Source organism: Phyllobates terribilis, unplaced genomic scaffold (assembly GCF_046119375.1).
Source record: "Phyllobates terribilis strain yellow unplaced genomic scaffold, ASM4611937v1 Scaffold_1__5_contigs__length_1240528914, whole genome shotgun sequence".
Lineage (NCBI taxonomy): Eukaryota > Metazoa > Chordata > Amphibia > Anura > Dendrobatidae > Phyllobates > Phyllobates terribilis.
This window is the reverse complement of record NW_027362761.1, coordinates 94668386-95245101: the sequence shown is the minus strand read 5'-3', so window position 1 is coordinate 95245101 and position 576716 is coordinate 94668386. Positions and strand designations below refer to the sequence as shown.

Genomic DNA, 576716 nt, shown 5'->3' with positions numbered 1-576716 from the left:
AGCCATACCTGAGGATTGCAGGCTGCACTCACTGCTACCTTCTAGTTCTCCATGTCTCTTGGCCTTTTTCTCTGTAGTCTCTGCCCTTAAATGAGTTAAATAAAAGAGTGAGGGCCCTACAATATGAATAGGTGAGGGTACTCTCAAATGTATTGTACACAAGAGGGACCTCCAAAATCTCTAGAGGAGGGCTCTCACAAAACTCAGTTTTCCTGTCTACTTCAGGACCACTGAACATTTGAATTTAGGGCCGCAGTATCACATGGTGATGGAAGAGGAGGAGGAGGAGGGTCAAGCCCAATGCTGCAATGGGCAAATTGTAAACTGCTATGGAATATGTATTCCACTATCTGAGTGTCAATGATGGAGGGACCGCCCAAATGTCTAAGTAACAGCTGTCCCTCCAAAACGCATGTTACAGAGCCACCTGAGGCCTCTCAGGTCAAAGATCAACATACCTACTATAACCCTTGGCAAAAATTATGGAATCACCGGGCTTGGAGGATGTTCATTCAGTTGTTTAATGTTGAAACAAAGCAGATCACAGACATGGCACAAAACTAAAGTCATTTCAAATGGCAACTTTAGGGTTTTAAGAAACACTAAAAGAAATCAAGATTAAAAATGTGGTACTCAGTAAGGGTAATTTTTTTCAGACCAAGCAGAGGGAAAAAATTGTGGAATCACTCAATTCTGAAGAAAAAATTATGGAATCATGAAAAACAAACACACAAAAGAACACTCCAATACATCACTAGTATTTTGTTGCACCACCTCTGGCTTTAATAACAGCTTGCAGTCTCTGAGGCATGGACTTAATGAATGACAAACAGTACTCTTCATCAATCTGGCTCCAACTTTCTCTGATTGCTGTTGCCAGATCAGCTTTGCAGGTTGGAGCCTTGTCACTGACCATTTTCTTCAACTTCCACCAAAGATTTTCAATTGGATTGAGATCCACACTATTTGCAGGCCATGACATTGACAATATGTGTCTTCTTTCAAGGAATGTTTTCACAGTTTTTGCTCTATGGCATGATGCATTATGATCTTGAAAAATGATGTCATCATCCCCAAACATCCTTTCAATTGATGGGATAAGAAAACTGTCCAAAATATCAATGTAAACTTGGGCATTTATTGAAGATGCAATGACAGCCATCTCCCCTGTGCCTTTACCTGACATGCAGCCCCATATCATCAATGACTGTGGAAATTTGCATGTTCTCTTCATGCAGTCATCTTTATAAATCTCATTGGAACGGCACCAAACAAAAGTTCCAGCATCATCACCTTGCCCAATGCAGATTCGCGATTCATCACTGAATATGACTTTCATCCAGTCATCCACACTCCACAATTGCTTTTCCTTAGCCCATTGTAACCTTGTTTTTTTCTGTTTAGGTATTAATGATGGCTTATGTTTAGCTTTTCTGTATGTAAATCCCATTTCCTTTAGGCAGTTTCTTACAGTTTGGTCACAGACATTGACTCCAGTTTCCTCCCATTCGTTCCTCATTTCTTTTGTTGTGCATTTCCTGTTTTGGAGACATGTTGCTTTAAGTTTCTGGTCTTGACGATTTGATGTCTTCATTGGTCTACCAGTATGTTTGCCTTTAACAACCTTCCCATGTTGTTTGTATTTGGTCCAGATTTTAGACACAGCTGACTGTGAACAACGAACATCTTTTACAACACCGCGTGATGATTGACCTTCTTTTAAGAGTTTGAGAATCCTCTCCTTTGTTTCAATTAACATCTCTCGTGTTGGAGCCATGATTCATGTGAGTCCACTTGGTGCAACAGCTCTTCAAGGTGTGATCACTCCTTTTTAGATGCAGACTAACGAGCAGATCTAATTTGATGCAGGTGATAGTTTTGGAAATGAAAATTTGCAGAGTGATTCCATAATTTTTTCCTCAGAATTGAGTGATTCCATAGTTTTTTCCCTCTGCTTGGTCTGAAAAAAATTACCCTTGCTGAGTACCACATTTTTAATCTTGATTTCTTTTAGTGTTTCTTGAAGCCCTAAAGTTGCCATTTGAAATGACTTTAGTTTTGTGCCATGTCTGTGATCTGCTTTTTTTCAACAACATTAAACAACTGAATGAACATCCTTTGAGCCCGGTGATTCAATAATTTTTCCCAGGGGTTGTAGTACGTTCTAGCAGTGCTTGTAAAGTGCTGGGGAATAGAAAACTAAAAATGATGTATGACAGAGTGACCTACAAAATGTATAAGTCAGGGTCCTCCCAATTGTAAAAGGCGAAAAAAAGCCACAACAGTATGTGTGAACAAACGCTAAAAGGGATATTTTTTTGGTTTCTCTGGTTTATTTAGCCTTATATACAAGTGACTGTGCAGGAAAAACTGTTTCTTAACCTTTTTGGCCTCTTAAATGCAATTTAGGTTAGGTTTGGTAGTTGTTCTTGTGTGTCTGTAAAAGTGGCGTAATACTGCGACAAACTTATTCCCAGAAACTATATGTGAGTCAGAAATGCATGCAGGCACATTTTGCAGGCTCTTCCCATTCTGTTTCAACACCTTTTTCTCAGGCCCCTAGACCCCTTTGTAGGGTCCAGCAGAAAATTACTCTAATTTCCCACTGACTTACATTGTACTCGCTATTTGGAACGAATACACGATTATTACAAAGTACTCGTTGCGAGTATAGCGATTACGAATATTACGGTACTCGCTCATCAATAGTTACACAGTCAGTGTAACCCTTGAATGTAGCGTAAAAATATGCATGCGGTGTCATTTTATTTTTCTTAATGAATTGCCACTCCCTAAAAACAAGGAAGAGTGTACCTTGAGATGAAGGGATAACCTTTCTTTTTAGATACTCATTGACTACGATGGTCAGATGCAAACCCAACCCTTGAAAATAAGGTGTTGATTCTTATAGATCCATTGTTTCGTGATTATGATTAGCACTGTTGACTGTGTACCTCTAGTTTCCTCTCATATGCTCCAATTAAAAACATTATATTAATTGGTCAATTTGAAATATAGATTGTGGGCCCCATGTGAGAGTTGACAATCAGAAATGAGCTGGAACACATGTTGGTATAAGTGCAATGTGTAGGTGCTTTTTCACACTATGGCCATTAACAAACATAACCTAGGATAAAAACAAAATGAGCATATGTGAGGGGCACAGGGTAGTAGCTGTGGCGAGTGCTGATGTTCTCTCATACCCTGGCCTCCCACAATTAAAAGATAATGTCATATCATTCGTGTGACCTGTGCATATTGCATAGCATTCACATTTTCTCCTGAGGGCTCCATCTGTTCCATGGTCCTGGTTTCAATCACAGAGTTCACACCAGACAATTAATCCATTTTCAACAGTTCATCTTTACTTAAAACTTTCAGTTCGGTTTTAGTCATGGACACCGTTCAACATGTTACAGTGGTAACAGTTTCTGAGTTATCCATTTCTCCCCTGGCATTTCTTGCCCCTGGGATATTTCACATGGCACTGCAGCCTCCCGCACCACTGACCTAACTTCTATCTGTGAATCCCCGTCCGTTATTCCTCTCTGGAACAAAAGCAAGGCTGGCTCCTCCATACCGTTTCTAGACCACAGGCCTCAGACGTTAAGGGATATTAAGGGATATTTCAAGGAAATTGGCCGCTGCCATTCTCATTATGCTGCCTTCTTTTCTTTCATTTTCCTGGTGTCCTGAGTGACTCTCAGCTTACTGGCCCTGAGCTCCCCCTGTATTGTTTCTTATCTTTTTTTAAACAGAACTATCTCCAACTTCATCTACATCTCTCTTCATCTCTGACTGACTAACTAATAGGAAAACCGTTGCTCTTCTCTGGACCAAAACCTTCCCACTATTAACAGGACCAATCACCAACTGTCTCCTTTGGTTGCTGGGAAAACTTCACCCTTCACCTCTTAACTGCAGCCACTACCCTCTAACTGCTTGCACTGAACTTCTTTTGTCTAATGTGCCCCCATCTAAAATTTCCCCTTTCCAACTTAATCCCTAGGCTTTCCATATAAACTATACATGAATAACATCATACATTAATCACAATACAATAGTGCCTATGAAACTCTATGCAGATACACATAGTGTAACAGTTAAAATTCAACACATTTTATACAAACATAGTTTAGAGTGGGAAAGGCATATGACAACACCTGTTACACCCTTATATACCTCCCTCCTAAAACATGGTTGTCCGTGACCATATGGTACCCGTAGAATACCAACATGTCCGTTAGCAAATAAGACTACATTTAAAGTATCTATTAAACATTCTTACACATAAAATTATAACACTCTTCATTAGAGTTTGTTTAGTAATGGGGGTCCATCTGACCCCGGTCCCACCACTGTGGAGTCCCCTTCCTCCTGGGACCCGGATATTTCATGTCCGCTTTAAAACCTAACAAGCTCTTTAGCTAATTAATCCTGTTCCAGGTAACCCAACACAGGAAGTCTTTTTTAAAACACACTGGCCCAGTGGCCAACTCACCACAGCTCCGACAGTCCAGATGCAATGACCTGGCACGATCCTTGGGTCATCCAAACAGTTTACCCCTCCTTTTTGCAGAAACAAGTGTGCCGTGCATAAGCTCCTGTGGGGAAAGTTCAAGGGAAGATTAAAGGCAGTTCATGAGTAGAAGAGGACAGTTCACATAGCAGTCGCACACAGTCCGCTTCCACTATAAAAAGGCATGGTTAACCCTGTAATGGTCTTGGTCCCGTAATCCAGCAGGGGAATGCGCAAACGTTTTCAAAACAAAACATGGGTGGGAGACACAAATAAAAAAAACTCTTCAGCCGTCCTTGGCCAACACCGGGGATTTGGTCAATACTGGGTCTCCTGCCCTCAGGAATGCAGAACAGTTCCATTTTCTCACAGGTGCAACGAGCACAACTGGGGCATTACAGGGCAGAACCTTCACTTCTGGTTACCATGCTTAATACTGCGGCCATTATCTCTTTGGAGGGATGTGAGGTACTCACCTGCCTTGTCGTTATCAGGGACTTCAGCCATTCTGCCCTGTTGCAGTGCCTTGGCCACACCGACACCAACGCTTCTGCCTTGGGTTCCAGCTCCTGACTCGGTACTTCTGGTGGGACCCCCAGCTTCTTCAGTTCTCCTGGCTGCACCTCCTCTGACCGCTGTGCCAACTGCAACTTCCACAGAGTGCGATGCCATACCGCTGCCCTTTTCTCTCTCAAGTCACATCCAGACTGCTCCATCACTTGCTGCTCCTTCTCCAACATTCTCACCAGCAATGGCACCTGCTCGCTCTGTTTGAGGCATACTCTTCAATTGCTCCGCCTCTTCCACAGTGGGGCTTTTTCTTGTTCACCTGCCCATATCTTGGGAGTCTCCGCCTGTTCTCCCTTAGCTCACTGCAACAAGCGGGGTTTATTTTTCTTCCGCCTCATCCATCTGGGGCCGGCAGCGATCACAATGGGCGGTCTTCTGGGCACAGGCCACTGTTCAGACCAGACAGATTATTGCACCATTTTGCTGTTACGATGCCCATGATGGGCGGAGCTTTTGCAAGCCTCCATGCCATCATCTTCCATTTTAGAATTTTCAATGGCCGCCATCTTGGGACTTCTAATGGCTGTCATCTTGACTGTTTCAGGGGTTCCTCCACTCTCTATATGCAAGGACTCTGGATCCTACCAACTATGCCAATTTTGTGTGGGCACAGGGTGGTAGTTGTGGTGAGTGGTGGATGTATTCCCACACCTTGGCGTCCCCCAATTAAAAAATAATGTCCTGTCTTTCGTGTGACTGGTGTGTATTGGATAACACTCAAGTTTTTTCCTGAGGGCTCCATCTGTTTCACGGTCCCGGTTTCAATCACACAGTTCACACCAGACACTTGATCCGTTTTCAACAGTTCAACTTTACTTAAAACGTTCAGTTTAGTTTTAGTCATGGACACCATACAACATGTTACAGTGATATTGAAACAATACAAGGATGCCCGCGAAAATATATTCCTGAAGGTTATCAAAGTATAAAGATTTTTGTATATTAATAGTATATATTAGTAAATACCAAACAGGATTTCGGACCAAGCATAAACAAGGGGACAGTCGGAAAAAAACAGAAGAAGAAACAGGAGGGAAAACCCGACCATGAAGTCCCAGACATCAAATACAGTGAAAAAAATGTTTTTATTTATTGATTACAGGTGACCAACAAATGGATAGCAAACAATGACGATGATAAAACATATATTAAAACCATTTAGAAACAGGGGCGCATATCCGGATTGTATGTAGAAAAATTCATATTGGGAACAGCCATTTAATAAATAGAATTACCAGTCCATAAATGACAAATTATATATACATATACACATAATTGTCACATGAAAACTATATAAAGGATGACCAAGATGTGAAACATATAAAGTGCAAATGCATATATATATGTGAAAGATTTACAATGTACTGTATGTCTCATTCTCTCTCCAAGAATGTGCAAAGTTGCAAAGTATTTATCACACATTCACATAGTGTGCAAAGTTTGTAAAACATTATCTTACATTCACACAGTGTGCAAGATTTGCAAAAAAATATATATAGAGAGGGAGGAGGAGAAAAGAGGGAAAAAGAGGGAAAAAAAGGGAAAAAAAGAGACTATGTGACGACCTAATATAACAAAATCAATGAGGAGTAAGGAAGTCCTTATCCTAGGGTAAATCACAGAGCAAATATGTGCATATGGAGTACTCCTTGATATATGCCACATAGTTGGCATATATCAAAATAAACACAGTGAATAACCAAGTTCCCAATCCTGGGTATGCGTCCACTCCGACACGCGTTTCGGCAAGAGCCTTCATCAGGCTAAGGCGCTTGCTGAAACGCAAGGCAAAGGCGCTTGCCGAAACGCAAGGCAAAGGCGCTTGCCGAAACGCGCGTCGGGGTGGACGCATGCCAGGGATTGTGAACTTGGCTATTCACTGGAAGTGCTTATTTTGATATATGCCAACTATGTGGCCCAATTGATGTATTCCAATTATATGGTCCAGCATTAAGGAGTACTCCATATGCACATATTTGCTCTGTGATTTACCATAGGATAAGGACTTCCTTACTACTCTTTGATTTTGTTATATTAGGTCATCACATAGTCTCTTTTTTCCCTTTTTTTCCCTCTTTTCTCCTTCTCCCTCTCTATATATATTTTTTTGCAAATCTTGCACACTATGTGAATGTGTGATAAATACTTTGCAACTTTGCATATTCTTGGAGAGAGAATGAGACATACATTGTAAATCTTGCACATATATATATGCATTTGCACTTTATATGTTTCACATTTTGGTCATCCTTTATATAGTTCTTATGTGACAATCATGTGTATATGTATATATAATTTGTCATTTATGGACTGGTAATTCTATTTATTAATTGGCTGTTCCCAATATGAATTTTTCTACATACAATCCGGATATGCGCCCCTGTTTTTAAATGGTTTTAATATATGTTTTATCATCGTCATTGTTTGCTATCCATTTGTTGGTCACCTGTAATCAATAAATAAAACATTTTTTTTCACTCTATTTGACGTCTGGGACTTCATGGTCGGGTTTTCCCTCCTGTTTCTTCTTTTAACATGTTACAGTGGTAAAAGTTTCTGAAGCCTGAGTTATCCATTTCTCCCCTGGCATTTCTTGTCCCTGGGATATTTCACACGGCTCCTCAGCCTCCCACATCACTGACCTAACTTCTGCCTGTGAATCCCCATCCATTATTCCCCCCAGGAATTAAAGCAAGGCTGACTCCTCCATAAATTTCCCAGACCATAGGCCTCAGACGTTAAGGGATATTACACTGGAATTGGTCGCTGCCGTTCTCATTATACTTCCTTCTTTTCCTTTCATTTTCCTGGTGTCCTGAGTGACTCTTAGCTTACTGGCCCTGAACTCCCCCTGTATTGTTTCTTATCTTTCTTTAAACAGAACTATCCCCACATCTACATCTCTCTTCATCTCTGACTAACAGGAAAACCATTGCTCTTCTCTGGCCAAAATCCCTGCCACTTTTAACTGGACTAATAACCAACTTTCTCCTTTGGTCGCTGGACAAACTTCACCCATCACCACTTAACTGAAGTCACTACCCTGTTACAGCATGCACTGAACTTTCTGTGTCTAATATGCAACCCAACTAAATTTTACTCCTTTCTAACTTAATCCTTAGACTTTCCCTATAAACTATACATGAATAACATTATACATTAATCACATTATAACTCTATGCAGATACACATAGTATAACAGTTACAAATCAACACACATTTTATACAAACGCAGTTTAGAGTTGGAAAGACATATGACAGCCCCTGGCACTCCCTTACACATATACCCTGCAGTAAGCTAAAAAATAATTAGTAATAGTACATATAAATAACATAGGGTACTTAATTGACACTATTTGGATAAAAAAGCGTAAAAACCATCCCACCGCAACAAGGTGTACCCAATCAGGATGCCTCTATCTCTAGTATTAAACCTCTGTATGTGCCAGCAGACCTCAATAGACGTAGACAGAGCAAGACCCAGGCCTGACTGTCTAAATACCTGCCGATGGAAAGCTATAGACTCAATGCACAGCCCAAAACGGGGGAGCCACGCTGGTTAGAGTCAATGGATAAATAAGTTCAGACTTTCTAACTGCTTCAGTGAAAAAAAAAAGTTGCAAGAAAAAAATGGGAGCAGCTAGGATGAAAGTCAGTTTCTCTGGGATGGTAAAGCTCACACAGATGTGTGAATGTAGCCTTATTAGTAGATTAGTAGAGAGCATCTTTGTTTTTTCTTCTATTGTTCATGTTCCCCCAGAGCTGCTATTGTTTCTTTTTATATTCACAGTTAATTGGAGTCCCAAAAACAAAGAAAAAATAAGCCTAAGAGCAGAAGACATTTATAGCAGAGTACAGCAGCTGTTGTGAGAGCAATTAGTCATCGTAATATTTCTAAAGCTTATCACATATTGCTTCCATAACAAAGTGCCCACCTGCATTCAGGTTGAAATATGTTATTTACTTTAAATGAACAAATCTCCTTTCACATTGCTGGTCGGAGCTCTGATAAAACACTTAAAGCCAACATTACCCAATATTTGTGCCTTTCTAAATAATACCACCCAGTAACAACTAAGCATTCACTGGTAACATTGTGTTTTAGCATAGAATGATAACAGGGCTCATTTATTCCAGGCACATTTTTTATATTCCTTATGCGCTTACCAAACTACAAAGTCAGTAATTTCTGTATTCTGTATTTAAGAGGATAGAATTTAGTTCTAGTCTTCCATAGTAAGGTCTCATTTAGATGTCTATGAGTTGCGTTCATATTCTGTCTAGGTATTTCACAGAGAGAACATGTTATAATAGCCTATTATAGGCTAAGGGGCTGTACACATGTCCATGTTTTTTGCTCTCCGAGTGGTGCAGAATAAATCATGGAGACATGTCCATTTTTGATCAGAGACATGGATCAAAATTACTCATAGAAATGTATGGGTCCACTAAAATCATGGACAGCACACGGATAGCATGAGTGTGCAATCCAATCTGTCTGCTCTCTGTGATTAATATTGCTGTAAATAGGAGAAGCTTTGTAATTTATTTATTTATGTATCCACACATGAAAATCAGTGATGGTAAAAACTGACACATTGACCCAACACCAATGAAACTCGGATCCGAAAGACTGATGAATAATGGTCCATGTTTTTACATTGGAAAAAAATGATGGATGTCTTAATGAGGCCTTACTCTGTACCAAAAGCTGAAGTGATGAATCTGATCCTTTAGCAGTGCTAATCAACACAGAACGTTTGCCAGATTGCGTTATGGGTGGTTAGTCAGAGACTTATGCTGGACCGACATGCAAAAAATATAGTATACCAAATGGTTTGAGTGAAACACTGAATGCTAGTTTTATGTTGTTTATTGAAGTATAAAAAAGGTATCTCAAAAGGTGAAGAATTCAGATAGATTTAAAAAGTATGTCAACCTTTAAGTACTTACAGAAAGGAATATAGAATCCTGTGACCCAGAAACAAACAAGGTCACAGAGATGTTATGATTGATGAGAACTTTTGTCCATTTTGTCCACCACCTCTTTACCTCTCGTCATCTCTCCTGGGCAGGGGAGGAGTCCTGAGGAGATAATTTGCATATTCCCACTGCATTTTGGGGTAAGTGAAGAGTCTCCGCGAGCTCAAAGAACACTGGATTTTGGCTGTTGGAGCTGAAAAGAGGACATCGGTAAACCAGGGGAGGAGTCCTGAGGAGATAATTTGCATATTCCCACTGCATTTTGGGGTAAGTGAAGAGTCTCCGCGAGCTCAAAGAACACTGGATTTTGGCTGTTGGAGCTGAAAAGAGGACATCGGTAAACCAGGGGAGGAGTCCTGAGGAGATAATTTGCATATTCCCACTGCATTTTGGGGTAAGTGAAAAGTCTCCGCGAGCTCAAAGAACACTGGATTTTGGCTGTTGGAGCTGAAAAGAGGACATCGGTAAACCAGGGGAGGAGTCCTGAGGAGATAATTTGCATATTCCCACTGCATTTTGGGGTAAGTGAAGAGTCTCCGCAAGCTCAAAGAACACTGGATTTTGGCTGTTGGAGCTGAAAAGAGGACATCGGTAAACCGCGCGCCGCATTTTGAAGCTTTTTTTTTAAGCTTTTTTCACTGTTTTCAGAACATTAACAATAAGAACATGGAAGAGTCCAGGAGCCATTTGGTGAGCTGCATATCCTGCTACATGTTCACAGACTTGCCAGTGGAAAAGCCAGACTTCACATGCCAGAAATGCAAGCTTGTGTCCCTGTTGGAGGAAAAGTTGCGAAATCTAGAAGAGAGGTTAACTACCTTGAAAATCATTAAGGAAGGTGAAGAGTTCTTAGACAGAGCAGAATTATCTCTTCATGATTCAGAAAGAGAAGAAATTCGAACTGCACCTGACGAAACAGAGGAATGGAAGCATGTGACCCACAGAAGCAGGAGGATCGAGAGGCAGTCAGCACCCATACTGCTCAGGAACCAGTACCAGGCTCTCACACAGGAGAACCATGAAGAAATACAGCAAGATAAGACTTTGCCAGCAATGAATAACCTTGTAAGCCCTCAGAATCCTCCTGGATGGAGAAAGAAGAATGTTGTGAAGAAAAAACGGAGAGTGGTGGTCATGGGGGATTCCCTGTTAAGAGGAACAGAGGCCGCTATCTGCAGACCAGACATAACCTCAAGAGAAATGTGCTGTCTTCCAGGAGCAAAAATTAAAGATGTGTCTGACAGGATATCAAGACTCTTCAGACCTACAGATCACTACCCATTCCTGCTAATACATGTGGGGACAAATGACACCGCAAGAAAGGACCTGGAAACCATCTGCAGTGACTTTGAAGACTTAGGCAAGAAAGTGAAAGAATTGGGAGCGTAGGTGGTCTTCTCATCCATCCTCCCAGTGGATGGCCATGGAACAATGAGGTGGAATAAGATTCTACAGGTGAACAACTGGCTACGTCGATGGTGCCGTCAACAAGGATTTGGATTTCTGGATCACGGAATGAATTACCTATACGATGGACTATTTGCTAGAGATGGGGTGCACCTTACGAAGACTGGAAAACATGTATTTGGAAGTCGCCTTGCTACACTCATCAGAAGAGCTTTAAACTAGAACAATGTGGGAAGGGAAGCAAAAGGCCAGAAAAAGCCATACAGCTGACAAATACTATTGAGATCTCTGCTACTGGAAGTGGAAAAGAAGAACAAAGACAAAAAAATCTAAATAATAAAAATATGGGAGGAAGAGAAACCAATCACAAACTAAAATGTTTTTATACAAATGCACAAAGCATGGGCAACAAACAAGGAGAATTGGAACTACTAATGCAGGAAAAGGAATATGATGTCATTGGAATCACTGAAACTTGGTGGGACGATACACATGATTGGAATAAAAGGCTAAAAGGATACAACTTATTTGCAAGAAACAGACTTGATAAACGAGGAGGAGGTGTTGCATTGTATGTTAGAAAAGCGTATATCTGCACAGAGATTGAAGCTTCAGAGACTGGGAGTTCTGTGGAAACTGTTTGGGTAAGAATACAAGGAGAGAACAACGGAAAGGACACCATTGTAGGCATTTACTACAGGCCACCTGGGCAAGCTGAAGATATGGATGAACTCTTTATGTATCAAATGACCAAGTTCTCCAAAAAATATGACGTAGTGGTCATGGGAGATTTCAACTATCCAGACATTTGTTGGGAATCTCTCTCAAGTAAAACTAACAGGTCAAGCAAATTCTTATCCTCTCTTGCTGACAACTTTATCTTCCAAAAGGTAGGGGAGAAAACAAGGGGATCTGCTACTTTGGATCTAATCCTTATAAACAGGGAGGAAATGGTTGAGGAGGTAAAGGTGGCTGGGACCCTAGGAGGCAGCGATCATGCTATTATAGAATTTTGGATAACTAGAGGAGGAAGACATGTGAAGACTCAAACTTCAAGGTTAGATTTTAGAAAGGCAGATTTTAAGAGACTCAGAAAGAGAATAGGAGGGATCCAATGGCTGGATGTCCTTAAGGACAAAAATGTCCAGGAAGGATGGGAAATTTTTAAAAATGAGATTCTCAAAGCACAGTCGTTAACAATCCCGAAAAGTAGGAAGAATGGGAAGCATTTAAGGAAACCAGGATGGATGAACACAGAACTTAAACACATGCTAAAAAGAAAGAAAGAAATGTTTATTAAATGGAAAGAGGGAGGCATATCTAAAGAAGATTATAATGCAGTCTGCAGATCCTGTAGGGCACGTATCAGGTTAGCTAAAGCTGACAATGAATTAAGGCTTGCAAGAGATGTCAAAAGCAATAAAAAAGGATTTTGGGGGTATGTCAAAAGTAAAAGAAAAGTCAAAGATGCTATAGGATTTTTACAGGATGAAAATGGAGAAATGGTAAGAGAGGATGTTGAGAAGGCCGAACTTTTTAATTCCTATTTTGCATCTGTTTTCTCTCAGAAAGAAAATGTAACATCAACTGATCTTCACTGTCCTTTTAAAGGAATAGAGGAATCCAAGTTATCAGTAAACAGAAAGATTGTGAGGGAATATTTAGCTAACTTAAATGAGTTCAAGTCTCCAGGTCCAGATGAATTACACCCCAGAGTACTGAAGGAGATTGTAGAAGAAATTTTAGAACCACTCTCCATAATCTTTGAAAATTCTTGGAGAACAGGAGAAGTCCCAGAAGACTGGAGAAGAGCAAATGTTGTTCCTATCTTCAAAAAGGGGAAGAAGGTGGACCCAGGGAACTATAGGCCGGTGAGTCTGACTTCTATACCAGGAAAGATCTTTGAACAAATTATTAAACAACATGTATGTAAGTACATGGATAAGAATGAAGTGATTAACCAGAGTCAGCATGGGTTTGTAACTAACAAGTCATGTCAGACTAACTTAATTTCCTTCTATGACAGAATCACTGACTGGGTGGATCAGGGAAATGCTGTAGATATAGTATATCTTGACTTCAGCAAAGCATTTGACAAAGTATCTCACATCATCCTTATTGAAAAAATGACCAAGTATGCAATGGACCAGGCAACTGTTAGGTGGATTCATAACTGGCTTAGTGATCGGACTCAAAGGGTGGTTGTAAATGGCTTCACATCCAGCTGGATGAATGTCTCAAGTGGGGTACCACAGGGCTCCGTCCTGGGACCTGTATTGTTCAACATCTTTATCAATGATTTAGATGAAGGAATTGAGGGTAAACTGATTAAATTTGCTGATGACACAAAGCTAGGAGGGATAGCTAATACTAGAGAAGAGAGAGAGAGGATTCAAAAAGACCTAAATAAACTGGAGCAGTGGGCAGCAACCAACAGAATGGTTTTTAACAGGGAAAAATGCAAAGTACTACATCTGGGCAATAAAAATGAAAAAAGCATATACAGAATGGGAGGAATAGAGCTGAGCAACAGTACATGTGAAAAAGACTTAGGTATACTAATAGATCATAGACTGAACATGAGTCAACAGTGTGATGCAGCAGCAAAAAAGGCAAATACAATTCTGGGATGTATTAACAGAAGCATACAGTCTAGATCACGTGAAGTCATTATCGGTCTTTACTCCTCTTTGGTCAGACCTCATCTGGAATACTGTGTACAGTTTTGGGCACCACATTTTAAAAAAGACATCGACAAACTGGAGCAAGTTCAGAGAAGAGCGACCAGAATGGTGACTGGTCTGCAAACCATGTCCTATGAGGAACGGTTGCAGGATTTGGGAATGTTTAGCTTGCAAAAAAGAAGACTGAGAGGAGACTTAATAGCTGTCTACAAATATGTCAAGGGCTGTCACATTGTAGAAGGATCATCTTTATTCTCATTTGCACAAGGAAAGACTAGAAGCAATGGGATGAAACTAAATGGGAGGAGACACAGATTAGATATTAGAAAAAACTTTTTGACAGTTAGGGTGATTAATGAGTGGAACAGGCTGCCACGAGAGGTGGTGAGTTCCCCTTCAATGGACGTCTTCAAACAGAGGCTGGACAGACATCTGTCTGAGATGATCTAGTGAATCCTGCTTTGAGCAGGGGGTTGGACCAGATGACCCAGGAGGTCCCTTCCAACTCTACCATTCTATGATTCTATGATTCTATGATTCTATGCATCACGGAGACATGGCTGACACCCTCTGACACTGCCTCCCTGCTGCTCTGTGTTACGGCGGCCTCCACCTCATCCACACTCCTCGCCCTGGTAACAGACATGGTGGAGGAGTGGGTCTTTTCCTCTCTAACAACTGCACCTTTAGCCCTACTCTTCCTCTTCCCTCTCTTATTCTCCCTTCTTTTCAAGTCCACTCTGTCCGCATTTACTCTCCCTCCAACCTCCAAATGACTGTCATATACCGACCTCCGGGCCCGATCACTGCCTTTATTGACCAATTCTCCTCCTGGCTTCTTTACTTTCTCTGTGTTGACATTCCCGCAATCATCATGGGCGATTTCAACATCCCCACTGACACTCGCCAGTCAGTAGCATCCAAACTCTTGTCGCTTACTTCATCCTTTGGACTTACTCAGTGGTCCTCCTCAGCCACTCACACAGGCGGACACACACTAGACCTTATCTTCATCCAACTCTGCTCCCTATCTAACCTCACAACCTTCCCCCTACCACTATCTGACCACCATCTACTCACATTCTCATCCCTGTCTTCCTCACCTGTCACCCATGTCCGGCAACTAGCACACCCCCGCAGAAACCTTGCACATCTAGACACTCACACACTCTCTGACTCTGTTCTACCACTGACATCCATATCCTCACTCCATGACACAGACAGCGCCACCGCTTTCTACAATGCCACTCTTGCATCAGCCGTTGACTCGGTCGCCCCTCCTGTGCATGGCAAAGTGCGACGAGTCAACAGGCAACCCTGGCACAACAACCTCACTAAACAGCTTCGACAAGCGTCCAGGGCTGCGGAGCGACGTTGGAAGAAAACACATACTTAAGATGACTTCACTGCATTCAAACAAGCAACACTCACATTCAAATCAGCACTCACCTCTGCTAAACAGGCCTACTTCACAACCCTCATATCCCCCTATCCTACAACCCCAAACAACTATTCAACACTTTTAACTCTCTCCTCCGCCCTCCACTGCCCCCTCCAACCTCCATCATCTCTGCTGAGGAGTTTGCCACACACTGCAAAAACAAGATTGACCAAACACGGCAAGTCTTTACTGTCCGACCACCACAACCCCTTTTCCTTCCACACCATTTCCACACCCCCATAACCTCTCTTCCCTACATCATGGAAAGAGACCTTACTCGTCTCCTCTACAAATCACACCTCACCACATGTGCTCTTGAACCCATCCCATCCCAACTCCTCCCCAACCTTACCCCCACACTCATCCCATCCCTAACCCATCTCTTCAACCTATCACTATCTTCTGGTACTTTCCCCGCTGCCTTCAAACATGCCACAATCACTCCCATCCTCAAAAAGCCATGCCTCGACCCAACCGCCTTGTCCAGCTATCGCCCCATATCGCTGCTCCCATTTGCCTCCAAACTCCTTGAGCAACACATTCACGCTGAACTTTCCTCCCACTTTTCATGTAACTCTCTCTTCGACAACCGACAATCCGGCTTCCGCCCCCACCATTCCACCAAAACTGCCCTTACCATAATCACCAATGACTTACTTACAGCCAAAGCTAACAGACAATTCTCTGTACTCCTTCTTCTTGACCTGTCCTCTGCTTTCGATACAGTTGACCACTGCCTCCTACTACAGATCCTCTCTTCCTTTGGCATCAAAGACATTGCCCTATCTTGGATCTCCTCATACCTTTCTAACCGCACATTTAGCGTCTCCCACTCCCACACTACCTCCTCACCCCGCCCCCTCTCTGTTGGAGTCCCTCAAGGCTCTGTCCTAGGACCCCTACTCTTCTCAATCTATACTCTTGGCCTGGGACAGCTCATAAAATCACATGGCTTCCAGTACCATCTGTACGCTGATGACACCCAGATCTACCTCTCTGGCCCAGATGTCACCTCTCTGGTGTCCAGAATCCGAGCATGTCTAGCAGCCATATCCTCCTTCTTCTCCTCCCGCTACCTCAAGCTCAATGTGGACAAAACTGAACTCATTATCTTTCCCCCATCTCGCATATCTTTCCCACCTGATCTTTCTATCACAATAAATGACATCACTCTTTCCGCTGTACTGACAATCCGCTGTTTCGGAGTAACCCTTGACTCTGCCCTGTCCTTCAAACCCCACATCCAAGCGCTCGCCACTTCTTGTGGCCTCCAGCTCAAAAATATTTCCAGAATCCGTCCTTTCCTTAACCCTCAATCTGCTAAACTGCTTGTGCATGCCCTCATCATCTACCCCCTCGACTACTGCAACATCCTCCTTTGTGGCCTACCTGTTAACACTCTTGCACGCCTCCAGTCCATCCTCAACTCTGCTGCACGACTTAATCATCTCTCGCCTCACTACTCCTCTGCTGCCCCCCTTTGCAAATCCCTTCACTGGCTTCCATTTCCCCAGCGTATCCAGTTCAAACTAAGAACACTGACCTACAAAGCCATCCATAACCTCTCTCCTCCTTAAATCTCTGAACTAATCTCTCGATACATTCCCTCACGTAACCTCCGGTCCTCCAAAGATTTCCTTCTCTCCTCCACACTTATTCGTTCCTCACGCAATCGCCTCCAAGATTTCTCCCGAATATCCCCCATCCTATGGAATTCTGTGCCTCAACACGTCTGATTATCCACCACACCTGGATCCTTCAGACGGAACCTGAAAACCCATCTCTTCAAACAAGCCTACAGCCTGCCATGACCTTGCTTTCTGCCACCCCACACCCAACACCAGAGCTACTGCAACCCCTCAACCTACTGTCTCCTCCCCCATTCCTGTAGAATGTAAGCCCGCAAGGGCAGGGCCCTCTTCCCTCTGTACCGTTCTATCATTGCTAGTTTGTTTACTGTAAGTGATATCTGTATTTGGTATGTAACCCCTTATGTACAGCGCCATGGAATCAATGGCGCTATATAAATTAATAATAATAATAATAATAACTTCGTGTTGTTCAAGTTTCATGACATCATACCAGTAGTCCAGCTGAAGCAACAACAATCTCAGTCACAATTTCAAAATAACAAGGAAAAGGATGAAGATGTTTGGTTATGTTCTTCAATCACTGAAGAAGCAACAGAAATTCAGGTGAACTTGAAGTTAGGAGATCGTCGAGATCAAACAAGGGTATACCAGTTAAGCGTCTATCCTACTTTGTCAAAACACTACCTGAATCAGAGCCGCAGTCATGGGATGAAATGCAACAACTACCTGTCCATGAAAAACTGAAGTGGATTAATGAGGAAATGAAGTCCATTCATCAACTTTAAACTTGGAAACTCACCAAACTACCACAAAGCAAGAAAGCAATCAAATGTAAATAGGTTTTTAAGACCAAGTATGACTCTGAAAGTTCACAGATTTAAGTCAAGATTAGTCGTAAAAGATATTTCCAGTAATATGGTGAAGATTATGGATGCCACATTTTCTCCAGTTGCTAAGCAGACCACATTCAGAACTGTAATGGCTACAGCTACTGTACAAAAGATGTTTGTCAGACATTTGAACATCAAAACTGCCTTTTCAAATGGTGACATTGAAGAGGACTTGTACATGACTCAACCTGAAGGTTATATCAGAGAGGGCGAAGAAAATCTAGTTTGCAAACTGCAAAAATCTCTCTATGGTCTTAACCCCTTTAAAGCCTGGGGCGTATTAGTACGCCCCAGGCCATCAACCCTGGTTCAGTAAGAGCTCCGGCGCTGAGCCCGCACTGAACTAGGCACATGTCAGCTGATTCTTACAGCTGACATGTGCCCCCAACAGCCGCGGGTGGAATCGCGATCCACCCACGGCTGTTAACCAGTTAAATCCCGCTGTCAATCTCTGACAGCGGCATTTAACAGCACCGCGCAGGAAGCACGGCCTTAGCCCCGCCCATCAGTGACCCCGTCACGTGATCGCGGGTCTCTGATGGGTGGGCATGGCAACATGGGGTCTGCAGCAGACCCCTGTGATTGTCATGTCTCGCTAGCTATGAGCACCACCTAGTGGAGCATTTCTCCTGCATACAGGCGATCTGCTTATCTAAAACTCACAGGCTATGTGGATGCAGAATGGGCTGGTAACTTAAGTGATCGTAAATCGACAAGCGGCTATTTGTTCCAGCTTGAGAAAGTTCAATATCTTGGTCTAGCAGAAAACAGGTGTCTGTAGCCTTGTCATCTACAGAAGCAGAGTTTGTATCTGTAGCCCACGAAAGTCAAGAGGTTATTTGGTTAAACCAATTATTAGGTGATCTTGGTAAGCCATCAACTCAACCAATGGTTATTTATGAAGACAACCAGGATGCATTAAACTTACATACAGTAAGAAGATCAATGCGAGAACCAAACACATTGACGTTAAACATCATCACCTACGTGATTTGAGAGAATGTGGTATAATTGAGTTTGTTTATTTCGAGACTGACCAGATGATAGCTGATGTTATAACAAAGCCATTTCCAAGAGCCAAATTTGAAGAGTTCAGAACCACTATGGGACTAATAGGATAAGTAGTTGTTGAGTGGGGGTGTTGGAATAATGCTTATAAGGCCACGGCCCCACTATCAGGATTTAGTCAGTATTCATCAGTATTCTTTCTCAGGAGTGGAAGCCAAAATCAGGAGTGGGTGATAAATGCAGAATTCGTGCATTTGTTTCTATTATACCTTTTCTCTGATTGTTCCTCACCTGGTTTTGGCTCCCACTCCTGAGAAAAAATACTGACTGAATACTGACCAAATACTGATAGTGGGGCCGTGACCTTATCGTATATATTGCAACAACTACTATTTACTACTGTTTAATAGTGCATGAGTTTCTGTCTCCAGCAATAGTATTATATTGCCAGTAAAGTACTGTTAAAAAAAAATAAAAAAACAAACAAACCAGGAAGTTCCTGTTCACTGTGTATGCTTAGCTGAAACACATTTTACTTTCACTTTCCAAGCTGACAGACAAGATGCTAAAATCATAAGCTGTAAGAAATACCAGTTGTAAGATGTGTTATCTTTGTTTCTGAATATATATAAATATATATGTATATTTATATATATATATATATATATATATATATATATATATATATATATATATATATATTGACTGTTGAAAGGCTGAACAGTACAGAGATTAATCTGCTGCCAACAACCAGTCTCTACCGGTGGGTGTAGTTTTATTTCCCCCTCTACTATGTCTACTATGTCATCTACTGTAGTCATAGGCGACAGGGAAATATGTTGAGAGATGGCCAAGCTATTAAGGGGTAGAGAAGGCTTTTTTCTCTCTTTTTAATTTTGCCTTATATACAAGACATTATACAGCAAATAATGTTTCTTGTAAAATCTTCAGTTTTGTATGTTTTATTGTCAGACCATATGGTTTATTGTCAGTTTGTAAAAGTGGCGTAATATGTTACACGCACGCCGCTGGGTTCAGATAGGGGCGAGACAGGTTACATGAATTCTTTGGAATCCTGAGGGAACCGATACTCAGAGCGACCATAGACCATGTGCTGCAGCTTCTCTCAGGCACACAGGGATATTGACCCTCCGCCACAGACTTGTAGGTTGTTTCTCTTGCTGACCAGACACACTTGACAAGAGTCCTCATAAACGGTTGAACAGTAACATTTAATAGGAAGCCACACAGCCAGTGCAAGTTAAGTCTTATCAGCAACAGGCTCCAGTGACAAACAGTACAGTTTCCTTAGCAGCACAGCAGTTCACAGTTTTCCCAGTAGTACAGGACAGCACAGTTTTAATGCAAAGGTACATTAATGAACACAGCATTCTTCACAGCACAGTGAGATGGACGAGGTGGGTGGGTTTGCTGAGGGAGATGATCCCTGTGACACCATTTCTTACAGTCCTTATCTTTCTGCTTGACAATACTCTGCACTGCTAGTTCAGGAACTCTACCTGACCTGTGCTTAGCTTCACTCCTGACTTGAATCCTTTTCACTTGCAGGGGCGCTTCTGTCAGATGCAGAACACACACACCACCTTTTTCTTCGGCTCCAGTCAGACAGTAAACAACTTCCTCACAATCCCCCTGGGGCTCTGCTAAAACCCTCCCTGTCTCCTGTGACTTTGTTAACCCCTCTTGTTGCTGGATGATTCTGGAGCACAACACTTCATGTCTCATGTGTTTGTGTTACTTCTAATAGTTGCTGAATGCTTATAAACCAACAGCACTATTTGTGACTGTCACACTCTGCACTACTTCTGCATGTCACAAATACTCTGACAACATTATTCCCAACAGCGACCTGGGAGTCAGAGATGCGTCCAGGCGTCTTCCCCAGGTCAGTTTTTTACTACAGTATATAGTGAACTTGGTAAATAAAAACCCAAAAAACAATTGTGGAATTGCACTTTTTTGCAATTTCAATTTACTTGGAATTTTTGTCTCACTTTCCGATGCATTACATGATAAAATGAATGATATCATTCAAAAGTACAACTCGTCCAACAAAAAACACGTACTCATGGGGACGGAAAAATAAAAAACTTACATTAAAAAAACGGAGAATCGCCATTGGTTGAAGGGGTTAATATCAAAGTCCTGGAAAATCCCTCTAATCATTGTAATTAGCTGTAAATATTAGGGAGAGAAGAGTAAATTGACTAAGAATACAATCAATTATTTTTAACTGAGGCATTTTTGCTGATTTCACCGTTTGCAATACAGAAGGTGAAATCGGTAGCAAATTCATAGCGAAATTCATAACAAATCTGCATGGAAATGTATTAAAATTTGCAGCGTTTTCATTGTGGATCTTTTTCTGCTCCATTTACGCCCTTTATGCATCTAACTGTAAAATACAGAAAGTAGTTTCTCATTTAATAAATTCTTATTTGTTTACAACAGTTTACTAAAAAGTTAAAGATAAATTGCTGTCCCTGTCCAACAACTTTAAGCATCTGTGGATGAATCATAAGGTTCTGCAGCAAATAAAACTCATACCAAGGGAGGTCATAAAAACCATTAAAAGTTTTCTGATCGTGAGCATATTTGGCTGTATTTATGAAAACTGAGTCTTGTTCCTTCCACCTCCCAGAGCATAAAAACCAAACCACCAGTCACTGAGTTAATGGAAAAAGCATCTTAAAGAAGTCAAATACACATAAGTGATTAAGTGTGAATGTCTCTGCTTATGTATTTTAAGGAACAGGATCATAGGGCCTCCCTGTCTTTTCTAATTATTTGACTTTAGTGATGAGTGACACCGAACCTTTATTTAATGAACATTTTCAATGTTAATTTAAATATAAAGACATTCCACAAAACGGTACATAGAGAAATGTTCATCAATGCACAGATAGCGTGTGTGCGTGTGTGTGTATATGTAGATGAATTACAAAAATATACTTTACAAAAGGATTATTTTTAACTCATCACTTTAGCACTAATGGCAAATAATTACCAGATATAGGTAACAACCCATCCAATCCACGCAGGCAAAAAAATTAAACCATAGATGTGCAGAAATTAAAGGAGTTGGCCACTACTTTTTATTATTGCCCCAATCTATGGACGCTGTGCCCCTAAGTGTTTTTCTAATTATCTCCTGCTGTCCTTCTTGCCTGTGAGCAGCGCTACCACGGGCTGCTCAAAGGCATCACGTGACCCGCCGCTGATGTCACGTCAAGTGGGGCGTGACATCAGTGATGCGGTCCCCGCAGTGGCTGATGGGCTTTAGGCGTGGTTACCCCCCACGTCACACCCAGCATCCATGCGCGGGGTGACTCACAGGCTTTCCCAGCACCGCTCTGCTCACCATGCGGTTTTTCCTCATGTCTGGCCGTCCAGCTGAGGTTGCTTCATGCAGCACTGCTTCATCAGCAATGGCTTCCATCTAGCCTTAGGGGGGTATAGCCGGTCTCTGCAGGAATTTAACCCCCTTGTAAGAATATATATAGCTTCACTCTAGGTTGCTAGAATGGTAAATTTAGACAATTGGAACTGCATTATATATGGAATTTTTGGAAAAATGGAACAGCAAAAAATTTTGCTCTAGGAAAATTTACAGTAGAAGGAAGGCACTTAGCACATAAATTGACCAATGTATATGAGCCCAACAACTAACATCAAAGCGTACCTTTATTACTGGGTCCCTATCATGAAAAAAGACTCCTCTGTTGGACTAAAAAGCCTACAATTTATGGGGCAGGAAGGAACCAGCTAATTAAAACCACCTACGACTGATGGAAATAGGAGTGCACATGTCACAGGCATTTGATACAAATAGAAAAAACTGATCAGCACCTCCTAACTAAAGTGAATAGGTGTCAGCTAAGAAAACAGTTATAAAAATATACTGTATATAGCTACACTCTAGGTTGCTAGAATAGTAAATGTAGACAATTTGAACTGCATCCTCACCACCAGAGGCACTAGTGAACATCAGGTAGTTGCTCAGTCACGCCCCTGCAGGGTAAGCCTGGCCCATGGCGCAGTTGGTTCACATCCACCAGTGTTACATTGGCCCGCCACCATTACAGTACGTTCGGCCAATAGACCCTGCTGACAAGTCAGGATCCAGGGATCCAAAGACGACAGTACAAGTGTTGTACGATGAGGTCCACTCTCAGCATGAGCATCAGAACCATCTGATGCAGAAAATTAATGTGATGGCAGCTCAACTGCAGGATTTGTCCACTTCTGTGTCCACCCTGTCCCAGGCCTCAACTGCGACAGGTCCTACTTCCTCAGCATCGTCATTGCTGCCTGGAGTTCCAGTGCCTGCTGGAACACCTATGCTTCAGCTTCCAGTTCTGTCCCACTTTGATGGAGATCCCAAGGACAGCCTATTCATTATGTCACAGTGCCTGTCACCGTGCAAATTGGAACCCAGCACTCTGAAAGAATTTCTTTTTATGTGCTGCCTAGCTTTGTGGACTCCGTTCTTCTAGGTCCCCCTTGGTTCTGGCTACATGTGTCGGTTGTTGACTGGTCCACCGTTCAGGTGCTTCAATCGGGATCGGCATGTGCAACCAACTGACTTGCCTAAGTCTTGTCCTAGTCCTCACCTCTCATGCTCTCAAACCTGTCGTCCCTACCTGAGACTTGTGACATGTCTGATTCTGAGCAGGTTGTTGAAACTGCTCCCATAAGAGATGCCTCTCTGGTTAAGACCATGGCTTTAACTCAGATAAGGAGAATCCTATCCAGGAGCAAGCCTGCCAAAACTGCTTCCACCCCTACCTTTCCTGTGACATTTCGTCTGTGGCCCAGCCTAAAAATGGAGGTGTGTAAGGGGTGTACTTTCACAGCGGTGACTCGCAGGCCTTTCCAGCACCACTCTGCTCACCATGCAGTTTTGCCTCATGTCTGGCTGCCCCATTGAGGCTGCTTCATGGAGCACTGCTGCATCTGCATGTGGTTTCCATCTAGAATGTGGTTTCCATCTAGCTAGTAATTTAACCCTGCTGTGTCCTGCAGAGATTAGCTTCCCCGGCCTATCCCATACTAGCACGGTCTATATCAGGCAACTCCACCTACCACTTCCTACCCTGGTTCCTAGATAGTTGGTCTGCTAGTGTCCTGTTTGCGTTTGCTTGTATTTTAATGACCTGGTTTGCCTACTCATCCTGTCTAACCTCTCCGCTCCTGACCCCAGCTACCCCTACTGATCCTGTGCTGCCTGCCCTAATCTCGGACTGTCTGACTTCTCCTTGTCTTTGCCCTTCTATACTGTGCCTCTAACACTCCAGTCAGCTGCTGCAGACCCGGGGACTTCCCTGGAGTGGTTTTGTTATACACATGTTTATATACAGTTGTGCTCAAAAGTTTACATACCCCGGCAGGATTTTTCCTTTCTTGGCCTTGTTTCAGAGAATATGAATGATAACAAAAATCCTTTTTCTCCACTCATGGTTATTGGTTGGGTGAAGCCATTTATTGTCAAACTACTGTGTTTTCTCTTTTTAAATCTTACTGACAGCTAAAAACATCCAAATGGCCCTGATCAAAAATTCACATACCCCAGTTCTTAATACCATGTATTGCCCCCTCTAATATCAATGACAGCTTGAAGTCTTTTGTGGTATTTGTGAATGAGGTTGTTTAATTTTTCAGATGGTAAAGCTGCCCATTCTTCTTGGCAAAAAGCCTTCAGTTCCTGTAAATTCCTGGGCTGTCTAGCATGAACTGCGCATTTGAGATCTCCCCAGAGTGGCTCAATGATATTGAGGTCAGGAGACTGAGATGGCCACTCCAGAACCTTTGCTTTGTTTTGCTGTAGCCAATGAGAGGTCAATTTGGTCTTGTGTTTTAGATCATTGTCATGCTGGAACATCCAAGTACGTCCCATGCCAGCTTCTGGGCTCATGAGTGCAAATTTGCCTCCAGTATTGGCTGATAACATGCTCCATTCATCTTTCCTTCAACTTTTACCAAGTTTCCTGTGCCTTTGTAGCTCACACATCCCCCAAACATCAGCGATCCACCTCCGTGCTTTACTATAGGAATGGTGTTCCTTTTATCATAGGCCTTGTTGACCTCTCTCCAAATGTAACGTTTATGGTTGTGGCAAAAAAGTTCAATTTTTGCCTCATCACTCCAAATTACCTTGTTCCAGAATTTTTGAGGCTTGTCTCTGTGCTGTTTGGCGTATTGAAGGCAAGATACTTTGTGGCATTTGCGCAGTTATGGCTTTCTTCTGGCGACTCGACCATGCAGCCCATTTTTCTTCAAGTGCCTCACTATTGTGCATCTTGAAACAGCCACACCGCTAGTTTTCAGAGAGTCCTGAATTTTAGCTGATGTTATTTGTGGGTTTTTCTTTGCATCCCGAACAATTTTCCTGGCAGTTGTGGCCGAAACTTTTGTTGGTCTACCTGACTGTGGTTTGGTTTTTACAAAGCCCCTGATTTTCCATTGGTTAATTACAGTTTGAATGCTGCTGACTGGCATTATAAATTCCTTGGATATTTTTTTTGCATCCCTTTCCTGTGTTATACAGTTCAACTACCTTTTCCCGTAGATACATTGACAATTCTTTTGCTTTCCCCATGACTCACAATCCTGAAACATCAGTGGCTGGATGAAAGATGCAAGAGTCTGTCTGGATCCCAGAAACTCACTCAGCTTTTATGCACACTCACTGATTACAAGCAAACAGGTCACATGTGAGGATGTTACATTTAGTAGCCATTCAAACCCATTTGTGGCAAAATCTGTGCATATTATCAAGCCAAAGTCACCAGGATATGTGAACTTTTGATCAAGGTCATTTGGATGTTTTTGGTTGTCATTAACCCCTTAACAACATTAGACGTACTAATACGCGTCTGTGCCCTGGGACTTAAGAGTCAGAGCCGTATTAGCACGTCATGGCGATCGCGCGCGCACACAGGCTGTGCGGGCGTGATCGTCGCCGGGTGTCAGCTGATTGTCACAGCTGACACCCGGTACTATGTGCAGGGAGCGGTCCTGCACCGCTCCCAGCACATTAACCCCTGCGATGCTGCGATCAAAGTCGATCGCAGCATTGCGGAGGCAAGGGGAGGTGATCGCAGATACTCACCTCCTCTTCCGGCCTCCAGCGTTGTCTGCCGTGGCTTCCAGGATGTTGCCATGATGACCCGATGTCGTCATGACAACATCTGGGTCACCAGACAGCAGGAAGATTTTTTGGACATGCGCAGTGCATCTCCAAACAATCTTCTCCCTGTCCAGCGCTGACAGCCTGCACGACCCAGGGATGGTGCTGCATTCCTGTGCCATGCAGAGAAAAAAAAGTGAAAGTCCCATAGTGGGACAAAGTAATAAAGTTTAAAAACTGTCAGAAAGTGAAAAAAAAAAAAAAAAATTGTAAAAATATAAAAAAAAAAAAAAAAAAAATAATCCACTAAAAATAAAAATATATTGTATCCATCAATAAATATTATTATAAAAAAGAAAACAATAAAAGTACACATATTTGGTATTGCCGCGTCCGGAACAACCTGACCTATAAAACTGTCCCACTAGTTAACCCCTTCAGTGAACACGGTAAAAATAATAAATAAAAAACTAAGCAAAAAACAATGCTTTATCACCATACCGCCAAGCAATAAATGGAATAAGACGCGATCAAAAAGACAAATATAAATAAAAATGGTACCGCTGAAAACGTCATCTCGTCCCGCAAAAAACAAGCCACAATACAGCTCCATCAGCCGAAAAATAAAAAAGTTATAGCTCTCAGAATAAAGGTATGCTGAAAAATATTTTTTTCTATAAAATAGCTTTTATTGTGTAAAAGCGCCAAAACATAGAAAAATGATATAAATGTGGTACCGCTGAAAACATACTGACCCGAAGAATAAAGCTGCCTTATCAATTTTACCACACGCGGAACAGAATAAAAAAAAAAAAAAAAACAATTCCTGAATTGTTGGTTTTTGTTTATTCTGCCTCCCAAAAATCGGAATAGAAAGCGATCAAAAAATGTCACGTGCCTGAAAATGGCACCAATAACAACGTCAACTCATCCCACAAAAAACAAGCTGTCACATGACTGACTGCCAAAATCTGGAAAATTTATAGCTCTCAAAATATGGCGATGCAAAAACTAGATTTTACAAAAAATGCGTCTTTTAGTGTGTGACAGCTGTCAGTCATAAAAACCCCATATGATTCTGGTATCGCTGTAGTCTCACCGACCTGAAGAATAAGGTCGTCTAATCACTTATACCGCATGAGGAACGGCGTAAAAAATAAACTCTCAGGTTAGGGTTGTGCTAGGGTTAGGGTTGTGCTACGGTTAGGGTTGTGTTAGGGTTAGGGCTGGGGTTGGGGTTAGGGTTGGGGTTAGGGTTGTGATGGGGTTGGGATTTTTTTCAAAAGTAAGAAAAAAAGATGACGATATGGCGACTAGTGTTGAGCGCAAGTGCTCGCTACTTGAGTTTGCATCAGATGTTCTGGTATGCATGTCTAATAACCGTGAAACATCCGGGCGGGGACTCGAGCATGTCACTCGAGCACACGCAGTACATGGTGCATACCTGAGTACCCGATGCAAACTCAAGTAGCGAGCACTTGCGCTCAAGACTAATGACAACTTATTCAATATGATGACCTAATGTTATCAAATTATGTGCCGTACCTCTGGGTTCAAAATGTTCACTATACCCCTTAATAAAATCCTTGAGGGGTATAGTTTCCAAAATGGGGTCACTTGTGGGGGAGCTCCACTGTTTAGGCACATCAGGGGCTCTCCAAACGCAACATGGCGTCCGCTAATTATTCAAGCAAATTTTACAATCAAAAAGTCAAATGGCGCTCCTTCCCTTCCGAGCCCTGCCGTGCGCCCAAACAGTGTTTTTTCCCCATATATGGTGTATCTTCGTGCCCAGGGGAAATTGCACAACACATTTTGGGGTCCATTTTTTCTTGTTACCCCTGTAAAAATAAAAAAATTGGGTCTAAAGTAACATTTTTGTGAAAAAAGTTAAATGTTCATTTTTTTCTTCCACATTCCAAAAATTCCTGTGAAGCACCTGAAGGGTTAATAAAGTTCTTGAATGTGGTTTTGAGCTCCTTGAGGGGTGCAGTTTTTAGAATGGTGTCACTTGTGGGTATTTTCTGTCATAAAGACCTCTCAAAGTGACTTCAAATTTGATGTGGTCCCTAAAAAATGGTTTTGTAAATTTTGTTGGAAAAATGAGAAATCGCTGGTCAAATTTTAACCCTTATAGCTCCATTACAAAAAAAAATTTTGGTTCCAAAATTGTGCTGATGTAAAGTAAACATATGGGAAATGTTATTTATTAACTATTTTGTCTGACATATCTCTCTGATTTAAGGGCATAAAAATTCAAATTTTGAAAATTGCAAAATTTTCAAAATTTTTGCCAAATTTCCGTCTTTTTCACAAATAAACACAAGAGATATCGAATAAATTTTACCAAAATCATGAAGTACAATATGTCACGAAAAAACATTCTCAGAATCAGGGGGATCCGTTGAAGCGTTCCAGAGTAATTACCTCATAAAGTGACAGTGGTCAGAATTGTAAAAATTGGCCTGGTCATTAACATGCAAACCACCCTCGGGGGTTAAGGGGTTAAGATTTAAAAGGAGAAAACACAGTAGTTTGACAATTAATGGCTTCACCCAACCAATAACCATGAGTGGAGAAAAAGATTTTTGCTATCATTCATATTCACTGAAACAAGGCCAAGAAAGGAAAAATTCTGCCGAGGTATGTAAACTTTTGAGCACAACTGTATATACAGTCATGGTCAAAAGTGTTGGCACCCTTGAAATTGTTCCAGAAAATGAAGTACCATATTTCTCCAAGAAAATTATTGCAATTACACATGTTTTATTATACACATGTTTATTTCCTTTGTGAGCATCGGAAAAACACAAAACAAAAACCGAAAAAAAGGCAAATTGGACAACTTTTCACACAAAATCCCCAAAATCGACAGGACAAAATTGTTTGCACCCCATCTTAAATTTGACTGCACACCCTTTGAAATAAATAACTGCAATCAATCACTTCCTATAACTATCAACAATCTTATTACACCTCTCAACTGGAAATTTGGACCACTCTTCTTTTGCCAACTGCTCCAGGTCATTCATGAAGGGTGCTTCTCCCAACAGCAATTTTAAGATCTCTCCACAGGTTTTCAATGAAATTTAGATCCATACTTATTGTTGGCCACTTCAGAACTCTGCAGCACTTTGTTTCCACCCATTTCTGGGTGTTTCTTGAAGTATGGTTGGAGTGATTGTCCTGCTGGAAGACCCATGACACAGGATGCAAACCCAGCTTTCTGACACTGGGAACTACATTGCAACCCAAAATCCATTATTAGTCTTCAGATTTCATGATGCCTTGCACACAGTCAAGGCACCCAATGCCAAAGCCAGCAAAAACAACCCCAAGACATCTTTGAACCTCCATCATATTTTGCTGTAGGTACTGCGTTTTTTTATTTGCAGGTCTCATTCCGTTTTGGAAAAAAATTAGAATGATGTGCCTTACCAAAAAGCTCTTTCTGTTATGATCTGCAACATGAACTAAGGAAAGATAGGGGAAGGCTGTCCCTACAGTAAGACTAAGGTGAATCCCTACGATGCAGCGGGCTGCCTGTTCCTAGCGAACAGACCCGCCTTAGTCCTCGGCTAGTCTGAACGAAGACCTATAGCATTAAGGGAGGGGTCCCTAAAAGAACTAAGGACTGGGACAAAAATGGGACACCTCCTAAACAGAGAAGTTGTTGCAGAACACAAAAAGAAAAATTGACAAAAGGTACTAGAGGTCCCAGAAGGACAAAGCGAACTGACAGAGAAAGGCACCGAAGCACCAGGCTAGAGAAATAGTCAAACACTGAAGTGCAGCACAGCCAAAATGGCGGAGCTGGAAAATAAAGGCAGATGGTCATGTGACCGCAAAACACAAGATGGAAAAAACAAACAGGAGGGTTCTAACACTTTCTTTTTCTCATCTGTCCACAAGACACTTTTCCAGAAGGTTTTTGGCTTACTCAAGTATATTTTGACAGACTGCAGTGTAGAATTTTTATGTCTCTGTGTCAGCAGTGGGGTCCTCCTGGGTCTCCTGCCATAGCGTTTTATTTCAATCAAATGTCGATGGATTGTCTGCACTGACACTGATCCACCATGAGCCTGCAGGACAGCTTGAATTTCTATGGAGCTTGATTGGTGCTGCTTATCCACCATCCGGACCATCCTGCATTGCAACCTTTCATCAAATTTTCTCTGCTGTCCACATTCAGGGAGATGAGCTACAGTGCCATTGATTTTAAACTTCTTGATTATGATGCGAATGTGGACAAAAGAACATCCCTGGAGATGGATGGGTAACCTTGAGATTGTTGATACTTTTCAACAATTTTTGTTCCCAAACCCTCAGATAGTTCTCATCTCCTCTTTCTCTGTTCTCCATGTTTAGTGTGGCACACACAGACACACAATGCAAAGATCGAGTCAACTTCTCCCCTTTTTATCTGGTTTCAGGTGTGATTTTCATATTGCCCACACCTGTTACTTGTCATAAATAAGTTTGAACGTGCATCACGTGCTTAAAATAAAGTTGTTTACCCACAATTTTGGAAAGGTGCCAACAATTTTGTCTGGCCTATTTTGGGGTTTTTGTGTGAAATTCATTTTCTAGAACAATGTCAAGGGTGCCAACACATTCGGCTAAGAGTGTATATACACATGTGGTCAAAATTGTTGGTACCCCTCGTTCAATGAAGAAAAAAACACAATGGCCACAGAAATAACTTGAATCTGACAAAAGTAATAATACATTAAAAATCTATGAGAATGGACAAATGAAAGTCAGTCATTGCTTTTCAACCCTGCTTCCGCAGAATTCCAAAAAATTAAACTCATGAAATATTCCTGGACAGAAAGGATGGTACCCCTGAAAATAATGTGACAAAAGGGACATGTTAAATCAAGTTGTGTCCACTAATTAGCATCACAGGTGACTACAATCTTGTAATCAGTCAGTGGGCCTTTATATAGGGCTACAGATACTCACTGTGCTGTTTGGTGACATGGTAGATAACCAAGAACCATTGTTGGAATTTGCCAAACTACATGTTGACAAGACACAAAGCTTCTGGGAGAATGTCCTATGGACAGATTTGACAAAAATGGAAGTTTTTGGCAAGGTATATCAGCTCTATGTTCACAGGTGGAAAAATGAAGCATATCTAGAAAAGAACACTGTTCCTACTGTGAAACATGGAGGAGGCTCTGTTATGTTCTGGGGCTGCTTTGCTGCATCTGGCACAGGGTGTCTTGAATCTGTGCAGGGTACAATGAAATCTCAAGACTATCAAGGGATTCTAGAGAGAAATGTGTTGCCCAGTGTCACAAAACTTGGTCTCAGTCGCAGGTCATGGGTCTTGCAACAGGATAATGACCCAAAACACACAGCTAAAAACACCGAAGAATGGCTAAGAGGAAAACATTGGACTATTCTGAAGTGGCCTTCTATGAGTCCTGACCTAAATCCTATTAAGCATCTTTGGAAAAAACTGAAACATGTCATCTGGAAAAGGCAACCTACCTGTCGAGAGGTGCAGAAGTCTCATTGACAGTTACAGGAATCGTTTGATTGCAGTGATTGCCTCAAAAGGTTGTTCAACAAAATATTAAGTTAAAGTTAAGAGTAATATCATTTCTGTCCAGGCCTATTTCATGAGTTTATAATTTTTTAAAAAATTCTGTGGAGGCAGGGTTGAAAAGCAATGTCTGACTCTCTTTTGTTCATTTTCATAGAATTTTAATTTATTATTACTTTTGTCAGATTTAAGTTATTTCTGTGACCATTGTGGGTTTTTCTTTCATTAAGCGAGGGGTAGCAACAATTTTGACCACGTGTGTATACAGACTGTTCCAATAACACAAAAGAATTACATATATGTATAACAAAATATGTGTAATTGCAATAATTTCACCATCAGTGAGTACCAGAGGTAGCAAAACAGAGCTGAGAGACACAGAATTCTCCTAGGCAGCTAGAAGCAGTGGGCTACAGAAAGGCATCATGGTAGCGTCGGCGTCCCTGCCTCCTGCTAGGCAGGGACGCCGTTCCACTCACCTCTCCGTTCCGTGCCCGGCGTCTTCCTCCCGCTCTGCTGGCAGCGCGCGCTGCTTCCCGGCCTCTGTGCTTAGGGCGCGTGCTCCCCCTCTCTTAAAGGGCCCGTGCGCGCCGTCCTAAGGAGTCTCCGGCCAATGGCCGGAGGACCTCACCATATATAAGGCACCTCCTCCAAAATGGAGGTGCCCGAGCAATGTTGTTGCAAAGCCTTTCAACTCTGCTTCAGCCCTCAGGGCCCGTTACCAGTTACCTGCCAGATTCCTGCTTGATACCTGCCTGATACCTGCCTGATATCTGCTTACCTGCTTGCAATCCTGTGGTCCGACAGTCTGCCTACCAGCACCTGCCAGTCTGTCTATGGATCAGTCCGCCTGCGGATCAGGAAGTACCTGCCAGATACCTGCCTGATACCTGCCTGCCTGTCCAGAGACTCTTACTCGCTCACCTGGGAGCGCTCACCTGCTACCTGCCTGCTAGCCTACCTGGAGGCTTAGCCGTCACTTGCCGTGACCACCTGCCTGTCCAGAGACTCTTACTCGCTCACCTGGGAGCGCTCACCTGCTACCTGCCTGCTAGCCTACCTGGAGGCTCTGCCGTCACTTGCCGTGACCACCTGCCTGTCCAGAGACTCTTGCCCGCTCACCTGGGAGCGCTCACCTGCTACCTGCCTGCTAGCCTATCTGGAGACTCTTTCCCTGCTGTCACTTGCCGTGACCACCTGCCCATCTAGAGACTCTTACCCTGCTGTCACTTGCCGTGACCATCCGCCTGTCAAGAGACTGTCCCCGTCACTTGCTGTGACCCCTCCTGCCCTTCTACCCAGAGACTGTCCCTGTCACTTTCCGTGACTACCTGCCCGCCTTCCCTGGGAGCCACCCGCTCCCTTGCAAGGACTGCCCCTTTGTATAGTTGCTCAGAGGTTCCACCTCCCAGACCCGTTACAATCATGTTAGCTAGGTCTGAAGGTTTAGAGAAATCCTATTCTGACCAGTAAGGGACACATTGTATCCATTACAGTGGAGGATAAAGAAAGTAAGAACTGAGCTAGAAAGCTTGTGAAGTATGCTGTCACTCACAAATAATACCATTAATATCAATTTGAGCATGCCAGGCCATTATCAAGTACATCTACACTGTCATTGGTTGGCAATTGCAAAGGAAGCTGCAAGCAATGGATCTGGATGATTTACCCAATTGCATTCAGCGTGGCAGAACATTCCTCAGACAGCAATTAATAACCTTATTGAAAGAATGCAATAGTTTGTAAGTGCATGAATTTCTGTGTTTCGAGCTCAATACTCGATATTGAATAAATCAATATGCTTAAAAGATTTTGTCTCCATTTTTATATATTTTGCATATCATCAACATGTGTATCAATCCTGAGATTTCAATAATTCCATGACTTTTGCTGTGGATACATATATAGTAATATAAACCATAAACCTTATAAAAACTAACTAAATGACTTTTCTATAGAATTTGTAGTAGCAGACGGGGCAGACTAATGTTGGAGCTTTTTCTAATTACTATAAAATTCCAGACTGCAAAATTATCCTGACAAAGAAAACAAACATTTAGAGTCTACAGCTATAAGAGTATACAACTGTGAATATTTGTTATGTGTCTATTATGTGGAAAAAGAATACATTATTAAAACACATTTTAAAGCAGCAGTTGTAGCTGAAAAGTTTATTAATTAACTTGGCTTGGAGATTAAATACATATTTGCACCTTCAAAAATAGACCAGATATTTGCTACTACTAAAAAGAAAATACTATTTAAAAAATCTGGTAAAAAACACTCCAGAGAAAATAAAAGCTGCAAATATTCATTGGGTAGTCTTTGTGAGTCACTATAGAACAAGCTTTTAGCCACAGTGTTTCCCACCATAACCTAATATATTTTGAATACTTATTAGTAACAGAAGATGTGAACAAGACTCAAGACATTTGAGGTTAATTCAATATTGTCACACACATTGTACACAGGCTAATGTACTATGTGCATATTATTATTTAAAGTGGATGTCATCAGATTCCAGAATACAAATTTCTAGAGATGAGATGTTTTGAAATTTGCTGACTTCAACGAATTTTCCAAAAAAAATTTGATTTGCGATAACTAAATTTGAGCAAATCTCAGTAATGAAAAATTTGCAATTGCTCAGAATAAATGTGGGGGAGAGGAGAGAGAGAAAACCCCACTGATCATAAGAACTTACAGTTTACAGGCATGAGAGAAAGGGCCCTGCTGATCATAAGAGCTTACACCATGGCCTGTGTCACCACCCAGTGCACCCGTGCATGTGCCGGGGCCCTTGACAAACAGGGTAAGGCCCACTCACCGTCGGGGACAGTAGCACTCCATAGGGCCCCGTGAGTCGGAGACCCAGTGCCAGTTCGGGCACAGCCCCCTCATATCGTACTTTCAACTTTTCGGCATCCTGGATGCTGATACAGTTGAAAACAATGATGGGAGTGGGAGCTGTCAGCTGATGCTTCCTCTACCATCATTCCCCCTCTCAGCCCAAAGGCCATGATGACATCACTACAGTGTGCCCTATGTGCTGAGCAGTACAGAGGGTCAGAAGACGCTGAGGAGAGCAGCGGGGAAAAGGGGAGAGGTGGGTATTTGATTATTTTTTGTATGGAGCACTATATGGGGCCTATTATACTGTATGGAGTAATATTTGGGGCCCATTATACTTTATGGAGTAAAATATGGGGCCCCTTATATTGTATGGAGCAATATATGAGACCCATTATACTGTATGAAGCAATATATGTGGCCCATTTTACTGTATGGAGCACTATATGGTGGGTGCCCATAATACTGTATGGAGGACTATGTGGTGCCCATAATACTGTATGGAGGACTATGTGGTGTCCATAATACTGTATGGAGGAATATGTGGTGCCCATAATACTGTATGGAGGACTATGTGGTGCCCATTATACTGTATGGAGGACTATGTGGTGTCCATAATACTGTATGGAGGAATATGTGGTGCCCATAATACTGTATGGAGGACTATGTGGTGTCCATAATACTGTATGGAGGAATATGTGGTGCCCATAATACTGTATGGAAGACTATATGGTGCCCATAATACTGTATGGAGGACTATACTATCCAGTCTAAAATGAAAATTCTGCAGTCACTCTGTGTGACTGCAGACTTTTGAATCCCCCCAGCACACGCACTGTGAGATATGAGAATTTGCCGGTCTCTGAGCCATTGTAGAATTCACAATAGATATCACTCATGTAATGTAAGAAGTGAAACCTTTGGCATTGTACTATACCTATATTTCTCTGCCATATCTGTGCAATTGTGGTATGTGTTAAAGGGGCCCACTGAGACTCTTTAACCCGGACCCATGAAAACCTGAAGACAACCTTGGCTTATACTCTAGAGGAGAGAGAAAGAGAGAAACCTGCTGACCATAAGAGCTTACACTCTACACTAGAAAGAGAATTACCCAATGACTCTGGAGATGGAAAATAACTCTGCCGTATACACTATGCTCCACTGGGAACCACTGATCTGTGATAGCCCAGGTACTGACCACCACTGTATGATAATACGCTATATGTCATAGCTGCAGGGCATTATGGGGAAGCCCACGTGGCAACACACAATGATGTTAGCCTTCTCCCTAATGCTTCAGCAGTGTGGGAAATGGTGATGGGGATTTTTTTTTTTGCGAACTGTGAAGAGAACCTCAAAGTGATCAAATTCACGTGAAACTGCGAATTTCAGGAAATTAGACTCAAACTCAATGTGCGTGGATCGATCTTCTCATGTCTACAAGCTGCAAACATACAGTTCTGGTCCCCAATATTGGCATCCCTTCATTTTTTTTCAGAGACTGTACAATATCTTCAGAAATAAATGGAAATGTACCAAATCCTCAGAGTTTTTTAATTAGAGGTCCAAAGTAATAAAACAATAAAACATTGTTTTTCAACTTCCATGTTGCAATTTCAAAGAAGAAACAGAATAAACAGCATGTGCATCATTGAAGGAACCCCTAATTAATACTTGGTTGCACTCCCTTTGGCATTGCTGACAGCCTCCAAATGTTTCTTGTAGCCATCTATAAGCTTCTTGCACTTCTCAGCTGGAATTTTCTCCCATTCTTCCTTTGCAGTTTGTTCAAGCTCTTGAATGTTTGCAGGGTTCTTTTTCCCAATGGCACATTTCAGCTCACCCCAAACATTTTCAATGGGATTGAGGTCAGGACTAATTTCTGGCCACTTTAAAACAGTCCATTTTTTCTTTTTCAGCCATTCCTTTGTACTTTTGGATGTCTGCTTTGGGTCATTGCCTCGCTGGAGGACCCATGATCTTCAACTCAAACCAAGTTTACTTACACTGGGTAGGACATTTCACTCTAAAATCTCTTCAGAATTCTCTGATTTCATGATTTCTGTGATACGGTCAAGGCCTCCAATACCAGACATAGCAAAGCAACCCAACAGCATTATGGATCCGCCACCATGCCTAACTGTTGATACGGTGTTCTTTTCCTTATAAGCTTCATTGCGCCGTCTGTTTACAAAACTGTTGCTTTACATTGCCAAAAAGCTCTATTTTTTGTTTCATCTGTCAACAGAACATTTTCCCAGAAGGATTGTGGTTTGTCAAGGTACTCTTTGGCAAAGATCAGTTGTTCCTTTTTATGTCTTTTCTTGAGCAATGGTTTCTTCCTTGGCCTTTGCCCATAAAGCTCTGCTTAGTTTAGGGTGCAGCATATGGTACTTGTTTAAACCATGACCCAAGACTGTTCCAGGTTGGCCTTCAGGTATTTGGTTGTTTGACGTGGTGCTTTTTACACCATTTGCACCAGCCTTCGAAAATACATCTCTTGTCAATTTTCCTTTTTCCCCCTTGTCCATGGAGGTTCTTGACTGTTCCATGCTTGGCAAAGTTCTTAATAACACTGCGCACTGTTGAAACTGGGATACCAAGGTCTTTGGAGATTACCTTATACCCTTTGGAAGTCTTGTGTTTGCTAGTGATGAGTGAACGTGCTCGTCACTGCTGGGTATTCGCCCAAGCATCACTGTGCTCGAGGAGCTCGGAGCTCGGCGAGTATTTCCGGGTTGCTCAGGCGGGAACTCGGGTCCCGTCCCTGCATGTTTGGCGCTCTTTAGAGAGCCAATGAACATGCAGGGATTGCATGACATGCTCTGTAATGCCGTAGTCATGTTGGCTGTGGGCATTACAGTGATTGGCTGGCTGCTCAGCATCGTCAGGTGTATATAAGACCTGGCGCCGCCATGCTCGTCACAGTCTACTCCAGAACCAGGCAGAGTAGGGAAAGGTGCTGCTGCGTCAGGGAGAGATTTGCTTCTTCATTTTTAGTATAGGTATTCCACAACATATATATATATATATATATATATATATATATATTAGTGTTGATCGAGCACTAAAATGCTCGGGTGCTCGAAGCTCGGGCCGAGCTCACCGTGACACTTGGGTGCTCGACCCGAGCAACGAGCCCAATGTTAGTCTATGGGAGACCCGAGCATTTTTGCGGTGGCACCCCCGGCAGTCTGTAGAAAGCCTAAAAAGTGCTGAAAACGATAGTGACAGTGCTCAAATGACATGAGAACAGCATGGGGATCGGTCCAGGAAGCATTTCTGACCCCCAGGTCACTGCTGTCAACAACGTGGTCAGAGGTATTAAGCCACTTTTACGGGCTCACAATAAAACGTTCAAAAACGAAACTGAAACTGTTTTTCTTTGACATATGTTAAGGAACATCCTTTCCAGGGTAAAGCCTTGTGTATAAGGTAAAATAAATAACCAAAATCAAAAATACTCCTCCCCACCTTGGGCTATGTTCACAAGTAGCATTTTTTATGCGTCTTTGCACTTTTGTATTGCTTTCAACCGTGACAAATGCATTCACCGGGAAATGTCATTTCAACATTTTACAACCTTATCTGGCCATGTGCTGTGTGACACATGCATACAGTGCTGAAAAGAAATGGGAACAGCATGGGGATGAACCCTAAAAGCATCTCTGACACCCAGGTCACTGCCTAAAAGTGTGCCCATCAGAAGTGATCCTTGCCGCATCAGAAGATGCAGACTTGCAACTATCCACGTGCAAGTCCTTGTCCCAGGGCAGTGTTCAATTGTACCTCCCCCATTGCTTGCAATGCAAGCGCAAGTATGCAGCCTGCCACCCACCCACCCGCAGGCTGCAACACCATGCTGCTTGCTTGCTTGCACTTGAAATTGGGCCTTTTAGGCATTGGGAGGCGGAATCTGGCCATCACGTCAAGGCTGCGTCGGCGGCCTGGTATCCACACTCGGTCCCCAGACGCCCGGTGGCCGGGTGTCCACGCTTGATCCCCAGCCACCAGGGGGCGGCCGGGTGTCCATACTTGGTCCCCAGCCTCCCCGCGGCCGGGTGTCCATAAACGGTCCTCAGCCACCCCTATTTGTCCAGGTGCGCCTTATACACAAGCGCGCATACCAAAACATTACCTGTGCCCTCCCCAGTGCATTTAGTGGGAAGGACAGCCTAACCACAAACACGTGGACAAGTGAATGTGGCCAGGGATGGTCCATCTCACTAACGCCTTCACACTGGGTTAATATTGTGGAAGCCGGGACACAGTTGGACACTGGGATGCAACACATCCTCCAGACATAGAGGATTGCGTGTCCTGGGTCAATCAGGCTTCAACACAAAGTTCAGAAGGTAGACAGCAGCAGTGGTCAGCCTCCTACACAACGAGTAAATTATTCATAATCATGAGGCCATCCATCTCCTTAGCTTTCTGTTCCTTGGAATGCAAGCGCATGTATGTAGTAGCGGCTAGGCCTGAGGTGGTCAGCGTTTTGGCGCATATCCTACCTCCTCCGAGGATTGCTGGATGTTTTCCTGCTACTATCCCAGTTCTATGACTCCTGTTAAAACAAAGCTTCAGGTGATGAATGATGGATGAGGTGGTGGCAAAGGAGAAAGAGCAGGAGGAACAGGGACCATTCACATCAATATCAGGCCAGTCAACCACACATGTCTTGTAGGATATGTTTCTGTAACAAAAGGAGTGGTTCTGCTACACAGTTATAGGGCATACAGTGAGTGCAATGCCTACCAAAAATTTTGAGGCACTCCAATGCCCCTTGGAAGTGACTTGGAGGTCAGAGGGCCTTAACTAAACCATTTTTTCCATTTATAGCAACTGGGTCTCCTGTACACTGTTGGCCTAAGTAGTGAATGGAAGGCTTTCCAAAAATTATGAGGAACTGCAATGCCCCTTGAAACAGACGTGGATTACAGCGTACTAAAAAACCTTCTGCCCATTATTGGGGAGTGGGTCTCCCTTAGTGTTCACCTATGCATTGAAAAGCAAAAGCTGACTAGATTAGGAGGAAATGCAATGCCCGTTATAAGAGTCGTGGAGATTAGAGGTAATTAAAAACAACATTTCAATGACCCTTGGAAGAGCCGTGGAGTTCAGAGTGGTTTAACAAGACGGTTTTAATGCCCCTTGGAAGAGACGTGGAGATCACAGTAGCTTAACAAAACAATTTTAATGCCCCTTGGAAGAGAGGTGGAGGTCGCAGTGGAATAAAAAGACAATATCAATGCCCCTTGGAAGAGTGGTGGAGGTCAGAGTAGCTTAACAAGAGGGTTTAAATGCCCCTTGGAAGAGTGGTGGAGGTCACAGTAGCTTAACAAGAGGGTTTAAATGCCCCTTCGAAGAGTGGTGGAGGTCGCAGTGGAATAAAAAGACAATATCAATGCCCCTTGGAAGAGTGGTGGAGGTCGCAGTGGAATAAAAAGACAATATCAATGCCCCTTGGAAGAGTGGTGGAGGTCGCAGTGGAATAAAAAGACAATATCAATGCCCCTTGGAAGAGTGCTGGAGGTCCCAGTGGAATAAAAAGACAATATCAATGACTCTTGGAAGAGATGTGGAGGTCACAGTAGCTTAACAAGATGATTTTAATGCCCCTTGGAAGAGATGTGGAGTTCAGAGTGGTTTAGCAAGACGGTTTTAATGCCCCTTGGAAGAGACATGGAGATCACAGTAGCTTAACAAGACGGTTTTAATGCCCCTTGGAAGAGACGTGGAGGTCCCAGTGGAATAAAAAGACAATATCAATGCCCCTTGGAAGAGTGATGGAGGTTTCAGTGAAATAAAAATACAATATCAATGCCCCTTGGAAGAGTGGTGGAGGTCGCAGTAGAATAAAAAAAACAATATCAACGTCCCTTGGAAGAGTGGTGGAGGTCCCAGTAGAATAAAAAGACAATATCAATGACCCTTGGAAGAGACGTGGAGGTCACGGTAGCTTAACAAGATGATTTTAATGCACCTTGAAAGAGACGTGGAGTTCAGAGTGGTTTAACAAGACGGTTTTAATGCCCCTTAGAAGAGACGTGGAGTTCAGAGTGGTTTAGCAAGACGGTTTTAATGCCCTTTGGAAGAGACGTGGAGGTCACAGTAGCTTAACAAGACGGTTTTAATGCCCCTTGGAAGAGACGTGGAGTTCAGAGTGGTTTAACAAGATGGTTTTAATGCCCCTTAGAAGAGACGTGGAGTTCAGTGTGGTTTAACAAGACGGTTTTAATGCCCCTTGGAAGAGACATGGAGGTCACAGTGGAATAAAAAGACAATATCAATGCCCCTCGGAAGAGACGTGGAGGTCCCAGTGGAATAAAAAGACAATATCAATGACCCTTGGAAGAGACGTGGAGGTCACAGTAGCTTAACAAGATGATTTTAATGCCCCTTACAAGACCCATGCAGTACAGCATATTAAAAACATTATTCCTATTATTGGGGAGTGGGTCTCCCATAGTCTTTGCCTATGCCTTCCAAGCAAAAGCTGCCAAAAATTAGGATGGAGGAACTTGCAATGCTCCTTACAAGAGCCATGCAGTACAGCATATTAAAAACATTATTCACATTATTGGGGAGTGGGTCTCCCATAGTCTTTGCCTATGCCTTCCAAGCAAAACCTGCCAAAAATTAGGACGGAGGAACTTGCAATGCCCCTTACAAGAGCCATGCAGTACAGCATATTAAAAACATTATTCCCATTATTGCGAAATGGGTCTCCCATAGTCTTTGCCTATGTCTTCCAAGCAAAAGCTGCCAAAAATTAGGACGGAGGAACTTGCAATGCTGGCAACACGGACCACGGTCAACCTGGTGGTATAGTGGTGGTGGAGGCTGAGGATAAGGAGAAGAGCAAAAAACAGCCGAAATGAGGAAGCGTATACCCATGTGTGGGTGTGAAGCGGTGCATGGGAATACACCTCCCGAAATAACACAGTGGATTTGACTTTATGTTACTCTGCTGTCATTTTGTGGTGATGAGAAGTCTGGCGAAATCCAGCCCAAATTCATTTTGATAAGGGTCAGCTTGTCAGCATTGTCAGTTGACAGGCAAGTGCGCTTATCAGTTATAATTCCCCCAGCGGCACTAAAAACACGCTCCGATAACACGCTAGCGGCAGGGCAGGCCAGAACCTCCAAGGCGTACAGAGCGAGTTCATTCCAAGTGTCCAGCTTGGATACCCATTAATTAAAAGGTACAGAGGAATCAAGGAGAATGCTGGTACGGTCGGAAAGGTACTCCCTCACCATCTTTTGAAACTTTCCACTCCTTATGAGAGTACCCCATGCCTCAGGGCCTGTAAGCTGGGTGGGTCTCAGAAAACTGTCCCAGAACGTTGACACTGTTCCCCTGCCTCTGCTGGATTGGAGTTGCGTCTCTCTCGCCTGTACGCCTTGGTTGGGCAACGAACTGTGACATCTGCCGTTAGCGTGTTCAGATGGGAATATTTTTAACAGTTCTGCAGCAAGTGCCTTCTAGTACTGCCCCATTTTTGTAGACCTCTCCACCTCAGGAATAAGAGAGTGAAAGTTCTCCTTGTAGCGGGGGTCTAAAAGTTTCACCAACCAGTAATGACTGTCACCCAACATTTTGACAATGCGAGGGTCACGGTTAAGGCAGCGTAACATAAAGTCAGCCATGCGTGCCAGACTGGTAACGAGCAAGACTTCCGTGCCCTCACCAAGATGACGACTGACCATGCTCTCCCCCTCCTCCTTCTCCCCTCTGTCCTCAGGCCACCCACGCTGAACCGATGGTATGACAGTTGTACAGGTACTACCGTCTACAGCGCATGATACCAGCTCCTGTTCTTCCTCCTCCTCCTCCTCTCCCTCATTGTCCCCCAAAGCACGTTGGGATGAGATGAGGCTGGGCTGTGTGTAATTGCCCGCTACGGCTTCTTGATCTATCTCATCATACTCTGGCTGCAATGCCTCCTTTTTAATTCTCTGCAGAGAGCGTTGCAAAAGACAGACAAGTGGGTTGCTGACGCCACTCACCATCTTGGTGGACTCCTTAAAGTTTGTCAGGATGGTACATATGTCAGACATAAAAAAAAATTCGACTGTTCGAGGTTATGTTCGATAACTGTTCGTGCACCAAAATCATAACTGGATTTTTCTCAGTAATGATGAAAATTAATGTTAATACGCATTTTGAGTGTACAGCGGGGCGGGGGGAGGGGCAGGGGATGGATCTCTGCAGGAATAATGAAGATCTCCATTTTTTTTTTCTCTTTCCTGCATTTACAGTGGGGAGGTGCAATCTGTCAGCCTATCAGCAGCGCAAACACGGAGCGAAGTGCTTTTTTTCACACAAGCAAGGGCATGTGTCATTGGCAGTGTATGTCACATGTCCTTGCCCTATAAGACCCAGCCATTTTCCCCATCGCCACCATTTTCTCACTGCTGCAGCTGCGTGTTAGACGGCACCGCTGTTGCTGTGTGCTCTATACTTTGTTAATTTCAAGCCAATTTTCGCACAAATCTACAGATAGCTTGGGAGTAGGGAATAGTTGTGATTGCAGTCCTTTTAAGGACTAGGTTACAGCATTTCCTACGACTTTTATCAGGCAGGTCTGTGCTCTTAAATAGATAGGTTGGGAGTAAAGATTAATTGTAATTGCAGTCTTTTTCAGGACTAAGTTAGATCAGTTCCTATCAGTTTTTGCCAGGTAGGTCTGTGCCAGTGCTGTGCAAGTTTTTTTCACAGCATTTGGCTAAATCTAGAAAAGCTAATCCTTTTTGGCCTATTGCAGAGTGTGTTAGTCAGTGGAGTAGCCTATCTGTGTTGCAAGCTACACCACCTGTGTATAGAATACAATTTTTTTTACTGCACCTAGTGTAGTAAAACCTTTTGGGCATAGCATCATTCTATTAGTCCATCTATACTGACCTCCATCAGGTTGCAAATTGAATATTATTTTTTTCTGCATCTACCTCTGAAAAAATATTTGGGCTTCTAGCTGTGTGTGGGACTTGTTCTATTAGTCCATCTATACTGACCTCCATCAGGTTGCAAATTGAATATAATTTTTTTCGGCATCTAGCTCTGAAAAAATATTTGGCCTTCTAGCAGTGTGTGGGACTTGTTCTATTAGTCCATCTATACTGACCTCCATCACGTTGCAAATTGAATATAATATTTTTCTGCATCTAGCTCTGAAAAAATATTTGGCCTTCTAGCAGTGTGTGGGACTTGTTCTATTAGTCCATCTATACTGACCTCCATCAGGTTGCAAATTGAATATAATATTTTTCTGCATCAAGCTCTGAAAAAATATTTGGCCTTTTAGCAGTGTGTGGGACTTGTTCTATTAGTCCATCTATACTGACCTCCATCACGTTGCAAATTGAATATAATTTTTTTCTGCATCTAGCTCTGAAAAAATATTTGGGCTTCTAGCTGTGTGTGGGACTTGTTCTATTAGTCCATCTATACTGACCTCCATCAGGTTGCAAATTGAATATAATATTTTTCTGCATCTAGCTCTGAAAAAATATTTGGGCTTCTAGCAGTGTGTGGGACTTGTTCTATTAGTCCATCTATACTGACCTTCATCAGGTTGCAAATGGAATATAATATTTTTCTGCATCTAGCTCTGAAAAAATATTTGGCCTTCTAGCAGTGTGTGGGACTTGTTCTATTAGTCCATCTATACTGACCTCCATCAGGTTGCAAATTGAATATAATATTTTTCTGCATCTAGCTCTGAAAAAATATTTGGCCTTCTAGCAGTGTGTGGGACTTGTTCTATTAGTCCATCTATACTGACCTCCATCAGGTTCCAAATTGAATATAATATTTTTCTGCATCAAGCTCTGAAAAAATATTTGGGCTTCTAGCAGTGTGTGGGACTTTTTCTATTAGTCCATCTATACTGACCTCCATCACATTGCAAATTGAATATAACTTTTTTCTGCATCTAGCTCTGAAAAAATATTTGGGCTTCTAGCTATGTGTGGGACTTGTTCTATTTGTACATCTATACTGACCTCCATCAGGTTGCAAATTGAATATAATATTTTTCTGCATCTAGCTCTGAAAAAATATTTGGGCTTCTAGCAGTGTGTGGGACTTGTTCTATTAGTCCATCTATACTGACCTCCATCACGTTGCAAATTTAATATAATTTTTTTTTGCATCTAGCTCTGTAAAAATATTTGGCCTTCTAGCAGTGTGTGGGACATGTTCTATTAGTCCATCTATACTGACCTCCATCAGGTTGCAAATTGAATATAATATTTTTCTGCATCTAGCCCTGAAAAAATATTTGGCCTTCTAGCAGTGTGTGGGACTTGTTCTATTAGTCCATCTATACTGACCTCCATCAGGTTGCAAATTGAATATAATATTTTTCTGCATCTAGCTCTGAAAAAATATTTGGGCTTCTAGCAGTGTGTGAGACTTGTTCTATTAGTCCATCTATACTGACCTCCATCAGGTTGCAAATTGAATATAATATTTTTCTGCATCTATCTCTGTAAAAATATTTAGCCTTCTAGCAGTGTGTGGGACTTGTTCTATTAGTCCATCTATAATGACCTCCATCAGGTTGCAAATTAAAAATAATGTTTATCTGCATCTAGCTCTGAAAAAATATTTGGCCTTCTAGCAGTGTGTGGGACTTGTTCTATTAGTCCATCTATACTGACCTCCATCAGGTTGCAAATTGAATATAATATTTTTCTGCATCAAGCTCTGAAAAAATATTTGGCCTTTTAGCAGTGTGTGGGACTTGTTCTATTAGTCCATCTATACTGACCTCCATCAGGTTGCAAATTGAATATAATATTTTTCTGCATCTAGCTCTGAAAAAATATTTGGCCTTCTAGCAGTGTGTGGGACTTGTTCTATTAATCCATCTATACTGACCTCCATCAGGTTGCAAATTGAATATAATATTTTTCTGCATCAAGCTCTGAAAAAATATTTGGGCTTCTAGCAGTGTGTGGGACTTTTTCTATTAGTCCATCTATACTGACCTCCATCACGTTGCAAATTGAATATAATTTTTTTCTGCATCTAGCTCTGTAAAAATATTTGGCCTTCTAGCAGTGTGTGGGACTTGTTCTATTAGTCCATCTATACTGACCTCCATCAGGTTGCAAATTGAATATAATATTTTTCTGCATCTAGCTCTGAAAAAATATTTGGCCTTCTAGCAGTGTGTGGCACTTGTTCTATTAGTCCATCTATACTGACCTCCATCAGGTTGCAAATTGAATATAATATTTTTCTGCATCTAGCTCTGAAAAAATATTTGGGCTTCTAGCAGTGTGTGTGACTTGTTCTATTAGTCCATCTATACTGACCTCCATCAGGTTGCAAATTGAATATAATATTTTTCTGCATCTAGCTCTGAAAAAATATTTGGGCTTCTAGCAGTGTGTGAGACTTGTTCTATTAGTCCATCTATAATGACCTCCATCACGTTGCAAATTGAATATAATTTTTTTCTGCATCTAGCTCTGTAGAAATATTTGGCCTTCTAGCAGTGTGTGGGACTTGTTCTATTAGTCCATCTATACTGATCTCCATCAGGTTGCAAATTAAAAATAATTTTTATCTGCATCTAGCTCTGAAAAAATATTTGGCCTTCTAGCAGTGTGTGGGACTTGTTCTATTAGTCCATCTATATTGACCTCCATCAGGTTGCAAATTAAAAATAATTTTTATCTGCGTCTAGCTGTGGAAAAATATTTGGCCTTCTAGCTGTGTGGGACTTGTTCTATTAGTCCATCTATACTGACCTCCATCAGGTTGCAAATTCAAAATAATTTTTTGTCTGCATCTAGCTCTGAAAAAATATTTGGTCTTCTAGCAGTGTGTGGGACTTGTTCTATTAGTCCATCTATACTGACCTCCTTCAGGTTGCAAATTGAATATAATATTTTTCTGCATCTAGCTCTGAAAAAATATTTGGGCTTCTAGCAGTGTGTGGGACTTGTTCTTTTAGTCCATCTATACTGACCTCCATCACGTTGCAAATTGAATATAATTTTTTTCTGCATCCAGCTCTGTAAAAATATTTGGCCTTCTAGCAATGTGTGGGACTTGTTCTATTAGTCCATCTATACTGACCTCCATCAGGTTGCAAATTAAAAATAATTTTTATCTGCATCTAGCTCTGAAAAAATATTTGGCCTTCTAGCAGTGTGTGGGACTTGTTCTATTAGTCCATCTATACTGACCTCCATCAGGTTGCAAATTGAATATAATATTTTTCTGCATCAAGCTCTGAAAAAATATTTGGCCTTTTAGCAGTGTGTGGGACTTGTTCTATTAGCCCATCTATACTGACCTCCATCAGGTTGCAAATTGAATATAATATTTTTCTGCATCTAGCTCTGAAAAAATATTTGGCCTTCTAGCAGTGTGTGGGACTTGTTCTATTAGTCCATCTATACTGACCTCCATCAGGTTGCAAATTGAATATAATATTTTTCTGCATCTAGCCCTGAAAAAATATTTGGCCTTCTAGCAGTGTGTGGGACTTGTTCTATTAGTCCATCTATACTGACCTCCATCAGGTTGCAAATTGAATATAATATTTTTCTGCATCTAGCTCTGAAAAAATATTTGGGCTTCTAGCAGTGTGTGGGACTTGTTCTATTAGTCCATCTATACTGACCTCCATCAGGTTGCAAATTGAATATAATATTTTTCTGCATCTAGCTCTGTAAAAATATTTAGCCTTCTAGCAGTGTGTGGGACTTGTTCTATTAGTCCATCTATACTGACCTCCATCAGGTTGCAAATTAAAAATAATTTTTATCTGCATCTAGCTCTGAAAAAATATTTGGCCTTCTAGCAGTGTGTGGGACTTGTTCTATTAGTCCATCTATACTGACCTCCATCAGGTTGCAAATTGAATATAATATTTTTCTGCATCAAGCTCTGAAAAAATATTTGGCCTTTTAGCAGTGTGTGGGACTTGTTCTATTAGTCCATCTATACTGACCTCCATCAGGTTGCAAATTGAATATAATATTTATCTGCATCTAGCTCTGAAAAAATATTTGGCCTTCTAGCTGTGTGTGGGACTTGTTCTATTAATCCATCTATACTGACCTCCATCAGGTTGCAAATTGAATAAAATATTTTTCTGCACCTAGCTCTGAAAAAATATTTGGCCTTCTAGCAGTGTGTGGGACTTGTTCTATTAGTCCATCTATACTGACCTCCATCAGTTTGCAAATTGAATATAATATTTTTCTGCATCAAGCTCTGAAAAAATATTTGGGCTTCTAGCAGTGTGTGGGACTTTTTCTATTAGTCCATCTATACTGACCTCCATCACGTTGCAAATTGAATATAATTTTTTTCTTCATCTAGCTCTGAAAAAATATTTGGGCTTCTAGCTATGTGTGGGACTTGTTCTATTAGTGCATCTATACTGACCTCCATCAGGTTGCAAATTGAATATAATATTTTTCTGCATCTAGCTCTGAAAAAATATTTGGCCTTCTAGCAGTGTGTGGGACTTGTTCTATTAGTCAATCTATACTGACCTCCATCAGGTTGTAAATTGAATATAATATTTTTCTGCATCTAGCTGTGAAAAAATATTTGGGCTTCTAGCAGTGTGTGGGACTTGTTCTATTAGTCCATCTATACTGACCTCCATCACGTTGCAAATTGAATATAATTTTTTTCTGCATCTAGCTCTGTAAAAATATTTGGCCTTCTAGCAGTGTGTGGGACTTGTTCTATTAGTCCATCTATACTGACCTCCATCAGGTTGCAAATTGAATATAATATTTTTCTGCATCTAGCTCTGAAAAAATATTTGGCCTTCTAGCAGTGTGTGGGACTTGTTCTATTAGTCCATCTATACTGACCTCCATCAGGTGGCAAATTGAATATAATATTTTTCTGCATCTAGCTCTGAAAAAATATTTGGCCTTCTAGCAGTGTGTAAGACTTGTTCTATTAGTCCATCTATACTGACCTCCATCACGTTGCAAATTGAATATAATTTTTTTCTGCATCTAGCTCTGAAAAAATATTTGGGCTTCTAGCAGTGTGTAAGACTTGTTCTATTAGTCCATCTATACTGACCTCCATCACGTTGCAAATTGAATATAATTTTTTTCTGAATTTAGCTCTGTAAAAATATTTGGCCTTCTAGCAGTGTGTGGAACTTGTTCTATTAGTCCATCTATACTGATCTCCATCAGGTTGCAAATTAAAAATAATTTTTATCTGCATCTAGCTCTGAAAAAATATTTGGCCTTCTAGCAGTGTGTGGGACTTGTTCTATTAGTCCATCTATACTGACCTCCATCAGGTTGCAAATTAAAAATAATTTTTATCTGCGTCTTGCTGTGGAAAAATATTTGGCCTTCTAGCTGTGTGGAACTTGTTCTATTAGTCCATCTATAATGACCTCCATCAGGTTGCAAATTCAAAATAATTTTTGGTCTGCATCTAGCTCTGAAAAAATATTTGGTCTTCTAGCAGTGTGTGGGACTTGTTCTATTAGTCCATCTATACTGACCTCCATCAGGTTGCAAATTGAATATAATATTTTTCTGCATCTAGCTCTGAAAAAATATTTGGGCTTCTAGCAGTGTGTGTCACTTGTTCTATTAGTCCATCTATACTGACCTCCATCACGTTGCAAATTAAAAATAATTTTTATCTGCGTCTAGCTGTGGAAAAATATTTGGCCTTCTAGCTGTGTGGAACTTGTTCTATTAGTCCATCTATAATGACCTCCATCAGGTTGCAAATTCAAAATAATTTTTTGTCTGCATCTAGCTCTGAAAAAATATTTGGTCTTCTAGCAGTGTGTGGGACTTGTTCTATTAGTCCATCTATACTGACCTCCGTCAGGTTGCAAATTCAAAATAATTTTTTGTCTGCATATAGCTCTGAAAAAATATTTGGTCTTCTAGCAGTGTGTGGGACTTGTTCTATTAGTCCATCTATACTGACCTCCATCAGGTTGCAAATTAAAAATAATTTTTATCTGCATCTAGCTCTGAAAAAATATTTGGCCTTCTAGCAGTGTGTGGGACTTGTTCTATTAGTCCATCTATACTGACCTCCATCAGGTTGCAAATTGAATATAATATTTTTCTGCATCAAGCTCTGAAAAAATATTTGGCCTTTTAGCAGTGTGTGGGACTTGTTCTATTAGTCCATCTATACTGACCTCCATCACGTTGCAAATTGAATATAATTTTTTTCTGCATCTAGCTCTGAAAAAATATTTGGCCTTCTAGCAGTGTGTGGGACTTGTTCTATTAGTCCATCTATACTGACCTCCATCAGGTTGCAAATTGAATATAATATTTTTCTGCACCTAGCTCTGAAAAAATATTTGGCCTTCTAGCAGTGTATGGGACTTGTTCTATTAGTCCATCTATACTGACCTCCATCAGGTGCAAATTGAATATAATATTTTTCTGCATCTAGCTCTGAAAAAATATTTGGCCTTCTATCAGTGTGTGGGACTTGTTCTATTAGTCCATCTATACTGACCTCCATCAGGTTGCAAATAGAATATAATATTTTTCTGCATCAAGCTCTGAAAAAATATTTGGGCTTCTAGCAGTGTGTGGGACTTTTTCTATTAGTCCATCTATACTGACCTCCATCAGGTTGCAAATTGAATATAATATTTTTCTGCATCTAGCTCTGTAAAAATATTTAGCCTTCTAGCAGTGTGTGGGACTTGTTCTATTAGTCCATCTATACTGACCTCCATCAGGTTGCAAATTAAAAATAATTTTTATCTGCATCTAGCTCTGAAAAAATATTTGGCCTTCTAGCAGTGTGTGGGACTTGTTCTATTAGTCCATCTATACTGACCTCCATCAGGTTGCAAATTGAATATAATATTTTTCTGCATCAAGCTCTGAAAAAATATTTGGCCTTTTAGCAGTGTGTGGGACTTGTTCTATTAGTCCATCTATACTGACCTCCATCAGGTTGCAAATTGAATATAATATTTTTCTGCATCTAGCTCTGAAAAAATATTTGGCCTTCTAGCTGTGTGTGGGACTTGTTCTATTAATCCATCTATACTGACCTCCATCAGGTTGCAAATTGAATAAAATATTTTTCTGCACCTAGCTCTGAAAAAATATTTGGCCTTCTACCAGTGTGTGGGACTTGTTCTATTAGTCCATCTATACTGACCTCCATCAGGTTGCAAATTGAATATAATATTTTTCTGCATCTAGCTCTGAAAAAATATTTGGCCTTCTAGCAGTGTGTGGGACTTGCTCTATTAGTTCATCTATACTGACCTCCATCAGTTTGCAAATTGAATATAATATTTTTCTGCATCAAGCTCTGAAAAAATATTTGGGCTTCTAGCAGTGTGTGGGACTTTTTCTATTAGTCCATCTATACTGACCTCCATCACGTTGCAAATTGAATATAATTTTTTTCTTCATCTAGCTCTGAAAAAATATTTGGGCTTCTAGCTATGTGTGGGACTTGTTCTATTAGTCCATCTATACTGACCTCCATCAGGTTGCAAATTGAATATAATATTTTTCTGCATCTAGCTCTGAAAAAATATTTGGCCTTCTAGCAGTGTGTGGGACTTGTTCTATTAGTCAATCTATACTGACCTCCATCAGGTTGTAAATTGAATATAATATTTTTCTGCATCTAGCTCTGAAAAAATATTTGGGCTTCTAGCAGTGTGTGGGACTTGTTCTATTAGTCCATCTATACTGACCTCCATCACGTTGCAAATTGAATATAATTTTTTTCTGCATCTAGCTCTGTAAAAATATTTGGCCTTCTAGCAGTGTGTGGGACTTGTTCTATTAGTCCATCTATACTGACCTCCATCAGGTTGCAAATTGAATATAATATTTTTCTGCATCTAGCTCTGAAAAAATATTTGGCCTTCTAGCTGTGTGTGGGACTTGTTCTATTAATCCATCTATACTGACCTCCATCAGGTTGCAAATTGAATAAAATATTTTTCTGCACCTAGCTCTGAAAAAATATTTGGCCTTCTACCAGTGTGTGGGACTTGTTCTATTAGTCCATCTATACTGACCTCCATCAGGTTGCAAATTGAATATAATATTTTTCTGCATCTAGCTCTGAAAAAATATTTGGCCTTCTAGCAGTGTGTGGGACTTGTTCTATTAGTTCATCTATACTGACCTCCATCAGTTTGCAAATTGAATATAATATTTTTCTGCATCAAGCTCTGAAAAAATATTTGGGCTTCTAGCAGTGTGTGGGACTTTTTCTATTAGTCCATCTATACTGACCTCCATCACGTTGCAAATTGATATAATTTTTTTCTTCATCTAGCTCTGAAAAAATATTTGGGCTTCTAGCTATGTGTGGGACTTGTTCTATTAGTCCATCTATACTGACCTCCATCAGGTTGCAAATTGAATATAATATTTTTCTGCATCTAGCTCTGAAAAAATATTTGGCCTTCTAGCAGTGTGTGGGACTTGTTCTATTAGTCAATCTATACTGACCTCCATCAGGTTGTAAATTGAATATAATATTTTTCTGCATCTAGCTCTGAAAAAATATTTGGGCTTCTAGCAGTGTGTGGGACTTGTTCTATTAGTCCATCTATACTGACCTCCATCACGTTGCAAATTGAGTATAATTTTTTTCTGCATCTAGCTCTGTAAAAATATTTGGCCTTCTAGCAGTGTGTGGGACTTGTTCTATTAGTCCATCTATACTGACCTCCATCAGGTTGCAAATTGAATATAATATTTTTCTGCATCTAGCTCTGAAAAAATATTTGGCCTTCTAGCTGTGTGTGGGACTTGTTCTATTAATCCATCTATACTGACCTCCATCAGGTTGCAAATTGAATAAAATATTTTTCTGCACCTAGCTCTGAAAAAATATTTGGCCTTCTACCAGTGTGTGGGACTTGTTCTATTAGTCCATCTATACTGACCTCCATCAGGTTGCAAATTGAATATAATATTTTTCTGCATCTAGCTCTGAAAAAATATTTGGCCTTCTAGCAGTGTGTGGGACTTGTTCTATTAGTTCATCTATACTGACCTCCATCAGTTTGCAAATTGAATATAATATTTTTCTGCATCAAGCTCTGAAAAAATATTTGGGCTTCTAGCAGTGTGTGGGACTTTTTCTATTAGTCCATCTATACTGACCTCCATCACGTTGCAAATTGCATATAATTTTTTTCTTTATCTAGCTCTGAAAAAATATTTGGGCTTCTAGCTATGTGTGGGACTTGTTCTATTAGTCCATCTATACTGACCTCCATCAGGTTGCAAATTGAATATAATATTTTTCTGCATCTAGCTCTGAAAAAATATTTGGCCTTCTAGCAGTGTGTGGGACTTGTTCTATTAGTCAATCTATACTGACCTCCATCAGGTTGTAAATTGAATATAATATTTTTCTGCATCTAGCTCTGAAAAAATATTTGGGCTTCTAGCAGTGTGTGGGACTTGTTCTATTAGTCCATCTATACTGACCTCCAGCAGGTGGCAAATTGAATATAATATTTTTCTGCAACTAGCTCTGAAAAAATATTTGGCCTTCTAGCAGTGTGTGTGACTTGTTCTATTAGTCCATCTATACTGACCTCCATCAGGTTGCAAATTGAATATAATATTTTTCTGCATCTAGCTCTGAAAAAATATTTGGGCTTCTAGCAGTGTGTGAGACTTGTTCTATTAGTCCATCTATACTGACCTCCATCACGTTGCAAATTGAATATAATTTTTTTCTGCATCTAGCTCTGTAAAAATATTTGGCCTTCTAGCACTGTGTGGGACTTGTTCTATTAGTCCATCTATACTGATCTCCATCAGGTTGCAAATTAAAAATAATTTTTATCTTCATCTAGCTCTGAAAAAATATTTGGCCTTCTAGCAGTGTGTGGGACTTGTTCTATTAGTCCATCTATACTGACCTCCATCAGGTTGCAAATTAAAAATAATTTTTATCTGCGTCTAGCTGTGGAAAAATATTTGGCCTTCTAGCTGTGTGGAACTTGTTCTATTAGTCCATCTATAATGACCTCCATCAGGTTGCAAATTCAAAATAATTTTTTGTCTGCATCTAGCTCTGAAAAAATATTTGGTCTTCTAGCAGTGTGTGGGACTTGTTCTATTAGTCCATCTATACTGACCTCCGTCAGGTTGCAAATTCAAAATAATTTTTTGTATGCATATAGCTCTGAAAAAATATTTGGTCTTCTAACAGTGTGTGGGACTTGTTCTATTAGTCCATCTATACTGACCTCCATCAGGTTGCAAATTGAATATAATATTTTTCTGCATCTAGCTCTGTAAAAATATTTGGCCTTCTAGCAATGTGTGGGACTTGTTCTATTAGTCCATCTATACTGACCTCCATCAGGTTGCAAATTAAAAATAATTTTTATCTGCATCTAGCTCTGAAAAAATATTTGGCCTTCTAGCAGTGTGTGGGACTTGTTCTATTAGTCCATCTATACTGACCTCCATCAGGTTGCAAATTGAATATAATATTTTTCTGCATCAAGCTCTGAAAAAATATTTGGCCTTTTAGCAGTGTGTGGGACTTGTTCTATTAGTCCATCTATACTGACCTCCATCACGTTGCAAATTGAATATAATTTTTTTCTGCATCTAGCTCTGTAAAAATATTTGGCCTTCTAGCAGTGTGTGGGACTTGTTCCATTAGTCCATCTATACTGACCTCCATCAGGTTGGAAATTAAAAATAATTTTTATCTGCATCTAGCTCTGAAAAAATATTTGGCCTACTAGCAGTGTGTGGGACTTGTTCTATTAGTCCATCTATACTGACCTCCATCAGGTTGCAAATTAAAAATAATTTTTATCTGCATCTAGCTGTGGAAAAATATTTGGCCTTCTAGCTGTGTGTGGGACTTGTTCTATTAGTCCATCTATACTGACCTCCATCAGGTTGCAAATTCAAAATAATTTTTTGTCTGCATCTAGCTCTGAAAAAATATTTGGTCTTCTAGCAGTGTGTGGGACTTGTTCTATTAGTCCATCTATACTGACCTCCATCAGGTTGCAAATTCAAAATAATTTTTTGTCTGCATCTAGCTCTGAAAAAATATTTGGTCTTCTAGCAGTGTGTGGGACTTGTTCTATTAGTCCATCTATACTGACCTCCATCAGGTTGCAAATTGAATATAATATTTTTCTGCATCTAGCTCTGAAAAAATATTTGGCCTTCTAGCAGTGTGTGGGACTTGTTCTATTAGTCCATCTATACTGACCTCCATCAGGTTGCAAATTGAATACAATATTTTTCTGCATCTAGCTCTGAAAAAATATTTGGGCTTCTAGCAGTGTGTGGGACTTGTTGTATTAGTCCATCTATACTGACCTCCATCATGTTGCAAATTGAATATAATTTTTTTCTGCATCTTGCTCTGAAAAAATATTTGGCCTTCTAGCAGTGTGTGGGACTTGTTCTATTAGTCCATCTATACTGACCTCCATCAGGTTGCAAATTGAATATCATTTTTTTCTGCATCTAGCTCTGAAAAAATATTTGGCCTTCTAGCAGTGTGTGGGACTTGTTCTATTAGTCCATCTATACTGACCTCAATCAGGTTGCAAATTGAATATCATTTTTTTCTGCATCTAGCTCTGAAAAAATATTTGGCCTTCTAGCAGTGTGTGGGACTTGTTCTATTAGTCCATCTATACTGACCTCCATCAGGTTGCAAATTAAAAATAATTTTTATCTGCATCTAGCTCTGAAAAAATATTTGGCCTTCTAGCAGTGTGTGGGACTTGTTCTATTAGTCCATCTTTACTGACCTCCGTCAGGTTGCAAATTAAAAATAATTTTTATCTGCATCTAGCTCTGAAAAAATATTTGGGCTTCTAGCAGTGTGTGGGACTTGGTCTATTAGTCCATCTATACTGACCTTCCTCAGGTTGCAAATTAAAAATAATTTTTATCTGCATCTAGCTCTGAAAAAATATTTGACCTTCTAGCAGTGTGTGGGACTTGTTCTATTAGTCCATCTATACTGACCTCCATCAGATTGCAAATTCAAAATAATTTTTTGGCTGCATCTAGCTCTGAAAAAATATTTGGCCTTCTAGCAGTGTGTGGGCCTTGTTCTATTAGTCCATCTATACTGACCTCCATCAGGTTGCAAATTAAAAATTATTTTTATCTGCATCTAGCTCTGAAAAAATATTTGGCCTTCTAGCAGTGTGTGGGACTTGTTCTATTAGTCCATTTTTACTGACCTCCATCAGGTTGCAAATTAAAAATAATTTTTATCTGCATCTAGCTCTGAAAAAAATATTTGGCCTTCTAGCAGTGTGTGGGACTTGTTCTATTCGTCCATCTCTACTGACCTCCATCAGGTTGCAAATTAAAAATAATTTTTATCTGCATCTAGCTCTGAAAAAATATTTGACCTTCTAGCAGTGTGTGGGACTTGTTCTATTAGTCCATCTATACTGACCTCCATCAGGTTGCAAATTCAAAATAATTTTTATCTGCATCTAGCTCTGAAAAAATATTTGGCCTTCTAGCAGTGTGTGGGACTCATTGTATTAGGCCATCTATACCAAGCTCCACCAGCTTTTAAATTAATAATAATTTTTAACTGCATCTAGCCCTGAAAATAATTTTTCTTCCCAATAGTGGTAGCAATATAAATATGGGGCGCGCTCCTGGCTTACAAAAATATACGCTTCATAACAAAAAACACCAGCCTAGCGCACTGCATTAATAAGATAGCATCATCGTCTCTCCCAGTGCTAGGCCTACTACCCAGGCTAGCATTCCTGTGCCTAAAACACAATGTATGGGTCTGCGCTAGCCACTATGCTGAGGGGTCTAAAGCTGTTGCTAACGCTTTATAACAATTCAATTGGCAGATTTTCACAGAGCTCTTCCACAATGCCCACCCATCGGGCAACAGTTTCCCACCTTCCCTATGGGATCTAGTGGCGAATAGTTGATGCCATTAATCAGAGCGTCAGTTGCCCCGTCGACGTGGCAAGCATACGGTAAGGCATGGGAAGAGTGGACACGACTAGTAGCAGGCAGACGGGTTGACCAATGTGAACAAGCCAGATCACAAGTCACCATAGAATTTCTCCACCAGCTAATAATGAGGGGCATATCAGGGGCGTCAGCGCAGCGGTGTCTGACCGGAGTAGCATTTCACTTCCAACTACTGAATTGGGGAGATGGGACAAAGATTCATCATCAGACAATCCATAAAAGGGTGGAAAAGGGGTCAGCCAAGTCAGGAGTGTAGACGTCCCGTCCCGTGTCACTAAAACTGATTTCTCACATCATATCCCTAACACCATTAACATGACACTCACAATTTGAAGCAACACTACTGTCTACTGCATTTGTGATCGCCTTCTTCGGGGCTCTATGCATAAGCGAATTAGTCCCTCAATCCAAAATTACCACCAGTGGAGGCTTATTACACCAGGATGTAGTCATAGCCAATAATGCAATACGTCTACGCATACACAAATTGAAAACGGTTCCAGTGGGCAGGGGCACTTGGGTACTTCCACAACCCACAAACGGTACACTGAGTCGGGTAACAATAGTAAAAACATATCTAACCATCAGATCACAAAGTAATTTCTTCCTATCACACATTGATGGAACGCCATTATCAAGATACCAGTTCCAAGCTATCTTTAATAAATGCAGAACATCGGCAGGGAACCACCCCAAAGATTACGCGACACACTCATTCCGCATAGGCGCGGCTACGGAAGCAGCAAGAGCAGGACTGTCAGAAACGGAAGTTCAGAGGATAGGGAGATGGCGATCCACGTGTTTGGCAAGATACATAAGACCGGACTTGTTATCCTAACGTGGTTTGTTTCTTTTACAGGTGACGCTAAGCCAACAGTGTGGGTGATAGGCCACTCGTATATATATTGGGCAGAAAAAAGGGCAAAAGTCCACCCAGGCGGGAGGAAATTAGAGTTTCATAACACATATTTCAACTGGAGAGGTATTAGAGGCCTGCTATGGCCACAGGTACTAATGGAGGTAATCAAGGTAGGGAGAGAGGCAAGATGTCCTGTCATCTTAGTTATAAAGGCCGGGGGAAACAACCTAGGTCATCACAAGAGCGCATAACTAATGGCAATAATGAAACTAGACACTGAGCGCTTCAGAGAATTTTTCACAAAACTAGCTATAGTATGGTCAGAGATTGTGCCGATAGCGGTATGGCAAGGTGCACGAGACATCACGGCCATCGAACGGACAAGGCGGGTAATAAATATTCGGATGGCAAAATTTAGAAGAGACAGAGGCGGTTTAGTGGTACGACACCGACAACTGGAAGGAGATAAAGCAGGCCTCATACGGCCCGACGGTGTTCACTTAATGGATATTGGACTGGACATATTCCTGTCAGGACTCCAGGACCGAGTGGAACAAGCGTTAAGAGTGATATGTGGGGGTTAGAGTCCTGCATACGAGTACGCAGGATCCTCCATGGCCTGGAAATAGAAAGGACATGTTGGAGAGTTACACTTGTTGGCCAAGTTGCCGGAGTTGAGACCCAGGGCATGCTGCAACAAGCTGAATTATTTTAGAAATAAAATGCCTTTCTAATGGAATGAGTATAAAGAGTTAATAAAGCTGTGACCGATCCTCACCCATCCCGTTGTAAGAGTTACATTATTGTATTGTCAAGGAAAGGGGGGCGGTAGGGGGGCTGAGCGTCTGGGTTTGGTTGGGGGTCCCCACAGTCTGCCTAGGCTAGATGCATTTAAAAATTCTTATTAGATACACAGGCGGTGCAGCTTGCTTCGCAGCTGGGCTACTATGCCCAAAGTATTGCCTAGGCTAGATGCAGTTAAAAATTCTACGCTGACTAGCAGACACTGAAGATTTGGAGCAGACCTCTGAGTAAGCAGCTCTTCAGACTCAACCATCTGTGTTACCCCAAGCCATAGGGTATGTAGTTTCTTACAGTTAAAAGGGGGGGGGAGCGACCGAACCCACCTGGAATTGACGATGCCAACGTCACGTAAGACACAGCAAGGTGACTCCAAAAAGAGTCTCCATTTTTTTCCCAAATTTGTGGCACAGACACCACTTAACCCTAGAACGCATACCTGGGGCCTCGCAGTCCCGCCCTGTTAATTGTTTTCTATTTTCTGCAAGATTACTTTAGTTAGAATTTTGAAACTCTAGGTATTCTTCATGTATATAGTTGTTTGTCATTTGAGTTTGAATTATTCCATGTAATTTGCACACGGGCCTAAAAGGCCCCAGTTATATGAAAGTGTAGATTTTTATGGTCATGCGTTCTAGGGTTAAGTGGCATCAATTGCCCCACAGTTGCTTAAAACGGTTGGTGAGGTGATATTACCAAATCCTCAAGCTTTTAGTCTCCCAAGGATAACACAGGGGTAGAAAAGTCCTTGCGAATCCATGATTTGTTCATCTTTATGAACGTGAGTCTATCTACATTCTCAGTGGACAGCCGCGTGTGCTTATCTGTCAGCACACCATCAGCAGCGCTGAACACACGTTCAGAGAGAACACTGGCTGCAGGGCATGACAAGATCTCCAAGGCGTGAGTGGCGAGCTCCGGCCATTTTTCCTGATTGGAATACCAAAATGAGCAAGGGTCCAGTGACACAGTCATGGCTTCGATGTTCACTTGGAGATACTCATCCTCTCTAGGCATTGACTATGTGTCAGACTTCCTGTCTCCTGTGGCCTTGCAAAGGATGGTCTAAAAAAGTGGTGAAACGACTCCACAAAATTGCTGTTACCAGCAGATACTGTGTTACTGTTACGGTTTGAGTGATGAAGACTCGACAGTCCCACGGTTGGCAAGTTAGAACTGTGAGATTCACTTCGTGCACCACTGTTTTTTTGTGGAAAAGCACATGTAAGATTCTGCAACAGCATCTGCAGATACTCCTGCATGCGTCAATCCCTTTTTATGGCAGGAATTATTTCGGCAAATTTATTTTGTACCGGGGATCTAACAGTGTGGCAACCCAGTAGTCGGGATTACTTCGAATTCTGCAATCTGAGGGTCATGTTGCAGGTAGTGCAGCAAGAAGGCACTCATGTGTCTTGCGCATCCAGGAGGACCAAGTCCTTGTTGTGCTGGTAGCGAGGTAAGAATCATGCTTGCTTCCTCTGCCCTCTCCCCCCAACCTCGCACAACAGAAATGTGATCAAGGTCTCCCTCATCTGATGAGTCTTCCATGCCCATCGCCAGTTCATCCTCCACTTCTTCCTCGGCTCCTGCACCTTGCTCAACAGTTTGGCTGCTACCATGCGCCCTTTTTAATCCCTCTCCCCCACCCTCCCATGCCTGCCACCTTGGTGCTGCCAACCGTCTGGACCTTGGAGATGTTATCCCTTCCGCATACGACTCCTCCTCTACTTCCTCCACCTCCTCTTGTCCCACCACCTGACTCTGAATTCTGTTTAATGTGTGCTCCAGCATGTAAATCACCAGAATAGTCATGCTGATAATGGCATCGTCGTCAGCACTAAACGTCTTCGTCGCCATTTCAAAACTGTGCAGAAGGGTGTGTGGCGCCCCTGAGGGTTCAGTCGCCACAAAGTTACTGCATCTCACCCAGAAGTGTGGTATCTCACCCTCAGGTAAGGAAGGCGTATGGCTCGGGACCCTAACACCTGCATCCAACACATACCCGCAGTGGGGGTAGAGCGAGATTGCTCCTAAGGGAGAGCACAGTCCAAGGACCCTAGCTGGTGGGAGGGTCCTATGTAGTGGGTGCTTAGGGGAGCAGCTTAGGGGAGCACATGACAGGGAGAGTATAAATAGGAAGCCATCTTAGAAAGAGCAAGCCAGTCAGAGGAGGAAAAGTGACAGGAGCAGAGGCTCGGCATGAGCTCTGCTCCAGAGGCGGGCCTAGCCTTGGAGGCCCAGGACTGAAGGAAAGAAGAGAGGAGTGGGAGCAGGAAGGCTCCAGGAACCGAAGGGACCCTAGGGCTACGGGCCGTGCAGAAGGCCACCCGTACTCCTGCTGCTACCAGGAGGTAGAGGGGTCAGGCCAGATAAGGGGAACCGGTCCCTCAACTAGAGGAGAAACAGCAAGGCTCAACTAGAAAACGGAGGCTGCAGCATTTCATGTACTGCAGGCAAAAGTCCACACCAGTCTCACTAAAAAGGTAGCCACATAGGACCCTGGGGACGGATCACAAGTCGCCCGCCAAGGCCCGAGGATACCGGATAGAAGTGTCCCTGGGTGTGAGGTGCAGGGAGAAGGCCAGAGAAAGGACACACAGAAGGGGGTCCTGCTAAGTACTCCGGAGCTATCTGGGGGTGGACTGAGCCCCTCACTGAGTACGCACAGCATGACGGGTGAGATTGCTCTGGTACCTGTAATCTGGACTGCAACAACTGTGAGTAAAGATCTTGGGACTGCATCACACGGACTCTGTGTTCATTACTGACTCCCTGCACTACAACCACCATCATCCACCCACACTGCCCTGAAGCTACACTCTTCCTGTGGTGAGTAATAATACCATTGCTGCAAAACCACCAGCTTCAGAGGACTGTTCTGCAGCGGCGGCCCCTTTGGCCGCACTCCACAGGTGGCGTAGTCGGACATTATAAAATCCATATATACAAATTACCGTTGGATTTACCGCCCTGGGTCACGACCGGGTCACCACCACAGTGACTACAACCCCCAGCGTCTACCGGCCCGGCTCAGGGTACCCCACGGCCCAGGGGGCGCATCAACTTCATAGGTCCGTGATCTGAGACCACTCCTGCAGAGTGATTTGCCCCACCTCTGGATCTCGCTGGCCCAGGCAATATGTCAGAACGTATTGCACCAGGGCTTTTCGGTGCTGCCACAGTCGCTGCAACATGTGCAGAGTTGAATTCCACCGTGTCGGCACATCGCATTTCAGCCGGTGAACTGGCAGGCCCAACGACTTCTGTAGAGATGTAAGTTGTTGAGCTGCGGGATGCGAACGGCGGAAGTGAGCACACAGCGACCGTGCCCTCTGCAGAAGGCCATATAATCCGGGATAGTGGGCTAAAGATTTATGGACAACCAGGTTCAACACGTGAGCCATACAAGGCACGTGTGTGACATTGCCCCGGCGAAGGGCCGCACCCAGGTTTGCAGCATTGTCGCACACGGCCTTCCCTGGTTGCAGGTCCAGTAGAGACAACCATTCATGAAACTGGGTCTCCTGAGCTGACCACAAGTCCTCAGCTGTGTGACTCACATTTCCCAGACATTTCAAAGTAAACACTGATGCCGTTGAGCCCTGCTGCCAGCATAGTAAGGAGGTGTGCAGGATTCCTTCTGCGCAGTTAGAAAGCAGGAGGCATTACCAGACAGGCTTTGGGTGCAGGTGGAGGACCGAGAGGAGGTTGAGGAGGCAGAAGCAGTGGAGGAACTTCGAGATAAAGAGGATTGACGCAAAACTCGTGGGGACGGTAAGACTTGGACAGCAGCCCCTTGTCCTGCTGTCACCATAGTTGCCCAGTGCCCAGTCAGCGACATGTAACGCCCCTGTCCATGCCTACTCGTCCAAGTGTCTGTGGTGAAATGCACCCTGTCACACACAGAGTTTCTCAAAGAAGCGGTGATGTTGTGTGCGACATGCTGGTGGAGCGCAGGCACACCTTTCTTTGAGAAGTAGTGCCGACTGGGCATCTGGTACTGGGGCACTGCAACGGACATAAGGTCTCGAAAATCCACTGTGTCCTCCAGGCGGAAAGGCAGCATTTCTGTAGCCAACAGCTTGCAGATGGTGAAATTCAACCTCTTAGCTTTCTCATGGCTAGGAGGAAATGGTCTTTTACTTTTCCACATCTGAGGGACCGACGGCTGGCTGTTGTGCTTTGACGGGGTTGAGTAGGGTGTCCCCGGCAAACTGCCGGTCTGTGAGGAAGATGCAGGCGGACATGTTAGGTTGCCTTGATCCAAAGGTGGAGCTCTCGATAACAGACAGCGCTCAACACCAGCAGGTGTTTCCACTTCCCAATGAACTGACGACCTGCCATTCACACTGGCTGTTGCAGGTAAAGAGGTGGCAGGTCTGCGTTCAAAAACATGTGTGACTGCTGTCCACCCAGTCACAGAGGATGAAGAGGCCGCGGATGCACAAGATGGGGCAGACGGTGGTTGGCCCAGCCTGCTAGGCCGCATTGTAGCACAGTGAGCTTCCCACTGCAACTTATGCTTCATATCCATGTGACGGTACATGCATGAAGTACTCAAACTATGGATTTTTTGGCCTCTACTTAGCTTTTGGTGACAAATATTACACATAACACGAGTTGTGTCATCCTTATCGATCTGAATAAATGCCCAGGCTATGCAAGGCTTAGAGTCCATGCGACCTGAAGAGCCACTATGAGTTGTCGTCAGAGGCAGAGTTGTGGTTGAGGATGCAGTTGTTGACGTGCTTCCAGTACTCCGTCTCTATCCAGGAAGGCGCAACCTAACCTCGTCGTCAATAGCATCTGTGACGCCCCGCTGCGCTTGGTATCACAGATCCTAGAAGAGTATATTGATGGAATCCTCCACAAGAGGCCCCCATAAACATTCACACATCTCCAACTTCCACCTCAGACCAGCAGAGGGAGCCCGTTAGGGATATAAATAGGGAAGGTGGAGCTAGGCAGTTCAGTTCCTCTGAAGAGTTCCTGCAGTAGAGAAGCCTAAGAGAGGTCAGTCTGCAGTGGAGCTCAGTCTAGTCTAGAGAACTCAGTTAATAGTTCAGCAGTGGAGCACGAGGCTCCTGCTAGCTAGATTCAGGGAGCCCAGATAGAGCTTAAGGTGTGCCGGCGCCATAAGATCGGTGAAGCGCGGCAAGCTGCCGTTAGTGTGTATAGCCTAGTGAGGGCCCGAGTAGGCCGAAGGCGAGTGGCGAGTTAGTACATAAGGGGCAGAGGAGCTTAACCAGCTCACCCCGAAGCATTTACCGGACACCGGATCCGAGCTTACCGGGATCTCTATGACCCAGTAATGCATAACCGGAATCCCTGGAGAACTACAAGTCCCAGGATCGCTAAGGTGCTGATACGTAACAGAGCCAGGAGACGCTTAGGCCCCGCATAGTGGGAGCGTGAACTCCAAGAGAAGGCCCTACCACAAGGTCAGCCAGGGCAGGACAGAAACAAAGTTAGGCCTAGCTCCAGGCAGGTCAGAAACTTACTACGCAGAGGCAAGAAACAGGAGGCCCTACACCCGCTCATTGGGGAGGATCCTGATATGCACCCTTCACCCTACAGTGCTCCGGGATGTGCCTGAATTTCCACCAGTAAAAGGTACTGAAGTGACTACCGTGTCCGTTCCCGTTCTTGCTCTGACCCAGCTGGGTCTCGCCTGTCCTGCATTCCCCCTGCATGCGCTGCCCTGAGACCTAGCTCCACCTGTGGGGAGCTATACCATCGAGCTGCCTTATCACGGGCCTCAGTGGACTGCTGCAGCGCTGGTGCTTCTCACCAGATACCACAGGTGGCGTCACGAACTCTTATAAAATTAACAATTATCCACCCTTTTAAAGAGTGACCCCAGGGTACGGGCCAGGGAGCCGACCACCGCGACATCCCCAAGGCCAGGCAAAGGCCCCGGTGACCTCATCGACTGGCTGACTGTGGGTTGACAGTAAGTGGGATCTCCAACCTTGTCATCATCACCCTGTGTGTTATCACACCCGTCGTCCTCAAAGCCAACCTCTTCCTGCCCTGACCGAAAAGTCAAGTTGTCGCTCCAATCAGGTATTTGAGTCTCATCATCGTCTTCATCATTGTCTCCACCAACAGGAGTTACAGTTTGGGAACGAGGGTCTACATTATGCTCTGAACCTTCTTCATCTGGTCCTGGATCCGACTTATAAAGATTCTGGGCATCAGTGCAGATCATTTCCTCATCTGGATTAACAGAAGCTCTGGAGCAGACCTCCGTTTCCCAGGCTATAGTATGAGTAAACAGCTCTGCAGACTCAACCATCTGTGTTACCCCATACTCAGACGGGCAGCTGGAGACTTGGTAGCTGTGAGGAAGCAAGTGCGATTGGGGTGACACCTCTGAGGACTGGAGTATTTGTGATGTTCAAGTTGAGGTGGAGGAGAGCCCACTTGAAGGAGCACTTGATATCTGCTGAAGCACCTGCTGTTTTTGTGCCTCATCTGGAATTTGTAGCGATGGGCGTGTCCGTAACAAAGGGATTGTCCACGAAAAGAAGTCCACATGTTAGTTTGGCTGGAAGATGATCTTTCTTCTGCAGATGTTACTCCCCCACCACCGCGGGGGGGCTCAACCCACCAGCGGACAGGCACCAGTATTGGGAGAGGGGGGCTGGCCTTCAGGGTCCACCGCGGCTCTGGCACAAACCCGGCGACACGGAGGTGGCACGGGCAGGAACGGACTGGCCGTGTCGGCTTCTGACTTTTTGGATTTTAGAAGGGCATGACATGCCTATATCTGTGTCTCCCCCTCCTTTTACTCCTCCATCTCTTTTCTTTTCGCATGACTATATGTACTTGTCACTTTTCCATGTGTTAGTTATGTCTTCTGAGCAGTTTGTCAGCTTTTGGACACCTTTGAAGGTGTTTTCTATGTGTTTCTATGTGTTTTTGTTTGCCTGCCATTGGTTTTAACGGTGTTCGAAGGTGTTCGACGAACAGTTCGACGAACAGTTCGGCGAACACAAGGGTGTTCGACGAACCGAACCGAACTCGAACACTACGGGGGTGGCTCAACACTACTGCTGGCCTCACTCTGCCTGTCCTCCTGCCACGTTGGGTCAGTTACTTGATCATCCACCACCTCCTCTGCTTCCACCTCCACACCATGGTCCTCCTCCTCACTTTGTGGCAATTGTGTCTCGTCATCGTCCACCTCTTGTGACAAATTGCGAGCGTCGCCTTCCTGTGGCCGTGGCTGTTCAAATATTTGGCCATCGCTACATGGGATCTCCTCTTCCACCACTTCAAGCGGAGCAGGCAAGGGGCCCAAATATGGAAATGGACCAGTGAACAGCTCTTCAGAGTGTCCAACTGTGGGATCAGTTGCTGTCTGACAACACTTGGCATGGTGGGAGGAAGGAGCATCAGGGTGAGGAGGAGTATGTGGTCGAGACTCACGGCTACTAAAACTTGACCGTGTGGAAGACAGACCGGAGGTGGTGGTGCCCAGGTGACTGGAAGTATTATCTGCTATCCAATTAATAACCTGATCAGACTGATCAGTTTGCAATAGTGGTGTTGTGTGCTTCCCTAGTAATTTGGTCAAGAACTGGGAGCGAGAAGATGTGGCTGTTGGTTGTGGCACAAATTCACCTTGGCCACAGCCCTGTCCTCTGCACGCATCCTTAACCAGAACATCCAGTTCCCCATCCCTTGCCACGAGCCTTGCCCATTGTAAATGGAGTAAAATAGCTTACATTCGCACTATCAATGGCAAAAGGGTAATAAAAAGGAGATTAGAACCGTGGAATAGGAAAACCACAGTTCTATTTCTTTGGCCTACACTAGAATTTTTTAAACAGATATATTTGTGTCTGAACAATCAGCGAGACACTCAAACTGTTTTTCTTTATGTAAAAAAGGCAAAAAGATGGATTACACCCAGATTTGAACTGTGGAAGAGGAAAACCACAGTTCTATTTCTCTGGCCTACACCAGAATCTTTTAAACAAAAATAATTGTGTCTGAACAGTCAGCGAGACACTCAAACTGTTTTTTTTTTTATGTAATAAAGGCAAAAAGGTGGATTACACCCAGATTTGAACCGTGGAAGAGGAAAACCACAGTTATATTTCTCTGGCCTACACCAGAATCTTTTAAACAGATATATTTGTGTCTGAACAGTCAGCGAGACACTCAAACAGTTTTTTTTTTATGGAAAAAAGGCAAAAAAGTGGATAATACAGAGATTTGAACCATGGAATTGCAAAACCACAGTTCTCGTTATCTGGCCGAAACCAGACTCTTTTAAACAGATATATTTGTGTCAGAACACTCACAGACACACTCAATTTTTTTTTTTTGGGGGGGGAAATATCAAAAGGTTAATAAGATGGGTATTTGTACAGTGTGACTGAGGGGAAAAAAAAAGAGGATTTACATGGAAAAAAAAGGATTTTTCCTGGCCCCGAGACCTGGGGCTAAGTCTAGCAATTTGAGCAGCAGCAGCACACAAGACTGTAATGCAGTGTTTGTTGGCATAACCATTGCGTCTCCTATACAGCCTGCCTTCCTGCCTGCCTGATATCTGGGATGGATATTAGTCTTCAGAAGGACTGTTTGCTTGGTTTTGCAGGCTTTAGAGACCCTACACTACCTATTTTGCAGTATAAATCTCTCCCTAGCTCAGCAGCACTCTCCCTACACTGTTTGATCCGGAGCGACTGTGTCCAAGATGGCGGCGCCCGGTTTTAAATACTCGAGGTGAAGCTGTGCGGCCAGCCAATCGCTGTAATGCCCACAACCAAAATGGCTGCGGCATTACAGTGACTGGCTGGCAATCCCTGCATGTTCATTGGCTCTGTAAAGAGCGCCAAACATGCAGGGCGGAGACCCGAGCTCCCGCCCGAGTAACCCGAAAATGCTTGGTGCTCGAAGAGCATCCCGAGTAGTGAGATGCTCGGGCGAGTACCGAGCATTGTCGAGCATGCTCGCTCAACAATAATATATATATATATACATATATATATACATAAATATATATATATATATATCCTTCTGAACTAACAGTCCTTCTGAGGACTAATCCAGCTGCATATATTCAGTGGTGATAGCAGGAATTGGGCAGGCAGGCAGTGTATGTGGCAGACTGCAGTGCATATAGTGCAAGAGGGTCCATTGAATGTTCCTGCTGCTGCTGTTCTTACAGATATTTCTACACATAGCCCCAGATATCACGGGCCAGGGAAAAATTTTTTTTATCTTAATCTTGGTTAGTTGCTTAAAAAGCAATCCAGATTACACCATTTTTCTGCTCCATTTGCTTGTTCTCACTGCAGAATAAAGCCAGATCAGTTCCATATTTCAGCGATAAAAATCCAGAAATTTAAACTGAATGTGGAAAATATTGGCCTCCTTTTCCATTCTGTTGCAGTGTGTCGGTCAAGCTATTCACACTAGGTGTCTGTGAAGAATAGTGTTAGTAACGAGAGATGAGCGTTGTTCTACTCGAACTGTTCGCCAATCTCAAATTCGAGCTGTTTTGGGCGGTGTTCGAGCCGTTCGGCGAACACGAACGATTTGAGAAAAATTCGGCTGTTCGAGGTTATGTTCGATAACTGTTCGTGCACCAAAATCATAACTGGATTTTTTCTCAGTAATGATGAAAATTAATGTTAATACGCAGTTTGAGTGTACAGCGGGGTGGGGGGAGGGGCAGGGGATGGATCTCTGCAGGAATAATGAAGATCTCCATTTTTTTTTCTCTTTCCCGCATTTACAGTGGGGAGGTGCAATCTGTCAGCCTATCAGCAGCGCACACACGGAGCGAAGTGCTTTTTTCACACAAGCAAGGGCATGTGTCATTGGCAGTGTATGTCACTGTCACGCTGTCTCTGTATACTGGAGGTAGGGGGCTTAAGCTGACCCTAAGCTGGGGCCCTGACTAATCCCTCAACCTGGAGGTACTGTTAAAGGTACAGAGGTCCAGGCCGCCAGCGTAACCCCTACCTCCTGAGGATCCCTGCACCTAAGTAATCTAGTCCTGAGAAGGACCCCGATCACAACAAAAGGGGACAAGTAATAATATGCCCACACACAGTACTTAGACGAACGAGACAGTACAAGGGAAAAACCAAAACCACCTTGCATACAAAAACTACACAACTACAACAGAGGGAACACCAACGGGAAAGGAGATAAATGATAAAGCGAGGAAGGGAAAAAACTCTCCGAATACACTTATCTCTGAAACTCCAAATACCACGATCCGCTCTGTTAGTCTGCATGAAATGCTTTCACCGACACTTCACTAACAGACCAGCAGGCATTTGAAGGAGTCTCACTACAGCAGCATTGATTGCAGCTGGGCGAGGCTGGACCTCGTCTAGCACAGAGAGAGAGAGAATTAACTCCCTCACTGCCGAAAAACACAAAGCACCAAAAAGTCAGCTGCGAGAAGTCAGGCTGTGTAATCGTGACGATCTTCGTGGCGACACACCCGTGACAGTACCCCCCCTTCTACGAGGGGCCTCCGGACCCTCAGGGCCAGGTTTATCCGGGTGAGTCATGTGGAAGGCCCGAACTAATCGGTCTGCGTTAATATCCGACGCAGGAACCCACATCCTCTCCTCAGGACCATACCCTTTCCAATGAACCAGGTACTGAAGGGACCGGCGATTAAAGCGTGAATCGATGACCCTCGATACCTGGAACTCCAAGTTACCGTTGACCACCACTGGAGGGGGAGGTAAAGGTGACGGTACCACCGGCGCCACATACCTCTTAAGCAACGATCTGTGGAACACGTTGTGAATTTTAAACGTAGGGGGGAGGTCAAGACGGAATGCCACCGGATTAATTATAGAACTGATTCTGTACGGCCCGATGAACCTGGGACACAGTTTCCAGGAGGGAACCTTAAGTTTTATATTCCTGGTAGACAACCATACCCGATCGTTCACACTTAGGTCTGGACCAGACACTCTCCTCCTATCAGCCATACGTTTGTATCGGTTCCCTATAGTATTCAGATTCTTCAGCACCCCTCTCCATACTGAAGCGAGTGATGAGGAAAATTGTTCCTCCTCAGGAACCCCCGAAGAGCCCCCCCTACTGAAAGTACAAAACTGGGGGTGAAAACCATATGCCCCAAAAAACGGGGACTTACCAGTGGACTCGCTCCGCCTATTATTAAGAGCAAACTCTGCCAGAGGTAAGAAAGAAGCCCAGTCCTCCTGGTTCTCTGACACAAAACACCGGAGATATGTCTCCAAGCTCTGGTTCATTCGTTCCGTCTGACCATTGGTCTGAGGATGAAAAGCCGATGAGAACGACAAATGCATCCCCCGCCGTGCACAAAACGCCTTCCAGAACTTGGACACAAACTGAGACCCCCGATCAGGCACCACCTCGGAGGGTACCCCGTGAAGCCTCACAATCTCCCCAATGAACACCTGCGCAAGAGTTTTAGCATTAGGGAGAGCAGGAAGAGCGATAAAATGTGCCATCTTGCTGAACCTGTCCACTACAACGAGTATGACCGTTTTACCCGAAGACGGAGGGAGGTCCGTAATAAAGTCCATAGACAGATGAGTCCAAGGACGCTCCGGGATCTTCAAAGGTAAGAGGGCCCCAGACGGACGGGTATGTGAGGTCTTAGAGCGCGCACAAACCCCACAGGACGCGACAAAAGTTACCACCTCCTTATGTAAGTTAGGCCACCAAAACCGATGCGAGAGGAGATCCACAGTTGCTTTACTCCCCGGGTGTCCTGCAAAAACTGAGTTATGGTGTGCCTCGATCACCTTTTGTCGCAACTGATCTGGAACAAACAGTCTCCCCGGAGGTCCAACAGGGGCGTCCCCCTGAGCCTCCAATACCTCCTCCTCCAGCTCAGAGCATACTGCCGAAACCACCACCCCCTCCTGAAGGATAGGAATCGGGTCGTCCGTATTTTCGGCCCCAGGGAAACTACGAGATAAGGCATCCGCCTTTACATTTTTTGACCCAGGACGATATGTAACGACAAAATTAAACCTGGTAAAAAACAATGACCACCTAGCTTGTCTGGGATTCAGACGTTTCGCGGACTCCAGATATAGCAGGTTCTTGTGATCGGTGATAACGGTGACCGGATGGACTGCCCCCTCCAAAAAATGGCGCCACTCCTCAAAAGCTAACTTAATGGCCAAGAGTTCCCTATTGCCGACATCGTAATTCCTCTCTGCGGACGACAATTTTTTAGAGAAAAAGGCGCACGGATGCCACTTACCAGGGGACGAACCTTGTGACAATACTGCTCCCACCCCTACCTCGGAAGCGTCTACCTCTACAATGAATGGCTGTGACGCATCAGGTTGAATGAGTATGGGTGCCGAGGCAAAACATTTTTTCAAGGAGGAGAATGCTTGACAAGCCTTGTCAGACCACCTAGAAAAATCCGTCCCCTTTTTAGTCATGTCTGTGAGAGGCTTAACCATGGACGAGAAATTACGAATGAACTTCCGGTAATAATTAGCAAACCCCAGGAAACGTTGTAGTGCCTTAAGATTCTCTGGCCGATCCCACTCAAGAACTGCCCGCACTTTCCCAGGGTCCATACGAAAACCGGACGCTGAAACCAGGAAGCCTAAAAACTGGAGTTCCTGTACGGCGAACACACACTTTTCCCATTTGGCATACAGTTTATTATCCCGCAAGATCTGTAACACCTGCCTAACGTGCTCCTGATGAGACACCAGATCCGGCGAGTAAATTAAGATATCATCCAGATATATGACAACAAACTGTCCCACCAGGCGGCGAAAAATGTCATTAACAAAGTGTTGGAACACCGCCGGGGCATTAGTCAGACCGAATGGCATGACAAGGTTCTCATAATGCCCCTCCGGAGTGTTAAACGCCGTCTTCCACTCATCCCCCTCCTTCATCCTAATCAGATTGTACGCCCCCCTGAGATCCAACTTAGAGAACCATTTGGCGCCCACGATCTGATTAAAGAGATCGGGAATAAGTGGGAGCGGATACGGATCTCGGACCGTAATCCGATTAAGTTCACGGAAATCCAGGCAAGGGCGTAGGCCTCCATCTTTCTTCTTAACAAAGAAGAACCCCGCAGCCACCGGTGAAGATGAAGGTCTAATATGCCCCTTAGCCAGACTTTCTGAAATATAATCCTTCATGGCCTGCCTCTCAGGACCAGAAAGGTTATACAACCTAGCTTTAGGTAACTTGGCCTCAGGGAGCAGTTTTACAGAACAGTCATACTCGCGATGAGGAGGTAGTTCCTGACACCCTTTCTCCGAGAATACATCCTCAAAGTCCGCCAGAAATGGAGGTAAGACCCAAGGAGTAACCGCACCGATGACCGTGTTCATGCAGTTTTTATTACAGAATTTACTCCATTGGCTTATCTCTCTGGTTTGCCAATTAATAACCGGGTTATGCTTAGTTAACCAAGGAAGGCCCAACACTATAGGAGTGGGAAGACCCTCCAACACGTAGCAAGACAACAGTTCTTTATGTATCGCCCCCACTTGAAGTTTTACGTCATGCACAGCTTGCAAAAAACTTCCCTGACCGAGAGGCCTGGCATCGATCGAGAATATGGGGATGGGTTTAGCCAACTCACTCAATCGCATACCTTGAACCCGGGCAAACCGAGCATCAACCAGATTAGCCCCGGCCCCACTATCCAGAAGAACAGATATCCTCTCAGTTCTCGTACCCACCACCACCTCCGCCGGTACGAGAAACTGAGACGAACCTAGGGACGAAATACCTACTCCCAGATTGCCGTCCACCACACAACCTGGGATCAACAGTTTTCCGACGACTCTTCACTCTGCAAGGGACGGGATGGACACCCCCCAATAAAATGTCCCTTTCTCCCGCAGAAGAAACACCTTCCTGTCTTATGGCGCACCACCGGTCCCCTCCCCCGAAATGATGTCCCTCCTAATTGCATAGGCTCCTCTGGACTGACCAGGGGAACCACCATATGAGGGGACCTTGTAGGAGGTGGAGTCATCACAGGGGGTAGAGTTATCCCGCACCTCTCCCGAAGCCGTCTGTCAACGCGAATAGCAAGGGCCATAGCGGCTTCCAGTGACGCGGGAGAGTCATACTGTGCCAACACATCCTGTAATTTGTCGGATAAACCTTGACAAAACTGGCTCCTAAGAGCCGGGTCATTCCACTGGGTGTCCGTGGCCCACCTACGGAACTCCGAACAGAATTCCTCCGCCGTACGATCTCCCTGCTGAATCCTACGTAACTTAGACTCAGCAAGGGAGATCCGATCTGGGTCATCATATACGAGTCCCAGAGCAGCGAAAAACCTATCCACTGACTGGAGAGCCGGGGAGCCCGGGGGAAGAGAGAACGCCCAAGATTGTGGGTCCCCTTGTAGGAGCGAGATGACAATTCCCACCCTTTGTTCTTCACTCCCCGATGACCGAGGCCGCAGCCGAAAGTACAACTTGCATGCCTCCCGGAAAACAAAAAACTTGTCCCGCCCCCCAGTGAACATGTCAGGGAGAGCTACTTTAGGTTCAGGTCCGGCTTGCTCCTGAGGATACAAAACCTTGGACCTAACGTCCGCCAGCTCCATGGACAAACTCTGCAACTGCCGAGCTAGACCGGCTACTGGATCCATGGTAGCTGGAGAAAAACTAAGTGGTCGGTGAAAATGTCACGCTGTCTCTGTATACTGGAGGTAGGGGGCCTAAGCTGACCCTAAGCTGGGGCCCTGACTAATCCCTCAACCTGGAGGTACTGTTAAAGGTACAGAGGTCCAGGCCGCCAGCGTAACCCCTACCTCCTGAGGATCCCTGCACCTAAGTAATCTAGTCCTGAGAAGGACCCCGATCACAACAAAAGGGGACAAGTAATAATATGCCCACACACAGTACTTAGACGAACGAGACAGTACAAGGGAAAAACCAAAACCACCTTGCATACAAAAACTACACAACTACAACAGAGGGAACACCAACGGGAAAGGAGATAAATGATAAAGCGAGGAAAGGAAAAAACTCTCCGAATACACTTATCTCTGAAACTCCAAATACCACGATCCGCTCTGTTAGTCTGCATGAAATGCTTTCACCGACACTTCCCTAACAGACCAGCAGGCATTTGAAGGAGTCTCACTACAGCAGCATTGATTGCAGCTGGGCGAGGCTGGACCTCGTCTAGCACAGAGAGAGAGAGAATTAACTCCCTCACTGCCGAAAAACACAAAGCACCAAAAAGTCAGCTGCGAGAAGTCAGGCTGTGTAATCGTGACGATCTTTGTGGCGACACACCCGTGACAGTCACATGTCCTTGCCCTATAAGACCAAGCCATTTTCCCCGTCGCCACCATTTTCTCACTGCTGCAGCTGCGTGTTAGACGGCACCGCTGTTGCTGTGTGCGCTATACCTTGTTAATTTCAAGCCAATTTTCGCACAAATCTACAGATAGCTTGGGAGTAGGGAATAGTTGTGATTGCAGTCCTTTTAAGGACTAGGTTACAGCATTTCCTACGACTTTTATCAGGCAGGTCTGTGCTCTTAAATAGATAGATTGTGGGAGTAAAGACTAATTGTAATTGCAGTCCTTTTCAGGACTAGGTTACATCAGTTCCTATCAGTTTTTGCCAGGCAGGTCTGTGCCAGTGCTGTGCAAGTTTTTTTCACAGCATTTGGCTGAATCTAGCAAAGCTAATCCTTTTTGGCCTATTGCAGAATGTGTTAGTCAGTGGAGTAGCCTATCTGTGTTGCAAGATATACCACCTGTGTATAGAATACCAATTTTTTTACTGCACCTAGTGAAGTAAAATCTTTTGGGCATAGCATCATTCTATTAGTCCATCTATACTGACCTCCATCAGGTTGCAAATCGAATATAATTTTTTTCTGCATCTAGCTCTGAAAAAATATTTGGGCTTCTAGCAGTGTGCGGGACTTGTTCTATTAGTCCATCTATACTGACCTCCATCAGGTTGCAAACTGAATATAATTTTTTTCTGCATCTAGCTCTGAAAAAATATTTGGCCTTCTAGCAGTGTGTGGGACTTTCTCTATTAGTCCATCTATACTGACCTCCATCAGGTTGCAAACTGAATATATTTTTTTTCTGCATCTACCTCTGAAAAAATATTGGGCTTCTAGCTGTGTGTGGGACTTGTTCTATTAATCCATCTATACAGACCTCCATCAGGTTGCAAACTGAATATAATTTTTTTCTGCATCTACCTCTGAAAAAATATTTGGGCTTCTAGCTGTGTGTGGGACTTGTTCTATTAGTCCATCTATACTGACCTCCATCAGGTTGCAAATTAAAAATAATTTTTATCTGCATCTACCTCTGAAAAAAATATTTGGGCTTCTAGCTGTGTGTGGGACTTGTTCTATTAGTCCATCTATACTGACCTCCATCAGGTTGCAAACTGAATATAATTTTTTTCTGCATCTAGCTCTGAAAAAATATTTGGCCTTCTAGCAGTGTGTGGGACTTGTTCTATTAATCCATCTATACAGACCTCCATCAGGTTGCAAACTGAATATAATTTTTTTCTGCATCTACCTCTGAAAAAATATTTGGGCTTCTAGCTGTGTGTGGGACTTGTTCTATTAGTCCATCTATACTGACCTCCATCAGGTTGCAAACTGAATATAATTTTTTTCTGCATCTAGCTCTGAAAAAATATTTGGCCTTCTAGCAGTGTGTGGGACTTGTTCTATTAATCCATCTATACAGACCTCCATCAGTGGCAAACTGAATATATATTTTTTCTGCATCTACCTCTGAAAAAATATTGGGCTTCTAGCTGTGTGTGGGACTTGTTCTATTAATCCATCTATACAGACCTCCATCAGGTTGCAAACTGAATATAATTTTTTTCTGCATCTACCTCTGAAAAAATATTTGGGCTTCTAGCTGTGTGTGGGACTTGTTCTATTAGTCCATCTATACTGACCTCCATCAGGTTGCAAACTGAAAATAATTTTTGTCTGCATCTAGCTCTGAAAAAATATTTGGCCTTTTAGCAGTGTGTGGGACTTTCTCTATTAGTCCATCTATACTGACCTCCATCAGGTTGCAAATTAAAAATAATTTTTATCTGCATCTACCTCTGAAAAAATATTTGGGCTTCTAGCTGTGTGTGGGACTTGTTCTATTAGTCCATCTATACTGACCTCCATCAGGTTGCAAACTGAATATAATTTTTTTCTGCATCTAGCTCTGAAAAAATATTTGGCCTTCTAGCAGTGTGTGGGACTTTCTCTATTAGTCCATCTATACTGACCTCCATCAGGTTGCAAATTAAAAATAATTTTTATCTGCATCCAGCTCTGAAAAAATATTTGGCCTTCTAGCAGTGTGTGGGACTTTCTCTATTAGTCCATCTATACTGACCTCCATCAGGTTGCAAATTAAAAATAATTTTTTGTCTGCATCTAGCTCTGAAAAAATATTTGGCCTTCTAGCAGTGTGTGGGACTTTCTCTGTTAGTCCATCTATACTGACCTAAATCAGGTTGCAAATTAAAAATAATTTTTATCTGCATCTACCTCTGAAAAAATATTTGGGCTTCTAGCTGTGTGTGGGACTTGTTCTATTAGTCCATCTATACTGACCTCCATCAGGTTGCAAACTGAATATAATTTTTTTCTGCATCTAGCTCTGAAAAAATATTTGGCCTTCTAGCAGTGTGTGGGACTTTCTCTATTAGTCCATCTATACTGACCTCCATCAGGTTGCAAATTAAAAATAATTTTTATCTGCATCCAGCTCTGAAAAAATATTTGGCCTTCTAGCAGTGTGTGGGACTTTCTCTATTAGTCCATCTATACTGACCTCCATCAGGTTGCAAATTAAAAATAATTTTTATCTGCATCCAGCTCTGAAAAAATATTTGGCCTTCTAGCAGTGTGTGGGACTTTCTCTATTAGTCCATCTATACTGACCTCCATCAGGTTGCAAATTCAAAATAATTTTTTGCCTGCATCTAGCTTTGAAAAAATATTTGGCCTTCTAGCAGTGTGTGGGACTTTCTCTATTACTCCATCTATACTGACCTCCATCAGGTTGCAAATTAAAAATAATTTTTATCTGCATCTAGCTCTGAAAAAATATTTGGCCTTCTAGCTGTGTGGGACTTGGTCTATTAATCCATCTATACTGACCTCCATCAGGTTGCAAATGAAAAATAATTTTTATCTGCATCTAGCTCTGAAAAAATATTTGGCCTTTTAGCAGTGTGTGGGACTCATTGTATTAGTCCATCTATACCAAGCTCCACCAGCTTTTAAATTAATAATAATTTTTAGCTGCATCTAGCCCTGAAAATAATTTTTCTTCCCAATAGTGGTAGCAATAGAAATATGGGGCGCGCGCCTGGCTTGCAAAAGTATACGCTTCATAACAAAAAACACCAGCCTAGCGCACTGCATTAATAAGATGGCATCATCGTCTCCCCCAGTGCTAAGCCTACTACCCAGGCTAGCATTCCTGTGCCTGAAACACAATGTATGGGTCCGCGCTAGCCACTATGCTGAGGGGTCTAAAGCTGCTGCTAACGCTTTATAACAATTCAATTGGCAGATTTTCACAGAGCTCTTCCACAACGCCCACCCATCGGGCAACAGTTGCCCACCTTCCCTATGGGATCTAGTGGCAAATAGTTGATGCCATTAATCAGAGCGTCAGTTGCCCTGTCGACGTGGCAAGCATACGGTAAGGCATGGGAAGAGTGGACACGACTAGTAGCAGGCAGACGGGTTGACCAATGTGAACAAGCCAGATCACAAGTCACCATAGAATTTCTCCACCAGCTAATTATGAGGGGCATATCAGGGGCATCAGCGCAGCGGTGTCTGACCGGAGTAGCATTTCACTTCCAACTACTGAATTGGGGAGATGTGACAAAGGTTCATCATCAGACAATCCATAAAAGGGTGGAAAAGGGGTCAGCCAAGTCAGGAGTGTAGACGTCCCGTCCCGTGTCACTAAAACTGATTCCTCACATCATATCCCTAACACCATTAACATGACACTCACAATTTGAAGCAACACTACTGTCTACTGCATTTGTGATCGCCTTCTTCGGGGCGCTATGCATAAGCGAATTAGTCCCTCAATCCAAAATTACCACCAGTGGAGGCTTATTACACCAGGACGTAGTCATAGCCAATAATGCAATACGTCTACGCATACACAAATCGAAAACGTTTCCAGCGGGCAGGGGCACTTGGGTACTTCTACAACCCACAAACGGTACACTGAGTTGGGTAACAATAGTAAAAACATATCTAACCATCAGATCACAAAGTAATTTCTTCCTATCACACATTGATGGAATGCCATTATCAAGATACCAGTTCCAAGCTATATTTAATAAATGCATAACATCGGCAGGGAACCACCCCAAAGATTACGGGACACGCTCATTCCGCATAGGCGCGGCCACGGAAGCAGCAAGAGCAGGACTGTCAGAAACGGAAGTTCAGAGGATAGGGAGATGGCGATCCACGTGTTTGGCAAGATACATAAGACCGGACTTGTTATCCTAACGTGGTTTGTTTCTTTTACAGGTGACGCTAAGCCAACAGTGTGGGTGATAGGCCACTCGTATATGTATTGGGCAGAAAAAAGGGCGAAAGTCTGCCCAGGCGGGAGGAAATTAGAGTTTCATAACACATATTTCAACTAGAGAGGTATTAGAGGCCTGCTTTGGCCACAGGTACTAATGGAGGTAATCAAGGTAGGGAGAGAGGCAAGATGTCCGGTCATCTTAGTTATACAGGCCGGGGGAAACAACCTAGGTCATCATAACAGCGCATAACTAATGGCAATAATGAAACTATACACTGAGCGCTTCAGAGAATTTTTCACAAAACTAGCGATAGTATGGTCAGAGATTGTGCCGATAGCTGTATGGCAAGGTGCGCGAGACATCACGGCCATCGAACGGACAAGGCGGGTAATAAATATTCGGATGACAAAATTTAGAAGAGACAGAGGTGGTGTAGTGGTACGACACCGACAACTGGAAGGAGATAAAGCAGGCCTCATACGGCCCAACGTTGTTCACTTAATGAATATTGAACTGGACATATTCCTGTCAGGACTCCAGGACGGAGTGGAACAAGCGTTAAGAGTGATGGGTGGGGGTCAGAGTCCTGCATACGAGTACGCAGGATCCTCCGTGGCCTGGAAATAGAAAGGACATGTTGGAGAGTTACACTTGTTGGCCAACTTGCCGGAGTGGAGACCCAGGGCATGCTGCAACAAGCTGAATTATTTTAGAAATAAAATGCCTTTCTAATGGAATGAGTATAAAGAGTTAATAAAGATGTGACCGATCCTCACCCATCCAGTTGTAAGAGTTACATTATTGTATTGTCAAGGAAAGGGGGGCGGTAGGGGGGCTGAGCGTCTGAGTTTGGTTGGGGGTCCAGTCTGCCTAGGCTAGATGCATTTAAAAATTCTTATTAGATACACAGGCGGTGCAGCTTGCTTCGCAGCTGGGCTACTACGCCCAAAGTATTGCCTAGGCTAGATGCAATTAAAAATTCTACGCTGACTAGCAGACACTGAAGATTTGGAGCAGACCTCTGAGCTCTTCAGACTCAACCATCTATGTTACCCCAAGCCATAGTGTATCTAGTTTCTTACAGTTAAAAAGGGGGGGGGAGCGACCGAACCCACCTGGAATTGTAAGACACAGCAAGGGGACTCCAAAAAGAGTCTCCATTTTTTCCCAAAAATGTGGCACAGACACCACTTAACCCTAGAACGCATACCTGGGGCCTCGCAGGCCCGCCCTGTTAATTGTTTTCTATTTTCTGCAAGATTACTTTAGTTAGAATTTTGAAACTCTAGGTATTCTTCATGTACATAGTTGTTTGTCATTTGAGTTTGAGTTATTCCATGTTATTTGCACACGAGCCTAAAAGGCCCCAGGTATATGAAAGTGTAGATTTTTATGGTCATGCATTCTAGGGTTAAGTGGCATCAATTGCCCCACAGTTGCTTAAAACGGTTGGTGAGGTGATTTTACCAAATCCTCAAGGTTTTAGTCTCCCAAGGATAACACAGGGGTAGAAAAGTCCCTGCGAATCCATGATTTGTTCATCTTTATGAACGTGAGTCTGTCTACATTCTCAGTGGACAGACGCGTGCGCTTATCTGTCAGCACACCACCAGCAGCGCTGAACACACGTTCAGAGAGAACACTGGCTGCAGGGCATGACAAGATCTCCAAGGCGTTAGTGGCGAGCTCCGGCCATTTTTCCAGATTGGAATACCAAAATGAGCAAGGGTCCAGTGACACAGTCATGGCTTCAATGTTCACTTGGAGATACTCCTGCACCATCCTCTCTAGGCGTTGACTATGTGTCAGACTTCTTGTCTCCTGTGGCCTTGCAAAGGATGGTCTAAAAAAGTGGTGAAACGATTCCACAAAATTGCTGTTACCAGCAGATACTGTGTTACTGTTACGGTTTGAGTGATGAAGACTCGACAGTCCCACGGTTGGCAAGTTAGAACTGTGAGATTCACTACGTGCACCACTGGTGTTTTGTGGAAAAGCACATGTAAGATTCTGCAACAGCGTCTGCAGATACTCCTGCATGCGTCAATCCCTTTTTATGGCAGGAATTATTTCGGCAAATTTACTTTTGTACCGGGGATCTAAGAGTGTGGCAACCCAGTAGTCGGGATTACTTCGAATTCTGACAATCTGAGGGTCATGTTGCAGGTTGTGCAGCAAGAAGGCACTCATGAGTCTTGCGCATCCAGGAGGACCAAGTCCTTGTTGTGTTGGTAGCGAGGTAAGAATCATGCTTCCTTCCTCTGCCCTCTCCCCTCAACCTCGCACAACAGAAATGTGATCAAGGTCTCCCTCATCTGATGAGTCTTCCATGCCCATCGACAGTTCGTCCTCAACTTCTTCCTCGGCTCCTGCACCTTCCTCAACAGTTTGGCTGCTACCATGAGCCCTGGTTAATCCCTCTCCCCCACCCTCCCATGCCTGCCGCCTTGGTGCTGCCAACCGTCTGGACCTTGGAGATGTTATCCCTTCCGCATACGACTCCTCCTCTACTTCCTCCACCTCCTCTTGTCCCACCACCTGACTCTGAATTCTGTTTAGTGTGTGCTCCAGCATGTAAATCACCGGAATAGTCATGCTGATAATGGCATCGTCGTCAGCACTAAACATCTTCGTCGCCATTTCAAAACTGTGCAGAAGGGTGTGTGGCGCCCCTGAGGGTTCAGTCGCCACAGAGTTACTGCATCTCACCCAGAGGTGTGGTATCTCACCCTCAGGTAAGGAAGGCATATGGCTCGGGACCCTAACACCTGCATCTAACACATACCCGCAGTGGGGGTAGGGCAAGATTGCTCCTAAGGGAGAGCACAGTCCCAGGTCCCTAGCTGGTGGAAGGGTCCTATGTAGTGGGTGCTTAGGGGAGCAGCTTAGCGGAGCACATGACAGGGAGAGTATAAATAGGAAGCTATCTTAGAAAGAGCAAGCCAGTCAGAGGAGGAAAAGTGACAGGAGCAGAGGCTCGGCATGAGCTCTGCTCCAGAGGCGGGCCTAGCCTGGGAGGCCCAGGACTGAAGGAGAGAAGAGAGGAGTGGGAGCAGGAAGGCTCCAGGAACCGAAGAGACCCTAGGGCTATGGGCCGTGCAGAAGGCCACCCGTACTCCGGCTGCTACCAGGAGGTAGAGGGGTCAGACCAGATAAGGGGAACCGGTCCCTCAACTAGCGGAGAAACAGCAAGGCTCAACTAGAAACCGGAGGCTGCAGCATTTCATGTACTGCAGGTAAAAGTCCACACCAGTCTCACTAAGAAGGTAGCCATATAGGACCCAAGGGACGGAACACAAGTCGCCCGCCAAGGCCCGAGGATACCGGATAGAAGTGTCACTGGGTGTGAGGTGCAGGTAGAAGGACACACAGAAGGGGGTCCTGCTAAGTACTCCGGAGCTATCTGGGGGTGGACTGAGCCCCTCACTGAGTACGCACAGCACGGCGGGTGAGATTGCTCTGGTACCTGTAATCTGGACTGCAACAACTGTGAGTAAAGATCTTGGGACTGCATCACACGGACTCTGTGTTCATTACTGACTCCCTGCACTACAACCACCATCATCCACCCACACTGCCCTCAAGCTACACTCTTCCTGTGGTGAGTAATAATACCATTGCTGCAAAACCACCAGCTTCAGAGGACTGTTCCGGAGCGGCGGCCCCTTTTGCCCCACTCCAGAGGTGGCGTAGTCGGACATTATAAAACCCATATATACAAATTACCCTTGGATTGACCGCCCTGGATCACGGACCGGGTCACCGCCACAGTGACTACAACCCCCAGCGTCTACCGGCCCGGCTCAGGGTACCCCACGGCCCAACTTCATAGGTCCCTGATCTGAGACCACTCCTGCAGCGTGATTTGCCCCACCTCTGGATCTCGTTGGCCCAGGCTATACGTCAGAACGTATTGCACCAGGGCTTGTCGGTGCTGCCACAGTCGCTGCAACATGGTCAGAGTTGAATTCCACCGTGTCGGCACATCGCATTTCAGCCGGTGAACTGGCAGGCCCAACGACTTCTGTAGAGATGTAAGTCATTGAGCTGCGGGATGCGAACGGCGGAAGTGAGCACACAGCGACCGTGCTCCCTGCAGAAGGCCATCTAGTCCGGGATAGTGGGCTAACAATTTATGGACAACCAGGTTCAACACGTGAGCCATACAAGGCACGTGTGTGACATTGCCCCGGCGATGCAGCATTGTCGCACACAGTCTTCCCTGGTTGCAGGTCCAGTGGAGACAACCATTCATGAAACTGGGTCTCCAGAGCTGACCACAAGTCCTCAGCTGTGTGACTCACATTTCCCAGACATTTCAAAGTAAACACTGATGCCTTGAGCCCTGCTGCCAGCATAGTAAGGAGGTGTGCAGGATTCCTTCTGCGCAGTTAGAATGCAGGTGGCATTACCAGACAGGCTTTGGGTGCAGGTGGAGGACCGAGAGGAGGTTGAGGAGGCAGAAGCAGTGGAGGAACTTCAAGATAAAGAGGATTGACGCACAACTCGTGGGGACGGTAAGACTTGGACAGCAGCCCCTTGTCCTGCTGTCACCATAGTTACCCAGTGCCCAGTCAGCGACATGTAACGCCCCTGTCCATGCCTACTCGTCCAAGTGTCTGTGGTGAAATGCACCCTGTCACACACAGAGTTTCTCAAAGAAGCGGTGATGTTGTGTGCGACATGCTGGTGGAGCGCAGGCACACCTTTCTTTGAGAAGTAGTGCCGACTGAGCATCTGGTACTGGGGCACTGAGACTGACATAAGGTCTCGAAAATCCACTGTGTCCTCCAGGTGGAAAGGCAGCATTTCTGTAGCCAAGAGCTTGCAGATGGTGAAATTCAACCTCTTAGCTTTCTCATGGCTAGGAGGAAATGGTCTTTTACTTTTCCACATCTGAGGGACCGAGGGCTGGCTGTTGTGCTTAGACGGGGTTGAGTAGGATGTCCCCGGCAAACTGCCGGTCTGTGAGGAAGATGCAGGCGAACATGTTAGATTGCCTTGATCCAAAGCTGGTGCTCTCGATGTCAGAGAGCGCTCAACACCAGCAGGTGTTTCCACTTCCCAATGAACTGATGACCTGCCAATCACACTGGCTGTTGCAGGTAAAGAGGTGGCAGGTCTGCGTCCAAAAACATGTGTGACTGCTGTCCCCCCAGTCACAGAGGATGAAGAGGCCGCGGATGCACAAGATGGGGCAGACGGTGGTTGGCCCAGCCTGCTAGGCCGCATTGTAGCACAGTGAGCTTCCCACTGCAACTTATGCTTCATATCCATGTGCCGGTTCATGCATGAAGTACTCAAACTATGGATTTTTTGGCCTCTACTTATGTTTTGGTTACAAATATTACAGATAACACGAGTTGGGTCATCCTTATCATTCTGAATAAATGCCCAGGCTATGCAAGGCTTAGAGCCCATGCGACCTGAAGAGCCACTACGACTTGTGGTCAGAGGCAGAGTTGTGGTTGAGGATGCAGTTGTTGACGTGCTTCCAGTACTCCATCTGTGTCCAGGAAGGCGCAACCTAACCTCGTCGTCAATAGCATCTGTGACGCCCCGCTGTGCTTGGTATCACATATCCTAGAAGAGTGTATTGATGGAATCCTCCACAAGAGGCCCCCATAAACATTCACACATCTCCACCTTCCACCTCAGACCAGCAGAGGGAGCCCGTTAGGGATATAAATAGGGAAGGTGGAGCTAGGCAGTTCAGTTCCTCTGAAGAGTTCCTGCAGTAGAGAAGCCTAAGAGGAGTCAGTCTGCAGTGGAGCTCAGTCTAGTCTAGAGAACTCAGTTAATAGTTCAGCAGTGGAGCACGAGGCTCCTGCTAACTAGATTCAGTAAGGCATTACCGGAATACCTGGAGAACTACAAGTCCCAGGATGGCTAAGGTGCTGATACGTAACAGAGCCAGGAGAAGCTTAGGCCCCGCATAGTGGGAGCGTGAACTCCAAGAGAAGGCCCTACCACAAGGTCAGCCAGCGCAGGACAGAGACAAAGTTAGGCCTAGCTCCAGGCAGGTCAGAAACTTACTACGCAGAGGCAAGAAACAGGAGGCCCTACACCCGCTCATTGGGGAGGATCCTGATATTCACCCTTCACCCTACAGTGCTCCGGGATGTGCCTGAATTTCCTCCAGTAAAAGGTACTGAAGTGACTACCGTGTCCGTTCCCGTTCTTGCTCTGACCCAGCTGGGTCTCGCCTGTCCTGCATTCCCCCTGCATACGTTGCCCTGAGACCTAGCTCCACCTGTGGGGAGCTATACCATCGAGCAGCCTTATCACGGGTCTCAGTGGACTGCTGCAGCGCTGGTGCTTCTCACCAGATACCACAGGTGGTGTCACAAACTCTTATAAAATTAACAATTATCCACTCTTTTAAAGAGTGACCCCAGGGTACGGGCCAGGGAGCCGACCACCGCGACATCCCCAAGGCCAGGCAAAGGCCGGGTGCCGAGTCATCCCCATCCCCTGGGCTAGTCACATCCTCCTCCACCTCCTCCGTTTACCTCATCGACTGGCTGACTGTGGGTTGACAGTAAGTGGGATCTCCAACCTCGTCATCATCACCCTGTGTGTTATCACACCCGTCATCCTCAAAGCCAACCTCTTCCTGCCCTGACCGAAAAGTCAAGTTGTCGCTCCAATCAGATATTTGAGTCTCATCATCGTCTTCATCATTGTCTCCACCAACAGGAGTGACAGTTTGGGAACGAGGGTCTACATTATGCTCAGAACCTTCTTCATCTGGTCCTGGATCCGACTTATAAAGATTCTGGGCATCAGTGCAGATCATTTCCTCGTCTGGATTAACAGAAGCTCTGGAGCAGACTTACGTTTCCCAGGCTATAGTATGAGTAAACAGCTCTGCAGACTCAACCATCTGTGTAACCCCATACTCAGACGGGCAGCTGGAGACTTGGGAGCTGTGAGGAAGCAAGTGCGATTGGGGTGACACCTCTGAGGACTGGAATATTTGTGATGTTGAAATTGAGGTGGAGGAGAGCCCACTTGAAGGAGCACTTGATATCCGCTGAAGCACCTGCTGTTTTTGTGCCTCATCTGGAATTTGTAGCGATGGGCGTGTCCGTAAGAAAGGGATCGTATCACATTGTCCACGAAAAGAAGTCGACATCTTAGCTTGGCTGGAAGATGGTCTTTCTTCTGCAGATGTTACCCCCCCCACTGCGGGGGGGCTCGACCCACCAGCGGACAGGCACCAGTATTGGGAGAGGGGGGCTGGCCTTCAGGGTCCACCGCGGCTCTGGCACAAACCCGGCGACACGGAGGTGGCACGGGCAGGAACGAACTGGCCGTGTCGACTTCTCACTTTTTGGATTTTAGAAGGGCATGACATGCCTATATCTGTGTCTCCCCCTCCTTTTACTCCTCCACCTCTTTTCTTTTCGCATGACTATATGTACTTGTCACTTTTCCATGTGTTAGTTATGTCTTCTGAGCAGTTTGTCAGCTTTTGGACACCTTTGAAGGTGTTTTCTATGTGTTTCTATGTGTTTTTGTTTGCCTGCCATTGGTTTTAACGGTGTTCGAAGGTGTTCGACGAACAGTTTGACGAACAGTTCGGCGAACACACGGGTGTTCGACGAACCGAACCGAACTCAAACACTACGGGGGTGGCTCAACACTATTAGTAACTTCCAAGCCTGCTATTTAAAACTGTGGTTCTCTGTCAGACATAACACCTATAAGAGTGTTCCAATATCTGACATTTCTTCCATTTTCATTCCGTTGCAGTGTGTCTGTCAAGCTATTCACACTAGGTGACTGTTAAAGATAGTATTAGCAAATTACAGGCCTGCTATTTAAAACCGTGGTTCTCTGTCAGACATAACACATATAAGAGTGTTCCAAAATCTGACATGTCTTCCATTTTCATTCCGTTTATTCCGTTTCAGTGTGTCGGTCAAGCTATTCACACTAGGTGTCTGTGAAGGATAGTATTAGCAAATTACAGGCCTGCTATTTAAAACGTGGTTCTCTGTCAGACATAACACCTATAAGTGTGTTCCAAAATCAGACATTTCTTCCCTTTTCATTCCATTGCAGTGTGTCGGTCAAGCTATTCACACTAGGTGTCTGTAAAGGATAGTATTAACAAATTACAGGCCTGCTATTTAAAATTGTGGTTCTCTGTCAGACATATCACATATAACTGCATTCCAAAATAAGCCATTTCTCGTGAACGTGGAAAATATTGTCCTCCAATGGACAAGGTGCGTGGCAAGGGACGGGGAAGTGGATATGATGGTGATGGTACATGCAGAGGCCGTGGACGGGGCTGTGGGCAAGCTGAAATTGTGCCACAACAATCACCCACATCTTGTCGCTCGACCTTCCTGTCCCAATTAATAGGGGACCACAAAACACCACTATTGAACACAGAGCAGTGTCAAAAGATTATTGGTTGGATAGCAGATCCAGACACTTAGCCACCACTAACACCACCCTGTCTTCCACACAGTCAAGTCTCATTAGCCATGAGTCTGGACCCTCACCCTGATCCTCCTTCCTCCCACCATGCTGATTGCCCGGAGACACCTGATCCCACACTTGGACACTCAGAAGAGCTGTTCACTTTTCCATTTGTAGATTCGGGCCTCTCGCTTGGCCAGCTTCAATCAAGTCAAAAGGAGAACGCGTGTAGCGATGCCCAAATATTGGCGCAGCCACGGTCTCATGAAAGTGATGGTGGGAAAGTGCAATTACTGTCGCAAGAGGTGGATGATGATAATGATAAGACACAATTGCCAGAAAGTCAAGAGGAGGACCAGGGTGCAGAAGTGGAAGACGAGGTGGTGGATGATATAGTAACTGACCCATCCTGGCAGGGGGACATACAGAGCGAGGACAGCAGCACACAGGGGGAGGGAGGTGTAGCATGACAACAGGCAGGAAGAAGCAGTGTGGTGGCCGCAGACACAAGGCGGGAAAGCATCCTTCGTAATACCAACACGACGGAAGTTGCCAGTACAACTGTTAGGTCTTCCCGAGTCTGGTTATTTTTTAAAGACTCTGCAGATAACCCCAAAATGGCCATTCGCACCACCTGCCAGGCCAGCATCAGCAGGGGTGGCAAAACTAGCAGACTGACGTCCACCAGCATGATCTGGCACATGGCAGCAAAGCACCCGATTAAGTGGGCCGAACCCCAGTGTCCAGCAACAGTGTCTGTGGGTGACACCACTGCTTGTTCCGCTGTTATGCATGCACGCATATCCCCTGTCCATGGTGCATGCGAAGATGCCTCCCGCCCCGCACCTGTTGTTGCACACTCTCAATTAGCACCATCAGCAAGCACGTCCACGTCCTTGTACCAGCACAGTGTTCAGTTGTCCCTACCCCAGTCCTTGGAACGCAAGCGCAAATACGCCGCTAACGCCCCACAGACCACACTACTAAATTCACACATTTCGCGAATGCTTGCACTCGAAATGTTGTCTTTTAGGCTCATTGAGATGAAAGCTTTCCGCAGCCTGATGGCGGTGGCCGTCCCTCGGTACTCGGTCCACAGCCGCCACTATTTCTCCCAGTGTGCCGTCCCCACATTACACCAGCACGTGTCCCACAACATTAGCCGTGCCCTCAACAACGCAGTTACTGGGAAAGTCCACCTAACCACGGACACGTGGACAAGTGATTGTGGGAGGCGAGCTCACACACATACCATGCCTGTCCCATGTGCTTAACCTCGTGATTCAGTAGTTTCTCAAAACCTAACCAGATCTGTCAGATCTGCTTGTCAAAGTACGCCACCTGTGTGCCCATTTTAGAAAGTTAGCTACAGCTTCCGCCGCCCTTGCTGTGCTTCAGCAGTGTTTGCAGCTTCCAGCTCACTGACTTATCTGCGATGTCCCCATGCATTGGAACTCTACATTCGAGATGTTGGGAAGGATTTGTGAGCAGAAGAGGGCAGTTGTTGACTACCAGCACCAACAAGGCCATCAGTATTCAGGTCAGACTCCACACATAAAACCTCAGGAGTGGACATGGCTGTCAGACATTTGTACCATCCGCCAAAACTTTGAGGACTCCACCAAGATGGTGAGCGGCGATGATGCCATAATTAGCGTCACCATCCTGCTTCTCTGTTTTCTGAAATGCTCTCTGCTCACAATTAAAGAAGATGCATTGCAGGCGGAGCACGATGAGATGGAGCAAGGAACCATTCAGGGTGATTACACACAGCCCAGCCTCATCTCATCACAACGTGGATTGGGTGACAATGAGGAAGAGGAGGGGGAAGAAGAACAGGAGCTAGTTTCCTGCACTGTAGACGGTACTACCTGCACAACTGTCATACCGTCTGTTCAGCGTGGATGGCCAGAGGACAGGGAGGAGGAGGAGGAAGGAGGATGAGGAGGAGAGAATGGTCAGTCATCCTCTTGGTAAGGACAAGGAAGTCTTGCCTCTTTGCAATCTGGCACGCATGGCTAAGTTTGGTGGAATTATAACCGATAGGGGCATCCGCCTGTCAACTGAAAATGCTGACAGGCTGACTAAATATGAACAAGGGCTAGATTGGGCCAGACTTCTCAACACTACTGAATGATAGCAGAATAATATAAACTCAAATCCAGTGTCTTTTTATGGGAGGTCTAACTCTATTACCATGCTCCTCTGTCTTCACACCCAAACATGGGTATACGCTTCCCGATTTTGTCTATTTGCTCTTGTCCTCCTCCTTCTCTTCATCCTCATCCTCCACCACCATATCACCACCACATGTGCCATATCAACTTATGTATATCTCTTGCAAGGGACAATGGAGTTCCTCCAAATTTTTGGCAACCGATGCTTCACTGCATAGGCAAACAGTATAGGAGACATACTTCCTAATAATGGGAACATTGTTTTCAGGAGGCCCTCCAACCTCTATGTCTCTTGCAAGAGTCATTGGAATTCCTCCAAATTTTTGGCAGCCGTTGCTTCACTGCATAGGCAAACAGTATGGTAGACACACTTCCTAATAATGGGAGCATTTTTTGCTGGAGGCCCTCCGACCTCTACGTCACTTTCAAGGGGCATTGTTACATAGTTACATAGTTTATAAGGCCGAAAAAAGACAAGCGTCCATCCAGTTCAGCCTATTTCTTGTGCACTGCAGCTATTCCGCAGCGTTGATCCAGGGGAAGGCAAAAAAAAACAAAAACATGTGGTATAGGCCAATTTACATCATTGAGGAAAAATTCACTTCCCGACACCAATCTGGCAGTCAGATTAAATCCCTGGATTAATTAACTAAGCATAAAATGTAATTTTATTGTTCTCAAGAAAGGCGTCCAGGCCTCTCTTGAACTCATTAAGTGAGTTGGACATCACCACTTCCTCTCCCAGAGAGTTCCAGAGTCTCACGGCTCTGACCGTAGAGAATCCCCTTCTGTGCTGGTGCAGGAACCTCCTTTCCTCCAGACGCATAGTGTTCCCCCTCGTCTTTGTCACCATCCTTGGTATAAACAGGTCATGGGAGAGATCTCTGTACTGCCCCCTGATGTATTTATACATGTTTATGAGGTCTCCCCTAAGCCTTCTCTTTTCCAACGTATACAGGCCTAATTTTGACAACCTCTCTAGGTATTCTAGTCCCTCCATTCCCTTTATTACCTTAGTCGCCCTCCTTTGTACCCTTTCTACCTCCAATATGTCTTTCCTGAGCACCGGAGCCCAGAACTGTGCACAATATTCTAAGTGCGGCCTTACCAGCGCTTTATACAGAGGAAGAACAATGTTCTCATCATATGCCCCTATTCCTCTTCTGATGCATGTCATGACTCTATTTGCCTTCGCAGATGCTGCCTGACACTGGGCACTCCAATTTAATTTGCTATTAACCAAGACGCCCAGGTCCTTCTCCATGTCAGATTTCCCCAACGGTTTCCCATTTAATATGTATGGGTGACTGCTGTTTTTCTTTCCCATGTGCATGACCTTACATTTATCGGCATTGAACCCCATTTGCCATTTTTTGGCCCAACTCCCCAATTTATCTAAATCCTCCTGTAGCTGTGCCCTATCCTCATCTGTATTAACTACTTTACAAAGTTTAGTATCATCTGCAAATATTGCTATTTTACTATGCAACCCTTCCACTAGATCATTAATAAATATATTAAATAATTGGTTTCTCCAAATTTTTGACAGCCGTTGCTTCACTGCATAGGCAAACAGTATGAGAGACACACTTCCTAATAATGGGAGCATTTTTTGCAGGAGGCCCTCCGACCTCTGGGTTTCTTGCAAGGGGCATTGGAGTTCCTCCAAATTTTTGGCTGCCGTTGATTCACTGCATAGGCAAACAGTATGGGAACACACTTCCTAATAATGGGAACATTGTTTTCAGGAGGCCCTCCGACATCTACGTCTCTTGCAAGGGGCATTGGAGTTCTTCCAAATTTTTGGCAACCGATGCTTCACTGCATAGCCAGACAGTATGGGAGACACACTTCCTAATAATGGGAACATTGTTTTGAGGAGGCCCTCCAACCTCTACGTCTCTTGCAAGGGGCATTGGAGCTCTTCCAAATTTTTGGCAGCCGTTGCAGTCACTGCATACGCAATAACAGTATAGGAGACCCACTCGTTAATAATGGGAACAACAAAGCATAGCCAACTGCTGGCCCTTTAAAAATAGTAAGGGTCGCCTGATGGCCCTATAAAAATAGGCTTTCTGACTTTCAGAGTACCTCCATCATAAATGAAACAGGATATGTCTGATGATGTGTCACACACCACATGGCCACATAAGGTTGTAAATTGTTAAAATGACATTTCCTGGTGAATGCATTTGTCTTGTTTGAAAGCAATGCAAAAGTGCAAAACTGCATCAAAAACACTACGTGTGAACATAGCCCAAGGTGTGGAGGAGCATTTTTGTTTTTTTATATTTATTTTGCTTTATATACAATTCATTATCCTGGAAAGGATGTTCCTTAATATATTTCCCAGGAAAATCCATTTTGGTTTCGTTTTTGTATGTTTTATCGTGAGTCCGTAAAAGTGGCATAATACCTCTGACAACATTGTTGACAGCGTTGACCTGGGAGTCAGAAATGCTTCCAGGGGTCTTCCCCATGCTGTTCCCATGTTATTTGAGCACTGTTCCCATCGATTTGGGCAATTTTTATGCCCTTTGCAGACCGCCGGGGGGGGGGGGGCGCCGGAAAAATGCCCTAGTTTCCCATAGACTTACATTCGGCTTGTTACTCAGTCCGAGCACTCAAGCATTCCAATTTGCTTGACTCAAACAACGAGCACCCGAGCATGTTAGTGCTCGCTCATCACTAGTGTTTGCTAATAATAGCTGTTCTGATGTCCTCAGACAGCTCCTTTGTCTTCACCATTGTGACAAAGGAACAGGACGACCTACCATGTGGCTTTTTAAAACACTGAAGTCATCATTCATTGACTAATTCATGTCACATGGGTACCAACAATTATTCACAGGTGAATCTCTTTTGTGATTTACCACAGGTGAGTTAAAATGTGTTTCCATACTAAATTAATGTAAAGGGTGCCAATACCAGTGACACAGCAAGATTTAGGTTTTTCTAGCTTTCCCTTCCACTATTTTTGGTTTTAAATTATTGTTTATAATTTGCTCTTTTGTATCTTTCATGAGCGCTCTATGCAAAAAAACGGTTTCACTTGATTCATTTTTTTCAGGAGATATTCCACATTATGTACTCAAACTTTATGGGTGGCAATAACGATGAACAGGATTGTATTTAAAAAGATCTATTAGACCAGATGAAGCTGATGTACTTAAAAATATCCATGTCACAATGGCTGAATACGGAACATTTTAATATTAGGCAGGAAAATTTCAAACATGATTAAAAAGCCATTTTGACATAAATTGTCTTTAAACATTTTACCCTTGTGGTTTCAATATGCTTTTTATAACTTTTAATTTTGTAATTTGTTGCATGCAGCAAAAACATTGTTGCCATATCAGTTTTTCAGCTGAATTAGTAACAGAAAAAGATAATAATGGGACAATACTTTAATTAAATAACCGTGATTTATTAAAAAATAATTGTTAAAAGTGACAAAGTTTCAAATGAGCTGAAAATAAAAATTACAAAAAATAAAACAAAATGCAATAACTGATAATAATGTTGGTGTACAGTTTAAATAGAACTAAAGTACTCTATAAAACAATATTCTGAGTATGAGATGGAAACTTCTACATTAGAACATAACGTGCACTAAAAGTACTTATGTATGGTATGTTTTCTGTATTGAAGTTTTGGACCATGGGCTTTATATAGATATATTTGAAAAGAACTTAAATAGCAACGGTCATTTTAAGTTTTATTTCAGAAAGCAATAGTACACATGAACAAGAAACAAGAAGAGCAATCTGCTTATTTCTCCTGCAGGACTGATCTTTTACACTCTAAACTCTGTATTCAGTTGTAAAATCTGTATTCAGTGAAGACAGATTTTCCCATTATATTGAAATAGGAGATGACAGTCTCCCCGAAGATTTTCAGAATAAACTGTCATCTCCTATGGGGAGGGGAATGAAGAGAGAGAAGCTAGAGGCAGACACACTATCTGCTGCAAGTTCTCATTTCAGGAAAACTTGTAGCAGAATGTATATCTGCCTCTTCTTTCTCCCTCCACTTCCCTCCCGTCTCCATAAAAATTTCTAAGCAGGAACTGTCATTAATATGACAGTCTGTACTTGCCGAAGATAGATTTTACCCTTAAAATGAGAATATTGAGAGTGAAATATCATAACAGGAGGCGAATAGAAGCATATTTCTGTAATAAGATATCCCACAAAGTATCTTATTTTCATGTGTACATTGATTTATGAAATAAAAATTAAAACGATGGTTACTCTTGAATTGTCATGTTCATTAAGAACTCATATTGTATCTTACTTCTTGCAAACCATCTTCCTTTAAGATCATTACTGGTAGTTCCTATATCCTTTAAGGTGTATACCGTATACCAATAAAATGTTTTTTATCTGGATGTTTGAATCAATCACTATAAAATGATGGGATCAATAAATTTAGTTCTCTGTGATAATGATTTTCTTCTAGTAACTTGCACTGCAGCTATGCTATATATCTTTACAAAATGGCTGGTTATAAAATTAACACCCAGGGCTCAAAAACGAATGCATGATGCAGCAAACTCACTTAATAAATATGGAGGCAACACAGGTACAAAATACTGATGAGACAACAACTTATAACCTACCAATCTATAGAGGGTGTGATTGTTTAGTATTAAAATTGCACACAAAAGAGGCTTGTATAGGGTGTTGGTCACACATAGGTAGCGCACAGTGTCTGGGTTACAGCCTAATAGTGATGCCCATATTATTCGATTAGGCGGGCTACCCAGTACTATCTAAGTGCACCCCATGAGGACAGACACCCTAGTTTACAAGGCCAACATTGATGGGCTTTGCTGCACCCAAATAGGCCTGTGCGTGACCAGAACCCTATACAAAGCCATGAACTGGTTGGTTGTGAGTTGTTGTCTCATCAGTATTTTGCACCTTTGTTGCCTCCATCTTTATCAAGTGGATTTGTAGCATCCTGATACATTAGTCTCGGTGACCTGGGCAGGTAAATACTGTTGCCCTTTTTTTCCTGCGCTAATTCTTTAATTTTGGGGGGGGATTTAAATTCCTATTTTTGTGGCTTTGCTTTTACTTTTGGTTATAAAAATTAAATAGGGATTCCTCCTTTGTTCAATGCTAGAATAGATATTTTAGAACCTGGTTGGTTGATCATGTCAACTGATATACTCTTCTACATAACATTGGTCAGAGTTTTCATTGCAGCTCCAGCATTTCGACTTCAGACATGTCAATCATTCAGACTTACTCACTTTAAATGTTACTGAAAAATAGCACAAGCAGACAAATAAAGGTAGAATATATCAACTAACTGAATTCCAACAAAGGAAATAAACCAATGACACCCCAAAAATTGGTGACAGACTTTCAGATGTCAACACAAAGGAGAGGAAGAGTTGTAGAGAAGGAACAGATGGTTGAAGATGATGTTTGAACATACAATGTATTACATTTGTGGAAAGCGTCCTACATAGCTTGAAATATAATATTAGGTTGTAATCAATAATCTCAAATTCTGAAGCATAAAATAGGTTAACTGATCTCTATCCTCTTTCGTGAACCACACACTGTTTTGTTTTATGCCAGTTGACCACATCTTGGAGCCCACATTAAACAGATGGATATGGCCAAAAATGATGTCCAACAGAGCGCACAGTGACTCCGTCTGCATCATTACAGTCAATGCCCCAGACAGCACATACGCCCAAATCCCGTTTTTTCGAGCTTCACGAGTAACCCTGACAGAGCCACTGAAGTGAGGGTAAAACGTGATGTGACCAGAGCCTATCAAAGTCCTATAAATCCATGTAATTACAATACTAGGAATGAACGGTTAGGTTTAGAAGATGAATCTGTCTGACAAACAACTTATCTCTGTTCCAGTAAACCTTTAGTGGTGAAATACATGGCAAATGTGCACTATATTTTGCTATTAATACTCTGGACCTCCTTTATGTATCTCTAAAATAATGTATTTATTCATGTAATTGTCTAGAAGTTCAGAGCAGTGTAATCAGTCATTTATATTTTTAGAACACTGTGTAAAGCAGCTTTGCGCTCATTTTCATTCAGTTTCTAAATTAAATACATGTTTTAGTTATAGTTTTTTTCCTCCACTTTAGCAAAACTTTATGGAACATTTATTTTTCACTGGTGGTTCAGAGGGCCCATTATTCTGTCCTTGGGCGTGTTTTGCGCCTTTCCATGCTTTCATATAACATAATGCATGATTTGTGGAAAATCTAGGTCTATCTTCAAAGGATATATCAGGGTTTCAATGTCACACTGAATCTTATATCCCTTAAACTTGAGCGGAGATGGCTCTGTCATACATGCGCTCCAGAATGCGATGAATACAGGCAAAACTTGGACGATCAGTGGGCATTTTGCTCCAGCACAGACGCATAAGATTATATAATTCCAGTGGGCAGTTTTCAGGGCATGACAAAATGTTACCATCTCTAACGTAATATATGACTTCTTCATGAGCCATGCCATAGTAAGGTTGCATGCCGTAAGAGAATATTTCCCACAAGACAACACCATAAGCCCAAACGTCCGACTCTGTTGTATAACGATTGTAAAATATGGACTCTGGAGGCATCCAGCGAATTGGTATTGCATCATTTTCATTTGCCTTGTAGTAATCTGCTGAGTATATGTTCCTAGAAAGGCCAAAATCAGCTATTTTTACCACCATGTTCTCACCCACCAAACAATTCCTGGTAGCCAGGTCCCGATGCACAAACTTTCGCTCAGAAAGATAGGCCATCCCTGCTGACACTTGTCGGGAAATGTGGAGCTGATCAGTGCAAGACAGTGGTGATGGATTCAAGTCTGAGAGTCTAACTTTGGTAGCAAGACTACTGTGGCTTAAGCTGCTTAAAGCTCTTGGTGACCTATGTCGCAGATACTCATTTAGGTCTCCATGGGCCATATATTCAAATAGAAGACACATTGGTTTTCCAACGGCACACACACCTGAAAGCAAGGAAACAAAGTCTTGTGTTAATGATAAATTATACATTCTGCTTCCATATGCATATATGTATATATGTACAGATATCTTCTTACAATATAGTCACATTGTGAGAGTATCACACTGGAAAAATGGTCATGAATACTGGATAAAAGTTTTAGCTCAACACAAGAGATGAGCAAATCGCTTCGTACAACCTTGGTCCCCAGTCCAAGTCAATGCTCTCTGGCTGTAGACACAAGCTGCACAAATGTCCTCATCTTCTGGCTTTTGATTCACTAGCCTGGCATGATGTCTTCTGTGCACCCTGAAGCTCACAGGTGACAACTCACCATTCCGGCTATTCATAAACCGAGCTTGGAATCCTGGTTGGTAAGAAAACTTACACAGCGCCTGTCCCTGACCAGAGAACATGGACCTGGACCATGAACCAGGGTTGTGAAAGTGATCTGCTCATTTTTACTCTGCACCAGTTTTCTAATTTGCAAGCTCATCCATTTCTTCTATACAAATGTCCATCTTTTTCTCCATTAGTATAGGTAAAAGCAGTTTGTTCTAATCCCCGTTTTATGAAATTCTCAAAGCTGGTGTAATAACATGACATGTCCGTCCAGCTGCTGTTCACAGGTCTCCAGGGAAATGACAATAGTAAAAATGTGATTACTAAAAGAGATGAGCACAAACAATGGAATGTGCATGATCAAGTTGTGGAGTAGTACAAAGCGCTGATGATTTGTGATGAGTTATCAGGATAAAGGTGGCAGCTGAGTATTTGTCAAGGTCAATTCGGACTTTTGACATTTGCTCTGCAATCACCAAAAGTTGGAAACAACAAACCAGGACATTGAAATGTATTCTGTCTGTCTATTACACATATTTTGATATTGTTAAGCTCTCGTGGTTTGGCTTGCACATACTGTATATTGGCAATATTAATTAACTCTAAATGAATTGTATGAAGGAGATTAAAAAATTGTAAGCAAACTCATCCTGATATAACTATTAGGCCCCACTATCAGTATTTGGTCAGTATTTGGTCAGTATTTTTTCTCAGGAGTGGGAGCCAAAACCAGGAGTGGGTGATAAATGCAGAATTGGTGACTTGTTTTTATTATACCTTTTCTCTGATTGTTCCTCATCTGGTTTTGGCTGCCACTCCTGAGAAAAATACTGACCAAATACTGACCAAATACTGATAGTGGGACTGTGACCTTAGGAAAACTCAAACTACTAAATTGCTTTTTTGTATTCTGAAAGGAGCAAGAGAATACAGGATTAGAATGAAGAAGAATGTCATTAAAGAAAGTAAACTTTTTGGATCACAAACGGACCGTAAGTGCCACCTACAATGGAGTTTATATTTTAGCGGCCAAGGATTCCCCAATCTTAATAAAAAAAATATATATATACAAAAACAGTAGTCTTGTAATTTTCACACTTGTCACTAAGGTTTTTGTGGTCTCATACTTTAATTTCTTTAAGGAAGAGTTTTCAGCAGGCTCTCTATCATTAGCCACAGGAATACAGTGACAGGTAACATTTCTAAGAGCAGCTGATAACACCGGATCCACCAATCACAATTAGCAATGTAAAAGCTGTCCTTGTTCCCTTCCTTCACAATGACTTTTGCACCTGCTCATTAGATGCATCAATAAAAAGATAGGGTCAGATTCTGTTTATTGCAGCACGGTGGCTCAGTGGTTAGCACTGTTACGTTGCGGTGCTGGGGTCCTGGGTTCTAATTTCCCCAAGGACAACATCTGCAAGGAGTCTACATGGATTTCCTCAGGGGTTCTCCGATTTCCTACAACACTCAAAAAAGACATACTGATTTATTTTGTGAACACCGAAGAGGACAGTGCCAATAATGTCTGTAAAATACTATGGAATTAATGGCGCTATATAAGTGGGTAAAATAAACGAATAAATCATTGCTGCTAATGTACATGTGCATTTCCTGAAACAACAGGCTGCTAGAGTTTAAAAAAAAGCTCCAGTGGACAGTTTGAAAATTGCAAGATTTCTCATTTTTAATTTTAATACATAATTTGATACTGTATGTGAAAAAAACTAAAATAAATAACACTGGTAAAATGTAAAGAAATATACATTTATTTAACACAAGAACTTGATTAAATCAACAGGACATTTTGTGATGATAGCTTCTTATTAAAGGTGGTAGCTCTGGGGTTGCTGGGATGGTGCAGATACAGAATGCACTAAGGTGGAGCAGCAGTCAGTGCAGTGGAGTTCAAGCCTTCACAACACAAGAACAAATGTAAACTAAGCAAAATATGTCTTGAATGGAGAATAAAGGGATTTCTAAATACTAAACTTTGGTCCTATTGCTAAATCAAGAAAATGTGCCAAAGTCCATCCTGCCAAGTGAAGTATTGTGAACAGATTGTTCTGAGCAATACACTGAGGAATATAGTACAATGTCATCTCAAGAAGAATGTAGTCATAAGAGATGTTCATCCATTTACAAAAAAAAAAAGGATAAAGACAACATTAAAAATGCTGATATTTGTTCTGCAAGTACAATCAGCAACTACAGATAAAAACTACATTAATATCCCAGATATTACTGGCACTTAATAATGCCAAATACTCCTAGATAACTGATTTATCATTGGATAACGAGAGTTATGTGTTATTTAACTTGTGCTATTTATTCATTCAGGACTGAAATTATTCCCGAGTCAGTTTTATTTTATTATAATTTTTATTCCCCCAATCCAAAAAATATGACGTATGTCCTATGGAATTGATAGTGAAAGACAAATATCTAGTGAGCTAGAACAAACTTGCTGGTGTAAAGGAGCAATTGCACTTTTATGACTGTAAATGAGTGTAAAAAAATGACAAACCAATTCATACATCTGCAATTTTATCTTCTAAAAATGTTAATACCTCATATGGATCTCCATAGCCTATGGCCTGGTTCACACTGGACAAAGTGAAACGATCATATCATATTTGATAGTTAATATTGCATATTTATTCTTTCCCATGCAGCTGGACCCGCCCTCGAGGGAGTCTTAATGATATATTGGGCTCAAAGTTTAAGCTTTGGAGCGAATTCAGGGCAAGTTCAACAGCACTAGCTGATGTAATTCCTATAGGACAACTTGTAGAAACAAAACCTAAGTTTGTCCTAATGATTTAGTTGCTTTTCACTAAAATTTGACACCATAAAGACTTACTGATCAATTTGGGCTGACGTTGGTTCAAAGCCATATATTTAACTAGAGACACATGCATAATAATTCAGATAGGACCATTTACTAACATTGCCCATCTGGCTTGTTTCGAGAAAATCACAGAAATTACCCCATAAATGACCTCAGATAAAATAAAACAACCACTATGGCTTCTTGGTTTTTTCTTTTGGTGTTTCTTTCTAAACTACAATAAACTTACCCAGAAGCTTTACAATGTTGGGGTGATCAAATTCTGCCATAAGTGCAGCTTCCCTTTGGAAGTCAGCCTGCATATCAGCAGAGGCTTCTTCTTTCAGCATCTTCACTGCTACCATTGTGAAAGGTTCATAGGGAAGCAACCCAGGTGCCCTAAAAGCAACAAAAGAATCATTTTACTTCTCACCATGAAGATGAAGTAGTATTTGTTTGTACGTCTGTGCATTTCCAAGACTTTTATATAAAGTGTTTGGCATACATGACAATGGCTTATTTAGACTTTTTGCCAAAAAATGTGGGGGGTCTTCAATGCAAAAGATTATCCGGGAATTATACCATCACAACATCTACTTATCATGTAGCTTACCAACCACGTAAAAAGCTTCATTTACAAAACAAGATTAAACATCATATTTTATGCATCATGAAGGTAAAATCTGCAATTTGAGTTTTGACAACTCCAGCATCACATTATACCCCACATCAATTCAAGTGGTTTCATATGCTAAGAAATGGGAGGATCCTGCAAACAAAGCCTCAGATCTCAGCAATCTGGACATATTTAATATGTGCCTTAGGATTTTTCTGTGTCTTGTCTGACAAGGGGCCATGGTCTCACTGAAATTGGGAATGGTTTATCAAAAAAGGGCCCTACAGGTAACACCAAAATTTTGGCACAAGGTAGGTAATAGGTGTTTACCACAACTAGTTCGTGTTTTAATGGACTTCAAATAAAGACTGATTTTTTTATGTTACTCTCGTTTGGATGTGTCGAATAACTACCCACTTTTCTTAAGTAATAGGTGGTGTAAACTTTGATGAGACAGTCTTAAAATTAGATTTATCAGACAATATGAACCACTGTGACATATTGTCTAATAGCATTAATAGATATGCCCCAATGTTGTTGTTTAGGTAATGATGTAACAAAGGTAAAATATGAAACACTCATAAGCTTGCAGAGGTAGATTGCTCATGAGTTTATCATGTTTAAGTCATGTTGATCTGTTTTATTACATTGTATATACAGTGGGGAAAAAAAGTATTTAGTCAGCCAACAATTGTGCAAGTTCTCCCACTTAAAAAGATGAGAGAGGCCTGTAATTGACATCATAGGTAGACCTCAACTATGAGATACAAAATGAGAAAACAAATCCTGAAAATCATATTGTCTGATTTGGAAAAAAAATTTTTTTAAAATTTTGGTGGAATATAAGTATTTGGTCAATTACAAACAAGCAAGATTTCTGTCTCTCACAGACCTGTAACTTCTTCTTCTTTAAGAGGCTCCTCTGTCCTCCACTCTTTACCTGTAGTGCTGGCACCTGTTGAGCTTATCAGTATGAAAGACAAGTTCGCAACCTCAAACAGTCACACTCCAAACTCCACTATGGTGAAGACCAAAGAGCTGTCGAAGGACACCAGAAACAAAATTGTAGCCCTGCACCAGGCTGGGATGACTGAATCTGCAATAGGCAAGCAGCTTGGTGTGAAGAAATCAACTGTGGGAGCAATAATTAGAAAATGGAAGACATACACGACCACTGATAATATCCCTCGATCTGGGGCTCCACACAAGATCTCACCCCATGGGGTCAAAATGATCTCAATAACGGTGAGCAAAAATCCCAGAACCACACAGGGGGACCTTGTGAATGACCTGCAGAGAGCTGGGACCAACGTTACACAGGCTACCATCAGTAACACACTACGCCACCAGGGACTCAGATCCTGCAGTGCCAGAAGTGTCCCCCTGCTTAAGCCATTACATGTCCGGGTCAGTCTGAAGTTTGCTAGAGAGCATTTGGATGATCCAGAAGAGTATTGGAAGAATGTCATATGGTCAGATGAAACCAAAGTAGAACTGTTTGGTAGAAACACAACTCGGCGTGTCTGGAGGAGAAAGAATGCTGAGTTGCATCCAAAGAACACCATACCTACTGTGAAGCATGGGGGTGGCAACATCATGCTTTGGGGCTGTTTCTCTGCCAAGGGACCAGGACGACTGATCCGTGTACATGAAAGAATGAATGGGACCATGTATCGTGAGATTTTGAGTGCAAACCTCCTTCCATCAGCAAGGGTATTGAAGATGAAACATGGCTGGGTCTTTCAGCATAACAATGATCCCAAGCACACCGCCAGGGCAATGAAGGAGTGGCTTTGTAAGAAGCATTTCAAGGTCCTGTAGTGGCCTAGCCAGTCTCAAGATCTAAACCCTATAAAAAACCTTTGGAGGGAGTTGAAAGTCCATGTTGCCCAGCGACAGCCCCAAAACATCACTGCTCTAGAGGAGATCTGCATGGAGGAATGGGCCAACATACCAGCAACAGTGTGTGCCAACCTTGTGAAGACTTACAGAAAACATTTGACCTCTGTCATTGCCAACAAAGGATATAGAACAAAGTATTGAGATGAACTTTTGTAATTGACCAAATACTTATTTTCCACCAAAATTTGAAAAAAAATTCTTTCCAAATCAGACAATGTGATTTTCAGGATTTGTTTTCTCATTTTGTCTCTGATAGTTGAGGTCTACCTATGATGTCAATTACAGACCTCTATCATCTTTTTAAGCAGGAGAACTTGCACAATTGGTGGGTGACTAAATACTTTTTTTCTCCACTGTATGTTACATTATGCTTTGCTGTTGCCACTGGGTCAACCTATTGCAGCAAACATCTAAAGGAGTTGATGCAACAGCTATACAGGAGGTGGGACTAGGGAAAAGTGCTGTGACTGTGCAAAGTAATGGGATTATTCTGAGATAAGGAGTATTCTCTGGGTCCAAGAAGTGATTGCTGGGGTACAGAGTATGTCACACACATGCTGCATTACAATGCTGCCAGGTTGGGCAGAGGAGAATCCTTACAAGTAGGAGGTTTGGTGCCAGGAAGTGTTCAGTTTACCATATGAGGTGCTAGACAGGAGTACAGCTGGTCTAAGTAGTAACCTCAAAAGAAGTAAGCTACTCATATTGCAGTAGGATGAACAAAGACTGGAAAGTTACTGGTTTAGAGGCAATCCTCTCAAGCTAAGAGAGGCTGTAGTCTGGTTCTGTAGATAAGTTGTGCGGACCCCTGCTGGTAAAGACTGCAGTGATGTCTTGTTGTCTTGTAGGCCTGCGATGTGGCTTTAGCAATCTTGGACTATATTGGACTTTGTGTAGTGGAGAGTGGCACAGGTGAGAGGGGTAGTTTAATCACGGCTATTTGGAGGTCAGGGATTAAGTGGAAGGCCGACAAACCCTGTGTGTGTGTGTGTGTGTGTGTGTGTGTGTGTGTGTGTGTGTGTGTGTGTGTGTGTGTGTATGTGTATGTGTGTGTGTATGTGTGTGTACGTGCGGTTAATTTTGGATGGAACTGGCAAAGAGCAGCATGTGGGAGACAAAGCCCCTGAAGAGTGAATCATTCAACTACAGAGAATAGGGCCATGGAAATAAACCCTTGAGAAGTGGAAACAATGATTGAGGTAGAATTCATCGTGCCCTGTATGCCATAAAATTGGCATAAAAAAATGCAGAATTTGTCACAATTGCTATTTGCTTCAAATTTTGAGACTTTTTGCCCTGTCATACCGGCCCCTACACTTTTTTAAAATGTGGATGTGGCCTAACATAGGGTTATATGACCTACTTCTGTGCTGCAGATTTACTATAGAACTGGTGTACACTTTAACTGAAATCTACGTCAGCTTATGGCTAGCGTACAATTCATTTTCTGGTGCATGCATAGACCACAAATGCAGAAAATTTATGCTGAGGAGTGTGCCTCTTAATAAATTTGATGCACTTTGCTCCAGTGGCTTATAGGTTTAAGACTAGTGTAAAAACCACCAGTCTTAAAAATTTCCTCATTATGCCTGGTAAAGATTGTTTCTATTACTGTGATTAGATTATTACACTTAGGCTGTGTGCGCACTACACGTTTTTTAAGCGTTTCTGCATCAGCAATTCCGCCGCAGAAATGCTTAAAAAACGCTTGGTAGAAGGTCTGCCTTGTTCCCCAATGATAATCCGCATGTGCTGTGCACATACTGCGGAAATTTCCGCTGCAGATTATCATTGCGGAAAAAAACGCAGCACTACCAATTATTTTGCGTAATCGTGGCGTTTTCGCCGCCATTGACTTGCATTGAATCGCTTAATATCCGGATGACTACATGTGCACATGCAGATATTAAGCGATTCAATGTGCGGATGGTACCCAGGTTTGGAGAAGAGGAGACTCTCCTCCAGACCCGGGTACCATAGAACCTGTAAAAAAAAGAATTTAAAATAAAAAAATACATTATGCTCACCTTCTGATGGCCCCCGGTCTCCTTAGTGATGCGTCCTGGCTCCCCAGCAGCTCGCGATGGTCTAAAAAGACCTGATATGACGTCATTTAGTCATGTGACAGGTCACGCGACCGCTGACGTCGGCGGTCGCGTGACCTGTCACATGACTAAATGACATCATGGAAGGTCAACCGCGAGACACCGGGGAGACCGGACACATCGGATAAGGAGACCGGGGGCCGTCGGAAGGTGAGCATAATGTTTTTTTTTTTACCACTTTTATTCTTTTTTTTTAACTAACTTGGTCACACTATATAAATCTATGCCGGTTGCATGGATTTATATAGTGTGACCAAGTTGTCAAGCACTTTCCAACTGATGCTAAAATCGCTTGGAAAAGCGCTTGACAACCCGCATGTGAAATCGCATGATCAAAACGCTTCCCTTCCGCTTGTCCCTGGCAGGAAAAATGCATGTAAAATCCACACGCGTTTTTTCTGCCAGGGAGATGCAGAAACGCTCAGGAAAAATCAGGAGCATTTCTGCATTGTGGGCACATAGCCTTAAAGAGGTTGTCCGGCCTTAGGCTACAAGTCTGCAGTTACTCTATGTGATTACAGACTTGTCAATCCAGACATCGCACGCACTGCACGCTGTGAGGATTCTCCGGTGCCGGCACTGGGAGTGGGTGATCATGTGACCCCAGTTATGCAATTTGCATACTTACAGTCACATTGCAATTACACTGTGTCCAGCCTCACTCAATACACTAGCACTGAGCAAGGCTGCGCCATCTAGTCAGTATTGAGCACATGTTTACAAATCACATACTAGTGGTCACGCACCCACCGCTCCTGGTTCCGGCAATGGAGAATCCTCAAATTGCACAGTGCGCATGCTGTGAGGATTCAAGAGTCTGCAGTCAGAGTGACTGCAGACTTATAGCCTAAGGCCGGACAATCCCTTTAATAGTAGAGGAATATTGCTATTAAAATTAAACCAAACTATTCCCCCTGACATGTTTCGTCATATGTATGCCATCTTCAAGGGTAAGAAGGTCTAATTTTAATGGCAGTGCAATTCCTCTATTAAGTGTTAAGGAGTCTATTTGGGGTTTTAGCTCTTTATTTCCTGGAGGGTTTTCTCTCCTATTTTTTTTCATGTCTAATTAATCATTTTTGTTAATCATTTTGTAAACAGGAATATAGTAGAAAGCAAATACGTGTTTTTTTTTGTCTTTGTGGCATTTTGCACAACAAAAAATGATTAATAATAATAATACTAAGCCATATATATTTGTATTACACATCTCTTGTTTCTAGGAAAACGGTGGTCACCAAAATGTTTTATGTCATGTACCATTGTATTTACCGTTGTATTCAGTAAAGCTGAACTGTTAAAATTATTTTGTCGGTGATATTCTCCTTTATGTATGGGAAAACACTAAAATACCTAACACTACAATAATGTTTATTACAAATATCTCGACCATTTTACCATTTTACTGCTCAAGATGCTAATATGAAGAAGTAGGCGTCTTGCTATATTTTTGTGGAACTTGATACATTGCAGTTATCAAAATCAGTGAATCCACATTTAGCTAAACTTTTAGGCCATGTGCACACATTAAGTTTTTGGTCCGTTTTTCACCTCAGTATCAGTCAAAACCAGGAGTGGGTGATAAATACAGAAGTGGTGACGTGTTTCTATTATACTTTTCCTCTGATTGTTCCTCACCTGGTTTTAGCTTACAAATACTGAGGTAAAAAACTCATCAAATACTCAACGTGTGCACGTGGCCTTAGGTTAGGGTCACACTACCGTTTTTCTCTCATCTGAGAGAATCAGTCTTATTATGCTAATCACACTGACTCTGATTAGAGTATGATCAGTGAGTGATCTGATATTCTCGAAGGAGACGAAAAAAAGAAAAAAATTCTGCATCCTCTCCATTCAGTCTGTTTGTGAATATCGGACTGCACTCAGATGTCATCCGAGTGCGGTCTGATTTTTTCCAGGGACCCATAGACATGAATAGTTGAGGGCAATCCAATAATCTTATGCTGCGAGGAAAAATTTGGACATGTGCATGGCCTCATAGGACAACATGGTGATGGATGATATCTGTCAAAATAACAGATAGCACTTGACTAGCCCAGGGGGAGATGGGGATGACTCGGTACCCGGGCCTTTAGCCTGGCCTTTAGGGATGTCGCGGTGGTCGGCTCCCGGGCCCGTACCATGGGCCTCTCCTTTAAAAAGGGGTTGGTGATTTGTTAAGTTTATAAAAGTTCGTGACGCCACCTATGGTTTCTGATGATATTCACCAGCGTTGCACAGTCCACTGAGGCTGGTGATAAGGCAGCTAGATGGTATGGCTCCCCACAGGTGGAGCTAGGCCTCAGGGCAGTGTATGAATGGGGGAAGCAGGACAAAGAGACCCCGCCGGGTCAGAGCAAGAACAGGGACAGACACGATAGTCACTTCGGTACCTTTTACTGATGGAAATTCAGGCACGTCCCGGAGCACTGTAGGGTGAAGGGTGTATGTCCGGATCCTCCCCAATGAGCAGGTTTTGGGCCTCCTGGTTCTTGCTGCTGCGTAATAAGTTTCTGACCTGCCTGGAGCTAGGCCTAACTTTGTCTCTGTCCTGCGCTGGCTGACTTTGTGGTAGGGCCTTCTGCTGGATTACACGCTCCCGACTAGTGTTGAGCCACCCCCGTAGTGTTCGGGTTCGGTTCGGTTCGTCGAACACCGGGATGTTCGAGGAACTGTTCGTCGAACTGTTCGTCGAACACCTTAGAACACCGTCGAACACCGTTAAAACCAATGGCAGGCAAACAAAAACACATAGAAACACATAGAAAACACCTGCAAAGGTGTCCAAAAGCTGACAAACTGCTCAGAAGACACTCTCTTTAAAAAAGCCGGCCGGCAAATTCAGCAGCGGCATACACCGGTACCCGACAATTTAGACAAGAAGGAATAGAGCATCACACATAGATTAGATAGATAGAAACATGTCAGTCACACATATAAGAAGCACAGTGACAGTGTTGGTTACTGCACTTGTCATTTAGTGTAAAGGATTTATTAAAAAAAATATTAGTGTTTTCATGCACCGTCTCTTTAAAAAAGCCGGCCGGCAATTCAGCAGCGGTACCCGACAATTTATAACAGACAGAATAGAGCTTCACACATAGATTAGATAGATAGAAACATGTCAGTCACATATATAATAAGTACAGTGATAGTGTTGCTTACTGTACTTGTCATTTAGTGTAAAGGATTTATTTAAAAAAATAATAGTGTTTTCATGCACTGTCTCTTTAAAAAAGCCGGCCGGCAATTCAGCAGCGGTACCCGACAATTTAGAACAGAAAGATAGAGCTTCACACATAGATTAGATAGATAGAAACATGTCAGTCACATATATATGAAGTACAGTGATAGTGTTGGTTACTGTACTTGTCATTTAGTATTAAAATAAAGGATTTATTATTAAAAAAATTGGCGTGGGGTTCCCCTTAATTTTAGGCTCTAGCGGAGGTTAAGCAGACGGCTGGGGCAGATGTTTGAAGCCTGGGAAGGGGGTAATAGCCACGGAGCTTCCCAGGCTACTAATGTCAGCCCCCAGCTGAATACATAGCCTTTACTAGCTATTAAAATGGGGGACCCCCCAAAAAAAATGACGTGGGGTCCCCCCTAATTTAATAGCTAGCAAAGGCTAGGCAGACAGCTGGGGGCTGATATTAATAGCCCAGGAAGGGAGCCATGAATATTGGCCCCCTCCCAGGCTAGAAACACCAGCCGTCAGCCGCCCCAGAAATGGCGCATTCATAGGATGCGCCAATTCTGGCACTTAGCCTCGCTCTTCCACGCTGCCCTGGTGCGGTGGCAGGGGGTAATAGGGTTGGGGTTGATGTCAGCTTATAATGCCAGCTGACATCAAGCCCAGGTTAGTAATGGAGAGGCGTCTATAAGACACCCCCATTACTAACCCCATAGTCAAAGTTAAAAAAAACACAAACACCCAGAATAAAGTCCTTTAATTGAAATAAAGACACAGTCCTTTATTGTTCTAAATTAAACCATACTTACCGTCACGCCCATTCCAGCTGAAGCCAACGATCTCCTGCAATAAAAGAAAAATAATAAAGCAACCTCATCCTTACCTTTCCATGGTTCCCACGACAGCTTCAGCTCTGCTACATCGAGATGACAGGCTGGACCGCAGCAGAACGCTGCCATCCAGCCTGTCATCCCGCAGACACTGAGAAGCGCAGGCTTGCTTGCGCTGCTCAGCGTCTCTCTGTGACGACATCCAGATGAGCCGAGTTCATGTCCAATGAACTCGGCTCACCTCATGCACGTCACTGACAGCGTGGGAAAATTCTCACGCTGAAGCGCTGAGTGCAGGAGAATTTTCCCACGCTGTCAGTGACGTGCAGGAGGTGAGCTGAGTTCATTGGACATGAGCTCACCTCATGCACATCACTGACAGCGTGGGAGAATTCTCCTGCACTCAGCACTTCAGCGTGAGAATTTTCCCACGCTGTCAGTGACGTGCATGAGGTGAGCCGAGTTCATTGGACATGACCTCGGCTCATCTGGATGCCGTCACAGCAAGACAGTGAGGAGCGCAAGCATGCCTGCGCTTCTCAGTGTCTGCGGGATGACAGACTGGATGGCAGCGTTCTGCTGCGGTCCAGCCAGTCATCTCGATGTAGCAGAGCTGAAGCTGTCGTGGGAACCATGGAAAGGTAAGGATGAGGTTGCTTTATTATTTTTCTTTTATTGCAGGAGATCGTTGGCTTCAGCTGGAATGGGTGTGATGGTAAGTATGGTTTAATTTAGAACAATAAAGAATTGTGTCTTTATTTCAATTAAAGGACTTTATTCTGGGTGTTGTGTTTTTTTTAAATACTTTACTAGAAATTCATGGCGGTCATGTCTAATACTGGCGTGACCCCATGAATTTTGGGCTTGGGGCCAGCTGATAATACCAAGCTGGCCCTAACCCCTTTATTACCCAGTGAGCCACCGCACCAGGGCCCTGGATGAGTTGGGTACAGCGCCAGAAGATGGCGCTTCTATGAACGCGCCATTTTCCGGGGTGGCTGCGGACTGCAATTTGTAGCGGGGGGGGGCCCAGAAAGCTTGGGCCTCCCTGCGCTGCAGATTCCAGCCCCCAGCTGCCTAGTTGTACCTGGCTGGACACAAAAATAGGGCGAAGCCCCACGTACTTTTTTTTTAATTATTTCATGAAATTCATGAAATAATTAAGAAAAAAAGGCCTTCCCTATATTGTTGTGTCCGGCCAGGTAGAAATAGGCAGCTGGTGGTTGGGGGCAGCCCGTTCCTGCCTGCTGTACCTGGCTGGACACAAATATTGTGCGAAGCCCCACTTCAATTTTTTTTAATTATTTCATGAAATTCATGAAATAATTAAGAAAAAAAGGGCTTCCCTATATTGTTGTGTCCGGCCAGGTACAAATAGGCAGCTGGTGGATGGGGGCAGCCCCTTCCTGCCTGCTGTACCTGGCTGGACACAAATATAGTGCGAAGCCCCACTTAAATTTTTTTTAATTATTTCAGGAAATTCATGAAATAATTTTAAAAAAATTGACGTGGGGCTTCGCACTATATTTGTGTCCAGCCAGGTACAGCAGGCAGGAACGGGCTGCCCCCAACCACCAGCTGCCTATTTGTACCTGGCCGGACACAACAATATAGGGAAGCCCTTTTTTCTTAATTATTTCATGAAATAATTTAAAGAAAATTGACGTGGGGCTTCGCCCTGTTTTTGTGTCCAGCCAGGTACAACTAGGCAGCTGGGGGCTGGAATCCGCAGCGCAGGGAGGCCCAAGCTTTCTGGGCCACCCCCGCTGCAAATTGCAGTCCGCAGCCACCCCGGAAAATGGCGCGTTCATAGAAGCGCCATCTTCTGGCGCTGTACCCAACTCATCCAGGGCCCTGATGCGGTGGCTCACTGGGTAATAAAGGGGTTAGGGCCAGCTTGGCATTATCAGCTGGCCCTAAGCCCGAAATTCATGGGGTCACGCCAATATTAGACATGACCACCATGAATTTCTAGTAAAGAATTTAAAAAAAACACAACACCCAGAAAAAAGTCCTTTAATTGAAATAAACACACAATTCTTTATTGTTCTAAATTAAACCATACTTACCATCACGCCCATTCCAGCTGAAGCCAACGATCTCCTGAAATAAAAGAAAAATAATAAAGCAACATCATCCTTACCTTTCCATGGTTCCCATGACAGCTTCAGCTCTGCTACATCGAGATGACAGGCTGGACCGCAGCAGAACGCTGCCATCCAGTCTGTCATCCCGCAGACACTGAGAAGCGCAGGCTTGCTTGCGCTCCACAGTGTCTCTCTGTGAGGGCATCCAGATGAGCCGAGTTAATGTCCAATGAACTCGGCTCACCTCATGCACGTCACTGACAGCGTGGGAAAATTCTCCTGCACTCAGCGCTTCAGCGTGGGAGAATTCTCACACTGAAGCGCTGAGTGCAGGAGAATTCTCCCACGCTGTCAGTGACGTGCAGGAGGTGAGCTGAGTTCATTGGACATGAGCTCACCTTATGCACGTCACTGACAGCGTGGGAAAATTCTCCTGCACTCAGCGCTTCAGCTTGAGAATTTTCCCACGCTGTCAGTGACGTGCATGAGGTGAGCCGAGTTCATTGGACATGAACTCGGCTCATCTGGATGTCGTCACAGAGAGACGCTGAGCAGCGCAAGCAAGCCTGCGCTTCTCAGTGTCTGCGGGATGAGAGGCTGGATGGCAGCGTTCTGCTGCGGTCCAGCCTGTCATCTCGATGTAGCAGAGCTGAAGCTGTCGTGGGAACCATGGAAAGGTAAGGATGAGGTTGCTTTATTATTTTTCTTTTATTGCAGGAGATCGTTGGCTTCAGCTGGAATGGGCGTGACGGTAAGTATGGTTTAATTTAGAACAATAAAGGACTGTGTCTTTATTTCAATTAAAGGACTTTATTCTGGGTGTTTGTGTTTTTTTTAACTTTGACTATGGGGTTAGTAATGGGGGTGTCTTATAGACGCCTCTCCATTACTAACCTGGGCTTGATGTCAGCTGGCATTATAAGCTGACATCAACCCCAACCCTATTACCCCCTGCCACCGCACCAGGGCAGCGTGGAAGAGCGAGGCTAAGTGCCAGAATTGGCGCATCCTATGAATGCGCCATTTCTGGGGCGGCTGACGGCTGGTGTTTCTAGCCTGGGAGGGGGCCAATATTCATGGCTCCCTTCCTGGGCTATTAATATCAGCCCCCAGCTGTCTGCCTAGCCTTTGCTAGCTATTAAAATAGGGGGGACCCCACGTCAATTTTTTGGGGGGTCCCCCATTTTAATAGCTAGTAAAGGCTAGGCATTCAGCTGGGGGCTGATATTAGTAGCCTGGGAAGCTCCGTGGGTATTACCCCCTTCCCAGGCTTCAAACATCTGCCCCAGCCGTCTGCTTAACCTCCGCTAGAGCCTAAAATTAAGGGGAACCCCACGCCAATTTTTTTAATAATAAATCCTTTATTTTAATACTAAATGACAAGTACAGTAACCAACACTATCACTGTACTTCATATATATGTGACTGACATGTTTCTATCTATCTAATCTATGTGTGAAGCTCTATTCTGTCTGTTATAAATTGTCGGGTACCGCTGCTGAATTGCCGGCCGGCTTTTTTAAAGAGACGGTGCATGAAAACACTATTATTTTTTTAAATAAATCCTTTACGCTAAATGACAAGTACAGTAAGCAGCACTTTCACTGTACTTCGTATATATGTGGCTGACATGTTTCTATCTATCTAATCTATGTGTGAAGCTCTATTCTTTCGGTTCTAAATTGTTGGGTACAGGTGTATGCCGCTGCTGAATTGCCGGCTTTTCATGTTTCACTGTTGGCACTGTTCCCATCGATTTGGGCAATCACTGTAATGCCACAACCACCATGGCTGTGGCATTACAGTGAGTGGCAGACAATCCATGCAGGACACGCTTTTGGTGTACGAACAGTTATCGAACATAACCTCGAACAGCCGAATTTTTTGCAAATCGTTCGGGTTCGTCGAACAACTCGAACACCGCCCAAAACAGCTCGAATTTGAGATTGGCGAACAGTTCTAGTCGAACACCGCTCATCTCTACTCCCGACTTACGGGGCCTATGTGTCTCCTGGCTCTGTTACGTATCAGCACTTTAGCGATCCTGGGACTTATAGTTCTCCAGGGATTCCGGTTTATCTTACTGGGTCATGGAGATCCCGGTAAGCTTGGGACCCGGTGTCCGGTAACTGCTTCTTCGGGGTGAGCTAGTTAAGCTCCTCTGCCCCCTATGAACTAACTCTCTCTACTCTTTCGCCTTCGGCCTACTCGGACCCTCAATAGGCTACTCACACTAACGGTAGCGTGCCGCTCTTCACCGATCTTATGGCGCCGGCACACCTAAAGCTCACCTCTCTGAGCTACACAGAGTCTTGATCTGGAAGCTCCACTGCAGGATAGCAATTGCAGGAGCTGGAACAGGCTTTTGTCCTCTGAGGTAACTCTTCTCAGACTGCACTGGACTCACTGCTAAACCAGACTGAACTCTGACTCCAACTCACTAACTGCTGCCTGGCTCCACCTTCCCTTTTATATCCCCCTAACGGGCTCCCTCTGGTGGTCTGAGGTGGAAGGTGGAGATGTGTGAATGGTTATGGGGGCCTCTTGTGGAGGAATCCTTCAATACACCCTTCTAGGAGTTGTGATACCAAGCACAGCTGGGCTTCACATTCCCCCCCTAGTTAAACTCAGCACTCCCGGGATGAAGTACATTTTATAAAAACAGTAACAATAGGAACATAAGCAATACAAGAACATTCTTCCCTTTATGGGAGGCACAAATCTTAAACGTTGCATGACAATAACAAAGCAGAGTGTCCTCAGAATCCAAGTCTCTTGTGGTGAGGTTCCCAAGAAAGGATTTCCATCTCACAAGGTAGAGTACTTTGTGGTTTTGAGGGACCTGTCCTAAACCCTCTACGTAGACCCTGGGGTGGCTGCAGGGCATGAAGATCCCGAATCGGACCTCCACACGTGCCACTCCAGACAGGTTTTACTTCTGAGGTCACCTAAAGGGCACTCCAGGGAGCGCAATTATATACAACAAGAGTTTTTGGGCTGTACACAGTCCTCAGCCACGCAGTTCATTGGTAAATAAAGAAGTAAATAGGCAAAGTGTCCATATCACTTAAACTGTTCAAAAATAAGCAAAACACAAAATGATGTAAATATGCATGGAAAATACACAATTATGCAGTACATTACAATTTAACATACAATACCCCAGGGGTAACTATCTACACTCTCTGAAATTTTGCTACTTTACTCAGTGTACCTAGCAGGGGGTTTACCTCTCGTGCTGCGTACTGATCTGCGTAGTGCTGTGGTTGGTGGAGTGTCAGTATCTGTATCAGTTACTCTACCAGTTCTACGTGTAACCATGTTGTAAAACTGCCTTAACCTCTCTCTTGGACTGGCAAGTCTACCATTGGCTGGGCCCTCTTGCTCCGCTTCTGCCGGGGATACTTCTTGAGCTGGCTCTTCTGCAGCACTTACAGGTACAACTTGCTGTAGAGGGTTTTCTGGTTGTTCATAGAATTGGAGTACTGGAATGATTACTGCACCTCCTATCTGAGGCCAATCAGCTGGGAAGTCTCCAAGGTCAGTGTGTATCACCGCTTCTTCAGGTTCTTCCTGGATTGTGAGAGGCACTTTTTCTTGGGGTTTCAGTAATTCTGGACACAACTTTAAGTGGTCCCTGGACACTGTAGCAGATGTTTTTCCTCCATCACGACTGATTATGCACGTCTTTTTGTTGTCAAATCTTGACGATAACACAGTGTAGGGGTCTTTTTCCCACTGGTCATCAAGTTTGTGGTTGCGTCTTTTCCTTTTTAGTAATGTTTCACCTGGTGTGAAAGGTTCTGCTGGTGCGTTTTTGTTGTATTGAATTTCCTGTTTTTCTCTCACCCCAGTAAGACTGTCCTTGACACAAGCTTGTACCCTTCTGTACTGCTCTTGTCTGGTGGTGTCCCAGTCCTCAGTGGTCATATCAGCTTCAGGTTCAACAACACCAAGCTCCAAATCCATGGGCAGCTTTCCTTGCCTTGCCCGCATGAGATATGCCGGAGTGCAATTGGTGGAACTGACTGGTATATGATTGTACAGATCCACTAGGTCTGGTAGTAGGTCTGGCCACTGGTTCTTCTCCTCAAGTGGTATGGTCTTTAGCAGGTCGATGATGATGTTGTTCATCTTTTCGCAGAGACCGTTTGTTTGTGGGTGGTAAGGTGTCTTTTTACACCCGTAGAGATGGCAGAACGCCTTGAACAATTCAGCCTCAAAGGCTGGGCCTTGGTCCGTCAGCACCTGCTCAGGAAATCCATGGGGTCTGCAGAAGTACGTTTGGAACGTCTTTCCTGCTGTCTCTGCTGTCAGATCTTTGACAGGGGCAACCACCAGGAAACGTGAGTAATGATCCACCATAGTCAGAGCATTGGAGTACCCTGACCTGCTAGGTAACAACTTGACATGGTCCAGGGCCAAGATCTCTAGAGGGCGAGTCGTCTTGTTGGGTTGCAGGGGTGCCTTCTGGCTGTTGAAGTCTTTCCTTCTTAGGCCGCAGGGTCCACAGTCCCGGCACCACCTTTCAATGGAGCTGCGCATTCCTACCCAGTAGAATCGACACTTCAGCAGGGTCTCTAGCTTTTTCCAGCCAAAGTGCCCCGCTTGATCGTGGTAAGCTTCTAATACCATCTGGATGTCTGTCTTAGGGACTACTATCTGCCATACCATCTCATGAGTTTTTGGATTGACGTACCTCCGGCACAGCTTCTCACGGTAAATAAACAGCCGGCTTCTCTCGTTCCACAGCTGCTTTGCTTGCAGAGACGCATCTTTCTCCAAGGAGGCACCTTCTTGGGTTATCAGCTGTTTGATGCGGCTGACAACCGGGTCGCTGTCCTGGGTCTCTTTCCACCTGTGGAGAGGCAGGGGGTTTAACGTCTTTCCACGCTGCTTCCTGGAAGCTCGTTGCTCGTGGATCATCCCATTCCGGTGAAAGGCAGGTAGCTCTATCTCTTCCCGGTCATCCACTTCTTCTTCTGTGTCTGACTGGTGAGGCATCCTAGACAGAGCATCGGCGTTGGCGTTCTTGCGGCCCGCCCGGTATTTAATTGTAAATTGGTAGTTTGACAGCCGAGCCATCCATCGTTGTTCCAGTGCCCCCAACTTAGCTGTTTCAAGATAGGTCAAGGGGTTATTATCAATAAAGGCAGTGAACTTGTTGGAGGCCAGATAGTGCTTGAACCGTTCAGTGATGGCCCAGACCAAGGCCAGGAACTCCAACTTGAAGCTGCTATAGTTCTCTGGGTTCCTCTCAGTCGGACGGAGCTTCCTGCTTGCGTATGCGATGACTTTCTCTTGCCCATTCTGCTTCTGACTTAAGACAGCGCCCAGGCCTTCGTTGCTGGCATCCGTATACAGCAGGAACGGTTGGCTGTAGTCAGGGTAGGCTAGGATCTCATCACCTGTCAGGATCTCCTTCATCTCCTGAAACGACTCTGCTTGCTCCTTACCCCAGTGGAATGGAGGGTTTTTGCCTTTGGGGGACTGCCCTACCAGGAGGTCTTGCAGAGGAGCTGCTTTCTTCGTGTAGTCCTTTACGAACCTCCGGTAGTATCCTACTAGTCCCAAGAACTGACGCACCTCCTTGAGGTTCTTCGGCTCCGGCCACTTCTGGATGGCTGTGACGTTCTCCGGGTCTGGTGCTACCCCTTCCGGACTAACAATGTGCCCCAGGTACTGTACCTTTCTCTTGAGCAGGTGGCACTTTGAGGGCTTCAACTTCATCCCGTACCGGGACAGTGACTCAAATACCTCTGCCAGGTGTTTCAAGTGGTCCTCGTACGTTCTGGAGTACACAATTACATCATCCAGGTAAAGTAACACAGTGTCGAAGTTGTGGTGTCCCAGACAGCACTCCATCAATCTCTGGAACGTTCCGGGGCCATTGCAGAGTCCAAACGGCATGCTGTTGAACTCGCAGAGTCCCATCGGGGTGGTGAAGGCCGTCTTCTCCCGATCCTCCTCAGCCACAGCTACTTTCCAGTATCCACTAGTGAGGTCAAGGGTGGAAAAGTAATTTGCAGACTTCAAGGCAGCTAGGGACTCCTCTATACGTGGTAAAGGGTATGCATCTTTATGTGTAATGCAATTTACTTGACGGTAATCTACACACATTCTCATGCTCGCGTCCTTTTTCCTAACCAGCACTAGGGGAGCCGCCCAGGGACTACAACTATCCCTTATCATTCCCTCCTTCCTCATGTCATGCAGCATTTCTTTTGCCTTCTGGTAGTGAGCTTGGGGTATAGGCCTATAGCGTTCTTTGATTGGGGAATGGCTGCCTGTGGGGATATGATGTTGAACCCCCTTAACCCTCCCGAAGTCAAGTGGATGTTTACTGAACACCTGCGAGTATTCTTGAACCACCCGGTGTACTCCCTGTTTTTGATGGGCAGGAGTGGTGTCTGTCCCAACATGGAGCTGTTGACACCAATCCTCCACCTGGGTTGCAGGGTCATTATCCTCTACTTCATCTGGTGAGGTTAAGGACTCCGCCTCATGGATGCAGTTATTATTGACAGCATGTAATTTGGCAACAGTGGCATAACGTGGCAGTTTGACCTCATCTTCCCCTAGGTTAAGAAGACGGACAGGCACCCTCCCATTACGTACATCTACCACACTCCTGGCAGTTAAGAGCGTGGGCCTGTGCTCAGAGCAAAGGGGTTCTACTACCGCCTGGTAGCTCTGTCCTCTAAGACCTATGGCAGCTCTACACCAGATGAGCATTTCACTCATTGGGGGAACGACAATGGGTATGGGGTCTGTTACCCTCACGTTACCGATTTCACCGTCTGTTAGCCTTACTAGCTGTTGATACATCAGGATGCGGATCTCTCTCTGCAGTGCCCTCCTTTGTCTCGGTCTGGCAGTGTCAGCGATCTGTTGGAGCAAGAACACAACCTCTCCCAAACAGTTACCAACAACATTAGCGCCTAGTACCATATATGGGTTGCTGTCATCAGGGTTAGTCTCCACTACAATTAGTCCCTGGTCCTTCAGCTCCACTCTCCCCACCTTTACAGTCACATTCTTAATCCCGAGTAGGTTAAGGGGGAGTCCATTTGAAGCATAGACAGACAAATTTGGAGCTGGCGGACGTAGATCGTTCATGGACCAGAACCTCTTGTAGAGGACTTCAGGCATGATGGTTACCTGAGATCCTGTGTACAGCAGGGCATGCGTCGGGATCCCGTCCAATACAATGGACAGGAAAGGTCTTCCTCCGATGAACCTGTTGTACCAGTCTGATGGGCCTGGTGAGTCTACTCCTGGGTGTCGGCCCTTGGACCCAGGGTTTTCTCGTCTAAAGGACACTTCTGGGCGAGGTGTCCGGTCTTGCGGCATCGGTAGCAGGTTGGTTCCCTCGGTGGGCGGCGCTGGTCACTGGTCCTTGGCGAGGGTGGTGTTGGCCTCCTCCTCCTCCGCATCCAGGGGACATCCTCAGGGCTGTCGGCTAGCAGGATCTTCCCTCCTTCCTCGGGCTCCGTCCGCAGCTGCAGGGCACTCAGCACGGTGGTCAGGGTCTTGCTCAACTGACGCACCTCAGAGCGCAGACTGTCCAGTTCTTTAGGGGACGTTGCTGGAACCTTACCTTCAGCAGCCACTGGGGAAAAGGTGGGTGTAGTAGGCTCTGGGGCAACCCCACCCACGTTGGATGGCATTTGTTTCCAGGGGCTGCAGTCCTTTTATAGCCATGTCCTTAAGATTGTCAAAGGTGGCATCCGGATGATCCAGGGACCACCAACGCACAGTCCTGCTCTCCTCTGGAGACTTCAGTCCCCGGACAAACTGTTCCTTCATCATTTTGTTCTCATTCTCAACGCTGGTTGGACTAACCTGGTTCAGAGCCCGCAGGGCCCCTTGGAGACGCCAGGCGTAGTCCCGAACATTGTCCTCTGGTTGTTGGGAGCAGCTGTAGAACCTCATCCGGAGGTCCGCCTCAGTAAGGTCCTCAAATACAGTCTGTAGTTTTTGGAATATTGCGGACACTGACTCCTGGTCTGCGGCTGACCATGTTTCCACTTCCCGTTCCGCAGCACCGGTCAGTTGTCCTAATACAACGGCAGCTCTTTGTTTGCCGGTCATAGAGTACACGTCTAAGATACCACGTATCTTCCGTTTGAATCCAGACAGGGTATCTGGTTTGCCGTTGTACTGGGGGAGCCACTTTGCTTCTGGAATGTACGGTAAAGTCATAGGAATAACAGGTGTTACAGGCGCTGCCGGTGGAGCGGCGGCTTCGGCCTGCTCATAATCGGGCGCGGGTTGAACTTCTGGGACGTTGACCAGCAGGTCGGCGTTCTGCTGTTCGACGGACATCTTAGCGCCCCCCTAGTTAACCGTGGCCTACCTTCTGGTTTTTCTTCCAGTAGGCCGCAGCTCCGCAGGTGACAGTTATCTTCAGGACCTTGCATCGCTTGCGTCCTACGTCAGAGCGTTCAGCGACGCTCCGTACAGGACCTGGCGCTTCCTGATTTGACGTCGAGGCGTTGGGGGTGTCCGGGACTTCGTGCTCTTTTGCAGGTACGCCCCTTATTTTCCCGCGGTTACGCCCTTCTTCTCGCTCAGCGGCCCAAAAATGGCGGCAACCTTCACCACAACTTTACGTACACAGTTCTGAATAAAGGCGCACAGTACCCGGTGGCAACGGGCAAAACACTTCGTCGTTGCAGCGGGCACGCAATCCTGTTCGTGACGCCAAGTAGGAGATGACTAGCCCAGGGGGAGATGGGGATGACTCGGTACCCGGGCCTTTAGCCTGGCCTTTATGGATGTCGCGGTGGTCAGCTCCCGGGCCCGTACCCTCGGCCTCTCCTTTAAAGAGGGGTTGGTGATTTGTTAAGTTTATAAAAGTTTGTGACGCCACCTATGGTTTCTGATGATATTCACCAGCGCTGCACAGTCCACTGAGGCTGGTGATAAGGCAGCTAGATGGTATGGCTCCCCACAGGTGGAGCTAGGCCTCAGGGCAGTGTATGAACGGGGGAAGCAGGACAAAGAGACCCCACCGGGTCAGAGTAAGAACAGGGACAGACACGATAGTCACTTCAGTACCTTTTACTGATGGAAATTCAGGCACTCCCCGGAGTACTGTAGGGTGAAGGGTGTATGTCCGGATCCTCCCCAATGAGCAAGTTTTGGGCCTCCTGGTTCTTGCTGCTGCGTAATAAGTTTCTGACCTGCCAGGAGCTAGGCTTAACCTTGTCTCTGTCCTGCGCTGGCTGACTTTGTGGTAGGGCCTTCTGTTGGATTACACGCTCCCGACTTACGGGGCCTATGTGTCTCCTGGCTCTGTTACGTATCAGCACTTTAGCGATCCTGGGACTTGTAGTTCTCCAGGGATTCCGGTTTATCTTACTGGGTCATGGAGATCCCGGTAAGCTTCGGACCCGGTGTCCGGTAACTGCTTCTTCGGGGTGAGCTAGTTAAGCTCCTCTGCCCCCTATGAACTAACTCTCTCTACTCTTTCGCCTTCGGCCTACTCGGACCCTCAATAGGCTACTCACACTAACGGCAGCGTGCCGCTCTTCACCGATCTTATGGCGCCGGCACACCTAAAGCTCCCCTCTCTGAGCTACATGGAGTCTTGATCTGGACGCTCCACTGCAGGATAGCAATTGCAGGAGCTGGAACAGGCTTTTGTCCTCTGAGGTAACTCTTCTCAGACTGCACTGGACTCACTGCTAAACCAGACTGAACTCTGACTCCAACTCACTAACTGCTGCCTGGCTCCACCTTCCCTTTTATATCCCCCTAACGGGCTCCCTCTGGTGGTCTGAGGTGGAAGGTGGAGATGTGTGAATGGTTATGGGGGCCTCTTGTGGAGGAATCCTTCAATACACCCTTCTAGGAGTTATGATACCAAGCACAGCTGGGCTTCACACACTCATCCAATTCTTACGGTTGTGTGTACAAGCCCTTATAGAAATATACAGCATAAAAATACCAAAGGCTTAGTAAGTAGCATGACTTCCATTTCCTGCACTGACAAACTTTTTTACTGCATGCAGGCGTAAAACCTACACAGAATAAACAGAATGCTGTTAGTTGACATGTTATTGGCACTAAACAGAGAATTATGTCTCAAGAGCTGAAATATGGCGCTAGGGGAGAGAAGGAGGTAGCTAAGTTTAGCAACAGGCATGTGTTTAACATACGACAAGACAAATGTTTTAATAAGAGCAGAAGGCGATGTCACGTTTCAGGGAGATGAACATATGGTTGAGTAGTGATACAATATAAATCCAAGGCTCAATAACAAACAGTGTGCGTGTCAGCAGAGGATGGCGGATCTATGGCATTCTGCTGTTCCAACAGGAAATGACTGATGGGGATGTAAAGAGCATTTATCATGTGTTTAGAGTAAGAAAAATTGTAGGAAACAATCTGGAGAAAAATTGCATTTGATACCTGGCTTGAAAGACCCGTCCAAAGGCTCCTTCTCCAATGTCCCTGACATACTCAATATTATTCCTGGGATATTCAAGGCTTATGAGTTTAGGGTTGAGCAGAAGTGGCATTCTCTGATACATGGGGTTCGGATGTAACCTGTCCAGTACCAGCTCTGATGGAAGGGCTGTAAGTGGGGCAGTAGTTTCTCTGGGAAAAAAAGAATGCAAATATTCAACTATTAAATGCTTTCATAATTCATTTTCTACATGTAAAGAGCAGCATTACCTCTATGCATGTTAAGAAGTGAGAATATGTAATAAGTTACATAAATTAGGTTAGTGATAAAATTGTATTCATATCCTATAACATACTATGAGTAATGCTTTTCAAGCATTTTCAAATATGGGGACGACTGAAAAGGGTTTTTCCCCCCGCAGAACTGAATTTTCTATTTTCAGGAAAGTTGTGCCCCCAGGCACAGTTAATTGTAAATAAAAAAACTGTTCTTTACTCATCCTCCCCAGGTCCAAACACTGAGTGTCCACCACTGCTCCAGGTGTACATTGTTGTCTGCACATCAACAGCGCTGCAGCTAAACAGGCAGAGCCTCTAGACTCACAGATTGGCTGCGGAGCCCTTGACTTGACACCGGGACAGTGACTGATCCGGGGACAATGAATAAGACAAATTTTTTATTACTTACACTAAATTGTGCCTAGGGACACAACTTTCCTGAAGACAAAAAGTTCCTTTAATGTCATAAATGTAATGCAATTTCAAAGATAAATCAGGTATATGAAAAGAAAAAGTTCTAATTTCAAAACATATTACATCTGCAGATTATAATATAAGTTTTAGATATAGTTATGTCTGGCCACTGGGTACAAAAGGTACAAATGTTTCCATAAAAATGTATTTTTTTCTCTTTGGGTAAATAGTAACCCGAATATTGCTGTGCGAATTTTGCTACAATATTAGACTTAAAAATATGGAAAACTGAAAAGCATTCACAGGAGAACATTATTCCCCAGTCATCATTGTCCATTGTCCATCATTGTCCATTTATTACCTGACTGCTCCCAGCTGTAAAATGAATCATAAAACTAGGAAGAGACGGACAAACAGAGTACTATAACTGTAAAAAAAGACAGTACAAACCCAAATATTGTACATTGCTTTAATGTAGTAAGAAAAATATTCTAAGCTGAACGTGAGGTTCTTAGTGACATTTTGATCAAAAGGTATAAGCCCACTGCCATCTTATGGTAAACTTTAATTGATCCCTAACCTGTTTGGCGCAGCGAGCATGTGTCAGCAGACTGAGAGACCAAGGTGCCCCACACCACCCATGCTGCCATTCAAAGCCCCCCATGGCTCTTTATCAAAACGTTAACTAAGAACCTGGTGTTCAGTTTTGTAAATTTCGCTTAGCCGCAGTAGATCAATATATAATATTTGGATGTGCGGACCAAGTCTTTTTTCTACAGTTATGGGACAATTAGAATACTAACCTGTTCACGTTTTTCACTTTCTTCTGTCTTCGGCAGCAAATAAGGGCAGTAATTATCAGTAGCGTTAAGCCAGCAAAACCACAGATTGTAGATATGATGACCGTCATGGAGTGTGCTGGAGAAAAAGATGATGACGTTGATGGCATAACAGGCTGCCCATGAGCTGTTTTTATTGTTGTTGGTAAATTTGGTGTACCTTTAAAGAAAACAGAGCGTTATTCTTGTAAGGTACTGGTATTTATCCCCTTCCTGACAAATTTTTTTTTTCTGTTTGTCCTTTCCGCTCACTCTTCTAGGAGTCATAACTTTTATTTATCTATGACTATAGTCATATGAAGGCTTTTTTTCTTTTTTTTAGATGGGACGAGCTGTAGTTTTTAGAGGCACCATTCATTTTACCATAACATGTACTAGGAAATGGGAACAAAAAAAATTAAAGTTGGAAAAATATCATAAAAATTGCAATCCACTAGTTTTTTAGGCTTGTTTTTATGGTGTTCGTTTGTGGTAAAAATGACCCCGAAACATGATTCTTCAGATAGTATAATTATGTAATCCCAAACTTGAATAATTGGTGTTTTTTTATTTTTGTGTGAAAAATCAGAAATTTACAAAAAAAAAAAATTGGTTTGTATACATTTTTTGAGACTCATAACAGTTTTCTATCAATTGAGCTGTATGAGGGCTTGTTATTTTTTTGCATGGTGAGCTGATGTGTTTATTCATTAAATTTTGGGGTATATAAAATAATTTGATTATAATTATTAAATTATTAAATTAAAAGTACCGTATTTTGCAGATTATAAGACGCATCGTATTATAAAACGCACGCTAAATTTTGGTGTGTTTAATAGGAAAAAAAGTTTTTCAAATAAAATGGTGGGGTGTCTTATAATCCATTTTAATGGTAGCTAAACCTGGGGGGCGGCGGCGGCGGTGTAGCGGGGTCACAGGAGGCAGGGTCGCTGCTTCATGGGGCTGTTGGCGATAGGAGTGCGGCAATGCTGAGGTGCCTGGGCGCTCATTAGATGTCGCATCGGAACGCAGAGTCCCTTTTTTCATCCAGATCCTTGCGATGGACTTCGGGAAAATGGCCTCCGAAGGCGGCGAATGCGCAGATTGAGATCTCGGGAAACTAATTCTTGTCTCCCGAGATCTCGCCTCCCGAGATCTCAGTCTGCGAAGGTGCTACCTCCAGTGGCTATTTTTCCAAAGCCCGCCGCAGGGTACTGAATTGGAAAGGGGACTCCACTCACCGGTACCGACATCTAATGAGCGCCCAGACTCCGCAGCATCGCGGCACTCCTGTCACCGCCGGCCTCCTGAAGCAGCAACCCTGCCTCCTGTGACCCCACTCCACCACCGCCGCCCCACCCCCCACTCACTTCAGATTATTAGAGGTACCCCTATTTTCCTCCCGAACTTGGAGGTCTTATAATATGAAAAATGCGGTAATTTATTTTTATTTTATTTTGAGGAGAATGTGTGCCAACTGACAAAAACATACATTTATGGCAAATCCGTTTTTTCTGCCTTATGGTTGAATTAAATAATTTAAAATTTTGATTGATTGACTTATACAGATGTAGTGATGCCGAACATGTTTATTTTTTATTTTTAAAGCAGAAAAAGTGGGTTTATTAAAAAAAATATTTTTTACTTTCTCCATCAGAAAGAACTTTACCTGTAGGTCATCATCTATAACTGTACCATAGTCTCTTATATGTTCTGCAGGACTGGTACCTACCACTATATGGTCACCATATGGGCGTAATATCAGTATTAATATTTGTATAGAGGTTTCCAGTCACAGCATAGTCACTTGCTGAGGTTCCCTTATACCCATGATTAGGATTTACCATCGTAGTTGCAATCAGGAATATATACATAACAAAGGGATATTTGACCAAGAAGGAGAGTGATGGGGTGCTACGCCAGATGACTTGGCCTCCACAGTCACCAGACCTGAACCCAATCGAGATGGTTTGGGGTGAGCTGGACCACAGAGTGAAGGCAAAAGGGCCAACAAATGCTAAGTATCTCTGGGAACTCCTTCAAGATTGTTTGAAGACCATTTCCGGCTACTACCTCTTGAAGCTCATCAAGAGAATGCCAAGAGTGTACAAAGCAGTCATCAAAGCAAAAGGTGGCTACTTTGAAGAACCTAGAATATAAGACATATTTTCAGTTGTTTCACACTTTTTTGTTAAGTATATAATTTCACATGTGTTAATTCATAGTTTTGATGCCTTCAGTGTGAATGTACAATTTTCATAGTGATGAAAATACAGAAAAATCTTTAAATGAGAAGGTGTGTCCAAACTATGGTCTGTACTGTATATGTAGTAGAGTGCAATGAAGGAGGATTCCTGCAGGATGTGCCAGAGATGAGGAAAGGTTGCCATATGCTGCCCAGACGAAATAAAGCGGAACCAAGTTATACTAGAAGAGTTGAAGAGAGAACAAATTCAGATGCTGGACCTGATCAGGTAACCTACAGGAAGGATTTGCTGGATATAAAAGCCCAGCACGACAAGACACAGGCAGATTTGGCGCCAGGCTGCAGAGTGGAGCAGACGTGTTCCAGAGGGACTGCAGATCCCAGCGAGGCAGGCCCCAGCCGGAGGCCTGCACTGCATCAGAATCAGGACCTGCTCCCCACATGGAGTAAGTTGCTGGGACCCGACGCTGCCTGTCAAGAGCCGAGGTCTGGATCCCCTTACCCCAAGCGTGAGAGACTACCTTCGACGGTCAAGCCGAGAAGAGCTGAGAAAGGACTGCAACAGGAGAGGCGCGGCAGCAACAGCAGAGGAATCACGCAAGTGAGCAGGGTCGTCACTTCCAATTTCCACTCACGGTACCGGGGATAGTTGGGATTAGGATTTCAGGTTGGGAGGGCACTGTTTGTTGCGTGTGAGGATCTAATAGACTTTTGGAAGAGATTTGCACCCCAGCGGGAATAACCGGTGACCCACGCTAGGGCCACACAAAGAGAACTCACGTGGTGACTCCCATGAATGGGTGAATCACACTTTTTCAAAGAACTTTACCGTTATTCACTGAAACTGATTCTCATTGTTATTCCAATTTGCTGTTCATTATCCCTGTTACTAACCCCCTAGCATAATACTTGCTATACATACACTGCTCAAAAAAATAAAGGGAACACTCAAATAATACATCCTAGTTCTGAATGAATTAAATATTCTCATTGAAAACTTTGTTCTGTACAAAGTTGAATGTGCTGACAACAAAATCACACAAAAATCATCAATGGAAATCACATTTATTAACCAATGGAGGCCTGGATTTGGAGTCACCCCCAAAATTAAAGTGGAAAAACACACTACAGGCTGATCCAACTTTGATGTAATGTCCTTAAAACAAGACAAAATGAGGCTCAGTATTGTGTGTGGCCTCCACGTGCCTGTATGACCTTCCTACAATGCTTGGGCATGCTCCTGATGAGGTTGCGGATGGTCTCCTGTGGGATCTCCTCCCAGACCTGGACTAAAGCATCCGCTAACTCCTGGACAGTCTGTGGTGCAACGTGACGTTGATGGATGGAGTGAGATATGATGTCCCAGATGTGCTCAATCGGATTCAGGTCTGGGGAACGGGAGGGCCAGTCCAAAGCTTCAATGCCCTCATCTTGCAGGAACTGCTGACACACTCCAGCCACATGAGGTCTGGCATTGTCCTGCATTAGGAGGAACCCAGGGCCAACCGCACCAGCATATGGTCTCACAAGGGGTCTGAGGAACTCATCTCGGTACCTAATGGCAGTCAGGCTACCTCTGGCGAGCACATGGAGGGCTGTACGGCCCTCCAAAAATTTTTCCATCCCACACCATTACTGACCCACTACCAAACCGGTCATGCTGAAGAATGTTGCAGGCAGCAGATCGCTCTCCATGGCGTCTCCAGACTCTGTCACATCTGTCACATGTGCTCAGTGTGAACCTGCTTTCATCTGTGTAGAGCACAGGGCACCAGTGGCGACTTTGCCAATCCTGGTGATCTGTGGCAAATCGCGTCCTGCATGGTGTTGAGCTGTGAGGACAACCCCAATCTGTGGACGTCGAGCCCTCATACCACCCTCACGGAGTCGGTTTCTAACCGTTTGTGCAGACACATGCACATTTGTGGCCTGCTGGAGGTCATTTTGCAGGGCTCTGGCAGTGCTCCTCCTGTTCCTCCTTGCACAAAGGAGGATGTAGTGTTCCTGCTGCTGGGTTGTTGCCCTCCTACGTCCCCCTCCACGGCTCTTCGTGTACTGGCCTGTCTCCTGGTAGCGCCTCCAGCCTCTGGACACTACACTGACAGACACAGCAAACTCTCTTGCCACAGCTCGCATTGATGTGCCATCCTGGATTAGCTGCACTACCTGAGCAACTTCTGTGGGTTGTAGAGTCTGTCTCATGCTACCACGAGTGTGAAAGCACAACCAATATTCAAAAGTGACCAAAAACATCAGCCAGAAAGCATTGGTAATGAGATGTGGTCTGTGGTCCCCACCTGTAGAGCCACTCCTTTAATAAGGGTGTCTTGATAATTGCCAGTAATTTCCATCTATTGTATATTCCATTTGCACAACAGCATGTGAAATTGATTGTCAATCAGTGTTGCTTCCTAAGTGGACAGTTTGATTTCACACAAGTTTGATTTACTTGGAGATATATTCTGTTGTTTAAGTGTTCCCTTTATTTTTTGATCAGTGTATAAAATGGTTTTATATATATTTATATATATTGTGAAGAAAAAACGGAGAGTGGTGGTCATGGGGGATTCCCTGTTGAGAGGAACAAAGGCCGCTATCTGTAGACCAGACATAATCTCAAGAGAAATGTGCTTTCTTCCAGGTGCAAAAATTAAAGATGTGTCTGACAGGGTATCAAGACTCTTCAGACCTACAGATTACTACCCATTCCTGCTAATACATGTGGGGACAAATGACACTGCAAGAAAGGACCTGGAAACCATCTGCAGTGACTTTGAAAACTTAGGCAAGAATGTGAAAGAATTGGGAGCGTAGGTGTTCTTCTCATCCATCCTCCCAGTGGATGGCCATGGAACAATGAGGTGGAATAAGATTCTACAGGTGAACAACTGGCTACGTCGATGGTGCCATCAACAAGGATTTGGATTTCTGGATCACGGAATGAATTACTTATATGATGGACTACTTGCTAGAGATGGGGTGAACCTTACGAAGACTGGAAAACATGTATTTGGAAGTCGCCTTGCTACACTCATCAGGAGAGCTTTAAACTAGAACAATGTGGGAAGGGAAGCAAAAGGCCAGAAAAAGCTGTACTACTGACAAATACTATTGAGATCTCTGCTATTGGAAGTGGAAAGGAGGAACAAAGACAAAAAAATTTAAGTAATAAAAATATGGGAGGAAGAGAAACCAATCACAAACTAAAATGTTTTTATACAAATGCACAAAGCATGGGCAACAAACAAGGAGAATTGGAGCTACTAACACAGGAAAAGAAATATGATCTCATTGGAATCACTGAAACTTGGTGGGACGATACACATGATTGGAATACAAGGCTAAAAGGATACAACTTATTTGCAAGAAACAGACTTGATAAACGAGGAGGCAAGAAAGTGAAAGAATTGGGAGCGCAGGTGGTCTTCTCATCCATCCTCCCAGTGGATGGCCATGGAACAATGAGGTGGAATAAGATTCTGCAGGTGAACAACTGGCTACGTCGATGGTGCCGTCAACAAGGATTTGGATTTCTGGATCACGGAATGAATTACTTATATGATGGACTACTTGCTAGAGGCAGCGATCATGCTATTATAGAATTTTGGATAACTAGAGGAGGAAGACATGTGAAGACTCAAACTTCAAAACTTCAAGGTTACATTTCAGAAAGGCAAATTTTAAGCGACTCCGAAAGAGAAAAGGAGGGATCCAATGGCTGGATGTCCTTAAGGACAAAAATGTCCAGGAAGGATGAGAAATTTTTAAAAATGAGATTCTCAAAGCACAATCGTTAACAATCCCGAAAAGTAGGAAGAATGGGAAGCATTTAAGGAAACCAGGATGAATGAACACAGAACTTAAACACATGCTATAAAGAAAGAATGACATGTTTATCAAATGGAAAGAGGGAGGCATATCTAAAGAAGATTATAATGCAGTCTGCACATCCTGCAGGGCACGTTTCAGGTTAGCTAAAGCTGACAATGAATTAAGGCTTGCTAGAGATGTAAAAAGCAATAAAAAAGGATTTGGGGGGTATGTCAAAGTAAAAGAAAAGGATGAAAATGATGAAATGGTAAGAAAGGATGCATAGAAGGCCGAACTTTTTAATTCCTATTTTGCATCTGTTTTCTCTCAGAAAGAAAATTTAACATCAACTGATCTTCACTGTCCTATTAAAGTAATAGAAGAATCCAAGTTATCTGTAAACTGAAAGATTGGGAGGGAATATTTAGCTAACATAAATGAGTTCAAGTCACCAGGTCCAGATGAATTACACCCCAGAGTACTGAAGGAGATCATAGAAGAAATTCTAGAACCACTCTCCATAATCTTTGAAAATTCTTGGAGAACAGGAGAAGTCCCAGAAGACTATAGAAGAGCAAATGTTGTTCCTATCTTCAAAAAGGGGAAGAAGGTGGACCCAGGGAACTATAGGCCAGTGAGTCTGACTTCTATACCAGGAAATATCTTTGAACAAATTATTAAACAACATGTACTGTATGTAAGTACCTGGATAAGAATGAAGTGATTAACCAGAGTCAGCATGGGTTTGTAACTAACAAGTCATGTCAGACTAACTTAATTTCCATCTATGACAGAATCACTGACTGGGTGGATCAGGGAAATGCAGTTGATATAGTATATCTTGACTTAAGCAAAGCATTTGACAAAGTATTTCACAACATCCTTATTGAAAAAATGACGAAGTATGGAAGGGAAAAGGCAACTGTTAGGTGGGTTCATAACTGGCTTAGTGATCGGACTCAAAGAGTGGTCGTAAATGGCTTCATATCCAGTTGGATGAATGTCTCAAGTGGGGTACCACAGGGCTCGGTCCTGGATCTTGTATTGTTCAACATATTTATCAATGATTTAGATGAAGGAATTGAGGGTAAACTGATTAAATTTGCTGATGACACAAAGCTAGGAGAGATAGCTAATACTAGAGAAGAGAGAGAGAGAGGATTCAAAAAGACCTAAATAAACTGGAGCAGTGGGCAGCAACTAACAGAATGGTTTTTAACAGGGAAAAATGCAAAGTACTACATCTGGGCAATAAAAATGAAAAAAGCATATGCAGAATGGGAGGAATAGAGCTAAGGCACAGTACATGTGAAAAAGACTTAAGTATACTAATAGATCATAGACTGAACATGAGTCAACAGTGTGATACAGCAGCAAAAAAGGCAAATAAAATTCTGGGATGTATAAACAGAAGCATACATTCTAGATCACGTGAAGTCATTATCGGACTTTACTCCTCTTTGGTCAGACCTCATCTGGAATACTGTGTCCAGTTTTGGGCACATTTTAAAAAAGACATCGACAAACTGGAACAAGTTCAGAGAAGAGCGACCAGAATGGTGACCGGCTGCAAACCATGTCCTATGAGGAACGGTTACAGGATTTGGGAATGTTTAGCTTGCAAAAAAGAAGACTGAGAGGAGACTTAATAGCTGTCTACAAATATCTCAAGGGCTGTCACATTGTAGAAGGATCATCTTTATTCTCATTTGCACAAGGAAACACTAGAAGCAATGGGATGAAACTGAATGGGACACAGATTAGATATTAGAAAAAACTTTTTGACAGTTAGGGACTAGTGTTGAGCCACCCCCGTAGTGTTCGAGTTCGGTTCGGTTCGTCGAACACCCGTGTGTTCGCCGAACTGTTCGTCGAACTGTTCGTCGAACACCTTCGAACACCGTTAAAACCAATGGCAGGCAAACAAAAACACATAGAAACACATAGAAAACACCTTCAAAGGTGTCCAAAAGCTGACAAACTGCTCAGAAGACATAACTAACACATGGAAAAGTGACAAGTACATATAGTCATGCGAAAATAAAAGAGGTGGAGGAGTAAAAGGAGGGGGAGACACAGATATAGGCATGTCATGCCCTTCTAAAATCCAAAAAGTGAGAAGCCGACACGGCCAGTCCGCTCCTGCCCGTGCCACCTCCGTGTCGCCGGGTTTGTGCCAGAGCCGCGGTGAACCCTGATGGCCAGCCCCCCTCTCCCAATACTGGTGCCTGTCCGCTGGTGGGTCGAGCGAGCCCCCCTGTGGTGGAGGCAGCTCTAAGCTTTTTAATTTAAATTGTCTCTCTAATTTGAATGAATACACTTTAAATCCATTTACAAGGATCTATTGGAGGGCAAGTCTCATGCCAGCAGCCGCGTAATTCCAGCTCCAGTAGCGTCCACTAAAGCTGCTGCAGTTAAAAAGCTTTTATAAGGATCGAGCTCGGCTGTCCACCGCAAGGCATCCTACTGCCAGTCCCAGCCCCTATGCCTTGGGGTGCCTCCTGATGCTCTTCACTGAGTATCCCGTGGTCCCGAAGCATTTCCTTTGAAAAAATGAAGTGTCCAAACTACAGGTGGTGTAGCTTGCTTAACAGCCGGGATAATCCGCTGACTAGCAGACCCTGCTACTAGGCACAAAGTATTTCCTGGGCTAGATGCAGTTAAAAATTTGTAATTAGATACTCTCGTTGGATGCTGAGAAAGCATTCCATAGAGTCTCCTGGCACGCCATATATGATTCTCTTAAAAAGCTTGGGGTAGGGGTCTAGGGGACCCTTTTATAGCCAAAATCACGGCCCTGTATCGCAATACGTCACCTAGGCTGAAGATAAATGGAACTGTAGCACCCTGAGGGCTCGGTTGCTACAGAGGTATTGCACCTCACCCAGAGGTGTGATATCTCACTCTCAGGTAAGGATGTAGTGTGGATCAGGACCTGACACCTGCATGCATTACACCACATTGCCGTGGGGCAGGGCGACCAATATGCCCCTGAGATGGGCACGACAGTCCCTGTCCCTGGCTGGAGTGGGGGGAGGGAACACTGAGGAAGGGGAACCCTGTAGTGCAGGAGCAGGGAGGAAGCAGTTCCTGGGTGCATTGAGAAGGGAGTATAAAAGGTGGGCACCATCTTAGTTCAGTGCAGAGAAGTCTGAGCAGAAGTGGCAGGGAGCAGGGGCTCTGCATGAGCTCTGCTCCGGAGGCGGGCCTAGTAACAGAGGCCCAGGCCTGGAAGAGGGAGAAGGAAGGAAGAGGAGCGGAGAAGGCTCCAGGAACGAGGAACGAAGGGATCTCAGGGGTGCGGACGGGCGAGTCGCCACCGCACGCCAGAATCCACCTGCGTGGAGGGGTCAGGCCAAAGGGGGAGACCGGTCCCCGAAACTAGTGGAGGCAGGAAACGACCCTCAGCTAGAAACAGGAGGCTGTGACATTTTATGTGGCGCAGCCCCTCGCTACACCCGCTAGGAAGGCACCACATAGGGTCAGGGAAACTGGCGCCAAGTTTACCAAGAGGAGGCCCGAGGCAGCCGGACAGAAGGGTTGGTAAGAAAGGCCAGACAAAGGACACACAAAGGGGGTCCTGTGAAGCGCTCCAAAGTTATCTGGGAGTTGTCTGAGCCCCTCACCTGGTGAGCACAGTACGACGTGGGCAGCCGTTACCTGCAGACGTGGTCTGGATAATAAGAACTGTGAGTAAAGGCCCTGGACTGCATCACTGACTCCGTGTCATTACTGCTGCTGCCCTGCACCATCACCCCCATCCTCCGCATACACTGCCCTGAGGCTATACTCCTCCCGTGGGGAGTTATGCTACGCTCTGCTGCACCCACAACACCAGCCTCAGCGGTCTGCCCTGGAGCGGCGGTTCACTCTGACCGCAATCCACGGGTGGCGTAGTCGGACATTTAAACATCAAAACCACATAAATAGTTCCGCCACTGGTTTGACCGCCCTGAGCCACGGAACCGGGTTGCCGCCACGGAGACTACAACCACCAGCATCCACCAAAAAGGGTCCGGCTCCGGGTGTCCCAAGGCCCAGGGGGCGCGTCAGAACATTTTCATCACCTTTCACAATCACCAATGGGACAAGGCAGGGATGTTCTCTGTCCCCTCTCTTATACATCCTAGTGACGGAGCACCTGCTCTCATCAATTCGCCATAACCCCAATATTAGGTGGATTGAGGTGGGAGGCACCGAGTACAAGTGCTCTCTATTTGCTGATGATGTCCTAGTATATATCACTCAATCACATATATCCATCCATGCTGTTATGGCTGAAATAGATCACTTTGTTACATGGTCAAATTTTAAAATCAATGCAGCGAAGTCTGAGGCCCTCGATGTCTCCCTCCCCAAATCCATATAGGATTCCATCCAGTCCAACTTTCCCTTTGCCTGGCCCTCACAGGGTATCAAATACTTAGGAATTCCTATTCATAGAGACCTCTCCCATCTATGTTATCTTAATTTTGGGCCCTTTATTGAACAACTCCATACAGACCACGGTTGGCAAGTTAGAACTGTAAGATACACTACGTGAACCACTGGTGTTTTGTGGAAAAGCACATGTACACTGTGTTCCAAATTATTATGCAAAAAGTGTTTAGGAGTGATAAGGGAAGAATTTGTTTGTTTGTCAGTTAAACTCATTGATGGTGATGTGTGTCAGGGCTCTTTATATCACTGTAAGCAATTGCAGACACCAGTGCTAATTAGTTTGTCAGGTGTGTCCAATGAAAGGCAAGACTACTTAAGAAGGCTCTCTCACATTATTCAGCAGCCTACATTTTCTGCCAAAATGGGAAAGAAAAAGGATGTGTCGGCTGCTGAGAAGCAACAAATTGTGGAGTGTTTAGGTCAAGGCATGACTACAATCAACATTGTGCGATGATCAGGATGAAGTGTCTTGGCAATCAAGAAGTATGTAGCTGATTCACAGTACACACGTGTGCGTGCTGATAAGGGCAAATTGAGGACTCTTTCCTACAGGCAATTATGTCAGGTTGAAAGAGCAGCGGCAAAAAAGCCTTGTCATAGCAGCAGACAAGTTTTTGAAGCTGCTTGTGCCTCCAACGTCCCCCGAACAACAAGATGCAGGGTCCTTCAGAGGTTTGCAGCTGTGCATACGCCATCCTGTCGACCTCCTCTATCCACTTCACACAAGCAGAAACGGCTCCAGTGGGCCAAACATTACATGAAGACTGATTTCAAAACTGTTTTGTTCACGGATGAGTGCCGTGCAGCGCTCGATGGTCCAGATGGATGGAGTGGAGGATGGCTGGTTGATGGACACCCCACACAAACACGGCTACAGCGCCAACAAGGAGGAGGTGGAGTAATGTTTTGGGCTGGAATCATGGGGAGAGAGATTGTCGGCCCCTTTAGGATCCCTGAAGGCGCTAAAGATGAACTCCATAATGTATGTGGATTTTCTCAAACAGCACTTCCTGCCATGGTTCAAGAAGAAGAACCGTGTATTTCACAGCAAGATCATTTTTCTGCATGATAATGCACCATCTCATGCTGCACATAAAACATCTGCATCTCTGGCTGATATGGGCATAAAAGGGGACAAACTTATGGTGTGACCCCCATGCTCCCCTGACCTCTACCCCATTCAGAACCTTTGGAGCATCATTAAAAGGAGTGTCTATGATGGCGGGAGGCAGTTCACATCTAAGCAACAGCTCTGGGAGGGTATTCTGTCCTCAAGCAAAACAATTGAAGCAGAAACCATCCAAAACCTGACAAATTCAATGGACGAGAGAGTTCAGAAGCTCCTTTCGATCAAGGGGTCCTATGTGAAAATGTAACATCACCTAGAATAAAGTTTTGAGTTGAAAACTGTTTGATTTCAGTTTCTAACAACCTGCTAATGCTTATAATTTCAAAAATGACTATTTTTTTGGTCTTTATTAAAATGAAAAGGTTGATCGAAAAGTTTGGGGGATCTAAGAGTGTGGCAACCCAGTAGTCATGATTACTTCGAATTCTGACAATATGAGGGTCATGCTGCAGGTAGTGCAGCAAGAAGGCACTTATGTGTCTTGCGCATCTCGGAGCCCCAAAATTATTTTCCGGGCTAGATGCAGCTAAAAATTATTTTTAATTTTAAATCTGGTGGAGCTTATTATAGATGGCCTAATAGGATCAGTGCTGCACACTGCTACAAAGCCCAAATTATTTTCCAGTCAAGATACAGATAAACATGATTAGTAATTTGAAAGCTTAAAACGGTTGGTAGGGTGATTTTAAACAATCATCAAGCTTTTACTCTCCCCAGGATGACACAGGGGTAGAAAAGTCGTTTCGGATCCATGATTTGTTCATCTTTATGAACGTGAGTCTGTCTACATTATCAGTGGAGAGCCGCGTGCGCTTATCTGTCAGCACACCACCAGCAGTGCTGAACACACGTTCAGACAGAACGCTGGCTGCGGGGCATGACAAGATCTCCAAGGCGTAAGTGGCTAGCTCCGGCCATTTATCCAGATTGGAAGCCCAAAAAGAGCAAGGGTCCAGTGACACAGTCGTGGCTTCAATGTTTACTTGGAGATACTCCTGTACCATCGTCTCTAGGCGTTGACTATGTGTCAGACTTCTTGTCTCCTGTGGCCTTGCAAAGGATGGGCTAAAAAAGTGGTGAAATGATTCCGCAAAATTGATGTTACCACCAGATACTGTGGTTCTGTTACGGTTTGAGTGCTGAACACTTGACGGTCCCACGGTTGGCAAGTTGGAACTGTGAGATTCACTACTTGCACCACTGGTATTTTGTGGAAAAGCACATGTAAGATTCTGCAACAGTCTCTGCTGATACTCCTGCATGCGTGCATCCCTTTCTATGGCAGGAATAATTTCTGCAAATTTACTTTTGTACCGGGGATCTAACAGTGTGGCAACCCAGTAGTCAGGATTATTTCTAATTCTCACAATTCGAGGGTCATGTTGCAGGTAGTGCAGCAAGAAGGCACTCATGTGTGTTGCGCATCCAGGAGCACCAAGTCCCTGTTGTGTTGGTGGCGAGGTAACAATCATGCTTCCTTCCTCTGTCCTCTCCCCCCAACCTCGCACAACAGAAATGTGATCAAGGTCTCCCTCATCTGATGAGTCTTCCATCAGTTCGTCCTCCACTTCTTCCTGGGCTCCTGCACCTTCCTCATTAGTTTGGCTGCTACCATGCGCCCTGGTAAAACCATCTCCCCCACCCTCACATGCCTGCCGCCTTGGTGCTGCCGACCGTCTGGACCTTGCAGATGTTAGCCCTTCCGCATACAACTCCTCCTCCTCTACTTCCTCCACCTCCTCTTGTGCCACCACCTGACTCCGAATTCTGTTTAACATGTGCTCCAGCATGTAAATCACCGGAATAGTCATGCTGATAATGGCATCGTCAGCACTAAACATCTTCGTCGCCATTTCAAAACTGTGCAGAAGGGTGCATAGGTCCCTGAACTGAGACCACTCCTCCAGCGTGATTTGTCCCACCTCTGAATCTCGTTGGCCCAGGCTATACGTCAGAACGTATTGCACCAGGGCTTGTCGGTGCTGCCACAGTCGCTGCAAAATGTGCAGAGTTGAATTCCACCGGGTAGGCACATCGCATTTTAGCCGGTGAAGTGGCAGGCCCAACGACTTCTGTAGAGATGTAAGTCGCTGAGCTGCGGGATGCGAACGGCGGAAGTGAGCACACAGCGACCGTTCCCTCTGCAGAAGGCCATCTAGTCTGGGATAGTGGGCTAAAAATTGCTGGACAACCAGGTTCAACACGTGAGCCATACAAGGCACGTGTGTGACATTGCCCCGGCGAAGGGCCGCACCCAGGTTTGCAGCATTGTCGCACACGGCCTTCCCTGGTTTCAGGTCCAGTGGAGACAACCATTCATGAAATTGGTTCTCCAGAGCTGACCACAACTCCTCAGCTGTGTGACTCACATTTCCCAGACATTTCAATGTAAAAACCGCCTGATGACGTTGAGCCCTACTGCCAGCATAGTAAGGAGGTGTGCAGGATCCCTTCTGCGCAGTTAGAAAGCTTGTGGCATGACCAGACAGGCTTTGGGTGCAGGTGGAAGACCGAGAGGAGGTTGAGGAGGCAGAAGCAGTGGAGGAACTTTGACATAAAGAGGATTGACGCACAACTCGTGGGGACGGCAAGACTTGGACAGCAGCCCCTTGTCCTGCTGTCACCATAGTTACCCAGTGCCCAGTCAGCGACATGTAACGCCCCTGTCCATGCCTACTCGTCCAAGTGTCTGTGGTGAAATGCACCCTGTCACACACAGAGTTTCTCAAAGAAGCGGTGATGTTGTGTGCGACATGCTGGTGGAGCGCAGGCACACCTTTCTTTGAGAAGTAGTGCCGACTGGGCATCTGGTACTGGGGCACTGCGACGGACATAAGGTCTCGAAAATCCTCTGTGTCCACCAGGTGGAAAGGCAGCATTTCTGTAGCCAAGAGCTTGCAGATGGTGAAATTCAACCTCTTAGCTTTCTCATGGCTAGGAGGAAATGGTCTTTTACTTGTCCACATCTGAGGGACCGAGGGCTGGCTATTGTGCTTAGACGGGGTTGATAAGGGTGTCCCCGGCAAACTGCCGGTCTGTGAGGAAGATGCAGGCGGACATGTTAGGTTGCCTTGATCCAAAGGTGGTGCTATCGATGTCGGACAGCGCTCAACACCAGCTGCTGTTACCACCTCCAAAGAAAATGATGACCTGAAAATCACGCTGGCTGTTGCGGGTAAAGAGGTGGCAGGTCTGCGCCCCAAAACAGGTGTGACTGCTGTCCCCCCAGTCACAGAGGATGAAGAGGCCGCGGATGCACAAGATATGGCAGACGGTGGTTGGCCCGGCCGGCTAGGCCGCATTGTAGCACACTGAGCTTTCCACTGCAACTTATGCTTCATGTCCATGTGCCGGTTCATGCATGAAGTACTCAAACTATGTATTTTTTGGCCTCTACTTTGCTTTTGCTGACAAATGTTACAGATAACACGAGTTGGGTCATCTTTATCGATCTGAAAAAATGCCCAGGCTATGCAAGGCTTAGCACCCATGCGACCTGAAGAGCCACCACGACTTGTGGTGAGAGGCAGAGTTGTGTTTGCGGATGCAGTTGTTGACGTGCTTCCAGTACTACGTCTCTGTCCAGGAAGGCGCAACCTGACCTCGTCGTCACTAGCATCTTCCTCCACCTCCTCTGCTGACCTCATCTCTTGGCTGACTGTGGGTTGACAGTAAGTGGGATCTCCAACCTCATCATCATCACCCTGTGTGTTATCACACCCGTCGTCCTCAGAGCCAACCTGTTCCTGCCCTGACAAAAAACTAAAGTTGTCGCTCCAATCAGGTATTTGAGTCTTATCATCGTCTTCCTCATTGTCTCCACCAACAGGAGTTACAGTTTGGGAATGAGGGTCTACATTATGGTCAGAACCTTCTGCGTCTGGTCCTGGATCCGACTCATAAAGATTCTGGGCATCAGTGCAGATCATTTCCGCGTCTGGATTCACAGAAGCGCTGGAGTCGACCTCTGATTCCCAGGCTATAGTATGAGTAAACAGCTCTGCAGACTCAACCATCTGTTCTACCTCATACTCAGACGGGCAGCTGGAGATTTGGGAGCTGTGAGGAAGCAAGTGCGATTTGGGTGACACCTTTGAGGACTGGAGTATTTGTGATGTTGAAGTTGATGTGGAGGAGAGCCCACTTAAAGGAGCACTTGATATCCGTTGAAGCACCTGCTGTTTTTGTGCCTCATCTGGAATTTGTAGCGATTGGCGTGGCCGTAAGAAAGGGATCTTATCACATTGTCCGCTAAAAGAAGTAGACATTTTAGTTTGGCTGGAAGATGGTCTTTCTTCTGCAGATGTTACTGTTGCTTTAACACCTACCCCACGGACACAACCTTTTTTCCCCTTCCCAACACGCCTATTCCCCTTTCCACCAGCAGCAGGCCTTTTTCCACTCATTTTGGTGGTTAACTAATTCACAACTCTGAAGTTGTTTGCACAGAAAAACAATGGATGGTAACCGAGCAGAGCTGAGTGGCCAAACTGTGGTATTAGGCCAAAACTATTGGCTGGGTTAGATGCAGAAAAAAATATATTCAGTTTGCAACCTGATGGAGGTCAGTATAGATGGACTAATACAACAAGTCCCACACACAGCTAGAAGCCCAAATATTTTTTCAGAGGTACTGTAGATGCAGATACAAATTATTTTTAATTTGCAACCTGATGGAGGTCAGTATAGATGGACTAATACAACAAGTCCCACACACAGCTAGAAGCCCAAATATTTTTTCAGAGGTACTGTAGATGCAGATAAAAATTATTTTTAATTTGCAACCTGATGGAGGTCAGTATAGATGGACTAATAGAGAAAGTCCGACACACTGCTAGAAGGCCAAATATTTTTTCAGAGCTAGATGCAGAAAAAAATTATATTCAGTTTGCAACCTGATGGAGGTCAGTATAGATGGATTAATAGAACAAGACCCACACACAGCTAGAAGCCCAATATTTTTTCAGAGGTAGATGCAGAAAAAAATATATTCAGTTTGCAACCTGATGGAGGTCAGTATAGATGGACTAATACAACAAGTCCCACACACAGCTAGAAGCCCAAATATTTTTTCAGAGGTACTGTAGATGCAGATAAAAATTATTTTTAATTTGCAACCTGATGGAGGTCAGTATAGATGGACTAATAGAATGATGCTATGCCCAAAAGATTTTACTTCACTAGGTGCAGTAAAAAAATTGGTATTCTATACACAGGTGGTATATCTTGCAGCACAGATAGGCTACTCCACTGACTAACACACTCTGCAATAGGCCAAAAAGGATTAGCTTTGCTAGATTCAGCCAAATGCTGTGAAAAAAACTTGCACAGCACTGGCACAGACCTGCCTGGCAAAAACTGATAGGAAGTGATGTAACCTAGTCCTGAAAAGGACTCCAATTACAATTAGTCTTTACTCCCACAACCTATCTATTTAAGAGCACAGACCTCCCTGATAAAAGTCGTAGGAAATGCTGTAACCTAGTCCTTAAAAGGACTGCAATCACAACTATTCCCTACTCCCAAGCTATCTGTATATTTGTGCGAAAATTGGCTTGAAATTAACAAGGTATAGCGCACACAGCAACAGCGGTGCCGTCTAACACGCAGCTGCAGCAGTGAGAAAATGGTGGCGACGGGGAAAATGGCTTGGTCTTATAGGGCAAGGACATGTGACATACACTGCCAATGACACATGCCCTTGCTTGTGTGAAAAAAAGCACTTCGCTCCGTGTGTGCGCTGCTGATAGGCTGACAGATTGCACCTCCCCACTGCAAATGCGGGAAAGAGAAAAAAAAATGGAGATCTTCATTGTTCCTGCAGAGATCCATCCCCTGCCCCTCCCCCCACCCCGCTGTACACTCAAACTGCGTATTAACATTAATTTTCATCATTACTGAGAAAAAATCCAGTTATGATTTTGGTGCACGAACAGTTATCGAACATAACCTCGAACAGCCGAATTTTTATCAAATTGTTCGTGTTCGCCGAACGGCTCGAACACCGCCCAAAACAGCTCGAATTTGAGATTGGCGAACAGTTCGAGTAGAACAACGCTCATCTCTATTAGGGACAGAACAGGCTGCCACGAGAGGTGGTGAGTTCCCCTTCAATCGACGTCTTCAAACAGAGGCTGGACAGATATCTGTCTGGGATGATTTAGTGAATCCTGCTTTGAGCAGGGGGATGGACCAGATGACCGAGGAGGTCCCTTTCAACTCTACTATTCTATGATTCTATGATTCTATGATATCCCTGACTGTTCCCGTCTTGTGTCTCTGTGCGTTGCATTCCAGCACCTGCATTACATATATGTCAGCCCTGGCCAGGGCGTTTCCACGTGATTGTCCATTCGACTGATGCCATACTACGACACAACAGGTGAGCGGACTTTCCTTTCCCTTTTCATTGTGGCAGCCATGGTTCTTCAGTAAATCCCTAGCTGCCATTGCTACCAATCTGCACTGTGCTGTTGAAACATGGGCGGCCGATGGACACGTTGAACGGTACACATTGCAATCCTGTGGATATATATATACAGTGGTGGCCAAAAGTATTGGCACCCCTGCAATTCTGTCACATAATACTCAGTTTCTTCCTGAAAATGATTGCAATCACAAATTCTTTGGTATAATTATTTTCATTTAATTTGTCTTCAATGAAAAAACACAAAAAGAATTGTCCTAAAGCCAAATTGGATACAATTCCACACCAAACCTAAAAAAGGGGGTGGACAAAAGTATTGGCACTGTTTGAAAAATCATGTGATGCTTCTCTAATTCGTGTAATTAACAGCACCTGTAACTTACCTGTGGCACCTAACAGGTGTTGGCAATAACTAAATCACACTTGCAGCCAGTTAACATGGATTAAAGTTGACTCAACCTCTGTCCTGTGTCCTTGTGTGTACCACATTGAGCATGGAGAAAAGAAAGAAGACCAAAGAACTGTCTGAGGACTTGAGAAACCAAATTGTGAGGAAGCATGAGCAATCTCAAGGCTACAAGTCCATCTCCAAAGATCTGAATGTTCCTGTGTCTTCCGTGCGCAGTGTCATCAAGAAGTTTAAAGCTCATGGTACTGTGGCTAATCTCCCTAGATGTGGACAGAAAAGAAAAATTGACAAGAGATTTCAACGCAAGATTGTGCAGATGGTGGATAAAGAACCTCGACTAACATCCAAACAAGTTCAAGCTGCCCTGCAGTCCGAGGGTACAACAGTATCAACCCGTACTATCCGTCGGCGTCTGAATGAAAAGGGACTGTATGGTAGGATACCCAGGAAGACCCCACTTCTTACTCCGAGACATAAAAAAGCCAGGCTGGAGTTTGCCAAACTTACCTGAGAAAGCCTAAAATGTTTTGGAAGAATGTTCTCTGGTCAGATGAGACAAAAGTAGAGCTTTTTGGGAAAAAGCATCAACATAGAGTGTACAGGAAAAAAATAGAGGCATTCAAAGAAAAGAACACGGTCCCTACAGTCAAACATGGCGGAGGTTCCCTGATATTTTGGGGTTGCTTTGCTGTCTCTGGCACTGGACTGCTTGACCGTGTGCATGGCATTATGAAGTCTGAAGACTACCAACAAATTTTGCAGCATAATGTAGGGCCCAGTGTGAGAAAGCTGGGTCTCCCTCAGAGGACATGGGTCTTCCAGCAGGACAATGACCCAAAACACACTTCCAAAAGCACTATAAAATGGTTTGAGAGAAAGCACTGGAGACTTCTAAGGTGGTCAGCAATGAGTCCAGACCTGAATCCCATAGAGCACCTATGGAGAGATCTCAAAATGGCAGTTTGGAGAAGGCACCCTTCAAATATCAGGGACCTGGAGCAGTTTGCCAAAGAAGAATGGTCTACAATTCCAGCAGAGCATTGTAAGAAACTAATTGATGGTTACCGGAAGCGGTTGTTCGCAGTTATTTTGGCTAAAGGTTGTGCAACCAAGTATTAGGCTGAGGGTGCCAATACTTTTGTCTGGCCCATTTTTGGAGTTTTGTGTGAAATGATCAATGATTTGATTTTTGCTTCATTCTCTTTTGTGTTTTTTCCTTGCAAGCAAATTAAATGAAGATAATAATACCAAATAATTTGTGATTGCAATCATTTTCAGGAAGAAACTGAGTATTGTCTGACAGAATTGCAGGGGTGCCAATACTTTTGGCCACCACTGTATATATATATACAGTGCCTACAAGTAGTATTCAACCCCCTGCAGATTTAGCTGGTTTGATAAGATGCAAATAAGTTAAAGCCTTCAAACTGCAAACGAGAGTAGGTTTTATGAACAGAAGCATAAATCTTACAAACCAAAAAGTTATGTTGCTCAGTTGAATTTTATTAAATTTTAAGCATAAAAGTGTGGGTCAATTATTATTCAACCCCTATGTTTAATATTTTGTGGAATAACCCTTGTTTGCAATTACAGCTAATAATCGTCTTTTATAAGACCTCATCAGGCCGGCACAGGTCTGTGGAGTTATCTTGGCCCACTCCTCCATGCAGATCTTCTCCAAGTTATCTAGGTTCTTTGGGTGTCTCATGTGGACTTTATTCTTGAGCTCCTTCCACAAGTTTTCAATTGGGTTAAGGTCAGGAGACTGACTAGGCCACTCCAACACCTTGAATTTTTCCCTCTTGAACCAGGCCTTGGTTTTCTTGGCTGTGTGCTTTGGGTCGTTGTCTTGTTGGAAGATGAAATTATGACCCATCTTAAGATCCTTGATGGAGGAGTGGAGGTTCTTGGCCAAAATATCCAGGTAGGCCGTGCTATCCATCTTCCCATGGATGCGGACCAGATGGCCAGGCCCCTTGGCTGAGAAACAGCCCCACAGCATGATGCTGCCACCACCATGCTTGACTGTAGGGATGGTATTCTTGGGGTCGTATGCAGTGCCATCCAGTCTCCAAACGTCACGTGTGTGGTTGGCACCAAAGATCTCGATCTTGGTCTCATCAGACCATAGAACCATGAACCAGTCTGTCTCAGAGTCCTCCAAGTGATCATGAGCAAACTGTAGACGAGCCTTGACATGACGCTTTGAAAGTAAAGGTACCTTACAGGCTCGTCTGGAACGGAGACCATTGCGGTGGAGTACGTTACTTATGGTATTGACTGAAACCAATGTCCCCACTGCCATGAGATCTTCCCGGAGCTCCTTCCTTGTTGTCCTTGGGTTAGCCTTGACTCTTCGGACAAGCCTGGCCTCGGCACAGGAGGACACTTTCAAAGGCTGTCCAGGCCGTGGAAGGCTAACAGTAGTTCCATAAGCCTTCCACTTACGGATGATGCTCCCAACAGTGGAGACAGGTAGGCCCAACTCCTTGGAAAGGGTTTTGTACCCCTTGCCAGCCTTGTGACCCTCCACGATCTTGTCTCTGATGGCCTTGGAATGCTCCTTTGTCTTTCCCATGTTGACCATGTCTGAGTGCTGTTCACAAGTTTGGGGAGGGTCTTAAATAGTCAGAAAAGGCTGGCAAAAGAGATCTTTAATCCACACATGTGAAGCTCATTATTCTTGGTGCCTGAACTACTTCTTAATACTTTAGGGGGACCAAACAGAATTCTTGTGGTTTGAGGGGTTGAATAATAAATGACACTCTGAATTAACTTTTAACGTTTTAAAAAAAAAACAAAAAAAAAAACAAAAACAAAATTTGCTGCAGAGCATTTCCCACTTCCAGGCTGATCTACAGTACAAATGTCACAATGCCAAGTTAATTCCGCATGTGTCAACCAGCTAAATCTGCAGGGGGTTGAATACTACTTGGAGGCACTGTATATATATATATATATATATATATATATATATATTGATATACATATATATACATATATGGGGTTAAAAGCAGAACTGAGCCTGCTCCATACACCTGCACTTGGTGTGTGACGCACATGTACATAACATACTGTATGAAGAAAGGGGCTAAAGGCCAATAATCAGTTATATCGAGTTTGTCTATCAAGGACCCACAGTAGGTCTAGACTTCTGTGCTAATGTACATTGTCTTATGTACTATAACACAACAATCAATAATATGTAAAAGCATATTCAGATGGGCTAAGGCTCTGAAACAACTATAGGCCCCAAATAAAATGGGTCCCAAAGATTCAGCAGATCACCAACCCGTTTGGAACTTAATAGGATACCACTAAAGTCTATTTAGTTTGAACTAATAGGTGAGAGAAGAGCCATCAGAGTAATTTTCTCTCATGGGCCCAGGAAACTGAGTCTGATGCTGCCTACAGCAATAGTCACACTAGACCAACCCTCACATGTATGGAATTAGAAATTTGAAACAATCCCTTGAACCCAGTAAGGTCTATATACCAAACTAAACCACTTGCAAGTTTTATCCACTATTTAATTTTTAAATATCATTTGTACAACTTCTATAATGTAATAAATAATATTAAACATCTATAATGCCCAAGAACAAAAACAACTGTAGCCCTTTTAACATACTGTTCTCCTATCTGGTATGTTTCACCTTCACATGGGGCAAAAATACTCAAGAAGGGAACAAAAAAAAAGAAACAATATTTATTTAAAGAGCCGAAAAGTCCTTGTGGACTGATATTGTAATCTGACCTCCAATCTACAATTTGCTGTCATAAATGTGACTCTTCAATGCAATAAATATAAAAAAAAATTCTTGTCAAACAATTAAATTTAATATAGTGAACTGGAATAAAATTATCGATGTCATATCACACTTCACAATGCTATTCATATCAGACAGTGAAAGGCTTTGCGTTACCTGCCCTGCACAGTGGAATGTTGCAATATTCCCATCTAACATTAGGATCTGTTGTGTAACACCATGGACGCTCATATTCTCCTCCAGGGTTCCTACAATAATTTTCTGCATTAGACAGCTCTTGGAAAACATTAGGCATCTTTCTGTGTAGGTGAGGTAGCTGAAAAAAAATAAACATTTCCATGAACAATATAAGTGTCTGAACTCTTCAAGCTTCTGGAAAAACTCATATGTAGAGGGAGACATACCATTGGTGCAACCTGTATAGCTGCCCAATTGGTTAGGGGGCCCACTGTCAGGGCCGGCACACCCCGGCAAGTGTCTGGGCCTTGTGCAAGTGGGGGGCCCACTCGCCCTAGGGGACACTCGCACGCTATGGAGCCCGTGAGTTGGGGGAGCATTATATGTGGCCCATTTTGTATACAGCAATATATGGGGCCCATACTGTATGAAACAATAGATGGGGCCTATACTGTATGGAGCTATATATGGGGCCCATTATTTTGTATGGAGCATTATATGGGGCCCATTATTCTGTATAGAGCATTATATGGGGCTCATTATTCTGTATGAAGGAAAATAAGGGGCACATTATATTGTATGGAGGACTATGTGGTGCCCATAATACTGTATGGAGGACTATGTAGTGTCCATAATACTGTATGGATGACTATACTGTTTGGTCTAAAATGAAAACTTTTCAATCCACCCAGGTCACGCACTGTGCACTGCAAGGATTTGCCGGTTTCTGAGCTATTGTAGAATTTACAATAGATATCACTCATGTAATGAGTTCACAATTACTGGTGGATAATTGGAGAGAAATAATTAGGGGCTTTATGATGAGCAATGGGATAAGAAGGGGTCTTTGTATACGTCTTGCATACAGACCCTCTATTGTCTGTGCCCACCCTGCTCATATGATATATACATTTATTACCAAAATATTGTGTAACGCTGTAAAGGAAGAGTTTTATTAAATTTTCCCAATTTATGTCATAAGTACGTATACAAACCAGAGCTCAGGGCCTGCCAAACTACCATTCATGGACTGTGATTAGGAACAATCTTAACCCCCTCACCATTGAGCCTGTTTTCACCTTCCTCACCACGCAAAATTTTACAATTCTGACCAGTGTCAGTTTATATGGTAATAACTCTGGAACGCTTCAACAGATCTCAGTGATTCTGAGATTGTTTTTTTCATGACACATTGTACTTCATGTGAATAGAGATGAGCCAAGCTGAACTTAAAAGTTTGGGGTTCATACTGGACAGTTAGTGTCCGGTGCTAAACGCCAAACACGGATTTCTCCCTGAAGTCCGTTGCAAGGTTTGGAGTTCTGGGGGAAGGACAGAGAGAGAGAGATAAGGATAGAGATGGGAGGAGAGAAACTTTTCCAGCTCAAAAGTTTGAATCCCCTTTGTTTTCAATGGGGTTCGGGTTCTGGTTCAAGTTCAGGTATAGTTCTGGTACCCAAACTTCCACGGGTCCGCTCATCCCTACATGTGAACAATTTCTCAATTTTCCAACTAAATTAACAAAACCAAATTTTTTAGGGACCACATCACATTTGAAGTTACTTTGAGGGGCCTATATGACAGAAAATACCCAAAAGTGACACCATTCTAAAAGCCACACCCCCACAGTGCTCAAAACCACATTCAGTAAGTTTATAAAACCCTTCAGGTGCTTCACAGGAATTAAAGCAATGCGGAAGGAAAAAATAAAAATGTTACTTTTTCCCACAAAAATGTTGCTTTAGCCTCAAATTTTGCATTTTCACAAGGGTAACAGGAGAAAATGGACCATACAATTTGTGCAATTTCTACTGAGTATGCTGATACCTCATATGTGGTAGAAAACTGCTGTTTGGGAGCACGGCAGGGCAGAGAATGGAAGGAGCCCCATTTGACTTTTGGAGCACAAAATTGGCTGGAATCAATAGCGGACGCCATGTCGCATTTGCAGAGCCCCTGATGCGCCTAAACAGTGGAAACCCCCACAAGTGACCTCATTTTGGAAACTACAACCCTTAAGGAACCTTTTTAGAGGTATGGTGGGCACTTTGAACCCAAAAGTGCTTCACAGAATTTTATAAATTTGAGCTGTGAAAATGAAAAAATACATTTTCTCATGAAAATGTTGATTTTGCCACAAATTTTTCATTTTCACAAAGGTAACAGGAGAAAATGGACCGTACAATTTATTGTGCAATTTCTCCGAAGTACACCAATGCACCATATGTGGCGGAAAGCCACTGTTTGAGCAAAAGGCAGAGCTCGGAAGGGAAGGAGCGCCAACTGAATTCTGGAGCTCAATTTTTGCTGGAATAGATTGTGGATGCCATGTCACATTTCACAAGCCCCTAACATGCCAGAATAGCAGAAACCCCCACAAATGACCCCATTTTGGAAACTACACCTCTTGAGAAATTAATCTAGGGGTGTAGTGAGCATTTTTAACCTTTAGGTTACCATTTTTAACAGAATTGTATAACATTAAGCTCAGTAAATGGAAAATTACCATTTTTTCCACTAAAATATTGCTTTGGCCCAAGTTTTAAATTTTCAAAAGGAATAATAAGATCAAATGTAAGGCACAATTTTTTTACTTTTTTTCTCCTGAGTATGAAAATACCCCATATGTGGTCAAAAACTACTTTTAAGGCACAACTCAGAAGGGAAGAAGCGCCATATTGGGGTTCAGATTTTGCTGGAATGGTTTGAGGGTGCCATGCCACATTGGCAGAGCCTCTGAGGTGCAAGAACAGCAGAAGCTCTCCAAAAGTGATCCCATTTTACAAACTACACCCCCCTCAATTAGTTCATTAAAGGGTGCAGTGAGCATGTTGACACCACATGCGCCTTATAAAATTTTATACCATTGGGTGGAGAAGAAAGAATAGTTACATTTTTACCATTAAAATGTTGTTTTAGCACCAATTTTTTGAATTTTTCTAAGGTCTAATAGGAAAAAATGGACCTCATAGTTTGTGCAATTTCTCCTGAGTGCATCAATATCCTGCATGTAATCGTGAACTACTTTTCAGACCCAGTGGAAAGCTCAGAAGGGAAGGACAGATTTTGCTGGTATGGTTTGTCGGTGCTATGACCCATTGCAAGAGCCCCTGAGGTGCCAGAACAGCAGAACCCCCCCATAAGAGACCCCATTTTACTAACTACACTTCTCAATGAATTCATCTAATAGTTCAGTGAACATATTGACACTATGAGTGCGTCACAGAATGATATACCATTGGGCAGTGAAGAAAAAATTATTACATTTTTACCACCAAAAATTTTGTTGTAGTCCCAAATTTTCCATTTTCATACAAGGAAATGGGTAAAAATGGCACCAAAATGTATCACACAATTTCTGCTGAACCTGGCATTACCCCATATGTGTTGTACAGTACTGCTTAGCTACACAGCGAGGGAGGGAAGGAGCGCTATTTAACTTGTTAAAAACAAATTTTCGTAGAATAGTTTGCGGAATCCATATACAGAACGCTTAAGTGCCAGAAGAGCAGGATCCCCTCTCAAGTGTCTCCATTTTTTACAGGTGTAGTGACGATTTTGACTCCATTTCTGTTTTCCAGAAACAAGCAGCAGTGGATATTGGCGAGTGAAAACTGCAAATGTGCCAGTGTAGTGCCCAGTACATTGTAGTACCTGTACATAATTCCCAGCTCGTGCTTCGGGAGACATGCACTCAAAAATTAAAGGGGTTGTCCGGTCAAAAGTGATAAGGCTGCAGTTACTCTGTGTGACTGCAGACTTATGAATCTCCCCAGCGCAGGTACTGTGCGCTGCGGGGATTCGCTGTTATGAGACCCGGTAACGGAGGGTATGTATGTACTATACATACCCCCGGCTCATGGGCGCGGCTCGCTCCCCATACACTTGTATTGAGCGAGGCAACACTTTCTAGTCGGATGCACCCACTGGCCGTCCACGCCACTAGACGGGGTGTGGCTTCGCTCCATACAAGAGTATGGAGCGAAGCGGAGCGGAGCTGAATGGCCAGGGGTATGTATAACACATACAGTTGAAACCAGAAATTTACGTACACTATACAAAAAGACACATATGCATGCTTTTCTCAATAGCTGACATGAAATCAGAATAAACCTTTCCCGTTTTAGGTCAATTAAAATTACCATAATTTTTTATATTTGCCAAATGCCAGAATAATGAAAGAGAGAGAATGTTTTAAGGCATTTTTATTACTTACTGCAAAGTCAAAAGTACACATACATTTCATTAGTATTTGGTACCATTACACTTAATCCCTTTATGACCTCGTCAGTAATAGTACATAGCTGCACACTAGGCCTTATGGACCAGATACGTGTTAGGCATCGGTCAGTTGCTTGATTTGAAACAGGTCCAGAACCTTCTGTGGTCACCCATTTTGATCCAGGCAGGGCTGATGCTGCTCAGCATCACTGTCAACCCCAACGCCTAGCTGGTCGACGAGATGTACAGATTGTCTCCCAGGTACTTGTGCCTAGCAATGTTAAGCATAGGTTGCGGAGGGAGACAGGGCTTTTGGAGTTTAAGTCCAGGATTCGCCGCACTGAGCAAGCCCGTGACCTGGCGGATCGTGATTGGTGGTTTGGCACCCACCTGACCCAGTGACCTGGCACCGCCTGATTGGTCCACGGGTGGCGTCACCAATGGCGCGTCGGTGGGCAGGGCTTAGTCTTTAAAAGGCCCGTCCACAAACATGGCGGCGCGCTCTGATCTTTGAGCAAGTGATGCTGTTGTGTGGACGACTGTGTTCCATGTAGTTTCCTTAGGCAGGTTTAGTGAAAGTAGGCAGGCTAGTGGAAATAGGCAGGTAGCTTCGTCTAGCAGTCTGGCTCTGCCAAAGGGGTCGTCTAACACCCCGAGCAGCCAGCAGATGCCCTATCCACGGCTATCGCCTGTCTGCCACGTGGAGTAGTACCCTTCAGTCCGGTTGCACGCCAGCTGGAGGCACGTGTACCCGTCGGCGTAGTCACACACGCATCCTAGCGCCGCCAGTGTAGTCCCTGTGCTGTAACAGGACTACAGATAGCAGCACGAGAGCTAGGCGGTGAAAAACTAATGGAGATAGAGCGAATTGCTATACCCATTCCAATGTGCAGAAACGAGGAAGGGTTTATCATTTAAGTTGGTTGCTTTCCTTTTCACCCGGAAAGTGTTCGGCAGCAGTCACCAGGCTGCATTGCGGACCCCAGGGTCGGTTGCGTTCCATTATATTAAAGTTGTTTGCAACCGCCCTCCTAACAGTATCAGAGCGCCAGGGTCTTGCCGAACACGGCCGACAACCAGCAACTGCAGCATTACATACAGCAACTGCAGCATTACATACAGCAACTGGAGACCAGACTTAGGTCTCTGGAACAAGCTCCGGCCGCTGATATCACTGCAGTAGCTACCCAGGCGACTTCGCTAGCAGCCAATCTGGTTAACTTGGCTGCGATAAATGCTGCGACAGCTGCAACTGCCCCATTACCCCGTTTTGCTCTCCTGGAAAAAATTTCTGGTGACAGTAAATCCTGCAGGAGTTTTATTAATTTATGCTCCATTCAGTTGGAGATGATGGAGGCACGGTTCCCCTCCGAAAGAGCCAAAGTGGGTTATGTCATCTCATTACTCTCCCACAGGGCTCTGGAGTGGGCTACTCCTCTATGGGAGCGGAATGATCCGGTTGTAGCAAATGCGGGTCTTTTCCTTAAGACCCTAAAAAGTGTATTCCTAGGTCCTCAGGTCACGCATGATACGGCTCTTAAGCTTCTTGCGTTGATCCAGGGTTCGGCCACTGCCAGCCACTATGCCATCCAGTTTAGAACCCTAGCGGCTGAACTGGATTGGTCTGAGCGGTCGCTTATCCCGGTGTTCTGGAAGGGTCTGGCTGGGCATATAAAAAATGCTCTATCCACCAGAGAGATTCCAACCTCCTTGGAGGAGTTAATCTCTCTTGCTAACCGAATTGATTTGCATCATGCAGAACACAAATTAGAACTGGAGGTCCCCAGACCCCAGTGTCGGTTGGCACCGTCCTTCTCCAGACCCGTTTCCAAACCCGCAACTCCTGACCCGGAGCCTGAGGCTATGGATATATCCCGGACGGAGTCTAGTCCCTCTTGTTCCCGACCTGCACATCTCTTGGAGTACCCCGTTAATAAGGGTTCCAAGCAGTCGGAAAAACGAGTAGGTCTTACCACCGTAGAAGGAGGTGTGTTAGATTCGGGGGCTTCTTCCTCCAGATTATGGTATGAGGTGACATTGTCCTTTGGTACATCTGCAGTTACTGCCAAGGCATGGGTGGACTCTGGTGCTGATGGCAATTTTTTGTCATCTACGTTTGCCCAGAGGCACGCCATCCCTATGGAGTTACTGCCAAGACCCATGAACATTAGAGTAGTCAATGGTTCACTCCTGGACACGCAAATCACCCACCAGTCGATTCCCCTCTCCATGTCATTTCCTCAGGGCCACCGGGAGGTCATCTCCTTTCTTATTATTCCCAGTGGATTAGATGAGGTGTTATTGGGTCTCCCCTGGTTGCATTGTCATACTCCACACATTGACTGGAATACGGGGGCAATTTCTTCCTGGAGTGAGAATTGTGTGTCTCAATGTATGGTTACTGTCACCCGGAGGGTAGTTTCTGATCCCTCTACCATCGTGGCTTCCGGTACAGATTCTTTGTCTGTCCCCAAGACCCGGGTCTTGTCCGACTATGTCAAAAAGTACTCTCAGGTAGAGAGGGTGGCTCCAGTGCCCTCTAGCCTGGTTCCGTCGGGGAGGACGTTTGTTTCCACTAATTTACAAAATGAGGTGCTCTCCTAGGCTCATGCCTATTGGTGGCCCCGGTGGCGCCAGGACGTTAAGGAGTATGTTCTTGCGTGTGCCTTCTGTGCGAGAGATAAATCTTTCCGTCAAAGTCCGGCAGGCTTTGTCCACCCATTACCCGTTGGGGACTCCACAGATAGAGAGTCGGCTGACATTCTTCGTCGTCTTGCTCCCGTATTCTACCCGGGCGACAGAGTGTGGCTCTTGGCCCGCAGTACTAGATTATGCGGGAGATCTGCTAAGTTTTCTCCTCGCTGTATTGGTCCATTCAAAATTTTGGCCCAGGTAAACCCTGTAATGTATCGCTTACAGTTACCACGACACCTGGGGAGTCACGACACTTTCCATGTGTCACTTCTTAGACCCGTTCACCTGTCAAAACTCGCTGAACCCCAACCTGCTACTGACACCAGGGATGATAATCTCGAGCTGCAGGCTATTATGGGGTCTAAAATGATTCGTGGGAAAAAAGGGTACCCTGTACACCGGAGGGGTCATGGATCTGAGGATCTTCCCTGTGAATCGGTGGACCACATTCATGACCCCCTGCTCGTGAAGGATAATGAGGGTCAAGTGGAGGGAGATGATGTTAGGTGTTGGTCTGTTGCTGGATTCGAAATGGGTCCAGAACCTTCTGTGGTCTCCTATTTTGATCCAGCCAGGGCTGATGTTGCTCAGTATCATCATCAGCCCCAACGCCTAGCTGGTCCACGAGATGTACAGATTGTCTCCTGGGTATTTGTGCCTAGCAATGTTAAGCATAGGTTGAGGAGGGAGACAGGGCTTTTGGAGTCTAAGTCCAGGATTCGCCGCACTGAGCATGCCCGTGACCTGGTGGATCGTGATTGGTGGTTTGGCATCCACCTGACCCGGTGACCTGGCACCGCCTGATTGGTCCACGGGTGGCGTCACCAATGGCGCGTCGGTGGGCACCCCGAGCAGCCTGCAGACGCCCTATCCACGGCTATCGCCTGTCTGCCACGTGGAGCAGTACCCTTCAGTACGGTAGCACGCCGGCTGGAGGCACGTGTACCCGTCGGCGTAGTCACACACGCATCCTAGCGCCGCCAGTGTAGTCCCTGTGCTGTAACAGGACTACAGATAGTTTTTCACCGCCTATCTCTCGTGCTGCTAACGGAGATAGAGCAAATTGCTATACCCGTTCCAGTGTGCAGAAACACGGAAGGGTTTATCATTTAAGTTGGTTGCTTTCCTTTTCACCCGGAAAGTGTTCGGCAGCAGTCACCAGGCTGCATCGCGGACCCCGGGGTCGGTTGCGTTCCATCATATTAAAGTTGTTTGCAACCGCCCTCCTAACAACGTACTATTACACGAGCGGCGATGGCGCGCGCCCGCACACAAGCACTGGGTATCAGCTGTAACAATCGCTATCGGCACACTAACCCCCGCAATGCTGCGATCTAAGTCGATCGCAGCATTGCAGAGGTAAGCGTGATACTCACCTCCTCCCCCGGCGTCCCGCGGCGTCTGAGTCAGATCCCGGGTGTTGTCATGATGACCCGATGTCGTCATGACAACACCCGGGTCACCAAGAGGCAGGAAGTTACTTTGGTCATGAGCAGTGCATAACCATAGTAAATTCTCTCTGTGCAGCTGTGACAGCTTGTATAGCACAGGGATGGTTCTGCATTCCTGTGCTATACAGGCGATCTTAAAGTTAGAAGTGAAAGTCCCATAGTGGGACATAGTGTAAAAGTAAAAAAAGAATCAGAAAGTGAAAAAAAAGAAATGTATCCCCCCAAAAAATAATCCTCCAAAAATCAAAATATAATGTGCCCATCAATAAATGTTATTATGAAAAAAATAAATAAAAAATAAAAGTACACATATTTCATATCGCCGCGTCCAGAACGACCTGACCTATGAAACTGTCCCACTAGTTAACCCCTTTAGTGAACACGGTAAAAAAAACAAAAAAACAAACAAAGCAAAAAACAATGCTTTATCATCATACTGCCAAAAAAAAATGGAATAAAGCGCGATAAAAAAACGAATGTAAATAAAAATGTTACCGCTGAAGATGTCATCTTGTCCCGCAAAAAATAACCCGCCATACAGCTAAAAAAAATAAAAAAGTTACAGCTCTCTGAATAAAGCGATGCAAAAACAATTCTACTTTTTATTGTGTTAAAGCGCCAAAACATAAAAAAAGTATATAAATGTGGTACCACTGTAAAAGCACTGACCCGAAGAATAATGCTGCATTATCAATTTCACCACACGCGGAACGGCATAAAAAAAAAACAATTCCTGAATTGTTGGTTTTTGCTTATTCTGCCTCCCAAAAATCGGAATAGAAAGCAATAAAAAAATGTCACGTGCCTGAAAATGGTACCAATAAAAACGTCAACTTGTTCCACAAAGAACAAGCCGTCACATGACTCTGTCGGCCGAAATCTTGAAAAATTATAGCTCTCAAAATATGGCGATGCAAAAATTAGTCTTTTCAAAAAAATGCATCTTTTAGTCTGTGACAGCTGTCAATCATAAAAACTCGATATTAATCTGGTATCGCTGTAATCGCACAGACCCGAAGAATAAAGTCGTCTAATCACTTATGCCACACGAGGAACGGCGTAAAAAATAAACTCTAGGGATAGGGTTGTGCTAGGGTTAGAGTTGTGCTAGGGTTAGGGTTGTGCTATGGTTAGGGTTAGGTTTGTGCTAGGGTTAGGGTTGTGCTAGGGTCAGGGTTAGGATTGTGCTAGGGTTAGAGTTGTGCTAGGGTTAGGGTTAGGGTTGTGCTAGGGTTAGGGTTGTGCTAGGGTTAGGGTTGTGCTAGGATTAGGGTTAGGGTTGTGCTAGGGTTAGGGTTAGTGTTGTGCTAGGGTTAGGGTTGTGCTAGGGTTAGGGTTGTGCTAGAGATAGGGTTGTGTTAGGGTTAGGGTTGTGCTAGAGTTGGGATTTTTTCAAAAGTAAAAAAAAAAAATGATGTTGATATGGCGACTAGTGTTGAGCGCAAGTGATCTCTACTTGAGATTGCATTGGGTGCTTGGGTATGCACTGCTCGAGTGACATGCTCGAGTCTCCACCCCATATGCTTTGCGGCAAAAACGGGGATTGCCTGCCATGCACGAGCGATCCCCGCATATTTTTTTTTGGGTGTCTAATAACCGTGAAACATGCGGGGCGGGGACTCGAGCATGTCACTTGAGCAGCCGCGATACATGGTGCATACCTGGGTACCTAATGTTATCAATTTCTGTGTCGTAAATCTGGGTTCAAAATGTTTACTATACCCCTTGATAAAATCCTTGAGGGTTGTAGTTTCCAAAATGGGGTCACTTGTGGGGGGTTTCCACTATTTAGGCACATCAGGGACTATGCAAACGCGACATGGCGTCCGCTCTCAATTCCAGCCAATTTTGCATTCAAAAAGTCACACAGTGCTCTTTCCCTTCTGAACCCTGCCGTGCGCACAAACACTGTATTTTCCCCACATATGGGGTATCGGCGTACTCAGGAGAAATTGTACAAGAGTTTATGGGGTCCATTTTCTCCTCTTACCCTTGTGAAAATTAAAAATTTGGGGTTAAAATATAATTTTTGTGGAAAAAGTTTGATTTTTTTTATTTTCACGGCTCCATGTTATAAACTTCTGTGAAGCACTTGGGGGTTCAGGGTGCTCAACACACATCTACATAAGTTCCCTGAGGCGTCTAGTTTCCAAAATGGTGTCACTTGTGTGGGGTTTCCACTGTTTAGGCACATCAGGGGCTCCCCAAACGCAACATGGCGTCCGCTAATTATTCAAGCAAATTTTACAATCAAAAAGTCAAATGGCACTCCTTCCTATCCAAACCCTGCTGTGCGCCCAAACAGTTGTTTTCTCCCACATATGGAGTATCGGCTTACTTAGGAGAAATTGCCCAAGAAATGATATGCTGCAATTTCTCCTGTTACCCTTATGAAAATGCAAAATTGGGGGCTGAAAAACATTTTTGTGGGAAAAATGTGAAAATTGTATTTTTATGGCTCAATGTTGTAAACTTCTGTGACGCACTTGGGGGTTAAAGGTGCTCACCACACATCTAGATAAGTTCCCTGAGGGGTCGAGTTTCCAAAATGGTGTCATTTGTGTGGGGTTTCTTCTGTTTAGGCACATCAGGGGCTCTCCAAATGCAACATGGCATCCGCTAATTATTCAAGCAAATTTTAGATTCAAAAAGTCAAATGGCGCTCTTTCCCTTCCGAACCCTGCCGTGCGCCCAAACAGTGATTTTTCCCCACATATTGGGTATCTGCGTGCTCAGGGGAAATTGCACAACAAATTTTGTGGTCCATTTTTTCCAGTTACCCCTGCAAAAATAAAAAATTTGGGTCTAAATTAACATTTTTGCAAAAAAAGTTAAATGTTAATTTTTTTCTTCCACATTTCAAAAATTTCTGTGAAGCACTTGAAGGGTTAATAAACTTCTTGATTGTGGTTTTGAGCACCTTGAGGGGTGCAGTTTTTAGAATGGTGTCACCTTTGGGTATTTTCTGTCATAAAGGCCCCTCAAAGTCACTTCAAATGTGATGTGGTCCCTAAAAAGATTGTTTTGTAAATTTTGTTGGAAAAATGAGAAATCACTGATCAACTTTTAACCCTTATAGCTCACTAATATAAAAAAATTTTGGGTCCAAAATTGTGCTGATCTAAAGTAGACATGTGGGAAATGTTATTTATTAACTATTTTGTATTACATATCTCTCTGATTTAAGGGCATAAAAATTCAAATTTTGAAAATTGTGAAATTTTCTACATTTTCGCCAAATTTCCGATTTTTTCACAAATAAACGCAAGTGGTATCGAAGAAATGTTACCACTATCATGAAGTGCAATATGTCATGAATAAACATTCTCAGAATTAGTGGCATCCGTTGAAGCGTTACAGAGTAATTACCTCATAAAGTGACAGTGGTCAGAATTGTAAAAATTGGCCTGGTCATTAACGTGCAAACCACTCTGGGAGGTAAAGGGGTTAAACTGAATGACTTGGGTCAAACGTTTGGGATATCCTTCCACAAGCTTCTCACAATAGTTGGTCGGAATTTGGGCCCATTCCTCCTGACAAAACTGGTGTAACTGATCCAGGTTTGTTCGCCTTGCTCGCACCTGCTTTTTCAGCTTTGCCCATAAATTTTCAGTAGAATTGAGATCAGTACATTGTGATGGCCAATCCAAAACATTGACTTTGTTATCCTTAAGCCACTTTGTTACCATTTTAGCAGTATACTTACAGTCATTGTCCTTTTGGAAGACCCATTTCCCCCCAAGCTTTAACTTCCTGGCTGATGTCTTGAGATGTTGCTTCAGTATTACCACATAATCTTCTTTTCTCATGTTGCTATCTATTTTGTGAAGTTCACCAGTCCCTCCTGCAGCAAAACAACCCAACAACATGATGCTGCCACCCCTGTGTTTTACAGTTGGGATGGTGTTCTTAGGCTTCCAATCTTCTCCCTTTTTCCCCCAAACGTAATGATGGTCATTCTGCCCAAAAAGTTCAATTTTAGTTTCATCAGACCACAGGATATGTCTCCAAAAATTAAGGTCTTGGTTCCTGTGTGCAAACATTAATCTGGCTTTTTATGTTTCTTTTGGAGTAATGGCTTTTTCCTGGCAGAGTGGCCTTCCAGCCCATGTGGATATTGACACAATCTTTTCAGCTTCCACCATTATCTTCACAAGGTCTTTTGCTTTTGTCCTTGGGTTGATATGCACATTTTGGACCAAAGCACTTTCATCTCTGGGACACAGAAGCCGTCTATTTCCTGAGTGGTATGATGGCTGGACATTCCCATCTTGTTTGTACTTGCGTATAATTATTTGCACAGATGAACAAGGCACCTTCAGTTATCTTGAAATTGTACCTAAAGATGAGCCAGACTTGTGCAAGTCCACAATTCTCTTCCTGATATCTTGGTTGATTTCTTTACACTTTCCCATGATGCTACACAAAGAATCAGTGTGTTTCAGGTGTGCATTAAAATACATCCCCAGGTGTGTCTCTAATTAACTCAGATGTTGCCAAAAAACCTATGAGAAGCTTCCAAACACATGACAACATCATATGGGCAGTCCAGAATTGTTTAAAGGCATAGTAATCTTAGTCGGGCCTCTGTTCAGCGGAGTCCTTCTTTTCAGAGGTGCACAAAATTGAGGTCGACCGTGCTTGTATGCAGGTGTCCACAGTGTCTTGATCTGCCTCATTATAGGGAATCTTCTGAGGGGGATTCCGTCTGAATCGCGTATTTCAGAGATTTACATGGGAACCCTTATGTAAGCCCTCAGCGTAAAGCGGGGGATAAATGTGAGACGAGCCTTCTTAACGATGTCAAGAATTGCTTTTATTTATTTATTTATTTTTTTCCGCCATTCCTGGTATAAATGATTAGACAACTTTATTCTTCGGGTCGGTGCGATTATAGCGCTTCCAGATTTATATTGGTTTTTATGTTTGGCTGCTATCACATAGTAAACGATTTTTTTTGTAAAAAAATGTTTTTGCAAAGTCATATTTTGCAAGCTAAAACTTTTCTATATTTCTGTTGACTGATGCATGTAAGGGCTTATTTTTTGCGGGACGAGTTGTCGTTTTTATTGGTACAATTTTCAGGCACATAACATTTTTGATTGCGTTCTATTCTGATTTTTGGGAGGCAAAATGAACAAAAACCTGCAATTCAGGAATATTTTTTTTCGGTGTTTTTTTATGCCGTTCACCATATCGTTAAAGTAATAAGACAGCTTTATTCCTTAGGTCAGTATGATTACAGAGATACCACATTTATATATTTTTTTATGTTTTGGCACTATTACCCAATAAAAACTATTTTATAGAAAAAAAGAATTGTTTTGCATCACTATATTTTGAAAGCTATACCTTTTTTATTTCTCTGCTTACGGAGCTGTATGGAAGCATGTTTTTTACTGTGTTTATTTTACTTTTTTTTGCCGGTATGATGTAATATCATAAGTTTTTGGCCACATGTTTTATAAAAAAAATTTCCGGAGTTCACTGAAGGGTTATATTGTGTGACAGTTTTATAGGTTGGGTCATTTCGAATGCGGCGATACCAAATATGTGCATTTTTTTTACATAAATATCCCTTTTTATTGGTTTAACTAGATGGTGGCCCGATTCTAATGCATCGGGTAATCTAGAATATGCATGCGGCAGACCGGGCACCACTAAGCAGCGAAGCAGTGTTTAAATGGGTTGTGCACTACTTTTAATTAACTTCACAATGTATCCCCTCGGTGCCCCTAATGAATTTTGTCATTACGTCATGTTGTCAATCCTGCTTGTGACAACATCGCTGACGACGCAGAGCCAGCACGTAATTCTCCCGCCTGCAGCCGTATGTTGCTTCAGTTTACATCACAACTATTTGCGGCTGCAGCCAGGGGTCTGCTGTTCCGCGCACCACAGTGAATGACGGGCTGTGGCCGGGGTTATCCGTCATCGTGTCACATCCAACATCCACAGCGCGGTCTGTCAATGTGGTTTGTATGGCTGCCTCATTCCTCTAATCCTGGTTTGTATGGCTGACTTATTTTGGATTGTACGCCTTCCTCATCTTAGCTTGTATGGCCCCCTTATCCTGGTTTTGTATGACCTACTCATTCCCCCATCTCTACAGCACAGTTCAAAAACTAAACCCTAATCCTCCCCTTGTTTCCTTTCTCTGCTCTAGCGCTGTCTGTCCTGTTTTCAGCAGCTCCTCGCAGGATGTGAGGCACAGCACGCGCTCTCAGATACTGCTGTGATTAGCTGCTGTCTGTAGATTCGCTGCTTTCCACGCCGGGACTAAGTGCGTGGAGAGGCACAAATCTGCATTCACTTTAGTAGCACATGCTGCAGATGCCGCTATGAAGATTTAACAATAATACAATGAATACACAGAATAATACTTTATTAACTATTATTGGTTATAGAATTTAATACAACGGAACAAAATTATTAAACAGATGATCAAAATATATAAACCATTCCATGAATATGTAACAATATTTTACAATAAATCATCGGACAAAAGAAGTACGACCCTAGAATTTATTTATTAACAATATCAACCTAAAATATTTTTGTACACGACATTTTTGGTGAATACTTTTGGACTATCTGGAAGCAACTTTCCTTGTAAATGGGTATCCAAAACTTGCACCTTGACATTGGATCTCATTTTAACTCTTGAAAATGCAACATAGAGTTGTCCATGTCCAAAAACGGGCTCCGGTAAATATATGCCAACACGTTGTAGAGTTTGACCTTGTGACTTGTTTATTGTCATGGCAAATGCTTGTTTTACTGGAAACTGTCGACGTCGAAGCCTAAATGGAAGACCGGTGTCTGAAGGACATAAATCAATGCGTGGAATGAACACTTCCTCTCCTTTTGCAGATCCAGTGATCACTGTTGCTTGAATTATGTGGGAATGGAGTCCAGTAACAATAAGGCGAGTTCCATTACATAGACCATTTCTTGTATTTAGATTCCGAAGCAACATTACGATTGCTCCAACTTTAAGTTGTAGTCTGTGGAATGGCATTCCTGATGGCGTAACACTATTTAAAAATTCAACTGGATAATGCTCTCGTTCATCTTCATTGTCGACATCCACCGAATCATCACTTTTGTATAATTTATACTCTCCAGGCATTCTATCCATCACACGGGAATTTAGCAGAGCTACGTCATCGTTCTTGGGACAGAGAATTGCATAGGAAGAGGCCCTCTCAACACTGCTTTGGTCGTTTACATCTATTTCAACGCGTTGTCCAAAAACATCACTTACGATGCAGTCAGTGCACACCATGTCTTCTGGTATTTCAATAATGTCTTCTCCAAGGTTATATTCATTGCTCAGTTCACCATTACCAAGTTTAAGAAGCCAGTTGCTGTACTCTGGGTCAGAAGATCGCATGTTGTTAATTAGTTGTAGTTTATTAAACTCTTTCCAAAGGTCTGACATTTTTAAGGTTGACTCGATAATATTTGTTCTTGTTCCATTTGGTACAACTGGAAGGCATTGCCTAAAATCTCCGCCAAGGACAAAAACTTTACCTCCAAAAGGAATTTCATTTTTTTCAGCAATATTTGTAGTCATAACTTCACGCAGAAGTCTGTCAATTAAGCTCAAAGCATATTTGGGCGCCATGGTGCACTCATCAAGTATCAAAAGATTTGCACTGTTCAACTGTTTTCCAGCAAATGTGTCTTGTTTGATTCTGGAAACGGAGATTTCATCGACTGGAACTGGTATCCCAAAGAGTGAATGCATAGTGCGACCTCCTTGTAAAAGGTTTGCTGCAATACCTGTTGTAGCTGATGGCAATACGACTTTTCCTAACCCTCTAACGTGATGCATTAAAACTTCATATAGGTATGTTTTACCGCTGCCTCCAGGACCGTCAATAAAGAAACATTTTGGCGTTGGATCAGCTTGGCTTTCTACAGCGCTCACAATAGTGTCATATGCAATCCGTTGTTCTTGATTTAAGAAGTTTTTCTTCTCTGTTGCCAAAAATAATTCTTAAGCTTCGTCATACTCTTGAATTTGTGCAACTTGACTTGCAGGCTGTGGCAAATTAAAGTCTGAAAACGTTTTTCCATGCAGTAGTAGGATATTTTGGACATCTTGCATGGCATAAGATTCGCAATTGTGACAATTTCCACTTTTGTTGTGAAGACGTAAGCAGTAATCTTCAATTATATGTTCTTTGAAATTTGTCCAAAGTTGAGCCAGATTTGTAGGCGGTCCAAAGACACAAATGTAGGCAAACAATTCACGAAGTTTCTTAGGCATATGTAGAGTAACTGCGTCTTCTAAAGTAAGTGTCCACATAGTATCATCCAATAGAAGTCCTAAAGCCAAAGCTGCAGCTTTAAATGTATCGTGCAATACTCCATTAACTGTTTTCAAATCTTCGTAACTTCTAGCTCCTTTGACATGCAGTAGTAACAGCCGAAGGCAATATCTTTCTTGATCTTTGACACTAACAGTATACATGCGTACAATTATTCTGCTAAGTCCTCGTTGTCTTGGCTTCCAAGTTTTATTCCAAATGTAATGCTCTGGAATCTCTCGATACAAATACTGCCTTGCGTTTTCGTCACGTTGGTTCAGCAAAAACCATTCAATTAATGTTGACGTTGTGCTTAAATTTTTGGAGACATCTTCGACTTGAGCATTTTCAAAGAAATAAAGCTGCTGTTGGTAAATGAATAGCTAAACGTATAATGGCATGGGACTGTGAATGCATTGGAAATGCAAATATTCTCCAAGCAGCTTCTGGAGCACTGACATATCTTGAGTCAACAAACTGTGATGATTCATCGTGATTGACTGTTTTTTGTTGGATTTCGACGTTAGCTTTGTCATGCCCCTTGTAGATGTACTTGAAAAGATATTTAACACTTTTTATTGAAGCGCAGATTTCAACGTTGATGTGACAGTTGTAGCGTTTTAATAAGTACGGGTTGTATGGAACTATCCATGAGTTATTTATAATCTTTTTGTTGTGTACAATGTTATCAATCAGTTGTCTCCGGTAGGATGGGTAGCCGTCCAAATCTTTAACAGTGTGCTGTTTCAACTGCTTTGGAAACCCTTTTGTACACTTTCCGTTTTCCATGCATGGACTTTTTGGATTTGCTACACCGCATGGGCCATGAACCATATTACAGATTACAATATGATACAGTTCAGGATACTTTTCTTGGTTAGGAATTTCAGCCCACACTATGTTGTCAATTTCATCCTCCGTGCGAAACTTGGAATCCGCGTCAAAAATAATTAGTACATGCGCATGTGGGAGACCTCGTTTCTGAAACTCTATGACGTGTACCATTACTACGACTGTTCCAAAAAAGGCCTTTTTTGATGTCTTCAAAAAGGCGGCTGAGTTTTACTCGAAATACGCGTGCAACTAAGTCCGGCCTGTGTTCAACTTGCTGCCAGGGTTGTAGATTTTCTGTAATTTCCGGCCATTTAGGATTACAGGTCATTGTTAAAAAAATGTCAGGTCTTCCATACTTTGTTACTATTGCTATTGCATCTTGATAACGCTGTTGCATGTTGCGGGGGCTACCTTCAAAGGACGACAGGAGAATTACTGTTTTTCCAATTGGAATTCCTTTTTGAATGGATTGTTTTTGCAAATGTTCTTGAAGAACACAGTAGTCTTCAACTTTAAGTTGTTTTTGATTTCTTCGTATGAAATTGAGCCAATTTGCTTCAATTTTAACGTATGCGTCTACTAAGTACTGTTGTGTCAGTTTCCCACCGTTTAAAATAGGATTGAAGTATTTTCGCACAGACAGAAGAAAACTGTAGTACTGTAGTTGTGTAATTCTTCTTGAAGTTCCTTGCTGGTGTAGGTTTTCATGCCACCCTTGATCACCGCTTGGAAAGAATAGCGGATACAGAAGAGCATCAAGGTTGCTGTGCAAAATGCTAATCCGTTGTGTTTTAGGAACGAAAGGGTTGTTTTTGTCTGGCTTAAGATGGACTAATATATCTCTTTGAAAATGAGGCTCTCCATCATCGTTTTGAAAAACAACTGCGACCTCACTTACACGTAGTTTGTTGTAACATCGGGGATCTTGTTGACGTTCTTGTTTAATTGCCAAGATAATAGAAGGCATTTCCGTCCCATTTTGTATAGCTCTCTGCTCCTCCTCAGCTTCAACGTCTTTTAGCATGCGATATGCGGCAGCAAATGGGCTGATTGTTTGTAAATGTACGGCAATTAGGTTCATCAGTTCTGCATTACACTTTTCATTTTCTTTTCGGTTCATCCTTTGTTCTGTAGCCTCAAAGATGTATAATTGTGCAAATGTTGGTGGTTGTCCTAGTTCTGGGTGAAGTGTTCCAGTACGGTGGTAGATCTGGCCATGAATTTTAAAACAATACGGTCCGAATCCAGGGGGCGGTGCAATGTTGGCACCAAATGAAGCAAATGCATGAGAACTGTTGATACTTCTGATATTTTCCATAAAATTTCTACTGTGTTCATGCGTTCCTTTCATCAACTGCTCAAACAGATCTGAGTAGTGACATCTTGGTAGCATCACTTTTCCTTTTTGACAGCATTGAGTAAACTGATTTTCAGATGGTTTTTCCTCGATAAAATTCATAGATTCGCATTTTGAACAAACTACATTGATCTTCCCACAGCAGTGTTGAATAATGATAGTTTCATTGTCTGTTACGTAACGTGCAAGTTGTTGAATGTTCTGCTGGGTTTGCCTTAGTTGGTAGCGCATTCTTTTTTGATAAATTTGTCGATCGTGTTGTTCTCGGTTTGTCCTGGATTCTGGAGATTCATTCAGACGACATTGTCTATGGGATTCTGCATCGTGTTCGTGTCTAGCCGCAGTGTGTTGCGGTGTTTCCTGTTCCCGACATTGTCTGTGAGATTCCGCATCCTGTGCTTGTCTGGCGGCAGTGTCTTGTGGTGTCTTCTGTTTCCGACGTTGTCTGTGAGATTCCGCATCCTGGGCTTGTCTGGCGACAGTGTCTTGTGGTGTCTCTTGTTCCCGGCGTTTTTGTTGAGGTTCCGCATCCTGTGCTTGTCTGGCGGCAGTGTGTGGTGTTGTCTCCTGCTTCCGAAATTTTCTGTGAGCTTCCGCATCCTGGGCTTGTCTGCTGGCAGTGTGTTGTGGTGTCTCCTGTTCCCGGCGTTTTTGGTGAGATTCCGCATCCTGGGCTTGTCTGGCGGCAGTGTGTTGCGGTGTGTCCTGCGCCCGTTGTTTCTTGCGATATTCTGCATCCTTGGCTTGTCTGACGGCAGTGTGTTGCGGTGTCTCCTGTTCCCAGCGTTTTTGTTGAGATTCTGCATCGTGGGCTTGTCTGGCGGCAGTGTGTTGCGGTGTCTCCAGTTTCCGGCGTTTTTGGTGCGATTCCGCATCCTAGGCTTGTCTGGCGGCAGTGTGTTGCGGTGTCTCCTGTTCCCGGCGTTTTTGTTGAGATTCGGCATCCTGGGCTTGTCTGGCGGCAGTGTGTTGCGGTGTCTCCTGTTCCCGGCATTTTTTGTGAGATTCGGCATCCTGAGCTTGTCTGGGGGCAGTGTGTTGCGGTGTCTCCTGTTCCCGGCGTTTTTGTTGAGCTTCCGCATCCTGGGCTTGTCTTGCGGCAGTTTGTTGCGGTGTCTCCTGTTCCCGGCGTTTTTGTTGAGCTTCCACATCCTGGGCTTTTCTGGTGGCAGTGTGTTGCGGTGTCTCCTGTTCCCAGCGTTTTTGGTGAGTTTCCGCATCCTGGGCTTGTCTGGCGGCAGTGTGTTGCGGTGTCTCCTGTTCCCGGCATTTTTGGTGATATTCGGCATCCTGGGCTTGTCTGGCGGCAGTGTGTTGCGGTGTCTCCTGTTCCCGGCATTTTTTGTGAGATTCCGCATCCTGGGCTTGTCTGGCGGCAGTGTGTTGCGGTATCTCCTGTTCCTGACGTTTTTTTGAGAGCTTCCGCATCCTGGGCTTGTCTGGTGGCAGTATGTTGTGGTGTCTGTTGCTCTCGACGTTGTCGTTTTCTTGCTGCTTCTGCTGCTTTTCTGTCTTCCTCCGTGGCGTATTTTCGCTTACGACCCATTATAAAACAGGAAGCGTAAAGAAGTATCTCTTCAGCACGCTGTCACTGGCAGAACGTGTTCAGTAAACCTGACAGAAGTCCCTCGCACAGTGTGACAGAAGTCCCTCGCACAGTGTGACTGAAGTCCCTCGCACAGTGCCGATATTCAAATTTGGCGCCCAAATCGGTGATTGGTCGCAGGCAGCGCCAGCGACCAATCAGCGATTTTTAACACAAATGTCCGGATCTTTGTAACACCATGCGGATACTGTGGGGACATCAGCGGCCAGGGTGTGAAGGGAGGACCGGGGAGCGGCGCTGCGGGTCGGGATACTTCTGCTGCGAGCAGTCGCTCATCTCCCGGCTTCTCTGAGTGGAAGTATCCGCACAGGCAGCGGCGCTCCCCGGTCCTCACTAATACGATTCCGCTCCCCGCTCCTCACCAATACGACTCGCTGATTGGTCGCGCTCTCCGCACGCGACCAATCAGTGATCTTGGTGCTAAAGTTAAACACCGCTGTGCTGATTGGTTGCCGACGCTGTGCGCGACCAATCACCGATTTGGGCGGAACATTTAAATAGCGTCCGCGACCAATCAGTACAGCGGTGTTTAAATGTGGAGCCAAGATCGGTGATTGGTCACGGCCGATATTTAAATTTGGCGCCCAAATCGGTGATTGGTCGCGGGCAGCGCCCGCGACCAATCAGCGATTTTTAACACAAATGTCCGGACCTTTGTAACACCATGCAGATACTGTGGGGACATCAGCGGCTAGGGTGTGAAGGGAGGACCGGGGAGCGGCGCTGCGGGTCGGGATACTTCTGCTGCGAGCGCCCGCTCATGTCCCGGGTTCTCGCAGCGGAAGTATCCGCACAGGCAGCGCCGCTGACATCCATGCGGCGTGAAGGGAGGACCGGGGAGCGGCGCTGCGGGTCCAATTGGTCGCGGCCGCTATTTAAATGTGCCGCACAAATCGTTGATTGGTCGCGGACTTGGCCCGCGACCAATCACTGATCTTGCGGCCAAAGTTAAACACTACTGTGCTGATTGGTCGCGGACGCTGCCCGCGACCAATCACCGATTTGGGCGCCAAATTTAAATATCGGCCGCGACCAATCACCGATCTTGGCTCCACATTTAAACACCGCTGTGCTGATTGTTCGCGGCCGATATTTAAATGTGGCGCCCAAATCCGTGATTGGTCGCGGGCAGCGTCGGCGACCAATCAGCACAGCGGTGTTTAAGTTTTGCGCTAAGATCAGTGATTGGTCGGGTCCGAAGACCGCGACCAATCATCGAATCGCCTTGGTGAGGACCGGGGAGCAGCGCTGCCTGTGCGAGTACTTACGCTACGAGAACCCGGGACATAGCGGGCGCTCGCAGCAGAAGTATCCCGACCCGCAGCGCCGCTCCCCGGTCCTCCCTTCCGCATGGAGGTCAGCGGCGCCGGCAGTCCTTCCGCTGATACCGGCCGGGAGATGAGCTCCTCGCGCCGCTCATCTCCCGGCTGCATCTCCGTCCCGCAGATGGGTCCGGCGGTCGGGTTCCTTCTGCTGTTGCCGGCCGGGAGATGAGCGCCTCGCGGCGCTTATCTCCCGGCTGCATCGCCGCTCAGCTCCGTCCTGCAGATGAGCCGCTAACGGCCGCCATCTTTTTTCAGAAATCCCGCGGCGCTGATTGGCTGCTGCCGGACCAATGAGCGACGCGGGATTTCCTGGACAGACAGACAGACAGACAGACTGACAGACAGACGGGATAAGACAATTATATATATAGATATTTTTTGTTTATTTATATTAGGATTTTTAAAAATATTTTTAAAGGGGTATTCCCATCTGTAGTAGATGTAGTATAATAATATTAGCAAATACCTCCAATTAGAAAATGTAGTATAGTTCTTCTAAAATAAAAGCACATACATTTTTTTAAGGATGCTTTCACACTTCATTCAGGCACCTGTTCAGACACTACGTCTGAGTATCTGCCCCCAGTAGGTGTATACACCCAAAAATGATGCACGTCAGAGTGCACAGTCGCCTTATCAGCACCATTATAGTCTATGGCCCTGTCGGCACATACACCCTAATACAGTTTTGCGGGGTGTTCGGATGTAGGCCCCAACGGAGCCACTGAACGCAGTGTGAAAGCACCCTAACCTTGGAAAACCCCTTTAAGTAAACTAAAACAAAAGTTATCATCTTAAAGTATTATATTTATGATATTTTCTTAATGAAGTGTTTAAGGAACCAAAGCTGGACTTGCAGATTTCTCCCTCTCACAGCTCTTGAAGAGATTTTGCTTATATCTCAAGTTTCTCATTTTAAAACCAAATAAAGCACTTGGAAATCTGGCTCTGGCTTGGCAGAGGAAAATACAGGTTCCTGAACGGAATATTAAATACTTTTCAAAGGTCTCGGCTGAATAAGAATTTATTTTATTAGCTCTTTTCCCATATTAAGATAACACGTTTGAAACCTGACATTTCTCCTGAGAGCAGCAAGGGAAAAATTCAACAAATGTTCATATCACAACTTCTGACCTTTTCTTGATGAGTTCTTTAAGTTGCCTAGACTGTATAATGTAATAATTATTGCAATGTCAGATATATTACCTGTTGACTCCATTTTTGACAAGGGATTCCTGACGCTGTCATGTTGACAGTCCCCTGGTAATGTCTGCCGTTGCCTTTGTAGCATATTTCTGGAAGAGACAGGGAATTCTTTATTAAATACTGCTTTCAATATTTAAAATTACCCATGAATTATCACCTTATTTTATGAATTAAAAATAATTAATTCAATGCATAAATAATATCAGAGATCAATGCATTAGAAGGACCATGACCAACACATGCTTGCAACTTGCCAACAATCTTGTGGGTTGGCCACCCCTGAGCCAAAAATGATCAATGTCAAATCTGATATAATAACACTTGTAAATAGGAATTCTTTTAAAGGAACCTGTCACCAGGTTTTTATAATATAAAGTACTGCCTCCACGTTAACCGCCTGTTTTACAGTAGGAAGATGTATATGTGTCTCCAATCCCCTCTGCATAGTCCCAAAATATATTTTATATTGCCCTCATTTAGCCTGGTCCAGTTTGATGGGCGTTTATAGCGCCTCTTCTCTGGTCGCAAACGCAGTCCTCCTTCCCTGTTTCATGTGGATGACGCATCCTATGTCATACACGCAGCGTCCCCAAATCTCGCTCCTGGGCAACGGTAGTTCACTCTTCCCTCAGCAGGGCAGAGCAAAATACTGTAATGTACAGTACAGACCAAAAGTTTGGACACACCTTCTCATTTAAAGATTTTTCTGTATTTTCATGACTTTGAAAATTGTACATTCACACTGAAGGCATCAAAACTATGAATTATCACATGTGGAATTATATCGTTAACAAAAAAGTGTGAAACAACTGAAAATATGTCTTATATTCTAGGTTCTTCAAAGTAGCCACTTTTTGCTTTGATGATTGCTTTGCACACTCTTGGCATTATCTTGAAGAGATTCAAGAGGTAGTCACCAGAAATGGTCTACCAACAATCTTGAAGGAGTTCCCAGAGATGCTTAGCATTTGTTGGCCTTTTTGCCTTCACTCTGCGGTCCAGCTCACCCCAAACCATCTCGATTGGGTTCAGGTCTGGTGACTGTGGAGGCCAGGTCATCCAGCGTAGCACCCCATCACTCTCCTTCTTGGTCAAATAGCCCTTACACAGCCTGGAGGAGTGTTTGGGGTCATTGTCCTGTTGAAAAATAGATGATGGTCCAACTACACGCAAACCGGATGGAATAGCATGCCACTGCAAGATGCTGTGGTAGCCATGCTGATTCAGTATGCCTTCAATTTTGAGTAAATCCCCAACAGTGTCACCAGCAAGCACCATCACACCTCCTCCTGCATGCTTCACGGTGGGAACCAGGCATGTAGAGTCCATCCGTTCACCTTTTCTGCGTCGCACAAAGACACGGTGGTTGGAACCAAAGATCTCAAATTTGGACTCATCAGATCAAAGCACAGATTTCCACTGGTCTAATGTCCATTCCTTGTGTTCTTTAACCCAAACAAGTCTCTTCTGCTTGTTGCCTGTCCTTAGCAATGGTTTCCTCGCAGCTATTTTACCATGAAGGTCTGCTGCACAAAGTCTCCTCTTAACAGTTGTTGAAGAGATGTGTCTGCTGGTAGAACTCTGTGTGGCATCGATCTGTTCTCTAATCTGAGCTGCTGTTAACCTGTGATTTCTGAGGCTGGTGTTTCGGATAAACTTATCCTCAGAAGCAGAGGTGACTCTTGGTCTTCCTTTCCTGGGGCGGTCCTCATGTGAGCCAGTTTCTTTGTAGTGCTTGATGGTTTTTGCAACTGCACTTGGGGACACTTTCAAAGTTTTCCCAATTTTTCGCATTGACTGACCTTCATTTCTTAAAGTAATGATGGCCACTCGATTTTCTTTACTTAGCTGCTTTTTTCTTGCCATAATACATGTTCTAACAGTCTAATAAGTAGGACTATCAGCTGTGTTTCCACCAGACTTCTGCGCCACACAACTGATGGTCCCAATCCCATTTATGAGGCAAGAAATCCCACTTATTAAACCTGACAGGGCACACCTGTGAAGTGAAAACCATTTCCGGTGACTACCTCTTTAAGCTCCTCAAGAGAATGCCAAGAGTGTGCAAAGCAGTCATCAAAGCAAAAGGTGGCTACTTTGAAGAACCTAGAATATAAGTCATATTTCAGTTGTTTCACGCTTTTTTGTTAACTATGTAATTCCAAATGTGTTAATTCATAGTTTTAATGCCTTCAGTGTGTATGTACAATTTTCATAGTCAAGAAAATACAGAAAAATCTTTAAATGAGAAGGTGTGTCCAAACTTTTGGTCTGTACTGTACATGAGACAGGAGAGGCTGAAGACCGACGATGACCTGGAAGTAAAGCTGGGCAGGGCAGAGCAAAGTACACCTGCACAGGAGAATGATTGTGGGATACTGTGAAGATGATGTAGGAGGTGTCATCCACAAACAATGGCGTTTTCAACCAGAGAGGAGGCATCGGATCAAGACCAGAGACGTACAGACCAGACCGCGTCGTATAAAATATATTTTTGACGCTATGCAGAGAGGGTTGAAGACTCATATACATCTTTCTAGAATACTGTAAAACAGGCAGTAAAGGTGGTGGCAGTACTTTATATTGGGAAAACCTGGTGGCAGGTTCCCTTTAATGTATAAATATGAGGTTCTGAATAATGGTGTATCCCCAATATCACATTTGTGGCTCAGTGTATTCTATACCTAAAATCATTAATTCTTGCATATATATAAGGAGATGGACATATTGCCCTGTGCCCCCTTGAAGGCATCAATGTTATCGTTATAATGTAAAGATTAATGTCATGTGTTATTGTGATGGAGATATGTAATGTTTTGCACTGTACTGTTGGGAAGTTGAGTTCTGCCCAGCAACAGACTGTTAGAACCCTCCTGTTTGTTTTTTCCATCTTGTGTTTTGCGGTCACGTGACCATCTTCCTTTATATTCCAGCTCCTCCTTTTTGGCTGTGCTGGACTTCAGTGTTGTTTGACTGTTTTGCTAGCCAGGTGCTTCGGTGCCTATTTCTCTCAGTTCGCTTGGCCCTGTGGGACCTCTAGTACCTTTTTGTAAGTTTATTTTTTTTGTTTTCTGCAACAACTTTCTCAGTGCAGGAGGTGTCCCATTTTTGTCCCATTCCTTATTTGTTTTAGGGACCCCTTCCCTTTATTATAGAGGTCTTCGTTCTGACTAGCCTAGGACTAAGGCGGGTCTGTTCACTAGGAACAGGCAGCCTGCTGCATCGTAGGGATTCAGCATAGTCTTACTGTAGGGAAAGCTTTCCCCTTCTTTCCTTAGTTCTTGTTGCAGATCATAACACAGACAGTGAATACAGTAAGACATAGTTAAGTGTTGGGACTAGCCCAGAGAGGGAGGGGCTAAGCAGAAGGATCAGAAAGGACTTGGTAGTGAGTCAGACAGGGCCTAAGAGCAGATGATTGGTCTGAGCGCTCAGCAAGCCCGCATGCATTGGGTGTTTTGTGGCAAGAGAGAAAGGAGATTGAGACAGAGATAACGTGATCCTGAGAAACAGACCGAGACAGAGAGAGAGTTACAGGGATGCAGAGAGAAGGACAGTGCCAGCTCAGAGGACTGATCAGAGAGCAGAGTAACCAAGTGACAAGGGTCTGGAGAAGGTACCTAGCAACAAGTTGCCGAGTAGCTTACAGCTCTTAAATGTAACGGGCCAGGATGGAATAGAAAATGAGACAAAGTGTCCTGGGCGGGAGTTCCCTAAGCATAAGAGAGCTTGAAGCCGGCCATATTGACATTATCCCTTTAAAAGGGAAAAGACGAGAAACCGCGGGAGGAAAAAAATGACTTTTACTGACTGTACTGTGGTGTTAAGCTGGGTGGTGGTGAAGGAAATGAGACCAGTGGAGGCAGGAATGTGTGAGGCCAAGGAAGTAATGAGACTGTGTATTGAGATGCTCTGTATTAATGAGGAAATGTGTGAGAAGTTGAGTACCTGCTATCCTGCTTACATAGTTGCCACACAATGGCTGTTTAGTAAAGCTTCGTTTGTTAAGAACTAGTGGTCTCTTTTCATGAACTGGTTAACATCTAGTTACATGCGGCCTGCATGGGTTTAGCACCCTCACAGCACAAGTCCACACACCCAGCCAGGACCCCCACTGTCGTGTATTCGTACAACAAATGAGTACCTCGCCCACGGCAACCGACCTGCGCTACGTTACATATACACTGTTTTTATTTTTTTAATGCATGATCACTTACTTTTCACCTTCCCAACCACCCCAGTTCTGCTTTTTTTTACCCTTAGCTGCCACTGGACACATCACAAAACACAACACACAAAATCCATCATGCTCAGTTCCTGCTGCCTCTAATCCTATACCATCACACATGCACAGAGATGTCACTGTGTCTCCCTCCTGTGATAAGCATCTCGCTGTCAATAGACAATGTACACACAGCCTGGTTTGGGTGGGGTTAGCTCTCTTGAGTCCTGCTACATGCTACATCTAAGAACTTCGATTGTGCCACAACTGCTGCACCCAGCAATCTAAGTGATACATCATTGGAATCAGGGTCTCTTTTCCTACATTATGTTGCTCTCAGATGAAGTAGCAAAAACCTGCTGACAGATTCCCTTTAACCCCTTAATAACATCTGACGTACTAATACGCGTCTGTGCCCTGGGACTTAAGAGCCAGACCCGTATTAGTACGTCATCGCGATCGCGCCCGCACACAGGCTGTGCGGGCGCGATCGCCGCCGGGTGTCAGCTGATTGTCACAGCTGACACCCGGTACTATGTGCAGGGAGCGGTCACGCACCGCTCCCAGCACATTAACCCCCGCGATGCTGCGATCGAAGTCGATCGCGGCATTGCGGGGGCAAGGGGAGGTGATCGGCGATACTCACCTCCTCTTCCGGCTTCCAGCGCAGTCTGCAAAGGCTTCCCGGGTGTTGCCATGACGACCCGATGTCGTCATGACAACATCCGGGTCACCAGAGAGCAGGAAGATTGCTTGGACATGCGCAGTGCATCTCCAAGCAATCTTCACACTGTGCACTTCTGACAGCCTTCATGGCATAGGGATGGTGCTCCATTCCTGTGCCATGCAGGCGATCAGAAAAAAAAAAGTGAAAGTCCCAGAGTGGGAAAAAGTAATAAAGTGTATAAACTGTGTGAAAGTGGAAAAAAAAAAAAAAAAAAAATGTGCAAAAATATTATAAAAAAATAAAAAAAATAATACACCAAAAATAAAAATATAATGTACCCATCAATAAATATTATTATAAAAAAAATAAAAAAAAAACAATAAAAGTACACATATTTGGTATCGCCGCGTCCGGAACAACCTGACCTATAAAACTGTCCCACTAGTTAACCCCTTCAGTGAACCCGGTAAAAAAAAAAAAAAAAAAAACAAGCAAAAAACAATGCTTTATCACCATACTGCCAAACAAAAAGTGGAATAACACGCGATCAAAAAGACGCATATAAATAAAAATGATACCACTGAAAACGTCATCTCGTCCCGCAAAAAACAAGCTGCCATATAGCTCCATCAGCCGAAAAATAAAAAAGTTATAGCTCTCAGAATAAAGCGATACTAAAAAATATTTTTTTCTATAAAATAGCTTTTATTGTGTATAAGCGCCAAAACATAGAAAAATGATACAAATGTGGTACCGCTGTAAACGTACTGACCCGAAGAGTAAAGCTGCCTCATCAATTTTACCACACGCGGAACAGAATAAAAAAAAAAAAAAAAAAACAATTCCTGAATTGTTGGTTTTTGTTTATTCTGCCTCCCAAAAATCGGAATAGAAAGCGATCAAAAGATGTCACGTGCCTGAAAATGGCACCAATAACAACGTCAAGTCATCCCGCAAAAAACGAGCCGTCACATGACTGTCTGCCAAAATCTGGAAAAATTATAGCTCTCAAAATATGGCGATGCAAAAACTAGATTTTACAAAAAATGCGTCTTTTAGTGTGTGACAGCTGTCAGTCATAAAAACCCCATATGATTCTGGCATTGCTGTAATCACACCGACCCGAAGAATAAAGTCGTCTAATCACTTATACCGCACAAGGAACGGCGTCAAAAATAAACTCTTGAGTTAGGATTGGGCTAGGGTTAGGGCTGGGTTTGGGGCTAGGGTTGTGCTGGGGCTAGGGTTGTGCTGGGGCTAGGGTTGTGCTGGGGCTAGGGTTGTGCTGGGGCTAGGGTTGTGCTAGGGTTAGGGCTGGGGTTGGGATTTTTTTCAAAAGTAAGAAAAAAAGATGACGATATGGCGACTAGTGTTGAGAGCAAGTGCTCGCTACTTGAGTTTGCATCAGGTGCTCTGGTATGCATTTAGTATCGTGGGTATTTGAGTGACATGCTCGAGTCTCTGCCCCATATGCTTTGCGGCCAAAAAACTTTACGGGGATTGCCTGCCATGCACGAGCGATCCCCGCATGTTTTTTTTTGGGTGTCTAATAACCGTGAAACATGCGGAGCAGGGACTCGAGCATGTCACTCGAGCACACGCTGTACATGGTGCATACCTGAGTACCCGATGCAAACTCAAGTAGCGAGCACTTGCGCTCAAGAATAATGAAAACTTATTCAATATGATGACCTAATGTAAACAAATAATGTGCCGTACCTCTGGGTTCAAAATGTTCACTATACACCTTAATAAAATCTTTGAGGGGTATAGTTTCCAAAATGGGGACACTTGTGGGGGAGCTCCACTGTTTAGGCACATCACGGGCTCTCCAAACGCGACATGGTGTCCGCTAACAAATTGAATGGAAAATCGGCTCAAGTTGTTAGCGGACGCCATGTTGCGTTTGGAGAGCCCCTGTGTGTCCAAACATTGGAGCTCCCCCACAAGTGACCCCATTTTGGAAACTAGACCCCCCAAGGCACCTATCTAGATGCATAGTGAGCACTTAGAACCCCCAGGTGCTTCACAAATTGATTCGTAAAAATGAAAAAGTGAAAATAAAACACTTTTTCATTTTTATGAATCAATTTGTGAAGCACCTGGGGTTCCAAGTGCTCACTATGAATCTAGATAGGTGCCTTGGGGGGTCTAGTTTCCAAAATGGGGTCACTTGTGGGGGAGCTCCAATGTTTGGGCACACAGGGACTCTCTAAATGCAACATGGTATCCGCTAACAAATTGAATGGAAAATCGGCTCAAATTGTTAGCGGACACCACATTGCGTTTGGAGAGCCCCTCTGTGCCCAAACTTTGGAGCTCCCCCACAAGTGACCCCATTTTGGAAACTAGACCCCCCAAGGCACCTTTCTAGATGCATAGTGAGCACTTGGAACCCCCAGGTGCTTCACAAATTGATTCGTAAAAATGAAAAAGTGAAAAAAAAAACACTTTTTCATTTTTATGAATCAATTTGTGAAGCACCTGGGGTTCCAAGTGCTCACTATGAATCTAGATAGGTGCCTTGGGGGCTCTAGTTTCCAAAATGGGGTCACTTGTGGGGGAGCTCCAATGTTTGGGCACACAGGGACTCTCTAAATGCAACATGGTATCCGCTAACAAATTGAATGGAAAATCGGCTCAAATTGTTAGCGGACACCACATTGCGTTTGGAGAGCCCCTCTGTGCCCAAACTTTGGAGCTCCTCCACAAGTGACCCCATTTTGGAAACTAGACCCCCCAAGGCACCTATCTAGATGCATAGTGAGCACTTGGAACCCCTAGGTGCTTCACAAATTAATTCGTAAAAATGAAAAAGTGTTTTTTTTTTCACTTTTTCATTATTACGAATCAATTTGTGAAGCACCTGGGGGTTCCAAGTGCTCACTATGCATCTAGAAAGGTGCCTTGGGGGGTCTAGTTTCCAAAATGGGGTCACTTGTGGGGGAGCTCCAAAGTTTGGGCACAGAGGGGCTCTCCAAACGCAATGTGGTGTCCGCTAACAATTTGAGCCGATTTTCCATTCAATTTGTTAGCGGATACCATGTTGCATTTAGAGAGTCCCTGTGTGCCCAAACATTGGAGCTCTCCCACAAGTGACCCCATTTTGGAAACTAGACCCCCCAAGGCACCTATCTAGATGCATAGTGAGCAGTTGGAACCCCCAGGTGCTTCACAAATTGATTCATAAAAATGAAAAAGTGTTTTTTTTTTCACTTTTTCATTGTTACGAATCAATTTGTGAAGCACCTGGGGGTTCCAAGTGCTCACTATGCATCTAGAAAGGTGCCTTGGGGGGTCTAGTTTCCAAAATGGGGTCACTTGTGGGGGAGCTCCAAAGTTTGGGCACACATGGACTCTCCAAACACAACATGGCGTCCGCTAATTATTCAAGCAAATTTTACAATCAAAAAGTCAAATAGCGCTCCTTCCCTTCCGAGCCCTGCCGTGCGCCCAAACAGTATTTTTTCCCCAAATATTGGGTATCTAGGTGCCCAGGGGAAATTGCACAACAAATTTTGGGGTCCATTTTTTCTTGTTACCCCTGTGAAAATAAAAAAAATTGGGTCTAAATTAACATTTTTGTGAAAAAAGTTAAATGTTCATTTTTTTCTTCCACATTCAAAAAATTCCTGTGAAGCACCTGAAGGGTTAATAAAGTTCTTGAATGTGGTTTTGAGCACCTTGAGGGGTGCAGTTTTTAGAATGGTGTCACTTTTGGGTATTTTCTGTCATAAAGACCTCTCAAAGTGACTTCAAATGTGATGTGGTCCCTAAAAAAATGGTTTTGTAAATTTTGTTGGAAAAATGAGAAATCGCTGGTCAACTTTTAACCCTTATAGCTCCCTAACAAAAAAAAATTTTGGTTCCAAAATTGTGCTGATGTAAAGTAGACATGTGGGAAATGTTATTTATTAACTCTTTTGTGTGACATATCGCTCTGATTTCAGGGCTTAAAAATTCAAATTTTGAAAATTGCAAAATTTTCAAAATTTTCGCCAAATTTCCGTTTTTTTCACAAATAAACGCAAGTGATATCGAAGAAATTTTTCCACAATCATGAAGTACAATATGTCACGAAAAAACAATCTCAGAATCAGGGGGATCTGTTGAAGCGTTCCAGAGTAATTACCTCATAAAGTGACAGTGGTCAGAATTGTAAAAATTGGCCTGGTCATTAACGTGCAAACCACCCGCGGGGCTTAAGGGGTTAAATAGGGATGAGCAAATGTTCTCGGTGATACTCGGTTATCAGGGTATCTGTGCAATCCGTTGGCAAATATATACAGTAGCTATAACGAAACCACAGACCTCATCAGGTATTCTGTTTATCCCTGGCGACAACTAGAAGTGACACATGTTAATTCAAATAAAAAATTATTTTTATTAGATATCTCAAAATTATTAAAAACAGTAAAGGTGCAGGAAAAAAGGGTACAGGAGCTGTAATACCCAATAATAAAGGCGATCTTGTAAAAATTCAACACTGATTATAATTCCAAATCAAGTTCAAAAATACAAATAATTTAATTTTGCATTTAGCACCTTGCTCTTTAGTCCAATTCGTTCAAGTGCAATATTCTTATACCTAATAGTCCAATGCAAGGTGACAAAAAATGCAAAAAAAGTATATATAGCGGAATGCTAGTAGACCTGCAAATGCAAAACATTTAATAGCTCATATTGCATACTGCCCTCTAGCCTAAATACTTGAAACACATGCCCTAAGGTTTATAATGCTTCTATCAAAGCAGACCCTCATATATGGAGTCAAATCCTTACAATTCACAGGTGCGCTTAATGGTATAAAGGTCAAGCTGAATGCCACAGAAAATCATCTATGTGAACATACCCTAGATCAGGGGTCTCAAACACGCAGCCCCTCCGGCTGCTTCATGCACGCCGCAGGCACATAGACCCCATAATGATCGCGGCTCTCTCCAGCAGCCGCCGACATCAGCGCTATAGTGCAGTGTATTGCCGCGTAGAGACCGGCTCTCTGCACAGCAATACCAGTGTCAGCCGCCGGCCTATCAGAGGCCAGCAGCTGACATCTGCGTCCCAGCGCAGCGGCGTATGACGTCACTGCCATGCGCTGATGTCAGCTGCTGGCCTCTGATAGGCCGGCGGCTGACACTGGTATTGCTGTGCAGAGAGCCGGTCTCTGCGTGGCAATACACTGCATTACAGCGCTGATGTCGGTGGCTGCTGGAGAGAGCTGTGATCGTTACGGGGTCTGTGCCTGTGGGCCACAGGTGCAGAAACGACGCCAAGGGAAAGGAGGAGAGGTGAGAAGAACATTTTTTTTTTTTTTTCTGTCATGTCTATGTGAAATACAGCACAGGGGACCTGTGTGCAGTATGGGGGGGACCTGTGCACAGAATGGGGGGTAGGAAAACACCTGTGCGCAGTATGGGGGGGGACCTATGCACAGAATGGGGGGTAGGAAAACACCTGTACACAGTATGGGGGGTAGGAAAACACCTGTGCACAGTATGGGGGGGGCCTGTGCGCAGTATGGGGGGTAGGAAAACACCTGTGCGCAGTATGGGGGGGGACCTGTGCGCAGTATGGGGGGGTAGGAAAACACCTGTGCACAGTATGGGGGGGACCTGTGCGCAGTACGGGGGGGGTAGGAAAACACCTGTGCGCAGTATGGGGGGTAGGAAAACACCTGTGCACAATATGGGGGGAACCTGTGTGCAGTATATGGGGTGGTGACCTGTGCGCAGTATGTGGGGGAGGGAACCTGTGAGCAGTATGGGGGGGAATCACCTGTGCGCAGTATGGGTGGAGGGAACCTGTGCTCAGTATGGGGGGAGGGAACCTGTGCGCAGTATATGGGGGGTGACCTTTGTGCAGTATGGGGAGGAGGGAACCAGTGCGCAGTATGGGGAGGCGGGAACCTGTGTGCAGTATATGGGCGGATACCTGTGCGCAGTATTGGGGGGGGGCCTGTGCGCAGTATGGGGGGGGGACCTATGCGCAACATGGGAGGGGGAACCTGTGCGCAGTATGGGGAGGAGTAAAACACCTGTGCGCAGTATGGGGGGGTACCTGTGCGCAGTATGGGAGGGGGAACCTGTGCACAGTATGGGGAGGAGTAAAACACCTGTGTGCAGTATGGGGGGTACCTCAGCACAGTAAGTGGGGGGACCTGTGTGCAGTATGGGAGGGAACCTGTGCACAGTATGGGGGGGAGGGAACCTGTGCGTAGTATGGGGGGGAAATCACCTGTGCGCAGTATGGGGGGGAGGGAAACTGTGCGCAGTATGGGGGGGACACCTGTGTGCAGTGTCGGGGGGAGGGAACCTGTGCGCAGTATATGAGGGGTGACCTGTGCGCAGTATGGGGGGGGAGGGAACCTTTGCGCAGTATGGGGGGGAGGGAACCTGTGCGCAGTATGGGGGGAGGGGACTTGTGTGCAGTATGGGGGTGTGTGACCTGTGTGCAGTATAGGGGGATGACCTGTGCGCAGTATGGGGGGGTGACCTGTGTGCAGTATGGAGGGGGTGATCTGTGCGCAGTATGGGGGGGTGGACCTGGATGGGGACATGTGCGCAGGATGGGGACCTGGATGGGGGACATGTCTGCAATATGGGGACCTGGATGGGGGACATTACGACAAGAATGGGACCAGGATGGGGACGTTACTTCAAGATGAGGACCAGGATGGGTCCATTACTACAAGATGAGGACCTGGTTGGGGACATATCTACAATATGGGAGCCAGGATGGGGATATACCTACAATATGGGGACCTGGATGGGGATATACCTACAATATCGGGACCAGGATGGGGCACATTACTACAATATAGGGACCAGCATGGGGCATTACTACAAGATGAGGACCAGTTCAAAAGTTGTATAGAAAAAAAATGGTATCATGAAAAATGTCACTTTGTCCTGCAAATAATGCGGCCCCCCAAATTAAATGTTTTTCCGTGTGCGGCCCATATACCCACCTGAATTTGAGACCCCTGCCCTAGATGGTCATGAAGTTTCAGCCTGGTCTCACTAAAAATGAGAACTATCACACATATATATTGATGGAACTTAAAGATGTTTTTACCTGATAAAGGAACGCTGTGGTATCTAAGTAGGAGCCCCTCAGTGGGGCTGAGTACAGGAGCTGCCACTTAGATACCACAGCGTTGCTTTATCAGGTAAAAACATCTTTAAGTTCCATCAATATATATGTGTGATAGTTCACATTTTTCCTGAGACCAGGCTGAAACTTCATGACCATCTAGGGTATGTTCACATAGATGATTTTCTGTGGCATTCAGCTTGACCTTTATACCATTAAGCGCATCTGTGAATTGTAAGGATTTGACTCCATATATGAGGGTCTGCTTTGATAGAAGCATTATAAACCTTAGGGCATGTGTTTCAAGTATTTAGGCTAGAGGGCAGTATGCAATATGAGCTATTAAATGTTTTGCATTTGCAGGTCTACTAGCATTCCGCTATATATACTTTTTTAGCATTTTTTGTCACCTTGCATTGGACTATTAGGTATAAGAATATTGCACTTGAACGAATTGGACTAAAGAGCAAGGTGCTAAATGCAAAATTAAATTATTTGTATTTTTTAACTTGATTTGGAATTATAATCAGTGTTGAATTTTTACAAAATCGCCTTTATTATTGGGTATAACAGCTCCTGTACCCTTTTTTTTCCTGCACCTTTAGTGTTTTTAATAATTCTGAGATATCTAATAAAAATAATTTTTTATTTGAATTAACATGTGTCACTTCTAGTTGTCGCCAGGGATAAACAGAACACCTGGTGAGGTCTGTGGTTATATTTATGCATTTGAGAAGTGCCAATCCAGTGTTTAACAGGTATTTGGAAATTCTAAAGATTAAACAAACATATAGCTGCAGCTTTTTTGTGGTGGCTGAAAAAATGTAATATATTTTGATCCATCAAGTATTACGCGCTTTGATGATTTTTTTTGTGCTATACAACACTCCCAAAAATCGTTGAAACATTTTCCTGGGTTACATTTCTCAGCCGTACACTATTCCATAGTGTGGGGAACATTTCTGTGATCTTTAAAACTGAAAAAAAGCTTTTAAAAATTTTGTAGGGTTCCATTTCTCAGCCATAGAGTGCTACATGCTTAGTGGGCGATAAAGATGTCATAAGCATGCGAGACTCCCGAGGGAATAACCGGAGGAATATCAGAGCCAGAGGAAGCTGGTGCAACAGCAGAGATTGCAGGAGCCTCTTGTCCTGATCCAGCCAATATCCCTGACCCACCAAGGCCTGAACCCAGGCAACATCCTTTACCGCTTGGGTTCTTGCGGACTGGAGACGGGAGAGCCAGGATCCAGGAACTTGTGAGTGGACTGTGGGGCCTAGACTGGTCGAAAGAGACAAGGAGGTGAGCCAGGACCAGGTCTGGACAAATATTGTCGGGCCCACTAGCTGTATTGTACTGAGTTGGCATCCTGAAGGGGGGGAGGTAATTGCTTTCGACCATCAACAAAGACGGGGGTCCATTGAAGAGTGTGGGATATGTCATCACATCTCGTTCAACCATAGGGCAGTAGAGACGGAACACTTGCCTCAAAGGCTGCAAGAGCTAGCGGCTGGAACTAGGGTTATGTTCCTCAAAATGGAGGGACAACATCGCTGGTATGCAGTGGATTTGATCGCAGAAGGAAGGGAGCAGGATGAACCCTTCTTTAGAAATGAACGTGCCTGGGAAAGACTCCTAAAGGTGGCTTGAGAAGGGACAACCGCCCCTGAGAGATCGTACTGTCTTTGGGGTTCCCCACCTCCTATGTGGGAGCAGTCGATGGTTCAGGTGACACAAGGGGACGTTGCCCATTTCTATATGTCGGGGGCTCTGGCACTACCTCAAGCTGTGTCGATTACAGCCCAGGCTCCTGGAATCGGGCTCCAGGAAGCAGGTGGAGGCAGTCCCCCCAGCCTCGAGAAGAAGTGGACACCTGAAGAGGATTACTGTATTACCCTCCCTACAATTTTTACTCTCGGTAGGGCGTAGCTTCCTGCTGGCATACGCAATTACCTTCTCTCTTCCATTTTGCATCTGGGACAACACAGCTCCCAGTCCCTCGTTGCTGGCAATGGTGTACAGCAGGAAAGGCTGGCTGTAGTCAGGGTAAGCCAGGAATTCTTCACCAGTCAGGATTTCCTTCATTACTGCAAAGGATTCAGCCTGTTCTTTGCCCCACTGGAATGGGGGACTCTTTCCTCTTTTGTCTGTCCTACCAGAAGGTCTTGTAGAGGTGCTACCTTTTTGGTATAGTCCTTTATGAACCTCCTGTAGTTCCCGACCAGTCCCAGGAATTGCCGTACTTCTTTGATGCTTCTCAGTTCAGGCCACTTATGGATGGCAGTGACCTTCTCCCGGTCTGGTGCTACTCCCTCCGAGCTGACTACGTGCCCCAGGTACTGAACCTTCTGCTTGAGCATGTAGCATTTAGAAGGCTTTAGTTTCATGCCATACCAGGACAATGCTTCAAATACCCCCGCCAGGTGCTTCAGATGGTCCTCATATGTCCTCAAGTACACGATAACGTCATCCAGGTACAGCAGCACTGTCTCGAAGTTCTGATGTCCCAAGCAACACTCCATCAGCCTCTGGAACATTCCGGGCGCATTTCAGAGTCCAAACGGCATACTGTTGAACTTGCACAGTCCCATCAGGGTGGTGAAGGCTGTCTTCTCCCAGTCTTCCTCAGCAACAGAGACTTGCCAGTACCCGCTAGTGAGATCCAGTGTAGAGAAGTAATTGGCAGATTTTAGTGCAGCCAGGGATTCCTCTATACGGGGCAAAGGGTATGCATCTTTATGTGTTATGCGATTAATCTGTCTATAATCTACACACATCCTCATGCTACAGTCCTTTTTCCTGACCAGGACCAGTGGAGCTGCCCAAAGGCTACAGCTATCCCTTACTACCCCTGCCTTTTTCATGTCATGCAACATTTCCTTGGCTTTCTGATAATGTGCTGGTGGTAGGGGTCGGTAACGCTCCTTAATGGGTGGATGGTTACCGGTGGGTATGTGGTGTTGTACCCCTTTAACCCTTCCAAAGTCAAGTGAGTGTTTACTAAACACTTGTTCATATTCCTGAACCACTCTGTAAACACCGTGTTTCTGATGGACAGGAGTGGCGTCAGTCCTAATATGGAGCTGTTGACACCAATCCTCCAGCTGAGCTTCGGAGTCGTTGTCCTCCACTGCATCTGGTGGGGTCAAGGATTCCACTGTGTGTATGGCATCATCATTCACAGTATACAATCTAGCAGCAGTGGCATACCTTGGCAATTTGACTTCCTCCTCCCCACAATTTAGGAGTCGTACGGGCACCCTCCCATTGCGTATGTCAACTACCCCTCTAGCAGTTAAGAGTGTAGGTCTGTGCTCTGAGCCAATTGGCTCCACTACCGCCTGGTAGTTCTGAGACCTATTGCTGCCCTACACAAATCAGCATCTCACTCATTGGGGGAATCACAATGGGTATCGGGTCTGTCACCCGTACATTACCAATCTCACCACCTGTTAGCTCTACCTGTTGCTGGTACAGGAGGGCTCGAATCTCTCTCTGGAGCACCTTCCTCTGCCCTGGTTTGGCAGTGTCAGCAATCTGTTGGAGCAAAAACAACACTTCTCCCAAACAGTTACCAACAATATTTGTACCAAGTATCATATACAAGTCTGTATCACCAGGGTTAGATACTATGACAATTAGTCCTTGGTCCTTTAGTTCCACTCTCCCCACCTTCACTGTCACGTCCTTAACCCCTACTAGGTTAAGAGGAAGGCCGTTAGAGGCATACACAGAGAGGTTCGGGGCTGGCGGGTGGAGTTCATCTATGGACCAGTACCTTTTGTAGAGGACATCAGGTACGATGGTTACCTGTGAGCCGGTGTCCAGTAACGCAGGTGTTGCTATGCCGTCCAGCACGATGGACAGGAAAGGCCTTCCTCCTACGAACCGGTGGTACCAGCTTGATGGGCCTGGTTGATTTACTCCTGGGTGTCGGCCCTTGGCCCCAGGGTTTGCCGGTTTAACGGACAGTTCAGCGCGGTGTGGCCTGCCTTGTGGCAGCGGTAGCAGATGAAGTCTCCTGGAGGGCGACGTTGGTCGTTGGTCCTCCCACAGGGTGGCATTGTCCTCCTACGGGGTGATGTCGTCCTCCTACGGGGTGGTGTCGTCCTCCTTCTCCTCATCCAGGGGACATCCTCAGGACTGTCGGCAAGTAGGATCCTTCCTTCCGACTCGGGCTCTGCCTGTAGCTGCAGGGTGTTCAGGACAGTGGCCAGGGTCTTACTCAGCTGACAGACTTCAGAGAACAGGTTGTCTAGCTCGCTAGGGGGCACTATTTGCATCTTTATTTCAGCCATTAATGAAGGAGCAGTGGGTGCTGCGGGCACTGGGGTGGCCCAACCCTGGTAACGCTGGATAGCAGTCCCTGATGTTTCCAGGGACTGAAGGCCCTTAATAGCCATGTCCTTCAGGGTGTCAAAGGTGGCATTTGGATGATCTAAGGCCCACCATCTTACGTTTCTACTCTCCTCCTGGGACCTCAACCCCCGGATGAATTGTTCTGTCTGCATTTATAATAATAATAATAATAATAATAATAATTTTTATTTTTATAGCGCCAACATATTCCGCAGCACTTTACAAATTTTAGGGGGGACTTATACAACAATACAGAATAAACATAACTCATATCGAAAGGAGTGAGGGCCCTGCTCGCAAGCTTACAGTCTATGAGGAAATGGGGGAGACACAAAAGGTAGAATGTACATATATTGCATAATGCAGCCTTGATATACTATATAGGATAAATAATACATGGACTGGTCGCCTGCCAGTATGTGTGCAGTCCTGACCGAGGCAATTATGTGCATGGTTGGTATGAACCTGAAATTGAAGAAGATTTTAATATGAGTGAAAACTGGGACAGACAACTGGGATGGACAGATAGTGTGTGGGGGCGATACGCCAGTCTAAAGAAATGGGTTTTTAGGGTCCGCTTGAAACTGTGGGTATTGGGAATTAATCGAACTGTCCTGGGTAATGCATTCCAAAGAATTGGCGCAGCACGCGAGAAATCTTGGAGACGGGAGTGGGAAGTTCGGATTATGGAGGATTTAAGTTTTAAGTTGCTGGCAGAACGGAGGGCACATGTAGGGTGGTAGACTGAGAAAAGGAAGGAGATGTAGGGGGGTACTGAAGCATGGAGCGCTTTGTGGGTAAGCATAATAAGTTTAAATTGAACTCTATATTGGATGGGTAACCAATGACTGGCACAGGGAAGAGGCATCGGTGTAGCGGTTGGCGAGGAATATGATCCTGGCTGCTGCGTTAAGGACGGATTGGAAAGGGGAGAGTTTAGTAAGAGGGAGCCCGATAAGTAGAGAGTTGCAGTAGTCCAGACGAGAATGAATAAGAGCGACAGTAAGAGTTTTTGCCAAGTCAAAGGTGAGAAAAGTCCTGATTCTTGAGATGTTTTTGAGGTGTAGATGACATGAACGAGCGAGTGATTTGATGTGAGGAGTGAAGGAAAGAACTGAGTCAAAAATTACCCCAAGAAAGCGGGCTTGTTGATGGGGAGTAATGGTTGAGCCACAAACGGAAATGGCAATATCGGGCACAGGTAGGTTAGTGGAGGGAGGAAATACGAGTAGTTCAGTTTTTGACAGATTCAGTTTTAGACAGAGGGAGGACATAATGTTAGACTCAGCAGAAAGACAATCACTGGTCTTTTGTAGTAATGCAGGGGTGATGTCCGGAGCAGAGGTGTATAATTGGGTGTCATTAGCATAGAGATGGTACTGAAAACCGAATCTGCTGATTGTTTGTCCAATGGGAGCAGTGTATATGGATAAAAGAAGGGGGCCTAGGACTGATCCTTTAGGAACCCCTACAGTAAGGGGAAGGAGAGAGGAGAAGGAGCCGGCGAAAGACACAGAGAAGGAGCTGTCAGAGAGATAGGAGGAGAACCAGGAGAGAACAGTGTCCTTGAGGCCGACAGTGCGGAGCAAAGAGAGAAGGAGCTGGTGATCCACAGTGTCGAATGCTGCAGAGAGATCCAGGAGAATCAGCAGGGAATAGTGATCATTAGATTTAACTGTTAGTAGATCATTAGAGACTTTAGCGAGGGCAGTTTCAGTAGAAAGTAAAGAGCGTAAACCAAATTGTAAAGGGTCAAGAAGAGAGTTGTCTGAGAGATAGCGGATTAGACGGGAATGGACCAGGCATTCCAAGAGTTTAGAGATAAAGGGAAGATTGGAAACAGGTCTGTAGTTGGCCATGCAGTTCTGGTCAAGGGATGTTTTTTTAAGTAATGGATGTATGCTGGCGTGTTTAAAAGAAGAGGGAAAGATGCCTGATGAGAGGGAGAGGTTGAAAATTTTAGTTAGGTGAGTGGTGACAGCTGGAGCAAGGGACTGAAGGAGATGTGAGGGAATAGGGTCACTGGTGCAGGTGGTAGGGCGAGAATATGCAAGGAGTCTGATCACTTCATCTTCCGTGACTGGTTCGAAATCAGAAAGTGAGCAAAATACAATGTGGCGGGAGAGAGCATGCAAAACGTTTGGGGATTGGGAGAAAATTTCCTGACGGATATGGTCAATTTTTTCTTTGAAATAATTGGCCAGATCGTCTGCGCTGAGGTCGGTGATCGGGGCCTGTGCTGTTTGATTGAGGAGAGAATGAAACGTGTCAAAGAGTCGTTTAGGATTATTGGAAAGTGAGATTATGAGGTTGTTAAAGTAGGTTTGTTTGGAGAGGTGAAGCACAGAGTTATATGTTTTCAGCATAAATTTATAATGGAGGAAATCTTCGGGCAGATTAGATTTTCTCCACAGCCTTTCAGCGCACCTGGAACACCGCTGGAGAAGACGTGTTTGAGGCATGTGCCAGGGTTGTCGCCGTCTATACCGAATTGTTCTTTGTGTAGGAGGTGCGGCTTCATCCAGGGCGCATAGCATTATTTCGTTATAATGCTTCAATGCAGGGTTGAGACATGAGAGGGAGGAGATTGGGGCCAATGATGATTGCAACTTTTTCATAAATTTCTGGGTGTTAATGGCCCATATATTTCTATAAGTGTGGAAAGTGGGGGGGTCTTGAGTAGTGTCACAGTTCTTGACAGAGAATGAAAGAAGATTATGGTCAGACAGTGGAAGGGGAGAGTTAGTAAAATCATGTACTGAGCAAAGCCGGGAGAAGATCAGGTCCAATGTGTTCCCGTCCTCATGTGTAGGAGAATTAGCAAGCAGTGAGAGGCCGAAGGAGGAGGTTAGTGATAAAAGGTGAGCGGCAGATGGGGAAAGAGGATCGCCAATTGTGATGTTAAAATCTCCCATGATTATCATGGGGATGTCGCAGGATAGAAAATTTGGAAGCCAGGCAGCAAAGCATTTTATTCTCATCCTGTATGCTGGCTGGACTAACCTGTTTCAGGGCCTGCAGGGCTTCCTGTAAGCGCCAGGCATAGTCCCGGATACTGTCCTCAGGTTTCAGGGTACAGTGGTAGAACCTCAGAGATCTGTCTCAGTGCGGTGTTCTCTTAAAGATAATGGATACTGATTTCTGGTCTGCGGCTGGCCAGGTTTCAATTTCCCGCTCTGCGGCACCAGTCAATTGACCCAGCACAATAGCGGCTCTGTTTACCAGTCATAGAATACATGTCCAGTACACCGCATATTTTTCTCTTGAACCCAAACAGGGTGTCTGGTTTGCCATCATACTGGGGAAGCCATTTCGCTCAAGGGATATACGGCAGGGCCATGGGTATCAACGGAGTCACGACCCCTGCTGGAGGGGCGGCCGCTCAGGCCTGAGCAGCGCCGGGCGCAAGTTGAGCATCAGGAGCATTACCCGGTGCTCCGGCGGCTTGTTGGTCGTGGGCCATGGTTGCGCCCCCCAAGTGAACCGTAGCCTACCTCCTGCTTCTTTAATCGGGTAGGCCGCAGCTCTGCAGACGACGGTCTCCTTCCATGACCTGACGCTTCCTGGTGTTGCGTCAGAGCGCGAGACGGGGCTTGAGCTTCGTGCGCTTCCAGCAGTCACGCCTCTCCGATTCCCACGGTTACACCCCTCTTCTTCCCGCGCGGCGACTCAAAAATGGCGGACAATGGCGAGAAACAGCGGCAATTGGCGGGAAAACTTCACCACGGTATGCGACACAGTTCTTTAAGGCGCACAGTACCTGGTGGCAGCGGGCACGCTATCCTGTTCGTGACGCCAGAAGTTGACGCGCCCCCGAGGCAATGGGGTACTCGGCAGCCGGGCCTATGGATGCTGGGGGGGGGGGGTAAGTCACAGTGGCTGGTCCGGTCCATGGCCCAGGGCGGTCAACCAAAAAGGGCATTGGAACTTGGATAGAAAATAAAGATAAAGTAAATAGTTTGTTATGCCACCTGTGGTACCTGGTAAGGATTAGCAGCGTTGCTGCAGACCTCCGTGGGGTGATGGGATAGCAGCTGAGGTGTTTCTGCTCCCCACAGGTGGAGCGGGCCCCCGGGGCAGTGTGGAGTTTGGTGGGTGGTGATGCTGGGACTTGTAGTGCAGGCGGGATGGCGCAGCAGGAGTAATTGACAGAGACAAGGGATTCGCTTCAATACCTTTACTGGTGCTGATGTCAGGTACGGTCCTGGGTACTCAGTAGGATGGGTGCACTTCAGGACTTCTCCCCAGTGAGCGGGTATAAGGCCTCCTGGTCCATGTTTGCCTCTCTGTATGCTCCTGACCAGCCTGCAACTGGGCCTAGCTTATGTGTCGTGCTGTTCCTTCACCTGTCGCTCAGTAGTAGGACTTTCTGCTGGCAACCATTATCCCTGGTAACGCTGGGGCCTTCATGGTTCCTGGTCCTGTGATGGGTCTAGCTTCAGGTCTGCCAGGGACTTGTAATTCTCCTGGAATGCCGGTGATCCCTACTGGGTATAAAGCGACCCTGTAGGCGCGGACCCTGTGTCCGGTTTTTATATTGCGGTGAGCCTATGATGCTCCTCTGCCCCCTCAACTCCTCTCTGATTTCCTCCTTGCCGTCTGCCACACTCGGGGCCCTCAGAACTCAGCAGCAGACGCGCTGCGTCTTCGCTGCTCTCAGCGTCAACACACTCTCAGACTCTCTGACTCTGTCTGACTGATCTGAACTGCCTGGCTCCACCTTCCATATATACAGTCATTTTTATTAGTGTTTGTCTGATGTTTATATCACATACAGAAATATAATTGCAATCATATTATGAGTACCAATAGGTTATATTGACAGTTAGAATGAGTTAATGCAGCAAGTCAATATTTGCAGTGTTGCCCCTTCTTCTTCAAGACCTCTGTAATTCTCCCTGGCATGCTCTCAATCAACTTTTGGACCAAATCCTGACTGATAGCAGTCCATTCTTGCATAATCAATGCTTGCATTTTGCCAGAATTTGTTGGTTTTTGTTTGTCCACCCGTCTCTTGATGATTGACCACAAGTTCTCAATGGGATTGAGATCTGGGGAGTTTCCAGGCCATGGACCCAAAATCTCTATGTTTTGTTCCATGAGCCATTTAGTTATCACCTTTGCTTTATGGCAAGATGCTCCATCATGCTGGAAAAGGCATTGTTGGGCGCCAAACTGCTCTTGGACGGTTGGGAGAAGTTGCTCTTGGAGGACATTCTGGTACCATTCTTTTTTCATGGCTGTGTTTTTAGGCAAGACTGTGAGTGAGCCGATTCCCTTGGCTGAGAAGCAACCCCACACATGAATGGTTTCAGGATGCTTTACAGTTGGCATGAGACAAGACTGGTGGTAGCGCTCACCTCTTCTTCTCCGAATAAGCTGTTTTCCAAATGTCCCAAACAATGGAAAAGGGGATTCAACAGAGAAAATGACTTTGCCCCAGTCCTCAGCAGTCCACTCCCTGTACCTTTTGCAGAATATCAGTCGGTCCCTGATGTTTTTTCTGGAGAGAAGTGGCTTCTTTGCTGCCCTCCTTGAAACCAGCCCTTGCTCAAAGAGTCTCCGCCTCACAGTGCGTGCAGAAGCACTCACACCAGCCTGCTGCCATTCCTGAGCAAGCTCGGCACTGCTGGTAGTCCGATCCCGCAGCTGAAACAGTTTTAAGATGCGGTCCTGGCGCTTGCTGGTCTTTCTTGGGCGCCCTGGAGCCTTTTTGACAACAATGGAAGCTCTCTCCTTGAAGTTCTTGATGATGCGATAGATTGTTGACTGAGGTGCAATCTTTGTAGCTGCGATACTCTTCCCTGTTAGGCCATTTTTGTGCAGTGCAATGATGGCTGCACGTGTTTCTTTAGAGATAACCATGGTTAACTGAAGAGAAACAATGATACCAAGAACCAGCCTACTTTTAAAGTGTCCAGTGATGTCATTCTTACTTAATCATGACTGATTGATCACCAGCCCTGTCCTCATCAACACCCACACCTGTGTTAATGGATCAATCACTAAAAAGATGTTAGCTGCTCCTTTTAAGGCAGGACTGCAATGATGTTGAAATGTGTTTTGGGGGTTAAAGTTCATTTTCTGGGCAAATATTGACTTTGCAAGTACAGTAATTGCTGTTAAGCTGATCACTCTTTGCCATTCAGGAGTATATGCAAATTGCCATTACAAAAAATGAAGCAGTAAACTTTGGAAAAATTACTATTTGTCTCATTCTCAATACTTTTGGCCATGACTGTATATCCCTAACGGGCTCCCTCTGGTGGTATGAGGTGGAAGGGTGGAGGTGTTTTTATGTAGTGAGGACCTCTTGTGGTGAAGTCCATCCACCCTGGGTCCTGTGGTACCTGTGAATAGCAGGGTGCCACATAACTCTCAAAAAACTTGGTCCAAAATTTATCATTATGATATTGTTCATCCATAGACTATTCCGTGGTCTGGAGTACATTTCGGTGGTATATAACCTTAAAAAAATGGCCAAAAATGTATTGCTATTATATGCTCACCCATAGAGTATTACGTTTTCTTGGGTACATTTCGATGGTATATAACCCTCAAAAAACTTGTTTAAAACTTTATCATTATTATATTGCTCATCCATATTCCGTGGTCTTCAGTACATTTGAGTGGTATGTAACCCTCAAAAAACGTTTCCAAAAATGTATCAGTATTGTATTGCTCATTCGTAAAGTATAATGTGTTCTGGGGTATGTTTCATTGGTATATAACACTCTTCAGAAGGGTTCCAAAAATTTTAGGGACTTAATTAGTAAGCCATACAGTGTAGCATGCAACAAAGGCAGAATCCCACGAGACTCCCGAGGGAGAAACAGGAGGAATATTGGAGCCAGAGAAAGCTGGCTTGAAAGTGTAAGTAGTAGGAACCTGTGGTCAAGAACAGGCTGCTTTACCAGAGCTACCAAGGCCGAAACCCAAGCATCAGCCTTCTGCGCTGGGGTTTTTGCGGACTGCCGAAAGGAGAATCAGGAACAAGCAACTAGTGAGCAGACTGCGGGGCCTAGACTGGTCATAAGAGAGAAGGAGGTGAGCCAGGACCAGGCAAACTCGCTAGCCGCAAGGTTCCGGCAGTTGGCATCCTGTGGGAAGGTCATTATGTACGACTGGAAGCAGAGAAGGGAGTCCATCGAAGAGTTTGGGACTCGTCATAACATCTCGTTTAACCAGCGGGCAGTAGAGATGAAAAAATTGCCTCAAAGGGTGTAAGAGATGACTGCTAGAAACAGGGTCATGTTCCTCAAAATGGAGGGTCAACATCGCTGGTATGCAGTGTGAAGATGAACCCTTCTTTAGAAATGAATGTGCCTGGGAGAGACTCCTCAAGGCGGGTCGAGAAGTGACCACCCCCCTAAGAGATCGTACTGTCCATGGGGTTTCCCACCTCCTATGTGGAAGCAGGCAATGGTGCAGGTGACGCAGGAAGCTGTCGCCCATTTCTACATGTTAGAGGACTCTGGCACTCCTCCGAACCCGGGTCAGTTACAGCCCAGGCACCTGAGAATCGGGCTCCAGGAAGCAGGAGGAGGCAGTCCCCCCAGCCTCACAAGGAAGGAGAAGAAGCGTACACTTGAAGAGGATTACTGTGTTTCTGTTATGATCTGCAACATGTACTAAGGAAAGATAGGGGAAAGCTGTCCCTACAGTAAGACTAAGCTGAATCCCTACGATGTAGCGGGCTGCCTGTTCCTAGTGAACAGACCCGCCTTAGTCCTCGGCTAGTCTGAACGAAGAACTATAGAATTAAGGGGAGGGGTCCCTAAAAGAACTAAGGACTGGGACAAAAATGGGACACCTCCTAACAGAAGTTGTTGCAGAACACAAAAAGACAAACTGACAAAAAGTACTTGAAGTCCCAGAGGACCAAGCGAACTTGACAGAGAAAGGCACAGAAGCACCAGGCTAGAGAGACACTCAAACACTGAAGTCCAGCACAGCCAGAAGGGCGGAGCTGGAATATAAAGGCAGATGGTCACATGACCGCAAACCACAAGATAGAAAAAACAAGCAGGAGGGTTCTAACAATACCCCCTCTTTTATGAGGATCTTCCGGATCCTCCAGGCCCAAGCCTATCCGGAAACCTCCTGTGGAAAGCTTTAACAAGCCTAGGAACAGAGACATCATCCGACCTTACCCAGGAGTCGTCTTCGGGACCGAAACCCTTCCAGGAGACAAGATACTGTAATCTCCCTCTATGCCATCTAGAATTCAAGATACGAGAAATTTCATATTCGCCGTCTTCCACCACAGGAGGAACTGTGACAGTGGCGTCCCTATCAGATATGTCAGCCTTTTTCAACAAGAAAACATGAAACACAGGATTCATCTTCCAGGAAGTAGGGACATCCAATCTAACAGCAGACGGGTTAACAACCTGAAGCACTTTAAATGGACCCACAAACTTAGGACCTAGTTTTTTAGAGGGAATCCTCAACCGCAGGTTCTTCAAGGACAACCAAACCATGTCACCCACAGTAAACAAAACCTCTTTACGTTTCCTGTCAAAATACTTCTTGGACTTCTTGTTAGCCTTTTGAAGGTTGCAACGTACATTAGTCCAAACTCTCTCCAAATCACCGGAAAAATTCTCCTCCTCCGACACCGCCGACCCCAATTTGGAGAACGAACCAAAAGACGGATGTCTCCCAGTACAACAAAAAAAAGGAGAACACCCAGCAGAGGAGTATGATTGTAAAGAGCAAATTCTGCGAGAGGCAGAAACTCAGACCACACCTCTTGATTGTCTGCCACAAAACAGCGCAAAAACTGTTCAACATCCTGGTTCTTTTTTTCAGTCTGTCCATTCGACTCAGGATGATAACCAGACGAAAATGACAAATGGACTCCCAATCTGTCATTAAAAGCACGCCAAAAGCAAGCCAAAAACTGAGGTCCTCTATCAGAAACAATATCCGTGGCAACGCCATGGAGCTTGACAATCTCCTTAACAAACGCCTTATCGAGTGTCTTGGCACAGGGCAACTGAATGAATGGAACCAAATGACACATCTTACTATAACGGTCCACGACCACCCAGATGACAGTAAAACCCTCGGACACAGGAAGATCAGTAATAAAATCCATAGTGAGATGCGTCCAAGGCGCACTAGGAATCTCCAGAGGGCAAAGCGACCCCGCAGCAGGAGTATGTGAAGCCTTTGACCTAGCACACACAGTACACTGACGCACCCACTTGATGACTTCCTTCTGCTATCCAGGCCACCAAAAACTGCGACTGATAAGTCTCCGAAACTCCTGGATGACCTGCCAACCGAGACTCATGACACTCCACAAACAAATCTCTCCTAAAGGTTCTAGGCACGAACAACCTCCCATGGGGAGTGTTAGATGGAGCATCATCCTGAGCTTTCAGAATCCCATCCTCCAAAACGGAGTCCAACGCCGCCACCACAACTGCTTTCTGTAAAATGCTCTCCTCCTCCTCGGCACCGACCGTAGGAGAGAAGCTGCGAGATAAAGCATCGGCTTTAACATTCTTAGTACCAGGTAACAGAAAAATGAAATCGAGAAAAAAAAAGTGCCCACCTAGCTTGACGGACATTCAAGCGCTTGGCAGCATCCAGATAGATCAAATTCTTATGATCTGTGAAAACCTGAATAGGAAATCTAGCGCCTTCCAAAAAATGACGCCAATGTTCAAACGCAAGTTTAATAGCCAGCAACTCCCGATTTCCAACATCATAATTCAGTTCGGTTTCCGAAATTTTTTTCGAAAAGAAGGCACAAGGATGTACTCCACCCTTGCTCTCCTGAGACAAAACTGCTCCGACCCCCACCGATGAAGCATCAACTTCGACCAAAAAAGGCTTGGTCTTATCAGGCTGCAAAAGGATAGGGGCAGAACTGAACCTCTCTTTGAGATACTCAAATGCTTCAATGGCCTCAGTGGTCCACTGGGCGCATTCACACCTTTCCTGGTGAGATCGGTTAGAGGTTTAAAAATTACAGAAAAATTGTTAATGAATTTCCTGTAATAATTGGCAAAACCCAAAAATCTCTGTATAGATTTCAAACCAATAGGCCTAGGCCTAGGCCATTCCTGCACAGCCTAAACCTTCACCAGGTCCATCTCAAAGCCCTCGCTGGAGACAATGTAGCCCAAAAAATTAATTTTCTGCACAGCGAACTCACATTTCTCCAGCTTAGCAAAGAGTGAATTATCACTCAATAACTGCAAAACTTTACGTACACTCTGCCAATGGGACTCTAGATCTGGTGAATAAATCAAAATGTCATCCAAATACACAACCACATTCTTACCAATCAAAGGTCTCAAGATGTCATTAATAAGGTTCTGAAAAAAGCAGGTGCATTGGTAAGACCAAAAGGCATCACCAGATTCTCAAAATGACCTACCGGAGTGTCATTCATCCCCTCCTTCACACGTAACAAATTGTATGCCCCCCGGAGATCAATTTTGGAGAACCACTTGGCTCCCACTAACTGGTTAAATAAGTCAGGAATTAACAGCAATGGGTAGGAATTGCGTACGGTAATCTTATTAATTTCACGAAAATCCAGACATGGACGTAAACCGCCGTCCTTTTTTTTAATAAAGAATAGTGTTGAGCGAACATGCTCGACACTGCTCGGTACTCGCCCGAGCATCACGCTACTCGGGTCTCCGCCCTGCATGTTTGGCGCTCTTTACAGAGCAAATGAACATGCAGGGATTGCCAGCCAGTCACTGTAATGCTGCAGCCATGTTGGTTGTGGGCATTACAGTGATTGGCTGGCCGCACAGCGTCACCTCGAGTATTTAAAACGGGGCGCCGCCATCTTGGACACAGTCGCTCCGGATTAGACAGTGTAGGGACAGCGCTGCTGATTTAGGGAGAGATATGAACTGCAAAATAGTTAGTGTAGGGTCTGTAAAGGATGCCAGAACAAACAAACAGTCCTTTTCAGGACTAATATCCATCCCAGATACCAGGCAGGCAGGCTGTATAGGAGACACAGTGGTTATACCAGCAAACGCTGCATTACAGTCCTGTGTACTCCTGTTGCTGAAATTGCAGGACTTAGCACCAGGTGTCGGGGGCCAGGAAAAATCCTTTTTTTTTAATCTAAATCCTCCTTTTTTTTTCCTCCTTCACACTGTACAAATACCCGTCTTATTAACCTTTTGGTGTGTCCCGTCCCCCCAAAAAAAAGCGTGTCTCTGATTTTTCAGACACAAATATAACTGTTGAAAATAGTCTGGTGTAGGCTAGAGAAACAGAAGTGTTGTTTTGCACTTCCACGGTTCAAACCTCTGTATTATCCATTTTGGGCCATTTGTATCTAAAAAAAAAAACAGTTTGAGTGTGTTGCTCACTGTTCAGCCGCAAATATCTCTATTTAAAAAAGTGTGGTATACCCCAGTAAACAATAACTGTGGTTTTGCCATCCCACGGTAAAAAATCTCTATTATTCAGCTTTTGGTAGTTTTTTCCGTAAAGAAAAACAGTAGTGTCTCCTGACTGTTGTGACACAAAAATATATCTGTTGAAAATAGTCTTGTGTAGGCCCGACATCCCAGTGTGGTTTCGCAGTTCCACGGGTCAAATCGCTGTACTATCCAGTTTTGGGCCTTTGGTATCTAAAAAAAAAAGCAGTTTGAGTGTGTCGCTCACTGTTCAGCCGCAAATATCTCTATTTAAAAAAGTGTGGTATACCCCAGTAAACAATAACTGTGGTTTTGCCATCCCACGGTAAAAAATCTCTATTATTCAGGTTTTGGTAGTTTTTTCCGTAAAGAAAAACAGTAGTGTCTCCTGACTGTTGTGACACAAAAATATATCTGTTGAAAATAGTCTTGTGTAGGCCCGACATCCCAGTGTGGTTTCGCAGTTCCACGGGTCAAATCGCTGTACTATCTAGTTTTGGGCCTTTGGTATCTAAAAAAAAAGCAGTTTGAGTGTGTCGCTCACTGTTCAGCCGCAAATATCTCTATTTGAAAAAGTGTGGTATACCCCAGTAAACAATAACTGTGGTTTTCCTCTTCCACGGTTCTAATCTACTCTTTATTACCCCTTTTCCATTGATAGTGCAAGTGTAAGCTATTTTACGTCATTTACAATGGGCAAGGCGCGTGGCAAGGGACGTGGAAGTGGACGTTCTGGTGATGGTTCGTGCAGAGAACGGGGCCGTGGCCAAGGTGAAAATGTGCCACAACCAATAGCCACATCTTCTCGCTCCCACTTCTTGACCGAATTACTAGGGAAGCACAGAACAACACCAGTATTGAGAGCTGATCAGTGTGAACAGGTTATTAATTGGATAGCAGATAATACTTCCAGTTACCTGGGCACCACCACCTCCGGTCTGTCTTCACACGGTCAACTCTTAGTAGCCGTGAGTCTCGACCGCATACTCCTCCTCACCCTGATGCTCCTTCCTCCCACCATGCCGAGTGTTGTCAGACAGCAAGTGATCCCACACTTGGACACTCTGAAGAGCTGTTCACTGGTCCATTTCCATATTTGGGCCCCTCGCCTGATACGCTTGAAGTGGTGGAAGAGGAGATCCCATGTTGCGATGCCCAAATATTTGAACAGCCACGGCCACAGGAAGTCGACGTTGGCAATCTGTCACAAGAGGTGGACGATGACGAGACACAATTGCCAGGAAGTGAGGAGGAGGATCGTGGTGTGCAAGTGGAAGAGGAAGAGGTGGTGGATGATCTAGTAACTGACCCAACATGGAAGGAGGACATGCAGAGTGAGGCCAGCAGCACACAGGGGGAGGGAGGCAGAGTACCCCAACAGGCAGGAAGAAGCAGTGTGGTGGCCGCAGACAGAAGGCAGGCAACCTTTCCCCGTAACACCAACACGAGGGACGTTGCCAGTACAAGCGGTAGGTCTTCCAGAGTCTGGAATTTTTTTAAAGACTCTGCTGATAACCCCAAAAAGGCCATATGTTCCACGTGCCATGCCAGTGTGGCACCCCAGGGGTCTGGTTTCCCACAGTAATGTAATGTTATGTCTGAGAGCAGGTGGGAGGTCCTTTGGTCAGGGATCCTGTGCATGCCACACCTCCTGCCCAGTCTTGGGAGGGGAAGACCTTCCCCTATATAAACCCGGGGCTGAAGCAGGGTTAGTCAGTCAAGGAGAGTAGAGACAAGAAACAGCAGAAGCAATACTACTACGAGTCAGGGGCTGGCAGCTGCAGAGCTCGCCCTGACTGAGAAGCTTTCTTACCGGACCCGGCGTCCGAGGCTGTGGGGACTAACTCTTACCCAGCAGCAGAAGCCGACCGGCAGGGGATTTCAGGTCCTCAGGCCCAGAAACCCGAAGGCACGGTCACACGTGTGGGACCAGCACCGCCATCGTGGAGCGGAAGCCAATAGAAGGCCCCGAGTCACCGGCCATACGGGTGAGCACCACACGGTACACTCAGGGACGTGGGCTACTTATATCCGCTTCTAGCAAGGTAGCCAGAAGAGTACAGTCAGTTTGGGAAGCCTACAACTCCGCCTGGCCAGGGGAGATCCCATCTGCTCAAGGACTGACCAGGCCCCGTTCGCTAGCAAGTACTCCGGGAGGGTCTATCGTTGTTACCAGTAAAGACCCTGAATTACACCGCACCGTCTCTGAGTGGTTCCTGCTACCCCCATCTTCCACGTCGGCTGCCCTGAGGCCATACCCCTCCCGTTGGGGGTTATACTATCACGCTGCACAATTCTACACCGGCCTCAGCGGTCTGCCCTGCAGCGGCAGCTCCATAGCTGCAAATCAACGGGGGGCGTAGTCGACACTCAAATAACATCTATCAAGACTGCCACACACTGAGTCTGACCCCCTGGGCACGGACCGGGTCCCCGCCACTCGGAGACTACAACCCTCATCTGATCCGGTTCCGGGTAAGCCCCCGTGCGCGAGACGCTGCGCGACACAGCAGGCCCAGGGGCGCGTCACCAGCATCAGCAGGGGTGAGAAAACTACCAGCCTGACCACCACCAGCATGATCAGGCACATGGCAGCAAAGCACCCGACTTTGTGGGGCGAAACCCAGGGTCCACGACCAGTGTCAGCGGGTGTCACCACTGCTTCTTCCACTGTTGTGCGTGCAATAGAACCCCCTGTTGTGTGTGCAAGGCAATCCCCGGTCCATACTGCATGTAAAGATGCCCCCTCCTCTCAGTCTTCACTTGTTATGGCAGTTTCTCAAGAAACAGCATCAACGTCCACGTCCACGTCCCACCGCAGCGTTCAATTGTCCATATCCCAGACCTTTGAACGAAAGCGGAAATTTGCAGCTACAGCCCCACAGGCCACAGTCCTAAATTCGCACATTTCACGACTGCTTGCATTGGAAATGCTGCCTTTTAGGCTGGTGGAGACGGAATCCTTTCGCAATCTTATGGCGGTGGCTGTCCCTCGGTACTCGGTCCGCAGCCGACACTATTTTGCCCGGTGTGCCATCCCCGCACTACACAAGCACATGTCCCAAAGCATCTGCCGTACCCTCAAAAACGCAGTTACTGGGAGAGTCCACCTGACAACGGACACGTGGACAAGTGCTTGTGGCCAGGGACGGTACATCTCTCTGACGGCACACTGGGTAAACATAGTGGAAGCCGGGACCCAGTCGGACCTTGGGACGGAACACATCCTCCCCACACCAAGGATTGCGGGCCCTATGTCAGTCAGAGTTGCCCCCACAGTGTACAGCTCCTGCGCATCCTCCTCCTCCTCCTCATGTTCAGCCTCCATCTCAGATATCACCACATCAGTTACAAGCTGGAAGCACTGCAGTACTGCCTCCGCCAAGCGGCAACAGGCTGTGCTGAAACTCATAAGCTTAGGTGATAAACCTCACACTGCTTGTGAGTTGTGGACAGCTGTGAAAGAGCAGGCAGATCTGTGGCTGAGACCGCTGAACCTACATCCCGGCATGGTCGTGTGTGACAATGGCCGTAACCTGGTGGCGGGTCGGAGGCGAGGTGAGATCACACACGTACCATGCCTGGCTCATGTGCTTAACCTCGTGGTTCAGCGGTTTCTTAAATCGTACCCCGAGTTGCCAGATCTGCTCGTGAAAGTACGCCGCCTGTCAGCTCATTTTCGCAAGTCGGCTACAGCTTCCGCCGCCCTTGCTGTGTTGCAGCAGCGTTTGCAGCTTCCGGCACACCGACTGGTGTGTGATGTCCCCACACGTTGGAACTCTACCCTCCACATGTTGCAAAGGATTTGTGAGCAGAAGAGAGCAGTTGTGGAGTACCAGCTGCAACAAGGCCGTCGATATTCAGGTCAGACTCCACACATAAGACCACAGGAGTGGACCTGGATGTCTGACATATGTACCATCCTGACAAACTTTGAGGAGGCCACCAAGATGGTGAGTGGCGATGACGCCATCATTAGTGTCAGCATCCCACTTGTCTGTCTTTTGCAACGCTCTCTGCTGAGAATTAAAAAGGAGGCATTGCAGCCAGAGTATGATGAGATGGATCAAGAAGCCATAGCGGGCGATTACACACAGTCCAGCCTCATCTCATCCCAGGTAGTACCTGTACAAGTGTCATACCGTCGGTTCAGCGTGGGTGGCCTGAGGACAGGGGGGAGGAGGAAGAGGAGGAGGAGGAGAAGGAGAGCATGGTCAGTCATCATCTTGGTGAGGACACGGAAATCTTGCCCGTTACCAGTCTGGCACGCATGGCTGACTTTATGTTACGCTGCCTTAACCGTGACCCTCGCGTTGTCAAAATGTTGGGTGACAGTCATTACTGGTTGGTGACACTTGTAGACCCCCGCTACAAGGAGAACTTTCACTCTCTTATTCCTGAGGTGGAGAGGTCTACAAAAATGGGGCAATACCAGAAGGCCCTTGCTGCAGAACTCTTAAAAAAATTCCCATCTGAACACGCTAGCGGCAGAGTTCACAGTTCGTTGCCCAACCAAGGCGTACAGGCGAGAGAGATGCAACTCCAATCCAGCAGAGGCAGGGGAACACTGTCAACGATCTGGGACAGTTTTCTGACACCCGCCCAGCTTACAGGCCCTGAGGCGCGGGGTACTCTCACAAGGAGTGGAAAGTTTCAAAAGATGGTGAGGGAGTACCTTGCCGATCGTACCAGCGTCCTCCGTGATTCCTCTGTGCCTTTTAATTATTGGGTATCCAAGCTGGACACTAGGAATGAACTCGCTCTGTACGCCTTGGAGGTCCTGGCCTGCCCTGCCGCTAGCATGTTATCGGAGCGTGTTTTTAGTGCCGCTGGGGGAATTATAACTGATAAGCGCACTCGACTGTCAACTGACAATGCTGACAAGCTGACCCTTATCAAAATGAACAAGGGCTGGATTGGGCCAGACTTCTCATCACCACCAAATGACAGCAGAGTAACATAAAGTCAAATCCACTGTGTTATTTCGGGAGGTGTATTCACATGCACCGCTTCACACCCACACATGGGTATACGCTTCCTCGTTTCGGCTGTTTAATCTTCTTCTCCTTATCCTCAGCCTCCACCACACTATACCACCAGGGTGCCAGCATTGCAAGTTCCTCCGTCCTTATTTTTGGCTGCTTTTGCTTGCAAGGCATAAGCAAATACTATGGGACACCCACTCCCCAATAATGGGACTTATGTTTGTAATATGCTGTACTGCATGGCTCTTGTATGGGGCATTGCAAGTTGCTCCATCCTAATTTTTGGCAGATTTTGCTGGGAAAGCATAAGCAAATACTATGGGACACCCACTCCCCAATAATGGGACTTATGTTTGTAATATGCTGTACTGCATGGCTCTTGTAAGGGGTATTGCAAGTTGCTCCGTCCTAATTTTTGGCAGCTTTTGCTGGGAAAGCATAAGCAAATACCCTGGGACACCCACTCCCCAATAATGGGACTTATGTTTGTAATATGCTGTACTGCATGGCTCTTGCAAGGGGCATTGCAAGTTGCTCCGTCCTAATTTTTGGCAGCCTTTGCTTGGAAAGCATAAGCAAATACCATGGGATACCCACTCCCCAATAATGGGACTTATGTTTGTAATATGCTGTACTGCATGTGACGCGCCCTCTGGGCCGTGTGTACACGTGTGTGGGATACCGGTGCCGGGTCTTTGGGGTCTGTAGTCTCCGTGGCGGTGACCCGAGGCAGACCTCTGAGGCTGGTGTTGTGTGCGCAGCATAGAATGGGATAACTCCCCTCGGGAGGAGTATAGCCTCAGGGCAGTGAGTGTGGATGATGGGGGTGATGGTGCACGAGCGCAGCAGGAATGACTCAGAGTCTTTGCAGTGCAGTTCAGGGTCTTTACTGATGATTATAAGGTAGACCCTCCCGGGAGTACTGGCTAGCATAAGAGGCCTGGTCAGTCTGTGAGCAAGCAGGAGTTCCCCTGGCCAGGTGGAGTTGTAGGCCTCCCCGTCTGTCTGCACTCTTCCTGGCTACCTTGCTGTAAGCTGGTAGAAGTAGCCCACGTCCCTGAGTGTACCGTGTAGTGCTCACCCGTATGGCTGGTGACTTGGGGCCTTCTGTTAGCCTCCGCTCCACGACGGCGGTGCTGGTCCCTTGCTTGTGACTGAGCCTCCGGGCTTCTATGGCCAGAGGACCTGAAATCCCCTGCCGGCTGGTTTCTGCTGCTGGATATATAAGTCCTCACAGCTTCGGACTCCTGTGTCCGGTTCCTATTGTCTTCTGCCAGGGCGAGCTCTGCTCAGCTTCCAGGCCCTGGTCTTTAGCTCCTAGCTCCTACAGAGCTCCTTGCTGTTACTTTCCCTTGCTCTCACTCTGACTCTGACTGTTCTCTGACTCACTCAACCCCGCCCCAGATCCAGTTTATAAGGGCAGAATTCTCCCCTCCCAGGATTGGGGCAGGAGGATGTTGCATGTTTAAGGGATCCTGACCAGGAAACCTCCCACTTGCTCTCCGACGTAATATCTCTATTACTGTGGTGACCAGACCCCTGGGGTGCCACACATGGCTCTTGTAAGGGGCATTGCAGTTCCTCATAATTTTTGGAAAGCCTTCCATTCACTGCTTAGGCCAACAGTGCACGGGACACCCAGTTGCTATAAATGGAAAAAAAGGATTAGTTAACGCCCTCTGACCTCCATGTCATTTCCAAGGGGCATTGGAGTGGCTCAAAATTTTTGGTAGGCATTGCACTCACTGTATGCCCTATAACTGTGTAGCTGAACCGCTCCTTTTGTTACAGAAACATATCCTACAAGACATATCTGGTTGACTGGCCTGATATTGATGTGAATGGTCCCTGTTCCTCCTGCTCTTTCTCCTTTGCCACTACCTCATCCATCATTTATCACCTGAAGCTTTGTTTTAATGGGAGTCATAGAACTTGGATAGTAGCAGGAAAACATCCAGCAATCCTCGGAGGAGGTAGGATATGCGCCAAAACGCTGACCACCTCAGGCCTAGCCGCTACTACATACATGCGCTTGCATTACAACAAAACAAAGCAGATGCTAACTTCTATCATCCTCATCATGCTCCTCACCTTGGCACTCTCAACTCCCCTGATGGAGAAGCCAGGGCCCACCGGAGGAGTCTGATAGTCCGGTGGGCTCGGCCAATGCTGCCCTAAAGCAGGCCAGGCTAAGAAAAGTGTGGGAAAGGTTACCGGGACAAATAGGGGTGGCTGGGGACCGAGTATGGACACCCGGCCACCCCCTGGAGGCTGGGGAGCAAGCGGGGACACCCGGCCACCAGGCGGCTGGGGACTGAGTATGGATACCAGGCCGCCAACACAGCCATGGCGTGGTGGCCAGATTCTGCCTCCACATGCCTAAAAGGCCCAATTTAAAGTGCAAGCAAGCAAGCAGTCTGGTATTGCAGCCTCGGGGTGGGTGGGTGGCAGGCTGCATACTTGCGCTTGCATTGCACGGAATGGGAGAGGTACAATTGAACACAGCCCTGGAACAAGGACTTGAATGGGGATAGTTGCAAGTCTGCAATGACAGGTGCAAGGTGGGAGGCATCTTTGCATGTACCATGAACAGGGGTTTGGCATGCACACACTACAGCGGAATAGGCTCTCCTTCCCACTAAATGCACTGGGGAGGGCACAGGTAATGTTTTGGTACACGCGCTTAATCTTATATATAAGGCACACCAGGACAAATATGGGCGGCTGGGGACTGAGTAAGGACACCTCGCTGCCGAAGCAGCCATGAGGTACTGGCCAGCTTCGGCCTTCTCCAAACTAAAAGGCCCCATTTCAAGTGCAAGCTAGCAGTATGGAATTGCAGTCTGGGGGTGGGTGGGTGGCAGGCTGCACACTTACACTTGCATTGAAAGAAAACATAGCAGATGCTAACTTCTGTCATCATCATCATGCTCCTCACCTTGGCACTCTCAACTCCACCGATGGAGAAGTCAGGGCCCACTGGAGGAGTCTGGTTCTCTGGTGGGCTTGTCCAATGCTGCCTAAAGCAGGCCGGGCTAAGAAAAGTGTGTGGGGGGATGTTCCAAGGAGAAATAGTGGCGGCTGGGGACCGTTTATGGACACCCGGCTGCCCCCAGGCGGCTGGGGACCGTGTGTGGACACCCGGCCGCCCGGTGGCTGGGGACCGAGTATGGACACCCGGACGCTGGGCGACTGGGGACTGAGTATGGATTCCAGGCCGCCAACACAGCCATGATGTGGTGGCCAGATTCCGCCTCCACATGCCTAAAAGGCCCAATTTCAAGTTCAAGCAAGCAAGCAGTATTGTATTGCAGCCTGGGGGTGGGTGGGTGGCAGGCTGCATACTTGAGCTTGTATTGCAAGGAATGGGGGAGGTACAATTGAACACTGCCCTGGGACTAGAACTTGCATGGGGATAGTTGCAAGTCTGCATCTTCTGATGCGGTAAGGATCACTTATGATGGGCACACTTTTAGACAGTGACCTGGGAGTCAGAGATGCTTCCAGGGGTCTTCCCCATGCTGATCCCTTGTCTTTTCAGCACTTTATGCATGTGTCACACAGCACATGGCCAGATAAGGTTGTAAAATGTTAAAATGACATTTCACGGTGAATGCATTTGTCATAGTTGAAAGCAATACAAAAGTGCAAAAACGCATAAAAAATGCTACTTGTGAACATAGCCGAAGGTGTGGAGGAGTATTTTTGTTTTTGGTCATTTATTTTAACTTATACACAAGTCTTTACCCTGGAAAGGATGTTCCTTAACATATTTCACAGGAAAAAAGTTTCACTTTCGTTTTTGAAAGTTTTATTGTGAGCCTGTAAAAGTGGCGTAATACCTCTGACCACGTTGTTGACAGCAGTGACCTGGGGGTCAGAAATGCTTCCTGGGGCGATCCCCATGCTGTCCCCATGTCATTTGAGCACTGTCACTATCGTTTTGGGCACTTGTTAGGCTTTTAAAAGACTGCCGGGGGTGCCACCGCAAAAATGCTCGAGTCTCCCCTAGACTAACATTGGGCTCGTTGCTCGGGTCGAGCACCCGAGTATCACGGTGAGCTCGGCCCGAGCTTCGAGCACCCGAGCATTTTAGTGCTCGCTCAACACTAATAAAGAAGAATCCAACTGCCACAGGTGACTTAGAAGGTCTAATGTGACCAGCAGCCAGGCTAGTCTCTATATACTCCTCCAAGACCTTTCTTTCAGGGATAGTCAGATTAAACAAGCGACTTTTGGGAAGCGTAGCACCCGGAACAAACTCAATGGTGCAATCATAATCCCTATGAGGAGGTAAAACTTGCGACTCCTCCTCTGAAAAAAAACTCCAAAAATCTTGAATAGGTACCGGTAATTCCCCTTTTTCCACAGCCGCAATGCGACCATTACAACATTTATTATAACACTTCGGACTCCAAGACTTTATCACATTCGTAGACCAGTTCAATAAAGGATTGTGCAGTCTTAACCAAGGCAATCCTAGAACAACTGAAGAGGGCAAATTATCCAAAACAACTAAGTCCAAAATTTCTTGGTGAACTCCATTGATAGTGAGGGGAAATGCCGCAGTCTTGTGAGTAGTACATTTCAAAGGAGTGTTATCAATTGCAACCACAGAAATATGTAATGACAAAGGTTTGGATTTCAATTTAAGATTTTCCAAAAACCCTTTATCAACCAGATTAAGTGTTGAACCACAATCCACAAATACCTGAAATTCAATCAAATCTCCCTGCAGAGTAGTACTCCCAGAAAGAAACACTCCTGCAGAGCGTAAACAGTCTATATGGGCGGAACTGACCTTTTTTTTTTCTTCACTTAAACGACGCTCACAGTACTTAATCAAATGGTCAGCTTTACCATGATAAAGACACAATCCCTCGGTGAATCTCCGGTCTCTTTCCTGAGAGTGGAGTGACATCGCCCCAACCTCCATCGGTTCCCTGCCATCAGAGCAGATTTTCTGGGGACTAGGACCTGACATTACAGGAGTCTTTACCTCATTGAGCCTGCACCTCAGTCTCCTGTCTATACGAACAGCTAACTGCATAGCTTCCTGCAGAGTCTCAGGTGCAGGGAATGCAATTAGCAAATCCTTAACCCTTTCACTCAGACCAGCAAGAAATAAACATCTCAGCGCCGGATGATTCCACTTAACTTCTGAAGCCCATCTCCTGAAGTGTGTGCAATAATTTTCAACATCATCTGGCCCCTGATTCAAATGTCTAAGTTCTGATTCAGCAGATTAGATTCGATCAGGATCGTCATATAATAGACCCATAGCAGAAAAAAATCTTCAACAGACCTTAAACACGGATCATTAGGCTGGTGAGAAAAGGCCCACCCCTGTGGTTCATTGCGCAAAAGTGACATAATAAAACCAATGCGCTGTGATTCATTCCCAGAGGATCTTGGTCTCAAATGAAAATATAACAAACAAGCATTTTTAAAGGAAAAAAAATCTTTCTGTTTACCATAAAAAACATCAGGCAGTCCTACCTTGGGTTCGACAAAATGCGCTCCCGGACAGCTACTCACGTGTTGCTGAAGCTCGGCCACCTCCAGAGACAATCCCTGCAGGCGTTGAGACAAATTCTGGACGGAAACCATACTGATCCCCGAATTTCTTTCCTTTTAGTTTTTTGGGCTGGACTTACTGTTATGATCTGCAACATGTACTAAGGAAAGATAGGAGAAAGCTGTCCCTACAGTAAGACTAAGCTGAATACCTACGATGTAGCGGGCTGCCTGTTCCTAGTGAACAGACCTGCCTTCATCCACGGCTAGTCTGAACGAAGACCTATAGAATTAAGGGGAGGGGTCCCTAAAAGAACTAAGGACTGGGACAAAAATGGGACACCTCCTAAACAGAAGTTGTTGCAGAACACAAAAAGACAAACTGACAAAAAGTACTAGAGGTCCCAGAGGACCAAGCAAACTTGACAGAGAAAGGCACAGAAGCACCAAGCTAGAGAGACAGTCAAACACTGAAGTCTAGCAAAGCCAGAAGGGCGGAGCTGGAATATAAAGGCAGATGGTCACGTGACCGCAAAACACAAGATGGAAAAAACAAGCAGGAGGGTTCTAACAGTTTCCCTCCTTAGAATTTTTTACTGGCTTTGTACTTTGTGCAAAGCCTTTATGAGTGTAGGAGTACATGAAGTACACTTTCAAATTTTATGTTCAAAAATGCTTTATTGATTCAATTAGTCATCCTAACAGTACAACGTGGTTATTGTTACATTACGGTAGTATAGAAAATTTACAAAAATAATATTTTTTTTTCAGGAATTCAATTAGTCATCTATACAGTTTAAGATGCTTTGTGAAAAATTACAGTGGCTTAAAATTTTTAAAAACTGCTTGCCCTGGAACAGTTAGAAATTGACTATTGTCACATATACTGTAAAACTTGGCTAGTGTGAAATTTTTTTTTTTTTTAATTGAACTGGTACAGGTGTAGAAATTTGGTTGGTCAAAAACTGACTATTGTCATCAACGTTTTTTCTTTACAACAAAGATATTTCGTCACACAGTTTGTTTTTACAACAATCTTTTCAAGATTGTATTCTTGTGTATTCTTGAACCCATATCTGTGGGAATAATGTGCCTTTAAGTCGCTGTGTGTACTCTGCAACCCTGCCTGTTGGGGTACTGTGGGCCATTGTCTGTGGGCCATTGTTGGTTTGCAATTTGTTATTAGCTTCTGTGGGATAAATGTGGAAACTTGCTCTGTGGGTGAAATTTGTTATTGGTATACCTTCTGTGGGGGTACTGTGGCCAAAAGCCTCTGTGTATTCTGCAGCCATGTCTGTACGAGTAGTGTGCCTAAAAAATAATTTTACTCGGCCTCTGTGGCCAGGCCTAAAGCCCATTAAAGGATTTAACTACTCATTCCAATTACAGAGCCTCTAAATAGTCATGAATGGCTTTTCTGACTTGCAATATCAGCTGCTGTTGAGAAGTGGTTAATTTGCTTGACTTCTGCTTTCTTTGGATGTGGTACACATTTATCAGGTTACGTCTCCAGAATAGAAACCTGATTCTCCGTTACACGTGTGTTCTCTGTAACCCTGACTGTGGGTGGTTTGAGATTGGAAGGCTGAGAGTGCGTCCAGTTCCTTCACTTTGTGATCCACCGGGTCCCTTCTTAATCATGGCCCCAGTTGGAACAAACAAGAAAATAGAAACAGAGTACAATTCCATTATCTCTAGCTGAAGTATTCATGCGTGGTTACCTGCTTTGAACACAATTTTTTTCAATGGAAACACTTTGGGACCCTAAGGCAAGGGCATTAGGAGGCATCCCAAGGTAAAGGTGCTGGGACTGGCAGTAGCAAGCCTCGGGGCAGACTGCCAGCTGTATCCAGAATCAAACTATGAGCTTTTTAGCTGCGGCTGCTTGTACACTACTGGAGGTGAAATTTTGGAGCTGTTGGGGAAATGTGTCAATAACATGTTATCTGGGGGAAATTTTTAATTTGACTGGCGGTAGCAAGCCTCACTTTGGACCGTCAGCTCGATCCAAGATCATACTACCAGCTTTTCATTTGCGGCATTTGTAACATACTCTATTGGAGCAGACATTTTTGGGCTGTGGGGGTACTGTGTCCCATTTTCTGGGTATGAAATTTTTAATCTGATTTTTCAGGGAAATTTGAATTCATGCTTTGTGGGTGAAATTTATTATCAGCTTCTATGGGATAAATGTGGAAACATGTTTTGCGGATGAAATTTATAAGCTGCTAATGTAGGGGTACTGTGGCCCATGCTCTGTGGGTGAAATTTTTAACTGGACTGGAAGTAGCAAGCTTTAGTCTCTGTGAGAGCACTGTTAAAATTTGTATGTTATTCATTTACTTCCTTTTTTACCATCATTGCTATGGTGAAAAAAACCCTTTAAGTAATTTTCCTGTCCACATTTGTTTGCAGGAAAATTGTCTTGCTTTTACACCCATTAGCTTTCTTTTGCAGCCCTCATAGCCCTGACTATGACAATTTTACATCTATTTTAAAGCACCAAAGTTTGTGTCCCCATTAATTTGTATTGGGTTAGGGTCTAGGGTCAAGTTCGAGGTCAAGTTCAGACACAAACCAAACGTTTTACTGTATGTTCGGCGAACCAGAACATCCACGGGTTCGTTCATCACTACTTGTGATATATACTGTCGAACTTGGGTCGTGTGAAATTTCATTGTTTTGACCTAAAAAAGCAAAATTGGCTTGGAACAGGTGCTGAAATTTGGTTGTTCAAAAATTTACTCTTGTCACAAATAATTTAAAACTTGGTTTGTATGAAATTTCATTGATTTTAAAACCCCCCCCAAAATTGTGCTGAAACTCCCATCCTCGCCTTCTACCAGCACGTGTCCAAGAACACCAACGCGGTTGCTGGGATTGTCCACTTAACGACTAACACATGTACAAGCGCTTGTGGCCAGGAACGCTACATTTCCCAAACGGCACACTGGGTGAACATTGTGGAGTCTTGGGCCGAGTTCCACCTTGGTGGTTTGTGTTACATTTCAGTGGTATATAACACTCCAAAAAAAGTTCAATTTTTTTTCTGGATTCAATTAGTCATCCATACAGTTTAACGTTCTTTGCGTAAAATTACAGTGGTTTCACATTTTTTAAAACCGCTTTGCTTGGTACTGTCCACAAAATATTTTTCTTGCAAAAATTGACTATTGTCATTCATACTATGTAATCTGCTTTGCGTGAAATTTTGTTGGTTTTAAATAAAAAAGAAAAATTGCCCTTCTACAGGTGTACAAATTTGGTTGTTAAATTATTGACTATTGTCATATATACTGTAGAACCTGCTTTGTGTGAAATTCTTTCATTTGAAAAAAAAACAAAATTGGCCTGCTACAGGTGTAGAAATTTGCTTGTTCAAAAATTTACTATTGTCATAGATACTGTATAACTTGGTTTGTGTGAAATCTCGTTGCTCTGAAATAAAAACAAAAATCGGCCTGCTACAGATGTACAAATTTAGTCCCTTAGTACTTGGTCCCCAGCTCCCACTATTTCACCTGGTGTGGCATCCCTGCCTTGTACCAGCACGTGTCAGGATCAACACCAGTGCCCAGCACATGTCCAGAAACATCACCCGTACCCTAACCAATGCAGTTTCTGGGATTGTCAACTTAACGACCGACACGTGGACAAGTGCTTGTGGTCAGGGACGCTACATTTCCCTGACATGACACTGGGTGAACATTGTGGAGGCTGGGACTGAGTCCCACACTGGAATGGCACATGTGCTCATGATACCGAGGATTGCTGGCTCCACTTTTGGCACCAGATTCAGCGCATGCGTTTACCGCGCTATCCGGCTCCATTTTATTGAAGACACTGTATATGCGAATTCACAGACACAATGCTTTCAAAAAATGGCATCGGATACAGCACTATGTACATGCACTGACTTTGGCGCCATTTTATTGAAGTATTGTGCTACAAAATTATAGGGATCCTGTCGTCAGTAATAACGCCGTTAACCTACAGATATGTGGTTAATCTGCAGGTTAACAGCGTTATTATGTTGCCCGGCACCTGCACACAGTCAAATGCAGCAGGGAGAAAATGAACTTTATTCTCTCCGCTAGCATTCGGTTTCAGTCATGGGGGCGGGGGTGGTGCCGGTTTGGTCACCGCTCTGAGTATACAGAGCGTTTGCTGTAAACGCGCCCCCAGCACTGACTGACACTGGCTCTACATTGAGGCCGGCTGTCATTCAGGGCAATAACTGAACTGGCACTGGCCCAGACCCCATGACTAAAACCAAATGCTCCCCCATCCTGGTATATGGTCTCACATCCTGGTCCCCAATTCTGGGATATCCTCCCCCATCCTGGCATAATGTCACGCAAGATGTGGGAAAGACTTGGAGCAACACAAAGAGAAGAGGGAAAAGGAGCCCAGACTCTATGGAAAGGGGGGGAAGTGGAGACCTCCTAGGTTGAACTAGCATCACCCTGTCTCCCCTAACGTCCCTGTATTGGCTCTTCAGCAATCGCTGCACGCGTACCTCGCCCTGTCTTTCCCTGGTGTATGGCTAAGGCTAGGGAAGGGAGGAAATGAGCACTAGTAGATCTCCACTAATCACTATAGTCAACAGAGTTGGACAAATGGGGAAATTGCTTAGCTTTAGACAAACTCCAGACAAATGTGCACACGTCCTCAAGCTCCAGAGATGACGAAGTACTGCTCTTGCTAAAGCTTTCACAAGTAGTAATGAATAACGCTGGCACCTCCCTCTGAAACACAGCAGGTATTTATACACCCAGGCAGGGTGTTAATTAGCCAGAGGGAGGTAGCCGCTGGGTCCTAGAGACAGCCTCTAAGAAGATGTCTGTAATGCCAAAAGTAAGGATCTCCTGCAACCAACTGCAGAGAGACTGTCTGTCACCTCTGATACACCCGTGACACATATGCTCCTCCATCCTGGTATATGTTCTCCCATCCTGGGATATTCTCCCCCATCCTGGTATATGCCCCCTCTATCCTGGTTCCCCATCCTGGTATATCCTCCCCATCCTGGTATATGCTCCCCCATCCTGGTATATGCTACCCCCATACTGGTACCCCATCCTGTTATATGCTCCCCCATCCTGGCCCCCCATCCTGATATATAGTTCCCCATCCTGGTCCCCCATCCTGGTATATGGTTCCCCCTCCTGGCCCCCCATCCTGGTATATGGTTCCCCATCCTGGTCCCACATCCTGGTATATGCTCCCACATCCTGGTATATGGTTCCCCATCTTGGTCCCCCATCCTGGTATATGCTCCCCTATTCTGGTCTTCCATCCTGTGTATGGTTGTATTATTGATATTTTTGGTCTTTGTATAGTGTGTTTTGTTATATAGAGATAATGGTCATATTATAATATTATGTATTCACTAAGTAGAGGTAATAGTAGTGGACATTGTGTATTGGTATAATTTTGCCCTTGTATAGTAGTAATTTGGGTAATATTGGCCTTTGTATTGTGTGTTTTAGGGTTAGCAGCAGTGGTATACAATAATTCTGTATGTATAGATCCTCATGTGCTTTGGGGCTTGGAACCCTGATCTTTTAAAACCTTAGCAATGCCACTGAATATCCTGTATTACCAGCATACTGTAGTCATAAAACCACTATATTGATCATTACCCAAAACTACCAAGACTGATATATCCACCATACAGTGAACATATAGTGGTGGATATCAGGTTTACCCCAGTGTGGTGGTGCAGACCATATATGTACTGTATATATTGTACAGATGAATCCAGTGACTCTCTGGTGACATTCTTGATTGTAGACATTCACTTTATCTTTTCACTTCCATTCGGCCCAGATCACCATGATCACTTCTACCATCCTTGACTTATGGCTGCAGAATGTAACACCCTCCTATTCCCACATCTCTGCACAAACCACATTCTGCTTTAACTAGTGGCCTGGACTATATTAGAGCCCCTTTGGTGTTGTGCCCAGTGATAATGCCCTCCTTTTGTGCCCCACACAATAACAGTGCCCCATTCTTTGCCCCTAGACAGTAATACTGCTTCCAAATAGCAATAGTAGCCCCCTAGGTGCCTACTCATAGTAATAATAGTGACCCCATTATGCCTTAGTAGAGTAATTCTCCCCCTTTTGCCTCTTTATTATAATAATGCCAACATTGTGCCTTACAATCATGACTCACATTGTGCCTCCGTAGCGGTGTCCAAAGAGCACAGCAAGCCAGAATTCAAGTAACGCACAGCAGATGAGAAGGCTGAAACAAAACTCTGGCTTTATATGTACAAAGATTATATGCCGGGAAGTGAGAATAACAGTATTTACAATGATAATATCAATAACATGAATACAGGAAGAATTAGCTGAAGCGAGTCACAAAGCTATGCTCGAGCTATGGCAATGAAAGCTCAATACAACAGTACACATTAAGTTTCACATACTACTCTTGGCTAATCCTCTATCTGGCTTTCCGCTAATCGGGCCATGCTGCAGGTCAGCAGCCTTCAGGGAAAACGTTCTTCAAAAAGGGATGAATTTCTATACTCTTGACACAGTCCTAACAACAAGTCTTGAAAAAGTCCGCACTCTTATCTTACCAGAGATTTACAGTTTCTTTTTAGCCTGTGTGCCCACTATGCGTTTTTTAAGTGTTTCCGCAGCGGCAATTCCGCCGCAGAAATGCTTAAAAAAACGCTTGGTAGAAGGTCGGCCATGTTCCCCAATGATAATCCGCATTTGCTGTGCACATGCTGTGGAAATTTCCGCTGCGGATTATCATTGGGGAAAAATCCGCAGCACTACCAATTATTTTGAGTAATCGTGACGTTTTCGCCGCCATTGACTTGCATTGAATCACTTAATATCCGCATTACTACATGTGCACATGCGGATGTTAAGCGATTCAATGTGCGGATGTACTCGGGTCTGGAGAAGAGGAGACTCTCATCCAGACCCGGGTACCATAGTACCTGTAAAAAAAAGAATTAAAATAAAAAATATACATTTTACTTACCTTCTGATGGCCCCCTGTCTCCTGTACGATGCATCCTGGCTCCCCGGCAGCTCGCGATGGTCTAAAAGGACCTGCCATGACGTCATTTAGTCACGTGATGGGTCACGAGACCGCTGACGTCCCTGTCACATGACTAAATGACGTCATGGAAGGTCCTTTTACACAACCGCGAGACACCGGGAAGACCGGACGCATCGGATAAGGAGACCGGGGACCATCGGAAGGTGAGTATATGTTTTTTTTGTTTTTTTTTACCATTTTTAATCTTTTTTATAACTAATTTGGTCACACTATATAAAATCCATGCCGGTTGCATGGATTTATATAGTGTGACCAAGTTGACAAGCACTTTCCAAGTGAAGCTAAAATCGGTTGCAAAGCGCTTGACAACCCGCATGTGAAATCGCATGATCAAAACGCTTCCCTTCCGCTTGTCCCTGGCAGGAAAAATGCATGTAAAATCCGCATGTGTTTTTTCTGCCAGGGAGATGCAGAAACGCTCAGGAAAAATCTGGAGCATTTCTGCATCGTGGGCACTTAGCCTTATAGTCTCTCTTTATCAGGACAGGCAGGAGCCTCTCTGCTCGCACAGACACACACACACACAAGGTCCCTCTGCTTCTTGGTTCATTTCCCTCTCTCAGCACAGACCAAGAAGAAGGGGGGCAACTAGTCCACAAGCCGAAAACCCAGAGGGGAGCATGGTTTCTTAAAGCCACAGTGTATTCAATGTCCGGTAAGGGGTGATCCCCTACACCTCCTTATAATAATAGCGCACATTGTGTTTCTTTGTAGTAATATCAATAGTAATATTGCCCCCCCTGGCAAAAAATAAAAGTAAACTAATACCTCACAGACACAGATACTGTTAAAAGTGGTATGGGCTATGTGGCTCACTGCTCGACTAACTCTTCTGTTAATTGCCAGAATTGCCAATTGGCCAGTGCAGCCTTGGACAGAGCACATGTTGGTGACATGTACAGCACTTACCACATGATGCATGTGAGTGAATAGAGAGGTTTACATTTACACTCATCACTGTAGCCAACATTTTCTAATGTAACCCTTTACATGCGTCTCCAAGTACTGTTAAATACATGCATAAAAGAGGTGTCTGCAGCCAGGAGAAGACCAAAGTGCTTCTGGGAACTGTACTTTCCCAGTCAGAAACAATGGTCATGTGAGTGGAGTCCAAATATATAGAAGGGAAGCTCATAGTAAGTTCATTGAGCATGGGGCTTTCTATTTACTGATGTTAGAGAGTTATTGGACTTTTAACAAAAATGTTGAATTGTGGAAAAAGTCTTTAAAGGAGAGTTCTACAATCTGAAAAATTCTAAAAGTGTTATAAATCAATTCTTCTGTTGAACTTTTTTTTCTCTATTTTAGTTTTTTTTTGGCACTCTTTATTCCTGTACACTCAGTCCCCTGCATTACACCTAACTTTTACCCCTACAGGTAGGAGCAATTACTGCAGAAGAAGCATTCAGGAAAAACAGGAACCGAGGGAAAAAAATAGCAGACCAGACAGCACATTTTTTCTTGGTTAAATTGACAGACAACGCGATGAAAATCCGATGGACCCCATTGTAGTTAATAGAGACTGTCAGTCTATGTTGGTGTCCATCATGCACTGGAAATTTCATTGTTACTTTAGGTTAAGTTCCCACAATCATGTCAATTTCTCTTATGAAAAAGAAATCAGATTAAATTAAAACATGACATATAAAAAAAGACAAAAACCGTAGTGTCAAAAAAGAAATCAAAACAGATGTAAAAAATGTACTAAAAAATGCAATGAAAAACCTAACCTAATTTAGTTAAAAGGTGCATAAATGACGCAGCCAATTTGCAACCTCACAAACTCACAAATTTCTATGATGGAACAGAAAATTAAAGATAATCTGGAACTGTACTTATTCTTATGTCTCTATGAGGGCAAATATCTTTAACAAGATAAATAATCTACCATGCTGGGCTCAGTACACAGTACTAGTGTTGAGCGAGCATGCTCGACACTACTCGCTACTCGGGATGTTCGGCGAGCACCAAGCATTTCCGGGTTACTCGGGCGGGATCTCGGGTCTCCGCCCTGCATGTTTGGTGCTCATTACAGAGCCAATGAACATGCAGGGATTGCCAGCCAGTCACTAATGCCGCAGCCATGTTGTTTGTGGGCATTACAGTGATTGGCTGGCCGCACAGCGTCACCTGGAGTATTTACAACCGGGCGCCGCCATCTTGAACACAGACGCTCTGGATCAGTGTAGGGACAGCGCTGCTGAGCTAGGGAGAGATTTTTCCTGTGAAATAGTTAGTGTAGGGTCTGTAAAGGCTGCCAGAACAAACAAACAGTCCTTCTCAGGACTAATATCCATCCCAGATATCAGGCAGGCAGGTAGGCTGTATAGGAGACGCAGTGGTTATACCAGCAAACGCTGCATTACAGTCCTGTGTGCTCCTGTTTCTGAAATTGCTGGACTTAGCTGCAGGTCTCGGGGGCATTTAAAATCCTTTTTTTTCATCTAAATCCGCTTTTTTTTTCCTCCTACACACTGTACAAATACCCGTCTTATTAACCTATTAGTGTCCCCCCCCCCCCCAAAAAAAAGTGTGTCTCTGATTTCTCAGACACAAATATATCTGTTGAAAAGAGTCTGGTATAGGCCACAAAAACAGAAGTGTGGTTTTGCAGTTCCAAGGGTAAAATCTCTGTAGTATCCAGTTTTGGGCCTTTGGTATCTAAAAAAAAAACAGTTTGAGTGTGTCGCTCACTGTTCAGCCGCAAATCTATATTTTTAAAAAAGTCTGGTATATACAGTACAGACCAAAAGTTTGGACACACCTCATTTAAAGATTTTTCTGTATTTTCATGACTTTGATAATTATACATTCACACTGAAGGCATCAAAACTATGAATTAACACATGTGGAATTATATACTTAACAAAAAAGTGTGAAACAACTGAAAATATGTCTTATATTCTAGGTTCTTCAAAGTAGCCACCTTTTGCTTTGATGACAGCTTTGCACACTCTTGGCATTCTCTTGATGAGCTTCAAGAGGTAGTCACCGGAAATGGTTTTCACTTCACAGGTGTGTCAGGTTTAATAAGTCGGATTTCTTGCCTTATAAATGGGGTTAGGACCATCAGTTGTGTTGTGCAGAAGTTAGGTGGATACACAGCTGATAGTCCTGCTGAATAGACTGTTAGAGTTTGTATTATGGCAAGAAAAAAGCAGCCAAGTAAAGAAAAACGAGTGGCCATCATTACTTTAAGAAATGAAGGTCAGTCAGTATGAAAAATTGGGCAAACTTTGAAAGTGTCCCCAAGTGCAGTTGCAAAAACCATCAAGCGCTACAAAGAAACTGGCTCACATGAGGACCGCCCCTGGAAAGGAATACCAAGAGTCACCTCTGCTTCTGAGGATAAGTTTATCCGAGTCACCAGCCTCAGAAATTGCAGGTTAATAGCAGCTCAGATAAGAGCAAGTCAATGTCACACAGAGTTCTAGCAGCAGAGACATCTCTACAACAACTGTTAAGAGGAGACTTTGTGCAGCAGGCCTTCATGGTAAAATAGCTGCTAGGAAACCACTGCTAAGGACAGGCAACAAGCAGAAGAGACTTGTTTGGGCTAAAGAACACAAGGAATGGACATTAGACCAGTGGAAATCTGTGCTTTGTTCTGATGAGTCCAAATTTGAGATGTTTGGTTCCAACCACGGTGTCTTTGTGCGACAAAGAAAAGGTGAACGGATGGACTCTACATGCCTGGTTCCCACCGTGAAGCATGGAGGAGGAGGTGTGATGGTGTGGGGGTGCTTTGCTGGTGACACTGTTGGGGATTTATTCAAAATTGAAGGCATACTGAACCAGCATGGCTACCACAGCATCTTGCAGCGGCATGCTACTCCATCCGGTTTGCGTTTAGTTGGACCATCATTTATTTTTCAACGGGACAATGACCCCAAACACACCTCCAGGCTGTGTAACGGCTATTTGACCAAGAGGGAGAGTGATGGGGTGCTACGCCAGATGACCTGGCCTCCACAGTCACCTGACCTGAACCCAATCGAGATGGTTTGGGGTGAGCTGGACCACAGAGTGAAGGCAAAAGGGCCAACAAGTGCTAAGCATCTCTGGGAACTCCTTCAAGATTGTTGGAAGACCATTTCCAGTGACTACCTCTTGAAGCTCATCAAGAGAATGCCAAGAGTGTACAAAGCAGTCATCAAAGCAAAAGGTGGCTACTTTGAAGAGCCTAGAATATAAGACATATTTTCAGTAGTTTCACACTTTTTTGTTAAGTATATAATTCCACATGTGTTAATTCATAGTTTTGATGCCTTCAGTGTGAATGTACAATTTTCATAGTCATGAAAATACAGAAAAATCTTTAAATGAGAAGGTGTGTCCAAACTTTTGGTCTTTACTGTACATCAGTAAATTAAAACTGTGGTTTTGCTGTTCCACGGTAAAAAATCTCTATTATCCTGCTTTTCGCATTTTTTGCAGTAAAAAAAACAGTATTGTCTCCTGAGTGTTCTGACACAAAAATATATCTGTTGAAAATAGTCTGGTGCACGTCTGACAAATGCCAGTGTGGTTTTGCAGTTCTACAGGTAAAATCTCTGTAGTATTCAGTTTTGGGCCTTTGGTATCTAAAAAAAAACAGTGAGTGTGTCGCTCACTGTTCAGCCGCAAATCTATATTTTTAAAAAAGTCTGGTATATACACCAGTAAATTAAAACTGTGGTTTTGCTGTTCAACGGTAAAAAATCTCTATTATCCTGCTTTTCGCATTTTTTGCAGTAAAAAAGACAGTAGTGTCTCCTGAGTGTTCTGACACGAAAATATATCAGTTGAAAATAGTCTGGTGTACGCCTGACAAATCCCAGTGTGGTTTTGCAGTTTTATGGGTAAAATCTCTGTAGTATCCAGTTTTGGGCCTTTGGTATCTAAGAAAAAACAGTGAGTGTGTCGCTCACTGTTCAGCCGCAAATCTATATTTTTAAAAAAGTCTGGTCTATACACCAGTAAATTAAAACTGTGGTTTTGCTGTTCCTTGGTAAAAAATCTCTATTATCCTGCTTTTCGCATTTTTTGCAGTAAAAAAAAAAAACAGTAGTGTCTCCTGAGTGTTCTGACACAAAAATATATCTGTTGAAAATAGTCTGGTGTGCGCCTGACAAATCCCAGTGTGGTTTTGCAGTTCTACAGGTAAAATCTCTGCAGTATCCAGTTTTGGGCCTTTGGTATCTAAAAAAAAACAGTTTGAGTGTGTTGCTCACTGTTCAGCCGCAAATCTATATATTTTAAAAAGTGTGGTATACCCCAGTAAACAATAACTGTGGTTTTGCTGTTCCACGGTAAAAAATCTCTATTATTCAGGTTTTGGTATTTTTTCCGTAAGGAAAAACAGTAATAGTTTCTCCCTGATTGTTCTGATTGTTTAAAAGAGTCGGGTGTAGGCCAGAGAAATAGAACTGTGGTTTTCCTCTTACACGGTTCTAATCTAATTTTTATTACCCTTTTTCCATTGATAGTGCGAGTGTAAGCTATTTTACTTCCTTTACAATGGGCAAGGCGCGTGGCAAGGGACGTGGAACTGGACGTTCTAGTGATGGTGCGTGCAGAGGACGGGGCCGTGGCCAAGGTGAAAATGTGCCACAACCAACAGACACATCTTCTCGCTCCCACTTCTTGACCGAATTACTAGGGAAGCACAGAACAACACCAGTATTGAGAACTGATCAGTGTGAACAGGTTATTAATTGGATAGCAGATAATACTCCCAGATACCAGGGCACCACCACCTCCGGTCTGTCTTCCACACGGTCAACTCTTAGTAGCCGTGAGTCTCGACCACATACTCCTCCTCACCCTGATGTTCCTTCCTCCCACCATGCCGAGTGTTGTCAGACAGCAATTGATCCCACACTTGGACACTCTGAAGAGCTGTTCACTGGTCCATTTCCATATTTGTGCCCCTCGCCTGCTACGCTTGAAGTGGTGGAAGAGGAGATCCCATGTAGCGATGCCCAAATATTTGAACAGCCACGGCCACAGGAAGTAGACGCTGGCAATTTGTCACAAGAGGTGGACGATGACGAGACACAATTGCCAGGAAGTGAGGAGAAGCATCGTGGTGCGCAAGTGGAAGAGGAGTAGGTGGTGGATGATCTAGTAACTGACCCAACGTGGCAGGAGGACATGCAGAGTGAGGCCAGCAGCACACAGGGGGAGGGAGGCAGAGTACCCCAACAGGCAGGAAGAAGCAGTGTGGTGGCCGCAGACAGAAGGCGGGCAACCATTCCCCGTAACACCAACACGAGGGACGTTGCCAGTACAAGCGGTAGGTCTTCCCGAGTCTGGAATTTTTTTAAAGACTCTGCTGATGACCCCAAAAAGGCCATTTGTACCACCTGCCATGCCAGCATCAGCAGGGGTGACAAAACTACCAGCCTGACCACCACCAGCTTGATCAGGTACATGGCAGCAAAGCACCCGACTTTGTGGGGCGAACCCCAGGGTCCACGAACCGTATCAGCGGGTGTCACCACTGCTTCTTCAGCTGTTGTGCGTGCAATAGAACCCCCTGTTGTGTGTGCAAGGCAATCCCCTGTCCATACTGCATGTAAAGATGCCCAATCCTCTCAGTCTTCATTTGTTATGGCAGTTTCTCAAGAAACAGCATCAACGTCCACATCCACATTCCACCGCAGCGTTCAATTGTCCATATCCCAGACCTTTGAACGAAAGCGGAAATTCGCAGCTAACGCCCCACAGGCCACAGTCCTAAATTCCCACATTTCACGACTGCTTGCATTGGAAATGCTGCCTTTTAGGCTGGTGGAGACGGAATCCTTCCGGAACCTTATGGCGGTGGCCGTCCCTCGGTACTCGGTCCCCAGCCGACACTATTTTGCCCAGTGTGCCATCCCCACACTACACAAGCACGTGTCCCAAAACATCTGCCGTGCCCTCAACAACGCAGTTACTGGGAGAGTCCACCTGAAAACGGACACGTGGACAAGTGCTTGTGGCCAGGGATGGTACATCTCCCTGACGGCACACTGGGTAAATATAGTGGAAGCCGGGACCCAGTCGGACCTTGGGACGGAACACATCCTCCCCACACCGAGGATTGCGGGCCCTATATCAGTCAGAGTTGCCCCCACAGTGTACAGCTCCTGCGCATCATCCTCCTCTTCCTCATGTTCAGCCTCCATCTCAGATATCACCACATCAGTTACAAGCTGGAAGCACTGCAGTACTGCCTCCGCCAAGCGGCAACAGGCTGTGCTGAAACTCATAAGCTTAGGTGATAAACCTCACACTGCTTGTGAGTTGTGGACAGCTGTGAAAGAGCAGGCAGATCTGTGGCTGAGACCGCTGAACCTACATCCAGGCATGGTCATGTGTGACAATGGCCGTAACCTGGTGGCGGCTCTGAGGCGAGGCGAGATCACACAAATACCATGCCTGGCTCATGTGCTTAACCTCGTGGTTCAGCGGTTTCTTAAATTGTACCCTGAGTTGCCAGATCTGCTCGTGAAAGTACGCCGCCTGTCAGCTCATTTTCGCAAGTCGGCTACAGCTTCTGCCACCCTTGCTGTGTTGCAGCAACGTTTGCAGCTTCCGTCACACCAACTGATGTGTGATGTCCCCACACGTTGGTACTCTACCCTCCACATGTTGCAAAGGATTTGTGAGCAGAAGAGAGCAGTTGTGGAGTACCAGCTGCAACAAGGCTGTCAATATTCAGGTCAGACTCCACACAAAAGACCTCATGAGTGGACCTGGATGTCTGACATATGTACCATCCTGACAAACTTTGAGAAGGCCACGAAGATGGTGAGACGCCATCATTAGTGTCAGCATCCCACTTGTCTGTCTTTTGCAATGCTCTCTGCAGAGAATTAAAGAGGAGGCATTGCAGCCAGAATATGATGAGATGGATCAACAAGCCGTAGGGGGCGATTACACACAGCCCAGCCTCATCTCATCCCAACGTGCATTGGGGGACAATGAGGGAGAGGAGGAGGAGGAAGAACAGGAGCTGTTATCATGCGCTGTAGACGGTAGTACCTGTACAAGTGTCATACCGTCGGTTCAGCGTGGGTGGCCTGAGGACAGGGGGGAGGAGGAGGAGAGCATGGTCAGTCGTCATCTTGGTGAGGACACGGAAATCTTGCCCGTTACCAGTCTGGCACGCATGGCTGACTTTATGTTATGCTGCCTTAGCCGTGACCCTCGCGTTGTCAAAATGTTGGGTGACAGTCATTACTGGTTGGTGACACTTGTAGACCCCCGCTACAAGGAGAACTTTCACTCTCTTATTCCTGAGGTGGAGAGGTCTACAAAAATGGGCCAGTACCAGAAGGCCCTTGCTGCAGAACTGTTGAAAAAATTCCCATCTGAACACGCTAGCGGCAGAGGTCACAGTTCATTGACCAACCAAAGCGTACAAGCGAGAGAGAGGCAACTCCAATCCAGGAGAGGCTGGGGAACACTGTCAACATTCTGGGACAGTTTTCTCAGACCCTCCCTTCGGACAGACCCTGAGGCACGGGGTACTCTCACAAAGAGTGGAAAGTTTCAAAAGATGGTGAGGGAGTACCTTGCCGACCGTACCAGCGTCCTCCGTGATTCCTCTGTGCCTTTTAATTATTGGGTATCCAAGCTGGACACTTGGAATGAACTCGCTCTGTATGCCTTGGAGATCCTGGCCTGCCCTGCCACTAGCGTGTTATCGGAGCGTGTTTTTAGTGTCGCTGGGGGAATTATAACAGATAAGCGCACTCGCCTGTCAACTGACAATGCTGACAAGCTGACCCTTATCAAAATGAACAAGGGCTGGATTGGGCCAGACTTCTCATCACCACCAAATGACAGCAGAATAACATAAAGTCAAATCCACTGTGTTATTTCGGGAGGTGTATTCCCATGCACCGCTTCACACCCACACATGGGTATACGCTTCCTCATTTCGGCTGTTTTATGTTCTTCTCCTTATCCTCAGCCTCCACCACCACTATACCACCAGGGTGACCGTGGTCCATTTTGCCATTATTGAAAGTTCCTCCGTCCTTATTTTTGTGAGCTTTTGCCTGGAAGGCATAAGCAAAGACTGTGGGAGACCCACTCCCCAATAATGGGAATAATATTTTTAAGATACTGTACTGTATGGCTCTTGTAAGTGGCATTAAAAGCGTCTTGTTATACCACTCTGACCTCCACGTCTCTTGTAAGGAGCATTAAAAACGTCTTGTTATACCACTCTGACCTCCACGTCTCATGTAAGGGGCATTAAAAGCGTCATGTTAAACCACTCTGACCTCCACGTCTCTTCTGACGGGCATTAAAAGCGTCTTGTTATACCACTCTGACCTCCACATCTCTTGTAAGGGCATTAAAAGCATCTTGTTATACCACTCTGACCTCCACATCTCTTGTAAGAGGCATTAAAAGCGTCTTGTTTTACAACTCTGACCTCCACGTCTCTTGTAAGGGGCATTAAAAGCATCTTGTTATACCACTCTGACCTCCACGTCTCTGGTAAGTGGCATTAAAAGTGTCTTGTTATACCACTTTGACCTCCACGTCTCTTCTGAGGGGCATTAAAACCGTCTTGTTATACCACTCTGACCTCCACGTCTCTTTTAAGGGGCATTAAAAGCATCTTGTTATACCACTCTGACCTCCACATCTCTTGTAAGGGGCATTAAAAGCATCTTGTTATACCACGCTGACCTCCACGTCTGTTCTGAGGGGCATTAAAAGCGTCTTGTTATACCACTCTGACCTCCACGTCTCTTGTAAGGAGCATTAAAAGCGTCTTGTTATATCACTCTGATCTCCACGTCTCTTGTAAGGGGCATTAAAAGCGTCTTGTTATACCACTCTGACCTCCACGTCTCTTCTGACGGTGTCACGGGTGTGTCACCACGAAGATCGTCACGATTACACAGCCTGACTTCTCGCAGCTGACTTTTTGGTGCTTTGTGTTTTTCTGCAGTGAGGGAGTTAATTCTCTCTCTCTCTGTGCTAGACGAGGTCCAGCCTCGCCCAGCTGCAATCAATGCTGCTGTAGTGAGACTCCTTCAAATGCCTGCTGGTCTGTTAGGGAAGTGTCGGTGAAAGCATTTCATGCAGACTAACAGAGCGGATCGTGGTATTTGGAGTTTCAGAGATAAGTGTATTCGGAGAGTTTTTTCCTTTCCTCGCTTTATCATTTATCTCCTTTCCCGTTGGTGTTCCCTCTGTTGTAGTTGTGTAGTTTTTGTATGCAAGGTGGTTTTGGTTTTTCCCTTGTACTGTCTCGTTCGTCTAAGTACTGTGTGTGGGCATATTATTACTTGTCCCCTTTTGTTGTGATCGGGGTCCTTCTCAGGACTAGATTACTTAGGTGCAGGGATCCTCAGGAGGTAGGGGTTACGCTGGCGGCCTGGACCTCTGTACCTTTAACAGTACCTCCAGGTTGAGGGATTAGCCAGGGCCCCAGCTTAGGGTCAGCTTAGGCCCCCTACCTCCAGTATACAGAGACAGCGTGACAGACGGGCCTTAAAATCGTCTTGTTATACCACTCTGACCTCCACGTCTCTTGTAAGGGGGCATTAAAAGCATCTTTTTCTACCACTCTGACCTCCACGTCTCTTGTAAGGGGCATTAAAAGCGTCTTGTTATACCACTCTGAGCTCCACGTCTCTTCTGACGGGCATTAAAAGCATCTTGTTATACCACTCTGACCTCCACGTCTCTTGTAAGGGGCATTAAAAACGTCTTGTTATACCACTCTGACCTCCACGTCTCTTCTGAGGGGCATTAAAAGTGTCTTTTTATACCACTCTGACCTCCACGTCTCTTGTAAGGGGCATTAAAAGCATCTTGTTATACAACTCTGACCTCCACGTCTCTTGTAACGGGCATTAAAAGCATCTTGTTATACCACTCTGACCTCCACGTCTCTTGTAAGGGGCATTAAAAGCGTCTTGTTATACCACTCTGACCTCCACGTCTCTTGTAAGGGGCATTAAAAGCGTCTTGTTATACCACTCTGACCTCCACGTTTCTTCTGAGGGGCATTAAAAGCGTCTTGTTATGCCACTCTGACCTCCACGTCTCTTGTAAGGGGAATTAAAACCGTCTTGTTAAGCTACTGGGACCTCCACGAGTCTTCGAACGGGCATTGCATTGCCTCCTAATTTTTGGAAGCTTTTGCTTGGAAGGCATAAGCAAATAATATGGGAGACCCACTCCCCAATAATGGGATTTATGTTTGTAATATGCTGTACTGCATGGCTCTTGTAAGGGGCATTGCAAGTTGCTCCGTCCTAATTTTTTGAAGCTTCTGCTTGGAAGGCATAAGCAAATACTATGGGAGACCCATTCCCCAATAATGGGAATAATGTTTGTAATATGCCGTACTGCATGGCTCTTTGTAAGGGGCATTGCAAGTTGCTCCGTCTTAATTTTTGGAAGCTTTTGCTTGGAAGGCATAAGCAAATACTATGGGAGACCCACTCCCCAATAATGGGAATAATGTTTGTAATATGCTGTACTGCATGGTTCTTGTAAGTGGCATTGCAAGTTGCTCCGTCTTAATTTTGGGAAGCTTTTGCTTGGAAGGCATAAGCAAATACTATGGGAGACCCACTCCCCAATAATGGGACTTATGTTGGTAATATGCTGTACTGCATGGCTCTTGTAAGGGGCATTGCAAGTTTCTCGGTCCTAATTTTTGGAAGCTTTTGCTTGGAAGGCATAAGCAAATACTATGAGAGACCCACTCCCCAATAATGGGAATGATGTTTGTAATATGCTGTACTGCATGGCTCTTGTAAGGGGCATTGCAAGTTGCTCCATCTTAATTTTTGGAAGCTCTTACTTGGAAGGCATAAGCAAATACTATGGGAGACCCACTCCCCAATAATGGGAATTATGTTTGTAATATGCTGTACTGCATGGATCTTGTAAGGGGCATTGCAAGTTGCTCTGTCTTAATTTTGGGAAGCTTTTGCTTGGAAGGCATAAGCAAATACTATGGGAGACCCACTCCCCAATAATGGGATTTATGTTTGTAATATGCTGTACTGCATGGCTTTTGTAAGGGGCATTGCAAGTTGCTCTTTCTTAATTTTTGGAAGCTTTTGCTTGGAAGGCATAAGCAAATACTATGGGAGACCCACTCCCCAATAATGGGAATAATGTTTGTAATATGCTGTACTGCATGGCTCTTGTAAGGGGCATTGCAAGTTGCTCCATCTTAATATTGGGAAGCTTTTGCTTGGAAGGCAAAAGCAAATACTATGGGAGACACACTCCCCAATAATGTGACTTATGTTTGTAATATGCTGTACTGCAAGGCTCTTGTAAGGGGCATTGCAAGTTGCTCCGCCTTAATTTTGCGAAGCTTTTGCTTGGAAGGCATAAGCAAATACTATGGGAGACCCACTCCCCAATAATGACACTTATGTTTGGAATATGCTGTACTGTAAGGGGCAATAAAAGCGTCTTGTTAAGCTACTGTGACCTCCACGTCTGTTCCAAGGGGCATTCAAACCGTCTTGTTAAGCTACTGTGACCTCCACATCTTTTTCGAGGGGCATTAAAACCGTCTTGTTAAGCTACTGCGACCTCCACCACTTTTCCGAGGGGCATTAAAACCGTCTTGTTAAGCTACTGCGACCTCCACCACTTTTCCGAGGGGCATTAAAACCGTCTTGTTAAGCTACTGTGACCTCCACGTCTCTTCCAAGGGGCATTAAAACCGTCTTGTTAAGCTACTGGGACCTCCACGTCTTTTCCGAGGGGCATTAAAACCATCTTGTTAAGCTACTGTGACCTCCATGTCTCTTCAAAGGGGCATTAAAAGTGTCTTCTTAAGCCACTATGAACTCCACAGCTCTTCCAAGGGGCATTGAAATTTTGTTTTTAATTACCTCTAACCTCCACGACTCTTCCAACGGGCATTGCATTTCCTCCTAATTTTAATCAGCTTTTGGTTTTCAATGCAAAGGCGAAAACTAAGGGAGACCCACTCCCCAATAATGTGTAGAAGGTTTTAAGTACGCTGTAATCCACGTCTGTTTCAAGGGGCATTGCAGTTCCTCATAATTTTTGGAAAGCCTTCCATTCACTGCTTAGGCTAACAGTGTACAGGAGACCCAGTTGCTATAAATGGAAAAAACGGTTTAGTTAAGGCCCTGTGACCTCCATGTCATTTCCAAGGGGCATTGGAGTGCCTCAAAATTTTTGGTAGGCATTGCACTCACTGTATGCCCTATAACTGTGTAGCCGAACCGCTCCTTTTGCTACAGAAACATATCCTACAAGACATTTGTGGTTGACTGGCCTGATATTGATGTGAATGGTCCCTGTTCCTCCTGCTCTTTCTCCTTTGCCACTACCTCATCCATCATTTATCACCTGAAACTTTGTTTTAACGGGAGTCATAGAACTGGAATAGTAGCAGGGAAAAATCCAGCAATCCTCGGAGGAGGTAGGATATGCGCCAAAACGCTGACCACCTCAGGCCTAGCCGCTACTACATACATGCTCTTGCATTCCAAAAAAACAAAGCAGATGCCAACTTGTATCATCATCATCATGGTCCTCACCTTGGCACTCTCAACTCCCATGATGGAGAAGCCAGGGCCCACTGGAGGAGTCTGGTTCTCTGGTGGGCTCGTCCAATGCTGCCCTAAAGCAGGCCGGGCTAAGAAAAGTGTGTGGGGGGATGTTCCAAGGCGAAATAGGGGCGGCTGGGGACCGTTTATGGACACCCTGCTGCCCGCAGGCGGCTGGGGATCGTGTGTGGACACCCGGCCGCGGGGTGGCTGGGGACTGAGTATGGACACCCGGCCGCCCCCTGGCGGCTGGGGACCGAGTGTGGATTCCAGGCTGCCAACGCAGCCATGACGTGGTGGCCAGATTCCGCCTCCACATGCCTAAAAGGCCAAATTTCAAGCGCAAGCAAGCAAGCAGTATGGTACTGCAGCCTGGGGGTGGGTGGGTGGCAGGCTGCATACTTGCGCTTGCATTGCAAGGAATGGGAGAGGTACAATTGAACAATGCCCTGGGACAAGGACTTGAACGGGGATAGTTGCAAGTCTGCAACGACAGGTGCAGGGTGGGAGGCATCTTCGCATGTACCATGAACAGGGGTTTGGTATGCACACACTACAGCGGAATAGGCTGTCCTTCCCACTAAATGCACTGGGGAGGGCACTGGTAATGTTTTGGTATACGCCCTTAATCTTATCTATAAGGCACACCGGGACAAATAGGGGCGGCTGGGGACTGAGTATGGATACCTCGCTGCCGAAGCAGCCATGAGGTAGTGGCCAGCTTCGGCCTCCTCCAAACTAAAAGGCCCCATTTCAAGTGCAAGCTAGCAGTATGGCATTGCAGCCTGGGGGTGGGTGGGTGGCAGGCTGCACACTTATGCTTGCATTAAAAGAAAACAAAGCAGATGCTAACTAGTGTTGAGCCACCCCCGTAGTGTTCGAGTTCGGTTCGGTTCGTCGAACACCCGTGTGTTCGCCGAACTGTTCGTCGAACTGTTCGTCGAACACCTTCGAACACCGTTAAAACCAATGGCAGGCAAACAAAAACACATAGAAACACATAGAAAACACCTTCAAAGGTGTCCAAAAGCTGACAAACTGCTCAGAAGACACAACTAACACATGGAAAAGTGACAAGTACATATAGTCATGCGAAAAGAAAAGAGGTGGAGGAGTAAAAGGAGGGGGAGACACAGATATAGGCATGTCATGCCCTTCTAAAATCCAAAAAGTGAGAAGCCGAGACGGCCAGTCCGCTCCTGCCCGTGCCACCTCCGTGTCGCCGGGTTTGTGCCAGAGCCGCGGTGAACCCTGACGGCCAGCCCCCCTCTCCCAATACTGGTGCCTGTCCGCTGGTGGGTCGAGAGAGCCCCCCTGTGGTGGAGGCAGCTCTAAGCTTTTTAATTTAAATTGTCCCTCTAATTTGAATGAATACACTTTAAATCCATTTACAAGGATCTATTGGAGGGCAAGTCTCATGCCAGCAGCCGCGTAATTCCAGCTCCAGTAGCGTCCACTAAAGCTGCTGCAGTTAAAAAGCTTTTATAAGGATCGAGCTCGGCTGTCCACCGCAAGGCATCCTACTGCCAGTCCCAGCCCCTATGCCTTGGGGTGCCTCCTGATGCTCTTCACTAAGTATCCCGTGGTCCCGAAGCATTTCCTTTGAAAAAATTAAGTGTCCAAACTACAGGTGGTGTAGCTTGCTTAACAGCCGGGATAATCCGCTGACTAGCAGACACTGCTACTAGGCACAAAGTATTTCCTGGGCTAGATGCAGTTAAAAATTTGTAAGTAGATACTCTCGTTGGATGCTGAGAAAGCATTCCATAGAGTCTCCTGGCACGCCATATATGATTCTCTTAAAAAGCTTGGGGTAGGGGTCTAGGGGACCCTTTTATAGCCAAAATCACGGCCCTGTATCACAATACGTCACCTAGGCTGAAGATAAATGGAACTGTAGCACCGAGGGCTCAGTTGCTACAGACGTATTGCACCTCACCCAGAGGTGTGATATCTCACTCTCAGATAAGGATGGAGTGTGGATCAGGACCCGACACCTGCATGCATTACACCACATTGCCGTGGGGCAGGGCGACCAATATGCCCCTGAGATGGGCACGACAGTCCCTGTCCCTGGCTGGAGTGGGGGGAGGGAACACTGAGGAAGGGGAACCCTGCAGTGCAGGAGCAGGGAGGAAGCAGTTCCTGGGTGCATTGAGAAGGGAGTATAAAAGGTGGGCACCATCTTAGTTCAGTGCAGAGAAGTCTGAGCAGAAGTGGCAGGGAGCAGGGGCTCTGCATGAGCTCTGCTCCGGAGGCGGGCCTAGTAACAGAGGCCCAGGCCTGCAAGAGGGAGAAGGAAGGAAGAGGAGCGGAGAAGGCTCCAGGAACGAGGAATGAAGGGATCCCAGGGGTGCGGACGGGCGAGTCGCCACCGCACGCCCGAATCCACCTGCGTGGAGGGGTCAGGCCAAAGGGGGAGACCGGTCCCCGAACTAGTGGAGGCAGGAAACGACCCTCAGCTAGAAACCGGAGGCTCTGACATTTTATGTGGCGCAGCCCCTTGCTCCACCCGCTAGGAAGGCACCACATAGGGTCAGGGAAACTGGCGCCAAGTTTACCAAGAGGAGGCCCGAGGCAGCCGGACAGAAGTGTTGGTAAGAAAGGCCAGACAAAGGACACACAAAGGGGGTCCTGTGAAGCGCTCCAAAGTTATCTGGGAGTTGTCTGAGCCCCTCACCTGGTGAGCACAGTACGACGTGGGCAGCCGTTACCTGCAGACGTGGTCTGGATAATAAGAACTGTGAGTAAAGGCCCTGAACTGCATCACTGACTCCGTGTCGTTACTGCTGCTGCCCTGCACCATCACCCCCATCCTCCGCATACACTGCCCTGAGGCTATACTCCTCCCGTGGGGAGTTATGCTACGCTCTGCTGCACCCACAACACCAGCCTTAGCGGTCTGCCCTGTAGCGGCGGTTCACTCTGACCGCAATCCACGGGTGGCGTAGTCGGACATTTAAACATCAAAACCACATAAATAGTTCCGCCACTGGTTTGACCGCCCTGAGCCACGGAACCGGATCGCCGCCACGAAGACTACAACCACCAGCATCCACCAAAAAGGGTCCGGCTCCGGGTGTCCCAAGGCCCAGGGGGTGCGTCAGAACATTTTCATCACCTTTCACAATCACCAATGGGACAAGGCAGGGATGTCCTCTGTCCCCTCTCTTATACATCCTAGTGACGGAGCACCTGCTCTCATCAATTCGCCATAACCCCAATATTAGGTGGATTGAGGTGGGAGGCACCGAGTACAAGTGCTCTCTATTTGCTGATGATGTCCTAGTATATATCACTCAATCACATATATCCATCCCTGCTGTTATGGCTGAAATAGATCACTTTGTTACATGGTAAAATTTTAAAATCAATGCAGCGAAGTCTGAGGCCCTCGATGTCTCCCTCCCTAAATCCATATAGGATTCCATCCAGTCCAACTTTCCCTTTGCCTGGCCCTCACAGGGTATCAAATACTTAGGAATTCCTATTCATAGAGACCTCTCCCATCTATGTTATCTTAATTTTGGGCCCTTTATTGAACAATTCCATACAGACCACGGTTGGCAAGTTGGAACTGTGAGATTCACTACGTGCACCACTGGTATTTTGTGGAAAAGCACATGTAAGATTCTGCAACAGTCTCTGCTGATACTCCTGCATGCGTGCATCCCTTTCTATGGCAGGAATAATTTCTGCAAATTTACTTTTGTACCGGGGATCTAACAGTGTGGCAACCCAGTAGTCAGGATTATTTCTAATTCTCACAATTCGAGGGTCATGTTGCAGGTAGTGCAGCAAGAAGGCACTCATGTGTGTTGCGCATCCAGGAGCACCAAGTCCCTGTTGTGTTGGTGGCGAGGTAACAATCATGCTTCCTTCCTCTGTCCTCTCCCCCCAACCTCGCACAACAGAAATGTGATCAAGGTCTCCCTCATCTGATGAGTCTTCCATCAGTTCGTCCTCCACTTCTTCCTGGGCTCCTGCACCTTCCTCACTAGTTTGGCTGCTACCATGCGCCCTGGTAAAATCATCTCCCCCACCCTCACATGCCTGCCGCCCTGGTGCTGCCGACCGTCTGGACCTTGCAGATGTTAGCCCTTCCGCATACAACTCCTCCTCCTCTACTTCCTCCACCTCCTCTTGTGCCACCACCTGACTCCGAATTCTGTTTAACATGTGCTCCAGCATGTAAATCACCGGAATAGTCATGCTGATAATGGCATCGTCAGCACTAAACATCTTCGTCGCCATTTCAAAACTGTGCAGAAGGGTGCATAGGTCCCTGATCTGAGACCACTCCTCCAGCGTGATTTGCCCCACCTCTGAATCTCGTTGGCCCAGGCTATACGTCAGAACGTATTGCACCAGGGCTTGTCGGTGCTGCCACAGTCGCTGCAAAATGTGCAGAGTTGAATTCCACCGGGTAGGCACATCGCATTTTAGCCGGTGAAGTGGCAGGCCCAACGACTTCTGTAGAGATGTAAGTCGCTGAGCTGCGGGATGCGAATGGCGGAAGTGAGCACACAGCAACCGTGCCCTCTGCAGAAGGCCATCTAGTCTGGGATAGTGGGCTAAAAATTGCTGGACAACCAGGTTCAACACGTGAGCCATACAAGGCACGTGTGTGACATTGCCCCGGCGAAGGGCCGCACCCAGGTTTGCAGCATTGTCGCACACGGCCTTCCCTGGTTTCAGGTCCAGTGGAGACAACCATTCATGAAATTGGTTCTCCAGAGCTGACCACAACTCCTCAGCTGTGTGACTCACATTTCCCAGACATTTCAATGTAAAAACCGCCTGATGACGTTGAGCCCTACTGCCAGCATAGTAAGGAGGTGTGCAGGATCCCTTCTGCGCAGTTAGAAAGCTTGTGGCATGACCAGACAGGCTTTGGGTGCAGGTGGAAGACCGAGAGGAGGTTGAGGAGGCAGAAGCAGTGGAGGAAAAATGACATAAAGAGGATTGACGCACAACTCGTGGGGACGGCAAGACTTGGACAGCAGAACCTTGTCCTGCTGTCACCATAGTTACCCAGTGCCCAGTCAGCGACATGTAACGCCCCTGTCCATGCCTACTCGTCCAAGTGTCTGTGGTGAAATGCACCCTGTCACACACAGAGTTTCTCAAAGAAGCGGTGATGTTGTTTGCGACATGCTGGTGGAGCGCAGGCACACCTTTCTTTGAGAAGTAGTGCCGACTGGGCATCTGGTACTGGGGCACTGCGACGGACATAAGGTCTCGAAAATCCTCTGTGTCCACCAGGCGGAAAGGCAGCATTTCTGTAGCCAAGAGCTTGCAGATGGTGAAATTCAACCTCTTAGCTTTCTCATGGCTAGGAGGAAATGGTCTTTTACTTGTCCACATCTGAGGGACCGAGGGCTGGCTATTGTGCTTAGACGGGGTTGATAAGGGTGTCCCCGGCACACTGCCGGTCTGTGAGGAAGATGCAGGCGGACATGTTAGGTTGCCTTGATCCAAAGGTGGTGCTATCGATGTCGGACAGCGCTCAAGACCAGCTGGTGTTACCACCTCCAAAGAAAATGATGACCTGCCAATCACGCTGGCTGTTGCGGGTAAAGAGGTGGCAGGTCTGCGCCCCAAAACAGGTGTGACTGCTGTCCCCCAGTCACAGAGGATGAAGAGGCCGCGGATGCACAAGATATGGCAGATGGTGGTTGGCCCGGCCGGCTAGACCGCATTGTAGCACACTGAGCTTCCCACTGCAACTTATGCTTCATGTCCATGTGCCGGTTCATGCATGAAGTACTCAAACTATGTATTTTTTGGCCTCTACTTAGCTTTTGCTGACAAATGTTACAGATAACACGAGTTGGGTCATCTTTATCGATCTGAAAAAATGCCCAGGCTATGCAAGGCTTAGCACCCATGCGACCTGAAGAGCCACCACGACTTGTGGTGAGAGGCAGAGTTGTGTTTGAGGATGCAGTTGTTGACGTGCTTCCAGTACTACGTCTCTGTCCAGGAAGGCGCAACCTAACCTCGTCGTCACTAGCATCTTCCTCCACCTCCTCTGCTGACCTCATCTCTTGGCTGACTGTGGGTTGACAGTAAGTGGGATCTCCGACCTCATCATCATCACCCTGTGCGTTATCACACCCGTCGTCCTCAGAGCCAACCTGTTCCTGCCCTGACAAAAAACTAAAGTTGTCGCTCCAATCAGGTATTTGAGTCTTATCATCGTCTTCCTCATTGTCTCCACCAACAGGAGTTACAGTTTGGGAATGAGGGTCTACATTATGGTCAGAACCTTCTGCGTCTGGTCCTGGATCCGACTCATAAAGATTCTGGGCATCAGTGCAGATCATTTCCTCGTCTGGATTCACAGAAGCGCTGGAGTCGACCTCTGATTCCCAGGCTATAGTATGAGTAAACAGCTCTGCAGACTCAACCATCTGTTCTACCTCATACTCAGACGGGCAGCTGGAGATTTGGGAGCTGTGAGGAAGCAAGTGCGATTTGGGTGACACCTTTGAGGACTGGAGTATTTGTGATGTTGAAGTTGATGTGGAGGAGAGCCCACTTAAAGGAGCACTTGATATCCGTTGAAGCACCTGCTGTTTTTGTGCCTCATCTGGAATTTGTAGCGATTGGCGTGGCCGTAAGAAAGGGATCTTATCACATTGTCCGCTAAAAGAAGTAGACATTTTAGTTTGGCTGGAAGATGGTCTTTCTTCTGCACCTACCCCACGGACACAACCTTTTTTCCCCTTCCCAACACGCCTATTCCCCTTTCCACCAGCAGCAGGCCTTTTTCCACTCATTTTGGTGGTTAACTAATTCACAACTCTGGAGTTGTTTGCACAAAAAAACAATGGATGGTAACCGAGCAGAGCTGAGTGGCCAAACTGTGGTATTAGGCCAAAACTATTGGCTGGGTTAGATGCAGAAAAAAATTATTTTTAATTTGCAACCTGATGGAGGTCAGTATAGATGGACTAATAGACCAAGTCCCACACACCGCTAGAAGCCCAAATATTTTTTTCAGAGCTAGATGCAGAAAATTTTTTTATTCAATTTGCAACCTGATGGAGGTCAGTATAGATGGACTAATAGACCAAGTCCCACACACTGCTAGAAGCCCAAATATTTTTTCAGAGCTAGATGCAGAAAAAAATTATTTTTAATTTGCAACCTGATGGAGGTCAGTATAGATGGACTAATAGACCAAGTCCCACACACCGCTAGAAGCCCAAATATTTTTTCAGAGCTAGATACAGAAAAAATTATTTTTAATTTGCAACCTGATGGAGGTCAGTATAGATGGACTAATAGACCAAGTCCCACACACCGCTAGAAGCCCAAATATTTTTTCAGAGCTAGATGCAGAAAAAAATTATATTCAATTTGCAATCTGCTGGAGGTCAGTATAGAAGGACTAATAGAACAAGTCCCACACACTGCTAGAAGCCCAAATATTTTTTCAGAGCTAAATGAAGAAAAAAATTATTTTTAATTTGCAACCTGATGGAGGTCAGTTTAGATGGACTAATAGACCAAGTCCCACACACTGCTAGAAGCCCAAATATTTTTTCAGAGCTAGATGCAGAAAAAAATAATTTTTAATTTGCAACCTGATGGAGGTCAGTATAGATGAACTAATAGACCAAGTCCCACACACCGCTAGAAGCCCAAATATTTTTTCAGAGCTAGATGCAAAAAAAAAATATTTTTAATTTGCAACCTGATGGAGGTCAGTATAGATGGACTAATAGACCAAGTCCCACACACCGCTAGAAGCCCAAATATTTTTTCAGAGCTAGATGCAGAAAAAAATTATATTCAATTTGCAACCTGCTGGAGGTCAGTATAGAAGGACTAATAGAACAAGTCCCACACACTGCTAGAAGCCCAAATATTTTTTCAGAGCTAAATGAAGAAAAAAATTATTTTTAATTTGCAACCTGATGGAGGTCAGTATAGATGGACTAATAGACCAAGTCCCACACACTGCTAGAAGCCCAAATATTTTTTCAGAGCTAGATGCAGAAAAAAATTATTTTTAATTTGCAACCTGATGGAGGTCAGTATAGATGGACTAATAGACCAAGTCCCACACACCGCTAGAAGCCCAAATATTTTTTCAGAGCTAGATGCAGAAAATTTTTTTATTCAATTTGCAACCTGATGGAGGTCAGTATAGATGGACTAATAGACCAAGTCTCACACACTGCTAGAAGCCCAAATATTTTTTCAGAGCTAGATGCAGAAAAAAATTATTTTTAATTTGCAACCTGATGGAGTTCAGTATAGATGGACTAATAGACCAAGTCCCACACACTGCTAGAAGCCCAAATATTTTTTCAGAGCTAGATGCAGAAAAAAATTATTTTTAATTTGCAACCTGATGGAGGTCAGTATAGATGGACTAATAGAACAAGTCCCACACGCTGCTAGAAGCCCAAATATTTTTTCAGAGATAAATGAAGAAAAAAATTATTTTTAATTTGCAACCTGATGGAGGTCAGTATAGATGGACTAATAGACCAAGTCCCACACACTGCTAGAAGCCCAAATATTTTTTCAGAGCTAGATGCAGAAAAAAATTATTTTTAATTTGCAACCTGATGGAGGTCAGTATAGATGGACTAATAGACCAAGTCCCACACACCGCTAGAAGCCCAAATATTTTTTCAGAGCTAGATGCAGAAAAAAATTATATTCAATTTGCAACCTGCTGGAGGTCAGTATAGAAGGACTAATAGAACAAGTCCCACACACTGCTAGAAGCCCAAATATTTTTTCAGAGCTAAATGAAGAAAAAAATTATTTTTAATTTGCAACCTGATGGAGGTCAGTATAGATGGACTAATAGACCAAGTCCCACACACTGCTAGAAGCCCAAATATTTTTTCAGAGCTAGATGCAGAAAAAAATTATATTCAGTTTGCAACCTGATGGAGGTCAGTATAGATGGACTAATAGAATGATGCTATGCCCAAAAGATTTTACTTCACTAGGTGCAGTAAAAAAATTGGTATTCTATACACAGGTGGTATATCTTGCAACACAGATAGGCTACTCCACTGACTAACACACTCTGCAATAGGCCAAAAAGGATTAGCTTTGCTAGATTCAGCCAAATGCTGTGAAAAAAACTTGCACAGCACTGGCACAGACCTGCCTGGCAAAAACTGATAGGAACTGATGTAACCTAGTCCTGAAAAGGACTCCAATTACAATTAGTCTTTACTCCCACAATCTATCTATTTAAGAGCACAGACCTGCCTGATAAAAGTCGTAGGAAATGCTGTAACCTAGTCCTTAAAAGGACTGCAATCACAACTATTCCCTACTCCCAAGCTATCTGTATATTTGTGCGAAAATTGGCTTGAAATTAACAAGGTATAGCGCACACAGCAACAGCGGTGCCGTCTAACACGCAGCTGCAGCAGTGAGAAAATGGTGGCGACGGGGAAAATGGCTTGGTCTTATAGGGCAAGGACATGTGACATACACTGCCAATCACACATGCCCTTGCTTGTGTGAAAAAAAGCACTTCGCTCCGTGTGTGCGCTGCTGATAGGCTGACAGATTGCACCTCCCCACTGCAAATGCGGGAAAGAGAAAAAAAAATGGAGATCTTCATTGTTCCTGCAGAGATCCATCCCCTGCCCCTCCCCCCGCCCCGCTGTACACTCAAACTGCGTATTAACATTAATTTTCATCATTACTGAGAAAAAATCCAGTTATGATTTTGGTGCACGAACAGTTATCGAACATAACCTCGAACAGCCGAATTTTTCTCAAATTGTTCGTGTTCGCCGACCGGCTCGAACACCGCCCAAAACAGCTCGAATTTGAGATTGGCGAACAGTTCGAGTAGAACAACGCTCATCTCTAATGCTAACTTCTATCATCATCATCATCATGCTCCTCACCTTGGCACTCTCAAATCCCCTGATGGAGAAGCCAGGGCCCACCAGAGGAGTCTGGTTCTCTGGTGGTCTCATCCAATGCTGCCCTAAAGCAGGCCGGGCTAAGAAAAGTGTGTGTGGGGAAGTTGACAGGGGAAATAGGGGCGGCTGGGGACCGTTTATGGACACCCGGCTGCCCCAAGGCAGTTGGGGACAGTGTGTGAACACCCGGTCGCGGAGCGGCTGGGGACCGAGCATGGACACCCGGCCGCCAACGCAGCCATGACGTGGTGGCCAGATTCCGCCTCCACATGCCTAAAAGGCCCAATTTCAAGTGCAAGCAAGCAGTATCGTATTGCAGCCTGGGGGTGGGTGGGTGGTTGGCTGCATATTTGCGCTTGCATTGCAAGGAATGGGGGAGGTACAATTGAACACTGCCCTGGGACAAGAACTTGCACGGGGATAGTTGTAAGTCTGCATCTTCTGATGCGGCAAGGATGACTTCTGATGGGCACACTTTTAGGCAGTGACCTGGGTGTCAGATATGCTTCCAGGGGTCTTCCCCAGACTGTTCCCGTGTCTTTTCAGCACTGTATGCATGTGTCACACAGCACATAGCCAGATAAGGTTGTAAAATGTTAAAATGACATTTCCCGGTGAATGCATTTGTCATGGTTGAAAGCAATACAAAAGTGCAAAAATGCATAAAAAATGCTGTGAACATAGCCCAAGGTGTGGAGGAGTATTGTTTTTTTGGGGGGGTTATTTATTTTACCTTATACACAAGTCTTCTTTACCCTGGAAAGGAAGTTCCTTAACATATTTTACAGGAAAGCAGTTTCAGTTTCGTTTTTGAAGGTTTTATTGTGAGCCCTTAAAAGTGGCTTAATACCTCTGACCACGTTGTTGACAGCAGTGACCCTGGGGTCAGAAATGCTTCCTGGGGCGATCCCCATGCTGTCCCCATGTCATTTGAGCACTGTCACTATCGTTTTGGGCACTTGTTAGGCTTTTAAAAGACTGCCGGGGGTGCCGCCGCAAAAATGCTCGGGTCGCCCATAGACTAACATTGGGCTCGTTGCTCGGGTCGAGCACCCGAGTATCACGGCGAGCTCGGCCCGAGCTTCGAGCACCCGAGCATTTTAGTGCTCGATCAACACTACACAGTACCCATTAGGATGGGACAATTATCAAGGAGTGAGAGTTCAGAGGAATTCTTGTTCCCAATCAGCCCATCTAAACAGACGTCAATAATCAGATGAATGAATGATTATTTTTAAGAGCCCATTTATATGAGTTAATCATGGCATGACCACTGATGTGCTGGATATTTAGGAGCTAAATTAGACTGGCTGACCCAAATTGTATGTGCACAAAATAACTGTTAATATGATCGTCCCAGCTTAAAAATTTTCAGACCCAATGATCAAGCAATTTGCTTTTTCATCAGGTGATTGCTGGCCTATTTAGATGACTTGGGCATATCTTGGATCAACTTGTCTAAACCGGACACTAAACAACTGCCCATAGCTGAACAGCAGCAGTCTCACAAAAATGGGACCTAAAAAAAGCTATAGAATGCAGAGAAGAACAGGAGGAGACTGAGCTCTGTGCAGCCAATGGGGAGAACTGTGCAGAGCCGCTCTGGAGAAGACTGCAGAGTAGGGTCTGTAGAGAATGCAAACATAACCTATAGAGTAGAGTTTGTAGACACTGGAGAAAGATCCTGGAAAGAGATTTTAGAGCCTGCAGATCAACACTTAAGTGTACATGCACATGTTTTTTTCAGGGAGGCGAACCCGCAGAGTTTTTCAACAGGAAACACTGCTTTTCTCTGTCATTTTGTAATTCTGAAGTGTCTGTTTTTAGCATTCTTTGGTTGTATCCTGAAACTTTTCTAACCATTGGCAGGTTATTTGAGTGTTTTCTGAGGGTGTTTAGCTTATCTTATTTACTGGTGTTTTCCAGTCACTTTGTTTTAACTCCATTCAATAATGTAAAAAAAACGCTATTGGTTTTTAAAGCAAAAATGCTGGCAAAATGCTCTAAAAGAAAACCAGGTGTTTCCCATGTGTGTTTTGAACCTTCCTATAAAATTTATTTTGTAAAATATACAGTGTCTTCAGAGCAGAAAATGCTTGAAAAATGGTCTACTGCTCACTTGTTTTACCTGTAGACCAGACCCACCTGAGAAAATGTAATGAACACATACCCTTAGAAAGTCTTTGGAGTCTGCAGAGAGACATGTGAATTTAAAGTCTGGAGACACTGCAGAGTAACCTCTGAGAGGAGAGTTTGTAACACCTGCAGAAAGGTGAAAGGGACATCTAAAGAGACAGCAAAGAAACCCTTTAAAAAAGGATCATTAGTTACTTCAGGAAGACCAATGGAGAGTAGAGATGAGCGGTGTTCGACTCGAACTGTTCACCAATCTCAAATTTGAGCTGTTTTGGGCGGTGTTCGAGCCGTTCGGCGAACCCGAACAATTTGAAAAAAATTCGGCTGTTCGAGGTTATGTTCGATAACTGTTCGTGCACCAAAATCATAACTGGATTTTTTCTCAGTAATGCTGAAAATTAATGTTAATACGCAGTTTGAGTGTACAGCGGGGCGGGGGGAGGGGCAGGGGATGGATCTCTGCAGAAATAATGAAGATCTCCATTTTTTTTTCTCTTTCCCGCATTTACAGAGGGGCGGTGCAATCTGTCAGCCTATCAGCTGCGCACACACGGAGCGAACTGCTTTTTTTCACACAAGCAAGGGCATGTGTCATTGGCAGTGTATGTCACATGTCCTTGCCCTATAAGACCAAGCCATTTTCCCCGTCGCCACCATTTTCTCACTGCTGCAGCTGCGTGTTAGATGGCACCGCTGTTTCAGTGTGCGCTATACTTTGTTAATTTCAAGCCAATTATCGCACAAATCTACAGATAGCTTGGGAGTAGGGAATAGTTGTGATTGCAGTCCTTTTAAGGACTAGGTTACATAATTTCCTATGACTTTTATCAGGCAGGTCTGTGCTCTTAAATAGATAGGTTGGGAGTAAAGACTAATTGTAATTGCAGTCCTTTTCAGGGCTAGGTTACATCAGTTCCTATCACTTTTATAAGGCAGGTCTGTGCTCTTAAATAGATAGGTTGGGAGTAAAGACTAATTGTAATTGCAGTCCTTTTGAGGGCTAGGTTACATCAGTTCCTATCACTTTTTGCCAGGCAGGTCTGTTTTAGTGCTGTGCAAGTTTTTTTCACAGCATTTGGCTAAATCTAGCAAAGCAAATCCTTTTTGACCTCTTGCAGTGTGTGTTAGTCAGTGGAGTAGCCTACCTGTGTTGCAAGCTACACCACCTGTGTATAGAATACAAATTTTTTTACTGCACCTAGTGAAGTAAAACCTTTTGGGCATAGCATCATTCTATTAGTCCATCAATACTAACCTCCACCAGGTTGCAAATTGAATATAATTTTTTTCTGCATCTAGCTCTGAAAAAATATTTCGGCTTGTAGCAGTGTGTGGGACTTGTTCTATTAGTCCATCTATACTAACCTCCACCAGGTTGCAAATTCAATATAATTTTTTTCTGCATCTAGCTCTGAAAAATATTTTGGCTTGTAGCAGTGTGTGGGACTTTTTCTATTAGTCCATCAATACTAACCTCCACCAGGTTGCAAATTCAATATAATTTTTTTCTGCATCTAGCTCTGAAAAAATATTTTGGCTTGTAGCAGTGTGTGGGACTTGTTCTATTAGTCCATCTATACTAACCTCCACCAGGTCGCAAATTCAATATAATTTTTATCTGCATCTAGCTCTGAAAAAATGTTTCGGCTTGTAGCAGTGTGTGGGACTTGTTCTATTAGTCCATCTATACTAACCTCCACCAGGTTGCAAATTCAATATAATTTTTTTCTGCATCTAGCTCTGAAAAAATATTTCGGCTTGTAGCAGTGTGTGGGACTTGTTCTATTAGTCCATCTATACTAACCTCCACCAGGTTGCAAATTCAATATAATTTTTATTTGCATCTAGCTCTGAAAAAATATTTCGGCTTGTAGCAGTGTGTGGGACTTGTTCTATGAGTCCATCTATACTAACCTCCACCAGCTCGCAAATTCAATATAATTTTTTTCTGCATCTAGCTCTGAAAAAATATTTTGGCTTGTAGCAGTGTGTGGGACTTGTTCTATTAGTCCATCTATACTAACCTCCACCAGGTCGCAAATTCAATATAATTTTTATCTGCATCTAGCTCTGAAAAAATGTTTCGGCTTGTAGCAGTGTGTGGAACTTGTTCTATTAGTCCATCTATACTAACCTCCACCAGGTTGCAAATTCAATATAATTTTTATCTGCATCTAGCTCTGAAAAAATATTTCGGCTTGTAGCAGTGTGTGGGACTTGTTCTATGAGTCCATCTATACTAACCTCCACCAGGTCGCAAATTCAATATAATTTTTATCTGCATCTAGCTCTGAAAAAATATTTCGGCTTGTAGCAGTGTGTGGGACTTGTTCTATTAGTCCATCTATACTAACCTCCACCAGGTTGCAAATTCAATATAATTTTTATCTGCATCTAGCTCTGAAAAAATATTTCGGCATGTAGCAGTGTGTGGGACTTGTTCTATTAGTCCATCTATACTAACCTCCACAAGGTTGCAAATTCAATATAATTTTTATCTGCATCTTACCCAGCCAATACTTTTGAGCTAATACCACAGTTTGGCCACTCAGCTCTGCTCGGTTCCCATCCATTGTTTTTTGTGCAAACAACTCCAGAGTTGTGAATTAATTAACCACCAGAATGAGTGGAAAAAGGCCTGCTGCTGGTGGAAAGGGGAATAGGCGTGTTGGGAAGGGAAAAAAAGGTTGTGTCCGTGGGGTAGGTGTTAAAGCAACAGTAACATCTGCAGAAGAAAGACCATCTTCCAGCCAAACTAAGATGTCTACTTCTTTTAGCGGACAATGTGATAAGATCCGTTTCTTACTGCCACGCCAATCGCTACAAATTCCAGATGAGGCACAAAAACAGCAGGTGCTTCAACGGATATCAAGTGCTCCTTTAAGTGGGCTCTCCTCCACATCAACTTCAACATCACAAATACTCCAGTCCTCAGAGGTGTCACCCCAATCGCTCTTGCTTCCTCACAGCTCCCAAGTCTCCATCTGCCCCTCTGAGTATGGGGTAGAACAGATGGTTGAGTCTGCAGAGCTGTTTACTCATACTATAGCCTGGGAATCAGAGGTCGGCTCCAGAGCTTCTGTGAATCCAGACGAGGAAATGATCTGCACTGATGCCCAGAATCTTTATGAGTCGGATCCAGGACCAGACGCAGAAGGTTCTGACCATAATGTAGACCCTCTTTCTCAAACTGCAACTCCTGTTGGTGGAGACAATGAGGAAGACGATGATGAGACTCAAATACCTGATTGGAGCGACAATTTAGATTTTTGACAGGGCAGGAAGAGGTTGGATCTGAGGACAATGGGTGTGATAACACACAGGGTGATGATGACGAGGTTGGAGATCCCACTTACTGTCAACCCACAGTCAGCCAGTCGATAAGGTCAGCAGAGGAGGTGGAGGAGGATGCTAGTGACAACGAGGTCAGGTTGCGCCTTCCTGGACAGACACGTAGTACTGGAAGCACGCCAACAACTGCATCCTCAAACACAACTCTGCCTCTGACCACAAGTCGTGGTGGCTCTTCAGGTCGCATGGGTACTAAGCCTTGCATAGCCTGGGCATTTTTTCAGATCGATAAAGATGACCCAACTCATGTTATCTGTAACATTTGTCAGCAAAAGCTAAGTAGATGCCAAAAAATACATAGTTTGAGTACTTCAGGCATGAACCAGCGCATGGATATGAAGCATAAGTTGCAGTGGGAAGCTCACTGTGCAACAATGTGGCCTAGCCGGCTGGGCCAACCACTGTCTGCCACATCTTGTGCATCCGCGGCCTCTTCATCCTCTGTGACTGGGGGGACAGCAGTCACACATGTTTTGGGACGCAGACTTGCCACCTCTTTACCCGCCAGCGTGATTGGCAGGTCATCATTTTCTTTGGAGGTGGAAACACCAGCTGGTGTTGAGCGCTCTCAGACATCGAGAGCACCACCTTTGGATCAAGGCAACCTAACATGTCCACCTGCATCATCCTCACAGATCGGCAGTTTGCCGGGGACACCCTTCTCAACCCCGTCTAAGCACAACAGCCAGCCCTCGGTCCCTCAGATGTGGACAAGTAAAAGACCATTTCCTCCTAGCCATGAGAAAGCTAAGAGGTTGAATTTCACCATCTGCAAGCTCTTGGCTACAGAAATGCTGCCTTTCCGCCTGGTGGACACAGAGGATTTTCGAGACTTTATGTCCGTCGCAGTGCCCCAGTACCAGATGCCCAGTCGGCACTACTTCTCAAAGAAAGGTGTGCCTGCGCTCCACCAGCATGCCGCACACAACATCACCACTTCTTTGAGAAACTCTTTGTGTGACAGGGTGCATTTCACCACAGACACTTGGGCGAGTTGGCATGGACAGGAGCGTTACATGTCACTGACTGGGCACTGGGTAACTATGGTGACAGCAGGACAAGGGGCTGCTGTCCAAGTCTTGCCGTCCCCACGAGTTGTGTGTCAATAATCTTTATCTCAAAGTTCCTCCACTGCTTCTGCCTCCTCAACCTCCTCTCGGTCCTCCACCTGCGCCCAAAGTCTGTCTGTTCATGCCACATGCTTTCTAACTGCGCAGAAGGGATCCTGCACACCTCCTTACTATGCTGGCAGCAGGGCTCAACGTCATCAGGCGGTTTTTACTTTGAAATGTCTGGGAAATGTGAGTCACACAGCTGAGGAGTTGTGGTCAGCTCTGGAGAACCAGTTTCATGAATGGTTGTCTCCACTGGACCTGAAACCAGGGAAGGCCGTGTGCGACAATGCTGCAACCCTGGATGCGGCCCTTCGCCAGGGCAATGTCACACACGTGCCTTGTATGGCTCACGTGCTGAACCTGGTTGTACAGCAATTTTTAGCCCACTATCCCCCGGACTAGATGGCCTTCTGCAGAGGGCACGGTCGCTGTGTGCTCACTTCCGCCGTTCACATCCCGCAGCTCAGCGACTTACATCTCTACAGAAGTCGTTGGGCCTGCCACTTCACAGGCTAAAATGCGATGTGCCTACCCGGTGGAATTCAACTCTGCACATGTTGCAGCGACTGTGGCAGCACCAACAAGCCCTGGTGCAATACGTTGTGACGTATAGCCTGGGCCAACGAGATCCAGAGGTGGGGCAAATCATGCTGGAGGAGTGGTCTCAGATCAGGGACCTATGCACCCTTCTGCACAGTTTTGAAATGGTGACGAAGATGTTTAGTGCTGACGATGCCATTATCAGCATGACTATTCCGGTGATTTACATGCTGGAGCACATGTTAAACAGAATTCGGAGTCAGGTGGTGGCACAAGAGGAGGTGGAGGAAATAGAGGAGGAGGAGTTGTATGCGGAAGGGCTAACATCTGCAAGGTCCAGACAGTCGGCAGCACCAAGGCGGCAGGCATGTGAGGGTGGGGGAGATGGATTTACCCGGGCGCATGGTAGCAGCCAAACTAGTGAGGTAGGTGCAGGAGCCCAGGAAGGAGTGGAGGATGAACTGATGGAAGACTCATCAAATGAGGGAGACCTTGATCACATTTCTGTTGTGCGAGGTTGGGGGAAGAGGGCAGAGGAAGGAAGCATGATTGTTACTTCGCCACCAACACAACAGGGACTTGGTGCTCCTGGATGCGCAAGACACATGAGTGCCTTCTTGCTGCACTACCTGCAACATGACCCTCAGATTGTCAGAATTCGAAATAATCCTGACTACTGGGTTGCCACACTCTTAGATCTTAGATCCCCCACACTCTTTGATAAACCTTTTCATTTTAATAAAGAACAAAAAAATGGTCATTTTTGAAATTATAAGCATTAGCAGGTTATTACAAACTGAAATCAAACAGTTTTCAACTCAAAACTTTATTCTAGGTGATGTTACATTTGCACATAGGACCCCTTGTTCGAAAGGAGCTTCTGAACTCTCTCGTCCATTGAATTTGTCAGGTTTTGGATAGTTTCTGCTTCAATTGTTTTGCATGAGGACAGAATACCCTCCCAGAGCTGTTGCTTAGATGTGAACTGCCTCCCACCATCATAGACACTCCTTTTGATGATGCTCCAGAGGTTCTCAATGGGGTTGAGGTCAGGGGAGCATGGGGGCCACACCATAAGTTTGTCCCCTTTTATGCCCATATCAGCCAGAGATGCAGATGTGTTATGTGCAGCATGAGATGGTGCATTATCATGTATGAAAATGATCTTGCTGCGGAATACACGGTTCTTCTTCTTGAACCATGGCAGGAAGTGCTGTTAGAGAAACTCCATATACATTATGGAGTTCATCTTTACCCCTTCAGGGATCTAAAGGGGCCGACAATCTCTCTCCCCATGATTCCAGCCCAAAACATTACTCCACCTCCTCCTTGTTGGCGCCGTAGCCATGTTTGCATGGGGTGTCCATCAACCAGCCATCCTCCACTCCATCCATCTGGACCATCGAGCATTGCACGGCACTCATCGTTTAACAAAACAGTTTTGAAGTCAGTCTTCATGTATTGTTTGGCCCACTGGAGCCATTTCTGCTTGTTTGAAGTGGATAGAGGAGGTCGACAGGATGGCTTACGCACAGCTGCAAACCTCTGAAGGACCCTGCATCTTGTTGTTCGGGGGACGTTGGAGGCACCAGCAGCTTCAAAAACTTGTCTGCTGCTATGACAAGGCTTTTTTGCCACTGCTCTTTTAACCTGACATAATTGCCTGTAGGAAAGAGTCCTCAATTTTCCCTTATCAGCACGCACACGTGTGTACTGTGAATCAGCTACATACTTCTTGATTGTGAGATGATCAGGATGAAGTGTCTTGGCAATGTTGATTGTAGTCATGCCTTGACCTAAACACTCCACAATTTGTTGCTTCTCAGCAGCCGACACATCCTTTTTCTTTCCCATTTTGGCAGAAAATGTAGGCTGCTTAATAATGTGGGACAGCCTTCTTAAGTAGTCTTGCCTTTCATTGGACACACCTGCCAAACTAATTAGCACAGGTGTCTGCAATTGCTTACAGTGATAAAAAGAGCCCTGACACACATTACCTTATCACTCCTAAACACTTTTTGCATAATAATTTGGAACACAGAGTACATGTGCTTTTCCACAAAACACCAGTGGTTCACGTAGTGAATCTTACAGTTCTAACTTGCCAATCGTGGTCTGTATGGAGTTGTTCAATAAAGGGCCCAAAATTAAGATAACATAGACGGGAGAGGTCTCTATGAATATGAATCCCTAAGCATTTGATACCCTGTGAGGGCCAGGCAAAGGGAAAGTTGGACTGGATGGAATCCTGTATGGATTTGGGGAGGGAGACTTCAAGGGCCTCAGACTTCGCTGCATTGATTTTAAAATTTGACCATGTAACAAAGTGATCTATTTCAGCCATAACAGCAGGGATGGATATATGTGATTGAGTGATATATAATAGGACATCATCAGCAAATGCAGAGCACTTGTACTCGGTGCCTCCCACCTCAATCCACCTAATATTGGGGTTATGGCGAATTGATGAGAGCAGGTGCTCCGTCACTAGGATGTATAAGAGAGGTGAAAGAGGACATCCCTGCCTTGTCCCATTGGTGATTATGAAAGGTGATGAAAATGTTCCATTTATCTTCAGCCTAGGTGACGTATTGCGATACAGGGCCGTGATTTGGGCTATAAAAGGGTCCCCTAGACCCATACCCCAAGCTTTTTAAGAGAATAATATATGGCGTGCCAGGAGACTCTATGGAATGCTTTCTCAGCATCCAACGAGAGTATCTAATTACAAATTTTTAACTGCATCTAGCCCAGGAAATACTTTGTGCCTAATAGCAGTGTCTGCTAGACAGCGGATTATCCCAGCTGTTAAGCAAGGGGCTGGGACTGGCGGTAGGAAGCCTTGCGGTGGACCGCCAAGCTCGATCCTTATAAAAGCTTTTTAACTGCAGCAGCTTTAGTGGACGCTACTGGAGCTGGAATTACCACAGCTGCTGGCATGAGACTTGCCCTTCAATAGATTAACGGTGTTCGAAGGTGTTCGATGAACAGTTCGGCGAACATACGGGGGTGGCTCAACACTACTGGAGAGCAGAATTTGTAAAGACTGCAAAGCAACCCCAATTATTCTCCTACAAGAGCTTACACGGACCAACTGACCGCAATAAAGAACCCCTGATCGGTAAACATTTAGGCTACGTTCCCCCGATGATTGCATTTTTTTTAAAAATACGCAGAATCAAAAACTCACCAAAAGCTCATCATGAGAACATTGCCTTACTGATCAGCTGTTGTTTAATAGCCTGTTTATATAGGTAGACCACAGTAAATCATGTGCACTGAACAACTTATAATTTGATCACTCAGAGCACTTAGGCTGGCATAGTTCTCAGCCTTGACATTTGAACACCACGAAGAACAATGATATTTTGCTCTGCGCCAAAGAATAGTGTTGGATCTCAATTCCTTAGACAGTTCTCTTCTCCTCTTTCTGTTCTCCATGCTTAGTGTGACACACAGAGACACAAAATGCAATCATTGAGTCAATGTCTTCCCTTTTTATCTGGTTTCAGGTATGATTCTCATATTGCCCACACCTGTCACTTGCCACAGGTGAGTTTGAATGAGCATCACATGCTTGAAACAAAGTTGTTTACCCACAATTTTGGAAAGTGCCAACAATTTTGTACTGCCCGTTTTTGGGGTTGTGTGAAATTATGTCCAATTTCCCTTTTTTTCTCAGTTTTTTTGTGTTGTTCTAATACACACAAAGGAAATAAACATGTGTATAACAAAACAAGTGTAATTGTAATAATTTTCTGGGAAAAATACTTTATTTTGTGGAACAATTTCAAGGGTGCCAACACTTTCGGCCATGACTGTATAAAAATATATTGTTGTGTAATTATACTCTGTAGATATATTTATCTAATAGAAAGAGGGGCCATGAATCAGTACCCCCTATGGAGGTCCACTGAGTACTCATCCTTGTAAATTATTTAAGCTCACTGGAGCATACATCTACAACATTTTGTCATACAATATAAACAAATAACATTTTAGATTTTGAAATAATTTGTGTGCTCTACATTATTGCAACTTACTCGTAATATTTTCCTTATGTAACTCTGGAAAAAAAAAAAACAGATAAAGAGAAAACATTTAAATACATGCTCATATAACATGAAATTTTTACCATCCCAGTACACAAATAGATGCATAATAACCATTTATCCTCATATGTACCGAATAAATTCAGTTATTGCTATTTTTTGTATTTATACGATTTATAGAATAGATAATATTTGGATTACTGTAAAGTTTAACTTAGAATTTTTCATTTTAAGTGTGATCTAAGGGGTAACGTTTCTCCTTGCGGAGAGTGACATGTCAAGCATTTCATTCGTTTTTTTGCGCCATTCATTATGGGATCTTAATCTTAAAAGGAACCTGTCACCAGCTTTATCACATCTGAACCAATGCTAGCACCTTAATCAGCACCTGTGCTGCATTCCATAAAGGAGCATATAATCCCCTGACTCCCCCTGTATACCACCCAAAAACATTTTGAAATTCTTTCACGTGCTATGTAAATCCTGCCGGTACGGTCCAGTAGGGCAGAGCAAAGTGCGCAGGCAAGAGCTGATGATGTCTCTGTGCAGGCACGAAATTTTGCCCGGCTATGTGGATAATGCAGGAGGTGACATCCATGTCAATCAGAGCAAGAGGACAGTGACCAGAAGCCGGGATGAGGGATAGACGCCTCAGGACGCCTATCAAACTGGACCGTCAGGATAGAGCGCAGGAGAATTTCAAAAGGTTTTTGGGGGGTATACAGGTGGAGTCAGGGGGTTATATACCCCTTTATGGAATGCAGCACAGGCGCTGATAAAGGTGCTAGTCTTAGTTCAGACATGAAAAAAGTGGTGACAGGTTCTCTTTAAACAGTAAAGTTTCTTTCCAGTACATCCCACGATAAAAAGAATTATGCCATTCAAAAATACAACTTGTCCCACAAAAAATAAGCCCTCTCATGGCTATATTGATGAAAAAAAATCAAAAAATTATTGCTCTTGTAAGAAGGAAAAGGAAAAAATGAAAACGGAAAAATGGAAAATAACCATGTTGGGAAGGGGTTAAACATTTACATAGAGATGTGGTAAAAATATTTTTGGCAAACAGTGCAACATTTTTACTAAAACTCAAATGGAAAATTATTTTTAGCCGAAAGTACATTCAATTAGGGAAAAAAAATGTGCCCAAGTCAAAAATAATTGTTTTCTGTTTTATTGATACCATTTTGACTGATAATGTTAAGGCTCATTCACACATAAGTGTTTCATGAACATTTGGCGTCAGTGTTTTGTACTGTCACTTCATTGATCCATTATATTCTACGCAGCTGTTAACATTTTATTTTTGCTTACGGATGATCGCCATTAAAAAAATCATAGAATCATAGAATCATAGAATGGTAGAGTTGGAAGGGACCTCCTGGGTCATCTGGTCCAACCCCCTGCTCAAAGCAGGATTCACTAGATCATCTCAGACAGATGTCTGTCCAGCCTCTGTTTGAAGACGTCCATTGAAGGGGAACTCACCACCTCTCGTGGCAGCCTGTTCCACTCATTAATCACCCTAACTGTCAAAAAGTTTTTTCTAATATCTAATCTGTGTCTCCTCCCATTTAGTTTCATCCCATTGCTTCTAGTCTTTCCTTGTGCAAATGAGAATAAAGATGATCCTTCTACAATGTGACAGCCCTTGACATATTTGTAGACAGCTATTAAGTCTCCTCTCAGTCTTCTTTTTTGCAAGCTAAACATTCCCAAATCCTGCAACCGTTCCTCATAGGACATGGTTTGCAGACCAGTCACCATTCTGGTCGCTCTTCTCTGAACTTGCTCCAGTTTGTCGATGTCTTTTTTAAAATGTGGTGCCCAAAACTGTACACAGTATTCCAGATGAGGTCTGACCAAAGAGGAGTAAAGACCGATAATGACTTCACGTGATCTAGACTGTATGCTTCTGTTAATACATCCCAGAATTGTATTTGCCTTTTTTGCTGCTGCATCACACTGTTGACTCATGTTCAGTCTATGATCTATTAGTATACCTAAGTCTTTTTCACATGTACTGTTGCTTAGCTCTATTCCTCCCATTCTGTATATGCTTTTTTCATTTTTATTGCCCAGATGTAGTACTTTGCATTTTTCCCGGTTAAAAACCATTCTGTTGGTTGCTGCCCACTGCTCCAGTTTATTTAGGTCTTTTTGAATCCTCTCTCTCTCTTCTCTAGTATTAGCTATCCCTCCTAGCTTTGTGTCATCAGCAAATTTAATCAGTTTACCCTCAATTCCTTCATCTAAATCATTGATAAAGATGTTGAACAATACAGGTCCCAGGACGGAGCCCTGTGGTACCCCACTTGAGAAATTCATCCAGCTGGATGTGAAGCCATTTACAACCACCCTTTGAGTCCGATCACTAAGCCAGTTATGAATCCACCTAACAGTTGCCTGGTCCATTGCATACTTGGTCATTTTTTCAATAAGGATGATGTGAGATACTTTGTCAAATGCTTTGCTGAAGTCAAGATATACTATATCTACAGCATTTCCCTGATCCACCCAGTCAGTGATTCTGTCATAGAAGGAAATTAAGTTAGTCTGACATGACTTGTTAGTTACAAACCCATGCTGACTCTGGTTAATCACTTCATTCTTATCCATGTACTTACATACATGTTGTTTAATAATTTGTTCAAAGATCTTTCCTGGTATAGAAGTCAGACTCACCGGCCTATAGTTCCCTGGGTCCACCTTCTTCCCCTTTTTGAAGATAGGAACAACATTTGCTCTTCTCCAGTCTTCTGGGACTTCTCCTGTTCTCCAAGAATTTTCAAAGATTATGGAGAGTGGTTCTAAAATTTCTTCTACAATCTCCTTCAGTACTCTGGGGTGTAATTCATCTGGACCTGGAGACTTGAACTCATTTATGTTAGCTAAATATTCCCTCACAATCTTTCTGTTTACTGATAACTTGGATTCCTCTATTCCTTTAAAAGGACAGTGAAGATCAGTTGATGTTACATTTTCTTTCTGAGAGAAAACAGATGCAAAATAGGAATTAAAAAGTTCGGCCTTCTCAACATCCTCTCTTACCATTTCTCCATTTTCATCCTGTAAAAATCCTATAGCATCTTTGACTTTTCTTTTACTTTTGACATACCCCCAAAATCCTTTTTTATTGCTTTTGACATCTCTTGCAAGCCTTAATTCATTGTCAGCTTTAGCTAACCTGATACGTGCCCTGCAGGATCTGCAGACTGCATTATAATCTTCTTTAGGTATGCCTCCCTCTTTCCATTTAATAAACATTTCTTTCTTTCTTTTTAGCATGTGTTTAAGTTCTGTGTTCATCCATCCTGGTTTCCTTAAATGCTTCCCATTCTTCCTACTTTTCGGGATTTTTAACGATTGTGCTTTGAGAATCTCATTTTTAAAAATTTCCCATCCTTCCTGGACATTTTTGTCCTTAAGGACATCCAGCCATTGGATCCCTCCTATTCTCTTTCTGAGTCTCTTAAAATCTGCCTTTCTAAAATCTAACCTTGAAGTTTGAGTCTTCACATGTCTTCCTCCTCTAGTTATCCAAAATTCTATAATAGCATGATCGCTGCCTCCTAGGGTCCCAGCCACCTTTACCTCCTCAACCATTTCCTCCCTGTTTATAAGGATTAGATCCAAAGTAGCAGATCCCCTTGTTTTCTCCCCTACCTTTTGGAAGATAAAGTTGTCAGCAAGAGAGGATAAGAATTTGCTTGACCTGTTAGTTTTACTTGAGAGAGATTCCCAACAAATGTCTGGATAGTTGAAATCTCCCATGACCACTACGTCATATTTTTTGGAGAACTTGGTCATTTGATACATAAAGAGTTCATCCATATCTTCAGCTTGCCCAGGTGGCCTGTAGTAAATGCCTACAATGGTGTCCTTTCCGTTGTTCTCTCCTTGTATTCTTACCCAAACAGTTTCCACAGAACTCCCAGTCTCTGAAGTTTCAATCTCTGTGCAGATATACGCTTTTCTAACATACAATGCAACACCTCCTCCTCGTTTATCAAGTCTGTTTCTTGCAAATAAGTTGTATCCTCTTAGCCTTTTATTCCAATCATGTGTATCGTCCCACCAAGTTTCAGTGATTCCAATGACATCATATTCCTTTTCCTGCATTAGTAGTTCCAATTCTCCTTGTTTGTTGCCCATGCTTTGTGCATTTGTATAAAAACATTTTAGTTTGTGATTGGTTTCTCTTCCTCCCATATTTTTATTATTTAGATTTTTTTGTCTTTGTTCTTCTTTTCCACTTCCAGTAGCAGAGATCTCAACAGTATTTGTCAGCTGTATGGCTTTTTCTGGCCTTTTGCTTCCCTTCCCACATTGTTCTAGTTTAAAGCTCTTCTGATGAGTGTAGCAAGGCGACTTCCAAATACATGTTTTCCAGTCTTCGTAAGGTGCACCCCATCTCTAGCAAGTAGTCCATCGTATAGGTAATTCATTCCGTGATCCAGAAATCCAAATCCTTGTTGACGGCACCATCGACGTAGCCAGTTGTTCACCTGTAGAATCTTATTCCACCTCATTGTTCCATGGCCATCCACTGGGAGGATGGATGAGAAGACCACCTGCGCTCCCAATTCTTTCACTTTCTTGCCTAAGTCTTCAAAGTCACCGCAGATGGTTGCCAGGTCCTTTCTTGCGGTGTCATTTGTCCCCACATGTATTAGCAGGAATGGGTAGTGATCTGTAGGTCTGAAGAGTCTTGATATCCTGTCAGACACATCTTTAATTTTTGCTCCTGGAAGACAGCACATTTCTCTTGAGGTTATGTCTGGTCTGCAGATAGCGGCCTCTGTTCCTCTTAACAGGGAATCCCCCATGACCACCACTCTCCGTTTTTTCTTCACAACATTCTTCTTTCTCCATCCAGGAGGATTCTGAGGGCTTACAAGGTCATTCATTGCTGGCAAAGTCTTATCTTGCTGTATTTCTTCATGGTTCTCCTGTGTGAGAGCCTGGTACTGGTTCCTGAGCAGTATGGGTGCTGACTGCCTCTCGATCCTCCTGCTTCTGTGGGTCACATGCTTCCATTCCTCTGTTTCGTCAGGTGCAGTTCGAATTTCTTCTCTTTCTGAATCATGAAGAGATAATTCTGCTCTGTCTAAGAACTCTTCACCTTCCTTAATGATTTTCAAGGTAGTTAACCTCTCTTCTAGATTTCGCAACTTTTCCTCCAACAGGGACACAAGCTTGCATTTCTGGCATGTGAAGTCTGGCTTTTCCACTGGCAAGTCTGTGAACATGTAGCAGGATATGCAGCTCACCAAATGGCTCCTGGACTCTTCCATGTTCTTATTGTTAATGTTCTGAAAACAGTGAAAAAAGCTTAAAAAAAAAGCTTCAAAATGCGCGCGCCGGTAGGCGCGCGGTTTACCGATGTCCTCTTTTCAGCTCCAACAGCCAAAATCCAGTGTTCTTTGAGCTCGCGGAGACTCTTCACTTACCCCAAAATGCAGTGGGAATATGCAAATTATCTCCTCAGGACTCCTCCCCTGGTTTACCGATGTCCTCTTTTCAGCTCCAACAGCCAAAATCCAGTGTTCTTTGAGCTCGCGGAGACTCTTCACTTACCCCAAAATGCAGTGGGAATATGCAAATTATCTCCTCAGGACTCCTCCCCTGGTGTCATACTTTGATTCGTTTTGCAGTCCAAGCACACTTATTCACGTTAATGGATTTATTAAAAAAAGGTCTGATGACATCCATGTTGCATTCGTATGTGTCTGATTTTCACTGAGTTATTGCTAGGAGAAAGCTTGAGAAATCTCCATTAGTTTTTCTTTTTTGCATATGAGAGAAAGATGATGCATGGAAGTGAAAAATTGATACAAAGACTAAATACAGAAGAAAGTTGGATCGAGTATATTGCTGAAAATTATTGTATCCAAGAAAAAAATCGGAAATGTGTATACGACCTTACTGTAAATCCAATCTAATGATTTTAAAGAGGATCAAAAAGTCACATCAATTTCCAAATGATTGGATTATAGCTTACCAAAGTATGGAATCTTGATGCAGGTCCCAGGACTTGTTTGCAGGCTCGGGAGCTTTTCACAATCAGGGACTGTCAATAGCATTAATCCTGGTTTATAAATTCCTTTCCGTGAATTTTCCTCGATTGACAGCCACTCCTTAGAGCAGTATAGATCCTTCACTGCAAAGCAGTGCTCCCTGGAAAATAAGACATAGGATGGATGACTTTCAAAGCAGCTGTCATAAGCATAAGAAAATGTGAGGAAAATATGAAATTTTTAATATGCTTACATCAGGATATAGTAGCCTCGGATATACTAAAAGGGTTATTTCATCCACTATACCCGTTTATGCATTTTTATACAATTTCATGGACCCGGCTTCAAACAATCCCCACAGCAGGCCAAAGTCAAATGGGAATGAGCATTCAATTCAGGAATCAATCCAGAAGAGTAATCAAGAATATGTCAAATCAGAACACAAGAGTATTCTTCAAAAATTCTCACCAGGCGTAAAAGCAAATATACAATTGCTGGCATATATTACAGCCAAATGAGGAAAGCTCACCAGACTCCTAACCAATTCTGTGATGGGCACTGATTGGTTTCCTTGATTAGCCAGTCAGCAAAACACTCTGGTTGGCCAACAGAACTGTCACTCATTCTGGACAGTACGGTGGCTCAGTGTATAGCACTGTTGCTTTGCAACGTTGGGGTCATGTCCCACCAAAGACAACATCTGCAAGGAGTTTGTATGTTCTCCCCATGTTTGTGTGGGTTTCCTCCGGGGTCTCAGGTTTCCTCCCACACTTCAAAGACTTACTGATAGGGAATTTATATTGTGAACCCCAATGGGGACAGTGATGATGATAATGTATGTAAAGTGCTGTGGAACATGATGGCGTTATATAAGCAATGTATAATAAATAATTTTATCAGGTCTCCATTCACACTGCATATTCGCCCCCGTCGTCTCTTCCAGCACAGCTGAGAATATTACGATGGTGGTGATTACCAGAGAAGATCAGCACAGGAACACAGTAAGTTTGTTACAGATAGCCCCCTTCACAATCAGGTGTGGGGAATACGCAGCTCGCCAGCCAATTTCTCTGCAATGGCCACAGCAGGTAAAATGCAGTATCGCATGGCAAACTTTAAATGATCAGTCATCCATAAGTTATAAGAATGGTGTGACTCCCACTCATCATCCTGAGCTAAATGGAGCTCACAAGATAAAAAAGATTACAGATCCATGATCCACAATACCTTTCACTTAAAGGGAACCTGTCATCTAAGTTATGCCGTCCAAATCGCGCCAAGCATATGACTCGCCCCCTGGGCCGTGGGGCACTCGGAACCGGGCTTCTGCGCAATGATGGGGATAGTAGTGGCAACCCAATCCCGTGGCTCAGGGTGGTCAGACCAGTGGCAATCTTTTATATGTTTTAGGTTAATGTCCGACTACGCCACCCGTGGATTGCGGTCAGGGTGAACCGCTGCTGCGGGGCAGACCACTGAGGCTGGTGTTGTGGGTGCAGCAGGGAATAGTATAACTCACCACGGGAGGAGTGTAGCCTCAGGGCAGTGAGTGTCAGTGGTGGGGGTTGTGGTGCCGGGCGTCCCAGTACCGTTAGTGCTGGCGCGGTAAGAAACACAGAGTCAACGTGTTGCAGTCCAATGCCTTTTACTCACAGTTGTTTTCTGAGCCATCTCTGCCGGCAATAACTGCCCAAGCCGTGCTGCGTCCACCAGGTGCGGGGCTCGGTCAACCCCCGGGCAATTCAGGAGTATAGCCCAGAACTCCCTTCTTTCCTTTCTCTGGCCGTGCCCCACCAGTGACCAAACTTCTGTCCAGCTGCCGCGGATCTATGCGGGCAAACGTGGGCCCCGTTTCCCGCTATCCTATATGGTGCCTTCCTAGCAGGTTTGGCGGGGGGTCGCACCAATAAATGATCACGACCTCCGGTTCTTGGCTGAGGGATGATTTACCTCCACCAATTTGGGATCCGGTACCCTTCTCTTGCCTGACCCGTCACCCGATATCACGCTGGTCCTTAGGGTCCCTTCTGCCTTCGTGTCTCTGAGCCTTTCTATTCCTTGGTTCCTTCTCTTTCTGTTCCGTTCCTTCTCCTCTTCTCCCTTCTGGCTCCGGCCTTCACCCTAGGCCTGCCTTCTGAGCAGAGCTCCTACAGAGCCTCTGCTCCCTGTCAGCTCTCTCTCTCTCTCTCCACCACTCCACTCCTGAACTAAGATGGTGCCCGCCTTATATACCTCCTCCTCTGTGTGTGAGCTCAGGTGACCAGCACCCAATGAGCTCCTACCTATGCTCAGAAACCGTCCCCTTCTGCTCCTACACCACTGGGTTTTCCTCCCCCCTCCCCACTCCAGCCAGGGACATAGTCAGTTGTGCCTATGTAATGCACACGCCCGGGCTGAGCGGCGTGTGCGTGTGATTGTAGTGATTCCACTGTACCGTACCGGAGAGTGCCTGGAGGGGCGTAACTAAGTGTCTGCCCGATCCGACCAAGATCGCACGACGGCATACGACGCCAGTGCACCAGGGAGGAACCGAGCAGAGGTACCAGGGTCTACTCCAGGTCAGACTCCGGACACGGCTGTTGGCCCACACCGGGGAATACAGGAACTGGAAGGTTTAGGCTGGCACACTGGTATGCAGACGGTGAGGTACTGGCAGGTACAACAGGTTGGAGCACAGAGAGGATAGAACCCAGTACAGACTGGGACTTCTGGAACAGAACCGCAGAAGCGGTATACAAACACAGCAGGTTGAGAGCAAGACGAGGCCGCCAGGAGCGGAGCAAAGAGTCAGAGCAGAGCGAGGCTGCCGGAGCAGCGAGCAAAGGGTCTGAGCAGAGCGAGACTGCCGGAGCAGCGAGCAAAGGGTCTGAGCAGGGTAGGACTGCCGGAGCAGTGAGCAAGAGGAAACAGAGCGAGACTGCCGGAGCAGCGAGCAAAGGGTCAGAGCAAACTACCGGAGCAGCAATCTAGAGGGAGCAGGGCGAGACTGCCGGAGCAGCGAGCAAGAGGGAGCAGGGCGAGGCTGCCGGAGCAGCGAGCAAAGGGTCAGAGCAGAGTAGGACTGCCGGAGCAGCGAGCAAAGGGTCAGAGAAGAGTAGGACTGCCGGAGCAGTGAGCAAATGGTCAGAGCAGACTGCCGGAGCAGCGAGCAAGAGGGAGCAGAGCGAGACTGCCAGGGCAGCGAGCAAAGGGGAGAGAGCAGAACGAGACTGCCGGAGCAGTGAGAAAGAAGGAGCAGAGCGAGACTGCTGGAGCAGTGAGAAAGAAGGAGAGAGCAGAACGAGAATGCCGGAGCAGTGAGAAAGAGGGAGCTGAGCGAGACTGCCGGAGCAGTGAGGTAAAGGGAGAGAGCAGAACGAGACTGCGAGACTGCCGGAGCAGTGAGGTAAAAGGAGAGAGCAGGATGAGACTGCCGGAGCAGTGAGAAAGAGCAGAGCAGGACGAGACTGCCGGAGCAGTGAGAAAGAGCAGAGCAGGACGAGACTGCCGGAGCAGTGAGCAAGAACAGAGCAGGACGAGACCGCCTGGAGCGGTGAGCAAGAGCAGAGCAGGACGAGACCGCCTGGAGCGGTGAGCAAGAGCAGAGCAGGACGAGACCGCCTGGAGCGGTGAGCAAGAGCAGAGCAGGACGAGACCGCCTGGAGCGGTGAGCAAGAGCAGAGCAGGACGAGACCGCCTGGAGCAGTGAGCAAGAGCAGAGCAGGACGAGGCCGCCTGGAGCGGAGAGCAAGGCAGAGCAGGGGGGACAGGGCTCTGTTCACACGGAACAGACAGGAAGGGAAAGGCAGAGCCAGATACCCACAGGGTACTTGCAGAGAAGTAGCGAGTGGACCACAAACTCACAAACGGGAGTACAGAGACAACAACAAGCAGGAGTTAGGTACGAGTTCAGACTCTGCAGAAAAAGGAAAGGAACGGACAGAGAAAAAACAGGTAAAAGACAGGAGAGAGTTCAGACTGGAACTGAGTGTACGGAGGAGACCGACACTGCAGCGGAATACAGGAGCGGGTCTGGGAATACGGCCCCCAGAGAGGCAGGACGAACAGGCAAGGAGCGTGTTCAGACAGGACAGACAAGATACAGGAGCAGGTCTAGGTAATCGGCCCCTAGAAGGCGGGAGGAACAGGCTAGGAGCGTGTTCAGACAGGCCTGGAAATACAGCCTCCAGGATAGGCAGACAAGAGGCAAGGAACGTGTACAGACTGCAGGTTAGGGTACACAGATAGGACACAGTACAGACATGGGAACAGATACTGCAAGACAGGTAACATAGACAGGACCTGGCATGTCAGAGACATAAGCCAACTGACAGGGCAAGATGCTCAGGCAGGGATTGATTGGAGCAGCTGGGTTAAATACCAGGTGACAGACAGCAATAGGCTGAGGACGCACAAGGGGTGTGACCCACAGCAGGTACAAAAAGCAGGAAGTGATCGGGCGCCGCCCTTAAGCAGCAGAAACAGACACAGACAGCATGGAGGGAAGCCAGAGAGACATTCTCAAGTGCGCACTCTTGCACAGTGGGAGATGGACCACTATGCAAAGACACCGCCAGGTATGTTACAGCCTACATATATATATATATATATATATATATATATATAAATGGGAGCACCTTCGAGCTGTCCCCCGGAAATGGGGTGTGTGTGGTGTATACAGCTAACTGAGCCCTGGTCCATATTCCATCCTTACCCGGGAGTGGAATATCACACCTCTGGTTGAGGTGCAATACCCCTGTAGCGGCCGAACCCTCGGGGCACCACACATGAATCAGAGCCTGGCTGCACGATTACAGCCAAGTATATTTTTCTGTGATATGTTCTGGCATTTCTGAGAGAATATAATTAAAAGATCCTGCCAAGGATCATAGCTGGAAACCAGACTGGTCCTGTTCCACCCCCGGCTGGCTTTTCCCAATGAACAGGTCCCTCCCTGATGTGCACACAGGGAGAGACCTGTCAATAGTCTCTGACCCTCTAACAGTGCGGGAAAAGCCATCTGAGAGTGTAGCCGGACTAGTCTCAGCTCTGGCAGTGGTCCTCAACTAGATCTTCTTACTATATTTTCTCTGAAATTTGTTCAGAGAGGAACATACCTGGCTGCAATTGTGCAGTCAGTCTGTGATTAATGCTGCTTGATATTTGGGCAGCATGAATCAGATGACAGGTTCACTGTCTTTTCAGGAGAACTTGCAACACAATGCCTGTGTCTTCTTCGAGCTCCTTCCTACTCCGTCCACTCCCCGCTCCATAGAACTTTATGAGCACCAGCTGCCATTTTCTGTCTCGGCAATGGGAAAAATCTGAATTCACTGAAGACAGATTTTACCTAAGTAATAAGAATTTTGAGAAGGAATGATCAGTTCTGGAGGAGAAAAACAAGCAAACTTCTCTTATAAGTAATATTGATTCATGAATAAAATAAAAATAAAATGACAGTTACTCTTTAATACATATCTTCAGAAGTACCATAAGGATAACAATACTACATTACTATCATTTCAAGCAAAGCCGTTTTTTTTTTTGCCTTTGTAATACAGTTTAGATAGAAACTACTGTACAAGCTGTTAATCTAGCACAAAGTAAGCTACCCTCATACATTATTCACACCCAAGAGTGTCATTTATCACACTCCGAAGACCTGCTCAGAGTGACAGCAGCAAACCAGGATCATCATCCTGACCAGAATAAAGTGTTACATGGAGATTTGTTGATCTTATTAATGTGCCCGCTGTACTGTGCCAGCTTCCGGGGTAAGCAGCGTTATATTCAGACTGCGGGTGATCGCCAACAGTCACTGAATGCTCACACTATGAACAATATTACATGCTCCAGAGGTGGAGAAATAACCAGGAATTCTTCATATAAATGTGTTCTGACAAATCATTGATTCTGCCAGGGTTTTCTGCATACATTTTGTGATGGATATTATCTGTGCTGTTTTCAATTCCTCTTTTACATTTTTGGTTCCTGCAGAGGGAGACTTTGACGCCAAGCTTGCCCACTGTGGCAGGCTTTTCGGGACAAAACACTATTACATTTCCTGAGGTCTGCTTTTAATGTGACCAATCAAGCTACAGACTTGGCTCATGATATACCAGTCAACAATAACTTCATAAAATCTGGGAATTTGGAAGAAACAGATAATTTGTATGTAGTACATAACTAAAAAAATCTAATTACATGGACTATTAATAATAGTCATCTTTTTAGAGTGTACAAGAACTCAACATTGGCATTGGGTGAATTAGGGTATTTGTCCTTGTGGGGTGCACTTATATAGTGCTGTGTAGCCCGTCTGATCTAATAATATGGGTGTTATCAAGGCAGACACTGGCATCACACCTAACAGTGTGACTGGCGTCTTATGTGTGCATTTATAATGCTAGGCAACCACCCCCTCCATGAATTGGTAGGTTGTGAGTGGTTATTTCATCAGTATTTTGCACCTGTACTACCTCTGCCTTTATCATGGCGGTCTGCCGTATTCTGCTACTGCATTGGAATTGTAACCTGTGTTGGTGAGTATGGCCACTTTTTTTTCTGTGATGTTTCTTTTTAATTTATATCCTTTTTCAGTTAATTGATGTGGAAATGAAATATAAAAAAGTCCTATCATGGGCATATAAAAGGTCTTATAGGGCCCTTGAACACTGCAAGGCAGGGCTATGGTACATGTAGACACAAAGTATGTATGGATTATATCATAAACTTGCAGGTACAGGTCCTTCCTTACATTTCCTCCTGGCTTTACAAATCCCTAAATTAATGGATGACTGGTGCAAAGTGAGCAGCTTTGAAAAAAACAAAACATAATTTCCAGCTACTTCGTTGGGAGATGTTTATGCTATCTGTCTCTTTATGTGACCACCCAGTGGTTGTGATGCGAACCGCTCTCTGTTCAGGGTTTTAATTACATGGTGCAATAATGTGTCAAATTTATGTCATGAGACATTGGAGTCCCTAACGAAATTAGGAGAAAGGTAAGGATGTACACATCTGTACTATGAGAGGCCAATAATGGTGAATGTGTATGTTTCTGGGGTCTTCCAAATACATAGTGATAAGTTAATTGGCTATGAAATTGAAAGGTGTGTGATAGAAAAATTAGTGCACTATATCAGCAATGAGAATTCATGTATCATTATGTCAAATGAAGTAAAAAAAAAAAGAAACTTGGTTAAAGGAAACCTGGCATGTAATAAAAACCATATCAACATGCAGACATAGGGTTAATCTGCAGGTTAATAGTGTTCTGAAGCTGCCCAGTGTCGGCGCTTCCAGGAGGAAATAAAGTTTATAACTCATGGCAGCCTTGAGCTTTCATTCATAAGGGTGGGCTGACACAGCTTCAGTCACCGCTCAGTACATAGTGAGTAGCATTAGAGATGGCTGTCAGTTAGTGCCTGGACACGGTTACAGCCACCACTCACTATGCACTGAGTAGTGACCGAAATAGCTCCGGCCCACCCCTTCGACTGAAAGCCGGAGGCTGCCGAGAGGAATAAAATCCATTTTCTCCCCACTATTAACCTGTAGATTTACCCGATATTTGCGGGCTAATAATGTGTTTTTTACGTGACAGGTTCCCTTTAAAGGGAGTCTGTCAGGTCAGCACAAAATAACTGTTCAAACCAAGCAAATGTATTTATATATCATTGGTATGGCCAAACAGTTCAGTGAACAGTCATACCTATTTGTTTTTTGCATTTATCCCTGCCCTTCTCTTGTTCCTGTAAAGCCAGAGCTGTCAATCTAGGAAGAGGAGGAGGGGATACAGTACAGACCAAAAGTTTGGACGCACCTTCTCATTTAAAGATTTTTCTGTATTTTCATGACTATGAAAATTGTACATTCACACTGAAGGCATCAAAACTATGAATTAACACATGTGGAATTATATACTTAACAAAAAAGTGTGAAACAACTGAAAATATGTCTTATATTCTAGGTTCTTCAAAGTAGCCACCTTTTGCTTTGATGACTGCTTTGCACACTCTTGGCATTCTCTTGATGAGCTTCAAGAGGTAGTCAGCGGAAATGGTCTTCCAACAATCTTGAAGGAGTTCCCAGAGATGCTTAGCACTTGTTGGCCCTTTTGCCTTCACTCTGCGGTCCAGCTCACCCCAAACCATCTCAATTGGGTTCAGGTCTGGTGACTGTGGAGGCCAGGTCATCTGGCATAGCACCCCATCACTCTCCTTCTTGGTCAAATAGCCCTTACACAGCCTGGAGGTGTGTTTGGGGTCATTGCCTGTTGAAAAATAAATGATGATTCAACTAAACGCAAACTGGATGGAATAGCATGCCGCTGCAAGATGCTGTGGTAGCCATGCTGGTTCAGTATGCCTTCAATTTTGAATAAATCCCCAACAGTGTCACCAGCAAAGCACCCCCACACCATCACACCTCCTCCTCCATGCTTCATGGTGGGAACCAGGCATGTAGAGTCCATCCGTTCACCTTTTCTGTGTCGCACAAAGACACGGTGGTTGGAACCAAAGATCTCAAATTTGGACTCATCAGACCAAATCACAGATTTCCACTGGTCTACTGTCCATTCCTTGTGTTCTTTAGCCCAAACAAGTCTCTTCTGCTTATTGCCTGTCCTTAGCAGTGGTTTCCTAGCAGCTATTTTACCATGAAGGCCTGCTGCACAAAGTCTCCTCTTAACAGTTGTTGAAGAGATGTGTCTGCTGCTAGAACTCTGTGTGGCATTGACCTGGTCTCTAATCTGAGCTGCTGTTAACCTGCGATTTCTGAGGTTGGTGACTCGGATAAACTTATCCGCAGAAGCAGAGGTGACTCTTGGTCTTATTTCCTGGGGCGGTCCTCATGTGAGCCAGTTTCTTTGTAGTGCTTGATGGTTTCTGCAACTGCACTTGGGGACACTTTCAAAGTTTGCCCAATTTTTTGGACTGACTGACCTTAATTTCTTAAAGTAATGATGGCCACTCGTTTTTCTTTACTTAGCTGCTTTTTTCTTGCCATAATACGAATTCTAACACTCTATTCAGTAGAACTATCAGCTGTGTATCCACCTGCTTTCTGCACAACACAACTGATGGTCCCAACCCCATTTATAAGGCAAGAAATCCCACTTATTAAACCTGACAGGGCACACCTATGAAGTGAAAACCATTTCCGGTGACTACCTCTTGAAGCTCATCAAGAGAATGCCAAGAGTGTGCAAAGCAGTCATCAAAGCAAAAGTTGGCTACTTTGAAGAACCTAGAATATAAGACATATTTTCAGTTGTTTCACACTTTTTTCTTAAGTAAATAATTCCACATGTGTTAATTCATAGTTTTGATGCCTTCAGTGTGAATGTATGTAATAGTGGGGAAGGACGTAGCCTTCCTTTGGCACTGAAGTAGTTAAAGAAAGTGTTCCCATAGTTAGACTTCTCTGAACTGTTGGTAGACCAAGCTAAGGGGTTAGCTTTAGTGGTCCAGTCAGTAGAGTAGAGGGGGAACTTAGTGCCCTGATCAAGCCTTGATTGATATACAGCTTGTTCCTGGCATATTTCCTTGTGGGCTGCAGCACCTGTAAACAGCCACAAGATGCCACTGTCCTGGGTGCAGATGTCAGGTTGAGTCTGCTAGCAGTGTTAAAAACAGTGATGAGTTAATGCTGTGTGATGACAGCTCACCGAGGGTGGGCACATTAGGAAAATCTCTGTTTTAGTTTCCAGGATCAGGAAGTGATTCTTCAGTTGGAGATAGGACAGTGAACCGTGCGGGCAGCCTGAATATATGGTGGCTGCTAGGGTAGACGGGAGCTCCATACCCTCAGACAGTGGGATCACAAGTGTGAAAGTCTCCCTACGCAAGAGCAAGAGTCCTGTTAGCCGGCCGGAGAAACTCAAAAGAAGGGTTGAGGACCCGGGGCACTTCTAGCAGGAGGCAGAGGAAGGTAAATAGGACTCCAGGCTAAGACGTGGGGGAGAGATATCAGATCCAGATGACTGTTGGTATTGCAGAAGAGTCTCTTGGGCTAGAGATTAGAGTCACAGAGATGCTTCACTTAAAGAGGGAACCAGGGCTGAAGAAGTTGCCAGCGCCTGTGAGAGAGATAATAACCTGTCGGGCCTTATCCATTATATCTGCCTGTAAATACTGTACATATTCCTCTTCCCCGAGTAAAGTCCAAGTTATGGTTAAGAGCCTTGTGTCCTCTGAATTTATTGCTGCCCTTGACCCAGAAGAGAAATGCCTGGAGACAGCCTCGATCGGATGGTTTGAAGTAAGTGGAGAGCACCACATACACAGCCACACATCAGAGGGAGGACACGAATTGTCTGTAGGGTGCCAGAGCGAGAGGGGGCTACAGCTCGCCCACGACTACCTTGCTGGGGCACCTTACATGTACAATTTTCAAAGTCATGAAAATACAGAGAAATCTTTAAATGAGAAGGTGTGTCCAAACTTTTGGTCTGTACTGTATATCAAAAAGGAGTAGGATGGAAGGAGCACTGGACTGTTTGACCATGCCGAGGATGTTCCGAGAGTCTGTGCTTCGTTTGAACAGTCATTGTGTGCTGACAGACTTCCTTTAACATATGTTGACTATGCTAAAACCACTTGGGTCTGAATTACCAGCTTATGCAGTTGTGGATCTCAGCCCACTGGTCAATTGACTGACAATCAACACCTCATTTCATGAAGGTCAAACAGCAGCTGTCAACATTAAAATATAAATGCCCTCCCCATCACATTAATCTAAGGCTTCTTGTTTTGGCTACTCTTGTTATTTCAAATACTGAAGCTTGTTCAATGCCACAAGGAGAAGTTTCAGAGCTGATGAAAAGGGAAGGGTCTCAGAGGGACCTGGAGAAATGGTTCAGCATTATAGTTGGATGTTAGTCTGAAGACTTCATGCTAGTTTTATTTCTAACTGAGGAAAACAGAAACCTAACAAGCTGAAGTTTCAGTCTATAGTGGAGGAACTAACACATTCTTGGAGCCTCATCACTGTCTCTACAGAGGCATGTCTTGACCTTTAGAGAAGGAGTCCTGGCAACTCTGAAACCACAAAATAGTGCTGACATGAGGCATCAATGCTCATTCCTGAAGTGGCTGATCCAGTCATTTAGCATTTTCTTCTCATAGCAGTCACTGAGGAAGATTTTTAGTGCCAAATAGATCTAAGAGCTTTGGCTTCAATTGTGGCCAAGTACTACAGAGCCATTAGTGAAAGCACCAGGGACTCACCATTGCTGATGTCATGAGAACATTAGTAGGGTATTTAATGACCAGAATTGTTTACTGTGTCTAATCAGTGTAAATTATGATTATTCTCTCTTTACGCTAATTATCAACATAGAACATTCTTTTTTAGGAATAATATGATTCCATAATTTACTGCATTATATGATATATATTCATTTTTATTGTAACTATACATTATATACATTGACCATGTTTTTTCATTCAAGACACTTTCATTTCATATTAAAAAATATGTGATGAAAAGATACATAATATATTACATACATTCTAATATGCTTCATATTTCCTCCTATGTTATGTTAGGCTTTTCACTGAATGAAAATAAAATCTGTATCTATCAGTTCCAACTAATTCATTGACTCTGGCACATTGATTGTTACAAAAGAAGGCTCAGGTGCACTTATGCTGTAGTTTATAGTTATAAATGGTGGCAGAGATCGTGTGTATAATGGTACATACACCTGTGTCAGTGGAATATGATCAGAAGAGATTTTGGGGTTGATTCATTGACTGGTGTTGCGCAATCCTAATGAAGCGCTATCTGGAGTATGATGCGTCCAATTCATTAAGAGGTGCACGGCACTTAATGAATTAGGTGCATCACTTCAAGAAGCCCTTCCATGAAAATTTTGAATTTTATAAATCTGTGTATATGTATATATAATGTGTTTGTTAATATACTCAGCCACCACTGCCTTCTTCAGGATCCAGCGCAGTTCTGCTCCTCTTCTGAGTGACATCTCCACTTTTCAGACCCTCTCCGGTCACTGTATGCTCTACAGTATGTGGGAGCCGGAAGTCTCTTTTACAATGTAAGCATATGGGACCTTGTTCTGATGCTCCATAGACTCACAACGTAAAAGCCACTTCCAGGTCATGGAAAGTCCACTGTGACCTGGAGAGTCTGAAGAGCGGTGACGTCACAGAAAAGAGGAGGGAACAGAGCTGGATGTCAGAGAAAGTGGCAGTAGGTGAGTATATTAATACACATACACTACATTTCATACACATATACGCATATTTATTAACCAAAAAATCTTTATGGGAACGCTTTTTTAACTGGTGTAGAGTAAGTTAAACGTAGCTTTTCATGAATTTGAAAAGTGGGTTAAGCCGCATCCCGTCCCGCCCTTGTTCAGCCCATATTTGCATAGTTTGACATCCGTATCAGTGCCTGCTTGTTACGCCACCTGGTGGCACATGTGGATTAGTGGACCCACTGTGCCACAGGGCCGGGTCTGCCTAGGTAGGGGTGTAGCTAAGCGCCTACCTGGTGTTCACTGCAGCTCCAGATGGTGGAAACAGGCTGGTCTGCAGGTAGCCACCTGGTACCACTCCTAGGCAGATGCTGGCTCTGCAGCAGCTGACCCCAGGAGTCAGGTTAGCTTACATAGACTAAGGCTCCATTCAGACTAGTAGGTTCAGGATTATTGCAGAACGGTACTGACATAGAGACTCAGGCGAATACTTCAAGGTTGAAGCAGTCCGGGTATTTGGATAGGGAAACGTTCAGACAATGTCCGCACCAGGGGACAATGTTCAGGACACTGGCCACATCATGACCAGGGGACTTCGGGAACTGTACTCGCAGCACCAGGACCAGGGGGCAATGTTTGAGGCACTGGCCACTCCACGACCAGGGGACAATGTTCAGTGCACTGGTCACACCAGGACCAGGGGACTTTGGGAACAGGATTGGCTGCACTAAAACCAGGGGACAATGTTTGGGCACTGGTCACACTGGGGACAGGGATTCAGGTACAGGACACTGGCCACACCAGGACCAGAGGACCTAACAACTCACTAGTAGGGGAGGCTAAATAGTAATGAAAGCTGTTGCTTCAGCGACTCCCTAAGAGAGAGGGAGTCTTTTATACAGGATGACTCTCAGTAATAGGTTGAGAGCCATCCAGCAGGTGAACTCATTATTAGTGTTGAGCCACCCCCGTAGTGTTCGAGTTCGGTTCGGTTCGTCGAACACCCGTGTGTTCGCCGAACTGTTCGTCGAACTGTTCGTCGAACACCTTCGAACACCGTTAAAACCAATGGCAGGCAAACAAAAACACATAGAAACACATAGAAAACACCTTCAAAGGTGTCCAAAAGCTGACAAACTGCTCAGAAGACATAACTAACACATGGAAAAGTGACAAGTACATATAGTCATGCGAAAATAAAAGAGGTGGAGGAGTAAAAGGAGGGGGAGACACAGATATAGGCATGTCATGCCCTTCTAAAATCCAAAAAGTGAGAAGCCGACACGGCCAGTCCGCTCCTGCCCGTGCCACCTCCGTGTCGCCGGGTTTGTGCCAGAGCCGCGGTGAACCCTGACGGCCAGCCCCCCTCTCCCAATACTGGTGCCTGTCCGCTGGTGGGTCGAGCGAGCCCCCCTGTGGTGGAGGCAGCTCTAAGCTTTTTAATTTAAATTGTCTCTCTAATTTGAATGAATACACTTTAAATCCATTTACAAGGATCTATTGGAGGGCAAGTCTCATGCCAGCAGCCGCGGTAATTCCAGCTCCAGTAGCGTCCACTAAAGCTGCTGCAGTTAAAAAGCTTTTATAAGGATCGAGCTCGGCTGTCCACCGCAAGGCATCCTACTGCCAGTCCCAGCCCCTATGCCTTGGGGTGCCTCCTGATGCTCTTCACTAAGTATCCCATGGTCCCGAAGCATTTCCTTTGAAAAAATTAAGTGTCTAAACTACAGGTGGTGCAGCTTGCTTAACAGCCGGGATAATCCGCTTACTAGCAGACACTGCTACTAGGCACAAAGTATTTCCTGGGCTAGATGCAGTTAAAAATTTGTAATTAGATACTCTCGTTGGATGCTGAGAAAGCATTCCATAGAGTCTCCTGGCACGCCATATATGATTCTCTTAAAAAGCTTGGGGTAGGGGTCTAGGGGACCCTTTTATAGCCAAAATCACGGCCCTGTATCGCAATACGTCACCTAGGCTGAAGATAAATGGAACTGTAGCACCCTGAGGGCTCGGTTGCTAAAGACGTATTGCACCTCACCCAGAGGTGTGATATCTCACTCTCAGGTATGGATGGAGTGTGGATCAGGACCCGACACCTGCATGCATTACACCACATTGCCGTGGGGCAGGGCGACCAATATGCCCCTGAGATGGGCACGACAGTCCCTGTCCCTGGCTGGAGTGGGGGGAGGGAACACTGAGGAAGGGGAACCCTGTAGTGCAGGAGCAGGGAGGAAGCAGTTCCTGGGTGCATTGAGAAGGGAGTATAAAAGGTGGGCACCATCTTAGTTCAGTGCAGAGAAGTCTGAGCAGAAGTGGCAGGGAGCAGGGGCTCTGCATGAGCTCTGCTCCAGAGGCGGGCCTAGTAACAGAGGCCCAGGCCTGCAAGAGGGAGAAGGAAGGAAGAGGAGCGGAGAAGGCTCCAGGAACGAGGAATGAAGGGATCCCAGGGGTGCGGACGGGCGAGTCGCCACCGCACGCCCGAATCCACCTGCGTGGAGGGGTCAGGCCAAAGGGGGAGACCGGTCCCCGAACTAGTGGAGGCAGGAAACGACCCTCAGCTAGAAACCGGAGGCTCTGACATTTTATGTGGCGCAGCCCCTCGCTACACCCACTAGGAAGGCACCACATAGGGTCAGGGAAACTGGCGCCAAGTTTACCAAGAGGAGGCCCGAGGCAGCCGGACAGAAGTGTTGGTAAGAAAGGCCAGACAAAGGACACACAAAGGGGGTCCTGTGAAGTGCTCCAAAGTTATCTGGGAGTTGTCTGAGCCCCTCACCTGGTGAGCACAGTACGACGTGGGCAGCCGTTACCTGCAGACGTGGTCTGGATAATAAGAACTGTGAGTAAAGGCCCTGAACTGCATCACTGACTCCGTGTCGTTACTGCTGCTGCCCTGCACCATCACCCCCATCCTCCGCATACACTGCCCTGAGGCTATACTCCTCCCGTGGGGAGTTATGCTACGCTCTGCTGCACCCACAACACCAGCCTCAGTGGTCTGCCCTGTAGCGGCGGTTCACTCTGACCGCAATCCACGGGTGGCGTAGTCGGACATTTAAACATGAAAACCACATAAATAGTTCCGCCACTGGTTTGACCGCCCTGAGCCACGGAACTGGGTAGCCGCCACGAAGACTACAACCACCAGCATCCACCAAAAAGGGTCCGGTTCCGGGTGTCCCAAGGCCCAGGGGGTGCGTCAGAACATTTTCATCACCTTTCACAATCACCAATGGGACAAGGCAGTGATGTCCTCTGTCCCCTCTCTTATACATCCTAGTGACGGAGCACCTGCTCTCATCAATTCGCCATAACCCCAATATTAGGTGGATTGAGGTGGGAGGCACCGAGTACAAGTGCTCTCTATTTGCTGATGATGTCCTAGTATATATCACTCAATCACATATATCCATCCATGCTGTTATGGCTGAAATAGATCACTTTGTTACATGGTAAAATTTTAAAATCAATGCAGCGAAGTCTGAGGCCCTCGATGTCTCCCTCCCCAAATCCATATAGGATTCCATCCAGTCCAACTTTCCCTTTGCCTGGCCCTCACAGGGTATCAAATACTTAGGAATTCCTATTCATAGAGACCTCTCCCATCTATGTTATCTTAATTTTGGGCCCTTTATTGAACAACTCCATACAGACCACGGTTGGCAAGTTAGAACTGTAAGATTCACTACGTGAACCACTGGTGTTTTGTGGAAAAGCACATGTACACTGCGTTCCAAATTATTATACAAAAAGTGTTTAGGAGTGATAAGGGAAGAATTTGTTTGTTTGTCAGTTAAACTCATTGATGGTGATGTGTGTCAGGGCTCTTTATATCACTGTAAGCAATTGCAGACACCTGTGCTAATTAGTTTGGCAGGTGTGTCCAATGAAAGGCAAGACTACTTAAGAAGGCTCTCTCACATTATTAAGCAGCCTACATTTTCTGCCAAAATGGGAAAGAAAAAGGATGTGTCGGCTGCTGAGAAGCAACAAATTGTGGAGTGTTTAGGTCAAGGCATGACTACAATCAACATTGTGCGATGATCAGGATGAAGTGTCCTGGCAATCAAGAAGTATGTAGCTGATTCACAGTACACACGTGTGCGTGCTGATAAGGGCAAATTGAGGACTCTTTCCTACAGGCAATTACGTCAGGTTGAAAGAGCAGCGGCAAAAAAGCCTTGTCATAGCAGCAGACAAGTTTTTGAAGCTGCTTGTGCCTCCAACGTCCCCCGAACAACAAGATGCAGGGTCCTTCAGAGGTTTGCAGCTGTGCATGCGCCATCCTGTCGACCTCCTCTATCCACTTCACACAAGCAGAAACGGCTCCAGTGGGCCAAACATTACATGAAGACTGATTTCAAAACTGTTTTGTTCACGGATGAGTGCCGTGCAACGCTCGATGGTCCAGATGGATGGAGTGGAGGATGGCTGGTTGATGGACACCCCACGCAAACACGGCTACAGCGCCAACAAGGAGGAGGTGGAGTAATGTTTTGGGCTGGAATCATGGGGAGAGAGATTGTCGGCCCCTTTAGGATCCCTGAAGGCGCTAAAGATGAACTCCATAATGTATGTGGATTTTCTCAAACAGCACTTCCTGCCATGGTTCAAGAAGAAGAACCGTGTATTTCACAGCAAGATCATTTTTCTGCATGATAATGCACCATCTCATGCTGCACATAAAACATCTGCATCTCTGGCTGATATGGGCATAAAAGGGGACAAACTTATGGTGTGACCCCCATGCTCCCCTGACCTCTACCCCATTCAGAACCTTTGGAGCATCATTAAAAGGAGTGTCTATGATGGCGGGAGGCAGTTCACATCTAAGCAACAGCTCTGGGAGGGTATTCTGTCCTCATGCAAAACAATTGAAGCAGAAACCATCCAAAACCTGACAAATTCAATGGACGAGAGAGTTCAGAAGCTCCTTTCGAACAAGGGGTCCTATGTGAAAATGTAACATCACCTAGAATAAAGTTTTGAGTTGAAAACTGTTTGATTTCAGTTTCTAACAACCTGCTAATGCTTATAATTTCAAAAATGACCATTTTTTTGGTCTTTATTAAAATGAAAAGGTTGATCGAAAAGTTTGGGGGATCTAAGAGTGTGGCAACCCAGTAGTCATGATTACTTCGAATTCTGACAATATGAGGGTCATGCTGCAGGTAGTGCAGCAAGAAGGCACTTATGTGCCTTGCGCATCTCGGAGCCCCAAAATTATTTTCCGGGCTAGATGCAGCTAAAAATTATTTTTAATTTTAAATCTGGTGAAGCTTTAGTATAGATGGCCTAATAGGATCAGTGCTGCACACTGCTACAAAGCCCAAATTATTTTCCAGTCAAGATACAGATAAACATGATTAGTAATTTGAAAGCTTAAAACGGTTGGTAGGGTGATTTTAACCAATCATCAAGCTTTTACTCTCCCCAGGATGACACAGGGGTAGAAAAGTCGTTTCGGATCCATGATTTGTTCATCTTTATGAACGTGAGTCTGTCTACATTATCAGTGGAGAGCCGCGTGCGCTTATCTGTCAGCACACCACCAGCAGCGCTGAACACACGTTCAGACTGAACGCTGGCTGCGGGGCATGACAAGATCTCCAAGGCGTAAGTGGCTAGCTCCGGCCATTTATCCAGATTGGAAGCCCAAAAAGAGCAAGGGTCCAGTGACACAGTCGTGGCTTCAATGTTTACTTGGAGATACTCCTGTACCATCGTCTCTAGGCGTTGACTATGTGTCAGACTTCTTGTCTCCTGTGGCCTTGCAAAGGATGGGCTAAAAAAGTGGTGAAATGATTCCGCAAAATTGATGTTACCAGCAGATACTGTGGTTCTGTTACGGTTTGAGTGCTGAACACTTGACGGTCCCACGGTTGGCAAGTTGGAACTGTGAGATTCACTACGTGCACCACTGGTATTTTGTGGAATAGCACATGTAAGATTCTGCAACAGTCTCTGCTGATACTCCTGCATGCGTGCATCCCTTTCTATGGCAGGAATAATTTCTGCAAATTTACTTTTGTACCGGGGATCTAACAGTGTGGCAACCCAGTAGTCAGGATTATTTCTAATTCTCACAATTCGAGGGTCATGTTGCAGGTAGTGCAGCAAGAAGGCACTCATGTGTGTTGCGCATCCAGGAGCACCAAGTCCCTGTTGTGTTGGTGGCGAGGTAACAATCATGCTTCCTTCCTCTGTCCTCTCCCCCCAACCTCGCACAACAGAAATGTGATCAAGGTCTCCCTCATCTGATGAGTCTTCCATCAGTTCGTCCTCCACTTCTTCCTGGGCTCCTGCACCTTCCTCACTAGTTTGGCTGCTACCATGCGCCCTGGTAAAACCATCTCCCCCACCCTCACATGCCTGCCGCCTTGGTGCTGCCGACCGTCTGGACCTTGCAGATGTTAGCCCTTCCGCATACAACTCCTCCTCCTCTACTTCCTCCACCTCCTCTTGTGCCACCACCTGACTCCGAATTCTGTTTAACATGTGCTCCAGCATGTAAATCACCGGAATAGTCATGCTGATAATGGCATCGTCAGCACTAAACATCTTCGTCGCCATTTCAAAACTGTGCAGAAGGGTGCATAGGTCCCTGATCTGAGACCACTCCTCCAGCGTGATTTGCCCCACCTCTGAATCTCGTTGGCCCAGGCTATACGTCAGAACGTATTGCACCAGGGCTTGTCGGTGCTGCCACAGTCGCTGCAACATGTGCAGAGTTGAATTCCACTGGGTAGGCACATCGCATTTTAGCCGGTGAAGTGGCAGGCCCAACGACTTCTGTAGAGATGTAAGTCGCTGAGCTGCGGGATGCGAACGGCGGAAGTGAGCACACAGCGACCGTGCCCTCTGCAGAAGGCCATCTAGTCTGGGATAGTGGGCTAGAAATTGCTGGACAACCAGGTTCAACACGTGAGCCATACAAGGCACGTGTGTGACATTGCCCCGGCGAAGGGCCGCACCCAGGTTTGCAGCATTGTCGCACACGGCCTTCCCTGGTTTCAGGTCCAGTGGAGACAACCATTCATGAAATTGGTTCTCCAGAGCTGACCACAACTCCTCAGCTGTGTGACTCACATTTCCCAGACATTTCAATGTAAAAACCGCCTGATGACGTTGAGCCCTACTGCCAGCATAGTAAGGAGGTGTGCAGGATCCCTTCTGCGCAGTTAGAAAGCTTGTGGCATGACCAGACAGGCTTTGGGTGCAGGTGGAAGACCGAGAGGAGGTTGAGGAGGCAGAAGCAGTGGAGGAACTTTGACATAAAGAGGATTGACGCACAACTCGTGGGGACGGCAAGACTTGGACAGCAGCCCCTTGTCCTGCTGTCACCATAGTTACCCAGTGCCCAGTCAGCGACATGTAACGCCGCTGTCCATGCCTACTCGTCCAAGTGTCTGTGGTGAAATGCACCCTGTCACACACAGAGTTTCTCAAAGAAGCGGTGATGTTGTGTGCGACATGCTGGTGGAGCGCAGGCACACCTTTCTTTGAGAAGTAGTGCCGACTGGGCATCTGGTACTGGGGCACTGCGATGGACATAAGGTCTCGAAAATCCTCTGTGTCCACCAGGCGGAAAGGCAGCATTTCTGTAGCCAAGAGCTTGCAGATGGTGAAATTCAACCTCTTAGCTTTCTCATGGCTAGGAGGAAATGGTCTTTTACTTGTCCACATCTGAGGGACCGAGGGCTGGCTATTGTGCTTAGACGGGGTTGATAAGGGTGTCCCCGGCAAACTGCCGGTCTGTGAGGAAGATGCAGGCGGACATGTTAGGTTGCCTTGATCCAAAGGTGGTGCTATCGATGTCGGACAGCGCTCAACACCAGCTGGTGTTACCACCTCCAAAGAAAATGATGACCTGCCAATCACGCTGGCTGTTGCGGGTAAAGAGGTGGCAGGTCTGCGCCCCAAAACAGGTGTGACTGCTGTCCCCCCAGTCACAAAGGATGAAGAGGCCGCGGATGCACAAGATATGGCAGACGGTGATTGGCCCGGCCGGCTAGGCCGCATTGTTGCACACTGAGCTTCCCACTGCAACTTATGCTTCATGTCCATGTGCCGGTTCATGCATGAAGTACTCAAACTATGTATTTTTTGGCCTCTACTTAGCTTTTGCTGACAAATGTTACAGATAACACGAGTTGGGTCATCTTTATCGATCTGAAAAAATGCCCAGGCTATGCAAGGCTTAGCACCCATGCGACCTGAAGAGCCACCACGACTTGTGGTGAGAGGCAGAGTTGTGTTTGAGGATGCAGTTGTTGACGTGCTTCCAGTACTACGTCTCTGTCCAGGAAGGCGCAACCTGACCTCGTCGTCACTAGCATCTTCCTCCACCTCCTCTGCTGACCTCATCTCTTGGCTGACTGTGGGTTGACAGTAAGTGGGATCTCCGACCTCATCATCATCACCCTGTGCGTTATCACACCCGTCGTCCTCAGAGCCAACCTGTTCCTGCCCTGACAAAAAACTAAAGTTGTCGCTCCAATCAGGTATTTGAGTCTTATCATCGTCTTCCTCATTGTCTCCACCAACAGGAGTTACAGTTTGGGAATGAGGGTCTACATTATGGTCAGAACCTTCTGCGTCTGGTCCTGGATCCGACTCATAAAGATTCTGGGCATCAGTGCAGATCATTTCCTCGTCTGGATTCACAGAAGCGCTGGAGTCGACCTCTGATTCCCAGGCTATAGTATGAGTAAACAGCTCTGCAGACTCAACCATCTGTTCTACCTCATACTCAGACGGGCAGCTGGAGATTTGGGAGCTGTGAGGAAGCAAGTGCGATTTGGGTGACACCTTTGAGGACTGGAGTATTTGTGATGTTGAAGTTGATGTGGAGGAGAGACCACTTAAAGGAGCACTTGATATCCGTTGAAGCACCTGCTGTTTTTGTGCCTCATCTGGAATTTGTAGCGATTGGCGTGGCCGTAAGAAAGGGATCTTATCACATTGTCCGCTAAAAGAAGTAGACATTTTAGTTTGGCTGGAAGATGGTCTTTCTTCTGCAGATGTTACTGTTGCTTTAACACCTACCCCACGGACACAACCTTTTTTCCCCTTCCCAACACGCCTATTCCCCTTTCCACCAGCAGCAGGCCTTTTTCCACTCATTTTGGTGGTTAACTAATTCACAACTCTGGAGTTGTTTGCACAAAAAAAACAATGGATGGTAACCGAGCAGAGCTGAGTGGCCAAACTGTGGTATTAGGCCAAAACTATTGGCTGGGTTAGATGCAGAAAAAAATTATTTTGAATTTGCAACCTGATGGAGGTCAGTATAGATGGACTAACACAAATAGTCCCACACACTGCTAGAAGCCCAAATATTTTTTCAGAGGTACTGTAGATGCAGATAAAAATTATTTTTAATTTGCAACCTGATGGAGGTCAGTATAGATGGACTAATAGACCAAGTCCCACACACTGCTAGAAGCCCAAATATTTTTTCAGAGCTAGATGCAGAAAAAAATTATTTTTAATTTGCAACCTGATGGAGGTCAGTATAGATGGACTAATAGACCAAGTCCCACACACCGCTAGAAGCCCAACTATTTTTTCAGAGCTAGATGCAGAAAAAAATTATATTCAATTTGCAACCTGCTGGAGGTCAGTATAGAAGGACTAATAGAACAAGTCCCACACACTGCTAGAAGCCCAAATATTTTTTCAGAGCTAAATGAAGAAAAAAATTATTTTTAATTTGCAACCTGATGGAGGTCAGTATAGATGGACTAATAGACCAAGTCCCACACACTGCTAGAAGCCCAAATATTTTTCAGAGCTAGATGCAGAAAAAAATTATTTTTAATTTGCAACCTGATGGAGGTCAGTATAGATGGACTAATAGACCAAGTCCCACACACCGCTAGAAGCCCAAATATTTTTTCAGAGCTAGATGCAGAAAAAAATTATTTTTAATTTGCAACCTGATGGAGGTCAGTATAGATGGACTAATAGACCAAGTCCCACACACTGCTAGAAGCCCAAATATTTTTTCAGAGCTAGATGCAGAAAAAAATTATTTTTAATTTGCAACCTGATGGAGGTCAGTATAGATGGACTAATAGACCAAGTCCCACACACCGCTAGAAGCCCAAATATTTTTTCAGAGCTAGATGCAGAAAAAAATTATTTTTAATTTGCAACCTGATGGAGGTCAGTATAGATGGACTAATAGACCAAGTCCCACACACCGCTAGAAGCCCAAATATTTTTTCAGAGCTAGATGCAGAAAAAAATTATTTTTAATTTGCAACCTGATGTAGGTCAGTATAGATGGACTAATAGACCAAGTCCCACACACTGCTAGAAGCCCAAATATTTTTTCAGAGCTAGATGCAGAAAAAAATTATTTTTAATTTGCAACCTGATGGAGGTCAGTATAGATGGACTAATAGACCAAGTCCCACACACCGCTAGAAGCCCAAATATTTTTTCAGAGCTAGATGCAGAAAAAAATTATTTTTAATTTGCAACCTGATGGAGGTCAGTATAGATGGACTAATAGACCAAGTCCCACACACTGCTAGAAGCCCAAATATTATTTCAGAGCTAGATGCAGAAAAAAATTATTTTTAATTTGCAACCTGATGGAGGTCAGTATAGATGGACTAATAGACCAAGTCCCACACACTGCTAGAAGCCCAAATATTTTTTCAGAGCTAGATGCAGAAAAAAATTATTTTTAATTTGCAACCTGATGGAGGTCAGTATAGATGGACTAATAGACCAAGTCCCACACACCGCTAGAAGCCCAAATATTTTTTCAGAGCTAGATGCAGAAAAAAATTATTTTTAATTTGCAACCTGATGTAGGTCAGTATAGATGGACTAATAGACCAAGTCCCACACACTGCTAGAAGCCCAAATATTTTTTCAGAGCTAGATGCAGAAAAAAATTATTTTTAATTTGCAACCTGATGGAGGTCAGTATAGATGGACTAATAGATCAAGTCCCACACACCGCTAGAAGCCCAAATATTTTTTCAGAGCTAGATGCAGAAAAAAATTATTTTTAATTTGCAACCTGATGGAGGTCAGTATAGATGGACTAATAGACCAAGTCCCACACACCGCTAGAAGCCCAAATATTTTTTCAGAGCTAGATGCAGAAAAAAATTATATTCAGTTTGCAACCTGATGGAGGTCAGTATAGATGGACTAATAGAATGATGCTATGCCCAAAAGATTTTTCTTCACTAGGTGCAGTAAAAAAATTGGTATTCTATACACAGGTGTTATATCTTGCAACACAGATAGGCTACTCCACTGACTAACACACTCTGCAATAGGCCAAAAAGGATTAGCTTTGCTAGATTCAGCCAAATGCTGTGAAAAAAACTTGCACAGCACTGGCACAGACCTGCCTGGCAAAAACTGATAGGAACTCATGTAACCTAGTCCTGAAAAGGACTCCAATTACAATTAGTCTTTACTCCCACAACCTATCTATTTAAGAGCACAGACCTCCCTGATAAAAGTCATAGGAAATGCTGTAACCTAGTCCTTAAAAGGACTGCAATCACAACTATTCCCTACTCCCAAGCTATCTGTATATTTGTGCGAAAATTGGCTTGAAATTAACAAGGTATAGCACACACAGCAACAGCGGTGCCGTCTAACACGCAGCTGCAGCAGTGAGAAAATGGTGGCGACGGGGAAAATGGCTTGGTCTTATAGGGCAAGGACATGTGACATACACTGCCAATCACACATGCCCTTGCTTGTGTGAAAAAAAGCACTTCGCTCCGTGTGTGCGCTGCTGATAGGCTGACAGATTGCACCTCCCCACTGCAAATGCGGGAAAGAGAAAAAAAAATGGAGATCTTCATTGTTCCTGCAGAGATCCATCCCCTGCCCCTCCCCCCGCCCCGCTGTACACTCAAACTGCGTATTAACATTAATTTTCATCATTACTGAGAAAAAATCCAGTTATGATTTTGGTGCACGAACAGTTATCGAACATAACCTCGAACAGCCGAATTTTTCTCAAATTGTTCGTGTTCGCCGACCGGCTCGAACACCGCCCAAAACAGCTCGAATTTGAGATTGGCGAACAGTTCGAGTAGAACAACGCTCATCTCTACTCATTATACTAAATGCTTACCAGCAATTCGCTGGGGGCATTTTACTATGTGTGTACACTGCCCCTTAAAGAATGAGGAAGCGGTCCCGCGAGGCGTGCACAAGCAGGAGACATGCCAGTAGAAGGGGACCACACCGTGGGGCTGGAGCAGTGAGTATGCCAGTGTCTCTGCATGGGGGAGGGAGGAAAACCATGCAGGGGAGCTGGCAATGGTGTTACACTGCTCTTCCTACCTCTGCTTCTGTCGCCAGGTGGCGTCCCACTCTCATTGCTGGTGATGCGGGGTGATAGTTCTAGTTTTGTGTTCTCTATGATTTGCAGTCTCATCCTAGGACAAGTCTCTATGACTTGCAGTCCCATCCATACTGGGAAACAGAGTTAACTGCTGTGTTGTTTGGGTGGAGCTGCAAGTTATTTAAGATTCTGAAACACTGCTGTCCACTGTCAGTTACAGTGCCTACAAGTAGTATTCAACCCCCTGCAGATTTAGCTGGTTTGATAAGATGCAAATAAGTTAGAGCCTTCAAACTGCAAACGAGAGTAGGTTTTATGAACAGAAGCATAAATCTTACAAACCAAAAAGTTATGTTGCTCAGTTGAATTTTATTAAATTTTAAACATAAAAGTGTGGGTTAATTATTATACAACCCCTATGTTTAATATTTTGTGGAATAACCCTTGTTTGCAATTACAGCTAATAATCGTCTTTTATAAGACCTGATCAGGCCGGCACAGGTCTGTGGAGTTATCTTGGCCCACTCCTCCATGCAGATCTTCTCCAAGTTATCTAGGTTCTTTGGGTGTCTCATGTGGACTTTATTCTTGAGCTCCTTCCACAAGTTTTCAATTGGGTTAATGTCAGGAGACTGACTAGGCCACTCCAACACCATGACTTTTTCCCTCTTGAACCAGACCTTGGTTTTCTTGGCTGTGTGCTTTGGGTCGTTGTCTTGTTGGAAGATGAAATTACGACCCATCTTAAGATCCTTGATGGAGGAGCGGAGGTTCTTGGCCAAAATCTCCAGGTAGGCCGTGCTATCCATCTTCCCATGGATGCGGACCAGATGGCCAGGCCCCTTGGCAGAGAAACAGCCCCACAGCATGATGCTGCCACCACCATGCTTGACTGTAGGGATGGTATTCTTGGGGTCGTATGTAGTGCCATCCAGTCTCCAAACGTCACGTGTGTGGCTGGCACCAAAGATCTCGATCTTGGTCTCATCAGACCATAGAACCTTGAACCAGTCTGTCTCAGAGTCCTCCAAGTGATCATGAGCAAACTGTAGACGAGCCTTGACATGACGCTTTGAAAGTAAAGGTACCTTACGGGCTCGTCTGGAACGGAGACCAATGCGGTGGAGTACGTTACTTATGGTATTGACTGAAACCAATGTCCCCACTGCCATGAGATCTTCCCGGAGCTCCTTCCTTGTTGTCCTTGGGTTAGCCTTGACTCTTCAGACAAGCCTGGCCTCGGCACGGGAGGACACTTTCAAAGGCTGTCCTGGCCGTGGAAGGCTAACAGTAGTTCCATAAGCCTTCCACTTACGGATGATGCTCCCAACAGTGGAGACAGGTAGGCCCAACTCCTTGGAAAGGGTTTTGTACCCCTTGCCAGCCTTGTGACCCTCCACGATCTTGTCTCTGATGGCCTTGGAATGCTCCTTTGTCTTTCCCATGTTGACCATGTCTGAGTGCTGTTCACAAGTTTGGGGAGGGTCTTAAATAGTCAGAAAAGGCTGGCAAAAGAGATCTTTAATCCACACATGTGAAGCTCATTATTCTTGGTGCCTGAACTACTTCTTAATACTTTAGGGGGACCAAACAGAATTCTTGTGGTTTGAGGGGTTGAATAATAAATGACACTCTGAATTAACTTCTTTTTTTTTTTTTTTTTTTTTTTTTAAAAAAAAAAACGTTAAATTTGCTGCAGTGCATTTCCCACTTCCAGGCTGATCTACAGTACAAATGTCACAATGCCAAGTTAATTCCGCATGTGTCAACCAGCTAAATCTGCAGGGGGTTGAATACTACTTGTAGGCACTGTATATTCTGACCTGCTTCTGTGTAACGTGCCTTGCTCTTCTCCCAGTGGACAGTACTGACTTTTGACCTCGGCTTGCTTTTTGACTATTATCATTCTTTACAATTTTGTTCTTGATTCTGACCTGGCTACACGACTATTCTCTCGCATCTGGTTCACTTCTCCACATAGCAACTCTTTGGTGGAAGCAATCCAGTGGACTCTGTTTTAAGTCCAGATCTCTGTACAGGTGTTAAAGGGTGAAGGCCGGTGGTCCTCAGGGATCTGCCAGATGGAGTGGCTTGTGCCAAGTCTGTCCGAGGTAGCTGTTTTGAGCTTGCGGCCTCTGACAGACTTAACACATAGCTGGTCGGGACTGGCATGAAAATGGCAAATGTCACAATATTTTTGCACAGCTTCTGAGTTACTCAAAAATATTATGACTTATTAAGTGTTGTATTCCAGAATTCTGGTGTAAATTCCTTAATGAATCAGCCCCTTTGCTTTTATTCACTGATCTCAACAGAAATCTTGAAAGTGGCAAGGCTCTGAATCATATTTTTTAGAATGTTTTTATAAAAAATTAAGCTGTTTTTTCATAATATCCAACCAATTGTACGTATATAGTATTTTTCAAGTTAAACACCTTGGATTTAGAACATTTAGTTTCTAGCATGGACATTAATTTTTACATGGTACCTGCATAATGGTTTTGGAGATGGACCATCTCCAGTTGGGTTGCACTCCTGGAAAAAGTGGTTGCAGAGCAAAGCTTCAGCTGCGGGTCGACAGAATGGGCTTACAGTTTTCAGTTCAGTCCAAGCTATTTGAGCCAGCATCTCCTGACTTTCTTCTGGCTCAGTATTAGTTGCATTGAAGAAAACCAAGGAGTCCTTTGAGAGCAATGCATTACATATGTCTCCTCTGTAGGTGCTGCAGTAGCCTACATCACCTCTATAAAGCCTAAGAACAAAGTGAAAACGAAGTTGTCACATTCCCAACAACAAAGTTTTTATTTCATAAATCAATAATACACATGAAAATAAGTAACTTTGTAATATCTTATCAGAGAAATTGACTACTTTCCCTTCCTGAATTGCTCTTTCACTCTCAATTCAGGGTAAAATCGGTAAAATCTATATTCATCAATGGAAATGGGAGGATGAGGGAAGAGCTAGAGGTGGACACAGACATTCTACTGCATGTTCCATAGAACTTTATGAGCACTAACTGTCATCTATTATCTCTGCATTGGAAAATCTGTGTTCACTGAAGACAGATTTTACCCATGAATTTAGACTTTTAAGAATGAATGATCAGATTTCTCTGATATGATATACTACAAAGATTCTTATTTTCCTGTATACGAATCATTTAGAATGTTATTTAAAATGATGGTTACTCTTTAAAGCTGCTGACTCATGAAAATATCTATTTTTTTATCTAATTTCTGGCTATGAGATCAACTAATCATCCTGGGTTTGGCTTTGGGAATCCCTGGAAATAAGGTCTCATGGTTGGAGGAATCCACATTGACAATATAATCATCAAGCAGCAGCGACATTTAGCATCAGATCTTGTACAAAAGATGGATTAACCATTTAATTAGTGAACATGGACTGCTAAAGCAAGAACTGCTCTTTGCTAGTTGCTCTCTGATATGGTACCTGGAGAAAGGCTATGGGTGGGAGATGGCGACCCCTCTACTATGTTCTCTACATGCTAGAATAGTTGATCACGCCAAGAATTCATAGAAAGCCTGCTAAAATTTCTGATTCATGATGTGTAATCATCTGTTGTGCAAATGAAAAACATTAAATGCTTCATTGCATTAAAGTTTTTAAAATATATCCACATTTAGTTATTTTCTGAAATTTCACTGGTCTAAGTCTATAGAGGTCCTAGAACAAAAGGACGACAAAACTCAGCAGTAGCAATTTGCCTCAGCACTGGCCAGCATGTCCATTTGCATGTCCAGAAGTATGTCCATTATCAACTTCTAAAACTACATTTTTGATCATTTTTCTTTGGTAAATCTCCAACCATTAAGGAATTCAGGGGCATTATCTTTGTTTTGAAAATTGGGAATTGCAGTAACTACATGAATATTATATTCAAATACATTGGGGAAACATGATTGAAGAGAATAAATAGTGGAAACCCCAATAAAGCCGCATGAACAACTAGAAGTCGCAGACTGTTTTTTTGGAGTTATGTATTTATTAACATTTCTGTGTCAGTCGCACAAGCAGAAATATTCAAGCTATAAATGCAGATGTTAAACTTAAAGATCCTTGGCTTCTATGTCAAATCTGAAGTATGTGCCATTTGTACTACTGGAGTCTTCTATAGTGGAAAATGAGCTACAAGACTAGGGTGGGGGGAGTGAATACCACTTCTGGACACCCAATAGATATAGACCTACAGTTGAAACCAGACGTTTACATACAATATATAAAAGACACATATGCATGTTCTTCTCAATATCTGACATGAAATCAGAATAAACCTTTCCCGTTTTAGGTCAAGTAGGATAACCATAATTTTTAATATTTACCAAATGCCAGAAGAATGAGAGAGAGAATGTTTTAAGGCATTTTTATTACTTACTGCAAAGTCAAAAGTTTACATACATTTCATTAGTATTTGGTACCATTGCCCTTAAACTGAATGACTTGGGTCAAACGTTTGGGATATCCTTCCACAAGCTTCTCACAATAGTTGGTCGGAATTTGGGCCCATTCCTCCTGACAAAACTGATGTAACTGATCCAGGTTTGTAGGTCGCCTTGCTTGCACCTGCCTTTTCAGCTTTGCCCATACATTTTCAATAGGATTGAGTTCAGGGCTTTGTGATGGCCACTCCAAAACATTGACTTTGTTATCCTTAAGTCACTTTGTTACCATTTTAGCAGTATGCTTCAGGTCATTGTCCATTTGGAAGACCCATTTCTGCTCAAGCTTTAACTTCCTGGCTGATGTCTTGAGATGTTGCTTCAGTATGGCCACATAATCTTCTTTTCTCATGATGCCATCTATTTTGTGAAGTGCACCAGTCCCTCCTGCAGCAAAACAACCCCACAACATGATGCTGCCACCCCCGTGTTTCACAGTTGGGATGGTGTTCTTAGGCTTCTAAGCTTCTCCCTTTTTCCTCCAAACGTAATGATGTTGATTATGCCCAAAAAGTTCAATTTTAGTTTCATCAGACCACAGGACATGTCTCCAAAAATTAAGGTCTTTTTTCCTGTGTACATTTGCAAACATTAATTACATTTTTGACTTTCCAGTAAGTAATAAAAATGCCTTAAAACATTCTCTCTCTCTCATTATTCTGGCATTTGGCAAATTGTAAAAATTATGGTAATTCTAATTGACCTAAAACGGGAAAGGTTTATTTTGATTTCATGTCAGATATTGAGAAAAACATGCATATGTGTCTTTTTATATAGTGTATGTAAACTTCTGGTTTCAACTGTATTTAAAAAATCCCAAACTGCCCCTACATAGTTATATTTGTGGCAGAAAAATGTGATCTACCAAACTATAATCCATTCATAATAGTCAATGAAACGTGTCTTTATATTAATAAGCAAAATAAATAAATTAATTAATTAAAGTCCTACCTCCATTCTTCAGGAAGCAATTATTATCCAGAAAAATGACATTAGGAGAAAAAAAAAAAGACAAGGTCAGCAGCATATAAAGTAAAGGCTTCATTAGTCCTTAAACTAAGTGCATTTGTTCCCTATTTTTTGGTACAGGATGATGACGATGATAATTTAGATGGGCTAATTTTCATATTTATTGTGTGAATCTTTGGAAAAGCCAATACATAACAGTGTGTGAAATTCAAATAGTGTAATGCCATAATATGATATATAAAGTGCAGACTATGGTGCTAATATAGGCATCACCGACAAGGATGTGAACTTCTGTAGAGGTGAAAATTATTTTCTTCATGAAGAAAGCTGATAATAATAATAATAATTAGAAGAAGAAGAAGAAGAAGAAGAAGAAGAAGAAAAAAAAGATACCAATTTGTCTTAGTGTGCCAGCTATAATACACATACAGGAAGAATGTTATAAATAAATGGCACCATCTAGTGGTCACTATAGTAACTACGTTTCCATTAGTTACATTCTGTGCCAACAGTAAAGTCTTCTACTGTATATCTAACCATCAATTAGGATTTTGTTTTCTTTCTACAAAAAGACTTAATCAGAGCTTTATTCAGATTTTACCTTCTACAGTCAAGATTTTTAACCCATCCTTTAAATTGCATGTATAAGTATTCACAAGTTTAACCAACAGAAATACACAAACATAAATGTGATGTGCAGTTGAACTTTAAAAATAAACTTTACCTGATTGCAGGTTAATGATGTGGCTGCACTTAAAAGGGTTTTTGTGAGCTCGTACTAAATTTCTGCAGTCACTCTATGATACTGCAGATTGGCAAATTCTGACAACTTACAACATGCACACGGTCAGGATTCCCCTTAATTAAAAGACCAAGCGGGCTATCACATGATGTATGTGATTTGCATGCTAGTAGTCTTTTGCTGACTAGTTTCTCATCTGCTTTTTTCAATAGACCAGAGCAGAGAGCATACAGGTGGCCACGTGACTGATCAGGCAATTAAAGGGAATCCTGACAGTGTGTTTAATGCAAACTGTCAGGATTTCACAATCTGCAGTCACATAGCATCATTGCAGAAATTTAGCTCTTCTTTATTACTTTTCTATCCTCTTGGATACACTTCTGGTTTTGGCTATAAAAACAGCATGAATTATGTGTGCAATCATAACTCCAACAGTAGGATCAGTAGATATAGATACCTGATATGCTAATTGTTGCTGCCGCTTTTGCTGTACCAAAGCTCCCACTATGCTTGTTATCCGCCATACAAGTAAAAAGGCCAGGTCTGTTTGCTACAATGTGCAGTTTGGAGAAGATGATTCCATCTTTGATGTTTTCTTCAACAGATTCTGGTGATACCTAGACAATGGAAAATACAATCATTTGCAACTTTAATTTCTCAATACTAACAGTGGATGAGCATTATACACATGGTTTATTCGGGAGAAGATGAGACATAAGTGAACTCACATTGGTTTACATATTAGGGCTGGAACATTATTGAAGGCCTTATCTGCTGCAAATAAAGATCTGGCTGATAAGGACTCATACAGTATATCACCATAGAAGCTTGGGACTTGCTAGAATCTCACGATATTCTAAAGAATTGTGTTTAGTGATAAGTTTGAGTCTCTTGAAGGATTTTTTTCTAAACCAAAAAGCATGTATTTGGGGTGAAAATTATTTTTGAAATTGGATTGTATTAAAATGTTGATCTGTTTGACTTTTACAGGCTCTTTGTTTCCCTAAACAACTTTGATGTGGTCTGTATCCTACATCAGCTAAGAGGAGCTCACAAAATGACAGATAAAAAGTTACAAACTCTACACTGTCAGATCGTTAGAACGAGCTCACTGACGGATCCTCAGTTTCTTTTTTCTGCAGCCAGGAATAAAGGCAATAGGTGCAACATTTTTAAGCAAACCCAAAAGCAAAAATGATTTTTAACCCCAAATATACAGTACAGACCAAAAGTTTGGACACACCTCATTTAAAGATTTTTCTGTATTTTCATGACTATGCAAATTGTACATTCACACTGAAGGCATCAAAACTATGAATTAACACACGTGGAATTATATACTTAACAAAAAAGTGTGAAACAACTGAAAATATGTCTTATATTCTAGGTTCTTCAAAGTAGCCACCTTTTGCTTTGATGACTGCTTTGCACACTCTTGGCATTCTCTTGATGAGCTTCAAGAGGTAGTCACCGGAAATGGTTTTCACTTCACAGGTGTGCCCTGTCAGGTTTAATAAGTGGGATTTCTTGCCATATAAATGGGGTTGGGACCATCAGTTGTGTTGTGCAGAAGTCTGGTGGATAAACAGCTGATAGTCCTACTGAATAGACTGTTAGAATTTGTATTATGGCAAGAAAAAAGCAGCTAAGTAAAGAAAAACGAGTGGCCATCATTACTTTAAGAAACGAAGGTCAGTCAGTGCGAAAAATTGGGATAACTTTGAAAGTGTCCCCAAGTGCAGTTGCAAAAACCATCAAGCACTACAAAGAAACTGGCTCACATGAGGACCGCCCCAGGAAAGGAAGACCAAGAGTAACCTCTGCTTCTGAGGATAAGTTTATCCGAGTCACCAGCCTAAGAAATCGCAGGTTAACAGCAGCTCAGATTAGAGACCAGGTCAATGCCACACAGAGTTCTAGCAGCAGACACATCTCTACAGAAACTGTTAAGAGGAGACTTTGTGCAGCAGGCCTTCATTTTAAAATAGCTGCTAGGAAACCACTGCTAAGGACAGCCAACAAGCAGAAGAGACTTGATTGGGCTAAAGAACACAAGAAATGGATATTAGACCAGTGGAAATCTGTGCTTTGGTCTGATGAGTCCAAATTTGCGATCTTTGGTTCCAACCACCGTGTCTTTGTGCGACGCAGAAAAGGTGAATGGATGGACTCTACCTGCCTGGTTCCCACCGTGAAGCATGGAGGAGGAGGTGTGATGGTGTGGGGGTGCTTTGCTGGTGACACTCTTGGGGATTTATTCAAAATTGAAGGCATACTGAACCAGCATGGCTACCACAGCATCTTGCAGCAGCATGCTGTTCCATCCGGTTTGCGTTTAGTTGGACCATCATTTATTTTTCAACAGGACAATGACCCCAAACACACCTCCAGGCTGTGTAAGGACTATTTGACCAAGAAGGTGAGTGATGGGATGCTACGCCAGATGACCTGGCCTCCACAGTCACCAGACTTGAACCCAATCGAGATGGTTTGGGGTGAGCTGGACCGCAGAGTGAAGGCAAAAGGGCCAACAAGTGCTAAGCATCTCTGGGAACTCCTTCAAGATTGTTGGAAGACCATTTCTGGTGACTACCTCTTGAAGCTCATCAAGAGAATGCCAAGAGTGTGCAAAGCAGTCATCATAGCAAAAGGTGGCTACTTTGAAGAACCTAGAATATAAGACATATTTTCAGTTGTTTCACACTTTTTTGTTAAGTATATAATTCCACATGTGTTAATTCATAGTTTTGATGCCTTCAGTGTGAATGTACAATTTTCAAAGTTATGAAAATACAGAAAAATCTTTAAATGAGAAGGTGTGTCCAAACTTCTGGTCTGTACTGTATATTGCACTCACTTTAAGGCTACGGCCCCACCATCAGTATTCGGTGAGTTTTTTACCTCAGTATTTGTAGCTAAAACCAGGAGTGGGTGATAAATACAGAAGTGGTGACGTGTTTCTATTATACGTCTCCTCTGATTGGTCCACTCCTGATTTTGGCTTATAAATAATGTTGTAAAATACTGACCAAATACTGATAGTGTGACCGTAGCCTAACTTTGCTACTCCATGTTTATCAAATGTTATGCCTGAATGATAAACTTAGCACAAATTACACCAGCGCATCTTTTTAAGGATTTCAAGTCCCAACATTAGATAAATGCCCAAGGCCCGGGGGAGGACACGCTATTGGTGTAACCTGTGCAGCCACACAGGGGCCGAAGAGGTAAGAGTGCCCACTTCAACTTCCAAAGCAACAAATAGTTTCTGATATAGACACTTTTTTAGTCTGCAAAGGGCCCATATACTGTTCATGCACAGAGGCCTTCTTCGTCTACTTATGTAACTGGCAAATTCTGCAAAGGATACAATAACCTAGCAAGTCTTACCATCTCAATCAAACAACAATGTCGTGTCAATGACAAAGGAAGATGAATCATTTAAACAGCTCTCCCTTTATTTTCTCAATACGACAAGAATATACAAATAGTCTCTTCAGACAGAAAGAGGACTTGAACTCTAGCATCACTTATTGGATGAAGCAATCCTTAGAGTAAATAGTCACCCTTTAAAGTGCCTTGCCACATGACTTAGGAGAAGAAACCAAACCACAAACTCTATTTGCAGAAACATGTTTTGGCATGTTTGCCCATCATAAGTGCAAAGCAGGAGATCTGATTTGGCTGCCTGAGTGCTTCTGACAGGAGATCTAAGAGGGAACATTTCTCCTTGTGGAGAGTGATAAGCTGGTATAAGACTATACACTGCTGATCTGGAAATTTAAATATACAAATAGGCTCTTCAGAGAGGAAAAGGACATCAACTCTAGCGCCACCTACTGGATGCAGAATAGTTGAACTTATAAAGCTCTTCATAAGTTCTAACTTCCCAAGTATTTTATTGTTGAAGTTGCTATCTTTGCTCCTTACATCTCTAGATCTAAATGATCCCTCTTATTACACAACATGAAAAATTTACTCTTTTCTTTACCCTATACCTGAAAAATTTCCAAAATTTATACAAAATATCAAAGATAGTCTTAAAGTTGTGATGAACTGAGCCTAAAATTAGATTATATCAACAGGGAAAAAGGCTAATGCGCCCACCCCCTTTTTTTATCATACCCTCTATCTCTGCTGCTCCCTGTATATGCACCAAAAGAGGTGCTAATGCTAAATCAAAAAGAAATGGCAACAGAGGACATCCTTGTCTCAAGCCTTTCTCCAGTTTAATAATGTCAGACAATGAGCCCTGTAAAACCAATTGTGTTCTAGGGGAGTGATACATAAACCTTAAGTATAGTATAAAATTCCCTGAGAAACCCAATGTCCTCAGAACTTCAAACAAATGACCATTGCTGGTTACCAAACGTCTTTTAAAGGGAATCTGTCAGTAGGATCAAGCCGTCTATATGCGCACACAGCTCATTGAAAGCTGAATAAAATGATGCCTTGATAACTGCGATCTGATGTCTTATTCCAGAGAAATCCACGTTTTTCTTAATGTGTAAATGAGCTGTTCAGGACTATGGGCCGGACACTGATCTCCTTAAGAATCTGCCTCCAGAGCTTATTTTACATGAAGGGGAAGTTACCAGTGTGATGGCCCTCTCTGCTCTCCTGATCTCACCGCAGAATTCTGTGTGTGATAATAGTAGTTACAGTATATTATTAAGTGGAATCTGTCAGCAGGTTTTTGCTATTTAATCTGACAGTAGCATAATATAGAGAACAAGGGCCTGATTCCATTGATGTGTCACTTATTAGGCTCTGTGCTGTAGCGTCAATACAATCAGTATTTTATCTGCAGGAGATTAACACTGCCTGGACTATTTTTCGCGTGCGAGGCAGTCAGACCTGTGTAACCTTGCCCACATTACTGATAAGCAGCTTTCTGATAATTCACAGTGTAAACAGTAAGCTGCCAGTCAGGAGTGTGGGTAGGTTTATGCGCAGAGCAGAAGACTTAGCTCTACTACATCTACAGTACAGACCAAAGGTGTGAATGTACAATTTTCATAGTCATGAAAATACAGAAAAATCTTTAAATGAGGAGGTGTGTCCAAACTTTTGGTCTGTACTGTACATCAGAGAAACAAGGATTATATCAAACCTGCACCAAGCAATCCAATAAATGATGCATCATTGGAATCAGGCTTTCTTGTCCTATATTATGCTACTCTCAGATTACATAGAAAAATCAGCTGACATATTCCCTTTAAACTCATTTGCAGGTGTCCTTTCAGTGCTTCAGCATTGATCTCACAGGTAGTCAGGCTACGTGTCCATGATCAGGAAGAGCAGCGTTTTGGACGCAGTGCATTTGTGCTGCTTTCAAAACACTGTGTTCTACATTACAAGCACAGTAGATGGGATTTCTAGAAATCCCATGTCCACTGTGCTTTTATTTTACGCTACATAAACTCACCCACGGTGAGGCTTTATGATCTGCAGCATGTCAATTTCTGTAGTGGAGACTAGTGTCTCCGCTGTGGATTTTGGCCAATTGAATGTCATTACATGCGGTGTACTGACAAACAACTGCGGCATTTACAACGCAGAGTTTTGGAATCAGCGAAAATATGCTGCATCCAATGCGCTGCTATTCCTGATCATGGAAACATGGTCATAGTGTTGCAATATTGTTACAATACAGCAGAGCTGTGAGAGCTGCAGCTGCTAATGTGTTTGTAAGGAGACAAAGTTCAGTTCTACTATTCTGTGTTAGTTATATGTCTCAGATTAGTAATGCCCCCTTTTATTTACAATAAGCCCTGGAGACAGGTTCTCATGCAGATCAGTGTCTGGTCCATAGCCTGGAACAGCTCATTTACATATAAGAAAAATAGGGATTTCTTGGGAATAAAACATTGGATCACAGATATCAAGGTATCATTTTATTCAGCTTCCTATGACCTACATACCCATATAGATGGCTTAGCAGAGTTGATCCTACTGATAGATTCCCTTTAAGTGTTAACCCCTAGATTGGCTGCATCTTTTAGGTAAATGACCAATCCAGAATCATCAACATATGCCTAATATTTTTATTTCCTTATCTCCCCTTAATAAATTCCAGTGCTTAGGCATTTATAACAATAAAATTACACAACTTGCACAAAAAAATTTGTTGCAAATGCAATGATAAATGTCCTCCACTGTATCACAGAGGTATTCTCCTCTAGAAATTATTATGTCAGCACAACGACTGCCCATGGGCCTATAATATGGAAGTATAAAAACTCCCTGTGGCGACATGCATAGACTATTGAGGAATGTTTACGCATCCTAAGAATGGTAAAAACAAATCTGGAATACCGGTTGGCTACTCTTCATACAAGCATTTATTATTACAATTTTTGCATACATATGCATTTTTTAAAATTTTCTGAGAATTATTGCAAAGTAATTTGTGACAACGCATTTTAATTTATGTTATTTTTTTAACTATATGGCTGCGAGTAAGTGTCAATAGTATTAGTTCAGAATCAGTGAAATATACTTACAGATTTTCCATTTTCAAACCACCTGATAGAAGGGACGGGAATGCCGGATGCTGTACACTTCAGAGACACTTCGGAACCAAACGTTACATTCTGTGATTCTGGTGCTTTTATGATCCTGGCAAGCACTGTGAAGAAAGGATGGATTCACAAGGTCACAACTAATTTACAAGTGTTATTCAGATATTCATGTTAATACAAAATTATATATGGATTTATATCTCAGTTGTCACTTCTTTCATAAATCCTTTATTTAATCGGTGTTTGATACTGGCATTTAATGGTCGTTTATAAGCACAAATTTACATTTTATATGCAGATATTCTATATGAAAAGTCAATTTATTTTGAAAATGCTTAACTCTAATTATTTTCTATAGATCCTGAGTTATAGTCATGGAAATATGTGCAAGGATGCAGGGGTGCAGAGTTAGCAGTTGTGCTTAGACCCTGGTGCCTGATGGTGGCCAAAGAACTTTCTGACAACAGTATTATAAATGGCTTTGTGTCCCAGGAGTTTTGACAACAGCTTGTAGAGGGCCCAGCTGAATTCATAAATCTTCTAGCTATCATTATACACAGTCAGTAAGTCAGCTTAGCTGATCTCCAATGTTCCATTTCAATTCTTTTTTTCCTGTTAAATGCAGTTCACCATAGCAAAATCTGTTTTGTTTTTATCTTCTTAGCTTTTTCTGAGCTCGAAATTATCTCTTAAAAACTAAATTTGATAGTGCTAACATCGACATGCATAAGGACACATTCACACTGTCCTTCACATCCACTTAAATGCAGCTGTCAGAGATTGACAGTGTCGTTTATATGGTCAGACACAGATGCTGTCCTTTTAATTTAGCCAGAATCTGCCGAGTGTGGAGCAGGCTCTGCTCCTGAGCCTGCTCTCCACACCCCAACTGGCTCTATGATGGATGAAACGTTAAGTTAAATGGTTAAGTATACTTCATTTTACATTTTATAGAAACTTGTATTGCAAATATATTTTAGTGTGACAAAGGAAAGGAATAAGCTCATTTTTTTGTTGTTCACTATAAAACTGGACAGTTATGCGGAACTGTTCATGCTTTTGTTATATTTTTATGCATTTGTGCGTCCATTCCATTAAACTTGACCATGCAATGTATGAGACTGTGATAAAAATAAATGGCAACAGATATTTTTTTTTGCAAACATATTTTAATGTGACAAAAGAAAGTAATAAGGCCATTAATTTTCATGCATATCACTGAACAAAATATGAGCTAAGTATTCCCTAATAGTTCTGTGAGGTCACTTGGTTGTATGTAGCTGTCCAAAGCCATTTCCTGCAAGGGAAATAAATAAAACATCTGGAGTGCTGTCATAATTAAAATCAGCCACACCAACCAATCTGAAAATCTACACCACCCCAAAGAAAAATGTGCTTCCTGTAACCTTTTACTGCCAAATGCAATGGAATTATTACATTTTCAAAATGTAACATAGAGTAAAGGTATACAAGTATTTATGAATATGTATCGCTCTCTCTATATACAGTGGAATGTAAAAGTTTGGGCACCCCTGGTCAAAATTACTGTTATAGTGAACAGTTAAGCAAGTTAAAGATGAAGTGATCTCTAAAAGGCCTAAAGTTAAAGATGATACATTTCCTTTGTATTTTAGGTAAAAACAAAAAATACACATACATATATATATGTATATATATATATATATATATATATATATATATAAATATATATATACACAGTGAAGGAAATAATTATTTGATGCCTTGCTGTTTTTGTAAGTTTGCCCACTGACAAGGACATGAACAGTCTATAATTTTAAGAGTAGGTTCATTTTAACATTGAGAGATAGAACATAAAAAAAAATCAAGAAAATCACATTGTATAAATAAGATAAATTTATTTCAATTTGTAGTGAGAAATAAGTATTTGATTCCTCTGGCAAACAACACTTAATACTTGGTGGCAAAACCCGTGTTGGCAAGCACAGCAGTCAGATGTTTTTTGCAGTTCATGATGAGGGTTGCGCACATGTCAGGAGGAATTTTGGTCCACTCCTCTTTGCAGATCATCTCTAAATCATTCAGATTTTGAGGCTGTCGCTTGGCAACTGGGAGCTTCAACTCCCTTCATAAGTTTTCTATGGGATTAAGGTCTGGAGACTGGCTAGGCCACACCATGTCCTTAATGTGCTTCTTTTTGAGCCACCCCTTTGTTTCCTTGGCTGTATGTTTTGGGTCATTGTCTTGCTGGAAGACCCAGCCACGACCAATTTTTAATGTCCTGGCGGAGGGAAGGAGGTTGTCACTCAGGATTTTACGTTACATGGCTCCATCCATTCTCCCATTGAAGTAGTCCTGTGCCCTTAGCAGAAAAACACCCCTAAAACATAAAGTTTCCACCTCCATGCTTGACAGTGGGGACGGTGTTCTTTAGGTCATAGGCAGCATTTCTCTTCCTCCAAACACGCAAGTTGAGTTAATGCCAAAGAGCTCAATTTTTGTCTCATCTGACCACAGCACCTTCTCCCAATAGCTCACAGAATCATCCAGGTGTTCATTGGCAAACTTCAGACAGGCCTGCACATGTGCCTTCTTGAGCAGGGGGACCTTGCGGGCACTGCAGGATTTTAAATCTCTAAGGTGTAATGTGTAACCAATGGTTTTCTTGGTAACTGTGGTCCCAGCTGCTTTGAGATCATTAACAAGTTCCCGCCGTTTAGTTTTAGGCTGATCTCTCACCTTCCTCATGATCAAGGATACCCCACGAGGTGAGATTTTGCATGGTACCCCAGATCGATGTCGATTGACAGTCATTTTGTATTTCTTCCATTTTCTTACTATTGCACCAACAGCCCATTCCAGTTTTCTGCAGGTCTATGATCTTGTTCCTGACATCCTTAGAAAGCTCTTTTCGCTCGCCCATGTTGTAGACTGATTAATTGAGTCTGTGGACATGAGTTTTTTATACAGGTGACTATGTAAGACAACTGTCTTTAATGCAGGTAACTAGTTGATTAGGAGTGTCTAACTGGTCTGTAGGAGCCAGAACTCATAATGGTTTGTAGGGGATCAAATACTTATTTCTCATTCCAAAATGCAAAAAAATTTATCTAATTTATACAATGTGATTTTCTTGATTATTTTTGGATCTTCTATCTCTCAATGTTAACATTAACCTACCCTTAAAATTCCAGACTGTTCATGTCTTTGTCAGTGGGCAAACGTACAAACACAGCAAGAGATCAAATAATTATTTCCTTCACTGTTTATATACTGTATATATATACAGTACAGACCAAAAGATTGGACACACCTTCTCATTTAAAGATTTTTCTGTATTTTCATGACTATGAAAATTGTACATTCACACTGAAGGCATCAAAACTATGAATTAACACATGTGGAATTATATACTTAACAAAAAAGTGTGAAACAACTGAAAATATGTCTTATATTCTAGGTTCTTCAAAGTAGTCACCTTTTGCTTTGATGACTGCTTTGCACACTCTTGGCATTCTCTTGATGAGCTTCAAGAGGTAGTCACCGGAAATGGTCTTCCAACAAACTTGAAGGAGTTCCCAGAGATGCTTAGCACTTGTTGGCCCTTTTGCCTTCACTTGGCGGTCCAGCTCACCCCAAACCATCTCAATTGGGTTCAGGTCTGGTGACTGTGGAGGCCAGGTAATCTGGAGTAGCACCCCATCACTCTCCCTCTTGGTCAAATAGCCCTTACACAGCCTGGAGGTGTGTTTGGGGTCATTGTCCTATTGAAAAATAAATGATGGTCCAACTAAACGCAAACCGGATGGAATAGCATGCTGCTGCAAGATGCTGTGGTAGCCATGCTGGTTCAGTATGCCTTCAATTTTGAATAAATCCCCAACAGTGTCACCAGCAAAGCACCCCCACACCATCACACCTCCTCCTCTATGCTTCATGGTGGGAACCAGGCATGTAGAGTCCATCCGTTCACCTTTTCTGTGTCGCACAAAGACACGGTGGTTGGAACCAAAGATCTCAAATTTGGACTCATCAGACCAAAGCACAGATTTCCACTGGTCTAATATCCATTCCTTGTGTTCTTTAGCCCAATCAAGTCTCTTCTGCTTGTTGGCTGTCCTTAGCAGTGGTTTCCGAGCAGCTATTTTACCATGAAAGCCTGCTGCACAAAGTCTCCTCTTAACAGTTGTTGTAGAGATGTGTCTGCTGCTAGAACTCTGTGTGGCATTGACCTGGTCTCTAATCTGAGCTGCTGTTAACCTGCGATTTCTGAGGCTGGTGACTCGATTAAACTTATCCTCAGAAGCAGAGGTGACACTTGGTCTTCCTTTCCTGGGGCGGCCCTCATGTGAGCCAGTTTCTTTGTAGCGCTTGATGGTTTTTGCAACTGCACTTGGGGACACTTTCAAAGTTTGCCCAATTTTTCGGACTGACTGACTTTAATTTCTTAAAGTAATGATGCCCACTCATTTTTCTTTACTTAGCTGCTTTTTTCATGCCATAATAAAAAATTCTAACAGTCTATTCAGTAGGACTATCAGCTGTGTATCCACCAGATTTCTGCACAACACAACTGATGGTCCCAAACCCATTTATAAGGCAAGAAATCCCATTTATTAAATCTGACAGGGCACACCTGTGAATTGAAAAATATTGCAATATGGGCTATTAAACCTTATCACTTTATTCTACTCTGTGTGCAGCCTCCATTTTTGCATGGATATATATATAATTATATATATATACAGTACAGACCAAAAGTTTGGACACACCTTCTCATTTAAAGATTTTTCTGTATTTTCATGACTATGAAAATTGTACATTCACACTGAAGGCATCAAAACTATGATTTAACACATGTAAAATTATATACTTAACAAAAAAGTGTGAAACAACTGAAAATATGTCTTATATTCTAGGTTCTTCAAAGTAGCCACCTTTTGCTTTGATGACTGCTTTTCACACTCTTGGCATTCTCTTGATGAGCTTCAAGAGGTAGTCACCAGAAATGGTCTTCCAACTATCTTGAAGGAGTTCCCAGAGATGCTTAGCACTTGTTGGCCCTTTTGCCTTCACTCTGCGGTCCAGCTCACCCCAAACCATCTCAATTGGGTTCAGGTCTGGTGACTGTGGAGGCCAGGTCATCTGGCGTAGCACCCCATCACTCTTCTTCTTGGTCAAATAGCCCTTACACAGCCTGGAGGTGTGTTTGGGGTCATTGTCCTATTCAAAAATAAATGATGGTCCAACTAAATGCAAACAGGATGGAATAGCATGCCGCTGCAAGATGCTGTGGTAGCCATGCTGGTTCATTATGCCTTCAATTTTGAATAAATCTCCAACAGTGTCACCAGAAAAGCACCCCACACCATCACACCTCCTCCTCCATGCTTCACGGTGGGAACCAGGCAAGTAGAGTCCATCCGTTCACCTTTTCTGCGTCGCAGAAAGACACGGTGGTTGGAACCAAAGATCTCAAATTTGGACTCATCAGACCAAAGCACAGATTTCCACTGGTCTGATGTCCATTCCTTGTGTTCTTTAGCCCAAACAAGTCTCTTCTGCTTGTTGGCTGTTCTTAGCAGTGGTTTCCTAGCAGCTATTTTACCATGAAGGCCTGCTGCACAAAGTCTCCTCTTAACAGTTGTTGAAGAGATGTGTCTGCTGCTAGAATTCTGTGTGGCATTGACCTGGTCTCTAATCTGAGCTGCTGTTAACCTGTGATTTCTGAGGCTGGTGACTCGGATAAACTTATCCTCAGAAGCAGAGGTGACTCGTGGTCTTTCTTTCCTGGGGCGGTCCACATGTGAGCCAGTTTCTTTGTAGCGCTTGATGGTTTTTGCAATTGCACTTGGAACACTTTCAAAGTTTTCCAAACTTTTTGCACTAACTGACCTTCATTTCTTAAAGTAATGATGGCCACTCGTTTTTCTTTACTTAGCTGCTTTTTTCTTGCCATAATACAAATTCTAACAGTCTATTCAGTAGGACTATCAGCTGTGTATCCACCAGACTTCTGCACAACACAAGTGATGGTCCCAACCCCATTTATAAGGCAAGAAATCCCACTTATTAAACCTGACAGGGCACACCTGTGAAGTGAAAACCATTTCCGGTGACTACCTCTTGAAGCTCATCAAGAGAATGCCAAGAGTGTGCAAAGCAGTCATCAAAGCAAAAGATGGCTACTTTGAAGAACCAAGAATATAAGACATATTTTCAGTTGTTTCACACTTTTTTGTTAAGTATTTAATTCCACATGTGTTAATTCATAGTTTTGATGCTTTCAGTGTGAATGTACAATTTGCATAGTCATGAAAATACAGAAAAATCTTTAAATGAGAATGTGTGTCCAAACTTTTGGTCTGTACTGTATATATATATATATATATATATATATATATATATATATATATAATATTTTTTTTGCCTAAAACACAAAGGAAATGTGTCATCTTTAACTTTAGGCTTTTTAGAGATCATGTCATCTTCAACTTGCTTAACTGTTCACAATAACAGTAATTTTGACCAGGGTTGCCCTAACTTTTACATGTCACTGTATATATATAGACACTGCTCAAAAAAATAAAGGGAACACTTAAACAACAGAATATAACTCCAAGTAAATCAAACTTCTGTGAAATCAAACTGTCCATTTAGGAAGCAACACTGATTGACAATCAATTTCACATGCTGTTGTGCAAATGGAATAGACAATAGATGGAAATTATTGGCAATTATCAAGACACCCTCAATAAAGGAGTGGTTCTGCAGGTGGGGACCACAGACCACATCTCAGTACAAATGCTTTCTGGCTGTTTTGGTCACTTTTGAATGTTGGTTGTGCTTTCACACACGTGGTAGCATGAGACGGACTCTACAACCCACAGAAGTTGCTCAGTTAGTGCAGCTCATCCAGGATGGCACATCAATGCGAGCTGTGGCAAGAAGGTTTGCTGTGTCTGTCAGCGTAGTGTTCAGAGGCTGGAGGAGCTACCAGGAGACAGGCCAGTACACCAGGAAATGGGCCATAGGAGGGCAACAACCCAGCAGCAGGACCGCTACCTCCGCCTTTGTGCAAGGAGGAATAGAAGAGCACTGTCAGAGGCCTGCAAAACGACTTCCAGCAGGCCACAAATGTGCATGTGTCTGCACAAACGGTTAGAAACCGACTCCATGAGGGTGGTATGAGGGCTCGACGTCCACAGAAGGGGGTTGTGCTCACAGCCCAACACCGTGCAGGACGCTTGGCATTTGCCACAGAACACCAGGATTGGCAAAGTCGCCACTGGGTCAGTAATGGTGTGGGATGGCATTTCTTTGGAGGGCCGCACAGCCCTCCATGTGATCGCCAGAGATAGCCTGACTGCCATTAGGTACCGAGATGAGATCCTCAGACCCCTTGTGAGACCATATGCTGGTGCGGTTGGCCCTGGGTTCCTCCTAATGCAGGACAATGCCAGACCTCATGTGGCTGGAGTGTGTCAGCAGTTCCTGCAAGATGAAAGCATTGAAGCTATGGACTGGCCCACCAGTTCCCCAGACCTGAATCCGATTGAGCACATCTGGGACATCATGTCTCGCTCCATCCACCAATGTCACGTTGCACCACAGACTGTCCTGGAGTTGGCGGTTGCTTTAGTCCTGGTCTGGGAGTAGATTCCACAGGAGCCCATCCGCAACCTCATCAGGAGCATGCCCAGGCATTGTAGTGAGGTCATACGGACACGTGGAGGACACACACAATACTGAGCCTCATTTTGACTTGTTTTAAGGACATTACATCAAAGTTGGATCAGCCTGTAGTGTGTTTTTCCACTTTAATTTTTGGGGTGACTCCAAATACAGGCCTCCATTGGTTAATAAATTTGATTTCTATTGATGATTTTTGTGTGATTTTGTTGTCAGCACATTCAACTTTCTACAGAACAAAGTATTCAATGAGAATATTTCATTCATTCAGATCTCGGATGTATTTGAGTGTTCCCTTTATCTTTTGAGCAGTGTATATACAATATATATATATATATTTATATATATATATATATATATATATACATATATATATATATAAACATATATACATACATACAGTGGGTATGGAAAGAATTCAGACTCCTTTAAATTTTTCACTCTTTGTTTCATTGCAACCATTTGGTAAATTCTAAAAAGTTCATTTTTTTTCTCATTAAAGTACACTCTGCACCCCATCTTGACTGAAGAAAACAGAAGTGTAGCGCCGTCCAATCAACATGGCTACATTTGGTTGAATGTGAGCAGAAAGTATAGTCCTGTACACTTCAGAATTCATCTGTCTTCAGTCACATGATCAATAAACACTAGTGACTCAGTGCCATCAGAAGTCATGCATGCCCATGGCATTACACTGCCTTCATCATGTTTTACAAAGGATATGGTGTGCTCTGGATAATGAGTCATGCAAAGTCTTCTCCCTACTTTCTTCTTCCCATCTTTCTGGTACAGGTTGATCTTACTTTCATCTGTCCAAAGAGTGTTTTTCTAGAACTGGGCAGACATCTCGGGGACTGGTGCAGCACAGGCGAGAAAATCACCATGCTGGCATCTCTGATGAGAGGAAAAAGAGGACTCGTGCAGGGATGCCGATGCTGTTCTAACAGTACACCCCCCTTACACCTCCTCTTCTTCAAGCCTGTGAGAAATTTCTGAAAAAGAAGTGGAGAATGAGTATTTTCTTTGGTCTCCCAAGACCTTTCTTCAAATGCCTTCCAATCAACTAAGAAAAATGTTTTTCCTCTCACCTTCTTCAAAGCTAAGATAATCTTCACCTCTAAAACATCCTCAGAGGTGGATGAGAAGAAGAAGGGAGTCAAGATGACCAGCTTCAGGAGGGATATGTGGAAGGAATTGGGTACTCACAAAGAGGCTGGCAGCTTCAACTTATAAGATACGGCATTAATTTGCTCGATGACTTCAAAGGGACCAATGAAGCAAGGACCCAACTTGTAGGATGGGATTTTGAGACAGATGTACTTAGGAGATAGCCATTTCTTATCCCCTGGACGATAACAAGGTGGATCTGAGCGTCTCTTGTTCAAATGCCTCTTAATATGCTCAGATGATCTTTCTAAAGTGGCTTTGGTGTCTTCCCATATCTTCAAGAAATCCTTTGTGAGAGCATCAGCTGTTGGTACACCAGAAGTGTCCAACACTGGAAGAGGGATTCCTGGCTGTTGCCCAAAGACAATGAACAATGGAGAGCTTGCAGACGACTCACTTACGTGGTTGTTATAGGAGAACTGTGCCCATGGTAAGAGCTGATGTCACGCAGATGACAGCTGTGTGATAATGTGGAAAAACAGGGATGTTCATGGGCGGACCTGATTATTTGGCGCGAACAAGTCGGAACCCCAAACACGAACACGAATTTGAAATGCCAAACAAATTCGCTCAACACTACTCATAATGACCATCCCGGGTGTTGAAAGCCGTCTTCCATTCATCTCCTCAGAGTATCTGGATTAGATTGTATGTTCCTCTCAGATCCAGCTTGGTAAAAATCCTGTCACCTCTCAGGCGATCGAACAACTCTGGGATAAACGGCACCGGACATTCATTCTTAATTGTGATTTGATTGAGACTCCTACAATCTATGCAAGGCTGGAGAGTCCCATCCTTTTTCTTGACAAAGAAGAAGCTGGCTCCAGCTGGAGAAGAGGACATCTGAATTAATCCCCTTAACATACCAGGACATGGCTAGGGTCTCCGTCTGGGACAGGAGGTAGATACCGCCTTGTGGAGTTGAGGATCCCAGAAGCAGCTCTATAGGGCAGTCATACTGCTTATGTAGGTATAGCATCTCAGCTTCCTTCTTGTCGAAGATGTCAGCATATGACCAGTATGCGGATGATAATCCTGACAGAGAAGATGGTGCTACCGATAGTTGAACAGGTCGTACAGGCACAAGACACTTCTCATGAAAAGACTGTCCCCAACGTAGTACCTCTCTGGATTTCCAGTCAAGGACGGGTTCATGCACACGGAGCCATAGAAGACCCAGAAGAAGTGGATGAGACAGACAAGGGTGCACGTCGAAGGTGATCTTCTCAGTGTGTAGCACTCCTATCCGGAGCTCTACTTGCTCGGTGACCACCTGAACATCTTCGGATAGGACCCTCTCATTGACAGATGACAACAACAACAGATTCTGGAGTCATCAAACGGGGATCTGGTAATGATCTACAACAGCTTGCTGCATGAAATTCCTTGCCGCACCAGAATCCAGGTATGCAATCTCAGCAAACTGGGAACCTCCACATGTCACAGATATGGTCACGATCAATGGTGGAAAGGGTTTATTCTCGCCTAGGGTAGCCTCTCCATTGGCCAAAGGCTTGGGTGTTTTCTGACTTCTTGGGACAAGAGCGAATGAGATGTTTTGTGCCTCCACAATAGTAGCACATGCCCTTGACTCGATGGATCTCCTGCCTTGGCCCAGCCAGCACCACATTGTCGAACCTATGTTCAAGAGAGGCTGCAGCTGTGGAAGGCTGAGGAAAGAGCAGCCTTAGGAAGGATGGAGCCAGACAAAGAGGTTTTATTTTATGCACTGTCTCTCAGAAGCGCTCCTAGAACCGGAGGTCGATTTGGATGGCCAGGGAAACTCGATTGTCCAGTGTAGTGTGAATGTTTCGACCTGGTAGCTCATTCTTGATCCTTGCGGACAATGTTCCCCAGTAGGCCACTACCAATGCCTCATTGTTCCAGCTGAGTTCAGAACCAGGGTGTGGAACCGGACGGCATAATGGCCTACAGACAGGCTCCAGGAAAATCTGCAGATCCGTGATTATCGCATCTCCTCTTTCCAACAAGGGGTTGAGCCATTCCAGAGCCTCTCCTCCAAGATGGGTCATTAGGAAGGCTACTTTCGCCTGATCGGAAGGGAACTGGTGGGCCAGTAGTTCAAAGTGCAGTAAGCACTGGTTGATAAACTCTCGGCATAGCTTCAGACTCCCGTCAAAATGTGATGGTGCATACAGATGGGTTCCAGCACCTGAAGTATGACTTGCGGACGGAATAGTCACTGCCAAGACTGCCGCAGCTTGAACCGGAGCGGTTGAGGCTGCTGATGTCATAGTGTCAAGACAGGTGTTTACAGTTCGGAGATATGACAAGATCTGATATTGCTGGTCTCTCTAACGGGTTATCTCTTGTAACAGGTCAGAGATTGAATGGGTATGACAGTCAGCAGGTTCCATGGCCTTAGTAAACTGTAACGCACATGGTTGTGGAACCACTGTGCCACGGTCTGCGGAAAACCTGGAGGGGCATAACTAAGTGACCACTTGGTTCTTCACTAGAGCCACTGATGATGTGGTTAGACTTGAACCTAGGTGGACAACAGGTGCCACTCCAGGACAGACCCTGGAGCTGCAGCAGCTGACCCCCAAAGGGGCAGGGAACCAGGACCAGCAAGGAATTGGTTAACAGAAGGACTACACAGCTGGTAGACAAAACAGGTTCAGGTTCATAACTGCATGGCTGGTACACAGAACAGGTTCAGGGTCAGGAACGGACAGGATAGGTTCAGGAACACAGAACGGACTCAGGTGTATGATCACAGGTGCAGGTTCAGACTAGACTGATGAGTATAGCGGTATACAGTACAGACCAAAAGTTTGGACACACCTTCTCATTTAAAGATTTTTCTGTATTTTCATGACTATGAAAATTGTACATTCACACTGAAGGCATCAAAACTATGAATTTACACATGTGGAATTATATACTTAACAAAAAAGTGTGAAACAACTGAAAAGATGTCTTATATTCTAGGTTCTTCAAAGTGGCCACCTTTTGCTTTGATGACTGCTTTGCACACTCTTGGCATTCTCTTGATGAGCTTCAAGAGGTAGTCACCGGAAATGGTTTTCACTTCACAGGTGTGCCCTGTCAGGTTTAATAAGTGGGATTTCTTGCCTTATAAATGGGGTTGGGACCATCAGTTGTGTTGTGCAGAAGTCTGGTGGATACACAGCTGATAGTCCTACTGAATAGACTGTTAGAATTTGTATTATGGCAAGAAAAAAGCAGCTAAGTAAAGAAAAACGAGTGGCTATCATTACTTTAAGAAATGAAGGTCAGTCAGTGTGAAAAATTGGGAAAACTTTGCAAGTGTCCCCAAGTGCAGTTGCAAAAACCATCAAGCGCTACAAAGAAACTGGCTCACATGAGGACCGCCCCAGGAAAGGAAGACCAAGAGTCACCTCTGCTTCTGAGGATAAGTTTATCTGAGTCACCAGCCTCAGAAATCGCAGGTTAACAGCAGCTCAGATTAGAGACCAGGTCAATGCCACACAGAGTTCTAGCAGCAGACACATCTCTTCAACAACTGTTAAGAGTTGACTTTGTGCAGCAGGCCTTCATGGTAAAATAGCTGCTCAGAAACCACTGCTAAGGACAGGCAACAAGCAGAAGAGACTTGTTTCTGCTAAAGAACACAAGGAATGGACATTAGACCAGTGGAAATCTGTGCTTTGGTCTGATGAGTCCAAATTTGAGATCTTTGGTTCCAACCACCGTGTCTTTGTGCGACACAGAAAAGGTGAACGGATGGACTCTACCTGCCTGGTTCCCACCGTGAAGCATGGAGGAGGAAGTGTGATGGTGTGGGGGTGCTTTGCTGGTGACACTGTTGGGGATTTATTCAAAATTGAAGGCATACTGAACCAGCATGGCTTCCACAGCATCTTGCAGCGGCATGCTATGCCATCCGGTTTGCGTTTAGTTGGACCATCATTTATTTTTCAACAGGACAATGACCCCAAACACACCTCCAGGCTGTGTAAGGGCTATTTGACCAAGAATGAGAGTGATGGGGTGCTACGCCAGATGACCTGGCCTCCACAGTCACCAGACCTGAACCCAATCGAGATGGTTTGGGGTGAGCTGGACCGCAGAGTGAAGGCAAAAGGGCCAACAAGTGCTAAGCTTCTCTGGGAACTCCTTCAAGATTGTTGGAAGACCATTTCCGGTGACTACCTCTTGAAGCTCATCAAGAGAATGCCAAGAGTGTGCAAAGCAATCATCAAAGCAAAAGGTGGCTACTTTGAAGAACCTAGAATATAAGACATATTTTCAGTTGTTTCACACTTTTTTTTAAATATATAATTCCACATGTGTTAATTCATAGTTTTGATGCCTTCAGTGTGAATGTACAATTTTCATAGTCATGTAAAAACAGAAAAATCTGGTGTGTCCAAACTTTTGGTCTGTACTGTAGGTGTGGAGAAGGTGTGGCGCCCCTGAGGGTTCGATCGCCACAGGGATGCTGCTCCTCTTTAATGGGGTGTAGTATCCCTCCTTCAAGGTAAGAACGGTGCAATGATCAGAACCTCACCTCCACATCCAACACCACACTTCTCCCACCAGAGGGGGCTATTAGGCACTAGGTGCTGCCCCTACTGGGAATTGGGAGACTGGGGAACCAAAAGTTAGGGGGAACCTTGTAGTGGGTGAGGGTGGAGGACTCACATTTAGTTTACACTAAATATTTAATATTTAATACACAGCCATCTTGGCTCATGGTTCTTTGATTGTGATCTCCATCCCTTAACGTGGCTTCTGGGTGAACCTGCAGCGGATGGAGACACGGCCCTCATACCCTGGCCTTGAGTCGAGGGGCAGGTTGTAGTTAACGTATGTCTCAACCCGGTCAAGGACCATACCCAAGAAGGCCTGGAGCTTAGGAGTGTAGCTCCAGCGCAAAAGGATCCCAGGATAATGCAGACGGAGCGGTATACACCACCTGTCCTTGCTATTCTGATCTAGTCAGAGGGATTCCGGCTGCAAAAGGGGTACCGGCCCCCGACACCTGACTTTGCTACTCCACGTCCTAGTCAGGGAAGCCCGGCAGGCCCTGAGGATCCCACCGGGTAACGGACAGAGCGGAGCCGCCACCCGTACCCTCTTTCTGAGCGTAGTCCAGAGGGAGACCCGGCCTATCTACACACGCAGACAAGAGAGGACTCATTCTGAAGTCTAGGAACACTCTGGTGTGGAGTCCTGATTAAACACTTGAATTACTCGGAGGTTGTCGGACCCTCGTCCCTGGTGACCGCAAAACTCCGTGAGGAGCAGGGAGAAGCCTTGCAGCTGCACTCTCCACCGTGAGTAAAAACCCTGGAAGTCAACCCCTATGGCCTCCGGACTCTTTATTTCTGCACCGCACTGCGCAGCACCAAACATCCTACACTACAGCTCCCGCCATCCTTGTCTTCTACCCTGAGCCCCTGCTCCCCCTGTGGGGAGTAGTATCAACGTCGGCTGCCACAACATCCCGCCTCAGAGGACTGCAGCAGCGCTGGTGGCCTTCACCAGGTACGACAGGTGGCTTAGTCGATAGCAACCACTCAACCCTGATAGCCCTTATATCATTTTTAATGTGACGGCCCAGGGCATGGAACGGGTCCAGGCCACGGCTGCAACCCACCAAACATCTGACCCAGCTCCGAGTTACTCCCCATCTTCCCAGGGAAGGGCTGCGAGCGTCACAAAGGCGTATCAGGCTCAGGACTTGATAGAAACAGGATGGACTCAGGAACAGGTTACAGCAGAATGGACAGTATACAGATCAGACAGGACGGACAGGGTTAGATAGACAGGAGGGACAGCATCAGGTTCACAAAGTGCAGGTACAGGGACCTTAAAACTAGGTAGCAGGATACATATTAATACTAATCTTGCTAAGGCACTTCCTAATAGGGGAGGGTGCCTTAACTATCAGGCGTCTCCCAACTATAAGGTGGAGACATTTTTAGAAGCGTGCGTGCTACACTTTTATGTGGCAGGGAGCACACGCACACTCTCAAGAAACCTGCATGTCGTGCGCAAGTCCTGGAAGGAAACAGATGTTGTGGGGACCTGAGCAGCGTGGAAGGGTAAATGAACATGCCGGCGTCCCTGCTAAGAGGAGGAAGGGGACTCGTGCAGAGGTGTCGGCGCTGTTCTAACACCCATATTATTAATATAAAAGGATCTTGAATATGGTTTAGTAAACAGCTATAATGGCAAAAGTCATGTCACTGTCCAAATATTGTGTGTGTGTGTAAGTACTGTATATATATTAGGTTGACAATGTGTTCTACACTGTGTTCCAAATTATTATGCAAATAATATTTTCTCAGATTTTCCCAAATTACCTATATGAATTGCAGTCATTGTAATTTTCCAGTCAAATAACTATTAGAGTACAATTGAAAGGTTTTTCTACAAACTGCCTATGATAACAGTATATTTTTTAAAATTTTAATAAAGAACAAAAAAATGGTCATTTTTGAAATTATAAGCATTAGCAGGTTATTACAAACTGAAATCAAACAGTTTTCAACTCAAAACTTTATTCTAGGTGATGTTACATTTGCACATAGGAACCCTTGTCCGAAAGGAGCTTCTGAACTCTCTCGTCCATTGGATCTGTCAGGTTTTGGATGGTTTCTGCTACAATTGTTTTGCATGAGGACAGAATACCCTCCCAGAGCTGTTGCTTAGATGTGAACTGCCTCCCGCCATCATAGACACTCCTTTTGATGATGCTCCAGAGGTTCTCAATGGGGTTGAGGTCAGGGGAGCATGGGAGCCACACCATAAGTTTGTCCCCTTTTATGCCCATAGCAGCCAGAGATGCAGATGTGTTATGTGCAGCATGAGACGGTGCATTATCATGCATGAAAATGATCTTGCTGCGGAATGCACGGTTCTTCTTCTTGAACCATGGCAAGAAGTGCTGTTTGAGAAACTCAACATACATTATGGAGTTCATCTTTACCCCTTCAGGGATCCTAAAGGGTCCAACAATCTCTCTCCCCATGATTCCAGCCCAAAACATTACTCCACCTCCTCCTTGTTGGCGCCGTAGCCGTGTTTGCATGGGGTGTCCATCAACCAGCCATCCTCCACTCCATCCATCTGGACCATCGAGCGTTGCACGGTACTCATCAGTGAACAAAACAGTTCGATGGTCCAGATGGATGGAGTGGGCATAAAAGAGGACAAACTTATTGTGTGGCCCCCATGCTCCCCTGACCTCAACCCCATTGAGAACCTCTGGAGCATCATCAAAAGTAGTGTCTATGATGGCGGGAGGCAGTTCACATCTAAGCAACAGCTCTGGGAGGGTATTCTGTCCTCATGCAAAACAATTGTAGCAGAAACCATCCAAAACCTGACAGATTCAATGGACGAGAGAGTTCAGAAGCTCCTTTCGGACAAGGGGTCCTATGTGCAAATGTAACATCACCTAGAATAAAGTTTTGATTTGAAAACTGCTTGATTTCAGTTTGTAATAACCTGCTAATGCTTGTAATTTCAAAAATGACCATGTTTTTGTTCTTTATTAAAATGAAAAGGTTGAAAACTTTGCTGTGCAAAATAATTTGGAACATGCATTTTGAGTGCAGTTTGAGTTTTTTATTTTTTTAAAAATATACTGTTATCATAGGCAGTTTGTACAAAAACCTTTCAATTGCACTCTAATAGTTATTTGACTGGAAAATTACAATGACTGCAATTCATATAGGTAATTTGGGAAATTCTGAGAAAATATTATTTGCATAATAATTTGGAACACAGTGTATAGTGTAATGCAGCAGCTTGCTAGCATTACTGTAAATGGTCCAGGATGTGTTTACCGGACCATGTACCTTCCCCTTTAACTGACTGGTCACATGACTGTGACATCACACAGGTCCTGTGTGCACAGTAAAGCTCTGCACACATGACTGGGACAGCACACAGGACCTATACACACAGCTGACTGATCACATGACTGTGACATCAGCAAGGTCCTGTCAGTATGTGGCTGTCTGTGCACAGCATATATAAACCCTGCTTAATTTGAGACAGGTGTGTTCGGTGTGAGAGGCGTGAGGCCTGTTCCCCATGTGTGTGGGATACCGTGAAGCCTGGCAGCCTGAAGGCAAAGACTGGATCCTGTGCGGATGCTAGTGGCCTTGGAAGGCAGCGGCTTTGGAATGAAGCCTGGTACCTGAAGGGTCGAGCCTGGATCCTGTGTGGATGTCAGTGGCCTTTGAGGGAGAGCCGGCTTGAGTAAGAGTCCTGAAAGGCAGAGCCTGGATCCTGTGTGGATGTCAGTGGCCTTTGAGGGAACAACGGCTGGAGACCCCTACCTGGGAAGCCGCAGAGCCACAGTGGTGGCAGAGTAACGGACTGAGACAGCTAAACCCGGTAAAGGTAATACCCTGTGCTATATGGACATTGTGATATGAACATTGCTATTATTACCTTGCCTTAAGCTGTAACCTGGAGCAAGTGGGCCGGTGTGCCACTTGGCTCATGAATAATGTAGATATGTGTGTCGGCGTGCCACGGAGTTGGACCCGATGAACTGTGTGGACTTGTGGTTTATGCCGAAGTAATAAACTGCATTGTGGTGAAAAACGTAAAGACATTGCACGTGTGCCTTGATTGACGCAGCGAAGCGAGTTACCCCCAGTATGATGACTAGCGCTGCCTTACAATAGATAAAATAAAAATTAGTTTTATTCAAAGTCTCACTATCTATAATTGTCACACATAATGATATGTAGCATCCTTTAAAAAAAATTATTTTGGTTGTGTTTAAAAGGTGGCTCAATGTCAGCCCTTGAACACTTAGGGTATGTGCACATGATCAGCAAACGTTGTGGATTGGATGCAGCGCACTTGCGCTGCGTGCAAACAGCAGTCGCCAGATGTTACAGGATAGTGGATGGGATTTGTAGAAATCCTATGTCCACTATGCGTCTGCAGCACACCCACGGAAACTGACATGCGGCACGTCTTTCCAGACAGCAGAATGTTAATTTCTCCGGCGGGTCCGCATGTGGGCTTTTCCCTTAGACCTAACCTCTATGACGAAAGTCTGCATGTGGAAAAAAGAGCAATGCTGCTCATTAACATAATGAGCTGAAGCCGCCGGTGAAAGTTCATTTTAATCAAAAGATCTTAGAGTAATAATATCTTCCACAATTGGATTTGTTTAAATAAAATGTTCCTGTACTGAGATAATCTTGTAAATGTTCCCCTGTTTATAATCAAACCCTGATTTGTACTTCTCGACAACTTTGTCCCTAACTTGTTTGGAGATCTCCTTGGTCTTCATGGTGTTGTTTGGCAGTGGTGCCTCTTGCTTAATGGTGTTGCAGCCTCTGTGACCTTTCTGATAAGGTGTGTATATACTGACAGACCATGTGACACTTGGATTGCACAACGGTGGGCTTCCTTTCACTAAGCCTGTGACTTATGAAGGGAATTGCTTGCACCATAAGTTTTAAGGGGCTTCATAGCAAAAGGGGTGAATACTTATGCACATGCCCATTTTTAGTTATTTGATCCCATAAATTTAATCTATGCCTATATTTTTCTCACTTCCCTTTATCAACTTATACTATTTAGTGCTGATGTATCAGACACAACTTGGATTACAAAAATATTTAAACACAGGCTATAATGTAACAAAATAGGGAAAAAGCCAAGCGGGTGAATACTTTGCAAGCAACTTTATATACACAGTTTATTTTATATATACATATATATGTATACATATGTAGATAGATAGTATTTTAAATTTTATAAATATATTCCATATGGCAGTAGTGCAGTTCAGATTTCATATATATAGTATTTTCATACATCTTAGTGCTTAAAGTGTGCTGATGTATTCTTTTACTTTTTTATTTGTATATTATGCAGTCATAGCAGCTTTCACATGTTCACATTTGCTTTATTCTGTTCGGAAGTGCTGTTCAGTTTTTTGGGTTTTGTGTTGACTGCCTCCTTATCTGACTGAGCACTCCTCCCATCAGTGTAAGGCAGTTTTTCATTAGTTTTGGATCCTACTTGCCATTTACTTTTGTAAAGGAGAGGCATATTTGATAAATATTTTGTTTAGGGTCCCATCAAAGAAAGGTCACCTTGCCGTGGTTGATGGGCTAAAGTGAATTGGCCAATTTATGCGCTAAGTATCTTCATTTTTGCAAATATATTCTATGTAGCAGTAATGCAGTTCAAATATTATATATTCAATGTTTGCGTACATCGTAACGCTTACAGAGTCTGCTGTATTCTCTTATTTGAATATTATGCAGTCATAGCAGCTTGCTTTTGTTCACACTTGCTTTATTCTGTTCAGAGGTGCTGGTCAGTTTTTTTTTAGTATACTTTTGGATATGTTCCTTTCCTGACTGAGCACTCTTCCCATCAGCCAAAGGCATCATTCAAATGTCAGTATTTTTGTATCAGTATTTCATCAGTATTTGTATGCCAAAACCATGAGTGTCTATAAAACACAGAACAGGTGTCAATCTTTCAATTATAGTTTTTCTCTGAAAGTTTCACTCCTGGTTTTGGCATACAAACACTGATGAAAAATACTGATGTGTGAATGAGGCCTATGGCGGTTTTTAATTAGCACTGGATCCTACATGGCCTTTAAATTTATAGGCTTTTAGCCCGGGAGAGGAATGTTTGATAAATATTAAGTATCTTCAAATCTGCTTTAAATTGTGGGACTACCTGTTCTGGTCCTGAGGGGTCTTGCATTATGTATATATTTTTGTTTAAAAGTGCTACTTCCCTTTTCTATAATCTAGATAGGGGTGGTCTTCTCAAATAAAGCATCTTCTGGAAAGGCTTCACTTGAAAAACTTGCAGTAGAGGTTGTTTTTGACATATTTCCTGCATTAATGCTACCAAAATGCAAATCGTTCTTATAGGCCTGCTTAGCATAACAAATGCTCAGAGGGCATATTTAATCATTGAGTTTACAATTTCTCAGATGTTGATAAGACATACTGAACAAATCTTGCAAGACATTCCTATCTTGATGGAGGATGGCAATTTCATTTACTGTACACTATGTTGTTGGCCAGGCTAAAAAAAACTAATGGCCCCACTCACAATCTCAATAGAGCAACAAATAGCAAACCTTTTTTTATACACTAAAGAATAAAAAAGTGGTGTAAGTGTGTGTATATGTGTTTGTGTGTATGTGTGTGTTTGTGTGTATATGTGTACATGTGTGCATACAGTACAAACCAAAAGTTTGGACACACCTTCTCATTTAAAGGTTTTTCTGTATTTTCATGACTATGAAAATTGTACATTCACACTGAAGGCATCAAAACTATGAATTAACACATGTGGAATTATATACTTAACAAAAAAGTGTGAAACAACTGAAAATATGTCTTATATTCTAGGTTCTTCAAAGTAGCCACCTTTTGCTTTGATGACTGCTTTGAACACTCTTGGCATTCTCCTGATGAGCTTCAAGAGGTAGTCACCGGAAATGGTTTTCACTTCACAGGTGTGCCCTTTCAGGTTTAATAAGTGGGATTTCTTGCCTTATAAATGGGGTTGGGACCATCAGTTGTGTTGTGCAGAAGACAGGTGGATACACAGCTGATAGTCCTACTGAATAGACTGTTAGAATTTGTATTATGGCAAGAAAAAAGCAGCTAAGTAAAGAAAAACGAGTGGCCATCATTACTTTAAGAAATGAAGGTCAGTCATTCCGAAAAATTGGGCAAACTTTGAAAGTGTCCCCAAATGCAGTTGCAAAAACCATCAAGCGCTACAAAGAAACTGGCTCACATGAGGGCCGCCCCAGGAAAGGAAGACCAAGAGTAACTTCTGCTTCTGAGGATAAGTTTATCCAAGTCACCAGCCTCAGAAATCTCAGGTTAACAGCAGCTCAGATTAGAGACCAGGTCAATGCCACACAGAGCTCTAGCAGCAGACACATCTCTTCAACAACTGTTAAGAGGAGACTTTGTGCAGCAGGCCTTCATGGTAAAATAGATGCTCGGAAACCACTGCTAAGGACAGGCAACAAGCAGAAGAGACTTGTTTGGGTTAAAAAACACAAGGAATGGACATTAGACCAGTGGAAATCTGTGCTTTGATCTGATAAGTCCAAATTTGAGATCTTTGGCTCCAACCACCGTGTCTTTGTGCGATGCAGAAAAGGTGAATGGATGGACTCTACATGCCTGGTTCCCACCGTGAAGCATGGAGGAGGAGGTGTGTTGGTGTGGGGGTGCTTTGCTGGTGATACTGTTGGGGATTTATTCAAAATTGAAGGCATACTGAACCAGCATGGCTACCACAGCATCTTGCAGCGGCATGCTATTCCATCCGGTTTGTGTTTAGCTGGACCATCATTTATTTTTCAACAGGACAATGACCCCAAACACACCTCCAGGCTGTGTAAGGGCTATTTGACCAAGAAGGATAGTGATGGGGTGCTACGCTAATGACCTGGCCTCCACAGTCACCAGACCTGAACCCAATCGAGATGGTTTGGGGTGAGCTGGACCGCAGAGTGAAGGCAAAAGGGCCCACAAGTGCTAAGCATCTCTGGGAACTCCTTCAAGATTGTTGGAAGACCATTTCCGGTGACTACCTCTTGAAGCTCATCAAGAGAATGCCAAGAGTGTGCAAAGCAGTCATCAAAGAAAAAGGTGGCTACTCTGAAGAACCTAGAATATAAGACATATTTTCAGTTGTTTCACACTTTTTTGTTAAGTATATAATTCCACATGTGTTAATTCATAGTTTTGATGCCTTCAGTGTAAATGTACAATTTTCATAGTCATGAAAATACAGAAAAATCTTTAAATGAGAAGGTGTGTACAAACTTCTGGTCTGTACTGTATGTATGTGTGTGTGTTTGTAGATGTGTGTGTGTATGTGTTGGTATGTGCGTCTGTATGTGTGTGTGTGTGTGTTCGAGTGTGTGTGTGTGTTCGTATGTGTGTGTTTGAGACTAAAGAGTGACAAATGCGATCAAAAATGTAAAAAAAAATATTGAAAAGTATCTAAGAAAATGTAAAAACTGATGGTTCTTATGTTTACTACTACAGCATAAGAAACTGGATCATTTACAAAACTTTGTGCTCAGAAGCAATGCTTTATGTTGTCTGTAGTCAAATCTGAAATATTTATTTTGTAGTAACTTGATGACTAACGATGAAAACCATTTTGTAGAGCGTAACATTTTATCTGTTTAAATATTAATATGCATGACAGAATTAGTAAGATCATTGGGCGTATCGGAAAACAGCTACAATAAAAACCAGCTGTTATACTATAGTACAGACATATTAATGTGCTTTGAGGTTGCCACATGCTTTTGTTATGAGATTAGAACATTTTCCATACTTAAGCTTTTTTTCGAGCTTGAGGCGAAATGTTTTCTTTGGATGATTGAGATAATTATGATAGACAGGGGATCATGCAAGGTTTACAGTCTAGTAGTCAGGAATATCTGGAAAGGCTTAATTGGACCAGTGCTATGGTGGCAGTGTTACAGAAGTTTCTGCTTGAATCCCTGCTGTAATGTGTTCTGTGTTTTATTTTTTTTCTTTTATTACAGTGGGGAAAATAAGTATTTGATACACTGCCGATTTTGCAAGTTTTCCCACCTACAAAGAATGGAGAGGTCTGTAATTTTTATTGTAGGTTCACTTCAACTGTGAGAGACAGAATCCAGAAAATCACATTGTATGATTTTTAAATAATCTAATTGCATTTTATTGCATGAAATAAGTAGTTGATCACCTAACAGCCAGCAAGAATTCTGGCTCTCACAGACCTGTTAGTTTTTCTTTAAGAAGCCCTCCTATTCTGCACTCATTACCTGTATTAATTGCACCTTTTTGAACTTGTTACCAGATTTTTTTTTTAGATTCTGTCTCTCACAGGTGAGGTGTACCTACGATAGAAATTATAGACCTCTCCATTCTTTGTAGGTGGGAAAACTTGCAAAATCGGCAGTGTATCAAATACTTATTTTCCCCACTGTATATATATTGTTTATTTGACTTACTGTTCACAGTAGGTAACAATTGTTTTCGGTCAAAATCCACCTGTATGATAACTATTAACAGTAATTTTGGACTTGTGATTCTGCTAGTCAAATCAGATTCTGTTCCCACTAATCTGGCTAATCGAAATGATTGGTAAATGTGATTGAACTGTAACTTTTCAACCTTGCGCACCTTAGACTAGGTTCGCATTAATACAGTGCTCTCTGCCAAGCACTGTATCTGGGTTTCTGTCTGAATCCCTGAAAAACAGTATTCCGACTGAAATTCCGACATAGCCTTTAACTTGAATAAAGCTGACGGAGTCACTGTGGACACTGTATGGCCAAGTTATTCCTCTTCAGTCATGCACATAAATGAGGCTGTCCACATGTATATATCTGAAAAGACAAATGCTGCAAGGATGGAACTATAAAGTGTCCACAGTGACTTCACTTCTTTCAAGTGAATGGCTCCATTGGGGCTCTGTTGGGGTTACCACTGGAAAACTGTTTTTCAGAAATTCCAACAGAAAGCCATAGGTAGTGCTTGGTGGAGAGCACTGTATTAAAATAAACCTAGCCTTATATGCTATTCGCTTTATTCCTTTTTCATAATGCACACAGTAAAAGTGATCAATTCTGTATTTGGTAGGGACAAGTTTTTAATGACCAGGAAGACATTTTATGTGATGCAATTATTATCGCATATGCTAAAATCTCAAGCAGGCTGGTGGAGTCCTACAACCTGAGCCATCATGTAAACCATCATGTAAACAGGGTTAGGTATTCAATTCTCTGAGGGGTGGGCACTTTTACTGTTTTTACTCTGTTGGGGAGAATGATGTTTTTTGAAGTCAGTATTCAAACCAACAGGAGTCAGTGTGTTCAATTCATCTATGTTAAAACCTTTATTTTTGTTGAGTTTATTAGAAAAATCTTTATTTTGTTGCTTTCTTTTTGCATTTTCTTCAAAACTCCATCCCTGAAGGGTCATTATTGTGACATTCTTTGAAATGAGCAGAGACCCCAAGGGATTTGGTTGACTAAAGGTGACTTTTAGACAGTGGAAACCTAAACTAGACAGTCCTAGAATCAACTAGATGATTTTAAAGGGATTTTCCAGCCTTAGGGTACTAATCTGCAGTCACAGTGACTGTAGACTTGTGAATCCTCACAGCATGCTCACTGCACGCTGTGGGAATTCTCCAGTGGCGGCTTCGGGAGTGGCAGGCATGTCACCACAAGTATGCAATTTGACAACTAGACATGCACGGCATCTCTCAATACAAGGGTATTGTATTGAGTGAGGCCAAACACTTATAGTCGGAATGTGGCCAGAAGTATGCAAATTGCATACCTGCAGTGGCATGACTGCCCCCTGCTGGTGCTGGCACCGGAGTATCCTGTCGGCGAGCAGTGCGTGCGATGTGGGGATTTTAAGTCTGCAGTCACAATTTTATCCTAATTCCATTAAATATACTCTTCAGTGGGCAATAAAGACTATAATCTTCTGACCAAGAGTCCACAAAAAATAATGGAAATGTCGGCTTATGGTTTGAGTCACGGATCAAACTTGTCCATTTAAATCAATGGGTCTGTGGAAAAAAAGTGGACAGCACATGCATGTCATCCTTGCTTCATCTGAGTGCTATCTGTTTTTTACTGCTTAATGTGTAGAAGTTTTACACTTTTTTAAGTATGTATATTTTCGTATGGCATATGAGAAAAACTGATCGCACATTTGTGATAAGAACTGACACACTGAGCAATATGGAGAAAACTGAATTCAGCATACTAATGAAAAGTGATCCATTTTTTTTTCTCATGCAAAAAAAATGGACGTCTGATTGAGCCTCGATTTAGAGGTGCCAAGTGTAACGGGCTGGGTGATGGAACCACTGTGCCATGGACCAAGAACAGCCAGGAGGGGCATGACTAGGGACCTCACAAAGTCTGATCTTGGATGTATGGGGGCTTCACAACTAGTGTTGAGCCACCCCCGTAGTGTTCGAGTTCGGTTCGGTTCGTCGAACACCCGTGTGTTCGCCGAACTGTTCGCCGAACTGTTCGTCGAACTGTTCGTCGAACACCTTCGAACACCGTTAAAACCAATGGCAGGCAAACAAAAACACATAGAAACACATAGAAAACACCTTCAAAGGTGTCCAAAAGCTGACAAACTGCTCAGAAGACATAACTAACACATGGAAAAGTGACAAGTACATATAGTCATGCGAAAATAAAAGAGGTGGAGGAGTAAAAGGAGGGTTAGACACAGATATAGGCATGTCATGCCCTTCTAAAATCCAAAAAGTGAGAAGCCGACACGGCCAGTCCGCTCCTGCCCGTGCCACCTCCGTGTCGCCGGGTTTGTGCCAGAGCCGCGGTGAACCCTGATGGCCAGCCCCCCTCTCCCAATACTGGTGCCTGTCCGCTGGTGGGTCGAGCGAGCCCCCCTGTGGTGGAGGCAGCTCTAAGCTTTTTAATTTAAATTGTCTCTCTAATTTGAATGAATACACTTTAAATCCATTTACAAGGATCTATTGGAGGGCAAGTCTCATGCCAGCAGCCGCGTAATTCCAGCTCCAGTAGCGTCCACTAAAGCTGCTGCAGTTAAAAAGCTTTTATAAGGATCGAGCTCGGCTGTCCACCGCAAGGCATCCTACTGCCAGTCCCAGCCCCTATGCCTTGGGGTGCCTCCTGATGCTCTTCACTGAGTATCCCGTGGTCCCGAAGCATTTCCTTTGAAAAAATGAAGTGTCCAAACTACAGGTGGTGTAGCTTGCTTAACAGCCGGGATAATCCGCTGACTAGCAGACCCTGCAACTAGGCACAAAGTATTTCCTGGGCTAGATGCAGTTAAAAATTTGTAATTAGATACTCTCGTTGGATGCTGAGAAAGCATTCCATAGAGTCTCCTGGCACGCCATATATGATTCTCTTAAAAAGCTTGGGGTAGGGGTCTAGGGGACCCTTTTATAGCCAAAATCACGGCCCTGTATCGCAATACGTCACCTAGGCTGAAGATAAATGGAACTGTAGCACCCTGAGGGCTCGGTTGCTACAGAGGTATTGCACCTCACCCAGAGGTGTGATATCTCACTCTCAGGTAAGGATGTAGTGTGGATCAGGACCCGACACCTGCATGCATTACACCACATTGCCGTGGGGCAGGGCGACCAATATGCCCCTGAGATGGGCACGACAGTCCCTGTCCCTGGCTGGAGTGGGGGGAGGGAACACTGAGGAAGGGGAACCCTGTAGTGCAGGAGCAGGGAGGAAGCAGTTCCTGGGTGCATTGAGAAGGGAGTATAAAAGGTGGGCACCATCTTAGTTCAGTGCAGAGAAGTCTGAGCAGAAGTGGCAGGGAGCAGGGGCTCTGCATGAGCTCTGCTCCGGAGGCGGGCCTAGTAACAGAGGCCCAGGCCTGGAAGAGGGAGAAGGAAGGAAGAGGAGCGGAGAAGGCTCCAGGAACGAGGAACGAAGGGATCTCAGGGGTGCGGACGGGCGAGTCGCCACCGCACGCCAGAATCCACCTGCGTGGAGGGGTCAGGCCAAAGGGGGAGACCGGTCCCCGAAACTAGTGGAGGCAGGAAACGACCCTCAGCTAGAAACAGGAGGCTGTGACATTTTATGTGGCGCAGCCCCTCGCTACACCCGCTAGGAAGGCACCACATAGGGTCAGGGAAACTGGCGCCAAGTTTACCAAGAGGAGGCCCGAGGCAGCCGGACAGAAGGGTTGGTAAGAAAGGCCAGACAAATGACACACAAAGGGGGTCCTGTGAAGCGCTCCAAAGTTATCTGGGAGTTGTCTGAGCCCCTCACCTGGTGAGCACAGTACGACGTGGGCAGCCGTTACCTGCAGACGTGGTCTGGATAATAAGAACTGTGAGTAAAGGCCCTGGACTGCATCACTGACTCCGTGTCATTACTGCTGCTGCCCTGTACCATCACCCCCATCCTCCGCATACACTGCCCTGAGGCTATACTCCTCCCGTGGGGAGTTATGCTACGCTCTGCTGCACCCACAACACCAGCCTCAGCGGTCTGCCCTGGAGCGGCGGTTCACTCTGACCGCAATCCACGGGTGGCGTAGTCGGACATTTAAACATCAAAACCACATAAATAGTTCCGCCACTGGTTTGACCGCCCTGAGCCACGGAACCGGGTTGCCGCCACGGAGACTACAACCACCAGCATCCACCAAAAAGGGTCCGGCTCCGGGTGTCCCAAGGCCCAGGGGGCGCGTCAGAACATTTTCATCACCTTTCACAATCACCAATGGGACAAGGCAGGGATGTTCTCTGTCCCCTCTCTTATACATCCTAGTGACGGAGCACCTGCTCTCATCAATTCGCCATAACCCCAATATTAGGTGGATTGAGGTGGGAGGCACCGAGTACAAGTGCTCTCTATTTGCTGATGATGTCCTAGTATATATCACTCAATCACATATATCCATCCATGCTGTTATGGCTGAAATAGATCACTTTGTTACATGGTCAAATTTTAAAATCAATGCAGCGAAGTCTGAGGCCCTCGATGTCTCCCTCCCCAAATCCATATAGGATTCCATCCAGTCCAACTTTCCCTTTGCCTGGCCCTCACAGGGTATCAAATACTTAGGAATTCCTATTCATAGAGACCTCTCCCATCTATGTTATCTTAATTTTGGGCCCTTTATTGAACAACTCCATACAGACCACGGTTGGCAAGTTAGAACTGTAAGATTCACTACGTGAACCACTGGTGTTTTGTGGAAAAGCACATGTACACTGTGTTCCAAATTATTATGCAAAAAGTGTTTAGGAGTGATAAGGGAAGAATTTGTTTGTCAGTTAAACTCATTGATGGTGATGTGTGTCAGGGCTCTTTATATCACTGTAAGCAATTGCAGACACCAGTGCTAATTAGTTTGTCAGGTGTGTCCAATGAAAGGCAAGACTACTTAAGAAGGCTCTCTCACATTATTCAGCAGCCTACATTTTCTGCCAAAATGGGAAAGAAAAAGGATGTGTCGGCTGCTGAGAAGCAACAAATTGTGGAGTGTTTAGGTCAAGGCATGACTACAATCAACATTGTGCGATGATCAGGATGAAGTGTCTTGGCAATCAAGAAGTATGTAGCTGATTCACAGTACACACGTGTGCGTGCTGATAAGGGCAAATTGAGGACTCTTTCCTACAGGCAATTACGTCAGGTTGAAAGAGCAGCGGCAAAAAAGCCTTGTCATAGCAGCAGACAAGTTTTTGAAGCTGCTTGTGCCTCCAACGTCCCCCGAACAACAAGATGCAGGGTCCTTCAGAGGTTTGCAGCTGTGCATACGCCATCCTGTCGACCTCCTCTATCCAGTTCACACAAGCAGAAACGGCTCCAGTGGGCCAAACATTACATGAAGACTGATTTCAAAACTGTTTTGTTCACGGATGAGTGCCGTGCAGCGCTCGATGGTCCAGATGGATGGAGTGGAGGATGGCTGGTTGATGGACACCCCACGCAAACACGGCTACAGCGCCAACAAGGAGGAGGTGGAGTAATGTTTTGGGCTGGAATCATGGGGAGAGAGATTGTCGGCCCCTTTAGGATCCCTGAAGGCGCTAAAGATGAACTCCATAATGTATGTGGATTTTCTCAAACAGCACTTCCTGCCATGGTTCAAGAAGAAGAACCGTGTATTTCACAGCAAGATCATTTTTCTGCATGATAATGCACCATCTCATGCTGCACATAAAACATCTGCATCTCTGGCTGATATGGGCATAAAAGGTTACAAACTTATGGTGTGACCCCCATGCTCCCCTGACCTCTACCCCATTCAGAACCTTTGGAGCATCATTAAAAGGAGTGTCTATGATGGCGGGAGGCAGTTCACATCTAAGCAACAGCTCTGGGAGGGTATTCTGTCCTCATGCAAAACAATTGAAGCAGAAACCATCCAAAACCTGACAAATTCAATGGACGAGAGAGTTCAGAAGCTCCTTTCGAACAAGGGGTCCTATGTGAAAATGTAACATCACCTAGAATAAAGTTTTGAGTTGAAAACTGTTTGATTTCAGTTTCTAACAACCTGCTAATGCTTATAATTTCAAAAATGACCATTTTTTTGGTCTTTATTAAAATGAAAAGGTTGATCGAAAAGTTTGGGGGATCTAAGAGTGTGGCAACCCAGTAGTCATGATTACTTCGAATTCTGACAATATGAGGGTCATGCTGCAGGTAGTGCAGCAAGAAGGCACTTATGTGTCTTGCGCATCTCGGAGCCCCAAAATAATTTTCCCGGCTAGATGCAGCTAAAAATTATTATTAATTTTAAATCTGGTGAAGCTTTAGTATAGATGGCCTAATAGGATCAGTGCTGCACACTGCTACAAAGCCCAAATTATTTTCCAGTCAAGATACAGATAAACATGATTAGTAATTTTAAATCTGGTGGAGCTTATTATAGATGGCCTAATAGAATCAGTGCTGCACACTGCTAAAAAGCCCAAATTATTTTCCAGCCAAGATACAGATAAACATGATTAGTAATTTGAAAGCTTAAAACGGTTGGTAGGGTGATTTTAACCAATCATCAAGCTTTTACTCTCCCCAGGATGACACAGGGGTAGAAAAGTCGTTTCGGATCCATGATTTGTTCATCTTTATGAACGTGAGTCTGTCTACATTATCAGTGGAGAGCCGCGTGCGCTTATCTGTCAGCACACCACCAGCAGCGCTGAACACACGTTCAGACAGAACGCTGGCTGCGGGGCATGATAAGATCTCCAAGGCGTAAGTGGCTAGCTCCGGCCATTTATCCAGATTGGAAGCCCAAAAAGAGCAAGGGTCCAGTGACACAGTCATGGCTTCAATGTTTACTTGGAGATACTCCTGTACCATCGTCTCTAGGCGTTGACTATGTGTCAGACTTCTTGTCTCCTGTGGCCTTGCAAAGGATGGGCTAAAAAAGTGGTGAAATGATTCCGCAAAATTGATGTTACCAGCAGATACTGTGGTTCTGTTACGGTTTGAGTGCTGAACACTTGACGGTCCCACGGTTGGCAAGTTGGAACTGTGAGATTCACTACGTGCACCACTGGTATTTTGTGGAAAAGCACATATAAGATTCTGCAACAGTCTCTGCTGATACTCCTGCATGCGTGCATCCCTTTCTATGGCAGGAATAATTTCTGCAAATTTACTTTTGTACCGGGGATCTAACAGTGTGGCAACCCAGTAGTCAGGATTATTTCTAATTCTCACAATTCGAGGGTCATGTTGCAGGTAGTGCAGCAAGAAGGCACTCATGTGTGTTGCGCATCCAGGAGCAACAAGTCCCTGTTGTGTTGGTGGCGAGGTAACAATCATGCTTCCTTCCTCTGTCCTCTCCCCCCAACCTCGCACAACAGAAATGTGATCAAGGTCTCCCTCATCTGATGAGTCTTCCATCAGTTCGTCCTCCACTTCTTCCTGGGCTCCTGCACCTTCCTCACTAGTTTGGCTGCTACCATGCGCCCTGGTAAAACCATCTCCCCCACCCTCACATGCCTGCCGCCTTGGTGCTGCCGACCGTCTGGACCTTGCAGATGTTAGCCCTTCCGCATACAACTCCTCCTCCTCTACTTCCTCCACCTCCTCTTGTGCCACCACCTGACTCTGAATTCTGTTTAACATGTGCTCCAGCATGTAAATCACCGGAATAGTCATGCTGGTAATGGCATCGTCAGCACTAAACATCTTCGTCGCCATTTCAAAACTGTGCAGAAGGGTGCATAGGTCCCTGATCTGAGACCACTCCTCCAGCGTGATTTGCCCCACCTCTGGATCTCGTTGGCCCAGGCTATACGTCAGAACGTATTGCACCAGGGCTTGTCGGTGCTGCCACAGTCGCTGCAACATGTGCAGAGTTGAATTCCACCGGGTAGGCACATCGCATTTTAGCCGGTGAAGTGGCAGGCCCAACGACTTCTGTAGAGATGTAAGTCGCTGAGCTGCGGGATGCGAACAGCGAAAGTGAGCACACAGCGACCGTGCCCTCTGCAGAAGGCCATCTAGTCTGGGATAGTGGGCTAAAAATTGCTGGACAACCAGGTTCAACACGTGAGCCATACAAGGCACGTGTGTGACATTGCCCCGGCGAAGGGCCGCACCCAGGTTTGCAGCATTGTCGCACACGGCCTTCCCTGGTTTCAGGTAAAGTGGAGACAACCATTCATGAAATTGGTTCTCCAGAGCTGACCACAACTCCTCAGCTGTGTGACTCAGATTTCCCAGACATTTCAATGTAAAAACCGCCTGATGACGTTGAGCCCTACTGCCAGCATAGTAAGGAGGTGTGCAGGATCCCTTCTGCGCAGTTAGAAAGCTTGTGGCATGACCAGACAGGCTTTGGGTGCAGGTGGAAGACCGAGAGGAGGTTGAGGAGGCAGAAGCAGTGGAGGAACTTTGACATAAAGAGGATTGACGCACAACTCGTGGGGACGGCAAGACTTGGACAGCAGCCCCTTGTCCTGCTGTCACCATAGTTACCCAGTGCCCAGTCAGCGACATGTAACGCCCCTGTCCATGCCTACTCGTCCAAGTGTCTGTGGTGAAATGCACCCTGTCACACACAGAGTTTCTCAAAGAAGCGGTGATGTTGTGTGCGACATGCTGGTGGAGCGCAGGCACACCTTTCTTTGAGAAGTAGTGCCGACTGGGCATCTGGTACTGGGGCACTGCGACGGACATAAGGTCTCGAAAATCCTCTGTGTCCACCAGGCGGAAAGGCAGCATTTCTGTAGCCAAGAACTTGCAGATGGTGAAATTCAACCTCTTAGCTTTCTCATGGCTAGGAGGAAATGGTCTTTTACTTGTCCACATCTGAGGGACCGAGGGCTGGCTATTGTGCTTAGACGGGGTTGATAAGGGTGTCCCCGGCAAACTGCCGGTCTGTGAGGAAGATGCAGGCGGACATGTTAGGTTGCCTTGATCCAAAGGTGGTGCTATCGATGTCGGACAGCGCTCAACACCAGCTGGTGATACCACCTCCAAAGAAAATGATGACCTGCCAATCACGCTGGCTGTTGCGGGTAAAGAGGTGGCAGGTCTGCGCCCCCAAACAGGTGTGACTGCTGTCCCCCCAGTCACAGAGGATGAAGAGGCCGCGGATGCACAAGATATGGCAGACGGTGGTTGGCCCGGCCGGCTAGGCCGCATTGTAGCACACTGAGCTTCCCACTGCAACTTATGCTTCATGTCCATGTGCCGGTTCATGCATGAAGTACTCAAACTATGTATTTTTTGGCCTCTACTTAGCTTTTGCTGACAAATGTTACAGATAACACGAGTTGGGTCATCTTTATCGATCTGAAAAAATGCCCAGGCTATGCAAGGCTTAGCACCCATGCGACCTGAAGAGCCACCACGACTTGTGGTGAGAGGCAGAGTTGTGTTTGAGGATGCAGTTGTTGACGTGCTTCCAGTACTACATCTCTGTCCAGGAAGGCGCAACCTGACCTCGTCATCACTAGCATCTTCCTCCACCTCCTCTGCTGACCTCATCTCTTTGCTGACTGTGGGTTGACAGTAAGTGGGATCTCCAACCTCATCATCATCACCCTGTGCGTTATCACACCCGTCGTCCTCAGAGCTAACCTGTTCCTGCCCTGACAAAAAACTAAAGTTGTCGCTCCAATCAGATATTTGAGTCTTATCATCGTCTTCCTCATTGTCTCCACCAACAGGAGTTACAGTTTGGGAATGAGGGTCTACATTATGGTCAGAACCTTCTGCGTCTGGTCCTGGTTCCGACTCATAAAGAATCTGGGCATCAGTGCAGATCATTTCCTCGTCTGGATTCACAGAAGCGCTGGAGTCGACCTCTGATTCCCAGGCTATAGTATGAGTAAACAGCTCTGCATACTCAACCATCTGTTCTACCTCATACTCAGACGGGCAGCTGGAGATTTGGGAGCTGTGAGGAAGCAAGTGCGATTGGGGTGACACCTTTGAGGACTGGAGTATTTGTGATGTTGAAGTTGATGTGGAGGGGAGCCCACTTAAAGGAGCACTTGATATCCGTTGAAGCACCTGCTGTTTTTGTGCCTCATCTGGAATTTGTAGCGATTGGCGTGGCCGTAAGAAAGGGATCTTATCACATTGTCCGCTAAAAGAAGTAGACATTTTAGTTTGGCTGGAAGATGGTCTTTCTTCTGCAGATGTTACTGTTGCTTTAACACCTACCCCACGGACACAACCTTTTTTCCCCTTCCCAACACGCCTATTCCCCTTTCCACCAGCAGCAGGCCTTTTTCCACTCATTTTGGTGGTTAACTAATTAACAACTCTGGAGTTGTTTGCACAAAAAAACAATGGATGGGAACCGAGCAGAGCTGAGTGGCCATACTGTGGTATTAGGCCAAAACTATTGGCTGGGTTAGATGCAGAAAAAAATTATATTCAATTTGCAACCTGATGGAGGTCAGTATAGATGGACTAATAGAGAAAGTCCCACACACTGCTAGAAGGCCATATATTTTTTCAGAGCTAGATGCAGAAAAAAATATATTCAGTTTGCAACCTGATGGACGTCTGTATAGATGGATTAATAGAACAAGACCCACACACAGCTAGAAGCCCAATATTTTTTCAGAGGTAGATGCAGAAAAAAATATATTCAGATTGCAACCTGATGGAGGTCAGTATAGATGGACTAATACAACAAGTCCCACACACAGCTAGAAGCCCAATATTTTTTCAGAGGTAGATGCAGAAAAAAATATATTCAGTTTGCAACCTGATGGAGGTCAGTATAGATGGACTAATACAACAAGTCCCACACACAGCTAGAAGCCCAAATATTTTTTCAGAGGTACTGTAGATGCAGATACAAATTATTTTTAATTTGCAACCTGATGGAGGTCAGTATAGATAGACTAATACAACAAGTCCCACACACAGCTAGAAGCCCAAATATTTTTTCAGAGGTACTGTAGATGCAGATAAAAATTATTTTTAATTTGCAACCTGATGGAGGTCAGTATAGATGGACTAATACAACAAGTCCCACACACAGCTAGAAGCCCAAATATTTTTTCAGAGGTAGATGCGGAAAAAAATATATTCAGTTTGCAACCTGATGGAGGTCAGTATAGATGGACTAATACAACAAGTCCCACACACAGCTAGAAGCCCAAATATTTTTTCAGAGGTACTGTAGATGCAGATACAAATTATTTTTAATTTGCAACCTGATGGAGGTCAGTATAGATGGACTAATACAACAAGTCCCACACACAGCTAGAAGCCCAAATATTTTTTCAGAGGTACTGTAGATGCAGATACAAATTATTTTTAATTTGCAACCTGATGGAGGTCAGTATAGATGGACTAATACAACAAGTCCCACACACAGCTAGAAGCCCAAATATTTTTTCAGAGGTAGATGCAGAAAAAAATATATTCAGTTTGCAACCTGATGGAGGTCAGTATAGATGGACTAATACAACAAGTCCCACACACAGCTAGAAGCCCAAATATTTTTTCAGAGGTACTGTAGATGCAGATACAAATTATTTTTAATTTGCAACCTGATGGAGGTCAGTATAGATGGACTAATACAACAAGTCCCACACACAGCTAGAAGCCAAAATATTTTTTCAGAGGTACTGTAGATGCAGATAAAAATTATTTTTAATTTGCAACCTGATGGAGGTCAGTATAGATGGACTAATAGAGAAAGTCCGACACACTGCTAGAAGGCCAAATATTTTTTCAGAGCTAGATGCAGAAAAAAATTATATTCAGTTTGCAACCTGATGGAGGTCAGTATAGATGGATTAATAGAACAAGACCCACACACAGCTAGAAGCACAATATTTTTTCAGAGGTAGATGCAGAAAAAAATATATTCAGTTTGCAACCTGATGGAGGTCAGTATAGATGAACTAATACAACAAGTCCCACACACAGCTAGAAGCCCAAATATTTTTTCAGAGGTACTGTAGATGCAGATACAAATTATTTTTAATTTGCAACCTGATGGAGGTCAGTATAGATGGACTAATACAACAAGTCCCACACACAGCTAGAAGCCCAAATATTTTTTCAGAGGTAGATGCAGAAAAAAATATATTCAGTTTGCAACCTGATGGAGGTCAGTATAGATGGACTAATACAACAAGTCCCACACACAGCTAGAAGCCCAAATATTTTTTCAGAGGTACTGTAGATGCAGATACAAATTATTTTTCATTTGCAACCTGATGGAGGTCAGTATAGATGCACTAATACAACAAGTCCCACACACAGCTAGAAGCCCAAATATTTTTTCAGAGGTACTGTAGATGCAGATAAAAATTATTTTTAATTTGCAACCTGATGGAGGTCAGTATAGATGGACTAATAGAGAAAGTCCGACACACTGCTAGAAGGCCAAATATTTTTTCAGAGCTAGATGCAGAAAAAAATTATATTCAGTTTGCAACCTGATGGAGGTCAGTATAGATGGATTAATAGAACAAGACCCACACACAGCTAGAAGCCCAATATTTTTTCACAGGTAGATGCAGAAAAAAATATATTCAGTTTGCAACCTGATGGAGGTCAGTATAGATGGACTAATACAACAAGTCCCACACACAGCTAGAAGCCCAAATATTTTTTCAGAGGTAGATGCAGAAAAAAATATATTCAGTTTGCAACCTGATGGAGGTCAGTATATATGGACTAATACAACAAGTCCCACACACAGCTAGAAGCCCAAATATTTTTTCAGAGGTACTGTAGATGCAGATAAAAATTATTTTTAATTTGCAACCTGATGGAGGTCAGTATAGATGGACTAATACAACAAGTCCCACACACAGCTAGAAGCCCAAATATTTTTTCAGAGGTACTGTAGATGCAGATACAAATTATTTTTAATTTGCAACCTGATGGAGGTCAGTATAGATGGACTAATAGAGAAAGTCCGACACACTGCTAGAAGGCCAAATATTTTTTCAGAGCTAGATGCAGAAAAAAATTATATTCAGTTTGCAACCTGATGGAGGTCAGTATAGATGGATTAATAGAACAAGACCCACACACAGCTAGAAGCCCAAATATTTTTTCAGAGGTAGATGCAGAAAAAAATTTATTCAGTTTGCAACCTGATGGAGGTCAGTATAGATGGACTAATACAACAAGTCCCACACACAGCTAGAAGCCCAAATATTTTTTCAGAGGTACTGTAGATGCAGATAAAAATTAGTTTTAATTTGCAACCTGATGGAGGTCAGTATAGATGGACTAATAGAATGATGCTATGCCCAAAAGATTTTACTTCACTAGGTGCAGTAAAAAAATTGGTATTCTATACACAGGTGGTATATCTTGCATCACAGATAGGCTACTCCACTGACTAACACACTCTGCAATAGGCCAAAAAGGATTAGCTTTGCTAGATTCAGCCAAATGCTGTGAAAAAAACTTGCACAGCACTGGCACAGACCTGCCTGGCAAAAACTGATAGGAACTGATGTAATCTAGTCCTGAAAAGGACTCCAATTACAATTAGTCTTTACTCCCACAACCTATCTATTTAAGAGCACAGACCTCCCTGATAAAAGTCGTAGGAAATGCTGTAACCTAGTCCTTAAAAGGACTGCAATCACAACTATTCCCTACTCCCAAGCTATCTGTATATTTGTGCGAAAATTGGCTTGAAATTAACAAGGTATAGCGCACACAGCAACAGCGGTGCCGTCTAACACGCAGCTGCAGCAGTGAGAAAATGGTGGTGACGGGGAAAATGGCTTGGTCTTATAGGGCAAGGACATGTGACATACACTGCCAATGACACATGCCCTTGCTTGTGTGAAAAAAAGCACTTCGCTCCGTGTGTGCACTGCTGATAGGCTGACAGATTGCACCTCCCCACTGCAAATGCGGGAAAGAGAAAAAAAAATGGAGATCTTCATTGTTCCTGCAGAGATCCATCCCCTGCCCCTCCCCCCACCCCGCTGTACACTCAAACTGCGTATTAACATTAATTTTCATCATTACTGAGAAAAAATCCAGTTATGATTTTGGTGCACGAACAGTTATCGAACATAACCTCGAACAGCCGAATTTTTATCAAATTGTTCGTGTTCGCCGAACGGCTCGAACACCGCCCAAAACAGCTCGAATTTGAGATTGGCGAACAGTTCGAGTAGAACAACGCTCATCTCTATTCACAACTCCGCGATCAGAGGAGAGACGAGTGAGGCAGACCTGGTGCTACTCCGAGACTGACCTTGGGTGAATGGCAGCTGACCCCCAAGGGACAAGAGGCAGGCAAGGCTGATGGAGAGGCAGGCTGGCACGGCTGATAGACAGGCAGACGGGCACGGCTGATAGACAGGAAGGCGGAAACAGCTGATAGACAGGCAGGTATATAGGAATACACGCATTGAGACCTGAGAACTAACAAGTGTGTCATGGACAAGCTTACAACATTGCTCAGACACCTCCATGTTGGAGGCGGTGCCTTAAATAGTCAGTGTCCTCCAGCCATTGGCTGGGGACACTTTATGACAGCATGTGTGGCCACTTTAAGAGACAGGGAGCGCCACGCCCTAAGCACAATGCCCGGGGATCTGTGTGCAGTGCACATACCCAAGGCAGCATCCAAGCGGAAAAGGAAGGAGGAGCGGGACATTCCGGCCAGGGGCCGTGGCGGTGAGAGTCGGCATCTCTGCTCGGGGAAAGAGGCAGAAGGTAGAGGTGTAGAGGGTTACAGTACCCCCCTTTATGCCCCCTCTTTCTCAAGCCTGTAAGAAATGTCTCCAGGAGGAGAGGGGCATGGATGTTCTCCCTGGGCTTTCAGGACCTCTCCTCATGACCAAACCCCTTCCAATCCACTAGAAAAATGGTTTTTACTCTTACCCTCTTGGTGGCCAGAATGTTCTCTACCTTGAAAACATCTTCAGTGCTGACTGGAGCAGGAGTGGTACCAGAGTCTTTGACGAAAAGACTGAGGACAACAGGTTTGAGAAGATGAGACACATGAAAGGAATTGGGGAAATGTAAGGAGAACGGGAGTTTGAGCTTGTAGGCTACTGGATTAATTGGTTTCAACACCTCGAAGAGACTGATGAAGCGAGGATCCAGTTTATAGAATGGTACCTTGAGATGGAAATACTTGGACGACATCCAGACATTATCCCCAGGACAAAACAGAGGCGAATCCAGACATCTCTTGTCTGTGTGTCTTTTCATCCGCTCAGAGAACTTTAATAAGGAAGACCTGGTGTCCTTCCAGATTTTGGAAAAGCAGCAAGAATATCGGAGGTGGTTGACACAGGAACGGGATATGAGGATGTTGACCATAGACCACAAAGAACGGAGCTTTGGCCAAGATTTGCTCACATGGTTAATATGCATAAAACGGGGTTATGAAAGGGCTAGAAAAACTCCCCGTATTTCCCTGCTCCATCTCTCCAAATGTAAAAGGGAGGGAGGGGACAAAATTAGATTAATCTCTGCCTACAACCATGAATGGTGTAACATGAGATCAATACTTTAGAAGCATTGGGATGTCTTGATGATGGAGCCCGCCCTAAGAGGATGTATTGGAGATTTACCCTCTATGACACCAAGGAGGTGCCGCAATCTCGGTGACATTCTGGTCAATAGCCACTATGTCACTAAAAGAACCTGCCCGTTTGGATCTAGGGGTCAGACTTTGGGATGTTTTAAATGTGGTCACTGCCTGGCTTGCCTCAATGTCTTTCAATGTACTACCTTTAGTTCTGCAGATGGCATGAGGACTTTCAACATTAGACACCATATATCGTGCAGTACCTCTAACGTGATCTACTACGCCACATGTGACTGCTCTTTAATTTATGTCAGTCTGACACCAAGGGAACTACGTGTGCGCGTACGTGAGCACGTGAAGGACATTGAGGCAACCAAGTCAATACAAGACCCATCCCAGCTTAAAATTCTCCAACACCACTTTAGCACAAACCATAATTGCGACCCCTGTTACCTCTTGACACGAGGTATCGATGTGGTACATCTAGGGATATAGGGTGGCAATGTTAAAAAACTACTCGCACAGAAGGAGGCGCAATGGATTGTCCACTTGAATACAATGGTGCCTTACAGCCTCAATGAATCCATTAGCTTTTCTTTCTTTTTATTATTTACAGCATATGTTCCTGTTACATCTTAACTTCCCACTTCTGCTACTGTGGGTATCTCCTAGATGAGGTTGTTATTTTAATTTTTATTATTGTTTATTTGTTTTTCTTCTTTTTCCTTATTTTACACTGTGTTCCAAATTATTATGCAAATAATATTTTCTCAGATTTTCCCAAATTACTTATATGAATTGCAGTCATTGTAATTTTCCAGTCAAATAACTATTAGAGTACAATTGAAAGGTTTTTCTACAAACTGCCTATGATAACAGTATATTTTTTAAAAAATAAAACACTCAAACTGCACTCAAAATGCATGTTCCAAATTATTATGCACAGCAGAGTTTTCAACCTTTTCATTTTAATAAAGAACAAAAAAAATGGTCATTTTTGAAATTATAAGCATTAGCGGGTTATTACAAACTGAAATCAAACAGTTTTCAACTCAAAACTTTATTCTAGGTGATGTTACATTTGCACATAGGACCCCTTGTTCGAAAGGAGCTTATGAACTCTCTCGTCCATTGAATTTGTCAGGTTTTGGATGGTTTCTGCTTTAATTGTTTTGCATGAGGACAGAATACCCTCCCAGAGCTGTTGCTTAGATGTGAACTGCCTCCCGCCATCATAGACACTCCTTTTGATGATGCTCCAGAGGTTCTCAATGGGGTTGAGGTCAGGGGAGCATGGGTGCCACACCATAAGTTTGTCCCCTTTTATGCCCATAGCAGCCAGAGATGCAGATGTGTTATGTGCAGCATGAGACGGGGCATTATCATGCATGAAATGATCTCGATGGTCCAGATGGATGGAGTGGAGGATGGCTGGTTGATGGACACCCCTGACAAATTCAATGGACGAGAGAGTTCAGAAGCTCCTTTCGAACAAGGGGTCCTATGTGCAAATGTAACATCACCTAGAATAAAGTTTTGAGTTGAAAACTGTTTGATTTCAGTTTGTAATAACCTGCTAATGCTTATAATTTCAAAAATGACCATTTTTTTGTTCTTTATTAAAATGATAAGGTTGAAAACTCTGCTGTGCATAATAATTTGGAACATGCATTTTGAGTGCAGTTTGAGTTTTTTATTTTTTTAAAAATATACTGTTATCATAGGCAGTTTGTAGAAAAACCTTTCAATTGTACTCTAATAGTTATTTGACTGGAAAATTACAATGACTGCAATTCATATAGGTAATTTGGGAAAATCTGAGAAAATATTATTTGCATAATAATTTGGAACACAGTGTAGTTTTACTGGTTACTGGAAGAGACCTGTTTACTATTCTTGATTTTTCAGCATGAAAATACCTCAGCAGATATGCGCCCAGGATCTCATGGATGTCAAGATCTCTGCGGCGCTTCATTTTGCCAGTGATATTTTACTGTGACATTCTGCTGATTGATTGCTGTTTTGTTTGATTGTTATCATGGTCCAGATGCAGTGTGCGTGTGTGTAGTAGGGGCCGCAAGGTCGCGCTCCCAACTGTCTCAGTGCCATACTGTGCCTATGCGGGGGTCTTACCCCCGCGCATGCACGGCCGGCATGACGGCTAGCGTGCGCACCGAGGTGTGTGTCCTGCTGTGCGCACGCGCCAGTAGAGACATCCTCCTTCATGTCACGTAGTCCGGGTGATGCGCTTCTGGGTAAAGCTGACCACCTCTGGTGGCGCGTCACGCCGGTCATGTGACTGGAATTTAACCACCGATACACATATATATGGAACATGGGTCTCTTCTTTACTATACTCTCTGCCCTTGAGAAAGTGGTCTTGTGACACCGCGAAACGTGCGTTGGGCTGCGCTTTTCTGTTACCCACCTCTCTCTGCCAGACTCTCGCTGGTTACCCACCATGGCATACTTGGTAAACATTTGTTTCCAATATATACTATTTGATATGTGTAGGGATTAGTACTGATCAGCTGGTGCACATTACCTTTCGGGGGTCTCCCCCTGTCTCTTCATCTAGGGGTTAACATTCAGGTTGTCACCCTCGTGTTTGTGTCTACCATCATTTGCACTGACCTTTAATGGTGCGTTACTATATTAATTTATTTATTTACTGGCCATAGGGCAGTGTGCAATTTAACTGTATCTTACTTCCCTTGGGTTCCTAATGTTATGTTCCTGATACCCCTTTTATATTCATATCAAATGCTACCCTTGGTATACTGTTTAATCGATTGCGATTTCCCTCATTGTCTGTCCTCATGAATTTTTGATTGTTAGGTGTTTAATAAAAATATTTTTCACATGCTTTTCAAATTTTGCTGCTTTCTTCTCCTATTTTATAATGGTTATTATGTATATGAGAATTAAGCCAAAGGCAGGAGTTTGGCCCAGTAGCTGTGGTGAGCATTGATGAAGAACCAAAAGAAATTAGTCAGGATCTGATTGACCCTTTCCACTTGACCATTGGACTGAGAATGGTAAGCCAATGTGAAATCTAAGGAAACATTCAGTAGCTTGCAGGTGGCCCTCAAGAACTGCAAAGTAAACTGGACGCCTCTATCAGAGACAATGTGGAATGGTATAGCATGGAGGCGAAAAATATGCAGGATAAACTTCTCTGCAAGCACTGGCACAGATAGAAAACCAGAGAGTGGGGTGAAGTGATCCACAACCACCCAGATGACAGTACACCCAGCTGACACAGGCAGATTCTTAATAAAATCCATAGCAATATGCTGCCAGGGAGCTGATGGCACGGGCAAGGGAAATAAGGAAGTAACCGACCGGCTGGTAGCTGTTTGGGAGTCTTGTTTTGGGCACATGAAAGGCAGGCAGAGAAGAAATCCATGACATCTTTGTGCTGGATTGGCCATAAATAGTGTTGGGAAATGAGGAGAAGTGTCTTTTTCTGTCCAGCAAGACCTGCCAGTTTAGATGAGTGACCCCAGATAAGAACTCGCTTTCCTATCCGATTCTGCAAATTATGTCTTTCCAGAGGGAAAATGAGACAAATCCAATGGGGCAGCCATAATTACTTTGGAGGGCTCAATAATATGTTGAGGCTCCTCCTCCTGATTGGAAGACAGGAACGATCTGGAGAGTGCGTCTGCCTTGATGTTCTTCTCCGCCTGCCGGAAATGGAGAGCAAAGTTGAAGAATGCGAAGAACAACGACCACCGAGACTGTCGTGGGTTAAGTCATTATGCAGACTGTAAATAGGCAAGATTTTTGTGATCCATATAGATAACCATCTGATGTATAGCTCCCTTCAGCAAGAATCGCCACTCCTCCAGCACTATTTTTATAGCAAGCTTTTCCCAGTCGCCAATGGAGTAATTGCTTTCTGGAGCAGAAAATATCTTAGAAAAGAAACCGCAAGTCACCATGCAACCAGATGAGAGCTTCTGGGTAAGAACGGCTCTGACCCTTGGGGAAGAAGCATCCACCTCCTGAAAGAACTGCTTATTATTTTCCTAGCAATGCAGTACAGTACAGGGGCAGAGGAGGCTTACTTTAAAGATACAAAAGCACTTTTAGCTTCAGGTGTCCATAACTTGGGGTTGGCCCCCTTGCGGGTCAGGGCAGAGATAAGAGCAGTCTGAGAAGAGAAGTAGGGGGGTGAACTGGCGGTAGTAATTAGCAAATCCGAGAAACTGCTGGATGGCTTTAAGACCGTTTGACCAAGGCCACTTCAGGATGGCGGACACTATTTCGGGATCCATTTTCAGACCATTCTAGGAGATTATGTATCCTACAAATGGAAGAGAAGACTGCTCAAAAAACTCACTTTTCAAATTTGGCGTACAGATGTTTTTTTCCTAAGCCTCTGCAGAACCTGGAGAACATCTCTACGGTGTGAAGGCAGATCAGGGGAGAACACAAAGATATCGTCCAAATACGCTATGACTCACGTGTAGAGAAGATCCTGGAAGATTTCATTCTCCAGTTCTTGAAAGACTGCCGGTGTGTTACAGAGTCCAAAGAGCATAACACAATATTTGTAGTTGTCATCACGGGTATTAAAGGCAGTTTTCCATTCATCTCCCTGGCGAATAGAGATCAGGTTGTATGCCCCTCTGCAGCCTTGGAAAAAACATTAGCAGAGGGTGAGGCAGACCAGACAGCACGTAGAGGGGAAACTTTTCAGAATGTAGCATCCCTACCTGAAGTTTCATGGGCTCGGTAATGAACTGGATGGTCTCAGAAAAGGGCTTTCCATCCACCAATGAAACCACCAACAGATCATGCAGATGTTGGTTTGGGATTTTATACTGCTCAGCAATGGCCTGTTGGATGAGATTGCCTGGGGAACCAGAATTCAGGTTTGCTGACTCGACAACATGAATGTTGTTGCTGGAGACTGATACTGTAAGAGTCAGCGATGGAGAGGAATGATTCTTGCCCAAGGTAGCTTCTTCAATAGACCCTAGGCACTGAAGTTACCGAGTTTCTCGGGGCAGAATCGGATTAAGTGTTCGGGACTGCCACAAAAGAAGCATGTTTCGTCTGTGCGACGAACCTCCTGACAATGCTTAGCCAATTTCACCTGGGGCTTCCTGGGTGATCGGCCTTTGGAAGGAGGGAGCTAAGCACGTAGATTTTTTTTCACAGGTCACTTCTTTGCATCGCTCCTGGAACCTGATGTCTATCCGGGTTGCCAGGGACACCAGGTTGTCCAATGAGGTGGGAATTTTCCGGCCGGCCAGCTCGTCCTTTATTTGCCTGGAGAGACCCTCCCAGAAGGTATCCACCAGTGCCTCATTATTCCAAGAGAGTTCGGACAACAGGGTACGAAAACAATCTGTGGCGGTGAGAGAGTCTGCGTCTCTGCCGGGGGAGGGGGAGGGAGGCATAAGGCAGGGGCGCCGGCATTGCACAAAGGTCTCTGCACTATAGTCACAATACTTTGGTTTGTGTTTAGTTTACATATTGAAGCAAAACCCTTTCTTTTCTAGGTTCATAATTATGCTGGGTTAAACCAATTTTCCTTATTGCTTGATGCTGGAACAAACTGCAGTTTTATCCTCTCTAGACCAATAATGAGGACAATGTGCACAGCTATCCATTGAGTGATTTGCCTGTGTTTGTGAAGAAATAATGTGGGAAATAATCTTGTAGTGACTTCTAGACAAATATATATATTTTTTCCCTGTCAGTTGCCATTAAGGCTTCTTTCACACATTCGTGTGACACATTCTAGTGCTGCCTTTTTGTTTCTCAGACAGCACACTGACCCATATAGTTTCATTGATTCACATCAGGTTTAATAACGGATCTGCATCACCAGTAGAGATGAGCGAATGTTTCAATATACGATTTGGATTACGATCGCCGAATTTGCAATATTCGTCGAATGTTCGTCGAACATTACCGATTGCCATAGGATTCAATGGGGGGACAAAAAAAATGCATACACAACACCTTCAAACAGGTCCAAAAGCTGCCAAAACACATTAAATTAGGGGTAAACACCTGGAAAGTACCATCAATTGACCCAGAGTACAAGTACTATAATCATTATTACTATTACAGTGACATTTATTCCGTGGCGCTTTACAATGCAAAAGAGGTTATCGACTGGTACAAGAGGAGAGAGGACCCTGCTCGCGAGGGCACACAAGCAATCTACAAGGGATTGGTGAGGATAGAGTAGGTCAGGGTACAGCTAGTCATGCAGCGGTATGCAGGAGCGAGGGTTACCGCAGATTGTACGCTTGTCACAAGAAGTGGGTCTTCAGCTCCCTTTTCAAGGTTTGCACGGTAGGCGACAGTCTGATGTGTTCGGGTACAGAGTTACAGAGCAGCAGAGATGCACGGGACAAATCTTGTATGTGATCATGGCAAAAAGAGATAAGGGGGAAGTAGAGAAGGAGATTTTGGAAGGATGGGAAGTTGCGTGCAGGTAACTAGTACAGAGAGACTAGGTCACACATGTATTTCGATGGCTTGGTACGCCAAAGTTAGGCTTTTCAACTGGAGTCTCTGGGCAACAGGGAGCCAGCGAAGGGGTTGAGAGAGGGGAGAAGCCTGGGAATAGCGGGGTGACAGGTGGATTAATTGGCCAGCACAGTTTAGGATAGATTGGAGGGGTGGGAGAGTGGTAGAAGGGAGGCCACAGAGCAGGAACTTGTAGTAGTCGAGGTGAGAGATGAGCACTGGTCGTCCACTGGTGTTTTTCTACATTCATGGTTGAGGAATTTGCGGATCCCCGAGATACTTTGGAGTTGGAGTCATCAGAACTTGGAAAGGGCTTGGATCTGACATTTGAAGGACTGATCAGAGTCCAGCTTGCGGGACTGGGGAGAGTGGGCATCCATTCACTTTCATGGATAGGTCAGTTGGGGGGGTGAATAAGATGGTGGAAAGATGATGTATTCTGTTTTATTCATGTAAATTTTTACAAATCTAGCATAGAAGAAAGATGAAATACAGGACACACATTGTGGGATTCTGGTTAGTAAGGAGGTGATATCAGGTCCAGAGAGGTAGATCTGTGTGTCATCAGCATAGAGGTGATACTGAAAGCCATGAGACCATAAGATGTCCCAGACTGAAGGTGTAGATGGAGAAGAACATGGGTCCTACAACTGAACCTTAGGGGACACCAACACATAGGGGGTGAGATGAGGAGGTGGTGTGTGAGTGGGAGACACTGAATGTCCTGTCGGTTAGGTATGAAAAGATCCAAGACCGGGCCAAGTCTGTGATGCGGAGAGATGAGAGTCTGTAGTAAGAGGGCATGGTCCACTGTGTCGAAGGCAGATGATAGGTCTAGGAGGAGGAAGACAGAGTAGTCTGTCTTAGATTTGACAGTTAGTAGGTCGTTGGTGACTTTAGTCAGGGCAGTTTCAGTGGAATGGTGAGGTCGGAAGCCTGATTGTAAGCGGTCAAAGAGGGAGCAAGGGGAGAGGGCTATAGCTAAACATAGGATGGGTCAAGGGAGGGCTTTTGGAGGATGGGTGTGATCGAGATACGTTTGAATCATGAGGGGAAGACGCCAGTTGTTAGTGACAGGTAGAAGAGGAGGGTTAGGCTTGGGATGAAGACTGTGGTATGGTTTGGAATGAGGTGGGATGGTATTAGGTCAAGTTCACAGGTGGTGAGATGTGATTTGGAGAGTAAAGATGATCTTCCGTGATGGTGGAGAAGCTGGTTTTGGAGGAGAGTTGAGTCGTTATGAGAGAGAAGGGGCTGTTGGGACTTTAAGCAAAAGCTTTCTCTATGTTGTCAATCTTCTGCTTGAAGTCTGCTTGAAGAATGAGGCTAAGTCTTCAGCTGAGATGAGAGTAGAGGAGAGGGAGGGGGAGCTGGTGGACAGAGGAGGGACTTGAAAGTATGGAATATCTGTTTAGGGTTGTGAGAGACGTATGATATGAGAGATGAGAAGTAGGTTTCTTTTGCTGCAGTGAGCAATTGTGCAGCATTTTGAAAACTTCTCTTACTGGACTTCACTCCTTTTCTTTGGCAGTCACACAGCGGTACACCTTGTAGATGATGGGCAGGAAGAACATGTGCTCCAGTAGATGACAAGTGCTGCATCAAGTAGCCTCTGCTCCTCTTCCTCCATCTTGACATCACACACAGTACAGTTCTCAGAGGTGCCACACCAATTACCCTTGTTTTCACCCACGTCACAACTCTCCAACTGGAAAACTGACTGTGGGGAAGCACAGATGGGCGAGTCTGCAGAGCTGTTCACACATTCTATTCCAGTGCATCAGAGGTCTGATCCAAAGCTTCACAGACTCAAGAGGGGGAAAGCATGTGTAGCGATGTCCAAATTTTTTTTCAATTGATCCGGGCCCGGATGAAGTAGGATCCGAGAAGAATCCAAAGCCTCGTCATCAGACGTTAAGCCCCTGGGGGTGGGCATGGATGGGTTGGAGAAAGAAATAAATACACACCAGAACATGGAGAACTAAACTAATATACAACAGGGCTTGGAGAACTAAACTAATAAGACAACAAGGGTGGAGAAAGTAACCTACTAAACACCTAGGGTTGGAGAACTAAACCACTACACACCAGGGGATGGAGAACTAAATCACTAGACACCAAGGTGTCACTAGACACCAAGTGTTGGAATCCCCAAGGCTTGCGGGACAAACCTCTGTATCTAACACTTCCTACAGTGCTTCTACATCCTCCACCTCCTCTAGGGCCTCCACCTGCACCCTCATCCTCTGCCTTACTGAGACACACGTTCCAACAGTGCAGAGAGAATTCCCCCCACCTCCGTACTGCGCGGCCAGGTCTCACCGCAATCAGGCAGTGTTAAAATTAATATGCCTTGGAGAACGCAGTCATACAGATGAAGAGTTGTGGACACCTCTCCAGGCGGAATTTGAGCAATGGCTGTCTCCACAGAACCCGGAGAAGGGAAGGCCATGTGCGATACCGATGCAAACCCGGTTGTGACCTTACAGTCGGGCAACCTCAGACACGTGCCTTGCATGACTCGCATACTCAACCTGATGGTACTGCAATTTCTTTGCCTTTATGCACTGCTGCAGAAACCACGGTCTCTGCGTGCTCACTTAAAACTATAAAATATTTATTTGGTATACTGGCTGAGCAAACATTAGTTTCTAGCAAAGGAATTGAAGACACTGAATGGCAGTAAGTGCAAGTTTCTCCAGCATGACCTGCTTGTTATTGTTAGATATCAGAGGGAGAACATAACTGGGCTTTGCCAAGTTGCCATATTGCATCTTAAGTCTTATATACTCTGCACTTGTGGCCCTACATTCTACAGGATGGTGGAGAAGGAGATAGTAGGTCGTGGAGTTGCATTAGCTCTGGTGGTGTTGAGGTGAGGTTGCAACGAGGCAATGCCAGGCTGTAGGCTGTCTTGAAGAGATGAGTTTTCAGGTTGTGTCTGAAGGATCCGAATGTGGTGGCTAATCAGATGCGTTGAGGCACAGAATTCCAGAGGATGGGGGATATTTGGTAGAAGTATTGGAGGTGATTGGGTGAGGAACAAATAAGTGTGGAAAGAAGGAGGTCTTGGGAGGACCGGAGATTACGGAAGGGAATATATTAGGAGATTAGTTCAGAGATGTACGGAGAAGAAAGGTTATGGATGGCTTTGTACTTCAGTGTTAGTAGTCTGCACTGGAAACGCTGGGCAATTGGATCTTATAGATTGCAATCTTATGGATTGCTGGAGCCAGTCCACAGTAAAAAAAGCAGCCATAGAGTGTCCGAGAACCTTCCCACACAGTTTTCTTAGCCAGGGATGCTTCTTGGCATGGTTGGACAGGCCCTCCAGAGAACCGGAGAATCCAGTGGGCCCTGGCTTCTCCATCAGGAGAGTTCATAGCGAAAACCTTTCAGGTTGTGATGATAATGAGGCCATCCATCTCCTTAGTTTACTGTTACTTAGGATGCAAGCGCAAGTATGCAGCCAGCCACCCACCCACCCACAGGCCGCAATACTAAACTGCCACATTTCTGGACAGCTGCTTGCACTTGAAATGTTACCTTTTAGGCTCGTGGAGGTGGAAGCTTTCACAACCTCATGGCAGCGGCAGCCGGGTCTCCATACTTGGTCCCCAGCCACCACTATTTCTCGCGGTGTCGTCCCCGCCTCCCACAAGCACGGGTCCCAGAATATTACCCTTGCCCTCCCCAGTGCACTTAGCGGGAAGGACCGCCTAACCACAAACACGAGGACAGGTGAATGTGGGCGAAAGAGTCTCAGTGGGCCCCTTTATCACATACCACGATTCATGATGCACAGATACTGCAGAGAAATATATATATATATATCTATATATATATATATATATATATATATATATATATATAGTACAAGGCCATACAGGATTTCATTTCCCCCCTTTTAATGCCCTATGCAGGATGTCACTCCCCCCCTTTTAATGCCCCATGCAGGATGTCACCCCCCCCTTATAATGCCCCATGCAGGATGTCACCCTCCATTTTAATGCCTCATACAGGATGTTACATCCCCCCCCTTTTAATGCCCCATGCAGGATATCACACCCCCTCCCTTATAATGCCCCATGCAGGATGTCACACCCCCTTTTAATGCCCCAAGCAGGATGTCACTCCCCCCCTTTTAATGCCCCATGCAGGATGTCACACACCCCCATTATAATGCCCCATGCAGGATGTCACTCCGCCCCCTTTTAATGCACCATGCAGGATGTCACCCCCCCTATAATGCACCATGCAGGATGTCACTCCGCCCCCTTTTAATGCACCATGCAGGATGTCACTCCCCCTCCTTTTAATGCCCCATGCTGGATGTCACCCCCCTGTTAATGCCCCATGCAGGATGTCACTTCCCCCATTTTTAATGCCCCATGCAGGATGTCACCCCCCTCCTTTATAATGAGCCATGCAGGATGTCACTCCCCCCCTTTTAATGCCCCATGCAGGATATCACTTCCTCCCCCTTTTATTGCCCCATACAGGATGTCACTTCCCCCCTTTTAATGCTCCATGCAGGATCTCGCACCCCCCATCCCTTATAATGCCCCATGCAGGATGTCACTCCCCCCTTTTAATGCCCCATGCAGGATGTCACTTCCCCCCTTTTAATGCTCCATGCAGGATGTCACCCCCCCTCCCTTATAATGCCCCATGCAGGATGTCACTTCCCCCCTTTTAATGCCCCATGCAGGATGTCACTCCCCCCCTTTTAATGCCCAATGCAGGATGTCACTCCCCCCCCTTTTAATGCCCCATGCAGGATGTCACCCCCCCTACCCTTATACTGCCCCATGCAGGATGTCACACTCTTCCTCCCCCCCCCCCTTATAATGCCCCATGCCTCCATACATAAAAAAAAATCAAATACTCACGTCACTTCTCACCTGCTGCCGCTGCTCCGGACTCCAGCGTCGCTGGCGTCTTCCCACTCTGCGATGCCTGTGACGGCTCAGGAAAGAGTGTGGTGTAAAGACGTCACCGCACCCTCTGACCTGACACGTCACAGAGCAGCAGCCGCAGAAGAGACAAGAGCAGCTGCGGAGTCATGGGGAGAGGTAAGTATTGTGCCGGCTGCCAGGGCCCTAAGCAAGCGGGGGGGGGGAGCAGGCGCTGACACCACTCTCCTCCCCTCACGGGTCCCATAGTGTGCCGGGGTGCCCGACGGCAAGTGGGCTCCCCCGCCTGCTCCGGGCCCCAGCATTTGCCCGGGTGCGCCGGGTGCTGTGCAAAGAGGGAAGCTGTATCTACTCCAGCTGTCATTTCTCCCAGGAAGTCCTCTAAAGCATCCTCCTGTTGCATAAGCAATGGCAGCCCGTCCAACATCAGCTCACACTTCTCAGTGGCACTTAGTCACAGACAAAGATCTTTCTTTACGCCTTGAATTTAATCACTACAGAGTTTGACAATGGCCTTATCTGCAATGCGTTTTGAGAAATAATGTGCATAAGCAAAGCCTCAGTTTAGGCCACTGAAGGTCATTAAGTGAAACTTATACAGCTTTCCCACATATTGAAAGAGGGGTATCAAGACTTCCAAGACAGCCAAGAGTCCCCTGTCCTCCCCAAGAGGACAACTGTCCACGTTCTCCTCCTCATCCTCCTCATTATTAGAGATGAGCGTTGTTCGACTCGAACTGTTCACCAATCTCAAATTCGAGCTGTTTTGGGCGGTGTTCGAGCCGTTCGGAGAACACGAACGATTTGAAAAAAATTCGGCTGTTCGAGGTTATGTTTGATAACTGTTGGTGCCCCAAAATCATAACTGGATTTTTTCTCAGTAATGCTGAAAATTAATGCTAATACGCAGTTTGAGTGTACAGCGGGGCGGGGGGAGGGGCAGGGGATGGATCTCTGCAGGAATAATGAAGATCTCCATTTTTTTTTCTCTTTCCCCCATTTAAAGGGGGGAGGTGCAATCTGTCAGCCTATCAGCAGCGCACACATGGAGCGAAGTGCTTTTTTTCACACAAGCAAGGGCATGTGTCATTGGCAGTGTATGTCACATGTCCTTGCCCTATAAGACCCAGCCATTTTTCCCGTCGCCACCATTTTCTCACTGCTGCAGCTGCGTGTTAGACGGCACCGCTGTTGCTGTGTGCGCTATACCTTGTTAATTTTAAACCAATTTTCGCACATATCTACAGATAGCTTGGGAGTAGGGAAGAGTTGTGATTGCAGTCCTTTTAAGGACTAGGTTACAGCATTTCCTACGACTTTTATCAGGCAGATCTGTGCTCTTAAATAGATAGGTTGGGAGTAAAGACTAATTGTAATTGCAGTCCTTTTCAGGACTAAGCTACATCAGTTCCTATCAGTTTTTGCCAGGCAGGTCTGTGCCAGTGCTGTGCAAGTTTTTTTCACAGCATTTGGCTAAATCTAGCAAAGCTAATCCTTTTTGGCCTATTGCAGAGTGTGTTAGTCAGTGGAGTAGCCTATCTGTGTTGCAAGATATACCACCTGTGTATAGAATACCAATTTTTTTACTGCACCTAGTGAAGTAAAACCTTTTGGGCATAGCATCATTCTATTAGTCCATCTATACTAACCTCCATCAGGTTGAAAATTAAAAATAATTTTTATCTGCATCTACCTCTAAAAAAATATTTGGGCTTCCAGCAGTGTGTGGGACTTGTTCTATTAGTCCATCTATACTGACCTCCATCAGGTTGCAAATTAAAAATAATTTTTATCTGCATCTACCTCTAAAAAAATATTTAGGCTTCTAGCGGTGTGTGGGACTTGGTCTATTAGTCCATCTATACTGACCTCCATCAGGTTGCAAATTAAAAATAATTTTTATCAGCATCAACCTCTAAAAAAATATTTGGGCTTCTAGCAGTGTGTGGGACTTTCTCTATTAGTCCATCTATACTGACCTCCATCAGGTTGCAAATTAAAAATAATTTTTATCTGCATCTACCTCTGAAAAAATATTTGGGCTTCTAGCGGTGTGTGGGACTTGGTCTATTAGTCCATCTATACTGACCTCCATCAGGTTGCAAATGAAAAATAAATTTTATCTGCATCTACCTCTGAAAAAATATTTGGGCTTCTAGCGGTGTGTGGGACTTGGTCTATTAGTCCATCTATACTGACCTCCATCAGGTTGCAAATTAAAAATAATTTTTATCTGCATCTACCTCTAAAAAAATATTTGGGCTTCTAGCGGTGTGTGGGACTTGGTCTATTAGTCCATCTATACTGACCTCCATCAGGTTGCAAATTAAAAATAATTTTATCTGCATCTACCTCTAAAAAAATATTTGGGCTTCTAGCGGTGTGTGGGACTTGGTCTATTAGTCCATCTATACTGACCTCCATCAGGCCGCAAATTAAAAATAATTTTTATCTGCATCTACCTCGAAAAAAATATTTGGGCTTCTAGCGGTGTGTGGGACTTGGTCTATTAGTCCATCTATACTGACCTCCATCAGGTTGCAAATTAAAAATAATTTTTATCTGCATCTACCTCTGAAAAAATATTTGGGCTTCTAGTGGTGTGTGGGACTTGGTCTATTAGTCCATCTATACTGACCTCCATCAGGTTGCAAATTAAAAATAATTTTTTTCTGCATCTACCTCTGAAAAAATATTTGGGCTTCTAGCAGAGTGTGTCGGACTTGGTCTATTAGTCCATCTATACTGACCTCCATCAGGTTGCAAATGCAATATAATTTTTATCTGCATCTACCTCTAAAAAAATATTTGGGCTTCTAGCGGTGTGTGGGACTTGGTCTATTAGTCCATTTATACTGACCTCTATCAGGTTGCAAATTCAATGTAATTTTTTTCTGCATCTACCTCACAAGTCACCATAGAATTTCTCCACCAGCTAATGATGAGGGGCCTATCAGGGGCGTCAGCGCAGCGGTCTCTGACCGGAGTAGCATTTCACTTCCAACTACTGAATTGGGGAGATGTGACAAAGATTCATCATCAGACATTCCATAAAAGGGTGGAAAAGGGGTCAGCCAAGTCAGGAGTGTAGACGTTCCTGTCACGGGTGTGTTGCCACGAAGATCGTCACGAGTACACAGCCTGACTTCTCGCAGCTGACTTGTTGGTGCTTTGTGTTTTTTCAGCAGTGAAGGAGTTAATTCTCTCTCTCTCTGGGCTAGCTGAGGTCCAGCCTCGCCCAGCTGCAATCAATGCTTCTTTAGTGAGACTCCTTCATATTCCTGCAGGTCTGTTTGGGAGGTGTCGGTGAAAGCTTTTCATTCAGACTTACAGAGCGGATCGTGGTGTTTGGAGTTGCTGAGATAAGTGTATTTGGAAGTGTTTTTTCCCTTTCCTCGCTTTATCAATTTATCTCCTTTCCCGTTGGTGTTCCCTCTGTTGTAGTTGTGTAGAAGTTGTATGCAAGGTGGTTTTGGTTTTTCCCTTGTACTGTCTCGTTCGTCTAAATACTGTGTGTGGGCATATTATTTCTGGTTCCCAATTGTTGTGATCGGGGTCCTTCTCAGGACTAGATTACTGAGGTGCAGGGATCCTCAGGAGGTAGGGGTTACGCTGGCGGCCTGGACCTCTGTACCTTTAACAGTACCTCCAGGTTGAGGGATTAGTCAGGGCCCCAGCTTAGGGTCAGCTTAGGCCCCCTACCTCCAGTATTCTGTGACAGTGTGACATTTTCACCGACCAACTTAGTTTTTCTCCAGCTACCATGGATCCAGTAGCCGGTCTAGCTCGGCAGTTGCAGAGTTTGTCCATGGGGCTGGCGGACGTTAGGTCCAAGGTTTTGCATCCTCTGGAGCAAGCCGGACCAGAACCTAAAGTAGCTCTCCCTGACAGGTTCACTGGGGGGCGGGACAAGTTTTTTGTTTTCCGGGAGGCATGCAAATTGTACTTTCGGCTGCGGCCTCGGTTATCGGGCAGCGAAGAACAAAGGGTGGGAATTGTCATCTCGCTCCTACAAGGGGACCCACAATCTTGGGCGTTCTCTCTTCCCCCAAGCTCCCCGGTTCTCCAGTCAGTGGATAGGTTTTTCGCTGCTCTGGGACTCGTATATGATGACCCAGATCGGATCTCCCTTGCTGAGTCTAAGTTACGTAGGATTCAGCAGGGAGATCGTCCGGCGGAGGAATTCTGTTCGGAGTTCCGTAGGTGGGCCACGGACACCCAGTGGAATGACCCGGCTCTTAGGAGCCAGTTTTGTCATGGTTTATCCGACAAATTACAGGATGTGTTGGCACAGTATGACTCTCCCGCGTCACTGGAAGCCGCTATGGCCCTTGCCATTCGCGTTGACAGACGGCTTCGGGAGAGGTGCGGGATAACTCTACCCCCTGTAATGTCTCCACCTCCTACAAGGTCCCCTCATATGGTGGTTCCCCTGGTCAGTCCGGAGGAGCCTATGCAATTAGGAGGGACATCATTTCGGGGAAGGGGACCGGTGGAGCGCCATAAGACAGGAAGGTGTTTCCTCTGCGGGAAAAAGGGACATTTTATTGGGGGGTGTCCATCCCATCCCTTGCAGAGTAAAGAGTCGTCGAAAAAACTGTTGATCCCAGGTTGTGTGGTGGACGGCAATCTGGGAGTAGGTATTTCGTCCCTAGGTTCGTCTCAGTTTCTCGTACCGGCGGAGGTGGTGGTGGGTGCGAGAACTGAGAGGATATCTGTTCTTCTGGATAGTGGGGCCGGGGCTAATCTGGTTGATGCTCGGTTTGCCCGGGTTCAAGGTATGCGATTGAGTGAGTTGGCTAAACCCATCCCCATATTCTCGATCGATGCCAGGCCTCTCGGTCAGGGAAGTTTTTTGCAAGCTGTGCATGGCGTAAAACTTCAAGTGGGGGCAATACATAAAGAACTGTTGTCTTGCTACGTGTTGGAGGGTCTTCCCACTCCTATAGTGTTGGGCCTTCCTTGGTTAGCTAAGCATAACCCGGTTATTAATTGGCAAACCAGAGAGATAAGCCAATGGAGTAAATTCTGTAATAAAAACTGCATGAACACGGTCATCGGTGCGGTTACTCCTTGGGTCTTACCTCCATTTCTGGCGGACTTTGAGGATGTATTCTCGGAGAATGGGTGTCAGGAACTAGCTCCTCATCGCGAGTATGACTGTTCTGTAAAACTGCTCCCTGAGGCCAAGTTACCTAAAGCTAGGTTGTATAACCTTTCTGGTCCTGAGAGGCAGGCCATGAAGGATTATATTTCTGAAAGTCTGGCTAAGGGGCATATTAGACCTTCATCTTCACCGGTGGCCGCGGGGTTCTTCTTTGTTAAGAAGAAAGATGGAGGCCTACGCCCTTGCCTGGATTTCCGTGAACTTAATCGGATTACGGTCCGAGATCCGTATCCGCTCCCACTTATTCCCGATCTCTTTAATCAGATCGTGGGCGCCAAATGGTTCTCTAAGTTGGATCTCAGGGGGGCGTACAATCTGATTAGGATGAAGGAGGGGGATGAGTGGAAGACGGCTTTTAACACTCCGGAGGGGCATTATGAGAACCTTGTCATGCCATTCGGTCTGACTAATGCCCCGGCGGTGTTTCAACACTTTGTTAATGATATTTTTCGCCACCTGGTGGGACAGTTTGTTGTCATATATCTGGATGATATCTTAATTTACTCGCCGGATCTGGTGTCTCATCAGGAGCACGTTAGACAGGTGTTACAGATCTTGCGGGATAATAAACTGTATGCCAAGTGGGAAAAGTGTGTGTTCGCCGTACAGGAACTCCAGTTTTTAGGCTTCCTGGTTTCAGCGTCCGGTTTTCGTATGGACCCTGGGAAAGTGCGGGCAGTTCTTGAGTGGGATCGGCCGGAGAATCTTAAGGCACTACAACGTTTCCTGGGGTTTGCTAACTATTACCGGAAGTTCATTCGTAATTTCTCGTCCATGGTTAAGCCTCTCACAGACATGACTAAAAAGGGGACGGATTTTTCTAGGTGGTCTGACAAGGCTTGTCAAGCATTCTCCTCCTTGAAAAAATGTTTTGCCTCGGCACCCATACTCATTCAACCTGATGCGTCTCAGCCATTCTTTGTAGAGGTAGACGCTTCCGAGGTAGGGGTGGGAGCAGTATTGTCACAGGGTTCGTCCCCTGGTAAGTGGCATCCGTGCGCCTTTTTCTCTAAAAAATTGTCGTCCGCTGAGAGGAATTACGATGTCGGCAATAGGGAACTCTTGGCCATTAAGTTAGCTTTTGAGGAGTGGCGCCATTTTTTGGAGGGGGCAGTTCATCCGGTCACCGTCATCACCGATCACAAGAACCTGCTATATCTGGAGTCCGCTAAACGTCTGAATCCCAGACAAGCTAGGTGGTCATTGTTTTTTACCAGGTTTAATTTCGTCGTTACATATCGTCCTGGGTCTAAAAATGTAAAGGCGGATGCCTTATCTCGTAGTTTCCCTGGGGCCGGGAATACGGACGACCCGATTCCTATTCTTCAGGAGGGGGTGGTGGTTTCGGCAGTATGCTCTGAGCTGGAGGAGGAGATATTGGAGGCTCAGGGGGACGCCCCTGTTGGATCTCCGGGGAGACTGTTCGTTCCAGATCAGTTGCGACAAAAGGTGATCGAGGCACACCATAACTCAGTTTTTGCAGGACACCCGGGGAGTAAAGCAACTGTGGATCTCCTCTCGCGTCGGTTTTGGTGGCCTAACTTACATAAAGAGGTGGTAACTTTTGTCGCGTCCTGTGGGGTTTGTGCGCGCTCTAAGACCTCACATACCCGTCCGTCTGGGGCCCTTTTACCTTTGAAGATCCCGGAGCGTCCTTGGACTCATCTGTCTATGGACTTTATTACGGACCTCCCTCCGTCTTCGGGTAAAACGGTCATACTCGTTGTAGTGGACAGGTTCAGCAAGATGGCACATTTTATCGCTCTTCCGGCTCTCCCTAATGCTAAAACTCTTGCGCAGGTGTTCATTGGGGAGATTGTGAGGCTTCACGGGGTACCCTCCGAGGTGGTGTCTGATCGGGGGTCTCAGTTTGTGTCCAAGTTCTGGAAGGCGTTTTGTGCACGGCGGGGGATGCATTTGTCATTCTCGTCGGCTTTTCATCCTCAGACCAATGGTCAGACGGAACGTATGAACCAGAGCTTGGAGACATATCTTCGGTGTTTTGTGTCAGAGAACCAGGAGGACTGGGCTTCTTTCCTACCTCTGGCAGAGTTTGCTCTCAATAATAGGCGGAGCGAGTCCACTGGTAAGTCCCCGTTTTTTGGGGCATATGGTTTTCACCCCCAGTTTTGTACTTTCAGTAGGGGGGGCTCTTCGGGGGTTCCGGAGGAGGAACGATTTTCCTCATCTCTCGCTTCAGTATGGAGAGGGGTGCTGAAGAATCTGAATACTATGGGGAACCGATACAAACGTATGGCTGATAGGAGGAGAGTGTCTGGTCTGGACCTAAGTGTGAACGATCAGGTATGGTTGTCTACCAGGAATATTAAACTTAAGGTTCCCTCTTGGAAACTGGGTCCCAGGTTCATCGGGCCGTACAGAATCAGTTCTGTTATTAATCCGGTGGCATTCCGTCTTGACCTCCCCCCTACGTTTAAAATTCACAACGTGTTTCACAGATCATTGCTTAAGAGGTATGTGGCGCCGGTGGTACCGTCACCTTTACCTCCCCCTCCTGTGGTTGTCAATGGTAACTTGGAGTTCCAGGTATCGAGGGTCATTGATTCACGCTTTAATCGCCGGTCCCTTCAGTACTTGGTTCATTGGAAGGGGTATGGTCCTGAGGAGAGGATGTGGGTTCCTGCGTCGGATATTAACGCAGACCGATTAGTTCGGGCCTTCCACACGACTCACCCGAATAAACCTGGCCCTGAGGGTCCGGAGGCCCCTCGTAGAAGGGGGGGTACTGTCACGGGTGTGTTGCCACGAAGATCGTCACGAGTACACAGCCTGACTTCTCGCAGCTGACTTGTTGGTGCTTTGTGTTTTTTCGGCAGTGAAGGAGTTAATTCTCTCTCTCTCTGGGCTAGCTGAGGTCCAGCCTCGCCCAGCTGCAATCAATGCTTCTTTAGTGAGACTCCTTCATATTCCTGCAGGTCTGTTTGGGAGGTGTCGGTGAAAGCTTTTCATTCAGACTTACAGAGCGGATCGTGGTGTTGGAGTTGCTGAGATAAGTGTATTTGGAAGTGTTTTTTCCCTTTCCTCGCTTTATCAATTTATCTCCTTTCCCGTTGGTGTTCCCTCTGTTGTAGTTGTGTAGAAGTTGTATGCAAGGTGGTTTTGGTTTTTCCCTTGTACTGTCTCGTTCGTCTAAATACTGTGTGTGGGCATATTATTTCTGGTTCCCAATTGTTGTGATCGGGGTCCTTCTCAGGACTAGATTACTGAGGTGCAGGGATCCTCAGGAGGTAGGGGTTACGCTGGCGGCCTGGACCTCTGTACCTTTAACAGTACCTCCAGGTTGAGGGATTAGTCAGGGCCCCAGCTTAGGGTCAGCTTAGGCCCCCTACCTCCAGTATTCTGTGACAGTGTGACAGTTCCGTCCCATGTCACTAAAACTGATTTCTCACATCATATCCCTAACACCATTAACATGACACTCACAATTTGAAGAAACACTACTGTCTACTGCATTTGTGATCGGATCGCCTTCTTCGGGGCGCTATGCCTAAGCGAATTAGTCCCTCAATCCAAAATTACCACCAGTGGAGGCTTATTACACCAGGACGTAGTCATAGCCAATAATGCAATACGTCTACGCATACGCCAATCGAAAACGGTTCCAGCGGGTAGTGGCACTTGGGTACTTCTACAACCCTCAAACGGTACACTGAGTCGGGTAACAATAGTAAAAACATATATAACCATCAGATCACAAAGTAATTTCTTCCTATCATACATTGATGGAACGCCATTATCAAGATACCAGTTCTAAGCTATATTTAATAAATGCATAACATCGGCAGGGAACCACCCCAAAGATTACGGGACACACTCATTCCGCATAGGCGCGGCCACGGAAGCAGCAAGAGCAGGACTGTCAGAAGCGGAAGTTCAGAGGATAGGGAGATGGCGATCCACGTGTTTGGCGAGATACATAAGACCGGACTTGTTATCCTAACGTGGTTTGTATCTTTTACAGGTGATGCTAAGCCAACAGTGTGGGTGATAGGCCACTCGTATATATATTGGGCAGAAAAAAGGGCGAAAGTCCACCCAGGCGGGTAGAAATTAGAGTTTCATAACACATACTTCAACTGGAGAGGTATTAGAGGCCTTCTATGGCCACAGGTACTAATGGAGGTAATCAAGGTAGGGAGAGAGGCAAGAGGTCTGGTCATCTTAGTTATACATGCCGGGGGAAACAACCTAGGTCATCACAAGAGCGCTTAACTAATGGCAATAATGAAACTAGACACTGAGCGCTTCAGAGAATTTTTCACAAAACTAGCTATAGTATGGTCAGAGATTGTGCCGATAGCGGTATGGCAAGGTGTGCGAGACATCACGGCCATCGAACGGACAAGGCGGGTAATAAATATTCGGATGGCAAAATTTAGAAGAGACAGAGGCGGTTTAGTGATACGACACCGACAGCTGGAAGGAGATAAAGCAGGCCTCATACGGCCCGACGGTGTCCACTTAATGGATATTGGACTGGACATATTCCTGTCAGGACTCCAGGACGGAGTGGAACAAGCGTTAAGAGTGATGGGTGGGGGTCAGAGTCCTGCATACGAGTACGCAGGATACTCCGTGGCCTGGAAATAGAAAGGACATGTTGGAGAGTTACACTTGTTGGCCAAGTTGCCGGAGTTGAGACCCAGGGCATGCTGCAACAAGCTGAATTATTTTAGAAATAAAATGCCTTTCTAATGAAATGAGTATAAAGAGTTAATAAAGCTGTGACCGATCCTCACCCATCCAGTTGTAAGATTTACATTATTGTATTGTCAAGGAAAGGGGGCGGTAGGGGGGCTGAGCATCTGGGTTTGGTTGGGGGTCCCCACAGTCTGCCTAGGCTAGATGCATTTAAAAATTCTTATTAGATACACAGGCGGTGCAGCTTGCTTCGCAGCTGGGCTACTATGCCCAAAGTATTGCCTAGGCTAGATGCAGTTTAAAATTCTACGCTGACTAGCAGACACTGAAGCTTTGGAGCAGACCTCTGAGTAAACAGCTCTTCACACTCAACCATCTGTGTTACCCCAAGCCATAGTGTATGTAGTTTCTTACAGTTAAAAGGGGGGGTGGGAGCGACCCAACCCACCTGGAATTGACGATGCCAACGTCACGTAAGACACAGCAAGGGGACTCCAAAAAGAGTCTCCATTTTTTCCCAAAATTGTGGCACAGACACCACTTAGGTAGCATCAATTGCCCCACAGTTGCTTAAAACGGTTGGTGAGGTGTTTTTACGAAATCCTCAAGCTTTTAGTCTCCCCAGGATGACACAGGGGTAGAAAAGTCCTTGCGAATCCATGATTTGTTCATCTTTATGAACGTGAGCCTGTCTACATTCTCAGTGGACAGCCGCGTGCGCTTATCTGTCAGCACACCACCAGCAGCGCTGAACACACGTTCAGAGAGAACGCTGGCTGCAGGGCATGACAAGATCTCCAAGGAGTGAGTGGCGAGCTCCGGCCATTTTTCCAGATTGGAATCCCAAAATGAGCAAGGGTCCAGTGACACAGTCATGGCTTCAATGTTCACTTGGAGATACTCCTGTACCATACTCTCTAGGCGTTGACTATGTGGCAGACTTCTTGTCTCCTGTGGCCTTGCAAAGGATGGTCTAAAAAAGTGGTGAAACGATTCCACAAAATTGCTGTTACCAGCAGATGCTGTGTTACTGTTACGGTTTGAGTGATGAAGACTCGACAGTCCCACGGTTGGCAAGTTAGAACTGTGAGATTCACTACGTGCACCACTGGTGTTTTGTGGAAAAGCACATGTAAGATTCTGCAACAGCGTCTGCAGATACTCCTGCATGCGTAAATCCCTTTTTATGGCAGGAATTATTTCGGCAAATTTACTTTTGTACCGGGGATCTAAGAGTGTGGCAACCCAGTAGTCAGGATTACTTTGAATTCTGACAATCCAAGGGTCATGTTGCAGGTAGTGCAGCAAGAAGGCACTCATGTGTCTTGCGCATCCAGGGGGACCAAGTCCTGGTTATGTTGGTATCGAGGTAAGAATCATGCTTCCTTCCTCTGCCCTCTCCCCCCAACCTCGCACAACAGAAATGTGATCAAGGTCTCCCTCATCTGATGAGTCTTCCATGCCCATCGCCAGTTCGTCCTCCACTTCTTCATCGGCTCCTGCACCTTCTTCAACAGTTTGGCTGCTACCATGCGCCCTGGTTAATCCCTCTCCCTCACCCTCCCATGCCTGCCGCCTTGGTGCTGCCGACCGTCTGGACGTTGGAGATGTTATCCCTTCCGCATACGACTCCTCCTCTACTTCCTCCACCTCCTCTTGTCCCACCACCTGACTCTGAATTCTGTTTAATGTGTTTTCCAGCATGTAAATCACCGGAATAGTCATGCTGATAATGGCATCGTCGTCAGCACTAAACATCTTCGTCACCATTTCAAAACTGTGCAGAAGGATGTGTGGCGCCCCTGAGGGTTCAGTCGCCACAGAGTTACTGCATTTCACCCAGAGGTGTGGTATCTCACCCTCAGGTAAGGAAGGCGTATAGCTCGGGACCCTAACACCTGCATCCAACACATACCCGCAGTGGGGGTAGGGCGAGATTACTCCTAAGGGAGGGCACAGTCCCAGGTCCTTAGCTGGTGGGAGGGTCCTATGTAGTGGGTGCTTAGGGGAGCAGCTTAGGGGAGCACATGACAGGGAGAGTATAAATAGGAAGCCATCTTAGAAAGAGCAAGCCAGTCAGAGGAGGAAAAGTGACAGGAGCAGAGGCTCTGCATGAGCTCTGCTCCAGAGGCGGGCCTAGCCTGGGAGGCCCAGGACTGAAGGAGAGAAGAGAGGAGTGGGAGCAGGAAGGCTCCAGGAACCGAAGGGACCCTAGGGGTACGGGCCGTGCAGAAGGCCACCCGTACTCCCGCTGCTACCAGGAGTTTGAGGGGTCAGGCCAGATAAGGGGAACCGGTCCCTCAACTAGCGGAGAAACAGCAAGGCTCAACTAGAAACCGGAGGCTGCAGCATTTCATGTACTGCAGGCCAAAGTCCACACCAGTCTCACTAAGAAGGTAGCCACATAGAACCCAGGGGACGGAACACACGTCGCCCGCCAAGGCCTGAGGATACCGGATAGAAGTGTCACTGGGTGTGAGGTGCAGGGAGAAGGCCAGAGAAAGGACACACAGAAGGGGGTCCTGCTAAGTACTCCAGAGCTATCTGGGGGTGGACTGAGCCCCTCACTGAGTACGCACTGCACGACGGGTGAGATTGCTCTGGTACCTGTAATCTGGACTGCAACAACTGTGAGTAAAGATCTTGGGACTGCATCACACGGACTCTGTGTTCATTACTGACTCCCTGCACTACAACCACCATCATCCACCCACACTGCCCTGAAGCTACACTCTTCCTGTGGGGAGTAATAATACCATTGCTGCAAAACCACCTGCTTCAGAGGACTGTTCCGCAGCGGCGGCCCCTTTTGCCGTGCTCCAGAGGTGGCGTAATCAGACATTATAAAACCCATATATACAAATTACCCTTGGATTGACCGCCCTGGGTCACAGACCGGGTCACCGCCACAGTGACTACAACCCCCAGCGTCTACCGGCCCGGCTCAGGGTACCCCACGGCCCAGGGGGCGCGTCAACTTCATAGGTCCCTGATCTGAGACCACTCCTGCAGCGTGATTTGACCCACCTCTGGATCTCGTTGGCCCAGGCTATACGTCAGAACGTATTGCACCAGGGCTTGTCGGTGCTGCCACAGTCGCTGCAACATGTGCAGAGTTGAATTCCACCGTGTCGGCACATTGCATTTCAGCCGGTAAACTGGCAGGCCCAACGACTTCTGTAGAGATGTAAGTCGTTGAGCTGCGGGATGCGAACGGCGGAAGTGAGCACACAGCGACCGTGCCGTCTGCAAAAGGCCATCTAGTCCGAGATAGTAGGCTAAAAATTGATGGACAACCAGGTTCAACACGTGAGCCTTACAAGGCACTTGTGTGACATTGCCCCGGCGAAGGCCCGCACCCAGGTTTGCAGCATTGTCGCACACGGACTTCCCTGGTTTCAGGTCCAGTGGAGACAACCATTCATGAAACTGGGTCTCCAGAGCTGACCACAACTCCTCAGCTGTGTGACTCACATTTCCCAGACATTTCAAAGTAAAAACCACCTGATGACGTTGAGCCCTGCTGCCAGCATAGTAAGGAGGTGTGCAGGATCCCTTCTGCGCAGTTTGAAAGCTTGTGGCATGACCAGACAGGCTTTGGGTGCACGTGGAGGACCGAGAGGAGGTTGAGGAGGCAGAAGCAGTGAAGGAACTTTGAGATAAAGAGGATTGACGCACAACTCGTGGGGACGGCAAGACTTGGACAGCAGCCCCTTGTCCTGCTGTCACCATAGTTACCCAGTGCCCAGTCAGCGACATGTAACGCCCCTGTCCATGCCTACTCATCCAAGTGTCTGTGGTGAAATGCACCCTGTCACACACAGAGTTTCTCAAAGAAGCGGTGATGTTGTGTGCGACATGCTGGTGGAGCGCAGGCGCACCTTTCTTTGAGAAGTAGTGCCGACTGGGCATCTGGTACTGGGGCACTGCAACGGACATAAGGTCTCGAAAATCCTCTGTGTCCACCAGGCGGAAAGGAAGCATTTCTGTAGCCAAGTGCTTGCAGATGGTGAAATTCAACCTCTTAGCTTTCTCATGGCTAGGAGGAAATGGTCTTTTACTTGTCCACATCTGAGGGACCGAGGGCTGGCTGTTGTGCTTAGACGGGGTTGAGAAGGGTGTCCCCGGCAAACTGCCGGTCTGTGAGGAAGATGCAGGTGGACATGTTAGGTTGCCTTGATCCAAAGGTGGTGCTCTCGATGTCGGACAGCGCTCAACACCAGCAGGTGTTTCCACTTCCCAGTGAACTGACGACCTGCCAATCACACTGGCTGTTGCGGGTAAAGAGGTGGCAGGTCTGCGTCCAAAAACATGTGTGACTGCTGTCCCCCCAGTCACAGAGGATGAAGAGGCTGCGGATGCACAAGATGGGATAGACAGTGGTTGGCCCGGCCCACTAGGCCGCATTGTAGCACAGTGAGCTTCCCACTGCAACTTATGCTTCATATCCATGTGACGGTACATGCATGAAGTACTCAAACTATGGATTTTTTGGCCTCTACTTAGCTTTTGGTGACAAATATTACAGATAACACGAGTTGGGTCATCCTTATCGATCTGAAAAAATGCCCAGGCTATGCAAGGCTTAGAGCCCATGCGACCTGAAGAGCCACCACGACTTGTGGTCAGAGGCAAAGTTGTGGTTGAGGATGCAGTTGTTGACGTGCTTCCAGTACTCCGTCTCTGTCCAGGAAGGCGCAACCTAACCTCATCGTCAATAGCTAGAAGAGTGCATTGATGGAACCCTCCACAAGAGGCCCCCATAAACATTCACACATCTCCACCTTCCACCTCAGACCAGCAGAGGGAGCTCATTAGGGATATAAATAGGGAAGGTGGAGCTAGGCAGTTCAGTGCCTCTGAAGAGTTCCTGCAGTAGAGAAGCCTAAGAGAGGTCAGTCTGCAGTGGAGCTCAGTCTAGTCTAGAGAACTCAGTTAATAGTTCAGCTGTGGAGCACGAGGCTCCTGCTAGCTAGATTCAGGGAGCCCAGATAGAGCTTAAGGTGTGCCGGCGCCATAAGATCGGTGAAGCGCGGCAAGCTGCCATTAGTGTGTATAGCCTTGTGAGGGCCCGAGTAGGCCGAAGGCGAGTGGCGAGTTAGTACATAAGGGGCAGAGGAGCTTAACCAGCTCACCCTGAAGCATTTACTGGACACCGGATCCGAGCTTACCGGGATCTCTATGACCCAGTAAGGCATAACCGGAATCCCTGGAGAACTACAAGTCCCAGGATCGCTAAGGTGCTAATACGTAACAGAGCCAGGAGACGCTTAGGCCCCGCATACTGGGAGCGTGAACTCCAAGAGAAGGCCCTACCACAAGGTCAGCCAGCGCAGGACATAGACAAAGTTAGGCCTAGCTCCAGGCAGGTCAGAAACTTACTACGCTGAGGCAAGAAACAGGAGGCTCTACACCCGCTCATTGGGGAGGATCCTGATATGCACCCTTCACCCTACAGTGCTCCGGGATGTGCCTGAATTTCCACCAGTGAAAGGTACTGAAGTGACTACCGTGTCCGTACCCGTTCTTGCTCTGACCCAGCTGGGTCTTGCCTGTCCTTCATTCCCCCTTCATACGCTGCCCTGAGACCTAGCTCCACCTGTGGGGTGCTATACCATCGAGCTGCCTTATCACGGGACTCAGTGGACTGCTGCAGCGCTGGTGCTTCTCACCAGATACCACAGGTGGCGCCACGAGCTCTTATAAAATTAACAATTATCCACTCTTTTAAAGAGTGACCCCAGGGTACGGGCCAGGGAGCCGACCACCGCGACATCCCCAAGACCAGTCAAAGGCCCGGGTACCGAGTCATCCCCATCCCCTGGGCTAGTCACATCCTCCTCCACCTCCTCTGCTGACCTCATCGACTTGCTGACTGTGGGTTCACAGTAAGTGAGATCTCCAACCTCGTCATCATCACCCTGTGTGTTCTCACACTCGTCGTCCTCAGAGCCAACCTCTTCCTGCCCTGACCGAAAAGTCAAGTTGTCGCTCCAATCAGGTATTTGAGTCTCATCATCATCTTCCACATTGTCTCCACCAACAGGAGTTACAGTTTGGGAACGAGGGTCTACATTATGCTCAGAACCTTCTTCATCTGGTCCTGGATCCGACTTATAAAGATTCTGGGCATCAGTGCAGATCATTTCCTCGTCTGGATTAACAGAAGCTCTGGAGCAGACCTCCGTTTCCCAGGCTATAGTATGAGTAAACAGCTGTGCAGACTCAATCATCTGTGTTACCCCATACTCAGACGGGCAGCTGGAGACTTGGGAGCTGTGAGGAAGCAAATGCGATTGGGGTGACACCTCTGAGGACTGGAGCATTTGTGATGTTGAAGTTGAGGTGGAGGAGAGCCCACTTGAAGGAGCACTTGATATCCGTTGAAGCACCTGCTGTTTTTGTGCCTCATCTGGAATTTGTAGCGATTGGCGTGGCCGTAAGAAAGGGATCTTATTACATTGTCCACGAAAAGAAGTCGACATCTTAGTTTGGCTGGAAGATGGTCTTTCTTCTGCAGATGTTACTCCCCCCCCACCGCGGGGGGGCTCAACCCACCAGCGGACAGGCACCAGTATTGGGAGAGGGGGGGCTGGCCGTCAGGGTCCACCGCGGCTCTGGCACAAACCCGGCGACACGGAGGTGGCATGGGCAGGAACGGACTGGCCGTGTCGGCTTCGCACTTCTTTGCTTTTAGAAGGGCATGGCATGCCTATATCTGTGTCTCCCCCTCCTTTTACTCCTCCACCTGTTTTCGCATGACTATATGTACTTGTCACTTTTCCATGTGTTAGTTATGTCTTCTGAGCAGTTTGTCAGGTTTTGGACACCTTTGAAGGTGTTTTCTATGTGTTTCTATGTGTTTTTCTTTGCCTGCCATTGGTTTTAAAGGTGTTCGAAGGTGTTCGACGAACAGTTCGACGAACAGTTCGGCGAACACACGGGTGTTCGACGAACCGAACCGAACTAGAACACTATGGGGGTGGCTCAACACTACTCATTATCACCAAATTGGCATTGAAATAAAATGAGGCTGGGCTGCATAGTTCCTCGCTCCGCCTGCAATGCCTCCTCTTTAACTGTGAGCACCGAGCATTTCAATATACAGAGAAGCAGGATGGTGACGCTAATTATGGCATCATCGCCGCTCACCATCTTGATGGAGTCCTCAAAGTTTTGGAGGACGGCACAGATGTCAGACATCCATGCTCACTCATCAGTTCTTATGTGTGGAGGCTGACCTGAATGTCGATGGGCGTGTTGAAGCTGGTACTCAGCAACTGCTTTCTGCTGCTCACAAATCCTTCCCAACATCTGCAACATTGATTTCCAACATGTAGTGACATCTCACAGCAGTCTGGAAGCTGCATATGCTGCTGAAGCACTGACAGGGTGGTGGAAGCTATAGCTGACTTTTTGAAATGGGCACACACAAGCGTTGTACTTTCACAAGCAGCTCTGGCAGACCTGGGTAGGTTTTGAGAAACCGCTGAACCACTAAGTTGATCACATTTAGTGCTCTCTCATTACTAATGTTAAACCCTGTATGGAGAACAATATCAGCACCGAAAAAACTAAAAGATGAAATATAACCTGCTTTATATACCACGGTACTAAAAAAAACAACTTTGATTATATCTTGTGTACCCCGTGACAAAAATATCTGCACCAAAGATTTAACAAGAGTAGAACTAGTATAATGGTGACCAACAACTCTTCCACTACAGCCAAACCCAATAGACGGAGACCAAATCAGGATTGCACACATTTTCAAAAATTAGTGGCAGACACCAGCAAAGTGGGATAAATTTCAGTACAGTAGAAATTGTAGAATTAAGAACGACACATCTTCCCCTAAAGCCAACCCAGTAGATGGAGACTAAATACAAGTGTTTACATTTCCCTAAATTAGGGCCTAACACCACCAAAGTGGAATCAATTTCACCAGAGTAGAAGTAGTTTAATGGAGACAGAAACCTCTTCCACTACAGTCAAACTCAATAGGAGACCCAATCAGGATTCTCCACATTTCCAAAAATTTGTGTCAGACACCAGCAAAGTGGCATCAATTTCAGTACAGTAGAAATTGTAGAATTAGGAACGACACATCTTCCCCTAAAGCCATTTCAGTAGATGGAGACTAAATCATAACTGTTCACATTTAAAAAATTGGGGCCTAAGACCACCATTTCCGTGGCCTACAGATTTGAGATGGTGGAGTTCAACCTCTTAGCTTTGTCATGTGTAGGAGTAAACAATCTTTTACGTGACCACAACTGCAGGAACGAGGGCTGGCTGCAGTGCTGAGAGAAGGCAGAGTATGGTGAAAAGGACAAACTGCTAGACTGTGAGTGAGGTGCAGGTGAAGATGTTAGGGTGGATTGAGAAACATGTGGTGTACTCAGTGAAACAAACACAGCAGGCATATCAGCTTCTGTTACAGCTGACGGGCTCTCACTCAGCCTGACTGGAGCGAGTATACAACCGTATGTTCTGCGTTCGGAGACCTGCATGACAATACTTGGCATAGTAACAGAGGAGGAAGAAGAAGCAGCAGATGCGTTTCATGGGGCAGCTGATGGTTGTTTATTGAAAACCTATTTTGAGTTAATCATGTTTGTGTACCCCTTTGTGGAGAACAATATCGGCACCAAATAATTAATTTCACTACAGTATAACTATACAAATAGATGGAGACCAAAACCTCTTCCACTACGACCAACCCAGGAGATGAAGACATAACCAGGAGTGTTCACATTTCCCTAAATTAGGGAATAGCACCAACAAAGTGGCATCAATATAACTAGAGTAGAAGTAGTTTAATGGAGACAGAAACCTCTTCCACTCCAGCCAAACTCAATAGATGGAGACCCAATCAGTATTCTCCACATTTCCAAAAATTAGTGCCAGACACCAGCAAAGTAAAATCAATTTCACAAGAGTAAAAGTACTTTAATGGAGACAGACACCTGTTCCACTACAGCCAAACACAACAGATGGAGACCCAATCAGGATTCTTAACATTTCCAAAAATTTGTGGCAGACACTAGCAAAGTGGCATTAATTTCATTACAGTAGAAATTGTAGAATTAGGAACCAAAACATCTTCCACAACAGCCAACCCAGCAAATGGAGACTCAATCAGGAGTGCACCATCCTCTCCAGTCATTCACATGTCAGACTTGTACTCTACACCGCGTGCAGAATTATTAGGCAAATGAGTATTTTGATCACATGATACTTTTTATACATGTTGTCCTACTCCAAGCTGCATAGGCTTGAGAGCCAACTACCAATTAAGTAAATCTGGTGATGTACATCTCTGTAATGAGGAGGGGTGTTGACTAATGTCATCAACACCCTATATAAGGTGTGCTTAATTATTAGGCAACTTCCTTTCCTTTGGCAAAATGGGTCAGAAGAGAGATTTGACGGGCTCTGAAAAGTCCAAAATTATGAGATGTCTTGCAGAGAGATGCAGCAGTCTTGAAATTTCCAAACTTTTGAAGCATGATCACTGAACAATCAAGCGTTTCATGGCAAATAGCCAACAAGGTCGCAAGAAGCGTGTTGGCCAAAAAAGGCGCAAAATAACTGCCCATGAATTGAGGAAAATCAAGCGTGAAGCTGCCAAGATGCCATTCGCCACCAGTTTTGCCATATTTCAGAGCTGCAACGTTACTGTAGTGTCAAAAAGCACAAGCTGTGCGATACTCAGGGACATGGCCAAGGTAAGGAAGGCTGAAAAACGACCACCTTTGAACAAGAAACATAAGATAAAACATCAAGAATGGGTCAAGAAATATCTTAAGACTGATTTTTCAAAGGTTTTATGGACTGATGAAATGAGAGTGACTCTTGATGGGCCAGAGCCTGGATCAATAAAGGGCAGAGAGCTCCACTCCGACTCAGATGCCAGCAAGGTGGAGGTGGGGTACTGGTATGGGCTGGTATCATCAAAGATGAACTTGTGGAACCTTTTAGGGTTGAGGATGGAGTGAAGCTCAACTCCCAGACCTACGGCCAGTTTCTGGTAGACAACTTCTTCAAGCAGTGGTAAGGAAGAAGTCGGTATCGTTCAAGAAAAACATGATTTTCATGCAGGAAAATGCCCCATCACATGCATCCAACTACTTCACAGCGTGGCTGGCCAGTAAAGGTCTAAAAGAAGAAAAAATAATGACATGGCCGCCTTGGTCACCTGATCTGATCCCCATAGAGAACCTGTGGTGAAACATAAAATGTGAGCTCTACAGGGAGGGAAAACAGTACACCTCTCGGAACAGTGTCTGGTAGGCTGTGGTGACTGCTGCACGCAATGTTGATTGAAAACAGATCAAGCAACTGACAGAATCTATGAATGGAAGGCTGTTGAGTGTCATTATAAAGAAAGGTTGCTGTATTGATCATTAATTTTTTTGATTTTTGTTTTTGCATGTCAGAAATGTTTATTTCTAAATTTTGTGCACTGAATTTGGTTTACCTGGTGAAAATAAACAAGTGAGATGGGATTATATTTGGTTCTTATTCAGTTACCTAAAAATTATGCACAGTAATAGTTACCTGCATAAACAGATATCCTCCTAAGATAGCCAAATCAAAAAAAAAAAACACTCCAACTTCCAAAAATATTAAGCTTGGATATTTATGAATCTTTTCGGTTGATTGAGAACATAGTTGTTGATCAATAATAAAAATAATCTTCTAAAATACAACTTTCCTAATAATTCTGCACACAGTGTATTATGCAGATGCATGAGCCTGTCTAAAAAATGTGTGAAAGGACTCACAGAAATTGCTTCTGCCACTTACACTACTGCTGCTGCTAATATTTTGGCGTTGACGAATTGACATGCCTGAGGTTGGAAGTGTAGAGCTGCGATGAACTCTGTGTGCCTCACTGCTGGCTTGGGGAAAACCTACCTTAAGGTTGTGTAAAAGCGTGTTTCGATACTCCAGCATTCTGATGCTTGTTTCCTCCGTCCCCTCCCGCCAAACACGAACAGAGAGGGGATGATTAACCTATTCATGTTCTGACTGTTGCTCGTCCATCACTTCTTCCTCTTCCATTTGTTCCTCACCTTCACTAACACCTTACCTAACAGTTTTTCTGGTATCGCCAACACCCCTCAATCACAGTGAACCACTCTCCCTTGGCGCCCTGAGTTGTCCTCTAGTGTATGACGTTAGAAACATAAAGTCTTTTTTCAGTGTGGATGAGGCCTGTATAACATAGGAGATATGATACGAACTAATTCAAACTGAGATGTCCCCTACTGTATCACATTACACTGTGTGCAGAATTATTAGGTAAATGAGTATTTTGATCACATGATACTTTTTATACATGTTGTCCTACTCCAAGCTGCATAGGCTTGAGAGCCAACTACCAATTAAATAAATCTGGTGATGTGCATTTCTGTAATGAGGAGGGGTGTTGACTAATGACATCAACACCCTATATAAGGTGCGCTTAATTATTAGGCAACTTCCTTTCCTTTATCCAAATGGGTCAGAAGAGAGATTTGACGGGCTCTGAAAAGTCCAAAATTGTGAGATGTCTTGCAGAGAGATGCAGCTGTCTTGAAATTTCCAAACCTTTGAAGCGTGATCACTGAACAATCAAGCGTTTCATGGCAAATAGTCAACAGGATCGCAAGAAGCGTGTTGGCCAAAAAAGGCACAAAATAACTGCCCATGAATTGAGGAAAATCAAGCGTGAAGCTGCCAAGATGCCATTCGCCACCAGTTTTGCCATATTTCAGAGCTGCAACGTTACTGGAGTATCAAAAAGCACAAGGTGTGCGATACTCAGGGACATGGCCAAGTTAAGGAAGGCTGAAAAACGACCACTTTGAACAAGGAACATAAGATAAAATGTCAAGAATGGGCCAAGAAATCTCTTAAGACTGATTTTTCAAAGGTTTTATGGACTGATGAAATGAAAGTGACTCTTGATGGGCCAGAGCCTGGATCAATAAAGGGCAGAGAGCTCCACTCCGACTCAGATGCCAGCAAGGTGGAGGTGGGGTACTGGTATGGGCTGGTATCATCAAAGATGAACTTGTGGGACCTTTTCGGGTTGAGGACGGAGTGAAGCTCAACTTCCAGACCTACTGCCAGTTTCTGGAAGACAACTTCTTCAAGCAGTGGTACAGGAAGAAGTCAGTATCATTCAAGAAAAACATGATTTTCATGCAGGACCATGCCCCATCACATGCATCCAACTACTTCACAGGGTGGCTGGCCAGTAAAGGTCTAAAAAAAGAAAAAATAATGACATGGCCCCCTTTTTCACCTGATCTAAACCCCATAGAGAACCTGTTGTCCATCATAAAATGTGAGATCTACAGGGAGGGAAAACAGTACACCTCTCGGAAGAGTGTCTGGTAGGCTGTGGTGGCTGCTGCAAGCAATGTTGATCAAAAACAGATCAAGCAACTGACAGAATCTATGGATGGAATGCTGTTGAGTGTCACCATAAACGAAGGTGGCTTTATTGATCACCAACTTCCAAAAATATTAAGCTTGGATATTTATGAGTCTTTTGGGTTGATTGAGAGCATAGTATAGATATAGATAGCATAATCCTCTATAATACAACTAGGCAAGTGTATAGTAACAGAAGAAAGTATTTTTTATTGTAGATGAGGCCTGTATAACATACGAGATATTCTCCAAACTAATTCAAACTGAGATGTCCCCTGCTGTATAACGTTAGGAATCGAAGAAAGTATTTTTTGACTGTGGATGAGGCCTGTATAACATAGAATATATGCTCCAAGATATTTCAAACTCAGATCTAGCCTGCTGTATCACATTAGTGACAGTAAAAAAATAGATTTATTTACTCTGCAAAGCTATGCATACAGTTGAATTTCACCACCACTAAAAGCACTAGATGGCTTATAGCCGAGTGTAACATGTCTGCGACACAAAAAAATCTTTGGTGGACTGTGACTAGCAACAGAAAATATCTATTTTTTTACTCTGAAAACAGCTGAATTTCACCACCACTAAAAGCACTAGGTGGCTTATAGCAGAGTGTGAATTTCACCCACCAAAAAAAATGACAAGCTGGGCTAACACAGCTTGCACTATCTCATTAGCAAATGAAAAAAAAGGTTAATGTGCAATGCACTCAGAAGCTCTGCACTGATAAGCTCTGCAGATAGCTGAATTTCAACCCCCACAAAATCAAAGAGTAGCCTACAAGGGCTTGCTTGCTTGCTTTATCACATTAGCAAGTGTAAAAATAGATTGAAGGTCTACTTGGAGCACAGACAGTACAACCGGTGCACAACACTGTTCTATGCCATAGGCCCTGCTCTTTCTGTCAGAATCTCAGTAATTGCACAAAAACAAAAAAAAAAAGTCTTGCAAGGTTGGTTGAACAGTTACACAGCACAGGACTTATCTACACTATCTGACTTCCACAGAAGTGCCCATCTATCTAGCTAATATCTCTCATTAGACAGGACAGAGCACACTGAGCAGCGTCTATCTCCTTCATTGACATTCATTAAATGGCGCTGAGGGAACATGTCCGGTTGTTATATGGAGAGGACATGTGATTTCAGCAGCCAATTGCAGAAGCCCATGTGTCTGGGACACTGTGGATGCTTCCATGCGCTCTGACCTGTTCTGAGCTATCACCAGCCCCCCACTCATCTGCCACATCACCCCGCTCATCATACACAAGCACTAGGTTAGCAAAACTGTAAAAAATGCTGTAGTTGCCCTGCAATCACGTTACCATGGAAATTTGCCGAACGTTACCGATTTTCCTGAATTAAACAAATTTTGTTCTCCTTTCCAATCACGAATCCGAATGTGCCACATTCGTGTCAAACTTAAATTTAGAGATCGTATCTTGAACATATTCGCTCATCACTACCCAGGACCCCAATGCTGCAAGGCTGCAGTGCTATCCACTGAGCCACTGTGGTCTAAAGGGATCCGTGTAAAACAACTGACACACTGAAGACATTCTTTGTACTTCAGAAATCCATCCAAGCTAATACATTTTTAAAGAGGACCTGACACTTGCTATACAAAAATATTTAAATACTGTGTAAAAATTGATGCCACTTTTTTTCCATTTTGCTCTGCGTTACTTCATTGCAGACATATTTACTTTTGCTGCTTTTGGAGTGCAATATGTGCAATCTCTGTTTGTAGTTCAACTGGATGGTTCTTCCGTCTTCACTTTCAGTGGTCTCTCAGATACTGAGACTGTTAGACTGCTAAATCAGCTACTGAGCTGTGATTAACAGCATCTGGGTGGGTGTGGTGATAGCACAGAGAAAGGTCTGAAGAAATGCCCAGTTGACCTGCAAGCAGAAATTTCACATGTTACCCTCCAAAAGCAACAACTGTGAATATTTCAGCAGTGGAGAGATGTAGCGTAAATTTTTCTGAGCAAGTTACTGGTCCTCTTTAAGAGTCAATGAATCAAAAAAGTTTAGACATTCTTCCTGCTTCAGTGAAAAAAAAACGGAAGTAACTAAGTTGCAACTAGGATGACATCTAAGAAAAAAGGTTTCCAGTTTCTCTTGGATGGACACACTCACATACAGTACATGTGTGAATACAGCTTAAGGGGAGTGCCTGACCAACCCCCAATGAAAATATACTATTACCTCAATGTGAAAGACATATTTGAAATACTGTTAATGACTATCTATAATGAGACATTGCATACTAATTTTATGTAAATAGTCTACAGCAAGCTTAAAAAAAAATTCTAAATAGGTTTTCCTCTTAAAGGAGTTGTTCCCTTCCAAATATAATTCATCACTCACTGCATTTTGTTAAAAAAAAAAAAACACACTGTACTCTCCTTCCCCCTGGTTCACTGTGAGTCTCTGCTGCTCCCGAATTGGGGCATTGACTGTGGCACTGGTGTCACCTTGACAATGCATTAGCCAATCAGTGAGCTTAGCGGCTTAGAGAGGGGCATTCCAGTGTAGCCTGAAAGCACAGTTTTGAGCTGCTAAACTCATTGATTGGCTGCCACACTATTAACGTGACATCAATGCCACAGCCAAAGTCAGACACTGAGATCAGTGGCACATATTTGCCGCTGGATCCAAGAAAGGTGAGTACAGTGTGATTTGTTTTAAAACAAAATGCAGAGAGGGACAAATTATATTTGAAAGGGAATAACACATGTCACGCAAGGTGTGGGAAAGACTTAGTGCAACACAGAGGGAAGAGGGAAAGGGAGCCCAGACACTAGGGAAAGGGGGCAGTGGAGACCTCCTAGTCTGGTCTAGTGTCACCCTGTCTCAACTACTGTCCCTATATTGGCTCTTCACCAATTGCCGCACGCATGCCTCGCCCTGACTTTCCCTGGCGTATGGCTAAGGCTAGGGAAGGGAGGAGATGAGCACTAGTCAATCTCCACTAAACTCTATAGAAAACAAGGGTAGATAAACAGGGAGGATTGCTTAGCTTTAGACAACTCTAGCCAAATGTGCACACGGCCTCAAGCTCCAGAGAAGACGAAGTACTGCTCTTGCTAAAGCCTCACAAGTAGAAATGGATGTAGCTGGCGACTCCCTCTCAGACACACCAGGTATTTATACACTCAGGCCAGGGAGCTAATTAGCCAGAGGGAGGTAGCCACCAGGTCCTAGAGACAGCCAGCCTCTAAGAAGATGTCTGTAATTCCAAACGTAGAGATCTCCTGCAACCACCTGCAGGGCAACTGACTGTCACCTCTGACACACCAGTGACAACACCTTTTGGAGAAAAAAAACAACAAAACAAAAAAAGGTGAAAATATAGTTTTCTAGACATAAAGAACTCAACTTACCAGCAGGAGTTGGGCCTGAACATCCTCATTGTGGAATCGCGGCATACAATATGGCTTCCTACAACAAGCAAATGCAGCACTTTGCAGTCAGACTATGAGATCTCGTGGAGGTTAGGTAGAGTGCTGCCCGTAGCATTAAAACAGTTGCCCAAAGGTAATATTATTACAGCACTTACTTATATATAGCGCATTGTAACATTTAAGTGCTCAAAGGATCACAATCTCTTTCTGGGACTAATAAATATTGAGTCAAAATATTTCAAAGAGTAACTCTTAGAATAACTTTGTTTCTGGCTGTTATATGACTCATATCCTGCATTTAACGTTCATCCGTTTTCCCTTCTGAAAGCTCTGTTTTTAATTTGAATTTGACTCTAAGCTAATAGGTGGAGGCTAGGTGCTATGATGTCTTCAAAACACTAAAAACACAGAGAACTGTGTTTTTCTCTTGGTAGAAATCAGACAAAACCAGCAGCATGGAAGACATTATACAGAAGTACTAAGAAGCTGTGAATCCAGCTCTCACTAGAGAAGCTTCGGAATCGAACAATTTCTCTGCCTATGTCAGCGCCTCTCTCTGCTCCTTCCTCTTCCTCCCCACTCCGCTCTCCATAGAGTTTAATAGGCTGTGTGACCTAACACCTAATTGTGCTGGCAATCTGTTTTGTCTTAAGTCAGACTGATTTGAGCAGTTTTTTCAGAGTAAATGATTAGTTCAGGAGACAACGGAAGAAATGGCTTATAATCCTTTATGTACAATCCTTTTTGTGAAGAGGGGAGAATAGTTTTTTTAAAATATAGAAGAAAATTCCCCAAAATCTACACATTTAACTGTGACTGTCTACCTTACAAAGTGTGCATGTTGCAAACAATTTTGTTTATTTTGCCCATCTATTTTACTAGTCAAATAAAACATCCGTACACACCACACCGATACAGTGCCCCATTACAGATGCTGGCTTTTTGACTGTATGCATACCTAGCATTTTTTGTCATTTTTGGGAAAGGAGTTGAATTTTTTTAAGAGTAGGAAAAAATGAAGACAATTTACTATGTAAATCTGTTTTTGCACTACCGTTTTATTAATCCAATTTGACAACCATTCATGCCACTGCGACCTTCTGCCACATTTTGCTTTCTGTACCAGCACCTAGCTTGCATTCATTTTTGAGGTTTGAATAATTGAGATTGAAAAAATTATCAAAAGTTAATTACAATGTTATAAAAAATGTATAGAAAAAGTGTCAATGGCAATGGACAGAGTAGTGTAAAACTCCAGTCCACAGCAATAAATGTGGGAGCCCCTAACAGCAGCAGAAGCACTATCACCACAAGCATCAGCAGTCTGAGTAGTCTTGCCTCCAGCAAGTGTGTTAGTTGTGGGAGCTCCTAACAGCAGCAGAAGCACTAACACCATAAGCACCAGCAGTCTGGGTAGTCTTGCCACCAGCAAGTGTCTTAGTTGGGAGAAAGTTGAGGGCAGTCATCTCAGTCAGAGCAGTATGATGTTACCTCTAACAGCAAGACAATCAGTTTGAGTTAGTGTTCTACTAAGATGGATAGTTTTTGTGCATTCTTTAAAAAAAACAGGACATTAGCAAGTCTGTCTTTGTGGTAAAGAGTTTGAAAGGGTTTGCACACAGTTCAAACTCATAGGAGACCTTGGACATCTTTTCAGTGAAAATGAAATACCTGCAATTCACAGCAAATGTATTCACCACATATAGAATTTTTGGAAAAAGTTCATGGAACCTGGCAAATTTGAATTTCAAAAGTTTCATTCACCTCTAGTTTTAAGAGATTTGACTGGGCCAGATTTAAAGTGTAGTTTATGGACAAAGCATAAGGTGTAGTGATGAGCGAGCACTAAAATGCTCGGGTCAAGCAAATTGGAATACTCGGGTGCTCAACCAGAGCAACGAGCCCAATGTAAGTATATGGGAAACTTGAGCATTTTTCAGGCGGCTCCCCCCGGCGGTCTGCAGAAGGCCTAAAAATTACCCAAATCAATGGAAACAGTGCTCAAATGACATGGGAACAGAATGGGGAAGACCCCTGGAAGCATTTCTGACTCCCAGGTCACTGCTGTCAACAACATTGTCAGAGTATTACGCCACTTTTACGGACTCACAATAAAACATACAAAAACGAAACCAAAATGGATTTACCTGGGAAATATGTTAAGGGACATCCTTTCCAGGGTGGTGACTTGTATATAAGGCAAAATAAATAACCAAAAACAAAAATACTCTGCCACACCTTGGGCTATGTTCACACGTAGCGTTTTTGATGTGTTTTTGCACTTTTGCATTGCTTTCAACCAAGACAAATGCATTCACTGAGAAATGTCATTTTAACATTTTACAACCTTATCTGGCCATGTAGTGTGTGACACATCATCAGACACATGCATACAGTTCTGAAAAGATATGGGAACAGCATGGGGAAGACCTCTGGAAGCATCTCTGACTCCCAGGTCACAGCCTACAAGTGTGCCCATCATAAGTGATCCTTGGCGCATGCGAAGATGCCTCCCGTCAAGCACCTGTCATTGCAGACTTGCAGCAGTCACCTTCCATGTCCTTGTCCCAGTTCAGCGTTCAGTTGTCCCTACCCCATTCCTTAGAATGCAAGCGCAAGTATGCAGCCAGCCGCCCACCCACCCACAGGCTGCAATACTATACTGCCAAATTTTTGACAGCTGCTTGCACTTGAAATGTGGCCTTTTAGGCTCGTGGAGGTAGAAGCTGTCCACAATTTTATGTCGGCGGTGACCGGGCGTCCATACTCGGTCCCCAGCCGCCACTATTTCTCCCACAGCCATATTCTTTAGCTTGGTGAAAGGACTTGGGAAACCATATCTACACAGCTGTCATTTCTCCCAGGAAGTCCTCTAAAGCTTGAAATGTGGCCTTTTAGGCTCGTGGAGGCGGAAGCCATTCATAACCTCATGCTGGTGGCAGATGGATGTCCATACTCGATCCCCAGCCACCACTATTTCTCCCAGTATCGTCTCCTCCTTCCAAAAGCACGGGTCCCACAACATTACCCGTGCCCTCCCCAGTGCACTTACTGGGAAGGACCGCCTAACAACAAACACGTGGTCAAGTGAATGTGGCCAGGGACGGTATGGAGCCAGTCCACAGCTTTTTTTACTGAGCTATATTTCACCACAGCCATATTCTTTAGCTTGGTGAAAGGACTTGGGAAACCATATCTACCCAGCTGTCATTTCTCCCAGGAAGTCCTCTAAAGCAGCTTTCACTTGAAATGTGGCGTTTTAGGCTCGTGGAGGCGGAAGCTTCTCATAACCTAATGCTGTCGGCGGCCGGGTGTCCATATTTGGTCCCCAGACACTACTATTTCTCCCAGTATCATCTCCGCCTTCCACAAGCACAGGTCCCACAACATTACCCGTGCCCTCCCCAGTGCACTTACTGGGAAGGACCGCCTAACCACAAACACGTGGACAGGTGAATGTGGCCAGGGATGGTATGGAGCCAGTCCACAGCTTTTTTTGCTGAGAATTGTATTTCACCACAGCCATATTCTTTACCTCGGTGAAAGGACTGGCATAGAGGGAAACGTATCTACTCTGGGTGTCATTTCTCCCAGGAAGTCTTCTAATGCAGCTTGTTGCAGAAGCAATGGCAGCCCGTCCAACATCAAATCGCACTTGGTGCTTTGACACACAAACATCTTTCTTTGCGCATTTAATTTCATGACTACAGAGTTGGGCAAAGGCCTGATCTGCAATGCGGTTTGAGAAATAACATGCATAAGCACGTCCGATCCACATTAAAAAAGCAGCCATAAAGTGTCCGAGAACCTTCCCCCACACTTTTCTTAGCCAGGGCTGCTTCTTGGCAGGGATGGACAGAACCACCAGAAAACCAGAGACTCCTCCGGTGGGCCTCTGGCTTCTCCTTCATAGTTCATAGTGCCGAGGTGAGGCCATGATGAGGATAGAGACCACCATATGCTTAGTTTTCTGTTGCTTGGAATGCAAGCGCAAGTATGCAGCCAGCGTCTTCCTGTCCTCCTGCTGCTAAGGTGCACACCGCGTGCAGCTTCCTGGGCACTGTGCTTAAGGCACGAGCGCACGCGCTCCCTCCCTCTTAAAGGGGCCGCACACGCCGTCCTAAAGAGTCCCCGGCCAATGGCAGGAGGACTGCCCCTATATTAAGCACCTCCTCCAAAATGGAGGTGCCTGCGCAAGGTTGTTGCTTATGTGTTAACACTCTCCTCAGCCCTCAGGTTCCTTGCCCGCCAGTCTGTCTAACAGTCCTGCCCGCCAGTCTGTCTAACAGTCCTGCCCGCCAGTCTGTCTTACAGTCCTGCCCGCCAGCCTGTCTTACAGTCCTGCCCGCCAGCCTGTCTATCAGCCCTGCCCGCCAGTCTGCTTACCTGCTGTGCCTGCCAGCCGGCCTAACCAGTGCACCTGCCAGTTACCTGCCGTGCCCTCCAGCCTGCCTACCCAAATCACCTGCCAGTTTACGTGCCATTCCCGTCTGCCTGCCTACCCGGAGGACCTGCCAGTTACCTGCCGTGCCCGCCAGCCTGCCTACCCGCAGCACCTGCCAGATTACCTACTGTGCCCACCTGCCTGCCTACCCGGAGGACCTGCCAAGTTACCTGCCTTACCCGCCTGCTCATTTACCTGGAGTACCTGTCTGGCTATCCACCGTACCCGCCTGCTTGTCTACCCGGATCACCCGCCAGCCTACCTGCCTTGCTCGTATGCTGTACCGGTCAGCTCCTGCCATCTGACCCGTGGGAGTCACCTGCTCTCACACAAGGTCAGTCCCAGAGTGGCACCTGGCTCACCTGCCTGGTCCCTCCTTGGTTCACGGACTCGACTAAGCCTCTGTGTGAGCTGGGTTGGTCCGAGTAGGCACTTAGTTACGCCCCTCTGGTCCCTTCTTGCATCAAAGCACAGAGGTTCCACCACTCGGATCCATAACATACAGTTATAGGGTATTAAGTGAGTCCAACGTCTGACCGATTTTAGGAAAAACACTACTAAGAATTTAAAGACACATAGAGCAGGGCCACAGTAACGACAAATTCCCATTAGAAAGGAGAGAGTCTGCTATACAGTTATAGGGTATGCAGTGAGTCCAACGACTTACCAAATTTAGGAAATACCCCACTAAAAATTTAAAGACGCATAGAGCAAGGCCACAGTAACAAGTACGATATGTTCCCATTAAAAAGGAGAGAGTCTGCTATACAGTTATAGGGTATGTAGTGAGTCCAACGGCTTACCATTTTTAGAAAAAACCCCACTAATAATTTAAAGACACATAGAGCAGGGTCACAGTAACGACAAATTCCCATTAGAAAGGAGAGAGTCTGCTATACAGTTATAGGGTATGCAGTGAGTCCAGCGGCTGACCAAATTTAGGAAAAACCTCACTAAGAATTTAAAGACACATAGAGCAGGGCTACAGTAACAACAAATTCCCATTAGAAAGGAGAGGGTCTCCCATAGTGTTGGCCTATGCAGTGAGGCACTCCAATGCCCCTTGGAAGAGACTTAAATGGCCTCATAAAAAAATGTTCCCATTAGAAAGGAGCGGGTCTCCTATACTTGTAATGCCCACGCACTAAGTGTATGGGCTGACAAACATTTACCCCTGGGGGTATACATGAACATACTGTTTAATCTTTTTTTTTACGTGCATCATAAACACGCTTTAAAAAATTATGTGTGTGTTGCATCACGGACCATGGTCACCCTGGTGATATGGTGGTGGAGGATGAGGATGAAGATAAAGAGGAGGACAAGAGCAAATAGCCAAAATCAGGAAACATATACCCATGTGTGGGTGTGAAGAGGTGCATGGGAATACACCTCCCAAAAAAGACACTGGATTTGAGTTTATGTAATGCTGCTATCATTCAGTGGTGTTGTGAAAGCTGACCCAATCCAGCCCTTGTTCATTTTTATAAGAGTCAGCCTGTCAGCATTTCAGTTGACAGGCGGATGCGCTTATCAGTTATAATTCCACCATCGGCACTAAAAACCCACTCTGATAAAAAGCTAGCAGCAGTGCAACCCAGGACCACAAAGGTGTAGAGTGCCAGTTCACTCCACGTATCCAGCTTGGATACCCAATAATTCTAAGGCATAGAGGAATCACGGAGGACGTTGTTACGGTTGGCAAGGTACTCTCTCAGCATCTTCCCAAATTTCGCACTCCTTGTGAGAGTACCCCGCACCTCAGGGCCTGTGTGATGGGAGGGTCTAAGAAAACTGTCCCAGATCTTTGACAATGTTCCTCTGCCTCTGCTGGATTGCATTTGTGTCTCTCTCGCCTATACTCCTTGGTTGTCCAACGAACTGTGACCTCTGCCACCAGCGTTTTCGGATGGGAATTTTTTTAAATTGTTCCGCAGCAAGAGCCTTCTGGTACTGCCCCATTTTTGTAGACCTGTCAGCCTCAGGAATAAGAGATATAAAGTTCTCCTTGTAGCGTTGGTCTAGAAGTGTCACCAACCAGTAATGACTGTCACTCAAAATTTTGATAATACGAGGGTCATGGGAAAGGCAGCGTAACAAACTCAGCCCTGCGTGCCAGACTGCTAACAGGCAAGACTTCCTTGTCCTCACCAAGAGGATTACTGACCATGCTCTTCCCCTCCTCTTCGTCCTCTCTGTCCTCTTGCCATCCACGCTGAACAGACGGTATGACTGTTGTGTAGGTAGTACCGTCTATAGCACATGAAACTAGCTCCTCTTCTTCCTCCTCCTCCTCTTCCTCATTGTCACCCAATCCACGTTGGGATGAGATGAGGCTGGGCTGTGTGTAATCACCCTGTATGGTTCTTTGCTCCATCTCATCGTGCTCTGCCTGCAATGCATCCTCTTTTGATTGTGAGCAGAGAGCGCTTCAGAAGACAGAGAAGCGGGATGGTGACGCTAATTATTGTGTCATCGCCGCTCACCATCTTGGTGGAGTCCTCAAAGTTTTGAAGGATGCTACATATGTCTGACATCCAAGTCCACTCCTGAGGTCTTATGTGAGGAGTCTGAATGGAATACCAATGGCCTTGTTGATGCTGGTAACCAACAACTGCCCTCTTCTGCTCACAAATCCTTCCCAACATCTGCAGTGTAGAGTTCCAACGCGTGGGGACATCACATACCAGTCTGTGAGCTCGAAGCTGCAAACGCTGCTGAAATATGGCAAGGGCAGCGGAAGCTGTAGGTGACTTTCTAAAATGGGCACACAGGCGGCGTACTTTAACAAGCAAATCCGGCAGCTCCGGGTAGGATTTAAAAAAACGCTGAACCATGAGGTTAAGCACATGGGCTAGGCATGGTACATGTGTGAGCTCGCCTCAGAGCCGCCACCAGGTTCCAGCCATTGTCACACACGACCATGCCTGGCTGTAGGTTCAGCGGTGTGAGCCACAGATCTGCCTGCTCTTTAAAAGCTGTCCACAACTCTTCAGCATTGTGCGGCTTGTCACCTAAGCATATTAGCTTCAGCACAGCCTGTTGCCGCTTGGCCGAGGCAGTGCTGCAGTGCTTCCAGCTTGTGACTGATGTGGTCATTTCGGAGATGGAGGCTGAAGAGGAGGAGGAGGCTGAGGTGCAGGAGCTGTAGACTGTGGGGGCAACCCTGATTGACCTCGGGCCCGCAATCCTTGGCATCGGGAGGACGTGTTCCGTCCCAAAGTTCGACTGGGTCCCAGCTTCCACTATATTAACCCTGTGTGCCGTCAGCGAGATGTACCATCCCTGCTCACAAGCACTTGTCCACGTGTCCGTGGTTAGGTGGACTTTCCCGGTAACTGTGTTGTTGAGAGCACAGCTAATGTTTTGGGACACGTGCTTGTGTAATGCGGGGACGGCACATCGGGAGAAATAGTGGCGGTTGTGGACCGAGTACCGAGGGACGGCCGCTGCCATCAGGTTGCTGAATGCTTCCGTTTCCATGAGCCTAAAAGGCAACATTTCGATTGCAAGCAGTCGTGAAATGTGGGAATTTAGTACTGTGGCCTGTGGGACGTTGGCTGCGTATTTGCGCTTGCGTTCCAAGGACTGGGGTATGGACAGCTGAACGCTGCGCTGGGACAAGGACGTAGACGTGCTACCTGATGCTGCTACTTGAGAGTGTGCATCGACATGTGCAGGGCAGGAGGCATCTTCGCATGCACCATGGACAGGGGATTGGCTTGCATGCACAACAGCGAAAGAAGCAATGGTGCCACCTGCAGACACTGTTCCTGGACCCTGGGGTTCGGCCAAAAAGTCGGGTGCTTTGCTGACATGTGCCTGATCATGCTGGTGGTGGTCAGGCTGGTCGTTTTGCCACCCCTGCTGATGCTGGCCTGGGAGGTGGTGCAAATGGCCTTTTTGGGGTTATCGGTAGTCTTTTAAAAACAACCAGACTCGGGAAGACCTAACTTGTACTGGCAGCTTTCTTTGTGTTGGTGTTACAGGGAACGGTTGCCTGCCTTCTTTCTGCTGCCACCACACAGCTTCTTCCTGCCTGTTGGGGTGCTCTGCCTCCCTCCCCATTTGTGCTGCTCTCCTCGCTCTGCATTTCCTCATGCCAGGTTGGGTCAGTTACTATATCATACACCACCTCGTCTTCCTCTTCCGCAATCTGGTCCTCCTCCTGAATTTCTGGCAACTGTGTCTCATCATTGTCCACCTCTTGTGACACTTTCCCACCGTCGCCTTTGTGTGACCGTGGCTGCTCAAATATTTGGTCATTGCTACATGCGATCTCCTCTTAACTCGCTTCAAGTGAACCGGACGAGAGGCCCGAATCTATAAATGGAAAAGTGAACAGCTCTTCGGAGTGTCCAAGTGTGGGATCAGTTGTCTCTGGGCACTCGGCATGGTGGGAGGAAGGAGGTTCAGGGTGAGGAGGTTCAGGGTCTGCGGTCCAGACTCACAGCTACTGAGACTTGACCATGTGGAAGACAAGGTGGTGGTGGCTAAGTAACTGGAAGCATTATCTGCTATCCAACCAATAACCTTTTCACACTGCTCTGTGTTCTATAGTGGTGTTCTGCGGTCCACTATTAATTGGGACAGGAAGGTTGAGCGAGAAGATGTGGCTGTTTGTTGTGGCACAATTTCAGCTTGCCCTCGGCCTCGGCCTCTGCATGAACCATCATCACCATTACGTCCAGTTCCCCGTCCCTTGCCACCTGCCTTGCCCATTTTAAACGGAGAACAATATCTTCCACGCTCACAACAAATGACTGAATTTGGAGTAAACGTATAGGTCATCTGTGTGACGGACAAACGACAGTTTTAAATACCTGGCCTATAGGTACCTATTTTGAACAGCAGTCTGGTGTCAATTGCTTCACTGACACACTGAAAATTTTTTTAATGGAGGTCAGAAATGGCAGTATTTTCTGAAAACGTATATGTGATCCGTGTGATGGAGAAAGCACATTTTTAAATACCTGGCCTGTAGGTAACTATTTTGAACAGCAATCTGGTGTCAATTAGTTCACTTACACACTGAAATTTTTTTTAATGGAGGACAGAAATGGCAGTATTTTCAGAGCAATTCTATGTGATCCGTGTGACGGACAAACCACAGTTTTAAATAGCTGGATTTCTAGCGCTGTAATAAGGAAAGGACCTGGCTGTATTCTGCAGTGCCAACAAGCAAATGGCGCAGAAAAATTGTGTTCTCTGGATTGCTTTTAAGAAAGTAATGAGGCTTAAGATCCCCCAAAAAATTATTCCTGCCTCCTGAGAGCTGGACCTATGTCTAGAAATATCTAACAGCAGCAGCAGACAGAACTGTAATGGAGCCTCTTGTCCTATGTCCACTGCAGTCTGCTATATACCCTGCCTGCCTGCCTATATACACTGCCTGCCTGATATTTCTGCAGATGGATTAGTCCTCAGAAGGACTGTTTGTTGAGATGGATATGTGTCTCTAGTATAGTTTGGTACACCAACACTAACTAGAAACAAGCAAATCTCTCCCTAGCTCAGCAGCAGCTCTCCCTACACTGTCTGATTCCGGAGTGACTGGGATGAGCATGGCAGCGTCAGGTCTGATATAGACCTGATGACGCTGTGCGGCCAGCCAATCACTGAAATGCCACAACCAACATGGCTACGGCATTACAGTGAGAGGCAGGCAATCCCTGCATGTTCATTGATGCTGTAAAGAGCGCCAAACATGCAGGAAGGGGACCCGAGCTCACGCCGAGCAACCCCGGAAATACTCGGCGAGCGCCGAGCATCTCAAGCAGTGAGATGCTCGTGCGAGCACTGAGCAGTAGCGAACATGCTCACTCATCACTAGTAAGGTGCCAAAATTTGGACTTACATGGTCCTGAGTTGTAAATCCTGCACTATTCACAAAGATTATATAATAATATTTCAGCAGATTAATATAATTTGTCTGAAAGTAATTACATTAGCCATTAAATGTGCATCATCACTAATGCACTATTCTCAAAATAGCTTTTTTGCTTTTATGAATCAGGAGGGAGAAAAGTGTAAGTAGATAGTTTGTATCCGGAGGCAAAGTATGAAACCATTTCTAGTCAAAATCATATCTACATTTAGAACCAATACTGGTCTATGGGCTATATTGAGCAAACTAACATTCCAAAGCAAAACGGAAGGTCATGTCATTCCAGGACACTGTGGCATTTTCTGTCTCCTTCCGTTCTACCTTTAGTGAAACTTTACTCTCCCAGGAAATGTCAAACACTCTATGTACTGATTTTGTCTGTGAATATCAGCACACCACTTGACCTCTTTTTTTAGTCCTGAAGCTGATTAAATGAAATCAGAAAAGTGCTATATAATGCTGACAAATTCAGCAGGTAAATGAATATACTGATTTTTTTCCGTATATCAAGAAATGCCATCCTGCATTTATTTACATAGTTATAAAGCTTACATAAGAAAGAACACAGTATCACTATAATCAGTAAATTCCCGCGGGAAAGGAGCAAAACAAGTTGCTTGGGAAATAAATTAACTTAGAAAATAAAATATTATATATTACCATCAACAAAGATGTTCAACACAACATTTGGACTACAGCTCACATTTTTTATGTGATGGTTGGATGACAAGGCATGCAGCTAGAGCAGGGATGGGCAATTAATTTTCCCAAAGGGCCACATGAAAAGGCGTGAGTATTGTGGAGGGCCAAATTTAATTCTGGTCATTGTTATTATTACTATTATTGACTTTGTTGCTTAACATTGAGCAAAATTAAGTATGTTATCTAACAACTACTGCTAATATTCAGTATGTTTACAATAGGGCTTATAGTAAAATGTATTCTTAACTCTAGTAGCTAATTAAAATCATAACTATACTGCTTTTTATAAACGTTTATAAAAAGCAGTAAATTGTACTGCTACTGTTATTCAGCCATAAGTAATTATAATAAGTATAGATCTAGCTTGATCAACAGCCCTCCCGCACACAGTATGATGCCCCCACAAAAAATATGATGCCCCCAGTCACTCCAACACAGTATGATGTCCCCATAGCTTCCTCACATACAGTGCAATGCCCCAACATCCTCACCAACTGTCACGCTGTCTCTGTATACTGGAGGTAGGGGGCCTAAGCTGACCCTAAGCTGGGGCCCTGACTAATCCCTCAACCTGGAGGTACTGTTAAAGGTACAGAAGTCCAGGCCGCCAGCGTAACCCCTACCTCCTGAGGATCCCTGCACCTAAGTAATCTAGTCCTGAGAAGGACCCCGATCACAACAAAAGGGGACAAGTAATAATATGCCCACACACAGTACTTAGACGAACGAGACAGTACAAGGGAAAAACCAAAACCACCTTGCCTACAAAAACTACACAACTACAACAGAGGGAACACCAACGGGAAAGGATATAAATGATAAAGCGAGGTAGGGAAAAAACTCTCCGAATACACTTATCTCTGAAACTCCAAATACCACGATCCGCTCTGTTAGTCTGCATGAAATGCTTTCACCGACACTTCCCTAACAGACCAGCAGGCATTTGAAGGAGTCTCACTACAGCAGCATTGATTGCAGCTGGGCGAGGCTGGACCTCGTCTAGCACAGAGAGAGAGAGAATTAACTCCCTCACTGCCGAAAAACACAAAGCAACAAAAAGTCAGCTGCGAGAAGTCAGGCTGTGTAATCGTGACGATCTTCGTGGCGACACACCCGTGACAGTACCCCCCCTTCTACGAGGGGCCTCCGGACCCTCAGGGCCAGGTTTATCCAGGTGAGTCGTGTGGAAGGCCCGAACTAATCGGTCTGCGTTAATATCCGATGCAGGAACCCACATCCTCTCCTCAGGACCATACCCTTTCCAATGAACCAGGTACTGAAGGGACCGGCGATTAAAGCGTGAATCGATGACCCTTGATACCTGGAACTCCAAGTTACCCTTGACCACCACTGGAGGGGGAGGTAAAGGTGACGGTACCACCGGCGCCACATACCTCTTAAGCAACGATCTGTGGAACACGTTGTGAATTTTAAACGTAGGGGGGAGGTCAAGACAGAATGCCACCGGAAAACAAAAAACTTGTCCCGCCCCCCAGTGAACCTGTCAGGGAGAGCTACTTTAGGTTCTGGTCCGGCTTGCTCCTGAGGATACAAAACCTTGGACCTAACGTCCGCCAGCTCCATGGACAAACTCTGCAACTGCCGAGCTAGACCGGCTACTGGATCCATGGTAGCTGGAGAAAAACTAAGTGGTCGGTGAAAATGTCATGCTGTCTCTGTATACTGGAGGTAGGGGGCCTAAGCTGACCCTAAGCTGGGGCCCTGACTAATCCCTCAACCTGGAGGTACTGTTAAAGGTACAGAGGTCCAGGCTGCCAGCGTAACCCCTACCTCCTGAGGATCCCTGCACCTAAGTAATCTAGTCCTGAGAAGGACCCCGATCACAACAAAAGGGGACAAGTAATAATATGCCCACACACAGTACTTAGACGAACGAGACAGTACAAGGGAAAAACCAAAACCACCTTGCATACAAAAACTACACAACTACAACAGAGGGAACACCAACGGGAAAGGATATAAATGATAAAGCGAGGTAGGGAAAAAACTCTCCGAATACACTTATCTCTGAAACTCCAAATACCACGATCCGCTCTGTTAGTCTGCATGAAATGCTTTCACCGACACTTCCCTAACAGACCAGCAGGCATTTGAAGGAGTCTCACTACAGCAGCATTGATTGCAGCTGGGCGAGGCTGGACCTCGTCTAGCACAGAGAGAGAGAGAATTAACTCCCTCACTGCCGAAAAACACAAAGCACCAAAAAGTCAGCTGCGAGAAGTCAGGCTGTGTAATCGTGACGATCTTCGTGGCGACACACCCGTGACACCAACAGACAGTATGACATCTACACTAGTGATGAGCAAATGTGCTCAGATGATGTGCTACACACTACACACTAAAACAGACTACATAGGCCTCCACACAAAGTATGATTGATCCACTGCCCCATATACTTAGTATGATGGAACTACAGCCCCATATTCATAGTATGATGGAACCATAGCCCTTATGCACAATATAAACCCACACAGCTACCAGCAGAGTGTCATGACCCATTACAACCCCCAAACACAGTATGATGCCCCTTCCACAGAATGATGGGCCCCATAGCCCTCCCACTCAGCATAATGACCAACATACCCCCTACACATAGTATAATTACCTCACATTCCCCAGCACAGAATTATGGCCTCCACAGCCCCCTAAACACAGCATGATGATCCCACAGCCCCCCCACACACAAGTACTGACTTATAATAGAAATGAATAAAATTATTTACCTAACCCTTTACCCTTTGATGTGCTGCTCTGGTCTGTGCATTGTGGTGACTGAGGCTGTGCTCAACAGGCGCAGTCTAGTGATGTCATCGCACCTTTTGGACTGAGACTGAGAAATTGAGGTGCCAGATGGAGACAGTGGCATGGTGTGGTACGCCACTGTTTCCAGCCCTTTAGTAGTCCTGGTCTGTAGGACAGACAGAAACAGCCAAAGGATTATGTTACACGCACGCCGCTAGGTTCAGATAACATAGTAACATAGTAACATAGTTTTCAAGGTTGAAGGAAGACTAAGTCCATCTAGTTCAACCCATAGCCTAACATGTTGATCCAGAGGAAGGCAAAAATCCCCATGTGGCAAACACTAAGCTCCACATTGGGGAAAAAATTCCTTCCCGACTCCATACGACAATCAGACTATTTCCCTGGATCAACTCCATATCAAGTAATCTAGTATATATAACCTGCGAGACGGGTTTAATGAATTCTTTGGAATCCTGGGAGAACCGTTACTTAGAGCGACCATAGGCTGCAGCTTCTCTCAGGTACACGATAGATTCAATTGCTGATCAGACACATCTGACAAGAGTCTTTTCCAACAGTTTAACAGTGGAATTTAATCTGAAGCACGGCTAGTGCAATTCAGGGATATTACAGCAACAATCTTCATTACAGTACAGGCTGAGTTTCTTGAGCAACCGGCTCCAGTAACAATACAGTAGCTTCTTCACAAGGCACAGTATTACAGTCTCTTCGGTAGCATAATTCAGCATAGATTAGATCTCATAGCAGCACACTTCTATGCATACACAACCACAGACTTTTCCTTCACAAGGACACAATAGTACACAGCATTCTTTATCCTGCATGGAGATGGAGGGGGGAGGGTTTCATGAGGGAGATGATCCATGTGACACAATTCCTTCCAGTCCTTATCTTCCTGCCCGATAATACTCTGCACTGTTAGTTCAGGGAGTTTATCTGATCTATGTTTAGTTTCTCTCCTGATCTGAATCCTGTTCAGTTCTTCTGTCAGATCCAGATAACACACAACCTTTCTCTTTGGCTTCAGCCAGACTACAATAACAAGTTCCCCACAATCCCCCTGGGGCTCTGCTAAAACACTCCCTGTCTCCTGTGACTGTGTTAACCCCTCTAGTTGCTGGATGCTTCTGAAGCACAACACTTCCTGTCTCCTGTGCTTGTGTTATTTGTAACAGTTGCTAAATGCTTTTGAAGCAACAGCACTACTTCTGCATGTTACAATGAGAAATAGCTTGAGTGCAGCACTTTGCTCAGTCTTGATCTGGATGGTAACATGAAGCTCCTGGGACACAAATTAAAATCAAGACCCCCTAATATGATGTATTTTATTGCACTGGTTTCTTAAACAGTAAATGGACCTTTGGGCCCCTAAAACCTTTACAAATTGGATGTTATTAAACCTTTGCAACCTCAATAGTAACTCCCCTGAAGGTATCTGCAATAATCTTTCGTATGAATCGTTTATGGTTTTCGGAGATCAAAATTTTCTGCAAATTTCTGAAATGTGCAATGGTGGAATTGAGGATTTTTCCAAAGACCAATAAAATTATTTCCATTTACTAATGCTCAGATTATCTGTTTAAATACATGTTTGACTAATTGTTACAATAACATATTAGGAAGACCTTTAAAATAAAGTATCTTATTAGTTTCTGAATACTTTATTTTTCTAAGTTAAACCTATCAAAATTCAAAGATCTAGCCAAATAGTATTATTGCTCCTCCTTTTCACCATTGCACTTTTGAGGATTTTTTTTTATAATGACTATGGAGTTGATTCCTCTTTTGCCGTTATAAAAGTTTCCACTCTTCTGAAAAGGCTTTCTACCAGATTTTAGAGTGTGTCTGAGAACTTTTCCTCATTCATTCAGAAAAGTATTTCCAAGGTCAGTGAAAAGGGCCTAGCTCTCAAACTCCATTCAAGTCCATGCCAATGATGTTTGATGGATTTGAGATCAGGGCTGTAGGAGGGCCAATCAAGTTCTGCTACACCTATCCTGCTTAGCCATGCTTTTATGGACTTTTGTGCCCTGTGACAAAGTCATGTTGGAACAGAAAACGGCCTTCCCCAAACTGCTTCCAAAAAGTTGAAGCATGCACTTGTCCCAAATGTCTTGGTATGCTGAATTATTAAGATTTCAATTCACTGGAACTATGAGACTTGGGCCAATGTATGATAAACAACCTCATAGCATTATCTCTCCTCTACCAACTTCATAGTTGGCAAAATGCAGTCAGGCAGGTAAACGTCTCCAGACAATCGCCACATCCACACTAATCCATCATACTGCCAGATAGAGAATTGTAATTTGTCACTCCACAGAACACATTTCTACTGCTCTAGAATATAGCGGTGGTGGTCTTTACACCACTCCATCAGACACTTGTCATTGTGCCGAGTGATGTACAGCTTGAAGACAACGGCTGAGGCATGGAAATCTATGTTGAGAAGCTCCAAGAGCACAGTTTTTGTTCTGATGTTACTGCAAGAGGATGTTTGAAACTCTTCAATTAATAAGTCGGGAGAGCGTTGACAACTTTTATGTACTATACGCCTCAGTATTTGATGACCCTGCTATGTAATCTTATGTGGTCTACTATATTGTGGCTGAGTTGGTTCCTAAACGCTTACACTTCTGAATAATACTACTCACAGTTGATTGTGAAATATTTAAGACAAAGGAAGTTTCATAAACTGAATTTTTTTTTATTAAGCTATATTGAAACAAATGGTCGCACATACACTTTTTTTTACACTTCTACAATAATATTTTTTTTATTCTAACGATCAGAAAGCATATGTTGCTTTCCATTGTCTTACTCAAAGTAAAGTTTTCTAAAAAATGGTTTGACTAGGTTTATTGAATGAGGAAACAAACACTACACCATTGTAATTCCATGACATTTTTAATGAAGTGCTAAGAAACTAGAAATGTGTGACCCAGGAATAAATAAAACATTTGCATTTTCATTGCTGCTTGGAGAAACCAAAACAATAGAAGAAGATTATTCAGTCCTTTTACAGAGCAGTTGTATTAGCTTTGGCAATCTCATGCCTGTGTAAACAGCTCTCAATACAGCACATCTTTGGCACCAAAGTTAGAATACAATGCCTACTGTGATTGAGTGGGTGATTTGTAGGCCTATAGTGATTTAGAAGATCTGTTGTATTTTTCTCATGGCACTTTGTTTTGTAGACTTTCATCCTTCATATGTTAACTATATTCTGCATTTTGGCTTGTGAGATCCTGGTTGCTGTCAACCTCCTTTAGAGAGCAAGGCTTTCATTGAAAATGTTGCAATATCTTATCTGCATATATGGTCCATAGAAACAAATTGCAAGCTAGTACTTTTTTCCAATCTTTAGGCTGTGTGCCCACTATGCTTTTTTTAAGCGTTTCCGCAGCGGCAATTCCGCTGCAGAAATGCTTAAAAACGCTTGGTAGAAGGTCTGCCATGTTCCCCAATGATAATCCGCATATGCTGTGCACATGCTGCGGAAATTTCCGCCGCGGATTATCATTGCGGAAAAATCCGCAGCTCTACCAATTATTTTGCGTAAACGCGGCTTTTTCGCTGCCATTGACTTGCATTGAACTGCCTGTCATCCGCATAACTGGATCTGTACATGCGGATGACAGGCAGGATGGTACCGGGGTTTGGAGAAGAGGAGACTCTCCTCCGGACCCGGGTACCATAGTACCTGTAAAAAAAAGAATAAAAAATAAATATTATACTTACCTTCTGATGGCCCCCGGTGTCTTTATCCCATGCGTCCTGGCTTACCGGCAGCTCGCGATGGTCTGAAAAGGACCTGCCGTGACGTCATTTAGTCATGTGACAGGTCACGCGACCGCTGACGTCGGCAGGTCCTTTAGTCTACCGCGATCTGCCGGCAAGCCGAGACAAGGACACTGGGGGCCATCAGAAGGTAAGTATAATATTTATTTTTTACCATTCTTTCGGTCACACTATATAAATCCATTCCGGTTGCATAGATTTATATAGTGTGACCAAGTTGTCTAGCACTTTCCAAGTGATGCTAAAATCGTTTGGAAAGCGCTTGACAACCCGCATGGGGAAATGCATGTGAAGAACGCTTCACTTACGCTTGTCCCTGGCAGGAAAAACGCATGTAAAATCAGCATGCATTTTTTCTGCCAGGGAGATGCAGAAACACTCAGGAAAAATCCGGAGCATTTCTGCATTGTGGGCACATAGCCTTACTGTAACTAAGAGGACAATTTACATTCTGCCTGTATACAGTCAAAGTAATGGCATGTATGTTATCTTTAACTGATTAGTGGAAGTTCAAATTCTGGAGGCCCCACCAAACCATAAAATAAAGGGACTGCAGTGCTAGGTTCTTAGCTTTTTTCTGCATAGTCATTGCCACCTATTCACTTTTGAGAGTTGTAGTTTCTGATCAACAGAGAAGGCCCTGTGCAGAAGTCCTAGTAAATATTTCAACCTGTACATTTGTAAGTGTTTGGACCCCAACTGATCAGATAATGATGACTAGTAAAGTTAGTATGGTGGAAAAACAACTTCAAAAATGACCAGACCAATGCCTTCCATTTAACACTCTTACATCTATGAATTTGTGTCACCTTCATCATGAAAACCCTTAAATATTGTGTCAGCACTGACTCAAAATAACTTTATTACCTAGAGCAACCAATTATAGTCTATATATTAATTCTATAGTTAACTTTACACATCGTTTGCTTTAGCTAACAATGCCACCATTTTCCACAGAGGAGACAGATAAGATAGTTGAGGTGTAAGATATTACTTCATGTAAAAGGGATATGTTCCCCACCTTGGAGACCTAGAAGACTTTAACCAAGCTAACCTTTTCTATTAGAGATGTTCAGTGACTCAGTTCAGTGACCAGATCAGTAATTGGTGGCCCACGGCAGAAGCTGTGAGAACCCTCTCTTTACCTGACTGCAATCCCGTCTCTTCTTTTGAATAGCTGACCTGACGTATTGCAGCATATATGTGATGTTGCACCAGGCTTGCTAATTAAAAGAAGAGATGCAAATGCTGGTTGGTACCTAACTATCTAGTCACTATTTAAATGGGTATTCCTCATCTTTGGGATCCCAACTTTCAGGAAAACATGGTCTTCTCAATGGATACTTGGCAATGCCATGTGGTTGAGGAGAAATGAAGATGAACTTATGTGACTATTTTAGTCAAGTCAACAGTAATTACTGACTTGGCTATCTCCACAACTCCCATTAAAGTAAATGGAAGAGCCATGAACATCCTTAATCTAACCCAAGATACAATTGACGGTTTCCCATAATGACTTGAAGGAAATTAATCTGGAAAGCGTGTTGACTACAAATTCATCAAGAAGTGAAGGGTTCTCTAATAGCATTTGGGAGCTGTCATACAGTCATCCTAGCATACAGTAATATATAGAATATGCAACTTATTTCAAACTTACATTTTGTATGTAATTCTATATTTTGTTTACAATGAAGTGAATGTTACCTTCCACTTCCAGAAGGGCAGGTTTAGAAATTGCAGTTCCAAGGCTATTCATAGCTATACAGCGATATTGACCAACATCTTCTCTTTGTACTTTCTGAATTCTCAGACTTCCAGAATCTAAAATTGAGATACGAGCATTCTCCTGCAAATACAGCAATAAACAGCAATACAATTATTCGATAAGCTCAGTTTTCTAATACTGAAATCAATTAACAATATGTCTGCAACTCAATAGTAATAACTAATGAAAACTTTTAACTACTTCAGTTTTTAAGTAGCATGTGATAAGGAATGTGACTATCTGTAGCTGGAAAATAATGATAGAACTTCTTGTCATATGGTTTTGAGCTTGTCTTAGTAAGATATAAATCAGCAGTTAAGCATAAAGTCTTTTTTATATATTTGGTAGTGATTCAAGCTCTCAGGTAGACATTAGTTGGCGTTCACACAGGCAATGCGGTTTGGTCCAAACATGTGCAGTTTTATTGCTTTCATAAAACTCCAAGAAATTAAAAACCAAAGCAGGTTTTGTGCTTCTAGGCACAAAGGTATGAAAGCAAACAAGCAGGTCATTCAGCAGGCATATATAAAGTATGTCAGTGCTGGGTCACCGGAGCAAATTACATTCCTTTCTCTCAGAGAAAACTTTATATGCAGAAGAAGTACGGTCCTACCAGTCTCAGTATATCATTCATCCTGAGCTCCAGGAGCTTTCAGCGCCAAACAGAAGTGTTCATCTCCATGTACAGTTCACACCGAACAGTCAGCAGCTTCCACAAGTTATTCAACAGCTCCAACACACAGACTGCTCAGCTTTCCTAGCTGACCCATGCAGTCTCCATTTTAGTCTTTTCCCAGCTGCAGCTCACATTTTGGCAGGTTACTCACCAGCTTCAACATACTCCATTCTGCTCAACATGCCAGCAGATTGACACAAACTGAACCAATTTTCTGGTTCTTAGTTAAAGCTAGCCAGGTGCATCTAATTATGACCTGCAATGCTGGGATTTAACCCAGTCCAATCTGGGTCAGGGGCATACTGAGCTGTCAGTGTGGTGAGTGACAGTCCAGTCGCCCAATCTGGGCAAGGACATGATGGGATTCTACAGGAGTCTCCTGTTCGGAATGATTCCCATGCTATTTAGCTGACTGTCTGCCTATTGTTTCTGCTAGTTGTACCTCTGGTGTGTGTTTGCTCTGTGCTTTGATCTTTGTTGACCAACCTTGGATTTGCCTTTGACCATCTGTTTGCCTAGTCCCTTTGTCTTGATTTGCTACCTTCTTGGAATTCTGACCCTGGACTGTGACCTGATTACGTCTTTGCATCACCCCTCTATGACGTATCCTCCTGACTTTTGACCTCAGACTCCTTGACTTCTGCACCTCACGGCTTGTTTGTGCATAGTGACTAGCGTCACAGTTTGATTTATGCTTTTTAACTGTGGTACGATAAATACACTTTTTTCAAAAAGATTGCTTACTTTTGTGTGGCAGTATTTTTACAGCCATAAAATGTACATTTATCCCTCAATAAAGGTGTATGTGAGGTTTGTTTTTGCTTAATAAGGCTGTGTGCCCACTATGCATTTTTTAAGTGTTTCCGCAGTGGCAATTTCGCTGCAGAAATGCTTAAAAAATGCTTGGTAGAAGGTTTGCCATGTTCTCCAATGATAATCCACATGTGCTGTGCACATCTTGTGGAAATTTCTGCTGCGGATTATGATTGCGGAAAAATCCGCTGCACTACCAATTATTTTGCGGAATCGCTGCATTTTCGCCGCCATAGACTTGCATTGAACCGCATGACATCCGCATAACTACATATGCACATGCAGATATCATGCGGTTCAATGTACGGATGGTACCCGGGTTTGGAGAAGAGGAGACTCTCCTCCAGACCCGGGTACCATAGTACCTCTAAAAAAAAGTATAAAATAAAAAATATACATTATACTTACCTTCTGATGGCCCCCTGTGTCTTATCCGATCAGTCCTGGCTTGCCGGCAGCTCGCGATGGTCTAAAAGGACCTGCCATGACGTCATTTAGTGGTCGCGTGACCAGTCACATCACTAAATGACGTCATGGATGGTCCTTTTAGGTAAGTATAATATTTATTTTTTACCATTATTTTATGGTGGGAGGGAGCTATGAAATAAATGGCACATTAGTCGTCTCGATCAAAGTAGGACAATAACCTATAATTAATAGCGACACTATCAGTCTGACTCAGTGTTCTGCAAAGAATAATCTGCATAACCACAGATGATTAAGAGTGATCATTTTTTAACTATTTTTTTTTTTTCATTTTAAAACCTTGAAGTCTGCCAGTGAACTATGTTATTAAATGGGCTGTTGGTTACAAGCAGGTTACCATCTGTTTCTATGGTGAGGTCACTTTGACATTACTAAGGCTATATTTGTCTTAAAGAGATTGAAAGGGGTTAGATACAGTCCTAGAAGACGTCAGAGTGTTAAACACATTCTCCAGAGCAATTTAAGTACTTTTGATTTGCAACTAATTCAATTGCCGCAAATCAAATAAATAAAAAAAAATTGCAGAACCTTCTGAAGGGTCAATACAATTGTAATGCTTTTACAAAAAAAAAAAACCCTTTCTGGAAAAATATATTTTCTGAGACCCATATTTCCAAGTTGTATGAGGGTTTTTGAAAGACATGCTTTGGTTTTGGCTCATGTCAATTTTGAGTACTTACTTTTTGATCAGTATAACATTTTTTAGTAAGAGTGTGATTAAAAACATTAATTTTGCCATTATTTTTTATATTTTTAGTGATGTTTACCATACGACATAGATTATTATACTACTGTATAGTACTGATGAATATAATTACATTGATACCTGAAATATATAGTTAGATTTTGTTTTACTTCTTTTGCAAAAGAAAAGCATTCAAAAAATTCATTGTTTCAATTATAATATTCTGTGGGCCACAACTTTTTTCATTTTTCTGATGAGGGAGCTACTGTAATTTTTTACAAATTTAAAATTTGCAAATTGAAGTTTGGTTTCACCTTGCACCAAGAAAAACAAAATAACTTAATAAGAATTAAGAAACTTGTATATTGTCATGAAATTTTATTTCCCCCAAATTAAACCTATACAATAAAAAACATGTTTCAATAAATGTTTACTAACTCCACAATTTATCATGAAAATGTATTCATCATTTTACATTCCAATGCTTACCTTAACAGCATTTTCTCCTTTAATCCATGATACAGATGGTTTGGGATTTCCCAGGTTATTACAAGGGAGGACTGCTTTTACTCCTTCTATAAGCCTTACATTCATTGGTGGGCGGGTAATTTTTGGTTCTAAAAGTAAAAATAAACTGTAAAATGCTGCAGAATATGTTGGTACTATATAAATAAAAAAATATTAAGAAATAAAAACAGTCAATGGAATAACTAGAAACATCTGCATAAAGTATTTTATCTTATGTAATGCAGCGACTTGCGGCATTACGGTAATGGTCCAGGATGTGTTTTGGCTGACCATGTACCTCCCCCTCAGGTGACTGGTCACATGACTGTGACATAGCACAGGTCCTGTGCACACAGAATGTCTGGTCACATGACTGTGACATAGCACAGGTCCTGTGCACACAGAATGTCTGATCACATGACTGACATCAGCACAGGTCCTGTGTGCGTGTACTACAGGATATATAAACCCTGGTAGTCTTGAGACAGGGTGTGTAAGGCGTGAGGCCTGTTCCCGTGTGGGACATCGTTAGTGTGAAGCCTGGTGAAGCCTTTAAGGTCGTGGCTGGATCCTTTGGTGTAAGCGATGCCAGTGGCCTTGGAGGGCAGAGGCTTGAAAGACAAGAGTCCTGAAAGGCAGAGGCTGGATGTTAAGTGTGAAGACATACCAGTAGCCTTCGAAGGTACGAAGGCTGGAGACCCCCACCTGGGAAGCCTAAAAGCCACAGCGGTGGCAGAACGAAACCGTTAAGACCCAGCAAAAGGTAAAAGCGGTACGTTATATGGACATTGTTATAGTTACTTTGCTGAAGGCTGTAACTGGAGCCAAGTGGGCATAGCTGCCACTGGAAAGGCTCGTGGACATTATATGTGTGATAAGCGGTTTATGATAAATAATAAACTGCTGCATTGTGAAATACCGGAAAGACATTGCATGTGTGCTTTAATTGACCCGGTGCAGCGAGTATCCCCCAGTATGATGACTAGCGCTGCCTTACACTTAATTAAATAAAATATAGAGCATCAATGTGACAGATAGGAGATCTCTGGTCCATGAATGAAAATCTGAGAATGTAAGATGAACATAGAAAATCTAGCAATAAAAGTATTAATCATTCTTAAGGTATGAAAAAAAAATTATTCAACTGACGGCAGTCAAAGAATAAAGTTCTAAAATATAAGAATAATGCAAAAGTGTTGCCTCCATGCTAATTTTTCTTATATTAAAAAAAGTATGTATATGTGTAATAAACAGTTAAAAGTTGTATAAATGAAACTAGTTAATTCATGTCTAAAAATAAGTTTATATATTATTTTTAAAGTCCTTCTATGAATGCTGCAAAACTTATGCCCAGATATTCACAACTGTTTGCCTATACATTATCAGACATTGGACATTTACTACAATTGTAAAAAAGAACTAAAATATATATTTCAGCTGATGAAGATGGAGGTACGGTTATACATGTGGGCTTGCTTTTCCAACACTGGAGTGACATATGGCTGGTTATCATGCATAATGCACTTTAGTATATTGTAATTTCTTTATGCTGACATGTATTTATACGCTTTATATTCATACTATGTAATTTGTTTAGATTTGAAGTGGATTTACATACATTTATAATAATAATTATTTCATTGCTGATTCTAGCCTTATTAACAGACCCTGTGGGATGGTATTTTTCCCTGTAATTGGTTGTTTTGATTGAAAAATTTTAAATTGAAAAATTAAGCAGAATTTAGTTAATAGACTGTAAGCTTGCGAGCAGGGCCCTCACTCCTCTTGGTATCTGTTGAATTACTGTATGTATCACTCTGTCTGCCCTGTGACTGAACCCATGCCAGCACCACCCCCACTTATACCGGAACGCTGCCGGGAGGGGTTAAAGTTTCTTTTCGAACCGCAGCGCCGGACAGATTGACCCCATATCTGCGAGATAATAGCATTTTTTCTGGTGACAGGTCCCCTTTAACTATTTGGACATATATTTTATATTAACCCTGTTAATTGTAAATAAATTAAAAACAGCAAAAATAAATGATTGAATGAATAAATCAAAAAATAAAACTCAGTGTGTTGCTTGCGCTGTGCAATTTTACACTACTTCAAAGTGAATATGTTTTATTCTGAACATATTTCTTGTTTTCTGTAGATCAATTTTCAGCTTTTCTGTACAAAATTGGGTCAGCACTGGCTCTTCAATATACAGCGGGTGAAATAAGTATTGAGCACGTCACCAATTATTTAAGTAAATATATTTCTAAAGGTGCTATTAATGTGAAATTCTTACCAGATGTTGGTAAAAAAACATTCAATCCACACAGGCAAAGAAATCAAACCATAGATGTGCATAATATAAGACACACTTTTTTCCTCCAATATTTTCGAGGAAAGTGGGGGGGTGCGTCTTATAGTCCGGATATATGGTTGTGGATGGTTGTCCGGCTGTGGATGGTGAGGATGGGGGGGTTTGCAGTAGGTCACAGAGGCAGGAGCAGCCTTCTGCAGCTCACACTGTGCCCGCAGCTGTAGAAAATGAATATTCACTGCTCCCCATGCCTATAGTCCCTCCCACCTCTAGGCACTGAAGCCAGCGGTGGGAGGGACTATGGGCATGGGGAGCAGTGACTATTCATGCTCTTTAATAGCGGGCACACTGTTAGCTGCAGCTGTGGCTCCTGCAGCTGCTCGGCGATCTAGTGTGCCCACTACTGAAGAGCATGAATATTCACTGTTCTCCACTCCCAAGGTCATGGAAAACGGTGAATATTCATGCTCTTTAATAGCAGGCACACGATAGCCAAGCAGCTGCAGGAGCTGCGGATACAGCTAACAGTGTGCCCGCTATTAAAAAGCAAGAATATTCACTCCTCCCCACTCCCATAGTACCGGGTGTGGAGAGGAGTGAATCTTCCGGCGGCTGACCTGAGCGTGTGAGGGCGCATGTTTGTGACGTCATGCGCTGCTCACATGCTGATGTCAGCTGCTGGCAACGGGACAGGATGCTGCATGAGGGGGCCATGAATACCAGGATGGGAAATGGGGGGGGTGCCATGAATACCAGGATAGGAATGGGGGGTGCCAGAAATACCAGGATGTGAATGGGGATGAGGGGAGCCATGAATACCAGGATGGGGATTGGGGGAGCCATCAATACCAGGATGGGGATGGGGGGGTGCCTTGAATACCAGGATGGGGATGGGGTGTGCCATATATTCCAAGATGGGAATGGGGGGTGCCATGTATGCCAGGATGAGGGGCCATGTATACCAGGATGGGGGGCCATGAATAACAGAATGGAGAGACATGTATACTAGGATGGGGAGCATACATAATAGGATGGAGGGCAATATATATGAGGATGGGGATGGGGGACAATGTACACCACGATGAGGATGGGGGATCATGAATACCAGGATAGGGGGCCATGTGCACCAGGATGGGGATAGGGGCATATATGCCAGGATGGGAATGGGTTCCACGTATATATCATGATGGGCGGCATATATACTAGGATGGGAAATATTAGTTCAGAATTGGGGGACGTTACTCCTATAACAGTGTCGTCAGCAGTCTTCCCTCCATAACAGTGCATCATGACCACATTTTTTGCTTCATTTTTTTTTATTCTATTTTATTCTATTTTCCTCCTCTAAAACGTAGGTGCGTCTTATGGTCTGGTGCGTCTTATAATCTGAAAAATACGGTAAGTTATATGAAATAATGAGAAATGACACGTGGAAAAAGTATTGAACACATGAAGAAAGAGAGGTGCAAAAAGCAATGGAAAGTCATGACACCAGCGGAAATCTATCAGTAATTAGAAAGCAATCTTGCCACTTAGTGAAAAATAATATCAACTTTTTCAACTGATGGCCTATAAAAAGGTGTCTTATTACCAAGGCGCCACACAAGAAACATGTTATGATCGGTAAAAACCAATGAGCTGTCTCAATACCTTTGCAACCATATTGTTGAAAAATATACTGATGGCATTGGTTACAGAAGAATTTCTAAACTACTGAAGGCTCCAGTGAGCACTATTAAGGCCATAATCTGCAAGTGGAAAGAACATCATTTCACCTTAAACCAGCCACGACAATGTGCTCCTTGCAGGATTTCAGACAGAGGATTGAAAATAACTATCAGAAAAGTTGCCCAAGGGTCAAATATCACCTGTGGAGAGCTACAGAAAGACCAGGAATCTGCAGGTACAATTATTTCAAAGAAAACTATAAGTAATCCACTCAACCTCCGTTGCCTGTATGCACGCTCACCACGCAAAACTCCATTGCTGAACAAAGAGCATGTTAAAGCATGTTAAAAGTTTGCTAAACAATATTTAGGCAAGCCTATGAAATACTGGGAGAATATAGTCTGGTTAGATGAGACCCAGTAGGGCTGTTTTTCATCACATGACACTGGAAAACTTCATATAGGTGAAAGAAAGATGAATGGACAAATATTCTAACATATTCTAGACCAAGACCAGGATGATGAAGTTGAAATGAGGATGGATATTTCAGCAGGACAATGATCCCAAGCAGACAGCCAGGAAACTCTCAATTGGTTTCAGAGAAAGAGAATATAAAGCTGGTAGAATGGCCTAGCCAATCACCTGACCTGAATCCAATAGAAAATTTATAGAAGTAACTAAAGCTTTGAGTTCATTGAAGGAGCCAACAGAACCTTCAGGATTTGAAGAGTGTTTGTACGGAAGAATGTGCCAAAATAACTCTTAAGCAATGCATGCTGCTAGTTTCTCCATACAGAAGGCATCTTGAAGCTGTCATCACCATCAAAGGCTTTTGTACAAAGTGTTAAATACATTCCAGGAAGTGAGTGCAATACTTTTTCCCTGTGTCATTTCTCATTACTACACATAACTTAATTTATGGACATCTGTGGTTTGATTTCTTTACCTTTGTCGATTGGATGAGTTACATCTGGTGAGAATTTCATGTCAATAGCAGCTCTAGAAATATTTTTACTTAGAGAATTGGTGACGTATTCAATACTTATTTCACCCTCTGTGTTTAGTTGGAAGGTGGGTCTAGTACAGATAACATTTGTATTATTTGGAAGGAAAATTATATAAGGATAGGTAGGAAATTAACACTATATACACAGATAATGTTACCGATGGATGTCAATTGCCAGTCTCTGGACAGAAGGGGATGTGGCTGTATGCCATTGTCTTCCTTTAGGCTATAGTCACATATCATTGTAGCATAAATTCAGTGGCACCATGGGAGCCTATGTCTGAAACCCCACAAACCAGGATTCAGGTGTATCTGCTGATGGGGCTATTGACTATAATTATTCAGATGTAGTCTTGGTGCGTCTTGGTGCCCACCTCAACTATGCCAAAAATTATGTTTGACAGAACCCACTGTGACTCCATCTGCATCATTATAGTCAAAGTAAAGTCCTTTAGCATTTTGCAGGGCTTCAGACATAAGCTCCTTTGGAAGGAGTCACTGAACGGATGCTAAAACACTATGTGAACATAGCCTTAGTCTAATAGCACTTTTCTGTCTTTTGACTCCCATTCATTGCAGGTTTCATAAAGCACACATAACAAAGCACACAAAAGACATCTAAGAAATGAGATTGCCTTAAATATGACCAATTTTAGAAAAAGATAAAAAAAAATATATAATATCCTTTCTACCTACTTAAATCTAATGAATGAAACTAAACTGAAATTGTTGATGTCCTCCATTTAATTCTGCCAAAATCCTCTCTAAAAACAATTAAACAAAACTATAAATGGAACCCAGAGAATCCATTCTTGCTCGAAGCACATATTTGCTGGATCAATTTCAGATGTTTTGAAAGCATTCAAGGACTGACAGGCTTGCTAATTGGGTTTTAAGGAGTGAACAACTGTTGGCACAGACTGAACTCATTTTTATTATCACTGACACTTACTCATTTTCACTTGCAAAGCTCCACAGCTTTTTGCTGGATCTCCAACACCATTTTTAGCCAGGCAACAGTAAACGCCGTCATCACCTTCCTCCACACTCAGAATGGTCAAGAGTTGCCCATTTTCTCGAATGCTGTAACGTGTATCAAACAACCTGTAGAAATGGTGTCAATTCTATTGGTTAACAACTGGACAATTTTTGTCAACATTATATGTAATTATTATTAAGCCACAATTATGAGTCAATGCAATGCATTGTGAATAGTGTAATTGCTGTTTATCTGCAAGCATGTGTGGATGTTAGCTCAATATATAAAAGTAAATGAACACAGATTTTTTATATTTTTGATTTACTGGATTTGGTATAATTAATTAAACAAATGCCAACATATTTGATTTATAATACTGTTACAGACACAATATCGAAAGATTCATATTGCAAACTCGGCTTGATTGACAGGTCTCTCTCTATGCTAGCAAGAGACCTGTCAATCAATCCAAGTTGCATGAGGACAGCATGACATGGCATTGCCCAGATGACAGGTCTCCCTGTTCTCAGAAGCAACCGCAGCATTTCAGAATAAAACAGATAGTTTTACTCCAAAACGTACCTCAATTAGGGCTGGTGCAGATGACCGTAAGAATCATTGCACCAGCACATGTCCAATTTTTCCTCAAACGGACCCCGCTGGGGGAAAAAAAATCGCAACATGCCTGAGTTTGATCCGATATTTGGATCGTATTCAGCCATGCAAGTCAATGAGTGCATAGAAAACATGACACTATACTGGGATCACATCCAAGCATGGTCCAATTTCCACGGACTGACAGTATAGAGAAAATGGAGAAATTTTTCCCTCCATCTTCTCATCATCCAAGAGAATCAGAGCACATAACAATCACACTTTGATCAAACTCTGATCAGAGTGTGGTTGCATGATCGACTCAATTCTCTTGGATGAGAAAACATACGGTCCTCTGCACCTAGCTTTATTCTGCACATGGTTCAGGCATAATAAATCTCCTGACAAGTTCATTTTAATATTTTCCTGTACAGGAAAGTATAATATAAGTTTCATTCCTGCTTCCCCTTCTTGTACTTGATTTCCTTTTTATATGTTTTGTTGAGTTAGATCTATGATTGGAAATTTCTGTAATACAAAAGTGATGCTTGATCTGTGTATCTACCATATCATGTTCGGAAGCAGTAAAATGGGATAGCATGGCTTTACATTTATACATATCCCTCAGCTCCTAGAGATATGGACACTTCTACATAACTGTTTTGACAAGTAGAAGGTGAGCAAACGGAAAATGTTCTGCTCAGCTGTTCTGTGCAAGCACAATTTAGATAAACTCATTGGAAACACATGTACGTGCTGACAAGTGCCAAAAATGTATTTGAAGAACTTATTTGAATTCTTTTTTTCCATTCTAGAAGAAGATTAGGGAGAAAATACACGCAAACATTAAAATGTGTTCAATTTGTATGTATAATATATTATCTAAAATGTAACTAGAATTATCACCCTCAACATTATTGTTATATTTATGTTATAACTGTTTTGCAGTTTTGTATCACTAAGCTTTACTATTAAATGTATCCTTCATTGTATCCATCAAAATGTCACTTTTCTCTTTACAGTAGTAGGGTATCACTACAAAAATTCTATCTAGCATAAAGTTTTTTTTATGTATTTATATTTTTTGGAGATGTGCTATTTTTTAAGAGATTTGCCCAGGAGGGAAAGGAAGGCAGACAGACCCCTTTTCTAGAAAATTGTAGTTGTGTATGTTGTGCACTGAGCCCTCAGTGTGATTGTGTGATGTGATAAATAGTATAAGTCTATAAGTATAAGTGTTGATTAGAGATGAGCGTTGTTCTACTCGAACTGTTCGCCAATCTCAAATTCGAGCTGTTTTGGGCGGTGTTCGAGCCGTTCGGCGAACACGAACAATTTGAGAAAAATTCGGCTGTTCGAGGTTATGTTTGATAACTGTTCGTGCACCAAAATCATAACTGGATTTTTTCTCAGTAATGATGAAAATTAATGTTAATACGCAGTTTGAGTGTACAGCGGGGTGGGGGGAGGGGCAGGGGATGGATCTCTGCAGGAACAATGAAGATCTCCATTTTTTTTTCTCTTTCCCGCATTTACAGTGGGGAGGTGCAATCTGTCAGCCTATCAGCAGCGCACACACGGAGCGAAGTGCTTTTTTTCACACAAGCAAGGGCATGTGTCATTGGCAGTGTATGTCACATGTCCTTGCCCTATAAGACCAAGCCATTTTCCCCGTCGCCACCATTTTCTCACTGCTGCAGCTGCGTGTTAGACGGCACCGCTGTTGCTGTGTGCGCTATACCTTGTTAATTTCAAGCCAATTTTCGCACAAATATACAGATAGCTTGGGAGTAGGGAATAGTTGTGATTGCAGTCCTTTTAAGGACTAGGTTACAGCATTTCCTACGACTTTTATCAGGCAGGTCTGTGCTCTTAAATAGATAGGTTGTGGGAGTAAAGACTAATTGTAATTGGAGTCCTTTTCAGGACTAGGTTACATCAGTTCCTATCAGTTTTTGCCAGGCAGGTCTGTGCCAGTGCTGTGCAAGTTTTTTTCACAGCATTTGGCTGAATCTAGCAAAGCTAATCCTTTTTGGCCTATTGCAGAGTGTGTTAGTCAGTGGAGTAGCCTATCTGTGTTGCAAGATATACCACCTGTGTATAGAATACCAATTTTTTTACTGCACCTAGTGAAGTAAAATCTTTTGGGCATAGCATCATTCTATTAGTCCATCTATACTGACCTCCATCAGGTTGCAAACTGAATCTAATTTTTTTCTGCATCTAGCTCTGAAAAAATATTTGGCCTTCTAGCAGTGTGTGGGACTTGTTCTATTAGTCCACCTATACTGACCTCCATCAGGTTGCAAACTGAATATATTTTTTTCTGCATCTACCTCTGAAAAAATATTGGGCTTCTAGCTGTGTGTGGGACTTGTTGTATTAGTCCATCTATACTGACCTCCATCAGGTTGCAAACTGAATATATTTTTTTCTGCATCTACCTCTGAAAAAATATTGGGCTTCTAGCTGTGTGTGGGTCTTGTTCTATTAATCCATCTGTACAGACCTCCATCAGGTTGCAAACTGAATATAATTTTTTTCTGCATCTAGCTCTGAAAAAATATTTGGCCTTCTAGTAGTGTGTGGGACTTTCTCTGTTAGTCCATCTATACTGACCTCCATCAGGTTGCAAACTGAATATATTTTTTTCTGCATCTACCTCTGAAAAAATATTGGGCTTCTAGCTGTGTGTGGGTCTTGTTCTATTAATCCATCTATACTGACCTCCATCAGGTTGCAAACTGAATATATATTTTTCTGCATCTACCTCTGAAAAAATATTGGGCTTCTAGCTGTGTGTGGGACTTGTTGTATTAGTCCATCTATACTGACCTCCATCAGGTTGCAAACTGAATATATTTTTTTCTGCATCTACCTCTGAAAAAATATTGGGCTTCTAGCTGTGTGTGGGTCTTGTTCTATTAATCCATCTATACTGACCTCCATCAGGTTGCAAACTGAATATAATTTTTTTCTGCATCTAGCTCTGAAAAAATATTTGGCCTTCTAGTAGTGTGTCGGACTTTCTCTATTAGTCCATCTATACTGACCTCCATCAGGTTGCAAATTAAAAATAATTTGTATCTGCATCTACAGTACCTCTGAAAAAATATTTGGGCTTCTAGCTGTGTGTGGGACTTGTTGTATTAGTCCATCTATACTGACCTCCATCAGGTTGCAAACTGAATATATTTTTTTCTGCATCTACCTCTGAAAAAATATTGGGCTTCTAGCTGTGTGTGGGACTTGTTCTATTAATCCATCTATACAGACCTCCATCAGGTTGCAAACTGAATATATTTTTTTCTGCATCTACCTCTGAAAAAATATTGGGCTTCTAGCTGTGTGTGGGACTTGTTGTATTAGTCCATCTATACTGACCTCCATCAGGTTGCAAACTGAATATATTTTTTTCTACATCTACCTCTGAAAAAATATTGGGCTTCTAGCTGTGTGTGGGACTTGTTCTATTAATCCATCTATACAGACCTCCATCAGGTTGCAAACTGAATATATTTTTTTCTGCATCTACCTCTGAAAAAATATTGGGCTTCTAGCTGTGTGTGGGACTTGTTGTATTAGTCCATCTATACTGACCTCCATCAGGTTGCAAACTGAATATAATTTTTTTCTGCATCTAGCTCTGAAAAAATATTTGGCCTTCTAGTAGTGTGTCGGACTTTCTCTATTAGTCCATCTATACTGACCTCCATCAGGTTGCAAATTAAAAATAATTTTTATCTGCATCTACAGTACCTCTGAAAAAATATTTGGGCTTCTAGCTGTGTGTGGGACTTGTTGTATTAGTCCATCTATACTGACCTCCATCAGGTTGCAAACTGAATATATTTTTTTCTGCATCTACCTCTGAAAAAATATTGGGCTTCTAGCTGTGTGTGGGACTTGTTCTATTAATCCATCTATACAGACCTCCATCAGGTTGCAAACTGAATATATTTTTTTCTGCATCTACCTCTGAAAAAATATTGGGCTTCTAGCTGTGTGTGGGACTTGTTGTATTAGTCCATCTATACTGACCTCCATCAGGTTGCAAACTGAATATATTTTTTTCTGCATCTACCTCTGAAAAAATATTGGGCTTCTAGCTGTGTGTGGGACTTGTTGTATTAGTCCATCTATACTGACCTCCATCAGGTTGCAAATTGAATATAATTTTTTTCTGCATCTAACCCAGCCAATAGTTTTGGCCTAATACCACAGTTTGGCCACTCAGCTCTGCTCGGTTACCATCCATTGTTTTTTTGTGCAAACAACTCCAGAGTTGTGAATTTGTTAACCACCAAAATGAGTGGAAAAAGGCCTGCTGCTGGTGGAAAGGGGAATAGGCGTGTTGGGAAGGGGAAAAAAGGTTGTGTCCGTGGGGTATGTGTTAAAACAACAGTAACATCTGCAGAAGAAAGACCATCTTCCAGCCAAACTAAAATGTCTACTTCTTTTAGCGGACAATGTGATAAGATCCCTTTCTTACGGCCACGCCAATCGCTACAAATTCCAGATGAGGCACAAAAACAGCAGGTGCTTCAACGGATATCAAGTGCTCCTTTAAGTGGGCTCTCCTCCACATCAACTTCAACATCACAAATACTCCAGTCCTCAAAGGTGTCACCCAAATCGCACTTGCTTCCTCACAGCTCCCAAATCTCCAGCTGCCCGTCTGAGTATGAGGTAGAACAGATGGTTGAGTCTGCAGAGCTGTTTACTCATACTATAGCCTGGGAATCAGAGGTCGACTCCAGCGCTTCTGTGAATCCAGACGAGGAAATGATCTGCACTGATGCCCAGAATCTTTATGCGTCCGATCCAGGACCAGACGCAGAAGGTTCTGACCATAATGTAGACCCTCATTCCCAAACTGTAACTCCTGTTGGTGGAGACAATGAGGAAGACGATGATAAGACTCAAATACCTGATTGGAGCGACAACTTTAGTTTTTTGTCAGGGCAGGAACAGGTTGGCTCTGAGGACGACGGGTGTGATAACACACAGGGTGATGATGATGAGGTTGGAGATCCCACTTACTGTCAACCCACAGTCAGCCAAGAGATGAGGTCAGCAGAGGAGGTGGAGGAAGATGCTAGTGACGATGAGGTCAGGTTGCGCCTTCCTGGACAGAGACATAGTACTGGAAGCACGTCAACAACTGCATCCTCAAACACAACTCTGCCTCTCACCACAAGTCGTGGTGGCTCTTCAGGTCGCATGGGTGCTAAGCCTTGCATAGCCTGGGCATTTTTTCAGATCGATAAAGATGACCCAACTCGTGTTATCTGTAACATTTGTCAGCAAAAGCTAAGTAGAGGCCAAAAAATACATAGTATGAGTACTTCATGCATGAACCGGCACATGGACATGAAGCATAAGTTGCAGTGGGAAGCTCAGTGTGCTACAATGCAGCCTAGCCGGCCGGGCCAACCACCGTCTGCCATATCTTGTGCATCCGCGGCCTCTTCATCCTCTGTGACTGGGGGGACAGCAGTCACACCTGTTTTGGGGCGCAGACCTGCCACCTCTTTACCCGCAACAGGCAGCGTGATTGGCAGGTCATCATTTTCTTTGGAGGTGGTAACACCAGCTGGTGTTGAGCGCTGTCCGACATCGATAGCACCACCTTTGGATCAAGGCAACCTAACATGTCCACCTGCATCTTCCTCACAGACCGGCAGTTTGCCGGGGACACCCTTATCAACCCTGTCTAAGCACAATAGCCAGCCCTCGGTCCCTCAGATGTGGACAAGTAAAAGACCATTTCCTCCTAGCCATGAGAAAGCTAAGAGGTTGAATTTCACCATCTGCAAGCTCTTGGCTACAGAAATGCTGCCTTTCCGCCTGGTGGACACAGAGGATTTTCGAGACCTTATGTCCGTCGCAGTGCCCCAGTACCAGATGCCCAGTCGGCACTACTTCTCAAAGAAAGGTGTGCCTGCGCTCCAACAGCATGTGGCACACAACATCACCGCTTCTTTGAGAAACTCTGTGTGTGACAGGGTGCATTTCACCACAGACACTTGGACGAGTAGGCATGGACAGGGGCGTTACATGTCGCTGACTGGGCACTGGGTAACTATGGTGACAGCAGGACAAGGGGCTGCTGTCCAAGTCTTGCCGTCCCCACGAGTTGTGCGTCAATCCTCTTTATGTCAAAGTTCCTCCACTGCTTCTGCCTCCTCAACCTCCTCTCGGTCTTCCACCTGCACCCAAAGCCTGTCTGGTCATGCCAAAAGCTTTCTAACTGCGCAGAAGGGATCCTGCACACCTCCTTACTATGCTGGCAGTAGGGCTCAACGTCATCAGGCGGTTTTTACTTTGAAATGTCTGGGAAATGTGAGTCACACAGCTGAGGAGTTGTGGTCAGCTCTGGAGAACCAATTTCATGAATGGCTGTCTCCACTGGACCTGAAACCAGGGAAGGCCGTGTGCGACAATGCTGCAAACCTGGGTGCGGCCCTTCGCCGGGGCAATGTCACACACGTGCCTTGTATGGATCACGTGTTGAACCTGGTTGTCCAGCAATTTTTAGCCCACTATCCCAGACTAGATGGCCTTCTGCAGAGGGCACGGTCGCTGTGTGCTCACTTCCGCCGTTCGCATCCCGCAGCTCAGCGACTTACATCTCTACAGAAGTCGTTGGGCCTGCCACTTCACCGGCTAAAATGCGATGTGCCTACCCGGTGGAATTCAACTCTGCACATGTTGCAGCGACTGTGGCAGCACCGACAAGCCCTGGTGCAATACGTTCTGACGTATAGCCTGGGCCAACGAGATCCAGAGGTGGGGCAAATCACGCTGGAGGAGTGGTCTCAGATCAGGGACCTATGCACCCTTCTGCACAGTTTTGAAATGGCGACGAAGATGTTTAGTGCTGATGATGCCATTATCAGCATGACTATTCCGGTGATTTACATGCTGGAGCACATGTTAAACAGAATTCGGAGTCAGGTGGTGGCACAAGAGGAGGTGGAGGAAGTAGAGGAGGAGGAGTTGTATGCGGAACGGCTAACATCTGCAAGGTCCAGACGGTCGGCAGCACCAAGGCGGCAGGCATGTGAGGGTGGGGGAGATGGTTTTACCAGGGCGCATGGTAGCAGCCAAACTAGTGAGGAAGGTGCAGGAGCCCAGGAAGAAGTGGAGGACGAACTGATGGAAGACTCATCAGATGAGGGAGACCTTGATCACATTTCTGTTGTGCGAGGTTGGGGGGAGAGGACAGAGGAAGGAAGCATGATTGTTACCTCGCCACCAACACAACAGGGACTTGGTGCTCCTGGATGCGCAACACACATGAGTGCCTTCTTGCTGCACTACCTGCAACATGACCCTCGAATTGTGAGAATTAGAAATAATCCTGACTACTGGGTTGCCACACTGTTAGATCCCCGGTACAAAAGTAAATTTGCCGAAATTATTCCTGCCATAGAAAGGGATGCACGCATGCAGGAGTATCAGCAGAGACTGTTGCAGAATCTTACATGTGCTTTTCCACAAAACACCAGTGGTGCACGTAGTGAATCTCACAGTTCCAACTTGCCAACCGTGGGACCGTCAAGTGTTCAGCACTCAAACCGTAACAGAACCACAGTATCTGCTGGTAACATCAATTTTGCGGAATCATTTCACCACTTTTTTAGCCCATCCTTTGCAAGGCCACAGGAGACAAGAAGTCTGACACATAGTCAACGCCTAGAGACGATGGTACAGGAGTATCTCCAAGTAAACATTGAAGCCACGACTGTGTCACTGGACCCTTGCTCTTTTTGGGCTTCCAATCTGGATAAATGGCCGGAGCTAGCCACTTACGCCTTGGAGATCTTGTCATGCCCCGCAGCCAGCGTTCTGTCTGAACGTGTGTTCAGCGCTGCTGGTGGTGTGCTGACAGATAAGCGCACGCGGCTCTCCACTGATAATGTAGACAGACTCACGTTCATAAAGATGAACAAATCATGGATCCGAAACTACTTTTCTACCCCTGTGTCATCCTGGGGAGAGTAAAAGCTTGATGATTGGTTAAAATCACCCTACCAACCGTTTTAAGCTTTCAAATTACTAATCATGTTTATCTGTATCTTGACTGGAAAATAATTTGGGCTTTGTAGCAGCGTGCAGCACTGATCCTTTTAGGCCATCTATAATAAGCTCCACCAGATTTAAAATTAAAAATAATTTTTAGCTGCATCTAGCCCGGAAAATAATTTTGGGGCTCCGAGATGCGCAAGACACATAAGTGCCTTCTTGCTGCACTACCTGCAGCATGACCCTCATATTGTCAGAATTCGAAGTAATCATGACTACTGGGTTGCCACACTCTTAGATCCCCCAAACTTTTCGATCAACCTTTTCATTTTAATAAAGACCAAAAAAATGGTCATTTTTGAAATTATAAGCATTAGCAGGTTGTTAGAAACTGAAATCAAACAGTTTTCAACTCAAAACTTTATTCTAGGTGATGTTACATTTTCACATAGGACCCCTTGTTCGAAAGGAGCTTCTGAACTCTCTCGTCCATTGAATTTGTCAGGTTTTGGATGGTTTCTGCTTCAATTGTTTTGCATGAGGACAGAATACCCTCCCAGAGCTGTTGCTTAGATGTGAACTGCCTCCCGCCATCATAGACACTCCTTTTAATGATGCTCCAAAGGTTCTGAATGGGGTAGAGGTCAGGGGAGCATGGGGGTCACACCATAAGTTTGTCCCCTTTTATGCCCATATCAGCCAGAGATGCAGATGTTTTATGTGCAGCATGAGATGGTGCATTATCATGCAGAAAAATGATCTTGCTGTGAAATACACGGTTCTTCTTCTTGAACCATGGCAGGAAGTGCTGTTTGAGAAAATCCACATACATTATGGAGTTCATCTTTAGCGCCTTAAGGGATCCTAAAGGGGCCGACAATCTCTCTCCCCATGATTCCAGCCCAAAACATTACTCCACTTCCTCCTTGTTGGCGCTGTAGCCGTGTTTGCGTGGGGTGTCCATCAACCAGCCATCCTCCACTCCATCCATCTGGACCATCGAGCGCTGCACGGCACTCATCCGTGAACAAAACAGTTTTGAAATCAGTCTTCATGTAATGTTTGGCCCACTGGAGCCGTTTCTGCTTGTGTGAAGTGGATAGAGGAGGTCGACAGGATGGCGTATGCACAGCTGCAAACCTCTGAAGGACCCTGCATCTTGTTGTTCGGGGGACGTTGGAGGCACAAGCAGCTTCAAAAACTTGTCTGCTGCTATGACAAGGCTTTTTTGCAGCTGCTCTTTCAACCTGACGTAATTGCCTGTAGGAAAGAGTCCTCAATTTGCCCTTATCAGCACGCACACGTGTGTACTGTGAATCAGCTACATACTTCTTGATTGCCAAGACACTTCATCCTGATCATCGCACAATGTTGATTGTAGTCATGCCTTGACCTAAACACTCCACAATTTGTTGCTTCTCAGCAGCCAACACATCCTTTTTCTTTCCCATTTTGGCAGAAAATGTAGGCTGCTTAATAATGTGAGAGAGCCTTCTTAAGTAGTCTTGCCTTTCATTGGACACACCTGCCAAACTAATTAGCACAGGTGTCTGCAATTGCTTACAGTGATATAAAGAGCCCTGACACACATCACCATCAATGAGTTTAACTGACAAACAAACAAATTCTTCCCTTATCACTCCTAAACACTTTTTGCATAATAATTTGGAACGCAGTGTACATGTGCTTTTCCACAAAACGCCAGTGGTTCACGTAGTGAATCTTACAGTTCTAACTTGCCAACCGTGGTCTGTATGGAATTGTTCAATAAAGGGCCCAAAATTAAGATAACATAGATGGGAGAGGTCTCTATGAATAGGAATTCCTAAGTATTTGATACCCTGTGAGGGCCAGGCAAAGGGAAAGCTGGACTGGATGGAATCCTATATGGATTTGGGGAGGGAGACATCGAGGGCCTCAGACTTCGCTGCATTGATTTTAAAATTTTACCATGTAACAAAGTGATCTATTTCAGCCATAACAGCAGGGATGGATATATGTGATTGAGTGATATATACTAGGACATCATCAGCAAATAGAGAGCACTTGTACTCGGTGCCTCCCACCTCAATCCACCTAATATTGGGGTTATGGCGAATTGATGAGAGCAGGTGCTCCGTCACTAGGATGTATAAGAGAGGGGACAGAGGACATCCCTGCCTTGTCCCATTGGTGATTGTGAAAGGTGATGAAAATGTTCTGACGTACCCCCTGGGCCTTGGGACACCCGGAGCCGGACCCTTTTTGGTGGATGCTGGTGGTTGTAGTCTTCGTGGCGGCGACCCGGTTCCGTGGCTCAGGGCGGTCAAACCAGTGGCGGAACTATTTATGTGGTTTTGATGTTTAAATGTCCGACTACGCCACCCGTGGATTGCGGTCAGAGTGAACCGCCGCTACAGGGCAGACCGCTGAGGCTGGTGTTGTGGGTGCAGCAGAGCGTAGCATAACTCCCCACGGGAGAAGTATAGCCTCAGGGCAGTGTATGCGGAGGATGGGGGTGATGGTGCAGGGCAGCAGCAGTAACGACACGGAGTCAGTGATGCAGTCCAGGGCCTTTACTCACAGTTCTTATTATCCAGACCACGTCTGCAGGTAACGGCTGCCCACGTCGTACTGTGCTCACCAGGTGAGGGGCTCAGACAACTCCCAGATAACTTTGGAGCACTTCACAGGACCCCCTTTGTGTGTCCTTTGTCTGGCCTTTCTTACCAACACTTCTGTCCGGCTGCCTCGGGCCTCCTCTTGGTAAACTTGGCGCCAGTTTCCCTGACCCTATGTGGTGCCTTCCTAGCGGGTGTAGCGAGGGGCTGCGCCACATAAAATGTCAGAGCCTCCGGTTTCTAGCTGAGGGTCGTTTCCTGCCTCCACTAGTTCGGGGACCGGTCTCCCCCTTTGGCCTGACCCCTCCACGCAGGTGGATTCGGGCGTGCGGTCGCGACTCGCCCGTCCGCACCCCTGGGATCCCTTCATTCCTCGTTCCTGGAGCCTTCTCCGCTCCTCTTCCTTCCTTCTCCCTCTTCCAGGCCTGGGCCTCTGTTACAAGGCCCGCCTCCGGAGCAGAGCTCATGCAGAGCCCCTGCTCCCTGCCACTTCTGCTCAGACTTCTCTGCACTGAACTAAGATGGTGCCCACCTTTTATACTCCCTTCTCAATGCACCCAGGAACTGCTTCCTCCCTGCTCCAGCACTACAGGGTTCACCTTCCTCAGTGTTCCCTCCCCCCACTCCAGCCAGGGACAGGGACTGTCGTGCCCATCTCAGGGGCATATTGGTCGCCCTGCCCCACGGCAATGTGGTGTAATGCATGCAGGTGTCGGGTCCTGATCCACACTCCATCCTTACCTGAGAGTGAGATATCACACCTCTGGGTGAGGTGCAATACGTCTGTAGCAACCGAGCCCTCAGGGAAATACAGTTCCATTTATCTTCAGCCTAGGTGACGTATTGCGATACAGGGCCGTGATTTTGGCTATAAAAGGGTCCCCTAGACCCCTACCCCAAGCTTTTTAAGAGAATCATATATGGCGTGCCAGGAGACTCTATGGAATGCTTTCTCAGCATCCAACGAGAGTATCTAATTACAAATTTTTAACTGCATCTAGCCCAGGAAATACTTTGTGCCTAGTAGCAGTGTCTGCTAGTCAGCGGATTATCCCGGCTGTTAAGCAAGCTACACCACCTGTAGTTTAGACACTTAATTTTTTCAAAGGAAATGCTTCGGGACCATGGGATACTTAGTGAAGAGCATCAGGAGGCACCCCAAGGCATAGGGGCTGGGACTGGCAGTAGGATGCCTTGCGGTGGACAGCCGAGCTCGATCCTTATAAAAGCTTTTTAACTGCAGCAGCTTTAGTGGACGCTACTGGAGCTGGAATTACCGCGGCTGCTGGCATGAGACTTGCCCTCCAATAGATCCTTGTAAATGGATTTAAAGTGTATTCATTCAAATTAGAGAGACAATTTAAATTAAAAAGCTTAGAGCTGCCTCCACCACAGGGGGGCTCGCTCGACCCACCAGTGGACAGGCACCAGTATTGGGAGAGGGGGGCTGGCCGTCAGGGTTCATCACGGCTCTGGCACAAACCCGGCGACACGGAGGTGGCACGGGCAGGAGCGGACTGGCCGTGTCGGCTTCTCACTTTTTGGATTTTAGAAGGGCATGACATGCCTATATCTGTGTCTCCCCCTCCTTTTACTCCTCCACCTCTTTTATTTTCGCATGACTATATGTACTTGTCACTTTTCCATGTGTTAGTTATGTCTTCTGAGCAGTTTGTCAGCTTTTGGACACCTTTGAAGGTGTTTTCTATGTGTTTCTATGTGTTTTTGTTTGCCTGCCATTGGTTTTAACGGTGTTCGAAGGTGTTCGACGAACAGTTCGACGAACAGTTCGGCGAACACACGGGTGTTCGACGAACCGAACCGAACTCGAACACTACGGGGGTGGCTCAACACTAGTGTTGATGCAGTCTATGGTGCCAACTACCAAAGACACAGCAATATAAATGCATAAGAGCCCCTCCATGGCTGCGGATTACAGTAACTGTTTCCCACCATGCCCACTTTTCCACTTTTACTTTTCAATCTAAGCTTTCCAAAGAGGTATGTTGTTGTTTTTTTATGTGGGATGAGTTATAATCCTTAATTTACCAGTAATTTAAAAAAAAATCTTAAAAACAGAATAAAAATTAGTTTTGTGTCACCATATTCTGAGACCCATATATTTTTATTTTTCTGTTGTTTGGCAGGCATTAGGGCCTGTTTTTTTCAGAATGAGCAGTAAAAATACAATATTTTGGTAAATATCACTATTTTCAACATTTTCTAGCTGTTTTTCTCTGCCATTTTTTTACAGCATTATGCAGGATAAATAGCGTGATATTTTATTGGTTTCCACCAGTATGGATTTGGCAATATCATTTTTTTCTTTCGATTTTTTTCTATGTAATGATTGGATAAATAGTGTGATTGTTTTAAGATTTCTTTAAACTGTATTTTATATTTTCCCAGTCCTGCTATTGGACTTGAACTTGTGATTACTTGATTGCTGGTACATTAAACTGCAGTTTCACCTGCCTATGGTGTTTGTAGCTCAAATCATTTTTCAGACACAATAATATGGTATAATTGATATTTAGGGATATTTATTAATGAGTTAGCTCAGTGTGCAAATTGTGCAAACCCTTCATGATTAAGGAAGCTCATTTTATTAGACATGCATTAAAAAGAAAAATATCCCAAAGGAAAGAAATGAAAAAATGTTACACACAATACAACTTATAAGTAAAAGGGTTAGTCAACAACTACAGTGCAAAATCATAATACATATGAACAATACTGTTCGGTAGCAAAGAGAAAACCAATGGCTCCTGCTTGATAATACAGCCTGTACAGTGAATATTAAATAGTATTATCTATAGATTGGTGGTCTCGTAATCTATAACACCCTGGGAGTCCCTACAAGTGAATTTGGCCCCTACATAAAGATAAAAATTGTCACCCTTTATAACACAAATAGCACCATCATTCTTCCATGGTTAACCTTTGAAATCCCCAAAAATTCCTATGGTAAGAATACTCTTGTACAATAAATACACAATTAGATCGACACATATAGAAACACCATCTGTTCCGGTCTATGTCACAGCACCGATCCACAGTAATAGCCAATACAAAATACCTCTCATTGAAAAATCAGTTTCTCACTGACGGCATACAATGACAGATAACAGGCGGGGCAAAAAACCCAAATCATACATTAGGTTAGGTGATAGAAGACATACCAGAGAACACAATGGCCTGGACCGCCAAGCAGACAAGAAACACAGAAATACCCCTATATTATTATTATTAAAGTTGTCACTGAAGAACTACGATCAATAAAATCAAACAACGGGGACGACCCACCAAATCTCTCAGATGCACAAATAAAAAACCTAAAAAACCGGGCATCAAACTAAAATATTAGCAAAAAACTCACAAAAAGTGAAATCTTGGACTAATCAAGCTATAGATTACTGTTCCTCTGGATCATTAATGATAGGGAAATATATTAGATATTTCAGCAGAATCCTACAAAGAGATATGTAGAACAAGATATTAATAGAAGGTCTGAAGCTTAACTTCATAGCTAAAAAGTACACAAAGACCTGGACCCCACTGGGGGGCAACCTGTGGTAGTAGGCATTAATTCTATAATGGAAAATGCCAGCACCTATCTAGAGCAGATACTGCGATCTTATGTGGTAACAATCCCACTTTACATTAGGGAAACTATTGATTTACTCACTAAACTATAAGGTATTTTAATGATGACAATAGCCTCTTGACCTCCATTGAAACTTTTTACAGTAGTATCCCAAGTAAATCTGAAATTCAGGCAGCAGAACGCTTCCTCAAAACAAGAGGAAAACAGTTTCTTGGCTAAGGAACAATGCAATGACTTTCACATTGGGTGATGGGAGAGTATGTGACGCTCACAGCCCTACCCTGGGAGATGGGGGTACTCGGAGCCGGGTCAGATGTTGGGCGATGTAGCCGTGGCCTGGACCCGTTTTGTGCCCAGGGCCGTCACATTAAAAGGATGTAATGGGCTGACAGGGTTAGTGTTCATCGAGTGGTGAAATTGACTATGCCACCTGTGGTGTCTGGTGATGCGCTGCGGCAGTCCTCTGAGGCAGGATGTAGTGGCAGCAGGAGATGGTGCTACTCCCCACAGGCGGAGCAGGGCCTCAGGACAGAGAGACGGATGGAGGGAGTTGTAGTGGAGGAGTTCTGGTGCTGTGCTGGGCGGTGCAGAAATAAAGAGACCGGAGGCCATAGGGGTAGGCTTCCAGGGTTTTTACTCACGGTAGAGCATGCAGCTGCAGGGCTTCTCCCTGCTCCTCACGGGGCTCTGCGGCCACCAGGACCGGGGGTCCGGCAACCTCCGAGTAATTCAGGTGCTTTAATCAGGACCCCGCACCAAATTGTTCCTAGACTTCAAACTAAGTCCTCTCTTATCCGTGTGTGTAGAAAGGCTGGGTCTCCCTCTGGACTATGCACAGAACAAGGCTACGGGTGGCGACTCCGCTCCATTACCCGGTGAGATACACTGAGCCTCCGGGCTTCTCCGACTGAGACAGAGTAACAAAGTCAGATATCGGGGGCCGGTACCCCTCTTGCAGCAGGAATCCCTCTGACTAGGCCAGAATAGCGAGGACAGGTGGCATATACCGCTCTGTCTGCATCCCCCTGGGATCCTTTTGCGGTGGAGCTGGACTCCTCTGCTCCAGGCCTTCTTGGGCAGGGACCTTGACCGGGTATAGACAGCCGTTAACGCAAACCCGCCCCTCGACTCAAGGCCAGAGTATGAGGACTGTGTCCCCATCAACTGCAGGTTCACACTGAAAGCCACGTTCAGTGATGAAGATCACAATCAAAAGACCATAAGCCCAAGATGACTGTTTATTAAATATGAATTATTAAGTGTAACCTACATGTGCGTCCTCCACCCTCACCCACTACATGGTTCCCTCTATCTTTTGGTTCCCCCATCTCCACTTATCCTGGATGGGGCAGCACACTGGTGCCTATCAGCCCCCTCTGCAGGTGGGAGAAGTATAGTGTTGGGTGCGAAGGTGGGGTCCTGACAGTTGCACCATCCTTACCTCGAAGGAGAGATACCACACCCCATTAAAGAGGTGCAGTATCCCTGTGGCGACCGAACCCTCAGGGGCGCCACAGATACAGTAGACTTCCAGAGGATGATGCAGTATTGTTCCCACAGATTTCATTCTGTGGTCCGGAAGCAGGACTTTGTAACCTGCATCAATTCAAATTTGTTCGTCCTCCAAATGTTCACAGCTATTGCAACTGGCAAATCTTATGCTGTCACAGACGTTGCAAATGGCAGAACTAGAGGTGTGGTTTATTTATGTGTGGTCTGTTTCTTCCACTTGGACGAAATGTGATTGCTGCAGCCCATCAGTTGCTGGCAATCAGCTCCAGCAGTCACGCATTACTCATCTTGGATGTTATTCCCAGGAGACTTATGGGAGACGCAGTGCTGAGTAAGGAGGTTTTATTTTTTTTAACCTTACTGAGCCCATTAATAAGGTGCTGTCCCATTAATTATTTGTAAAAGACTAGACCGAAATTGAGGTTAAAGATCAGTGAGCATCTGGGTAACATAAAAATTACCAGCGATTAGAGATGAAAATTTTATTTGCAGCCAATTGATATGCCGTGAACCACAAAACTGCAAAATCCCCAATTGCTCTGAAAAGAATTGTTAGGTACGTAATAATGCTAAAATCAAAATGTGGCAACAGGTCTCAGTATAAGTGTGACAGCTGTCAAACTAGACTAGTAAAATAGGTTTAAAAAACAGATATACTCAGTAAAATGTCTACATTTCGAAACTATATTTCTATTATTTTAAAGGATATCTGGCATCAGTTTTTTTTCCCCATCTGAGAGCAGCATGATGTAGGGGCATAGACCCTCATTCCAGCAATGTTTTATTTGCTTGTCTGCTTTGTGTTATTTTAACAAAATGACTGATTAATTGTTGCAGATCTAGCAGTTATCTGAATGTTGAGCTCTGTATAACTCCTCCAACACTACTGATTGCCAGCTTTCTGCCCATGTACAGTGTATATAGAAAGCTGCCAATCAATAGAGGGGGTGGGGTTATAAAGAGCTCATGAATGTGGAGGACTACCTGGCAGCAGGTTTACTAGTCCTTAAGTGATAATCTCCTTCTGAAAAAACTGTGATTTTATCAAACTACACTAAGGAGCCCAGTAAGTGACACATGGCTAGAATCATTGCCTCTCTCTCTACAACATGCTGCTCTCCGATTAGGTGGCAAGAATCGGGTGACATATTTCCTTTAAGAAAACTCAAACCTCTTCCCAAAAATGACATGATATAAAATGCTAGGTAGATGCACCTTGTGACTAGCAAGCTCACCATCTCTGACTGACATTTATTTCTGATTTTTTTTCTGTAAAAATATTGTGCTGCCTTACTGCTGCTTTCTAGTGTATTGTAAATCAAGGAGAAAAAATGTGTATTTGTAATTCAAATGCCACAGGACAAATGCCAACTACAGCAACTACTAGTACTTATCCTGTCACTGTCTCCCTCTATCAACTGAGTCTCTATTTTATTCAGGCTACTACACTCATCTTACAGTTATTCAACACATTACTGTGTGGAGTATTTGTCCAATGTTTAAGGTCTTTCTCTTTCTATTTCTACTTCTGATTTCTGAGCTCTAATGTCCTCTCATTATTCTAAATCGCTCTAAAATGGCTGCTGCATTTCCTGCCAAGGCTTTTATATAGGCTATGAGAGTCCTTCTGATTGGCTGCGCTATACCTTGTGATGTCATAGCTGAAAGGCATTATGGGGAACTCTGTGGTTGCTTCTGAGATCATGTCTGTCTTCTGAAGCTGATACATTTTTCTGCAATATGATAAAGTTGGAGGGCATTTTTTGGTGATTCGAGCAAATCAAATGGCAAATTGTTTGAATTTGGATTTGCAAATTTCATAAAATTCAACTCAAATTTGATTTGCATCAAATTTAGTTGCTTATTAGTATTGAGCGAGCATGCTCGACACTGCTCAGTACTCGCCCGAGCATCTCACTACTCTGGATGTTCGACGAGCACCGAGCATTTCCGGGGTAACTTGGGCGGGAGCTCGGGTCTCTTTACAGAGCCAATGAACATGCAGGGATTACCAGCCAGTCACTGTAATGCCGCAGCCATGTTGGTTGTGGGCATTACAGTGATTGGCTGGCCACACAGCGTCACCTCGAGTATTTAAAACCGTGCGCCGCCATCTTGGACACAGTCGCCCGGGATCAGACAGTGTAGGGTCAGTGCTGCTGAGTTAGGGAGAGATATATAGTGCGAAATAGTTAGTGTAGGGTCTCTAAAGCCTGCCAAATCAAACAAACAGTCCTTCTCAGGACTAATATCCATCCCAGATATCAGGCAGGCAGGCTGTATAGGAGACTCAGTGGTTATACCAACAAACACTGCATTACAGTCCTGTGTGCTACCGCTGCTCAAATTACTAGACTTAGCCCCAGGTCTCAGGGGCCAGGAAAAATCCTTTTTTTTTCATCTCAATGCTCTTTTTTTGCTTTTCCCTCAGTCAGACTGTACAAATACCCGTCTTATTAACCTTTTGGTATTCCCCCCCACAAAAAAAAAAAAAAAAATTGAGTGTGTCTGTGAGTGTTCAGACACAAATATATCTGTTTAAAATAGTCTGGTGTAGGCCAGATAATTAGAACTGTGGTTTTCCTCTTCCACTGTTTAATTCTCTGTATTATCCACTTTTTTGCCTTTTTTTCAATAAAAAAAAAACATTTTGAGTGTCTCTCTGACTGTTCAGACACAAATATATCTGTTTAAAAGATTCTGGTATAGGCCAGATAACTAGAGCTGTGGTTTTCCTCTCCCACGGTTCAAATCTGAGTGTAATCCACCTTTTTGCATAAAAAAAAACATTTTGAGTGTCTCGCTGACTGTTCAGACACAAATATATCTGTTTAAAAGAGTCGGGTGTAGGCCAGATAACTAGAACAGTGGTTTTCCTCTTCCACGGTTCAAATCTCCTTTTTATTACCTTTTTGCCATTGATAGTGCGAGTGTAAGCTATTTTACTTCATTTACAATGGGCAAGGCGCATGGCAAGGGACGTGGAACTGGACGTTCTGGTGATGGTGCGTGCAGAGGACGGGGCCGTGGCCAAGGTGAAAATGTGCCACAACCAACAGCCACATCTTCTCGCTCCCAGTTCTTGACCGAATTACTAGGAAAGCACCACTATTGCGAACTGATCAGTGTGAACAGGTTATTAATTGGATAGCAGATAATACTTCCAGTCACCTGGGCACCACCACCTCCGGTCTGTCTTCCACACAATCAAGTGTTAGTAGCCGTGAGTCTCGACTGCATACTCCTCCTCACCCTGATGCTCCTTCCTCTCACCATGCCGAGTGTCGTCAGACAGCAACTGATCCCACTGTTGGACACTCTGAAGTGCTGTTCACTGGTCCATTTCCATATTTGGGCCCCTCGCCTGCTCGGCTTAAAGTGGTGGAAGAGGAGATCCCATGTAGCGGTGGCCAAATATTTGAACAGCCACGGCCACAGGAAAGCGACACTGGCAATTTGTCACAAGAGGTGGACGATGACGAGACACAATTGCCACGAAGTGAGGAGGAGGACCGTGGTGCGGAAGTGGAAGAGGAGGAGGTGGTGAATGATCTAGTAACTGACCTAACATGGCAGGAGGACACGCAGAGCGAGGCCAGTAGCACACAGGGGGAGGGAGGCAGAGTACCCCAACAGGCAGGAAGAAGCAGTGTGGTGGCCACAGACAGAAGGCGGGTAACCGTTCACCGTAACACCAACACGAGGGACGTTGCCAGTACAACCGGTTGGTCTTCCAGGGTCTGGAATTTTTTTAAAGACTCTGCTGATAACTCCAAAAAGGCCATTTGCACCACCTGCAAAGCCAGCATCAGCAGGGGTGACAAAACTACCAGCCTGACCACCACCAGCATGATCAGGCACATGTCAGCAAAGCACCCGACTTTGTGGGGCGAACCCCAGGGTCAACGACCAGTGTCAGCCGGTGTCACCACTGCTTCTTCCGCTGTTGTGCGTGTAAGAGAACCCCCTGTTGTGTGTGCAAGGCAGTCGGCTGTCCATACTGCATGCAAAGATGCCCCCTCCTCTCAGTCTTCACTTGTTATGGCAATTTCTCAAGAAACAGCATCAACGTCCACATCCACGTCCCACCGCAGTGTTCAATTGTCCATATCCCAGAACTTTGAATGAAAGTGCAAATTCGCAGTCAACGCCCCACAGGCCACAGTCCTAAATTCGCACATTTCACGACTGCTTGCATTGGAAATGCTGCCTTTTAGGCTGGTGGAGACGGAATCCTTCCGCAATCTTATGGCGATGGCCGTCCCTCGGTACTTGGTCCCCAGCCGACACTATTTTGCCCGGTGTGCCATCTCCGCACTATACAAGCACGTGTCCCAAAACCTCTGCCGTGCCCTCAACAACGCAGTTACTGGGAGTGTCCACCTGACAACGGACATGTGGACAAGTGCTTGTGGCCAGGGACGTTACATCTCCCTGACGGCACCATAGGTAAATATAGTGGAAGCCGGGACCCAGTCGGACCTTGGGACGGAACACATCCTCCCCACACCGAGTATTGCGGGCCCTATGTCAGTCAGAGTTGCCCCCAGAGTGTACAGCTCCTGCGCATCATCCTCCTCCTCCTCCTCATGTTCAGCCTCCATCTCAGATATCACCACATCAGTTACAAGCTGGAAGCACTGCAGTACTGCCTCAGCCAAGCAGCAACAGGCTGTGCTGAAACTCATAAGCTTAGGTGATAAACCTCACACTGCTTTTGAGTTGTGGACAGCTGTGAAAGAGCAGGCAGATCTGTGGCTGAGACCGCTGAAGCTACATCCAGGCATGGTCGTGTGTGACAATGGCCGTAACCTGGTGGCGGCTCTGAGGCGAGGCGAGATCACACACGTACCATGCCTGGCTCATGTTCTTAACCTCGTGGTTCAGCGGTTTCTTAAATCGTATCCCGAGTTGCCACATCTGCTCGTCAAAGTACGCCGCCTGTCAGCTCATTTATGGAAGTCGGCTACAGCTTCCGCCGCCCTTGCTTTGTTGCAGCAGCGTTTGCAGCTTCCGGCACACTGACTGCTTTGTGATGTCCCCACACATTGGAACTCTACCCTCCACATGTTGCAAAGGATTTGTGAGCAGAAGAGAGCAGTTGTGGAGTACCAGCTGCAACAAGGCCGTCGATATTCAGGTCAGACTCCACACATAAGACCTCAGGAGTGGACCTGGATGTCTGACATATGTACCATCCTGACAAACTTTGAGGAGGCCACCAAGATGGTGAGTGGTGATGACGCCATCATTAGCGTCAGCATCCCACTTGTCTGTCTTTTGCAACGCTCTCTGCAGAGAATTAAAGAGGGGGCATTGCAGCCAGAGTATGATGAGATGGATCAAGAAGCCGTAGCGGGCGATTACACACAGCCCAGCCTCATCTCATCCCCACGAGCATTGGGGGACAATGAGGGAGAGGAGGAGGAGGAGTAGGAGGAAGAACAGGAGCTAGTATCATGCGCTGTAGACGGTAGTACCTGTACAACTGTCATACTGTTGGTTCAGCATGGGTGGCCTGAGGACAGGGGGGAGGAGGAGGAGGAGGAGGAGGAGAGCATGGTCAGTCATCTACTTGGCGAGGACACGGAAGTCTTGCCCGTTAAAAGTCCGGCACGCATGGCTGACTTTATGTTGCGCTGCCTTAACCGTGACCCTCGCGTTGTCAAAATGTTGGGTGACAGTCATTACTGGTTGGTGACACTATTAGACCCCGGCTACAAGGAGAACTTTCACTCTCTTATTCTTGAGGTGGAGAGGTCTACAAAAATGGGGCAGTACCAGAAGGCCCTTGCTGCAGAACTGTTAAAAAAATTCCCATCTGAACACGCTAGCGGCAGAGGTCACAGTTCGTTGCCCAACCGAGGCGTACATGCGAGAGAGACGCAACGCCAATCCAGCAGAGGCAAGGGAACACTGTCAATGTTCTGGGACAATTTTCTGAGACCCGCCTAGCTTACAGGCCCTGAGGCACGGGGTACTCTCACAAGGAGTGGAAAGTTTCAAAAGATGGTGAGGGAGTACCTTGCCGACCGTACCAGCGTCCTCCGTAATTCCTCTGTGCCTTTTAATTATTTGGTATACAAGCTGGACACTTGGAATGAACTCACTCTGTATGCCTTGGAGGTCCTGGCCTGCCCTGCCTCTAGCGTGGTATCGGAGCATGTTTTTAGTGCCGCTGGGAGAAATATAACTGATAAGCGCACTCGCCTGTCAACTGACAATGCTGACAAGCTGACCCTTATCAAAATGAACAAGGGCTGGATTGGGCCAGACTTCTCATCACCACCAAATGACAGCAGAGTAACAAAGTCAAATCCACTGTGTGATTTCGGGAGGTGTTTTCCCATGCAACGCTTCACACCCACACATGGGTATACGCTTGCACATTTTGGCTGTTTTTGCCTCTTCTCCTTATCCGCAGCCTCCACCACCACTATACCACAATGGTGACAGTGGTCTGTGTTGCTAACATTGCAAGTTCCTCCGTCCTAATTTTTGGCAGCTTTTGCTTGGAAGGCATTGGCAAAGACTATGGGAGACCCACTCCCCAATAGTGGGAATAATGTTTTTAATATGCTGCACTGCATGGCTCTTGTAAAGGGCATTAAAACCGTCTTGTTAAGCTACTGTGACCTCCACGTCTCTTCCAAGGGGCATTAAAACCATCTTCTTAAACGACTCTGAACTCCACGTCACTTCCAAGGGGCATTAAAACCGTCTTGTTAAACCACTCTGAACTACACGTCTCTTCCAAGGGGCATTAAAACCATCTTGTTAAGCTACTGTGAGCTCCAAGTCTCTTCCAAGGGGATTAAAACCGTCTTGTTGGACCACTCTGACCTCCATGTCGCTTCCAAGGGGCATTAAAACTGTCTTGTTAAGCTACTGTGACCTCCACGTCTCTTCCAAGGGGCATAAAAACCGTCTTGTTAAACCACTCTGTACTCCACGTCTCTTCCAAGGGGCATTAAAACCGTCTTGTTAAGCTACTGTGACCTCCACGTCTCTTCCAAGGGGCATTAAAACTGTCTTGTTTAACCACTCTGAACTCCACGTCTCTTCCAAGGGGCATTAAAACCGTCTTGTTAAACCACTCTGAACTCCACGTCTCTTCCAAGGGGCATTAAAACCGTCTTGTTAAACCACTCTGACCTCCACATCTCTTCCAAGGGGCATTAAAACCATCTTGTTAAGCTGCTGTGACCTCCACGTCTCTTCCAAGGGGCATTAAAACCGTCTTGTTAAACCACTCTGAACTCCACGTCTCTTCCAAGGGGCATTAAAACCGTCTTGTTAAGCTACTGTGACCTCCACGTCTCTTCCAAGGGGCATTAAAACTGTCTTGTTTAACCACTCTGAACTCCACGTCTCTTCCAAGGGGCATTAAAACCGTCTTGTTAAACCACTCTGAACTCCACGTCTCTTCCAAGGGGCATTAAAACTGTCTTGTTAAACCACTCTGACCTCCACATCTCTTCCATGGGGCATTAAAACCATCTTGTTAAGCTGCTGTGACCTCCACGTCTCTTCCAAGGGGCATTAAAACCGTCTTGTTAAACCACTCTGAACTCCATGTCTCTTCCAAGGGGCATTAAAACCATCTTGTTAAGCTACTGTGACCTCCACGTCTTTTCCAAGGGGCATTAAAACCGTCTTGTTATACCACTCTGACCTCCACGTCTCTTCCAAGGGGCATTAAAACCGTCTTGTAAAGCTACTGTGACCTCCACTTCTCTTCCAAGGGGCATTAAAACCGTCTTGTTAAGCTACTGTGACTTCCATGTCTCTTTAAAGGGGCATTAAAACAGTCTGGTTAAACCAGTCTGAACTCCACGTCGCTTCCAAGGGGCATTAAAATCGTCTTGTTAAGCTACTGTGACCTCCATGTCTCTTCCAAGGGGCATTAAAACCATCTTGTTAAACCACACTGACCTCCACGTCTCTTCCAAATGGCATTAAAACCGTCTTGTTAATCCACTCTGAACTCCACGTCTCTTCCAAGGGGCATTAAAACCGTATTGTTAAGCTACTGTAACCTCCACGTCTCATCCAAGGGGCATTAAAATCGTCTTGTTAAACCACTCTGACCCCCACGTCTCTTCCAAGGGGCATTAAAACCGTCTTGTTAAGCTACTGTGACCTCCACGTCTCTTCCAAGGGGTGTTAAAATAATCTTGTTAAACTACTCTGAACTCCACGTCTCTTCCAAGGGGCATTAAAACCGTCTTGTTAAGATACTGTGACCTCCATATCTCTTCCAAGGGGCATTAAAACAGTCTTGTCAAGCTACTGTGACCTTCACGCCTCTTCCAAGGGGCTTTGCATTTCCTCCTAATTTTAGTCAGATTTTGCTTTTCAATGCATAGGCGAACACTAAGGGAGACCCACTCTCCAATAATGGGTATAAGGTTTTTAGTACGCTGTCATCTACATCTGTTTCAAGGGGCATTGCAGTTCCTCATAATTTTTGGAAAGCCTTCCATTCACTGCTTAGGCCAACAGTGTACAGGAGACCCAGTTGCTATAAATGGAAAAAACGGTTTGGTTAAGGCCCTCTGACCTTCTTGTCACTTCCAAGGGGCATTGGAGTGCCTCGAAATTTTTGGTAGGTATTGCACTCACTGTATGCCCTATAACTGTGTAGCCGAACCGCTCCTTTTGGTACAGAAACATATCCTACAAGACATGTGTGGTTGACTGGCCTGATATTGATGTGAAAGGTCTCTGTTCCTCCTGCTCTTTCTCCTTTGCCACCACCTCATCCATCATTCATCACCTGAAGCTTTGTTTTAACGGGAGTCATAGAACTGGGATAGTAGCAGGAAAACATCCAGCAATCCTCGGAGGAGGTAGGATATGCACCAAAACGCTGACCACCTCAGGCCTAGCCGCTACTTCTTACATGCGCTTGCATTCCAAGGAACAGAAAGCTAAGGAGATGGATGGCCTCATGCCTCATGATCATGAATACTTTACTCGTTGTATAGGAGGCCGACCACTGCTGCTGTCTACCTTCTGAACTTTGTGTTGAAGCCTGATTGACCCAGGACCCGCAATCCTCTGTCTGGAGGACGTGTTGCATCCCAGTGTCCAACTGTGTCCCGGCTTCCACAATATTAACCCAGTGTGAAGGCGTCAGTGAGATGGACCATCCCTGGCCACATTCACTTGTCCACGTGTTTGTGGTTAGGCTGTCCTTCCCACTAAATACACTGGGGAGAGCACAGGTAATGTTTTGGTATGCGCGCTTGTGTATAAGGCGCACCGGGACAAATAGGGGCGGCTGGGGACCGTTTATGGACACCCGGCTGCCCCCAGGCGGCTGGGGACCGTGTATGGGCACCCGGCCGCGGGGCGGCTCGGGACCGAGTATGGATACTAGGCCGCCAACGCAGCCATGATGTGGTGGCCAGATTCCGCCTCCACATGCCTAAAAGGCCCAATTTCAAGAGCAAGCAAGCTGTATGGTATTGTAGCCTGGGGGTGGGTGGGTGGCAGGATGCATACTTGTGTTTGCATTGCAAGGAATGGGGGAGGTACAATTGAACACTGCCCTGGGACAAGGACTTGCATGGGGATAGTTGCAAGTCTGCATCTTCTGATGCGGCAAGGATCACTTCTGATGGGCACACTTTTAGGCAGTGACCTGGGTGTCAGAGATGCTTCCAGGGGTCTTCCCCATGCTGTTCCCATGTCTTTTCAGCACTGTATGCATGTGTCACACAGCACATGGCCAGATAAGGTTGTAAAATGTTAAAATGACATTTCCCGGTGAATGCATTTGTCACGGTTGAAAGCAATACAAAAGTGCAAAAACGCATAAAAAATGCTACTTGTGAACATAGCCCAAGGTGTTGAGGAGTATTTTTGTTTTTGGTTATTTATTTTACCTTATACACAAGTCTTTACCATGGAAAGGATGTTCCTTAACATATTTCACAGGAAAGCAGTTTCAGTTTCGTTTTTGAACGTTTTATTGTTAGCCCGTAAAAGTGGCTTAATACCTCTGACTACATTGTTGACAGCAGTGACCTGGGGGTCAGAAATGCTTCCTGGGGCGATCCCCATGATGTCCCCATGTCATTTGAGCACTGTCACTATTGTTTTGGGCACTTTTTAGGCTTTCTACAGACTGCCGGGGGTGCCGCCGCAAAAATGCTCGGGTCTCCCATAGACTAACATTGGGCTCATTGCTCGGGTCGAGCACCCGAGTATCACGGTGAGCTCGGCCGGAGCTTCGAGCACCCGAGCATTTTAGTGCTCGCTCAACACTATTGCTTATCTCTACTAGGAATTTGTCATTATCCAGTTGATTGCAGAAATGCTAGGTCAATCTACTCCTGTACTATAGATGTTACAATCTCAGTCCAACAAAAAGGGGATTGGAATAGAAGGATTTTACAGAGAAAGCCAACGGACTTTTGTCTGGAAATATTCATTTTGATGCTTAACCTTTGTAGTACAATATGTAGACATGCTCATTTCACTTAATTTTTCCATCACATCTGATAACTATTTTTAAAGATTATCTCCTCTTGTATGTATGCATATTGTCAAGTATTGAGTAATATAAAACACACAAAAAATAATTTCAACAGTCTATGGTATCCTTTGAGACCCAACTCTGAGAAATTGCTTGAAAAATACTCAACAATATTGACAGAATTATTCTACCCCAAGCAATTTATGTATCTTTCATTGACATATGGTTTACAAAGCATTTTTCCTCATCATTATATCCTGGTACATCACCAATGATGGAGGACCCCCCTGCCAGCCTAACAGGGAGGGAGTGTATATGGGGGACCTTTTGTCAGGAGTGATAAAGGGGGAGGGGGCTAAGTACCTCAGGGATGAATGAGGGCCCAATTCCCTCATTTCTCCTTTCAAACCTTACTGATAGCATCCACTCTGCTTGTATAACCCCTGACTTTGCCTTCTCTCCCTGTATCACCCCTTACTGACTGCACCCTCTCCCCCTGTATTACCTATGACTGACAGAGCCCCCTCTCCCTGTATCACCTGGATGACTGCATCCCCTCCCCCCGTATCATCTGACTGACTGCGTCCCCTCTACCTGTATCATCCATGACTGACTGATCCCTCACCCCCTGTAACACCCCTCACTGACAGAGCTCCATCTTCCTCTATCACACCTGACTGACTAAGCCCCCTTTCCTGTATCACCTCAGTCTGACTTAGCCCCTTTCCCCTGTATCACCTCTGACTGACTGAACCCCCTCTTCCTGTATCACACCTGACTGACTGAGCCCCCTTTCTCAATATTACCCCTGACTTACTGAGCCCCCTCTATTTGTATCACCCCTGACTGAGCCCATCTACCTGTATCACCCCTGACTGACAGAGTCCTCTACACCACTATCACCCCTGACTGACTGAGCCCCCTCTCCGGTATCACCTCTGACTGACTGAGCTCCCTCTCCCCATATCACACCTGACTGACTGAGCCCCTCTCCCCGTATTACCCATGACTGACTGAGCCCCTTTCCTTGTATCACACCTGACTGACTGAGCCCCTTCTTCCCGTATCACCCCTGACTGAGCCCCTTCTCCCCTTATCACCCCCAACTGACTAAGCCCTCTCCTCCTGTATCACCCCTGACTGACTGAGCCCCCTCTTCCCGTATCACCCCTAACTGACTGAGCTTCTTCTCCCCTTATCACCCCCAACTGACTGAGCCCTCTCCCCCTGTATCACCCCTGACTGACTGAGCCCCTTCTCTCCATATCACCCCTGACAGACAGAGCCCTCTCCCCCTGTATCACACAGTTTTCTTCCCCCAACAAAATGGCGCACTTCATAAAAAGTTATGGCCTTGTAGGTGGCAGAGAGATTTCTGTAAAAAATGTATAGGGAGATGCGAGGGAAAGCTATCTGTCGATATCACTCCAATATCATACATAACTGATTTATAGGGCCACCACCACTATTAGTGGGTACAATCACATAATGTATTTGATGCAGAATTTCTGCAATGGAATTCCCACAGCAAATTAATAGCGGAAATATCCACACAAATATTGTGCAGATATTGCTGTATTTACTACTACGCAAATGATGCACCTTTACCACTGACTTTATCCTTTGCATAGCAAATGGCTGCAGCATAAATTGACACGTTAAATTCACAGCACTGGTCAATTCAAGCTGTGAACATTCTCAGCGTATGGATGAGATGTCGTAAAATCTCATCCACTATGCTGGTGCTAAAAAACATTGGTTTAATGGTAATAAAAAACATCAGAGGACATTTATGATTGAGTTTGCACCAAAAAGTGAGTGCCAGCTCTTTCTATACCATTAAAAATGGTACTACCTTATATTATATCTTAATATTAGCATGTTTTAACACTCCATTGATGGTCTTGTATTTATTTCTATGTAGCTAAATAGTGGGCCTGAAGAATGATTTTCTCTGGTGGGCGCATGGTACTCCAGTCCGACGCTGATCTTCCATTACTAACAAAACTAATATACCACTGTAATAGTGATTAAGTTTTGGTGCTTATCATTAGTGTTGGATGAATTTGTTTGGCATTTCAAATTCGGGTTCTTTCTTGTTCGCGCCAAAAAATCGGCTCTGCCCACAAACATCCCTAATTTGCCACGCTGTCACACAGATAACATCTTCGTGACAGCGTGGCAAATCAGGGATGTTCGTGGGCGGAGCCGATTTTTTGGCACGAACAAGTCAGAACCCCGAACACGAACCCGAATTTGAAATGCCGAACAAATTCACTCAACACTACTTATCATAACATTGAATAGTCAACTTGGGACATTTTCATGGAAGTGACCCAATATCTTACATCATATGTTTTCTACATTTATATATTTGGGGGTGTCGATACTAATGTCTATTCAGGCAAAAGGTGCTTCTTATCAGGGAGGTTTGATTTTGTAAGCCAAATAAATTATACTCACCTCTTGGCACCCTCCTGGATACAGCATGGGTTGTTCCAGTGTCTGTGCTAGCACCAGAGGAAATGACTGACTCCTCCATTCATCTAGCCACAAGACTGCTGCAGCTTGTGATAGGCTACAGTGGTCAACTGACATGAACCATGTGAACATTTAATGACATGCTGTTTAAGTCACCTGATCACTGCAGCCTATCACAAGATGCAGCATTCCTAGATCTAATAAAAAGAAGACTTAATTGCTTCCAGTATTAGAGTAGACGATAGAGCAACTGGATCCAGAAGGGTGACAGCAGGTGAGTAAGTAATCCAATCCATCTAAAATAGGTAATGTACTGTGGATACTTTGTACCAGACTTCTGTAGTAAAAGTTCCCCAATCCTCAGAACAGACATAACACAGGAGGACATACTAATAGCATTCTTCCTAATCTGTCTGTGCATTAGGGTATGAGAACAGAGCCTTCCCTTTCACTTGGTCACCAAGGATCTGGCACATGCATCCATATGCATGCGCCATATTTCCGGTGCATGCAATCATATGTCTGCTCACTTTTTCAGCTTGCTATTATGGAAATAATAGCCAGAGAAATTACATCATTTTCTTCTTCCTTTACATAGTAGTGCCAAGCAGTGAAATGTATGCCGTATCCTAAAGACATCCAGGCTCCAGAATTGGTTGCTGGCCTCCTGATGAAACTAATATTTTTGAAAGCTAGAAACGTATCAGAACTCGCTGATGGCTACCTGAAAAGTGCTAGACATGCACTATTGAGACACGTAAGATAGACTGTTTACAGTGGATTGGGACAGTGACTGTCTTTTATGGCATAAACCAGTACAAATGGTGATTCTATGTGTTGCATGTATTGGACAAGAGTACCCTATTTCTAGAGATTTCAAGGGATAGTTATCAAAGGGCAGGCATGTCAACCTCACTGGTTAGGTAGGAGCTAGTTTCACTCGTATGGAAGTCCTAGATTCTTATAGACTAGACCCCTTTTGCAGACCAGAATTCCTCTCTATCTAATTAAGGGTGGTATAATTTATCAGTCACTGTTCAGTCTACGTTTTCTGGCTACAACCATTGTTTCTTCTTCTGCTACCTAAGCATTGTTTGTCTGTAGTTTAAGTTTACACAAAAACTTACTAAATAACCCTTATCTCAGGTGTATTATGTGTAACGTCTTTCTCTTTTCTTTCCTTTGACATATTTATGTTTTTCATGCATATCTAATAAAGTGATTTATATTAATTATGAACAGTTTGCAGAATTTGCACAGTAAGCTAGTTCAGATAATTAGAACAGCTGTCATTCCAGAACTTGTGGCCATAATAAGAGAGGGAGTAAAAAGGCGCAGTTATTACAGTAGTGTGATACAAGCCTTAAAATATGTTTACAGAGAAGGGTGACGATGCTGTTTTTATTTGTCAAAAACGGAATCGTGACTTCATTGTGTTTGGAACAATTGTGTTTCCTTGGAATTAAACATTACCCTTTCCACGTTTCCATTCCTAGGAATGTTAAGTGGAACTTGCTTCCAGCATTACATCACCAGTAATGTCTAATTTAACGACTACAATGCATTACAAACCATTTTGAAATCACTAAAGAATAAAGAAAACATTAAAAGCCTCACATTTTAAGGATCATCCAAAATATGATCCATGACACATCAGTGGTAATTCGCTATAACAATGTAATGAAGAGTGCAAGAGTTGAAAGATTCGTTGCCAAATGTTCATCCATTACATAAATAATCCTGCGGCTGTTTAGAGTAATCCATGAGCATAATGTCTATTGTTGGGATACTTATAAATAGAAGAGTTGGCAGATTCAAGCGCTTAGTAAAGGTGGACTGGATTAAGAATTGTTTGCCCTAAGTGACATCTAAAGCATTTAGTGAAGACCTGACATTGCTGTGAAGTTGTGTGCTACATGCTAGTGAAACCTAATAAATTCGACTTTAATTTTATAAAATTAGAGATGTTTTCCTTAAAGTGGTACTCCGGGAAGATAAAAAAAATTGTACTGTTCCCTCACTCATACACTAAAAAGATGAGATGCTCAGTGCAGTTATATGATCTTTTTAACCCTTGTAATTCAGTGTGACAGGATCTGCTCTTTCACTGCTCCCCCCTCCCATGTGGGTCATTACATCATACACTAAGTGCTGCTCCCCTTGTAAGGAACAGCCAGCCTGAGAAGAGGGGGCATGGCCACATCCCCTGTACTCTGCAGAGAAACAGCTATTACTCTGGCTGAAAACTGCAGGAAGCTGCACACTGCTGTAATGTGCCAGACAGAGAGGTGAGCAGTGAAGTGGGGTGCAGCTTCTGTCACACCAGCCCCTGATAATGTCTCCCTGTGAACAGCAGGAGGTGAGGGGTGTGTCAGGGGCGTGGCCTGCTCTCAGCTTCTATTAGCAGCCCCCTGATAATATCTCTTTCTCAGGGCTACTAGCAGGGAGCAGACCACACCCCCGACACACCCCTCATCTCGACCTGTTTTCATTATTTTAACCCAGGTCAAAAATCTTGCCGAAATCATCGATACAGCAATCAGAGGCATTTAACCTCTTAGTGACGGAGCTAATTTTGCAATTCTGACCAGTGTCACTTTATGAGTTAATAACTCTGGAATGCTTCAATGGATCCCACTGATTCTGAGATTGTTTTTTTCGTGACATGTTGTACTTCATGTTGTTAGTAAACTTTGGGCAGTATGACTTGCGTATAATTAGGAAAATATTGAAAATGTAACAAAAAAATTAGAAAATCTTGCAATTTTCAAACTTTACCTTTTTATGCTCTTAAATCAGACAGTTATACCACACAAAATAATTAATAAGTAACATTTAATACATGTCTACTTCACATCTGCATCATTTTTGAAACATAATTTTTTTTGTTAGGAAGTTAGAGGGGTTAAAAGTTTAGCAGCAATTTTTCATTTTTTCAACAAATTTACAAAACCTTTTTCTTTAGGGACCTATTCAGATTTAAATGGACTTTGAGCGGCCTATGTATTGGAAACTTCCCAAAAGTGATACCATTTTAAAAACGGCACCCCTCATATACTTCCAGACTGTTGTTGGAAAAAATTTTAACCCTTCAGTTGCTACACAGGAATTAATGCAAATTGAAATGAAAAAAATAAAATAAAATTTTACGTCTGCAAATTTTCGCTGCAGAAGAAGCTTTCATCCTAAGTCATGTGACAAGGCTCGTTAGAGAGTCGATATTGACTTTTAGGATTGCTGCTTCCTAAAGGTGGCACTAGAGTTTTAGTTCTCTTCCTCTCTGAAGAGACAATTTGCATATTTTCCAAAGGAGCATTGTGGCTTAGAAGTCTCCTCACATTGGCATGTCAGGCTTGGCATGTCACTCTCTGCAAGGAGAAACGTTACCCCTTGGATCCAAATTTTACTTCTAAAATCTTGCTTTAGCCCCAAGTTTCTCTCTTTTTCAAACACCAAACACCAAAAAGTGGACCTCACAGTTTGTTACCCACTTTCTTACCAGCGCGGCAATACAACATTGGAAACTACATCCTTCACGGTTTTTATACAGGGGTAAAGTGAGCAATTTAAACCCACAGGTACAACACAGAATTTGATCATATTAGGTCATTATATTGAAAAGGTTCATTTTTTTTTCACAAAAATCTTGCTTCAGCCCCAAATTTCTCACTTTTGAAAAAGATGACACCAAAAAGTGGGCCACATAGTTTGTTACTCACTTTCTTGCAAGTGTGGTGATACCACATATATAATCAAAAAGTTCTGTTTGGACAAACGGCAGGGCTCAGAAGGGAAAGAGCAATATTTCAGTTTTGGAACACAAATTTGGCTGAAAGGGACGGCGGGCACCATGTCGCATTTGCAGGGCCCCTAAGGTGCCAAAACAGCAGAAACCCCTCACAATTGACCCCATTTTGGAAACTACACCCCTCATGGATTTTATCCAGGGGTATAGTAAGCATTTTGAACCCACAGTTGCGACGCAGAATTTGATAACATTAGGTTGTCATATTGAAAAAGTTCACTTTTTTCACAAAAATCTTGTTTAGCCCCAAATTTTTTTTCTTTTGCAAGAGGTAACGCCAATAAGTGGAGCCCACAGTTTGTAACCCACTTTCTTACAAGTGCAGCGATACCCCACTTGTAGTCAAAAAGTTCTGTTTGGACAAACGGCAAAGCTCGGAATGGAAGGAGCAGTTTCGGCAGGCGCACAGCGCATGCGTCCATAATTTTTTTTTCAGGAAGAAGAGGCCAAAGGGCCGGGAGACAGAGCAAAATGTGTGTCTTCAGCAAAATGGCGCCAGACAGCGCGGTATGGGCGCCGCACTCCTCCCCCGGCCTCTGGCAGAACAGGACATATCAGATTATCAGATTTTATATACACTAACACTATGTCACCTGCATACTGTGTACTACACGGTTTTTCTCCATGAGACATGCATGATATATATTGTGCCAGCATATTTTTTTTCTCATTCACGACAATAAAGTAAATAAATGTAATTGTGAGTTCTATACATGAAAGGCTTACAGACCTGATAGGAATGTTATTGCGTGTCCATGTGATTTCCGACTGAGGATATGAATCAACTGTACACATGAAAGTGGCGACATCTTCTACTAAAGCATCAAGTGTTTCAAGGGGAGTAGTGATGAAAGGAGCTACATAGAGAAACAGAGAATTAATATCACATCCATGAAAGAAGCACATATGCTGAAATAAACATCAAAAGAAGGAAGCTGTAATAAATGGTACATCATTCTGATAAAATACTCGAATGCTGCACTGTTACATCCTGAAGCTAAGAGAATATATATTTTTTATACAAGAAAAGCGGATCTATCAAGCATTATTAAAGCTGGCACACAGACCAAAAATTGGTCCAGCACATTGAAAAAAAACTAAATATCTCTTATTTATGAGAAAGAAAACTGAGATATGAAACTAATCTCAAAGCCAAATTCATCGATGCTATTTTGCCAGAATTTTGGCTTAAAAAGGTTTGAAAAGTTGCAAAGCTTTGGTACAAAGTGCAAAATTTTGTGACTTGGCGTTCTCACACCTTTTTTGACTAGCCCTAACAAAGTGGGCAGAGCTGGGGTTCGATGAGGCAATCAACCTTCGTCAAATTCATGATGAGTGGCGGTGTTTGCTACACTACAAGTCTTACTCCAGTCTAAAAATGGAGTAAGATTTTAGGCAAGACACACACGATGGCACATGCCTCCTAATCTAGACTGGTGTGGGGCTTGATGAATCGGGCCTCAATCATTCCATTAGAACTGGCCACCCTACATCACATAAACACTGTTGATTCATTAACATTAAAATCCTAATAGCTGCATTATATCCACGGATTCTAAAAATCATGGGTATAAGTGACACAGATATCTTTATAGTCATAGGTACTGAAAAAAATTGAACAGAGGATTTCTGGATTATGACTCTGGATACTAGATATCCAATGGGTCTCCTTTTCTGCACTGATTTAATGCATGGATATTTAATACATTGTAGCGTAAATCTAATACCTTGCCTGACATAAATTAAAGAGAATCTATCACCAGGTTTTTACCACCTAATCTGATATCAGCATAACATAGTGGCAAAGACCTTGATTCCAGCGATGTGTCCCTTACTGGCCTGTTTAGTGCAGTTTTGATTAAATCACTGTTTTATCAGCAGGAAATTATTATTAGTAGCCTTGTAAGCCTGCTGTTATACAATTCTACATATTCATGAGTTTGTATAGCACTCGTGAGAAAAAATTGGTCATATGCATGAGCCTTCAAGTTGCTGATCCAGAGACTATCCATGTGCGGGGAGGGCTGGAAAACACTTTTTTCCTTTGATGCGAACATTATTCAAAGGATTCTAGACAATTCCCCCTGGCATTCAGAAAATGAAGAACATCCAAAAAAACAGTAGGCCTCTACTTTAACACCATAGTAAAGTTGGCTTCAGATATCTGTAATCTAACTACATTGTTGAGCCTGTATTACAGCCAAATAAACCGGATCACTATTGACCTTCTATAGTGATCTAATTTCAGGTCACTAGAACTACGAGACATCTAGAGATTGTAGTCATGAAATGGACTCTCCAGTATATGGCCACAATATGACAATACTGATATTTTCTTGATAATAGGAATACAAGCCCAAGACTAGGATCACTACAGCAGGACATTGCTCCTAGCAACCAGGAAAATGAATGCTGTAGGAAGGAGGGAGATAGGGGTGCAGCAAAGGCCAGGCAGATGTTAGTGATAGGGGACTCTATAATTAAGCGGACAGACAAGGTAATCTGCCACCAAGACCACTAATGCTGAATAGTGTGTTGTCTGCCGGGTGCTCAGGTACAGTACATTGTGGATAGGATAGACAGATTGCTGGGTGGGTCCGGGGAAAACCCATCAGTCATGGTACACATCGATACCAATGACAAAGTTAGAGGGAAGTGGAAGGTCCTTAAAAATGAATACAGGGAACAAAGAGAGATGTTGAAGGCGAGGACCTCCAAGATGGTGTTTTCAGAAATACTGCCAGTACCACAAGCGTCAATAGAAATAGAGCGGGAGCTTAGGGAGATTAATAAGTTGCTTAAGAATTGGTGCAGGAACGAATGGTTTGGGTTCATGGAGAACTGGGCCAACTTCTCTGTCGGCTACAGGCTCTACAGTAGGGTCAGGCTGCACCTCAATGGGGAGGGTGCAGCTGTGCAGGAGGAAAAATAGTCAGATGGATGGAGGAGATTTTAAACTAGAATCTGTGGAGAGGGAGGGTAGTTGTGCAAACAAGGGGATAGATTAAGTAGACAGAGAGAGTGAGACAGTAGGGGTCAATGATGATTTAGGGGGGCTTGGATATGGAAGGAAAGTATGGAGGTGAATAGGCGTAATAAACGTGCTAATAGTATTAAATGTCTGGTGGCAAATGTAAAAAGTCTTGCAAAATAATGAATGAATTGGAGACTCTTATGTCAGCCACAGAATAAGATGTGGTGGGTATTACGGAAACCTGGCTTGAAGAAGGCCATGACTAGGTGACAAACGTAGAGGGTTACACTACATTTAGAAAGGATAAGAAAAACAAAAAAGGCGGAGGGGTGTGTATTTTCATTAAATCCAACTTAAGACCTGTGCTCAATGATGACATTGGAGGGAGCTACGACAATGTAGAGTCAGTATGGGTAAATGTACATGGGGATGACAATAATGGAAAGCTGCTAATTGGAGTTTGCTACAAGTCTCCTAATATAGCTGAACAGGTATAGGATGAAATGCTGCAACAAATTAAAAAGTCAGCAAATAATAATAGGGTCCTTATTATGGGGGATTTTAACTATTCAGACATTCAATTTGACATACGAGAGAATCTTCTGGTTGGGCTAAAAGCTGCAAGTTCTTATCCACAGATCAGGACAATTACCTCTCTCAGCTGGTAGATGAACCAACCAGGGGAGATAATCTGCTGGATCCGATCCTGTCCAATAGACCAGATACAATTTCAAATCTACAGGTCAGGGATCATTTGGGATGCAGTGATCATAATCTGGTAAGTTTTAATGTAATATTCAACAAAACATTTCAAAGGGGAAATGCAAAAACCTGGAACTTTAGGAAAGCTGATTTCAACAAATTAAGAGAAGAGCTTAATTGTGTAGACTGGGACCATGGCGTGGTAACCGGGCAAATCGAACATAAATGGGGCATGTTTAAGGAAATACTACTAGAATCCTGTGGAAAATTTTTACCCTGTGGTAATAAAATGTCCAGGAATAAAAAGAAACCATTATGGATAAATAATACAGTACAAAGTTTAATAAGACAAAAACAAAGGGCATTCAAAATCTACAGAATACAGAAATGGCATTTCAGGAGTATAAAGACCTAAATAAGAAATGTAAAAAAGAAATCAAGCTAGCAAAGTTATCTACAGAGAAACAAATCACTAGCGACATTAAAATAAATCCCCAAACTTTTTTTTATAAATACATCAATGCCAAAAAGAAAAGTAAAAAGCGGATGGTATCTGCTCCTTAGAAGATGAAAATAACATGAAAATTATAGAGGACAAAAAAAGGCTGAGATAGTAAACATGCACTTTTCATCACCAATGAACTGACTGTTCCAGGGATTATTCAACAAGGCGAAAATCAAAGTTCACCACCTGATATAAACAGTTTAATACAAGAAGAAGTATACCTGCGTATGGGTAAATTATACATGACAAATCCCCCAGCCCAGATGGCATTCATCCACGGATATTGAGGGAATGGAGATCAGTAATTGACAGACCGCTGTATCTCATCTTAGACTCTCTTGTAACAGGGGTGGTGCCACAGGATTGCCGTATGGCTGACGTGGTGCCAATTGTAAGAAAGGTAAGAAGGTGGATCCAGGTAACTACCATCCAGTAAGTCTCGAATCGGTAGTGTGCAAAGTTTTGGAGGGCATTACAAGAGATGACCCACAGAAATCTAATGCAGAGAATAATATAATAACTGATAACCACCATGAATTCATGAAAAATAAGTTATGTCTAACCAACATGTTTGTTTTTTATGAGGAGATATGTGCAAACCTGGATGTTGGTAATGCAACTGATGTAATTTATCTGGACTTTTCTAAAGCATTTGATTCTGTACCACATAACAGCCTTATACTGAAGCTATAGAAGCAGGAACTAGGGGAAACTATATGCAGATGCGTAAGGAATTGGCTAAAAGACAGGAAACAAAGAGTCATTATAAATGGTACGTTCTCTAAATGGAATATAGTCAGCAATGGGGTACAGCAAGGATCTGTGCTAGGACCTATTTTTTTCAACCTCTATTAATGACATTGTGGATGGCATTGAGAGTAAAGTGTCAGTCCTACAAACTATGTAGGATATTAAATTCTGACCTTGACATTACAATATTGCAAAATGATCTGGATAAGATGACTGAATGGGCATACACTTGGCAAATGAGATTTAATGTTGATAAATGTAGAGTAATGCACCTAGGGCGGAGTAATTCTATTGCTGCATATACATTAAACTAGATGGTGGCCCGATTCTAACGCATCGGGTATTCTAGAATATGTATGCGGCCGACCGGGCGTGACTAATCAGCGAAGCAGTGTTTAAATGCGTTGTGCACTTCTTTAAATTAACCCCCGATGTATCTCCCCGGGGCCCCTAATTAATTTTGTAATTACGTCATGTTGTCAATACTGCTTGTGACAACATCGCTAACCATGCACAGCCAGCACTTAATTCCCCCGGCTGCAGCCGGCTCTCGCTTCCGCTTACATCATTACTATTTGCGGCTGCAGCCAGGGGTCGCCTGTTCTGCATACCACGGTGAATGACGGGCTGTGGGCGGGGTTATCCCCCATCGTGTCACACCCAGCATCCACCGCGCGCTCTGTCAATGAATGCGCGTGCGGTGGATGCCGGGTGTGAAGGGATGGGGGATAACCCCGCCCAGAGCCCATCACTCACCGTGGAACACAAAACAGGAGACCCGTTGGCTGCAGCCGCAAATAGTCGTGACATAAGCGGAAGCAAGAGCCAGCTGCAGCCGGGGGTCACATGCTGCCTGTGCACGGTGACCTGAGTATAAGCCGAGACCCCTAATTTTACAACAAAAAACTGGGAAAATGTATTGACTTGAGTATAAGCCTAGGGTGGGAAATGCAGCAGCTACTGTTTAATTTCCATATCCTGGTATGTATGGCTCCGTCATTTCCCTAATCCTGGTTTGTATGGCCCCCTTATCTTGGCTTGTACGGCCCCCTCATCCTGGCTTGTATGGCCTCCTCATCCTGGCTTGTATGGCCCCCTCATCCTGGTTTTGTATGACCTCCTCATTCCCCCATCCCCACAGCACAGTTAAAAAAATAAACACTAATACTCACCTTCTTTCCTTACCTCTGCTCCAGCGCTGTCTGTCCTGTGACTGATAGAACGTGTTCAGTAAACGTGACAGTAGTACGTCACACTGTGACTGACAGAATGTGCTCACTGAACGTGACAGAAGTACATCACACTCTGACTGACCGTGTTTAGTAAATGTGACTGAACTATGTCACACTGTGACTGACAGAATGTATTCATTAAACGTGACAGAAGTACATCACACACTGACTGACAAAACATGTTCAGTACGTCATGGGCAGTTGGTGAGTCACATGACCACATGGGCGGAGTCAGTCCTGCTATCTCCTGACGGTGGCGTACTTATTTTAAATCCGGCGCCAATTGGCCGGAGAGCGTGTTTAAATTTGGAGCCAATATCGCTGATTGGTCGCGGCCGGCTAGGGCCGCTGATCTCCCGACGGCAAGTGGGAAAGGAGGACCGGGGAGCGGCGCCGCCTAGGCCGCCGGTCGGGGTACTTCTGCTGCGAGCAGCCGGGAAATGACCGGCTAGCGCCGGTCATCTCCTGGCTGCATCGCCGCTGACCTCCGTGTGGCAGATGAGCTGCTAACGGCCGCCATCTTGTTCTGAAATCCTGCGTTGCTGATTTGCCGCGGCCGGACCAATCAGTGACGCGGGATTTCCTGGATGGACAGACAGACGGGATAAGCCGATTATATAGTAGATGGGTATTCTGGTTACAAGTAAGCTGAGCAGCAGAACTCAATGTCAAGCAGCAGCTGCAAAAGCAAAAAGATTTTAGGGTGTATAAAAAGAGATAAAATCCTGTGACCCCAACATATTGTTACTAGTGATGAGTGAATGTGCTCAGTTAACCATTTAACCGAATATGTTCGGGTGCTTACCGAGCATCTTCGGCATGCTCAAAAACTATGTTTGAGTCACCGCAGCTGAATGTCTTGCGGCTGTTAGACAGCTGGACACATGCAGGGATTGCTTGTTTGTTAGCAGCTTTCTAACAGCCGCAAGATATGCAGCCGCAGCGACTCGAACATAGCTTCTGAGTACGCAAAGATACTCGGTAAGCACCCGAGCATGCTCGGTTAAAGGGTTAACCGAGCACGTTCGCTCATCACTAATTGTTACCCCTTTATAAATCACTGGTGAGGTTACATCAAGAATATGGGATCCAGTTTTGGGCTCCACATATTAAAAAAGATATTCAGAAGCTAGAGTCAGTTCAAAGGTGAGCAACTAGATTATTATAAGGGATGGAAGGCCTCTCATATGATGAGAGGTAGGAAAAGTTGGGCTTGTTTAGCTTAGAAAAAAAGACATCTCAGAGGAGATCTCATTTATATGTATAAATATATGTGTGGTCAGTACAAAGGACTTTCACTGTCACGGGTGTGTCAGATGTGACAGTCACTTTGCAGCTGGCTGCAGAAGGTCACTTCGTTTGGCATTACAGACACCTTCTTAAATCTTTCTGACTTTAGGACTCAGCGGCTACCTCCCTCCTTCTCTGATTGACACCCTGGCCTGGGTGTTTAAATAGTTTCACTTTGCTACAGGGAGGTGCTGGTGATATTCATATATTCCCTTGTGAAGGCTTGGAGTTAGCTGTCATCTTACTTCCTCTCAGGTGCTTCGGAGGACGTTTGGTGTAATCTCTCTGAAATCTGCTCAAGCTAAGTGTCTCCCCCCTGTGTTTGTCTCCCTTGATGTCTTTAGTTTATAGTGGGAACTGACCAGTGCTCACCCCCCTCCCCCTTCCCTATCCAGGGCCTAGCAGCTAAGGATTTATAGGGCTTAGGATTCCTGTTCGGCGATTTGAGTGGAACCAATATAGGGATGGTAAGGAAGGTAGGGTGATATTAGATCAGCCTAGGGGTCTCCATTCCCTTTCCCTATTGTCTGGGCTCCCTCCCCCCTCATCCCTTCTTGTTGCACTTAGTCTTTCTATACAGTGCTTGAAAACACATTATTTAATCCTTCCAAAGACCATACTAAGGATCAGGGGGCACTCATTACAGGTGAAGGCGATTCTAGCCCAGCTAAATAGGAAAGGCTTCTTTACAGTTAGAGCAGTCAGACTGTGGAATGCCGACCACAAGAGGCAGTAATGGCAGATACTATAACAGCTTTTATAATAGGGCTGGATGATTTCCTCAATACACATAACATTGTGGGTTATAGATAACCTAGTGACAAAATGTATAATCGCTGGAGAAATGATGAACTTGATGGATGTACTGTACGTCTTTTTTCAACCTATGTAACTGTGTAACTAAATAACTATGTGCTGGACAAAAAACTATTCATAAGTGACTAACAAGGCAAAAACCACTGTTCTTTAATAGTAACATCATCAATTAACAACTTAGATTTACAAAAAATTGAGGATCTCTGGTATCTCAAATAATATCTGTGGTATAATAATTGTTATAGATCACATTTCTCTCATCATTCTGTTTAAAATTAATAATCTATGTGTACTCTTGTAAGAACATTACACCAAATGTTAAACACAGGAGTAGTATTGTAAAAGTGTTTTTTTTTTTTTTTGCCTGTAGACAATTTGTCATTATTAATGGGGCTGCCTGCTATCAATGAAGACCCATGTCTGCCTATATCTTCTAATAGAGTGGCATTCATTTCTGTAATAAAATGAGCTGTTTTGTACTACAGAACTTCACACCGCTCTCCTTGGAGAGGTGCATTTAGACAATTGCAACTTCTCACAATATTCTATATTTCTAAAGTTTCTCTGAAATTGAATTGAATTGATGGCATATTGCTCAGATAATATTAAGAATGGTGTGGATGTGAACTCTGGGATCCTGAGAAGGAAATGGACAGCACTGGTTTTCCACTGAACAGTGGCTTTCCAGCTATGCAGGGAAGAACAGGACAGCCCCATTCTAGTGAGTAGGGCTGACTGATATGCACTGCATATGGAGATAAACAAGCCTTCCTTGTAGTCAAGGTTTCATTGTTAAATATTTTGGGAAAAGCTATAGAATCTTTCATTGAGTGAGATCTAGGGCTCATGTACACTGCCATACGGGAGTGGACACATCATTGGTGCAAACCGTGCAGCCGCGCAGGGGTCCAAGAGGTAGGGGGGGCCCAGTAGCACCTACAATGCAGGTGGAATAGTGCTTTCTATTGATCTATTGGACTGCAAAGGACCCATATACTGTTCTTGCTCAGGGGCCCTCTTCTGTTCAGTCTTGGAGTTAATGCTGTTGAGAAAGTCCCTCTACCCAAATGGGGAGGTGATAGAACTCGGATCCTATATCAAAAAGAAGCTATGTGGATTTTTAAGTTAGACTCTAGAATACCAAATGGCATGGCTATTAAAACAGACCTTATGTATATACATTAGGGTTTATTAAATATTTTACATTTACCTCTTTCTTTCCATCCCTCTACCCTTTTTTTTTTCTTCTCAAGTTTGGTATGTCACCCGCCCCTTTTATTTTTTTTTTTACTGTTTAAGGCAATTACTTGTAACATGGAACTATGCCAGACAATGAATAAGAACTACCTAGTTCGAAATGCGTCAGATCTACTGGAGTAACTGGGTACAGTCCCAGGGGACAGTCCCAATTTTTTTTTTCTTTTTTGCCTTTTAATGTATTCATAATAAAAAAAAATGTTTTTAATTATGTTCTCCTGGACTTGTTGCTGAATACTTACCTCTAATGCAAGTGGAATAGTGCATTGTTATGAGCTATTGGACTGCAAAGGCCCTCTTCTGTTTGTGTCCGCAACTACTGTCGGTCATGGTTCCACATTGAACAGATTAACAGGGTCAGAGCTGCCAAAGAGGGTCATGAGCCCTTTTACTGCACATCCATATGTATCCAATTTTATATGGAGGCATTCAGGGCTTTATCTTTTAGATTCCTCCAGAAACATAACAGTATATTCTATTTTGATTTATGTAGCAGGTATTTCTCCTCTAGAAGGCTTGCTCCTAAAAAACTAAATCTCTATACACAAAGAGTCCGAGGAGCCGTGCATAGAAGCTGATTGCCTGGAACTAAAGCACCAATACAAGTTCTGTACACTCCATTCAGGCTGCCATGTGCCAAAGACCTCAATTACAGTAAGTGAGATAAATCTTATCACTTTGATATAATATCTACTGTAATTACTGTTTTCATATCCCATTCAGGTTAGGTTACTGTAAGAGTTACAAGCAAGTTGTCAGTGATCTGTGCTTTTTTAAATGCATTTACTTGAAGGTTAAACATTCGAACAAAACGATTTCTGAGCCTGGAGCAGCTTATGAAAGAGTCATATCTCTCAATGTCCATCTGGAATAAGTAAATATTTGCTTATCTATTTGTGAATAGGGAAAATTGGTTTTATTTTTTGGTCAACGAAGAGCCCAGAACACTTCTGATTTAAGGCTGAATACATCTTAACACTTTAGCCAACACTTACAGTTGATTAACCCCATTTCTCCTATTTATCCTAATTAGAGATGATCAGATCTGACAAAATTAAAATTTGCATGTTCGCGCAGATAATCCCAGGAACTTCATTTTACAGAGAAGTTTTCTCCATGAATTTAATATCCCTTTTTATGCTTTGGGGTAGCTCAAGACCCCAGAACATGATAAATGTAATGAGTAAAAAAAACAAAAACAAAACAAATACTTATACTCACCTGACTGCTCACCTCTCTGGACCCTACTGCCCCCCATCTGGTCTTCTCCACATCTTTGGATCGCCGTCAGAATGCTCAAATCCCTGGGCCTCTCACCTAAAGCTGGGGCTTCTGGGCTTGATAGAAATAGGAGAGCATTGATGTCTCATAATTCATGGCATCATAACGCCTTGGCGTGGACTGAAACTTTTGCTGGCTTATGCGCAGAACCCACTCATTCAAACCCAGGAGTCCCAGCTTAATATGAGGGCCCTGGGGATTTCATTGTGGCCGATGGCGATTCGAAGATACGAAGGGTGGCAGTGAGGAGTGGAGAGGTCTGAGGCTGTGAGGTGAGTTTAAGCATTTTCTTTATTTTTTTAACATTTTTATGACTTTTAATGCTTGATAATATGGAGGCCAGTGGCCACCATTTTGCCAAGTACGTGCAGGAAGCAAATTACAAATACTATACTGATGCCTAATGTTGTTACATAACCGGGATTATCTGATCTAACAGCTTTTTGAGTAGTAGCTCAGGAGTAAAAATGTATTTTTTGTAAGTAAAATCTGTAATATGTTTGCCTGAAATAAAGACATAAATAACAGTTTTTCGATGTCAAGACTCTAAGGCTCTGTGCACAGAATGAGTTTTTAGTGAGTTTTAAATGCATCAAAAACACAACGTCTCCTAGTTCCAGCAAAGTGGATGGGATTTATAGAAATCTCCTGCCCTCTTTGCTTCTTTTTTACTCAACTGATCTGTGGTGTGAGTTTCAAATCCACAACATGTCAGTTTCTCTTGCGGGTACGCTGAGTTTTATATGCAGATTTTCCCCATAAACTTCCATTAGATACAGAAAATCTGCAGGTAAAAAACACTTGTGCATATTTAGTGAGTTTCCGCAGCCGAAACGCATAAAAACGCAAGTAATCCGCACATGACTATATCAATAAAGCGTTGACAAAGCTAGGAAGTATCAAAAACAAAGCAGCTTTATTTAAAGCACGACCGTACCAAAAAGAGACAAAAAACACAGCGTCAAAAACACAATAAAAATGCATATAAAAAAATCTTACTGAAAAACTAAATGAAAAGCGCAAGTAACCTAATTTACTTAACAGGTGCAGAAATGGCTCAAAAAATGTGCAACATCAAGAAGTCACTTAAAACTCATTATGGGAACGTAGCTTAAGGGTACGGGCTTGTGGAACAGGTGACAATTGTGACGAAATATCACAACCATGAAAGGAGCTGAATGAGTGCATGATATTACTGGTGCATTTGGTAAGCCGCAGAATGTGGCAGCGCCCCATGGAACTATACCTTTATAGGCTCCACATATTCGTCACTTGAGATATCGATGCCTATACTAAATATACTAGATGGCATTAATAAATGCACACCTCTGAAAATATGACTAAAAGTTGAATATCCAAGCTGTTTGGTACTATCCAAATTTCATTGCTTAGTAGGCCCAGATGAAACACTTGTACAGAGCCCACCACCTATCTACCAATGTGTGCAATTTACAAAGAAGGTATTGGAAATTACATTATTGTACAACTATCTAGAAACAATATCCTATTACTACATTGCTCAATTAAAATTCTGCGTACAGATGTAGCCAAAGGTATCTTGACATTAACGCATAATCTGGATACCTTGTCAGAGAAGGTTCTCACTTAAAAGAATTAAGATAATCTAAGACTATAACAACCATTGACCAATGTCAGGTTAGGTGTTAAATTACCCTTTCTTGCAGCTTTATATCCCAGCACTGTGTTATCTATGATAAAGGGATCTTGTCATAAGATTCATGCTGCCCGGCCTTGGGTAGCATGAATCAGAGCCTGGCTGCACCATTGCAGCTACGTACATCTTTCTCTAAATCGCCGCAGCGTTTCAGAAACCACAGTTTCAATAACCGCTTGGGGACTTTCTAGTCTAGTGCGGCCCACTGTCAGCTTCTCCTTACACCACTACATGTCATTGAAAGGTCTCTCCCTATCAATCAACTGGAGCAAGGTGGTGAGAAGCTGACCCGGGGTCTCACTAGACTAGACAGGCCTCTCCCTATAGTCCCCAGTTGACTTTTCAAACTATGTTTTCTCTGAATTGTGCAATTCGGACAGCATGAATGTAATGATGTGATTCTTTTAAGGTGAACCTGGCTACATTTGTACATACCAGTATAAATTTTGGCTTCCTCAAGGGTCACTGTGAGTAACTGCAACCTCTGCATCCCCTCAGCTATGCCCCTGGGTCCACTTGGAATTAAGGTTATGTATTACAATGCAGTGCTACTTTGTAAAGACATGCTTAAAGGGTAAGTAGGAGTTATTCCTATTCTTAGCAGTAAGATATTCAGAAGTATGTGTTACTCCTCATATATGCTTTCTGGTGCCTAGCAGAGATTAATGATCAGGGACACTTGAAAAGATTTGCTGCCATTGAATTATTACATCATTTTCATTATATAATTATTGCTATATCAGATAATTAATAATTATGCTATAACGTGATAGTATGTATAAGCTTTGGTTAACATTTTATTAAGTTAATTACAATGTAGAAGTGCTAGTTAAAGGGAATCTGTCAGCAGGTTTTTGCTATATAATCTGAGGACAGCATGATGTACTGGCTGAGATACTGATTTCAGGGAGGTGTCACTTATTAGGCTGTGTGCTGTTGTTTCAATACAATGAATGTTTATCACTGCCTGGACCACAGAGCACCTGGTCTGACTCCTCCCCTCCTCTGATAAGTAGCTCACTGTCAATAGATAATGTACACACAAAGCTATGGTTTGTGTGGGGTTAGCTTTCTGAACTCTGCTACCTACTACATCTAAAAACTCTGATTACATCACAATGGTTGCATCCAGTATACTAAGTGATACAATGTTGGATTCAGGGTCTCTTTTCCTACATTATGCTGCTCTCAGATGAGGGAAAAATATACACCACTGCTGGAGTAGCCACAAACCACCAGGTAGTATAAAAACAATATATATTGAGATATACTAAAATATGGTATGACATGTATATATAAGGTCTAATGAGGAGGAAAAGAGCATGAAGGAAGGCTGTCAGTGAATAGTATAACCCATGGGAAAGATATCAATTATATACAATTCAAGTGCAGAACTATTAAATGGTACATATGTGCGAGTCTACGGAAATATTTAAATCATGCCACATTTCACCTTATTGCTTTTGCCTTATTGTACCTTCCGTTAAGAAAGCAATAAGGCGAAACGCTTGTCGGGACAGTGTGAGAAGTCTTTTTCCCATATACCATGGGAAAGCAATGCATTTTGCATTACATTATTATTTTACTTCTCTAATGTGTATGACTATGTGTACACTTTGATGTGCTGGAACTGTGTGATTTGAACTATTCCCAGCAGTGGCGCATGATTAGTGGTCTATACTTATTGGTCCCCATTCATTAAGACCAGCATAAATTTTCATGAATCAAATAAGTGAGCTTAGCCATGTGCTGTCCCAATCATAATCAACTCATTTTGGTGGACTGCTGTGGAACTGTCATGAAAACACCAAAAGTGGCAATATTTGTGCTTACCTCCCTAGTTGTGCAAAAATTTGGGGACATTTGAGGTGTTTCACGTAAAAATACTGGTGAAACCACTTTCATGAATCAGGACTAGTGTTGAGCCACCCCCGTAGTGTTCGAGTTCGGTTCGGTTCGTCGAACACCCGTGTGTTCGCCGAACTGTTCGTCGAACTGTTCGTCGAACACCTTCGAACACCGTTAAAACCAATGGCAGGCAAACAAAAACACATAGAAACACATAGAAAACTGACAAACTGCTCAGAAGACACAACTAACACATGGAAAAGTGACAAGTACATATAGTCATGCGAAAAGAAAAGAGGTGGAGGAGTAAAAGGAGGGGGAGACACAGATATAGGCATGTCATGCCCTTCTAAAATCCAAAAAGTGAGAAGCCGAGACGGCCAGTCCGCTCCTGCCCGTGCCACCTCCGTGTCGCCGGGTTTGTGCCAGAGCCGCGGTGAACCCTGACGGCCAGCCCCCCTCTCCCAATACTGGTGCCTGTCCGCTGGTGGGTCGAGAGAGCCCCCCTGTGGTGGAGGCAGCTCTAAGCTTTTTAATTTAAATTGTCCCTCTAATTTGAATGAATACACTTTAAATCCATTTACAAGGATCTATTGGAGGGCAAGTCTCATGCCAGCAGCCGCGTAATTCCAGCTCCAGTAGAGTCCACTAAAGCTGCTGCAGTTAAAAAGCTTTTATAAGGATCGAGCTCGGCTGTCCACCGCAAGGCATCCTAGTGCCAGTCCCAGCCCCTATGCCTTGGGGTGCCTCCTGATGCTCTTCACTAAGTATCCCGTGGTCCCGAAGCATTTCCTTTGAAAAAATTAAGTGTCCAAACTACAGGTGGTGTAGCTTGCTTAACAGCCGGGATAATCCGCTGACTAGCAGACACTGCTACTAGGCACAAAGTATTTCCTGGGCTAGATGCAGTTAAAAATTTGTAAGTAGATACTCTCGTTGGATGCTGAGAAAGCATTCCATAGAGTCTCCTGGCACGCCATATATGATTCTCTTAAAAAGCTTGGGGTAGGGGTCTAGGGGACCCTTTTATAGCCAAAATCACGGCCCTGTATCACAATACGTCACCTAGGCTGAAGATAAATGGAACTGTAGCACCGAGGGCTCGGTTGCTACAGACGTATTGCACCTCACCCAGAGGTGTGATATCTCACTCTCAGATAAGGATGGAGTGTGGATCAGGACCCGACACCTGCATGCATTACACCACATTGCCGTGGGACAGGGCGACCAATATGCCCCTGAGATGGGCACGACAGTCCCTGTCCCTGGCTGGAGTGGGGGGAGGGAACACTGAGGAAGGGGAACCCTGCAGTGCAGGAGCAGGGAGGAAGCAGTTCCTGGGTGCATTGAGAAGGGAGTATAAAAGGTGGGCACCATCTTAGTTCAGTGCAGAGAAGTCTGAGCAGAAGTGGCAGGGAGCAGGGGCTCTGCATGAGCTCTGCTCCGGAGGCGGGCCTAGTAACAGAGGCCCAGGCCTGCAAGAGGGAGAAGGAAGGAAGAGGAGCGGAGAAGGCTCCAGGAACGAGGAATGAAGGGATCCCAGGGGTGCGGACGGGCGAGTCGCCACCGCACGCCCGAATCCACCTGCGTGGAGGGGTCAGGCCAAAGGGGGAGACCGGTCCCCGAACTAGTGGAGGCAGGAAACGACCCTCAGCTAGAAACCGGAGGCTCTGACATTTTATGTGGCGCAGCCCCTTGCTCCACCCGCTAGGAAGGCACCACATAGGGTCAGGGAAACTGGCGCCAAGTTTACCAAGAGGAGGCCCGAGGCAGCCGGACAGAAGTGTTGGTAAGAAAGGCCAGACAAAGGACACACAAAGGGGGTCCTGTGAAGCGCTCCAAAGTTATCTGGGAGTTGTCTGAGCCCCTCACCTGGTGAGCACAGTACGACGTGGGCAGCCGTTACCTGCAGACGTGGTCTGGATAATAAGAACTGTGAGTAAAGGCCCTGAACTGCATCACTGACTCCGTGTCGTTACTGCTGCTGCCCTGCACCATCACCCCCATCCTCCGCATACACTGCCCTGAGGCTATACTCCTCCCGTGGGGAGTTATGCTACGCTCTGCTGCACCCACAACACCAGCCTTAGCGGTCTGCCCTGTAGCGGCAGTTCACTCTGACCGCAATCCACGGGTGGCGTAGTCGGACATTTAAACATCAAAACCACATAAATAGTTCCGCCACTGGTTTGACCGCCCTGAGCCACGGAACCGGATCGCCGCCACGAAGACTACAACCACCAGCATCCACCAAAAAGGGTCCGGCTCCGGGTGTCCCAAGGCCCAGGGGGTGCGTCAGAACATTTTCATCACCTTTCACAATCACCAATGGGACAAGGCAGGGATGTCCTCTGTCCCCTCTCTTATACATCCTAGTGACGGAGCACCTGCTCTCATCAATTCGCCATAACCCCAATATTAGGTGGATTGAGGTGGGAGGCACCGAGTACAAGTGCTCTCTATTTGCTGATGATGTCCTAGTATATATCACTCAATCACATATATCCATCCCTGCTGTTATGGCTGAAATAGATCACTTTGTTACATGGTAAAATTTTAAAATCAATGCAGCGAAGTCTGAGGCCCTCGATGTCTCCCTCCCTAAATCCATATAGGATTCCATCCAGTCCAACTTTCCCTTTGCCTGGCCCTCACAGGGTATCAAATACTTAGGAATTCCTATTCATAGAGACCTCTCCCATCTATGTTATCTTAATTTTGGGCCCTTTATTGAACAATTCCATACAGACCACGGTTGGCAAGTTAGAACTGTAAGATTCACTACGTGAACCACTGGTGTTTTGTGGAAAAGCACATGTACACCGCGTTCCAAATTATTATGCAAAAAGTGTTTAGGAGTGATAAGGGAAGAATTTGTTTGTTTGTCAGTTAAACTCATTGATGGTGATGTGTGTCAGGGCTCTTTATATCACTGTAAGCAATTGCAGACACCTGTGCTAATTAGTTTGGCAGGTGTGTCCAATGAAAGGCAAGACTACTTAAGAAGGCTCTCTCACATTATTAAGCAGCCTACATTTTCTGCCAAAATGGGAAAGAAAAAGGATGTGTCGGCTGCTGAGAAGCAACAAATTGTGGAGTGTTTAGGTCAAGGCATGACTACAATCAACATTGTGCGATGATCAGGATGAAGTGTCTTGGCAATCAAGAAGTATGTAGCTGATTCACAGTACACACGTGTGCGTGCTGATAAGGGCAAATTGAGGACTCTTTCCTACAGGCAATTACGTCAGGTTGAAAGAGCAGCGGCAAAAAAGCCTTGTCATAGCAGCAGACAAGTTTTTGAAGCTGCTTGTGCCTCCAACGTCCCCCGTACAACAAGATGCAGGGTCCTTCAGAGGTTTGCAGCTGTGCATACGCCATCCTGTCGACCTCCTCTATCCACTTCACACAAGCAGAAACGGCTCCAGTGGGCCAAACATTACATGAAGACTGATTTCAAAACTGTTTTGTTCACGGATGAGTGCCGTGCAGCGCTCGATGGTCCAGATGAATGGAGTGGAGGATGGCTGGTTGATGGACACCCCACGCAAACACGGCTACAGTGCCAACAAGGAGGAGGTGGAGTAATGTTTTGGGCTGGAATCATGGGGAGAGAGATTGTCGGCCCCTTTAGGATCCCTGAAGGCGCTAAAGATGAACTCCATAATGTATGTGGATTTTCTCAAACAGCACTTCCTGCCATGGTTCAAGAAGAAGAACCGTGTATTTCACAGCAAGATCATTTTTCTGCATGATAATGCACCATCTCATGCTGCACATAAAACATCTGCATCTCTGGCTGATATGGGCATAAAAGGGGACAAACTTATGGTGTGACCCCCATGCTCCCCTGACCTCTACCCCATTCAGAACCTTTGGAGCATCATTAAAAGGAGTGTCTATGATGGCGGGAGGCAGTTCACATCTAAGCAACAGCGCTGGGAGGGTATTCTGTCCTCATGCAAAACAATTGAAGCAGAAACCATCCAAAACCTGACAAATTCAATGGACGAGAGAGTTCAGAAGCTCCTTTCGAACAAGGGGTCCTATGTGAAAATGTAACATCACCTAGAATAAAGTTTTGAGTTGAAAACTGTTTGATTTCAGTTTCTAACAACCTGCTAATGCTTATAATTTCAAAAATGACCATTTTTTTGGTCTTTATTAAAATGAAAAGGTTGATCGAAAAGTTTGGGGGATCTAAGAGTGTGGCAACCCAGTAGTCATGATTACTTCGAATTCTGACAATATGAGGGTCATGCTGCAGGTAGTGCAGCAAGAAGGCACTTATGTGTCTTGCGCATCTCGGAGCCCCAAAATTATTTTCCGGGCTAGATAAAGCTAAAAATTATTTTTAATTTTAAATCTGGTGAAGCTTATTATAGATGGCCTAATAGGATCAGTGCTGCACACTGCTACAAAGCCCAAATTATTTTCCAGTCAAGATACAGATAAACATGATTAGTAATTTGAAAGCTTAAAACGGTTGGTAGGGTGATTTTAACCAATCATCAAGCTTTTACTCTCCCCAGGATGACACAGGGGTAGAAAAGTCGTTTCGGATCCATGATTTGTTCATCTTTATGAACGTGAGTCTGTCTACATTATCAGTGGAGAGCCGCGTGCGCTTATCTGTCAGCACACCACCAGCAGCACTGAACACACGTTCAGACAGAACGCTGGCTGCGGGGCATGACAAGATCTCCAAGGCGTAAGTGGCTAGCTCCGGCCATTTATCCAGATTGGAAGCCCAAAAAGAGCAAGGGTCCAGTGACACAGTCGTGGCTTCAATGTTTACTTGGAGATACTCCTGTACCATCGTCTCTAGGCGTTGACTATGTGTCAGACTTCTTGTCTGTGGCCTTGCAAAGGATGGGCTAAAAAAGTGGTGAAATGATTCCGCAAAATTGATGTTACCAGCAGATACTGTGGTTCTGTTACGGTTTGAGTGCTGAACACTTGACGGTCCCACGGTTGGCAAGTTGGAACTGTGAGATTCACTACGTGCACCACTGGTATTTTGTGGAAAAGCACATGTAAGATTCTGCAACAGTCTCTGCTGATACTCCTGCATGCGTGCATCCCTTTCTATGGCAGGAATAATTTCTGCAAATTTACTTTTGTACCGGGGATCTAACAGTGTGGCAACCCAGTAGTCAGGATTATTTCTAATTCTCACAATTCGAGGGTCATGTTGCAGGTAGTGCAGCAAGAAGGCACTCATGTGTGTTGCGCATCCAGGAGCACCAAGTCCCTGTTGTGTTGGTGGCGAGGTAACAACCATGCTTCCTTCCTCTGTCCTCTCCCCCCAACCTCGCACAACAGAAATGTGATCAAGGTCTCCCTCATCTGATGAGTCTTCCATCAGTTCGTCCTCCACTTCTTCCTGGGCTCCTGCACCTTCCTCACTAGTTTGGCTGCTACCATGCGCCCTGGTAAAATCATCTCCCCCACCCTCACATGCCTGCCGCCCTGGTGCTGCCGACCGTCTGGACCTTGCAGATGTTAGCCCTTCCGCATACAACTCCTCCTCCTCTACTTCCTCCACCTCCTCTTGTGCCACCACCTGACTCCGAATTCTGTTTAACATGTGCTCCAGCATGTAAATCACTGGAATAGTCATGCTGATAATGGCATCGTCAGCACTAAACATCTTCGTCGCCATTTCAAAACTGTGCAGAAGGGTGCATAGGTCCCTGATCTGAGACCACTCCTCCAGCGTGATTTGCCCCACCTCTGAATCTCGTTGGCCCAGGCTATACGTCAGAACGTATTGCACCAGGGCTTGTCGGTGCTGCCACAGTCGCTGCAACATGTGCAGAGTTGAATTCCACCGGGTAGGCACCGGGTAGGCACATCGCATTTTAGCCGGTGAAGTGGCAGGCCCAACGACTTCTGTAGAGAAGGTCTCGAAAATCCTCTGTGTCCACCAGGCGGAAAGGCAGCATTTCTGTAGCCAAGAGCTTGCAGATGGTGAAATTCAACCTCTTAGCTTTCTCATGGCTAGGAGGAAATGGTCTTTTACTTGTCCACATCTGAGGGACCGAGGGCTGGCTATTGTGCTTAGACGGGGTTGATAAGGGTGTCCCCGGCAAACTGCCGGTCTGTGAGGAAGATGCAGGCGGACATGTTAGGTTGCCTTGATCCAAAGGTGGTGCTATCGATGTCGGACAGCGCTCAACACCAGCTGGTGTTACCACCTCCAAAGAAAATGATGACCTGCCAATCACGCTGGCTGTTGCGGGTAAAGAGGTGGCAGGTCTGCGCCCCAAAACAGGTGTGACTGCTGTCCCCCCAGTCACAGAGGATGAAGAGGCCGCGGATGCACAAGATATGGCAGACGGTGGTTGGCCCGGCCGGCTAGACCGCATTGTAGCACACTGAGCTTCCCACTGCAACTTATGCTTCATGTCCATGTGCCGGTTCATGCATGAAGTACTCAAACTATGTATTTTTTGGCCTCTACTTAGCTTTTGCTGACAAATGTTACAGATAACACGAGTTGGGTCATCTTTATCGATCTGAAAAAATGCCCAGGCTATGCAAGGCTTAGCACCCATGCGACCTGAAGAGCCACCACGACTTGTGGTGAGAGGCAGAGTTGTGTTTGAGGATGCAGTTGTTGACGTGCTTCCAGTACTACGTCTCTGTCCAGGAAGGCGCAACCTGACCTCGTCGTCACTAGCATCTTCCTCCACCTCCTCTGCTGACCTCATCTCTGGGCTGACTGTGGGTTGACAGTAAGTGGGATCTCCGACCTCATCATCATCACCCTGTGCGTTATCACACCCGTCGTCCTCAGAGCCAACCTGTTCCTGCCCTGACAAAAAACTAAAGTTGTCGCTCCAATCAGGTATTTGAGTCTTATCATCGTCTTCCTCATTGTCTCCACCAACAGGAGTTACAGTTTGGGAATGAGGGTCTACATTATGGTCAGAACCTTCTGCGTCTGGTCCTGGATCCGACTCATAAAGATTCTGGGCATCAGTGCAGATCATTTCCTCGTCTGGATTCACAGAAGCGCTGGAGTCGACCTCTGATTCCCAGGCTATAGTATGAGTAAACAGCTCTGCAGACTCAACCATCTGTTCTACCTCATACTCAGACAGGCAGCTGGAGATTTGGGAGCTGTGAGGAAGCAAGTGCGATTTGGGTGACACCTTTGAGGAGTATTTGTGATGTTGAAGTTGATGTGGAGGAGAGCCCACTTAAAGGAGCACTTGATATCCGTTGAAGCACCTGCTGTTTTTGTGCCTCATCTGGAATTTGTAGCGATTGGCGTGGCCGTAAGAAAGGGATCTTATCACATTGTCCGCTAAAAGAAGTAGACATTTTAGTTTGGCTGGAAGATGGTCTTTCTTCTGCACCTACCCCACGGACACAACCTTTTTTCCCCTTCCCAACACGCCTATTCCCCTTTCCACCAGCAGCAGGCCTTTTTCCACTCAATTTGGTGGTTAACTAATTCACAACTCTGGAGTTGTTTGCACAAAAAAACAATGGATGGTAACCGAGCAGAGCTGAGTGGCCAAACTGTGGTATTAGGCCAAAACTATTGGCTGGGTTAGATGCAGAAAAAAAATTATTTTTAATTTGCAACCTGATGGAGGTCAGTATAGATGGACTAATAGACCAAGTCCCACACACCGCTAGAAGCCCAAATATTTTTTCAGAGCTAGATGCAGAAAATTTTTTTATTCAATTTGCAACCTGATGGAGGTCAGTATAGATGGACTAATAGACCAAGTCCCACACACTGCTAGAAGCCCAAATATTTTTTCAGAGCTAGATGCAGAAAAAAATTATTTTTAATTTGCAACCTGATGGAGGTCAGTATAGATGGACTAATAGACCAAGTCCCACACACCGCTAGAAGCCCAAATATTTTTTCAGAGCTAGATGCAGAAAAAAATTATTTTTAATTTGCAACCTGATGGAGGTCAGTATAGATGGACTAATAGACCAAGTCCCACACACCGCTAGAAGCCCAAATATTTTTTCAGAGCTAGATGCAGAAAAAAATTATATTCAATTTGCAACCTGCTGGAGGTCAGTATAGAAGGACTAATAGAACAAGTCCCACACACTGCTAGAAGCCCAAATATTTTTTCAGAGCTAAATGAAGAAAAAAATTATTTTTAATTTGCAACCTGATGGAGGTCAGTATAGATGGACTAATAGACCAAGTCCCACACACTGCTAGAAGCCCAAATATTTTTTCAGAGCTAGATGCAGAAAAAAATTATATTCAGTTTGCAACCTGATGGAGGTCAGTATAGATGGACTAATAGAATGATGCTATGCCCAAAAGATTTTACTTCACTAGGTGCAGTAAAAAAATTGGTATTCTATACACAGGTGGTATATCTTGCAACACAGATAGGCTACTCCACTGACTAACACACTCTGCAATAGGCCAAAAAGGATTAGCTTTGCTAGATTCAGCCAAATGCTGTGAAAAAAACTTGCACAGCACTGGCACAGACCTGCCTGGCAAAAACTGATAGGAACTGATGTAACCTAGTCCTGAAAAGGACTCCAATTACAATTAGTCTTTACTCCCACAATCTATCTATTTAAGAGCACAGACCTGCCTGATAAAAGTCGTAGGAAATGCTGTAACCTAGTCCTTAAAAGGACTGCAATCACAACTATTCCCTACTCCCAAGCTATCTGTATATTTGTGCGAAAATTGGCTTGAAATTAACAAGGTATAGCACACACAGCAACAGCGGTGCCGTCTAACACGCAGCTGCAGCAGTGAGAAAATGGTGGCGACGGGGAAAATGGCTTGGTCTTATAGGGCAAGGACATGTGACATACACTGCCAATCACACATGCCCTTGCTTGTGTGAAAAAAAAGCACTTCGCTCCGTGTGTGCGCTGCTGATAGGCTGACAGATTGCACCTCCCCACTGCAAATGCGGGAAAGAGAAAAAAAAATGGAGATCTTCATTGTTCCTGCAGAGATCCATCCCCTGCCCCTCCCCCCGCCCCGCTGTACACTCAAACTGCGTATTAACATTAATTTTCATCATTACTGAGAAAAAATCCAGTTATGATTTTGGTGCACGAACAGTTATCGAACATAACCTCGAACAGCCGAATTTTTCTCAAATTGTTCGTGTTCGCCGACCGGCTCGAACACCGCCCAAAACAGCTCGAATTTGAGATTGGCGAACAGTTCGAGTAGAACAACGCTCATCTCTAATCAGGACCTTTGTTTGTTTTTGTTCTAGTTGCTTCATAAAGGGAGTAAAGCTAACAAGGCTTTAATCCCTTCACCCCCAAGCTTGTTTCACCTTCCTGACCAGGCGACTTTTTTTAATTCTGACCAGTATCAATTTATGTGGTAATAACTCTGGAACACTTCAGTGAATCATAGTAATTCTGAGATGTTTATTTGTGACACATTGTACTTTGTTAGTTGTAAATTTAGTTCTAAATTCTTTTTTGTTTATTTGTGAGAATATAGAGTTTTGGCAAAAATTTGGAAAATTTACAAATTTTAAACTTTCAATTTTTATATCCTTAAACCAGTTAGTCATAAATTTATAAATAACATTTACCACATGTCTTCTTTATATCTGAATAATTTTTGAAACATTTTTTTTATTAGGAAGTTAGAAGGTAGAAAAATTTGATCAGCAATTTTTCATTTTCCAGTAAAATTTACAAAACCGTTTATTTTTGGGACCACATCACGTGTGAAGTTAATTTGAGAGGTCTATGTGACAGAAAATACTCAAAAGTGACACCATTTTAAAAACTACACCCCTCAAAGTCCTCAAAAGCACATTCAAGAAGTTTATTAACCCCTTAGACAGTTCACAGGAATTAAAGCAATGTAGAAGGAAAAAATTAACATTTACATTTTTCCCACAAAAATGTTAAATTAGCCCCAAATTTTGCATTTTTACAAGGTAACAAAAGAAAATGGACCATACAATTGATTGTGCAATTTCTCCTGAGTATGCTGATACACCATATGTGGAAAACTACTGTTTGGGCGCATGACAGTGCTCGGGACAGAAGGAATGCCATTTGACTTTTGGAAGCAAAATTGACTGGAACTTTTAGCGGACGCCAAGTCTGGTTTGCAGAGCCCCTGACGTGCCTAAACAGTGGAAACTCTCCACAAGTGACCTCACTTTGGTTACTACACCCCTCAAGGAACTTATCCAGAGGTGTAGTGAGCACGTTTAACCCACAGATACTTCACATAACTTTTATAACGTTGAGCCGTGAAAATGAAAAAATACCCACAAACATGTTCTTTTTGCCACAAATCTTTCATTTTCACAAGGGTAACAGGAGAAAATGGACTAGACAATATGCTGTACAATTTCTCCTGAGTACGTGAAAGTCCAATTGTGGGTGGTAAACTAATGTTTGAGTGCACGGCAGGGCACAGAGCAGAAAGAGTGCCATTTGACTTTTGGAGGGCAAAATTGGCTGGAATCGATAGCGTACACCAGGTTGAATTTGCAGAGCCCCTGATATGTCTAAACAGTAAAAACCCGAAACAATTGACCCCATTTTGGAAACTACACCCCCCCAAGGAACTTATCCAGAGGTTTTGTGAGCACCTTGAACTCACAGGTGCTTCACAAAATTTTATAACGTTGAGCCGTGAAAATTAAAAATACATTTTTCTTACAAACGTTATTTTTGCAACAAATGTTTCATTTTCACAAGGGTAACAGGAGAATATAGACTATACAATTTGTTCCGCAATTTCTCATGAGTACAGTCATATGCCAAATATGGTAGAAAACTACTGTTTGGGCGCACAACAGGGCTCACGACAGAAGGAGTGCCATTTAGCTTGCCGTCATGTCGCAATTGCATAGCCCTTGATGTGCCTAAAAAGTGGAAATCCCCCTAAGGGGGGAAACTACACCCCCCGAGGAACTTATCTAGAGGTGTGGTGAGCACCTTGAACCCACCGGTGCTTCACATAAATTTATAACGTTGAGCCATGAAAATGAAAAAATACATTTTTGTCATAAAAATGTTGCTTCAGCCCCAAATTTTTCATTTTTACAAGGGTAATAGGAGAAATTGGACCATACAATTTGTTGTGAAATTTGTCCTGAGTACACCCATTCCCCATATGTGGTGGAAAACTACTATTTGGGTGCACAGCAGGGCTCGGAAGAGAAGGAGCTTTGTCACATTTGATGAGATCCTGACACACCAAAAATCAGAAACCCCACAAGTGAACCCATTTTGGAAACTACACCTCTTGAGGAATTCATCTAGTGGTGTAGTAAGCATTTTTAACCCTCAAGTGATTCAGAATATTGCATAACATTGGACTGAGTCAATGGAAAATGTACAATTTTTTTCCACTAAAATGTTACTTTGGCCTCAAGTTTTCAATTTTCAAAAGGGGTAGTAGGAGAATTTGGACCACACAGTATGTTACGCAATTTCTCCTGGGTACGCCAATACCTCATATGTGCTTGAAAACTAAATTTGTTTTGTGACCTGAAACTTTTAAGCGTGACAAACATACAAAAGCATAAGAAATCAGGAAGGGGAAAAACACTTTTCACACCACTATATATGGACACGTTGCAGTACAATTCTTCTATCTATGAGAGAAGCTGTTTACTGAATTGGAGGAGTCGACCCCCTTATTTTTTGTGCCCTTGTACTGCTGCACAGGCTGCACCAATGATATGTCTGCCACTGTTGAGCTTCTAATGGAAGCAGAGGCAAAACATATGTCGGGTGTAAACAGCAGTAGGGTTTATCCTTATTATGGTTTTAAATATACTTTATCACCTTATCTTTAATATGGTCTAAAATATTATACTTTATAAGAATTAATCTCACAATGTCTCAAGACAGAATAAATTAAAGGGGATGCCCGGCCTTAGGGCTCAAGTTTGAAGTAACACTATGTGACTGCAGACTTGTGAATCCTCACATGTGCTCATGGCATGCTGCGAGTATTCACATGCTGCTTTGAGCAAAGCCGCGCACGTCTAGTTGGCACAAGATCGTATGTATGCAAATTACATTTTTGCAGTCACGTGCTTGCCACTCCTGGCGCCGGCACCAGAGAATCCTCCTAGTTTTCAGTGCGCGTGGTGTGAGGATTCCCAAGTCTGCAGTCACATAGATTGACTGAAGACTTGTACACTATGGCCAGACAACCCCTTTAAAGGAGTTGTCCGGTCAAAAATGAAAAGTCTGCAGTCACTCTGTGTGACTGCAGACTTAAGAATCCCCCCAGCACATGCACTGTGCACTGCGGAAATTCACTGGAAATGGTGGTGATATATTTGGTATACATACTCCCGGTCAGAACCCATCTAGTGGGCGCGACCTCTCTCCATACACTTGTATTGAGCAAGGCTGCGCCCACTGGATGGCTGCGTCACTAGTCGGGACGTGCCCTCGCGCAATACAAGTGTATGGAGTGAGGCTGAACTGACTAGACGCACTCTGCCTGGGAATATGTATAACGCATACATCACAGCTATTCCTGGCTCAGAAACCGGCGAATCCTCGCAGGTCACAGTGCATGTGCTGTGTGTGGGAGAGCGGTGGATTATCAATTTAGACCGGACAAACCCCTGTAAGCACTTACGGCCTAATAGCTCTTTATATGTAAAAGGGGTTCATTATACAAAAATAGTCAATGCATGTATAAGGTATGAACACATTTTTTATTCTCAGTATAAATTTTACTTACCTTGCACTATTCACCTTATTCAAAATTGGATTTAACTGAATTAATGAATCTGTGAGACAATTTATATTGTGTGATTGTTTTGTGCATACCGAGACATTAAATTGTATATATGGACCATTTACACTTTAACCACTTCACGACATTTGACAAATTTATGTCATGATCTGGAAGAGGTTTGCACAAAATTACGTAAATTTACGTCATGGCGATCATGTGGGCACAGGAGCAATGCCCGCACTATCGCCTACGGGAGCTCGGCTTAAGTGAAATCTGAGCCCAAATGTCACAGCCAGGAGTGGTGCCTTCAACGCCATGGGACAATTAACTCCCTAAATGCCACGATCATTAGCGATCTCAGCATATAGTAGGCTAGGATAGGGAGGAGGCTCCCTCTACCTTCCTATCGGCACCCGTGCGACATCATCGCAAAGGCCCGATTGTCATCATCCGGATCTGCCCGCTACACTGGCCTGTTTAGATCATGCCAGGAGCATACCTCCCAATGTTTGAAGAACAGAAAGAGGGACAAATCATGCACAGCAGCAAATTTCCCCCAGGCCCCTGGCCACTCCCCATTCCACCACGCCATTTACCATTTCTTTCTACCCTGGCAGGAGGAGATGTCAGAGGTGTCGTGGCAGTGAGAGAAATTCAGCTGCCTCAGACTGCAGGATGTAGACCCAGATCGGATGCAACAGGCCAAATAAACCCCCGTTCAGATTAAACCTGGATACAGTTTGGCCCAGGCCAGAGTATACCTCGGGGATTAACTGGCCTAGGCCAAACTATAGCTGGGGGTGTAAAGTAGTCTAGGCCAAACTAAAACCCCTCCAGGCTATAATATACCCCTCTATTTTATAAGCCCTTGTAAATGAGATTTTAGATGCCATTTTTTAATAACTTAAAACTCACTTACACCTTGATGCTATGTGTTTGTGTTGTTAATCATGTGAAGAACAATAGAATGTGACTGGTAATGGACAACAGTCATTACATCTGAGATTATACTGTTGTTCATTAGGATAAGTGCTTTTACCTTAGAATGCAATTGTAACTTGATGTTTTCACTTCACCTTTTTTTCTCACCCTGTCTCTGATTGGTTGAAAGTGTGCAAACTTCTTTCTATCATACAGCTGCCTTTAATGGGTAACTACTGAGAAGTGCGGTAGGATTCTTTACCTCATTATATCTTTGTGGAAGTCTAATATTTTTACTAATTGAAGTTTTTTTTGGTTCAAGTAATAAAAGTCTATGTGTTTAGAACATTAAGACTTAAGTCAGTTATCTTCTAATATAACTCACAAGACAAACCTGAACCCCCAATAAGATGTTGAAAAATGTAGTAATGCTTGTGTATATCACTCAATGCTGCTGATATCAAGGGGAGTATAATCAGGCATGAGGGGTATAAAAAAGCTTAATCCAATTTATACCCCAGAGTATAAATTGACCTAGGCCATAATATACTCAGGGTATAATCAAGTCTTAGCTGCCTTAACCCCAGGTATAGTCTGGACTCAGGATATACTATTGACGCGCCCCTGGGCCTGCTGTGTCGCGTAGCGTCTCGCGCACGGGGGCTTACCCGGAACCGGATCAGATGAGGGTTGTAGTCTCCGAGTGGCGGGGACCCGGTCCGTGCCCAGGGAGTCAACTCAGTGTGTGGCAGTCTTGATAGATGTTATTTGAGTGTCGACTACGCCACCCGTTGATTTGCAGCTATGGAGCTGCCGCTGCAGGGCAGACCGCTGAGGCCGGTGTAGAATTGTGCAGCGTGATAGTATAACCCCCAACGGGAGGGGTATGGCCTCAGGGCAGCCGACGTGGAAGATGAGGGTAGCAGGAACCACTCAGAGACGGTGCGGTGTAATTCAGGGTCTTTACTGGTAACAACGATAGACCCTCCCGGAGTACTTGCTAGCGAACGGGGCCTGGTCAGTCCTTGAGCAGATGGGATCTCCCCTGGCCAGGCGGAGTTGTAGGCCTCCCAAACTGACTGTACTCTTCTGGCTACCTTGCTAGAAGCGGATATAAGTAGCCCACGTCCCTGAGTGTACCGTGTGGTGCTCACCTGTATGGCCGGTGACTTGGGGCCTTCTAATGGCTTCCGCTCCACGATGGCGGCGCTGGTCCCACGCGTGTGACCGTGCCTTCGGGTTTCTGGGCCTGAGGACCTGAAATCCCCTGCCGGTCGGCTTCTGCTGCTGGGTAAGAGTTAGTCCCCACAGCCTCAGACGCCGGGTCCGGTAAGAAAGCTTCTCAGTCAGGGCGAGCTCTGCAGCTGCCAGCCCATGACTTGTAGTAGTATTGCTCCCACTGAGCTTCTGCTGTTTCTTCCTGTGACTGTTTCTTGTCTCTACTCTCCTTGACTGACTAACCCTGCTTCAGCCCCGGGTTTATATAGGGGAAGGTCTTCCCCTCCCAAGACTGGGCAGGAGGTGTGGCATGCACAGGATCCCTGACCAAAGGACCTCCCACCTGCTCTCAGACATAACATTACATTACTGTGGGAAACCAGACCCCTGGGGTGCCACATTCCCCCCTAGTGAAATTTAGTACTCCGGGACTAAACATATTTTAGAAAAACATAACAAGATATAACAACAATAATAGTACAATAAGAAGAAACACATAAAGGTGGTCACGGCATGTCCGTAACCGGGTGTAGTCTTTGAAGAAAAGCAAGGTGTCCATTTCACCAAAACAGGGAGACGTAACCAGGTAGGGGTCTGTCCTACCCCGAGTCCTTAACAGTCTCTAGTCCATCCTGGGTTACGCTCCAACTAATTGTACAAGGATTCCCGGTAGATCCACCAAGGATTCCTAAAAATAACTAGAAACACAAAATTATACACAAGCAACAATACACAGGTAAACATAAATAAAACAATTTATACACTTTAAATCCTCCAGCGTGCGGGTAACTGGCCTCTAGTGGCCCTAGTGGACCTACGGAGCTGACTGTCTAGCCCTGAACTACAGGGTGTAGGAGCTGTCAAGGGTAAACTGGGCAGCTGTCTACCGGCTCTTTGGCTCACTAGGGATATGGCAGGCTCACTGCAAGCAGAGGGTTGATCCTCCTGGTCTGCGGGTGTGGGGTCTTCTGCCTCCTGGACCGGCTGTTCTTCCAGCTCTACCTGTTGCTCCGTAGGTGCTTGGGATGCTGGTTGGAGGAAGGTGAGTACGGGTACCACAACTGCACCATTGACTTGAGTCCAAGACCGAGGGAAGTCCCCGAGCACAGTACTAACCATATCTTCCCTTTCCTCTACGGGTCGATGGTCTTCTTGTTCCTCTTCAGGGTTCCTCAGTTGTTCGGGACACTTCTTCAGGTGGTCCCGGGATACAATGGCTGTAGTTTCCCCTCCGTCTTTACTGATGGTACAAACCTTCGGGTTCTCGTGGCTTGAGGGCAGTTCGGTGTACGGGTCCTTCTCCCACTGGTCGTCCAACTTGTGGAGCCGTCTCTTCCTCTTCAAGACCTGCTCTCCGGGTACCAGGGGAACAGCGGGAGCATACTGGTTGTAAGTTTTCTCTTGTCTTTCCCTAGCCTGACAGAGACTTCGCTCCACGCTCTCCTGTACTCTCCGGTACTGCTGCTGCCTCTCTGTGTCCCAGTCTGCTTCTGGTGAAGTGTCCTCGGGTGTCAGGACTCCCATTTCCAGGTCAACAGGTAACTTACCAGGTCTTGCCCTCATTAGGTAAGCCGGGGTACAGTTGGTGGAACCTACCGGGATGTGGTTGTATAGGTCCACCAGATCGGGCAGCTTCTCAGGCCACAGACTGCGTTCTTCCAGGGGCAACGTTTTCAGAAGATCCATTACCACCTGGTTCATTTTCTCACAAAGTCCATTAGTTTGCGGATGATAGGGTGTCGTCCTTATCTTCCGGCAGCCATACAGAGTGCAGAATTCTTGGAAGACCTCCGCTTCAAAGGCAGGTCCCTGGTCTGTCAACACTTGGTCCGGGTACCCGTGTGGACGGCAGAAATGCTGCTGGAAGGCTCTCGCTGCTGTTCGAGCTGTTAAGTCCTTGACGGGGACGACAACCAAGAACCGGGAGTAGTGATCCACGATGGTTAGTGCGTAGATGTAGCCACTTCTGCTTGGGGTCAGTTTTACATGATCCAAGGCTACCAGTTCCAACGGCTGCCGGGTGACGATGGACTGCAGGGGAGTCTTCTGGCTGGCACGGTCCTTCCTTCTTAGGTTGCACGGGCCACAGTCTCTGCACCACTTCTCAATGGTTCCCCTCATGCCTACCCAGTGGAATCGCTCGCGCAGCAGGAACTCCAGCTTCTTCCACCCGAAGTGTCCAGCTCCGTCGTGGTATGCCTCCATCACCATGGCTGCGTCTCTTCGTGGCACCACTACTTGCCAGAGTAGTTCATGCGTCCGGGAGTTAACCATTCTGCGGCACAACTTCCCCTTGTAAAGGAACAGTCGACTCCTCTCTGCCCATAGTTGTTTGGCTTCCTCCGGAGCGTCTGGTTCAAGGCAAGCCTCCGGGCGAGTCAGCATCTCCTTCACCAGTCGGACGGCAGGGTCGCTGTCTTGCGTTTCCGCCCAGTTGTAGTGAGGTAAGGGGTTCAACGTAGCAGCCTGCTTACTCCTTACCCGGTGGGAGTACTGGATAGTCCCATGACGGTGGAACGCAGGGAGTTCAACTTCTTCCAGTCCCTCCGGATCTTCTCCTTCGTCCGGCAGGTTGGGCATCCTGGACAGGGCGTCCGCGTTGGTATTGGAGCGTCCGGCCCGGTATTTGATTGTGAACTCGTAGTTGGACAGACGGGCCATCCACCTCTGCTCCAGGGCACCGAGTCTTGCCGTGTCCAGGTGTGTCAACGGGTTGTTATCCGTGTACACGGTGAACCGGGAAGAAGCGAGGTAATGCTTAAAGCGCTCGGTGACTGCCCATACTACGGCCAGGAACTCTAGCTTAAATGAGCTGTAATTCTCGGGATTCCTTTCGGTGGGTCGCAGCTTTCGGCTGGCGTAGGCGATTACTCGTTACTTCCCCTGCTGGATCTGGGACAGTACGGCTCCTAGCCCGATGTTACTGGCGTCGGTGTAGAGGATAAAGGGCTGGCTATAATCCGGGTACGCCAGGATTTCGTCCCCCGTGAGGGCCATCTTCAGCTGGCGGAAGGACTCTTCTCCAGCTCCTCCCATTTGAAGGGCGGCTTCTGGTTCTTGGCCTTCCGGGACTGGCCTATCAGGAGGTCCTGCATAGGTGCTGCCTTTTTGGTGAAACCGGGAATAAACCTTCGGTAGTAGCCTACCAACCCGAGGAACTGCCGCACTTCTTTTACGCTGGAGGGGCTTGGCCATTCCTTAATTGAGGTGATCTTATCAGGGTCGGGAGCCACTCCGTCAGCGCTCACCACGTGTCCCAGGTACTGCACCTTTGGTTTCAGGAGGTGACACTTGGAGGGTTTCACCTTTAGGCCGTAACTCGACAGAGCTTCGAACACTTCCGCCAGGTGTTTCAGGTGGTCCTCATACGTCTTGGAATATACGATGACATCGTCCAGGTACAACAGGACCGTCTCGAAGTTTCTGTGGCCCAGACAACACTCCATTAGTCGTTGGAAGGTTCCTGGTGCGTTGCAGAGTCCGAACGGCATGCAGGTGAACTCGCTAAGTCCCATCGGGGTGGTGAATGCGGTCTTCTCCCGGTCCGCCTCTGCTACAGGAACCTGCCAGTACCCGCTAGTGAGATCCAAGGTAGAGAAGAAGTTAGCAGATCTTAAAGCAGCCAATGACTCCTCTATCCTTGGTAAGGGGTACGCATCCTTGTGTGTGATACGGTTGATTTTCCGGTAATCTACACACATCCTCATGGTGTTGTCTTTTTTTCTGACTAAGACTAGTGGAGCTGCCCAGGGGCTACAGCTATCCCTGATCACCCCAGCCTCCTTCATGTCTCTAAGCATCCCCTTGGCGTGTTGGTAGTGTGCAGGGGGTACGGGTCGATACCTCTCTTTTATGGGAGGATGGTCTCCCGTGGGGATGTGGTGTTCTACCCCCTTGACTCGCCCGAAGTCTAACGGGTGTTTACTAAACACTCTCTCGTACTCTTGAACCACCCGATAGACTCCCTGTTTCTGATGTGAGGGAGTGGAGTCAGTACCCAAATGTAGTTGCTGACACCAGTCCTCCTTTGTTTTCTTAGAGCCGTTACCTTCCTCCGGGTGAGATGGAGGCAAGGGTTCCACAGATTGTATAGCATTTTGGTTAATGGTATATAATTTGGCTAGCGTGGCATACCGGGGCAGGTACACTTTCCTCTTCCCGATATTGATTATGCGAACGGGCACCCTCCCATGGCGTACATTAACCACCCCCCGTGCTGTCAAGATGGTGGGCCTACTGTCTGAGTAAACTGGTTCTACCATTGCCTGGTAATCTCTACCTCTCAGACCAATAGCTGCCCGGCACCAAATCATCATTTCACTTTTTGGGGGCATGGCAATAGGAAAAGGGTCACACATTCTTACGCTACCAATCTCACCGCCGGAGAGTTCCACCTGTTGCCGTCGCATCAGTGCCCGGATCTCTTTCTGGAGCACCCGCTGCTCGCCGGAGCTGGCGTTCTTGGCAACCTGCTGTAAAAGGAAAATCACCTCTGCAAGACAATTTTCAATTACATTAGTTCCTAGAGTTATTTTTGGGTGACTCTCATGTTTGTCAATATCTACAATGATCAGTCCCTGTGCTGCCAGTTCGACTCTACCGATTTTGATGGTCACCTCTTTAAATCCGATCTGTGGCACGGGCTGGCCATTGCTGGCGATGATACTCAAGTCGTCGTCAGGGTAGCAGGTAATATCCGAGTCATTCCAGTACTGCTTAAAGAGCACGTACGGGATGGTGGTGACCTGTGACCCGGTGTCCAGTAGGGCACTCATGGGAATGCCATCCAGTACCACAGGCAAGACTGGACGTCCTCCCACATATCTGTCGCGCCAGTTCGATGGGCCTGGTGATCTTTTTCCTGGGGGTTGGCCCTCTACCCCAGGTTGTGCCCGTTTAAAGAACAGTACCTTGCCATATGTCCGGGTTGATTGCAGCGGCGGCAGATGGGTCGTCCGTCTTCGCTGTATCGGTCACTGGGTCTTCCTCTGGCCGGTGGGGTCCTCCTTGGTCGACGCCACGGGATGTCCTCCGGTCCGGATGCCAGCTGGATCTTCCCTGGGGTGGAAACCTGTAAAGACTGCACAGTTCGGGTTAGCGCAGCAACGCTCTTAGCTAGCTCTTGGACCTGATGGTGTAGGTCTGGAGCCGGGTCATTGTCCAAAGCCTGCGCATCAGCTCCCACAGGCCCTGCCGACAAGGGCGCCGCCTCCTGGTGGAAAGTGATAGCTGGGCGCCTGTGGGTCACAACGCCACCCGGTGCCGGTTCTCGGAGCACCCGGATGGCTCTGTCCTTGAACTGTGCAAAGCCCAGATGGGGATCCTGTAAGGCCATCGCCCGCAACTGGGTTCGGTGGGCATTACAATATAGTCCCTCTATAAATTGTTCGGTCAACAGCCTGTCCTCGTTTCCCACTCCATCAGGGTCGGTCTGCTTAATGGCCCTCAGGGCCTCTTGTAGGTTTAGTGCATAGTCCCTTATACTCTCATGCGCTCGCTGCTTGCACCCGTAGAATCTAAGCTTAATCTCGGCTGAGGTGCGGGTATCAAAGGTATCCTTCAGCCGGGTTAGTATCCCTGCGACAGTCTTCCTCCCAGGTGGCCAGGATTTTACTTCCCTTTTGGCTGCCCCGGTTAGTTGGGCCACCAGGATGCTCACTTTTTGCTCTTCTGTGAGGGGGTACACCTGGAAGAGGCTATCCAGCTTTTCTCTAAAGTCATGCAGGGTATGTGACTCCCCTGAGTACTGGGGTAGCCAAGCTGCTCCCGGGATATAGGGCATGGTGAAGGGCATAACTGCAGCAGCGGTGGCGCTGGCGGGGGTTGAGGCAATGAAGCTCTCCTCCGCATCCGACATCTTCCTCCCCCCTAGTGGACCGTGGCCTACCTTGCGATGATCCTGTTCCGTAGGCCGCGGCTCCGCAGTAGATCGTCAGGGTTGAGGACCTTCCGTCGCGCTCCGGTGACGTCGGCGTCTGCTGGGCTCCTTCCAGGACCTTACGCAACGTCCGGACGTGAGGCGGGGCTTCAGTTCTCGCACGCTTTCGGAGTCCACGCCCCTCTTCTTCTCGCGCGGCGTCCTCAAGATGGCGTCCAACGGCGGGAAAACTCCACGGATGGCGGGAAGAAGGCTGAAGATGGCGCCGGATGGCGGGAATCTTCACAGAAGGCGGGAAGAAGGCTGAAAATGGCGCCGGATGGTGGGAAACCTCACCACTGGTAAGTTTGAACAGTCTTTGCTTTTCAGGCACGCAGTACCCGGTGGTTGCGGGCACGAAATCCTGCCGACTACGCCAAAGTTGACGCGCCCCTGGGCCTGCTGTGTCGCGCAGCGTCTCGCGCACGGGGGCTTACCCGGAACCGGATCAGATGAGGGTTGTAGTCTCCGAGTGGCGGGGACCCGGTCCGTGCCCAGGGAGTCAAACTCAGTGTGTGGCAGTCTTGATAGGTGTTATTTGAGTGTCGACTACGCCACCCGTTGATTTGCAGCTATGGAGCTGCCGCTGCAGGGCAGACCGCTGAGGTCGGTGTAGAATTGTGCAGCGTGATAGTATAACCCCCAACGGGAGGGGTATGGCCTCAGGGCAGCCGACGTGGAAGATGGGGGTAGCAGGAACCACTCAGAGATGGTGCGGTGTAATTCAGGGTCTTTACTGGTAACAACGATAGACCCTCCCGGAGTACTTGCTAGCAAACGGGGCCTGGTCAGTCCTTGAGCAGATGGGATCTCCCCTGGCCAGGCGGAGTTGTAGGCCTCCCAAACTGACTGTACTCTTCTGGCTACCTTGCTAGAAGCGGATATAAGTAGCCCACATCCCTGAGTGTGCCGTGTGGTGCTCACCCGTATGGCCGGTGACTCGGGGCCTTCTAATGGCTTCCGCTCCACGATGGCGGTGCTGGTCCCACGCGTGTGACCTTGCCTTCGGGTTTCTGGGCCTGAGGACCTGAAATCCCCTGCCGGTCGGCTTCTGCTGCTGGGTAAGAGTTAGTCCCCACAGCCTCGGACGCCGGGTCCGGTAAGAAAGCTTCTCAGTCAGGGCGAGCTCTGCAGCTGCCAGCCCCTGACTTGTAGTAGTATTGCTCCCACTGAGCTTCTGCTGTTTCTTCCTGTGACTGTTTCTTGTCTCTACTCTCCTTGACTGACTAACCCTGCTTCAGCCCCGGGTTTATATAGGGGAAGGTCTTCCCCTCCCAAGACTGGGCAGGAGGTGTGGCATGCACAGGATCCCTGACCAAAGGACCTCCCACCTGCTCTCAGACATAACATTACATTACTGTGGGAAACCAGACCCCTGGGGTGCCACACTATAGCTTGTTACAGAGGGACTGTCTGCTATATCTAGGACGGTTGGGACTATGAGCGGATTGATTCACAGGTCTCAGTTCCAGCATTCAGGTCAGTTGTATCTGGCGGCTGGATGGGAGGCTACAAATCTCTTACCATCTGGCTTCCCTGGTGCAGCTTTTGATTAGCCAGGGCTGAGTAGGACATTATCTGTGCGTCCTACTCATCTCTAGTTAGGACCTAGGGATTTCTTTTTTGCACATGCATTCACAGTCGTAGCCGTCAGAACTTTCTCATCTTCATGTAGCTTCACTATATGACATCTGGTTCACACGTAGCATAAATGCTGTGTTTTAGTTTTCTGCAGGTGTCCGCACCAAACTACGCAATAATAATATTCTCTAATTAATGCATTTTTCTTGCATTTTTTATGCCTTTTCTCCCTCAGTTGATGCATTTTTAGTGCAGATGTGAAGCTGCATTTTTAAGTTCATAAAAGCTTTGATTCTGCACTTAAAAAAGTAACTGCAGTTTTTAACATGTGTTTTTATTAGATGCACATAGAAGCCTCCAGAGAAAAAGAGCTCCAAAACAGTACAGTTCAGCAGTGTGTTTAGATGCATAGTGCACACAGTTTTTATGAAATCACATCCACTGCAGTTAAACACCGGAGAATTTTTGTGCAAAAAATGAAAAAAACGCAGCATTTATGCTACAGTCTAAATGTCTAAGCAAAGTAGATGTGATTTCATGAAAACTCCACCCTCAGTGAGTCTAAAGATGCTGCTGAACTGTGTGGCTTTGGTGCTTTTTTTAATCTATATTCTAATATGTGCAGCTTGAAAAAAACGCAAAGAAAAAAAAGCCTGTTGCACTTTAACCCCTTTCCAACCCTTGCCGTATTAGTATGCACATTTGTGTACCCCCGGTTCAGTGAGGGCTGCTGCGCTGAGACCTCACTGAACCGAGCACATGTCAGCTGATTCTTACAGCTGACATGTGCCCGCAACAGCCGCGGGTGGAATCGCGATCCACCCGCGGCTGTTAACATGTTAAATGCCGCTGTCAATCTCCGACATCGTCATTTAACGCGCACTTCCGGGTTGCGCGTCATAAGCCCCGCCCACCGGCGACCCCGTCACGTGATCGCGGGTCACCGATGGGCGTGCATGACAACCCAGGGTCTGCAGCAGACACCTGTGGTTGTCATGATCTCGTCGCTATGAGCGCCACCTAGTGGTCGGCGCTCATAGCACAGGACCATTTCTGCTATATGCAGGGGATCTGCTGGTCCCCTGTATGTAGCAGAGCTGATCAGACAACTGCTGCTTCTAGTCTCCTATGGAGACTATTGAAGCATGCAGTAAGTGAAAAAAAAATGTTTTTAAAAATATAAAAAAAATATATATATATATTAAAGTTTAAATCACCCCCCTTTCGCCTCATTCAAAATAAAATATAAAAAAAAAACCCCACATACACATATTTGGTATCGCCGCGTTCAGAATCGCCCCATCTATCAATATAAAAAAATAATTAATCCGATCGGTAAGCGGTGTAACGAGAAAAAAATTCGAAACGCCAGAATTACGTTTTTTGGTCGCCGCAAAATTGCTATAAAATGCAATAACGGGCGATCAAAACATCGGATCTACCCCAAAATGTTATCAGTAAAAACGTCAGCCCGGCGCGCAAAAAATAAGCCCTCACCCAGCCCCAGATCACGAAAAATGGAGACGCTACAGGTCTCGGAAAATGGCGCTATTTTTTTTTAGTTTTTTTTAACCAAATTTTGGAATTTTTTTTCTCCACTTAAATATAAAATAACCTATACATGTTTGCTGTCTACGAACTCGTAATGACCTGGAGAATAAGAATGGCAGGTCAGTTTTACCATTCAGTGAACGTGGTAAAAAAAATAAATAAAAAACAACTGTGGTATTGCACTTTTTTTGCAATTTTACCGCACTTGGAAATTTTTTCCTGCTTTCCCATACACGATTTGGTAAAACTAGTAATGGCGTTGAAAAGTGCAACTTGTCCCGCAAAAAATAAGCCCTCACACGGCCATATTGTCCAAAAAGTAAAGACGCTATGGCTCTGGGAACAAGGGGAGCAAAAAACGAAAAAGCAAAAAAGACAAAACCCAAGGTTGCGAAGCGGTTAAGTGCAGAAACAAAGTTGTTCTGTAGTATTAAAAAAGCGTTAAAAACGCAGTTTTACATCTGGACCAAAACCGCATCAAATATGGGGGAAAACACATGAAAGAAACACAGCAAATGTGCAATAATCAGAGAAGATTGTTATTGCGTTGCGTGGTGCGGACACCTGCAGAGAAAAAAAAAGAAAAAAGGCAGCATTTACGCTACATGTGAGTATGGCCTCAGCGTTACATTTTATTACTTTTTTATGGGTTTAATAGAGAAAATATATCAATCACGCCATTTTTTTTTGCGCCATTTACCGATTCCTGTAAATAATCTGATCATTATGTTGTGCAGATAGTTACAATTACAGGGACACCAAATATGTCCATATTATTTGCTGACTTGTGATGTTTATCATTTTTAAAAATATATATTTAAAACTTACATTATTGTAATGGTTTTTCATTATTTTTTGTAATTTTATAAGAAGAAAAAAAAATATTTTATTCACCCTCAAGAATACAGAGACATTAAAATACATTGCTATGCAAAGATGTAATCTGCTTGTGGGGTCAGTGCTTGCAATACAGATGAATTACACAAAATTCTGCCAGAGGCATCACCAAAGCCTGTGGCTCAGTATCTTTAGCTCCTGCCTGTAATGTTAAAGGTCATGGGTTTGAGACCTGGAGAAACTCACAAAAAAAAGAAAATTATATATGTAGTTTTACAGGAACAAAAAAAATGACTTTCTTCACCTCAGTATACAAGTACAAAGAATACATTGCTGAATGTACATGTATAATCTACTTCTGTGGTCACTGCCTGCAATACCTGCCTGCAAGATAACCAAATTCTTCTATGTTTATCATTGTGGGCTGTGGCTCCTAGCTAAAGCTGCTGCCGAGGAACATGGAGATATGAATTTGAATCCCTGGCGAGACCTGATTGCAGGAGAAGTGTGAATGTATAATTAAAATTATGTCAGTGCAGAGAGGAGGAGTAGCTACAGAGCAATGAACATGTCGGAGAGAGTTGAGTATTAGAAACCTGGACAAAATTCTGATATGACGGACCTGAGCCCCCAAATCGAGACAGTCCCGCTGAACTACAAACGCAGGAAAAGGAATATGATGTCATTGGAATCACTGAAACTTGGTGGGACGATACACATGATTGGAATAAAAGGCTAAAAGGATGCAACTTATTTGCAAGAAACAGACTTGATAAACGAGGAGGAGGTGTCGCATTGTATGTTAGAAAAGCATATATCTGCACAGAGATTGAAGCAGAGACTGGGAGTTGTGTGGAAACTGGGTAAGAATACAAGGAGAGAACAACGGAAAGGACACCATTGTAGGCATTTACTACAGGCCACCTGAGCAAGCTGAAGATATGGATGAACTCTTTATGTATCAAATGACCAACTTCTCCAAAAAATATGACGTAGTGGTCATGGGAGATTTCAACTATCCAGACATTTGTTGGGAATCTCTCTCAAGTAAAGCTAACAGGTCAAGCAAATTCTTATCCTCTCTTGCTGACAACTTTATCTTCCAAAAGGTAGGGGAGAAAACAAGGGGATCTGCTACTTTGGATCTAATCCTTATAAACAGGGAGGAAATGGTTGAGGAGGTAAAAGTGGCTGGAACCCTAGGGGGCAGCGATCATGCTATAATAGAATTTTGGATAACTAGAGGAAGAAGACATGTGAAGACTCAAACTTCAAGGTTAGATTTCAGAAAGACAGATTTTAAGTGACTCAGAAAGAGAATAGGAGGGATCCAATGGCTGGATGTCCTTAAGGACAAAAATGTCCAGGAAGGATGGGAAATTTTTAAAAATGAGATTCTCAAAGCACAATCGTTAACAATCCCGAAAAGTAGGAAGAATGGGGAGCCTTTAAGGAAACCAGGATGGATGAACACAGAACTTAAACACATGCTAAAAAGAAAGAAAGAAATGTTTATCAAATGGAAAGAGGGAGGCATATCTAAAGAAGATTATAATGCAGTCTGCAGATCCTGCAGGGCACGTATCAGGTTAGCTAAAGCTGACAATGAATTAAGGCTTGCAAGAGATGTCAAAAGCAATAAAAAAGGATTTAGGGGGTATGTCAAAAGTAAAAGAAAAGTCAAAGATGCTATAGGATTTTTACAGGATGAAAATGGTGAAATGGTAAGAAAGGATGTTGAGAAGGCCGAACTTTTTAATTCCTATTTTGCATCTGTTTTCTCTCAGAAAGAAAATGTAACATCAACTGATCTTCACTGTCCTATTAAAGGAATAGAAGAATCCAAGTTATCTGTAAACGGAGAGATTGTGAGGGAATATTTAGCTAACATAAATGAGTTCAAGTCTCTAGGTCCAGATGAATTACACCCCAGAGTACTGAAGGAGATCGTAGAAGAAATTTTAGAACCACTCTCCATAATCTTTAAAAATTGTTGGAGAACAGGAGAAGTCCCAGAAAACTGGAGAAGAGCAAATGATGTTCCTATCTTCAAAAAGGGGAAGAAGGTGGACCCAGGGAACTATAGGCCGGTAAGTCTGACTTCTATACCAGGAAAGATCTTTGAACAAATTATTAAACAACATGTATGTAAGTACCTGGATAAGAATTAAGTGATTAACCAGAGTCAGCATGGGTTTGTAACTAACAAGTAATGTCAGACTAACTTAATTTCCTTCTATGACAGAATCACTGACTGGGTGGATCAGGGAAATGCTGTAGATAAAGCATATCTTGACTTCAGCAAAGCATTTGACAAAGTATCTCACACCATCCTTATTGAAAAAATTACCAAGTATGGAATGGACAAGGCAACTGTTAGGTGGATTCATAACTGGCTTAGTGATCGGACTCAAAGAGTGGTCGTAAATGGCTTCACATCCAGTTGGATGAATGTCTCAAGTGGGGTACCACAGGGCTCTGTCCTGGGACCTGTATTGTTCAACATCTTTATCAATGATTTAGATGAAGGAATTAAGGGTAAACTGATTACATTTGCTGATGACACAAAACTAGGAGGGATAGCTAATGCTAGAGAAGAGAGAGAGAGAGGATTCAAAAAGACCTAAATAAACTGGAGCAGTGGGCAGTAACTAACAGAATGGTTTTTAACAGGGAAAAATGCAAAGTACTACATCTGGGCAATAAAAATGAAAAAAGCATATACAAAATGGGAGGAATAGAGCTAAGCAACAGTACATGTGAAAAAGACTTAGGTATACTAATAGATCATAGACTGAACATGAGTCAACAGTGTGATTCAGCAGCAAAAAAGGCAAATACAATTCTGGGATGTATTAACAGAAGCATACAGTCCAGATCACATGAAGTCATTATTGGACTTTACTCCTCTTTGGTCAGACCTCATCTGGAATACTGCGTCCAGTTTTGGGCACCACATTTTAAAAAAGACATCGACAAACTGGAGCAAGTTCAGAGAAGAGTGACCGGTCTGCAAACCATGTCCTATGAGGAACGGTTACAGGATTTGGGAATGTTTAGCTTGCAAAAAAGAAGACTGAAAGGAGACTTAATAGCTGTCTACAAATATCTCAAGGGCTGTCACATTGTAGAAGGATCATCTTTATTCTCATTTGCACAAGGAAAGACTAGAAGCTATGGGATGAAACTAAATGGGTGGAGACACAGATTAGATATTAGAAAAAACTTTTTGACAGTTAGGGTGATCAATGAGTGGAACAGGCTGCCAAGAGAGGTGGTGAGTTCCCCTTCAATGGACGTCTTCAAACAGAGGCTGGACAGATATCTGTCTGAGATGATTTAGTGAATCCTGCTTTGAGCAGGGGGTTGGAGCAGATGACCCAGGAGGACCCCTCCAACTCTACCATTCTATGATTCTATGAATCCGGGATGGTTGGGAGCTACGGCATTACAATGCATTATATCAGTTTTCAGAGTAATACAAGTTAAAATGCCATAGAGAGACTAAGTCAAAATATTTAAAAAAGTAATGAGCAAATTATTATACCAATAAATAGCCACAAATTTTTCCCTAACCCTAGTATTATACTCAACAGACGTCGTCTTCTGCTCTTCTCAGCAATGCACAGGTACCATGCTTCCATCTTCTGCCCGCAACTTCTGACTGACCAGAAATCAAAGCCAACTGTCACAAGGTTTCATTGTAAGTCATCATTATTGGCACCCCTTGATTTTTTTAATAGACTGTAAAATATCTTCAGAAATAAATGGAAATGTACCAAAGTTATATCCTCAGGATTATTTAATTAGTGATCCAAAGTAATACAACAATAAAACATTGTTTTTCAATTTGCATGTTGCAATTTCAAAAACGAAACATAATAAACAGCATGTGAAGCATTAAAGGCATCCCCTAATTAATACTTGGTTGCAAACCCTTTGGCATCGCTGACAGCCTCCAAACGTTTCTTGTAGCCATCTATAAGCTTCTTGCACTTCTCAGCTGGAATTTTCTCCAACTCTTCCTTTGCAGTTTGTTCAAGCTCTTGAATGTTTGCAGGGTTCTTTTTCCCAATAGCAGATTTCAGCTCACCTCAAAGATTTTCAATGGGATTGAGGTCAGGACTCTTTGCTGACCATTATAAAACAGTACATTTTTTGTTTTTCAAACATTCCTCTGTACTTTTGGATATGTGCTTTGGGTCATTGTCTTGCTGGAGGACCCATTATCTTAGACTCAAACCAAGTTTTCTTACACTCGGTAGGACATTTCGCTCTAAAATCTCTTGATAATTTTCTGATTTCATGATTCCTGTGATACAGTCAAGGCCTCCAGTATTAGACGCAGCAAAGCAACCCTACAGGATTAACTGTTAATGCTTAACTGTTAATAAGGTGTTCTTTTCCTTATATTCCCTCATTGCTAAATAGCCCTATTTTTGTTTCATCTATCCACAGAACATTTTCCCAGAAGCATTGTGGTTTGTCAAGGTACTCTTTGGCAAAGATCAGTCATTCCTTTACAGTTGAAACCAGAAGTTTACATACACTATATAAAAAGACACATATGCATGTTTTTCTCAATATCTGACATGAAATCAGAATAAACCTTTCCCATTTTAGGTCAATTAGGATTACCATAATTTTTAATATTTTCCAAATGCCAGAATAATGAGAGAGAGAGAATGCTTTAAGGCATTTTTATTACTTACTGCAAAGCCAAAAGTTTACATGCACTAAGATTACTATGCCTTTAAACAATTCTGGACTGCCCATATGATGTTGTCATGTGTTTGGAAGCTTCTGTTTTTTGGCAACATCTGAGTTAATTAGAGACACACCTGTGGATGTATTTTATTGCACACATGAAACACACTGCTTCTTTGTGTAGCATCATGGGAAAGTCTAAATAAATCATCCAATATTTCAGGAAGAGAATTTTGGACTTCCACATGTATGGCTCATCCTTGGGTATAACTTCAAGATACCTGAAGGTGCCTCATTCATCTGTACAATCAATTATACGCAAGTATAAAACAAGATGGGAATGTCCAACCATCATACCACTCAGGATGGAGATGGGTTCTGTGTCCCAGAGATTACCGTGTTTTGGTCCGACATGTGCATATCAACACAAGGACAAAAGCAAAAGACCTTGTGAAGATGATTGAGGAAGCTGGTAAGAGTGTGTCAATATCCACAGTGAAACGGGTACTGTATCAACATGGGCTGAAAGGCCACTCTGCCAGGAAGAATCCATTACTCCAAAAGAAACATAAAAAAGCCAGACTAATGCTTGCATATGCACACAGGAACAAAGACCTTAAATTTTTTGAGACATGTCCTGTGGTCTGATGAAACTAAAATTTAACTTTTTGGGCATAATGACCATCATTATGTTTGGAGGAAAAAAGAAGAAGCTTGGAAGCCTAAAAACACCATCCCAACTGGGTGGCAGCATCATGTTGTGGGGTTGTTTTGCTGTAGGAGGGACTGGTGCACTTCACAAAATAGATGGCATCATGAGAAAAGAAGATTATGTGGCAATACTGAAGTAACATCTCAAGACATCAGTCAGGAAGTTAAAGCTTGGGCGGAAGGGGTCTTCCAAATGGACAATGACCCAAAGCATACTGACAAAATGGTAGCAAAGTGGCTTAAGGATAACCAAGTCAATGTTTTGGATTGGCCATCACAAAGCACTGATCTCAATCCTACTGAAAATTTATGGGCAAAGCTAAAAAGGCAGGTGTGAGCAAGGCGACCTACAAACCTGGATCAGTATCACCAGTTTTGTCAGGAGGAATGGGCCCAAATTCCGACCAACTATTGTAAGAAGCTTGTGGAAGGATATCCCAAACATTTGACCCAGGTCATTCAGTTTATGGGCAATGATACCAAGTACTAATGAAATGTATGTATACTTTTGACTTTGCAGTAAGTAATAAAAATGCATTAAAACATTGTCTCTCTCTCTCATTATTCTGTCATTTGGCAAATATTAAAAATTATGGAAATCCTAATTGACCTAAAACAGGAAAGGTTTATTCTGATTTCATGTCAGATATTGAGAAAAACATGCATACAGTGGGGTAAAGAAGTCTTTAGTCAGCCACCAATTGTGCAAGTTCTCCCACTTAAAATGATGAGAGAGACCTGTAATTGATATCATCGGTAGACCTCAACTATGAGAGACAAAATGAGAAAACAAATCCTGAAAATCACATTGTCTGATTTGCAAAGAAATTTTTTTCAAATTTTGGTGGAAAATAAGTATTTGATCAATTACAAAAGTTCATCTCAATACTTTGTTATATATCCTTTGTTGGCAATGACAGAGGTCAAATGTTTTCTGTAACTCTTCACAAGGTTGGCACACACTGTTGCTGGTATGTTGGCCCATTCCTCCATGCAGATCTCCTCTAGAGCAGTGATATTTTGGGGCTGTCGCTGGGCAACACGGACTTTCAACTCCCTCCAAAGGTTTTCTTAGGGTTTAGATCTTGAGACTGGCTAGGCCACTCCAGGACCTTGAAATGCTTCTTACGAAGTCATTCCTTCATTGCTCTGGCAGTGTGCTTGGGATCATTGTCATGCTGAAAGACCCAGCTACGTTTCATCTTCAATGCCCTTGCTGATGGAAGGAGGTTTGCACTCAAAATCTCACGATACATGGCACCATTCATTTTTTCATGTACACGGATCAGTCGTCCTGGTCTCTTGGCAGAGAAACAGCCCCAAAGCATGATGTTGCCACCCCCATGCTTCACAGTAGGTATAGTGCTCTTTGGATGCAACTCAGCATTCTTTCTCCTCCAAACACAGCGAGTTGTATTTCTATCAAACAGTTCTACTTTGGTTTCATCTGACCATATGACATTCTCCCAATACTCTTCTGGATCATCCAAATGCTCTCTAGCAAACTTCAGACTGGCCCGGACATGTAACGGCTTAAGCAGGGTGACTCGTCTGGCACTGCAGGATCTGAGTCCCTGGCGGTGCAGTGTGTTACTGATGGTAGCCTGTGTAACGTTGGTCCCAGCTCTCTGCAGGTCATTCACTAGGTCCCCCCGTGTGGTTCTGGGATTTTTGCTCACCCTTCTTGAGATCATTTTGACCCCACGGGGTAAGATCTTGTGTGGAGCCCCAGATCGAGGGAGATTATCAGTGGTCTTGTATGTCTTCCATTTTCTAATTATTGATCCCACAGTTGATTTCTTCACACCAAGCTGCTTGCCTATTGTAGATTCAGTCTTCCCAGCCTGGTGCAAGGCTACAATTTTGTTTCTGGTGTCCTTCGACAGCTCTTTGGTCTTCACCATAGTGGAGTTTGCAGTGTGACTGTTTGAGGTTGTGGACAAGTGTCTTTTATACTGATAACAAGTTCAAACAGGTGCCAGTACTACAGGTAAAGAGTGGAGGACAGAGGAGCCTCTTAAAGAAGAAGTTACAGGTCTGTGAGAGCCAGAAATCTTGCTTGTTTGTAATTGTCCAAATACTTATTTCCACCAAAATTTGAAAAAAAATTCTTTCCAAATCAGACAATGTGATTTTCAGGATTTGTTTTCTCATTTTGTCTCTCATAGTTGAGGTCTACCTATGATGTCCATTACAGGCCTCTCTCATCTTCTTAAGTGGGAGAACTTGCACAATTGGTGGCTGACTAAATACTTTTTTTCCCCACTGTATGTGTCTTTTTATATAAAGTGTGTAAAATTCTGGTTTCAACTGTATATGTCTTTTCTTCAGCAATGGTTTCTTCCTTGGAATTCGAACATAAAGCTCTGCTTGGTTTAGTGTGCTTATTGAAACCATGACCCCAGACTGTTCCAGGTTGAACATCAGGTCTTTGAATGTTTGACATTTCTTTTCCACCATTCGCAGCAACCTTCAAAGACATCACTTGTCAATTTTCCTCTTTCCCCCACATCCTGGAAGTTCCATGCTTGGCAAACTTCTTAATAACATTGCGCACTATTGAAACTGGGATACCAAGGTCTTTGGAGATGGCCTTATACTCTTTGGAAATTTTGTGTTTGCTAATAATAGCAGTTCCTCAGACAGCTCCTTTGTCTTCACCATTGTGACAAAGGAACAGGGCCTACCATGTGGCTCTTTAAAACAGTGAAGTCATCATTCATTGGCTAATTCATGTCACATGGGCACCGACAATTAATCACAGGTGAATCTCTTTTATAATTTACCACAGGAGAGTCAAAATGTGTTTCTATACTAAATTAATGTAAAAGCTGCCAATACCAGCATCACAGCAAGCTTTAGGTTTTTCTCTTTTTCCCTCCCATTGTTTTTTGTTTTAAATTATTGTTTATCATTTTCTCTTTTGTATTTGACACGTGTGCTCTGTACAAAAAAACTGTTTCAATTGATTCATTTTTTCAGGAGGTATTCCACGTTATCTACTTAAACTTCATGGGTGCCAAAATTGATGAGCAGGACTGTAGCAGCTTTGATTGTTGTCATGTTGTCATATATTCAGAAGAAACACTGTTTCGGTAAAAGGATTTTTTAGGACCTTTAAGCAGACAGAAAGGCTGTTCTGGTCAGCCTCTATATAATTTAACATAAAGTTGAATTAGAAAATGTTTTTAAGCATGCATTACCGCTCCACTTTGTATTTGAAATGTCGAGGCATATGTGTGACTTTATAAGGACAAACTTTACTAGCATGATGTCATTTCTCTTCAAGTGTTACAGCTGCATCCCACCATTCAAGGTGATAATGACAACCTGCTATGTTAGACTGTCCACAGATGACCATGTCTCTTATAGCCATGTACTTAAGAAAAGCATAACTGTGATGTTACATTTAAAGAGACTATAGTATAGCTATGTACATTATGCTCTTTAAGAGTCTAGTATAAATGTCAACTTTTTATTACAGTGAAACATATTTTGCCTTACATTTATGTTATGGAATGATACTCTAAGGGTCGGAACAAAAGTGGGCTAATTTTATCTCTGTGCATAATGTGTCCTTTGTACAGGCAAAAACAAACAGCTGTCACCTGTTAATATAATCTTCAGGGACTTCAACGGGAATCAATGATGTTTAATTCTTACTTGTTGATTGTTAGTAAAATGTTCTAGTTTTTAAGCTACTCATAGATGTTACGTTTGACAACCGGATTTATACATCCAACTTTCATGGGCCGAATATGGGCTGTGATGATTGTTATGGACATGTGTCTCCTGGCGCGAACTGAAAAGCATCATAAATAATTATGAAACTGTTAAGATCTGTACTTGTACTGAAAAAGTCATATTGTGATATTGGCCTTATACACTCGATTAAAAGGAACCTGAGTTCAAGTCCGATGGTCCTTATCCGGCACCTCCTCTCTTCTTGTGATCGTCGTCCCTCTTCCCTGCTTCATGTGGATGATGCGTCCTGTGTCATCCACACAGTGTCCTCAATCTGGCGCCTGTGCAGGCGCACTTCTCTCTGCCCTGCCAAGGGCAGATCAAAGTACTGTGATGAGCCTGCACGGGGAAAGGGGAAAGGGCAAAGAGCGCCTGCACATGCGCACTATATAATTTGCTCTGCCCTCGGCAGGGCAGAGAGAAGTACGCCTGCGCAGAAGCGTGACGGCGGACACTGTGTGATGATGCAGGACACGTCACGCACATGAAGCAGAAAAGGAGGATGGGGATCGCAATAAGAAAAGAGGTGCTGGATCAAGACCAACGACGCCCATCGGACCGTGACATAGGTGAGTATAATAAAAGGTCCTTTCTGTGTTATGCACAACGCATTGGGGACTTATATACGGCATTCTAGAATGCTGTATATGAGGGCATACACTTGCTGGCCCTACTTTATGTGGGAAAAACCTGGCAACAGGTTCCCTTTAAAGGCAATTCCAGGGGAGAAAGTCCTCAACTATCTGATTGTTATGGTCATTTTAAAGAGAAAAGAGGAAATACAGAAGCACTATGAGACCTAAGTACTAAAACTATACTAACGTGTATGTCTGCCTCCAGTCAAGGGTTTTTCAGGGTTGAGTGTTCTCTAGAGCTAAAGCTCACTTAAATACACAACTGTTCACAACAATCAAGAACAAATGAAAGAACCATTCAAAAGTCTGTTATGTGCATGACAATGATTGGGAAATGGCACATTAAATATATCTCGTAATGAATCTGGTCATAATAGTCAAGATGACTCTGCATCAAGACTGACTTACAAAATACCAGTATTGATAAATTGACCTCTTAGAATCATGTAACACAATAAAAGAAACAATACTCCACTTGCCAATTGCCCAACTCTCCCATCCAATGCTACAGGGAAGTCTCCCTTTGACTATAAATTTAACATTTGCATTTCTTTAAGTCTCTTTTCTTTTTCACACCCTGTGGTATTAGTTACCGTTTTAGCACTATATTCATCAAAATTGTGCACGCAATTCATGAATTTGGCGAAAAGTACATTTTTTTTTCTGTTTTGAATTGCTTTTGCTACTTTTGTAGCATTTTGGTGTCAACATTTGGCGGACTTAAAAATACAAAACTGTAATTGCGCCAAATTTTAAAAAAATCACAATTGATGAATCAGGCAAAAACATCTGGAGTTTCTTGACTCGGCCTCCAAAGCTGGGAGAGGAGACAGGCAAGCACATACAAAATAGACTTTAATAAAGGCTCAAATAGAATAATGAATTGGATGCAAACAAAAGATGGCGCAAAACACACTACATTTGACAAAAAACAGGTGCAAAGACAATGATGAATCAGGACCATAGTGACAAAGTGGGTTTATACAAGATCTACCAGCCATATTTGAAACAACGTGAAGTCCTGGAGGATTTGTGGCTTAGTGCATAATCGTTCAGGCTCCAGCAAGAGCTTTCTGGTAATTTTGTAACTGTTCTATTGTATAACCCCTTCATGACCTTTGACGCAAGTTTATGTCATGGTCGTGAAGGTGTTCACAACCTATCATGTAAATTTACGACATGGCAATCATGGGGGTACAGGAACAGTGCCGCCGGTTGCTTGACATAAGTGATAGCCGAGTTCTGGCTGTCACGGCCAGGAGCAGTTCAAGGACCGCCCATGGCTGTTTAACCCCCGAAATAGTGCTATCAGTGGCAAATATAGCATTTAGGTGGCTGGGATAGAGGGAGGGGGCTCCCTCTCCCTTCACATTCGCACCCACACAACGTCATCATGAGCACCCAATCGTTCATATGGCAACTTCGGGTCTGCCAGCTACAATAGCCCATAGAGATCTTTCTAGGAGAAAGGTCTAAAAGGTTTCTGTCAGTGTCATACTGACAGCTATAATGCAGTACAGTGCTGATGAATTTCAATGTGTTATATCAGCTATCAGAAAAGTTAAAAAATGTTAAAGTATTTTTAAAAAATATCAAAAAATAAATGAAAAAAACTATGATACCAATAAATAGGTATATTTATGTAAAAACAAAATTAAACAAAAAAGTACACATATTTGGATTGCCACATGCAGAACGACCTGAAACGGTCACACCATAAAAATTAAAAAATATATAAAAACGTGGCAAAAACAGTTGCTTTTTCATTATACCACCTAACAAAAAGTGGAATAAAACGCGATCAAAAAGTAAAATGTAAATAAAAGTGGTATCAATGAAAACATCATCTTGTCCCACAAAAAAAGCAAGCCGCCATACAGCTCCATCAGCAGAGAAATAAAAAAGTTATAGCTCTCAGAATAGAGTGATGCAAAAATAATACTTTCTATAAAATAGAAAAAATATTAAGATTTGGGAGTCCTCAGTGGTTGATACCTTTTAATGGCTATCTGAAAAAATGGTAAAAAATTGCAAGCTTTCAGACTACTCAGGCCTCTTCACCACGCATAGAATAACACAAATTCTGAAGAGTCACATATTTATACAGAACATGGCACAAGCAGATGATATACATTTGAACTTATATATAGTCTTAATGGTAGGAATGAGCGCCACACCAGAAGTAGGACCATCCAGCCTAGAGCCTGTTCAACACGTCTATGCCTCACAAACTAGGTACGAACTACCAGTATACCACACAGTAACACATATATGTGTATGAGTATAGTGAGCATGCAGTGCAACTCATCACTAACTATAGATGCCTTTTCTTATTAATTTATATTCAAATCTTGGATAAATTGTAATTGGCTTATGGATATGCGCATATACTTACAGTCACCATCTTTTCTATATCTACAGTTATATGAAAAAGTTTGGGCACCCCTATTAATCTTAAGCTTAATGTTTTATAAAAATTGGTGTTTTTGCAATAGCTATTTCAGTTTGATATATGTAATAACTGTTGGACACAGTAATGTTTCTGCCTTGAAATGAGGTTTATTGTACTAACAGAAAATGTGCAATCTGCATTCAAACAAAATTTGTCAGGTGCATAAGTATGGGCACCCTTATCATTTTCTTGTTTTAAAAACTCCTACCTACTTTTTACTGACTTACTAAAGCACTTTTTTAGTTTTGTAACCTCATTGAGCTTTGAACTTCATAGCCAGGTGTATGCAATCATGAGAAAAGCTACTTAAAGTGGCCACTTGCAAGTTGTTCTCCTGTTTGAATCTCCTCTGAAGAGTGGCATCATGGGCTCCTCAAAACAAGTGTCAAATGATCTGAAAACAAAGATTATTCAACATAGTTGTTCAGGGGAAGGATACAAAAAGCTGTCTCAGAGATTTAACCTGTCAGTTTCCACTGTGAGGAACATAGTAAGGAAATGGAAGAACACAGGGACAGTTCTTGTTAAGGCCAGAAGTGGCAGGCCAAGAAAAACATCAGAATGGCAGAGAAGAAGAATGGTGAGATCAGTCAAGGACAATCCTCAGACCACCTCCAGAGAGCTGCAGCATCAACTTGCTGCAGATGGTGTCACTGTGCATCGGTCAACTATACAACGCACTTTGCACAAGGAGAAGCTGTATGGGAGAGTGATGCGAAAGAAGCCGTTTCTGCAAGCACGCCAAAAACAGAGTCGGCTGAGGTATGCAAAAGCACATTTGGAGAAGCCAATTTCTTTTTGGAAGAAGGTCCTGTGGACTGATGAAACCAAGATTGAGTTGTTTGGTCATACAAAAAGGCGTTATGCATGGCGGCAAAAAAACACAGCATTCCAAGAAAAACACTTGCTACCCACAGTAAAATTTGGTGAAGGTTCCATCATGCTTTGTGGCTGTGTGGCCAATGTCGGCACCGGGAATCTTGTTAAAGTTGAAGGACGCATGGATTCCACTCAGTATCAGCAGATTCTTGACAATAATGTTCAAGAATCAGTGACAAAGTTGAAGTTACACAGGAGATGGATCTTTCAGCAAACAATGATCCAAAACAACGCTCCAAATCTACTCAGGCATTCATGCAGAGGAACAATTACAATGTTCTGGAATGGCCATCCCAGTCCCCAGACCGGAGTTTCATTGAACATCTGTGGGATCATTTGAAGAGGGCTGTCCATGCTCGGCAACCATCAAACTTAACTGAACTGGAATTGTTTTGTAAAGAGGAATGGTCAAAAATACCTTCATCCAGGATCCAGGAACTCATTAAAAGCTACAGGAAGCGACTAGAGGCTGTTATTTTTGCAAAAGGAGGATCTACTAAATATTAATGTCACTTTTCTGGTGAGGTGCCCATACTTATGCACCTGTCAAATTTTGTTTGAATGCAGATTGCACATTTTCTGTTAGTACAATAAACCTCATTTCAAGGCAGAAACATTACTGTGTCCAACAGTTATTACATATATCAAACTGAAATAGCTGTTGCAAAAACACCAATTTTTATAAAACATTAAGCTTAAGATTAATAGGGGTGCCCAAACTTTTTCATATAACTGTATACCTGGCCTTAATCTGACACTCTTTTGCAATCTTGGATTGATATTTTTTGACATTGCATTGGCTTGGATTTATTATTGGCATTTATATTGCATCTATAACTATAACTTAGTTATTGTTATCGAGCTCTCGTGTCCTCTCTGTACTTTATGTATATAATAATTTTTATCTTTAATATTGCATTACCATGTGTGCGTGCTCTTTTCTTTGCCACCATGTACCCTATTTGTTATAATAACGGTCTTTTAATTGAACACATTTGACCTCCTTTTCGGATTTATCAATTGGGTGATGGTAGAACATGGCACAAGAATAATGCAATAGATAAGAAAAGTGACGTGAAGCAGAACTATTAGTATGGGAAGGGGGAGAAAGCGTTGTGATCATAAATATTAGAGCAGTTCATAGATAAGGAGTGTGAAAGTTTTATTGTCCTGTGATTGAGGTCTGGTCCATGACTGTGATGCCCCCACAGGCCCGAGGAGCACATTCCTTAGTTGATGTAGAATGACATAAATCCGCGAGACACATTCATTCCTGCACTGAGTGTGTCAAAGGTTGTCATCAGTTTGTATTCCTAAATTTTTCTGTCTCTCTGGGATTTGAAGTTACCTTTTAATACCAGAAACTTCATGTCCATGATGCTGTGATCAGGGATACAGAAATGTTTTGCCACAAGTAGATTTATTCTTTTTTCTTTCATTGTGTGGTGATGAGAATTCATTCTTTATAGAATCATCATAGAATGTTAGAGTTGGAAGGGACCTCCAGGGTCATTGTGCCCAACCCCCTGCTCAATGCAGGATTTACTAAATCATCTCAGACAGATGTCTGTCCAGCCTCTGTTTGAAGATTTCCATTGAAGCAGAACTCATCACCTCTCATGGCAGCCTGTTCCCTCACTGTTAAAAAAGTTTTTCTAATATCTTATCGGCATCTTCTTCCTCTCAGTTTCATCCCATTCCTTCTCATGTTTCCATGTGCAAATGAGAATAAAGCTGATCCCTCTACAGTGTGACAGCCCTTCAGATATTTGTAGACAGCTATTAAGTCTCCTCTCAGTCTTCTCTTTTGCAAGCTAAACATTTCCAAATCCTCTAACCTTTCCTCATAGGACATTATTTGTAGACCGGTCACCATCCTGGTAGCTCTTCTCTGAACTTGCTCCAGTTTTTTAATTTCTTTTTAAAAATGTGGTGCCAAGAACAGTATTCCATATGAGGTCTGACCAAAGAGGAGTTGAAGGGGATAATTACTTCACGTGATCTAGTCTGTATATTTCTGTTAATGCAACCCAGAATTGTGTTTTTCTTTTTTGCCGCTGCATCACACTGTTCACTCATGTTCAGTCTGTGATCTATTAGTATACCCAATTCTTTTTCACACGTGCTGTTGCTTAGCCCTATTTTTCTCATTCTGTATATGCTTTTTCCATTTTTCTTGCACAGATGTAGGACTTTGCATTTCTCTCTGTTAAAAAACATTCTGTTAGTTGCTGCCAACAGTGCCAGTTTGTCTAGATCTTTTTGAATCCTCTCTCTTCTCTAGTATTATCTATCACTCCTAGCTTTGCGTCATCAGCAAATCTGATCAGGTGTTTGTCTCTATTCATAGGGTTGGAACATATCCGATTGCATCTGATGGCTTGGATGTAGACAAAGTTTTTTTTATATGTTTTGGATGAAAACTGTCCCATTTAAGGTATGTTGAATGGTAAATTGGTTTCTGGTACAGGGAAGTCTCTATTTCATTGTTTTGTAGCTTAATGATGGTGTCCAAAAAGTTAATTTCAGTACAGGAGTAGTTGAGTGTTAGGTTGATGACGTGATGAAATTGATTTAAGTGTTGATGGAACATCTTCAGCTGATGCTTACATTCCATGCAAATGATTAAAATATCGTCAATGTAACGGTAGTAGGCCAGATGCCAGTCTCCTGTAGATATATGTTGTTATTAAATTAAAAGTAATTGTGGGTGAGGATGAATTTTGTAAGTTTCACCACAGAATCAGCATCAATTTCTAAATTGGCCAGGATGGTTCCTTCAGGTAGAGTACCTATTGCTGCTAGTTTATTCAATTGGTCTGTTGTGTCCTAAATGTAGCTGTTGGTATCCTTTACCAGGGGTTTAAGAATACCCTCTACTCATCCAGAAACTTGCTCAGTAAGACACACACAAAATAATTTATCTTCTTGGATTTCAAGATGTGGGGATTTTGGGAATCATGTGGAATTGGCTCTTTTGGATTCGTCAGGCAGACAAGATACCAACTTGTTTAGTTCCTTGTAGTAGTCCTGTGTAGGGTCAGACTCCAATTTTTTGCAGCAACGTGCATCCATTAGTTGTCTGAAAGAATCTGAAGAGTCACAAGTTGTGCCCTGTTGTGTATAAATATGTGACTCTACAGATTTTATGTTATTCTATGCCTGATGAAGAGGCCTGAGTAGTCTTGAAAGCTTTCAATTTGTTACCATTTTTTCAGTAAGTCATTAAACAGTATCAACCACTGAGGACTCTCAGATCTTAATATTTTTCTATCTACTGGCTAACACAGTACAAAAATATATATTTCTCCTGTTGTACAAAATAGTTTTCATTGCGTAAAAGCAGCAAAACATAAAAAAAATCATATAACTGTGGTATCGCGGTAATCATACTGACCCGAAGAATAAAGATGCTTTATCACTTTTACCACACAGTGAGCGGCATAAAAAAAACCTGAAAAACAATTCCTGACCTGCTGGTTTTTGTTAATTTTGCCTCCCAAAAATCAGAATAGAAAACGATCAAAAATGCTATGCGCCAAAAAATGGTACCAATAAAAACAGCAACTCGTCCCCAAAAAACAAGCCCTCACATGACTCTGTCAGCCGAAATGTGAAAAATTATAGCCATCAAAACGTTTTTTGTGTGTGACAGCAACCAAACGTAAAAAAACTATATAAATTTGGTAACGCTATAATCGCACCGACCCAGAGAATAAAGCCGTCTAATCACTTATACTGCATGAGGAATGGCATTAAAAATTTATAAAAAAATTCTTGACCTGCTGTTGATTAGTTTATTCTGATTCCCAAAGATCGAAGTAAGGCTTGTCTCACATCTATCCTGCACTCTACGCTGAGCGCTTGCATCGGGGATTCCATATAAAGCTCTGAAATAATTAAAATGGAACCTCCGGTGGAAGATTCCTTATAATGAGGCAGATGGAGACACTGTGGATGCCGTCTGGCCTATGATCCCTCTTTTTAAATGTGCATAAAAGCGTGGTTGGCCACAGTTTTGTATACCTCTAGGAAGAAGAACACCGCTGAGCAGAGGCCAGATGGAGTCTAGAGTAACTTTGCTACCTCATTATAGTGAATGGATCCTTCAGGGGTTTCATCTGAATCACGTCATTTGGAGATTTAGATGGAAACCCCAATGTAAGTGCTCAGCATAGAACACAGGATAAATGTGATCCAAAATGTTATGTAAAATGTTCCCAATAAAATCTTCAATTCAATGCACAAAAGAAGCCCCCATTCAGATCTGTTATCTGTCAATGGAAATATAGGGACCTTCCATGTTACTGGTAGCACAAAGGCTTTGGAAAAACGCTATAGCTCTTTGCCCCCCAAAAGAAATCTAGCGAATTCTGCACTCACAAATCTAATTGCCCCTTCACTTCTGAGCTACAGTGTACCATATGTAGCGTCCACATGTTTCGCATTTCTGTAACGATGAGAGCCCGCTTAATTTACAGGGTTCATGTATCCTGAATTACAATAGATAAAAGGCTAGCATAGAAAGCAAAATTAACTAATGATATTCACCCACGTGATCCTCCTGCTGGGATGGCGCCAGAACCAGCATACGTTTTCGGTGGCATCAAACCAGTGGAGCGATCCATTTAAACTCCCATGAGCCAATCAAAACCACTCTGTCAGAAAGTCATCATTGCCGACAGCAGCGCAGTCACCGGACGCCGTCAAAAGAGTGGGAGAGGGACCTATTCATGTCCGATGGACACGTATCAATGGATCATGTTCTCCTTTGGACACGTTACATCGAGAACGTCTTCCTCATCTGGCAAGGCACACATACTGAACTTCAAATTTTCTTTGACACACTTAATTACAATGATTTGAATCTCATGTAGTACATGGGGAAGAGGGAGATTGGAAGGTTACCACACTGTGGATAGAAGTGTGGATGTTTCAGCTAGAGTCCATCCTGTGGGTGCCACACCGGCTGGTGTTCACAGGCAAATAGTATACGAAGGAATCCCCATCTCACGATTGAAATAGATTTTTTGGATGTTAAGGTTAAACACGATTCTTCTACTATGTTGCAGATAGACGTCATCAGGAAAGTAACCTCAACCAACTGTCTACTACATACCAGATCATCGCATCCCCCCCAGATGATTCATTCCATCACCACTGGACAGTTTTTACGTATGAGGAGGATTTGCTCCACTGAAGCGGATTTTGAACATCAATCAGCTGACCTCTCTGAACAATTTTTGGGATAGAGGCTATAGCCATGAGAATATCAAGCAGGCCTACCAACGTGCCAGAAACACAAAAAGGACCAAAATATTGCATGCTAATCAAAGACGCATCCCCAGTGGCAAAGGGCTATGGTAAAATACAAGAAGCAGTGTCAGACTGAAGAACATTGGGCCCACCAGAGGATTTGATTCTGAGGGCCCACCTTTCTCCCCTGCTCAAGAGCACCATAGCAGCTGAAAGGTTTGCGCTATGAACTTCCCTGAAGGAGAAACCAGGGCCCTCTGGAGGATTCTCTGGTGGACCCGTCCAACCCTGCTGAGAAGAAGCCCTGGCTAAGAAAAGTCTGTGGGAAGGTTCCTGGTGTTAGAACTCTCCTGTTAGGTTTTTTTAGTTTGCTGGTCACATGACCATTTTTGCCTATTTAACCCCCGCTCCGCCCTCCTGGCCTTGCTGGACTACATTGTATTTACTACTCTTGAGCTAGCTTGGTGCTCTGTTACTGTTCTCTGTTAGTTTTGCTAGGTCTTCTGACCTCTATGCTTTTTGTTGTGTGTTTGTCTTTGACTGCTACTATTTCTGCTAGGAGGTGTCCAACTTATCCCAGTCCCTAGTTCTTGTAGGGATCTCTCCCTCACTTCTATACGTCTTCGTACAGACTAGCCGAGGACCTTAGCGGGTCTGATCGCAGGATCAGGTTCCCCGTTACATCGTAGGGATCTAGTTTAGTTCTATTGTAGGGACAGATCTCCTGTCTTTCCTTAGTCCCTGTAGCAGATCATAACAGTAAGTCCAGCCCAAAAAATTTCTCTAAGGAAAGACCTCCAGTTTCCATCATGGTCTCGGTTCAAGATTTGGCTCAACGCTTGCAGGGACTCTCTCTGGAGGTGGCCGAGCTCCAACATCACGTGAGTAGCTGTTCTGGAGCACATTTGGTAGAGCCAAAGGTACGTCTGCCTGATCTATTTTTTGGTGAACAACAAGATTTTTTTTCTTTTAAAAATGCTTGTTTATTGTATTTTCGTTTAAGACCCGGAACCTCTGGTGATGAATCACAGCGCATAGGGTTCATAATGTCACTTTTGCGCAAAGATCCTCAGGGATGGGCCTTCTCTCTCCAACCTAGTGATCCGTGCTTTAGATCAGTGGATAGTTTTTTTTCTGCTTTGGGTTTGTTGTACGATGATCCTGATCGTGTCTCATCTGCTGAGTCTGAATTGAGACGTTTGAGGCAGGGATCAGGTAATGTGGAAAAATATTGTTCTCACTTCCGTCGGTGGTCTGCCCAGGTGGGGTGGAACGATTCAGCTTTGAAAAGCTTGTTTCTTGCAGGGCTAGGTGAAAGGGTTAAGGATTTACTGATTGCTTATCCCACACCTGGAAACTTGCAGGAGGCAATGCAATTAGCTATACGGGTGGACAGGAGACTGCGTGCAAGGGTTAATGAGAGCAAATCCTCTGCTATGTCAGCTCCGGAGATTGGGGCGATGGCACCCCGCTCTCAGGAAAAAGACCGCAGGCTTTCTGAAGGCTTGTGCTTCTATTGCGGAAATTCTGGTCATTTTATTAAGAACTGTGTGCTTCGTATGAAGAAAGAAAAAAAAATGGTCAGTCATGCACGTATTGCCTGTTTAAATTCTAAGAGAGTATTCCTATCTGCCACTACTGCTGCTCAGGATGAATTAATTGAATTTCGGGTATTTGTGGATTGTGGTTCTACTCTGAATGTGATTGATGGGGGATTCTTGGAAAAACTTAGATTAGAACCTAAAACTTTGTCATCCCCTATTGCTGTGGTTTCTGTTGATGGCTCTCCCTTGAAGAGTGTTACTCATAAGGTCTGTGAATTTCCCCTCACTATTAATGGTATTCATCAAGAGAATTTGGATTTGGTGGTATTGGATAATTTGCCTTCTCCAGTAATATTGGGGTTACCCTGGTTAAAATTGCACAATCCTGTACTGGATTGGTCTACCAATGAAATTAAGTCCTGGAGCCCTAAGTGTTATGACAAGTGTTGTAACGGACGTATTGCTGCGGTGGAAAAAGGGGAATTACCTGTACCTATTCAGGATTTTTAGAGAGTTTTTTCTGAGGAGGAGTCACAAATTTTGCCTCCCCATAGAGACTATGATTGTACCATTGAATTTGTCCCTGGAGCGACTCTTCCTAAAAGTCGTTTATTTAATCTTACTATTCCTGAGAGAAAGGCTTTGGAGGAATACATACAGACAAGCTTGGCTGCCGGTCACATTAGGCCTTCCAAGTCTCCTGTGGCTGTTGGATTTTTTTTTGTAAAAAAAAAAGATGGCGGTTTACATCCTTGTCTGGACTTTCGTGAGATTAATAAAATTACTGTACGCAATCCTTACCCACTGCCATTGATTCCTGATTTATTTAACCAGTTAGTGGGGGCCAAGTGGTTCTCTAAAATTGATCTCCGGGGGGCATACAATTTGTTGCGCATGAAGGAGGGTGATGAATGGAAGACTGCTTTTAACACTCCTGTGGGTCATTTTGAGAATCTGGTGATGCCTTTTGGTCTTACCAATGCTTCAGCATTTTTTCAGAATCTTATTAATGACATCCTTAGACCTTTAATCGGCAAAAATGTGGTTGTGTATTTGGATGACATTCTGATTTATTCGCCTGATCTGGAGTCTCATTGGCGGAGCGTACGTGAGGTATTACAGTTATTAATGGACAATTCGCTTTTTGCTAAGCTGGAAAAATGTGAGTTCGCTGTACAGAGAATTAGTTTTTTGGGCTACATTATCTCCAGTGAAGGTTTTGAGATGGACCCGGTTAAAATTCAAGCTGTGCAGGAATGGCCTAGGCCTATTGGTTTGAAATCAATACAGAGGTTTTTGGGTTTCGCCAATTATTACAGAAAATTCATAAAAAAATTTTCTATTATTGTCAAACCGCTGACCGATCTCACCAGGAAAGGTGCTAATGCGGTTCAGTGGACTTCTGAGGCCATTGAAGCTTTTGTGTTTCTAAAGGAGAGGTTCACCTCTGCTCCCATCCTTATGCAGCCTGATGTGACTAAGCCGTTTTTGTTTGAGGTTGTTGCTTCTTCGGTGGGGGTTGGTGCGGTGTTGTCTCAGGAAAACAAGGATGGAGTACATCCCTGTGCCTTTTTTTCAAAAAAATTTTCTGAGACTGAACTTAATTACGATATTGGTAATCGGGAATTGCTGGCGATTAAACTCGCATTTGAACACTGGCGTCACCTCTTGGAAGGTGCTGAATTTCCCATTCAGGTTTTCACTGATCATAAAAATCTGATCTATCTTGATGCTGCCAAGCGCTTGAATGCCCGTCAGGCTAGGTGGGCACTTTTTTTCTCGCGGTTTAATTTTTCCGTTACTTACATCCCGGGTACCAAGAATGTTAAAGCGGATGCTTTGTCTCGCAGCTTTTCTCCCATGGTCGGTGTTGAGGAGGAAGAGGAGAGCATTTTACAAGAAGGTGTTGTGATTGCTGCTTTGGACTCCGTTTTGGAGGATGAGATTCTTAAAGCTCAGGAGAATGCCCCATCTAACACTCCCCATGGGAGGTTGTTTGTGCCTAGGACCTTTAGGAGAGATTTGTTTGTTAAGTGTCATGAGTCTCGGTTGGCAGGTCATCCAGGAATTTCTGAGACCAAGAGACTTGTGGGTCGCAATTTTTGGTGGCCTGGATGGCAGAAGGAAGTCATTAAGTGGGTGCGCCAATGTACTGTGTGTGCTAGATCCAAGTCTTCGCATGCTCCTGCTGCGGGGTTGCTTTGCCCTCTGGAGGTTCCTAGTGCACCTTGGACACATCTGGCTATGGACTTTATTACTGACCTTCCCCCCTCTGAAGGTTTCACGGTCATCTGGGTGGTCGTGGACCGTTTTAGCAAGATGTGTCACTTGGTTCCCTTCATCAAACTGCCTTGCGCTAAGACACTCGCTAAGGCCTTTGTCAAGGAAATTGTCAGACTACATGGTGTTCCTACTGACATTGTTTCTGATAGGGGACCTCAGTTCGTGGCTCGTTTTTGGCGTGCCTTTTGTGACAGGTTGGGAGTTCATTTGTCGTTTTCATCCGGATATCATCCTGAGTCTAATGGCCAGACAGAAAGGAAGAACCAGGATGTTGAGCAGTTCTTGCGTTGTTTTGTGGCAGACAATCAAGAGGGGTGGTCTGAGTTTCTGCCACTTGCTGAATTTGCTCTTAACAACCATACATCCTCTTCTGCTGGGTGTTCGCCTTTTTTTTGTTCTGGGAGACATCCGTCGTTTGGGTCATTCTCCAAATTGGTTTCGGCTGTGCCTGAGGAGGAGAGTTTTTCCGGTGATTTGGAGAGAGTTTGGATGGATGTGCGTGGTAATCTTCAGGAGGCTAACAAAAAATCTAAGAGGTACTTTGATAGGAAACGGCAAGAGGTTTTGTTTGCTGTTGGTGACATGGTTTGGTTGTCCTCTAAGAATCTGCGATTGAGGATTCCTTCTAAAAAATTGGGTCCCAAGTTCGTAGGGCCCTTTAAGGTGCTTCAGATAGTTAACCAATCTGCTGTTAGGTTGGAGGTTCCTACGTCCTGGAAGATTAACCCGGAGTTTCATGTTTCTCTGTTGAAAAAAGCTGATGTGTCGGATGGTGACACCTCTGCCACTGTTCCTCCGGTGGTGGAGGACGGGGAATATGAAATTTCCCGCATCCTAAATTCTAGACGATATAGAGGGAGTTTGCAGTATCTCGTCGCTTGGAAGGGTTTCGGACCTGAGGATAACTCATGGGTGAGGGCGGATGATGTTTCTGCTTCCAGACTTGTCAGAGCTTTTCACAGGAGGTTTCCTGGTAAGCCTGGGCCTAGGGGATCCGGAGGATCCTCTTAGAAGAGGGGGTACTGTTAGAACTCTCCTGTTAGGTTTTTTTTAGTTTGCTGGTCACATGACCATTTTTGCCTATTTAACCCGGCTCCGCCCTCCTGGCCTTGCTGGACTTCATTGTATTTACTACTCTTGAGCTAGCTTGGTGCTCTGTTGCCGTTCTCTGTTAGTTTTGCTAGGTCTTCTGACCTCTATGCTTTTTGTTGTGTGTTTGTCTTTGACTGCTACTATTTCTGCTAGGAGGTGTCCAACTTATCCCAGTCCCTAGTTCTTGTAGGGATCCCTCCCTCACTTCTATACGTCTTCGTACAGACTAGCCGAGGACTTTAGCGGGTCTGATCGCAGGATCAGGTTCCCCGTTACATCGTAGGGATCTAGTTTAGTTCTATGGTAGGGACAGATCTCCTGTCTTTCCTTAGTCCCTGTAGCAGATCATAACACCTGGACACTCTATGGCTGTTTTTTTTTACTGAGGGGGAAACCTACACAAACACGAGGAGAGCATACAAAATCTGTGCAGATGTTGTCCTTGGTGGGATTTGAACCCAGGATCCCAACTCTGCAAGGCATCAGTGCTAATTACTGAGCCACTGTGCTGCCCTCTCTGTTCTCCCTCTAATATCTAACATGCTGGAGAAACTTGCATCTACTGCCACTCAGTATCTTCAGCTCCTTTGTGAGAAACTAATGTATTTAGGCAGCCACTCAGTCTACCAAATAAAATTCCTGAAAAGGAAATTGTGGATGGTTTCGCTACTGGTACTGGGGGCACTGCTAATACCATGACGTTGTGCCATAGTTCACTGGAAATATTCCAGGCTGGTTGAAGCCAAGCAGATTTCCACAGAAAAGTACCAGCAGCAAGCTAAGGAGAGATGGTGACCTCTATCATCAACACGACCTGCAAGGTTTGCACTATGAACTGTCTAAAAGGAGAAGCCAAACAGTTGTATTGGCAACTTCAGTTGTTTTGGGGTTCTGGGGAGCAGTTGCCCGGTTTGTGTCTGTGGCCACCACATTGCTTGTTCCTTCCTTTTATGGTGCTACGCCTCCCTCCACCTGTGTGCTGCTGTCCTCACTCTGCATATCCCCTTTCCAGGTTGGGTCAGTGACTTCATCCTCCTGACTTTCTGTCCATTGTGTCTCATCATTATCCACCTCTTGCTATAGTAATTGCACTTTCCCACCATTACCTTCGGGTGACCATGGCTGCTCAAATTGCAACATGCGAGCTTCTGTTGCCCTGCTTGAAGCTGGCCAGCCGTGAGGCCTGAATTTATTGATGGAAAAGTGAACAGCTCTTTGGGTAACCCTGGACTCTAATCTTTCCTTCAAACCACATATCCAAGCTCTTCCGAGCGGACCGAGCCAGATGCCAGAATCTATAAATGGAAAGATGAACAAAACAGCCCTTCAGAGTGTCCAAGTGTGGGATCAGTGGTCTCAGGGCACTCGGAATGGTGGGAGGAAGGAGGATCATAGTGAGGAAGATGCCGACTCAAAGTAAAAAAAATCTCCCGGATCCGCACATTCCTCAACCATGAATCTACAAAAACACTAGTGCATGCCCTCATCATCTCCCGTCTTGACTACTGCAACCTCCTGCTCTGTAGCCTCCCTTCTAACACTCTCGCATTCCTCAAATCTATCCTAATCTCTGTTGCCCTACTAATCCACCTGTCCCCTCACTATTCCCTGGCCTCTCCTCTCTGTCAATCCCTTCACTGGCTCCCCATTGACCAGAGACTTTAGTTCAAAACCCTAACCTTGGCATGCAAAGCCATCCACAGCCTGTCCCCTCCATACATCTGTGACCTAGTCTCCCGGTACTCCTTCTCTACTCCCCTCTTATCTCCTCTTCAAACAATCGCATACAAGATTTCTCCCATGCATCCCCCTTCTTTGGAACTCTCTACCCCAACATTTCTGACTCTCGCCTACTGTTGAAAACCTTCAAAAAGCACCTGAAGATCCACCTCTTCCGACAAGCGTACAACCTGCAGTAACCCTCACTCCACCATACTTCTGCACGACCAGCTCTATCCTCACCTACTGTATCCTCACACATCTCTTGTAGACTTAGGCAAGGTCCTCTCCTCTCCTGTACCAGTTGCTGTCATATTTTTGTTCAAGATTATTGTAATTGTTTTTGCGATATATTTGTATACCCCTCTTCTTCACATGTAAAGCACTATGGAATAAATGGCGCTAAAGTAATAATAATAATGTGGTCCAGACTCACGGCTACTGAGACTTGACCATGTGGAAGACAGGGAGATAGTGGTGGCAAACTGACTGGAAGCATTATCTGCTACCCAACCAACAACCTTTTCACACTGCCCTGGCTTCAATAGCCCCCTAGAATTCGAGACAGGAAGGTAGTTTGACATGATGTGGGTGTTTGTTATGCTCCCTCAGCAGGCACAGTTTCATCTTGACCATAGCCTCTGCATGCACTATCACAATCACCATAACGTCCTCTTCCCCGTCCCTTGCCACACACCTTGCCCATTTTAAATGGAGTTTAATATTTGTCACGTTGCCTAAAATGTCTATATTATTACCGCAGTAATATAGGATCATCTTTGATGAGATGACCACAGTTTTAGGCAGTGAGCTGGGAGTCAGAGATGCTTCCAGAGGTCTTCCCCATGCTGTTCCCATGTCTTTTCAGCGCTGTATGCATGTGTCTTATCATGTCTCATGCACCACATGGCAAGATAAGGTAGTAAAATGTTAAAATCACATTTACCGGTGAATGCATTTTTCACTGTTGAAAGCAATGCAAAAGTGCAAAAACGCTAAGCCCAAGGTGTGGAGGAGCATTTTTGTTTTTGGCTATTTATTTTACCTTAGATACAAGTCATTACCCTGTAAAGAATCTTCCTTAACATTTTTCCCAGGAAAATCCATTTTGGTTTCGTTTTTGTATGTTTTATTGTCAGTCAATAAAAGTGGCGTAATACTCTGACAACATTGTTAACAGCAGTGACCTGGGAGTCAGAAATGCTTCCAGGGGTCTTCCCCATGCTGTTCCCATGTCATTTGAGCACTGTTCCCATTGATTTGGGCAATTTTTTAGGCCCTCTGCCGACCTCCCGGGGGGGGCCGCCAGAAAAATACTCGAGTTTCCCATAAACTTACATTGGGCTCGTTGCTCAGACCGAGCATTCTAGCAATCCAATTTGCTCGACTCAAACAACAAGTACCCGAGTATTTTAGTGCTCGCTCATCACTAATAAATAGTCATCATAAAACAACCTTTGTATAGGGGTAATGAAAATTGAAGGTCTATCCTATAATGGGTTCTCTGGGAATAGTTAAAAATAAATAGCTAAAGAAAATTTTGCTTAGTTATAAATAAATTCCTAACTACTTTCCTTAGCAAATCACAATAATTTTGTCTGTGGAAGCTATCACTATAGAATTAAAATGGCATCTGCCTATACACTATGAGAAACTTCTTGTCTTAGGATGCTATGAAGTTGCCCCTGAGCATTTACAGTAGAAAACTTTGCCCCCTTCATTTACATGTATTCGCAGTGGGTATTCTGAACCAATATTGGAGATACCAGGAGTACTGAGGTAAGAAGAGGCTGCTTACACTGCTGTCATTCATGTCTTTTTAATACAATACTGGAGATACTATGAGTACTCAGGTACGGAGAGGCTTCTCACACTGCTGCCCGGCCTGTCTTTTTGATCTAATACTAGATATACCAATGTTGCTGAGGTAAAAAGAGGCTGCTCACACTGCTGTCCATCATGTCTTTTTGACCTAATACTAAAGATACTAGGGATGCTGAGGTAAGAAGAGACTGCTCACATAGCTAATCGCTCTGTCTTTTTGATCTAATATTGGAAATAGCAGGAGTGCTGAGGTAATAAGAGGCTGCGCACACAACTGTGCACCCTGTGTTTTTTATGTATTACTGGAGATTCCAGGAGTATGGAGGTAAGATTAGGCTGCTCACACTGCTGTCCATCATTTTTTTCAGATCCAATAGTGGAGATACCAGAGGTGCTGAGATAAGGTGAGATGAGATAATTATCACAAATATAAATTGCCTAATAATTGTTCACTCTGTGTAAGGCCCCTTCACACATTGTTTTTTTATGTCAGTGTGCGATATGTTTTTTAAGGTCCATATGCGATCTGTTTTTTTAAGGACACACGCACACCCATTGTATTCAATGGTGGTACGCACATGGTCCGTGTGAAAAACCCATAGACATGTCCTTTTTTTCGGCACCGCGGAGGAAATGCCTGCTGTACATGTGCACACTCACTGATGTCACACGGATGATTTTAATAAATCCTTTATTTTAAAACTAAATGACAAGTACAGTAATCAACACTATCGCTGTACTTATTATATATGTGACTGACATGTTTATATCTATCTAATCTATGTGTGATGCTCTATTCTTTCTGTTCTAAATTGTCGGGTACCGATGCTGAATTGCTGGCCGGCTTTTTTAAAGAGACGGGTGCATGAAAACACTGTTATTTTTTTGTTTAATAAATCCTTTAACACAAAATCACAAGTACAGTAACCAACACTGTCACTGTACTTCTTATATATGTGATTTACATGTTTCTATCTATCTAATCTATGTATGATGCTCTATTCTTTCTGTTCTAAATTGTCGTGTACCGGTGTATGCCGCTGCTGAATTGCCGGCTTTTCATGTTTCACTGTGAGTACTGTTCCCATTGATTTGGGCAACCACTGTAATGGCTGTGGCATTACAGTGAGTGGCAGAAAATCCCTGCATGATGTGAAAAAATCCAGTTACGCTTTAGGTGCAAGAACAGTTATCGAACATAACCTCGAACAGCCGAATTTTTTGCAAATCGTTCGCGTTCGTTGAACGACTCGAACACCGCCCAAAACAGCTCAAATTTGAGATTGGCGAACAGTTCTAGTCAAACACCGCTCATCTCTAGATTCGGGCCTCTCGCCCGGCCAGCTTCAAGCTAGTCAAGAGGAGAATGCGTGTAGTGATGACCAAATATTGGAGGAGCCATGGTCACATGAAGGTGACGGTGGGAAAGTGCAATTACTGTCACAAGAGGTGGATGATGATGATGATGATGATGAGACACAATTGCCAGAAAGTCAGGAGGAGGACCAGGGTGCGGAAATGGAAGACGAGGTGGTGGATGATATAGTAACTGACCCAGCATGGCAGGGGGACATAAAGAGCGAGGACAGCAGCACACAGGGGGAGGGAGACCTAGCACCACAACAAGCAGGAAGAAGCAGTGTGGTGGCTGCAAACTCAAGGTGGGAAAGCATTCCTTGTAACGCCAAAATGATGAAAGTTGCCAGCACAACTGTTAGGTCTTCCCGAATCTAGTTATTTTTTAAAGACTCTGAAGATAACCCTAAAAAGGCCATTTGCACTACCTGCCAGGCCAGCATCAGCAGGGGTAGCAAAACTAGCAGCCTGACCACCACCAGCATGATCAGGCACATGACAGCAAAGCACCCGACTAAGTGGGCTGAACCCCAGGGTCCAGCAACTGTGTCTGCGGGGGACACCACTGCTTGTTCCACTGCTGTGCATGCATGCCAATCCCCTGTCCATGGCGCATGCCAAGAAGCCTCCTTCCCTGCACCTGTCTTTGAACACTCTCAACTAGCACCATCAGCAAGTAAGTCCACGTCCTTGTCCCAGCGCAGCGTTCAGTTGTCCCTACCCCAGTTCTTGGAACGCAAGTGCAAATACGCAGCCAACGCCCCACAGGCCACACTACTAAATTCACACATTTCGCAAATGCTTGCGCTCGAAATGTTACCTTTTAGGCTCGTGGAGATGGAAGCTTTCTGCAACCTGATGGCGGCGGCCGTCCCTCGGTACTTGGTCCCCAGCCGCCACTATTTCTCCCGGTGTGCCGTCCCCGCATAACACGAGCACATGTCCCATAACATTAGACGTGCCCTCAACAACGCAGTTACTGGGAAAGTCCACCTAACCACGAACAAGTGGACAAGTGCTTGTGGGCAGGGACGGTACATCACTCTGATGGCACACTGGGTTAATATAGTGGAAGCCAGGACCCAGTCGGACCTTGGGGCAGAACACGTCCTCTCAACACCGAGGATTGCGGGCCCTGGGTCAATCAAGGTTGCCCCCGCATTCTACAGCTCCTGAGCCTCCTTCTCCTCTTCAGCCTTCATCTCTGAAATGACCACATCAGTAGCAAGTTGGAAGCACAGCAGCAACGCCTCGGACAAGCGGCAACAGGCTGTGCTGAAGCTAATATGCTTAGGTGACAAAACGCACAGTGCTGAAGAGTTGTGGACAGCTCTAAAAGAGCAGGCAGATCTGTAGCTGACACCGCTGACCCTACAGCCAGGCATGGTCGTGTGTGACAATGGCCGGAACCTGGTGGCGGCTCTGGGGCTAGGCAAGCTCACACACGTACCATGCCTGGCCCATGTGCTTAACCTCATGGATCAGCGGTTTCTCAAAACCTACCCGGATCTGCAAGATCTGCTTGTCAAAATACTGCGCCTGTGTGCCCATTTTAGAAAGTCAGCTACAGCTTCCGCCGTCCTTGCCGTGCTTCAGCAGCGTTTGCAGCTTCCAGCTCACCGACTGATCTGGAATGTACCCATGCATTGGAACTCCACATTGCAGATGTTGGGAAGGATTTGTGAGCAGAAGAGCGCAGTTGTTGCCTACCAGCATCAACAAGGCCGTTGGTATTCAGGTCAGACTACACACATAAAACCTCAGGAGTGGACATGGATGTCAGACATATGTACCATCCTCCAAAACTTTGAGGACTCCACCAAGATGTAGAGCTGCGATGACACCATAATTAGCATCACCATCCCGGTTCTCTGTCTTCTGAAATGCTCTCTGCTCACAATTAAAGAGGATGTATTGCAGGCGGAGCATGATGAGATAGAGCAAGGAACAATACAGGGTGATTCCACACAGCCCAGCCTCATCTCATCCCAATGTGGATTGGATGACAATGAATAAGAGTAGGAGGAGGTGGAAGAACAGGAGCTAGTTTCCTGCGCTATAGATGGTACTATCTGCACCACTGTCAAACAGTCTGCTCAGCGTGGATGGCCAGAGGACAGGGAGGAGGAGGAGTAGGAGGAGGAGATCATGGTCAGTCGTCCTCTTGGTGAGGACACGGAAGTCTTGTCTGTTAGCAGTCTGCCAAGCATGGCTGAGTCTATGTTATGCTGCCTTTCCCGTGACCCTGGCGTTCTCTAAATTTTGGGTGACAGTCATTACTGGTTGGTGACACTTCTGGACCCACACTACAAGGAGAACTTTCTATCTCCTATTCCTAAGGCGGACAGGTCTTCAAAAATACGGCTGTACCAAAAGGCCCTTGTTGCGGAACTATTAAAAAAATTCCCAACTGAAAACACTTGCAGCAGAGGTCACAGTTCGTTGGACAACGAAGGAGTACAGGCGAGAGAGAGACTACTCCAATCCAGCAAAGGCAGGGGAATACGGTCAAAGTTCTGGGAGAGTTTTCTCAGCCCCTCCCATCGCACACGCCCTGAGTCGCGGGGTACTCTCACAAGGAGTGCAAAGTTTGGGAAGATGCTGAGAGAGTACCTTGCCAACCGTACCAATGTCCTCTGTGATTCCTCTGTGCCTCATAATTATTGGGTATTCAAGCTGGACACGTGTAATGAACTGGCTCTCCACGCCTTGGAGGTCCTGGCCTGCCTTGCCGCTTGCATTTTGTCAGAGCGGGTTTTAGTGCCACAGGTGGAATTATAACCGATAGGTGCATCCGCCTGTCAGCTGAAAATGCTGACAGGCTGACTCTTATAAAAATGAACAAGGGCTGGATTGAGCCAGACTTCTAAACACCACCGAATGATAGCAGCGTAACATAAACTCAAATACAGTGTCTTTTTTTGGGGAGGTCTAACTCTATTCCCATGCACCTGTCTTCACACCCAGACATGTGTATACGCTTCCTGATTTTGTCTATTTGTTCTTGTCCTCCTCCTTTTCCGCATCCTCATCCTCCACCACCATATCACCACCATATGTACCATATCAACATATCTACATCTCTTGCAAAGGATATTGGAGTTCCTCAAAATTTTTGGCAGCCGTTGCTTCACTGCATAGGCAAACAGTATGGGAGACTAACTTTCTAATAATGGTAACATTGTTTTCAGGAGGCCCTCCGACCTTTTCGTCTCTTGCAAGGGGCATTGGAGTTCCTCCAAATTTTTGGCAGCCATTGCTTCACTGCATAAGCAAACAGTATGGGAGACCCTCTCCTTTCTAATGGGAATATGTCGTTACTGAGGCCCAGCTCTATGTGTCTTTAAATTGTTAATGGGGTTTTTCCTAAATTTTTGCAGCCGTAGGACTCACTGCATACCCTATAACTGAATAGCAGACCCTCTCCTTTCTAATGGGAACATGTCGTTACTGTGGCCCAGCTCTATGTGTCTTTAAATTGTTAGTAAGGTTTTTCCTAAATTTTGGCAGCCGTTGCACTCACTGCATACCCTATAACTGAATAGCAGACCCTCTCCTTTCTAATGGAAACAAGTCATACTCGTTACTGTTGGCCAGCTGTATGTGTCTTTAAATTGTTAGTAGGGTTTTTCCTTAATTTTGGCAGCCGTTGCACTCACTGCATACCGTATAACTGAATAGCAGTCCCTCTCCTTTCTAATGGGAACATGTCGTTACTGTGGCCCAACTCTATGTGTCTTTAAATTGTTAGTAGGGTTTTTCCTTAATTTTTGCAGCCATTCGACTCACTGCATACCGTATAACTGAATAGCAGACCCTCTCCTTTCTAATGGGAACATGTCATTACTGTGGCCCAACTCTATGTGTCTTTAAATTGTTAGTAGGGTTTTTCCTAAATTTTGGCAGCTGTTGAACTCACTGCATACCCTATAACTGAATAGCAGACCCTCTCCTTTATAATGGGAACATGTCGTACTCATTACTGTGGCCCTGCTCTATGTGTCTTTAAATTGTTAGTGGGTTTTTTTCCAATTTTTGGCAGCCTTTGCAATCACAGCATGGGCATTACCACTATAGGAGACCCGCTTCTTTATAATGGGAGCATTTTTTTTTACTGAGACCCTCCTCTATGTCTCTTCAAAGGGGTATTGGGTTGCGTCCAAATTTTCGGCAGCCCCTGAAGTCACTGCATACACAATAACAGTATAGGAGACCCACTCGTTAATAATGGGAACAACAAAGCATAGCCAACTGCTGGCCCATTAAGAATGGTAATGGCCACCTGATGGCCCTATAAAAATAGGCTTTGTGACTTTCAGAGTCCCTCCATCATAAATGAAACAGGATGTGTCTGATCATGTCTCACATACCACATTGCCAGATAAGGTTGTAAAATGTTAAAATGACATTTCCCGATGAATGCATTTGTCTTGGTTGAAAGCAATGCAAAAGTGCAAAACGCATCAAAAACGCTACATGTGAACATAGCCCAAGGTGTGGAGGAGCATTTTTGCTTTTGTATATTTATTTTGCCTTATATACAAGTCATTACCCTGGAAAGGATGTTCCTTAACATATTTCCCAGGAAGATCCATTTTGGTTTCGCTTTTGTATGTTTTATTGTGAGTCTGTAAAAGTGGCGTAATAGTCTGACAACGTTGTTGACAGCAGTGACCTGGTAGTCAAATGCTTCCAGGGTCTTCCCCATGCTGTTCCCATGTCATTTGAGCTTTGTTCCCATCGATTTGGGCAATTTTTTGGCTCTCTGCAGACCGCCGGGGGAGCGGCCGGAAAAATTCTGGAGTTTCCCATAGACTTACATTGGGCTCGTTACTTAGACCGAGCACTCTAGCAATCCAATTTGCTCAACTCGAACAACGAGAACCCAAGCATTTTAGTGCTCGCTCATCACTAGTGTTCATGTGAGAAGTGATCCATGTCCACCCCCTCCTCTCATAAACAGCTCACTGTCAATAGACAATGTACACAGAAATCTGTGGTGTGGGTGGGGTCAGCTTTCTGAGCTCTGCTACATGCTACATCTAAAAACTCTGATTGTATCACAACTGCTGCCCCCCGAAAACTAAGTGATATATTGTTGGAATCCATCATGGTCTATTTTCCTACATGATGCTGCTCGCAGATGAAGTAGCAAAAACCTGGTGAATATTCCCTCTCACCTGGCTTACAGATTGTTACGGACTCAATTCCTCACAGGACTGAAGTTTCCATAGTATCTACATAATTATTTGGGCCTTTCTGTGCTGCAAATTGCTAAATTTTGGTCCCTTTCAGGACATCAGTTGACCTCTTCACAGCAGCAGAATTTTGATGTCTGGCATTTTTGTAGCAATTTTACGATCAATAGTTCTTTTTTTCCAAAAGCAGTTGCTGATTGGTTGCACTGTTTCAGAGTGCAGCTTTAATTTGTTAGTTATGTAGAGTGGCTCTCTTAGTTTGCACCTGTTCACACTTGTCTTTTTCTGTTTGGAAGTGCTGATCAGTTTTTTGATATTTGTAGTACACGTCTTCTGACTGAGCACTCCTCCCATCAGGCTAAGGCATTTTAAATAGAGCTTGATCCTACCTGCCTATATAATTGTAGGCTTTTAGCCCAGGAGAGGCATCATGTTAGGTTTAGGGTCTCAAAAAAGGGGTACCCCTTTGCGCTGGCTGTTGGGCTAACATGTTTTCTACAGGACTAATGCATTTTCAATTTCATATATTCAATGTTTACTATAGCACTTCAAAGTGCAGCTTTTATTTGTTAGTTATATAAAGTGGCTCTCTTTGCTTGCACCTGTTCACACTTGTTTTCTTCTGTTTGGAAGTGCCAGTCAGATTTTTTATATTTGATTGGCTACAGCAATCACGAAACACATCAGGATCATATGACCCACTGCAAACTTGCATCCTAAGGCTGGAAAACACCCTTTAATCATAGCTCCCAACTGTCTGGCGATCCAGTGGGAAAAACAAAGCTAACATCGCTGAAACAGCACTACTGCAGGAGGTGAATATGCATCATTTTTAATTTCTATGGGGCCTTAAATTAATTAAGTAGAGGTTATCCATTGGTGAACAACTCCTTTAACTCCTTTCTGACCCAAGGCGTACTAATACGTATCTGTGCCCTGGGCCTTATGGGCCAGATACTTATTAGTATGCCCTGGCAATTTTGCACGCACACAAGCTGTGCGGGCCCGATCGCCGCTGGGTGTCAGCTGATGCTCACAGCTGACACCCGGTACTATGTGCAGGGAACGGTGCTGCACCGCTCCCAGCATAATAACCCCCAAAATGCTGCGATCGAAGTCGATCACAGCATACCGGGACCAAGAGAAAGTAAGCGCTGCTTACTTACCTCCTCTCCGTGGTACCGCGCTGTCTCCGCCTGGTCCCGGATGTTGTCATGGTGACCCGATGCCGTCATGACGACATCTGGGTCACCAGGAGGCAGGAAGTTACTCTGGTTATGCGAAGTGCACGACCAAAGTAACTGCTGCATGCAGTGCTGACAGGCTGTATATAGCATAGCGATGCTGCTGCATCTCTGGGCTATATAAGCGATCAGGCTGCAAAAAGTGAAAGTTCCATAGTGGGACATAGTGTACAAGTAAAAAAAGAGCCAGAAAGTGAAAAAAAAAAAATAATAATTGTAAAAATATAAAAAAAATGTAAAAAATAATCCCCCAAAAAATAAGAATATACTGTACCCATAAATACATATTATGAAAAAAATAATAATAAAAGTACACATATTTGGTATTGCTGTGTCCGGAACGACCTGACCTATAAAAATGGCCCACTAGTTAAGCCCTTTAGTGAACACGGTAAAAAATAAAAAGCGCCAAAACATAGAAAAAACTATATAAATGTGGTACTGCTGTAAACGTACTGACCCGAATAATAAAGCTGCCTTATCAATTTTACCACACGCAGAACGGCATAAAAAAAACAATTCCTGAATTGTTGGTTTTTGTTTATTCTGCCTCCCAAAAATCGGAATACAAAGTGATCAAAAAATGTCACATGCCCGAAAATGGTATCAATAAAAACGTCAACTTGTCCCGCAAAAAACAAGCTGTCACATGACTCTGTCAGCTGAAATCTGGAAAAATTATAGCTCACAAATTATGGTGATGCAAAAACTAGTCTTTGCAAAAAAAAAAGGGTATTTTAGTGTGTGAAAGCTATCAGTCAAAAAAGCCCGATATCAATCTGGTATCACTGTAATCGCACCGACCCGAAGAATAAAGTCATCTAATCACTTATACCGTATGAGGAAAGGCATAAAAAATAAACTCTAGGATTACAGTTGTGGTAAGGTTAGGGTTAGGGTTGTGCTAGAGTTAGGGTTGGGCTAGGGTTAGGGTTGGGCTAGGGTTGTGCTAGGGTTAGGGTTGGGCTATGATTAGGGTTGGGTTTGGGATTTTTTCAAAAAGTAAAGAAAAAAAATGACGATGCTATGGCGACTAGTGTTGAGCGCAAGTGCTCGCTACTTGAGTTTGCATCGGGTGCTCGAGTTTGCACAGAGTATCGCGGGTGCTCGAGTGACATGATCGAGTATCCGCCCCATATGTTTTGCAGCTGTTATACAGCCAAAGAAACTTGCGTTATTGGCTGTCATGTATGAGCGATCCCCGCATGTTTTGTTTGGGTGTCTAATAACCGTGAAACATGCGGGACGGGGACTCAAGCATGTCACTCAACCACCCAAGATACATGGTGTATACCCGAGTGCCTGATACAAACTCAAGTAGCGAGCACTTGCGCTCAAGACTAATAACAACTTATTCAATATGATGACGTAATGTTATCAAGTTCTATGTCGTACCTCTGGGTTCAAAATGTTCTCTATACCCCTTGATAAAATCACTGAGGGGTGTAGTTTCCAAAATGGGGTCACTTCTGGGGGCTTCCACTGTTTAGGCACATCAGGGGCTCTCCAAATGCGACATGGCGTCCGCTCTTGATTCCAGCCAATTTTGCGTTCAAAAAGTCACACAGTGCTCCTTCCCTTCTGTACCCTGCCGAGTGACCAAACAGTGTATTTTCCCCACATATGGGGTATCAGCGTACTCAGGTGAAATTGCATAACATTTTTAGGGATCCATTATCTCTTCTTACCCTTGTGAAAATAAAAAAATTGGGGCTAAAAGATCATTTTGGTGGAAAAAGTTTGATTTTCTTATTTTCACAGCTCTACGTTATAAACTTCTTTGAAGCACCTGGGGGTTCAGGGTGCTCATGTCATGGGTGTGTCGCCACGAAGATCGTCACGATTACACAGCCTGACTTCTCGCAGCTGAGTTTTTGGTGTTTTGTGTTTTTCGGCAGTGAGGGAGTTAACTCTCTCTCTCTGTGCTAGACGAGGTCCAGCCTCGCCCAGCTGCAATCAATGCTGCAGTAGTGGGACTCCTTCAAATGCCTGCCGGTCTGTTAGGGAAGTGTCGATGAAAGCATTTCATACAGACAAACAGAGCGGATCGTGGCATTTTGGAGTTCTGAGCTAAGTGTATTTGGTGTGGTTTTTCCCTTCCTCGCTTTATCATTTATCTCCTTTCCCGTTGGTGTTCCCTCTGTAGTTGTGGTGTAGTTTTTGTATGCAAGGTGGTTTTTGGTTTGACCCTTGTACTGTCTCGTTCGTCTAAGTACTGTGTGTGGGCATATTATTTCCTGTCCCCTATTGTTGTGATCGGGGTCCTTCTCAGGACTAGATTACTGAGGTGCAGGGATCCTCAGGAGGTAGGGGTTACGCTGGCGGCCTGGACCTCTGTACCTTTAACAGTACCTCCAGGTAGAGGGATTAGTCAGGGCCCCAGCTTAGGGTCAGCTTAGGCCCCTGACCTCCTGTACGCAGTGTCAGTGTGATAGCTCACTACACATCTAGATAAGTTCCCTGAGGGGTTAGTTTCCAAAATGGTATCACTTGTGGGGGGTTTCCACTGTTTAGGCACATCAGGGGCTCTCAAATGCGACATGGCGTCCACTAATTATTCAAACAAATTTTACATTCAAAAAGTCAAATGGCACTCCTACCCTTCCAAACCCTGCCATGTGCCCAAGCAGTGGTTTTTCAACAAATTTCCATTTTTTCACAAATAAACGCAAGTGATATCGAAGAAATTTTACCACTATCATGAAGTACAATATGTCATGAAAAAGCAATCTCAGAATCAGTGGGATCCATTGAAGCGTTTGAGTTATTACCTCATAAAGTGACAGTGGTCAGAATTGTAACAATTGGCCAGGTCATTAACGTTCAAACCACCTTAAAGGTAAAGGGGTTAAAAACCCCAGAAAAATCATATGTACAAAATGGCATATCAAAAACTGTAGCAAAAAGCAAGTGATGTTCATATACATATGTATATATTTTATTTATTTCTACAGAATTCACGTTGTCCAGGCTTAGGGTACTAATCTGGAGTCACTTTATTTAACTACAGATTTGTGAATTCTCACATCACATGCACTGCTTTCTGGGAGGAATCTCCATTCCTAAGATGCGTTTTTCATACTTCCAGCCACATTCCGATTAGACATGTCCGGCCTTGCTCAATACACTAAGGCTGGACTCTTGCCAACATGTCAATCTTGTTGGCAAGTGACCACATGTATGCAAATCAGATACTTGAGGTCACACTCCCAGTGCTGGCACAGAGTGGCTGCAGACTTGTACCCTAAGGCTGAACAACCCCTTTAATCATAACTCCCAACTATGCCAGATTCAGCTATAGAGTTCCAATTGTAGGGCTCAGTCCTGCTGTTCCAACACATCTGGGCTTTGTCCCTTGACTTTCTCTCACATTCTTCTCTCCAATATTTTCATTAATCCATATCTTTTCCTCTGGGGTGAAGCCAGCATCTCTATTTTGCACTTACATTAATTAAACAATACTTGTGACTAGTGTTGAGCATTCCGATACTGAAATATCGGGTATCGGCCGATATTCGCAGTATCGGAATTCCGATACTTAATTCCGATACTTTTGCAATATCGTATACCGGAATCGGAAGTTCCCATAATGCAATGAGCCATTTTCATTTTATTCAGCCAATGAGGATCCTAAGAAGTGTGGGCACATCCTGTTAGGCATGTAGGCATCTTAACTTATGGCATGGCTGTGATTGGCTGCTGAAATGATGTCATGATGCACTATAAAAGCCGCCGCCGCCATTTTGAGCTCACTCTGCTGTGAATTCAGTTAGGGATAGGACGCTGTTGTTCTGAGGGACAGTTTTAGCTACCTATTTGGTCTATTCTGCTTTACCCAAGCTACTTTATAAATCGCTGTGCCTTGCAGTGCTAGTGCACAGTTCTCTGTGCTGTTCACCGCTTTCTGCAAGGTCTCTGTGTGTGAGTGCAGCTCACCCTGTAGTGTGTGCTTCAACCACGTCTGGTTGTAGTGCACTCAGTGTGTGTCACTGCCTCATACATTGTCCTTTTTTGCCAATTCATAATTTTTCCTGATATCTCCTATTAGTGTGGTGGTTCCATCCGTATTCAGCTAAATTGGTTCCAAACACACTATATAGGAGTAGATAGAGAATTTTTTTTGGTCTTGCAGCGCTAGTGCACAGTGCTCTGCATCTGTACTGTTCACCGCTGTCTGCAAGGTCTGGTATGTGAGTGCAGCTCACCCTGTAGTGTGTGCTTCAACCCCGTCTGGTTGTAGTGCCCTCAGTGTGTGTCACTGCCTCATACATTGTCCTTTTTCGCCAATTCATAATTTTTCCTGATTTCTCCTATTAGTGTGGTGGTTCCATCCGTATTCAGCTAAATTGGTTCCAAACACACTATATAGGAGTAGTTAGAGGAGCCTTTCTGCAGCATTGGGCCCTGCAGCCCCAGCCAGATTAGTATTAGCCTATTTTTTGCAGCCTCATCTATTGCATTGTAGGTTACCTTCCTACATTGTAATAGCTACAAAAAGTTTGTGATACTATCGTTATTACATCTTTAGGCACATCCAGTGTCTTTTTGTGACAAAAAAAAACCTAAATAAAGTTCACCAAACACTCCACTTTACAGTTGTGTAGGCCACATTAGCTCATATTAAAGTCTAGTCCACACTTTATAAAATTAGTGTTTCTTATACCTGTTAGCAGCTGTTCAGGAATAAGCACACTAAGCCCTTAGTACTTTTCTGCCTATCTTTATCAGTCTACCAAGATGAAGAAGGCAGGGAGTAAGGCATGTGGGCGTGGGCGTGGAGTTTCTGCAGGGAGAGGACATGAGGATTCTGTGCCTGCAGGGAGAGGACGTGGGGATTCTGTGCCTGCTGCGGGCACCAGTGACTCAGCATCCCCCAGTTTTACCAGGGAACAGTCCTTTATGCGCAGCTTGGTAGGAGCTAGCCGTACCCCACTGCTGCGCGAGGACCAAATTGAAGCCGTTGTCGGATGGATGGCAGCTAACGCATCGACTTCAATTAGTTCCAGATCCTCTCAGGTCCTGAGCACTGAAGAGCACCCATCTGTCTCTTCACCACCTGCCAAATTGCCCAGGCAGTCAGAGAGCCCTGGACAGGAGCCATCTCTACTTCTGTTCTCTGAATCTCTTGGCCTGGAAAGAGGGGGCCAGCCAAGCAGAATTCTAGAATTTGAAGAAGAGGTAGTATGCAGTGATGCGCAACCGTTTTGTCTCTCTGAATCTGAAGAGGCGGGTGGGCCAGTGCCTATGGTCAGCAGCACACCTCAGTACGCATCTGATGATGAGACTCAGGTGCCACTTTCTGGTGTGTACTGTGCTGTCGAGACTACCCAGGAGAAGCAGTTGTTTGAAGAGGGTGGTGTAGATGATGAGGTCCTTGACCCATCATGGCGTGAGGGACAGGAAGGTGGTGGGAGCAGCTCTGAGGAAGAGATTCCCCGAACGGCCCAAAAAGGAGGGAGAGGGAGGGGGCAGACTTGGTTGCCTGTAGCCTCCACTTCGGCACCCATTAGGAGCATGGCTCTTCCAAAATCCAAAGCGGGCGCTCCCAAGACTTGCAGTGCCTGGTCCTTTTTTGACACAGTTGCAGATGACATTTGCTTTGTCAAATGCAAGCTGTGTAATCAGAAGGTGAAAAGAGGGAAAAGTGTCAGCAACCTCAATACCACAAATATGTGGAAACATGTGCGTACCAAGCACGTGGTGGAGTTACAAAAACACACTGAAGACCTAGGCCAACCTACAGCGCCACCTACCACCTCTTCAGCTCGTGTTGTAGCCTCTTCCTCCAGCTCACACACAGCTGGTTCGGCTTCCTCACAGGATCGCCATGGAAGAATCTCTGGCACTGTTGTACAGAGACACAGTGTAATTCTACCCACAGCACCACTTTCCCAGTCATCCTCACACTCCCAGGCCAGTCTACAGCCATCATTAGCACAGGCATGGGAGAAAAGGCGCCCATACTCGGCAAACCACCCCCGAGCACAGGCTCTGAATGCTGGCATTGCTAAACTACTGGCCCTTGAAATGCTATCATTCAGGCTGGTGGAGACTGACACATTCCGTAACTTTATGGCATTGGCAGTCCCACAATACAACGTGCCCAGCCGATTTTATTTCAGCAGGCAAGCCGTCCCTGCCCTGCAACATCATGTGGAGGGAAAAATTAAACATGCGCTACAAAACGCCGTCAGTAGCAAGGTCCACCTGACCACCGATGCGTGGACCAGTAAGCATGGACAGGGACGATACCTTTCCCTCACTGCCCATTGGGTAAATGTTGTGGAGCCGGGTACAGATCTTGAGAGTGGCGCTGTACGTGTTCTGCCAACTCCAAGGATTGCAGGAATCCAGTCTGTACACATTGACTCCTCCTCATACTCCAGTTCCTCTGAATCAGCGCTGCAGGAGCCGTCACGGTCTACCTCCACATCGACCCGTGAACGGTTACCTGTTTTGGTGACCGATATGAGCACAGCCGTGGCCAAACGTCAACAGGCCGTATTAAAATTAATTTCTTTGGGGAATCGAAGCCACACAGCGCAGGAGCTCTGGAATGCCATCAAGCAGCAGAGCGATGTGTGGTTTGTGCCAGCGAATCTCCAGCCAGGCATGGTAGTGTGTGACAATGGCCGAAATCTGGTGGCAGCTCTGGGCCTAGACAACCTCACTCACATCCCATGTCTGGCACATGTGCTCAACTTGGTCGTGCAGAGTTTTTTGAGGGACTATCCGGATCTTGATGCACTGCTTCACAAGGTCCGCATAGAGTGCGCTCACTTGCGGCGTTCCAGCAATGCAAGATCACGCATTGCAGCTCTGCAGCGCCGATTACGTCTTCCGGAACATCGCATCATATGTGACCTACCCACCAGGTGGAATTCAACGTTACATATGTTGGAGAGGTTGTGTGCACAGCAGGCAGCAGTAATGGAGTACCAGCTGCAGCAGGCGCAAACAAGTCGCAGTGCACGCCGTTCACACTTCACCACCACTGAGTGGGCCTCTATGAAGGACATTTGCCACGTTTTGCGTGCCTTCGATTATTCCACGCGGATGGCGAGTGCAGATGATGCATTAGTCAGCATGACTATCCCCCTTATCTGCCTGCTTGAAAAAACACTGCAAGCACTAAGGGACGAGGTTTTGGAAGAGGTGGAGGATGAGGAGTCACAAATGCCATCTGCTTCTCTACAGTCTGCGCAACGTGGTTCCTCACAAAGGCCTAGGCAGGGGACACTTTGTGAGGAGGATGAGGAGGAGTCAATGGATGAGGAAGACATCTGTCCAGAGGAGGGAGGTACACAATGCTCTAGTAGTCAGTATCTAGAGCGAGGGTGGGGTGATGCAGAGCAGGCAGAGATCACGCCTCAAGCAGGGGACAGCGTTTTTTGGCCAGTTGTAAGTCTGCAGCACATGGTTGATTTCATGCTGCAGTGCCTGAGAAACGACCGCCGCATCGCCCACATTCTCAACACGGCTGATTATTGGGTGTCCACCCTCCTAGATCCTCGCTACCGGGACAACTTACAAAGCCTCATAACACCGTTGAACCGGGAGTGTAAAATGCGGGAGTACCAAGACGCACTGGTGCATTCCATCATGTTCTCCATTCCAACCGAGAGCAGTGCTGCTAGTGCTTTACAAAGCAGCTCAGTGTGTCGAGGCAGTGGAGGAAGCTCTGCACAAAGAGGGAGCAGAAGCAGCGCCTCAGCACAAGGCAAGACCAGTATAGCCGAAATGTGGCAAAGTTTTGTGTCACCGCCGCCACAAATGTCTACACCATCACAGACGGCTCCAGTCAGCAGGAGGCAACGTTTCCGTCAGATGGTGACAGACTACATGTCTTGCCCTCTTAGTGTACTCCCAGACGGCACTTCTCCCTTCAAGTTTTGGGTCTGTAAGCTGGATACATGGCCAGAGCTTAGTCAGTATGCATTGGAGGTGCTAGCTTGCCCTGCTGCTAGTGTATTATCGGAACGCGTCTTTAGTGCCGCAGGTGGTGTACTAACAGACCGTCGCATGCGACTATCCTCCGATAACGTTGACCGGCTTACTTTTCTCAAAATGAACAAGGCCTGGATCTCTCATGAATTTGCCAGTCCTCTTCCAGAATAAATAATTGGTTGGCAACAGTATCCAGGTCTCCTGTTCTGTTCATGTTTCTACCACCTGAACTGTAATCCCTGAGCTCCAACACCGCCAGTTGGCGCTCGGAAGTGCCGTCTGTACAGTCAACACTTGCTGCCGTGTTATTGGGGTTCAGTAACGTCAGCTGTTCCCCTGCTGTGCAGACGGCAATTTCTCCTGCTCTGTCCACATTCTCACTACTACAGATTTTAAAGTTGCTCCAATTACACCTCTGGCTCCTCTGTTTTCAGTATTATCCCTGAGCTCCAACACCGCCAGTTGGCGCTCGGAAGTGCCGTCTGCACAGTCAACACTTGCTGCCGTGTTATTGGGGTTCAGTAATGTCAGCTGTTCCCCTGCTGTGCGGACGGCAATTTCTCCTGCTCTGTCCACATTCTCACTACTACAGATTTTAAAGTTGCTCCAATTACACCTCTGGCTCCTCTGTTTTCAGTATAATCCCTGAGCTCCAACACCGCCAGTTGGCGCTCGGAAGTGCCGTCTGCACAGTCAACACTTGCTGCCGTGTTATTGGGGTTCAGTAACGTCAGCTGTTCCCCTGCTGTGCGGAGGGCAATTTCTCCTGCTCTGTCCACATTCTCACTACTACAGATTTTAAAGTTTCTCCAATTACACCTCTGGCTCCTCTGTTTTCAGTATTATCCCTGAGCTCCAACACCGCCAGTTGGCGCTCGGAAGTGCCGTCTGCACAGTCAACACTTGCTGCCGTGTTATTGGGGTTCAGTAACGTCAGCTGTTCCCCTGCTGTGCGGACGGCAATTTCTCCTGCTCTGTCCACATTCTCACTACTACAGATTTTAAAGTTTCTCCAATTACACCTCTGGCTCCTCTGTTTTCAGTATTATCCCAGAGCTCCAACACCGCCAGTTGGCGCTCGGAATTGCCGTCTGCACAGTCAACACTTGCTGCCGTGTTATTGGGGTTCAGTAACGTCAGCTGTTCCCCTGCTGTGCGGACGGCAATTTCTCCTGCTCTGTCCACATTCTCACTACTACAGATTTTAAAGTTGCTCCAATTACACCTCTGGCTCCTCTGTTTTCAGTATTATCCCTGAGCTCCAACACCGCCAGTTGGCGCTCGGAAGTGCCGTCTGCACAGTCAACACTTGCTGCCGTGTTATTGGGGTTCAGTAACGTCAGCTGTTCCCCTGCTGTGCGGACGGCAATTTCTCCTGCTCTGTCCACATTCTCACTACTACATATTTTAAAGTTGCTCCAATTACACCTCTGGCTCCTCTGTTTTCAGTATTATCCCTGAGCTCCAACACCGCCAGTTGGCGCTCGGAAGTGCCGTCTGCACAGTCAACACTTGCTGCCGTGTTATTGGGGTTCAGTAACGTCAGCTGTTCCCCTGCTGTGCGGACGGCAATTTCTCCTGCTCTGTCCACATTCTCACTACTACAGATTTTAAAGTTGCTCCAATTACACCTCTGGCTCCTCTGTTTTCAGTATTATCCCTGAGCTCCAACACCGCCAGTTGGTGCTCGGAAGTGCCGTCTGCACAGTCATCACTTGCTGCCGTGTTATTGGGGTTCAGTAACGTCAGCTGATCCCCAGCTGTGTGTCCGGCAAATTCTCCTGCTTTGTCCACATCCACTGTACTACTGATTTTAAACCTCCTCCAAATACACCTCTGGCTCCTCCGTTTTTAGTATTTACCCTGGGCTCCAATACCGCTAGTTGCTGCTCAGAAGTGCCGTCTGCACAGTCAATGCTTGCTCCAGTGTTATTGGGGTTCAGTAACGTCAGCTGATCCCCAGCTGTGTGTCCGGCAAATTCTCCTGCTTTGTCCACATCCACTGTACTACGGATTTAAAACCTCCTCCAAAAACACCTCTGGCTCCTCCGTTTTTAGTATTTACCCTGGGCTCCAATACCGCTAGTTGCTGCTCAGAATTGCTGTCTGCACAGTCAACGCTTGCTCCAGTGTTATTGGGGTTCAGTAACGTCAGCTGATCCCCAGCTGTGTGTCCGGCAAATTCTCCTGCTTTGTCCACATCCACTGTACTACGGATTTAAAACCTCCTCCAAATACACCTCTGGCTCCTCCATTTTTAGTATTTACCCTGGGCTCCAATACAGCTAGTTGCTGCTCAGAAGTGCCGTCTGCACAGTCAACGCTTGCTCCAGTGTTATTGGGGTTCAGTAACGTCAGCTGATCCCCAGCTGTGTGTCCGGCAAATTCTCCTGCTTTGTCCACATCCACTGTACTACGGATTTAAAACCTCCTCCAAATACACCTCTGGCTCCTCCGTTTTTAGTATTTACCCTGGGCTCCAATACCGCTAGTTGCTGCTCAGAAGTGCCGTCTGCACAGTCAACGCTTGCTCCAGTGTTATTGGGGTTCAGTAACGTCAGCTGATCCCCAGCTGTGTGTTCGGCAAATTCTCCTGCTTTGTCCACATCCACTGTACTACTGATTTTAAACCTCCTCCAAATACACCTCTGGCTCCTCCGTTTTTAGTATTTACCCTGGGCTCCAATACCGCTAGTTGCTGCTCAGAAGTGCTGTCTGCACAGTCAACGCTTGCTCCAGTGTTATTGGGGTTCATTAACGTCAGCTGATCCCCAGCTGTGTGTCCGGCAAATTCTCCTGCTTTGTCCACATCCACTGTACTACGGATTTAAAACTTGCTCCAATTACACCTCTGGCTCCACTCTGTTTTTAGTATTTACCCTGGGTTCCAGCACCGCCAGCTGGTTCTCGGTAGTTCCATTTGCTCTTGTACCTTCTACTACCCATCCGGGTTCCAGTACCGTCAGCTGGTCCTCGGCAGTGACTTTGGCACGGGTACTCACTCCTGCCCAGCCTGGTTCCAGCACGCCAGCTGTTTCTGGGTAGTGTCAATGTCACTTTGCCTCCAATGCGTTGTCCTGTCGTGTTGCGGTCGGGTTAGTCGACTCTATGGTGCCTGCAGTTTAGGTGACTCCTATGTGGGCTGCGGGATCTGGCAATGAAGGCTGGTTCCATAGTGCCAATAGGACAAGCACCCTCTGTAGGACTGTGGGTTTTGGTAACTGCGGCCGGCTCGCGGCCTTGAACTTTTTTTTACATGGGTACCTTCTGCTACCCATCCGGGTTTCAGTACCGTCAGCTGGTTCTCGGCAGTGCCTTTGGATTAGGTGCCTCCTTCTCGGTATCCAAGTTCCACCGTCTGCTGGTCCTTGGTAGTGCTTTCTGGCACAGGTACCTCCTGCTTAGTAACCGAGTTCCAGTACCGTCAGCTGGTCTTCGGCAGTTCCATTGGCTCTTGTACCTTCTGCTACCGATCCGGGTTCCAGTACCGTCAGCTGGTCCTCGGTAGTTCCATTTGCTCTTGTACCTTCTACTACCCATCCGGGTTCCAGTACCGTCAGCTGGTTCTCGGCAGTGACTTTGGCACGGGTACTCCCTCCTGCCCAGCCTGGTTCCAGCACGCCAGCTGTTTCCGGGTAGTGTCAACGTCACTTTGCCTCCAATGCGTTGTCCTGTCGTGTTGCGGTCGGGTTAGCCGACTCTATGGTGCCTGCAGTTTAGGTGACTCCTATGTGGGCTGCGGGATCTGGCAATGAAGGCTGGTTCCATAGTGCCAATAGGACAAGCACCCCCTGTAGGACTGTGGCTTTTGGTAACTGTGGCCGGCTCGCGGCCTTGAACTTTTTTTTAAATGGGTGCCTTCTGCTACCCATCTGGGTTCCAGTACCGTCAGCTGGTTCTCGGCAGTGCCTTTGGATTAGGTGCCTCCTTCTCGGTATCCAAGTTCCACCAACGTCTGCTGGTCCTTGGTAGTGCTTTCTGGCACAGGTACCTCCTGCTTAGTAACCGAGATCCAGTACCGTCAGCTGGTCTTCGGCAGTTCCATTGGCTCTTGTACCTTCTGCTACCCATCCGGGTTCCAGTACCGTCAGCTGGTCCTCGGTAGTTCCATTTGCTCTTGTACCTTCTACTACCCATCCGGGTTCCAGTACCGTCAGCTGGTTCTCGGCAGTGACTTTGGCACGGATACTCCCTCCTGCCCAGCCTGGTTCCAGCACGCCAGCTGTTTCCGGGTAGTGTCAACGTCACTTTGCCTCCAATGCGTTGTCCTGTCGTGTTGCGGTCGGGTTAGCCGACTCTATGGTGCCTGCAGTTTAGGTGACTCCTATGTGGGCTGCGGGATCTGGCAATGAAGGCTGGTTCCATAGTGCCAATAGGACAAGCACCCCCTGTAGGACTGTGGGTTTTGGTAACTGCGGCCGGCTCGCGGCCTTGAACTTTTTTTTACATGGGTACCTTCTGCTACCCATCCGGGTTTCAGTACCGTCAGCTGGTTCTCGGCAGTGCCTTTGGATTAGGTGCCTCCTTCTAGGTATCCAAGTTCCACCAACGTCTGCTGGTCCTTGGTAGTGCTTTCTGGCACAGGTACCTCCTTCTTAGTAACCGAGTTCCAGTACCGTCAGCTGGTCTTCGGCAGTTCCATTGGCTCTTGTACCTTCTGCTACCCATCCGGGTTCCAGTACCGTCAGCTGGTCCTCGGTAGTTCCATTTGCTCTTGTACCTTCTACTACCCATCCGGGTTCCAGTACCGTCAGCTGGTTCTCGGCAGTGACTTTGGCATGGGTACTCCCTCCTGCCCAGCCTGGTTCCAGCACGCCAGCTGTTTCTGGGTAGTGTCAACTAGAGATGAGCGTTGTTCTACTCGAACTGTTCGCCAATCTCAAATTCGAGCTGTTTTGGGCGGTGTTCGAGCCGTTCGGCGAACACGAACAATTTGAGAAAAATTCGGCTGTTCGAGTTTATGTTCGATAACTGTTCGTGCACCAAAATCATGACTGGATTTTTTCTCAGTAATGATGAAAATTAATGTTAATACGCAGTTTGAGTGTACAGCGGGGTGGGGGGAGGGGCAGGGGATGGATCTCTGCAGGAACAATGAAGATCTCCATTTTTTTTTCTCTTTCCCGCATTTGCAGTGGGGAGGTGCAATCTGTCAGCCTATCAGCAGCGCACACACGGAGCGAAGTGCTTTTTTTCACACAAGCAAGGGCATGTGTCATTGGCAGTGTATGTCACATGTCCTTGCCCTATAAGACCAAGCCATTTTCCCCGTCGCCACCATTTTCTCACTGCTGCAGCTGCGTGTTAGACGGCACCGCTGTTGCTGTGTGCGCTATACCTTGTTAATTTCAAGCCAATTTTCGCACAAATATACAGATAGCTTGGGAGTAGGGAATAGTTGTGATTGCAGTCCTTTTAAGGACTAGGTTACAGCATTTCCTACGACTTTTATCAGGGAGGTCTGTGCTCTTAAATAGATAGGTTGTGGGAGTAAAGACTAATTGTAATTGGAGTCCTTTTCAGGACTAGGTTACATGAGTTCCTAACAGTTTTTGCCAGGCAGGTCTGTGCCAGTGCTGTGCAAGTTTTTTTCACAGCATTTGGCTGAATCTAGCAAAGCTAATCCTTTTTGGCCTACTGCAGAGTGTGTTAGTCAGTGGAGTAGCCTATCTGTGTTGCAAGATATAACACCTGTGTATAGAATACCAATTTTTTTACTGCACCTAGTGAAGTAAAATCTTTTGGGCATAGCATCATTCTATTAGTCCATCTATACTGACCTCCATCAGGTTGCAAACTGAATATAATTTTTTTCTGCATCTAGCTCTGAAAAAATATTTGGGCTTCTAGCAGTGTGTGGGACTTGGTCTATTAGTCCATCTATACTGACCTCCATCAGGTTGCAAATTAAAAATAATTTTTTTCTTCATTTAGCTCTGAAAAAATATTTGGGCTTCTAGCAGTGTGTGGGACTTGTTCTATTAGTCCTTCTATACTGACCTCCAGCAGGTTGCAAATTGAATATAATTTTTTTCTGCATCTAGCTCTGAAAAAATAGTTGGGCTTCTAGCGGTGTGTGGATCTTGGTCTATTAGTCCATCTATACTGACCTCCATCAGGTTGCAAATTAAAAATAATTTTTTTCTGCATCTAGCTCTGAAAAAATATTTGGGCTTCTAGCAGTGTGTGGGACTTGGTCTATTAGTCCATCTATACTGACCTCCATCAGGTTGCAAATTAAAAATAATTTTTTTCTGCATCTAGCTCTGAAAAAATATTTGGGCTTCTAGCAGTGTGTGGGACTTGGTCTATTAGTCCATCTATACTGACCTCCATCAGGTTGCAAATTCAAAATTATTTTTTTCTGCATCTAGCTCTGAAAAAATATTTGGGCTTCTAGCAGTGTGTGGGACTTGGTCTATTAGTCCATCTATACTGACCTCCATCAGGTTGCAAATTAAAAATAATTTTTTTCTTCATTTAGCTCTGAAAAAATATTTGGGCTTCTAGCAGTGTGTGGGACTTGTTCTATTAGTCCTTCTATACTGACCTCCAGCAGGTTGCAAATTGAATATAATTTTTTTCTGCATCTAGCTCTGAAAAAATAGTTGGGCTTCTAGCGGTGTGTGGGACTTGGTCTATTAGTCCATCTATACTGACCTCCATCAGGTTGCAAATTAAAAATAATTTTTTTCTGCATCTAGCTCTGAAAAAATATTTGGGCTTCTAGCAGTGTGTGGGACTTGGTCTATTAGTCCATCTATACTGACCTCCATCAGGTTGCAAATTAAAAATAATTTTTTTCTGCATCTAGCTCTGAAAAAATATTTGGGCTTCTAGCGGTGTGTGGGACTTGGTCTATTAGTCCATCTATACTGACCTCCATCAGGTTGCAAATTAAAAATAATTTTTTTCTGCATCTAGCTCTGAAAAAATATTTGGGCTTCTAGCAGTGTGTGGGACTTGGTCTATTAGTCCATCTATACTGACCTCCATCAGGTTGCAAATTAAAAATATTTTTTTTCTGCATCTAGCTCTGAAAAAATATTTGGGCTTCTAGCGGTGTGTGGGACTTGGTCTATTAGTCCATCTATACTGACCTCCATCAGGTTGCAAATTAAAAATAATTTTTTTCTGCATCTAGCTCTGAAAAAATATTTGGGCTTCTAGCAGTGTGTGGGACTTGGTCTATTAGTCCATCTATACTGACCTCCATCAGGTTGCAAATTAAAAATAATTTTTATCTGCATCCACAGTACCTCTGAAAAAATATTTGGGCTTCTAGCAGTGTGTGGGACTATTTGTATTAGTCCATCTATACTGACCTCCATCAGGTTGCAAATTCAAAATAATTTTTTTCTGCATCTAACCCAGCCAATAGTTTTGGCCTAATACCACAGTTTGGCCACTCAGCTCTGCTCGGTTACCATCCATTGTTTTTTTGTGCAAACAACTCCAGAGTTGTGAATTAGTTAACCACCAAAATGAGTGGAAAAAGGCCTGCTGCTGGTGGAAAGGGGAATAGGCATGTTGGGAAGGGGAAAAAAGGTTGTGTCCGTGGGGTAGGTGTTAAAGCAACAGTAACATCTGCAGAAGAAAGACCATCTTCCAGCCAAACTAAAATGTCTACTTCTTTTAGCGGACAATGTGATAAGATCCCTTTCTTACGGCCACGCCAATCGCTACAAATTCCAGATGAGGCACAAAAACAGCAGGTGCTTCAACGGATATCAAGTGCTCCTTTAAGTGGGCTCTCCTCCACATCAACTTCAACATCACAAATACTCCAGTCCTCAAAGGTGTCACCCAAATCGCACTTGCTTCCTCACAGCTCCCAAATCTCCAGCTGCCCGTCTGAGTATGAGGTAGAACAGATGGTTGAGTCTGCAGAGCTGTTTACTCATACTATAGCCTGGGAATCAGAGGTCGACTCCAGCGCTTCTGTGAATCCAGACGAGGAAATGATCTGCACTGATGCCCAGAATCTTTATGAGTCGGATCCAGGACCAGACGCAGAAGGTTCTGACCATAATGTAGACCCTCATTCCCAAACTGTAACTCCTGTTGGTGGAGACAATGAGGAAGACGATGATAAGACTCAAATACCTGATTGGAGCGACAACTTTAGTTTTTTGTCAGGGCAGGAACAGGTTGGCTCTGAGGACGACGGGTGTGATAACGCACAGGGTGATGATGATGAGGTCGGAGTTCCCACTTACTGTCAACCCACAGTCAGCCAAGAGATGAGGTCAGCAGAGGAGGTGGAGGAAGATGCTAGTGACGACGAGGTCAGGTTGCGCCTTCCTGGACAGAGACGTAGTACTGGAAGCACGTCAACAACTGCATCCTCAAACACAACTCTGCCTCTCACCACAAGTCGTGGTGGCTCTTCAGGTCGCATGGGTGCTAAGCCTTGCATAGCCTGGGCATTTTTTCAGATCGATAAAGATGACCCAACTCGTGTTATCTGTAACATTTGTCAGCAAAAGCTAAGTAGAGGCCAAAAAATACATAGTTTGAGTACTTCATGCATGAACCGGCACATGGACATGAAGCATAAGTTGCAGTGGGAAGCTCAGTGTGCTACAATGCGGCCTAGCCGGCCGGGCCAATCACCGTCTGCCATATCTTGTGCATCCGCGGCCTCTTCATCCTCTGTGACTGGGGGGACAGCAGTCACACCTGTTTTGGGGCGCAGACCTGCCACCTCTTTACCCGCAACAGCCAGCGTGATTGGCAGGTCATCATTTTCTTTGGAGGTGGTAACACCAGCTGGTGTTGAGCGCTGTCCGACATCGATAGCACCACCTTTGGATCAAGGCAACCTAACATGTCCGCCTGCATCTTCCTCACAGACCGGCAGTTTGCCAGGGACACCCTTATCAACCCCGTCTAAGCACAATAGCCAGCCCTCGGTCCCTCAGATGTGGACAAGTAAAAGACCATTTCCTCCTAGCCATGAGAAAGCTAAGAGGTTGAATTTCACCATCTGCAAGCTCTTGGCTACAGAAATGCTGCCTTTCCGCCTGGTGGACACAGAGGATTTTCGAGACCTTATGTCCGTCGCAGTGCCCCAGTACCAGATGCCCAGTCGGCACTACTTCTCAAAGAAAGGTGTGCCTGCGCTCCACCAGCATGTCGCACACAACATCACCGCTTCTTTGAGAAACTCTGTGTGTGACAGGGTGCATTTCACCACAGACACTTGGACGAGTAGGCATGGACAGGGGCGTTACATGTCGCTGACTGGGCACTGGGTAACTATGGTGACAGCAGGACAAGGGGCTGCTGTCCAAGTCTTGCCGTCCCCACGAGTTGTGCGTCAATCCTCTTTATGTCAAAGTTCCTCCACTGCTTCTGCCTCCTCAACCTCCTCTCGGTCTTCCACCTGCACCCAAAGCCTGTCTGGTCATGCCACAAGCTTTCTAACTGCGCAGAAGGGATCCTGCACACCTCCTTACTATGCTGGCAGTAGGGCTCAACGTCATCAGGCGGTTTTTACATTGAAATGTCTGGGAAATGTGAGTCACACAGCTGAGGAGTTGTGGTCAGCTCTGGAGAACCAATTTCATGAATGGTTGTCTCCACTGGACCTGAAACCAGGGAAGGCCGTGTGCGACAATGCTGCAAACCTGGGTGCGGCCCTTCGCCGGGGCAATGTCACACACGTGCCTTGTATGGCTCACGTGTTGAACCTGGTTGTCCAGCAATTTTTAGCCCACTATCCCAGACTAGATGGCCTTCTGCAGAGGGCACGGTCGCTGTGTGCTCACTTCCGCCATTCGCATCCCGCAGCTCAGCGACTTACATCTCTACAGAAGTCGTTGGGCCTGCCACTTCACCGGCTAAAATGCGATGTGCCTACCCGGTGGAATTCAACTCTGCACATGTTGCAGCGACTGTGGCAGCACCGACAAGCCCTGGTGCAATACGTTCTGACGTATAGCCTGGGCCAACGAGATTCAGAGGTGGGGCAAATCACGCTGGAGGAGTGGTCTCAGATCAGGGACCTATGCACCCTTCTGCACAGTTTTGAAATGGCGACGAAGATGTTTAGTGCTGACGATGCCATTATCAGCATGACTATTCCGGTGATTTACATGCTGGAGCACATGTTAAACAGAATTCGGAGTCAGGTGGTGGCACAAGAGGAGGTGGAGGAAGTAGAGGAGGAGGAGTTGTATGCGGAAGGGCTAACATCTGCAAGGTCCAGACGGTCGGCAGCACCAAGGCGGCAGGCATGTGAGGGTGGGGGAGATGGTTTTACCAGGGCGCATGGTAGCAGCCAAACTAGTGAGGAAGGTGCCCAGGAAGAAGTGGAGGACGAACTGATGGAAGACTCATCAGATGAGGGAGACCTTGATCACATTTCTGTTGTGCGAGGTTGGGGGGAGAGGACAGAGGAAGGAAGCATGATTGTTACCTCGCCACCAACACAACAGGGACTTGGTGCTCCTGGATGCGCAACACACATGAGTGCCTTCTTGCTGCACTACCTGCAACATGACCCTCGAATTGTGAGAATTAGAAATAATCCTGACTACTGGGTTGCCACACTGTTAGATCCCCGGTACAAAAGTAAATTTGCAGAAATTATTCCTGCCATAGAAAGGGATGCACGCATGCAGGAGTATCAGCAGAGACTGTTGCAGAATCTTACATGTGCTTTTCCACAAAATACCAGTGGTGCACGTAGTGAATCTCACAGTTCCAACTTGCCAACCGTGGGACCGTCAAGTGTTCAGCACTCAAACCGTAACAGAACCACAGTATCTGCTGGTAACATCAATTTTGCGGAATCATTTCACCACTTTTTTAGCCCATCCTTTGCAAGGCCACAGGAGACAAGAAGTCTGACACATAGTGAACGCCTAGAGACGATGGTACAGGAGTATCTCCAAGTAAACATTGAAGCCACGACTGTGTCACTGGACCCTTGCTCTTTTTGGGCTTCCAATCTGGATAGATGGCCGGAGCTAGCCACTTACGCCTTGGAGATCTTGTCATGCCCCGCAGCCAGCGTTCTGTCTGAACGTGTGTTCAGCGCTGCTGGTGGTGTGCTGACAGATAAGCGCACGCGGCTCTCCACTGATAATGTAGACAGACTCACGTTCATAAAGATGAACAAATCATGGATCCGAAACGACTTTTCTACCCCTGTGTCATCCTGGGGAGAGTAAAAGCTTGATGATTGGTTAAAATCACCCTACCAACCGTTTTAAGCTTTCAAATTACTAATCATGTTTATCTGTATCTTGACTGGAAAATAATTTGGGCTTTGTAGCAGTGTGCAGCACTGATCCTATTAGGCCATCTATACTAAAGCTTCACCAGATTTAAAATTAAAAATAATTTTTAGCTGCATCTAGCCCGGAAAATAATTTTGGGGCTCCGAGATGCGCAAGGCACATAAGTGCCTTCTTGCTGCACTACCTGCAGCATGACCCTTATATTGTCAGAATTCGAAGTAATCATGACTACTGGGTTGCCACACTCTTAGATCCCCCAAACTTTTCGATCAACCTTTTCATTTTAATAAAGACCAAAAAAATGGTCATTTTTGAAATTATAAGCATTAGCAGGTTGTTAGAAACTGAAATCAAACAGTTTTCAACTCAAAACTTTATTCTAGGTAATGTTACATTTTCACATAGGACCCCTTGTTCGAAAGGAGCTTCTGAACTCTCTCGTCCATTGAATTTGTCAGGTTTTGGATGGTTTCTGCTTCAATTGTTTTGCATGAGGACAGAATACCATCCCAGAGCTGTTGCTTAGATGTGAACTGCCTCCCGCCATCATAGACACTCCTTTTAATGATGCTCCAAAGGTTCTGAATGGGGTAGAGGTCAGGGGAGCATGGGGGTCACACCATAAGTTTGTCCCCTTTTATGCCCATATCAGCCAGAGATGCAGATGTTTTATGTGCAGCATGAGATGGTGCATTATCATGCAGAAAAATGATCTTGCTGTGAAATACACGGTTCTTCTTCTTGAACCATGGCAGGAAGTGCTGTTTGAGAAAATCCACATACATTATGGAGTTCATCTTTAGCGCCTTCAGGGATCCTAAAGGGGCCGACAATCTCTCTCCCCATGATTCCAGCCCAAAACATTACTCCACCTCCTCCTTGTTGGCGCTGTAGCCGTGTTTGCGTGGGGTGTCCATCAACCAGCCATCCTCCACTCCATCCATCTGGACCATCGAGCGCTGCACGGCACTCATCCGTGAACAAAACAGTTTTGAAATCAGTCTTCATGTAATGTTTGGCCCACTGGAGCCGTTTCTGCTTGTGTGAAGTGGATAGAGGAGGTCGACAGGATGGCGCATGCACAGCTGCAAACCTCTGAAGGACCCTGCATCTTGTTGTTCGGGGGACGTTGGAGGCACAAGCAGCTTCAAAAACTTGTCTGCTGCTATGACAAGGCTTTTTTGCCGCTGCTCTTTCAACCTGACGTAATTGCCTGTAGGAAAGAGTCCTCAATTTGCCCTTATCAGCAAGCACACGTGTGTACTGTGAATCAGCTACATACTTCTTGATTGCCAAGACACTTCATCCTGATCATCGCACAATGTTGATTGTAGTCATGCCTTGACCTAAACACTCCACAATTTGTTGCTTCTCAGCAGCCGACACATCCTTTTTCTTTCCCATTTTGGCAGAAAATGTAGGCTGCTTAATAATGTGAGAGAGCCTTCTTAAGTAGTCTTGCCTTTCATTGGACACACCTGCCAAACTAATTAGCACAGGTGTCTGCAATTGCTTACAGTGATATAAAGAGCGCTGACACACATCACCATCAATGAGTTTAACTGACAAACAAACAAATTCTTCCCTTATCACTCCTAAACACTTTTTGTATAATAATTTGGAACGCAGTGTACATGTGCTTTTCCACAAAACACCAGTGGTTCACGTAGTGAATCTTACAGTTCTAACTTGCCAACCGTGGTCTGTATGGAGTTGTTCAATAAAGGGCCCAAAATTAAGATAACATAGATGGGAGAGGTCTCTATGAATAGGAATTCCTAAGTATTTGATACCCTGTGAGGGCCAGGCAAAGGGAAAGTTGGACTGGATGGAATCCTATATGGATTTGGGGAGGGAGACAACGAGGGCCTCAGACTTCGCTGCATTGATTTTAAAATTTTACCATGTAACAAAGTGATCTATTTCAGCCATAACAGCATGGATGGATATATGTGATTGAGTGATATATACTAGGACATCATCAGCAAATAGAGAGCACTTGTACTCGGTGCCTCCCACCTCAATCCACCAAATATTGGGGTTATGGCGAATTGATGAGAGCAGGTGCTCCGTCACTAGGATGTATAAGAGAGGGGACAGAGGACATCACTGCCTTGTCCCATTGGTGATTGTGAAAGGTGATGAAAATGTTCTGACGCACCCCCTGGGCCTTGGGACACCCGGAGCCGGACCCTTTTTGGTGGATGCTGGTGGTTGTAGTCTTCGTGGCGGCGACCCAGTTCCGTGGCTCAGGGCGGTCAAACCAGTGGCGGAACTATTTATGTGGTTTTCATGTTTAAATGTCCGACTACGCCACCCGTGGATTGCGGTCAGAGTGAACCGCCGCTACAGGGCAGACCACTGAGGCTGGTGTTGTGGGTGCAGCAGAGCGTAGCATAACTCCCCACGGGAGGAGTATAGCCTCAGGGCAGTGTATGCGGTGGATGGGGGTGATGGTGCAGGGCAGCAGCAGTAACGACACGGAGTCAGTGATGCAGTTCAGGGCCTTTACTCACAGTTCTTATTATCCAGACCACGTCTGCAGGTAACGGCTGCCCACGTCGTACTGTGCTCACCAGGTGAGGGGCTCAGACAACTCCCAGATAACTTTGGAGCACTTCACAGGACCCCCTTTGTGTGTCCTTTGTCTGGCCTTTCTTACCAACACTTCTGTCCGGCTGCCTCGGGCCTCCTCTTGGTAAACTTGGCGCCAGTTTCCCTGACCCTATGTGGTGCCTTCCTAGCGGGTGTAGCGAGGGGCTGCGCCACATAAAATGTCAGAGCCTCCGGTTTCTAGCTGAGGGTCGTTTCCTGCCTCCACTAGTTCGGGGACCGGTCTCCCCCTTTGGCCTGACCCCTCCACGCAGGTGGATTCGGGCGTGCGGTGGCGACTCGCCCGTCCGCACCCCTGGGATCCCTTCATTCCTCGTTCCTGGAGCCTTCTCCGCTCCTCTTCCTTCCTTCTCCCTCTTCCAGGCCTGGGCCTCAGTTACTAGGCCCGCCTCCGGAGCAGAGCTCATGCAGAGCCCCTGCTCCCTGCCACTTCTGCTCAGACTTCTCTGCACTGAACTAAGATGGTGCCCACCTTTTATACTCCCTTCTCAATGCACCCAGGAACTGCTTCCTCCCTGCTCCTGCACTACAGGGTTCCCCTTCCTCAGTGTTCCCTCCCCCCACTCCAGCCAGGGACAGGGACTGTCGTGCGCATCTCAGGGGCATATTGGTCGCCCTGCCCCACGGCAATGTGGTGTAATGCATGCAGGTGTCGGGTCCTGATCCACACTCCATCCTTACCTGAGAGTGAGATATCACACCTCTGGGTGAGGTGCAATACGTCTGTAGCAACCGAGCCCTCAGGGTGCTACAGTTCCATTTATCTTCAGCCTAGGTGACGTATTGCGATACAGGGCGGTGATTTTGGCTATAAAAGGGTCCCCTAGACCCCTACCCCAAGCTTTTTAAGAGAATCATATATGGCGTGCCAGGAGACTCTATGGAATGCTTTCTCAGCATCCAACGAGAGTATCTAATTACAAATTTTTAACTGCATCTAGCCCAGGAAATACTTTGTGCCTAGTAGCAGTGTCTGCTAGTGAGCGGATTATCCCGGCTGTTAAGCAAGCTGCACCACCTGTAGTTTAGACACTTAATTTTTTCAAAGGAAATGCTTCGGGACCATGGGATACTTAGTGAAGAGCATCAGGAGGCACCCCAAGGCATAGGGGCTGGGACTGGCAGTAGGATGCCTTGCGGTGGACAGCCGAGCTCGATCCTTATAAAAGCTTTTTAACTGCAGCAGCTTTAGTGGACGCTACTGGAGCTGGAATTACCGCGGCTGCTGGCATGAGACTTGCCCTCCAATAGATCCTTGTAAATGGATTTAAAGTGTATTCATTCAAATTAGAGAGACAATTTAAATTAAAAAGCTTAGAGCTGCCTCCACCACAGGGGGGCTCGCTCTTCCCACCAGCGGACAGGCACCAGTATTGGGAGAGGGGGGCTGGCCGTCAGGGTTCACCGCGGCTCTGGCACAAACCCGGCGACACGGAGGTGGCACGGGCAGGAGCGGACTGGCCGTGTCGGCTTCTCACTTTTTGGATTTTAGAAGGGCATGACATGCCTATATCTGTGTCTCCCCCTCCTTTTACTCCTCCACCTCTTTTATTTTCGCATGACTATATGTACTTGTCACTTTTCCATGTGTTAGTTATGTCTTCTGAGCAGTTTGTCAGCTTTTGGACACCTTTGAAGGTGTTTTCTATGTGTTTCTATGTGTTTTTGTTTGCCTGCTATTGGTTTTAACGGTGTTCGAAGGTGTTCGACGAACAGTTCGACGAACAGTTCGGCGAACACACGGGTGTTCGACGAACCGAACCGAACTCGAACACTACGGGGGTGGCTCAACACTAGTGTCAACGTCACTTTGCCTCCAATGCGTTGTCCTGTCGTGTTGCGGTCGGGTTAGCCGACTCTATGGTGCCTGCAGTTTAGGTGACTCCTATGTGGGCTGCGGGATCTGGCAATAAAGGCTGGTTCCATAGTGCCAATAGGACAAGCACCCCCTGTAGGACTGTGGGTTTTGGTAACTGCGGCCGGCTGGCGGCCTTGAACTTTTTTTTACATGGGTACCTTCTTCTACCCATCCGGGTTCCAGTACCGTCAGCTGGTTCTCGGCAGTGCCTTTGGATTAGGTGCCGCCTTCTCGGTATCCAACTTCCACCAACGTCTGCTGGTCCATGGTAGTGCTTTCTGGCACAGGTACCTCCTGCTTAGTAACCGAGTTCCAGTACCGTCAGCTGGTCTTCGGCAGTTCCATTGGCTCTTGTACCTTCTGCTACCCATCCGGGTTCCAGTACCGTCAGCTGGTCCTCGGTAGTTCCTCAGCTTTCTTGTACCTTCTGCTACATTTTCAAGTTCAAGCTTTTTGAAATGGTTCTTGGTAATCAATCTAGATCTCCCTGACAAGGACCCTGAAGACAAGGACCCCGAAGACCAACCCTAAGAAGACGAGGACCCCGAAGACAACGACCCTGAATACGAGGACCCTGAAGACCACCCCGAAGAAGACGAGGACCCTGAAGACCACCCCGAAGAAGACGAGGACCCTGAAGACCACCCTGAAGAAGACAAGGACCCTGAAGACCACCCCGAAGAAGACGAGGACCCTGAAGACCACCCCGAAGAAGACGAGGACCCCGAAGACGAGGACCCAGAAGACCAACCCGAAGAAGACGAGGACCCCGAAGACGAGGACCCCCGAAGACGACGACCATGAAGACCACCCCGAAGAAGACCAAGAAGATGACCCTGAAGAAGTTGACCAAGAGGACAAAGAAGAGAAGGCAAGCACCAAGATACAGAAGAACAAGAGACAGAAAGCCAAGAAGCAGAAATACAAGAAGCTGCAGAACAAAAAGCGGAAGAACATTAAGCATAAGACTAAAAATCAGAGCAAAAGATAATATCTAAATTATAAGCAGAAGATGACTAAGCAGTGTATGGGGGTGAGTCCGTTCCTCCTCGTGGTGCCCCTGGAAAAGACCTGCTGCTGCAGGCCAAACTGAACTCGGACAAATCCTGTTGTAAATCTTTTGTGACGGGCAGAACGAAAGGTGTAATGTCCAACCTTTTATAGATAACAACTACAGGAATGCCTGCCACAAATAAGAATATGATGAAGAAGAAGAAGAAGATGAAGAAGTAGAATATGAAGAATGTAAAAAAAAAGAATAATACGAAGAAGGTGAAGAAGAAGAAGATGACGAAGGTGAAGAAGAAGTGGATGAAAAAGATGCTGAAGATGATGAAGGAGAAAGTGTGGGAGAAGTAAAAAAGAAGGTGAAGAGCATGGAAGTAGTGAAACATAAATATCTGACAAAATATAAAAATACTTAACATAGTCAATATTTCCGTAACTCAGAACGTCTTAAAAAAAAATATTAATTCCTGCTATTCCATTTGATTGGGCTAAACCTCTATGCCTTTATTGTCTCCCCCACCTCCCCCAATACATTCTACATTATTCTTAGTTGTTTTCCTTCATGTAGAATTAACCTACAAGGAAAGAAAGGGTTTATTTTCATTCCGATATTTCTGTCCCATTGACTTGCATTGAGAAAGCAAGCAAAGATGTCTCCAGCAGGACCAGGGTTGTATATATCTTGTTAAAACTTCACTTTTAATTTCAAATTATAAAAGCCAAGGATGAGTTACAGAATGAGCAATATAGCGGCTCTTAGGTACAGCACAGCTGCAAGACTTCGTTGGGACTGGATGAGTCTGGCTATTACATGGTGAGCTGACATACGTTTTCCCTTTCCCTTTCCCCTTGTTTTTTCATTGACTTGCATTGGTTTCCGGTATCGGAATCGGCGATATCCGATACTTTTTCGGTATCGGTCCAATCCAATCCGATCCGATATTTCCCGATATCGGAAGGTATCGCTCAACACTACTTGTGACTTCATCTGGTCTCTACAGGAATTGAACCCATGACCTCATTTATTGCAGTCAGCAGCTGAAGAGATAAGCCACAGACTGCTCTGCTTAGCTTCAGGCACTGAACCCACAGGCAGATTATACTGGTACACAGAGATATTTATGCACATAGCAGTGTATTTCTATGTAGGTGAAGAAAAAGTCATACTTTTTGTTCGTATAAAACTACTTAAAAATAATGACAAAACAATTACAAAAAACTCATTTGTTCTCTGTGAGATCTCATCTCCCTGGGAATCGAACTCACAAGTTACATCACTGCAGGCACAAGCTAAGGAGAGGAGCTATGGACTCTACTGACTACAAAGGGAGAATTTTATATACTTAAAGATGCATTGCAGGCATCAAACTGATAGGCAGATTAGAGATACATTGTACACTGCTCAAAAAAAAAAAAGGAACACTTAAACAACAGAATTTAACTCCAAGTAAATCAAACTTCTGTGAAATTAAACTGTCCACTTAGGAAGCAACACTGATTGACAATCCATTTCACATGCTGTTGTGCAAATGGAATAGACAGTAGATGGAAATTATTGGCAATTATCAAGACACCCTCAATAAAGGAGTGGTTCTGCAGGTGGGGACCACAGACCACATCTCAGTACAAATGCTTTCTGGCTGATGTTTTGGTTACTTTTGAATGTTGGTTGTGCTTTCACACTCGTGGTAGCATGAGACAGACTCCACAACCCATAGAAGTTGCTCAGGTAGTGCAGCTCATCCAGGACGGCACATCAATGCGAGCTGTGGCAAGAAGGTTTGCTGTGTCTGTCAGCGTTGTGTCCAGAGGCTGGAGGCGCTACCAGGAGACAGGCCAGTAAACCAGGAGACGTGGAGAGGGCCGTAGAAGGGCAACAACCCAGCAGCAGGACCGCTACCTCCACCATTGTGCAAGGAGGAACAGGAGAAGCACTGCCAGAGACCTGCAAAATGACCTCCAGAAGGCCACAAATGTGCATGTGTCTGCACATATGGTTAGAAACTGACTCCATGAGGGTGGTATGAGGGCCCAACGTCCACAGATGGGGGTTGTGCTCACAGCCCAACACCATGCAGGACGCTTGGCATTTGCCACAGAACACCAGGATTGGCAAAGTCACCACTGGCGCCCTGTGTTCTTCACAGATGAAAGCAGGTTCACACTGAGCACATGTGACAGACGTGACAGAGTCTGGAGACGCCGTGGAGAGCGTACTGCTGCCTGCAACATCCTTCAGAATGACCGGTTTGACAGTGGGTCAGTAATGGTGTGGGGTGGCATTTCTTTGGAGGGCTGCACCATCCTCCATGTGCTCGCCAGAGGTAGCCTGACTGCCATTAGGTACCGAGATGAGATCCTCAGACTCCTTGTGAGACCATATGCTGGTGCGGTTGGCTCTGGGTTCATCCTAATGCAGGACAATGCCTGACCTCATGTGGCTGGAGTGTGTCAGCAATTCCTGCAAGATGAAGGCATTGAAACTATGGACAGGCCTGCCCGTTCCCCAGACCTGAATCCGATTGAGCACATCTGGGACATCATGTCTCGCTCCATCCAACAACGTCACATTGCACCACAGACTGTCCAGGAGTTGGTGGATGCTATAGTCCAGGTCTGGGAGGAGATCCCACAGGAGACCATCCGCAACCTCATCAGGAGCATACCCAGGCATTATAGGGATGTCATACAGGCACGTGGAGGCCACACACAATACTGAGACTCATTTTGACTTGTTTTTAGGACATTACATCAAAGTTGGATCAGCCTGTAGTGTGTTTTTCCACTTTAATTTTGGGGGTGACTCCAAATCCAAGCCTCCATTGGTTAATAAATTTGATTTCCATTGATGATTTTTGTGTGATTTTGTTGTCAGCACATTCAACTTTGTACTGGACAAAGTATTCAATGAGAATATTTCATTCATTCAGATCAAGGATGTGTTATTTGAGTGTTCCCTTTATTTTTTTGAGCAGTGTGTATAGCAGTGTATTTCTATGTCTCTGTATTCTACAGGGAAAATAAAAGAAAGACTTTTTTGTGTCTATAAAACTACTGAAAAATATTGAAAAACAATTGTAAAAATGTATTTTTAAATTTGTTTTGTTTAAATAATAAATATCACAAATCAGCAAATAACAGATATATTTGGTGTCCCAGTAATCTTAATGTCCCGCACAACACAGCAATCAGATTATTTATGGTGATCGGTAAATGTCATAAAAATGGCATGATTGATTTTTTTTCTCAATTAAAAAATGTAATAAAAATGTAACACAGAGGCCATGTTCACACATAGTGTAAATGCTGTATTTTTTTACTGTTTTTTTCTGCAAATTTTCTGCAGATGTCCACACTACACAGCGCAATAATAAATCTTGTCTGATTATTGTGCATTCGCTGTATTTATTTATTTTATTCTTTTTCTCCTTTGTTTGATGAATCTTTGGTGCAGATTTGAAGCAGCGTTTTTAATGCGCTTTTAATAGTACAGAAAAACTTTGATTCGGCGGTTAAAAATGCAACTGTACTTCCTTTTACATAGGCATTTTCTTCAAGCTCCACATAGAAGCCTATAGAGAAAAGAAGCACCAAAACCGCACAGTTCAGCAGCCTCCTTAGATGCACCGATTTATGAAATCACAAGCACTTTGCTTGGATATTTAGGCCGTATTCACATGTAGCTTAAATGCTGCATTTTTTCTGCTACTTTTTTTGCCCAGAAATTCTACTGTGCTTAACTGTCCATGGAAAGTGGACATGATTTCATGAAAACAGCGCCCATTGTGCAACTAAAGACCCTGCTGACCCTTGCAGTTTTGGTGCATGTTTTCTACAGAAGTTTCTATGTAGTGCCTAAAAAACACATGTAAAAAAACAGGTTTTCTGTATCATAAAAACCACATTAAAAATGCTGCTTCACATCTGCATCCAAAATGCATCAAATAAGGGGGAAAAGACATAAAAAAACACAGCTAAGAATGCAATAATCAGAGAAGATTGTTATAGTGTAGTTTAGTGTAAACACCTGTAGAAAACAAAAGACACAGTATTATGCAACGTGTGAACACGGCCTTACAGATACAAAAAAATCCAGATGTCCTATAGTGAAGCTTACATAAAGATGAGAAAGTTCTGGCTGCTACGACTGTGAATGAAGGAACAAAAAATAAATCCTTATGTCCCAACTGGAGATGAGCAGGACGCACAGATGACGTCACACCGGCCCTGGCTAATCAAAAGCCGCACCGGTGACGCCGGAAGGTAAGAGATTCACGAGCCTCCCATCCAGCTGCCAGGTACCACTGACCAGGATGCTGGACCGGAGTCCTGTGAATCAATCCACTAATCTCTAGTCACAAACACCTCGGATGCAGCAGGACAGTCCAGGATTTGGGTCTACACCCTGCAGTCTCAGGCATCTGCTGAATACCCCTCACTGCCACCTCCCCTCTGACATTTTCTCCTGCCAGGGGAGAAAGAAATGGTAAATGGGTGTGGATAGGGTTGTGGCTAGGTCAAAATTTGCAGCAGCGCACTACAAGTGCATGATTTGTCCCTTTTTTTGTTCTTCAAAAGTTGGGAGGCATGACTAACTCCTACATCCTGAGCTGCTTCCCTACATGCAGCTTACATGCCCAAATGAGGCCCAGGCAAACAGCAATGGATGCAAACATTAACCCCTTCATCCCCCCCTGGCAATTTTCAGTTTTTTTGCATTTTTTCCAAGAGCCATAACTTTTTTATTTTTCTATCAATATAGCTGCATGGGGGTTTGTTTTTTGCAGAATGAGTAGATTAAGTAAGAAAAAAAGTGCAATTCCACAATTGAGTTTTAGGTTTTTTATTTATTCTACAGGTCAGTACACAGATACCAAACATGTATAGTTTTTTTGTTTATTTAAGTGGTGAAAAAAAATTTGTAAATTTGGATGAAAAGTTTTTTGGTTATGTCACCATTTTCCGACACCCAAAGTATTTTCATTTTTCAGGATACGGGGCTGTGAGAGGGCTTATTTTTTTTGCTCTGTGCTGACATTTTTACTGATATCTTATTGGGGTACATACAATATTTTGATTGCCTCTTATTGCATTTCATTGCAATGTTGCGGAGGCCAAAAACATTTAATTCTGGCGCTTTGAATTTTTTTTCGATACGCTGTTTACCGATCGGTTTAATATATTTTATTTTTTATTAAATCGGACATTTGTGAATGCAGCGTTACCAAATATGGGTATTTTTTATTGTTTTATTTCCAATGGGGCAAACAAGGGTGATTTGAACTTTTCTGTTTTTTTTATTTTTATCATACTTTAAATTTTTTATTTTCACTGTATTTAATATTCTCCTTAGCAGACTTAAAGCTGCGATCGTCCGATCGCTTATGCTGATGCCCTGCTATGTAAAAATCACGATCTTCTATCAATGCCAGCCACAGGTTTGTGTTCACAGGAGGATCATGACAGGCACGGTGGTCATCAGCAGACCTCCGGCTGATATGACAACCCATCGGCGCCCCACGATCACGTCACAGACGCACCTATGGGAGTGTTGAGTGACGTGCGCCCTATTGAATTTAACAGCTTAACAGCCGTGGGTGGGCGCATGATGGCTGATTAAATCAGACATCATGTGCTGGGAAAGATGCAGGCTCAGCGTGCGAGCCGGCATCAAAGGCAGGGACACGACATATGATGTAAATATACATCATATCCTGTGAAATAGTTAAAAAAGACAACATTTCGCAGGATGTCTTATCAAAGATCATGGGAGAACCATTCCAACTGACCCCACCCCCTCGTCATCATATGGAGGAGATGGCCGACAGAGAGAAACCAATGTTCTTCAGGAGCAGGAGGAGACAAAACAATGGGATGGGACAAAAGGGGAAGAAAAGAAAGAAACATGGAAAAGAGAGAAGTAGGTATTGTGAATAACTTGATATCCGGTTATATTAGCTGAAAATATTTCCCCAAGCAAACAGAATTGTGCCTCTTTGACACTGCTTGCAATTTTCTAGGCATCTATTCACAGGAAGAAGAAATCAATTAAGAAGAGTCAGGAAACTATTAAAATAAACCCATAACCAAGTCAACACTTGCCACTCCGCAGATCAATGTGCAGTGTTTGCTGCTGGTGACATGCACCCTTATCTGTAGTAATTGGTCTAATTATATATTCATTTTACTTTTGACTTTGCAAAAGTTCACAAAAGTAGCAATAGAATGGGGAACCTGGGAAATTACTTGTCACTCTATGAACACTGTGAGGAATATTTTGAAATGGTTTTTACACGTGTCCTGGCACTTCATTCATTGTCAATGGAACCGATGGACACAACAGAGCACAGTATTCTGCTGTCTGGCTCCAGAATTTAGAATAAACTATGAACTGTGTATAATCAACATATAGACTAGGTTGGGGTCCGAGTATCAACAGCATTTACAATTAGGGTTGAGCGAGTATGTTCTGTCTGAGTATGCTCGGGCCGAGCTCCGAGTATTTATTGTTCGGAATTGCGGCAAACACTAAGGAAAGAAGGAAAACTGTCCCTACAATAGGACTAAGCTGATTCCCTACGATGCAGCGGGGGACCTGTTCTTTGTGAACAGACCCGCCGAAGTCCTCGGCTAGTCTGAACGCAGACCTATAGATATAAGGGAGGGGTCCCTACAAGAACTAAGGACTGGGATATAGATGGACACCTCCTAGCAGAAATTGTAGCAGAGCAAAGACAAACAAACAACAGAAGTACTTGTGGTCAAAAGACCAAGCAAACTACAGAGTAAGGTACAAGGCACCTGGCTAGCTTAAGAGTAAAAGTAACACTGAAGTCCAGCAAGGCCAGGAGGGCGGAGCGGGATTATATAGGCAAAAAGTCATGTGACCAGCAAAATAGAAAAAACTAACAGGAGGGTTCTAACAGTACCCCATCTTCAATGAGGATCCTCCGGATCCTCCAGGCCCAGGTCTATCAGGAAACCTCCTGTGAAACGCTCCGACAAGTCTAGGAGCAGAGACATCATCCGCCTTTACCCAGGAGTTATCCTTGGGACCAAAACCTTTCCAAGCAACAAGATACTGCAATCTCCCTCTATGCCATCTAGAATTAAGAATGCGAGAAATTTCATATTCACCGTCTTCCTCCACTGGAGAAACAGAGACAGTGGCGTCCCTATCAGAAACATCAGCTTTTTTCAATAAGGAAACATGAAACACCGGATTAATCTTCCAGGAGGTAGGAACCTCCAACCTAACAGCAGATTGGTTAACTACCTGAAGCACCTTAAACGGACCCACAAACTTCGGGCCCAATTTCTTAGAAGGAATCCTCAACCACAGATTCCTAGAGGACAACCAAACCATGTCACCAACAGTAAACAAAACCTCTTGACGTTTCCTGTCAAAGTACCTCTTGGATTTTTTGTTAGCCTCTTGAAGGTTACGACGTACATCAGTCCAAACTCTCTCCAAATCACCGGAAAAATTCTCCTCCTCCGGCACAGCCGATACCAATTTGGAGAATGACCCAAACGACGGATGTCTCCCAGTACAACAAAAAAAAGGAGAACACCCAGCAGAAGAGGATGTATGGTTGTTAAGAGCAAATTCAGCCAGTGGCAGAAACTCAGACCACCCCTCTTGATTGTCAGCCACAAAACAACGCAAAAACTGTTCAACATCCTGGTTCTTTCTTTCTGTCTGTCCATTAGACTCAGGATGATAACCAGATGAAAATGACAAATGGACTCCCAACCTGTCACAAAAGGCACGCCAAAAACGAGCCACGAACTGAGGTCCCCTATCGGAAACAATGTCGGTAGGAACACCATGGAGCCTGACAATTTTTTTAACAAAAGCCTTAGCGAGTGTCTTGGCGCAGGGCAGTTTGATGAAGGGAACCAAATGACACATCTTGCTAAAATGGTCCACGACCACCCAGATGACAGTGAAACCCTCAGAGGCAGGAAGGTCAGTAATAAAATCCATTGCCAGATGCGTCCAAGGAACACTAGGAACCTCCAGAGGGCAAAGCAACCGCGCAGCAGGAGCATGTGAAGACTTAGATCTAGCACACACAGTACATTGACGCACCCACTTTATGACTTCCTTCTGCCACCCAGGCCACCAAAAACTGCGACCTACAAGTCTCTTAGTCTCCGAAATTCCTGGATGACCTGCCAACCGAGACTCATGACACTCCACAAACAAATCTCTCCTAAAGTTCCTAGGCACAAACAACCTCCCATGGGGAGTGTTAGATGGGGCATCCTCCTGGGCTTTCAGAATCCCATCTTCCAAAACGGAGTCCAATGCTGCTATCACAACACCTTCCTGTAAAATGCTCTCCTCCTCGGTACCAACCATGGGAGAAAAATTGCGAGATAAAGCATCAGCTTTTACATTCTTGGTACCCGAATGTAAGTAACAGAAAACTTAAACCGCGAAAAAAAAAAGTGCCCACCTAGCTTGACGGGCATTCAAGCGCTTGGCAGCATCAAGATAGATCAGATTCTTATGATCAGTAAAAACCTGAATGGGAAATTTAGCACCTTCCAAGAGATAACACCAATGTTCAAATGCGAGTTTAATCGCCAGCAATTCCCGATTACCGACATCGTAATTAAGTTCGGTCTCAGAAAATTTTTTTGAAAAAAAAGCACAGGGATGTACTCCATCCTTGTTTTCCTGAGACAAAACAGCACCGACCCCCACGGAAGAAGCATCAACCTCGACCAAAAAAGGCTTGGTCTCATCAGGCTGCATAAGGATGGGGGCAGAACTGAACCTCTCCTTGACATACACAAAAGCTTCAATGCCTCAGTAGTCCACTGGACCGTATTCACACCTTTCCTGGTGAGATCGGTCAGCGGCTTAACAATTATAGAAAAATTCTTAATGAATTTTCTGTAATAATTGGCGAAACCCAAAAATCTCTGTATTGGTTTCAAACCAATAGGCCTAGGCCATTCCAGAACAGCCTATACCTTCACCGGGTCCATCTCAAAGCCCTCGCTGGAGATAATGTAGCCCAAAAAACTAATTCTCTGCACAGCGAACTCACATTTCTCCAGCTTAGCAAAAAGTGAATTGTCGCTTAACAACTGCAATACCTTACGTACGCTCTGCCAATGAGACTCCAGATCCGGCGCAAAAATCAAAATGTCATCCAAATACACCACCACATTCTTACCGATCAACGGTCTTAGGATGTCATTAATAAGGTTCTGAAAAAACGCTGGTGCGTTGGTAAGACCAAAGGGCATAACCAGATTCTCAAAATGACCCACTAGAGTATTAAAAGCAGTTTTCCACCCATCACCTTCCTTCATACGTAACAAATTGTTTGCCCCCCGGAGATCAATCTTAGAGAACCACTTGGCCCCCACTAACTGGTTGAACAAGTCAGGAATTAATGGCAGTGGGTAGGAATTGCGTACTGTAATTTTATTAATTTCGCGAAAGTCCAGACATGGACGTAAACCGTCGTCCTTTTTTTTTTACAAAAAAGAATCCAACAGCCACAGGTGACTTAGAAGGTCTAATGTGACCGGTGGCCAAGCTTGTCTGTATGTATTCCTCCAAGGCCTTTCTCTCAGGGATAGTAAGATTACATAAGCGACTCTTGGGAAGAGTTGCTCCAGGGACAAACTCAATAGTACAATCATAGTCCCTATGAGGAGGCAAAACTTGCGACTCCTCCTCCGAAAAAACCTTCCAAAACTCCTGAATAGGTACAGGTAATTCCCCTCTTTCCACAGCAGCAATGCGACCGTTGCAACATCTATCATAACACTTAGGACTCCAAGACTTAATTTCATTGGTAGACCAGTCCAGTACAGGATTGTGCAATTTTAACCAAGGTAACACCAAAACCACTGGAGCAGGCAAATTAATTAATACCGCCAAATCCAAATTCTCTTGGTGGATACCATTAATGTTGAGGGGAAATTCAAAAACCTTGTGAGTAATACCTTTCAAGGGAGAGCCATCAACCGCAACCACAGAAATAGGAGATGACAAAAGTTTGGATTCTAATTAAAATTTTTCCAAAAAACCCTCATCAATCACATTGAGTGTAGAACCACAATCCACAAATACCCGAAATTCAATCAACTCCTCCTGGAATGAGGTGCTTCCAGAAAGAAATACTTCTTTAGTTTAAACAAGCTATGCGGGCGTAACTGACCTCTTTTTTTTTTTCTTTGTTCAAACGAAGCACACAGTTCTTAATAAAGTGATCAGATTTGCCGCAATAAAAACACAATCCTTTAGCAAACCTGCGGTCTTTTTCCTGAGAGTGGGGTGACATCGCCCCAATCTCCATCGGTTCTCCACCCTCCGAACAGACCCTCTGAAAACTAGGAGCTGCCATAGCAGTAGATTTCTCTTCATTACTCCTAGCATGCAGTCTCCTGTCCACACGTATGGCTAATTGCATTGCCTCCTGCAAGGTTCCAGGTTTTGGGAAGGCAATCAGCAGATCCTTAACCCTTTCACCTAGACCATCAAGAAACATACATTTTAATGCTGAGTCATTCCATTCCACTTCAGCCGACCATCTTCTGAAGTATGTACAATAATTTTCCACATCACCTGATCCCTGCTTCAAACGTCTTAATTCAGTTTCAGCAGATGAGACTCGATCAGGATCATCATACAACAACCCCATAGCAGTAAAAAAATCTTCCACAGATCTAAAACACGGATCATTAGGTTGTAGAGAAAAGGCCCATCCATGTGGTTCTTTGCACAAAAGTGACATTATAAACCCAATGCGCTGTGATTCATTCCCCGAGGATCTGGGTCTTAAACGAAAATATAATAAACAAGCGTTTTTAAAGGAAAAAAAATCTTGCCGTTTACCATAAAAAAAATCTGGCAGTCCTACCTTCGGTTCGACAAAATGCTCTCCAGGACAGCTACTCACGTGTTGCTGGAGCTCGGCCACCTCCAAAGACAGTCCCTGCAGGCGTTGGGCCAACTCCTGAACCGACACCATGCTGAAATCAGGATTTCTTTCCTTAGTGTGTTTTATTTTTGGGCTGGACTTACTGTTAGGAACTGCTACAAACACTAAGGAAAGATAGGAAAACTGTACCTACAATAGGACTAAGCTGATTCCCTACGATGCAGCGGGGGACCTGTTCCTTGTGAACAGACCTGCCTAAGTCCTCGGCTAGTCTGAAAGCAGACCTATAGATATAAGGGAGGGGTCCCTACAAGAACTAAGGACTGGGATATAGATGGACACCTCCTAGCAGAAATTGTAGCAGAGCAAAGACAAACAAACAAACAGAAGTACTAGTGGTCAAAAGACCAAGCAAACTACCGAGTAAGGTACAAGGCACCTGGCTAGCTTAAGAGTAAAAGTAACACTGAAGTCCAGTAAGGCCAGGAGGGCGGAGCAGGATTAAATAGGCAAAAAGTCATGTGACCAGCAAAATAGAAAAAACTAACAGGAGGGTTCTAACATTTATAGCTGCTCGATGATATGGTTGAACCGCTCCCGTGTGCATGATTTGCAACTGTTTGACAGTTTTATTACATGTGAGGAATGTGTAAGAAATAGAAATTCCTCACATGTAATAAAGCTAAGAAATAGACATTCCTCCCGTGTAATAAAGCTGTCAAACAATCGCAAATCATGCACATGGGAGTGATTCAGCCATATCACCGAGCAGCTATAAATACTCGGAGCTCGGCCCGAGCATACTCGGCGAAAGGGTTAATAGAACATACTCGCTCAACACTATTTACAATACATTGTGGACTGAGCACAGCATTGTTTTCAATAAACTATATACTCTCTAGTTGCAGAATTTCCACTTTGAACTGAGAGGTTGCAGGGTTCACACTAGGCTGTGAATCAACCAGTAACAGCTTTTACACTAGACTGTGGACTGGCCATCAGCAGCATTTACACTAGACTGTTGACAAATCGGCGGCAGCATTTACACTAGACTGATGATTGACCGGCGGCAGCATTTACACTAGACTGATGATTGACCGGCGGCAGCATTTACACTAGACTGTTGACTGACCGGCGGCATTTACACTAGACTGTGGACTGACCGTCAGCAGCATTTACACTAGACTGTTGGCTGACCGGCGGCAGCATTTATACTAGACTGTTGGCTGACCGGCGGCAGCATTTACATAAGGTTAAAGCGGACTCCCTCGTTAAATGAATGGGACCCCGCATTCGCAATCACTGGTCCTGATAGTTTTCATGGTAAACCAAGGCCAAGTAATGGCTTCTGTGTACAGTGGTTTGTTAGGCCCTGCCATCAGAAGGGTCTAACTGCCTATGTCAGTGTAAAACTGTAGTACAGTACATGAGATCAGTGATCAAAGGAGGACAAAGTGAAAATCTAAAAAAAGGATTCAATAAAATTCATAGAAATGTAAAAACACAATAAAGCCTAACAAATGGAAAAAAAAAGTTTTATCACTGAAAACACATCTTTTATGTAAAAGCAAAAATAAGAAAGTACACATAATTGGCCTTGCCTTATTATTATCTTACCTAACTAGGTTACTATAATGTCTGCCTATCTTCCTCACCCAGGTAACTAAGCAGATACAAGCATCACACGTATCCAATCTCCTGATAGTGACTTCCATGACTAGGACCACTACACTCAACCTGGGGTCAGGTAATTGACATAATAATAACAACGACCATCTTCTATAAAACCTAGTATTAATCCTAAAAATTTTTGCTCAGCACCTTCCTCAAGCTATTTATGTGTGACAGGACCACCAAGTGAAAACCCAAACAATCAGATACAATCAGGCATTGACCACAGACCACCAAGACATATACTTTTCCTCTAGTACTACACCACTGCACTAATTTGCATATTCTTCTCTTTCCATCCAGAGGATGACTGCTACCCCAAATCAAAAAGTGTAACATCCTCCAATCTGCCATCTGGTGACTGCGAACCTTATGCAAGACTTCGATCCCACAACCAGACCGCTGTTGATCACTACCACCCACCCCCTTGTTTTATTAATTTTATTAATCTATTTTTATTAATCTATTTTTAACCTAAATAAAATTATATTGTTTTATTCCTAATTTCTCAGTCCTTATTCGACCAGTCCAACACCTATCCCTTCACTCTGTCTTTTAACCCAGTACAAATTATTATTATTTTAAGTTTAAAAATAGTTATAGCTCCCAGAATATAGTGGTAAAAAAAACATTGTGCGCATATCTAAAAAGATGGGACACTGCCAGAACAGAGACCAGAAGAGGTAAAATAAAGTCACTTTCTGCCTCATGACAGTGAATGGTTCCATCAGAAGTTTCATCTTAAACGAGATTTTTTAGGATTACGATGGAAACCCCAATGTAAGTGTTTAGCATAGAGAAAAGGATAAAAGTGAACCTAGCCTTAGTGATCAAAAAATGTTATGTACATCCAAACTGTACTGATACAAATTATAACTCATCCCCAAAAATCAACCCCCACTCAGGTCCATCATCTGTCTATGGAAATATAGGGGTTATTAGTAGCTCAAAAGGTCTGGAAAAGTGAAATGGCTCCTCCTGACAAATAAAAGCCAACAAATTCTGGGCTTCCAAATCCAAGTGTCCTACATAGTGACGAGCAAGCACTAAAATGCTCGGGTACTCGTTGCTAAGGATGAGCAAATTGGAATACTCGGGTGTTCGACCCGAGCAAGGAGCCCAATGTAAGTCTATGGGAAACTCGAGCATTTTTACAGACGGCTCCCCCTGGCGGTTTGCAGAGGGCCTAAAAATTGCCCAAATTGATGGGAACAGTGCTCATATGACATAGGAACAGCATGGGGAACACCCCTGGAAGCATCTCTGACTCCCAGATCACTGCTGTCAGCAACGTGGTCAGAGTATTACGCCACTTTTACGGACTCACAATATAACATACAAAAGCTAAACCAAAATGGATTTTCCAGTGAAATATGTTAAGGAACATCCTTTCCAGGGTAATGACTTGTATATAAGGGAAAATAAATAACCAAAAACAAAAATACTCCACCACACCTTGGGCGTTTTTGATGCCTTTTTGCACTTTTGCATTGCTTTCAACCAAGACAAATGCATTCACTAGGAAATGTCATTTTAACATTTTACAACCTTATCTGGCCATGTGGTATGTGACACATCATCAGACACATGCATACAGTGCTGAAAAGACATGGGAACAGCATAGGGAAGACCTCTGGAAGCATCTCTGACTCCCAGGTCACTGCCTAAAAGTGTGCCCATCATAAGTGATCCTTGGCGCATGCGAAGATACCTCCCGCCATGCACCTGTCGTTGCAGACTTGCAACAATCACCGTCCACGTCCTTGTCCCACTGCAGCGTTCAGTTGTCCCTACCCCATTCCTTGGAATGCAAGCGCAAGTGTGCAGGCAGCCACCCACCCACCCACAGGCTGCAATACTATACTGCCAAATTTTTGACAGCTGCTTGCACTTGAAATGTGTCCCACAACATTACCCGTGCCCTCCCCAGTGCACTTACTGGGAAGGACCGCCTAACCACAAACACGTGAACAGGTGAATGTGGCTAGGGACGGTACGGAGCCAGTCCACAACTTTTTTTTGCTGAGAGTTGTATTTAGCTCGGTGAAAGGACTGGCATAGAGGGAAACCGTATTTACCCTGCGTGTCATTTCTCCCAGGAAGTCCTGTACTTTAGCTTGTTGCAGAAGCAATGGCAGCCCATCCAACATCAACTCGCACTTGTCGGTGGTGCTTTGACACACACACATCTTTCTTTGCGCTTTTAATTTCTTGAATACAGAGTTGGACAATGGCCTGATCTTTGATGCGTTTTGAGAAACATCATGCATAAGCATGGCCGATCCACATTCAAAAAGCAGCCATAGAGTGTCCGAGAACCTTCCCCCCACACTTTTCTTAGCCAGGGCTGCTTTTCGGCAGGGTTGGACGGGCCCACCAGAGAACCGGAGACTCCTCCGGCGGGCCCTGACTTCTCCTTCAGGAGAGTTCATAGTGCCGAGGTGAGGCCATGATGATGATAGAGGCCACCATCTGCTTAGTTTTCTGTTACTTGGAATGAAAGTGCAAGTATGCAGCCAGCCACCCACCCACAGGCCGCAACACTAAACTGCCAGATTTCTGGGCAGCTCTTTGCATTTGAAATATGGCCTTTTAAGCTCATGGAGGCGGAAGCTTTTCACAACCTCATGCCAGCGGCGGCCGGGTGTCCATACTCGGTCCCCAGCCGCCACTATGTTTCCCGGTATCGCCTCCGCCTTCCACAAGTACGGGTCCCCTTACATTACCAGTGCCCTCCCCAGTGCACTTACTGGGAAGGACCACCTAACCACAAACACGTGGACAGGTGAATGTGGCCAGGGACGGTACGAAGCCAGTCCACAACTTTTTATGCTAAGAGTTGTATTCAGCTCGGTGAAAGGACTGGCATAGCGGGAAACGGTATCTACCCTGCGAGTCATTTCTCCCAGGAAGTCCTCTAAAGCTGCTTGTGCTTGAAATGTGGCCTGAACATTACTGCCGCTACTTTTCTGTGGGAATTTTCTTGCCTCCTACCAGCCTGGAATATTTCCAGCAAACTATGGTACGACGCATGGTATTAGCACTGCCCCCAGTACCAGTAGGAAAGCCATCCCCAATTTACTTCTCAGGAATTTTATTTGGTAAACTGAGTGGCTGCCCAAATACGTTTTCTCACAAAGGAGCTGAAGATAGAGTGGCAGTAGGTGCAAGTTTCTCCAGCCTGTTAGATATTAGAGAGTGAACGGCAACACATTGGATCAGTGGTTAGCACTGAAGCCTTGCAGCGCTGGGATCCTGGGTTAAAATCCCAGCAAGGACTACATTTACAAGGACTTTGTATGTTCTCCCTGTGTTTGCGTGTGTTTCCTCCTCAGTAAAAAGGCAGCCATAGAGAGTCCGGGAACCTTCCCACACACTTTTCTTAGCCAGGACTGCTTCTCGGCAGGGTTGGACGGTCCCACCAGAGAATCCTCTGGTGTGCCTTGGCTTCTACCTCAGGAGAGTTCATGATGGCGCTAAATTTGCTGCTGCTATGGGGCTCTTAAGCAGGTGAGAAAGGTTAGCCCTCAGAATCAAATCCTTTGGTGGGCACAATGTTTTTCAATCTGAAACAGCTTCTCAGTGGAAGTTGTATTTCACCACAGCCATATTCTTTAGCTCGGTGAAAGGACTGGCATAGAGGGAAACTGTATCTACCCTGGCTGTAATTTCTCCGTCACCAGGTTCCACCCATTGTCACACACGACCATGCCTGGCTGTATGTTCAGCGGTGAGAGCCACAGATCAAGCTGCTGTGTTACAGCTTTCAACATTACTGCATTGCTGGGCGGTTTGTCAATTAAGCATGTTATCTTCAGCACAGCCTGTTGCCGCTTGGCCAAGGCACTGCTGCAGTGCTGTCAGCTTGTGACTGATGTGGTCATTTCGGAGATGGAGGAGGAGGTGCATCAGCTGAACAATGTGATTACATTGAGGTTAAATTGGTGACGCTGTTTTTTATACTAAAGAAAGATCCTATTGTTTTTTTTTTTTAGTTATTTTCTAAGACAAATGCATTCACCGGGAAATGTCATTTTAACATTTTACAACCTTATCTGGCAATGTGGTGTGTGACACATCATCAGACACATCCTTTTTTATTTATGATGGAGGGACTCTGAAAGTCATAAAGCCTATTTTTATAGGGACATCAGACGGCCCTTACTTTTCTTAACCCTAGAACGCATACCTTGGGCCTCGCAGGCCCGCCCTGTTAATTGTTTTCTATTTTCTGCAAGATTACTTTAGTTAGAATTTTGAAACTCTAGGTATTGCTCAGGTATATAGCTGTTTGTCATTTTTGTTTGAGTTATTCCATGTTATTTTCACACGGGCCTAAAAGGCCACAGGTATGTGAAAAAGTAGATTTTTATGGTCATGCGTTCTAGGGTTAAAAGGCCAGCAGTCGGCCCTAGCTATTGTTAGAGTGCCATCAGCCGGCTATGCTTTGTAGTTCCCATTATTAACAAGTGGGTCTCCTATACTGTTATTGCGTATCCAGTGACTGCAAGGGCTGACAAAAATTTGGACGCAACCCAATACCCCTTTGATGAGACATAGAGGGGGGTCTCGGTAAAAAAAATGTTCCGATTATAAAGGAGCGGGTATCCTATAGTGATAATGCCCATGCTGTGACTGCAAGGGCTGCCAAAATTTGGGAAAAACCCCACTAAGAATTTAAAGACACATAGAGCAGGGCCACAGTAACAAGGTATGACAAGTTCCCATTAGAAAGAAGAGGGAACGCAATACAGTTATAGGGTATGCAGTGAGTCCAACGGCTGACCAATTTTAGGAAAAGCCCCACTAAGAATTTAAAGACACACAGAGCAGGGCCACAGTAACGACAAATTCCCATTAGAAAGGAGAGAGTCTGCTGTACAGTTATAGGGTATGCAGTGAGTCCAACGGCTGACCAATTTTAGGAAAAACCCCAGTAAGAATTTAAAGACACACAGAGCTTGGCCACAGTAACAAGGTACGACATGTTCACATTAGAAAAGAGAGGGTCTGCTATACAGTTATAAGGTATGCAGTGAGTCCAACGGCTGACCAATTTTAGGAAAAACCCCACTAAGAATTTAAAGACATAGAGCAGGGCCTCAGTAATGACAAATTCCCATTAGAAAGAAGAGAGTCTGCTATACAGTTATAGGGTATGCAGTGAGTCCAACGGCTGACCAATTTTAGGAAAAACCCAACTAAGAATTTAAAGACACACAGAGCAGAGCCACAGTAACAAGGTATGACATGTTCCCATTAGAAAGGAGAGGGTCTTCTATATAGTTAAAAGGTATATATCAGATAGAAAAAAGATGAAAACTGAACATTATCCAAAAAATACAAAAAATTCTTTATTAGTAATATTAAAATCTGACAAAAAATACATAATGTTTAAAAAGGCAGTAAGTATCAATAATGAACCAAAAAAAGAAAAGAGCACCATAATAAATACCCAAATGAGCATGAATTACAATAGTACAGGTCAAACAATGAAAAATAGAAGAAGAAAAATCTTTATAAAACTTGTTCAAACCAAGTCACTAAGCAAATCATCAGTCTAGATCATATGAGGTGCTGCAAAGTGCACAGTGCAATAGTATTATAATAAGTGAGGAACACACATCCAACACCTAAACTACATGCAGATAACCTCACATAACTCACTTGTGGATATCAGTCTATCGCCCCTACGCGCATTTCGGTGCTGTGCCTTCTTCCGGGGGTGTGACATCATTACAGACGGTATTGCCTTAAGTATTGTGCACTGCCCAATGATCAGGTCTAACAGAACAGCTCATCAGACAATTCTCCCTAACGCTTTCAGTAATAGGTGCAGAGTAGATGTGCCTAAACGTCATTATACCTGCCCAGGGGTGTTAGATCAAAAACCGGTATAGCCGCTATATCCAATCAAAAGGGTACAGCCCCCAGCGTCCCGCAAATGGGAATCCCAATGACATCATCGCCCCACCCATTAAAGTGAGTCCAACGGCTGACCAATTTTAGGAAAAACCCCACAAAGAATTTAAAGACGCACAGAGCAGGGCCACAGTATGTTTATCCAGTGTGCCGTCAGCGAGATGTACCGTCCCTGCGCACAAGCACTTGTCCACGTGTCCGTGGGTAGGTGGACTTTACCGGTAACTGCATTGTTGAGAGCACGGCTAATGTTTTGGGACACGTGCTTGTGTAATGCGGTGACGCCACACCGGGAGAAATAGTGGCGGCTGGGGACTGAGTACCGAGGGACGGCCGCCACAATCAGGTTGTGGAATGCTTCCGTCTCCACGAGCCTAAAAGGCAACATTTCGAGCGCAAGCAGTCATGAAATGTGCAAATTTAGTAGTGTGGCCTGTGGGGCGTTGGATGCATATTTGCGCTTGCATTCCAAGTACTGGGGTATGGACAACTGAACGCTGCACTGGGACAAGGACATGGATATGCTTCCTGATACTGCTACTTGACAGTGTGCAACGACAGGTGCAGGACAGGAGGCATATTCGCATGCACCATGGACAGGGGATTGGCTTGCATGCACAACAGCGGAAGAAGCAATGGTGCCACCCGCAGACACTGTTCCTGGATCCTGGGGTTCAGCCCACAAAGTCGGGTGCTTTGCTGCCATGTGCCTGATCATGCTGGTGGTGGTCAGGCTGGTAGTTTTGCCACCCCTGCTGATGCTGGCCTGGCAGGTAGTGCAAATGGCCTTTTTGGGGTTGTCAGCAGAGTCTTTAAAAAACAACCAGACTCGGGAAGACCTAACAGTTGTACTGGCAACTTCCTTCATGTTGGTGTTACAGGGAACGGTTGCCTGCCTTCTGTCTGCGGCCACCATACTGCTTCTTCCTGCCTCTTTGGGTGTTTTGCCTCCCTTCCCCTCTGTGCTGCTGTCCTCGCTCTGCATGTCCTCCTGCCAGGTTGGGTCAGTTACTATATCATCCACCACCTCGTCTTCCACTGCCGCACCCTGGTCCTCCTCCTGACTTTCTGGCAATTGTGTCTCATCGTCGTCCACCTCTTGTGACACTTTCCCACCATCGCCTTAGTGTGACCGTGGCTGCTCAAATATTTGGGCATCGCTACACGCGATCTCCTCTTGCCCCGCTTCAAGTGGACCGGGCGAGAGGCCCGAATCTATAAATGGAAAAGTGAACAGCTCTTCAGAGTGTCCAAGTGTGGGATCAGTTGTCTCTGGGTACTCGGCATGGTGGGAGGAAGGAGGATCAGTGTGAGGAATATGCGGACCACACTCACGGCTACTGAGACTTGACCATGTAAAAGACAGGGTGGTGGTTGTGGTGGCTAAGTGATTGGAAGCATTATCCGCTATCCAACCAACAACCTTTGGACACTGCTCTGGGTTCAATAGTGGTGTGCTGCGATCACCTAGAAATTGGCACAGGAAGGTCAGACGAGAAGATGTGGGTGTTTGTTGTGGCACAATTTCAGCTTGCCCGCGGCCTTGTCCTTGGCCTCTGCATGCACCATTACCATCACGTCCAGTTCCCCGTCCCTTGCCACGTGCCTTGCCCATTTTAAATGGAGGACAGTATCTTCCACGCTCACTACAAATGACTGAGTTTGGAGCAAACTTTTATATGATCCGTGTGATAGAGAAAACAGAGTTTTAAATACCTGGCCTGTAGGTAAGTAGTTTGAACAGCAAACTGAGGTGCATTGCTTCAATGACACACTAAAGGAAATTTTTAATGGAGGCCAGAAATGGCAGTATTTTCTGACAACGTATATGTGATCCGTGTGACGGAGAAAACACAGTTTTAAATAGCTGGATTTCTAGCGCTCTAATATGGAAAGGACCTGGCTGTATTCTGCAGTGCCAACAAGCAAATGGTGCAGAAAAATGGTGTTCTCTGGATTGCTTTTTAAGCAAATAATGAGGATTAAGATCCAAAGAAAAGTATTCCTGGCCCCTGAGACCTGGGCATTTGTATAGAAATATCTAACAGCAGCAGAAGGCAGAATTGGAATGGAGCCTCTTGTGCTATATGCACTGCAGTCTGCTATATACACTGCCTGCCTATACACCCTGCCTGCCTGATATCTCCGCAGATGGATTAGTCCTCAAAAGGACTGCTTGTTAAAATGGATATGTGTAATGTACGGTTTTTATCCCTACACTACCTAATACACAATCAAATCTCTCCCTGACACAGCAGCAACTCTCCCTACACTGTCTGATCTGGAGTGACTGTGACGAGCATGGCGGCGCCAGGTCTGATATAGACCTGATGACTCTGTGCGGCCAGCCAATCACTGTAATGCCACAACCACCATGGCAACGGCTTTACAGTGTGTGGCAGACAATCCCTGCATGTTCATTGGCTCTCTAAAGAGCGCCAAACATGCAGGGAGGGGACCAGAGATCCCACCCGAGCAACCCAGAAATACTCGGCAAGCGCCGAGCTTGTCGAGCACCGTGATGCTCGGGCGAGTACCGAGCAGTGGCAAGCATGCTCGCTCATCACTAGTCCTGCATCCTGTTGATCCCCGTATTTAGGGTCCTTATGTTTATCATTAGAGTAGTGGGGAGAACCACTTAACGATTGTGCGCGTCTCCAGAAGCACATTAGTCAATAATCTGGTAAATTTGCCATTCTCACTCTGCAGCATCCACTGCATGCCTTTATCTAGAAAACATATGTGATGCTAAAATAGTCACTGCATCCGTAGATTAATTAATTGAAGGGTCTATTTTTCAAAAAGGAGTCACTTTGGTGTTTTTCTACAGTTCTGGCACCTAAGGGTTCTGCAAATTGCACCTGCAAACTATTCTAGCAAAATCTATACTCCAAAAGTCAAATGGTGCTCCTTTCTTCAGAGCCCTGCCTTTTAATGTGGGCTACATGGGACTTTAGATTGCAGCAGAATTTTTCAAATCTGGCATGTGTCATTTTTTGGTGGCAGTTACTTTGGAATGCTTTAAAGGGGTATTCCCATCTCCAAGATCCTATCCCAATATGTAATCAGTGTAATAATAATAATATTAGCAAATAACTCCAATTAGAAATGTAGTATAGTTTTTCTGATTCACTATGTTTCTTTCCTCATGTGCAGGCATTGCAGGACCTTAGGTATCCATGGTTACGACCACTTGCAACTAGATAACTGTCACTATATCAGTGGTCGTAACCATGGATACCTGAGGTCTTGCAATTCCTGAACATGAGGAAAAAGACATAGCGAAATTGGAGATCTATACTACATTTCTAATTGGGGTTATTTGCTAATATTATTTTTACTACACCTACTACATAATGGGATAGGATCTTGGAGATAGGAATACCTCTTTAACTAACTGTTTTTTTTTTTGCGTGACATATTGTTCTTTATTTAAATCTTAAAAGAGAATAGAATATACCCCCTTATGCTCACGATGAAGGAAAATGTACTGCTACTGGTAGTGAGACAGACTGTGTGGGGCTGTCAAGAAAAGTGAATGAATTAGTTGTGAAGTACACTACAGCGCTGCTCATTAATCACAATCCATAAAAAGCACAAAAAGCTCACCTGAGCTAGGTGGCTAAATCACCAATTAAATTGTTTGTACCATCTGATGATGTATCCTCAAAACATAAAGTAAATAAATTTGTTGCTCTGCACTCCAGATAATGATACCATGCTTCACTGGTGGGGGAAAAAAGTCCAAGCAGTTGGTGCCAGATGAAGATTAAACAATCAGTCACAAAAAGAGCTTTAAAGAACGTGGTCAAGAGACAATAAGTCAGCTGGTGACTATTAACTAGCGCCCTTGATAGAGCTAGCTAATTCAAATGGGGTACTCACTGTTGATGTTCTGGTGTTTCCCCAGTTCCATGCATAGGCGGATTATAATGAGGGCAATCCGGGCGACCGCCCGGGGCCCCGAGCCTGCAGGGGGCCCGCGGCTCCGGGCGGGGTGTCTAATGCCGGATTGCCCTCATTATATGTGCGGGCCGCCGCGACACATACCGGTAGCAGTGGCGGGAGGGGGGGCCCGGGAGGGGGGGCCCCGTACCGCTCCCCCAGCAGCGGCCGCCGCTACTTCTTCATCTGCCGGGCCAGCACTGCAGCAGTTAACTTCCCTGTGCTGGCCCGGCCGCGTCACTGCTAGGAGACACGGCCCTGTGCGCGGCCGTGTCTCCTAGCTGTGACGTCACGCAGTGCGCACGCGGCCTGCAGTGCTGCACCGAAGAGCCTGAGGACTGGAGCCGATCCCGGGGATGGTGAATGTGTATGTGTGTGTGTGTGTGTGTGTGTATGTATGTATGTATGTGTGTATGTGTGTGTGTGTATGTATGTACGTGTGTGTGTGTGTGTGTGTGTGCAGATGTCATTGTGTGATGTCTGTTTGTGTGTGGGCAGATGTCATTGTGTGAAGTCTGTTTGTGTGTGTGTGTGTAGGCAGATGTCATTGTGTGATGTCTGTTTGTGTGTGTGTGTAGGCAGATGTCATTGTGTGATGTCTGTTTGTGTGTGTGTGTGTGTAGGCAGATGTCATTGTGTGATGTCTGTTTGTGTGTGTGTGGGCAGATGTCATTGTGTGATGTCTGTTTGTATGTGTGTGTGTGTGGGCAGATATCATTGTGTCATGTCTGTTTATATGTATTTTTGTGTTTCAAATTTGTTTATGCGTGTATGTATATGTCTGTATATGTTTGTGTGTGTGCGTGACTGCGTGCGGCCTCCTGCTGAGTATAGTTGGCGCCGTGCGGCCTCCTGCTGTATCTGGGGGGGGCACCGTGCGGCCCCCCGCTGTGTATAGATGGCTACGTGCGGCCCCCCGCTGTGTATAGATGGCTACGTGCGCCCCCCCGCTGTGTATAGATGGCTACGTGCGGCCTCCCGCTATGTATAGATGGCGCCGTGCGGCCCCCTGCTGTGTAGAGATGGCGCCGTGCGGCTCCCCGCTGTGTATAGATGGCTACGTGCGGCCTCCCGCTGAGTATAGATGGTGCTGTGCGGCCTCCTGCTGTCTCTGGGGGGGCGCCGTGTGGCCTCCCGCTGTGTATAGATGGCTGCGTGCGACCTCCCGCTGAGTATAGATGGTGCTGTGCGGCCTCCTGCTGTCTCTGGGGGGGCGCGGTGCAGCCTCCCACTGTGTATAGATGGCTACGTGCGGCCTCCCGCTGAGTATAGATGGCGCTGTGCGGCCTCCTGCTGTCTCTGGGGGGGGCGCCGTTCGGCCTCCCGCTGTGTATAGATGGCTACGTGCGGCCTCTCGCTGAGTATAGATGGCGCTGTGCGGCCTCCTGCTGTCTCTGGGGGGGGGCGCTGTGCGGCATCTATACTCAGCAGGAGGCCGCACGTAGCCATCTATACACGTATACTCAGCAGGAGGCCGCACGTAGCCATCTATGCGGTGCCATCTATACACAGCGGGAGGCCGCACGTAGCCATCTATACACAGCGGGAGGCCACACGGCGCCATCTATACACAGCGGGAGTCTCAGTGCTTTGCAAGAGCAGTCAATAAATTCTGCTTGACTAATTCTGAGCACCATAAAGTCTGGTTCGCTTCTAACCTGCTGTCTTCATTTTCAGCTTGCTGAATTCTAGCTCATTTACTGTCATTCGAGACGATGCCTTTGCTGGTCTCTTTCACCTTGAATACCTGTAAGTGCTCCACTTAATGTCATATTTTTGATTCTATTCTTCTTCATATTTTGGCATGTGCAATTGTATGAGCAAGTATTCATATGAATTTACTTAAACCTTTGAGGACCTTAAATTTTATTCAATCAAATTTTTTTCCAGTTTAAAACTATGGGACATATATGTGCCTTGGTCCTCAAAGGGTTTCTAAAGGGGCTGCAAACATAAATACGAAAAAAATAATTCATTTAGTGCTTTTTGTGTTCATTTAATTTTTATTTGAAGTCCATTTTTTTTATATACCTTGAAATTAAGCCCTACCCCATGGAATGAAGCCCTACCTACATGACATCTGAGAGCTACATGGATCCCGCTTGCGAGGTGCCTGTCCGTCACTACTATTCAGTTTTAGGGTCCACTCACTAAGCCATATATTCTCTCATGCAAGAGAATAGGGCCAATTATGCTAATGACACTCGGCTCAAACTCTGTCAGAGCTTCAACTGAGTGTGATCCGATTCTCTCGCAGCACAGATATGGAGAAGATGGAGAACTTACTTTCTCCATCTTCTCCATAGTCTCTGTGAGTGTTCATCGGACTGCACTTGGATGACATCCGAGTGCAGTCTAATGTTTTACGTGCACCCATAGACTTGTATGGGTGCACATGGTCCGAATATCGAATGAGATTATTTTCTCATGCCAATAATCGCAGATCTGCACTGTCTCATAGTATAACATAGGACAGAGTCCTATCCGATAAAACATCACATAGCATTCAGCCGTGTTATACGACAGTGTGAGCGAGCCCTTAGAGTCAAGGAATATTTACATGCAGATGATGATATTACTCTCCAAGTGTATATTTTTTTAGGCGAGTTAATAGTAAATGCTTTGCCTTTTTGACATGTGATCAACTAAAGAACAAGAAAGATTTAGTACCTCCCCTATAAAGAAACGGAAAATAGTTTGGAGGACTTGCATGTCCTTTTTTATTTATTATGAGAAAATCATAAAAGATCCCGTTTTTTAACCATGCTGTGACTTTCTGCTGAGGGAGAGGGAGAGAGCTGCCCTATTCAGAGTCTGTAATAAGACCTGCTGACAAAAGTGTTGAAGATACAGTCTAATGTGAATTAACAATGAAAAAAAGTTAATTTCACAAATGGCTTGTATTTTTTTTAATACAAACTTTTTTGTCTTTACAGCTCCTTTAAATGGAATCTGTCATAAGGTTTTTGCCACCTAATCTGAGAGCAGCATAATGTAGGGTTAGAGGCACTGATTCCAGTAATGTGTCACTTACTGGGCAGCTTAGTGTTGTTTTGATAAAATCATTGATTTGTCGGAAGGTAATTATCACTAGATGATTATTAAGTTCTGTAGGACCCCACCCCCATCACTGATCAGTAGATTTCTGTGCACATTAAGCATGGGCAGAAACCTGCCAATCAGTGGTGTGGGTGGGGCTATACAGAGCGCAGCATTCAGAGAGCTGTTAGATCTGCAGCAGATAAAACGGTGATTTTCTCAAAATGACAACAAGCAGCTGAAAAAGTGACACATCGCTGGAATCAGGGTATCTGCCCCAATATTGTGCTGCTCTCAGATGGGGCAGTACAATTAATATTGTGCCCAATTAATTTCCCGTGAACTAACACATGATCTATCACAGGGGATCATGTGACATGTCATGTGATAAATCAGGTGGGCGGGGGCCCGCGCCTTCTAAACTGCCCGGGGCCCTTGCTACTCTTAATCCACCCCTGGTTCCATGCACGGTTTAGAGCTCACCCCAGCGTTCAGCCAGCTAAGATCCATTGCGGTAGCATCCTCATAATGATGATTCTCCTCATGTACGCCAGATGATGGATTTGACGCAGCGGGCTCTGGCCGGAAGCTTCGCCGCTAGCTAGCGGTACAAACAGGGGGCGTGTCAGACGTGATGTCACACCTGGAAAGGCTACAGAGCCTCAAAAGACCAAGGCATTTCGAATGAACTATTGTCCTTCTTCATCAGGGTGTGGCCAGCCCAGTTTAAGTGGATTCAAATAGCCTAGCGACTTAAGACTAATGAGCCATGCCAGATGGTAGTGCAATGAGGGAGACATATGAAACCCCATAGAAAAGAGCGTGGCAAGAAAATCTGACCAGATTCCAAATAGTAAGAAGTGTATGGTGCCACTAATTTAAATAAATTTATTATTGGTTTAAAATAAAATATATGAAAATATAAATAAAACCGTATCAATACGAAAAATATAGGCATGTGTGGCACCCCAGGTCTGGTCGCCACAGTGGCAGCAATGTCATGTCTGAGAGCAGGTGGGAGGTTCCCTGGTTGGGGACAATTAGCATGCAGCACCTCCTGCCTCAATCCAGGGAGGGGAGAAATCTGCCCTTTAAAAACTAGATCTGGGGCGGGGTTAGACAGAGAAGTTCCAGACAGAGTCCAGTGAAGTTGCAGATAGGGACAGGTCAGCAGCAGGCTGAGGAGTCCCTATAGGCAGAGGAGGAGCACGAGGCCAGGAGGGGAGCCAGTAGAGCTCATCCTGGCTAGAGACTTACAAAGCCGGACACTGGAGTCCGAGGCTGTGAGGGTTATAAGCCCAGCAGCAGAAAACCACCACGCAGGGGACTTCAAGTCCTCTGGCCCAAGGAAGCCCGGAAGCTCAGCCACGCGAGAGGGACCACTACTGCCCCGGAGGGGTGAGAAGTACGGAAGGCCTGAGTCGCCAGTCATACGGGCGAGAACAACACGGTACACTCAGAGTCGTGGGCTACCACCACATTACAGCGGGATAGCCAAGAAAGAGTGAAGTCAGCACGGTAGGACTACAAACTCCCCCTGACCAGCGGGATTTCCCAGTTGCTCTCAGACTGACCAGGCCTCCATTGTTAACCTGTATTCCGGACGGGTTCCTTAATACCGCCAACAGTAAAGACCCTGAATCGCATGACAGACTCCGTGTGGTTACTGCTGCTCCCGTGCACCATCACCACCAACATCACTATTTACTGCCCTGAGGCTATACTCCTCCCGTGGGGAGTTTATACTACCCTCTGCTGCACCCACAACACCAGCCTCAGTGGTCTGCCCTGCAGCGGCGGTTCACTCTGACCGCAATCCACGGGTGGCGTAGTCGGACATTTAATCACAAAACCCTATAAATAGACCGCCATTTGGGTTGACCACCCTGAGCCACGGGACCGGGTCCCCGCCACGCAAGGACTACAACCCCCAGCATCCACAACAGGTCCGGTTCCGGGTATCCCCACACACAGACGGCCCAGGGGACGCGTCAACTTTTGGCGTAGTCGGCATGATTTCGTGCCTGCGACCAACGGGTACTGCGTGCCTGAAGAAAGACTGTAATACTTACCTTGGAGTTTCCCGCCATCCGCAGCCATTTCCCGCCATCCACAGCCATTTTCAGGCCATCGGGCGCCATCTTTGGGACGCCGCGCGGGAAGAAGAGGGGCGTGGATGACGAAAGCGCGCGAGAACTGGAGCCCCGCTGTTATGCACACGCCCGGACTGACTGGCGAGTGCGTGTTTAGTGATCCCACTGGACCATGAACCAGAGAGTGCCTGGAGGGGCGTAACTAAGTATCTACCCGATCCGACCAAGGTCGCACGACGGCATACGACGCCTGTGCACCAGGGAGGAACCGAGCAGAGGGACAAGGTGTGACTCCAGGCCAGACCCCAGACCCGGCTGTTGACCCACACTGGGAAATACAGGAACAAGCAGGTTAGAGCACAGGCTGGGTAGGGTCCAGTACAGACTAGGAGACGGGTTCAGAGCCGCAGATGCATTAATCAAGCAGAGTAAAGCGAAACCGCAGGTGCGGTGGACAGGGCTGAGCAGAGCGAAACCGCAAGTGCGGTGGACAAGGCTGAGCAGAGCGGGCAGAAACCACAAGAACAGAGATAAACCGCCAAAGCGGTGAGCAAAGACAGAGCAGAGGGGACAGGACTCTGTTCACAATGAACAGACTGGAAGGGAAAAGCAGAACCAGATACACACAAGGTACTTGCAAAGAAGTAGCGAGTGGACTCCAAACTCACAAACAGAAGTACAGCGACAACGAGTAGGAGTTAGGTGCAGGTTCAGACTCTGCAGAAAAAGAGAGGAAACGGACACAGAGACAAAACAGGTAAAAGGCCAGGAGACAGTTCAGGCGAGAACTGTACTGCAACGAAATACAGGAACGAGCCTAGGTAAAGCCAACTGCTGGTTCAGACACTGCAGCAAAAAGGAGGAAACGGACATAGAGACAAAACAAGTAACAGGTTAGGAGACAGTTCAGACAGGAACTGTTACTGCAACGAAATACAGGAACGAGCCTAGGTAAAGCCAAGTACTGGTTCAGACACTGCAGCAAAAGGGAAGAAACGGACATAGAGACAAAACAAGTAACAGGTTAGGAGACAGTTCAGACAGGAACTGTTACTGCAACAGAATATAGGAGCGAGCCTAGGTATAGCCAAGCGCTGGTTCAGACACTGCAGAAAAAGGGAGGAAACGGACATAGAGACAAAACAAGTAGCAGGTTAGGAGACAATTCAGACAGGAACTGTTACTGCAGCGAAATACAGGAACGAGCCTGGGTATACGGCCCCCAGAGGCAGCAACGAACAGGCTAGAAGCAGTGTTCAGACAGGCCTGGAAAGAAGCCAGGCTAGTAGACTGGACTGATGATCAAGTTTGCGATCTTGCATAGTGAGAGATGGTGCACTATGCAACATCTCTCACTATGGTTGGAGATGTGCAGAGACTCGGTGGTAACCACTTCTTCGGGGTTCACTTGGTCAAGCTTACTGGATGAAGTGAGCGAGGTATCAGGTACAGGGTGTAGGAAAGTCTCTGTCCATTTGTTATCAGGTAGCACCCCGGTGGGTTCAGGAGACAACTGGATGTCCTCCGCCTGGTTGGAGGGGTGCAGAGACTCGAGGGTAACCACTTCTTCGGGGTACACTTGGTCAAGCTCACTAGACAAAGTGAGCGAGGTATCAGGTACAGGGTGTAGGAAAGTCTCTCTCCATTTGTTGTCAGGAAGCACCCCGGAGGACTCAGGAGGCAACTGGAGGTCCTCCGCCTGGCTGGAGGGGTGCAGAGACTTGGGGGTATCCACCGCCTCGATGGACGCAAGGCCAGATTTATTAAAGATGGAGGGTCCATGCTTTGGGACCATCCTCAAACTGGTTTCAGAGATGACATGTCTGTGAGGCGGGACGGTACCTGAAACCAGATCATTGGTACAATCGTCAAGACTGTGTGGGGACATTACCTCCGCTTCTCTTCCTTCGGAGACTTCAGCGCACAGCGAGTCAGCGAATAGCAGATCTGGTAAAGAAGAAGAAGACATTGCTGACTGTCCTGAAGATATGGGGACTGAACACCCCTTGTACCTTAACAGTCCCCCACGATACACCATGCAAGGTCTCCAGACCTGAGCGGGCACTAGATCTCTCAGCTCTGGACGACTTGTGGGCAAACCAGCAGCACCTGAAAGGAAAGCTTCTTCAAGTTCAATGCTCCAATCTGTAGCCTAATTTGCACAGACATCTTTTGACTGTTTCTGAGTAGGGCTCGTCCTTCTGCAGACAATGCCCAAACCGGCTTCTGGAGTTTTCGGACAGGAATCAGACACTGACTCTTCAAGACTTTAAGCCCGAAACTTCCGGTTAATCTGAGGCTTTCACTTGCCACGGAGACAGTCATGGTCATCTGTGGAGAGGAAACACCAATGCCCAGGGCAGCCTCTCCTACAAGCCTAATGTCTTGGGATTCTCCAACCTTCACTGGACAAAGACTGTCAGGGGGACCCAAACAACCGCAGCGGGACTGCAATCCAATTTCGTGACTGAGTTCCGGCCTCTGCTTTGCCTGCCGAACATTGTCAACCTTCATGGATTCAGTGCGGGTAGCTGCTTCTGCAGGCTGGGGAACAAGAGGTCTTTGGGAGGACAGAACCTGGCATGATGGTTTGCCTCTACGCCTTGCACATCTGGACTGCCTCTTGAGGTTGGGAAGAGAAGTATTCTGCGGAGCGTAGTCATCTTGTGTGGATTCTGGGTGGGCAACAGTCTCTTCGGGATGGAGAACTGGTGAGCTACCCACACACATTACCCATCGGGGCTGCTCCGGGACACTGGGAAGGGCAGCTTCAGCAGAGTCCCCAGGATTTGGGTCGTCGAAGACCATTAGAAAGGCCACGAGGAAGGCCTGCAGGTCAAGGACGATAGGATCCCATGCTTCCCATTGGGATGTGACCCATTTTAATGCATCACCCGCTAGGTAGGATAATATAATTACCACTTTAGACCAAACGGTAGGAAAATAGAGAGGGTAGAACTTGAAATGCAGCATGCATTGCTCCACAAACGCACGGCTTTGTTTTGGATCCCCATAGTACCGTAGCATATCCGCAGGATAGAGTGCCGATAGCTCCATTTGGACTGGTGCGTAATTCGCTTAGGCCACAGCTAGAGAAAAAAATATATTTTTTTATTTATTTTTTAATGCACGTATTCGCTGGACATGGATTTAAAATGTCTCTGAGAGCGAAGGGCCGTGGGGCTCAAGGGGAACCATAGCCTGAGCAAACTGTTATGCACACGCCCGGACTGACTGGCACACGCGTGTTTAGTGATCCCACTGGACCATAAACCAGAGAGTGACCGGAGGGGCATAACTAAGTATCTACCCGATCCGACCAAGGTCGCATGACGGCATACGACGCCTGTGCACCAGGGAGGAACCGAGCAGAGGGACCAGGTGCGACTCCAGATCAGACCATGGACACGGCTGTTGACCCACACCGGGAAATACAGGAACAGGCAGGTTAGAGCACAGGCTGGGTAGGGTCCAGTACAGACTAGGAGACGGGTTCAGAGCCGCAGATGCGGTAATCAAGCAGAGTAAAGCGAAACCGCAGGTGAGGTGGAAAAGGCAGAGCAGAGTGAAACTGCAAGTGTGGTGGACAGGGCTGAGCAGAGCGAAACCGCAAGTGCGGTGAACAGGGCTGAGCAGAGCGAAACCGCAAGTGTGGTGGACAGGGCTGAGCAGAGCGAAACCGCAAGTGCGGTGGACAAGGCTGAGCAGAGCGGGCAGAAACCGCAATAGCGGTAAGTAAGGCAGAACAGAGATAAACCGCCAAAGTGGTGAGCAAAGACAGAGCAGAGGGGACAGGGCTCTGTTCACACGGAACAGACTGGAAGGGAAAAGCAGAACCAGATGCACACAAGGTACTTGCAAAGAAGTAGCGAGTGGACTCCAAACTCACAAACAGAAGTACAGCGACAACGAGTAGGAGTTAGGTGCAGGTTCAGACTCTGCAGAAAAAGAGAGGAAACGGACACAGAGACAAACAGGTAAGAGGCCAGGAGACAGTTCAGACGAGAACTGTACTGCAACGAAATACAGGAACGAGCCTAGGTAAAGCCAAGTGCTGGTTCAGACATTGCAGCAAAAAGGAGGAAACGGACATAGAGACAAAACAAGTAACAGGTTAGGAGACAGTTCAGACACGAACTGTTACTGCAATGAAATACAGGAACGAGCCTAGGTAAAGCCAAGTGCTGGTTCAGACACTGCAGCTAAAGGGAAGAAACGGACATAAAGACAAAACAAGTAACAGGTTAGGAGACAGTTCAGACAGGAACTGTTACTGCAACAGAATACAGGAGCGAGCCTAGGTATAGCCAAGAGCTGGTTCAGACACTGCAGAAAAAGGGAGGAAACAGACATAGAGACAAAACAAGTAACAGGTTAGGAGACAGTTCAGACAGGAAGTGTTACTGCAGCAAAATACAGGAACGAGCCTGGGTATACGGCCCCCAGAGGCAGCAACGAACAGGCTAGGAGCGTGTTCAGACAGGCCTGGAAATACAGCCTCCAGGAAGGCAGAGAAACAGGGAAAAAGAGAACGGGACCTGGCACATTCAGAGTCTAGAAGCACACTGAATGTTAAAGTTGCTCAGGCATCAGCTTCCAAGTGAAGCTGGTTTAAATATCCAGTGACTGACAGCAATAGGCTGAGGACGCATTAGGGGTGTGCCCACAGCAGCTACAAGAATCAGGAAGTAACCGGGCCGCCGCCCTAAACAGTCAGAACAGAGACAAACAGACAGCATGGAAAGAAGCCAGGCTAGCAGACTGGACTGATGATCAAGTTTGCGATCTTGCTAGTGAGCGATGGTGCACTATGCAAGCCCGCCACCAAGTATGTTACACCCGCCTTACGCACGGACGCTGCGCAAGGTCCTGAAAGGATTGCACATTTTCTGTTAGTACAATAAACCTCATTTCAAGGCAGAAACATTACTGTGTCCAACAGTTATTACATATATCAAACTGAAATAGCTGTTGCAAAAACACCAATTTTTATAAAACATTAAGCTTAAGATTAATAGGGGTGCCCAAACTTTTTCATATAACTGTATACCCCCTGACGGAGGAACAAAAAGTGAGCATACTTAAAGGCCAGTTAACTGGCGCTGCCCAACGAGAAGTAAAGTCCTGGTCAGTCAGGGACAAGGGGACTGTGAAGGAGATTTTAGCAAGTCTAAAGGACACTTTTGATACCCGCACCTCAGCAAAGATCAAAATTAGACTTTATGGGTGCAAGCAGCGGGCCCAAGACAGTATAAGAGACTATGCTTTGAATTTGCAAGAGGCCCTGAGAGCCATTAAGCAGGCAGACCCTGACAGTGTGAGGAATGCAGATAAACTGCTGACTGAGCAATTCATTGAGGGTCTGCTGTCCAGCGCCCACCAAACCCAGTTACGCCTGATGGCCCTGCAGAACCCTGAGTTAGACTTTGCACAGTTTAAGGACAGAGCCATCCGGGTACTCAGAGAACCCTCACCCGGTGGCGTTGTGGCCTCCAGGCGCCCTGCTATCACTTATCACCAGGAGGCGGCGCCCCAGTCTATAGAACCTGCAGGAGCCAATGCACAGACTACGAAAAGTACCTCGTCTACAGACCTGCACCATCAGGTCCAAGAACTGACCAAGAGCGTTGCCGCACTAACCAGGACTGTGCAGTCGTTACAGGTATACTCTCCAGGAAAGATCCAGCTGGCTACCAGTCCAGAGGACGTCCCGTGGCGCCAACAGAAGAGGATCCCACCGTCCAGAGGGAAGCCAACGGACCGCTACGACCAGGATGGACAACCCATCTGCCGCCGCTGCAGCCAGCCAGGACATATTGCGAGGTACTGTAATTTAAACGGGCCCAACCTGGGGCAGAGGGCCAACCCCCCGGCGTAAGTTCATCAGGCCCGTCAAACTGGCGTGACAAGTATGTGGGGGGACGACCGGTCTTGCCTGTGGTACTGGATGGCATTCCCATGAGTGCACTGTTGGACACCGGGTCACAGGTAACCACCATCCCCTATGTACTTTTCAAGCGGTAATGGAATGACACGGATATTACCCGCTACGCAGATAATGACTTGAGCATCATCGCCAGCAATGGTCAGCCCGTGCCGCAGGTGGGGTTCAAGGAGGTGACCATCAAAATTGGTAAAGTTGAACTGCCGGCGCAAGGACTGATTATTGTGGACTTTGACCGTCGTGAAAGTCACCCTAAAATAACCTTGGGTACTAACGTTATTGAAAATTGTCTTTCAGAGATAATTGCTATATTACAGCAGGTTGCAATGAATGCCAGCTCCAGCCAGCAGCGTGTCTTACAGAAAGAGATCAGAGCACTGATGAAGCGGCAACAGGTGGAACTGTCTGTTGGTGAGATTGGTAGCGTTAGGATGAGTGACCCATTCCCTATCGCCATGCCCCCAAAAAGTGAAATGATGATCTGGTGTCGGACTGCAATCGGGTTAAGAGGTAGAGACTACCAAGCTATGGTAGAACCCGTTTACTCAGACAGTAGGCCCACCATTTTAACAGCACGGGCGGTGGTTGATGTCCGCCATGGGAGGGCACCAGTCCGAATCCTAAACATTGGGGAAAGAGAAGTATACTTGCCCCGGTATGCCACTCTAGCCAAATTGTTTACCATCAACCAGAACTCTGTAAAGGCCGTGGAACCCTTGCCTCCATCTCAACCAGAGGAGGGTAACGGCTCCAAGAAACAAATGGAGGACTGGTGTCAGAAACTGCATGTGGGCACCGACTCCACTCCCTCACACCAAAAACAGGGAGTCTACCGGGTGGTTCAGGAGTACAAAAGAGTCTTTAGCAAACACCCGCTAGACTTTGGGCAAGTAAAGGGGGTAGAACACCAAATCCCCACAGGAGACCATCCACCCATAAAAGAGAGATACCGGCCTGTACCCCCTGCACACTATCAGAATGCCAAGGGTATGTTACGAGAGATGAAGGAGGCTGGGGTGATCAGGGATAGCTGTAGCCCCTGGGCAGCTCCTCTAGTTCTTGTAAAAAAGAAAGATGGCACGATGAGGATGTGTGTAGATTATAGAAAGGTCAACAGAATAACACACAAAGATGCGTACCCGTTACCTAGGATAGAGAAGTCTTTGGCTGCATTAAAATCTGCTAACTTCTTCTCTACTTTGGATCTCACTAGCGGGTACTGGCAGGTTCCTGTAGCAGAGTCAGACAAGGAGAAGACCGCCTTCACCACCCCGATGGGTCTCAGTGAATTCAACTGTATGCCGTTCAGACTCTGCAACGCACCAGGGACCTTCCAGAGGCTTATGGAGTGCTGTCTGGCGCACAGAAATTTCGAGACGGTCCTACTCTACCTGGACGATGCCATCGTATATTCCAAGACCTATGAGGACCATCTAAAGCACCTGGCAGAGGTGTTCGATGCCCTGGCAGGCTTCGGCCGAAAGGTGAAACCCTCCAAGTGTCATCTACTGAAGCCAAAAGTACAGTACCTGGGACACGTGGTGGGTGCTGACGGAGTAGCCCCAGACCCTGACAAGATCACGATGATTAAGGACTGGCCAAGACCCTCCAGCATAAAGGAAGTGTGGCAGTTCCTCAGGTTGGTAGGCTACTACCGAAGATTCATCTCCGGGTTCACCAAAATGGCAGCCCCTATACAGGACCTCCTGTTAGGTCAGTCATAGACTAAAAGTCAGAAGCCGCCCTTTAAGTGGGACAAGCTGGAGGAGGAGTCTTTCCGCCAGCTGAAGATGGCCCTCACAGGGGATGAGATCCTGGCCTACCCTGATTACGGCCAGCCTTTTATCCTCCACACCGACGCCAGTAACGTGGGGCTAGGAGCCGTACTGTCCCAGATCCAGCAGGGCAGAGAATGGGTAATTGCTCATGCTAGCAGAAAGCTGAGACCCACAGAGAGAAACCCTGAGAATTATAGCTCTTTCAAACTATAGTTCCTGGCAGTGGTATGGGCGGTCACCGAACGCTTCAAGCATTACCTGGCTTCAAGATCACTGTGTACACGGACAACAACCCGTTGACACACCTGGAGACTGCAAGACTAGAGCAGAGATGGATGGCCCGGCTGTCCAATTATGAATTTACCATCAAATACCGGACAGGGCGCGCAAATGCCAACGCAGATGCATTGCCCAGAATGCCTCACTTGCAGGACGGGGGAGAGGATACAGAAGAACTGGAAGAAATTGAACTCCCTGCATTCCACCATCATGGGATCACCCAGTGTTCCCACTGCATAAAGGAGAGGTGCTCTGCCACCGCTATGTTCAATGCCTTACCCCACCACGGCTGGGCAGAGACACAAGATAGTGACCCCACAGTCATCCTGGTAAAAGAGATGCTGACCCAGGCTGATGCCCACCTTGATCCAGATGCTCCAGAAGAGACCAAACAGCTGTGGAAGGAGAGGAGCAAGCTGTTTCTCTACGAAGGGAGGCTGTGTCCGCAGGACCGTCAACTCTCGAACACACGAGCTGACCTGGCAGGTAGTGGTCCCAAGGCGGGATGCGGCTATGGTCCTAGAAGCATACCATGATTGAGCAGGGCACTTTGGATGGAAGAAGCTGGAGTTCCTGTTGCGTGAGCGGTTCTTCTGGGCAGGCATGAGAGGAGCTATAGAGAGATGGTGCAGAGACTGTGGCCCGTGCAACCCAAGCCCATCATCACAAAGCAGCCCCTTTAGCTGGTGGCCCTGGACCACGTAAAGCTGGCTCCAAGCAGATTGGGATACGTCTACGCCCTCACAATCGTTGATCATTACTCCCGGTTCCTAGTGGTGGTCCCTGTCAAAGACTTAACAGCTCAGATGGCCGCCAGAGCCTTTCAGCAGCATTTCTGCCACCCACACGGGTATCCAGAACAAGTGTTGACTGATCAAGGTCCAGCATTCGAGGCTGAAGTCTTCCAGGAATTCTGGAACCTGTATGGCTGCAAGAAGATAAGGACAACGCCTTACCACCCCCAAAACAACGGGATGTGTGAGAAAATGAACCAGGTAGTAATAGACCTGCTCAAGACGTTGCCCCTGGAGGAATGCAGCCTGTGGCTTGAGAAACTGCCGGATCTGGTGGACTTGTATAACCATATCCCAGTAAATTCTACCAACTGCACCCCAGCTTACCTAATGAGAGCAAGACCTGGTTAGCTGCCAATTGACCTGGAGATGGGAGTCCTGACACCCGAGGACACCTCACCAGAAGCAGACTGGAACACAGAACGACAGCAGCAGTACCGGAAAGTACAGGAGAGTGTGGAGCGAATTCAGTCTCAAGCAAGAGAGAGGCAAGAGAGGAATTGCAACCAGCATGCTCCTGCTGCTCTCCTGGCACCTGGAGAGCAGGTCTTGAAGAGGAAGAGATGGCTCCACAAGTTGGATGATCAGTGGGAGAAAGACCCGTACACCGTACTGCCGTCGAGCCATGAAAACCCAAAGGTATGTGTTATCAGTAAGGATGGAGGAGAGACCACAGCCACTGTCTCCAGAGACCACCTGAAGAAGTGTCCCGAGCTGCTGCAAAGCGCTGATGAAGACCAAGATAGCCTTCAACTCGCAGAGGAAAGGGAAGAAATGGTCAGTACAGTCCTCGGGGAATTTCCCCGGTCCTGGACACAAATCAATAACGCTATAGTGGTACCCGTCCTTACCTTTCCCCAGCCAGCCCCTCAAGGGCCTGCAGAAGAGCAAGTAGTGTTGGAAGAGCAAGTGGCCCCAGAGGCAGAAGAGTACATACCAGCAACTCAGGAGAATCAACCCTCTGCTGGTAGTGAGCCTGCCATGCCCGTGGTGAGCCAAAGAGTACGCAGAAAGCTGCCTAACCTACCCGTAACATCTGCAAACACCTCTAGTGCAGACACGAGCACACCCAGTACACAGGGGGTGGAAACAGGGAACCCGAATAGAGTACCACCAGACAGTGGGTTACGTAGGTCCAACAGGAGCACTAAAGGCCAGGTACCCGCTCGCTGGAGAGTCTAATATGTCGTATTTACCTGTATAGATGCAAAAGTAGGAAATGTTTAATGTTTGTGTTACCTGGTTACTAATTATGTTTATCTAGTTCAATGGACTAGCAGATTATGGACAATGAATAGCCGGAACTGTACCTTGTACATAGTTGCACCTGGTAAGGTGCCCTCTTTTGAAGACGACCACAGAACACAAAACCCGTGGAGGTGGCTGAAGACGTGGTCCAGCTCCGGATCATCAAAGCCCTGTAGCCACCCCAGGGCCTACGTGGAGGGTTTGGGACGGGTCCCTCAAAGTGCATCTTGGGTGACAAGGACACCTGGGTACGGGAGCGCCGTGACCTAAAAAGACTAAACTTCTTGTATATATATTACTGTATTGTTGTTACCTGTTGTGTTTTTGCAAAATGTGTTTAGTCCGGAGTACTAAATTTCACTAGGGGGCAATGTGGCACCCCAGGTCTGGTCGCCACAGTGGCAGCAATGTCATGTCTGAGAGCAGGTGGGAGGTTCCCTGGTTGGGGACAATTAGCATGCAGCACCTCCTGCCTCAGTCCAGGGAGGGGAGAAATCTGCCCTTTATAAACTGTATCTTGGGCGGGGTTAGACAGAGAAGTTCCAGACAGAGTCCAGTGAAGTTGCAGATAGGGACAGGTCAGCAGCAGGCTGAGGAGTCCCTGTAGGCAGAGGAGGAGCACGAGGCCAGGAGGGGAGCCAGCAGAGCTCATCCTGGCTAGAGACTTACAAAGCCGGACACTGGAGTCCGAGGCTGTGAGGGTTATAAGCCCAGCAGCAGAAAACCACCACGCAGGGGACTTCAAGTCCTCTGGCCCAAGGAAGCCCGGAGGCTCAGCCACGCGAGAGGGACCACTACTGCCCCGGAGGGGTGAGAAGTACGGAAGGCCCGAGTCGCCAGTCATACGGGCGAGAACAACACGGTGCACTCAGAGTCGTGGGCTACCACCACATTACAGCGGGATAGCCAAGAAAGAGTGAAGTTAGCACGGTGGGCCTACAAACTCCCCCTGACCAGCAGGATTTCCCAGTTGCTCTCAGACTGACCATGCCTCCATTGTTAACCTGTATTCCGAACGGGTCCCTTAATACCGCCAACAGTAAAGACCCTGAATCGCATGACAGACTCCGTGTGGTTACTGCTGCTCCTGCGCACCATCACCACCAACATCCCTATTTACTGCCCTGAGGCTATACTCCTCCCATGGGGAGTTATACTACCCTCTGCTGCACAACACCAGCCTCTGCGGTCTGCCCTGCAGCGGCGGTTCACTCTGACCGCAATCCACGGGGGGCGTAGTCGGACATTTAATCACAAAACCCTATAAATAGACCACCATTTGGGTTGACCACACTGAGCCACGGGACCGGGTCCCCGCCACGCTACAACCCCCAGCATCCACAACAGGTCCGGTTCCGGGTATGCCCACACACACACGGCCCAGGGGGCGCGTCACATGCATTGGATGGATATAATCCATCCAAAGGTATCCTCATTGATATACTTAAAACAAAGCTTGCAAATATTTGTGTGTATTAAAAATATCTCTAAAAATATGTACTTATTATGAATTTCTCATGCATTTTGTATGACCTGTTTAGAAATTTTTTTTATTTCAATATCATATTAAAAATGTGGATACACATATAAAAAGAGAGACTGTGGTTACAGTTAGTTATAGTAAACCTGTAATGCAATTGGTCATATTTAGATGGTAAGAAATTTGGTCTGTGGCCCTTTTGAGGGAGGAAGCTCCCGCAATGGATCTTAGCTAGCTGAATGCTGCGGTGAGCTCTACACCGTGCATGGAACTGGGGAAATACCAGAACATCAACAGTGACTACCCCATTTGGATTAGCAAGCTCTATCAAGGGCGCTAGTTACTAGTCACCAGATGACTTATTGTGTCCTGACCACGTTCTTTAAAACTCTTTTTGGTATTGTGATTGTTTAATCCTCATCTGGCACCAACTGCTTGGACTCCCCCCCCCCACCAGTGAAGCATGGTATCAGTATCCGGAGTGCAAAGCAACAATTTTATTTACGTTATGTTTTGAGGACACATCATCAGATGGTACACACAATTTAATTGGTGATTTAGCCACCTAGCTCAGGTGAGCCTTATGTGCTGTGAGGTAGCGCTACTGAGCATGTTGATGGGCACTCATTTCACCAGGTCAATTAAAGCACACATGCAACGTTTTCCAGTAAACTAAAGTCCAGCAGTTTATTACACATCATAAACTGCTTATAACATAGTCCATCTCAGTGGCTCGCAGGAATTTGACACCATAATATTCTAGAGCCTTTCAGTGGCAGCTACAGTCCTCAGCAAGATAACAACATTAATGTTCATATCAAGCACCGTCTTTTACCTTTGCCGGGTCTAGCTGCTTCTATCAGCTCTGTTCCATCAAAGCTGTGGTTTTAGGCTCACCAGACGTGGTCTCCAGGCCTCATGCCTTCCAGGGCTAAAGGTGTCCCAGGCACAGAGATCAGGTCTCTTGACTTTCTGTGTTTCAAAACCACCCGGATATATATCTCCTCTGTGCGCACAGGACCTGTGATTATGTCACAGTCATGTGATCAGTCACCTGAAGGGGTGAACCTATATGAGATGTAACACACACATGGGGAAGTATGTGGTCAGCCAGAACACACCCCCTCAGATATTTTGGCAATGCAGAAAGCCGCTGCATTACAGTGCTTTTTATAGATTGTAATTAATGAGCAGCACGGTAGTGTACTTCACCAACTGAAATATTAAAATCCATTTTAGGGTATAGATGTCTTTTTCATGCAGATTCTCCTGGAACCCCCCTGAAAAAGAGCTAAGAATACCAAAAAAAAGAATAAATGTAAAACATCTTGCAGTAAATATGTTCAGTATTTTCCAACTTCTTATAACCGCTTCAGGCTTTGAAAGCTGTTAAGTGGCTGAAAGAATTGACCTTACCATTCTTTAGACAGTTTCCAAAAATCGCGCACCAGTTTATATATACAGTTTAAAATAGAGCGAAACTGATGAGAAATGGCTAAAAAGAAGCCAAAAGAAGATGCTTCAGAAAAAAAACAATGCCAGCATTTTACTGAAGCATCTTCTGATTCAAAAACTGAGCGAGAATGCTGTTGTCTAAAAGACATGTGAGGCACGTACCCTTGTTACATTTTTAAACAAAAATCATGTTAGTTTGCAATGGGCTAGATGTGCCAAAACACAAGAAACGCACCCAAACACCTGATAATTCTGAATAAGCAAATTGAGCATTGCTTTTCAGCATCGAGGCACTAACAGAGGCCATTCTTGAAGAATGGAAAAAGACAGGAGTAGCAATATGATGCCAACTTGTTCATTCCATGCCTAGAAGACTTGGTGGTGTCCTTAACCCTAGAACGCATACCTGGGGCCTCGCAGGCCCGCCCTGTTAATTGTTTTCTATTTTCTGCAAGATTACTTTAGTTAGAATTTTGAAACTCTAGGTATTCCTCAGGTACATAGTTGCTTGTCATTTTTGTTTGAGTTATTCCATGTTATTTGCACACGGCCCAGGTATGTGAAAAAGTAGATTTTTATGGTCATGCGTTCTAGGGTTAAAAATCATGGAGGTCATATAAAATACAAGATGTAGAAGTTTTTGATGTGTGGTGCATTCATTATTTCATCAACTAATTTGAGTAAAATTTAACATTTTGTAATGAAAGTTATATTATTAACCTTACTTTCATGTCATGGGTTAAATAATGTTCTATGAAACTCAAAATTGTGGAAATTGTTCTTGTATTTGGTAAGAAATTGATTAATTATGAAGTCAGAGAATTATCAAGAGATTTTAGAGCAAAATGTCCAGCCCAGTGTAAGAAAACTTTTTTTGAGTCCAAGGTCATAGGTCATGGGTCCTTCAGCAAGACAATGACCCAAAGCAGACATCCAAAAGTACAGAGGAATGGTTGAAAAAGATAAAATGGACTGTTTTAAAATGGCCAGAAATGAGTCCCCCTGGCCTCAATCCCATTGAAAATCTTTGGGGTGAACTGAAATCTGCCATTGGGAAAAAGAACCTTGCAAACATTCAAGAGCTTGAACAAACTGCAAAGGAAGAGTGTGAGAAAATTCCACCTATGAAGTCCAATAAGCTTATAGATGGCTACAAGAAACATTTGGAGGCTGTCAGCAATGCCAAAGGGTGTGCAACCAATTATTAATTAGGGATACCTTTAATGCTTCACATGATGTTTATTATGTTTCTTCCTTGAAATTGCAACATGGAAGTTGAAAAACAATGTTTTATTTTTGTATTACTTTGGATCACTAATTAAAAACTCCTGAGGATATAACTTTGGTATATTTCATTTATCTCTGAAGATATTGTACAGTCTAGGAAAAAAAGAAGGGGTGCCAATAATGGTGAGCAGCACTGTATTAGCTGCTTTTTTAATTTTATTTACATTTTTTTCCCCACAGTGCCAGCAAGCAAGGGTAAAATTAAACCATCCTTTGCAGATTTTGCAACTAAATCCAAATCCTGAATGCAAAGTTTGGCACTCTGCAGGCTGTTGCAAGAGGAAAATAAGCCATGGACATCCCGGCTCTTATAGACTAGGGCCTACGGCTCTCCATCAGCACATGAAGGGGCATCACCTGCTAATTTGGCAAAGCAAAGGTGGCCAGCAATCAGAGCAAACCTCAAATTGTCCCCTTCTCACTTCTTACCATACTTTTCATTCTGTCAGCCAAGCCGCGCCCTTAGTTAGCATCTGTTTAGTGTCATTCTCACCATCATCATTATTGCCATTATCCTCTACTACATGGCGTTCTCCAAGTACACCTCCTTCTCTTTCTTTTCCATCAAAACACCAAATATTGATTGATTGTGTGTCGACGAAAGAACTGTACACACCCACCATATCTGGGACAAGAGGTGAGGCTTCCGCAACTGGGAGCTAAATATGTTTCCACCACCAGGCGGTGGTATCTGTCTCCTCCTTCATCTTCTCCAGATCCTGCTAAAAGGACATGAACTCATCCCCAAAAAGCTCATGGCACATTGTTGATTCCACACAGCACCCTCATTCTTTTTGCCTATAAAAACTGCTGTCAAGCAGTTTTACAGCTTGAAAGCCTCGAGGAAAAAAGATATGCAGCAGATGAGTTGCTGCTGTGCATCAAGAGGCAACTTGCCCACTGGCTGGCTCCACGTGAACTGCAACTTGTCAGGCAAAATAACAACCAATCATCACAATTGGGCTCGTGGTTGTGCTAGTGGGCATGGCAATCGGTATGCTGCAATACTTGCGGGAGGACAGGCATATTGTTAACATGAAGCAAAAATGTTGACTATTGGATAGCCATGCTTTTAGATTCTCTCTATAAAACAAATTGAAGGTTTTTTTTCAGCTTTTGAAAGGGAGTCCAAATAGGCTAACTTCCAGGATAAGCTTTATTACCTGGTCTGTAAACCTTTCGCTGAAGAAATGCCCACACAATTTACCAGCAAACTTTCTGAAATCCTCCCGGACACAGCATTCTCCTGCCTGTGCCAGCATTAGAGTTATTAAAAGTAGGCAAAACATCAACAACACCTACAGTATATTTGTCGTGAGGGACCAGATGGTTTTTATGCCATTGCAACAACAATAAATCCCATGGATTTCAGGGTTAACAAATTAGACCAGTGGCAAGAGTTGGCCCAGTTTGCTATGGAAATACTGACATGCCCAGCCTCCAGTTTCTTACCAGAGAGGGTATTCAGTGTGGCTGGTGGATTTGTCACACCAAAACACACCAAAAGAGACCAGGTTATCAGGCACTAGCAAGGAAAGGATATTATTTGTCAAAATGAATCAGGCATAGATCAGTGAATGCTTTCAGGTACCAACGGCTGATGCCAGTTATTAAATCAACCATACCATCTGTCTGCCTTGGTGACTGTCCATTGACTGTCATCTACACAGTTCTGCTGCCACCAGTGAGGATGGACTACACTCTGCCAGGCATTTACTCCTTGTCCATCTATACTGTAGTACTGTTGTTTCCGAAGCTGGTCCTTAACTGCTAAGCATCTCCGAACCTGCCTCGTCTTAACTCTCTATTGTGCTGCTCCTGCCATGGCCACTACACAGCCATGCCAGCTACACACCTCCTAGCTTCCAGCTATGTTTCATTGCCTAAACTGTACTCCTGCTGCAGGGGTTGCTGGGGTTGGCCACAACCTGCCAAGCATCTCCTTGCCAGCCCCGTCCTAATTCTAAACCATGCTGCTCCTGTCACAGTCAATACACAGCCACGACTGTCAAGCATCTCCTGGATGCCTACTGTGTTTTACAGTTCCAGACAGCATTACTAATTTTGGGGAACATACTCTGATGTTTTTGTACCATCAAGATACAGCTCTCTAAATAGGACTAATTTTTATAAAGTTTTGGTGACAAGCCTGAAATTCTTCCTCTTCAAAACAGTGCTCCTGTTTTGTCTCCAGTAAAAAGGAGGTCATTTTTAAAAGGCTTGATAAAAAACCCATTTGTAAGTACCTAATCATTTTGTGATTAGCAAACCAGTTGTAGACCCCAGAAAAGGGAAAAATTCTCACTATTTGTTGAGAAACTATAATATCTTTATGTTCAAAACAGTGCAACAGTTTTGTCTCCTGAAAATGGGATGATTTTGATAATTCTTGGACAGCTTGATAAAAAGCCTTTGTAATTGCCTAAATATTTGATGATTAGCAAACCAGTTGCAGACTCACAATAAGGACATATTTTTTTTATTTCTAGTAGAGAGGCCATTACTTCTTCACATTCAAAAATGTACTGTACACCTGATTTTTCTTCTTAACTAAAGAGATAATTTTTAAACAGCTTTTAAAAAAATCTTTATCTAGTAAAGTGCAAACCTCTTTATACTTATATACATATATTTCCAGGAAAATGAACGTTTTTAATAGTGCTATTCACACACATTTATTTACCGCAAATCTAAATCTAATTTCTTTGGAAAATTTGTCAACGCTGATACATTAGAATTTCCATAGATCCACTCATCTCTATGCATTAGGCATTGCTTTTTGGGAACATGGTTGTAGTTTTCAGCCAGTTTAGTTACAGCATGGGCATATTTTATTTGCTAAAGGAATTGTCCACTATTGGACAACCCATTATAAATGGCCCCAAGGTGTTGCAAGAATAAAAAAAAAAAACTATACTGAACTTCCAGACCAGATCAGCTCCTCATTTTCCCGCAGGTCTCTTGTCACTTGACTGCTGCAATCAATCAGCGGTCATTGTTCAGCTGTGGCATTCACAATTCAATCCACATGTTGATTGGCTGCAGCGGTCATGTAATTTTGTTTATTTAAGGAGACCGTCTGGGCACACGAGGGACAGCAAAGCGGTAAGTATAGATTATTTTAATTTATATATCACCATGGAGGCCATTAAAAATGGGTTGCCCAGTAGTGGAGAACCATTTTAATGAAAAATGGTGACTTGTAAATTAAACTGTGTACTGTTACAGTTCTCTGCACAGAGATCAGACATGATTGTAGTATATGGTCAGCAATATCTGCCCTAGTCTATATACACAAACAATATGCAAGATGATTAGACAGACCCAGGTTTTTTCTTTATCCATATAACACAATACAAGCAGCAATATATTCCTGGTATACTATGCTATCAAAAGATGTCGCCCTTCCTTACATTTTCTGTGCACGATAAGAATATTTTAACAGTGGAGAATATAGTTTGCTGTCGTAGAAATGGGCATTTCTATCTATTATACATGAGCACAAGTGATTACAATTATATATGTAATTTTAGTAATAGATGAACATAAGGCATGTCGCAGAAAGCTGAACGTGATAACTGTAATAAGTATGCTCTACGTGATCTATAAGTATATGGTCTCTGACCAATGGCCCAAGTACAGATACATGACGCAAAAAGGAGGTGCCATTTTTATTGATTGATGTGACATTTTTCATCAAATACTGATTGTTAAATGTTAGAAACGTACGTTACAGAAAACTATTCCTTCATACAAATAACATTTGTAACAAATTATATTTTTCTACTATTATTGAGTTTAAGCCTCCTTCACAAGTTTGTGCTTCCAGCAGGTGTTGTATGCGTTTTTTTCATGGATATCACACACACCCATTATAAACTATGGTGCTGTGCACTTGTCCGTGTTCATACGTAGACTATGTGTCCGTGCAAAGCACACAGAATTATGTCAGTTTTTTCCGGCTGCATGGATGACAAGGGCCAATACAAGTCTATGGGTCCGTGAAAAACACGTACAACACACGGATGGCATCAGTGTACAATCCGTGTGCTGGACGTGATTAACATTACAAAGTATAGGAGAAGCTGTGTCATTTATCTCTTTATCCATACCGGAAAAACACTGATGACACACCGATAGTGAAAACAGACACATGGCTGACACACACATGGAAAACACTGATGGCACACCGATAGTGAAAACAGACACATGGATGACACACACATGGAAAACACTGATGGCACCAGTAGCATTTTTTTGCCTGTGTGAAGGAGGCCTACAACTGAGCTTTATCTGGACTTTCCTGTTTGCTGCCCTGGTCCATTATCTAAATACCCTGGAAGAGCCAAAGTTGTTTGATCCTCTCCTCCTTTACCAAACATTCTGAAGCACATACCCCATTAGGCTTCCCCTTTGATATTTATTTATTTTACTCACTTATATAGAGCCATTAGTTCCACAGCGCTTTACATACATTATCAGCACTGTCCCCATTGGGGCTCACAATCTACATTCCCTATCATTATGTCTTTGGAGTGTGGGAGGAAACCAGAGAACCCGGAGGAAACCCACACAAACAGGGGGAGAACATACAAACTCCTTACAGATGTTATACTTGGTGGGATTTGAACCCAGGACCCCAGCGCTGCAGGCTGCAGTGCTAACCACTGAGTCACCATGCTGCCCTTTTGATGTGTCTTTGCTTTACCAATATAGTTATTTTACCACCAAACTGCATAACTATATTTAATACCAAACCACCGGAAATTACTTCAAATATAATGCAGGTTATATTAAATAATAAATAAATGCAAATCTTTATAAATGAATATGGAAATGAAAATAGTTTAATATGGAAAAGCAAATTTAACCGAAGATCTACTATCAGTCTTTAAGACATCCATTCAAATAGTGATGTAGCAGATTTGAGTTAATAGTCTGGCAAAACTAAACTAGTTTTACATAGGACTGCCAGTAAACGTATTGCATTATTTTGCACTATTGTAATGACAATTACAATGAAGAAAGTGTTAAGTTGCCGATATAGCATTAACACCTTGGACTAAGAACAAAATAATGGACAAATTATTAGGGTCAGAAGCGAAAAACAAATAATAATATAGACATATGCAGAATATATACATATACATCTATATATAGATGTATATCTATATTATATATATCTACATATATTATATATATATATATGTACGGTATATACATACATATACATATTCAGCTAGCGTGTGGTTGTGTATATATACTGTACAAATATATATATATGTATGCTGTATATATACACACATATACATGCACATAGACAGTTATAGTGTCTTGAAATAACACAATAATGAAGGAATCTTAATATACATTTACTTTCAGACATGCAACTGAGTAATGAATCATTATATCTTATTTCAGATATATAGATAAATATTGTACATAAGAACAAAAAAAATTGCATTATTAAAGTAATGTTAGAAGTGCTACATAACAAGTAATGTGAGTGACCATTTAAAACTTCCAGCCGTGACCAAGGTACAAGATGAAGTTGCTCAAACCTTTAGGGAGCCTCTCAGCCAAACCAAAAGCAGCCACAGTGAAGATAGAAAGAAGTGGAATGTGTGGTAAATCTCTCATGATTAATTTCCAAAAAATTGGCGTCTTCAGAAAAACACAGGGAAATTCCAAGCTTCTTTCATTTTAAGCCCTGGTTTGCTCAAGTACTGCAAAGTAATGACTGTTTGTGCGACAGGCCCTGCCGGATCTAAGTATACTCAGGAATTCTGTGACTTGGCTGGAGTGATGGACATGGCCAGCTGGTGTACATCTACTTAGGTCAATGCAAGTACGCCAGGCTCAGGAAACAAGAGAAAGCAAATCCGCCTAGAATCCTTTTTAGTGGAACATTGTGATATACCATACTGGCCGGCTACGGATAACAGTAAAATAATTTCAAGCTTGTGATATGACAAGCAGTGTGGCAACTGTTATTCCAGCAATTTTTCCAGCAATATGGGTGGCCTACAAAAAAACACAGTTTGCTTGATGTGTCATTAAAGGGGTTGTCCAGAACCTAAAATGTATTTTCTAACTATCTTTACACCCTAACCACTTGTGTAATTTGCTTTATTACACAACACCCTACACTTTTTCCTATCTACATAATCTAATGATAATAATAATTTTATTTATATAGCGGCAATATATTCTGCAGCACTTTACAATTGAGTGGGAACATGTGCAGACAATAAAGACATTACAAATTAACACATAGTTCAACAGTTACGGGAGGAGTGAGGGCCCTGCTCGCTAGCTACAATCTATAAGGAGATCGGGGGACACAATAGGTAAAAAGTGCTTATCTTGTATGGCTCAGCCATCATTATAATAAATAATGGTTATGATATAAAACTGCCGGTCATCAACCAGTATCTGTCTAAGTACAGTTACCAAGTGCTAATAGGGCATGAATTGTCATAAGAATATGCCCAGGGACTGCAAAGGAGTTAGTAGGGGGTTAACAAGTGTGGGAAAAATGAGGGCTGTACTGTGTTTTAAGGGGTGTGGATAAAGGGGTATACAACCCCTGGCAAAAATTATGGAATCACCGGGCTCGGAGGATGTTCATTCAGTTGTTTAATGTTGTTGAAAAATAGCAGATCACAGACATGGCACAAAACTAAAGTCATTTCAAATGGCAACTTTAGGGCTTTAAGAAACACTAAAAGAAATCAAGATTAAAAATGTGGTACTTAGTAAGGGTAATTTTTTTCAGACCACGCAGAGGGAAAAATTATGGAATCACTCAATTCTGAGGAAAGGAGGATGCAAGGGTCCTGCTGGAGGGATTTAGCCAGTTTTTTTACATACCGCATCTTTTTTCACCAGTGGCTACATATGCATCAAATCTAAAGTCGTTGGCAAGCAGATCCAGGCGGTCAGAGACAGACTGATGAAGGAGGCATCCTATTGACAACACATTATCTTGATGATTTCCTTTTCGTGGGTCCAGGTGATTCAGGGATTTGTCAATATTTGTTACATACATTCAGAGTTTTGATAGCAGAACTAAGCGTGCCTTTGTCAGCGGAGAAGACAGAGGGGCCATGTACGCGGTTGACATTTTTGGGTATTGAGATAGACACAGAACGGATGTTTTTTAGGTTGCCAGATGATAAGGTGTTAAAATTAAAGTAGTATGTGATGGAGGCTGGCAGGGCTAGGAAAGTAACACTTCATCAACTGCAAGTATTGTTGGGCCTTCTGATTTTTGCATGAAAAGTTATTCCTATAGACAGGGTTTTTTCTCAAAGATTATCTCTAGCCACTAGGGGTGTTTCTCAGCCTCATCATTTTATTAGAGTCACCAGTAATATGAAGAAAGATTTGGTTGTGTGGAAGGAATTTTTACACTCTTTTAATGGTAGGACTTTGTTTCAAGAAGAAGAGGTGTCTAGCGATGACCTTAGTTTGTTTACGAACGCGGCAGAGAGTGACGGTTTCGCTGCTATTTTCAGGTCGCACTGGTGCAGGGGCGAATGGCCTCTGGATTGGAAGGATACAATGTTGTTGAAAAATATGACGTTTCTCGAATTGTTTCTGATAATAGTGGCTTTGGGGTTGTGGGGGGAGGAGATGTGTAACAGGAGGATTTGTTTTTGGACGGATAATAGTTGAGTGGTGGTTGTGGTGAATTCGCAGACATCGGCGTCTCCTCCAGTTTTGGCGTTGTTGTGACATATGGTTTTAAAATATTTACATCACAACATATGGTTTAAGGCAAAATAAGTACCAGGCAGTCAGAATGTGGTAGCTGATGCTCTATGCCATTCATAGATTCGAGCCTTCAGAGAGTTGCATCCGTATACGGAAATGATGGGTTACACTTGCCCCGATTTTTTATGCAAGCTGGTAGAACAGAACTTATTGAGCTAGTTCTGAATTTGGTGTCGGGGAATACATGGAGGGCGCATACCACAGCATGGAGTGATTGGCTGGTGTGCACAAGTAACAGTGTGCCGGAAAGTACATCTCGGATTTTAAACTACATGTGAGGCCAGACGTGACAAAGGCATTTGCACTTAGACAGATTGTGAAAGGTTGTAGCAAGGAGGCGGTGGTTTCTGACAGACGCTGTCCTATATCTTACAATTTATTAGAAAAATTGATGCAAATATAGTTTGTGCAAATCAGGAGGAAGTGGCTCTTTTTAGAGCCGCTTTTTCTTTGGCTTTCTACAGGGCGTTAAGAATTGGTGAACTGGTTCCACAGAATGAAAAATTAATAAAGAGGCTGTTGTTGAGTGATATGGTGATGTTACAGACGATGTTGAAGATATGTATCAGAAGGTCCAAGACGGATGTATTTGATTGGGGTACATGTTTGTTGGTTAAGGAGTAGTGTTGAGCGAGCACTAAAATGCTCGGGTGCTCGAAGCTCGGGCCGAGCTCGCCGTGATACTCGGGTGCTCGACCCGAGTAGCGAGCCCAATGTTAGTCTATGGGAGACCCGAGCATTTTTGTGGCGGCACCCCCGGCAGTCTGTAGAAAGCCTAAAAAGTGCCCAAAACAATAGTGACTGTGCTCAAAAGACATGGGGACAGCATGGGCATCGCCCCAGGAAGCATTTCTGACCCCCAGGTCACTGCTGTCAACAATGTGGTCAGAGGTATTAAGCCACTTTTACGGGCTCACAAGAAAACGTTCAAAAACGAAACTGCGAAACTGAAAGTGCTTTCCTGTGAAATATGTTAAGGAACTTCCTTTCCAGGGTAAAGACTTGTGTATAAGGTAAAATAAATAACCAAAAACAAAAATACTCCTCCACACCTTGGGCTATGTTCACAGGTAGCATTTTTTATGCGTTTTTGCACTTTTGTATTGCTTTCAACCGTGACAAATGCATTCACCGGGAAATGTCATTTTAACATTTTACAATCTTATCTGGCCATGTGCTGTGTGACTCATGCATACAGTGCTGAAAAGACATGGGAACAGCATGGGGAAGACCCCTGGAAGCATCTCTGACAACCAGGTCACTGCCTAAAAGTATGCCCATCAGAAGTGATCCTTTCCGCATCAGAAGATGCAGACTTGCAACTATCCCCGTGCAAGTCCTTGTCCCAGGGCAGTATTCAATTTGTACCTCCCCCATTCCTTGCAATGCAAGCGCAAGTATGCAGCCTGCCACCCACCCACCCCCAGGCTGCAATACCATACTGCTAGCTTGCTTGCACTTGAAATGGGGCCTTTTAGTTTGGAGGAGGCCGAAGCTGGCCACTACCTCATGGCTGCTTTGGCAGCGAGGTATCCATACTCAGTCCCCAGCCGGGGTGGCCGGCTGTCCATAAATGGTCCCCAGCCACCCTTATTTCTCCGCGGAACATCCCCCCACACTTCTCTTAGCCCGGCCTGCTTTAGGGCAGCATTGGACGAGCCTACCAGAGAACCAGACTCCTCT

At 44.7% G+C, this 576716-nt stretch overlaps 1 protein-coding gene across 1 annotated transcript; it reads right to left on the bottom strand.

The window, feature by feature from the left end:
- Positions 1-93420: 93420 nt before the first annotated feature.
- MUSK (muscle associated receptor tyrosine kinase) lies at positions 93421-572994 on the bottom strand. The gene is made up of 17 exons (XM_073664750.1): positions 572816-572994; positions 427757-427883; positions 393884-394035; positions 387929-388056; positions 384719-384860; positions 289941-290065; positions 283892-284051; positions 282675-282681; positions 279749-280012; positions 252697-252872; positions 246684-246707; positions 166683-166771; positions 143650-143809; positions 121288-121483; positions 119795-119983; positions 98893-99041; positions 93421-95471 (listed from the first exon to the last, which is right to left on the bottom strand). The coding sequence occupies exons 1-17, from the start codon at positions 572892-572894 to the stop codon at positions 94792-94794; spliced, it is 2847 nt and encodes a 948-aa protein (XP_073520851.1). The 5' UTR covers positions 572895-572994; the 3' UTR covers positions 93421-94791.
- Between the last annotated feature and the right edge of the window lie 3722 nt (positions 572995-576716).

Coding starts and splice junctions, on each gene's coding strand:
- MUSK (XM_073664750.1), bottom strand. CDS start 572,894: ATGAGAGATTTACCACACATTCCACTTCTTTCTATCTTCACTGTGGCT. Junction 384,861..387,928: donor AAGGAGAAAATGCTGTTAAG/GTAAGCATTGGA, acceptor CTGTATTTGCAG/GAGAATGCTCGTATCTCAAT. Junction 121,484..143,649: donor CATTCCACTGTGCAGGGCAG/GTAACGCAAAGC, acceptor TTTTCTTTAAAG/GTACACCAAATTTACCAACA.